This window comes from Dromaius novaehollandiae, chromosome 3 (assembly GCF_036370855.1).
Source record: "Dromaius novaehollandiae isolate bDroNov1 chromosome 3, bDroNov1.hap1, whole genome shotgun sequence".
Classification (NCBI taxonomy): domain Eukaryota; kingdom Metazoa; phylum Chordata; class Aves; order Casuariiformes; family Dromaiidae; genus Dromaius; species Dromaius novaehollandiae.
The window spans coordinates 118,780,711-119,357,426 of NC_088100.1; the positions used below are offsets into that span (position 1 = coordinate 118,780,711).

At 40.5% G+C, this 576,716-nt stretch overlaps 13 protein-coding genes and 3 long non-coding RNA genes across 32 annotated transcripts; 9 read left to right on the plus strand and 7 right to left on the minus strand.

Annotated features, from left to right (window-relative positions):
- The first annotated feature begins 266 nt into the window (after positions 1-266).
- PARP1 (poly(ADP-ribose) polymerase 1) lies at positions 267-32,372 on the plus strand. Its single transcript, XM_026094629.2, has 23 exons — positions 267-492; positions 1,670-1,832; positions 2,735-2,853; positions 4,007-4,221; positions 9,525-9,621; positions 11,280-11,396; positions 12,213-12,389; positions 12,837-12,978; positions 14,533-14,673; positions 15,456-15,698; positions 16,735-16,803; positions 17,648-17,780; positions 19,091-19,286; positions 20,776-20,904; positions 23,963-24,046; positions 24,983-25,105; positions 26,459-26,587; positions 27,312-27,410; positions 27,949-28,101; positions 28,401-28,528; positions 28,942-29,003; positions 30,103-30,217; positions 31,818-32,372. The coding sequence occupies exons 1-23, from the start codon at positions 373-375 to the stop codon at positions 31,897-31,899; spliced, it is 3,036 nt and encodes a 1,011-aa protein (XP_025950414.1). The 5' UTR covers positions 267-372; the 3' UTR covers positions 31,900-32,372.
- Positions 32,373-39,013: 6,641 nt separating this feature from the next.
- Positions 39,014-78,568, plus strand: LIN9 (lin-9 DREAM MuvB core complex component). 3 transcript variants are annotated; one of them, XM_064509942.1, is made up of 16 exons: positions 39,070-39,140; positions 46,775-46,850; positions 49,175-49,207; positions 50,240-50,334; positions 54,138-54,242; positions 56,224-56,357; positions 59,348-59,473; positions 63,777-63,934; positions 65,027-65,160; positions 66,345-66,464; positions 66,645-66,746; positions 71,626-71,706; positions 75,040-75,165; positions 75,505-75,687; positions 75,792-75,889; positions 77,187-78,568. In XM_064509942.1, exons 4-16 carry the CDS (start codon positions 50,332-50,334, stop codon positions 77,290-77,292), a joined length of 1,476 nt encoding a protein of 491 aa, XP_064366012.1. In that variant the 5' UTR covers positions 39,070-39,140; positions 46,775-46,850; positions 49,175-49,207; positions 50,240-50,331; the 3' UTR covers positions 77,293-78,568. The 3 variants fall into 3 exon arrangements, with proteins under 3 accessions (XP_064366010.1, XP_064366011.1, XP_064366012.1); XM_064509940.1 differs by lacking the exon at positions 46,775-46,850 and having other exon boundaries at positions 39,014-39,140; XM_064509941.1 differs by lacking the exons at positions 46,775-46,850; positions 54,138-54,242 and having other exon boundaries at positions 39,017-39,140.
- A 2,518-nt stretch (positions 78,569-81,086) lies between these two features.
- MIXL1 (Mix paired-like homeobox) lies at positions 81,087-81,997 on the minus strand. The gene is made up of 3 exons (XM_064510189.1): positions 81,952-81,997; positions 81,639-81,868; positions 81,087-81,550 (listed from the first exon to the last, which is right to left on the minus strand). The coding sequence occupies exons 1-3, from the start codon at positions 81,995-81,997 to the stop codon at positions 81,224-81,226; spliced, it is 603 nt and encodes a 200-aa protein (XP_064366259.1). The 3' UTR covers positions 81,087-81,223.
- A 12,132-nt stretch (positions 81,998-94,129) lies between these two features.
- On the plus strand, positions 94,130-105,410 carry LOC112980013 (uncharacterized). The gene is made up of 5 exons (XR_003258330.2): positions 94,130-94,821; positions 95,886-98,902; positions 100,125-100,244; positions 102,458-102,537; positions 104,230-105,410. It is a non-coding gene; the product is annotated as an uncharacterized LOC112980013 (long non-coding RNA).
- Positions 105,411-106,928: 1,518 nt separating this feature from the next.
- On the plus strand, positions 106,929-126,092 carry ACBD3 (acyl-CoA binding domain containing 3). The gene is made up of 8 exons (XM_026094697.2): positions 106,929-107,293; positions 114,874-115,015; positions 116,089-116,229; positions 116,989-117,147; positions 119,171-119,345; positions 121,822-122,014; positions 122,834-123,118; positions 123,986-126,092. Exons 1-8 carry the CDS (start codon positions 107,032-107,034, stop codon positions 124,195-124,197), a joined length of 1,569 nt encoding a protein of 522 aa, XP_025950482.2. The 5' UTR covers positions 106,929-107,031; the 3' UTR covers positions 124,198-126,092.
- Positions 126,093-147,709: 21,617 nt separating this feature from the next.
- Positions 147,710-154,734, minus strand: LOC112980042 (histone H3.3A). Its single transcript, XM_064509943.1, has 4 exons — positions 154,583-154,734; positions 153,021-153,178; positions 151,557-151,710; positions 147,710-148,344 (listed from the first exon to the last, which is right to left on the minus strand). The coding sequence occupies exons 2-4, from the start codon at positions 153,146-153,148 to the stop codon at positions 148,216-148,218; spliced, it is 411 nt and encodes a 136-aa protein (XP_064366013.1). The 5' UTR covers positions 153,149-153,178; positions 154,583-154,734; the 3' UTR covers positions 147,710-148,215.
- Positions 154,735-172,450: 17,716 nt separating this feature from the next.
- SDE2 (SDE2 telomere maintenance homolog) lies at positions 172,451-181,663 on the plus strand. The gene is made up of 7 exons (XM_026094709.2): positions 172,451-172,626; positions 172,843-172,960; positions 175,168-175,279; positions 175,817-175,986; positions 176,727-176,838; positions 177,467-177,872; positions 180,951-181,663. The coding sequence occupies exons 1-7, from the start codon at positions 172,519-172,521 to the stop codon at positions 181,164-181,166; spliced, it is 1,242 nt and encodes a 413-aa protein (XP_025950494.2). The 5' UTR covers positions 172,451-172,518; the 3' UTR covers positions 181,167-181,663.
- A 4,458-nt stretch (positions 181,664-186,121) lies between these two features.
- LOC135327956 (uncharacterized) lies at positions 186,122-193,313 on the plus strand. Its single transcript, XR_010388633.1, has 4 exons — positions 186,122-186,369; positions 189,057-189,206; positions 190,298-190,398; positions 193,199-193,313. It is a non-coding gene; the product is annotated as an uncharacterized LOC135327956 (long non-coding RNA).
- Positions 191,404-199,479, minus strand: LOC112980062 (left-right determination factor 1-like). Of its 3 annotated transcripts, none has more exons than XM_064509945.1 (6): positions 199,255-199,479; positions 198,821-198,894; positions 195,256-196,263; positions 194,139-194,382; positions 193,061-193,300; positions 191,404-192,737 (listed from the first exon to the last, which is right to left on the minus strand). In XM_064509945.1, exons 3-6 carry the CDS (start codon positions 195,758-195,760, stop codon positions 192,398-192,400), a joined length of 1,329 nt encoding a protein of 442 aa, XP_064366015.1. In that variant the 5' UTR covers positions 195,761-196,263; positions 198,821-198,894; positions 199,255-199,479; the 3' UTR covers positions 191,404-192,397. The 3 variants fall into 3 exon arrangements, with proteins under 3 accessions (XP_064366015.1, XP_064366014.1, XP_025950481.2); XM_064509944.1 differs by having other exon boundaries at positions 195,256-196,935; XM_026094696.2 differs by lacking the exon at positions 198,821-198,894.
- Positions 199,480-212,034: 12,555 nt separating this feature from the next.
- TMEM63A (transmembrane protein 63A) lies at positions 212,035-246,355 on the plus strand. Of its 2 annotated transcripts, none has more exons than XM_026094641.2 (24): positions 212,035-212,223; positions 213,084-213,213; positions 214,123-214,319; positions 216,630-216,709; positions 218,254-218,317; positions 219,772-219,809; positions 221,010-221,152; positions 224,263-224,314; positions 225,431-225,539; positions 225,928-225,998; positions 226,451-226,531; positions 226,969-227,092; positions 227,459-227,592; positions 230,404-230,541; positions 232,276-232,429; positions 233,191-233,297; positions 234,892-234,978; positions 235,623-235,685; positions 236,671-236,833; positions 237,966-238,071; positions 240,512-240,679; positions 244,061-244,176; positions 244,562-244,624; positions 245,230-246,355. In XM_026094641.2, exons 3-24 carry the CDS (start codon positions 214,134-214,136, stop codon positions 245,398-245,400), a joined length of 2,418 nt encoding a protein of 805 aa, XP_025950426.1. In that variant the 5' UTR covers positions 212,035-212,223; positions 213,084-213,213; positions 214,123-214,133; the 3' UTR covers positions 245,401-246,355. The 2 variants fall into 2 exon arrangements, with proteins under 2 accessions (XP_025950426.1, XP_025950427.1); XM_026094642.2 differs by lacking the exon at positions 212,035-212,223 and adding an exon at positions 212,434-212,551.
- Positions 246,356-256,701: 10,346 nt separating this feature from the next.
- On the minus strand, positions 256,702-287,078 carry EPHX1 (epoxide hydrolase 1). 4 transcript variants are annotated; one of them, XM_064509948.1, is made up of 10 exons: positions 281,947-282,102; positions 272,365-272,456; positions 270,137-270,324; positions 267,860-268,040; positions 265,515-265,742; positions 264,315-264,444; positions 263,602-263,816; positions 260,472-260,580; positions 259,313-259,438; positions 256,702-257,762 (listed from the first exon to the last, which is right to left on the minus strand). In XM_064509948.1, exons 3-10 carry the CDS (start codon positions 270,317-270,319, stop codon positions 257,537-257,539), a joined length of 1,398 nt encoding a protein of 465 aa, XP_064366018.1. In that variant the 5' UTR covers positions 270,320-270,324; positions 272,365-272,456; positions 281,947-282,102; the 3' UTR covers positions 256,702-257,536. The 4 variants fall into 4 exon arrangements, with proteins under 4 accessions (XP_064366018.1, XP_064366016.1, XP_025950432.1 ...); XM_064509946.1 differs by lacking the exons at positions 272,365-272,456; positions 281,947-282,102 and adding an exon at positions 283,295-287,078; XM_026094647.2 differs by lacking the exons at positions 272,365-272,456; positions 281,947-282,102 and adding an exon at positions 282,120-287,077.
- A 299-nt stretch (positions 287,079-287,377) lies between these two features.
- On the minus strand, positions 287,378-295,972 carry SRP9 (signal recognition particle 9). Its single transcript, XM_026094705.2, has 3 exons — positions 295,810-295,972; positions 292,236-292,304; positions 287,378-289,956 (listed from the first exon to the last, which is right to left on the minus strand). The coding sequence occupies exons 1-3, from the start codon at positions 295,879-295,881 to the stop codon at positions 289,837-289,839; spliced, it is 261 nt and encodes an 86-aa protein (XP_025950490.1). The 5' UTR covers positions 295,882-295,972; the 3' UTR covers positions 287,378-289,836.
- A 296-nt stretch (positions 295,973-296,268) lies between these two features.
- Positions 296,269-434,736, plus strand: ENAH (ENAH actin regulator). 7 transcript variants are annotated; one of them, XM_064509949.1, is made up of 15 exons: positions 296,269-296,315; positions 382,863-383,028; positions 384,580-384,757; positions 397,375-397,459; positions 411,564-411,883; positions 413,089-413,889; positions 415,706-416,010; positions 416,277-416,410; positions 416,793-416,847; positions 416,985-417,033; positions 421,306-421,372; positions 423,361-423,423; positions 427,906-427,984; positions 430,609-430,666; positions 431,710-434,736. In XM_064509949.1, exons 1-15 carry the CDS (start codon positions 296,284-296,286, stop codon positions 431,745-431,747), a joined length of 2,430 nt encoding a protein of 809 aa, XP_064366019.1. In that variant the 5' UTR covers positions 296,269-296,283; the 3' UTR covers positions 431,748-434,736. The 7 variants fall into 7 exon arrangements, with proteins under 7 accessions (XP_064366019.1, XP_064366021.1, XP_064366020.1 ...); XM_064509951.1 differs by having other exon boundaries at positions 413,779-413,889; XM_026094604.2 differs by lacking the exon at positions 296,269-296,315 and adding an exon at positions 330,658-330,994.
- Positions 434,737-474,756: 40,020 nt separating this feature from the next.
- On the plus strand, positions 474,757-495,207 carry LBR (lamin B receptor). Its single transcript, XM_064509955.1, has 14 exons — positions 474,757-474,925; positions 479,223-479,401; positions 481,160-481,348; positions 482,972-483,055; positions 483,709-483,886; positions 484,622-484,818; positions 485,652-485,706; positions 487,273-487,467; positions 488,973-489,076; positions 489,446-489,571; positions 489,677-489,845; positions 490,963-491,043; positions 491,145-491,267; positions 492,710-495,207. The coding sequence occupies exons 2-14, from the start codon at positions 479,237-479,239 to the stop codon at positions 492,868-492,870; spliced, it is 1,827 nt and encodes a 608-aa protein (XP_064366025.1). The 5' UTR covers positions 474,757-474,925; positions 479,223-479,236; the 3' UTR covers positions 492,871-495,207.
- Positions 495,208-529,900: 34,693 nt separating this feature from the next.
- On the minus strand, positions 529,901-540,593 carry LOC112980074 (uncharacterized). The gene is made up of 4 exons (XR_003258339.2): positions 539,554-540,593; positions 536,895-536,946; positions 532,003-532,165; positions 529,901-531,425 (listed from the first exon to the last, which is right to left on the minus strand). It is a non-coding gene; the product is annotated as an uncharacterized LOC112980074 (long non-coding RNA).
- Positions 540,594-541,918: 1,325 nt separating this feature from the next.
- Positions 541,919-559,928, minus strand: DNAH14 (dynein axonemal heavy chain 14). 3 transcript variants are annotated; one of them, XM_064509959.1, is made up of 11 exons: positions 559,621-559,928; positions 557,071-557,267; positions 555,458-555,625; positions 554,549-554,637; positions 552,834-553,045; positions 551,805-551,936; positions 550,467-550,600; positions 548,996-549,160; positions 546,610-546,722; positions 544,754-544,828; positions 541,919-543,452 (listed from the first exon to the last, which is right to left on the minus strand). In XM_064509959.1, exons 3-10 carry the CDS (start codon positions 555,602-555,604, stop codon positions 544,756-544,758), a joined length of 1,065 nt encoding a protein of 354 aa, XP_064366029.1. In that variant the 5' UTR covers positions 555,605-555,625; positions 557,071-557,267; positions 559,621-559,928; the 3' UTR covers positions 541,919-543,452; positions 544,754-544,755. The 3 variants fall into 3 exon arrangements, with proteins under 3 accessions (XP_064366029.1, XP_064366027.1, XP_064366028.1); XM_064509957.1 differs by having other exon boundaries at positions 541,919-544,828; XM_064509958.1 differs by lacking the exon at positions 559,621-559,928 and adding an exon at positions 559,252-559,397 and having other exon boundaries at positions 541,919-544,828.
- Positions 559,929-576,716: the final 16,788 nt, after the last annotated feature.

The window sequence follows — 576,716 nt, forward strand, 5'->3', positions numbered from 1 at the left end:
ACATGCACATGGACATGCGCACACAGACAAGCGCACACACAGGCACACACATGCGCACACATGCGCACACAGACACGCACACACGCACGCCCCCCCCCCCCGCACACGCTCCCCCGCCGCCACGTGACGCGCCTCCCCCTCCGCCCCCCATTGATACGAAGTAGCAAAGCGGAACGTTCCAGGCGCAGCCAGGCGCGCCGAGTCGACGCCCGAGCGGCGGATCTGGCAGGCGGCGGCAGCGGGGAGGGCCGCTCGGCTCTCGGCTAGCGCTCCCGGCGGGCGAGCACGCGCGCGCGCGGGGGGCGGCGGCAGGCGGTCGGGCGGTCGGTGGCGCGGCGGGTGCCGGGGGCCGTGTGGGCGGCGGCGGCGGCGATGGCGGAGCCGGCGGAGAAGCTGTACCGGGCGGAGTACGCCAAGAGCGGCCGCGCCTCCTGCAAGAAGTGCGGCGAGAGCATCGCCAAGGACTCGCTGCGCCTCGCCCTCATGGTGCAGGTACCGCGGCCCGCCCCCGCCCCCCGCGCGCCGCCTTTGTGCGCGGAGCCCCTGGGCCCTGCCGCGCTCCCGCGCCGGTGGCGCAGAGGAAATTCCGGCGGCGCCGGACACGCGGCCGCGGGCTGCTGCCGCCCTTTTGTCCGGGGCCTTCGCCCGGGGGCTGCGGGCCGCGCCGGGGGGCTGGTGCTGCGGGACCAGCTCTGCCCCGGACCCGCTCCCAGCCGGGGCGCGGCTGCTCCGGTACCGCCCCGAGCCGAGCGGGCGGACCTGCCTCTGCTTCTGTCGAAGTTTCTTTGGGAAGCCGCGGTCTGCTGGGGAAACGCTGTTTGCTGCGGGAGTCACCAGGCCGCGGCCTCGCGGGGCGCGATGCTGCCCGGCGCACCGAGACCAGCTCCGCAGGGCCGCTGCGCCGCCCGGGTCCCTGTGTTATAATAATAATGATAATACAGCGTTGCGTGTTATTAATACGGCCGTTGTTTGCGTGCGTCTCTTGGCGCCAAACCGTTTAACGGTTATTTTGTCCGACTGGTCACCGGAACGGTGCCAGGTTGGTGCTTTGTGTGTCTGAGTCACGACCGAGCAGAGCGCTTCCCCGGGAGGCAGGTACGAGGCAGGTGTGGGCAGGTCGCCCCGGGTTCGCTGCTGCTGGAAGGATTTAGGTTGCGGTCCCGTCCTGGTGCAGAGCTTCGCCGGACTCTAATTTTCTCTTACATTTTGCCTCTGCCTCCTGTAGCTCCCTAGGCAGAAGGTTGTAGCGGATGAGCCAAGTGCTGTTTTAAGGAGGATTCATCCAGTGTCTTTGTTTCGATTGCTCATCCCTGCCCATGGCCTGATTCTCACTGAGAAGAAACCTCTCCTTGTCTGCTCAGGGCTGCTATAGCCATGCCGAGGCTACGAGCTTCTTGTTTCGAGCAGTATGGAAGGGCTAAGCAATGGGGTGACAAACTGCTTAACCTGGGTAAACTCTTTTTCTGTGTGTCTTCCCTTTGGACTTCTCCCTAGGTAACTTGTCTGTCACATTGGGTTTTCTTCCTAGACTTCATCCTAAATTGCAGATCTTTTAATTTGGAAAAAAAAAATTACTTGTGTTTACCCAGATACTTCCATTTTATCTTGTTTTTTTTCCGCTCGTGATTCTGATTTACTTCATCTTGGCCTAATTTTGCTTTCTTCCTAGTCGCCCATGTTTGATGGCAAAGTCCCTCACTGGCATCACTACAGCTGCTTCTGGAAGAGGGCTCGAATTGTGTCCCATGCGGACATCGATGGCTTCCCTGAGCTCCGATGGGAAGATCAGGAGAAAATCAAGAAAGCCATTGAAACTGGAGGACCTGGAGGAGGTAAAGAGAGGTGTCCTGATGTTCAAAGGTTCACCAGGAAGCATGCTTGCTGTTGTCAAGCCATTGACAGATTGCGGTTATTTGATTACTGTGTCCCTTCAGGAAGTGACAGGGGCAGGATTGCCATGGTGGCGGCACACTGCAGATGAGGAAGCTGGCAGTGTGGTCTAGCCTCTGAAACCAGCAAGGAAGAAGCAAGGCGGTTGGCAGATGCATTAACAGACATTCTTGTTTTCGTGACTGGTGTATTTTGGTTTCGGTTCCTTAATGTTAACAAATGCTCATATAGTATGTTATTTTAATGATACCTTTGCTGTAGCACATGGGTATGGTGGCTCTTTGAAATTGTTGCACAGTGAGCTAATGAGTCAGGGAAACGAGTGGGAAGGATCTGGGTACAGAACAGACTAAATCCACCTAATCTCTATGTAAACTGAGGATACTGGGTAGTTTTAGATTGATGTCTGCCCGCTGAAATGTAATATGAAAATAAAAGGAAACTGGCACTTGGGAAGAGGAGTTCTGTTTTGAAGCATGGCTATTTGTGACTCCTGGGACAGTAGATTCTTCAATAAGATCTCATTTTCTACTTCTCTAGAAGAAAGGTAAAAAGGGTCAGTTCTGTGCACCTCAGAAAGGCTTCAAAAAGCCTTCAATGAGCAAGCCTCTACAATTGCTGCTTGATTGCTTAAAAAACTCTTCATATTTTAAAAGTGCTTTTGAGCATGGACTGATCTATTTTTATTCTGTATTCAGATTCTTGACAGATGGTTCACTGGAACACAGGGGTTTATTAATCCAGACTGCTAACCTGCTAACAATCTGGGACAGAGAAGAATAATAATTAAAAAAAAAAAAATAGCATTTTAAAGCCAAAGTCTGTATTTGCCTTTGCACTCCAGGAAAAGGAGGAGACCAGGAAGGCGGTGGCAAGGCTGAGAAGAGCCTAAATGACTTTGCTGCAGAATATGCCAAGTCTAACAGAAGTACTTGCAAAGGCTGTGAACAGAAAATAGAAAAGGTGAGGAGCTTTTCTTTAGTTCTCCAACTCTTGTCTTTTCTCCCACCAGTCCCCAGTTCAAACAGTGACTTTTATAATTTCTTCCTGCCTGTCTTGCATATGGAAGGCACTTGCAAAGTTGCACTTGTGTGCGTCAAGAGCAGCTTCATCCTGGACAGGTGGCAGTAAAGGCATCCCTCAGTCTGGAGCCTGGGCTTTAGACCTGCCGATGCTTCTTTTTGCCTGGGAGCAGACTGCAACACCGCTTGCCAGCATTTCTGTGGTGAGAAGGCCACCACAAACTGCAGCTTTTGCTGCTTGTTGGAGCGTGTCAAAGGTGTCAACCTCTTCCTCTCCCTCAACAAGACCATCTCTGTTTGTGTGCAGTGTATCTGTATTAACTCCGTGGAGCCATACAAAACCAGTGATACAGCTCATTAACCATGTGTCCTGCCCTGAAGTATGTATCGGTGCTCTGCTTTTAAACAGCATTGGCAAAATGAAGCTCTGAGTCTCTCTGTACTGACGGATGTGAATGGCCCTCACCTGGGCAGGTCTAAACACCAGTTCTGTATATTCCTGTCTGCAGAAGCATTGGTGACTGCTGTGTAGACATATCCATACTGGAGTGTGCAGGACCGGGGTCTAAAAACACCTAAAACAAGTAGTTGTTGGAATCTGAAAAGTAATTTGCAGTAAAATGGGGTGAGAAATTCACTGCTTTTTGGATCTTATTAGCACTGATGCTCAGAGTTAGGGATGTAAAGCTAGCTTTTGGAGTTCCCTGCATAGGGTTTGGTCATGTGAGCTTCACTTGTTCAAGCTTTACTGGGAGTCAGGGAGTTGAGCGAGTAAAGACTGCATGGAGTTTACCTGTTGGAAGGGTTTCTTGAGCAGAAAACTACTTAAAAGGCTGGGCTTTCAACTTCGATTCAGTTGAGAGGATTTCTTTCAAGCTGAAATATATGTGGAGAAATTCAACCCAGAAGTAATAGTCAGGAAGACAGAGGAGCTTAAGTGACAGGGCTTTAATAAAAGCTACAGGTTTTGATAGAGGAAACATTGCTGTTCTGCACCTGTTCAGGAATTGTTATGTTTGTGATGAGCTTATTAACACCTTGCCCTTTCTAGGACATGCTAACGATTGCTCTTGTGTCACTTTAACCTGCCTCAGGGCCAGATCCGAATTTCCAAGAAGATGGTGCATCCTGAAAAGCCGCAGCTGGGAATGATAGATAACTGGTACCACCCGGACTGTTTTGTGAGCCGCCGAGCAGAACTGGGCTTCCTCTCGACGTACGGGGCCTCTCAGCTCCTGGGCTTTGGGATCTTGAAAGCTGAAGATAAAGAAACTCTGAAGAAGCAGCTTCCCGCTACCAAGAGCGAAGGGTATGTAGGGCATGTAAGAGTGTGTTGTCTAAAGGAGCTATTGTCTTCAAATGCGTCTATGATAAATGTTCTTTAGCATTATTGTCTCTCTTAATAAATAGCGGTTGTAAGAGGCGCTGGTCATTCTCATGATATTAAGCAGATGACAACAGGCAAGTTCCCCATCACTAGGAGTTGTCGATGCAAGTGCCCCCTGTGGCTACATACAGAAAGCACAGCGACCAGCGGCTGTGACTTGGAAAACTGATGTAGGGCTTTCAGCCATAAAATAATGTGTGTCTTATACAAATGGATGCTGAGCTTTGCGTCTCCCGTGTTGTGCTGTTATCAGTGATAGTTCCTCTGTTCTAACCACTTGTTAGAGAATTGATTTGACATGTTTTACCTATGAACTGTTGATGTGTGACAGGCACTGAATCTGATAATGGTGCGTATTGGCTGAGCAGTGCTGACGCTCGGATGCTTTTGTTTGCCAAGTCTTTTATGCTAAGACTGAATTCATTGCCTTGTTTGAAATTTCTAGTTAGAGGCCCTTGACGGAGCTTGTAGTGACAGAAAAGTGCTTCCAGGTTGCTTCTTAGCTTTGGTCAATCTTTCTCTTTTAACGAAGGCTTTTGTTACTTGTTTATGAAGTAACTTGGATTAGAGTTACGGTTCATAATGCAAGCCACTGTTGCATCGTCCCCATGAAGAAGGGAACATGAGGTGTTGCTGGGGTCTACAAACAGAAAAGAACTTGTCTTTGTAAGACTTCAGGCTTCATGTGCATCGTAGACTGAATTCAGCTCTACTTTTACCAGGACTCAGTGTGAAACTGTCCAGCGAGGGCAATGTTGGGTGCTGAGAAAACCTGGATGTGTCAAATCTGTGCAGTGTTTTTCAGCATTGGTCCTTCAGATGCGTGTCTGATGGGCACAGAGTGCTGTTCAGAACCTCTTGTCCGTCTGAATGTCATCCTTGGCTGTTGGTGGCGGAGCAGACTGTGTGTAAACCGACCTATGTGTCATTGAGATGCTGCCATTCAGCTTCCATACGTTATGCTCAGCTTGCAAACAGTTGCTCTGGAAACATTCAGCCATAGTGGAGGTGCCACGGGGGGGTGTCCTGCAGTATCATACGAGCAAGTGTGCCTTGGGGAGCCCTGTCAGGTGCCTCGCTTCTCAGCTAACTTGGTTGAACGACTGCAGGCTGTGATGTTTGTGAAGAACTGTCTGTAACTGTCAGGCAACCTGCCATCTTTTCTCACAGGCATTTTGCTTCTGTGGGTGTTGCAGGATATAAGTAGAAGTTCAGTGGTTTAATTTACTTGCAACTTTTTGAGTAGTCCTCTGCTTTTTGTGCAGAGCTGAGTTGCTCTGCTTTGTCCTAGAGCAGTGCATGAGTTCAAGAAGGATATTTTAAGTTTTCTCCCAGGTCTGTAGCAGAGCACTAGAGTTTGACTGTGCAAGTGTTTCTCTTGTCTGCCCTGCCTCTCCTTTCCTGGGCCACTGCTGGGATGCTATTCAAACTATGAAGGCTTTGCAAAGATAGGCCACAGTGTAGTTTGCCAAGTCACTGTAAAAATAAAAGAACTGCAGTGGAAAAAAGCTTAGACTGGTGAGGTAGGGTAATGTAAACCAGGACCTTGTGCCAGAAAAGCAGCAGGACCCTCTCATCTCTTCTGCTCTCCAAGCACTGCGTGAGCAAGCCCCTCAACCATGAAGGTGTTGGCTGGCTCTTATGCTCCACTACCTTTCTCCTGCTGTTTAGGCTGGGTGCTTGAGCCAAAGGTGGTAAAGGTCAATTGAAAAAGTAGTTGTCTGTCAAATAAACCGCATAAGTGAAGGAGAAGTGTACCATGCTTCCTACCTGGTGATTGTCAGTCAAGAAAGCACAGAAATTCTGAAGAAGGGGGAGGAGGGGAAAGGAGGGGGGGGAAAAAAAAGCTTGAATAACACGCAGATACCTCTGATGATTCATCTTGTACATTCAATCAGATAAAAAGAAATTAATGACAGAATTTACAGCATCTTACAGAAATGACGTTACAGCATCTGCTGTAGGTGAGATTCCAAAAGTGATCTTTAAAGATGTCTATGCTTGTACTACATTCAAATTATATCTTGATTCAAATGTTGTTTCTGCAGCTCGGATATGACACGTCCAAACTTGTGTGCTACTTCTGCATGCCTAGCCTATACTCTGTGGAGGAGCTCAGCAGACTTTTGGACTGCCCTGTCAGCCCTTTCTATAAGGGTAGTAGTGTTAGCTGCATGTTGCATATGAGAGGCACTGCGCTGGGCCATCCAGCTAGGCTGGAATACTCCTTCCCCCAAAGGACAAAAAGGGGAAGGTTTCCTACGAGGGTCCTGGCTCCTTTGTGTAGTCAGCTCTGGGTGAGGCATCCCGCTCCTCTCCTGGGCTGAGGGCTGTTGCGCCTGAGTGCCAGCCCTTTGCAGTGCCAGGGAAGGAGGCTCTTGTGTCCTTGCTGGGGGTTCCTGTGCAGGAAGGAGTGCTCCTCTGCTTGTGTAGAAACTGCAAGAGCAGCGTGCTGGCACCCTTGGACTGTTTCCTTTGGTAGCATATATTTATCCCTCCTGCTTCAGGCTGTAATATTCTCCCCCTTTTTTTGCCTTGCTTGCCTGGGCAGAGTTGCTGTCTTGCATTATCTTCCCCAGGAACGGAAGTAAAGTGTTGTTCTAGAGACGACATCATGCAGCACTGGATTAACCACAAAGGTTGTGTGAGACGGAGAGCAAGTACTCATGTCAGGAACAATCCCTCGGTGCTTTAAAGAGAGGAGAAAGAGAGTTCCTGTTCCTCCTTGTGCCTGTTGCTTGCTTTATTCAGGGTTGCCATGACTCCTTTCCCCTTTATTCTCATTTTAGGGAGGGGAGCATGAAAAATAGTAGATGGTAAGAAAGGGCCAGGCTGGAGTGGGCCAGTCTGCCTCCCTCTTCAGCTTCTTCAAAGTTGGGATAAAATTTGTAGTTCTGTATCCCCCATGATGGTGAGAAGAAGTGATTTGTGTTGGCTGGTAAGTACTGGTCTTTTTACACAAGCTGCTGCTGAACTGTGCATGTGGGATGTGTGAAGACTGACCGGGTTCAGGAGATAAAATGAATGCGTGTGTCGGTCAGCCAGCGAGTATTTCATCAGTTGTTCTAAAACTTCCCATTTGTAGCTTGTAGATACATGTGTGAGATGAATTCATCTTTGGCCTTCCCTTCCCTGGGCTGTATAAAATGATAATTAGGGCTTGCTAAGTCTCTGGCATAGCCAGGCTCCTGACAAAACAGAGGGTGGTGACTGACAGCTTTATTCCTCTGCCTGCAACCCAGATGATTGTTCCCACTGTGCAGTTTGCTCAAGTGGCTGGAACAGGTATGGTAATCGCTCTGTCAGAGGAGGGCAGCCCGCTGCCCCCTCGACTCTGAGGAGAAGCTGCCGAAAGTGAGAGTCGCTGGTGGGATACAGATGCTTTCCCTTGGTCCTGGGGCCTCTCAGCGGCACAGTCGGCTTCCAGCAGCTTGCCTGCTGCCTTCCCTCCTTTCGAAGAGGAGACAAGTCACTGCATAGGAGTGAACCTTGGCTTGCTGGAGCCAGCCTGCTTCTCAGGCTGCCCAGAGAGAGGTGCTTCAGGTACTGGGGTCCCTGTTCAACCCAGTGCTTGAGCACCCAACATAAATGCTTACATCACTAAGCCCTCTGGCTTGGGAAGACTTAGCAAGGGTGCGTTTGAGCTATACCCAGCCCTGCCATCCTGGGTCACACTTGCACGCCTGAGCAAACGATACAGAACTTTTCTTGTGAAATATAAGTGTTTCCTGGTAGTGAAGTGAGGCTTCTTTTATGTGTTCTCAGAGGCAGGGTAACTTGCAGTGTAACCCCACCTCAGGCTGATGGGACCTTGCAGGAGGACAGCTGAAGGAAGGAATCTTCTACCGAATTAACACCTGCAAGATTTGCAAAGTGGTTCGAGCTATGCTTTGGTCAGAGGTGTTAACAAAGGGCTACTGGTAGCAGATGCAAATAAAATTAGAATTTGGCCCAATCTTAGGTCCAGAACAGTTTTACTAGAACTTACAGGTCGCCAATATCTGAGTCTTCAAGGAGAGTGCTCTTAACATCATCCTGCAGCTTTATAGTTTATAAGCTTTAGTACTAGGTCAGCCTTAAAGGTAGTAAAGCTAGAAGGTGAAGTGTTTAAAATTGAGCATAGAAGAAGAAAAGAATGTTAACTTTGTCGTAACCATCAGCCACAGCTTACAAAGTTAAGCTACAGATTCTTTCTTAAAAAGAAACCTGGCTGATGTTCCTAAATGATAGCAGCTCTCAAAATCAAGCATGAGATCCAAGCAGCGTTCATGCTCTGCCTCAAGTTCTGGGTCCCTCCTGCCTCAAAGGGGGTAGAATTTCCCTTTATTTCCTCATAGTGAGAACACGCACTGATTTCATTTATTGGTGTTGATGTATTTTGAAACCAGGCAGACTAAGAGGATGACACCTGTCTCTGGAAACGTAAGCAATCTCCTACTGAGGTCTTTCATCATTCTGAAGTCTGCCAAAATCCTCCTGGGCTTTCATTTGGCGTCCTCTTCTCTCCAGTCTTTCTTGAGCAAAGCTTTCTAAAATTCTCCCTGCACAGCTCTAAGGCCCCAGCTAATAACAGCAAAATTCCTCGCACAAAACTGTACAGTAGCATGTCATGAAACCAGTGTCAGCCTGGAAGTAGCTTACACTGCAGAAACTTCCTCCTGTCTGATTTCAGACACTTAACTCCTGTCTAAAGAGAAATTAGCTGGGAAATACCTGGTTTCCCAGTGTGCTGGCTTATTAAAGTTACTATGTTTGCTGTTGTTTATCTCAAAAGTATGTACTGTCTGAGCTGAAAGGTCAAGCTACTGATGCAGCTGAAAGGCACAGTAGTCTTTTAACCCGCCTTGCTGTAGCTCCTCAGATTATTTGGAGAGGTATGTTTAGATACAGTCAATGATTCTTAAATATGCCTTTGGAGTAACTAATACAGGTGTAGATGAATGTGCCTGCAAGTCCAAATGTTGCAGCACTTTTGTGTGTTCTGCCAGATCAAACAGTTATCCTGTGGAATAGCTCTATGCGTACCTGACTTGATCAAGGCTTTTTCTTTGCAGAGCCAAGTACATGCCTACAATCTAGCACTGAGGAATTTGAAAAAATGGGCTTGCCTGCCAAAATTCAGGATAGTCAAGCCTCTGCAGATAAGAGCAAAGTGAGCTCTGGTAACTGCTGGACAGTCACTTGAATAACTTCCTTTCATGTGTGTGGTTTTTTTTCTGTATTAGAAAGAGAAAAGGAGACGAGGTAGATGGAAATGTGACTGCGAAAAAGAAACAGAAAAAAGAAAAAGAGAAAGAAACAAAGCAGGAGAAACTGCTGAAGGTGAGTTTTAGCTGATCAGATCTGTAAAACTGCCTCTTAGACCATAGTGTCAGGCACTAATTAAAGGAGGATTGCAGCACAGGAGACAGCCGGTCCTCATGTCCTGGCACACAGGATCCCCTTTCATTAAGGCTTTGCTGAAGGTAGTTCACCCTGCGGCTGCCTCCCGAAAGATCAGGAAGGAAGACTCTAGGACTTGTGTTTATTGGATTCAAATAGATTAGGTTAAGCGCCTTTTCTTTCAGGGAAGTTGATTCTATGGTCCTTCCTGGATTATCTGGTTGTAATGGCTGAAACTTGGAGACTGAATACCGTTGCAGAAGAGCTGGGAACCGAATAAACAGCTTATTGTAAAAATTAAACAGAAGTAGAGTGTTAACTAGATTAATGAGAAGTCATACCTTTTTCACCCTCTGGGGAGCTGTGTTCAGTTCTTGATAAATCACAGCTTTCTACCTTTTATTTTGTAGAATATTGTGAGAAGAATTTCTGAGGGAGCTTCAGGACTTTTGTATTTGTTGAAAGTTTGACAAAGGTACTCTCCAAGAAAAAAACAAACAGGAGCTTTTGCTGAAATTGAAGTCTTAATGGAGCTGTAGAAAAACGGCGCATCTGCCTTTGAACTGAAGTTTTCTCTTGTTTTGTGGTGGTAGCTTAATCTTTAGCAAAGCACAGATGAGGCATTATCCAGGTTTTGGTGCTGGAATGCAGACATTTAGGACAGATCAAGTTAATTTGGGGATCAGGATTAACTTTGGGCCCACATTCACTTAATGGGGATTTTTAGCAATATTTCATCAAGCATGACCGTTGACACTGGTTGGGGGGGGGGGCAGCGGCAGAGTTTAACACGCTGGCAACCAGTTTGTCACAGAGTAAGCCTCATCTTTGAGTATAGCTGATGAAAAAACACATTCAGGCACTGCTTGAGATATTTTTAGGATGTTTCTTTGCTGCCCAACCCTGTCGTCTTTGGTGGAAAGGCCCAAAAGAACGTCCAGACTCATCCACAATGCTTGAGGTGACTGATCTGTAGAAATTCCTCTTACGCTCTGGTGGCTTAAAACAAGGACAGCGCCTACCACCATTTGTGATTTCTCTTTTATTGCATGGCTCGGATACATCAGCATCTCTGCTTTTTGCAGTATGAACTAGTTAAGTGATATTTACAAAGGCTTTTGAGAACTCACCAGAGGTAAAAGTATGATAGAAGTGCAGATTCCACTGCATCTGAAAACTGGCTGCCTTGTTAGTATAATTTTTATCTTTTTCTGTGGGATAGTGCTGTAGGTGTTATTCCATGGCATTTTTTGCATGTGTGCATGACAGAGGCACTGCTATATACAGAATCCCACAGGGCTGTCCTTCCCACATGCAGTCTTGAGAAGAGACAAGATGTGTTACAGCCATGATGCATTCTTATATTCATACTGAAATCTGAAGCGTGTGACTTTAAAGACCTGTTTCAGGTGTTTGGAGTAAAACGCGTGACTCTCCATTTCGGTAAAGCTACCGATTTGTGATACTCCTCATCTCACAGACTGTGTTTAAGATACCATGGTTTTGTTGAAACCTTGTCCATGTACTACAGTTTTGGGAGTGTTGTTCATAGAAGGTGATTGACTGCAGGTGCCTAAACTGCCAGCTTTTGTCAACAGGAGCAGACAGAGCTGATCTGGGGCATCAAGGATGAGCTGAGGAAGGTTTGCTCCACTAATGACCTGAAAGAGCTGCTGATCGCCAACAAGCAGGACGTACCTTCTGGGGAGAATGCCGTGAGTTGAGGCATAGTCGCTTTGTGCGTGTACTGGATCCTTGAATCGGTGAAGGTGACCCAAACTGATGTTGCTGCAAGGTGCACAGGTCTGAAGCAGCTTCCTGGCATAACACTGCAGACAGCAATTGTGTGCAAAACCCAGTCCTTTTTTCTCTAGACTGATGATCTTGCTATTACACTTACTTATTAAGGAACTATGCGGTAGTGTTTGCCCAGTTCAACTCTTTGATCTCAGTGATGTGTCCTTATTCTGCCATGCACAAACTGGCCCACGTTTTGTTGCTGCTGGCTCTTCAAGAGCAAGTTGGTTGTGGCATGTACTTATTAAGACTCTATATAAGGAGTTTGGGATGGTGCGTGAGAATGTCCAGACACAAAATGGTCAAGAAGCACTCTCTAGGTAGGAAAATTGGGACTGCCTGAACCAGCCTTCCCATGTAAGTGCTTATGTGCTCGGAAGCAATGTCTTGTCTCTTCCGTTGCTGTTTCTGCACTGTTGCCTGGTCAGGTGCGGTGTAGTAGGCGTGCTGCCTGGAATGCAGAGTCCAGATGGGAGAGGTTGCAAGTCACAGGTGTGAGCAGGTACAACGTGACTGAGGAAACAGTGTCATGTCTTTAAGGCATTGTAAATCAAACAGCTTAAAGAATCTTGGTTTATGTGCAATGTACACGTGACAGGAAGTGCTGGAAATGTCTACGTCTGTGTGCCAGCAGCCCTACAGTTTTTTTTCTGTTGTCCACCCCAGTGTAATGTAGCACGCAGGCTTCCAGTCTCTTTCTGCCATGACCTGTTTTGCCTTCTTTGTTGCTTTAGATTTTGGACCGAGTAGCAGATGGAATGGCATTTGGAGCTCTGCTTCCCTGCGAGGAGTGTAAGGGGCAGTTTGTATTCAAGAGTGATGCGTATTACTGTTCCGGGGATATTACTGCCTGGACTAAGTGTGTTGCTAAAACACAGACACCCAACAGGAAAGACTGGATAATCCCAAAGGTGGGCGCTTACTGTAAATTTGATGATCTGAAGCACATTTCTTAACTGATGTTACTTCTTGTAAAGAGGTTGAATAAGCAGCAGGTAGTGTCAGATGCTAGAGAGCATAATTTGCTGCAGTTGTGAACAGCTGTGACAGTGCGGAAATCCAGTGATAAGCAGCTAATGGTTAACAAAATGTTTTCTAGTAATGCTGAGTTGAAAGAGATGTTGCTGGTTTGATTTGAAACCAGTCATTTTCCTTCTTCTAGCTTTGTTTTCTCAGTCAGTAAAATGGGTATTTGTCTACTTTAGTATGAACGTCTCAGAAATCCTTTCCACGACCTGCAGTAAATGCCAAGATCTGGTCAATGCGAGATTTAGTCTTTAAGTCTTGTAATAGTACTTGGGTTTTTTGTTTTGTTTTTTGTTTGTTTTTTAAAGTCTATTTGTGCTTCCATCCCACAGGAGTTTCGAGAAATTCCCTATCTCAAGAAATTTAAGTGTAAAAAGCAGGACAGGATATTCCCTCCAGAGGCTGCGACTGTGAACTCTGTGCCTCCTCCATCTGTGTCTGCTCCTTTGGCAGAGACCGTGTCTGCACCCAGAGGTAAGCCACTAGTTGGGCATGGGTCAGAATAAAACAAGACCTGCTGGACAGGAAGACATTACTGGTGAATTTTTGGAGTCATTGCTGTCCTGCTATGGATACAGGGAGAAGAAGGGCTCCAAACAGGTACAGGTAGACCCTGTTATGGTGTGTTTTCTGGGGATACACACTCAGGATCCTGTTTTTGCCTTAGAAATCATTTTGGGCAGTTGGTGGTGGTGAGGGAATGATGTGTTTGCAATGAATCAAAAACTTTGAGGCCCATGTTCCAAAATGTGTCCCGTGTGAGAGGTGCTGTGAAAAGCCTTCTTGCTTACCTTCTTTTGGGAGCATCTGCAGTGCCAGATACTCCACATGCAGTGTTAAGTTTTATGGAAAAGAGGTTATTTAAAATCCTCTATCTGGATTTGGCTTTACCAACCACTGACCTCCCTTGTGCAAAGTAGATATGCTGTCTCCACCCTGCGAAGTGGCAAAAAGTTAGGCTCCAGCGATTTCACATAGGCTGTTGGAATGAGTTGCCTGCTTTAATGATGTGGCCTATCAACTGAGACCTGTGATACTTTCTTACTCAACTTGTTTAGTCTTGGCCATAGTTTTGGGGAGCAAGGAGTTATTGTTATGTGGTGAAAAGGGCAGGAGTAATTTTGTCCTGCTGATTTTAGCCAAATCATGTTATTGTAGCAATGAAGACAAAGTAGCCTAGGTCTTGGTTCTGATTAGCAAGTTGATTCCAACCCCAGTGCACCCTAAAGGTAAACTCAAGCTGTTGACTAGAATTAAACTTGGGTTACTTGGTTGCTAGCAGCCTTAGTAATTTGTATTTAAAAACAAAAAAAACAACCCCCCCCCCTAAATTTGTAAGCCAGAGTCAATACCATTTATCTTGAGCAGTGCAGATGCGCTCTTAGACACTTGCAGTGTCCTTGGGCTACCTGTGTTGCAAAGCTCATTGCTTCAGTTTTTGCATTATAAAGTGATGGAGCCCTAGTTGGTTACCAGTTCGCTCCTGACTTGTTATGGAGTTTGCATGATTCAGCTGGTTTACAACCATGTGCTGTCTGTAAGATCAAGACCAGAAGGTATTGTGTAATGTGTGGGAACACGGTGTTGTGTGAGAGACAATCCTCCTTCTCCAGCTCCTTGAAAATAGATTTGCTTTTGAAGAAGCTGGAGCGTTCATGTTGCAGTGAGTTTCTCCCATGCTGTCCAAGCATTGAAGGAAAAGAGAAGCAGTGCAGGGTCTCTAGTAGCACCGTACTAAAGCAGACTAATAGAAAAAGTTGCAGGCAAATAATGCAGCTACGTACCCATCTTCCCTGTCTTCCACCTTTTCCCTAGGAACCCTTTTGTGTGTTGGCAGATGCTGGGCTTTGTGGCCTTCCTACGTGAAAGGGAGCTGTTCTCCCGCTTGCCTAGCGCAGGTCAGATCTGCTTAAACCCTTGTCTCCTCCTCTTCCTGAGCTTGCAGCCTTCTGTCCTGTTGTGCTCATTAATTGTTTAGGGGAGCTCTGTGCCTGTTGATAACATGCTATGTTGTTTCCAAACCCCTAGATAAACCACTGACCAACATGAAGATCTTGGTTCTCGGAAAGCTGTCCAAAACCAAGGAGGAGGTGAAGAGCATCGTGGAGGACCTGGGAGGAAAGATGACAGGAAGCGCTAACAAGGCCACCTTGTGCATCAGCACACAGAGTGAGCAGCCTTGCTTTGATTATTGGTAGCTTGGTAGCAGAACTGAGTGAGTTAGAGAGGACACACTGTCCTCATCTTTCTGTTGAATTGTGTTTGGATTAGGGCATGTGTTTGTGTGCACACATGGTCTTAGTGTACTTGGGAAGGTAAAGACAGATGTGTGCTGTTTGAGTTTTACTTAGCTAGCACTTTAATCCTGTGGGTTGTGTGGTAAGGCTCTATCAGGTCTGTAACACCTGGAACTCAGGTAGGTCTCTGTGTGCAGGCCGTGGCAGTGTGTGGGCTGCCCTCGGTGGGACAAAAGGCACTGGATTCTGCCCACGCTTGCTTTAGAGAAGCCGTGGAACCCAGCCATGGGTGCTGAAAGGCAGCAGCCCCAAAGCTCGGCAGGGCTGTGTCTCTGAACTGGGTTTCCTCTGCTGGCAGCTGTGGGCCTGCTCTCGTGTCGTGTTGGACTTGAAGTCCTGTATTGGGCACTGAGGTAGGAGAACTGCTCCCACCTGCCGGGCAGCCCAGGAGGGGCTGTACAGCTCCAGCCCAGCCCAGCCCCAAGAGGGGAAGATACCTAGACCAGCAAGGTGAAGTATGGTTGTTCCTGTTTTAGTGCAGGCTGCAGCTTTCGGCTGCTGGGTCTTTTGCTTTCCAAAGAACGTGGTGAATCCAAAATATGGTGGAACTGCATTTCCTTAGAGCATTGCGTGGCCATGAATCAAGGCCAGAGGTGGGGGCTAAAGGCTGAAACCTGATGCTTTTTCTCTCCCTTTCCCATCCTGCCTTTGCAGAGGATGTGGAGAAAATGAATAAGAAGATGGAAGAAGTGAAGGAGGCCAAAGTCCGTGTGGTCTCAGAGGAGTTTCTTCAGGATGTGAAATCCTCCAGCAAGGGCTTTCAGGAGCTTCTCTCTCTCCATGCACTTTCGCCTTGGGGTGCAGAGGTGAAAATGGAGCACCAGGAGGTGTCTGTGGATGGGAAGTGCAGCAAGCTGCCAAATATGAAGAGTGCTGGAAAGGTCAAAGAAGAACAAGGTGAATAACAAAGTGGTTGTTTCTCTGCAGGCCTGTTCAGTGCTGCATATATAGAGCACACTTGGATATAGTCCACCCTCACTCTTTCCCGAGTTCTCTGCCCTTTTTCTTGCAATTAATTTAAATAACGAATCCCCAAGGCAAGACTGTTTCTAAGCGATCGTGAAGTTGTCCTGAACCGGCTGTTGTGTCCTGTAGTTCAGTTTTGCTTCAGAAATCTTCAGTCTTGTATGTGCTTTAGGCTTTTTGGCATCAGTCCAGGCTCTTCCTCCTAACACCTTGACTCCTCTGCCAGCTTGGGTCAGTGTTGCAGCTCCATGGAGGTTCTGGTGCACCAAGATGTGCCAGATGCTACTGTGACCCCACAGGAGTGCCCCCAAGAGAGAAAATGCTGGGGTCCAGAGCAGTGAATCTTTGCTCTACTGCACGTAGAACATACAATATTTTTCTTTTCTTTAACTGGGGGGGGGGGGGACTCAATACCAGTGGCATTCTTCACCTAAGCTATAGCAAGCTTGTATTATTAATGATGGAAAGTGAAGAAAATCATCCGATCTGCTCACCTTCCTTCAGAAACCATGCTTCTCCATGTCCTTGAAGCTTTGGTTTCTGTCTTGCAGTTGGGTATGTTATTACCAGACTGTCTCACAGCAGTAGGATCTCCAAGGGACATGAATGTCCCGCATAGCCTGTGAGATTTTTAAATTGCACTTGAGCAGAACTACAGATAAGACACTTATCTACAATGCAGATGAAAAAAGCAATACAGTCCATCCTTTTAGGCCAAAAGGGAGAAAATAGCTAACATTTGGGGAGATCTTGTCATTCGTTTGAACTATAATGTGGGATGGGGAGGGGTGTGAATTAGCTCCTAAAGCTGGGTGAAAAGCCACTGAAGTCCTACTGTTCTTATACAAGGAATCTGATTTGATCATCTTTTAGGGTGATAACTACACAAATTGAGAATGTAAACGTTGATTCCCTTCAAATTTTATATTGTGTGCCTGGAAAAAAGCTGAACTCCCTTTCCCTGCAGGTCCTAGCAAGTCTGAAAAGAAAATGAAGCTAACGGTTAAAGGTGGAGCAGCAGTAGATCCTGATTCTGGTGAGTGATAGAAATGGCTGTGCCTGCCTGTAGTCTTCAAGATCCATGATCACTTGCAAAATGGATTTTTGTTTGTTTGTGTGTGAGTTTTGTTTTGTAAAAGGGTAAGGAGTTTGGATTCCTCATCATAAAAGTGGAACCTGAATTTTTAAACTGGTTTTTCTTTCTGTTAAAGTAAGGATATTGATTAATGCCCAAATTTGAATGTTCCAGCATTTTCTAGTGCAGTTTTCAGGACAGCTGCAGCTAAGGAGCACACCTAGTTCAGCTTCATGAGCACCTGTCAGTAGAAGGAATGAAGGCTCAGCCAGCAGAAGCTGTAGGTCTAGTGTGAAAGGCTGCATCTGTGTCTGGGCTCTTTGAGGGGCAATTGGTGCTACTCTCCAAAACCTACAGTGCATGGCAGGTCTTCTGAGAATTCAGACTACATCTGTGGCTAGCCCTAGGCTTTTCAGTCCATTTTCTTCAGGGACACCTGCAAAGCCCTCTCAAGAATTTCCCCAGTTAGTCTTGCAGTGTTAAATACTAGATTTTAGATTGTCTTGCAGTGTTAAATACTAGATTTTAGATTGTCTTTTGCCAAACATTCTGATTTTTTTTTTGCCCCTCTTTTCCTCAAGCTGGGGTTGAGATTTACTCCAATATATCTTGAAAGTGCATGCTTGAAACATTTTTTTTCTTTTCAATAAATTGCAAGTAGTATGGAATAAGCATATGATCATAACTTTCTCAGTATATTTGTTAAGATTTGCACAACTATTTGAAACATCTGGGTGAACACAAATTCAGAAAGGAGACTTAAGACTGTAACCTCCTCTGTGTTCTAATTTTTTTTCCTCTGTAGGTTTGGAGGACTCTGCTCATGTCTTTGAAAAAGGTGGAAAGATTTTCAGTGCAACCCTTGGGCTCGTAGATATTGTGAAAGGAACAAATTCTTATTATAAACTGCAACTGCTAGAGGATGACAGAGAGAGCAGGTAAGTTTAGTTTTCCCTAGAAATATATTTTTTTTCCAATAAATAGTGGATTGTGCTTTTTATGAAAGCAAAATATGAGTAAAAATGTCTTTGTGAGGAGATAGATGCATATATTTAAAAAGAAAATTCCTTCTGGGGAGATCTCTGCTCTATATGGAGACTCTTCTTTGTGATATTGACAAAACCAAAGTTGGGAGGTGAGTAAGTTTGCTGAGTTACACCTGAAAGTGTTCATTCCTGCATCCTGGGATGAGCAAGTGACATATAGTTGGTTTGATTAGGTTAACTGGCTGATAGGACGGCCAGTGAAATCTGCCGTGTTGGAAGTCTCTCCCATGTTCTCCATTTACTTTCGCCTTGTAATTGCAGAGCTGTAATCTTGGGAAACAAAACCAGATTCTGGCAATTCCACTGTTACGTAGTTCTGAACTGGTATTGTGAGGCTTAAAAAATGCACTGAAATTGGTTGGGGAACAATGATGTCTTTAGCTTTCCAGTCTCATCTGACATACAGCAGAGCTGGCCAGGGGTTGCATTACTGAAAACAGATAAAGAAATGGAGAGGGTTCTTTCTTAATGGTACTGGTCCTCCAAGCAAGTAGGGGATGTACAGTAATTCAGGAGAGCTGATGGCTATCAGTAATGACCTTGTTTCAGTTCTGGATTTAGTTGCACATTACCTTGTCCATAATCAGCTTTTGCTGGCTCCTGTGTTTGGAGTTTCTATCTGATATGTGATTCAGGACAGAGCCTGCATTTTGTGCCTGACGCATTGGAAAGGTTGATTCTTTTGTCCCTATAATCATATGGATGCTTACTCAAGGTGGTGTCAATAATACAGACAAAAGACTTGAAATACTTCTATTTTTATAGGTTTTTCTATGAGTCTGAATTCTAGAATTTTGAGTCACAGGCTTAAAGATGCATAGTGTCTATTTTTTCAAAGAAGTGACCCCAGTAGTCTGAACATTAAGAGGCTATTATTTACCTTCAGGACTATTGGTCAGATGTATTCACACCTGGGTGTTGTGGGGTTTTCTTTTTGTTTTTTTGGTTTTTTTTACACCAGTGCTTGGACGTATGCTCTGTGGTGACTGTCTGCTTTTGTCGCTCTCCTATACCTGCTGATAGAGAACATCTTCCATTATGTCTGCGTAGTAACTCTGTGACAAAACAGCTACTGTATTAATTGTATGCAATTGGGTGATTCACACTCAACTACATGCTTGGTGCAGGATCAGTTTCATTTGGTCCAAGATCTAGAGCCAGAGATCTAATGTCTGTTCTTCTCTCACGTTTCACTTCTCTAGATACTGGGTGTTCAGATCTTGGGGTCGCGTGGGCACTGTGATTGGTAGTAACAAGCTGGAGCAGATGCCGTCAAAAGAGGACGCCGTTGAGCACTTTTTAAATTTGTATGAAGAGAAAACTGGCAATTCTTGGCATTCAAAGAACTTCACTAAATACCCCAAAAAATTTTACCCTCTGGAAATCGATTATGGACAGGTAACTCCAAAATGTCCCTGTGCCAGGAGGAGCATTGCTCAGCTACTTTCCTATCTATTATATTATGCACTGTTGAATCTTTTACACTTTAATAAACCTGTGGAATGAAGTGCAGGTGTTTGTTACATAGGTTATTAATGTAAGCCTAGCAGGGAGACCACTGAAAGGAGAAGTATATGTCATTGTATGCCCTATTCTGTGTATAAGAATTCATAGCATTGTGAAGAAACTGTCCAGTCAGGGGAGGTAGATGGTTCCGACCAATATATTGAGGTTCTTACTGCTGGTTCAGTTACTTTTTTAGGAAAGTAACTGCTGCAAAGTCTATGTGCTACAGAAAGAGAGCTGTGGATCAGATGCAAGTAGTCAAGCATGTAAAGAAGAGAGAGGCTGTGTTTGAAGACTAAACAGTTTTACTATGTCAAGTCAAAAGCCCCTTTAGGGCTCACTTCTGTTTATTCTGTGTAGTTTCAAGATTGCTAATCTGAAATTAATTCAACAGTGATTTCACATACTTCCCTGTCTGAAACCACCATTTTCTTCTATTTAAAATAGATACTTTTATCTGTCTTCTGCATCAAAAATGCTCCCAAATGGTGAAGCAAATCCTGTACAGCATCCTGCTCAGTGCACATATTGAACAGACTGAAAAAGAGAAGTTATTCTTTGCTATTTGGATAGCTAAGCTACATAAGAATTCTGTTCCTTCTGCCCAGTGGGTGTTTGTGTTTATTTAAAGACCTACCCTTCACTTAAACTATCTTTAGATGAAATAATTGAGTGCTGTTAATAGCTCTGAGGATATTGGAGAATGAATTTTCTAGCCAGTGTGTTTCTCTGTGGCCAAATGACATGGTGTCAGCTTTCTGTGTGAAGCACTTGTTATTTTAACATTATTTCTGGCAATTTGAATACTGTAGAATGTTGTATCAACAAAGTGTCTATTAAACTGCAATGTACAGTGATGCTTTGAAGCATCTGGCAGATGCTTTATTGGTGAAACACTAACTATGAAAGCATCTAGATAATATTGTGACCAACTGATGATTCCTGTACTCCTCTATGACAGTTTTTATTTAAAAAATAACTTAGTGAAACTAATTAGTATGTCTCTCTCATCATAAAAGCTATGAAGTCAAATAAAACACATTATCTTTTCTCATACCAAGGTCTCTATGCAGCAGAATGTTCAAGGAAAAATTAATTAATACTGTTGCTTGAGATGAAGCAGAAATGCATGCTGAGAGTTCACGTTCTGTTGTATTTTACTGTTTCACCTCTTGAAATATGTGTGCTAAGTTACTGAATAGGTGGATTTTAAACCCTCATCACCGCAAAATGTCGGAGCAATGTCCCACGCTCCCCATGAACTTCAGGCTAGTAATAGTATGCATACAGTAAATTGGCTTTGAGTTGTTACCATGGCAGCCAGCTTGTTACCTTCATCCTTTGTAATTTTGGTTGTTGTGATACTATTTTTTCCTCCCAGGATGAAGAAGCTGTGAGAAAACTGACAGTGGGTGCTGGGACTAAATCAAAACTTGCTAAGTCAATCCAGGAGCTTATTAAGATGATCTTTGATGTGGAGAGCATGAAGAAAGCAATGGTGGAATTTGAGGTGACCACACATGTTCATGTTTTCTGCTTCTACCCCTCCTTTCTTTCTTTACATCATAACCAGGAGCAAGTTCTTTGCAATCCAGGGTACAACATATTTGTCAGAAATCAGTGCGAGTTTTAGAACAGCCTTAAAATTAGGGGGGCTGCACTACCACTAATTTAGCTTGCAAATGAGCAGGTTGCTGAGGCTTGAGATATGCTGCCAGCTGATACATGCACTAATGTGCTTTCACAAATTCCATTTCCCCGTCTGAACTGGGCCAAATCCAAGATTTTTTTTTTTGTAATATTTCTGATTTGTTCTAGTGGTAACCTCTTTTCCTTTTTTTTTTTTTTTTTTTTTTTTTTCCCCCTTCCTCTTGTCCTCCATAATTCATGGTCCATACTTAGAACAGGCTTTCAGAGAATGGTCTGGTAGCATCATCTGCCTCTTTCCTTGCAGAGAAATAGTTTTACTGTTGTTCAAAGATCCTGCAGATTTTTATTTGATGCAGCCATTCAGACTGGTTTAATTCTAAACTACAAATTTCAGTTTTCTTAACCAGATTAGTTAGCCTGCTCTAAGGCTTCATATATAAATAGCTGTTATTTGCTCTTCAGGTCAGTATTTTGCATATCCCCTTTCCAGAACAAGCTTCACACTATTTTGTACAGCTTACCTGCATGCCTTCAGATGTCTTGCTTACGTTCCATAGTGCCTAGGGTTAGCTGTGTTCTCCTGTATCTTCAAGAGTTTAGGTCCAGGTCTTTTAAAACATTAATTCTTCATAACCGGAACCGGCTAAAGACTCTGGACTGATCATCTGATGTCATCTGGCTTTGTAGAAATCTGTTGAAACTACGTTAATTTACACCAGCTGCAGATCTATGGGAGACCTGGGAGTCCAGATGGGACTGTCTTCCTACTAGATTTGTCTTCCTGTACTGCTGCTGCTGAACAGCTGTTTTTCTTTAGAGGAAATAATGTTTCTACTAGTTAAAGGTTTCTGTGCATCCTCCCAAAAGGGCTGCTTGGTTCCTTTAATCAGCCTGTTCTCATGTAATTCACTCTATCCAGGCACACACTCTGCCAAAACTGTAGCAGGTTGTTAGTCTTTCCATTACTTGCCAATGGGTTTCACTGATAAACTTTTCTTCCTGTTTTGAATTTACCTTTTAAGAATTTTTCCTCACCAAATGTATAGAGTTTTAATACAATTCTCCATGTCACTGCGTTGCATGACACAGCTGGTTAGAGGTCTTGAGTCTGTGCTATTCTAGTGTGGTGTCCCCTCTTGCCTGGGTTGAGGGTAAACATCTCCCTTGCCCCTCATGACAATCTCTGTGCACACAGCTGTGCTCTGGAGGTAACTTCATGCTACAGTCAATACATCTGGCAGCAATTGCAGTACTGTTTTAGGCCCAGCCCCTGTGCTCTTTTGACATGTCTGATGGTACAGCTTTGGGTGCAGTGTAGCTTCCTATGGGAGGTTAGCTCTGCAGGGCTGTTGTCTCCTATGGCTCACAGCAGGGGAACAAGCTCCAGCCTTCTGGCTGGTTGTAGACTCTGTAGGAGGCTGTTACTGGTCTACTAGATCTCGTTGTTGGGGAATATATCAGTTCAGTATAGGTATCCACAGCTATTCTGTGCATCCATATTAAATAGCACATCATTTACAAATCTGTTACGGTTTTTTTTCAGCTAATAATTAGGTAACATGAATGGATGGTGCTTAACAAGAAAGGTTGATAGTTGGCAGTATCTGCTTGTCCAAAAAGTTGGGGAACTACAAATCTATTACAAGTTGCTTTATATCAGGTTATTAACCTTTGTTTTGTGCCTCTCCAAAAGCATCCCCAAGACACTATCAGTTTTGAAGCCTGTCTTCTCTATTGTACTTCATCTGGGCTCTTCTTAATGTCTGGCTATATTTGTGCTTAGCTGCAAATAAAAGTGAAGGTTCTCGTACACCCAGTACAGGGTGGAAATCTTCATACAAACTTACTTCAGAACTTTCACAGCAAGTCTCTGTAGCTTTCTGCATTCAGCTTGTGTTAAAGACTTGCATACAGCTGTGTTTCTTAACTTCACAGTGAACAAATAATGTGGAACTTATCCAAATAGTAGATGAAATATTCAGTTTCCTAGGTTCTCCTGTCCTTGAGCTGAATCTTAAACCCATCACTTTAAGTAAACGCTCATTTGACCTGCAAGGTTTATGGTGAATATTGTTGGAGTCCAGAGTGTGTATGTATGGTCTCTGTAAAACATTCAGTTGGAGTGGAGTTTTTTGCATGCTTTTTCATTCAGAAGGATTGTGCAAGAAGATGTAATGCAAATCTGAAAGTGTCCCAAATTCCAGTGATACAAAAGCAACCTCAACAGAACTTGGGGAGTGACTGAGAGGTAAATCTGTGAGTTAAGACTGGAGGGACCATTTGCTTGCACAGCGAGGGAGCAATGTTACCTTGCTGGTGGCTTACGAAAGCAACAGCAACTTCTAAAATAAATCAGTGGATAAAATGCAGGCAACGAAGACGTCACTTTTAACTTAATGGCATTATTCTCTTCACTTTTGGGTAGGAAGCATCTTGTAACCTCTTTGCCTTTGGCCCTTGGTAATATTAGGGTAAAGTTGAGGCCTGGAAGAGAGTGTCTAGGCTGTATCTAGAGGAAATCTTCACAGCAGCTTGTTCTATCTTATGAACAAGAATTATTTCATTGAGATTGCCTCTTTAATGGTCAGCACAAAAGGTATGGTTACTGAAGTGATTCAGGAATGCCTCTGACACCAGAGCAATGTTAAACTTCTAGGCAGATGCTTTTTACCCTATTTTTGTGTTGCTTTAGCATGTTAGTTTAGTTTCCTATTACAGTATTCCTTTGTTTATAGGAAGACTTCTCTGTAACATGCACTGTTCTTCTGACATCATTCCTCAATCCATAGAGATTAATACCAAGTCTCAAATGTTTCCGTTCTTTGTATGGTGAATCCTGCCAGGAGAGACAGGACAAGGAATGTTGCAATGGTTTTGTTGTAGTGAAATCCTATTTTAATTGTTTAAATCTTCATCAGATTGACCTCCAGAAGATGCCACTGGGAAAACTGAGCAAGCGACAGATCCAGAGTGCGTACTCCATCCTTAACGAGGTTCAGCAGGTGAGCATGAAGCAGATGTTAGAGCAAGGGGGGAATTCAGAAGTTGTTCTGGACTTAAAGGGGTGGTTGCTGAGAGGTGTGTGTGTGTTAGAGGTTGCATTTCTTTTGCATAACTTGTAACAGGGAGAGGGTACACACTTAAAAACAAACAAGAAAGCCTTTTTATTGAAAGTTAAATAATTATTGGTTTGGATAAAGATCTGTGCTGTTAATCAGAATATTTGGAGAAGAGGACATGGTTTCAATGTGTAACCGATTAGTTCTTTTCGTTGTTGTAATAGTTTGGGCAGCATTTGTATCTCTTATACTTTCTAGCGCAAGCTTGAGGCTGAGCCAAACTTGCTACTGGCATAAATGAGAGTTGAGCAAAAGGAAGCCAGCGTCTTGATCTAGTAGGAAGCTGGTGGTGCCACCCCAGAGAAGTCTGTCTGAGGATGAGAGTACAAGTTAAGCTGAAACAGGGAAGGATCTGGCTTGGTGACATTACTGTTTGTTATACGTCATGACCCAGCCCATTCCAAGAAACACTAGATATTATTGCTTAAACAAGTTGCAGAAGTATACCAGCGTACCCTTGGGATCCTGGGCGAGGTATAGGTACAGGAAGTTCTTTTTGAATTGTTAAAATAGACTGGAACCTGCCTAACATGTGCACCCATTCATATCTAAAAGTCCTTCTGCCTTCCAGAAGACATAATCCTCGTCAGATTTTCTCATATCAGAAATTGTATATTTCTGTGCAAATATTATGAATTAAGATGTGAAAACCAATTTAATAGTCTTGCCCCTTTTAGTCTTATATGAGTTTCAGCATTAAACCTATTTGCATTGCTGCTTCTTTTTGTTAGTCCTGAAGTATCTTGTGTGCATCTATTGCTATGGAGATTTTTTCTGCAGTACTCAGTGTTTTCCTTTGCTGCTTGTTGTCTTGTCTAGGCAGTTTCTGACAGTGGTTCTGAATCCCAGATCTTGGACCTCTCCAACCGCTTCTACACGCTGATTCCTCATGACTTTGGGATGAAGAAACCACCTCTCCTAAATAATTTAGAATACATTCAGGTATTGACTAGAAACAGTATGTTGATTGCAGGCAGCAGGTCTGAAATCAGACATCTAATGCAAAGAATTCCTGAGATTTGAAAGGGGTGGATAAACTTGGTTTTCTTCAGAATATTCTATATATAAAAAATATATTTTACATATATCTTGTAAATATTTTTATATAGAGAATGCAACTCCTGGTCATACCAGGGGGTCAGTAAATAAGCAAGTTTCTTATGTCACTAATGTTGCTAAAATTGGCACAGAGGATGTTCAGTCACCTTTTGAAAAGAAGCATCTCTTGCAATCTACAGAGACTCTGGGCTAAACTCGCCTTTAGTGTGTATTGGGTGCAACCCCTTAGCTTTCCTCTGGGGCAGAGCCTTGGTTTCGAAGCTGAATCTTTTGCTGTGCATTCATTTATTCATTTTTCTCTTTCCACCAGAAGTGCTGAGATGCTGCAACCCACGTTGAAGTCATTGGCAAACCCAATAGGCTTCCTATTTGGATAGAGGGGTGACAGTTGAGAAACTAAGTACTGCAGCTTGAAAAATCTGTCCTGACTACTGAGGGCTCCCATGCTCTTATTATTATTGGCACCTTTGCCAAGTGGTCTAGTTAAATAAAACCTAATGAAAGAGGGGAAAACTGATGGTGTAATAGGGAGTTTGGAGGGAGGGAAGGAAGGAATAGTGTTGTAAAAGCTAGATGACACTGGAAGGAAACCCTGTCTGCCACTAAGGCTAACACTGATGTAAGATCTTTCCACCAGCCTGGCTGTACGTGTGGTAGGAGTTCTAACACTGGCAACTGCTAGTGTAAGGATTTTCCTTTGCTACACAACTCACTGCAGACACAAAACCAGCTGCCTTTTCAATTTCTTTTTCTGCTTCATGAACGCTGCAGAAGATTGTGATTGGCAGGGCAAGCCTGTATACAGTGAATTTAGACCTCTAGGCTTGTTTTCTTTGTCCTTTCTTTGTCCTTTGTTCATCACCTTTTTCAGACTCCTTTAATGGTAATGTGTGGTTGCTATGGCCAGAGACCGCTGCTTTGTTAGTATCCGGAAACAATATCTGGCAACTTACTTGTCTGCATTACCTGCAGAGTGTTTTTGAGAAAAGATTTCAAGTTGCTCTCCTTCTTGCATTTTTTTTAGTGCCTTCAGAATAAACATCAGGTGTCCTGTTTGAGCTCCTTGTATTAACCAAACCCTCTTGTTTCTCTGGCAGGATGACTGTGAGACTTGCAGTGTTGTTAGGTGGCAGTGCTTTGCCAGTGATTTACATATGCTTTTATAATTTGGGGTACTCTGGAGTTGTTCTGAACATGTCAAAGGCACAAATGAAATAACTTCTTTAAATTATTCAGGCTAAAGTGCAGATGTTGGACAACCTGCTTGATATTGAGGTTGCCTATAGCCTTCTCAGAGGTGGAAATGAAGATGGAGATAAAGACCCAATTGACATCAACTACGAAAAGCTCCGAACTGATATTAAGGTAAAGGAAATGAAAGGAGTGACCATGAATACAAGCTGATGACCTGTTAGTTTGGAGTATAACAGGTCGACTGAACTGTAAGTGAACGTGCTGGAGCGGGTCCAGCAAAGGGCCACTGAGATGATTAAGGGATTGGAGCCTCTGACAAATGAGGAGAGGCTGAGAGAGCTGGACTGTTCAGCTGAGAGAGGAGAAGGCTCCGGGAGGGGGAATCTTATCAAGGTGTATAAATACCTGATGGGGAGGAGTGGAGAAGATGGAGCCAGACTCCTCTCAGTGTTGCCTAGTGACAGAACAAGAGGCAATGGGCAAAAATTGAAACACAGGAAATTCTGTCTTAAACTTTTTTTAAAAAAAAAAATTTGCTGTGAGAGTGTTCAAATGCTGAAAGAGATTGGCTGGAGAGGTGGTGGAGTCTGCATCCTTGGAGACATTGCAAATCCAGCTGGACACGGCCTTGGACAACCTGCTCTAGCTGACCTTTCTCTGAGCAGGGGGTTGGTCTAAACCATCTCCAAAGGCGCCTTCCAACCTCAACCATTCTTTGATTCAAAGTGCTCTCTCACACAACTACTCCAGCTAGGAATAAATTCCTACCTAAATGATATAATACAGAGGAGGCTTATACTGGGGAGTTGCAAGCTTAGGGTAGATATCCTCAAATGTTGTAACAGGCCTGCTAGCTTGTATTTCAAAGGAATTTTTCTTGTTCTCTTCTCTGCAGGTGGTTGACAAAGATTCAGAAGAAGCCAAGATTATAAAACAATATGTGAAAAATACACATGCTGCTACTCACAATGCGTATGACCTCAAAGTTGTGGACGTAAGTTTTCGAAGAATGTGGAAATACTGGGGTTTCATTATGTAAAAATTGACTTATATACGTTACTTGTTTGGGGGGGGGTTATTATTTTTGAGTAGCTTCTCAAGTTTGTTTTGTTGAAAGAATGGCTTGATAGACTATTAAGGATAGCAAAAGCCTAGGCAAACAGCTGAGTCTAAGCTCACTGAGGTGTCTTGCTTTTGGGATGTTTTTTTTAATTTTAACTGGCCTCAAAGAAAGGGTGGGGGAAGGGGATTGCCTTCTAAAGCTGAGGCTTAGTTCCTAAAATGATCTTCCAGAAAGCTACCATTTCATGAGAATCCTGTAGGGAAAGTGGAGGAATAATCAACAAGTACGGTATGATCAAAGCTAGCATGACATAGCAGATTGCAAATACTAAATACCTTTCAGATCAGTTTTCTAGCAGATTAATTTATATTCATGATTGAGTGATTTTCATCTGCTTAGTTGCATGAAGGTAATGGTTTATTTGCTTGCTTATTTGTTTTTTCTTCTCCTATCCCATTTTGAATTGAAGATCTTCAGGATTGAACGTGAAGGAGAGAGTCAGCGGTACAAGCCATTTAAGCAGCTTCATAATCGCCAACTGCTGTGGCACGGTTCCCGCACTACCAACTTTGCTGGTATCCTCTCGCAGGGTCTCCGGATAGCTCCTCCTGAAGCTCCTGTGGTACGTGAAGCAGATGCCTTCTCTGACTTTCATCCTTGTGACCAGAGATGGCCACAGTCAGAGGGAGCATAACTATGAGAGTTTTTGGGTGAGGAGGACCTGATGTTATCCCTGAACATGCACATACTGTTGAGTGTCAAGAGTGGCTGCTGACCAGTGGCTGCAAAAGCTTGTGTCACAGCTTTGTTCTCCTGGGAGTCCCCAGGTGGGTTCAATGCTGCCTTTATATTATTGTCCCAATTTTTTTTTCTCTCTCTCTCTCTCTCTTTCTCCCTCTCTCCTTTCTTTGCTGCTTCCAGACCGGTTACATGTTTGGGAAGGGCATCTATTTTGCAGACATGGTATCCAAGAGTGCCAACTACTGTCACACATCTCAGGCTGATCCCATAGGCCTAATACTACTGGGAGAAGTTGCCCTTGGAAATATGTAAGTAACTTGTGAAGAGCATTTGCCAAACTTAGTAACTTACCACAGTAGAAGGTGATGCTGAAATAGCAAGCCTTTTCTTCGGAGCGAAAAAGAGTACTTTGTATTTCCTTAAAAAATAGGGGTTTTGGGGGGGGGGGTGTTTTTGTTTTGTTTTTTTGAGAGAGAATTATTTGGGGAAAAAGTCAGTGGTGCTGGTCTAGAATGTTGTATTAAATGCAAATATCATTAAAATTGATAACTGAGACAAAGAAGAAATACGGCAGCTCTAATAATGCTATGTTCCAAAATAGAATTTATGTTAACTTTCTTATTAACTCACTATAAACTGAAGCCTGAAAAAAATGTGCTTTTTCACCAAGATGGTTTAAGATGAATGTAAAATGCTGTTACGTGTTCTTTGTGCTGTCCAGGTACGAGCTAAAGAATGCTTCTCACATAACAAAGTTGCCGAAGGGAAAACACAGTGTGAAAGGTAAGCATTAGCTGTTGTCATTGGTAGTCTATTATTCATGGCAAACTTTTATCTTGTGGCTCTCTGCTTAGTGAAGAGAACTGTAGTCATTTCATAACTGTTCTTTCTTTAAGAGTTTGCATAATGTTGCCTTATAGTTGCATCTGTAGGTATGTATATAATGTTTTTTTAGATAGAAGATAGTGCACCTGAAAGCATAAGAAGGAAGCTATCAGGTTGCCTAAAGTTCAGGAGGAGACTTTCATTTGATGTTACACAAGAGAATAAGTAAGGTGCATTCTCCAACTTCTTGCTCGCTTTCAGAGTGACAATACAGTGTATTTTAGAAGAAAGATGAGAGGTTTGATAGATCAGAAGAATAATTGTTTAGCTTTCAAAGTGCCTTAGAAGCTCTGAGAGAAAGGAAAGGCTAATAGTAAAAGTTCAGGTGGAAGAGCTGTTCTCATTACGTTTCTATCAGTAAAAAGTATCAGTATATTGCACTGAAAAAGAAGATGAGAGAGAATACTTAGTTCTCTAAATCAAGAAAAAAAAGGTAATCATGACTATCTTCTGTTCAGAGATGGGAGAACAGTAACATTCAGTAATGAGTGGCTTTTCTCAAACTGTTCATTTTGATAGTCTTGAAAAATCAGCTGCCTAAAATAGAATAAAATATGACTTAGCATCTTTTACAATGCATACTACTCACACTATGAATGTCAAATTAGATTTGTATTGAGGAGTTTAAAGAGGATAAGAACTAGTTTGTTATACTTCCTTGAAAGTGTTACAATGTGCACATATTCATTAATGGAGCTAGGATATGAGAACTCTAAGGATAGTCTGATCCATCTGTTTTGATTGTCTAACCTGTATGATCAAAGGAAACAAAGTCTAAAATTCTCACTTTTAATGTGGCAGTTACTACTACCACAGATATGGTTATGCTGAATTGAATAAATATTCTATATCCTTTGCACTCTTTTTAAGATACTTTTGCTCTTTGTCAGCATTTGACAATACCAGCAAAGTAATACTTGGCTGGCCAAGTCATTTGCTTCATGTACAAAGTCTGTTTGCCTTCTAGACTTGTAACTAATGCTTTTTCCCTTTCTAGGCTTGGGCAAAACTGCACCTGATCCTACAGCCACTACCACCCTGGATGGTGTAGAGGTTCCCTTAGGGAATGGGATTTCAACGGGAATTAATGATACCTGTCTTCTGTATAATGAGTATCCTTTGCTACTGTGCTTGCTGCACTGTGTGTCTCAGTGTCACGGAGTTTAGCAGGACATAGTTCCAGTATCAGTCAGAAGATTTGGCAGAAAGTGTTTTGTTTCTTTTATGTCTCCTGTAGAGTGCTCAGACAATTTAGAGTCTTTTTCCCAGGGGAGATGACTTTAAAATTGTCACACTTTGTCATACTGCAAAAGAGGAAAAATGCATGCAGCAAATAGCTGTTTGTGTTGTTTTCTAGTCCCTAACAAAGGCAAGTGCCCTCTACTTCACAAAGAAAAGGGGATGGGGACAGGGAGACAGACCAAATGATGACAGAAAACTACAAATGAAAAAAATAGGATGAGGATCAAAGGGTTGAGGAGGTCAAAGGGACCTGGGGGGTGGGGAGGGGCATGGAGTAGACCTAACCACCCCACCCTTCCCCAGTTTCTTATCTCTCCGGCCTGGTTTCTTCCTCCTGTTGCTGTGGCTGCCCAGCTTGGCCAGGAGGAGATGGGGGAGAAGGCTCCAGGGCTGGATGGAGTCACACAGCTTCTCCTGTGTTCCCCAAACCCTTTGCAAATATTAAGGTAAACCTCAGAATGGCCATCAGAGGTGTAGCTTTTAAACCTCTTTCTAGACAGTTTGAAGTGCCCCCAAATTAATAAATTTACTCCATATTCACAGAAGGTCATGATGCCTAGGATCCCAAGTCAATCTTTTCACTGCCAGTGAAGCAAATAATCCATTAATACAGTCTCTAGGTGGTTTAGAAACTGACTTTTTTCTTGGTGAGTTGTCTTCCTCTTACAAGCAGCCTTGGCGGCAGAACTTACGGCAGTTCTGGCTTTAGTCTTGGATTTTCTTCAGTATAGTGTCTGTCTTGGGCAGGTGATAAAAGGTAATACAGTTAACTATACCTAGTTCAAATAATCTGACATATATCCACTTTGTTTTACGTTGTGCTTAATGAAGATGCTTTTCATCTAATGTTGGAGTTAGAGGTAAGTTTGTGGCCTAAAGCATTGAGGAACAGGTAGGCAAGCTGAAACTGTCTTCTGAAGAAAGTAAACAGTACAGTGCAGTCATAAAATGTTCCAGTGCTGCCAGAAATCGTAGCGCTCTTCTGTGTGATTCCAGTTTGGGTTTTTTAGATGGGGAAATTACGACAAGATTAATGAATTTGTGCTGGAAAATAGCAACAGACCTATAACTAGAAGGTGATGATTCCAGGTCTGGAGGCTACTTTGGTCCACTGTTCAGATAGTGAGAAAGACATTGTGCATTATGTCTCTGGCTGACAAAAGTACAGTGCATATTGAAGTCAGTCCACTTGCCTGTCACTCAGGTTTCTTGCTGCGCCATCATTAATTCTCTTATGTCTGTTCCTGACTATTGTATAAAACACTTTCACGTTCAAAGAAAGTCAAATTTACAGATTCCTGGTTTGAGCTCTTAGAACCACTTAATTGCACAGGCATCTGTATGCTAACTTAAGTTCAGAAGTGAAGTTAGACTGTGTTTAAAGGGTTGGGGTGGTGGGGGCGGTTCTTTTGGTACAACTTGTGTTACTAATATCGACAACTGTATTTTGTTCCTTAACGTTCTTCCCAGGTATATTGTGTATGATGTTGCTCAGGTAAATCTGAAGTACCTGCTGAAACTGAAATTCAACTATAAGACATCGCTCTGGTGAACAATATTTAGAAACCCTGTTAGAGTTATACTGTAGTTACACTATAGCGTTGACTTCTGACATGCTTAAGCATTGACTTCCCTTATCAAGATATCAAAAGAGCTAAACTGCAGAAGAGGTTACTAAATCCTGTTTAGTACAACATGTAGTAAAAGTTTTATATAAAATGTGTGGTAACACATGGAACTGAATTCTGATGAGAATGAGTACCTGGTTTTGTTTTATACCACTTCTAGTTTTTGGGCTATCAAGTATTTCTTTTAATTGACCAAACTGACCAAAAAACTCAAACTTGTGTTTTTAGCCAAACAGAGGTGGGCAATAGCAGGAGAAGGAACTTGAAGGTATTTGCAGATGTTTGCTCTGTTATAGTTCCCTCTTGTTTAAGATACCCCTTTTCAGTTTTCGTTTTGAATAAATGTTAAATGTGCATTTATTTTGAGGTAAAAATAAAAGCTAATTTCATACTAACAGCTTTATGTTTCAGAACTTCCAAATTGTTTTGATTTTTAAGTCATGATTTAAATGTAGTTGGAATGGTTTTAAATATGCCATCTCTTTTGGAAGATCAGATGCCAAACATTACAATCTGTAGTCACACTTCTGCAAGTCATGGTGAAATGAGAACTTGGACTTTCCACTGAGACTTTATCTGTCAACAGTTGGTGTGGTAAACATGGAAAATGAACTTGTGGCTGTTTGAATTTAGTGTTAGCCCCAATAAACCTCCTTTAAATATCTACCTTCAACGTGATGTAAGTTGGTTGTTGTAGACTGCAGTCCTAACAAAGCCGTAAGTTGAGCTTTGGCAGAACAGGACAAGCTTTGCTTGCTCACTGACCTGGAGTAAGGTATGTTGCAAGTCTGGGGTGGTCTTGAACTCTCTGTTGAAACGTCAGTGGAGACTAATATCACAGTGTCCTCATGTGAGTTATTTTTCTCTTAAACCAACTCACTTGTGATAAGCCATTGAGCAATATGGAAGACTTGAATATAGAGTGACCTAAGTTCTTTCTCTTCAAAATTATTTCCCTGAACCACGCACCTTTTCCTGTAGTTGCAGAGGACAAACTGACTAATCCCCAGGGACAATTCTGTGTGGCAGTGCATTCAGTCTCTGCTCTGCTATGAAAGCGCTCATCCTAAGAAGGGACTGTTTGAGCTCATACTACTGCAGCTTCAGTCTTTTGTAGCCTGTGTGGAAAGAGCAGATCTGTTTTCTAAAATGTTGTGATGACCCAGTGCCTTTTGAAAGAGGAGTTCCAAACCAAAGCGGTTGCTTGTGGTGCAGCTGTTTCCAGGACCCCAGAAGGAGAGGAGGATGAGGAGTGGTGGATGGACAACAGAGCTGCTGTCTGAGAGAGAAGGAAATGTGGAAGGACCAGGTGAGTTGTATGACTTGACAGCTGAACGCAAGAGAATCAAATGAGGCTGGCGCTCATGGATTTGAGAGAAAGTGAGAAGAGTGGCCTTTGTCTTGTCGTTCTTCAGTAAAGTTTAACCAGTGACTAATGATTACTTCACTTCCAACAGAAAGTTGTCTTGATCAAGCATTTGAGTGTGATTTTTGTCAGTATCTGGGAGAGAACATGAGAACTGGTTCAGTTTAATTGTGAAGTAGCATTTCTCTTTACCCCCCAAAAACAGGTTACAGTTCAATTTGGGACTAGGGATTAAAGGTAGATTCTTTTGATGACCCCTCTATCACCCTCTATACCAGGGAAGGCTCAAAGTACCCTTTTGCTCTGAGACACTCTTCTCCTGCCCTGGAAGATGGCCGTAAATGTTATGCTACAAAGTGGCACAAAGAGCGCTTTAGGATGCCTGTGGCACTTTCGAGTTATACTTGCATTACAAGCAAGTATCTCCAAAGCTGTCTTTGGCCTAACAAATGCAGCAGTAGAAGATACAGTGGGGTAGGGCTTTCTGAAGAGGCGGTAGGTGCCCTTTGGGGACTGTAGGAAAGTCCTGGTATGCCTGGCCCACTGTGAAGCCTTGTGCTTGTTCCCTCCACCAGGCAGGTTAATGCAAATTCAGGGTGCTGCTTCTCCTGCCAGCTTGTCTGGCTGGAAAGTAGACCCACTCCTGGTGAAAGCAGACACTGCTACCGTGAACTGGTGTACAAACAGCCTCTCCCCAGGGCTAGGCTGAGAAGAGCACCACAGTAAGAACAACTGAAAGCACCATCTTAGGCATATATGCACAGAGCAGAGCTGGTTGACTAGATATTCCCATTTCTGTCAATGCTGCTTCAAAAGAATGAGTTGTTCAGGACATCAGATCCCATAACTTCCTCTGTGTTTCTGGAGGAGGGATGTTGAGGAGTGACTTCTGATCTAAACTCACTTAGGAAGAAAAAAATTAACTTCAAAAACAGCAGTGTATAAACATTTAACCAGTTATCTTTATTTAGCATGACTAGGGGCTCTGTTGTATGATGGCTGGCAAACATTAAGAAAGTCAATATGTTTATAATCTGAATTAGGTAAACTGAAGGAAGCCAGCCTAGGTTTACTAATTGGAAATCAGTGTAAATTGTCTGTGACTTGCCCAAGTTCACACATGAAATAAGTGGCTGAGAAGAAATATAGTACACGTCACCCAACCCACTACTTTAACCACAAAACTGTCTTTAAATCAGTTTGTACAGCCTTTCATGAATTCCCCCCTCACTATTACCTCCACCACCTCGCACACTTTCTAATTAGAGGCGAGGAAGAAGTGTGTTTACATGTGGAAAGGACCTTTTGATACATGAAACCGTCCTGGTACTGGAAAAAGTCATACTCCTGTTCTTAAATGCAGCATCTGGAACTATTGAGGTCTTTGCTTCCGGTTTTGCTGTTGAAGACTGTTCCAGACCTCCCTCCTTGAGTTTTGTGAACCTAATTTTCTGATTAAGTGTTTCTGCGGCCAATTTATATCCCACTTCATTTTCAGAAAGTATTAGACTTTTGCTTAAATCACTTTTATATAAGTGGTGAGACACCTAGCTTAGTCTGTTATACTCTCTATTATACTCTCATTTCTTCTCTTATGCCTGTAAAAAATAAAGTTTCCACACTTGTGGAGTACATGCATCTGACCAAGAGCTTGTGTGGCCTTTTACTTTCAAATAAATGCCAGGCTACTTCTCCAGAAATTTTCATTTTGTAGATGCAGTAGCAACTGCATAGCAAGAAATGCATAGCATAGCTGAAATAATGTTACTGAGGCAGTTTTTCAAAGTTGCAGAGAGAATCTAAGCAAAGCAAATATTTGTTGTGAATCTTTGGTATGGAAGGAATGGTCATATCAAATCTTCTAGGCACTGAGGTCTTGATATCTACTGACTTGCAAGTAAAATAAGGGAAATGGGACATTGTCTTCACCACCTCTTTTTTTTTTTTTTTTTTTTTTTTTAATTCTTTATACAAAAATAAGCTCTTGAAACAAGAATCATAGCTTTTCTGTTTTTATCTCAAAACTTCTTTATATTCAGGCACTATCCTTTGAAGCTGTCTCAGGCTTTACTTTATTAATACATCTCACTTCAATTTTTGACAGCTCTGCTCAATGAATTGTGCTAGACTCCACAGTACATGCCTTCAGTTGCTCTTTCACTCAAAAGAGCAACTTAGGCATGGGGAATAGTATGTGCCGTTTTCTAATTCCTTTTGTTGAAATAGAAGCGATGCATGAAAACAGGAAGCATAAGAAATGGTTTGCTGAGGTGGTTCTGGGAGCAGATAGTGCACGTTGGTCTCATCCAGCAATGGCTTGTGTTGCCAGTGACCGCAGGCGGTTCTCCCTAGTGTTCACACGGAAGTGGACGATGGGGAAGGCACTCGGGTGGTACTCTTGTCCACAGCTTGCTCATGGCTGTCCAGATCACAGCCTTGCACACAGGTCAGTATAGGGTAGGTCCCAGTAAAGTTGGCTTGCTGTTCTTCATTTATTCTGCTGTGGAGATAGCATGCAAGCCATTTGGTGGTTTTGGCTTGCTTTCACAGAACATGTGAGGTATGTGAATGCAGTCTGAAGGTGAGGCATCTACAAGAAAAAGGAATTTGGCTTCCCAAATAGTGAGAGGAAACTGCTGCTTCCCCCTGCCCTTTGTAACAAATTCTGACTGCATGATGCAAGTGATGAAAACAGCAGGACTCAGAGACTTCATGAGGACATGCTCCAGTGCCCAGAGGGCACACCTGTGGTTTCTGGCAGTTCTGTACTTTTCTTTCTACTGTCGGTGCCTGCCTAGGGACAGGTGAGAAAACAACAGCTAGTTGTCTCTTGTCCCTGGGCTGTAGCATTACCTGCACTGTGTTAACAAGATTATGAATGCATTGATTAGTAGGTATTGTAACCCGTGTCTTAATGTCATCCACAGTAACTGAGGGGAAAATGGAAGTGTCGAAGCGTATTTTGCAGCATTTTGGCACACACCATTAGAGCAGTTGCCTAACATGACCCTCTGGGAAAGCTAATAGAGTGAGTAAAACCAATTTAAAGAGTATCCTTCCATCTGTGTGAGGTCAGTGAGTCAGCAACACCTCATGACAGGTTGTTAACAATGTGCACAGATGTTCTTGGTCATCGTATCAGTCTAATTGTGCCTTTTCCATGTCACCCAAGTGTAAACTGCAAATTTGCTGGATGATAAAAGGACACACTTAAAACATTGTGTGTTTGTTTATGTATTGTCAAATGGTACTGGATACAGCTTTGACAAAGTGTTTGTGTGTGCGCATGTGAGATTTGAAAACAGCATGTACAAGAGAAAAAAAAGAATACAGAGTTACTGTAGCATTCATGAGAGGCCAAAATGTAAAAGATCTTTTATAGCAGGAATTGTTATTATTCAGTGCTGATTGTTACCCTTTCAACAGAATGAATGGGAATAGCTTCTGCTAAATATTTTCCAAATGCAGTTGTTGGAATGAAATGCAGGAATATCCAGTATAATACTGTTGGGAGCTTAATTCTACCTTCTGACCTAGCAGCTTCTAAGATGATGGGCAGGAGGTGTTGATGGAAAAATATCTCCTAGGTTTTTGGTTGGTTGGGGGTTTTTTTTAGTTTTACAACAAAGATGCCCTGAAAGGCTTTTGTTTTTCTCATAAAGATTTCTCTGTTTGCTTTTTCTTCTAGAAATTCAGGCTCTAAGTAGTGCTGCAAAATGTGATTGTATTGTAGAAAACTTTTCTTTCCTCCTTCTCATCCCCCAGAAAATTCCGTCTCTTGGCGAGAGCTCTGGCATCAGGGTGTACTGGGCAACTGCTGCTCTCAACACAGTGAGACCTGATGACAAGGTCTACAAAGCACAGCAGTAAAAATCCCAGTAGTGATCAGTGTCTTCTGTCAACTGGCAGGCTCCTTGTCGCCACTCTTAGCCAAGCATTAACATCCAACTCTTGAAACAAGGGGAGCTTAGCTGAAGTACAGAAGTATTAGCATCATTAACATGTCATTGTTCATCCAAGCCTGCAAGGTCTGGTTGATGTCAGGCCTTTTGTTATGTGGTGGTGACGATGTTTTTAATAAAGGGGAAAATGTACAAGGTTTAATGCTGTGTAGTTTGATATGGCAAAGATGACTTTTGTTGCTTTTTGTTACTGGTTTGTTTAGTGTGCCTATACTCCTTTGCATCTCTCTACTGTAGTTGTTTTGTTTTGTGCTATGCAGTGCAAAAAGCTCTCACTAAAGTGTCTTAGGCCCTTTGGGGGTTATGGGGAAGGCAGTCTCTTTTAAGTCTTTCAAAATGACCTGGAAATGCTTGCTAGGCTTTTTTTTTTTTAAAGACCCTCAGTTATAACATTTCTATCTTGTACATAGAAAGCCCAGAGGGAATTTGTAAAGGATTTTACTTTTCTTTTTTTTTCTCCTACAAAATCTTTTTTTTTCCCTCTTAAGCACAAGGGCAACATTTTTGAACTGTTTAATAACATGACCTGTACCAGCTCCTCTCAACCTGCTGGAGTGCCCCAGTGGGCTGAGTTCCTTTATTAGTAAATTAAGAAAACAAATTTAAAAACTCTGTTCCATTTCCCAACATACACACTGCTGTGTGCTGCAGAATTCCTGGTTTCAGCTCGGTGACTTTAAAAGCACTTTGGATAAGAGAGGCAAACAGGTAGGCGAACCAGTCCATTTTGTATCACATACTGACTTTGCCTAGACCAAGATAGGCTGTTAATTTGCCTTGAAATTCACTTTGAGTTTTCATGTTTGAAATAAAAACTGAATTGTGGTTGGTATAGGTAGTGTTTTTACAAGTTACTATTGTTAAAGCCTATCTCTAACACATGCAAATAAGCTGGTCCGTAAACATTAAGGGGCTTGTGGGTTATGAAGTGATGTCCATGCTTAGACAGCTACTTGATGCAAACAGCTCTAAAATCCTGGTCCAGGGACCAAAGGAGACTACACAAGCAAAACCACCTCCCTGGCTTGCAGAAGGCATTCAGTTCGGACTGTCAGTCCTGCCATAGAGGGCAGACCAAGAAAAGGACGTTGTTTGGTAATGAGCTTCCATGTTCAGCTTGTTGGCTCTCCCCATAGCACAGCTGTCTGGGTGACAATGGGTGAGCTTGTGACCTTCACGCAACCACTCCAAGCCCTTCCTTTGACCTTTCAGAAGAGTGCCGTAGACCAGGAGCAGCTTCTGCACAGGGCCTTTTTTCTTTCTGTCTTGTCCCTTAAGTGTCCCTCCTTGTCTCACCTTTGCAATCGCTTCGCTTAAGTATGGGACAGCTAGCTGTGCTGTCCTATGTGCTCCTAGGAAGGGGGTGAAAAGGCAAGTATTTTTACAGGGTGCTAAGTGAGTACAGAGCCCTCAACCACTATAGGACCCTTCAGCAGGATGCCCTTCACTTCATGGAGGAAGACGGACACAATGCCGGTGGCCCCTCTCAAGAAATGACAGCCCAGGACGGTGCCTGGGGGGTGACCCTTTGGCCCACGCTGCAGCTCATGGTACCGGTGCCACCCAGCGGCTGACCCCGACAACACCCCCCGCCGGGACGAGCGGCCGTTACCAGCCGTTCCTCGCGGCCCCGCCCCGCCCCCCGCGGCGCGGCCCCGCGCATGCGCCGCCGTCCCGGCGCGCGCCTCGCCCGCGAGCGCCGGCCGCGGCCCCGCGCGGCAGCGCCGCCTCGCGCAAGGCCCCGTCTCCTCCCCCACAATGCACCGCGCCAGGCAGCCTTTGAAAAAGCGGCGCGGCTCGTTCAAGATGGCGGAGCTGGATCAGCTGCCTGACGAGAGTGAGTAGCTGCCCGTGCCCCGCCGCCGCTGCCTGGCCCCGCTGCTGCCGCCCGCCGCCGCCCGGCCCCGCCGCCGCGCCCCGCCTCCGCCCCGCGGCGGGCGCTGTGCGGGGCCGCAGCCCGAGCCGCCTCCCTGGCAACCGGGCCCCCCCCCCCCCGCCCCGGCCGCCGCCGCCGCCGCCGCCCCTCCCGGGCGAGGCCCCGGCCCGGGCGGCGGCGGCGGGAGGTGCCGGCCGCGGGGTGCCGCGGCCGCGGGGCGCCGGGCTGCGCCCCTCCCGCGGTCGGGCGAGGCGGCGGGGCTGGCCGGGCGGCACCTGCCGGGCGGGTGCGGGGCGGCGGCGGCGCGGGCGGCGGGAGCCCTGCGGGGAGGGCGCGGGCTGGGGCCGGGCGTCCTGCCCCGGGGAGGGGGCGAGCAGGGGGGCGCCCCGCCGTGCTGGGGCGGGGAGAGCGGGCGGGCTCCTAGCGCGCACTCCGGGCAGCGCGGCCGCCTCGAAGGGGCCGGGGGTCAGGGGTGCTCGCTGCGTCTGGGGGCACTGACAAGTGCGGAGGGAGGGGGGGGGGTCCTTGTACGGGGAGAGAATGCGAAAATACATGCTCGCACACATACAGAGCTATACATCTGTGTAGGTTTTGTGTGAATGCAGTTTTTAACATGCTGGGTGCACGCAGGGGTTAGATGAAAGCTCATTTACTGTTGAGGCAAAAATATACATTGCCGTATATGTGGATTCATGCACGACATACTCAAGTGTTGTAAAGGAGGAAATGATTCAATGTAAAATATACCTGTAAGAAGGCATGTCAATATAGCATGTAACAGATACTGTAGAACTTAGGAAGACGTTAAGAGTTTCACAAGTAAATTGATGAAGATGCAAGTATATCGAAGAGAAAACAGGGGCCATAAAGGGGATGTAAAGGACAAGTTGATCGTGGTCTAATGGACATGCTTTGTGCCGCTCTTCAGTGGCATTCGAAGTAATCAATGGGGCAGTTTCTATGTGCTGTGAATTCCAGGTTGACTGTAACCATGTGCCACAAGATGCCTAAGCTGCTTGCTGAAAGAGAAAAGTGAGAATTCCTTGATACCCAGCAGTGGTTGACCAAAGTCCTAAACTGAATTAAAAGAAGGAAAAAAAAAAAAGGGGGGGGGGTTCAGCCCTTTCTATTCTGCAGTCTTTCCTCCACCCTATTACAGGTGTTTTGGAGCCCTTTTGCTTCTAGCAATGCTATAAGCAGGAATCATGATCCTCAGTCTGAGGAACCGCAGGACAGAGAAGGCATGAAATCAACCATCAGTATTTCTCATGGGCTCTCATAATCATCGCTGTATTTTAAGTTCTGGCAATCGAAGCTGAAGATGGTCTGTAAGTAATGGAGATTCAGAAAATGACGGAAAAAGGGATTTGAAGGTTTTTGAGGGAGGCCATTTGGAAGGCGAAGACCGCTTATCTTAAAATGGCACGTAAGATGGACATAATGAATGAGGTGGGAAGAATTAAGCAAGTGTGAAGGCATCACTTAGAACATAGGTGCACAACTGCACACTGCTACATGTCATGCATATGGATACTTGCAGAAGTTACTTGTATATAACTGTTTACACAAATATTTGACCAATATTTTGTTATGTTTACGAGATACAGCATCACTGTTACAGGTTGCTGTGTAGCACCTTCATCTGCTCCAAAACGTGTGCATCTGTGTAGCATTCACTTTCAAGTTACTCATGTAATATCTTTGCATAATAAGCTTACATGTGATATTCATAGCAGTATATATAGGAAGATTCATGTACAGATTAGTCACTATGTGGTGGGTGCATTTTACAATATACTGTGCGTCTGCAGTCACTTATTCACATGGAACACAGCCCTATATGTTCATTCTGTTAAAACTGAACAGGTCATATTGCAAATAAATCACTTAATATGGCAAAATAAATGTTACATCAAATAGCTCTCATTAATAACGATGGCAGTCATCTTGAGCCCTTTTGGTTCTATGAATTCACGGTGGTTGTTTGGTCAGCTCTTTCAGTAAAAAAAAAAAAAAGGCACCGTGTGAATACGCACCAGTATATTCACAGGAGTTCTCTGGAGAGCTATACCTCTTGTCAGAAGTGAGTTAGGGAGTAGGGTAAGATCTGGGAGATAAATGCCCCTCTATTAGCTGTTGGGCTCTATTCTTCTGAGAGGAGAAAATACATTTTATTGTTTTTGCATGAAGATTTCACTTTAATGATTTGTGCGGAGAATCCATTGTCATTCACTTAATGAGGATGTAAAAGGGTTTTATTGGGCAAGAGGATTCTCCTCAATAGTTTGATCCTGTAATTTTGTAGATTACATTGAAAGTTATCTTAACATAGTTAAATTTTTATAATGGTTTTCAGCTTAATAGTGTTAAGTCTTTATAGAAGGCATTACCTGAAATTATCCACAGTGATCGAAGAAAAATATAGACTAATAAGCATTTCTCCATAAAAGGTAGTGTGATTTTTGGTTTTCCTAAAAATCATTTTCTGGACTTCCAAGAAGTTTAGAATTGCTTTCCAAATCTGTCAGTATCTGTTGTTGTTTTGTATGCCAGCTGTAGCAGAGCTGTGCTGAAGTGAAGCACTGTAAATTTCACTTCAGGGGAAGCTGCAAATAAGGGCCAGGCTGAAACTAGTGCATTTAGTAGCCTCAGTAAACCTACATACAAAAGGGTAGATTTTTGCTTTTAGCGACACCGTTTCACACTATTTTGTGTGTCATTATGTAAGTTCATGAACATACCAACCACAGAAAGAGGTGACTTTGAATTCAAATCTTGCTTCTAACTACGGTGTATGGATCTTTATTACAACTCTGACAGTTGTCAGGAGAAAAACTAGGTAATATCCATATATATCCAGCACCATTGTTTTAACGGAAGGTATTTATGAAGGCTCATCATAAATTAAAGATAGAACTGACACTCTGTTTGGTACAGCTCAGTCATGTCCACTGTACCATGTTAGACACTGATTAATACAAGTCATGGACCAGCTGAGAGAACTCTAATTATTAATTAGAAGCATTTTATTGCTTACTGGATCTATGCTCCCCATTCGTAAGAGTGGACGGTGTGTAAGTTACTGTTCCTACTTTTACCTTACCAGAGAAGGCACCTGTGCTTCCAGAAGCTACCTTTAAGTATGAAAAATATTTTTTTTTCTTCTCTTTGCCACCTTCATACAGCCTACAAGGATGTAAGTAAGATTTAACAGGTCTGTTGCTTCTCCTGTAACAGATACTGGAACACAAGATGTTAATCAGTTTTACTCAGGCTTGTGCTATAATGCAAACCCTTGCTGGTAGCGTCATTGTTACAGTATCCTCTTGACTCATGAAGCAGACCCATACTGCAGGTATATTTGAAGGTAGTATGCTTCTGCTGGGCTGACATGGCCCCTAAGGTTTGTATTTATTTAAGTTTGGTGCAAGTAGGGAGTGTTTTGTTTTTTCATCAAATAGGGAATTACAAGTTTTACGTAGTGTTGGTGGACTGCTGGAAACGTGAAAGTTTCAAAAAGTTGGTCTTGTGCTCCCATTCCTATTCGTTCTGGTTCTGGTGAACGGGATGGGTTCTAATTACACTGTAACTATCACCATATGTAGTTTATTCTAAGTATAGGATTGGAAATGAAAAAAAGATATAAACTTAGTCCTGATTGACACTGATTTCATATGGTTTTCTGTCTACAACTTAGTTTATAAGGGGGAGTAACAGAAGCTTTACAAAATTATTGTTGGAATCTTCTATAGTGGTGTAAGAATAAGCTTATAAAAAAGTTGGACTAGCTCATGACTGCCAGACTTTCAGACTTGTATATAATGTCTGTGAATTTTCCCTGACATAGCATATAGTAAATTAGTAAACCATAACTCATTTACCACATTAAAAAGTTTTTAATTAAACATAATATAGTCAGTGGCAAGATGATTGAAACTTTGTAGTATGGTAGGAACTATACAGTAGTTTCACTTTCAGATTTGAAATCTGATTAAATGGCATTTGTGTCTGAGCAGTTGGACAGTACCTGCTTGCCCGCTGACAATTTCAGTAATGCCCCTGGGCAGTGAATGTTCCTCAGCCTGGGAGGGCGAGGAGTGTAAGGCGCACAACTGCCCCTCATAATATATGCTTATTGTATCTGCTAAATTTATTATTGTTATATTCTTCTGCAAAGTTGGTATACCATCCTGTTGAAATGAATAAGGGAGCTCACAATGATAACCTAAAATATGAGAGAGTTGGCAGTATCTAGGATTATATGCATTTCCTGTAGTTAGGGCCTTTTCCCACTAGCGCTGGAAGGGAAGAGGGATATCGTCATCTTGTATGGAGCAAAATTCTGTGAAGAGAGAGCGATTCCATGGCAAATCCTGTAACCAAAAAATTACAGAATATCAAAGGTCCCATTTGCAGAAGTTTTTTAAACACTAATCGTTGGATTTCTATTTTGGAGACAAAATTGTTTACGCAGGCTTTGCACCCAGTGCGTGACTAAGTTTAGTTGATGCATTCCCCGCTTCCCCCCTTATCTCCTGGTAATTCTGCAGTGGAGGTAAATGGTGGGCAGTTTTACTGCTGTAAACCAGATGGCTGTTTTTTCATGTCTCAGAAGGGAAAAATGGTTGATTGTATTGAAGTATACATAGTGCTGTCTTGTCACTTCCTACTAGTAATAGCAGTCTTATTTGTGGGTTATTCAGTTGTAAAGTACATGGAGTAAAGCTGAGGTGAGACTCTCATAAAAACAGATGGCATGCAAATTAAACCAGAACACTGTCACTGCAGGCCTGGACAAAGCTAAATTTCTGTATTAGTGTGTTCTTTTGCACAAGTAACTCCGAGTGAGGAGGGCCAGTGGAGTCAGTTGCATAGAAAACAGTGCAGTCCCGCCTTTAATCAAAGTGAAAGCGTGCTTAGCTAGTTAAAGGTTCAGCAGCCTGGGGCCACCAGCAGGAGCAGAGCACTGAGCTACTAGTGAGTGGATCATTTCCATGTCACATGTAGGCATCTATCACATGTATCAACAAGTGACGGGTGAATCAGGGAAAGAAGCTGGAATGTGGTAGTGATAGGTGGCAAAGTGTTAACCTTTTACGGTACAGGTAATCAGCAATATACTACTCTTTTTAGTACTGTATGTTGCTAGATCTTGCTAATGCTATACCTAGGGGTTTGTTGTGTTTTGGGACAGGCAGAAGGGAAAGGGGAGGAGGAACTTTCTGCGTGGACTTTCATCCCCTAGATGGAGGCAGCAGCGTAAGGAAGGCACTTCAGGCAGAAATCATCTTCCTGACCCCTAGCACAATCCCCTGCTATGGTCCACAGGCACCCTCCCCCTGCGTAACCAGCTGCTCTGCTCTGACACTTCACCCAATAGATGGGGGAGAGATGTGGCCCAGCTCTAGCTGCTTTGGTTTTCCATTGCAGGTGCAAAGGGGCCATGGCCATAGCGCTGCCCTACTCTGGACGTTTAAGGCGAAAGGTCAGCAGAGCCATATGACGTTCGGCACATGAGACAGTGCTCAGTGTTAATTTCATGGGTGCTAAAGAGTACCCACCATGAATACTTTGGGCATCATTTGTACTGCATACCTTTACAATTACAGTGTTACTATGGTATTAGTATATTGCCCATCATGAGCGTGTAGTGTTGGAAAAAGAGCGTTTTGTTGTTTGTCTGCACAAGTCCTGCAGCAGAAATCACAAGGATGAAAAAATCAACTTCCATCCAGTAGTTAAATTAGGATTTGGATTTACATGAATATCAGTCCATTAGTGAGTTCATAACATGAGGGAAATGCTGATCCATGCTTGAACTTAAAAGTTATTGTTCTGGGGTTTTTTTGTTTGTTTGTTTAACTCTTCAGCAAGCCCAGAAGTTTTGAGGGAGCTTAAATGCTGCCACTCAGTTTTTCCTGTCACGCATGCTTTTCTCTTTCTAAGTTTCCCCGAATTAGCTGTCCTTTTAATGGCCAGTCGTTTGAGATGCTTCCTCTCTGCTAAAGCAACTTGTACCGTGCTTGTGTGGATGAATGATGTCTGGCAGGGTTAATGACTCAATATGTAATAAAGGCTTATGTTTCTCCTACCTTCTCCACAGGTTTGCTCTGTCACACCATTTTAGAGCCATCCATGTAGTTAATTACATATGTTTTTGAGGTGTAGCACAACTGGTGTTAAAGTAACTGATGATCTGTGCAGAATTTAGATAAAATAGTGTAATGATCTGGAGAAGAAAGGTTTTATTATTACTCATCTGAATTATACAATTTCCTATATTGATTTCAGTATGCTCTCATGACACCTCTCTGTGCTCACATATTAGTAAAATCAGTAGCTATGGAACTTCCCTTTAGTTATTTGTAACCTTCACTTTCAAAATTGTGGTCAGTTGTTACAATTTTTTTATTTAAAAAAAAAACTGAAAAATCTTTCACCATTATGACGTGTGTGTCAGGATTCCTGTTTAAAATTAAACACAGCTTCTCAACAGCTGAGCTTAAAATCTAAACTGCTTTGTTTCATGTTAACACTGAAAATATACATCAGGGCATCCATAACTGCCCGTAATGAATTGCAGTAATACTCTCTCTCTTTTGTTCAGTTATGGTATTTTCAGATGGGGAGGAGGGGATGGATGCTTATTTTTGAACTTAAATGTGACCTTAGTTTTTTTGAATCGAAGAAAAGATTTTGAATTATTTTTCCTGTGCCTCAAAGCCTTTCTCCACATAAGAAATATGTTTTAGAGGGAGAGGTAGTGGTGTTTCTCTTCAAGTCTGTTCCTGTTGCTCACGAAGCGGTTGCTGTAGCTTATCTCCCTGGTGAGGCTCTGTAAGCACTCTCCCGCGCTAGGAGAAGCGACCGGGGCTGGCGAGGCAGCGGTCCCGGAGGCTGCGCCGGTGCTGCCGGGGCGGGAGTTCAGGACTAGCGGAGCTGTCCAGCCGCCACCCCGTGAGCAGCCGCCGCCGCAGAGCGGGCTTCTGTCTAGCCTAGCCTGAGAAAGTCGTTGTCCTAACTGCGCTGGACTCGGCCCGCTGAACAGTATGTTAACATTGAATTTTTTTAATTCAGTTTTATATGCACTCTTTGAAAAATCACCCCTTGTTAATGTTACAAAGCATATAAATACACTTATTCTCCTCCCATAGGTACTAACAGGCTTCCTCTTATCATGCTAGTAAATGCCTCACAATCGCTAGCGCAGTTTTTTTACTGCTCTTGTGTTGCACATATTCTACGGATTTTAAGTCTAGAAAAGGCCATTATAATCCTCTTCCCTGACATTCTGCGTCAAGCATGCGACAGGATTCGTATTTGTGGAATTTCTGTACATCAATTCCGTGTTTCCTGTTTCAACTATGGTTTTCTCTTTAAAAGCGTATGTGAGCTTGATTTGACTTTGAATGATAGGGAGCTTGTCATGCCATTTCTTAGTATGATTAATATAAAAAATACTGTTAAACTCGTGCATTCCTTGCTAACCTGAACTTATCCAGTATCATCTTCAAACAGTTAGATCATGTTTTACCTTTTACCTTGTAAAAGAAGGATGCAGAGCTATTTACTATCTAAATTATCTTCCTTTGTAGATACTTGTGATCAATGCAGATCTTGACCTTCTTTGGGAAGAACAAGATTGGAGTGTCTTGACTTTCTCGTAATAAGGCATGTTTTTAGATCTTCAAATCTTTCTCCTGGCTCTGCTCTGAACTTTCTCCCATTTTTTCAAACTCTTGGTCCAGTGTGAACACCGTGTTGAAGTAATTTATTTACTAATATGCTATGCAAAAATCGGAACCCAACAGGATACTAAAACAAGACTAAGCCACTTGTACAGTTCCCTTTGGAATACCGTGACAGAGCAGCGTATCGCAAGTAGGCCTTGTAATTTCACTACAGCCACTGCTGTAGTGAGTAGGCTGTACTTCTTCCCTGAGCTGAGCTTTTTACTCTCAGTATTAAGAAAGTCACCTCAATGACCCGCTGACCCTTGAGGCAGATTGTGGTTGTAACATCCTAAGTGATACACAGACCCTGTATTTCTTCCTTTCCACCCATTGCTTTTAATGTGTTTGATGTCTGTAGCAATGAAATCTGTGTCACTGTCATAATAGGTGTTTACATTCAAGTGTGTATATATATTTTGCTTTAATCTCTTTGTTTATAATTAAAATGCTAGTTAAAAAGGCTGTCTATGGTTATATATTTGTTGGTCAGAATGAAAGTTGTATACAAAATTACTGGTATTTAATGTGAGGCTGGGATACTAGTAAACCAATAATTATTTTAATTAAAAATTAGGATAGTTGTAATAGACTTAATTGCACAGTGATTCAGGATAGATTTTTTTATAGTTTTTCAAATACTTTTATCTGTATTAAAATTTGGTTGTTTTTTGTTTTAACCGATTATTTCTCAGAAGATCATTCCAGCTTCCATTTATGTGGCCTTGGTTGTACATAAAGTAGTGCCAAATTAAACAGAAAAAGTAAAAGGTACCATTTTTCTTAAGGTTTGCTGTTTTTAACAAGTAGCACCTATGATCAGTATGATTGAACTTGACAAGAAAACCCAAGATATTGTTGCCTTTAAGGTAAAATGAAGTTTATATGCATCTCCATTGTCATTTTAATATCCTACATGTATTCTAATGTTTTAGACTACAGAAGTGTAAATTCTGGTAATTTCCTGCAACTTATTACATTAAAGTAGTTTAGTTTCACTACGGACATGCCTTGGACAGGAGTTTCCTACTTGAACACTGGTGTTCCTGAATAAAGATGCTCTTTTCTGGTTATGTTACCTTAGTTGCAGGTTAAGTGAAAATAAATGAGCACTCTTATTCTGGCATGCATGTTGAGGATTGTGGTTTTGGGGAAGCTTACTGATTCATAACTACCCCGTGCAGACAATACCTTAGCCGCTAAGGCTGTTTTGGAGTGTTAATCTTATAAAACGAGAAGGTAGCACAGTAACAGTGCTATCCGTTGCTTGGTGTTTGTGTCGCCAGTCACTTACTGGGCTGCTCTGCTGACCCATCGTCAGTCTCACAGATGAAGCATCTGAGTTCGATGGTTAGCAAAGCATCTTGGGCACTTCAGCTATGAAACTAAACCCCCAGTATAATGCTTTGCGGCCTCTTGCTGAATCGTTAGGTTTTCGCTGTTGGCGTATTCACCCTTGAATGAGTTCATTGGACTTGATTTGTCTGAGGAAGACACACAGAAAAAGAGGGCGTTGTTCAGCCTTGTGGATGGAGTGCCTGAGATCTTTCGGAACAGTGATCCATTCTGGAAAGCCAGCGTTTCCTCCATTTGACAGTCCTCATGGTACTGCTTTTGCCTGTCCCTCTTCAGTGCCACGTATAGTTTCCCCATGTTTTTAAACTGTGTGTACTTGTTAATCTCAGCACACGTCTCACTATCCCTTACATTAATCTTTGAGGGAGAAGTATTGCTTCACTGGCCATCACATGACTGTTCCACTTTTCAGGACTGCACTCTTGGTGGATAGCAGGGACCCCACGTATTTATGCAAGCACAGTATGCAGTATCTGTATTTGTGATACTGGAGAACTTTGAATTGGTTTCAGTCACAAAAGTGAGCTCATTACAGTCTCCTAGTAAGTTGTAATATATTTGCAGCTGCATCAAACAAGCAATGGGGTGGAAGTATGCAGTTTGGAGATAAAGCTTGTTCAGAACTGACTGCATTAAACGAAAGTGCTCAGGATCCGAAACTGTTTTGTGGATGTGAAACTAAAGGCAGGAAGAAGAAAGTGAATACGCTTTCAAGGTTTATTGGTCGTAGCCATGTAATGCTATACCTGGTGCCATGGAGAGCGTATGGGGTTCATTCATTCAGCTGTGAAAGATTTGATATTAAATTGCCCTTTCTGCCTAAGAATTAATTAAGAATGCATAGACTCTGCATAGGTTGTGTACTTTGAAATACCTTATGATTTATATGGGCTTTCTGATATATTACAGGTTCTTCAGCAAAAGCACTTGTGAGCTTGAAAGGTAAGAAATTTAATGTCTTAATTTACTGTTGTACAAATGAAATGAATAATCTGACTTTCAGATTTACTGAGTTTCTGGCTTTGAAAGCTTCAGCAAAATAACATTTATTAGAGAGGATGTTTTGTTAAATTATGGTTTTTTTATTGTGGATATCTGTTATCTGACTGATGCTCAGCAGTTGAAACTACATGCGTGTTTAGGCACTGTTCTTTTGGGTGGCATTTCTGAAATGTGTTTTTTTTTCTTTTCAAGTACTGCTTAGGCATCAGGTTTGATGAGAAAATTGAGGTAATCTTTCCTCCCTTGAGGATGAGATAGGAGAAGGATTCTTCATGCAACCTGTACGTGTGACAATTTACAATAGGGAGGAAATTCATAATCTCATTGTGTTTTCTATCAGCAAGTAGTGGGAGAACTAAAAAATCTGTTGTTTCCTATATTCTTTCTTTGAAATTATTTTCATGAATATTACATAAAAATTTTGAATGCTTTTACTCTGCCAAACAGTAGAAGTTTCATTATATATTGCATTAAACAATGAAGAAGAAACAGTCTGCTGAATGTGTTTTAGTAGTGTCGGTTAAGTTCAGCAGGATTTGGGGGGTTTTTTTGTTTGGAGTGCATCCCCTTAAATCATTTTTTAGAGTCAGGAAGAGGACAGGACTTCTAGAGCTTTGTCTTCTTCAAGATTCAGTTACAGCCATGCTACAGTTGTCTAGGTGTTTGTCACCTTGGCAATGGAAGTAATGGATTCCAGCAAAGAGGGATTTCATGAAATCTAAATTTTGTGTCAAGAGAAAAAGCTTTGTTCTTGGTTCTCCTTGTTCTGAAAGCCTCTTTTTTTTTTTTTTTTTTTTTTTGAATGTTCAGAACAACTTAATAAAAATGTTGGTATCTAAAATCCATTCATACTTGACTCAAAAGAAAACATTGCAAGTAACAAATATATTAGTATTTGACAGTATTATGCTAACATTTGTATAGTAGTTATATTAACAAAAAAATATTAATGACATGAACTCTTCACAACAGAGGGAAGTTTATCCAGTACATGGAATGAAAAGTACAATTCTCTACAGAAGACACCCATTTGGAAAAGCAAGAATGCTGGTTCTGCTGTGGAAATGGTAAGAAGCAAATATGTTTCAAGAAACAAAAAGAGACGTTTTAGGATGAGCAAAATACCATAAAGTGAACCAAATTTGAGTATTGAATAATTTGCCTGAGATTTATAGTTTCACATTTTCAAAATATTAAACTATATCCTTCACAAGTACTCTACGCAGTTCCAGTGTGAAATGAAGGCATATTTTATAAATGAATAAACAAACAAATTAAACTTATGACTTTGTTCAAAATAGATGTTAGTCATTTTCTCTCTTTTTTGTAAAGCAAGTGCTGTATGGAATATTTGTACTGTATCTACCACCATGAATATAGGAATCATCATTGCTTATAAACTGTTTGGTCTATCTCATGAAATATCTCATTTTGAATTTTGGCTAAGAACTGATGCATAAGGAAAAGGAAGGAAAAACGTCATAATGCGCTTCCATCCTTGTGCCTTCTGAGGGGGAATATTTTATTAAAAAGGCAATGAAATGTCCTGCAGTATTCTGAGAGCACTCCTAGGAGACCTTAAGTTAAAGAACTGCTTTGGGGCAGGTGGGTGAAAAGTAGTGACCCTGCAGAGGTCACTCTGAGATCATGTTTCTGTTCTTTGGTTTGACCATTTCTCTCTCTCTCTTTTTGAATCATTCCATTGTCCTTTCTTTCCTCATCACATTCAAGCTTTTCTTGGTCATTCTCAACCTCCTCTGCCTGTACCTAACTATTTTTGTTTTGTTTATGCTACCGGCTATGTCACACCAGTGCCTTGTTTGTCCACATCTGTAACTCTGCGTGTTCTTTTCTGTTACACCCTGGTAGATGGCATACTCTGGATTGCTGTGCAGACCTCTCTTGCACTCTTCTGGTGCCACCTTCTTCCACACTAATTGCAACCAACTTTCTCAAATCATTATTTGTTTATTTGTAGTGAGCTGCTTGTTTATTTTCAGGGAAGTGTTTGAAAACTCTTGCACTTGCCTGCTCTGTACATAATCAAAATATCTGAGCAGCATCCAGTAGCGCTTTAAGCGATGTGACTAACATCTGTCATGTGTAATTTTTCTGTGATCTTCTCCCTGTAGAGAGAAATGTACACAGAAAAGGGCCTTATTTTGGTAGGATTCATGCAGATGTAGGTACACGTGTTGCTAGTGCTTATGCTAGAGAAGACAAGGTCTAAAAATGCAGTTCTAGACAGTAGTGATCTTTGCGATGGCCCTTAGTTTCTGTGGGGGTTTAAGTCACAGTTTCTGGCTGCTCAGTAGGGAAACTCATCCTTTCACAAAAACAGGCTTTAGCAGTAATCTAGAAGACTGCATGTGGATAGAAATCACTAACTGTAATATTTATGCCAAAACTTTAAGGATGCTGGCTTTAAGTATTGAAAGTAAGTGGTGAGACTTTGAATTTGATTCACTATTCTGTGGGAAGCTGGGTTAAGAACAGAGGATAGACTGATATGTGTGCGGAAGGCTGTGCTGCTGATGAGTGATGTGGTCTTCTATACCAGTTTGCGTTTCCTAAACACTGTAAGTTTTGAATATATGTTGTACTGTTGATTGAAAAATCTTCCAAAACTGCTCGACCTTTTTAGCGGAGTTGGATGGCACCTCTTTGCAACACTTCTTCCTTTTTTCTGGTGCAAGACATAGGCAATCCAAACTGATGAAGCAGTTTATCATTTTGGATAGTTCCTTGGAATATGTTTTGGCAGCTTCTGTTGAGGCTCGTAAATCAGTCTTCTTGGCCTGTAATATAGCCTCAGCATAAGGTTGAAATTTAAGTTTTGTCTTGTTTGTTTGAGCATTTGTGTTCCTGTGTTGGCATGTGCTCTTCATCTAGTACGGTGTCAGAAAATCAAGCAGATCTATGTAGACATTTGGGAGAAAGAAGTTATTCTGGAACCAGCACCTCAAATACCAAGTTTGGGATAAAATTATGAAAATTCAGTGGGAACCTGACTGTTTTCCCTGTGAGTGGAATCCTGTGATAAAAACAAATTTGGGGAATTCAGGAGTATAAGAATCTTTATTGTGGATTCAGGAATGTGGAGCTGCTTTCTTCCTCAAAAGTTAGAAACATTCTGACCTTTTCTTTTTAAGATAATGGTTTGTCCAGAACATCAGAGAGGGTATAAAAGAGCGTAAAGACACTGTAATTGAAATTTAAGTTTGCTCTTGAGACGGTGTAGTAAATAGGAATATGGGAAGAAAAGAACTCTGTATCTTGCTGAAGAGAGAAAAACATCCAGAACAATTAATATGATAAACTAGTTACTATGTTAATATGATATGGGCACCATTTGATTATCTTTCTAATATATAGTTCTTCTATTCAGTTTATCTCCTTTTCCTGGTTTGTAACCTCTTCAAAGATTGGGCATTTTCTCCTTGTGTGTGTTGAATATACGTGGGGGTCCAGCCCCACTGTTACTTACAGTGCACTTGCTGTGTAGTTATGGTTATAAATATATACAATTTTGAGTAAGAAAGACACAGTTCCCCAGAAAAGCTCCAGCTGGTCTCATGAGATGGAATAGACAGATTTTTTTTTTTCCTATCACTAATTAATTCTATAGGGACTAGCTTTTTTCAGACACATTAGATGTTTTGATCAGCCACAAACTTATTAAATATCTTTCTTAAATGTGAATACTTATTAGTGAAGTTATATTTCACTTTGTTGATTTATTTTGTTTCCAACTGCTGTTAAGGACTTCTCTTTGTCATTAGTATTCATCACTTTGTGGGTGTCGTAGATTTCATACCCATGTCAATTAGTACCTTTTTCACCATCTGTAATGACAGAAGTGAAATCTGCATTTGTTCTGCCTTTATTCGTCACCTTTGTAAATAGTTGCAATCCAAGGAATGCTGCAGCGTGGAGTCTTGGGGCTCTGCAGAGGAGAGGTTTCGGTTGTGGCTGGCTCCTGTGCTGGGCCACAGCGTCCATGGAAGGAGGATTTCTTCCTCTCAGCACTAATAGCCAGTCGTAGGTTACTGTTTTGTCCTTGGGCTTTGTGCAAGCTTTTAGTCATAGGGTGAAATCTTGAGGTATAACTAAGCAGAAGTATTTGGAAGGGATTTTTTTTCATGCCATATATTTGCAATATGATTTTTCATTTTTGGTCAGCTTTCTAATTCTCTTTGAGCTATAACATCTTAGCATACAAATAAACTTTAATCAGCATAAATTCTAAATTCTTCTCTTATCTGATATTTTTATGTAACTTGTTAGAGTTTTAGTTTCATCAGACTTTAGCTTCTTAGCATTTTGCAATATTGGTACTTTCAGCAAGGTAAAAAAAAAAAGCAACACTTTATTAGATTCATAAGAGATCTTTGCAAGAAATTTTATATCTAGCTAATTTCTTTTTTTTACTGAGAACATACCAAAATAAGCACAGTTTGAATAAACCTCTTTTTTTTTTTTTTTTATCCCAAACCCAGAACAAACTGTTTAGCAGGTGTGCTTATAACCAAAATACATACTATATTAAGCTTAGATACACAAGTGTTTAGACACCTAACTCCCCTGGAAACAAGTGGGAGTTAGGTTCCAAATACTTCTGTGGATCTGAGCCAGCAGTATAGTAATGGGTTATAGTTAGCATTGGAAAGCCTGGAATCTTAAATTCCTTCCTCTCTTCTCTCAGCCCTTAGTTTTGTAAGTGCTAGGAGGCTCTATTTATTGTGTACCATCTGTCTTAAGCCAATAGGTGGCCAGGAAAAAGGGATTCCGTTTCTCTCACTGTCAATTCTGTGCATGAACAGAGAAATCAGGTTTTTTTGTAATTCATTGTTAATTTTGATACATGCAGCCCTTCAGAAATTCAAAACGGAGTCGACTCTTCTGTGAAGAAGATGACAGACAAATAAACACAAGGTCACCCAAAAGAAATCAGAAGGTTGCGATGGTTCCACAGGTACCTACACGTATGCAGATATTTTTACCAGAAAGGGGAACAAGCCTATCTGTGTTAGTTGAAAATTAGGATCCATTTGCTTTTCAAGTTGCATTATCAATTTAGGAATATTTTTGTGAGGAAAGCTGTTACTAGGGATAAGGCACATTTCAAAATACATTTTTATTTTCTTCTCACAACTGGGTTCCTCAGCTTATTTATGAGAGTACCTGTTCATTTTGATCCTGGACATAAGCATACAGAACTAGGAAGGATTCCAGAGAGATCAACTGTCTTGCTACTGCAAACAGTCATGTCTTCTAATCTGCATAAATGTACTTGGTTTCAGTTAAAAACTAACTAGGTTCTTGCACTGACTATGTAATTTAGAAGACTGTTACAGAACATCACCATATTCCAATAGCTGAGAACTTGCTCTTGTTTTCCAGCCTAAATGTATTCATGGCCAGCTATACCTACTTATTCGTGTAATGATACTCTTCTCTAATTCAAATGACTTCCTTTTCTGCTCCTCTTCTTGAGTGTCTACTTTTATATCACAAAATAGCAGCAATAATTTCTTTCAGCCTTTATTTGCTATGCTAGATAGGGCAGCATTTCTTAGTCTCAGATAATTGGCTCTCTCGTCCCTTTGTCATCCAAATCACTTTTCTGTACATCACTGCTGGAGCCTGTGGTATGCGTTTGCGTTACTACTTTTGAATTTGCCGTACTGAAGAAGTAGACATGTTTGAATACTGCTCTTATTTGCTTTCTCAACTGTATTGTGCGGACTAGAATGGGGAAGACTTGGCAATTTCCATTTTTCTGGATCCATTTTGTCAGAGATAAGGGCCATGACATCTCTGTCTACTCAGTGCCATGACTTCTTGACAGTAGAAAGACCTAAATAATGTTCTAGGCCCAACTGGTTTGTACTTACATGTCTGGTTCAGGAGATCCTGTGATTACTGGGTAAACATTTGTGAGGGACTCCAGCCGCTGTTGCTCACAGATCTTGCTGTCCTGCTAGGCCTTGTTTCCTGGAGTTCCAGTGGAAGAAAGGGGACCTGTATCTAGAAGGTAGTGGGTAAGCACAGCAGGAGCCAGCGAGGTGCCTACCTTACGCTTTATCCTATTGCTGCTACTAGAGGGCAAAATTCTGTTGAGCATTTGGGGAGGATAACAACTAGTTATGGCTTGGGGACCCAGTTAAACTAGTATTCTCACAAAGCTGAAGTCTCTTTTAAGTAACTTCCTCCTTCTCAGCTAAGACAGCCATCCCTGGAACAAAATTATGGAATTAACTTTCTTCAGTCTTGTTTAAACACAGTTCTATGTATTATGCATGGGATCTAAGACCGTGTCTTTTCTGCAGTTTATAAAATAGTTTTCAAACATAGGTAAAACTTGATTGCTTATGTCCGTGCTGGGTGCTCTTGTTGTTTGTTAAAAAGCAAACACTCTGCTCGAGGCTTTGACTGTATTACATTATTGTGCTGATTTAAGTTTAATTTAATCTTAAGTGTAAGAAGAGTTAGCAAGAGTAGAAGCACTAGTACCAATGAGGCAGTTGGTGTTGCTGGCATTTGAGCCTCCATGTCATGTATGCCAGCCTGGGATAAAGTTCAGTTGTGCCTCAAATGTTTAAGGTCTGTGTATGCTTTAGAGCCGGTACGGTTGTTGCCGATAATTAAGTTTCAGTGTTGGAAAATGTTTCTATTAGAAGAGCCTTGTATAGAGATGATTTGTGGCACTGATCCCACTAAAGTTTGCCATCTGTTATGTTTGATTGCATTGTTAATACAAGGCAGTAAGATTTATTATACATCTGCAACAAAAAAATTATCAGTATATATTAGTATATATTAACAGTATATGTGATTAAAACGTAGCAATTATTAATGTACAAATTTTTATCAAGAAAATGAAGTTTAATTATTTGAACATTGAAGAACCTTAGAGGGCTGTGTTTAATGGTTTCCTTTATTTTACTGTATAGAAGTTTACTGCAACAATGCCAACACCAGACAAGAAGGCATCACAGAAGATTGGTTTACGGCTTCGTAACCTGCTCAAACTTCCCAAAGCTCACAAGTGGTGCATATATGAATGGTTCTATTCAAATATAGATAAGTATGTATTTTTTTTAATATAATTATCACTTATTAGCACAGAAACAAGCATTTTCTGAAATCGAGCTGCAAATTTTCATGTATTGGTTAGACACTCTTAGGTTTATGCTTAATCTTTTAGAACTTCAAAATTATTTTTTTTCCTTTTTGTTTTTTTCTTCTTTATGATGAGCAGCCTACTTGGGTATCTCCTTTAGTCTTCTATGGAATGCTTTCCTTCATGGAAATAGTTTTCTTTTTTATGACCTCTGCCTGTAGTAGATACAAGATTTTATTCATATATTTTTAGCTTCTTAAGTATGAAATTATCAGAACATCTGGACTTTTTTGAACCTTTGCATTGATACTACACACTGGAGATGGGAAGGAGACTCTTTACTACACAAGCTGTTACTTACCTAGAAAGTGTAAATGTTGGTTTCTGATATTTCTTCCCCATCACTGTGTTTTTATAGTCATCACTAACAGAACTGTGGGTTGTAACTATTAACCTCTTTCCTGGATACTGGCATCCTTGCTGTATCACCTAATCTCCCTCCCAGACTGTTTCAGCAATCTGCGCTTAAGGATATTTGGCCCTGGTTTTGTTAATACCACAAGTAAGGTGGAATGAATCATTTAAAAGAACTGTTTTTAATTAAGTCCCTAGTCATGAAGAACTAAAACTTCTAAAATGTAAAAATCATTATTAATGCATGTAATCTTAAAGCTACGCTGGCTGGCTAACTTATGAAACATTTTAGCATTTAGTATTCTAAACGATGGCTTAAGAGTTGACAAGTACTCTTTTTTGATCGGGGCTGTTTTCCTTAAACTGCGCAGGCAGTTCTAGCCATAATAAACACATTTTAGGATATGCCCATCACAAGTAGAAGAATTACATGTTCATTTTAGTTCGTTTGGACTTCCTTGTCTGTAGGATTTAGGTCTTTTGAAAGAAGTAGTCTTTGCATGCTTGCTTATTCCTAGTAATAATTTTAATGTGTGACATATGCGACAATAATTACCATTTTTACAACTTTTCAAGATTTTTTTAGTTTATGCTCAAATAATTGTCTGTATAGCTTTTGGTCGGTCAGTAAACTAGAATTTGATTTTAGTAGATAATTCTGAAAAATTCTTGATATAGTTATCAAGTGTTTGTGATACTGGTAAGATATGATCATGTTAAGATATCACAAAATAGTTCACTAAGAAATTACAGAACTTTGAAAGATAAATTTTATGTAGTTTTGAATGATGTGATCTAGACTTAATGCGAAGCATAAAAATGTTTAAATAATAGAATTAACTGCATCAGCTGAAAAAAATCTCACTTTTCGAGTCTCAATATTTTAATCAAATTGTTTTATTCTAAATTGGCTTCATCAATGTAAATGCTATAATTTTAAGTTTAAAAAATATTTTTCTCTACAGCTGTCATCTGTGATTATTAGAATATTATCGAAGCTGTTTCAGTTAGATTCTCACTAGACTGCTATATATGGGACTGTTTTCAGTAAAGTCCCCTTTTTCCTGAGTAGATGGTGGTACAGTCTGCTCTGACATCTGACACACTTCAATGGTTCTAGGTATCTACTTATCCAGTTGCAGTTGTAACTTGCTTACACTATTTCCCAGAGCTGCTAATTTTATGGGTGCTGTAGGTTTACAGTTTGCCCATTTAGTGATAAGAAAAGCAATCACACACCAATTCTCTTTCTCCAAAAAACAGTTGTTCCTTACTGTAGCTAACATAAGATATCTATGCATATCTGGATAAAATAAAACTTTTATGCGCTTCCTTGTCTGTTTCCCGCCTACCATTGATCATCCTTTGCACATTTGGTCAGGTCCTCAGCAACTCCTGAACCCCATCCTAACCTCTGTTTTCCTCCTCTGCAGTGTCCTTTTAGTTCATCCCACAGTCGCAGATCCTTCTACTGCAAAAATACTCTGTTCCGTTCTTGCCTAAGTTTTCTCATCTCCGTGAACCTTCCCGTTCTCCCGCTGCCCCATACTCTCAGTCGAAAGTTATGTTGTTTCCAAGATCCTTTGTTATGTGCTATGGGAGTTTTCCCTGTAAACCTTAGCACCCTGCAGAGTTTGGCAAAAAAAGTGCCTTTATCTAGGATGCGGTTATTCTTTTGTTCTCACCGGGTGAGATCTGTTTCAGTTGCACGTAGTCTTTAATGATTAACCTGCCATTAGACAGGCATATCCATTGCTGGTCCCTTGTCTCCTCAGCACAAGAAGAATGTGGTACTACAAAGTAAAGGGCAGTCATAAAACATAAGGATACAGACAGGTCATAGCATCAAACAGAAATTCATAACTTGTGTAAGTAGGTTCTCTGAACTGTCACTGCTGTAACACTCATCCTCTATTTTCTCATGGAGTTGTGGAATGATAAAATAAAAGTTTCTCTTGTATAACTGTAGAGAATGATAAGTTTGTTCAATCTGCTGCATTTTTTGGAACCTTTTGTTGAGAATCTGGGTTATAATTGAATGAACTGGTGAAAAAGGTACTTTTTTTTTCTATGTCTTGCTAGCACATTGCATACAATAATTATCCATTCCTTTGCTCTTCATACCTCACTGCACCCTTATGGTTTCCTTCAGTGAGCTGCAGAGTCTTCGTGGCACTTTACTGGTTTTACTGAGGTTTCATTTGGTTACGACAGTGCTTTTGCATACATTGTAAGCAGGATGAATGCTTCCATGTATTAACAGAAAAGGTGAAAATTTTTAGATATTATGGACTTTAAAATCACAAAGATTGACAGTAAGGCTCAAATTCAACAGTAGTCCTGGAAACTTTCTGTCTTTATTTTTAATGGAATTGATTTCAGGTTAAATACTCCCTTTGAATGTATATATCTTGTTTATATGGCTTATCTGTGGTTTTCCCTTCTCAGTATATTTCTTACGCGATGATGAATGCTTTTTAGAACTTTGTGACAAAAGTTTACTAAGTGTATTCAACAGAGGACCAATTATGTTTTAACAGACCACTATTTGAAGGAGATAATGATTTCTGTGTGTGCCTGAAAGAATCCTTCCCAAATCTGAAAACTAGAAAATTGACAAGAGTAGAGTGGGGAAAAATCAGACGACTAATGGGAAAGCCACGAAGGTAATTTTTTTTTCCTTTACAACTAATTACGTGTACAGTTTTAAGACTTTATGGATTGTTCTTACTAAAATCACTTTGTATGCCAGTAGTAAAGCAAAATGATAGCTGAGACTAGAACAATTTTTTGTTGTTTTTGAAATGTTTGCTACACTTGCCCCCTTCCACCTTGTTCTTACTCGTTTGGGTATGTCCAGTCCATAAGGTTCGCATGAGCCTTTACTTGAAATGTTCTCTTTCCACTCTTGATAACTGATCCTCCAAGCTAGGGTATGTTGAAATTATATTAGTATCTTCCATGCTACAGTACTGCCTGGCGTGGAAGACGGGCCAACTTTCCACTGAAGTTTTTTCTGGATTTAACTACCCCTTGATGCAGGAAAGCAAATGCACCTTATGGTCTCATTTATTTATTTATCTTTAACTGTTTTATAGAACCTTAACTTTTCCTGGCTTGGCTGCCAAAAAGGAGACAGGCAAAAGTCATCTATAGAGTATTGGACATTGTAGGCAAGAATCCAGAATTGAGTCAAGGGCATAGTCTTTCCTTCGATTTAGAATTCTTAACTTCTAAAATCACTGATTCAGTTCGGTCTTTTTACAGAACCAATACAATTCTGTAAGATCAAGAAGAAAAATGTGTAAGGAGCATTGCAAAAATAACTCATTTATTTTTAGAATTTAAATACTGAGTATGAGAACTAAAGCACTGAATATGTTTCATAGATTACTATAATGACTCAGATTAGATTTTGTCTGATGTAGGGTATTTCATCCTCTGTACCAGTAAACAGATTTTCATAATGAAAAATTGTCAGTCCAGGCATGGCATCAGAGCCTTCTTAAGTGTTCCTTCTGGGAAGGTGTTAATATCATCTGAACTTTACTGTAACATAGCTTTTTAGTTCCTCTGTCATCACTCTTCCCATTGAGAGGGAGTTACCGTCTTTGGAGGTTCAGTCATCGCTTAATCTTCATGCTTATTCATTTGACTTTTGCTGAAAGTGGGTATCACTAGAAAAGATCGACTCACCTCAGTGTGCTGCACCACTGATATAACCATTTCTTTCACTTGTGTGCTCTATCTCTCTCACTCTCGCTCTCACGTTCTCTCTCTCCTTTTTTTCTTTTCTTTTTTTTTTATACTATCATATAATTAGTTTTTTCAAAAGAGAGACTTGTGCCTAAAGATCCACAATTCTAAACAGGCAGGAGGTTGTTTAATCTGAATTCTGAAGTACAGTCTTTTGACTGGATGCTGAGTCTTTGGTTTTGTTTGTTAACAAAAAGATTATGAGGTCTTGGGTCTTTTTTTTTTCCAACTTAAAATAGGCATTCCATTTTGCTTTTTATTTATTTAATTAAAAAAACACAGTAACATTTTTCCAGCACCCTTTGGGCTCAGTTCCAACAGATTTTGAATGATTCTCAGTCATTTGAATGCTTTTCAGGACAATTTTCATCTACCTCTAGAACAAATTTTTTTGTTGTTACCATTCTATTAAAAACATCTTCTCTCTGTCCTCATTATATGCAAGTAAGATAAATACCATAGCAGTACTGATATCTCCACATGAAGGAGGAGGAAAAAATAAAATATTTTGCATCCACAGTGTTGATGGCAGAGGATAATAACATCTCTGTGTGATGGCTGTGCACATGGTTGTCTTTTTTTTTTCATATTGCTTTAACTATATTGTAATATTTTCTTATGTCTGCTGCTACTTTAAATTGAATGTCCTATCACACCATCAACAGTGTGGTTGATTGACACAACAGTATTCTTCCTGGGAGCCTGCAAAACTTGTAAGATTCCGGTAGACTCTGGGGGAAAGATATGCTCCAAGAAAAGGAAGAGGTAATAGTTAGTCTTGTGTACTCTATTATATAAACTTCACTGGGGTTGTGAAATAGCAGTGGATATGAATTAAATCAGATATGCTTGTCCTGACATGATATGATGATGATTCACATATGTTAGTTTAAATTCTCATGACCAAGGTCGAAACCGAGTAGTCTGCAATCTCATTATTTTTCTATAGAGGCTTTTTAAGAACTTAAACAATGTGATCTATCTAGTGCTGTTTTCACCTTCCCTTTTTCACGGGAATGGCAGGAAGATTGGACAACTTCTATTAAATCCATTTGGGGGGAGGGGTTAGAGTTTTCCGATAACAGGAGCTAGAAACACATTGCAAATACTTTCTACCCTCATGACCCACTGCATTCTGAACAGTCTTTTTAGTGAAATGTTCTTACTGTCGCTGTTGTAGGGACCTCCAACTTTGGCGATTACTGCATTAGCCTTTGACCTTGTATTTAAGACCATAAGTCAAAGAACATCAGACAGTATCTGATGCTCCTGATGCAGGACCTTGGACATGTTCAGAAGGACTGATAGTAAAGTCTATTCTTGGTCTGTTTTTTCCTTTTTTGTCTTACTGTGAATAGTCACCCTGTTGTTTACTTCAATGGCATTGAAGAATTCTGACCTGCATTTTGCTATTTCATATCTACAGCCCGTAGCAAGCATTATTTCACACTTGTTTCCCCCCAGCAGTAAATGTGACACAAAAAACATATCTAAATAAGAATTTCTAAAGAAGTTTTGCATAAATCTCCCAACCACTGTCTACCTCTCTACCATATCCCTTTCCAGATATTGTTGAACTCCTAGTGAGGATCACTTAAGCAATATACAACTCCAGGTAAATACATTCCGCTCTTCAGTAAGTGGTGAACTGGTGAGTGGGACGTACACATACAATTGCTCTATCTGCAGTACAGTTTATACATGATGCAAACAGCAGTTATAACTTCTGCAGTGATACTGATTTGAAAGCCTTCAGTGCCCTACTCCTCAGATCTGACAGAAATACATCACAGCTTCAGTTCATTCCTGTATTACTTTTTTTAATGTCTGGAACTAAGATCTCATTGTGTTTAATACTTTACACACTGAGCAAAAAGATGGTCCGTGCCCCATATAACTTATAAACCATGTATAAGACAGAAAACAGTTGATGTTTACAGATAGATAAAGGAGTACGAAACTGCTGGTCAGCATAAAAGGAAATTGTCTCAGCACCCTGGCTGCTTAGTTGTTATCAACTTCTTGTATTCATCACAACAAAGAGAAGATTTGGAGAAGAATATTGAAATGGTTTTGAGGAACTCTTTCCAAGTGCTGGGTATACAGAAGAAAACATAAGAGTGCTTATTTCATCATGTAATAAGAGAGTAGTAGAAGCAGACTTGGAAATAGGAGTTGACTGCTCAATACTGAATGAGAGATAAATGAGTAAGTGTGATCTTGGAGGGTTTTAGAACGGAAAATAAATAGTTTCCTGCAGTACAGAAAGGGGAACCGGCAGAGGAATTATCAGTACGTGCCTTCTAAAATAGCCTCATAAAATAGCAGTTTTAATTGTTCAGTAATCAGTATATAACTGTATGAGTTCTACAGGAAGTGTTTAAATTACACCTAACTGCAGTAAAACAATTAACAAAAATAGTAAATTATTTGATAAATAACTGCTTCTGCAATTAGAGGCCTATAGTAGCATCTATATTCCTTTTTTAAAGGACTTCTTTCATTGACACAAGAATGATGTAACAGCTTTTTTTTTTTCCCCTAATAAGGAACAACAGATAGGATAGAGTCCTAATGGCTTTCTTTGACTTCAGTATCTTCCTCATGCATCAAACCTATTCAGTAGAGTAAAGGCAAAAATGAGTAAAATCGAGTAAGGGCCTTGGGAGTAAGTCTGCTGTCTTCGAGTAGGTATAAGACTTTTTACAAACAGACAAACAAACAAAAAAACTGTTCTGAGTCTGGTGCCTGTTTATACCAGTTGGTTTATTTGTCCTAATAAACACATTTAAAAGGGATCTGCTATGTGTCAGTAAGTGGTGGCAGCCAGGAACCTCATACAGTAAGCCCTGATCACGTGCATTGAACTGGCATTCGGGATAGGCTGGATGTGGGACCTGCTTTAGCTTTGGTGGATCTCTATAAGCAGCAAAAGTCCTTTAAAAAAAAAAAAAAAAAACTCTTCTAATATACTCATGCAAACAGCTAGCATTCCTGAGTATTATTTTTAAATAAAACTTAATTCGGGAGTGGTGATTTGGGGGAGTAAAACTGTCTGAATCTGCTCATTGAAATGCTTCTCGAACACTTCACCTCAAGCTTTTTTATTTTCTTTCATTGTGTTGTAGAATATGCCTATTTATTTGATGTGTCTTCATATATGTGTTTTTTCAGTGTTGAATTTAAGTATAGTTTTATTTAATTGTGTTATAGGTGTTCCTCTGCATTCTTTGAGGAAGAGAGGTCAGCATTAAAACAGAAACGGCAGAAAATAAGACTTTTGCAGCAGCGGAAGGTTGCCGATATTTCACAGTTCAAAGATCTTCCAGAAGAAATTCCATTACCGCTCGTAATAGGAACAAAAGTTACAGGTAACTTCTTAAAAGAAACATTTTTGTTTATCTTTGCAAAAATTTTAGTAAATCACAGTATTCTTACTGCACATAGGTTATAATAAACTTTAAACTTTAAAAGTTGTATGTTTTTATTGTTAGCTTATTGATAAATTGCTTGCATGGGGTAGCTAATATTTTTTAAATAGTGACACAGTTTAGAGATACAAGTTTAATGTGGTTTATTATTGCTGCTGTTCTAATTGTAGATTTATTCTTTAAAAATCTTTTGGATATATTAGACATTTTGGAGAGTGAGATTCTTAAATACAGGCAGCTGAGTGCTGTCTGAAAGTTTAAAATCCAGACTAATATAAAACTTGAGCTTTCCTTTTCCATAAATATAAAAATACCTCTTTTGAAACAGATATAGAATGGATATGGCAGAATATTTGGACATGTATATTAAATATGACATTATCTTATTCAAAAACTTAGACATAAGTGAGGAAGGAATATTGTTAAAACAATTCCATAAGCTGTAATTAATTTTTTAAAATCTTAAATTCACCTGATCCTGTCTGCTTGTGATCTAGATGTTTTTCACTTACACACAGTATCTCTTGCTCAAGCCATTACCGTTCATTGCTTTTTGAGTTTTTCAGCGTCACTGTCTGCAATTTCATTGAAGAGCAAGCATGCAGTTTCTCACACGTTTACATCATCTCCTCACACTTCTACAGCAGTATCTTTGAGCTGCTTTCTTTGCTGTCTTTTATTCAACATGTAGTCATCAGTGGTAGTGATCAAAGAGAACTGGTGCGCAAAAGCACCCATAAATTGATTTTGTCCACAAAGTCTGACTGTCAGAAGCTATTGGATGTGAAGTAGTATTTTGTTTAGACATAGGCATAGTGCAAAGGATTAGATTTGGGAAGTACTTGACTTGCAAAAATAAATTTGTCAAAAATTGGGTAATATTTCTATTACATACAGTTCTTTTTCTGGGTTTGCAATGTTTTTCATTTAAGATGTATTTTCTTTTATTTGATGGTGCTAAGCTTACTTGGAAATCTATTTTCCTCATTGGTGACAAGACATTGTAATATTCGGGGCTTTTTTCTTTTTTAGCACGGTTGCGGGGTGTCCATGATGGACTATTCACTGGACAGATAGACGCTGTAGACACTCTTAACGCTACCTACAGAGTAACTTTTGACAGAGCAGGTCTTGGAACACATACAGTTCCAGATTATGAAGTTCTTGTAAGTATTGAAAACCCATTTCTTAAAGTAGCTGGAATGCAAAACAAAACAGAAAGCCTGCAGTTGTATGCTTTAATCAGAGAGAAGAAGATTCAGAATAAAGTCTGGGTGTGTTGTCATAAAGTAGAAGTAAGAATAACATATACGTGGGAAATGACCTTTGTAAATGACTGCATGTATTTATGAAGGTTTACGTAACTCTTCAGGGAGATCCATCTGAGGGCTGCGTTTGATTTACTAGTTTTAGCCCCCTGCTTTCAAATTGTGGTTTCCCAGGGGAATCAGCATCCACTGTTTATGGTTTTACATAACAGGATAACCTTCTTTGGTAATAATATAATCACTCAGGCTGGAATAGTTCACTAGAGCTACTATTATAGGTTATCATAATAGCTTGAGTTTAATATGAAGAGATATAATGACTAGTGTAAGATCCCAAAGGAAATTCTGCAGTTGGATCCTGGCAGAATTTGCGGAAGATGTTCAAGAAAACATGTCCCTCTGTAATTTGCCAAAGTCTGGAAAAGCCTGTGGTAGCTGGAAGCAAGTATTATGTGTTGATTGAATCTCATTTGAGTCTTTTTATGGTAGCAAAACTACCTGTAAGGAAATTTTCTTGGTCAAATAATTTGGGTTTGTTTCCTATTTGATATGCTTGTGTACCAGTTTATGATCTCCAGGAATTGTTCCTGATGAACAGTTTGCCTTAGATAGCAAACTTTTTAGAGGGGCATGTGTTCTTTTGCATCTTGTATAGTGCTGAATCTGCTAAGGGCTCATAACTTAGACGTCTAAGAACTAACCTCTTTTTCGATCCAAGTTTGGAGCTCTGCCGAACTCCTGTTCAGTGATGATCTGTCTACAACCTTCCAGTACAAGTTTTGGAAACATTCTTGCAGTTTTTTGGATGTTGTGCCATAACACTTTGCAAACTACAGCAATGGAATATGATTTTTGAAGCTCATGCTGGCCTCAAAGCAAAACAAAACTGAAGTCTTAAATGTAGTCTTTCGGAAAGTTCTGCATTGCTCTGAGCTAGCAGGCTATTACTTTTCTAATGTTGTCTGGCTTTGAAGGCGTGGAGGGGGGAGGGTTAGCCTCGAAATAAATACATATTCCAAAGGTGCTTAAACTTTTAATTAGGTTGACACCTGAAGTGTGTTTTTCCTCTTGCTGTCTTAAAGAGCAATGAGCCCCATGAAACCATGCCAATTGCTGCCTTTGGACAGAAACAACGTCCTTCTAGGTTCTTTATGACCCCGCCCCGATTGCATTACACACCGTCACTCCAGTCTCCAATTACAGTAAGTTATTTATTTTGCCTAATTTTGTAATATTACTCGCCAAAACATTTTATGATATGTGTTGAAGCTGTTACCTTACACAGTTTTGAGATTAATTTTCTGCAGTTATTCAGTAAGATAAAAATTATAGCAAAACCCTTTAGAAATAAGCTATTAAATGAAACGTTCTTTCTTGTATAGGACAGTGATCCCTTATTAGGACAATCTTCGTGGAAAAACAAAATTTCAGGCACAGACAGTGAAACACTAGGTGGCTTTCCAGTAGAATTCCTCATTCAAGTGGTAAGTGTCAACTACAACTCTTAATTTTGTGTATTGTCCTTTTGTGTTTATTCTGTCAATTCTTCTGTAGTTAAATGACCTTCTGTTGATTTATGAGAGATTTAGTGATATCAAAAATTAGCTTTTCATAAGATGCTAGTAATATGTTTTGAGAATTTTTTTTTTTATGCTTATTTTTCTTGCTTGTCCTTAGCTTTGAAATCTGCTGCTCTTATTTCAGACCTCAGGAAGAGGTTATGTCGCCAGAATTGTGTCTCATTTTTCCAGCTTTACCAGTTGGGCTAAAAAAAGATATTATTTTAATCTGCAAATATTGTGGTATTTTAAAGACACTATTTTTTTTCCCCTGTTTAAAATATATTTGTATTATGCAAAGAACATTTGCCTGCATATGTTATTATACATTATATAATATTGCATTTTATGTTGTGCCATGTGCCCTGCTCCCTTGGAGTAGAGAAGAAGCACTCTGTGTTCCCTGCATACCAACATATTTGTTATAGATGACAAAACTATCCTTTTCCTTCCTCTTTAAGAAATAATTCTTCAGTGATTTTTTTTTTTTTGTACACCAGTTCAGAAGCCCAGGCAAGTAATGCTAAGAACTTGAGATTCATAGAATATTGGAAGTAATCTAAGCAAGTTATTCTTCAGGATGATGAAATAATTGAATTGCTCATATCGGCTTAGCTTAAAATCTTTGGTTGAATTCTTTAACAATAAAAGCTGGTTTGAACATGCTAAGGGAAATTGGAATCATCTATGTTTAAAGTATTAAGAAGTGAGAAATAATCTTGCTGAACTTTTTGACTTTTAAAGTGCATATAATAGGCAAAAGAGTCAAGTTCTGTCTTTAGTTAACATGAGATACACTGATATTCTGGCCATTCAGTATAAATTGATCATTTTGACAAGTACAACTCATTAATTTTTTAGGGAGAAATTTACTGTGTAAAGCTAACTTCAAAAATGTATATTGGCATCTAGTTTAGCCAAGAAGTTTCAAAATAGATGTAGTTGCTATAAGGTTAAGTATGTTAAAACTCAAAATGCACAAAAGATAGGGGATTTATGTTGCTAAACTGGATTTGCAGCTATTACTGGAGGCACTGGTCAGTGAAACTGTGATTAAAAACAAACTGGGTAACTATGGTTTGTTGCGTTTTACAGGTTTTTTTAGTGAATCGAACTGATGTATTTGTGATATTGTTTGTGTTTTAAATCTGAAAATTAAGCAATTTCTTGGTCGCAGTTGGTAGTATATTATTACTCATTATAAGTAAATCTGAGTTTTAAAAGTATAGGCCCCTTGCTTGTATTAGAAATGGCGGCATTTTATGAGGATACTGTGTTAATAAAGTACTTTGCTTGAAGATTGCTAAAAGATTTTTCCTGAACAAAATCAGGCCACAGATTTTTAGATTTATTTTGGGGATCATCTTAATACTTTATCCAGTTTTCTGATAAGGGAATTAAAAAGTTTAAAACAACATTTATTGAAAGTCTGTGCATTATTTTCAACCCTAAAGCATCAACATTTTTATTTGAAGTAAAGGATAGTACTGAACTTTGGTTGTAAAATACTTGAGAATGGTGATGCTATTTATGGACTGCAGTGCTTTCACTAGTCCGAGGGTAGTTTTGTGTTAAAGGTGGCAGTTAAAGATGTTCTATACATCTTTTTATACATTGATATGGTAACAAAGTCATTTTTTACACATTGGTGCAGTAGCAAAGTCATAGCCATCATTTTGATGTAATAATGATTCATGAAGTAAGTGATCAGAAACTGTTTGTTTTAAAGAAAACTTTCTGGTAAGTTAGGCAATTATTTATATCACGAATAAATAGTTTCATGGAAAAAGCTTTGTTTTGGACAAAACAGAAAAAAAATTGCAGCACACCTTGAATAAGGTTTCCACTCAGCCTCTTAATTTTGTGTTACAGGTTCTGAAATTAATTGGGAACAAAAGGAATTGTAGCCAGAATCCTCTGGTACAGATAAATAAATGTGAAGGATATTCTGTTTATGTATAACTTGCAGTTGGAAGCAAACGTTAGGGCTTGTAAGAACTACTGTAATTACAGTCTTAGACTGGTGGTTCCTGGTTTTTCTAAATCCTTATATAAACTTATATATGTCTTCGGTTTGCATCAGAAACTACTGTCCTTTCTGATTTTTATTGTGTACAAAGGTTCATCCTTACATACGATATGCGTTGTTAAATATTTCATAGGCTACACTGCAGATGAAAATTGATAGAGCGCGTTCTTTTCAGAGAGGTCTCTACTTCTAGGCAGTATTAAAAATTTGAAGAGTATTTTTCCTCCAGAGGAATGCCTCCAAGGGTGTTTAGCCTCAGCCTTTTTTTTGTTTTGCTCTGTTTTGGAAAAGCTTAAATTTAGATGGTGAAGGACACAATCCAAGACAAAAATGTTTTTTTGCAGTGTTGCTGCATGTCCAGTAGAGGGAGTATGTTAACGCAGCACGTTCAGAAAAGTGAATTAGTCTTCCCGATTGCTGTGGAAAAGGGAAAATAGTCTCATCTTAAATGCAGGAAGAAAAATCTAAAAATGAATGTTGGATTTCTGTCTGTTCTCTGCTTCTGAAAAGTTTGGAAAATAGTCCATATTAAAAAGTTGTTGCAGACTTTATTTTGAAATGCTTTTGTTCTTAAAAAATACTCTATTGACTCAAAAACGAAATATAAAGTATGTTTAGATTTAGTTGGGCTGTTTCTTCATCTTTACCTTTTGGGGGAAATTTTACATGTGGAAAAGTGTTGTACTAAAAACTCACTTCTTCTTAAACTGGAAAAATCAACTGTAGGAACTGATGACAGTAAGGAGGGTGAGTTGTGCTGAAAATAGAGCTGCTAGGCTAGAATTTCTCAAAGAAATTAGAACTGATCTGATTTAAAGCATTCACTACAGATACTGGTGGAAGAAAATAGAAGTCTATGTATAAGATGTACCAATGAGAGGAAGTTGGTAGAGATCATAAAGGTCTGAGTTTCATGTAGAAAGAGTCAGATTATCTTGTCACAGGAGTATTCCTAGGAATAGGATGGATATAATATAAAGTCCAAAGTCATGAACTTGAGAACAAGGGCTCACGTATCATGAAAGATATACGGACATCAAAGTGCCAAATACCTTGCAAGTTTTGGGGACAAATAAGACACTTTGCATCGAGTTAAGGGCTCACCAGTTTCATCAAGGAGAAGGACTTAGGTATATTGGTCAGCTGCAGGACAGTGAGGAGGATATAGCCTGACAAATAACTTTCTGGCAGCAGTGTCAGATGGCGTACAATGCTTTCCTTCCTGCCAGCTGTTTTTGCCAACACAAGCATTTGTGTGGCTGTGGTAGTAAATTAGATGAGGGAGATGATCCGGCTCAAAAGTAACCATTTTTAGACATTTTTTCTTCCTTTTCTGGATTTGTCTTTCATCATGGTCAGTCCCCTGATTGGGTTCTCCATGTAGCTGCAAAAACATGTGTGCTGGCTAAACATATGGGCGTTGGGGGACAGCACAAGGACAGAAATGAGCACACAGAATTGGAAGAGTGATAACCCCTGCAGTGCCGCCTCTGTCGGTCTGAACATCGCTTGGCATCAGTTCGTAAGATGTATCTGCAAAGTATTTCTAGTAGAAAGAGGGAAGTGCCGAAACAGTTTTACAGGTCTGGTAAAAATGCCACCTCGAATACAGGTGTGGGCTTCCTGTCACCATCAAGAAAGAGGACAGTGAATGGAAAAGGTGCAGAAAGGGCCACAGAAGTTTAGGAAATCAAGAGACTTTTATGGGAGAGGGGACTAGAAGGGCTTGGGTTGATTAGTCTGGTGAAAGAAGAGATACTTGTACTGTCTGCAAATGAACAGGGAAAAATACAAGGAGAGAAGAACCTATTTTTTAGCTGAAGGACAGCTTTGGCAGAAGAACAAATTGCTGTGAAGCGAACAAGAGTGCATTTAACCTGGAAATTAGAAGAAGATTCATGGTTAGCTGAATGAGGTCCTGGAACAACTTTCCGTTAGGATTTGTGAGGACAAGAAACGTGGCTGCTTTTAAGACTGAGCTCGAACCAGGCGCTCCTCTCTCCCAATTCTGTGTCCCATTTCTAGGATGCAGCTAACCCCTTTGAAATGTATAAAACCTGAAATCTGGGCTCTGTATAAATCAGTAATAAAGCTGTTGCTGGTTGTAGTGGAGCTAGAATTTCTCCCAGGGGCCCTAGAGAGTATGAACAGTTTTAAGAGTTATGTGCACGTTCAGAGAGTATTTCCAGTGATTTCTTCTTCAGTCTGCTAGGTCCCAAAAGCCACAGAAACAGGGTACTCTCATTACGAAAGAGATAGGGAAATAGAAAGCCCAGAATTTTTCTGTATAGAATAGATCCAGTCTCTGTAGCAGTTTTTATTACAAGAGCATACAAAAAGGGCTGGTGTTCCATCTAGGACATAGCTGTGAACAGGCTTAGAAGTGTGTGTGAATGGTATGGTACGACAGGTGATACTAATTGTAGGATGTGATGATAATATCCTTAGCTTTCCTTAGGCTGGAAAAAAGAAGATTCTTTATTTCTTCAGCCTCTTGTTGTTCATAAATTATATTAGTCTTCCTGTAGGGTGTTTCAGCTGATTGGTTTTAGCTTTCTCCAATCTAGGACACTTGAAAATGCTTTAAAAATCTCTTTAAAAATCCATAGTTAATTTTTACTTAATTTTTATTTCTGCATCTTAATTTGATGAGCAACTGAGAACTGTGTTTTAAAATACTGGAAAAAACCCAGGCACTTTATTATCTTGCATTTCTATGGCATTTCAAAACTGCTTAAGGACCTGTCCATCCTAAAAATAGCTCCTTTATTTTAGACCAGGTTATCGAAAATCCTCATGATCAAGAAAGAGCACATCAAACAATTGAGAGAGATGAATACAGAAGCAGAAAAGCTGGTGAGAATGTTCTTTTCAGTTCTTAAGACAGCATATACTTTAACAATCTTATTGCAAATAGATGTAACAAACGATATACCAGAAAAGAGTCTGGATAAAATCTATTTTATTGCTTTCTATATATATATTTTTAGACAGGTTAGAGACGTCAGTTATTTCAAATACAATTTCACTTTTGAAAGTGTTATGCTTTGGAAACAAAGATTAAAATGAACATTGGGATAGTGTTTCCTTACTTTGCATGTCAAGTGATGTATGCTGTGTACTTTGGAAATCTTGGGTAGAAGTTTAAATGGTAAAGCATTTGTTGTAATTTTATTTTGTAGATGGTAAGTACTTATTTTGTTAGCTTTCTATCTAAAACAGTAACTCAGCTCAGAGGTTTCTGTATTTAAAGCTCTGAGTGCCCTTGATCTGCATTTAAAATTACAATAGTAGGGCAGCTACAGCATAAGTAGCAGGGTTTTTTGCTAGGCTTTATCTAATCATCAGTCAGTAAATCAAAATGATAATGCCCCTTCTACTACCCATGGCTATCAATCAGCTGAAAGTGGGAAGCTATCAGTCCCGACCTTCTGCCAGTGACTATTTGGACAATTGTCTCTACAGTGTACAGAAGGAAGGGTAAAGGTTTGTGGAGAGGAAAAGGCATTTTTGTTACTTCTTGAAACCAAAAATGCTGAATTGTTCAGGTAAATATTTGAATGACGAATGATTTATTGTGGTAAGACTTCCCTCTTTGTCCCTTCAGTGACTGTGTGCACATGTACGTTCTGTCACTCCGCTTCCTACCGCAAGTAGAAGCAAGATTAAAACACGCTATTGCAGCCTCTAACTCTGATACTGGAAAATTACCAGCTCTTCTTAAAACAAACTAAAAAGCTTTTTGTTTTTACTGAGCTATTGGTACTTTTGCATAGACAAAAACAGACGACAGGAAAGGCAGATGTTTCGGAAGCCTTCCTCTGACAGGAATTAACATGGCACTCAGCTACTGAGTCATGAACTATTCCACTTTATTGTGGAATAAGAACATCAAGAATAACAAAATTGTGAGGGCGAAGAAGCGAAGCGATAGGGAAGACGGGGATCCAGAAATAAATGTTAAATTTGATACGTTTTAGCTCAGTTGTAGCCTAGATAAGGACTTTGAGATACCTTTGAAACTCTTCCTTCACCTATTTGCTTTGTAAAGAAGCCATTATAAGCAACTTCTGTTATTCCTTTAGGCTGCCCTGATGAACGGGCAAGATACCTTTCTAGTGGGTCATATTCTTAGCCTATCTTCTAACCTTCTTTGTCCCTTTCATAAATCCTTCTACGTTTGTGCCATTGAGTGTATGTTGTTTCTCTTTTAAAATGTATTTTCTTTAAACACAATCTTTTTCCTGGCACTGATTATACTTGAACATAAACAAAACAATAGACTCCTTTGAGTTCATGCATGTATATTTTAAATATCAGACTTTGATAATCATTCATCAAGTTCTGATTTGGTAATTGCTAAAAAAAAATACTATTGTTTGGTTTAAATAAATCCTTTTATGGTGATGTTTTTAATGACTGATCTAATGTAGAAATAAATTTTTTAATGACTGATCTAATGTAGAAATAAATTGAACTGACCAAAATCAGAAGTGTTACTGAATGAGGTCCATTATTATCTGGCAATTATAGTAAATTCAAAATTACATGAGATAGGGTATGCCTTCAAAGGAAGTATTAATACGTAAAATTGCACATTTTCTATTTCATTTTTCTAAGAGGACACAGACTAGCTGTCGCTTGTTAAGCATTGCGACATGAGTATACTAGTCTTGGTTGCAGGCTGTAAACAAGTTACCATGTACATAAAAGAGTAAACAGTTCTCTGAGACCCTTTTAGAAAACAAATTCTAAATAAAAAGGATGGATAGTTCATTTTTTCACGTGACCTGTGATAAAGACAATTTAAAGGTGACACTGATCATTCAAGAGAAGCATGTAGATGCTCAGTGACAGAGGTGTTATCTGCTTCCATTTACTGAAAGAGCCAACCATCTTTTATCTGCGAGTTCTGCTGTTTGTCCATGTTTCCAGATCTTCGATAACTCCTGGATCATAAATAGAGCTGATGCTCAGAAGTCCTTCTTTCATCTTCATTAACGCAGAATGCCCTCAAACACCTCTGTCTGATGTGGAATTCACAATTGTCTGTGGCTTTCACGTCTGAGCTGGATTATTGCAGTATGCTCTAGAGGGGCTGGTCCCTGAAGAACATCTGAAAGTTACAATCATTCACTTACATTACAGAGTTACAGGAAGTATGTTCAAAATTTATGCTGGTTTGCAGTTTGCTTTTAGGTGAATGTTTAAGTTATTGTGTTAGCTTAAAGCCCTGTTATTTTGGTAGTCAGACACTTAAATCCCTAGAAACCATTTCAGTGGTGAAGTTCAAAGGGGAACTTCATCTAACAGTATAATTGAAACCTTAATTTGGGGGTTTTTAACCTGGCTCTTCCTGATGACGGCTCTTGACTTTGAAACCTGCTTCATCTCTTGGTGTAAAATCTGTGGCCACAGGATTGATTGTACGAGGCACCTGTATCTCAGACTTTTGTCTAAAGGGCAGTGGAAACATGTCTAGCTTATCTTGAAAGAGACCATTTGCAGGGGAAGAATTGCAATATATTGTATGTTTTGTTTCCTTTTCCTATATATCACCCGGACAATGCAGAAACACATTCTGAAAGCAATGTGAGGAAAAAAATAATGAATTCAGGTATTTGTTGTGGAAAGTTGTGCTTCCCCATATTTATGTTGCCAAATACAAAATCTGGTAACTTTCTTTTTTGCTGAACTCTTAGTCGGAACAGAAGGTATGCAGCACAGCAGTTGTCCTCAGGTGACTCTCTAACCTGCTAAACAACTCTGCAGCCCATCCTGCAGCCGAGGTAGTTGTGGCCATGTTGTCCCATACAGTTCTCTTACTATGGGATAATTCTGTACACAAGGCAGAGAGAAGTCCGTGAGGGGTGCTATAAGGACCTTGAAGACCCAGCTACTGGAGAAATTAGCAGGTCCGACCACAGGCCTCTGTAGGATTTAGCACTGCCGATCATCATAGCGCTTTATGAAAGAGAATAAAAGCATGGTAGTTACTATACAGTTGTCAATTGGAGTTTTAAATAGTGATGGCAGGTTTTAATATTTTGTACGTTAAACTATTTCTATTAAATACTGAGATTTCAAATACCTCACTACTATTTTCAAATGAAAATTCTTTCTGGTGAGTTCAAAAGATACATATGTACAGTATTGCATTAACTTTAATATGCTGTATCTTTTCCACAGAAATCCTATTCTGTGCCAATCAGCATTGAGTTTCAGAGGAGATATGCAACTATTGTTCTAGATCTAGAACAACTAAACAAAGACTTAAACAAAGTTTTGCATAAGGTTCAACAGTATTGTTATGAGGTAAGATTTTGCCAGAACGTATATGTATTTGGTGTTCCTGCTTAAGTACAAATAAATCAAAATTTCCTGGGGGGTAGGGAGGGTGCTTGGAAATGAAACTTTCAGCAGCAGCTATATCAAGTTCCTTTTCTCCCTCGCTCAGTTTCTCCCTCAGAATGCAGAAACTGTTGCTGATGCCAGTGGCCAGTTTTGGAATAGATATGCATGTACATAAATGAAGAAAAGATACTGCATGCTATACATCTCTGAACTCTCTTTTGAAATCATTTGTCATTTCATACATACATCAGTTGCAAAGGAGAGCTTTAATCTTCATTTCTCTTTATTATATCTATGTAGCTTGCTCCAGACCAAGGCCTCCAGCCTGCAGACCAACCAACAGACTTGAGACGTAGGTGTGAAGAGGAGGCTCAGGAAATTGTCAGGCAAGCAAATTCCTCGACAACAGGACAGCTTTGCGTTGAAAATGAAAACTTAACTGATCTTATCTCTAGACTTACAGCAATATTACTGCAGATTAAGGTAAAATGTTTGCAAAAAATACAGTTTCTCACATGTTATTAAAGCTCTGTCAGTTTCTTTGTGCTGAATTGTCAGAATATTATTTGTGTTTTCTTCTCCTACAGTGTCTAGCAGAAGGAGGTGACCTGAATTCCTTTGAATTTAAATCACTAACAGATTCATTAAATGACATTAAGAATTCAATAGATTCCTCAAATATCAGGTATTGCTTTTTGAATAATTAATTCTTAATTACATATTTCATGCCAGCAAGCAATTCTTACTGTACTTTAGGGATGAACATTGATTATAATTAAGGGGTTTAATCCCATAACTTTTTTTATAGGAATGGTCCCATTTAAAAGGGGCCTTCTTAAAGGGAGTTCGAAAGGGAGTTTTCTGTTTGATCCTGTCAGCAAAGTAACCTGATGTTAGGAGGAAAAAAAAAAAAGCTAAATTGATACAGCAACAACTAGATTCTTCCTTGCTCTTCTGTCTTTTACCTTACACTTGGACATCTAATAAGTTATCTTTAGAATATTTTCAGATGTGAACATCTGAAAGAGAGCTATCATTTTTTTTCTGGTGGTAAAGGTATTATAAGTTCTTCAAACCACAGAACAGTACAACTTCTGTATTCTTTTTAGCAGTGTTATTCAACCTCTCGTCTGTAAACATCAAAAGCTGGTATATGAGACAATTACAGCTTCTGACCAGTGTGCTTTATCAATATTTTAAACAGTCACATTTGTGCCAGATCAAAAGCCCATCTAGTCTAGTATCCTTTCTTTGAGAGTGATCAAAATCAGATGCCTAAAGAAGCATTAAAAAAATAACAAGACTGTAGCGATACTTTCTTTGAGTGTACTGCAGCCTCCAACAATCTGTGAACAGGAATTTTTATAATTATATAGCTGCTAAAATGACATAATTTAAAAATCTTATCTAAATGCTAAGTACTTTATTTATACCCTCCATACTCTTACTGCTACCTAATTAATGGGAGGCTATGGACATAGATTTTTTTTTTTTTTCCAAAGATAGTAGAGCGGCCTCCTGATTTTAAAAAAGGTTAAGAAAGGCTGTTTTATAGCACTTTTTCATTTTGGTAAAAACAAAAATAAAACCCAAATAGTAGTGAAACATCTCTGTAATCAACACTGCAAAAAGCAAGGTTGATAAACACTGCTAAAAAGGTGATAATCTATTTCACTGTGCTTATTTTGAATATTTTAGCATCTCTTCACAATGTATTTATTTTATTAACTCTGATCATGTAAAAGTCTGCCTTAAAGCACACAAGTCAATGACTTTGTACAGCTATTTGGGCAAATACTATTTTCATATGTGTCTTTATCAAGTTGTATTAGTATATGCTACCCTCTGACAATCCTTCCAAATTTTTACATTGATTAAGTTCATACTTTGACTTAGAAACAGCTTTCACTGTAGAATTATTCAGCTGTGACTCTTAAATACGGGTTTTTAACCTTTTTCTTTTTTTTCTCCTCTCCCTGCAGTTGTTTTCAGAATAATGTTGAGATCCACGTTGCACATATTCAGAGTGGTCTGAGCCAGATGGGAAATCTACATGCCTTTGCAGCTAATAACACCAACAGAGACTGAAAACTTTATTTCAAGTATACAGCAAGTAGTTCTGGAAAATCCTCTTCCTTTACATAGGCTTCACCAAATATCCTAACTGCCAGAAGATAAGGGAAAAGACGACCTCTCGGAAAGGACCCTTTTTAAATATATTATATCTTCTTCTTAAGAAAACCAGCATTACTGGCCAGCATTACATTAGATTTTTCCATTTGTTATTCACATACAGTAGTTTTGCTAACTGATAATCTCTTAGTAACTGCATTTAGTATAATAAACTTGAAAACATGCTTTCATATAATTTGAACTTAATTTTTAAAAGTTCAGATTAATTCTGCCTACTTCTTGTTGTTGGCTCTCCTGGTATGTTAGAAACGATGAAGAGGAAATGGCTCAGATCAGTAGCCAGGTGGCAGGCCTTTGTTCTTTAAAGCTCCAGTTCTGTAGGTATCTGAGAGTCGCCGTTTCAGCCGTCAGGTAGGGTGGTGACCACGCAGGCTGGGCGATCCTGACTAAAGCAGCAGCAGCAGCAGCGGGATATGGGTGGCGAACAGATGTTGTAAACTTGAGGATGCTGGGCAGGTCTATCGATGAGTCAATATCTTGTTGGATCTCCTAATTTATCATAACTTATATAAGGAGTCTAATGAAGGAATATAAAAACGTAACTGGTAACTTTCCAGGAACAGATTGGTCATGGCTTTTTCCCTCCACACAGGGCAAAAATGCTTTAGTTGGCATTTTATATAAATGACTGGTTAAACATATTGTTTTTCCGGATTTTTGTTTGTTTTGCACAACTTTTAAATTAGATAGCTGACTATCCAACAATAGCCAACATATATAAATATGAAGATTTTTATAATTAAAGATAACCAGTGAGGTAAACTGCAAAAATGAAAAGTGGAAACCTGCCTACGAGTACATTTTGGAATGTTAATCTTGTAAAAAGTGTGTATTGGTTTGTTTAAATAGTCTTGTAAAGCTTCTGTGTAATGAATTGTTTCCAGAATTTTCAGAGATAGCTGTAGAGATGTTTTTGATTCCTTTAGATGCCTCATTAAATGAGGTCTTTTATATGTTAATGTATAAAGAATATGTAAACAGGATTATTTTCAATTTTAAAATTTTGTATAGTTTAAAGATGCTTCTGTATTCTGTGTTGGTATTGTGCCACTGCAAAACTTTAGTGCAGAGTTTATATTTAGCTAAACTTGTTCTGTTAATTAAGAAATGCATAAATCTTTTATTCTCAATGAAATTTGTAACTCTGAATAAATTGACCTATGAGAGTTGATATATTTCACAAAAATGCAAACTTTTTTGCAGATGATTTCAGGTCATTTTTTAAGAGAAGTTAATTTAATTCCCAAAAACGAAGTGTTACGGCCCGGAGGACAAGGTGAGTAGCAGTTTTTAAAGGCATTTGGAAAATTTACAAGGGATATTACAAAATAAGATTAAAGGCTAATTTTGCTGAGTCAGCCATGGAAATTCACCACTTGTAACTTAATAGAGCATTTGAGTGGTCTCTGCAATTCCTCTTGTAATAGTTGCCTGCTATTTTGTGGCATTACCATCTGTTTGGCGCAGAGGTTTGGTTTGGCAGTGTAACTAAGGTGATGTACAGCTAACCCTGGAAAAAGAAACAGCCCCCTTTGCTGTTTGCTTACACCCCTGCCCTTGTGATCCGGTGCTCCTAAAACCGGCACCGGTGTCCCGTGGGGAGCTATGCTGCCGAAAAAGCAGTCCTCTTTTTGTGTCTCATTTGCTGCCTGCACAGCTCACTGGACTTGCGCGCTGCCGGGTGAGATGGCCTCCAGCACCAGCACAGGGGAAACAGCAGAGATGACCTTTTGCAGCAGCAGCTACCTGGCTTGCTGTGGGGACCTTTATACTCCCTTACGGCTTTGTTGAAACTCTGCTTGCATACTCGGAAGTTAAGTGAATGCTTTTCCAGAACAGGACTTCCTGACGCTGAATGTCAGGCAGCCAAGGAGGCTGACTTTGCCCTACTGGTAGCAGGGATCCCAAACTGCAGCAGGGAGAGGAGGAGGGAGATGGTTGTAGATACCACTACCAACAATGGTATCAGCTGGTATTTAATGAGGAGAATTTGGGAAGCTGTTTTTCATGATAAACATGACTCTTACTGAACACAGAATATATTACAGTAATCACAACACTCCAATCTTAACTCTGATTCCTTAGGTGTAATGGTTTCTACGTGCTGATACTTAAATGTGCTCTTTCCGATATTTTTTGTGTTGAAGTGTTTTTAATCATTGCAGGATAATGTAATATAATAGGAAGATGCACAATTTGTGATCAAAGTATTCATGTGCTTTCATGTGGCATTCGGCCAATGCATGTAGGTAATGTGAGCGTACGTGCCTTTTTTCTTCAGGAGGCTAAGTGTTTCACTGTGATTGCTGATAGGCTGGGTCAGAGTTAATGTTGAGTTCTGATGAAATACAGTAACAAATACTGCTGTTTCTGCAGAATGTGGTCTAATTGTGGCAGGAATCTCAAGAACTCACTACTGTTACTGTAACTGTAGTTTGCAGGAATGGAACAAGTTAGTTCAGTTTCTTACAGTCAGTAAACTCAAACTCACCCCCAAGAAACAATTGTCTCATCTTGTGTGTCCTCCTGTAAGTACTTTTCTTCTGGCGGTCTTCCTGATGCCTAAGGCAGCAGCTCCTTAGGCACCCACTTGAGACCAATGGACGTTTTTTCATGTGGGAGGCAGGGGATTGGCTTGGGGGGGGGGCTTTTTTGCTTTATAGTTTTCTCAAAACAGCCCTGTCTTTGGAGAAGTGCATCTTAATCAACTGTCCTCCCCTGCTGCTTAGCCTCATGAGCTTGCAGTCCACGCATGGTTCACCTGTCTCAGATCATGCAAGTACAGGTATGTTATGGGTGATACTGAAAGATTTTTGTACTGGTAGCCTTATCCTATCAGGTGTGATTCCCTTTATAGGTTACTTTACACTGGTCACTTTTCTTTCAAAGCATCCAAAATAGCAGAGCCTCATGTCCTACAGCTTGCTCTACAGGGCTCTGCAGCCTTGTAGGCAGAAAAAAATGGCCTCACCTTCAAAATTGGCATATACTAATATATCATTCTTTCATAAATTGATGAGTTATAACAGAGGTCCCTATTACTGCTAACTTTAATGTCCTCAGAGTTCTGTTTAACCCAAAATCCTTTAGCCTACTACTGATCACACAAGCAGCTCCAGTGTAGCACCTACAGGTCAAATGCTGGAAAGCTACAGAGCCTTTACAGTGTTCTTGAAACACTAGTAATTTAATCTAGTTTAACATTAACAGGGGCCAGAGTTGAGGTTTTGGTCCAGCTGAGCCAGCAGACAGTTTGAGGAGTTTGCTTTTTATTGCTCAGGCCATAAATGTGCATTTTCATTTGGGGAAAAAGGGCAGGTGTTGGGAACTTGGGACATGCCCTAACCAGTGATTCTGCAAAGACGCAGGCAGCCTTCGTCCCCTCTTGCTGCATCCCCTTAAAGGCTCCAGGACAGATCCAGAGCTGCTACAGCTCCCAGTCCCCGTTTCTCTTCTTACTCCCTGCCCCATGCTGTTCAAGGTAAGAAACCCTTTCCCAGGCAAACACACAACTCTCGGCTCGAGGGAGGGCAGAGTAGAGCAAGAACGTAAAGTTTTATTTGTTTTTCTCTCTCAAGAAACCCGACAGACCAGCCACCCATCCTACTGTCCTAAGACCAACCCCCGTCCCCCAAAACTGGATTTGGTTAGGTTAAACGGAAATACAAAACGTGCTAATGGAAAACTTTAAATACACGGTAAAAATATGCCACGGAGCCGACCCGCATCTCATTAAATAAATAGGTAAAGCAGTCACTACGGGCTAAAGTGCAGTAGTCGCGGCAGGCGTGAGGTAGCGCGGCGGGTGCCCGGTCGCGGCGGCCGCTCACAGGGCGCGGAAGGCGCCGAGCGCGTTTTCCTCCCACTCGGGGCCGGGCTCGCAGTAGCCGCTCGTGTCCTCGGCGTCCGACGCGGGCGAGTACTGCCCGCAGGGGCCGCGGGGCGGCGGGCAGGGGCCCCCCGAAGGCGGCGGCGGCGGGGGCGCCCCGAAGGCGGCGGGCGGCAGCGGCGGCCACTCGCAGCGGCCGGAGCCGTCCTGCGCCCGGCGGAAGGGCAGCGCGCAGCGGGGCGGCGGCGGGGGCGGCGGGGCCGGGCCGGGGCGGGCCGGGCCGCGCTGGCGGCGGGACTTGGCGCGGCGGTTCTGGAACCAGACCTGCGGGGAGCGGAGCCGCGCGGGAGCGGGGGCGCGGGCGGGGGCCGGGCGCGGGCGGCCCCGGCGCCGGCGCGGCCCCCGCGCTCACCTGGATGCGGGACTCGGGGATGCGGGTGGCGTCGGCCAGGCGCTCGCGCAGGTGGATGTCGGGGTACCGGGTGCCCTGGAAGACCTGCTCCAGCGTCTCCAGCTGCGCCGCCGTGAAGCTCGTCCGCTTCCGCCGCTGCGAGGCGGCCGCCGCCCCCTCCGGCGGCTCCGCGGCCCGGGCGGCCGGCGCCAGCGGCGGGCAGCCCCGCTCTGCGCCCGGAGGGAGAGACAGGGACGGAGGGAGGGAGGGAGAGCGGCGTCAGGCGGCGCGGCCCGGGCCGCCCCCTCTCCGCCCCTCGCTCCCTGCTACCTACCTGCGGCGAAGGCGGGCGGCGGCTCCCCGAAGCGCAGCGCGGCCATGGCCGGGGGCGAGGAGGGCCCGGCCGCGCCGCCGCCCCTTATAGCCGGCCCGGGGGCGGGGGGTCCCTCCCTCGGCCCCCGCTCGCCGCGGCCCGGTCCTAAGCCCCCGCTCCCGACGTAACGCCCGGGGTGACGCTGCCGGGGGCGCAGGCGGGTGTTGTCCTGCTCACCTCGACGGGAGAAGGGTCACCTGTCCCGGCTGCCGCAACTGGCGGCTCCCCGCTGCCGCAGGAGCATCTCTTTGGTTGGAAGACCCAAGCTAGAGGTGCCCTGGGCGTTTGCACTGAGCAGCAGCAGGGGCCGGTGCCGTCGCCTTTCCCAGCCGCGTGCCCCCTGTGCACTCCCAGGGGACGCGCTGACCGTCGTCGGGGCGTTTTAAAGACGATTTGCCCTGGTTTTGCTTTACGGGGCTATCTCCTGTGAACAGTTACTCCATGTGTAAGAAGGGTGCTTTGATCACCACAAGCCATTTTGAAGGGTTTGCTCATGAAGCATCCGCACCTCTGCGCTTTTACATGTGCAGCGGTCTGGGTGCTTCGGTGAGCAACGTCTCAGTCACCTGTGCGCAGTCGTGGCTTGTAGGCTGCAGGTGAAGCCTTTGGGTTTTGCAGCACAGTGGAAGGGCACAGCAGTGAGAAAGGTGCGCAGCGATGCAGCCGGTGTGGAGATCACTATTTTAGATCATTCATCAGCAGATTGGGGCCTCCCAGGCTCGGGCAGGGGTGAATTAGTCTGCAGATTTAGACGGTGCCACCGAAAGGGAGTTAGTCCCTATCACATTTATATGATGAGCATCTTAACTGCAATTTACAGCAAATAACATTTGCTGAAAAAATGCAAGTAAAGACTCCTTTAGCATGTAATGCAGAATAAAGATTGACATCCTTTAGCTTTTTGATGAATTTAATCTTGCTTTGAGTTACGTCCTTACAAGGACATCGATTTTAGTTTGGTAGGATTTGCTTCAGGCTTGACTTTGGTGGTGGATTAAGTAAACCAGAAAAAGAAAACATTTCTTTCAGAAAAAGGGCCTGGATACAAGCATGCGAATTTGCTGCTGCAGCAGCAGCAGCAGCAGCAGCAGCGGCTCAGGTAGCGCCTGCCACCATGGGCACCTCCGCTCTTCGCTCCATCCCTGTGCAATCCCCTTCGGGGAGGGGGCTGCTCCGTCGCGTGTGGGTCCACCCAGTGATGGAGCAACTGGCCCAAGGTTAAAACGGCTGTAGGGGCACAGCTGGTATTTTTCACGCAGCTCGATTCCCTGTGTCCCCTTCCCCCAGGGGCGGCCGCCTAAGCGCGAGGTCGCTGCTGGGGGGAGCAGGCGGCGTCCCAGGGAGGTCGCTGAACTGGAGGCGCTTAAACCGAGCCCAGCACCAAAGGATGCTTCTTACTAACCCCTAGGCACAGACTGGCCCCAGCCGTGCCGTCAGGAGGGACAAGGCATTTTGTTGAGGAGAGAAATGAGGGGATCCCATCTGGGGCTGCTTCTGGGACTGCCTGCGCCTGAACCAGGCGCTGAGGTAGAAGAGGGTAAAGCTGGGGCAGGCTGACTGGAGCGTGGTGGTTGCCAGCATCAGACTTCCCATTAAGACAACTATTTTATCAATGTATATTGAATACGTCCTCAGGAAAGAGCAAGTACCGGGAGCTAATAGACCTATTCCCAACTCATAAATCTGGAAATGGGCTCGCTCTTTGATCTCTGAGCACCGCTTTTGCAGGCGGCCACGGCTGCGATGTCCTCAGGGCCGGAAGATTCCTCGGTTCCCTTGCGCTTTGCAGCAGCAGAGGTGTTCCCATAGCTGTCTCGTCACAGCCACTAATGCGCTTCCCCGATGGGAAAATGACTGGAGATGTTTCCCAGGCCCAAAGGCTTTCATTAGGAGACATAGATAGGATATTTATAGGCTATAAAAAGAAGGAAAGTCAACTTTATTACAGTAGAAAAAAGATAACTTGTACATACTAAATTTTGTTTGTAACAGAGCTTGTAATACAAATGATGTTTGACTGCTAGTTCTGCGACCCTGGATAGGAAGTCTGTGTTTTGCAGCTTTAGAAAACAGGATATGTGTGTGTTATGCCTGAATCAGGGCAACGGGCAAAACTGCCCGTGTCCTTAACATGGCCCAGTGTTGCAAATACAGACTCCAGGGTACGCGGCTCGTGCTCAGCCACTGAACTGTCTGTTTACAGACGGCTGAGTTTCCAGCACACATTGGCACAGCTCATCGTTAGCGGCTGACGCAGCAGTAGATGGGCTTCGTCCGCACCAAGCGCTCCTGCACCTTTGAGGCTGGCCGCTGTTTGCTTCCACTCTCCGTGTCCTGGTTCCTTCCCTGCTCTGCCTGACTGATACCAGCATTTTGACCTATCTTGGTGAGAAGTCCTCCTACGCACACCAACAGCGTGTGCTGGACACCAAAGCACAGCGATTTGGAGGCAGGAACCCAGGAGTCCTGTTTCCCGGTCCTGGTGCTCGAAGCGTTAAATACAAATTCTTCTGCTCTGTAGGACTCTGGTGGCTGCCTCTATGTATCGGCTTGGTTTGAAAGAGATCTAAGTCTGAAGAAAAGCAAGAGGCACTTAGTGCTCTAATTGTAAGAGTGTGTGCTGTTGCGTGAGATCAGAGCATGAGTCTTCGGCTGCCTCCCAGGCAAGCCGGATGGCACGAAAGACAGCGCTTTGTTTCTTCTGCCAGGTTTTTCCCCTCCTAGTGCTGGCACACCTCACCACAGCTCCCGCAGAGCTTCATCCCACCAATGTGCTAAAAGTGATGCCTGCGAGGCACGGCAGCGTGCCTCCTGCGGGGAGAGAAAGCACTGTGTCTGGGTTCGGCCGCGTTTCCTCTCCCCGACGTGGAGTTGTGCATCTAGCTGTGTCCCCTCAGTCTGGCGAGGGTGTTTTCAATGCCGGGTAGGTGCCAGCATCGACGTGGAATTATGCTAGGTAAGGGCTGGAAGTATTCAGGATGTCATTCAGACTTTCGCCCCTTCCAGTTCTATGTGTTTGCTTTATTTTTTGTCCTGTTGATGCAGGAAGGGGGTTTTATTTCTTGAGATGCAGAAGCTATGACACAAGTTCAAAAGTGGCTTGTTTTTTGGCATTAGGATGGCTAAAATTGAGATAGCTGTCTCTAAGGGAAAAGCGCACGTGGTTTTTACTACCTTGTGTAGGTGGCAATGATTGCGGTCCCTCTTGGAGGCTGATTACATTGCTCTTTGCTGTATCTACCAAGAGAGAAACTTCCTGTGCTTGTGTCAGTGCTGGGCTGCTGCGCTGAGATACCTGTGCTGAGGGAACTCAAAATGCACCGGTGTCTGCAGTGAAAACACAGTTTTAAGCTTCAGGTGGAGAACATGCTGTCAGGTCACTGCTGACAACTCCAAGCATTTGGCGATGAGAAGACAAGCTCTGAAAGATGGAGATTTTGGAGAGGAAGGGGCTCTAGAGAGGAGCTCTCCATTCACCGGCCGGCTGCTTTTGAGCTTTTGCATATGGAGCTGTTGAGGTTCTCTCCGGCTGTTGAGGGCCACAAACTCATCTTCTGAAAAACACAGATGAAGATCCTGCCGTACTTGACTTTAGGAGCTGGAGCTTGGCAGCAGTGTGGCATTCGGTCATATCTGCACTGCAAAACAGATGCACCCCTTGGATGACTAACACACATGAGCGGTTTTGCCGTTAAATCTTGGAGGGGGTGAAATGCAACAGATTTTGCCCTGCAGTGGTTAGGTAACCCCTGGCAGACCCCTTCCTGTGTTTGAGCTCTTCTGGTTCATCATGTCACTTTGTGTCTGCTAGCACTCTGCATGGAGGTGGCTCTTGCACAGTGCTTATTCGTTCCAGCAAAAATCACACAGTGTTTTTTGTGTGTGCGCTCTTTAATTGAATGCTCTGGTGTCTAAAAATAGTAATGAACTTTTTAGTAGTGCAAATTTAGGTCTCTCTCCTCCACCTGACTAGTTTAACTAAGCTTGCAAAGGCTTGTTATCTTGGAGCTCTCAATTTGTATATCAGTTTTAATTGAAATTGGCCAGCAGGTTCAAAAGCTCACATTAGAATACAGGCAGACAAAGGAACAGCAGTCACACGAGCCGGATTTCATTTTCCTTAAGAGAAGGTTTTAAAAAAGCCCAATAAAAATACATTTTTGCTGTTAAGACCTCGCCTAAGTCTAACCTGTATTGAAGAAATGATGCCTGTATAGCTAATATTAGTTCTTACAAATAAAATTGATCGTGGACCAGAGACATTTTTATGGTCACATAACTACATTTTCTCCAGAGCTTTTGCTGGCATGAAAATGCCTTATAATTTCCAGCCTCTAAAATGGGGCCCTAATAGCAAAAATCATTAATGCACACTAGCCTTTGGTTTTGAGGGCATTTTTCTTTCTGCCTAAGAGGAAATCTTTAGAATGAATGCTTAATTTCCCTTTGATTGCTTCTGGTTACTTAATAACTCCTCGAACAATGCTCTTTATAACCTCCGAATGCTTTTAGAGGTTTATCAGGTCTTCCCAAAGCACATGCACACAGATCTATATATTGAGGCACATCCAGGCTCCTAGGTAGAGTCCTGACTCCTGAGATCTCACAGTGATGTCAGGTTTACAATTTAAAGTTGTCACTTATTTGTGTTTCTAGCTCTCATGGCTACAGCAAGGAAGAGCTTGAGAAGGCGGAGTGCGTACTGTCCTCGCTTTGATATAGCGTGCGGATGTCCTGACGTAGGTTCTTGAGTGATCTGAGCCACCTGCCCATCTTGGGTGTTGAGCCCTGTCCCTGGGAGCTCCTCCTCGCCAGTCCCCACTGCGCCACCGAGGCTCTTCAGAGGACCCCGCGCGTAATCCTCCGCTCCTGGGGGAGTACCAGAGCAGATCCCGGCCTCCCCGAAAACAGGGCCAGCAGTGTAAAGAAAAGAGGAGATAAGCTCTCCTGGTCAGCCGGGGGGTGGGGGGGCTGATCAGTGAGGTGACTTATTTGTATGAAAAGTACCGCCGGGTGAGGATACCGGTGTTGTGTTCACAGCTCTGTCTCTGGTCCCTTTCTGTTGTGCCAGACAAAACGGTGACTTCTGTGCCTCAGCTTCGCTATCTGTGAAATGAAACGTTGGTATTTGTGTCTGTCCCTGACCATCAGGCCCTCATCCCCTGCGGGACAGGGAGAGGGGCTGCCACGAGGTCCGAAGGGCAACTCTGAGCCTTGCTCGGGGCCATACCAAGGCTGTCCCAGCCAACAGTAGGTGCCCGGGCACCGTCCCTTTTGAGCGGCTGCCAGGGTGACCTGTGGTGTGGTGGTGACACCATCCTGCTCGGTCACCTGTGCCCAAGGGATTGGGCCAAAGCCCTTTTAGGGCTTCGGTACCAGCAGTAAAAGGTATGCAATGGAGGCTGGCACATCCGCGAGCCAGAGCAACGATGTCGGAGGTGCCAGCTACCCACGCAGGACGCTGATCATATCGCCCAGTACAGCTGCCCCTGGGGCCACTGGTTATTTCAGATCACGAAGTACAGATCCGCTCCGGCCAAAGAGCCCTGTGCACAGGTCTTCTGTGGGGTTCACGTAAACACGACAAGTGTTTGTGTCCTTTCCGAAAGAAGACTCAGTCTTGCTTGCCTAGGATTTGATTGCTTCTACGTCTGTGTAATATATTTTTTCTTTGCGAATTGAACTGCTGTCTCTCATTCTCTGTTTTTAGCAACGAGGAATGAATAGTGTCTTGTGACTTGAGCCTTGCGCTTAGGAGGGGGATGTGACTGGGTAGAGCAAGGCATTTCCTGCGAGGTGTGAGACGTGACTCCAGGATCTCCCGGCAGGTTCGTGTATTCTGTTCCAAGGAGTCGATAAGAGCCTCAGACACACGGAAAGCCTGGAAGAAAGCAGCAGTGGGGGACGCATAAGAATCTAGCAAATGCTCATGGAAAGATCAAAGGGCTGCATTTGCTAGGTCTCAACAGGAACAGATTTGGGGCAAGATGCGCAGGTTCAGAGGGGACCCAGACATAGCGCAGGGGCAGGAGCAGAGCCTGTCTGATCACTGGCTCCCTACCTTCAGAGAGAGGGAGATCAAGGGTCTGGGAGTGGCAGGAGATAAGAGCAAATGGTGGAGGTGAGGTCAGGAAGAGGGAAAGCAAGGGGCAGTAGGTAGGAAGCTATCTGGAGATAGGAGAGGTTGGTCTAAAGGGGACAGGATATTTAGAGTTGAATTTAGATGCTGTTAAACCTTAGCCTGCCTTCAAGTTTTGCGATATACTGGGAATGGCAGGATATGTGTGACTGACAGGCAGTTTTGCTTCTGAAATGAGTGGGTAGTCGTACAAGGATTTCTGGGGCAGCAAGCCTTAGGCTTAAACAATTCCTCGCTGCAATTTGTTTTCTCTGTGCCCACCTGTCCGATCTCATGATACTATGAGAGAACTTAAAGCATCTATTTAATATGAGTTCATCGTGTTGCTTTTCTGAATCACATGCTCTAAAAGAAGTCTGTAGACTCCATTCTTAGAGAAGGGGATTTTATCATAGTTGATCCAGGTGGTTGGGTATGCAAAATAACTGGGCTATCATCTGAACTCCCAATAGTTTCATTAATTCTTTGCATGGGCAAAGGAAGCAACTCTGTCTTTGCAGATGAATTAAAAAAAAAAAAAAGAAGAAAGGAAGGTAAGAACAGAAAAGCTAAGGAAAAAGAAAGCACCCTCTTTACCTCCTTTTTGTGCAGCACCTACTTACATGGAGCCAGGGTGCAGCTTGCAGTTTGAGGCTGGCGGGGAGGGGCAAGATAGTATGGCATGTACCAGAGAGGCCACGTCCTGTTTAAATAGCACTGTATAATTGAAAGAAAAGCTCCAAACAGTCCCCCGCCTGCTTTTTAAGACTCTGTGGCCTTAGGAAGCAGTGTGGAGGAATTGTTTTCTACCATTTCTTGGCAGACGGGTTTTGTGGTCATACAGTAATGTGCTGCAAAAACAGTACTGCTCAGCCATCTGCTGAGGCTCCTCTGGGGAGCAGCAGACGCAGTAGCTTCTCCTGTTAGCACCCTGTCCTGTTCTCCTGTCCAGGCTGACCGCATGCAATAAGCTCCTAAACCCCCATGGGCTACTGCACGTTGCAGTCTTCCTTCTGCAGTTGCTTAAGAAATGAGAATTACTAGGTGTTTGGTTTCTGCCCTGCAGTGTCTGATATCTGTCTTAGTGCCTGAGCTGCAGAAATTTATAGATTTTATGAGAATCTCACTTTTTTTCTTTTCTTTTAAAGCTGAACTCTCACAGTTATTGAGAAAATAACCCAAATATGAAGCAAATTTTGCTCTGATGGTTCAACACCAGAAGGCAGTACAAAGAATCCGAACTTTCCCACTAATGTCAGATGCCTGTTAGGATGTGAACACAGATCCACTGCCTTTCTCTGTCTCCAGGTTGTCTTGTGCTGATAAACCCCACAAGTTTTCCTCTCCGAGTGGTATTGAGTGGAGATTTTTTCAATTGGTTTCCCTGCGTTTCCCTTCTGCTGCTGCTCAGTGCCTTACACGTGCCCAGGCTGATGCTCCGGCTTCGTTCTTATCATTCGCTCTAAATGATTCCTGTCTTCTTTCCTAGCTAGTTTTAGAGATGAGGGACTGTTCGTCTCTCATAATCTTGGCATTTGCAACAAAATCATTTTGTTTTGCTCGAGCATTTTTTTTTCTGTTTTTTTTTTTTGTCATTTCAAAGACATTCAGGCCTCTGTACTGTTTGGAAGATTTTCAGCTTTAACATTTAGAAGGAAGGAGGGAAGTTCCTTCTGACGTGAAGATTTGCAGTTGATCGTTAAATCAGTAGTTTCTGGTGATCAGAGCTGGCGAGTGCAGCAGTTACTAGGCCATTTCATGCAGTAATTCTCTTCTGTGAGAATTGACTCATGCTCCTTTGCTATTTAAAATCATGCTGAAGAAAAGAAAAAGAAAGAAAATGCCATGCAGCGAACCCCGTAGGCATTATTTTCGAGGGTTACCCTGATTTTTTGTAAGCCCACGGCACAATTTGCTGGTGCCTGACTCACACCGAAGCTCCACGCGTTTGCACAGAGAAGTACCTCCGTCCTCCTCCCCCAGCCCAGATAAGCAGTCTGAGACCTTCCCACACGTGGCCTCTCTCCCGGGCCAGGTTCCCGCTGCCTCCCCGACAGCCCTGCGCCCGTGCCCCCCCGGGCTGCCCAGCTCAGGCATCCCCCCACCTTTGAGATGCCTCTTGTTCCCCCTTCCCCAATTTAAATGGCAGCTGTTTTTCTTTGCCATTATGCAAGCCCAGCTCCTCTGTGTTTATTTCGGGGGGGTGTGTGTGTGTGTGTGCTGTCTAAAGGTCCTTCTCTCTTCCCTTTCCCTAGTAGTTTTCTCTCTTTCTCTGTTGTCTTTTAGCCCCACAGCTTCTTTCCCCTCTCTTCTGCATTTGACCCAGTTTGTCGAGTGGGGAATGTAAGACTTTTCGCCTTGACAGCTTCTCTTGGCCACCCCTGGAAACGTCTCTGGGCCGCTGGACACACACCAAAGAGCAAATACCTTTATTATTCTAAATGAGGCAACTGCACTCCCAGATCAAGAGTGACGCCAGACAGCAGTGATCACAGCAGCTCTCTACTACCATCTTAGCCACGACCCATACCCTTAGGAGACCCTATTTCCCTCTTTTACTGTCATATCTTCATATCTGGGAGGCTGCTATAAGGTCCTTGAGGTCAGAGAAAGTACAAGGGAGTGAGAAGAGCTCGCTGCAAGGCTGGCTTCAAAAAAAGCAGCACTGTAGCACCTGTGTTTCTCTTTCCGCTCCCACCACTTCTATCACTGCTGTAACCAGCCTGGGGCTCAGCCGCCCGTGCCTAAACTGTGAGCGCAGGCAAAGCCACCATGGAAAGTTCTGACCCCGCTGCAGTGGCCGGACAGTATCTCCAGTCGCAGCAGCACCTGGCTGCTCTGCATCGTCTGCGTCTTGTTCGGTGCCAACAGAGCAGCGTGCACGGTGTTGCTTCCCCAGCGTTTCAGAAAGGCTGTGTTTCTCACTCCTCTTGCCAAGATGGAGAAAATTGGGGTCTTCAGAAGGGAGAAGATAAGGAATTTCCTTAGGTGACTCTCTCTCTGTTGAAATGTCCTTCTTCATGTGTTGTTTTCCTTATCAGACGTGGCAGCAGCAATCGCGGCAGGTACGGAGGAGTCCGGGAGAAACCGGCAACCTGCTGGCTGTGAAAATCCTGATGTGCTGAAGCCTGGTCCCCGCTGCCTGAAGAGCTTGGTTTTGCAGCTCCCCAGACCAACGGTGGCCTCCGCGCTGGCTGCACGGGGCCGGCTCCTGCCGGAGAGAGCAGGGCAAACGCTAGCTGCGCGGTGAGAAGGGGCACCCATGTGAACAACCGGCTAGGTGTGCTGCGCCCTTTTCTCATCCTAACGGAGGGTCCAGCAGATGTGCGAGCATCGGCCACCTTCATCACGAAAAGGTATCTTAAAAAAGGTATTTAAGCTTTCCACAGCAAGAGGTTGTCCTTAACAGCGATTGCCAAGGCTGGGCTCTGCAAACATGTACATCAGATGCCCCGTGAATGCCGGCGCTCTGGTTGCTGGCGGGACGGTGGGACGGGGAGCGCTGGCGGAGGCCCTGGGGTCGGAGCGAGGCAGGGTCCGTCCCAGAGCAGCACTGGTGCCTGCGCCCGCTCTGCAGGCCTTCACCCAGCCGCGTGAGGGGTGGAAGAGGCAGTGCGGCTTTACCAGCCTCCTGGGGTTGGCCCCGGTCGGAGATCCGGCTTCTGCTGTGAATTTGATTTAGGATTGTGTAAAATGTGTCTGCACAAATTGCTGCGGGAGACAAGGGCACTGCAGGGCTGCCTGAGCCCTCTCTCCTCTGCCTGCATTTCCCAGGATCACTTCTCAAACTCTTGCCAGTGTTTTCCTGCAGGTGCGGAAACCCTGGACCAAAACACACCAGTGGAAAAATGTGTTCACTTTTTCTTCACAAAAAGGGAGAGAAACTGCTGTAAATTTCTATTTCTGTGGATCCAAGGTGCTGTTTTTCCTTCATGTTGACATGAAAAATTATGAGTCATGCAGAAAGGAGTCATTGACTGCTCTTTGGAGCCCTTGCAGAACAGCCCGACTTCAGGTGCTTGCAAATCTTTTTGCTCAGCGAAGTCGTCGGGCCCTTCTGGAAGTGACGCCTCAACGTGGCGTAAATAGGAAGAGGGGGGACGCCTTTGCCAGCAATGCCTCCGGTGGGCTCAGCGGGAAAGGACAAGGGACGTACCTGCTCTGGCTGGCACCTTTTCTGCGGAAGCGTGCCGCTGTTAGGCCCGGTCATTGGTGTGCTGCTTTAGCAAAATACAAATCCTAGTGTGGATGCTGCTGTACTAGCAAAGGGTTATTTTCCACATCCTTCCTCCAAAAAATAAGCTATACTTGTAAAAATAGAGATTTCACTGTTATAATGCCTGGTGGGGCTGACAGAGGATCCTAGTGAGGATTTGGTCCCAGGCCCTTAGTGCTGAGCGGAGCGGGAAGGCCCCGCAGCAGCAGCCCGTGCTGAGGCTATAGGAGCAGGGCTATAGGCGCAGGCAGCAGCATCCTAGGGCCCCTGTCACTAACGTGGTAATAGCAGGGCTATAGGTACCCAGGCCGGAGCGTCACACTGGGAGGGCAGCACTGGCGCTGCGGTGAGGCCGCAGAGCTCTTCTGCATTTCCCCGTGTCGCGTGTTGAGGCAGAAATTCGTCTGACGCGTTGTTTGGGGGGGAAGGCAGCACCAACCACTCCTGCCTGCCGTGGTGGCTGTGGGCCAGCTCACTTCGCTACGACAACGGTGCATTTTCCAGCACAGGTGAGGCTTATGTTCCCTGCAGTTTTCTCTTAAGGTCAAATCTTAACAGCCTTTGAGACCAGCAAACAGTGACAGATTGTTAAAAGGGCTGGGACTGCACCAGTCGCCCTTGCCCGTGCCGTTTTTGGCGCACTGTGTAACCCACACCCGAGGCAGGCTCTCAGGCTGCAGTGATGCACCGTCTCCTCGGCCTTTGCAGGCCTTCACGGGGAACACGGGCTAAAATTCTCCAGCCTTTTAACTGCAGTTCTTGTCAGGACTGTGGGTCTCTGCGATACGAAACAGCAGGGGAAGAGAGAGACGTGGGCATTTCCCCACGAGGTCTGTTGGATCTCAGAAGGAACGTAGCCAAAGCCAGCCTGGCTGCAGTCGGAGTCAAATGGGAGGTGCACTGCGCGTCACACCGTGCAAGGTACTCAGGAAATCCTGGCCATTCGTACAGCGTTTGTATTAATACAGCGATGCATTAATATAGTTATTCAGACACATGCAAGCACAGGATGGATTCAGAAGGTTTTAGGACTAGATCTCTTCTGGTCAGCACTGGTGAAACTGCTGCACTGAACCTTTCTTCAGCAGTGTTTGAGCCAATGGTATTCTGGCATATCCTCATCTGCGTATCTTGTTTCACACGAGAAGTCCCACGAGCAACACCCTGGAAAGAAACTGAACAAAAATGTCTTTGAAACCTGCCACATGGAAGAAATTCAGTTACATAACGTAGTCACAGCGGCTGGTCCTATTCTGGTATCGTCACATCTGCTGTCAGCCAACAGATGTGGCGATGGAAAGAGAAGAGGGAATCCGGAAGGAAACTGAGCATTAATTGGGTTACTTGGAGGAAAGATCCTCGATTAGTATGCAGTCCTTCAGCGCCACAGGCTGGCACTACTGCTGGCTGGACAGAGATGCCAAGCAGGCATAGGGAAGAAGCAAATTATATCTCTCTAGCAGGCCGATGAAGTATGTACATTTGTATATGCTACAGCAGCCTGGGTGAGTCCATGGAGCGTTGCAGTGGGGAGAGCTGTACCAGCCCAAATTCGTTCCCCAGGCCCTGATGCCCCTCTGGTAGCTAGAGAGGCTGTAGAAGCTTTTACCGCCTGTGAGCCTCTTCCCACCCAGCCATGCATGAGTTCAGGGCTGCACGCTCTGCGTGGAATTTATTTTAAAGCGAGACTCTATTTAGCCGTGATGTCAACTGCAGCCAACTATAAAAAGATCAGTAATGCTCTCTGAAAGTGTAACAGCTGCTGCTCTGCACAGTCTCTGGTGTATTACCAGCCCGCCCTATTTCATGTGCACACAACCAAAATAAAATACTATAGCAATCCTCTTATTATATAGTTCAAGGAATTGGGGACATGAACTCTCCAGAGACTAGGAGGAATTCAAGGTTAACCAAATGGGGTAATTTTACACAGTTTGTTAACAAAAAGGTAATTGTATTCAGATGTACAATATAGCCTGATTTTTACCTGCCACCTGACTACATGGTGTTAGCAATTCCTACATAATGAAAACAGACCAACAAATATTTCCTTCGGGCGGTTTTGCTAGTTGTTGTTAACACGCAGTTATAAACTGAGCTCCCGTCTGTACTGCACGGGAGAAGTCCAGCAATGCATTACCTCATATGTAAAACATACTTTTGTCCTTACCAGGACATGGCCACACATGTCTGAAAACACACTAACCGGGCCCCGAGTTTCCCTGAAAGCAGAGGAAGTGATTCAGAAAACAGGATCTGTTAAGCTACAGCGAGCAGCCAAGGTTAGTGAACGTGGCACTGTGCTAGCAACACGTACCACCGCAGGGGCTGGAGACGTGGCCGTGGCCGGGTCTCCGATTCAGCAGAGCATCTCCAGGAGGCGGCCACAGTAAAGCCGAGGCTTTTACAGAATCCGAACAACAAGCATTTGGCAACAGCGCCTGCATTTCACTTTGTGGACTTCCTTCTGTCGAGGACCTCGATACCTTTCCCAAGGGTGAGTGTCTCCGTTTTACTAAAACGCGGGAAGGTTGGGCGACCTGCCCGCGGTTAGGCACAAGTCAGCGGGTGGCAGAGCAAGAACCGGCACCTGGCCATCCCGGCTCCCCTTTCCCCCTTCCCATCCCGCTGCTCCCTGGCGAGCTGACGTTGCCGGGTCACTAGCAGGCCATGCAATGTAACTGGTTGTAATCAAGCGAGAGAGCTGAACCAATATGCGGCATTTTCATTAACGCGGGCAGTTCGGTGCCGCCGCTCGCGCTGATGGGAAGCGGCCTCCTGCCTCACCGTGCCGAGGCCCGGCGTGAGCTCCAGGACCCTCCTGCATGCTGGGGCGACCTGGCAAGACGGGGCAGTGCCGGGGACAACTCCGCTGTGCCTAGGCCGGTTCTGTGCATTTTGTAGTGCAGATGGGGCCTTTGTAGTGTGGTGAGGAGCTGCCTGTTTCTAGGTGACAGGTAAACGCCTTTGACACGGCTTTAAGTGGCGGGGACCGTGCCGGCCGGAGAGGAAATGGCCGGCTGCCAGCCGGCGGCTGTGACCGAAGGTGCCAGGGCAGTTAGGCAACGTGAGGGATGATTTTGCACCAGACACAGCCGCTGCGGTGGAAGTGAGCACCCGCGGTGCAGACGAGGCTGCATCTCGGTGCTTTGGCCAGGCTTGTTGAGCCGTGCGGCAGCGCGGCCGTGCCGCTGGCACGGGGGCATCTCGCCTGCCCAGGCAGGCACGGTGCCATCCTTCCCGCCTGGCTCTGTTAAAAACCTTGGGTTCCTCCGCGTCCCCAGGGCGTCCAGCCCTGCTTGTCACTCGTCCGCAGGTATGCGTGGTGCCTCGTACCTTGCTTGTGAACTCGTTTTGGTGCAAGCGGCAGGTAGCGCTGTGAGAGACCACGATCCTCCAGTTGCTTTGCTCCGGGAGCTGCTCAGCCGAAAAAAGTGACTATGCCTCTCTCTCAGTGCACCAAAATCAGATGTCCTTATCCTACAGGTAGAGGCAGCAGTAGTTGTGTTTTGGGCTTTTTTTTCTTTTTATTCAGTTGTCCATGTTGCAAACTCATCCCAGGCTCAGAATGGAGATAAATTCCTAAGACCAACAAGAGCCAACCTGAATGCGTGACGGACGCTAGTGACCCTCACGGGACTCGGCGCCCTGGGTCGCGGCATGGAAAACAAACCTCACCCGGAGCAGCCCCTCGGCGTAAGATGAGCAGAATCAGAGGCCGACTGAGGGAACTAGTTCCTGTATGTACAAATACACATGCAAACATGCTATACAGCAGTTTAAATAAACTCATGCTGAAGAAGGGTGAGTTGTGCCAACAGCTTGTAATGACATGCTGTCAGGTAAGAGCTGGCACATTTCTTGTGTCCAGCCGTGTATACGTAATGGTATCACAGCAGGAGCTGAGCTGCTGTGGAATTTAAGGTTGTGGGGTTTTTAATAGCACCTAGGGGACAGGATACTGGCACTCTCTGAATATTCAGTAACTTCCCAGCCAGAGCCTCTATTCATCCTCTAATCATCTACAGATTATTTAGGAGTTTACTTTATCCTGTGATAACTAAGAGTGCAGTTCTTCAGGTGATGAGCAGTCTCCTTGCTAAATAGGGATGGCTGAGGCTGTTTTTTGCAAAGCTTTTGTCTACCTTTGCCCGAGCCTTCGTGACAAATAAGTGGCTTCTACACTTGTAGAGGTAAGACCAGTAAATCATCAGCTATGAACCCATTTGTTCAAAGAAGAAAAGAAAGTAGTTCTGCAATTCTACACCAGTGACAAGATGAAGCTGTCTCATACAATAGCCCTAGAAACCTCTAGGCTCCTGGTATTCTGATTCCCTGGCTATGATTTTCCACAGTGACCAAGCAATGTATTTAATCCTTTCACTGCCTCTGTGTAGGGTCTTGGAGCTTTAAGGTGTTGGAAGGAATCATCAGACTAACTCCTTCAAGGCCTTAGCAGGCAAGTTCTTGCACTGTGCCCCTGGGCAAAAAAAAAGAAGTTTTCTTCCAAAGCACATGTTTTTCCTTTAGTATGCTTTACTAGTTTAGGAAAACAAGCTCTTCCTTTAAAAAAAGAAAGTTCTTTGAAAACCTGGATCTTTTGCAAATAATGTGTTGCTAAAGCTGACATCTTGTTTCTCCCCACCGTGGTTAGAGAAAATTTCTTCTCTGAACCTTCAAGACTTTTCAGTCCTCCTAATGGATTTTTTTTTCACCTGACTCCTAGAGGTCTGCTTAAAGATCAGAATGATTACATATTTAGTTGTGCATTAAACTACTTGCCTCTAAGTATACGGTAGTCTTTTCATCAAACCCATCATAGTGGATACTCTTATTTATTCCTGCGGGAGCTGGGAGGCCTAATCAGGCCCAGCACTTGCTGATGTGATCAGTAAAGCCTGGTGACTGGCTTATTCTGTTAAAATGATCAGCAGTGAGATAATTACATTCCACATGCAAATCGTCGTTGAGGGAGCCTGAAGGAATACCCACCGACCTCAACGGGGCATTTCACACCACAGTGATAAGGTTCAGCCAGCAAAGAATGCTACTGCCCTCTTTTTGAATAGAGAGGATTAGCAAGAGCTGTCTGTCTGTCTGTTAGTCTGCACTTAGCACCTCCAAGTAAGCTGTTTGCCAGGACAGACAGACAATGTTTTGGAATCCATCTGGCAAAGGCCTTCTTCATCCAGGTTTGTTCTGGGAAGAAACTTCAGGTGCTGTTGCGAATCTCAGAGCATGTTCTTTCACTGAAAAATATTGTTGTGCCGTTATATAAAGGCTGCTCAGCTATTACAGTGATGGGCACTCTATTGAGGCCTCTAATAAAAGCAACGCACAAAAGGAGATATGACATTTGCACATTGTTGGGCATAAGGGCTTGTCTATAGCAGGAAGAATTTCTTGCTTTGGGTATCTCAGAGAAGTTAAAGATGCAGTCTTCCTGCCTATGTCAGTATAACTGCATCTGCACGAGGGCTTTTATCAGCATAACCATGTCAGCAAAAGGTCCATCTCTTAACTGATATAATTACACTAATAAGGCTCTTTAAGTGTAGGCCAGCTTATACAGATGCTGCAGACAGAAGGAAATGAGAGAATTGCTCCTTTCATCATGATAGCCTAATGTCAGAGGCCTGATGCTGACATTTCGAGCATTGTTAACCTCTGCTATTTTAGGACTGTTGTGTAGGAGCCTGTCACCACTGGATCCAGCTTTCAGATACTTCTGGGAATACAGGGCAGATATCTGGGTAGTGAGATGTAATCACCTTGGTTAAGGTTCTCCTTTGAGAACTTCTCATCTACTTCTTGCCCTGTTTTTCCCTGTTGAAACTCCTTCATATGCCAGCAAGCCCAGCCCTTGTTTTACTTGAGCTCCATGATGAGATCCCCAGTGGATGGCTCCATGACTACATTAAATTACATGTTAGTATGTCCTTCCCCTCTTCCTTCAAAGATTTCATTATCTTGCACAAAGGCATGTGAAAAGAGGATTAATGTCTCTCTGTATTTAAGAGGAAAAATAGATGAACTGTTCAGCAGTGATTCCTCTCAACCACGAGCAAGACATGGAGCAGGAGCTATGAAAATAAATTTGAAGCCAGAGGTGCTGGTTCAGATTACAACTGTGCTAGATGTGCTAGTCTCGAACTCCGGCTTGGTGAAAAATGAGGGTTTGGCATTTTACGGAGTGGCTGTCTGCGGCTCCCTTTGCCATTGCACTCATTCACACTGCTCTCCGTGCAACCCTTCACCCTGACAATTGCACTGTCTCCATTGTTTATGGGGCCGGGCTGTGAACCAGATCTGGGAATAGAGCCAGCTTAAAAAAAATAAAAGACAGAAAGAAAGAAAAGGGTGGGAGAAAGGAGGGAGGCTGTATTCTCACTAAAAGCCAGTATTGCCACTGAAACCCCATCTTATCAAAACACAGCCTTCTGCAGTGGTGGGAAGAGGAGCCACAGTCTCTCAGAGGGACATCTGCAAGCCAAGAAGAGGCACCGTAACCAGCGCAGCCTGTACACAACCCCAGATTTGTGACACTGCCTCGGAACAAAGGCTCTTGCATTGCTTTTGTAAGAAAATATGTTATTGCTCATCTCCCTTGAGGACATCCTACTCACAGATAGAGAGAAGGGGAGGTCCTGTCTCAGGACTTGGTCCAGGGCTATCCATTAGGAAACTGGAGTGTGGAAGTTTTAACTCAAAGCTTCCACCTCTGCTCACCAGCCTTGCTCCCCACAATCTGCCCTGATGTTATTGTCTTGATGAGAGGAAAAAAAGAAAAAGAAAAAAAAAGAGAGGAGAAAATGATGTCAAACAGCACTGCCAGTTGATGGGAGTTGTGTGATTCCCAGCAGTTGTTCTGTGCACTCGATTTCCACCTGTGGCTCTTGCCACCATGAACAAGGCCCAGAAAAGCCCTAAGGGCATGGAAGTGACTGGATGGTGTCCCTCTGCGCCGGATCTGCCTCTCCACTAGCCACCCCCAAATCCCAAGAGGTTGAAATTGCCTGCTGTAGTGCGTTTCTAAAGTTCACTTCTAGCACAGAATAAGGGAGATAAAAATGCACTTCCTGCACAGAAAATGTGTTCTCCAGGGCAGAAGAGGAGGAAAACAAACTACCCAGTGTTCTCCCTGTCCCAGTAAGAGCAGAGGAGCCGGACTGGCGTAGCTGCTTCCTAGGGTGCAGTTTGGGATTACGGCTGAGCCGATGCACAAGCCGGCTGCTGCCCCAGCCTCCCCTTCGCCCTGCTTTCCTTACACTGCATCTCGCGGCCGCGTGGCCACAGGGCCAATCTGCTCATCTGGCTGATGCAGCGCAAAACTAACCATGCAATAAAAACAGGTAGTTTTCAGCCAGATCAGCCAGCTGAATCAACTCGCCCTGAAGCCACTCCATTGCCAGACTGGGCGCAGGGGAAAGGGCAGCAGAGCACAGCCAGGTGTGGAGGGGGACGGCCAGCATCCCTCTTTGGCCTCAGCTCGCAGCCCCAGCAGCGAGCTGCCCCGACAGGCCAGCTTGCCCGTCCCCGTCCTGGCTGCCAGCAGTGCTCCTGGTGCCGCCGGCGCTTGCCTGGCCCCTCGCTGAACCAGACCTGCTCTCCGGCCGGCAGAAAGCTGTGCCAGCAGCGAGGCAGTGGATAGCTTTCTGCCTGCTTCACACAGGGAAGAGGATTGCTGAGAGGCTGGGCAAGCACTGGAGCTGGGGAGTGGTGTGGCTGGGAGGAGGCAGGGTGGCTCCTTCCAGCAGCAGCCATTTCATCAAACCTCACTCTCAATTTAACCCAAAGCAGGAAAAAAACCAAACAAACCCCAACTCCAAGAGAGCCACAGCCAAGCAGATGGGAACCACTGAAAAGCGTGCATCTGATCTTCGGATGAAGAAGGGCGGGTTTCATGCCCACCGTTGAAAGGTAGGGTGTCCTGCTGGCTGGGCAGGAGGAGTGACATGAACAGCACCACGTCTTGCACACTCAGCCCTGCTCTTCTCGGGGGATGGTGGGGGGGTCGGTAAACAGCTCTGCAATGAAATCACCTCTCGGCCTGTTATTTACTGTGCCACTGGGCCCTTGGAAAGCACACGGGCAGATATAGTTCATTTTAAAATAAATCCGAGCGGAAAGGAGGCAGGAGGAAGAAGCAGGCATAGAGCAAAGCACAGGGCAGGACCTGCCCGGCGGCATCAGGGGTCTCGAGCCTGGTCCGCGCTGGTCCGCGGGGGCCTTGCGGGGACACGTGTGCAGGTGGGGGCCAACCCCAGCAGAGGTACCGCACCTCTGCGAGGGGTGTTTGAGCAGCAGCGCTGGCTGCTCAGCACCTCGGGGGTGGAAGTCATTGCTCTGGCTGTTGATTCACAGGTTTTTCTGGGCAGATAGCCAAAGATGCAGTTGCTAATTGCATCAATTTCCATGTCCTCTCTTCTGTAAAATCAGTGTATTAGAGGAGCTGGTTAAACTCAGGAAATTCCTGGCCGTATCTTACTGGGCAAAGACTTCTTGATAGCAGTGCTGTACTACTTCCTTCAGCTCGTGTGCCTGTAAAAGGTGTGGTTGTTTACGGAGTTGTACAGCTACAGACGCAATCATACCAGCATAAGATATATTAAACTGTTACAGCTAATTTTATTATACTGAACCGAACTGTTCTTTTATGATCACTTGTATCCGGTCTAACTGCATCCATGCTAAGGGGTATTTGCTGTCTCTCAAAATGGAAATATTATGTGAAGATGGACTTTAGCATGTATTTTATTCCTCAGGACTCACTCTAGCACTAGGTCAATAAACCTGGTTTCAGCTGTGCTTGCCGACACCGCTGAAAAGGTATTGCCAGACCCTACATCCGATACATAACAACTGTTATACTGCAGCTCTGGTAATAATTTAGAGAAGTCAGTGTAAATGTCACCATAAACTACCACATAAATTGCAAGGCAGCAGCACTGGAACAGGGCTACCTGCAAAGCAATGACAGCTAGTTGAAATTATCCAGCCTGCTGCAGGGAGGTCCCAGGAGGGGCTGACACACGGGCAAGATTGCAGCTGTACTGCAGCCGTTCGGAGTCATCCAACAGGGTGTGAAACACACACGGCACTGTGTGTTCCTGGCTGCAAGGCAAGCTTAGGCCAAGTTTTAAAGGAGACCTTGAAGGAAAAATAAGTTTGCATTGTGCCTATTTTCAGGTATATACCCAAACTGCATACTACTTGCTACCTGAGAAGTTACCTTTCTTTTTTTTTTTTTTTCCTCCATTTTTATGGCTTTCGTTACTTAGTAGAGAAACTGAAGCTATTAAACCTGGTGGAGCCTGTGGAGGAGGTCTTACAGAAAGGGATTCAAAGTGCTCTCTGCCTGAACTGAAAAGTAGAAGCATAAAATCTTGATTGGCCTCTTCTTCTCCCCAGAGTTTGTAGCACATGTGAGTCAACAAGTACTAATGAAAAAAAGGCAGATTTAAATGACTTAATAGAAATCGCTCTCAGCGAATCCTGTGGCGACATTATACAATTTGTTGTCTCAAAACTGCCAATATCAGCTGGTCCAAAACAATTTACTGCATGTGCATAATTGGTTGGCACAGTCTTTGAGCTTGATGCGTTTCAAACATCTAAATTGCTACTGAGAAGATCTGCTGTTTGTCACACGTGCGGTAGGGTCACTCTGGGCTGCTAGGTTTCAAGAAGACCAGTAGGCCACCATGAGAAGCCACTTGGTGGCAGATCATTGGCAAAGCACTGGCAGATACACTGTGCTCCTGTGACAGAGATGTTCTCCATCTCAGTCTTCCAAAATGAAAATAATTCAATTTTTTTAAAAAGACAGAGATCAACAAAACTATGAGGGGAGAAAAAAATATATATACTCTTTAGTCCAGCTTATATCAGCCAGAGCACTGTAGAGACATAGGTACAAATCAAATTTGTTTTCCTTTGTGTTATTAGCAGTGTGGGGAGTCCACCATGCTGTAACAGTGCCTCCACAGGTGGTTTTACAGTATAAGATCAACTCCTAACTAAACTGCTTGTATGCACCCATTAAGGAAAGGCAGCATAAATCCAGACAGACAAAGAGCAAGCCTGTAATTTAAAGCAAAAGAACTTGACCACCGTCTTCCTTCTGGCCCTAGACTGCTCCATCCAGTAAACTCTCATGAATGGAAAATGAAGACAGCAAAGGAAGAAATCGAACCGTCATGTTCTGGAAAAGGTAAATCCAGTTACTACTCACAAATGCAATTTAACTGCCAAACCTTGGGGAACTTAAGCCTTGCACTAATCTTCCCAAAACCTTCCCAAAGATACACGTAGCCTTTCCTTCTGGTCACTGCACTTTCCTCTCTCCCAGTGAAAAGCCTGGGAGTGCAGTTCCTCAGCCAGGGCACCTGTGGGCTGGTACGCGTCCAGTAGGTCTGCGGAGGTTGCTCACGCTTGGTTTATTGAATGCAGGCATTCCTGGGAAGCTGATAATGACATTTTCGTAATGAATGACTTACATTTGCTATTTTCATAGTGAATGGCTTACATTTCTGAGCCCACAACACAGTGCCAGACCTAGCTGTTCAGATCTGTTCATTTGAGATAATCAAATATTTAGCAATCTTGCTCTAGCAAACAATACATTAGGCCACATCTTACAAAGCAGGGCTCCTTCCTCTGCTAGCAGCTACTGCGTAAGTGGAAACTCCTTCGAAGGACAGCACAGGCTGGAGAAGCACCCGTGGTTCACTCATCGATACCTAGGGAGGAAGGACCTACAGTCTTTTACCTGTGAATACCAGAAGAGTAAAATAGCTATTTGCTTAAGTGGGACTAATCCTCTATGAACATTTTAATGGTTTACTGTACAATAGCGATGAGTGCATTGGTGGTTTTTTGCTGTTAAACATTCACTAGCTTTAATTAAATAATTAATTTGTTACATAATAAGTTTCTAGGACTACATTTCCTAGTGAAAACCTTTGTTGCTGGATCGAGGCTACCTCTTTGGGACTTGAATCTCTTCTGTGTTTTCTTTGCTATGCAGAATCAGTTACAATAAGTAAATGAATAATTTAATAGCGGAACTTAGCATCTTCATCCTATCTGTGAATTAAGCTAGGGTTTTTTTCTCAAATGCATAAAGTATTGGGAACTCTTTGTCATAATCATTTGGCAAATACTTCTTGATTTATAGGAGTCATAAGCAATTCATTGAGAGTGCTAGAAATATGAGGTGTAAGTCATACTGGCTGCAGGCAAGGGCCAGCTGCTCCCTGCAGGATGGGGAGCTGGGAGCCAAGAGGCAACGCGGTCAGCAGGGTGCAAGCCCACGGGTTGGGCTGTAGGGGCGGATCTGGGGGCCTGGGACCCGGCGCAGGCCTGGCTGCGACGCGGGGGGCTGTAGCACAGGCGGGGGACAAGGGTGAGAGCCTCAGCGGAAAGCAGCTCCCACGGGCTGGGCGCTGGTGTTGGGCTCTCCGCCACGCTGCCCACGGCCGCCACGGCTGTGCCATGGCTGAGCATGCCCTGAGCCCCCGCAGCCAAACCTCCAGGAGGATGAGGATGCGCTCAGGGCCCTGTGGTTGCCTGGACAGGTAGCTCCAGGTAAATTTCTATTTTTTTACTTGATGAATATGTCTTGAATTGCACTCTTTAATTCGAATAGCCATCTCTACCAGTTCAAAGTTTAGTTCTGGAAAAATATTTTGTCTTTTGTTATTGCCTGTAAACTTCTTTCCCAGACCAGGATTTCCTGACTCCTCTCTAATGTGAACCTCCATTTGCTAATGTATTGTCTCACAGATATTCCCCTTCCTATACCTACCTGATCAGGCACTCAGATTGTCCACCGGTTGCGTATCACTCCTTCAGCATTTACTGATGCAATAGTGTAGCACTAATGGTTTCTTACTGTGTTTAGAAATACAGCTTGGAAGCAGCATGAAATGAAGGAGTCAATATAACGTGATCAGCCCATTCCCCACAGAGAGCTAGGGCTACAGGGGACACAGGTGGAGAGTCACTAAAGGCAAATCTGTGCTGCCAGGGGCTCTCAGCGCAGAAACCTCACACTAACGCAAACCTCGCCACAGAGCTGTGCCAGCGCAGGGCTGGGCCTCAGCTACGCCTTGGCTAGACACAGCCCTAACAGAGACGTCTTGCTTTCAAGCCTCCAGCTGGTACCTCTCCAAGATACCACGTTGCACTCTGTGGAGAAACCTGCTCAGCTGGCGCCGGCTCACATGCTCTGCCATGGAATAGCAAAGCTGGCACAAGCAGAGAGGAGTAGTCTCACATTTGCTAAGCACACCAGACATGAGCTACAGGTGACATCTTCCCACGAGGGAAATCAGTTTTCTGTGATACTACTACAAACTAGCCCGTCAAGGCAAAGACTGTGGAGCATCTTGGATTTAGCTTGACCACCCAACACTTAGGCAAATTTAGGACTGTCTGGTTCGGGCTAATCTAATATGAAACAGAAACACCTCTGTTTTTCCTAGGATATAAAATGAAATAATTATTTCCTTCTACTTGGATGAAACATAGCAAACCCTACAGGGCTCGGTCAGAACTTCTGTTTCTTTTCCTGTGAGGATGCATTCTCAAATACGCAGTCCAGAGTTTCTCAAAGTAAACACTAAGCTTAATCTAACTATGGTTTAAACTATGGAATGGAATTAATGCTATAACAAAATATTTATGAAGCACAAGCTCTGTAAACCAAGCATGAAATGTGTCAGATAAAAACTTTGAAAAATACAGGTTTTAATAGAAGTAATTTTATAGATGTACAAAGAAACCTTGAAGTGAAGCTGGATCTGATGCTGAAATGGCAGACTTGTAAAACAGAGTGCAGGCATGTATGAGGAGATAAAATTATCTGTTCTGCTGTTGATTTGGTACAAGAGATAGCACCAAATAGTCACTACTGAGAACAGTGCACCCTTGAAAGCTAGAACTGCCAAAGGAGGGTGACACGTCTTTGTTCTGTAACCTCAGTCAGGAAAAAGCAAAGTATAGAGCGTTATGTTCGATCCTCAGTCAAAAACAAAAAAACGCCAGTGAAGGAGCTGGAGAGGATTTCCAATCAGTTGTAAAACTTCTCTTAAAGCTTAGATGAATCATCATCTGAATCAAATTCTGCCCCTGTCTGTACACATTTATAGTAAACAGTGTCCCATGTAGCATTCACTCTTTCAAGAAATACGAACTGGAAATGAAGCACTTTAAATAAAGCTTTACAGTTCTCCCTTTCATCCAAAGACTTCAAAGTACTTCGTAAATATGACTTAATAAAATCTCCTCAGCATTCCTTAGAGATCAGCACATGGATATACTGCCTTGAATGGCAGATAGATAAACTCCTAGACAGAGTGAGTGGCTTCACAGGACAACCCAGTGAATCAGTGGCAGATTTAAGTAAAGACTTAAAGACTGGGGACTCCTCAACACACCCCAGTGTTCCCGGAGGAAGCGCAGAGCTATAGGGTGCTGTTTCTTTGTACTGGCTTCATTAACCATCTGGGAGGAACACTGAGCTTCCAAGGTGTACATTTGGCATCTTGTTTTTGGCGAGAAATGTGACCAAAAGCACTTGACACCTATTCTTGCTTGAAGCCCTGTGACAAGGATTGCTTGTACTGGGAACCCACTTGCTTGGCTGGGCACAGAGCTGCAAAATCACACCCTGACTCTCTCCCCTTGGATAGCCTATGATAATAGTGTTACTGTGGATAGTGTTTCACGGTCACAAGGGAGCAAGCTAATTGCAGATAGAACTCTTGGAGAAATAATTGCCTTGTACTCTTTTTCTTTCCCTGGCTCATTACTTTCCGTTCTTGCCTCTCTTCTGCGAGGTCTGAGGCATGTTTTCAGAAAGATGAGGAAGAGAGGTCAGTAGCAGACCTCATGCTACCTTAGAGCTGGAGCACAGGGCTTTTAATGTCTGACATCAAGCTGTTGAAAAATCATTATTTCCTTCTATGAAGCAACCAAGAGGCGCTCACAGAGTTTTCCGCAGCGGTTCCTCCAACGCTCATGTAAATCCCAGTGCTCTGGGTTTTGGGGGCCGCACTGGAGGAGGGCGCGTGATTTGAGGCAGACTGCCCAGGCGTTTCTGGCAGAGATGGCACTTTCTTTGGGGGCAGCTCCCCCCAGCCATGCCAGCCCAGCCCTGGCCAAGGGCTGACCGAGACTACGGATAACTCCCTTTTCGGGGGGTACATTTCCAGCCCCATCCCCAAGGGGCAGAGGCGTTTGGCTCTGCGCTGGGACCACAGACATAGGTAACCCGTGCCCCTGGCGCCGATGTCGAGGGCTCAGAGGCCCTGGAAGAGACGCAGGAGCATCCCCGGCGGCCGGGGAGCCAGCCCCCGGGCTGCGGGCCGCCTCACGCCGCCACCAGGGCCCCCCGCCCCCGCTTGAGCCGCCAGCCGCGCTCAGCGCGGCCGCCCCGCCCGGCAGCGAGGGGCCGAGGGGCCGAGCGGCCGTTGGCGCGGGGGCGGGGCCTCAGCGGCGGCCGTGGGCGAGGAGGCGGGGCCTCGGCACGGAGCGGCTGTCGGCTGGGGGCGGGGCCTCGGTGGGGGGTGGAGCCTCGGGGCAAGGAGCGGGCGGGGAGCGGCGCTTGGGCGTGGTCGGAAGTTCCGGGTCGGAGGGAACAGGAAGTCGGGACGTGGCCGCCGCAGCGGAGCAGGAGGCGGAGGGCGGGTGGCGGTGGACGATGGCGGCGGTGCTGAGCTCGGACCGGCTCGAGGTCTCCGTGGACGGGCTGACGCTGAGCCCCAACGCCGAGGAGCCGCTGTGCGAGGCGCGGCCGGGGCCGGGGGACCCCGCGGCGGCGGGGCGGAGCCGAGCGGGCCCGGGCTCGGTGGAGGCCGGCGGGGAGGCGGCGGCGGCGGAGGCGGCGGCGGCGCTGAGCCCGGAGCGGCGTTGGGGCTTCGCGCTGGAGGAGCTCTACGGCCTGGCGCTGCGCTTCTTCAAAGGTGAGGCCGCGGCGGCGGGGCCTGGACACCCTCCCCCAGCCCTCCCGAGGCCCGGCGCAGCGGGGCGGGAGCCGCTGGCGCGCCCGGTCCCGGGAGCCGCGGGTTGGGGGCGGACAGCGGCGGGGTATCTCTGCCTGCCGGTGTCCGGGGGAGCGCCCGGCGAGGGGCCAGCCTGTGCGTGCGGGGGGGAGAGCAGCGAGGAGGCTGCCAGCGGGCTGCCCTGCACCCGCTCCGCGGGGTTGCGGCAGCCCTGCTGAGGATTTGCACCACCCAGCCTAAAAATGGAGCCAAACGTCTTTGCAGCACGTGTGTGGGGGGGAGGTAGGCGAACAGCTCGCTTGAGCTGTTGTCAAGGGTGCTGACAGTCAGAATAGTTGTGTGAGATGAATTGCCATCTCCCCAGGATGTGAACTTCAAGTCTGGCTTTGCTGTGTCTTGTGCTATCATGACTCCAGCTGGCAGCTGTGCACGTGAGCTGTGAAATATCTGCATGGGTGTAGAGCTGGGATGTTGGTGCTGGGATTCCCTGCAGCTGGGTTTGCTCCTGCAGGGAGCTGAAGGCATCTTGCCACACTCATTGAGAAAAGGAAATCGAGCCTGTGCTTCCTGAGGAGGAACTGTTCACCGTAGCATTATGTTGCTGCAAGGTGCTCAAACGGTGTAGTGCAGTGTGTCACTGTGCTGACTTTCAGGCTGCTGCTGCTTAATGTAGGGGAAGGCATAGGGAGTCCTGCCGTATATGTGCAGTAGGGAAGGTGTGACGCTGTGCTGTGATCAGCTGTTAGCCGACCCTCAGGAAAGCTGCCCTGTCCAAGGGCAAGTGTTTTGGCAGGTGGAAAACTCCACTGTGCTAGAAAGACAAAGCTGTTTGTTTTCTTCACTGTGGTCAACTTACACACTCCTAACAAGTATCAGGGTGCTAAGACTAAAGCGGGTGTCTTGAACCCTGGTTTGTTTCCAAAAAACGTCTATATTCTGTGGGAATTACAACATGTATTGGGATACATATTCAATTTTCTAAAATATTGCTTGGCTGTAAGAATCTCTGAATCATAGAAGCCTTTAGCTGTTTCAGAAGCAACCACGTGTCAGTTTTGGAAGCATTGTAACTTGTCTCTCTTTCCCTTTCCTGAAAAATGAGCATAAAGCTTGCCTGCCTGAAAGAGTTGTAGTGTGGCTTAATGAGCAGTTGTTTTCAAATGTGGTGTAGAAGGAGATGTCCCTGCAATAGCAGATTCTTTGTCTCAGTCAACCGTGCTCTCATTTTGATTTGGGTGTAATATACTATTGAAATAGGTATTGACAGTGTAAAACTATAGATTGTAAATGAACTTATCTGTTATTGCTAGCCTGTCTCTTTTGTTTCATCTCTTAATGAAATTTATGCTCTGTATTTCTTTTCATTTTGAATGGCAAAAAGTCAGTGAAGTGTTACTTGTGTTGTTTGTATTGCCTCAACCATCTTATTCGTCTTCCTTTTATCAAAAGCTCAATTTCAAGATGTTTCAATTTATTACTGTTCCCTTGAGTCATCAGCAATTTCTTGTAATGTATGGTTTTGCTCATAAGAGAAAACTTTTCCTCTCTGTATGATGCCAGGCTTCCCCAATGAAGATGGGATTCCTCTAGCCCTGTGGCTAGACAAAGTAAAAATCTCATGAAGTCATTGTTTTTATCTGCAGTTTTTTGTTGTGTGCTATAACATGAAGGTTTTTATTTATAGATGTGATGGTGAGTTACTGCAGCTTGTAATATTCAGATAACTGATTCTGTTAGCTTGTTCTATATCTGGATGGCTCTGAAAAGAATTGGTCTTGTTTCCAAATTGTTTTAATATATCCACTGTCAAAACAACTGTGGGAGTGGGCATGCTTGTTTAGCAGTCCTGTAGATGCCAAGGAACAAATACAGATTGCTTTTTTTACTTCAGGGAGCAACATATCAGGGATCTGAAGGTTGAGATACGTTAATAGGTAAATGCTGAAACAAATGCTTGTTTCTGATCACCTTTCTGAAATCTATGCTAACTTGGAAGTGGGGCAATCTTTGAAAAAACTTCTATCAAATAGTTCTAAGAAATGATGTTAACTGCCCACATGACTAGCATGAAACAAACAAGTGATTAAGGGCAGCACTTGTTTAGGAGAATGATGGTGTCTGGATTAACTGTGGTTATTGGGATGGAAAGAGCTTTGGGGTGTGATACTAAAGAAGTCACTGGATGATGTCAAAGGGTAAGTAGTGATAACTAGTGAAGCAGCTTTCTTTCTGTCTCTCTGTGCACACTGAGTTGTCTGGTTGTGGCTCATCGTGTACCTTCTTCCTAGAAAAGTTTAATTCTATCAAAACGCCTTAGACTTGCTTATCACAATGACTGGTAACACTTGTCTGTGGCATATTGCATGTAAGAATAAATTGTTCAAAGTAAAGACAAGGTGGGAGTGTGTATAAACACAGAGTGATGAGACTGAAACTAAGTTAGGATATTAAAGAGACTCGAAAGCTACTTGATTCTGTCTCTAGTAAAGGTTTGATGCTGGGTCACTTCAGCTATCAGGCCTTAGGCTGTGCAGAAGACGTGCTGGGTTTTTTAGCTGCTGTAATGGTTTATGAAGGATGCTTTTCAGAATAATAGAAGCGTAGAAATGAGAGATGGTTAATAATGTTCCAGTCTCTTTTTTTCTGTCCAAAATAAGAGCCTTCCTTATAATACTCACTTTTTTCCTACTGCTCTGTCTAGCCTAGTTCAAAATGACTGGTGTTCTGGCTTCCATTAAAAAAATTCTTCCATTGTGTTGAATCAGGCCTACAGGAGAAAACACTGCCTGTATAGTAATGTTACTGAAGGGGGTAGGTTTCTTTGTCACAGGGGCTGTCTGTAACTGTATGTGCCCCAGGGCTGTTGATGAGGTAGAAGTGTCTTGGCTGGCAGCTTACAGTGCTTGCTGAACTGGTACAAGCTGTGTCAATGAAGGTAATTCGCTTAAGTTTAAGCTGTATCCTGCAGTAGAAGGGGCTGGCTTGCAAAGCTGTACCAGCAAATCTCGGCAAGTATCGACTTGGTTTTACAGTTTTCCCTATTGTTTGCTTGGAATATCTTTCTACTTGGCCTTTGATATATAACAGTCCCTGAGTTTGTGTGCTGTCTGAAGTGATTTGCAGTGCAGCACATCTGGGTAGACAGTATGCAAACCATATCATTTTACTATCTAAAAGCTCTCCCAGTAGCCTGAATACTCTAATTCTGTTTGACTGCTCAAAGTTATTTCCACTTAGCCTAGCAAGGAGGTATCATGGACCTTAGCAATACATCATTCAAAATTTGTTGTTTAACTTCATCTTTTCTATTGTGTGCTAATTTGATAGCATGATTGTAATTCAGTAGTTAAGTAGACTTTTGTTTTCAGAAGTCTGAAAAACCCTGTATTACGATCTAGATTTGATATGATAAGCTTCAGTCACACTTAACTGGAAGGACAGGTGGATAACTTTTGCTGATACAGAAAATCTTCAGAGGATGACAGCTAGGAGTATAAGATTCACACTACTGCAGGTAGTGATTCAGTTCTCATATTTCCCAATTTGAGCTCGCTTATTAAAACCCTGCAAATGACTAGCATTAACATGTGTGACTTCAGCATTTAAAAGCAACGGGTGAAAAATAACAGAGCAAACTGTTTTCTGTTTCTTTCTAGACAACTTGGACTGAATGCAATCCTATGGGAATTAGCCATTTAGAACAGGCACAGTAGGTGAAGTTGGAGTGGATGTTGCAACATATTGTGCCACAGTTCTTGCAGATGAAAAATTTTAGTTACAAAGAAGTAATGATATCTCGCATGACACAGGTTTTTTTTTCAGCATGTTTGTTAAACTTCCTTGAGTCTGAATTTGTGGTTTTATACCAATTCATAGCACGGTGCCACATGATGGAGAGTTACATCACTATCTGCTTTCCAGTACTAGGTTATTGGGACAGCCTTATCTCTCAATTGTGCTTGTATGCAATGGTAACAGTTTCAAGCATACTACTAATTATCTATACTGCAAGTAAGGTTGGCTGTGTTTTAAGTGCTGTTTTTCTGAAGTATTTAATTGAGTCACTCCCAGTGGATCTCTTGTTAGCATCTAAACACAGTGGCAACTGTCAAGGAGAGCTGTAGTTCAAACTGGTAATATCAGGTGTGCAGAGACTTTCACTTGAGGTGTGATGACACGGTAGTTTCACAGCACCTTTCCACAAGGTCTAAGCATGCAGTAAGTGGGAGGCAGCCTCTTTCTCTGCATCTTGGGTAAACTACTCGTATCATCAGTGAAGTACGTATATATGGGCAGTTGCTGCAGAATGCCCAAAGCAGCATAGGTCTGTAGCCTGCCTTCATATAACCATACCTTTAATCACTAACTGAGTTTGTCTTGTCTGTTAATGGCTGCTGTTTAAGTGTAGAGCTTGAGATTTGAGAAATTGCCATGTCCAGTGAATGATGGTTTGAAGTAGTGTCAGAAAAGAAATCTCCTAAGAATCTGTAAGAAAGCTGAGCCATCCCTCTGGCCTTGAAGGGATGCCTGCGCAGTCAGGAGTACCAGTGGCGTAGGGAGTGTTGTAGAGTTGCTGGACCACTGCTTTGTGCATCCTCTAGATTACTCAAATTTGTTTCTTAAAGCTGTTTCATATTCTTCAGCTTCCTGTCAATCATATTTTAAAATCAAATAAGCTATCCAATTTAGTAGGTAGGTAATACTTGAAAGATGTGTTCATGGATACTTGATAAATTCAGCACTTCTCCTGTTTGCCTAGACCCACTAATGTTCTTTCTTGGTGTAGTTAACTCTGCAGATAGCTTCAGCTGCTCTAGTTCAGTTTAACTGCAACATTTCCAAAGCTTTGGGGTAATTATACAGCACAGTTCATCCTGAAGAATTCAACTGAAAAATAGCTAGTATACAACTTCTCCCTTGACTGGCTCTAAATACTTTGCTGAGAGCTTGCTTCTAATCTGCATTATGTACAAGTCACTGAATGTCTGTCTCTTATTTCTCTCCCTCTTATCTGTCTCTGTTTGCTTCCGATTTTGCTCTTTCTTTCCTCTTCCCTTGGGCCACCATTCTTTGCAAATGCAGATTTGGGCTTCCTTTGGTGTTTAGGGCTTGAGGTCAGCCTTCTCTGTTCTATGGAAAATGCAGACCTGCTGCTCTTAGCTGCTGAGGGAAACAATTTCTTTTTTTTCCCCCCTTAAACCCTCTTCAGAAATGGGTTCAAATACTTAGTTGTTAGCTGGCTTAGGCAGCAGTCGAGTACAGCAAACGGTGATGTTTCTTGGCAGACAGCTGTAGGTATGAAGGTTATACAAGGTAAACTATGCCCCAGTGACCCCCTTGAGAAGGGTGCTTCACACAGAAGTATCAGTTTAGCACCCTTGCTGATTGACTTGTTTTTGAGCACTCTCTCCCAGAATGCTAAGTATGTTTTCAAAGTGTATGCTATTTTTTGGATACCAGGCACTTCCATTAAGCCCAATAAGCAAGTTCTGAGTTAAATGTGAGTGCGAAGAAACCGAGGAAAAGCCAAAGGAATACTTGGGGGCCTGGGAGTAGGAGTCCTGAGACACAGGCAGAGAGCTTACCAAGTTGGCTTGGTTGCAAAGTGCTGTATCCTCAGAGGTGAAGCTGCAGAGCATGGTGATTCATATCTTTAAGGATCAGATGGTTGAGGGTGGAAGGGATGTCTGGAGATCATCTGCTCCAACCCCCCTGCTCAAAGCAGGGTCAGCTAAACCAGGTTGCTCAAGGCCGTGTCTGGTTCAATTTCGAACACCTCCAAAGATGGAGACTCCACAGTCTCTCTGGACAACTTTTTCCAGTGCTTGACCACCCTCACAGAAAAAAGCTCTTTTATAAGTTGAATTTCCTGCGTTTCAATTTGTGCCCAGTGCCTCTCACCCTTTCCCTGGATACTATAGAGAAGAGTCTGTATCTGTCTTTACATCCCCCTCCTACCCCATCAGGCATTTTTAAAAATAGATATTACTGTGGACAAAGGACTCTTGAAGCAGGTGTAGATGTTTGCTGTAAGTTCCTGTGACACTGGGAAAAGAGTAAATACTTGGGATTCTGAAAAAGAATGAAGTGGCCAATAGATGAAAAATGTTTACCTTCCAAATTCTTTGATACTGGCTTCACAATTAATGGCATGCATGTAGCGAGTGATTCCTTGTGGTGATTTAACTGATTAAGTCCAATAATGTACTCCATTTACTCTATCAAAAACATAGCTTGTTGCTGTGATCTACAAATGCTTTCCCTCTTGGTTTCTGTCTGATTCTCAAGTTTTGGAAGTATTTAGCCTGGGTTTCTCAGTAAGCCATAGTACAAGTCTTTCCCTCCTTTTTCTTTCTGAGTTTTGTTTCTTTTCCCATTAATAACTCTGACACACTGCTGAAAAATTTTGTAATCTGTTAAGTGTCCACCCTAAAGCTTGGATATGAATTGGACTGTTTGGTTTGGGTCTCTGAACAACTTGCTCTAAAGTGACCTTTCTGGTAAAAGGAGAGCTGGAAACTAGCAGCAGCTCTGCCTGTGATTCACCGCTATGTGCAGGGTACTATGAAGTGCAGTCACATGAGCTGTCTGTTGTTTGCCTCCAATAAGAGCTTCCTCATTTCAGTCTTTCATAAAAGAGATGATGCTTATTTGGTTTCCTGTTCAAGATAAAGGTCTTTTTTTAACAAGCGGTTTAATTAGTGGCACCTGTTTCTTTGGTTTGATGGTTTGTTAAATGTGCTGAGGTAAGCCCTAGTTGAGTAATGCATTGACTAATGCATTTTAAATGATGTATGAATGTCTTTCCTTGCCAATAAATCCATGATGTGCTCTAACCAGGACTGCTTTAGAAGGCCGTAATATGGAGCCATTGGAATTTTGATATGTCCTTGGTCTTTATGTTGCCCTTCTCTTATGGCCAAAGCTCTCTTTGCAGAGAAGCAAAGCACTGGTACTGATTGAGTCACCTCAAAACCTTCTTATCTTGAGGGATTATTCCAGCTGCCTTGGCAAAATACAGTAATCAAATTCCCTCAAGGAAAATGTCACCTTAATTCTAACTTTCCTTTCTGCAATTTTCCTTGCTCTTTATGCCCTTGCATGATGTAAAGAGCATGTGAGGAAAGCAATCTAAAAGTTATCCTATGTATCTTCATGGGAAATCCTTCCCACTCCCCTTACAGTAGACTTGGCAGACACATTTGAGTTCAAGTTCAGAAGCTTTTTAAATATTTCAGAGGTATAGATCTGTATGGTTCATCTAATTAACATAAATATGTATGCGATATCTTGCTAGCTACAATTCACTCTAGATGGTATGAACAAAACACTTTAAGCTTCAGTTGCTAAAGTTAGATGTTTCTTCTGGACAAATCTCTATTTGGATAAAACTGACTGAACTTGTTTAACCTTTTGTGACTTGTATCTTTCTTGATTATGTTTTTACAGAGGAAATCATAGTAACAGTTATACAGAGCACTCTCATGGTTGTATATTTAATTCTTTAATCATAATAGTGAAATTTTCTTTCTCCTCTACAGAAAAAGATGGCAAAGCCTTTCATCCAACATATGAAGAAAAGCTCAAACTTGTTGCACTGCACAAGCAGGTTCTGTTGGGACCTTACAATCCTGACACTTGCCCTGAAGTTGGATTCTTTGATGTGCTGGGGAATGATAGAAGGTAAAAAAAAGACTTGCTCTCATTGATCATAACTCTGCTTTTTGTGTCTGAGGCAAATGTCCTCCAGAATTCAGCAGTAGTAAAACAAGTATGTGGATTGCCTCAATAGGTATGTATGGTAGTGGAAAGTGAGAGGGGCCCCTTCCAGTATGTCTTAAAAATCTGAGCTACAGTACAGTAAAGGAACTAACAGAAGAACATTTAGTTTTTAACTTAGCTGAAGCACGTTAGAAAAAGCTGCTGTGCTGACCGTCTTGTTTCTCATAGCAGTTGAAGACTTAATTAGGTCTGCATTAAAGTGCAAGCCCATGTTTCCTGCTTCTAACTCTGCTTTGCACTGGAGTTACTGCTGGCAAAAGGTTTGGCCTGTTGTAGAAGTATTTGCCACAGCCTTTCTCTTAATATCAAGGGTAGCTTCTGAAACGAGATATCTGTTGGAATCAGACCCTGAGCAAATTTTGGCAAGATAAGAGCAGTCGCAGACATGTCTCCTGTATTCCTTGCAGTTCAGGCTGCAATTTTTTTTCTTGATTCTGTTTCTGCTTGTAAAGGCAATATGCAGCACAGCATAGGCATCTCAGAGCTGGACTCTGTGCACTGCTTTTTTCTCCTGAGTAGGCTTAGCCTATTCTTTGGAAGACCAAAATGTTGTATTTGGTTGTCCCAGTGTTTGTTCGTCTGGGAAAAGTGTATACATTTTTTTCCTATAGACTAGAGTGAAAGAGGGCTGAAGAATATTTCAGGTTCATTTGTATTTTGGAAATTTTAGAATGCAGTGTAGAATTCTAAGTAGAGCTGATGGTATGTATTAGGCTTTCTGTAAGCACTCAGTTATGTCTGTCTGAAACTTCTTCTGGTGCAGGCAGGAGAGAGCAGTGAGATCTACAGGTTTAAGGTCCCGCTTCAAATGGGAAAAAGTTGTTGGTTCTTCGAAACAACACATGCAGTTTGGTCCCTGGTCTACCTGCCCCCCCCCCCCCCCCCCCCCCAAAAATGCTGGACTACAAGTTCAGTACTGACTCAAAGAACGGAGTCTTCTGTTTTCTCAGCTGATGATTCTCTCTCTCTCTCAGGAAGGAATGGGCTGCCCTTGGAAACATGTCAAAGCAAGAAGCTATGACAGAATTTGTTAAGCTCCTAAATAGGTGCTGCCACTTGTTCTCAACATATGTCACTTCCCATAAGATAGAGAAAGAAGAACAAGAAAAGAAAAGGTAATATTTGAATTTCTTGGTGTAGGGGAGTATATGGAGTGTGTAACTCTTGACCTGCAGGCAGTGCCACAGCCAGCTTAGGTTGAAGCCTTTTTGGGAAGAGAGATGCTTTGAGTTCATTCAGATGGCTGTGGTAACGTTTGCTCTGTTTAAGCCTTCTCACTTTGTCAGTAATGAATGCTTCTGAAGTGAAGATATACCTGGACTATCTTAAAGGAACCTTTTTCATTCTACTGATACAGTATGTTTTTAAGAAACATACACTTGACGCAATTCTCCATGTTATAGCAATTGACTTAATAGGTACTGAACATGAAATCATCAGGTGTTTAAAACTCCTCTTTTTTGTGTTAGCCACTTGACAAAGGCTATCTTGTGCTGTCTTTTACATATCATGTGCTATTAAATAGCACCTGTAATTAGTGGCTATATGTTGAAGCCTGGAAGATACGTTAGAGCTCAAGATTTCAAGACTTCTTATTTTCCCTATGTTGTCTGCTATGGGTAGTATGGTAATAGGTTAGAATGAACATTATAACACAGAGTTTACGCTTGTCACTGCTCAGTGCAGTAAAACCAAACAGTATTAGACTTTCTTCTTATGTGCAATAAGACAGTTCTCCAGTCAAGTTGAAGTGGAAGGAGATGGTGTGAAACAAAGCCTTATTGGGCAGGTGAAAGGCAGGTTACAGCATGTTGAAAATAACTCATCTTAGGATTGTAGGAAGGCTGAAATAGCTTATTGGGTGGATCTTGCAGAAGAGAAGAGGAAGAACGAAGGCGTCGTGAAGAAGAGGAGCGTGAGCGCTTACAAAAAGAAGAGGAAAAACGTAGGCGAGAGGAAGAAGAAAGACTGAGAAGGGAAGAAGAAGAAAGGAGGAGAATAGAGGAGGAGCGGCTTCGGATGGAACAGCAGAAGTGAGTAGCTAAAACAAAAGACTTTAGAGAAAATAACTGTCTTGCATGTGAGACAGTTGTCTCTAACTCTGTTTGAATAGTTATGGTAGAGTTGAATACCTGAAGTTCAGAGTACTTGAGTCCAGCAGTGACTTTTGCAGTCCTAAGCTAGGAGAGATGCAGTTTGCAAAAACTGTCTTGGCATATTACTGTGTGCTAAGCTGCCAGAGAAGCTACATCCGAAGTGAAGCTCTGTTTGGGGATCAATAGGCCTGTGGGCTGCACTTCATGAAAACTTGTGGCTCTGCTGCTTAAATGATTAATGCTGCACTCAACTGAGCAGAGTGCAAGCATCCAACTGGAAATGTTGTTTGAACTGTGACTTGAAAGTTTCTTTCCCTTCACAGGATACAAAACCTTATAAAAGGATAGCTGCAGTTATGGCTTTTTTCCAGTGCATGGGCTGAAATTTTTCTAACTCGGAAGCCTTAACGCTACCTCCTTCAAGGTGCTCCCTTTCTAGAAAATGTGAAGTGTCTGCAGATCTCATTTGTACACTGGCAGTCACTGGCTCTTAGCACCTTTCTAAAAGGAGTTCAGAATTCACTTCCAAATGTGGTTAAGCTCTGTCTATAGCCCCTGTTAATCTACTTATTTAGAATGTATAGCTCTAGTTCTGTTCTGTTCTCATACAGACCTGGATGCTGAAAACATGGATCTCACATTGCACACTTAGTATTTAAAGAATAATAGATCATCAGAGCTGCTCCTTACCTATAGGTAACACTTTACCGTAGTAAAAATGTCTTTGCAGGGGGTGCCTCTGAAAGATTCCGTGTTTGCTATGTAGTGATTTTGAAGAGGGAGCATATAATTAATCCACAAGTCTTGCTGCTTTATTGTTTGTTTAACATGGTGAGGGCCAGAGGAGTGTGCAATACAAACATAAATGAACAGGCAATACAATCAAAGTTGTGCAGTGTTAAGTAACAGGAGATGGGGTATGCCTTGAAATTAAGAGGAATTTTTTTGTAACATGACAAGCAGTCACATAAGTGGGTTGTAGGAGGTTACAGAGAGAGAACGTAGGCAGAAAAGGGATTCGGGTATGCATGCACAGGCCAAGCGTATTCAGAGTGGTTACAGTTTGCTGAGGGGTAGTTGCATCTTGCCCTTTAGGACACAGCAGTCTAATAATGGAGCTTGCTAGAGGATGAGTTTTGGGGAGGGAAGAAGGGTGAGGGTGAAAAAAAGAATTCTTCTTGTATTTGTCTTCATTTGAAGCATCAATAGCCAGTCACTGATGGACATAGGATGTAGAACAAAATGGACACGGGGGTAGGTAATTTTTTTATATAACTTCTGTTAGCCCTTTGGAGAGAGGAGGAAAACTGAGTCCATGCGTAGTTAACCCATACCCATCTGTTCCTCCTGAAGTATCAGCCGTTCAGTCTGGAGGTACAGCCATCCTATTTCGCAGCATTTTTTGTCTGTTCCTCAGTTGGGCCAGTCAGTGATGCTTTTCAAATCTGGTTGCATATTGTCCCAGAAAGTTAATATAGTAGTGTAATGTGCTCTACTTTGTTTTACTAAAAAGCATTGAGATGTAGTACTACAGCAGTACCACTAATTGTAGAAGGACTGCTAGGATAGGTTCTGCATATTTTCCCGAGCACCCAAATGTGTGGGTTCCCACCTTGCTTCTGTCTGAGAAATTCAGTAGTGTGTTTTTTTTTTTTTCTAGTGCTTCCTTTTTAACTTTGTCAGGCTACAGAGCAAGAATTATGCAATAGTTTTTTTGTTTTGTTTTTTTAACACTTGGCTTTTCAAATATTAGGTAGAAATTGTTGCTGCCTTGTTTATATTTTCAGCATATTTTTAGATGGAAGAAGTCCCATTTGCGTAATCTCTGGGCTGTGTTCTGTTATGTGGATTTAACTGGTTTGTGCAAGAATTGAATTAACTGTCTTTGAGGCCACTTAAATACAGGGATTTCCCCAATACCATCAGCTGCTTGTAATCTTCATACCTCTCGCCAATCTAGGCAACAGATAATGGCAGCACTGAACTCCCAGACCGCCATTCAGTTCCAGCAGTACGCAGCCCAGCAGTACCCGGGCAACTACGAACAGCAGCAGATCCTGATTCGACAGCTCCAAGAACAGCATTATCAACAGTACATGCAGCAGCTATATCAAGTCCAGCTTGCACAGCAGCAGGTATGACAGGCCATCTGAGATACTTAGATTCTGTGTTCGATGTTCCAGGCTGCCTTTGGGAGTTGTTAACTTGTCTACCACTATCCCCTTTAAAAGATAATTGTTACAAGAAGAGTCAAAGAGTATGACTAATGTTGCTTCAGATTGAAATACTGAAGTCCCTTTATTAATCTCTTCTAGTAGATTTCTGAAGCATCTGTTAACCAAGAATATTCTAAGCAGCCTTTACTAATCACTGTATTTGTTAAAATTCTTGGAGGCCAAATGCTAAGCTCTCTGCTGTGGCATCTGTGTGCAAGTAAATGAGTGTACATACCAGTGCATTGAGCACAGGCAAAAATAAACTTCTTGAAGTGATTGTCCATATATGTATCCCATTCAAGGGTCTCTGGAGCACAGCAGCCTTTGGTCAGCTGTGTTTCCAGCTGAATGTACATGCAGCACTGTCTCACCACTTCTGGGTTTGAGGTTGCACCTTCCAGTCCACTTCTTGTAGTACTGACTTCTCTCCCCTCTTATGTCTGTTATTAGTGATTAATACAGTTGTTTGCTTGCCTGCAGTAGACTGCGAAGGGCTTGGGTGGGAAGATAGATGTTTGTATTTCCAGTAGCAACAGGTGACAGTAGTACTTCTGTGCAAGAATTTTGTGTCTGGGCTTGAAAGTTTACTTCTTTCTTTAGGCGAATCTTGCATCTCTGGCACGTGTGCTTTATTCAGATCTCAAACTATTTTAAAGTTCAAAGATATCCCTCTATTCAGATCTCAAACTATTTTAAAGTTCAAAGATATCCCTCTAAGTGTCTTAAACAGATGGTAAAACAGACTTCATGTCTCTGACATCTGAGCTGTGTGTGGAGGACCTGATTCTTAAATGGCCTCTCTCTGCCAGTCTGAGGTCTACTTCTCTTGAGCTGAAGGCCTAAAATTCTTAACTAATTTTCTATGAAGTCATTTGTAGTTTGAAGACACTGATGCCCTCAGCGAAGAGCTTGTCCAAGGAAGGAACAGAGTTGAAGTGGTATAGGAAAGCTAGAGGCTTCCTGCCCTGTTACTGTTACTGCTGAAGCTTAACAGCACCGTGGTACCAATGCTTTGGCATCACAGTGGTAAGCAAAAGCTTCTGCCTCATCAGCCCTTGCCCTCAGAGCCTTCTGTAATGGATACTACTCCCCTGAGACTAAGGCGTCAAAGACGCTGCCTATTTTCTTCAACACTGTCAACACTGCTCCTGTCGGTCATAGCTGTCTGCTTGTAACGGTGCTAAGATTGTCTAACTCTACTTCTGACACTTTCCTCGAGGCAAAGGTAACCTCCGTAATGCTTCTGGAATACTTTCTATTCAGATGCCCATAATTCAGGCACCTTCAGGATCTGTTAGTGCTGTTCTGTCCTGGTTCCTTCTAGATCAGGTTTTGATATGATTAACTTTGGAAAGGCTGTATGGAGTAGCTTTCCAGATAAGTTCTCACTGCTTTACATTGAATCACTGAAACTTTCTGTAATGAAGGTAGATCTGGGCAGCATTTGTACAACTGGTCAAGTTTGAAATGTCACCAACTGTATTGTCTCTTTACTCTTTCAGAATATCTATGTTGAATTCATTCATCAAAATGATATGCTCATTAGGTGGTTCTTTAAAGAACAGTACTGCCAATTATACCTTCTGCCCTATTCCAACAAAAAAGCATATGTAATCTCTTACTGATAACTCTGAAGGGAAAAATAAGCCTTGAAGCTGAAGGGATAAGGCATCCTGCCTAAATCCAAAAGAATGGGTGTTACCTGGTATAATCTCATTTTAAGTACGTTTAATCCTTTGCAGAGGAACAGCATGATAAATTCTATCTAAAGAGTTTCCATGTGCATAAGTCATCTTCTATTAGAACACCTTTGTGCTTTAATAACCGTTTTCCCAGCTTGCTTGTAGTCCTTCCGACTCTTATGTTGCCTGCATTCAAATTAAATAACTGCCTTTCTTGGGCTCTGTGGATTTGATAGACCTTTTGAGCAAGTTAACCCACCAATTGGCGAAGTACTTAATTGGCGAAGTGCTTAATAGACTTTAAATTTTTTTTCTTTTTGCTGGATGATTCCGGGCCAGAACACTTTCAACCCCCAAGTAAAAACCAGCAAACAAATCATTGCTTTTGTTTTTCAGGTAAGTGTTATAGGAGTTACTGAAATGCCCAGCTTTCAGTTAGGTGTAACAGCTTACTGTGCATGCTCTAGTTAGCTGAAAGACTCAACTTGAAAGTTCAGGTTGTATCCAGTAGGCTGGAACAGAGTGATTAGACTTCTGTGATACTGAGCACATGTAATTCTACTTTGTAACACGTGCTGCTCCTGTGTTCTCATATCCCTCTTCCTCACGGGATGGAGGGGAAACTTTTTTTTGTAATTGCCATTATACCTTTTGCTAGAAGACAGATGTCTCAGGACTACTGCATTTACTTGATTTAATCTCTCTCATTTTAGGCAGCCTTACAAAAACAGCAGGAGGCAGTAGTGGCAGCAGCAGGGACGCCTCTGACTACTGCATCGATGGTGAATGCGCCTGCCACAGGGGACATCCCATCTATTAATGGGCAGGCCAGTGCACATACAGACAGCTCTGAAAAAGAGCTGGATCCAGAGGCTTTGGAAGAAGCATTAGAGAACGGACCAAAAGGTAGGATGAACTAGATTCCTTATTTAATAATGTCAAAAGCCATTAGGACACAGATATATCTTGGGTTACGATCACTGTGGCTCTTCGCTTGGCTTTGTTGGGCTGTGCAAGAGCTAGGTTTGATTCCCGAGTCTGGAATCTCAAGGCAAAATATATTGCACAGATGTAACCCAGCTTCCTGGGAGAGGAAAGATGAAGCAGGGAAAGCATTTCAAGTGAAGACATAGACGGGATCCAGAACTTCCTTTCGCACTTGGCTGAGCTCTGAAAGTGGGAGCAGGAAAAGCAGCTTCCCAGCAGCTTTCCAGTCACTCTTATCTCTGGACGCATCTCCTTACTTTGATCCAGAATCAGTAGCTCTCAAAAGACTTGCTTAGATCCTAGTAAGGAACCAGTGCTAACATGATCCCTGTCTAGTTAGGAATTCATTTATGTTTTGGTTGGTATTTGACAATTTCTAGACAAGTTCTGAACCTCTGGTTCTATTGCATTTATACATCCTGTCAAAGACAGGTTTTGTGCATTGTAGCCCCAACGCCATTAGCAGTACCTCTACCTCAAGTCATTTTTGCGTAAGCACTGTCAGTGTAAGTGTGATGAATGGGTAAGCTGGTGGGATTTGTGTGTGCAGTGTTATATGCAAACATGCACTGCATTTCATAAAGTTTGAGCCCTGTTAAAAGATGCATTTCTCCAGTAGGAAAAGAACCACTTAGAGGCCACAAGCAGTGCTGCTTTTAAGTGCCCCTAAAACACACTTCAGCATACAATATCTCTTTGAGATATTACTTAACTGGGATATTTCCCACTCTCCTCTAGATTCTGTTCCAGTGATAGCTGCTCCATCGATGTGGACAAGACCCCAGATAAGAGACTTCAAGGAAAAAATTCGGCAGGATGCAGACTCTGTGATCACAGTCGGCCGAGGAGAAGTGGTTACAGTTAGAGTACCAACTCACGAAGAGGGGTCTTACCTCTTTTGGGAGTTTGCTACAGACAATTATGACATTGGTTTTGGGGTGTATTTTGAATGGACAGACTCCCCTAATACTGCAGTCAGTGTGCATGTCAGTGAATCCAGTGATGATGAGGATGAAGAAGAAGGTAAAGATGCTTATTCATATGAACTTTGTCTTGCAAAACTTGCCATTTGGAAAAAAACAGCTGATTCTGCCTTGTGTAATCTCCTGGTTCCCCAACTCTGCAGTGCAGGGCTTTCATCTAGCTGGAGTCTGTCTTCAGTTTTGCATTGGAAGTAAAGTTTTGAAAGTAACTTCAGATGTTTCATTTGATCACTGATAGGTTAAAGCAGGCAAAGGGAGGAAAAGATCCTTTTCCTGTGTTTCACTCACTCCTTAGTGTGCCCTCCTGTGCTTTGTCCAGTTCAGCTGTTCCATAGGCTAGACTGGTACCAGTGCTGTAATTGCAGAACTGCTCTGATGTAGGAAGCAGTGGCCTTCTGGACTGTTTCTACTAAGTAGTCAGCAGTAGTAGGTAGTATATCAGAAGATGAGTGGCAATCAGTCAACCTGTGGAAAGGCTTAATGAAAACTGGATGCTTGGCATCTCTGAAAAATGGCCCAGCTGTGGTGGGGAGGGGAGATAGTTTGTTTTAATATCAAACTGTAAAATTCATAATAAAGCAGTGTCCAGATTGAACCATAGACAAACTAGCCTTTCATCAAATGCAGCTTTGCAAGGGTAAATGGATAGATTGCTCCCTTAGAAGGGCAGCAGTTGCACTTTTTTAGTACAGTGGCACAATAAAAGGCAGAAACCTTTGCTTATTGTTGCTCCTGATTTTTGAATGCTTTACCTCCCTTCCCTCCTCCACTCCAAAACCTGACTTCTAGACTGACAAGGTAGATTGCCTTGTCCACTACAGGTCAGGACTCTTAAAACAAAGATCTGACTTTACTTGTAAAGTATGCACCTCTGTTAACGGACTTTTTTTTTTTCTTTCCCTTGCAGAAAATACTAGCAGTGAAGAAAAAGCCAAAAAGAATGCCAACAAGCCTCAGCTAGATGAAATTGTGCCTGTGTACAGACGAGACTGTCATGAAGAAGTGTATGCTGGCAGCCACCAGTACCCAGGGAGAGGAGTTTATCTCCTTAAATTTGACAACTCCTACTCTCTATGGAGGTCAAAAACAGTTTACTACAGAGTTTATTATACTAGATAAAGGTGTGGCTGTTTCTGATGCTGGGCTGTGCAGAAGATGTCATTTTATTTGGAATTTTCTTCAAGCATAACGGATCCTCTTGAGTCTGTGTTTTATCCTGTCTGTATCTGTATGGTTTGTGTGAACTTTAACAAGTAGACACGGGGATCTTCCTGCTCCATGACACTAATGCATATTGCATTGGGCTTAACACAGGATCTCCCTAGGCTGTTTGGGTGCTGGAGTTAACCAGCGGAAGTCACTGGCTCCAGTGCTGAAGTCACACCAGTTGCATCTGTAAAGCCTCATGTAAATGGGGGAGGGATTTGCTGGTTCACTGGCTGGGTGACCTGATGTTTCCATGTCTGGATGCTTTGAATAACTTGTTAACAGTTAATTTAAAGGTCCCATCAATAACTGGTAGATTTGGATGCAGTTTGCTGTGTAGCAAGTTTCTCTTAACTGTAACTGAATGTCAGATTTTTACACCATTAAAACTTGAAACTTTAAGTTGATGCGGTTTAGAAACAAGTTGTCTCGCTTCTGTCCTCATTGAAGAAGAAACATGCAATTCCTTGAACCAGTGTAATGACTAAGATGAGGATGAACAGTACCCTGAAAGTACAGTGAATAACCTCTTACTTCTGAAGACTTAAACTGAACAACAGTTAAAGTATATGTAACAAGTAGAACCTTAATCACTCTGCCCTGCTGCTAACCCTAGAATTATAAGTCTTTTTTTTTTTTTTTTTTTTTTTTTTTTTTTTTGAAGGAATTGACTTTGAACCAGGGCACAATTTTTTTTTAATGGGGTACACTTTAAAACTGAAATCAGTTTTCTGCACAACTTTCTGATGTGTCTTTTTTGTAAACCTGAGTGAACGCATTGTGCATCTGAAGAATAGTAAATCACTTTGGTAAAGTGTAGGAATTAATGTTGCACTAATTATGGAAATCACTGCCAGTCCATTTTAGTCTGAACTGGTGGTTCTGCAGTGCAAACTTTCTGCTTTAATCTGTAACTTTGGGCAGAAAGCCAAAATGCACATACAGATATTTAATAATGTAGCTTTAATTCTCAATTTCATATGTACGGATGGGGCATTTTCATATATTTTGTGTAGTGGAAAAATGCAGATGGTTACTTGGCTTGTAGATGCAGTAATAATCCACTGTCCTTGGAGCCCTGCACCCAAGGGGTGATGATTGCAAGGATGACTTGTATAAATGCTCTCTGCGTGGGTAACGCACTTTGTTACTGGAAGAAATCTGTTGCTTTGGGTCTGTCTGATTGGTTCTTGCAGTAAGATTTCCATTGATTAGCTGCAGCATGTACAGTTCTACAGCAAATGATGTCGTGTTCGGGGGACTTGTTTGAATAATCAGTTTGTACATACATGATAGTTTACTTTTCTCATACCAACTGTGGAGATACTTCTCCTAGAGCGCTTAACTTGTCATCTTGCGTTTGGTTCAGCAACACCATACCAGCTTATAGCTAGTTAGTGCTGCTTTATCCAAAAACACTGTACGATGTTCTGCTCTTGTGTACATACAGTATATAAACCATGAATTTAGAAAGTACCTTGCTTTTAAAGAAAACTGTATTTAATGTAAAAAAAAAGAAAAAAAAGAAAACTTTTAAAAAGGCAGGCACTAATATATTTCTTCCAGTCTTCAATTTAGATTTTTGTCCATACAAAAATGTTATGACTTTTTCCTCTAAGAATAACTGTTCTTGGGAGTGGTGTTTGTTGCTTTAAATGGCAGCACTTACTGTCATGTGTTGGATGTTAGAACTTTTACGTTTCCAGACTTTTTTTATTGCCTCTGGCTGTTGATTAGTACAGTACAAGTGCGATTTCAAAATACCTTGAGATAGTATTTAATCTTAATTAAAATACATTTATCTGTAATGCTGTTGGCTTTTTATTAATTTGGAAACCTTGGCATTGCGATGTATGGCTAGTCAACTAAGATAGGCTTGTCATCTTCCCTTTCACTTCTGAAAGTTCAGTACTGAGCTAACTTTGCAGTTTTAACAGCTTAATCGTTTGAGCCAAAGACTCTGTACTGCAAATCTTACTAGTTCACGGTGAGAGGCCATCTATCAATGTTAGACGAGTCCAGCTTGAGCAGCATTATCTTTCTGTTGATACAGGGATCTCCCCCAGCGGAAGGGGAGGAACGTGGACAACCGGAAGTCGTGAGCCTTTTCAGCCTAGGAGAAACATGCCTGCCTTGGCCCTGAGGCTTCATCCGTGGTGTCCTGTGGAGCCGTAGGGATAGGTGCCTGAAGGGCAAGAGTCAGGCAGGAACATGCCTGTTTTAGACCAAACTGGGGAAAAAAGGAAAACCTGGAGCGGGGAAAAAACTCAAGTTATGCTAGGGTTTCTGCTTATACTTGGCCAAAATCATCCTTTGTTTTTTACCTACCACTAATAAATCACTTGCCCTGGAGCTGGGCTGGGGTTTGCACTAGTTTGATGGGCCCTTGGGCCCGTCTGTCCCCATGATTAGCAGGCTGGGGCAGCAGCAGTCTCTTTGCAGCCAAAACAAGTCAGTGCTGTGGTGTTAAAGCAAGATGCTGAAAGCTAAGCTCAACTTACCATGTAGTCTAGGTATGGTAGCTACTTTCCACTGCACTTGCAAGGTCCATGTGAAACCAGAGTGATTGCAGCAGCAAACAGACCTATTTTACCTGTCTTATACATGGATCCATTCCCTTTTCTCCAATTAAAAGTGAAGTGCTTTACTCCATGCAGCTCACTTAAGGCAGTGCTCTTCCAGAGGAGAGTAGTCTTCAACACTTGCTGAAGTGAACTGAGTCACTTACACTAATGCCTGAGGAGGTAACAGAAACCTGATGGGCAAAGCTGCCTTCCACAGCCTCCTGTCCTTCGAGAAAAGTGAAGTAACTAAGCTGAGGGACACCCTGGGCACGCCAAAGCAGGCACTAGGGAGGGTGATGTGTACAGACACCACTGTGGTGTCCATGTGGGCACTGCTTGTGCTGTCCCTTCCTGCTGAGCGTGGTCATGTGTGCGACATCTGTGCAAAGCCTTTCCCTACTCTGCTCTTGGGTGAGGCTGGGCTCATGTGGCAGCCAAGCAGCTTAATGATGCTCTCCTTGCCTCATTTGCCTTGCCCATCCCCTTAGCTGTCCTCTCCCACCCCTTGGCTCTACGAGGGCTCTGCCTTGTCCTTTGCTTTGCAAATCGCAGATCAGATGTGTAATTTACAGCAGTCGGTGGAGCCTTTGAGGCCGCTCTAGCACAGAGGTCAGCAGAGAAGCGGCTGTCTGCAAGCAAAGGTGGTCCAAGGAGAGTTTAGCCATTTAACCCCATTGCTCTAGAAATCATCTATGAGTAGGCTGTATGGACCCGTTGAAGTATAAAGAAGCAAAATAGCCTCCATCTCTGTGCTAGGCGCATCTCTAAATTTGGTCACCGGCTCGGTGCAGTTGTTAGCCTTATTAGCGCAAAATAGAGAAGTGAGGTCGGCTTTCTGACCCTGCGAGGCCGTGTTGCTTCCAGCGCTGTGCCCTGCGGTCCCGGTGCTCCTCTTTTGTCCTACTGCTGCGTTTCCAGCAGAAGGAGTGCGGGGATGGCGGGGGGCTGGGAAAAGTCCCCTCGATGCCTTTAAGCCCTCAGGTTCTTGGCCTCCAGGTCCAAGTCCTGCAGCTCCTGGGCTTCCTCAAGGCTGCGGGCCCTGCAGGGACGAGGCCAGCGCCTCCGTACCAGCAGCAGGGCTCAAAGCCACCAGCTCGACCAAGAGTCGGGCTAGAATGCACGTACCTCCAGGCACAATGAAAATTGTATTTTCCCTCCTGCAAACTTCTGCTTCTCAGCTATTTCTGCTCAAAAACAAAACAAGACAAGAAAACACAGTGCTAATTAACAAACACAGCTCCTGCTGGTTGGGTGTTTGCAGCCCATTTAGCACTTGGCTTGGTTTAATATCACCATATTTTTTTTTTATATGTGCATATATCTATGTATTTTTTTAAATTATATATATATTATGTATATTATATATAAATGTATATTTTTACATAATACTGTTTTAATAACACGCAGCAGAGTGGTGTTAAAAGTCGTGTGCACATCAGAGATCAGAACCAACAGCTCCCCGAGGCCGAAACCCCCAGGCACAGGGGCAGAAATGACATTTCTCCTCGTCTCCAGGGCTTTTTTTTAACTCAGGAAGCAGCAAACCGCACCCCCAGGCTGGCTGCCGTCCCCACGTCATGTTCCCCTGTGTGCCACCGGCATGGGACCCCATCGCTTAACTCCATCACCTGCACCTTGGGGCGCTCGAAGGGGCTCGCGGAGTGAGCCAACGTTACGTGACACATTCAAATCCACTTTAAAATTTCTTGGTTTTTCTCTCCCCGCCCCAAAGTTCCCCCCCCCCCTTAAAAACAATAATCAGTCTCCGTTGTCGTCTTGCTTCATGCTTCTGGGGATGCTGATGCAGTGGGAGCCTGGGGACGGAAAAAGGGGGGGGGGGCAGAAAGGAGCATTTTTCCAAAAAAAAAAAAAAAAGGAAAACGGCTGCACGATGGCAAGTGTTTGCCTCTGCCTAGCTGACCTGTTGTAACTGGGAACACTGGCAAAAAGGGGCTGCGCTGAGCCGGGCCCTCACGCCATGGTCAGGACCCCATGGGCAGGCGTCGCCCAGCCGCGCGGGGGAAAGCCGAGGAGCAACACGGAGCAACTTGGAGAAAAAAGCGAGAGCGTTTTGCAGATGTCCCACCGCCGGGAAAAGGTTAAAATGCCACGAATAAATCTTTGCAGGTCTTCGACCTTGCTCAACGCAATGAACGGCCCACTTTTTTTTTTTCCCCCCCTTTCATTAAAACTGGCGATGGCTGAGCCACATCCCGTGGGTACAGGGTCTGTATTTTGGGTGTGTTGGAGTTGGTTTGGTTTTGTCCTTGCTCAGGCACATTTTGGTGGCACTGGCAGTGCCCGGCTGGCTGAGCAGGGGCTGGGCGCTCCCGAAACCGCTCGTGCTTGGAGAGCATCGGCCACAGCCTCCAGCTCGCGGCTGCAGGCTCGCCGCATTGTGCCCGGCCCTCAGGGGGATTTCTAGAGGATCAGGTTGTGCAGAAAGTTACTTGAAAACTTTTTTTTTCTTTCTTTCTTTTTTTTTTCCTTTTTTTTTCTTTTTTTCCCCCTGTTTATTCCCAAACAAAGGCAAGCGCAGGAAAAGCCACAGCGGTGCCAGGAGCAGACCGGATATCAGCCGCGCTCACAATTTGCCACCTCCCAGCATTTGTAGACACAGACATAGGTTTTTTTCCGAACAAAAATAAATGCATTCGGGCAATGCAAGAGGAAGAGCTCCCCCAGCCCTCATCCTGCCCAAAGCACGTCACACGGCCCAGCCCTCCACCGGCAGGATGGGGAGAAAGCTGGGCTGTAGATAAAAGGGCCTAAGAAGACATCCCAACTACACCTTTTTTATTATTATTTTTTTTTTTTAACCTTGTTCTCTATTTTTTTAGCTCCTGCCAGTGCAGATGCAGATGCCCCAGGGTGCTTTTGCCAGCCCATGCCATGTGGTTAGTTCCTTCTCCTCTCCCCCCCCCCGCTCGGTTTGGCAGCAGCCAGTCGATGCACAAGGTGAAGGTGCCTCATTACATGGCCCCATGGCGCTTCGTTACCCCTTCTCGTGCATGTGACTGCTTCTGTCCCCGCACACGCGGCACGAGAAGCCGACGGGGCTCCCGGAGTTGCTCAAGCCAGCCGCTTCCCACGCGTGCACACGCTGGCAGGAAAAGCAATGTGGATGCGTAGCACTGCTTGGAGTTACTGCAGTGTCACCGCCATGCACCAAAATATTAAAAAGCCATGCGGGAATAACAGTTAGCATTTTAGCCAGTTTAAAAGTTTTTTTTTTTCAGAAGCATTAATTTGCCAGGACCATGACAAGATTATATGTGTCGGCAGAAAAGTACCTCCTTAAAGCTGTCACACGCAAGGGCTCAGAGGTGCTTTGCTGCCATAGCAGAAAGCAGCAGGCCGGCTCGTGCGAGTAAATTGTTGCAGCGGTGCAACTGAAGGCTTGCGAATTCACGCTTTACCTGGGACTGAACGAACTTACTGGCATCCTGGTACAAACCATGATGGCTACATAATTTTTTTTGTTTTTTTTTTTTTTAAAGTCGCATCTCATACCTGTGATTTCTGGGCCATCCCTCGCTGTGGCCATGAATCACGACACCCCCCCCAGAACCTGCCGGTCCCAACCTGGTGTGCAGCTGGCACCTCATCCATGATCCCGCATGAAAGGCTTGGAAAAGAAGGTGATCAGGACCAGCCAGCATGGATTCAGCAAGGGCAAGTGGTGCTTAACCAGCCTGACAGCCGTCTGTGGGGGCGAGGCTGCCGGGGCAGCCGAGGGGCGAGCAGTGGCTGTTGGCTCCCTTGACTTCAGCAAGGCTTTCGACACTGTCTCCTGTAACAGCCTCACAGGCAAGCTCGCAGGCTGGAGGAGTGAACAGTGAGGTGGACTGAGACCTGGCCGAATGGCAGAGCTCAGGGGGTTGTGCTCAGCAGTGCAGTCTAGCCAGAGGCCTGTAGCTGGCGGTGTCCCCCAGGGGTCAGCACTGGGTCCAGTCTTGTTCAGCTTCCTCATCAGGGACCTGGGTGAAGGGACAGAGCGCCTCCTCAGCAAGTTTGCTGATGGTACAAAACTGGGAGCAGGGGCCGATACCCCCGAGGGCTGCGCTGCCATCCAGAGGGACCTCCACAGGCTGGAGACATGGGCAGAGGGGAACCGCAGGAAGTTCAGCAGAGGCAAGTGCAGGGTCCTGCACCTAGGGAGGAACAACCCCCAGCACCAGGACAGGCTGGGGCCGACCTGCTGGAAAGCAGCTCTGCGAAGAAGGACCTGGGAGCCCTGGTGGGCAACAGGTTGACCATGAGCCAGCAACGTGCCCTTACGGCCAAGAAGGCCAGTGATATCCGGTGTTGCATTAGGAAGAGCATTGCCAGCAGGTTGAGGGAGGTGATCCTCTCCCTCTCCTCAGCCCTGGTGAGGCCCCACACCTGGAGTAGTGTCCAGTTCTGGGCTCCCCAGTACAAGAGAGACATGGAGCTACTGGAGAAAGTCCAGCAGAGGGCTATGAAGATGATTAGGGGACTGGAGCATCTCTCATATGAGGAAAGGCTAAGAGCTGGGCCTGCTCAGCCTGGAGAAGAGAAGACTGAGGAGGGATCTTATCGATGTGTATAAGCATCTGAAGGGAAGGTGTAAAGAGGCTGGGGCCAGGCTCTTCTCAGTGGTGCCTCGCAATAGGACAAGAGGCAACGGGCACACACTGAAACACAGGAAGGTCTCGCTGAACGTGAGGGGAAAAACTTCTTTAGTGTGAGGGTGACTGAGCTCTGGAACAGGTTGCCCAGAGAGGTTGTGGAGCCTTCTTCCTTGGAGATATTCAAAACCCACCTGGATGCAATCCTGGGCAATGTGCTCTAGGTGACCCTGCTTGAGCAGGGGGGGTTGGACTAGATGATTTCCAGAGGTCCCTCCAACCTTGACCACTCTGTGATTCTGTGATTTGGCAAGTCATCCCTGCTGCGCAAACACCTGTGACTTCTGCCACCCTACCCGAGATCACCTTTCCTGGGCCTTCATCTCCTCTTCTTCAGTCCCCACTGCCAGTGGCTCCAGGTAAGCAAGCAAGCCCACAAGCTGATAAAGTCGCAATGGCGATCTCAACCACGAGGTGCTCAGCCTCGCAGTCGCGCTCCACCGGGGGCTGAGATGGCCGCTCCAATGGGGAGCATTGCCAGAAGGTTGAGGTCTTCTGAGCATCACCCCCCCCCAGCTCTCGGTATTGGGCCCTTTTGGGAAGGTGGCTGTGCTCTGTGAAATCATTTTGCTCTGTGCACAAGCAGCCGGTTTTCCCTCTTAATGGAATCTGTGCCCTGGGCAGATTTCCTCCCACTTGAGTCCTTTCTCCCCAGTTCTTTTTTGTCTTATTGCCGAAACAACAGAAAACTGTCAAAAACGGCCCCCGTGCACATACTGTAGCCCACCTAAACTCCTTGCTGAGTTATGCAGTACACCGCTCCCGGAACAGGAGGCATAACGGGTAGGAGCAATCTTCAACTATTTAGCAAAGTAAATGACACTGAGGTACTTTTCCTTCTCTATTGACTTGTAAAATGTTTATTCTTTTCCAAAACAGAGATCCAGGAACAAACTGAAGTTGAGAGTGCCGTTACCTTCCCAGGTGGGGGTCTGAATTCGGTGCCCAGTAAAGCTACCTACCCCTGCACACAGCCACGCTGACCGCGAGACACCAGGCAAGTGTAACGCGTATCGCTCGAATATCTGCTCTTCCCTCCCCAGGTTACTTTAGTCTTTGTTTTCTTGCAAGTCCCACTGGAGTCAAGGCAAAATAACCACTGCCCGGAGAGCAGGGCTCGGCCAGGTGCCGGCAGCACGTCACCTGCAGCCTTGCCGTGCTGCTGCCGTATCAGCGAGCAGAAGCGTTCCCTACGTAGGACTGAGCAGTCGATGATAGAAGAGAAACCTTTTTGTTATGACGGGAAGTTGAAGCGTTTACCCAGAAGAGTCGCAGCTGCTGTCACCTGAACTCTCTGACTTTCCCAGCCGCCGAGAGCGGGCAGTCGCCCGGCTTTCCGCCCGGCGCAGCTCCCAGGTGGCTTTCGCTGGGGGCCTCCCGCTGCGTTGACCGTTGTGCTGTTGATGAAAGGGAACTTTTCCATATAAAGCCTGCAGATTAAAGTGGTTTGTGCAGTAACAGCTTGAAAAACGCACCGTTGTCCTGCCCTTTTCTTCTGTGAAACGCTCAGAATTTGACAGCGCTGGTGCAGAGTCCGGCACCGCAGCCTGCTGCAGGGACGCCCCGCTCCCCAAACAGCCCGTGGCTCTGGTTTTGACTGATGCCTTCACTTTCCTTCTTGTACTTGCATAGATGTCGTTTGTGCAGTTAAAGCAGTTTAAGTAGGGCTGTGACAGGTTATTTCCACAACTGTTTTCACAGATGCACTCAAGGGGGAGATTAACCTGGCAGAGAGGAAGGATGACCTCTTGTCGGAGCACAGGATGGAGAACTGAGGAAAATCAGGGCTTCCAGCTCTGCCCCCAACTCCTCAGAAGAAAAGGAGCAAGTCACCTCACCTTCACCACATACAGCCAAGGTATAGCACTATTTATATGCTCCTTAACTTGGTGCATCTCACTAGATGGCATTTATACATGAACTGGCTCTTGCTTTGTGCCTAGAAATCCCTGTTGTATCAGTAAAGCTTATTAAATTCCTCTGGCAACAGCATGCTTTCCCTTTGCTGGTGTTTGCGCGTGAGGGCAAAGGTGCCTGGATGAATGCAAAATGGGACAAGGCGAGATTGCTCAGCTCATCCTTATGGCTGCGTCTCTATCACAGAGATGGTGTGTGACCTTGGGGAATAATAATGACAACAGATAATAACAAGCCCAGCACGCAGGGACGTTATGAAGAAAATAAAGCTTCTCCTGTAGGAAATAAATATAAAGCAGAACGGCACTAAGGAGGGTTAAACTGGTCAACTCAGAGGCACCAGAGCCAGATAACGCCCAAGCTTCCAGCTTAGTCTTGCTCTAGCATTTCTTGGCTGGCTCTGAAGCATCCTTTTAGCCCTCCCATGGCTGCAGCTGGGGCCGGCCTCACACATGCTCGAACATCCTGGGAGGTGCCGCTCTCGCAGTCCAGCCGGCATCGCAAGAACAGCTGTTGACACTAAATTTGCAGGCTGCTGTTGCAAACGCAGGCGGCCTGCACAGGCATTGCTGACTGTTAAGGAGGAGATAAAATCATCCTCTTTGCCTCCCCTCTTTTTTTCTGCCTGCCAGAAATGAGATCTAGACACTAAACATCCGCTTAACTTATCAGTCAGGCAGGGGTACACTCCCCTCGTCATTTATAGCGGAGCCGGCCCAGAGCCACGGTCAGGGAAGGTCTCCGTTTGCTCTGCGCCCCGGAGGGATGCACGTGGCTGCGGATCCACAGGCCGAGCAGCAGGCAGGCAGAGGAAAGCGGCAATAGGGAATATGGAGAAGCAGGGTGTACAGAGCATCCACAAAACAACCGAGAGCGTTCCGCAGCGCTTGCCCTCCGGTCGCCTTCGCAGAGCCAGGCGGCCGGCTGCCCTGCCAGTGGCACGGCACCAAGCGATAGCTGGAGTCTCCCGACGGCAAGAGACAGGGAATTGAGCTCCTGCCTTCCAAAACCATAGCCTGACGCCATGGAGGTAAGGGGAGATCCACCGATCGCAGTGAAGATAGGGTAACACACAGCTTAACAACACTGATTTCATTTAGCCAAGTGTAATGATAAATAGAGGGTAAATGGCTCATTGCATGCTAATTTCCCCATGAGAATCAATTAGCTGTAGTTAAGAAATATATTTTAATGTAATAATCTTGAACTATCTATCACTGGCTGATTGCAGAGTCCCAAAGCGGAGCCAAAATCCTCAGCCAGAGATGTCACTGTTTCTCGTTTAAAAGTGCATTTCATCTGCCGACATGAGCAACGCCCAGCCACTCACCTGCCAGAGACACAGGCACCGACACCGTTGACACCAGGGATGGGTCTGAGAGCCAAAGGAGCATGATGATATTTTGGTAAATAAAATATGCTTATTTAGCCATCTTTAAGTAAGGTGGGTGTGTTTCCTGCTGTTTGACTCCATTCAGAAATATAAGTAATATTATTAAAATCCATGCTAGCATTTAAAGCAGCAGGGAATTCAGCGATGTCGCTTCAAGCAGATTTCCATCAGTAGACTGTTTTTTCACATCGCACTAATACGGCTTTGTCTCATTTTTAGATGAGAAAAGGGAAGTCTGGAAGGGCTGTAACTTGCCCAAGTCTCTCAAGAAAGTCACTGTCAAGGGCAAGATATAAGGAAGGGAAAGCCTGTTCCTGGGCTCATGGGGCAAGTTCAGGTGTCTCCACCCTGGGTTGACCACATGTCCAAACAGCCCCCCCACCCCATTTTCGTGCTGTGCCTCTTTGCCTCTTTGCCATACTTTTGCTCCACCCTGTGGTTTGTTACATTTGGTTCCATTTGCATTTGATACAAAAACCTTTCCAAAAGGCTCCTTGTCAACATGTGAAGCATCAAAAAAATTGCGGCAGTGTGTAAGTACCAATAGCTAGAGACTTGGGTTTTTTTGGCTGCCTTTACCTCCAGGTGTAGCTCAGCATCTTACTAAGTTTCACCCAGAAGCTGAGATTTGGCACCTTAGTCCAGCAGCTTTAGCACCCATGGGATGCAGCAATGGGCACCGTGCGAGTCTTTCACAATGCTGGTATCAAAGAGGAAGCGTCGCAGAAGCAACACATCATAATTAAACCAACTGGAGGTGTTTAGTGCCAGGCTACATCCCGAGGATGACAGTAGTACCGTGGCACTAAATAAGGCAGTTGCACATGGTGCCAAACGGCTTACTGTGTACCTTGCCTGCTCACTGTTTACCTTCTTAAAAGCAAGCTCCAGACTTTGTCCAGCCTTCCTGCCGTCTGGCAGAGCCGGCATAAGCTGTTCTCAGGATGAAGAGCAGGCAGCATGGATGCAGCACAGAGAAGCATACGGAAAGCGAGTCACGAAATGTTGATGCAAAACAGTATTTCAGGGCTGAGGAAACACACACACAGTCCGCACCATCCATCCCACACCGATGTCCCTGCCCCATCACGTTCACCGGTGGCATTTTGATGCAGTGCAGGCTGAGAGTGGGCTTGCAGTTGTTGCAAGCACGAGGTGTCCGCAGGCCGCTGCCCCTGCCTGCCAGCCAGAGGGACGGTTGCACAGCCGCTCCGGGAAGGTGCCGGGCACAGGCACTGGGCTTGGGTGCACACACTCACTGCCGGTCACACTCCTGCCGTGGGTGAACGTCAGAGGCGTCCTGCCCCATCAGCCCCACGGTTTGCTGTGTTCGTCCTTCCCTGCTCACAGAAGTGGCACTGGAGGAGTCTGCGCAGGTGGATCTGTCCTAGCTCTTGCTACAACCACTTAGTTGTGGAGCAAAGCTCAACAGAGACAAGCACATAGCAAGGCAGCAAAGAGGGGGCAGGAACACTTTCACCTGCAATTCCCCACAGCTATAAGTGTCAAGGGCAATTTACAGGTTTTACTGGTACCAGCTTAGCACACATCAGCCAGGGTGGCTGGGGACTAGGTTTTTCTGCTGGTCAAGTTTTGGGAAGGTTGTTTTAACTTTGTGTTATACTTTTCTGGAAGCCCAAAGCTAAACATTTTTCCTACCAATACCATCATTTTTCATGGGACAGGGCTAACTTTCTTTGCTTGCTTTCTCTGCACCAGCTTTCTCTCACTGGTAGTGGGCATGGACATAGATCAGAGGGAGAAATGACATCTATCTACGTGAACAAATTCCACCTTGGGGGTGGATGTCCATGTTCCTCAGGCTGGAGGAGCAACACACAGGCAGTTGTCCTAGTGCCCAGCTGGATCCATCTTCATTTGTCCAGTAGTAAAAAACACAAATGCTCAAGAAATCTTTGCTGGAAAGAGGAGTTACTGCCTCTTTGCACAACATCAAACCAACACAGAAGGCTGCTGAAACTGGACATTTGTTCTGTCATTGGCTTTACTGTACCCCCTTCCTCACCTCATTTGGGCACAATCTTTGTAACCTGAGGCACATAGCTTGACTCTGAGGTGTTTGTGAAGTGTATGCTAGAATTTCGGTATGGTAGCAGGCTGCTGGGCTGTTAGAGAAACTAAATGAGCTCTTCGGTATCTAATGGAAGATACCTGAGAAAGAGGTAATCATTAGGACTGTGCTGTGTCTGCCCCAGGACTGCAAACCCAGCTCTCACAAGTGGGTGAGGAAGGGCCAGGTAAAGGGCAGAACAAAAAGTAAGAGTGTGCACGTGCACAAGAGGGAGAAAAATCCTAATTCTCTGTTTTGCAGCATGTCACGCTTGTTAAAGAAAGGGCCTAGGTTAGCCCTTGGTGGCTATAGCCTAGGTGATAGCAATAAGCTTGAAAGTTTTGTTAGTGCTGTTTTGCACAGCTATCTATACTTATGTAAAAAAGACTCTGTTTCTGATGAACCCACATACTTTTTCTCCCCTTAAAAACAAAAAAATAGGAAAGAGGCAATAACAGCAAGTACCTCTAAGGCAACCTACCTTTCCCAGCCCTCCAAGGGGTGCGGGGGGAGGAAGATTTACGTGTCTATAAAAGCATCTATCCAACCTCATACTGGAATCCCGAGGTGGGATTGGAAATCAAGGACTATAATGAAATGATGTTGCTAGCTTTAGAGGAAATGGCCTTAGCCAGAGAAGTTGCTGCAGCAGCAGCAATCAGCTGAAATAAGGCGTATCTTGCCTGCCACATGAAAGGCCAAGGACTTGCTGGATTTGCTGGCAGGAGCAGAGGAAGTCTCTGCACAGGGAAAGATTAACAGCTGCTCGTTTCAGATAGGGCACGCAGCCATATTTCTCCTTTACGGCAGAAAGGGGCCAGAGAGGCTAAAGATGTGGCAAAGAGAGGGACAGGGTGGCTGCACAGGTGAGTAGCAGGGGAGGGAAGAAGCCTTCGAGGAAGGATGTAATTACACCTAGCTTTCTTCTTTGGAGAAAGAGCACACACACAAGTTACAGTGACAGGACAGAGTTTGCATGACCCAAGTTTCCCTGGATTTGGGGACTGCCAGCTTGCTGCTTTCCATCCATCCATCCATCCATCCATCCGTGAGCGCTCCTCACCAGCGCAACAGCCGGCAGGCAGGAAGGGCAGAGCAGCTTCGGGAGCAAGATCAACGGCCTTCTAGTATTGGCATCATATTTTAAAGGATCTCCCGTCATTCCAGTAACCAAGACCAGGCGAAAATTTCAAACCCAGCGCCACAAGGGGGATGGAGGGACTAGACCTGCTCCTCGGCAGCGTGGAGGAACAGATGCGTTTCTATGGAGCCGTTATGCCTGGGCTCCATTACGCTCATGGGTGCAGTATAGCTGATATCTGCATGAGTAGCCAGATTTTTTTTTACATTAAAAAAATTGTGGCTGCTGTGTGATGTTCTGTGCTAGCTATAGCCAAGATGGCTTAAAAGTAGATTTCACTGTTGCAAACTTAAACACAAATAGGGTAGCACTCATTTTATTAATTTATTGAATAAACACTAGTGAGGTTAGACACTGTCTGTGGCTTTGGCTTCTTTTTCCACAGCATTCAAAGCAATTACTTTCATGAAAGCAAATGGTCCATTTAGTTGGAGAATCTATACGGCAGAAATGAGATCAGATTCCTGAACAGATGTGCCCTCCTCTAGAGGGATTCGGTGCCTATTAGGCTTCAAGCTGACACTAGGCAGAGAAAACACCTCTTAGCTGACAACTTCACCAAGCCTGAGCTGCACAGCGTAGCTGGCTGTTATATCAAAGCATAAGTCCAATATCAACAAAACGAGTTGAAGGACCTATCAATTTAAAGCATTTCACATACCAAGGAATGGGAAAGCAGGAAGGACTCCTTTGTCGTTGGGAAGGGAGCGGCACTACTAAAAAACCCTATCCCAAACTCACTAAAAAAGAGCTCCCCCTTACTCCCCAGCTCTGGGGGAAAAAAAAAAAATCCCGTTGCTCATTTCTAGCACTACCACATTACTGCATGTGGAGACCTGAAAGGGGCAGGGGGCAGAAGGGAGTAGAAAACAAATTTTGCAAGCGTACACATCACTTGAAGCCTCCCCTTGGTTGTTGCTACACATCACACGAAACATCTGAACCCCCTCACCCCCAAATCTAGTTCAATCCCAGTTTGAGTCAGCAATAGGGCAGAACCTGGTGTCAGTTCAGTCACGACTGTGACCGTGCTGCTGACCTGCGGCTTGGCTCGAGCTCCAGGAGCGCTGCAAAGCCCTGCCGACCAAACCGAGCCCAGCTTCGCCAGCGATCTCCTGCAAGACAGGGTGTGCATCCACGGCAGTATCATTCAAAGCAACACCCTGGACTTTCCCCTGTCACTCATACCTGGCTGGCAAAGTACCAGCACTGCTGTAGAGGTCTCCCCTCCTCTGTGCACCTACACTCACCGTCTCAGCAGAGTCCTGATGAAACAAGGCACAAAGAATAACCCACCCTCCGCTCACCCTTGGAGACAGCCCCTCTGGGTAAGCCGCCTTACAAGTCAGCACAAGGCAGCTCACGCTTGCTGCTGCCAATTCTCTACCTGCTTCGCAGCTAAGCACAAGCCTGAAGTCTTAAGGCTGCATGTGCCTCAGCCTGGCAACTCTCCCATGCCCGGAATTAGCAGGCACGGAAATTGTTTGAAGTCACTCCAGCCTTGCGATGGACTGACACGCGGCTCCTTTGCCATGAGCAGTGCCGGGGATGCACCCAGCTGGGACTCCCATGCTGCCATCCACAACGTGTGCTCACGCACGCCACGAGACAGCGTCCTAGCTGCCTGTGTCTGTGCCCATGTGTTCATCTGGCAACGTCCCCACTCACAAGCTGTTTGACAAGGTCTCAGCTGCCAGGCAATGATGCATTGAGACAGGAGGCCTGAACGGGACTGTAAATAACATTTCTTCTGCCTTCCTCTTCCAGTACAGGGAAAAGAATGAAGCATCTCTTACCTGATGACTGCTGCTATGTAGTCTCAGCCTATCCTCTCTTCTTAAAATAGTCCACGCAGTAAAGAGCAATTGTTAAACGAGGTATCTATTCTGCCCATCAGCTTCAACAGATGCTAAGGAAAATTCAAAGGTACTTGACACAATCTCTAGCAAATCTGGTCTGGTGGGAGAGGGGACCAAGTATCCTAATTATTCATGAGCAAAAGGTAGCGAGGGCAAAACCAAGGGATAACATTTATTACTGAAGCAAATTAAGTTAGCCTGCAGTTGTTGTGGGGTGTATACACAGTAGGTGTTTTCCTGTTGGGTTTTACTTGGGACAATTTCATGATAAAGAAGATATATATAAATGCCAACATGGTTCACTGAGAAAGTGAAGACACACTCATCTCTATGGAGGGAGGAGAGGATCCACACCCAACATCAGAAAAACCATGTGTCTGCTACCAGTCCGTAGGGATACACCTTTTATTTTCACTCTAACAGGTTTAAAAAAAAAAAAAATCCAAGACTTTGACTTCACAAGAGCTTCTAGTAACGTGAAACACTCCTGCTGTGCTGGAGATCATGCTGTGTGTAGTGGCCTGCTTACACCAGGAGATGAGGGGGATGCTGTTGGCAGGGGACAATACAGCAGGGAGCACGTGTACGCGTTTCAAACCACGAGCTACATATCAGCCTACAAATGCCTTACCAAGAGAGGTGGACAGAAGTGTAGGCTTATTGCCCACTCAAGAATGAATACGATGCTGACTTGGAAAGCACCTGCTTTTGACCCCAGACTCATTTTTTGTGGAATTTTACCCAAGCGTCTCGATTTCCAGCATCACAGCTGCAAAGGGACAGTGAGCATAAGCATCAAGAAAAAAAAATACAAAACTTCTGTCTAGGCAGGCTGTAATAGAGAGCATTCCTAAGCCTCAAAATTTTGCAACCATTTCCTCATGATTATATGATGTTCTTCATTTGAAATAAATTTTTTATTGCTTATCTATTTAGTTGTGAGCATGTAACGTGTCTCCAGGGACGAAAGGCAGGAGAATCAACACCCCCTCCCCCCAAACTTATGGGTACAATTCATGCCCCCCTTGGGGCAGGGGGGAGAATTTGGAAGTATTCTATTACTTAGAGTCAGGGCCAGCTTTAAACACAGACGACATAAGACCAAGCTGCACTTAGCTTTCAACTAAAGACAAAGGGCTCCCTTCTCTGCTCTGGGCTCTGAAGATCTTAAGCACCACTTCTGTCAGGAGTATCTAGGATGAAACACCATCATCTATAGATCCTAGCTCAGTCCGTTTGCAGCCCTTTCCTCATTACACAGCTCATCAAAATCAAAGCTCCAAATCATACACCTCTCTCAACATGAGATTAACTGCACTGCCAGAGAGACAGATTCCTTGAATAGAGGGAAAAGTGGTACCTATCACCTGCAAGGATCTAAACACCCTCCTGCCCCCTCCTTTTCTCCCCCCCCCCCCCTTTTTCTTTTTTGGTCTCCAAGCATGGGCCAGGGAGAAGGTAACGGGTGGTATGCATGAAAAAGAAGCGTAATAGCTGCCTCTGTGGCAACACCTTATCCCTGTGCAGAACATCCTTCTGAAATAGGTCTCAGCTTCTGGCCAGTGAGAAGTGAGGTAAAGTTAGCTACAAGGACAACAGGAGAAAGAGACATGTCCTTTCCTGTGTCTCGCTCTCCTCAGTCCTACTCCTCCATTCATAGCCTCTGCAATGACACCAGTTCCTCTCAACACAGAGTCAACACCTGGCCAAACATCAGAACTCTTCTGCCTCGGCTTATTCTGTTCTCGTGGCAGGGTGGGAGATGCATCCTGAGCAGTATGTATCCAATGCTATGAGAAACGGCAGTAAGGGGATCTGCTCCCCCACCCAGGGAACCACTGCTTGAAATAACCCTCTAAAGAGCACTTGTGCTATGCTGAAGCACCTTTCCTAAACGTATGTAAAAAGCAATGGATCTTTACAGTTCATTTTCTTTTCAGGATTGGGAGGTAGGTGGAAGAGGGCGTAGATAGATATCCCTTGCTCTAACCAACTATGTGATAGTAGCTCTATGGAAGAGACACCAATCCTTTTGCATTCCCTAGAGATGTTTTCAGTGCACATGCTATCTTTTATAGATGGTCTTTAGACTCTGCTAGATGCGCTAAGCACCATATGTTTTAAATTCAAACATTATCAACTGGATTAGGTACCACCTGTTGAAATTCAATAGCTTACCTTAAGCAGGTCAGACTATGCAGTCATAATGGCTCCTTTTTAATTCTACTATCAATAGTTGTAGTGTTTTCCACAAACTGACCTACTTTTTCACATCACGTTATCTAGGTCAGAAGATAACAAAGCCTCCTCAGATAAAAAAATATAAGTAATTACTTTTTGTTCAACAAAACGTTTGTTTGTGGGCAAATCTTCCATAAACAAGTCTTCAACATCCACTTAGTGCAAAAAATCTCATCACTGAGGATGGTTCAATATACATGGCAATTGTAATAATATGTAAGTAAAGACCGAGTAAACAACTCATCAGTACCAAGGTGATTCAGACTAGGGAAATACTTTCCTGACACTAGAATTCCTCCTTTGAATTCAAGCCTTTGAAGCTAAAATTTTTATGAAAAATGTTTTTAATCCCGTATTCATTAGGATGACTAAGAAAAGTTGCATCCATCTGCTCACTATAGTGAGAAAGGTAATTGCAGTAAACAATGCAATCAGCATCTTGGATCTGAACACCACCTTCCTTTTACTTCATTAAACCTTGAGTTTAGATCAAGCTCCAGAAGAAACACTGAAGTAACTCATCACTCAGTCTCGCTAGAGGCAAATGTGTCAGGATAAGCTAATATCAGAATGGTAGCAAAGGTATAAACCTGGATTGAGTGCACTGTGAAACTGCACCCTAACTATATATTGCTAACAAAATATAGTCCTGCTCTCCTGCCTTTCTTCCTTGTTTCAGATGAAGCAGCTATGCTGCGCCAAATTATTTGGCTAAATTTGACCAAAACACAGTGGGGCAGGAGGTATGTGTGCAACTGCTTTCAGTCAGATCAAAAAATGGGTTCACATCGCTGAGTGGTCATAAAGCCCCATGCAGGCTGGAGGGCAAGAATACACGGCTTGGGATAGTACCTCCAAATTACAAACCACACCTTGGAAAAAAAAAATGCATCCCAAAATTTCACCTGTATAAGAGACTATATTTGTGGGCAGATATTGTAAACAGAAATAGTTGCACTTACTCTCCTTCCTGAACAAGATGACACTGTAATTTAAAACAGGCACTACAGCCAACTGTAGGATATCCATTATTAAATCTGGTCCTACACAAGCCCTTCAGTGATTAAATTCAAAATCCCACAGCAGGTCTGGGGTGTTTTTTTTTGTGGAGGGGGCAGAGAAGGGGAAGGAAAGTCACTTGTTTGACAGGCTTCACATCACACAGACTTGCTTCCTCTGCTTTTAGGAATGCACTGACTATTATCAGTCTAACAGTAATATCCTCCTTAATTGAATACATCCAACAGACAGAAAATACTTAAACTGAAATTATACCTAATGCCTCAGTGCATTTCCAAATAAAATAGCCAAATTCTAATCTTTCGCTTCAGTTTGACATCCCTTGAGAATCTTTAGCACTACAATAGTATTATTAACACCCTTGTGAATCCTTTCCAGTTTTTCTCCATCTGCCTGACTTTCCCCCTCGACTCTCCTACCAAGCAATGGTTAGTATCCTCTGCAGATGCTTCTGTACCAACTGCCAGTGACCACGTACTTGCAGATAGGATACATCTCTGGAAGAATATTTAACCTGAATTGACAGCTGCATCAGCTAAGATGTGCAGCAAGCAGTTAGCAATTCATACTGGCCCTACCAGACAACATTATCATTTCATCCCCCAAATTCATCCCCAATTGTGCTGTGTTTTCAAATCAGTTTTGCTCCCAGAATTCAATACCTATACAGTTAGTCCTGTTTTCCATATCTAACAGGACTAGGCTCCCACATCCTCCAGAAACATCACTGCCTCATGTTCAGTTGGCTACTGAATATGTTGCACAAACAACTGCCACCCTTGAACGTATAATTAACAATAATTTGTAATAGGCTGAACTGCTAAACTAAACTGTTATTGCCACCCCATACTGCATTCATAATCCAAGATGTATTTTTGACCAGGCGAGTGAATAGCTGTTCAAATTTGACACAGCCATACAAGTGAGACCAATCCCACGTCTGAAGTTATTTCACAGTACATCTAATTTTGTTTCTGGTAGCAACACAAAGAAGAGTCTTGTCCAAGACAAAGTGTCCAACTTAAGAAAAAAATAAGATTTTGTATTTACTCTTGAGAAAATAGCAACTAAATACAGCTGTTTATATAAGATCTAAAAAAATAGCTTTTCACATGCACAAGCTATAAAAGACTTTACATTCAATTTTCTGAATTGTTTTATAAACATACATGCAATGATATGCCTTAAACAGATGTTCAATCTTCAAATATGTTTGCCACAAACAAGTAGCAAGCCACGCCACTTCCATCCCTCCAACCGCTAGAATTAAACTCCTCCCAGGAGTATGTCCACAGGACAAGAAGTTGTCTCTAGCACACAGAATTTCAGCTGTAATCAAACTGTTCAAGAAATAATGGAATTGCTGGGGGGGGGGGGGGGGGCAGCAAAATTTTAGAAAAAAAAAAGTTCAGTCTGTTTTTCTCAGATGTGGAAGAGGAACCTGAAGCCATTTCTTCCTCAGGCATGGGAATGCTTTAATCCATATTATATCTCTCTTGCTTTTATTGCACATAAGCCATAAATTCTTTCAACAAATAGTGGAGTATGACTTCAGATTTCTTTTCTGTCACAATTAGGCAACTTTTAAGTGTGACGGTATTTGTTTTCCCCACACCTCAAAATACCAAAAGTTGAGTAAAAAAAAAAAAAAAATCTATGTTTTTAAATATTACGGGTTCCACAATACACCGTAGATAAAAGGTAAGTGTAGATATGAAGGATTTTCTAAGATTCTAAACATTCCTGTATCTGTAGGGAAAAAACAAAAAACAAACAAAAAAAACCTTCTCCAAAGATATGAAGTTATTTAAAAATAAATCGGTATTTGTTTGTCAATAACTTTATTTGGCTTATTTTTGGTAATCTCACCCAACAAGTAGGATTTTACAGTCCCAACTGGACCACCACTTATTTTAATGAAAAGAAAGTTTAGGATACCCAACAGCAGTAAAATGTTTTAGCTGTTATCAACCTGTAGGATAGCTAACTCCAAGTGAATCATTTTCCCACCTGTCAGCTACAGAAGAAGCAGCCCAGGCAACTGAGTGCAAAAAGATGAGCTGCAATAGCTACTTGGTAAGTGCATGCAGCCTTTTGAATACAGGCTGATTTTCTCTGTAAGTGATACCCAAAGCTGCAGAGATACAGACAGCTACCAGGGCCACTAGCAGCTACTGCTCACTCCAGTCAAACTGCACGATGGCCATGCCGCAATGCGTGAAAGGGGGGAATTGCACTGACCAAAATACAATTCTTCAGTTATTTTTAAAACACACCATTGCACCTAACTGGATTAGAACTATTCTATCAGCCCCTCCTCTTCTCTCACTATACAACAAAAAAAGTTTATTTTGTACTATACAACAACAAAAGTTCATTAAACAGGAGCTGTTGAAGGTTTTGTTCCATCTCCCCCTGCAGCTTTTCTTTAACACCAACTCTTATCTTTTTGTTGTGCTCTGTGTTGCCAAGCCTGCCTTTGAGAGAATCCCAGGCCTGGCAAGGGAACTGTCACCACGACAACTCTCAATGAGTTATATCAAAAGCGCTCAGACAGACAGCTTCCAAAATCCACTGCAAAAATGCAATCCCAAATAACTAAACTCTCAGCATTTCAGATAAAAGAATTTAAAAACATAGTGTCACCTTTTGTACTCCCCTCCCTCCGATAACACTATCTAAATAGCATCAAAGTCACAAACCAGGGGCAGAGAGGTGGTACCCTAAAATTCCATAGGAGCAAAACCACAACAAGACACCTGGTATCAATACAGACATAGACAGCTAATCAATAACAGGATTTACATGGCATCTTTAGCATAATAATCATAATCAACACTCTCAAAGAGGCAAAATTCACCCCTAAATTGTAGATGTAACACTGCACACTTAAATGCTGACTGTAAACTGTGTAACACACTCCTAAACCTTTGGTCTTCCATTACGAATTTTCCTGCTTGGAATAGTTCAATTGCACTGTCCACTTATCTCTCACGTCAATTCTCTTCTAAGAGAAAGAACTTATTAGTATTTCATATGACTACCAGAATTTCTAATTTGTTTTTCTAACATAAATAAGGAAAAATTTAAGTTCCTTCTTTATCAATACTTCAATTTCATGTTCTTAAAAAAATAATAAGCCTAATTACCTTTTTGTGTAGATGGTTGCAGCATTGTTGACTGATGCATAAAAACAGTTCTGAAGTACAGGACATAAGTAGTTAATATCTGAAGACATGCTATACTGAAATACATTTACATCAAGTTTAATAGGGCTGTTACCAAGTAAACAGCAGTGACATCTCAAATCAGCTAACTCTCAGTTGCTCACCTTTCACATTTCTATTGTTCCGGATGCTCTAAGACAAGTTTTCCTTGATATTTAGTTCATAGGTATGAACTGCTTGGCATCAGCAGAGCATGATCACATTTTGCCTAGCATTAGTTTTCCCTGTGACAAGCCACTCCATTAAAATAGACTTTATTCGGCATAATCCTGGCAGACAGCATTCATTACTAGAGCTCAGTAAGTTATGAATAATGTGATTTATCCTGTAAGTTTTGGCTCTCTATTCGAGATACCAAAGCAGGTAATACATCTCTGTTAATCCTCTTCGGCAATCTTCAGACAAATTCACCCTTGTATTTAGGGCTCACTGAGAACCTCTTGAAAGAACTCAGCAGCAAATAAGCTTTGTGGAGGTCTTGCCATAGAGTTGAAAACTGTACATTGCCTGGGTAATTTCTTCTCTGTAACTCATTCTCTAGAATAGGAATTGAGAAACACACCACAGCTTCTGGACTGGTCCATCAGAATCCTTAACCATGTTTCAGGTGAAAAATTAACACCAAGTCTTTACAGAATTTCAGCAGTAAATTTCTTTACAGGACCTTTCAATCAGCAAAGAGGGCATATAAAAAAAGAAGTTTCAAATGTGTTTTCCTGTGTAAGTACTTGCTTCTTTGAAGTCTTATAACTAACAGAAAAATGGTTACAAGAGTGTCTTCTTGACTGGCGTGTACTTCGACTAAGCTCTCAAATTCACTAAAGACATTACTGAAACAGAGAGGCAGTTAACCAATAGTAAAACCTACTAACAAAGTTAAGAGAGTGCATGAGGGTTAAAACAAAAACAAGAAAAACAACAAGAACTTCTACAGCACAGTCTAATGAATCATGAAAGTTAGAAACACTTCCAAATTCAGCATTAACTTAAGAGAACAATATATTCCAACAAAATTGCTTTTGCTAAGAAGTATAGTAAAGTCAGAGCGCTCAGTCTACCTCCAGACTTTTTACCCCTTTATATAAACTTATCAAACTTGCTTTCATGTGGAGAGGACAGAAATTTTATGCTTTTAAAAGACACTCATACATGCTGCTTCAGCCAAGGTAGTACCCCCCAGTGTTTATTTCATAGATCTGCTGTAAGTATTTAGGCTTCATACTGAAGAGAAAAAAGGGAAGGGGAAAGAAGGTTTATCTAGAAGCCTATACACAGGTTGATTATTTTTTAATCAAATATAACCCACGTGAAATATTTAAAAATCAAGACTAAAAGCAAGCATCATTTAATGTATTTTAATAGCAAACTTACAGGAACAGCACAGAAGACAGACAACATTAAAAACATGTACTTGCATGTAGGACAACTCAGTTAGAAAAGTATAGTGAATGGATGGAATCTACTGTATGATAAAAATGCTACAAACACCATTTAGTTGCCATTGATAAGAAATTTACTTGTTTAAAAAAATCCAAATGCTGGCATTGTCCAGAAAAATTTGACAGGTTTATTTATAATTTTTATAAAGTTGAATGGTTGAAACTTGTTCACTGAAACATTTTTTGACCGCATTAATGCTTTATGTCCCCTCATTTATATTAAAAATCCACACACAAATGAAAATGGAAAAAAACTTGCCAATACCCAATTCTGTCCCCTATTTTTCCATTTGCAACCATATACTTAGGTACCTTTTAACCCCATGGAAAAAATATCTAACGTTCATTACTACCAATAACAGGAAGAAGATTTTGCTTCGAGAATGACAAACCCATCAGAGTGAAGTTTAGGCACGCTCTCCACGTATGCGGCGTGCTAGCTGGATATCTTTTGGCATGATTGTGACACGTTTGGCATGGATAGCACACAGGTTGGTATCTTCAAACAGGCCAACCAAGTAGGCTTCACTTGCCTCCTAGTATAGAAGAAAAGAGTTAAGAGCACTTTCACTCTCTGAGCACTAGGAAAAAAAAAAATCAAAGTACAATACGACACAGCATTAAGTTTAGGCTTCTGTCTTTATTAATACATGTCAGAAGTTTTGGATTCTCAAAAAATAAAAGTCTCTGTTTTCTTGCAAACCACCAAGCAATATTCTGTACTAAGTTGTACACTATTGTCATTTGGTGAAGACATCCTCTGGAACACAACTGAAAAAAAACACTCTAACAGGACTCTCACAAGGTAAGGGGTTATCTTATCAAAAGGTCAGTTTGTTTAAGGATTTCTCTTTCTAAAGGTTGGGTCACACCATTTGAGTGACTTATCTGCTGCCTCTTCCAGCGTGAGAGCTATTGAGCATCAGGTGAAATTGGCAGGTGCCAAGAAAAACAAGGGCAGGTATTCCTTCATAACACATAGCTAAGCCACAGAGTCTCCTGCCATAGGATGCTGTGGATTCTGAAGAGGTTGTGTAATTTAATAAATAAATAAATATGAATCAAGAATTATTAGATATAAGGCATCACCTTTGACTCGGGAAGTCCTTAAGCTACAAGTTACCCAAAGCTGGAAAGCAGTCTCAAGATTACCCTTACACACTTGCTCTGTTTGCTGTACTCCTCACCACCACTCCAGGCATCTGCTGTCTGTCTGGGGCACAGACAGCCCAGCCCCTCCGCTATGGTTGTAAAACCCAGATTTTCACAGAGGCAAGAGTCACAGGATCAGCACTTGGGAGTGCAAAGGAAAAGCCCTATCCTGGGAAAACTATGTTCCTGATGACAGTCTTTTCCTTTTACTAAACTATTGGAGACAGGATTCTCGGTTAGATAGATGCTCAGCTGGGACCTAATTATTCCTCTGGCTCACAGAAGTTAGCCACTATTTAGCTTAGCACAGAACTCGCAACTGTTTACATGCTTTAGAGTTAAATTCAGAATCCCAGCACCTAACAATCTCCTGGGAAGCATCTAGGCACGCCAAGGTTAGATGTGAAGCTCAGAGAGGCACGCAGCCCAGGACACAGCCAGGAGGCACAATGCAGCTGGGGTGAGGAGGCAGTAGCAGTGAGGCTCAGTTATAGAAAGAAGGTTGAAGTCCACCCTTTTAAAATACATACAGATTATGAGCTTGTATGAACCTTTCTCACTGCCAGGAACTGCAAAATCAACTTATTAGGCTATTCAAACTTCCCATTTGAAGACATAAAACATTTAATTTGAAGAAAGAAAAATATTTACTGCAACGGATCAGGACTACAGTATTAATTAAAAAAAAAGCCCAGTTTCCCTGGGATATGCAGTAGGGTGTGGTTACCACAAGTTACCCCAACACAGCTTTGCTAATTCACTACATGAAGTGTTAAGACATTTTACTAAATGAGACATGTTGGCACAAACAACATGGAACTAGATGAGTGAAAATGTTATTTTACAGGATGCAAGTAGGAAGCACTAGTAACAGTATATTAAAAAGTTCTATAGCAACAATAGCTTTGTGCAAAACAGGAACATTCAAAGCAGCATTCTGAAGAGGCATTAGCCATTGACTAAGTTTACCAACAATTCCTGATAAAACATACATAGGCAAGCCTCAGGATTTAAGAGCTACACCATTCACTCACTGCAATGAAGTTAAAAACAACAATTAAAAGCAAAGGCAGTGATTTTGCAAATGCACGCAGTCACCTTCTGAAGCTACACATGCATTCAAGTTTCTGCAGGAGCACATGGCATACATTTTTACCCTCATCAAGTAGAGGTCATCAGAAAACAGCAATGTTGCCGTAACAATACATGAATACAAGTTTATTACAAGTTTAGTCTGGATATCAAATATTCTTCAACTACAGACAGGTACTAGAGCAATCTTTCAATCGGTAAAAGGGCAGCAGAGATCTATTTTTAACCAGGAGCATATTTCTATCATGAGAGGTAGATGTTGCATGTAATTCCCATGATAGGTCTTTTCCAAGACTACAATCCTAACTTAGATGCAATTTACCTACCACAGCATCAAGTTTGGGGGAACTGTATTTGGGAATGGCAACTACATAATTAGAGGTTGGTCTTCAGAACTGTGGAAGCAAAAGGAATCTTAGCATAAGATCATTTTAATATGTATATCTAGTTCTAAGTAGGTTATACTAGGTCTTAAGGTATACTGTGAGGAATTCGGGTCAGAAAAAGCAATCAATACTTCACCTCAACATAGTCTACATAAGTTATTTAAATAATGTGTTTAAAAAAACTGTTAACTACATTATGGAAAAACACTTAAGCCACACACATGTGGCTTATCAGACTGTTTCTTGAAAGAGCATTTGTAATCGTAATTTGGACAGACTAGAACAAGCTTTACATGGCAACACTTCACTCAGACTGCTTTGCTTTCAAAGGCAAAGCCTGTAACAAAACTCCAGGATTGCGAAAACAGATTTACCTTGGTGTCTTATTAAACGCACTGCTTTGTATAATGCAACAACTTGGGGCAATGGGGGGGTAAGCTATTTCCAACTTAAAACGTATTTTTAAACCTCTGTAAGGAGCTGCTGACCTGTTGTTACATTATTTTAGCCTGGGATAACGGAGGGGGTCATCACCAGGCCAACTCAGAGCAAGGGAAGGCCGAGGGGGCGCAACCCCTCATGCCCGCGCCCCTCCACAGGCTCACGCCCCCCGTGGCAGCCCACCAATCAGGCGGTGCTCGGGCCAACCATAGAAACAGGCTGCCCAATGGCAGCAGGGGGAGGAGCCCCTCACCACTCCCAGGCCGCCCCCCCCAAATCCCAGGTTATCCCTGGTTTTTAGGGGGATATTGGTACTCTCTTACAATATTTGTACTCATAGCAGTTGCAGCACTACAATTATGGCTTTCTGGACACCTCTTCTAATGCCCACGCAGGCTCGATCCCGGCACCCAGGACATGGGCTGCCATCAGGGCTGCTTCCTTAATGCACAGTGAATACTCTTCTGTAGTTGCTAGAATAAGCACCTATTACTCGGTAAAACTCAAAAACTTGAGCACTAACTAGCACAAAGGAAGATTTTGCAGCTTTCTGAGAACAGAGATGCCTGTTTTGATGGCTGCTTTAACCTGCCGCCAGAACCCATGCAAACCGCCAGCGGCACGAGAGGACTCAGAGCCGTGCCTCGGAGCAAGCGGCTCCCGCCGGCCATGCTTACCTGCAAAGCACCAATAGCAGCGCTCTGGAAGCGCAGATCTGTTTTGAAGTCCTGAGCAATTTCACGCACCAGACGCTGGAAGGGAAGCTTGCGGATCAAAAGTTCGGTGGACTTTTGATAACGCCTGATTTCACGGAGAGCCACGGTACCCGGCCTTTTTAAGTGTAATTAAAGAGAGGGAAAAAAAGTTAATGTTTAAAACATATTCTACACCACCTTAAAAACACAGGTTCATAATCTAAACTAGAAACTACACATATGCTGCTTTCACTAGAAGCATCCCAGTATTTACAAGACAAAACCAGCTTCACTGACAAAGGGCCACTATTTTCTCACCATCGATCTCTACAGAACTTCCACTTCAAAATGCATCTCCCACTCAGGTCAGTGACAAGAACAAGCCCTCAAGGCCATGACTTCACTAGGAGAAGAGGCATAACATGTCAGCTAACCTGCACTAATGCACATTAGAAGTCTTAGTGTGGACAGGGCAAACTGCAACACTGCCCTGAGTTAGCTGGTTAAACTATACCACAAGCTCCCTCCTGGGGTTTAGGCTGACCAGACAATAACATTTTAGGGAGCTCTGGCTCTTTTTCCCTGCTGACATAAATCTCAGAAAGACACAGTCAAATTTCTCCGAGTGAGAAACTAATAGAATTTATATTCTGCACTATCACATCAATACAGAGTCTTTACCTAGTTTATTTCCTTGTGTCAGAACTAAAAATTCAGACTGACAGCATACTTTTGAAGTCACAAAGTTCATCCGTGAGCTTAGCATCACGTTCATTTCAGTGAAAAGAGTTTTGCATTTTCTAATTCTAGCTTCATTTCCTCTCTCCCAGACTATTAATGCTGGACTGACACCTACATCAGTAGACTTTAAGATCATGTTCGTTATTTCAAACCTGCTTCTATTCCCCACTTTTTCCCCAAGTAACACCTTTTCCACGATCATCCTGCAAGCGTTACCGTTCCGGATTGAGACAGGACTTCCGCAGGTGGAAAACTCCTCTATCAGAGGATCGCCGAGAGGATCTCGCTCTCACCCTACCCTATTCCCTCCCGTGCAGGAGGCTATTTTGGGACACCCGAGCGCAGGATTCCCCGCGGAGCCGCGCTTGCAGGCGGGCACCTCGCGCCCTCTCGCGGCAGACCCCCTCCACGGCGCGGCCGGCGCCTTACAGGCGAAACGGCGGCGAGGACGGATAAAAACCGTAGCGGTTTAAGCAAAATTACGACACGGCGGTAGCGATAAAAGTTCGCGGCGGCACAAGGCGGCCGGGACGCGCCGATAAGCGCGGGGCGGCTCCCACGGCCGTGCGCGGGCGGGGGGTCTCCTGACGCGCGAGCCAGCCGTGATCGGTTTTATAGTTAAAAATTTTAAAAATTAAAAAATAACGGGAAAAAAAAGGAAAGGGAAGCGGGAGCGGGCCGGGCGCGGGGGCAGGGCCGGCGTACCTGTAGCGGTGCGGCTTCTTCACCCCGCCGGTAGAGGGCGCGCTCTTGCGCGCCGCTTTGGTGGCGAGCTGCTTGCGGGGCGCCTTGCCGCCGGTGGACTTGCGGGCCGTCTGCTTGGTGCGGGCCATGCTCCTGCCGACTCCGCTGCTGCCTCACACCTGCCGCCGAGACACCGCCGCGCCTCACTCGCCGCCCAGCACCCCCCCGGCCCCCCCACCCCGCCCCCACCCGCCTACCCCGCGGCCCGGGGCGGGCGGCCCCCGGGGGCGGGCGGCCCCGCAGCCCCCGGCGCCGCCAGGTAGCCGCCTGCCGTCGAGAGGCGGCCTTCCCCCCCCCGCCAAAAAAAACGCGGCGACCCCGCAGCCCCCGCCGCGCCTAGGCGTGAAATCCGGCGTCCGCAGATCTCAAGATATTTTAAAAAAAGAAACAGCGATAATAATAATAATAAACAGTTTTGTCCGCGAATTCCACAGCGAGGTTGCGGCAGCAAAACCCGAGGAAGTCGCCCCAAACAACGCGCGGGCAGGCAGACGGCTACCGCCGCCGCCGCCGGCCGCCCTAAAAGTGCTGCGAGCGCCGCCCGCAAAAGGCCGGGGGGCTCGCTCCGCGTCGCGGCTCCCCCCGAGCCAAGCCAACCCTCCCCAAAACAGTGGAGCGGGCGAGCGCGGCCGAGCGAGCCCGGCGAGCCGCCTGCAGCGCGGCCGGCCCCTCGCAGGCGCCCGGCGGTGCGGCGCGCCGAGGAGCGATCGCATGCAAATCGGCGTTTATTGTGCGAAAAGGGAAGAGCCCGGCCCCAGCGCGAGAAGGCAACAAACTTTTCGGGGGGCTGCTGCGGGTGCTGTCGTTCCCTTCCCGTGTAACCGCTTCCCCAAAGCTGCCTCGCTCCCAAGCGCCTCTCACAGGCAAACTCATCTCCCAGACCCAGAACAAAATGGAAACAATCGCGAAATGCAGCCCTAGTCCTTTTGCACAGGAGGAAAAAATAAATCGCAAAAAATAACGCAGAAAAATACAAGAAACTCCAAACCATGTGGGTGCAGATGAAGGGGGAGGCGGCGGAAAAGTTTGCACTCGAAAACCAAAAAATTGCGTTGTGTTTGGGTCGTTCCCCGGGCGAATTTCTCTCCCTTTTTATTGTTTTTTATGCAATAGGAAAAAAAATATGGTCGGTGACCAGAGAAAAGAGACAAGATGGTGAAGCTGAGCAACAACTGTGGGGAGCAGGGGAAGGAAGGCAGGAGAGTTACCCGGGGCTGGCAAGCGGCTCCTCTCCGCGGCTGCTCCCCAGCCCCGATCCGGGGGCTGCCGGGCTGCGGAGGCAGCTGAGGGGCTGCGGAGGGCACTGGCGGGGGTTTGGAGCGGGGGCGAGCGGGGCCGGGGGGGCGCCGACGGCGCGAAGTGGGGCCGGGGGGCGCCGGCGGCGGGCGTCGCGCGTGCGGAGCGGCGCAGCGCAGGCGGCGCGGGGCGGGCTGCCGCCGCCGGCCGGGCCCCCAAAAGTTTGCGGGGAGGGCCGGGGGGCGGCGGGGGGGCGCGGGCGGCGGCGGGCGCGGCGCGAGACTTACCCCGTGCGCCTGGGAGAGCGCGGCTGCCGTGCGGGAGGGAGAGGGAAGGAGGGCGGGCGGACGCGAGGAGGAGCCGGAGCTGCGACTGCTGCTGGCGGCGGCGGCGGCTCGGAGCACAATTGAAAGATGGCTGACTCGGGAGGCACGGCCCCCCGCTCGGCCCCGCCCCCGGCCGCCCCGGCCCCGCCCCGCCCCCGCCCGGCAGCCAATGGCGCACAATGGAGGGAAGGCGCGGCCCCGCCCCCTCCCGCCCCGCCCCCCCCGCTCCGCCGGCTCAGTGTGTACAAACACAAAAGACACGCCGCGCGCGCGAGGGGGATTCCCCCCGCCCCCCCGCCCTCCCCCGACCCGCGGGGCGCGCGCCACGCCGCAGGGCCAACGGCCGCGCGCGAGCCCCGCAACGGCCGCTGCCGGAGCCCCCCCCGCCTGCCGCCGGCCCGGCGCCCCAGGGCAGCCTCGCCAGCCCTCCCCGGCCCCCGGCGGTGACACCCGCCGCGTCGGTCCCGGCCCTGGCACCCCAGGGAGGGCTCCCCTGTCAGGCGGCGAGCACAGCTGGCCCACCCCCCGACAAACCCCCCCGGCCCCACGGGTCCGAGCCGTAGCGGGGACCCCAATAACAAGCAGTAGCACGGTGCCGGCGGGGAGTGGGACCAAGGCCCTTTGGGCAGCCCCGTCCGGAGGTGGGCCAGCACCGCACAGCGAGCCAGGGCTCGCTCCCCGCAGCACCGGGCACGTCGCCTCCGGTCCGCAAAACCGGAGCTGAGCGCGCAGCATCAGGAGGGGGCTGCTGGGGTCACGACCGGCTTGCGAACAAACTCTGCACTTAAGGCGGGGGTGATACGGAAAATCTGGGGTCTGCGAAGTAAGAGAATTTGCATCCACCGTAACTGCTTCCAGTTTAAACGCAGTTATTAGAAAAGCGACTGTAAATTTAACACTCTCGTCTCCAACAGATCCCATTCAGTTATATGACTTGCCATGTTGTTTCATGAGAAAAATCACTCCTACTTTATTTTCTGTTAATGTCAGAAACTAAATGCCCTACGGGAAAGTAACCTGTGCTCTAATTTGACTGAATAGTCACTTGCAGTTTTGTTAACTGCATCTCAACTACAGAGTCAAATTCGGTACTCACGCAAAGTGGTGCCACCATCTTGTCTGCGCTGTTCAGGCCTAAGGAGGAGCTGTATCTGATCTGCCAAATCTTTATCACGGGTGGTGATGCAACACAGTGCTCTGCGGAGACACCCAAGCTAACTTAAATATCAGAAGTAGTTTAGCCATGCAAGCAGCATGAGTGGCTTCAGGCTAATCAAACATGCCGAGGAAAAGAGAGTATTATGCTGGGCAGAGCACCCTACTAAAATAGTTATACCGCTTTGGTACTCAAATAAACACAATGGGCTGTACCACAGAGAGAGGTGTAGACATACCCTCCGACCCTAGGGTGAGTGTAAAGAGGTGACAGGCAGGAAAAAAAGCTACAAAGGATTTTAGTTATACTTACAGAAGAATTAGCAGATTAATTGATCTATTGGTACTGTTTTATGAGAGAACAGCTCTGTGGAGGACAGCCAGGAAGAGAACTCAGAGCTGTGTAATATTGTACACTAGAATATTTGCAAATGTCCTGTAAACTCTAAAAAATGGGCACCAAAATTAACATTAATTACTAACGGGACATGCACACACACACACACGTTAATGAGCTGCGGGAAAAGCTAAAAGCCAGCAGCACTAGTCACCAGCTGCAAGAGACTGCCCAATTTAGAGATTATAACTACGAGCTTTAGTTCTAAAAGAAACTGCCCAATTTAGAGATTATTACTACAAGCTTTAATTCTAAAAGGAACTGCCCAATTTAGAGATTATTACTATAAGCTTTGGATCTAAAAATACTAAGACGTGAAAAGGAAGCAACTGTGCGGTCATACAGCTCTCGCTACTCCGTGAGTGCCTTTCTCCCTGGGCTCTGGCCCCCCAGCAGCCGTGCTCGCTGACTTCACGGAGGCGAAGCCGGCCAGGCCTGAGGAGAGGGGGCAAAGCCGCCCCCCGCCCGCCCGCAGCGCGCCATTAAGCGCAGCGCTAACGGGCACCGGCGCGCACCGAGCGCACCCTCTGCTGGCGCGGGGCCCGCGGCCGCCGGCCCCGCCCCGGGCCGCGCCATTGGCGGACGTGCCCTGGAATTCCGTGACGTCACGGGTGCGGGGCGGGGGGGGCGCCGTTCCTCTCGGCCGCGTCCGAAGCGGGCGGAAGGCGCTCGGCCGCCAGACGCCGAGCACGGGGAAAGGGGAGATCAAACAGGTCTTTATCTTTCCTCAAGGACTCAGCAGCTGCTCTCTGCTGTGCTGCCAGCAGCTCCCGCTGAATTAAAGCCTTCTAAAAAATAACGCGGCCGAGGCTAAGGGGTCCCTGCGGTTAATCACACGCACCGAGGCCAATCAAAATCCCACCTAAATATTCAAAAGGAAAGACTGTTCTAAAATTTTCATCAACTTTTGCCTTCTCATTTCGTCTTTTCTGACTAATGCCATTAAAAAGCAGGTTTTCCAGGGCTACAGAGACAGGAGCGCTCCCTCTGACACTTGGGCAGCCCTTTAAACTTTATCGCGTTGGATCACAAAGTACTATTTTTGTGCCAATGTGACGCTGCAGAAACAGATGACCCAACACCACGACGACTCCAAACACTCCTCATTTGCAGAGACCAGTGACAGGCATTGGCTCCTCCTTTCTGCAGGCTTTTATCTGTAGAGACCACAGAGATCTGCCACTCCCCCAAGTCTGCTAAGAGACCACGAAGGAGTCCAACCTAACGAGATCCCATGGCTTCGACCGACAATAACATGCCAAGGACAATGACAGCATTTCATCCTCAGCTAACGTAACCACTGCCACTACTAACGTGTCCAGATTGCTTCACGAAATTAGATCAGGATGGGAAATAGCTAGTTCAGACTGGAGCCAAAGAAGACTAAAGAGATACTGGATAGAAAATAGGAATAGTCAAATCAGGAGTTGCCTGAAATGTTTTTGCACCTTTCACAGGAAGCGCACAGCCCCCAGACAGCAGAGAAAGGCACACTCTCAGAGCCCGTATTAATTCTGGCTGTCCAAGTAGCATAAATTTTCCAGAATACCATCTTTCACCTTTACCTTGTTGAGAAACTTTCTCACCTTGCTGAGGAGTCCCTGGACACAGTAAGGCATGTTTCTGTCACATCAGGCTGGATCAATCCTAACTCATTGTAACAAGCTGAAAAGATTCTTTCCAAATTGTGTCCGAAAGCCACGCTATCCCTAATAATACTTCCAGCAAAAGCTGCAGCCTCAAGTCCTTCAAATAGCTCCAAGTCAGCTTCAAATGCCAACATAAGGTTTTGGCCCTAATTGGCAAAACAGCTTACAGATCGACCCCGGCAACATCAAAGACGGTATGAGGATCTACAAACAGCTGCAGCAGCTGCTTTCCTTTGCAACAGCACAGATTACAAGCCCCAAAACAAAACGCGGCAGAGCAGAAGATGAAGTGTGCCTTTCGGAGGTTATCTAGCCAAAGGAGAACAAGCGAATCCAGAGCATGATCATTACTAAGTAACACTGCAGATATCTTTCAGAAACATGTGAAAAAGATCTTCCACCACAAGAGGCATTCACAATTTGGTATATTACCAAAGAATTTCTTCTCTGATTAAAGAAGAAAATTTTGTTCCCTGTCCCCCCCTTCCCAACAGCACAAACTAAAAATCCAAACCACTTAGTCTAGTTCCAACTCAATAAAGAGAGAAAATTCTCCTCCTATTACCCAGGGGAAGTTAGGGTTGCCATTAATTTTATGCAAAAGACACTCAGATATCAGTGAGGGCAGAAGTATAAAAGCCTAGCTTTATCTACAACAGACTCAGCCCAACTCAGATTTCCACACATCTCCTCCCACACCCAATTCTCCCTTCCCACTCTCCTTCAGATCTGTCTCTTTCCTCTTGCTCCTCAAACCCGCAACCACCTTTTGGACTGATGTGCATCCTCACTTCTATTCCCCGTCTCAGCTCTAAGCTTTTTGGCCATCTTATGATTTCATATTCCCTACACACCTTCCTTAATTTAATGCATTTGCTCAGTTTCACTTTTTTTTTCACCTTGTTCCTATCCCTTCCTTCCATCCTACTGATTTCATGCCAAACCATTCCCATCTTCGCCTAGTCTTTCATCCGGTGCCAGTCTCTCCCCATACCTGCTGTGTTTCCCCTTTCCTTCTGCAGCTCCCAAATTCGATAGCCTTTCCTGGCCAACTCCAGTCCCCATCCTTAAATTCCGGTCCTTCATCCCTGCTCCAGTGCTGGCTCGCCCCCAGTCCAGTTTCTGGCTGTGGCAGCTACATAGTTCTGATTTAAGTAAAATACACCTACAAAATCCTAGAAAGTTTTTGAATTGTATCTTCCTCTTACCATGTATTTTTGCACAATGAAAACATTTGTAAACCTAACTTTGTAGTAACAGTATATTTCGGTAGGGCGTTAAATTGTTTTCCTAAAGAATCATCTACATAAGAGATATTTCCAGGGTTTTTATTAGGAAGTTACTTAGTGTAGAAATCATCAGCACTTGAAGGAAAGTAAAAATTTAAAATTTCAAAATGATTAACAATAATTTTGCCTCTGTGTAAACAATTTTCTTTTATTATTTATGTTTTGAAATTTTCTGTGTCGTGAACTTGTAAACTATAGATGATATAGTATTGTAAGAATGGCAACGCAATGTAACAATGCAAAGTTCTTTGGTATGTTGGATTGCCTTTTATACCAGACAGTGCACATATTCACAATTTGTACTATTCCTACTCTCTGTCAATATAGAGGCAAAAAATAGACAGGCCAAAGCTAGCAGGTGTATAGTATACTTATCTAATTTGCACTTACTGGAAATACGGATAAGAAGTTGCATAACAGTAGCATATACTTTCTCCTTTTCTTCTGTTTTCATTGGGTATTTGAATCATGTATTTTAGAGAACAGTGAAAGGCAAATCCTTCACATTTATTAGACATTTTGGCCCTATGTTTAAAGAAAGCATTAAAACACACATATACTTTTAAGTACCTACTTAAGCTCCATTAACTTAAATGGAAGATAAATGCACTTAAATTTACACACATGCTAAAGTGTCTTCCTGAAGCCTGAACATTGAGGAAAGTCCTGCTATATAAATAATAATGAATGAACACATGTATCACATTAAGATTTCCTTGGACTTCTTGGCTTCTTTAGGAGACCTTAAAAGAGACAGCTACTTTAAAATACTTAATTTTCAGTCTCATGATTTCTTTTCACTCACTGAGCATTACACATGTGCAGAGGTTTTGGAATAAACCTCTCTGTTTTTGGAGATGAACTGTATTTTTCTAATGTCTCACAACCCCAAAACAGTAAATCTGATTTTTTTCAACTTTTTCAACTTATTTCACTGAGACTGAGGATAAAATGTTTCTTCCAAAAGGAATTTCAAGGACAAAGTCCTAAGAGAGATGAGATAGCAGAGAGTAAGATTCAGGACTCCTGAATTTTGTTTCTGTTTCTGGATTATCACTAATTTTTAGGAGGTTTGATGAGTATGTCAGCCTCCACCTTTGTGGTCCCTCTCCTGCAAAGACTTACCAAGTGCTTTGTTTCACTGAGTATAGGCTTACTTCTATACACAGATTCCTGTCTCTAATTTCCTGTGTATCATCCAGGATTCTCTTATTATAATGTCATTTGTATTGCCTATCATTAACATACATGCACTGCTGGAAATCAGCTCTCATCCTTCTAATGAGGTCCTACAGAACATGAAAGAGTAAATAACATTACATAAAACAGCACTAATTCTTTCTTTTCTATGGCCTAGTGAGTTTCCTCTGGAGAAAAAAGCAGCACACAGAAAAACTCTAAGACCACCCGATAACAACATCCCTAAATTACATTCCTATTCCTATCTTGTTTACCTATTTGTTTTATTTGTAATATCCTTTCTAATACGCTTAATATTTTAACACCCTTAAAAGTCAAGTCCATTCCCTTTAAAGACTGGAGGTTAAAAAGTATCTTTAATTGCCTGGTATATAGCTAACAGCAGAGTTCCAGGTATATAAGATGAACTGTAACTGTAACCATTGTCTCCATTTTTACTTACCTGTTTTGAAAAGCTTGTACACAACAGTTGATCATCTTAAGGTGGAAAAAGGACTTGGAATATAATTACACCAAAGCAGCAGTATTCCTATTACACTGACACTACAAAAATCCTAAACAGAAACCTGAATAACTTTTTAAACAGCTGTACTTCATTTTATACTAGGTTTTCATTTTGTATGGTTCACATTCTTACTCTTACATAATTATATTCTCACTTGTTTCAATGTCTGGGACGATAAAGGACAATGATACAAATAAAAATAGCACTACGTATTTACACAGCCATGGACCTACCCTTGCCAAAAGAACTCCTGTTTCTTATTGACTTCTCTGAGCTTAAATCTTTTCTTCTTCCTTCTCTCAGCATAGCAGATGCTATTTTTCTTAAACAGATAATATCAGTTTTACACTGCACTAAAGGGTTAACTGAAATAGAAATGGAGTCCTAGGAAGAGATACAGAGTAGTGCACAACAGATAATTGTGAGGTTATTGTACAGTCTGGCCAAAGACTAGAAATTATGTAATATGGCAAAGAGTATCTGTGATTTTTAGACAAAACAGGATCAAATACTTAGGAAACAAGCTGGAGTTAACACTGTCTTCCGCTGCCCCAAATGGACACTTAATCTTTAACTCATTTTACTTGTCATAATATATTTCAGAGATATGCTGTTAACTTTAATTACAGAAATACATCTAGGACCCTGCATGAAAGGACTGATGGACAAGCAAAAAGAAAAAGGGGGTTATTCTCTGCAAGATTTTGAAATTTACCATACCTGCTTGAGTGAGTTTGCACTGCTAAGCACATTGAAAGTGGGCTTTTGCAAGGTTTTCTGCAATATAGGGAAGAGCAATTATTCTGGCGAACATCGCTTCCTAAAGTTACAGCACCACAAAATTATTAAACTCATTTTAGCTCTCCTGCTCCTTCACACATGACTAAGTTATCATAACAACCTTTTCGGTCTTTTTGAAACATCGTATTGTCCTGCGGAAGGAACTGGATAGCCCATGGGCTTCATCCTAATAGAGACTACTGTAAATTCTTTTATTTCCTAGTACTTCTGTGTTGATAGATTCATTAAAGCTGCCAAGCAGAAACAACCAGGACAAACTCTAATTGGTTCCCAAACAAGATCCCTACCACTACAACGATTTATTTTGAGCTCCAGTTCTAGCAGAATTTCAGTGGGCTGATTTGCCCCCAAGATTCATACGCGCTGGCAAGTAAACCCCTGTAGGCTTGCATTAGGGAAGAAGAAAAAAGGGCTCACTGTTTTCCACCCGTTAGGCTCACATTGGCCTCATTTTACAGCGCTGTTCTTGTAAAGGATGTCTTCTTTTGCACTGGTGCTGTACCTAGCCCATGCTGACACTGCCTTGAAAGGCTCTTTCTAAGAGCTTCTGTATTTGGGAGAACTAAAAGAGTCATATTATTTATTTCATTTCTTTGTCAGTGGGGTAATCTCGGGAGATATGAATCTTTTCTTCATGAAGGCCCCAGGGATAGCAGTCACAGAGTGAAACTCAGCCACACTGTAGTACAACGCAAACAGCAGAGACCACAATGCGCAGGCTCAAAAAACAAACATCAGACCAGAACAATCAAGTATGAGCTCCGACATCATAATTTATTTGGAACAGCAACATTCTGCAGACTTGCTACTTTCAAAATAGGTCTGCTTCTTCATTGCAAAAGCACAAGAGTGAGATTGTCTTGAAATAGCATTGATGCTTCACAAGCCCGATTTCTGAAAGTCAGCCGAGGTAGGTTCTCAGAAATGAAATTATATTATTCTGAGGTCTGACCCTAACACAGTTGCGAGGTGTTCTGCCACATCCCATCTCTCTTAAAAAGTACTCCCAAATCTCTAAATCCACTTTCAAGAAAAGTAGTCTCCCAAGAGACAGCAGAAAAGGGAAAGAGAAGATGGAGTGGCAGACAGTATATTTTAACATGACAGCAAAGAATGCTTAATTAAATTCCTTTCAGTCTGATGAGACTACGGAATTTGGGTTTTTTATAGAAATAAAAGTTCCTATTTTCCTAACATTCTTTGTAAATCACAGGCTTTGTAGATTGTACACTATTGTGCCACATTTTTGGTTCATTTTTCTTCATTTCTCCTCTTCTCAAATACATATGTCATGAGGTATCTCAATGTGAAAACTGGAATTGCTTTTAAGAATAGTGCTTCATATTAGTGCTGCTCATGCTCTCCTATGTGGACATACATACACACACACTACAGAGCACGCTAATGCTTAGAGACTTATCTGATATTATTCAAGTTCAAGCCTTCTGAAGAAAAACTAACTCGCCCTGATCACACGTTGCTGAGTATCCACAATCCCAGCCAAAAATAAAAGGATTTGCAGGTATTCTGAAAATCAGGCCTAGTATATCTTGAATTGCATACCCAAACTCGGGTACCCCAAATTACAGGCTGCTTTAAAAAATGCTTTAAAAATGCCCATTTATCCGCTTTCATGTCATGAAGAAGTCAGCGTCAGAGGCAGAATTAGAAGTTCCTGACTCCTAGACAGGCTCTGACCACACATCTCTTCTGACAGAGCTGAGAGCCGGAAGTAAGGGCGCAAAGCAATGATGTGGCAACACGTAGTTCCTTCTGATCAAACTGTGCCTGCCAAGCCCTGCTCTCTTTGGGGGTACTGCAAAGCTACTTTAAAGGGGCCCAGCTGCTTTAAAGCAGCCCAGTGTTCTTTGGTGCACAAGAAGAATTCATCAGGCAACACCAGATTTCCTACGTGACTTGGTGTATCTTAGCCAGTTGCTGACAATACTCCCTCTTAAGTTTTACAGTGGGTTTGGGGAGTTTTAAAAAGCCCCAAATCCCTGCAGACAGGTGATAACATCAAAATTTCCTCTTTTGTTTTTGAATTCTAAAGAAAATGTCAGGCAGTTGTGCTTGCAGAGACAAGCTTGATCCCCTAACAGCTCAAAACCCACCAAAACAAACAAGCAAGCAGCAGAAGGGAAATGAGAAGGCAAAAATCTATCATGTGTTGACATTGCATGATTTTGCCAAATCTTATGTTCCGTGGGGACTGGCTCCAATTTTGGTACATTAAGTCCTGGCAATACTACGTAACGCATACAAGTGATTTGTTAAAATACATGCTACAGTCTAGGCAACTAGAGTGGCAACTGGCTTTACCGTGGACTGTGATTGCTGAGCCCAGAGCACAGGTCTCAAGACAGAGGCGGAGAAGAAGCACCATTTGAAGCCTTAGTAACAAACGACTACAAGGACAGGTTGCCAGCTTACTTCCTTTGGGCTACATGGTTCTCAAGCACAGTTCCCATGCTGGGACTGTGTCCCACATCCAGCAGAGGGCCTGTGCTTATATGTGATAAATCCTCACTGCAAGAGGGAGTAATTCAGCAGATGCTGCTGCATTTGACATTAAACACTTCATCATACCTTGAAGTTACACCCTTCAGCCTAGCCCTGACCCACAATGAACAGCTAGCATTCCTGGGAGCCACTGTCACTTCCCCCTGCAAACAACACACAGCGCCCTTCACCGGTGGTTCACCGAAGCACAAGCTAGCTGCCTGGAGGTGCTAGATTTTGGTATGGGGTTCAGAGGGCCAGGAAGGTTAGCCACCCCTCATCTGCAGTATTTAGGATTCTTGTTATGAGACCCACAAGAGCACTTGTAGAGTCTTTACATCTAAAGGGGTGCCTGTACAGTTGTGCAGTGAACATACTTCTGCTCCAATGCCCACTTCTGTAGACCTGAGACATGGGTCTAGGGGCATGAAGGCTTCTCCTGAAAAACTGGTCTGTAACTTCCTCCTACAAAAGAACATCGACAGGGGAAAAAAATGACCAGCATTGACAAGATTTTTCAGTAGTGACTTTTACACACTAGCAAGACGTCTTCGTAGCTTTGCTTTGTGAATCTAGCAGTTCTGACGTATTCTGATACCAGCATCACTCCTAGGCCATAGCCCAAGTCAGACAGGAACAGGAACAGAAGCACAGCTGTATTACTGTCATGTTGCTAATACTCAAATATAACCATGTGAGGACATGATTTTTCTAGGCCTCGTATACATACGACTTAAGAAAGACCCTCAAGGGGCATGATGCTGTATTACAAATTCCTCATAGATGACACATAATTACCTCCCTTTTGGAAAAGATTAGAAGAAACACTAGGGTCCAGAATACACCAGTGACTTTCCTTAAACACCATACTAACAATTTAATTTCAAATGCATAGTGCAAAAGGATATTTTATAAACAAAACGGCAAACTATGCCAGTATAAAGCCAAAAAGAAGCTATTCATGCCTACAATGTCATCAGGTCAGCATTCTCCAAATTTCAATTTATCATGTAAAAACAAACAAGGAAAAACAAGCATCTTCCTCCAAAAATATTTTTGTTTCTTTAAGAAAGAAAGAAACAAAAAAACTGCGTCCATTGTTATTCATTTGCAGGTCCCCTTTAAGCTAGAAGAATATTGTCTAAACAAGGAAATAAATGTTACTGTTTCAAGAATGTTGTCTAAATATAAATGGGGCTTATGATGATCCAGTTGAAAGGAAGCCATGCTAAATTCAGCATCCAAAGAATGAGTCCTCTCTATACTATACACTGGATCCTTAACTTAGACTTCTCTTCCTTAAGTCAGTGGAGCTTTGACAATTTACACCAGCTGAGGATCTGACTCATACCATTTTACCAAGGGACGAGCCGATCAGTGATATGGTCTGCTTTAAACAGGATTTACAAACACCTACAACGTGCCATGATGGCATGACCAGTAACACTGACTGCTAACTGTGACCTCCGCTGAGCTTAACTCAAAATGAAGGTGTACCTGCTGGAGGAACTCTGCTTTAAACTTTTGTCTTTTCAGACGTGTCCTCTGTGCTCTCCCTTCCTTTCGTTGCTGTCCTTTTCTGCTTTAGTTTCCTTGTAGTATCTCCCTAGGTAAACCAAAAGCAAGCAGATATGGGTGGGGTACTGTAATTTGGGAGCTCCTCCCAACTACTGGAAAAGCAGCTTCAGTTTTAGTAAGGAACATTTCCAAATCAACTTTCATCTCAGTTGAAAAACAACGAGGATACCTGATCTTTTTTCTTTCCTTTGGCTGATCACCTCGAGAACAGTATAATTTGTTTTGGTCTGGGAGCTTCAAATTATTGCAAACTGTGTCACGACTGGATCAAAATCTCACACTGTAAAGGCATGCAATGTTCACTCTCTCCTATTTCTTAAAAACTTCAAGGCATAGGGATTTGAGAGATAATAGAAATACATTGTATATGGTATACATCTCCTACCATATGTTCACTCTCAGCTTTGGATTTTTGCAGTGTTGCCAAACGTTCATATGCCAATTAAGAAACTAGAATCCAGTCCTTACACAGAGATTAAGTAATTCAGCACAGTGTCTCTGCAGGCTATAATTAAAAGCAGTGAGCTTCATTATAGAGAGAGGAAAAGTAGAGACAGAGACTTGGTTTTGGTATTGTTTTTGTATAAAACATACTGGATACTACAGCTAACCCATTCACTTTTCTCCAGCTGTACTCAGTTTAAATTAATCAGAAGAGACCAAATCTAAGCACTAAGAAAACCAGCATACAAGAGGAAACACAAAGTTAAGGAAATTCTAGAATCTGACTAGCAGAGAAGTATTAACTTCTGGAATATTACTTAGGTGTCTAACTAGCCAATTCATTTCAAAATAATGCTGCCAAATTTAATTATTATTAACCATACTAGCAACGCTGATGGTGATGATATCTACGGCCAAACACAAAGGGACCTTAGTTTCTCAGGATCTACATATATATATAAATAAATATATATATATTTACACACACACACACACACACACACACACACACAGAGCTGTAGATGTTCCTTCCCTGAAAGAGCTTAAAGTTTATATGATTTTATATGATGAGTTTTTATTTGATAGAATGGAGACAAAGACATTACACACAAAAAAGACAGTAATATCAGAGCAAAAAAAAGTTTTACAGTTATTTTAAAATCCAGATCATGTGAAAATATCTGCATTATTACCTACTGTGGTCTATAAGAACAATAAAATACAGTTATTCACCACAGATCTGTTAAAAGATTGATATCTAGGCATTCACTGTGAAGTACTGAGTAGATTTAACAGTAGTTATTGCATTAATACAAAGGTAATGAATATTTGTGTCTCCTCATCAAGTGTTCCCAACCCAGTGTGAGGTATCACAACACACTGTCTCTACCTATTGTGCTGATGACATAGATACTGAAGCAGATGACTATTGACATTTGGCAGGAAGCTGCGCTTGCAAATATCAACTTAGATTCATTACAGTTAATTACATTTTTGTCAAATGGTATGATGTCATACTATCTGAAATGAAAAATGTTCCCTCAAGTCATTCAGCATCTTAAGTTATTGTCCTGAGAGTACACACACAAAGGTTTCTTTTCATGCTATCCTGATCCCCCATGCAAAAGTAATATGAGAGTGTGTAACAGATTTAAAGCTTGCAAATATACCATCTGCAATGGTATTTTTGGGATACCATTAAAATGTAGAAGAAAATATATCTGGATATTCAGCTGAGCCAGTCTCCACATATACTGTAGTACTTGACTGATTGTCTAGCAGATAGAAAATTCATTCTTAAAAGGTAAGTTTTCAAATTCGTGAAATTACTTCAGTGGACAAAATTTACCTTTGTTAATGTCTCTGCACATTTAGAATGTTGTAAAAAGAACATACATCTGTTGCATATTTTAAATTATATCCTTTCCCCTTATTATGTCTAGAAACACTTTTGGAAGCAAGACACAAACTGATTTCTTATCAGAGCATCTTTTGATCCATCTTCATTAATTTGGGTACCTTGCGAACAACATTATTGTGTTCTTCCCTCCCACAGGCATCTTCCATGTGTAGATTACAAGTCAAAGGCCAATGAGTGTCTTGCACTTTCTTTCTGGACAAGAGCCTTGCATAATGTGACCCTGGTCTTGACTGAGGCCCTTACTAAGCATTATAAAGTACTATTAATACTATTAAAATGGAAAATACTAGATCAAATAGTAAGGATGAATGAATGCATGACACGAGGATTACATAGCTGATGGCTCCAGACAGATATTAATTTCATTTCATGTTAAATGGAGTAATAAATTCTAAGCAGAAAATAGTCTTCTCTAACACACTGCATATTATAGGCCACAGAACTGCATCCAATAATTTGGGTATCACAAGTATGGGTATCAAAATGAAATAAGAAAAGGATGGATAGTCTCATCTCTTAAGTACACATCAACATAGAAAGAAGTTTTAAATTCTAATCCTGGTCTTTCCACTGACTTGAGAAAGTAAGATAACCAGTTTGTCTGAGTTTTACTATTTTTAAAGTTGGAATACTTGCCTATCCCGTAAGGATACTGTCAGGTTTAATTAATTATGTCTGTAAAATCCTTTCTAAATGAAAAGTGGTAAGCATGATTTATTAATTAAGTCTAAAACATGACTGTAGAATCGGAGCGTGATCATTGTTTTATCAAGGGAATAAAATTTCCAATAAAATACATCTCAAAATGGAAATTACAATAACAGCCTTTTGACTAATAAGTAGACCTTTTTGTGGGGGGAGAGGCAAGGCAATAGGCTTTTGAGGAGTTCTAGGAATAGAAGTATAATCAAGAACAAGAGACACAGAAACACTCGCTCAGCTCTCCCACTGCCTTTAATGCGGCGCTAGCTAAATGGCATTGCATAAATCATGAGAATGCGGGCCATATATCTGGAGAACTACTTCTCCTCTGCCGATTAGACATCGCTTGCTTGTATCCTGACTACACGCAAGGCTCTGTGCAGGTCACCTAGAAATAGCCACCCAGAACTGGAGAGACTACGTGGTGTTAAGAGACAAAAACAACTTGTATGGTGACAACGTATGATCTATAAAGGGCCTGATCTTTCTTTCACATATTTGAAAGTTTGTATCTGTATGACTCTATTATCGTCAGTTCTAACGTTCACCGGTGTTTCAGAGTTAAAGCATCTACATGCAGGCAGAATTCAGATGTCAAAGAGCTCTGAATGACAGCTGTAGGTAGGGTTCACTGACCACACCTCCTTGCTGGGAACAGTGGGCCCTCTGTTTTGAACCTCTCTTGCCTGTGACGGCAGCTGTGTTAGCTAAGGTACTCCTTGCAGGGAATTATAATTCAGTCAGAGCTCACTAAGACCTGGAATTCATCAGTCCAGATAGATGCGAGTAGTTTGAAACCTTCAGAAAAGAAGTGTATCAAATGATCTGAGTTACAGTGATTCAGCACATGTACTGGACAGTCCTGTGGCCCAACTCCTTCCTGGACAACTCCGCCTATTCTCCAGCCTGTGCTGGCAAGCTCCACACCCTCAATGCCAATAGCTGGAGTTTCAGAGAAGGAAATGAATCATGTCCTTGGAATGTAACTGAAATCCCTCAGATCTAAGAAAATAGTTATTCATGTGTGTGTATATATATATGTGGATAGCTCATATATTGGCAATTACATTTAAATTTTATACTACATATGAATAAGAATATCCCAAATCCAGGGGAACTCAGCATAAACTGCCATTCCAAAGATAAAGCATGGGATTAGAAATGAAACAAGCACTACCATGTGACTTCAAATATAATGTAGCCTGAAATTGGGTCTGATCCAGCACAAAATAACCACAGCCCTTCCAGGCTACACAGACATCAGGTTTGAATGGTTGCACTGTAGCAACATGACACTTAATTCAGAAATATCAACTCGTTATAGGAACGAAGACAGTAAGGGATTGTCTAGACTGGGCCGAAGCATTTTGTAAAAACATTCTAGCTAAAACCAATATAATAAGCAAGGGTCAGCGTAGTTTGATTTGTTAGTTGATCAAGAAAAATGTGTGGGGAGATCCCCTTAATTAATTACTAGTTTGTTTACATTTGTGTGTAAAGTCCAGACTTGGAAGTCATGTCACCTCCCCGCCTCCCTGCTTCCCAGCTTTCTCCCTTTTTTAGCACATCTACTGAGACTGTTTGGGTCAAGAGCTACACATCCGCTTGGCCTGTGTTCACACAGGCCTGCCAAGCCCCGCTCGCTGTCATACCAGTAAAAACGGTGGGCCGGCCGTAGCACAGAACTTCAGCCACAAATCCCACTTTGCTTCTTTACAGCAGTGTTGATGCTCAGGGCCTGAGGTAACCCCCGGGCTGCTCTCTAGACCTATCTCACTTCAGAAAACCGGCCCGGGTGCTCCCCCACACAGGGATGGCACCCCCGGCCCAAAGGCATGCTTGTTTTTTTTTTTTTTTTTTTTTTGGGGGGGGGGGGGGCGCGAGGCAGAGGCAGATTACACCACCAGCGAGTGCCAGATAAGCCACCCCTGCCCAGTGCCCTGGAGACTGGGTGCCCTCACTGCCTGGTGCCCTTCCACTGCAGGGGGGCCCAACCGAGCCCAGCCAGGCCCCCCAGCCAGCCCCACCTCCTCCGCCTCTGCTGCTGGGGCTGCCTGCCCGGGGGGCTCACCCACCCCACACATCTGCACAGCATAGACACGCTTCTCCCCTCCTCTTGCACGGGATGCATGTGGTAGGGATGGGTACGGACGTGGCAAAGCAATGCACTTTACACACAAGCTGGTGGTGTCACCCCACAGTGACTATCTCCTTAGTTTTGGTCATTAACAGAAAGTCATTTCAGGTAATCTCATTATTTGGAAGTAATTTGAAGGGTATATTACATTGAAAAATTTCCCTTAGCTGACTCACCCTAGTTACTGGTTGTGTTCAGCTCATAACTTCAGTGTCAGTGTTAGCAAAGGGCAAATATAAAAGGCTCAAATCACAAATACACATCTGATTTTTCAAACTTGGATTTAGGCTTTACTGTGACTTCCTTGAGCAATCATAATCCCACATATGTATGAGCCTAATAGGCCATCTTTTATTTTGTAAATATTTTGCCCACAATCCAATTTTAGTCACTTTGGTCTCAGGCCAAATTTGTGCATGTTTTTATCTAGAGAAAAGCTCTAGCTCTTCAGGCTGCATTCGCTTTTGCAAGGGCACCGTCCTCAATCAGAATGTGTGAGGCCCCGCTTTATGAAATACATAATGACTTTTAAGAGGAAAAAGTGAGATTAACTCTGTTCTAATGGTTAAGACAGTAGGGAGGGTGCCAAGCCAAACCATCTCTTCACCAGCATTTGGAACAGTTCCAACAGGAGAGAGTTGGTAGCACCCTACCTCCAAACATCCTCTAGCTGGATGGTCATTGAAGATGTGAAAGAGATTCGAAACTACAGAAGAACGCAGTCATTACACTGCCTGGATCTCCATCATACCCTGGTACGGATGCTTTCCTGGAGAGCAAGAGGTGTACATTTCCTTGTAACCACTCCTTGAATCTCCCACTTACAGGTAATTACTACATATCATGAAGAGCTGAATGTGGCCTTCAGCTCCAATCCAGCTTTTACCCTAAATTTAAAAATATTCTATGTAACTATGCTCCTGAACCAAGTCACCTCTCCCCAAACTATGCTAAATGCATGCAGGATTAAGCAGGACAGGAAGTCATAGGGACAGACCCTTTGTTCTGTAAGTTTTTACATGAAACTTGCACCATAGCTGACTGGGCAATTACCAGCTGCACATTTCCATTACACTTCCTTCACTTACCACATCACCAGAATTTGTGCCATGCTTCCAGGAGGCAGGAATAACAGCAGCAGGTGCTCCTGTGACCACTGAGCTGTAGCACTCAGAAACAGCAGCACTGCCACCTCCCAGGTGCCTGAGGTGTTATGAGTGCTCCTATCCTCATGCTGCTGCTGCTACCACCACTGCTAGAATGGCAGAGTAGGAAAGCACGTTTGGAGCCACGGTGCACTTTGCCTGCTGTTACATCCTTAGGGAGTTGACACAATACACTGTACAAAGTCTCTACAGCACCGCAGGCTGCCCATACCAATATGCGCCGGACTGGCACACTTCTCCGGGGCACACAAGGCAAAGGGCAGGAACCGCCATCTAGGATTGCTTCGTCTATCGCTCACACTGCAAGGCAGCAACACCTCCACACGCTTCTCTGACAAGCGCCCTCCCAGGGCGCTGCGCTCACAGCCATTTCGTGCAACAAAATACTCAGGCACTACCTGCAAAAGCCAGTATGCAGGGTCAGACCTGTCCCTAGGCAAGGACACCACACCCCATCCTCCTCAGGGCCAGGGCAGACTCCTGGGTCTTAGCCAGACCCCAGCAGACATCCTTATGACTGTGGGCTAACAATAAAAATAACCTAAACTCCCAGTATGGCCTAACCCGTGTAAAAACGACTACTGGGCCCCTAGCTGAAACGCCTGAAGCTCAAAACCCAGAAACGCAGGTTGCCTCAGGTCACAGCTGAGCCGCTGGCGCTAGAAAAAGGGAAGCCTGAGCCCCAGGCCGCCCCTTTGAGGCGCTACTAACCGCAAGCTCAGCACGGGCGGGGCGGGGCGAGGTACGGAGGCCGGAGGCAGAGACCCTCCAGGGAGCGCCAGACCGCCGACAGCCCCACACACGCCCCAATCGCCCCGCGCCGGCCGTTACCGGCCCCGCCCCTTCCCCCCGCCAGGGCGGGGCAGCCGCCCCCCTTCCGCGTCACCTGACGTTGCGGCCGTTGGTGACGTCACCGGCGCACGCGCCGCGGCCGTTGGCGGCGGGCGGGGCGATGGCGCTGCTGGTGCGGGACCCGCTGGAGGCGCGGGCGCGGCCGCTGCCGCTGCCCCCCGGCGGCGGCTCCGTGCGCGGCCTCCTCTGCGCCCGCGCTCGGGCCCTGGTGAGTTGGGGGGACCCGGTGGCGGCTATAGGGCCGCAGCGTCTGCTCGCCCCCTCCTCGGCGGAGCGGCTCCTCAGGCCGGCGGCGGCGGTGAGGGGCGGGGGAGGGCGCTGCTGCGGGGCTGGCGGCTTGCCGTCTTCGTCTGGGGCTTCCTGTGTGTTTTGTCAGCATATTTCATTTTCAGTCAAGCGTGTGACTGGATTTTATCGTTTTTAGAGCATTCCGGAAGAAAGTTTGTACGTGAAATGTAACGGGCGGCTGGTTGACGCTGAAGATGCGCTGCAAAATGGAGCTGTCTATAGCCTGGAACCGAGGCTTTGTGGCGGAAAAGGAGGTTCGTTGCTTTACTGCTTCATATCGATTGGAGCCTTGGTTAAAAAAAAAAAACCTTAAATTATATTGGCAGTAGCAGTGCCAGTATGTTGGCAGATCTCATGTAAATGTGCATGACTGGAATAAAGTTTGTGAGTTAAAAACCATGGTCTATGCGTAAAGCTGAGACTTCACCGAGGAATCTGCAGTTCAGCTAACAACTATTGCTGGCACAGCTCTTCACATCCCTGTTTAGCTTAGCTTTGCTCGTAGAAGTCCCTGAAGTGTACCGAAGTGACTTCAGAGTACCCATTCTGTAATTAGACGCATCCGGTTCCTTAGGTCCCTACATTTCATTCATGGTCACAAGGGTAAATATTCCAGGTACAAATAGCATGCAATTTGAATAAGTTATATGACCTAATTTATTTTGTTGTGAAAACTTCTTATTTGAAAAATTACCTAAATGCCAGGAAGTCAGAATTCTAAGAACTAAAGATATATCAAAACCAGGCTCTTTGTATTGTCAAAATGTTTTAACTGTGTTACAACCATGCGTTGATACCAAAGCGTGCAGCCACTGACAGTATAGGCGTTCTGTAAAATGAAACATGATGGGTGAAGCAGGTTCAACAGAGTAGTTGCATGTAATCAGCATCAATGGATCTTTGCTTTTTAAATCCAGTTCTCAGAATTTTCCGTCTGTTGAGCTAAAATGCTGAATAATCATACAGCTTTGCTTTAGAATCCATCTCAGTTTGCTTTGCCTCTTTCATAGTTTTAGACAGAATTGAAAATAAATGTTGTTGCTATGGTTTTTGAATTGAAATGCCCTAAAAGTGGAGCATCTGGTATGCTTCTTCTCACATTATGTCAGCTTCAGTTATCCTGGGATGACACAAGATGCGTACTCTGTGATATACTGTGTGTTACTGACATGCCATTGGGGTTAGTTAAAAACGGCTCTTTAATGATATTATCTGTTTTCTTAAGTTTTGTTATTGTTTTGATTTTATAACTTAAAAGCCTGATAAAACCAGAGAAATGGAAACAGGTCAGAAATATTGAGACTGACTTCATGATCTCAAAGGATTATACGTCATGCAGGCTTATAAGAGAGCTGAGTGTTTTATTATCAGGCTTAATTCAGCAGCTGTGACTGAAAGCATTGCTGTTGATTTTTTGGGAGCAATCTTAGCTAGGTGTAGCAGCTAGGTCCTCATATTCTTCAAAATGTAAAATTCAATTGAATGTTTAACGAGCTATAGAAACTGCTCGCCTATGGCAGTAATTGGTTTTATTAGCTGAACAAAGTTCTTTTTCTGTCTCATGATATAATAGACTGTCTGGATTGGTAAATATTTGTAATAGTTTGTAAAGGTACTTTTGGAGCACTTTAAGACTACAATACAGATTTGTTCAGCTCCTAGTTAAAGAACAGTGCTTGGCACTTTCGTATCGCTTTAAGGGTTATGTCAGTATTAATCCACGTGGTGTCTCTTTGATGTGCCTTTTCTCTGATTTTAGAGAGTATGCAGTGGGGTTGAGTGACAGAAATGAAGAGTCTTGCCTCTGGGTAACTGCAGGCTGAGGAGTGTATGCAAATCTAGTTTGGGGGGCTCCCCAGAATAACATTGTACATTGTGAACATCTTGATGAAGTTGCTGTCTAGCTAAGGCTACCTCTTGGAAAAAAAAACCTTTTTTTTTTTTGAGGTTAAAAGGGGATTCGAGTTTTAAGTTTCAAGATCAAAGAGGCTTAAGGGGGAGGCATATCCTGGCTAAATTGGGGGGGGACCAAAAATGCTACCTTGAGAGGAAGAAGATAGCAAACTGTTGTGCTGGGGGAGTCCAGGAATAGCCTCTCACGTCAGAAACTCAGCACAGGTTCTGGTAACTTGAGAAGTGATCTGGCATGATATCAGGGGCATGAAAATGAAATGACAGGTAAATGCTGGATGCCTTTTTTCATTTGGTGTTTCAGCATTAGGCCCAACAATACAGTTCTAACATGTAACTTTCAACTTACTTTTGGTTTCATTTGCACCGTAGGAAAGTGTTGGATTGACTATATTCTTCTTCTGTGATTTAATTTTTTTTCTTATGTGATAACTTATTGTGATTGACTGTCAGGATTCTACATGCTAGTTTGAAAGATAGTGATGGTGTTTACTTTCTGGGTTCCTCCATTTGTTTCTGTTTAGCTAGTTCTTGATTATTCTTTTGTCAGGTTTTGGATCTATGCTGCGGGCACTTGGTGCTCAGATTGAAAAGACAACGAATAGAGAGGCTTGCCGAGATCTCAGTGGAAGGAGACTTCGAGATGTCAATCATGAAAAAGCGTGAGGCACTTTTTAGAAACTGTCATAAAATAGACTGACCGTATCAACAAAAGAGGTCGAATAGAAGGCTGTTGTAGCAATGAAGTTTTATTATTCTTTATACTAAATGAAGTAAAAGTGAAATCCTAAACATAGATAGACTGGAAGTTAAGAGTTCTTCTGCTTGTTTTGTTATAATTGTCCTCTATTACAACATAGATGTGATTGTATTGCAGCCTGCCTCTGACAGAGTGGTCTGCACCTCTTAGATTTCTCATCTGAAAGTCCTAAAATTCTTCTAAGTCTACAAGACCGTGATACTGGGGAAATGTGACCTAAGTGCTGTTTCTGACTTCCAAAATAAACTTTACTCTCTTCTCTGTAGTAGAATCTCTGTATATTCATGAGGTATATCCACTGGGTTTTTTTTTTTTTCTTCTTTTCCCACACTCTTCTATCCTAGCAGGTGGGGAAGCATTCAATAATTGCAAAGCAACAAATTAGTATTAAGTTAAATGTTGGAAACCCTCTTATTTCCATGGATCTGTCTTTTTGCAGGATGGCTGAATGGGTGAAGCAGCAAGCAGAAAGGGAAGCAGAAAAAGAACAGAGGCGCTTGGAAAGGCTGCAGCGGAAACTTGCAGAGCCAAAGCACTTTTTCACAAATCCAGACTATCAGCAGCAATGTCATGAGATGGCTGAGCGACTAGAAGATTCAGTCCTTAAAGGTAGTGAAGTTTAACTTCACTTATTTTTTTTCTCTCCATCAAAAAATAAAGGAAACTAAGAAACCCTTAGTCTCACTCCAGTATGAAAGTTTCAAAAAATAAAAATAAATTGCTCACAGCCACTGTTTCAGTTGAATGAAATTTTAAATTCCAGTAAAACTTGTTGGAATTCATTTCTTCTCTTTACTACTGCCGCTGTTAAATTGCGTCAGGCAGCATAACACATGGAAGTGATGCTTCATTGTAATGCGATTTAGTATCTCACATTAAATACAAAATTCTGTGGAAGTAGTGATGCTAGTTCAGCAATAAAATTATATGCCATCATTTTCAAGGAAAATATAATACGTAAACAGATCTTACATGACAACTAGAAGTTGAATATAAATAGAAAGTATCTTGTTTCACATACTGGTCTTTGTATTTATTTTTCTTAGCCCCTGATTGTTCCCTTGCTGTCAGCTTGATAATGAAACTTTAGACTGAATGGGAAGTAGGATCTGAGAGTTCAGTTCAGGAATTAAATTTTGAGATGAAATTTCAAGATTGACTCTGTGTTTTAGTAAAGCAGTATAAGAAGACTTTTGCTGCTACTGAGTTTAGTTTGAACATTTGAGCCTTCATTACTGTGCAGCAGTAGTGATGTTTTTCCCAAAAGTTATTGTTTTAAATTACATATGAAATTAAAAATAAGTAGAATTTAAAACAAACATGAATCGTATGTTAACTTTGTTTTGAAGGATTGCAGGCCACTTCCAGCAAAGTAGTGTCACCAGGAACCAGCGATAGTCGGAAACGTCCAAATGAATCTGAAAATAATGGAACAAAATCTGGAAAAAGAAAATGTTTTTGGTAAGCACTGTGACTCGATAAGGCGTTGAGCAGGAGGTAAAAGTTAGATACACATAAGTAAGCAGTCAATATCTTTATCTGACATACAGACTTAAATAGCAACAAGTAAATTAAACCAATTAAATTGAAGACCTGAAAGTAAACGTTGTTGCTTTTGTCTACTTCTGTCCCCGCTGGAGCAAGCAAACCAAATTTACAAAAAATGGGCACCTTCTTTCTTCTAATGTGGTTATATGCTGTTAGCTTCTGTTGTCCTTCTTTCGTTAATGGATTAATTGAATTTACAATCCTTTTTTAAAAAATGCATATGAAATGATTTATTCTCTCTGTCATTTTTTACCTAGTGTAATGTGAAAGAAAAGTCCTAATGATTCCACTAGTGTTTGGAGTAGCAGCAGGTATTGCATACTTCTATACCTGGAAGCTGTGAAAAAGATGCCTGTTTTTTGAGGGTGTTGGATTCTGTTCAATATTAGCAGCTCTTCCATTTAGAATGTAGAGTAAACTGTCCTAAATGGTTGGTAGAGTCGGTCAGGGCATCTCTCTGAAGCAACATTTGGAAAGAGAGAAGTGACACTTTTTTAAAATGTGAGGATGGATGAATATTTGTAATGTGTTGCTTGTTCAGGCTGGGATTGGAAGGGTTGGATGATCCCGACAGTTCAGAATGTGATGATGACAGTGAAGATGATTCCGCTCATGCATCTGGAGGAAGTTGTCCATCAAGCAGCAGGTATAATGAAAATCCTGAAAATTCAAATGAATGTTCAAGTAGCTCTGTGGATTCAGCAGAGAATAGTTCAGCTACCAATGCTGCGAAACCACTGGAGCATCCAGAACGTACTGGAAGAGATCTGCAAGGGGAGACACTCACAAAGGAGCAAACCAAAATTCCAAGCGATGAGAACAGCAAAACGGCAGAGACCCTGAAAGAAGACGCCCAGGAAAAGAATGAAGTAACCAAAGCTCTGAAAGAAGGGGAGCAAGAAAACGTTTCCTGTAAGGAACAGGAAAAAAAACAGTTACAGAGCACGGTAAGTATAAAGCAGTACAAAATATGCTATGCCTTTTTCTTCAGTTGCTTATATTCAGTCACTTTTTCTATCCCCACAAAAGGGTGGCATTTGTCATCTGACTTTAATGCATGAGATATTGAATTAGAATCATAGTCTTCCTAAGCAGTTAATAGAATCTCCAGAGTATGATTCAGAGCTCATAAAATCCCAGGGTTAAAAAGGGAAAATAGCTTAACTGAAGATGCATTAGCCCTACTTACAAAAAGGAAATATACTAGTTAATGGAAACTGCAGCCAAAGAAGGCTCTCAGTTGACAGTGTCTTCACTGACCCCTATTAATTCCCCATGGAGATGGCTGGATTGTAGTGTAGTAGCAGAGTCTTGAGAGATTCTAAGTAGAATGGGTCAAGGGAGAACTTTAAATCTATAACATGAATTAAGATTTTAGTAGTCTAGAGTTTCTACTAAGGTGCAGTTGCTCTTGGCCATCTAGTGCTGCCTTTCCTGAGATGCTTGGTGTCCTCCCCCCCTTTTTGTTCCCTTTGCATAATTAGACACACTCTGGGTCCACAATTCTCTATTTAGGGGGAAGGGAGTAAAAAAAAAAAAACTCTTCTATAGTATGAAAGACTTCTTTCCATCCTTTTTGGGACTTTACCAAGCACTGTTTAACTTTAGTAGACTTACTTAAAACATAATTTGACCTTGATGTTTATCATGGGCCACATTGTTTAAAATAGAAGTTGTTCCAAGTAGAAGCCCTAAACCAATCAAATGATCAGTCTGTCTTAGTTTCTTGTATGTGTAAAAGAACTGAATCTTGTTCATAGAGAACACAGCTAATCTGGTTGAAACTTCAGTTCTTATTTGGGCATTGAAAGCCTGAAAGCAGCAGCCCCTTCACTAAAAAGGGACAAGATTAATATAAGTGAAAGACTTCATCTGAGTTTGCAAAGAATGATGGAAGAGCAGATTTAAAATCGATGATCTGTTATGTCAGTGATGAAAGTACTTCTCTACTGTTCCAATACCATGATTTCTCCTGCTGGTCTGGGCTCATGTCAGAGCTCCCTCAGCTCTATTGTGAGCAGCACTGACCATGAGGTTGCTTCTTTGGTGACTGATAGCTGGATGACTGGGATTGTTTTGTTGTTGAAGAGGCTTTGAATCCTCCAGCCAGGAGAGAATGCAGCTTTTCCCACTGAACTGGTGAAAGCCCAGCTAATATTTAGCAGTAGAAGTTGCTAATACTTGTGCTTAATTGCCCCCTTCCTGCATATTACTGCTTAAATTTTGGGGGTGTAAAGAATTCAGGCTCATTGTCTCAATAAAACAAGGCATGTCTTTGTTTTCAGACTAGAGAGGTGCTTGGATTTTCTGCCTCTGTTCAACTTGAGCAGAAAGTTTGTCAGGTGCCAGTGACTGAGTTCAGATAAGTGAAAGGAAAATTTAGTATAATTAAAAGGGGAATAAAGATCAAGGATGTAAGCTGAGAAGTTAGAACTTTGTTGTCTACCATACTATTGGAGCTAGCACATTTTAAACCGGATGTTTACCGTTCTCCAATGTTTACCCTTTGCTCAGTGTTTGCAAGACTGTCTATTCTTAGAACAGGAAACTCCACCAGTGCTTTGGCAGATTGCTGTTGCAGGTGGAAATAGTTTTATAATAGTCCTTGATGGATTTTGTAAAAGTAGGGCTAGAATAATGAGGTGACCATTCTTTTTTTGTATGCTTAGCAGGACAAAGGCTGTAATTCTGTTAGCGCTAATTGTTTTTGCTGTGCTCATAACTGAGTTGTCTTATTCCCACTGCTTGTATACTTGCTTTAAAGTCCCTTTGATAACTTCAGCATGATACTTCTCATAAGAATAATAGGTGCTTGAGTATCCAATGAGTAGGCCTAGATTTGTATTCTTTTTAGTGCGTGTTACTAAACTCCACCATTCTGAATTGTCCTTGAAGGAATACGGACAAGGACTGTAGAAGGTCCCGAGCAGCCTGCTCTGGTTCACTCAGCTTTGAGCAAGGGCTAACACTAGACGATCTCCAGAGGTCACATCCTCCCTCAACTATTGCAGGATTCTGTGAATACATCAGTTTCACTTTAAGATTCAGTTTTCTTTGCTTTTCGTGTGGCAGGATGAGATACGAAATTAAGAACTTGCTGTTCTGTACAGTCTTACTAAAAAGAGGATGCTTTAAATATACTTTTATAATTGCAGTGTAACTGCTTTAGAAATGATAACTGTTCATCCCCTTTCGTACTACAGCTCGGGGATATGTGGTTATAGTCTACATCGAGTTAAAAAGGGGCCGATAGCTTTGTCATGCCTCTGGGAACCAAGCTTAAGCTACTGAACTGCTAGGTGAGATGGCAGCTTATCCATTTTAAATCAGTTTTCTTTGGAGTGCTTAACTTCTTTAGGTGTAAAAACTGTATTGACTATTTTGTCTTCAGAGGAAAAGGATTAAAATACTGACACTGAACATCTATTTCACTCTTTTCTCATTGATGTATTGGAAGTAGAATGTGTTAATTCTGGTGGGACAAATTAAAAAAATTCAACTGCATTTATATCATTTAAAGTGACCAGGGCTTCTCTCTTGGAAGCAGTGTACATTGCAGGCCTGAGGACATCTGCAGCTTGTCTAGACTTGTTAGAGCGAGCTTTTAACTAGCCAGCCAGCACAGGCACTGTGAGGAGTAGAATTGTAGCAGCACAGGTAAATACCGGGAGCCAAGCACATCTAAGCATTCACCCAGCTCTTGGGTGTGTTACCTCTGTGAAGATTTTCATATTTTACGGTTAGGCTGCTAGCAGTGCTTGAGCAAGCTTCAATTTGCTACGTGATGCATAACACTTTGCCGTGGATAACACAGATACCCATAACTATGAGAATACCCAACATAATATATACGGTGATATTGCTCAGCAGTATTACCCAAAGTAATTAGGACTTTGAGATGATCCTGTTCAAAGGTCTACTGTAAAATGAAGTGTTTTGTCTATACTTTGTTTCCATACTGCCTGCCTCCATTTTCAGGAAGAAAATAAAATAATAGTAGTCATGGGATGTTTTTCTCTTTACAGGAGGTGGAACCGATAGATCTACTGTCATTCAACTCTGCTGCTGAAATGGAAGTGCTGGGATTAGATAAACTGAAGTTGGAACTGATGGCTTTAGGACTGAAATGTGGAGGCACTTTACAGGAAAGAGCAGCAAGACTTTTTTCAGTGAGAGGTCTATCTAGAGAACAGATTGATCCTGCCTTATTCGCAAAGCCCTCTAAAGGGAAAAAAAAGTGAATTTTGAAATTATTTTGTGTCTGAGTGCTTTTAAATTTTCCTTATTCTACTGACATTCTGTACTGCCACCTAGAATTCTTTGGCATATCTAGATAGTATCTGGTTTCTATTTTTAATGAAGTTTGATTAATGTAAAACAGAGTAAGTTGCTAGATAATTGTGTTCAGTATTAAAGGAGTGGAACTATTTTCTTCTGATATGCTTTACAAATGGTTATAACAAGTCTTAATGTAAGAGGTAGAACACACTGTCTGTAGACAGAAAGAAATAACCTGACTGTTTTCCAGAAAATTAATGTGTGATGCTGTCATCACCTATTTTAAGAAAAGTAGCAATCCTTTCTTAGCTTTATATTGAATCTCCTCTAATGTTTATTGCAGTTAGCACAGTTGCAACTGTCAAATGACAAACATTGAACACACGATAAAGAGAACATTTTTATATAGATGAGGTTAGTAATATATAATAAATAATAAATAAATGCACTGTTTTGTGAATTTTGTGAGGTGTCAGATATCAGTATGACAATCATTAATTGGTATAAGTATTTCTTTTTTAAGAAGTTAAATAAAGGAATTTACTTATTTTGCTCTTGAAAAGTACCAGAGGGGAAAAGAAGAGTCATGTCCTTATGAAATTAGAAAGAATAAAGTACATTTGTTGGTTACTGAAGTTAGTAAGATGCAGAATGATCATCTGAAGTTGAAAGGGAAGTTTAGGATAGATTTTAATTTTAATTTTTTTTCCAATGGTAAAAGCAATGGAATAGTCTCCCAAAGACTTGAATATCTGCACTAGTGGTGCTTCGGCCTGGCACAGTGTCTGTAGCCTCAGTGCCACGAGTTATTCTGTGAGGTGATAAGGACTGTGCTGGAAGGGCAGTGCACTCACGTGACTGGATGCAGCTTCCACCTCTCTTGAGAGGCTTTTTAATAATGTTCAACTCGGTGCCTCAGATTTCAGATTTTACCACCATGTGCTGAAGAGTGCTACATGATCTGCTTATCTGATTTTCTTGGATAAACACTTGAAAAATTAAAAATCTGTTGTGTCCTGTCCTGACATCCTACCAGCAGCTTGTCTGTAGTAAAGTTTGGCTCAAAAAGTAAAGTTTTTTTGGAGTTGCAATACTGAAAGGAAATGGCTTTGAGTGCCAGGGCATCAATTCACTTGCAGAGTATTTAATGTTTCTAACATAATCAATTCATATCTAGTATTTCAGTCAGCATTGACTCAGTTTTGCAATCTTAGTATAGCGTTTCTTCTCAGTTAGAATTTGTTTATGCTTGGAAGTTAGTTTTGGATTGAGAAAGCCTATTAACTTTAAAGCTCAAGGATTTATTCTTGACAAACTCTGTAGGCAAGCTGCTAAAACAGTTGTGTTCATGCAGCTGCTCAAAAATGCTGGTTGGTCTGACAGTTTTGTACTTCCATCAGTAGTGTGACCTGTTCTGTACCTTGCATGTATGCTGAGGAAGGTGAAGTCACACATGGCTCCTTGTTAGATCTACTGGAGAGAGATCATTGCTTCTGCTCACAGTAATCCCCCAACAGAGTCTGCGTCATCCAGCCAAGCTGAAAACTGCACAGCAATGCAGCGTCCTCAGTCTTCATTGTTCCTAGTTACTTCATTAGAAAACGAAGTTGGAAGACTTATTGCTCCAAACATTTATCCCCCTAAAGTTTCCGAGTAACCCATCCTGATGCGTGTTTTCCTCCCTGTGAAAGTTAACCGGGGGGGGGGGGGGGCGCACAGGAGCCTCGTGCCACCAGGTGTCGCTGTGCCCCGGGGCTGCAGGGGCCCTCCGCGATTCAGTAGCCCGCAGGGAGATCTTGTAGGGCTGTGAGCTCTTTGTTAGCAGACCTAGGAGCTAGTTTTTCTAGCATTGCTTTGAGTAAGTTCTAGTTCGTAGGGGACCATGAAGTGTTACTGAGGAAAGGTGTGGAAATTGGCAAGTACAGGATTCATTTGTCATGCAGAAACTGATGCTTAGGCAAGTGAAAAAACATGTATGTGCCTTAGTTTTTCTACCTGTAAAGTGAATTTGAAATGTATTTTAGGTGAATAAATAAAAGGTTCTGTAGAAGTACAAAATATTACAATAATACACATTTTGGGGACGCTTGGCCAAAAGTCCTATTGGGATACCAAAGCTTTATACTGGCATTCACAAGTTTAAGCTTCATCAGCATCCCTAGGATTTAAGAGAAGGATAGAGAGATGTTTGCAGTGGTGTTAATGATACCATCATATGTGAATCCAGCACCTGCAGATACATTTGGCACTGTTCTGAAAATAGGTCACGGTATTTAAGTACCAAATTATTAAAGCATGTTTAAACTTTTCTCTATTTACCTACATATGTGATTCAAAAGTAATGAACTCACCATTTTGCAGGTTGCATGTAAACCAGATTGTACTAATGATAATGATTTATATACAGCAAATGATATCCTAAGAAAATGGATGTTTGGTCGAAGAAACTGACTTGACATGTCTGACACTTCGGTTTATAAGGGAGTCTTGGACAAATTAAAAAAAAAAGGCATTAAGACTCTGAAAATCACATCTCTTGGGGGTCATGACAGAACAAATTGTCCTGGGAGAGAAAGGAGACTTTTGTTTATTGAGTATGTTTCTCTAGGAAACTGGAACAGAAGGTATCTAGGAGGTCAGCTCAACAAAGTGAAGTTTTGCTGGCATAAACGTGCCGCCTGTAAGAACACTTATGTACCAGCAGCAGTCCAACTTATGTGGCAAACCTTCAGTGTTATTACTGCTATTGTCATAAAGGCATATACATCATTTGGGTCAGGAGAGTACTCGGTTATGTGAGCACATTGAAACTAGGGGATGTTCCTCTGTAATGTGGCAAGGCTAGTGTGAAATAAAATAGGATTAGGCCAGTTTAATGACAGGTGTTAGCAGCAACTCTTACCTAAGCTATTTCCCCCTCACTGTAATTGCAGTCTTTCTTCTGCTGCACTCACATAGCTGTTTCTAAGACCACATCACATGCTAAGTCACATATTTGCCTTTTTTTGTGGTTGTGTTTTTCTTGTTAAGCCAGGTCGATTCCCTGATGTGACATATGGTGTGGCTCTGACAAATTTGTGTCGGCACAGCTGAAGTAGCATTGCAGTGGGTAGGGAATTAAAGAGTGGTTGGAGAAGAGAGGCTGGAATATCTTAAACCAACAGTACCAGCAAACACTCTGTAATGTGAAACTGTCTTCAGGAAGGCCAGAATTAAAAGAATTATGCTACGTTTCTGTTAGAAAACAAGGGCTTATGTTTACCTTGAACTGTTCTTGACTAGCTTCATGTATAGGCACATTTACTCTGGAATAATTGTTTAGCTCCTGTTGAGCTGAACAGGAACAAGTGCTTGCTCTGGAACATGCCTACGTTAAGGGTTACCCTAGCGTAGCTCTATGTATAGGCAGCCTCGTGGGCACCCACCTGCAAGGCTAGGCTGTTGCACGTCCATAAGGCACCTTCAGAAAAGAGCACGATAACAAGTAGGACTCAAACTGATCCTTCGTCAAACAGAAACAAATAAAGTACTGGAAGCTTTCTTAAGAATTAGGTCAAGAAAAAAAAGAATTCAACAAATATCAGTTAAAAAAAAAAAAAAAAAAAGAATACAAATTGAAACTGTTCCAAGGCAGCGTGGGCCATTTCCATAGGAGGAGGCAAGGACTGGGGGAGTCTGGAGAATGAAGGGCCTTAAAATAGAGATGATCTTCCTAGTTCAGGGCAAGAAGATAAAGCAGAGTTTGTGGTGCTCCTGCCTGTATCTTCCTTATTCCAAGAATTAACACAGCTTTGGATTTTCAAAATGTCTTTCTGGTTATAAATGCACCAAAGCTATGAATGTCTTTCTAAGGAGAAGATTCACGCTCCTACACAAACACTTCCCAAACAAGCAAGAGGTGTGTATTACAGAATTCTTCTCAAGAGTGTCATTTTAAATGCATTTATTTCAAACATCTAAAAGATTTAGAGTACTGGCTCATGTTTTCTCTTGAATTCCAAGGTTACTGATGATAAAATTAATGAGAAAAAATACCTGCACAAACCTAAGGAAGGGGTTTTCCTCACTTCATACAATCCATATAAATGGAATGAAAATAAGTACATACATACACAAAAACTGGTGTGTTGGAAAAGAGGGCAGAGGTTGTTACTCAGGCAAAATGTCCAACTTGGATAAGAATTTGCTTCTGGCTGGCAAGTTCGGCATTAGAATGTGCTATTTCCTTCTATGCTGCTTTTTAACAAACTTTTGTTCTGCCGATCATTCAGTGCTCCAGTTCCAGAAAAACAACTTTCTGGACCATCCAACATCACCAAACAGAAGCATTCACTGCTACACCCAAATAGTTTATTTCTGGCTTCTCTCCATGACGCAGAGGACCAAAAACTTGTTGCTGTTAAATGAAAACTGTGGCTATTCTCATCCCTTTCAGCCCAGAAGCAAGAACTTCAGAAAAATCAAATATCACGAGCCTGACTTGACTTAACAACGCTTTGGTTTCCACTAATGATTTCCATCTTCGGATCTCACAGCAATTTAAGAAGCACTGAAGAGTTAATGTTCACAAGGAGCACTGTAGTATCGGGACTGATTGCCTGTATTTTCTAAACTGAGGACCAGAAAAACAACTTGTGGAAGTTTAGAAAGATAGTCAACAGCAGACATGGGAACAGCTGACTTCCTTCAATCAGAAGGCCCCTTTCCTATTTTCCTTAGCTACGGAGTCCTCTTGGCAACACAGACAAATAAATGAGTTAGTAAAAAGCTGCAGGAGAGTTTTGTCATAAACACGGCTTTGCTAGCACTAGTAATAAGAATACGCAGAGCATGCAGGAGTTTCTTCCTTTCATTTTCTTAATACGACAACTTCTACGCTTGCTACTGTAGGTGGCACTGAACTAATGGAAGAGGATGTGTCCCGTTTCTGGCAGTGCTGATGCAACAGCACTTTGACTGAAAAAAAATGCATGACCATAAGCCCTGATTCTGCCATGTGGCACACACACACACACACAGCGTCGCTGCAGGGCTGGGATATTAGGTCACATTTAAATGATTTTATCTATTCCAGAAACAGTGAAGATAGAAGTTAATCATTCTGATCCAACTAAAATTCATTCTTATCCAAGATTTCATTCCCAGGAGAATTTTGACATTTGAAAGGTATGTTGCTTAACAATTTCCATTCTCAGTAAGGTGCTATTTTTAAACTATAAAGGATCCTCTGAAACATTTAACTTGAGATGTTAAAGACAGCACCCTGGTTAGTTAACACAATTGCTTCACAACTGGCTTTGCTTTCAATTCTAGCTGATTAATTATGGTGACTTTGCAGATTAACATAATTAATGGAGCCGGAGCAGAGGGGGATGTCAGCTACTCCGACCTCCTCCAGCTCTCGGGGAGGGATTTGCCAGGTGCTGCTGCTTTCCAGCACTGCTAGCACATTCAGCAGGGGCTCGCGCTGCCCGAGATGGTCGGTCTGAATTTAGCCTGGGCAGTTGCGCCCTGTTTGGGGAGTGTCCAGGTGGCCTGAATACTCGCGTGTGCGTCGTCTCCTGCTTCTGCCCTCTGTGTGTGCTGTGTGTCTCTAGGCTGGCACAAGTGATTGGGGCTTTGCACGAAACTTGGAGTACGAAAGGCAGCAAAGACCTGCAAAGACCTGCTTGCAATGTGTGGAGAGAAAAGCAGTGTTTTTAAGGAGCAGATCAGCTTGTTAAACATCTGCCGAAAGTATTACACAGCCCAGGAAACACATCACTGCATTTCCAGTGGTGATAGATGATACTTTATGGCCTGTGTGATATAGTATCCAGGATAAGGTAACTAGCTGAGGCCTCATAAGGATGGCAGAGACTGGACTGGAAGTTGGCGGTTGCCTGAGGAATAGCAATAACGACCCGATTGCATTCATTTTCAGCAAACAGAAAACAAACGCTAAGGGGAATATAGGTACTCGGATTTCCAAAGGGGCAGATTTATCATCATTGAGAACATTAGAAGGAAGAAAAAAGTAGGCAGAAAAATGAAGATAAACATTAGGAGTGTCTTTAAAAGAGCTAAAAAAAAAATCCCTGACCCAGCAATTGTCAAAAGAGAGACTGTGATCTGTGGCTTGGTGACAACACTGTCCGGTTCCCAGTATCTCCAGATAATTTACCATTTACTGCCATGGTTGAAGACTGTTCCTTGCCCATTTTACACCTGCTGCTTTAGCTATTGAAGACCCCAACCTCTACACAGCTCTGCAGTGCTGCTGTACCCCTTTAGCTTAGGGATGAAGGCAGCAATTAGAATACTGTTTTATTCTGTCAAGCCAACAGGTAATTTCTCTACTTCCAGTGGCCTCTGTTTGCTGAGTCTTAACCTGGCCAGACCTTGTATGAACCCTAGGAGCTGCAGCCCAGAGTCCAGAGCAGCGGGGCACTGACAAGTGGGGCCAAAATGCATGGGGAAAGGCTGTGAGCTGCCTGCCAGTTTACACCGATGGACCAGCAGGCCAAGGCCAGTGTCTATCTAGCGGTCTGTCTAACCTGAAGTACCTCTACAACTGGCGTTGCTTGCCACCTCTTCAGGCTCAGGCGCAGACGTATGTGTTACAAGGCACAAACATAACTGCTGCCTGGTGGTCAGGAGAGAGGCCACGGGGTGACCGGCATACCGGCCCCATCTGCGCCTGGTGCTGGTCCCAGCGTCCTGGCAGAAATACACTGATACTGTGCGTCCACTCTCCTGCACCTGCTCCATGAAAGGAAGAAGGACCTCTGGTTCCCGTCTGTGAATGTAGCACTTTTCACAGGAGCTAATTTTGCATTTCATTAACGGCAAAACCCAGAAAATGCTGAAAGAGGCTGTTAAACGGCTCCTTAAAAATATCATAGTCCTGAGGGATCACACAGTAGCCTGAAAACCTCTCCACTTCCCTCTTTCTGTTTGCAGTGGGTTCCCCTTTCCCAGACTCCAGCTGTTCTCAGCCAAAGCCGGAGGAACTTTCCTGGTTATCGCCTTTGCTTGGATGTGGATTGGGCATTTGACTTTCTACTTACACCAGCAATTAGAAGGCTGCCATGAAAGGCTAAGTGTCAGACACCTTTTGTAGGAGTTTGTGAAGTGCAAAAGGAGAAAAAAAGAGAGGGAGAGGAAATAAGGTCTCACCGGCAGGATAAAGGTGCAACTTATCATAGGTTTTGAAGGAACATGGGAGAACAGTCTTGGTTCAAATGAAAATGTGGAAGGATCGGACAGGGCAGCTTAATTCAGCTACGCTGGCATTTAATATGACTCGAAACCTCTGTTCTTGCTCTTAAAACGTTATAGTAATGGAGAGGGAAAGCTCCTGTCATGGTAAAGTGCTTCTGTCCTGGCCCAGCCTCTGCCAGGAGAAAAGCTTTCATGAGACTTAATAGATTTCCCTGTGTCCAGCTCTATTAAGTATTCCCGGACCTCACAGACCATCCTGTGAGAAATGCCGTGAAAGCAGCTCACAGCTCACAGTCATGAGCAGCTCTAACCCAGATATACTGGCTCTGCAAACGATTAGGCAAGTGCTTAACTTTAAGCATGGGACTAACAGGGCTGTTTAAGTGCTTAATGTGAAAGACACGTTTCTTTCTTTTTCTTGAGCACCAAGTGGATGATCTGTGCTTTCAATATTGCAGGATGTTGGCCTGTGTTTTAACATTGTTTTTGCCTTAAAACATCTTTACTTTTCTTTTTTTTTCAAAATCATTTCTACTTATCTGCACTTCATTAAGCCCCTGCACTGCTCTTCCCTGTTTTACAGTGGAACACGAATGTTAATGCTGGAACAAGCTGCCACCATGTACATAAGATGTTCTCTCTTTCCTCAGGGACTGTGTTGCCGCTCAGACGGAAAGAATAACATGACAGCTTGACAGGCTACGTATGTGTTACAGGTTGTACCAATATGAAAGCAGCAAGATAGCGCACAAAAGATATCACTGGAAATGCAGCCTGGATCAAACATGACAGGCTGGGAGGTAATTTTCTGCAGCACCAGCTGATGTCTGAAAAAGCCCCAGATGTGGCAATATTTCCCGGACGGCCTTCTGCCTAGAAGTCTGCGCTATAGAAATCTCTTGCGTCTTCCCCCCTTCAGACGGGTCCCCAAGCCTGCTGCATTTTCACCGCAAAGCCTCCTAAAGTTATAAGCATGCTTAGAGAGACACGTGCTGCATGTCCCATGGCACAGGAACACTGTGCCAGTGCTGCTTGGGCACAGCATCCTGCTTTTCATTTCCAAGCTGTTGTCGCAGAGAAAGGAGGATTTACGTAGCAATGTCCTTTCCCCCACAAAAGAGGGGATTTTTAACCCAGGTGCAGGTTTAAAAACCAGCCACAGCTTGTTCGCAGGTTTGTACCCTGTCCCCCCACCGCAATACCTGCAGCTCTCCCCACCGTAACGCCTGCTCTCCTCGGGCCGCCAGCCCCCTCCCCATCTCCCCTGGCAGTGGCACACACACGCACAGAGCCACGGCACGGTTTCATACGCCTTGTTTCCATAGGAAGCCAGAGCAAAAATGTATTTGGCCTCTAAGCCGAAAAGATTAGCCGCCGTGTGCCCTAAATAGGTGACAATTGGTCCCACTGCTGAGGTCTCGCTCTGGCCCAGCCAACGTTGTCCACTCACTGCCCGGTGGGCAGAGCGAGACAATTTCCTGGTGGTGGGGCAGCAGAGGAGGTCCTGGCCCATGCCCACCCCGCTCTGCCCCCAGCCCTGCTCCCTGAGGAGCAACCGCTGGGTACCAGGATGCTCCCGGAGCCTGGCCGGGCAGCTCAGCTCCCCAAGCTGCTGGGCTGCCAGGATTGCATAGGATTTCTCCCAGGCTTGGGGTGTGATGCTGTCCTCTGTTTTTAGGTCAACAGAGACCAAGTGCTTAAGGTCAGAAGTTAATGCTCTTCATTCTCATGCAGGGACCAGTCCAAACACTTTCTTCCACAGGAGCCTGGTGTGCAGCTAAATGGGCTGCTTTCTTCGTGGTAATAGCTGAGCTCAAGGCCCTTGGGCTACTCCCTGCCCTGAAACGGGGTAGAGGGGAACTGGGGCTGAATGCCAATGTCATTCACATAGGTGCTACGTAATCATGAGAAGGAAATGGCCAGAGATCATCTGGGTCATCTAGTTCAGATTCAAGGAAACCGTGGTGCTGTACATCCCAGCACTGGTAACTGGTGAGTCTGTATTTTCCTCTTTTCCCTCTCCTTAAAACTCTCTTTTTTTCTTTTTTTCTTTTTCTTTTTCTTTTTTTTTGTCATGGGTGTTCACACCAGCAAAAGGTGCCAGCCTATTTACTGGCCACGGCAAGGGAAGGGATGACTAGGCAACCTCAAACCTGACATTGCTCAGGGTAGCAGGGACACTTGACACTTCAGCCTTCCTCATGAATGAGCAGAAACCACTGCTGTGTCCAACACATCCCCCTTTTCATCTGCTTGATGGCCCACAGCTGGACAAACTCATTTAGGACTCATCACACCAGCAGTGGGTTCAGCCAGTGCCTCTGGGACAGCATCTTACCAGAGAGGACAGCTGATGACCACCTCAGCTCCAGAGTGGCCAATACCCTGGCAGATTTAAGTAGCAATGTCCTGTCCCCCACCAAAGGAGTCTAACACGGCATGTGGAACTCATCATCATTAGTAGCACTGGGGCTAACCATTCAGTATGATTGGGGGGGGGGGGAGAAGGATTAAACCAAATTATCACTGCTCTTCTTCAGGGGACCTGTTACTTAGATGTCCATGAGAAAGGGTCAGAATTAACACGCTTTACCTAGGAATGGCAGGGAGGGAGGCACCTCCTATCCTTCAGGGCAACAGTGTCGGTTTACTGCCTGCACATTTTGTGGTAGCACTACTGCAGCTCACACTGAGAGCATCATCTCTTGCCTGTCAGAGGAGTCTCTAGCTTTTCTTTTCAACAAATTGCCAGCTTAAACTCTGCACAAGCGCACGGAGACACACTGGTGGTATGCACTCCATCTACCGATTCAAACTGGTCCCTGCCTGCTGAGTAGATAATTTTTATCACAAGCAGTCAGAATCATACATGTAACTGAGAAGAGTTGTTACTTGTATGTGTGTTTATAGGAGCTGGACATTGGAGCACATTCAGAAATACAGATTTTTTTTCCCTCTACTTTCAGACATAAGAATAATTATAAGCAAACACATAGCTATTTTAATATTTACATTTTATTGTTTCTTTGAGTTTGAAAGCACATAAGACTAGAACAATATCCCTAAATTGAAGTAACTGTAACACACAGCCAGAAAAATAAGGTCTGCTTCTACAAACTATTACTCATGAGAGTAAACCTAAGTCCTAGTAATCCCATTGACTTTATGACTCTAAATTCTGCCTAAAAACTGTGCTAAGGCCATGGTACAGGTGCCAAAAATATAATCCTTTGAGTTCTAGACAATATTTTATGTACATACATATGCATATATCTATACAATACATATATACATATATATTCATATGCTATATATATGTACGTGTGTGTGTGTGTGTGTGTGTGTGTGTGTACAATATATACATATAAGTGCTTCTGCTCTACAATTCACAGTAAACATGACCTGGACAGACATGAACAAAATTACAAAGCACCAGGAGTCTAGAATTAAAAGCTGAACCCATGCATTAGCTCTTCACCTAGCAATGATCACTATCGTTTTCCTCTTCTGCCTGTAGCTGTTTGCAATGCTCTGGACTGACATAAATCAGAAGTATCTCCATCAAATTAAATGGAATTAGGCTAGCATAAGACTGGCCCAGGGAAGCATCAGGCTCCACAGGTACATTTTGCTGCCCCGCATATGTATCTCTGTGAAGCCTGACGCTCCTCTGAGCCCATCTGTACGGATGGTGCCTTTAACCACATCCTCTCTACAGGAGAGCATAGGGGAGCTGCAGCCTTGGCCACTGCTGACCCTCACAGCTGGGCAGCCAGCGGTCCCTGTGACCACCCGCCACTGTGAGAGGAAGGGGCTCGGCCAGGCACAACCTCCCCTCGGGGCACCCGGCAGCTCTGGCTGCCAGCCTGTGTTGCTGGACCACAGGGTCTGGGGCCACGGCAGGCTCTGGGCAGGGTTACAGGGAAGGAAGGGACTCAGTGACATCTCACTTTTCTGCAAGAGCTGCGGGGCCCTGGCTGGGTATCTGCACTTACACCAGCGCCATGTTGTCCATAACGCAGCTGCACTTCTCGACAATCATGTTCGGAAATTCGGCCACTTCGATTTCAGTGTAGTTGTCCCGCTTGACGAGGTACATCATGGGGAGAGGGGAGCTCTCCACCACGGCGCAGGCCCTCTCGCCATAGCCGAAGCGACGCAGCAGGCTGCCGGGCTGCAGGCAGCCCCCCGAGCACTGGTAGGCCTGGTACCCCGCCGGCTCGATGACCCAGTACTGGGTCCACGTGAGCTCCCGGAAGTTGATGTAGTGCTTCTGCCGGCAGCAGGTGGACTTCCCCTTCCTGGCGTCCTCCTTACAGTCCCCAGGGCCCCTGCATGGGAAGGGAACAAACAAGAAGTGCCTCTCTTACTGGAAGTCAGGCAGGTGGGAGAAATAATCCCAGTTGTTAATAGTACAGGTGGGCCCTCAGTCATGAAGCTTGGACCCAGCTCTTGTCTACTTTGAATGTTCAAACAACAAAACGAGGCCAGTACATCTGGGAAGAAGCCGGGTACAATTCAGCAGCAACTTCTAGCTACTCCAGCAGATTACTCCCGATGGCAAGAGCTGCATGTCCTGGGTTTGCACACACTACGCTATAATTCAGCAGCAAAGTTACATCAGAGACAGAAGAGGTTTAGGTTTCATACATACCCATAGTCTTCCAAGTCGAGGGTATAAAGCACCAATTCAGGTTTGCCTAAGGCTTTATCCGTGGGGTCCTGAGAGGTAAAACGCACAGCTTTGGCCATTTCCGAAGCATAGCTGCCGACTCTTTCTCCTTCGATCCAGACCTCCAGAAGCATTGGCTCCCGCCTCTTGTTTCGTAGCCAGTAATGCACGGCCTGCGTCACATCAAAGTTCTTCCAGCCTGACTCTTGTATGGGAACCAGCCTGTGCGACAAGGGCTCAGTTGAAGAAAAAAGCCCATCGGGTAATGCCTGGGCTCACAGCGCTATTGCAACAGAATAATTTGCTTCCTGTAGCTTGTCACATGCCTTGATTATGAGATAATTCTTGCTGAGCACTTGGGGCAAGCACCCACGGCAATTAACTAATAGCTCGAAGAGAAACACACAAAGCACATGAATCGAGCAGACACTGAAGAGCTAAATAAAAAAAACTCTTACCATACACTCATGTCAAAGTATTCATTCATGCTGGTACAGAAATGTGGCAGTGCAGGATTATATGCAGCTGCAGCGTTCTTGACTACAGCGTGGTAAACGTGACTTCTCCCAGCTGCTCATGTCCTAGCTGTATTAGGGCCATAAGTTTCTACCCACCCAGAATATTTGTGTGATGTCTAATCCTGCCTTGAAGGATTGCAAAATTTTCACAGAGCTGAAGGTACAGAATCAGACCCTTTTTGCATAATTTACTTATTTGAAATGGTTAGTGAAATGCCAGCAGAAAGAATAGCAGCAGCCAATAACCCATTTGAGGTAGAGAGTGAGAGAGAAGTGAATCAAATGGAGGTTTTTAGAGAGGAAGCCCTAGCACTGCATGGCATCATTTGAAACAGAAATACATCATTTCAATGAAACATTGTATATTGCTGTTTTAACCTAATATCTGCTCTTAAGGACTTAATCTGGGGTTAGAGGCTTCAGAGCCTGATTCTACAGACATAACCGCATCAGACTGACTGGAGGCACAAATACATGACAGCTGAACCTGGCCCAGAAGGCCAATACCTACAGTCAGCCTTCAGGAAGGGTCCCTTCCTTACCGTGAGTCTATCAGGGAGGTCCTGTTGGTCCCATCGAGCTGCCGTTGCACCCAGTACACGCTGACTCTGGCGTTGGAGACGGGCCTGTGAGACTGCTTGGCGGGCAGGTTTGTTCTGTCCAGAGGCTTTTTGAAAAGCTTCAGTTCAGCCATTGTCACTTCACTGTTTTTAGGTATCCTCCCCTCCATGTCAAAGATGAGATTCTGGCGTGTGGTATCAGAATAGAGGACTTCTCCTGGGATGTCTGTGTATATTCGGAACAAAAAAGACAGCCTGTCATTGCCATGAGCAAAGCCCTGACACTTCATCCACAATTATCATCACAACACACTCCTTCTATGCTCCCAAGATGATCTCTTGTGTCTGAGACAGCCACTAAACACACCTTTTCTAATGCATGCTTGAATCAATGTCTTGCAAATGCCCTAGTTCTTCTTCTATGTATTAGTCTCTGCAACCTGGAGACAGTGGAAAGGAATCTCCTATATAATTCACCCCAGAATGGAACAAACACTGGAAGGTGCACATCTCTTTGTAGCACTGCTGTGCATGAAAACAGAAAACTGCACCAAGAGCAGTGAAAAGGTGCTTTCACTAGCTGCCCAGAATGTTATGTGCACCTTCTGAAAATGAAGCAAACTTTGAGTGTTCTTGTACAGACACTATTATTCAAAAAGTGAGACAGATTTGCTTGTTGATATTTTTCCCAGAAAAAAAAAAAAAAAAGACCAGGGAGAGTGAAATAGCCTCAAAGAGGTGTGATTCCTATACGAATGAGAAGAAGGCGTTCAGGAGTTTTGACCGAAAACTGCAAGGTCTGCACTTCCCCCTGACTTTTTTTTACATCTTTTTCCCACTTGCCAAAATGCTGCCTGGATACGATGCCTCTCCCTTTGTGAGGAGTTACTAATACATGTTAATCCCTAAGCTGCTATAACATGCACCTCTTCTACCCAGCTCAGGGTCAGAACCAGTCCCAAACCTCATTTCTCCTGTGGCTTTGCCTCTGCCCACCCTGCAGCTTGGACGGGAAAGCGTGGGCACGGAGGTGGGAGTTAACGTCCCCTGGCTACGGCACAACCACTTTGATGCACGACAGTCACGGCAGCAATGTTACCTGCGTTGCCAGGGATTCCCCTGAGGATGCCGGCCAGGCTCGGCAAAGCTCTGCGCTTCACCCTGTGGCGCTTCAGCAGTGAGATGTATTTGTTCTTTATGTGGTCTGGGATAACCAGATTCACCAGGTCTCTCTTATGAAGTTTAGGGACCTCAGAGAGCCCCAGCTGCTCCAGCAAAATCTCCTTGACCCCTTCCTGGGTAAACGCTCTGACCGTGACCACCAGGCAGAGCGCGCAGAGCATCCAGGCGAACCTCGCGTCCATCCTCCTCCGTCGGCAACGCAGTCGCCCACCCAGCAGGGATGAACGGGTGAGTGTCCCCGGGGCTGCTCTTGGCGGGGACGCAGTCACGGGCTGCCTGAGCGGGACGGAGGTCCCCTGCGCTGGGGTTTTATAGCCAGCCTCGTCCCACTGGCACAACAAATTCCACAAGTGGAGACGAAGCAGAGGACTTAAAAGGATCACTCCCCCGTCAATAGACACATGCCAGTTTAACACCTTCATGTACCACAAAGTTAATACAAGGAGGTTTAGGAGAGCTTCCAGATTCCTTCGCTGTGAAGAAATTCCTGTTCTTTTTTTAACTCCCGGCAAACTTTTGCCCAGAAAACCTCCTGAGTGCTGAGTGTCTCATATTCAGCCTAGGTCAGAGAGGAAACACATCTGCGGAGTGCATTGCTTTATGTACTGCACCATACAATTCATAAAGGAAGCGTCAATCTTTACTGCAGGGGACTTGCTACCTAAAATAGCCAATATCAATCAGAAGAATATTGCTTCAGCTGAAAAGTCCATCTTTATGGTAGACATTAAAAAATCATTTAAAATCCTTTTTGCGGTAGGTACCACTTTGATCTCTGAATATTTGTATCAAGCATATGAATCATAGCAGTGAATCACAGCAGTCGGATGGTTTATGGCCTTCTACACTGCTTCCGAATCGCAGAACGTGGAAGATGTATGGGCCTGACGTTTTAGAAAAATGTCCCATCACTCTTTATGGATTCCTGTGAGTTTAATAATATTTGTGCTTAAAAGAAGATGGCTTTATATAAAGGCAGATCATCTTTTAGTGAACATGAAAAAAACCACTCTGCTTTCAAACAACATGGATAAAGAGTATTGGTATTTTGAACAGTATCAATAACCACAACAGAGAGTAGTCTCTGGGGAGCAAAGCTGAACTGCAGGCTGGGTCTGGGGGGGGTTGTTTGTTCGCCTTGAAGTCAACCTTTAAGCTTTACGTTCATGCCCTTCACTTCGTCGGCATTTGCTGGCATGAGATGTGGAAGTCTATTTCTTGAAACTAATCCCAGAAGGGAATGGAAAAGTAAATATTGATCGATAAAAATCTTAAGAAGCATGGCACTTGGGACAAAGTCTCTGGGGTAGCAGTGACACAATGTGACATTGATTTTTTTTCAAGTATATATACAAATACATATACATGCATATGTGAGCCCGAGTATACCTATAAATGTCTTCCTTGTCAAAAGATTTCCCAATTTTATATGTCACTGTGAACGAGTCAAAATTGGAATCATTTCATCTAATCCCCATGTTGAATGGTGTGCCCTTAAAAAAGCGTGGCTTGAGGACCCGATGTAATGAACTTGTACGAAAGCACCCCTTTGTGGTTCATCTCTCACTAAAGCAAGTGTGAGCTGAGTCAACCTGTTCTGTAAAGAGAAAAAGACAACAAAACCTTCTGAAAAAGTCTAAAACCTTCTGTCACTGCTCATTTTGCCTTCTTAACCCTTTAGCAAACTCCTCTCCTTAAATATGACAAAGTTTCCAGTAGATGTTAAAGGGGCACCTCATTTAGTTGAATTGAATTTTAAGGCCAAAATGGAAACGTACAATAGGCTATAAACTAATAGTTATGTGCATGGCCCTGGGCAGTACCTGGATCACAGACTCTCTCAAACCTTTAACTCTTTGATCTTCCTCTTTTCACTTTCTCACCTTTCTCTGAACAAATCAGTATTTTTTGTCATATTAATTTCCAACACACTAATAAAGAGTGAAAAATAGCCACTTTACGTGACTGCTATAACTTCGACTCATGTCAAAAATGCCTGCTCTTGCAAAGAAGAGGGAGGATTTCTCACTGAAATCTTTGTGATTCTCTCAGCCCCTTGGGAAGGCTGCTTATGCCCTGCTGCCCCCTCTGAGCTGCCTCCCCAGCTAAATGGCACGTTGCTGATTTGCATGCTTGTACTCCAGGATGTGCTAAACAGTCACACGAGCTGCTGAGGCTTTGGTGGCAAACTGCGTCTAAGTAATGTTCAGGTGCTGACAAACTTTCCTTCAGATATGCTCTATGAATGTCTCCTAACTATTCCAGCAACAAAGATGGATATGTTTTTGCAGTGAGGAGAGTCGCTTCCTGTAAAAAATGGCAGTCCATGCATTTGTAATGGTCCCTCATTAAACATGTCAGAAAACCTGACCCCGAAACCTTTACCCATCCAACTAGTCTTTACTCCGGCAAGTAGTCCAACTGTTTAGTGACAGCTCTTCAAATAAATAGGATTACATGAAATAAAAATGCCTGATAGTTCCATCAGCACCCAGCTTTTCTGGACCCAGATGTGACTTCTCTTGTGGCTGATGTCTAATCTACTAGGATGAAGACTCTTTGCTGTCCAGTGTGTATTGGAAAGTGATTTATGGGCTTCACATAAAATAAAATTATTGAGCAAACACAGTTGAAGCTCAGCTAAGAAGAAAACAGAGGATGTGGATTGTAGGCTTTTCACAGGAGAGTGATTATCTGGTCCAATTGGAGGATTTGCCTTTCCCCCTTTGTCATGCAAACAAGAAAAGTCAGGAATTTTATAATAGCTCTTTCTGTGTAATGTGTATTGGAAGCTACCTGGTACTTTCAAAATGTCAAACAGAGGATTTAAAGGGGCTGCAAGGAATGAAGTATGAGCAACTTTCAGGTTTAATAAAAGCCAGTACAGAGAGAATCTCTATGTTTAAAATTTTAATTTCGTTTCAAACAGTTCCTTAAGGCAGTCTGAGCATATCTATGCAATGATTTTTGGTAAATAAATCTAATGGGTTAAAAGAGAAAGTGTGAAAGGCTTAGCCTAATTATATAGCTATTATCCTGAGAAACAAGAACTTTTCAAACACATTTGCAGTGCGTCAGTGAGGATCTGAATTTTTCAAGATTTGTATTTCCATGGACATAACTATTTCATATGACAGTTGGGCCCACATTAGAACAGCCTTTGCTTGAGTGACGTTGAAGGCCACAGTTTTTGTATGCTCAATGAAATGCCATGATCTGTGCACCAGGTTTATTGGATAGAGATGAAAGCACATCTCCATATTGATCCCAGTCTGTTTCTTCCAAAAGTCAGCGTTATTTGAATCTAGGAGTATGGAAATAAAACTAATACTGTTAAGATGCAGGTATAAACTTTCCCAATTTAAAGAAGAATTCAGGTAGAGGTTCTGTTTGACTATTTCTAATATTTTCTTACTTTTTTTCTGTCTTAAGCACACTGAGTTTCACATAGCTACCAAATGAACACAGAATAGACTACTCACATGAAGTGCCAGGCTAGAGGTTTCAAAAACGGGAATTAACTGTCTGCTATGCATCAGGACATGCTCTTCTCACACTGCCTCAAAAATAAACCCCAACAACCTCCAATCAGTGCTTTAAAATTAATATTCCAAACAGCATTTTAAACCCAAGCTACACATCTCTAATCAGGATTTCATAGGCATCTTTGGCTTCCTTCTTGACTAGCACAGTCCATGCTAGTGCCGGCACTCCTGCTTCTCCGCAAGGTCCAGACAGCGAGCGTCAGCCCCCAGAGCCAAAAGGAGCCACTGAGCTCACTGTGGGAAAGCCACCCAGCTGCCATCAGACAGTACCTAGTTTTTACTCGTTTTTGATTTAGGCCTAAATTCTAAATAGTGACTAAGACAAAAAAACATCCCATTTCCTCCAACGCAATGTGAGAGTGTGGTGTTACCTGGAGCAGGACTCGGCGTTCCCTGGGCTCTCGGCTCAGCCTGCCCTCGGTGCAAGCATAGTGCTGGTGCTTCAGCCAGAGAGGCAGCCCTGTATTTTGATGATGCCTTCATGCAAGCAGAAAAGGGCAGTGAGTGTCTCATCCCCCCAACGTGATTTCAGTGCAGCAGAGTGGACGGTTTAGTCCTGTTCCTCCTTTGGGTGGTTTAAGCTCTTCTGTGCACGATCTGCTCAATGGCCCAAATGAAAACTACAACTTCTTTTTTTCAGGGTTTGTTTTTAGTTGGATCAGCAAGTTGCTCTGGCTCACTGCCCAGCTCTTTCTTAAATTAGCAAATACTGAATCTAAGAAAACTCACAATCTCTGGAAGAGGCCACAAAAACATTTAATCTAAAATAATCTTAGTAACTTGATCTAATCTCTCCCAAGAATGGAAAAGGCTGGACAGGGTTTCCTTATGAGCCACTCTGGCCAGACAGGTCTCTACCAAACTATGCCAAGCATTTCTAGCACCTGGAATCAGACGTTGGGTCCAGTTCTCAAAAGTGATGAAGCAAAAAAACTAGTGGCAAGCCCTGTCTGCTTTTATTTTTCCACAGATGCAAGACCTTCACTTGAGAAATTCCTCTACCACTAAGAGCAGGTGAGCAGGTCACGGCGTCATTATTGCATCTGTTTGCCACTTCAGCTCCAAACACCACCAGCCTGGTCTGGAAATGCTCCAATCTGTACTATACCTCTTCCCTGAAAATGGCATATGCCTACTGAAAGATACTGGGAAATTATTTTGCTAGGGTGGTGGCTTTCCTTCCTCTTCTACTTTTACAGACGGCTCTTTTATTAGGGTATGAATAGTTTGCACAGTATAAAGGGCCAGAATAACAGTTCCCAGCACTTCCATGGGGCTGGTATAGCTTGCTAGAGTTTGCATGAATGCTGCTCATGGCCTCAGCCTGCTCTGCAAGCATCCTGCATGGAAGAGTTTCGTAAGGGTATGGTCTGATAACATGAGACATCCAGCTTTTGTCTGGCTCCCAGTCCCAGACTGAAAACAGCACCGTCACTTAATGCAAAGTGTTGATCCGCTCTAAACTCCGTCTGCTGGTTCTGATTTGTTCTAAAAATTTGGCCATGTAATTTTTGTGCCAAAAGGCTTTATGCTAGATCATGCATCACCTGGCTTATCTATCCTTCTGTATGTACCTCCATGAGTCCCCTGCAGTGAGCATAAAATAAAAAAAACCATGACTTTGCATCTGTGTTGTCTAATCTAGCTAATATGACTCTGGGAAATATAACTTTGTGCCTCATGTCTAATCTGAGTCATGTTTATGCTGCTGGCTGATCTCCCAGCGCACAGCTCTCATAGCAAAGACACTACAACGACAGCCTCAATCCCCAGCGTTTACTCCGCCTGCCACCAGAGGAGCCAATTTCAGTGGCAGGTTTTGTGATAAAAAACAATTGTCTGCTTGAGCTACATAGAAATGAGCCTTCATGGAGAGAATAAAAGCTTTTCCTCATCACAAGCCTAGGCCAGATTTGAACTGTTCCCTTCTGTCAGGAGTGCATTTATCCCACAAGTTATCCAGTATAGTAAGAACATCGTTTTATTTTTAAGAAGTCACAAATCTGGTATGATCTTGAGCTCAGTTATACTACTCACACAGTTCTGCCGCTGTATAACTCAGATTGCATTGACGTACAGCACGCCTTCCTTAGGCAGAGTTCTGCTTTTACTTATGGGCCTGTTCTGGTCCAACGGCCGAGACAAAAGACTGCCTGTTTGAAGAGAAATGGATGAAAAGCCCAGCATCCCACCATGCCCTTGGTCAGCTGATGTCAGCTGGCCTGCTCACAGGGTTTGCGTCGGCAGCATTTGCAAAGTGCCAGTGTTCTGGCAGAAAAGAGCTTTCCAAGGTCTTTTTTTTTTTTTTTTTTTTTTTTTTTTACACAAAACCAAACACAACTGTTTCAATACAGCTTTTTTTGTCCCTTCAGCAGTCTCCTCCCCCCTGCCCTACTCTGTGCCCTGTCTGTAGCTGGGGAAGCAGGATTAGTTACCACTCTAAAATGGTGATAGAAAAGGCTGCAAGCAAGAACACTGACATTTGGCAAAAGCTATCAAATCAAATAAATACATTCACCAAGCATATGGCCCTAACCGATTTGCTTTACGCCACTGCCTGTATATTTTTGAAGAATGTCTCAGTAACTGAGGAATATCTGTATTTTGTAGGAGCAACACTTAACTTTCTAATACGTGCCATTTAACTGCCTAGTTACAAATGTTGATCTTTTTCTTCTTTTGGTTGGGTGTTTATGCTGTAAAAGTTTTACCAGCCTTTTTTAAGAGCATATTTTTTCCAATTTAGAGAACCCAACTCTGGATGAGGCAGGGATGGAGGGGCTCTGAGAGGCTGCCCAGGCGCTGCCTCCCCCCAGAGTGGCTCTGCCAGCACAGTGATGATTGCTGCTGAGCTGGGTTTCAGCAAACACGCTCCAGCGAACGTCACTGCGACAGTTCAAGGTGGGATGCCCTCAGTTGCCTGCACCGTGCTGCGGCAGGGCTGCTGGCCCCCGAGCACGGCTGACAGAAGGGAACGTGTGTGTAAGTGAGGCCTCGGCCATGCAGCACAGCACCTGTTTGAAGTGCTGGGGAAGGTTTTAATCAGACAGTGCTATCGAGAGAAGCACCCTGCCAGCATAAGCCGCTTTGTTTCCACACAGCGAAGCACTCCTGGTGGGGCTGAGCACCGACAGCGCTCATGCCCTGCAGTGCATCCCACACCCCTTATCAGTTCTGTGCCAAGTTTGTGTGGCAAATGGCCTTCCTATAATTCAGAAATAGCCATGCTTTCCTGTCACACTAATAAACTTTGAATACTTTGAATACTATTAATATTATCACATCTGTGGCAGTGAGTTTCCTGGCTTAATTACGGATTGTATTTTCTTCAGTTAATTATAACCCTGATGACTTTTGCTTCACCGAATACTCTTCCCTCTTTCGCTACAAAAAAGAGGAAACCAATCACTTTTTCCCATTCAAACAGATATAGAAAGAATAATACCATATCGTAGCAACTGTAATTTATTTCTATTACCAGGAGAAGCTGCAAAGGCAGAAAGATTATGAACTATATGTTAACAAGAATTGGAATAATTTGCATTACTAACTTTGCTGGAAGGTGTTTTTTTCTGCAGGCCAAAAATAAAGATGAAAGGCCAAGCTGAGCGAGATCTAAAATACACCTCTTCTGCTAAGCATTGTGAGCTGTCATGCAAAATAGTAATTTTTTAGTTTAGTGCAAAAAAGAAAAAGGGCTGTTCCTTGCACTGAAAATTACAAAAGCCAGCACAAGATTGTTGAAAATAAAATTAGGCCACAATATGCACAGAGAAGACAAGATAGAACTGATAAACACTTTAGACTTCACTAATTTTGTACATCTGATAGACTGCAGATTAACTGCCAAATGGCTCCCATTCGTCCTCACTGAGATAACTAGCATTAACTTGGACAGTGCCTTAGCAAATATATCAGAAAAAAAAAGATACCTGCAACAGCAGGAAAATGAGCTAAACTACTCATAGGTTTTTTTTCTATCTGTAATCTCTGCTGCTAAAATGACTTTTTGGCGATTATGTGTCCATAGGTTTTACACTGTGGAACCTAGATGTATTCAGTTTCAAAATAATTATCCACACACATTTTTTTCCTTGCTGTTAACAGCACATTAACTCCACAATTGAAGGGACGATGAAGTGGAACTCTGAGTGGATCCAGCACCACCAGCAGACCTGCCTGCCTGAGCCCCACGTGAGCCGGGGCCACGCAGTGGAGGCATGTCCAGGAGGCTTTCAGAGAGGCAGGAGGTTCAAGAAGGACAAAACAATGTCCTTAAAAATGATGATCCAGATCAGTCTATATTCCCTCATCTTGATGCTTAACATTCATTCTTTTAAAATAAAAAAGAGCCTCCAAATGGGAATTTTTTCTTTGTCTTCAGAGAGTTCTGCCTCTCTTCTGGGAACAGCCTTAAGGGGCTATAAAGTAGGTATTTTAAAATATCTTGTATCTATTGTAAGATTACAAATGATTAACATTAACTCTTTTGGGAAAATCTAATAAACTGTTTACTATTTATTCTAATTTATTATTTATGCTGTTCATGCTATTTCCCTTCTGTCTAGACTGTGCGTTCATATGGTAGGTACCCTGTTACACTTCTGAGAGTTGTATAAAAACAAATAATAAAATAACCCCCTAATTTTCTCTTGCCTTCAAAGAATGCTGCAATGTTCAGCAACGAGAGTGTTTGGATAGAACTCTTCTACTCAAGCAGTTACAACAAAGCTGTTTTCACTTAAGATAAATATTTATATTAAGGTTATATTGGTTTTGTAACCTTTTGTATGTTACTGCTTTTTAATGAAAAAAGACCTCAAAAGGAAAGAATTGAAGAAAATACAGTCCTCTGTGTACTCGATTGCAAAACAAAACACAAAGGGATATTCTACTTCATGGCACAGGTTAAATTATGTAATTTCCTGCCATGTACCCATATCTATGTAAACAAAGGGTACAAACTCTTGGATGTAACATGGCCCTTAAAAGAGTAAAATAAAGCTGTGTGACCTGACTAATTTTAATCCTTTTAGCATTCATACTACAGGACCCTGGGAGATGCATCATGTTCATTTGATTTTAAAAGGGAAGTCCACACTTTGTCAGGCCACTTGAAGCGTGAAACACAAACCTCGGAGTTATTTTTTTCCTACCTAACCATTTGCTTGTTCAAATGCATTAATCCAGGAATGGCCAACATTTAGTCTGCCAGCACAGACTTCCATGTAGCAACCAAAGGCATTTCTGAACCTTAATACCGAATTCAGCACATGATTCTGCAGGAAATGTCATACATTTGAAGATGATATCTAAGTTTCCTGTGATGAATAACTATGGTAAAGATATGGTGACTAAAATTTGCTCCATTCATGCAGCATGGCTATTACTACAGCAGTTGCCAATACGAAATCCAGAGCCTTTCGGCAAATCATATGCATGCAGAAGATTTTCAAAGGCACAAAAGGAATTAAGAATACATTTTCCATTGACTTGAGGTAAAACTTGGGTGCCTAGTCCAGTTCTCACCTTTGATTCCAAAAGAAAATGCAAAGTATTTTACCCCGGTGACAGCAGCCTAGAAATAATGAATTACTACAATCAGAGCAAAAATATGGATAACCTGAGAATTCATTTGAAATACTTACTCAGTTTGTCGTGATCTGTTAGAACCCCTAAATGGCAGACTACATGAAAATGGTGTTTATTTCAATAAAGCCTAGGTCCTGCAAATCCCATGCAAAAAATTTTCCTTGACTTCAGTGAAAATCCTGATGCGCAGCAGACCTGGAAGATAGGCTCTCAAAACTCCTCAGTGGCTGCACAGCTTGACCTTTCTCAGCCATTGTGATATGAAGTCCACCTACCCATGGACTTCACTGTGTTCCCAGACTGGAAAAGGCTTAAACATATGCTACCCCAACAGGAAAATGCTCAGAGTCATAATGGAATATGAAAATACACTATTGCCTGGGCTTGCCCTAAAACTGATCCAGAAACGGTAGCAACCGCAGAATGTGGTTGATTTGTTTCCTAAGAAAAGCAGATGGGAACTGGTTCCTTAATGTAATTGCATTCCCTCCAAGAAAAGCTCTCAGTCATAACTTGAATAATAAGTTCAAGGTCTTATGCTGACATATCGAACCCTTCTAATCTTCACAGGAACTACAGTGTGAAAGAATTATGATCAACCTAGCTTGCCATTCCCCCGAGCAGTCAGTAATTTGTGACCTTAAACACCAGCCTGGCTCCGTGTGCAGCAGTGCCAGTTTACACCTGCTCTCACAGCTGCGTCCATACAACTCTCTGCAGGCCAGTCCCAGGAAACTGCTCAGGGAACTGATCTAGGTAGAGTTAAAAAAAAATAAAGTAGTACCACCTTGTGAAGGCAGGAGTAGTTTACTCTGGTGTTGCCATCAGCTGTGGATGCTTCCCTCTATCCTGGAAGCCGTCTCACTCCAGAAGCTCCCCAGAGTGGCTACACCTTTTAACAAACCTGTTTTTAAAGTCCTCCAAATTAATTATGATCACATTATAATCTGGCATGTCATCTGAATGTATAAACATCTGCTTTACCGAAACTGTACAGCATATCAATAAGAAGGGAGAGTTAAAAAGATGTGAGCTCTCTCCCCACTTCTGTCCCTGACTCAGTAAAATGACCTTGAGCAAACTGCCTTGGCCAAAATTTTCAAGTCTGTGTTTAGACACCAAAATAAACAACTTGATTTTCAAAGGCATTAGCCAACTGTAGCTTCTATCAACAAAACTCTAATCACCAATGGACTCTAGAAACTTACTGTACAATAAACATCTTAGTAAAACAAGCAGTATATCTCCTCCCATATGTTGCTGCTTACTTACTGGGAAGAAAGTTTTTCTCCTCTGTTGATTCATAGCTCCATAGTTTAAACTTGGTTTACATTGATTACATTACTTCCTCCTTTTACACAGATCAGGCCACACTTTTACTCACAACGCAATGTTAAAAATGCCATCTACAGCTGATAGAGATGCAAGAAATAACTTTATAACCTTTGCTTACACTTAAAAGGAAAGATGGAACAGAAAGAAAAGAAAGATTCAGAGAAAATAAGATCATCACAAGAAAGGAGAGACATGACAAAGAAAAAAATGGGAGGAGGCAATGAGCTACTATAGAAACAGGAGTGAAAGAGTGGATAGGGAAGGATGAGAATGGAAAAGTCAGGAGGTACGGTGAGAAAGCACATTACAGATGACACATCCAACAGGTGATCACATGCTAAGGAATGGGCAGTATTTAGATAACTCTTCTGCTCCCCTACAAGTGGAGGTGCCAGTAAGTGCCCAGCAAGGACCCATGTGCCTGCCACTCCTGCTGCAGTGCGTTTGTGCCAAGGAGTGAAGTCACTGCTGTAGCCGTGGCTTTTACAAAATCAAAATCTAAAATTAACAGATCAAGCCTATTTCTAATGCTGCATAGTAAAATTTGTGAGTCACACAAATCTACAGAGACAATTATCGACGCAAACTCCTAGGCAGCTCACAGAAGCTGATAAAGTGTAACAGGCAGTCCTGGTTCTGCTGCTTCTGTTTTGGTTTGAATTAACCTGAAATCAAAATAAAATCCAAGCTCTTTGAAATCCTCACGGTCTGCATGAAGATTTTTTCATCTCTAAAAGCAGGAGTGGGAAGGGGGAATTCTTGCCCAAGGAAGATAAAGACCACTCATTTTAAAAGTCCTTTTTCAAAAATTGTTTAATCCAGACTTCTATTTCAATATATTCTTATTTTTTAAAATATGCTCACTTAAAATTAAATTGTAACCACCTATATTAAGACTTAAGCTCATGACACTTTAAAATTGTATTTTACATTTACAAATGTTCAAGGAATGTGTTTGATACTGAAATTTTAATGGAAGCAAGCCAGTGAACCAGGGAAGGTCATCACTAAGCCCTTGGAACCCAGTTCTTAAGGATAAAAGCTTTGGCTCCTACTGGATTCTTTTGTAGGTATAGGGATAATAAAGCAGACTGACCAGTTTAAAGAGTATTTTGCTCAAAGTTGACAAACTGATTAGTATCTGTTGGGGGGGGGAGGGAAGCTAGTTTTCCTCTTCTGAGCTATGAATAAAAACAGGATTTGAGAGGTGGGGTAACAAACATGACTTCTAACCCATCAGAGGCTCCAGCAAACTCTGCAGTCTTGACCCGTCAATGATTTAGACTGTCAGATCTCCTGGAGCGTTTTGTAGCTCCCGTTCAAGTGACCACCCAGCTTTCTTCTCTGTGGAAAGCAGAACGCAAAGCGAAGATACTAATGTGCGTCCAGGTCTGGTCACAGTACTCTTGCAACAAGAGTTGTTTTGCACGATCAGGACAAGTGTGGAGCATAGATGCAAGCACACCAGAGCTCTTTGCTAAAACTAACATATATTGTGTGCAAGAACAGTAAGACATTACAAGCTGTAAGTGGTTTGATACTTTAGGCTGGTGATAAATACACCTGCTTGCTGATTCACCCAAATGAAACAGGTCACGTGGCCAGGTGCTGTCCTTTTCAGAGGAAGTGACCAGATCCTGACAGATGGTTTATCTCTCTCCTTCTCTCTCAGGAAGCTGCCTTGCTTTATAACGCTAGTGCTACGCTACCCATGCATTTCTCCCTTCAGCCTCCATATATGCAGGGTTAACACATAGATAGGCATTATCAGAATATGCATATTCAACAAAACAATTAAGTCATCCAAGTTTCAGCCCTAGTTTTGTCCTAGTCCTTTTGTCCTCGTCCTAGTTCTGTATCAAAGTTTGTCATATCAACAGCAGATTCATTTCAATGAGCTAATAATAAATCTAAGAATCCTATACACCAGCAAAAGATTCTCCACAGCTGCAACTACCAGCAAAATAAAAGTTTAAAACCCTACACTGCACACAGGTGAGTGATGAGGAAGTCTGTGCATTGCCCTGTGGTAAGGCAGAGGGCCAAAGTCTTGTCTAGACAGGCCTATGGCAAGACTTTGGCAGTTCTTACAGTTGGTTTTGGTAGCGTCTGTAGTGCTGGGTTATCAGTACAGAAACCTAGCACAGGGACTCCTCTTTAGACATAGCCAAAGCAATCAGAAACAAGGAGTTCAATGCACAAAGTAGGATAATTGTAAATCAGGTAACTGATTTAAAATCAGTTTTAAATGCAAAACATGTTGTGATAAGCCTACCTTTTTCCTCCTGTACACCTCTCCTCTACATTTCAGTATTTCCATTTTAAATGGCAGTTATTTGAGTGTTTCAGTACAATTCCAGCTTTCATCCAAACACAGCATGACAAAAAGGATGACAGAAATAAATCAGGTTAAAATAACCAATGCATCATTCACCATTTCCTATCCAATACAAAATGTAAGAGAAAAATAAGGGAAATTTCTATCATAGATAATTACATACACTTGCTTAAATATTTTGTATATAAGTGGTGAATTCTCTTGAATAATAAAAATATATTCCAGCTTTAATGAAAGACTATTTTTAGCGTGAAAATCAACATGTTATCTGTGAATGGGAAGCAGCACTAAGAAAAGAATTAAGAACTACAGAGAGAAAACAAGTGTAAATCTGTTAATTTAAATCAACTCTTGCTGCTTGCTTGTTTGTATTGCGATTAAAAGAGTTCATTTAAGTGTCTATCCTGTTCTAGATTCTTCTAATTGTTTGTTTTTGTTATAAACATAGAAATGCTCAAATCCTTCAAAGGAAAGCTCCATAATGCCCACACTAAGTCCTTTGGCATATTGAAACCTGTAAACAGATTGCTAGATGAAAGCAAAGATTAAGAGGTAGCAATGGGCTGCCAGGCTCGAAACCTGAGTTAAATCCATTAAGATACACTTGAATAGGCAGATATGTAAGGAACAGCAAGCTGGGTTGACGCGTTTCTTCAGAGAGCAGCAGTGGTGAAAACTCTGCAACCACAGCCAGAGCGGCCACGCATGGTAAAGCACCAGGCCACCTGCTACCCACGGTCCTGAGACTATTGATGTCCTGTTGGGCGTTCACCCATCAAGGGAAGTCCTGCTGTGATAAATCAAGCTTAAAGTGACAGCTGAGTTCTTCAGCCATAAGGTCATTTAATAAAGTACCTTTGCCTAAGGATATAACTCATGTAAGGGAAGAGTTGCACATGTAAGTGTAAATACTCCGCACGCTTGTTCAACTTGGTGCTAAAGAGCCGTCAAAGGGGATATGGAACATGCAAAGTACAGTAAAGATGGAAGAATTTTAAATTTTGTTGACCTGCTCCCTAGGTCCTGACACTGGATTTCCATCTGCTCTAGCATTGTAATTAAACGTTTGCTAACTAATGACAGTACGTGGCTTTTGTCACCAAAAGAACAGACAGTGGTAAACAAAACCCTATTTACAAGAGGCAGGGAGGAGGGAAATGTGACTGTGCTGTTGAAATTAGAGATAAACAAAATCACACCAGTTAGCTAAAGAGCCTGTCTAGACAGAGGAAGAAAAAAAACAAATGACAAAAGCTTGATGTTCTTCTTGTGAGAAAGAGAGAAGGAAAAATGATTTCATAGCCTGGCAAAAGTCTTCAAAACAAAGACCTACTACAATGTGAACATTACGGAACATCATCTATTTTACACTACAGAATAAGATAGTCTAGCCACAGCAAGGCCTCCTTTATTCTGAAAAAAAAAAAACCAAAAACAAAAAAGACAAGAATCTGAAGTACCAAAACAACTTATGAAACCAGTGAGAAAACCAACCAGATAGACTCGGATTCTAGAAGCATAACAAGTACAGGCACACACTAAGGCCTCACCCACATGGGAGATCTACTCTGCTATAGCTACATGAATAAAATGTAATCACTACGGAAGTGTTTATATGTATTCTGCTTCTAATTCCTGTTTTGAAATAAACTGTCCACATGGAGAGTTATTCCAGGAGAGCCAAGATAGAATAATTACTCTACTATACTTTTGTCAAAAATTTTTCCCACCATCATGGCCCTAAATACAAGAGAGGGCATTTAAGCTAAAAGCAGGGATTTTAAGCTAAAATCATTAACACCGTTTGACGACAATTGAACTTTTTTATTCCAGCAGTGAATCTGAACCACACTGCTTTGAGCTAAGGACCTCTATGCCAATTTCTAACTAATGCAAATGTTTATGGCCAATTTAAATCCCAAACTATCTACAATGCAGCCACTAGATAAATTAAGTATGATGAAACGTCCCTTAGTTACTGCAGATGACTGGGACTTCTTCCCTTTTTGCAGAACAGAGCGAAGATGAGGAAATGCACAGAACAGCTGAACACAGCCCGCTACACGCTGAGGACACATTCCTCAAAGACAAGGATTCAAAGAGAAAGGAGAAATTTTTCCTGTAAGGATTAATAAAATGGCAAGGAGTGGGACAGAGGGCATGTATGCACGGACTTAAGAAATGCACACAGTGGGAACACCCAGGGACAGTACCTACAGTGTTGAAGACAGACAGGAGCAGGATCATCAGGATTGTCAAGTGGAGGAGATGCTGGCTTTTTGGCAGCTGGGACACTAATTTCTTCTAAATATAAAAATCAACAAATGACTGAGTACTGCCCTGAAATTTTGATGATTAGATCTCTTTATAACAAGAGATTTAATCTTGCCCTGATACCTTTGGTTGTTCCTGGAGTGGATTGCTGCTCTGAAACATCACAGCAACTTCACCTGTGAGACTGGATGCTGGACGCAAATCTTTTAGGGCAAGCATCCTTCCTGCCTGCCTCTGAACAGTTACATTTTCATCATCATCATCTTCTTCCTCAGATGCCTAGGGCCTATCAAGAACAATCAGGTAAATCAAACATGAAGGACAGAAAAACAGGATGATGATGATGGTTAGCAGGGCAGGGTATCAAATGACCATTGATGGCACACCAAAATAAAGCGTAGAAAAATAGCAGATAGCAGAGCCTTGCCGCACTGCCTTTCTGGCCTGCTGGCTAGCAGCAATTCACCTCCATAAAATAAGGGACATCCTTGTGGATGACTGGGAATCGATTTCAGCCCAGTCCTACCACAGATACATTAAGTTAAACTCTCTGGATCTCATTTCTTCCAATCTACAAAATTTGAATGCTATTTCTCTCTTTATAGGTGTGTGGAGACAAGAGGTTTTGACTATTTCATGGAGTGTTTATATTACTACTACTACTTAATTTATTTCAGAGTTATCTGTCTTCGTGTACGGCCTGCTCCACACGGGGCCTGCATGCTTGCTCACTTCAGCAGACCGGGAATTGTGAAATCTTGCGGCCTTCTTGGAATCTCACCTTTCTCCTTTTTTGCTACAAAAAGCTCTTTTTGGATCCGGTTACTTACAAGGTTCGTTGCTAATGTGACTCATAGAGGCATAAAATGTGTTCCTCCAGACTAGAGAACTGCAGTTTACACTATCCTAACATGATAATTTAGAAATCTTCAAGTAGTTAGAAAGCCCTTCATTCTTCAGGAGAGATTTTGTCTTTGGGATTCAGCATAAAATTTTCATAGATAAACTATGAACATGTAAGACCACTGGCATAATCCACTACCGATGTGATTTCAATAGAGCTACACAAATGGAAAACTTGGCTCAAGATGTTGTAAAGGCCATTCTGGCATTCACCAGCCTCCAACTCAAAAGCTTTGCTGACCCAGCCCTGTGGGGAAAACACAGCTCCTAACACAGCTCACAGCTACTCCCGCAATAAAATAAAGTCTGGCTGCTGCTTTCAGCTGACTGCATTCCCTGATTGCCACGTAATATTTGTGGCGCCATTAAAAAAAAAAACAGTGAAATAAAAATAATGGGAACCTACCCCCCAATTATTTTAATATAGTGTCTCTTCCCTGAGGAAAGCATTTCAGCCTGGAAAACAAAGATCAAACGGCTACGGACAGCAATATCCCCATTTACAAATAATTTAAAAAGGGCTTCCTCGGCATGGAGGTGGCAGCGCGCAAACTACGGGCTCCTAAGGGCTGGAGGACGGGGAGCAACGGCCGCCCCGCGCGCGCGACCAGCCGTTGGGCGCGCGGGGCGGCCGTTGCTGGGGGCGCCGGGTGGCCGCTGGGCGCGCGAGGCAGCCGCTGCTGGGCGCGCGGGGCAGCCGTTGGGCGCGCGGGGCGGCGCGGGCACGGCCCGGCCACGCATGCGCGGCTCCCGGGACTTGTTGCTGGGGCGCGTAACTTCGGGGCTGGGAAGTTGCGCTGCGCTGCGCTGCGCTGCGCTGCCCTGCGCCCGCCGCAAAGCCCGTGCGGGGACGGGACGGGACGGACGGGGCGTGCCGGGAGGGGCCGCGCCGGTGCGGGTAAGGCGGCGGCAGGAGGGGCTCGGAGCCTCGCAGGCGGGGGAGGGGAGGGCGCCGCCAGGGGCTGCCCCACCCGCTCGGCTGCTCCGTGTGGGGCCGGGCAGGGACTGCGTGAGGCGGCCTCGGCCTGGCCGGGCCCTGCCAGGGCAGGTCCGGCGGCCGGGAGGGCGGGCGCAGGCGGGCCCGGGGCGCCGCGGCCGCCGTTTCCTCCGAGCGTCTTCCCGTCTCCGCAGTGGGACCTCGGGCTCTCCTGGGGAGGCGGCGCAGGCCGAGGGGGCTTGGCCCGGCCGCGGGAGGCGAGCTCGCAGGGAAGGGGCTCTGTCCTCGCGTGAGTTGCGAGTCCCGGGGCCGCCGATGGGGTGCTTGGGGGAGCTGGCCGTGCCAGCCCCCGTCTCGCAGCCCTCTGCGGCCGGGGCGCTGTCAGACTGTCGCGGCAGGAGTAGCGGAGGTGGCCCCTCGTTTCTGGTGCCCGGGTCCCCCGGAGAGGTGGCAAAGTGCCGCTTGCAGTCTCCTTTCGGCTGCGGCAGCGCTTCTGCACCTGTGGGAGGTGTTGCCATGTTTTGTATCTTCCTAGCAACTTGCTTGTTTAAAAATAATAGCTTTCAAAATTGGAAAATTGGTCTCCGATGGGATCCGTTGTGTTACTTAAAATTTCACATGCGGTCTCCTTAGTTGTCATGATGCAGGTTTCCAGAGTACATTCAAAAATAACCTTAACTTTCTTCTGTCATCACTGAACTTGAATCGTTAGGAAGCGAGGACTCATGGCAAAAATTACGGAGAAGTGTTCTTCCTGATGTTTTTTTTTTTTGCTATTTAATATGTCATCTTTTAATTATTCATATTCTTGTCTCTTTCAGTATCCAGAGTACTGCTGTCAGCAGAGGCATGTGGTGGCCTCTCACAAGGGCATGATATTCCAAAGGTAGTGTCCCTGGACTTGTGATGAGGCCCTGCAGTCTTTGCTCTCAAGGGACAGAGTTTTCTGGGGTATGCTTTCTTTACCAATTTATCAGTCAGAAGTGTGTTCTCTATGAAACACAGTTTTGTCCCAAGTAGTTGACAACCAGCAAGTTTAAAGGATCCAGGAAAAAAAATAAAGTGGAAAGCCCCCAAAATGAGCAGTTTCCTGCACTGATAAAAAGACCTGTGTGTCACTACCTAAATCTTGTGCGATCTTGTTTGTCACTAAATTATCTGAGCAGATCAGCTGACTGAAATAAGGTAGACAGCTCATCTCTTGGAAAACTAGAAATATTTTTTGCTTTTTTTGTGTTAATGTTATGCTGTAATTACTGTGCAGCTCTTTCAGTTAAAGTCTATTAAAAAAGGAAAATTACACAATATTGAAAGGACAGAGGACAGACTATTTGTGTCAAAATTCTTTTCTGTGGTTTTAGTAGCAAATATGTTATTAATATCAAGAGCTTGAAGTTTGTTTTCAGAGTTCACAAACTAGTATGTTCGCACATGCTCAAGAACTAGGGGCATTATCTTCAAAATGCTGTCATTTGTTGGAATATCTAATGACCCATGTTATTCCTAGAATCAAAATCCAGACTGAAGTAAGTAGTTTAATGTTATAAGTTGGAAGATAGGGAAGTTTATATGTGGGTATTCTGTAGCCTTCCTCAGCTGCTCTTAGAGGAGGACATGTCTAGTTAGATGTTTGGAATTTGCGCTTGGACATTATAAGTAACTGAGCCTGTCAGTTATTGCAGGATATTTCCCAAATAAAGGGGAATGATTGTCAAATATGGCTTATCATAGGAGGTGGTTTCCTTTTTGAATCTTTCTGCATTGTTTGCTACTTGCTGTGTTTGTACATCTCATGTACACCAGGTGGCTGCTCATGTGGCTGTTTCACTTTTTTTTTCCTGTCTTTTTTCCTCTTTTAAGGGAAAGACAAGATGAGCCCTTTCTTTTTTCTGGATGTTGGACGTTCTCGTCTAGTCTACTTCTGGAATAGAAGTATACCTTTCAACTCAACGAATGAGACGTACTGCTACAGCACTGCCCAGGGCAGCACGGTGCTCCAAGGAGTGACTTTTGGTGGAATCCCGACTGTCCTGCTGCTTGATGTAACCTGTTTTTTTGTAAGCACAGTTTCTGTTTCTTGTATTGAAAATTCTTCTGGTCTTCTCAAAGGTTAGATTGCCCAGAGTTCTCTGGTTATCAGGTAGGGATTAGTGTTTCCCAGAATATTCAGGATATAAATGTGCTAAGGCCATCCTGGGAATTTCAGACCACTTTTCAAGTATTATAAGGTTCACATATACATGGAATGACAGTGTCACTGTATGTTGGACACATGGATATGGAGAGACTGTAGGGTCTATATGCGAAGTCAGTGGTGGAGTTAGTAATGGTTGCTCAGATTTCTGTGTTTTGTCTAAACTGCAAGAACATTTTTTTCCTTACCGAATTAAAGCACTGGATACTTTTGCAGGAAGGGGAAGCTATTGCTGAATTGCTTATCAAGAGGCAAAACGTTGTGCTTGTTTTGCAAAAGGAAGTAAAAGATGGAAAAATCTGTCATTTCATGTGTTTCAAATTGGATTTCATGAAGCTGTAGAGGAGATAATGCAGTGATCAGCTGAATCCTGACAAAAGGAGGAATAAAATTAAGTGTTAGTCCAGAGGCTCCAAGAGGGACCTGACACTGCAATGAAATTTATGGTTATTTCCATGAATATGGTCTAGATGGTTTTAAACCACCAGAAAAAGAGCTATTAAACCTGCAAATTGGCCTGGTAGATGAGGTTTCTGGTAATAAAACAAGACCAAAGGAATCATGTAATTGCTGAGTTCTAGAAAGCCACTGCGAGGGAACTTTAAAATTACCTGTATGAGGTCAGAGCTGGTGGTTCAGTAGAAACCTAGAGGATGAATAAAATGTTCCAAAAAATTATGTAGTAGTATTCTTTGTTGTTGACTTGAAGTATGTAGTATGCTACCTTAAATGCATTTTGTGGAGATGCAGAGTATTTACAGTTCTAAGAGAGTGACTGCGAAGCATTTAATAAGGTATAATATGTTTTTTGGGGGGGAGGGGGGAATGGTTAAAGCCATGATTTAATTTTAAGACACAGAGTCCCTGCTTTTGAGAACCTTTCTGTAGAGTCCTCCTCTCAAACAGCTTTAGGTGGTGAGTTAGCTGCCATATATTCTCTCTTTTTCAAGTACTGCTTACTCAGTTTATTTGGCAACTCCTATGTTTCTTTATTCATGACATAATGTTTATTGCAATCTCTTTAATAACTGTCAGTTGATGGGTTGCTGAATATTATTTCTAGGCTGATTTTGTAAGGAAGTAAGGTTTATATATATTGCATTGCCTGCCCATTTTGTCTGTCAGTTCCTCCTGATAACTGTAGAATGCTTGAGCCAATTTCAAGCAGTTTCAAAGTTGTCAGAGTCTACAGAACTTGATATGTTTGATATACACAAGTTGCATGAAATGTAATGGTCAGATAAAGGAGAAAGATCAAAACTAATGTTCCCTGTTTGCGGAAGGCTAAAAATGCATTATTCATTGTGAAAGACAGAAACTAGCTGGATAATCTTGACGTGTATTCTGGCTGGCCAGTCAGTATTTGCATAGCTCCAAATAAGTTACCGCTTAGCCCCTCCTACATCCCTGTACCTGTTTGGCTGGAAAGTGCTGCTAGTGATGTAAGGGCATTGTGTTACAGATGCGTAGAGAACAGGCCTTGTTAGTTCTGTTTTGTACAGAGCAACTTGCTTCTTAAAAAAACCAAACAAAAAACCCCCTCTTTTTCTTAGTCTCTTTCAAAAAGTGAAAATACAAGGGAGAGATCAAAAATTGTTTTCTGTTTTTATGAGTTATAATAATACATTACTTATGGCAGGAAGGATAACAGTAATTCTCATGTTTGAGAAGGAGGTGGAACTCCCTACAGCCAGTTACATCACTGGAAAAAAAATGCATTGCAAGTCTTTCATCATAGTTCTGGGTATTAAGTAATGAATAATAGTAAAGGTATATTTATGAAAGTTTGGGTTTCCTCTCAGCTACAGCTTGCTACTCTTCCTGTGTGTCGCAGACCTTCATAGTTTCAGTTAAGAAATATTTTTATATATATATATATATATATATATATATATATATATATATATATATATATATATATATATATATATATATATATATATATATATATATATATATCCCTCCTTTATAAATTAGGACAGGAAAACTGGTGTTCCGGTCCTTTGGTCCTGTACAGGTTTGTTTATGCCAAGGTGATCATTGGGTTAGTTAACAGGTGAAGTTGGTTTCAGAGTGAGAGCAACATCTTTTTGACAGTTCCTGTACACCTAACAATAGTCATTCTGAAGTGAAAAATAAATAGTCAAAAGATCTTTCTTTTTTTATTTTCTAGATTTTAATATTAATATTTTCCATTATAAGAAAGAATTTCTGGGACTACGGTCGTGTTGCTCTTGTGTCAGAAACTGAAAGGTAAGAAGATACGCAATCAAACTGGCTTGTTGAAACCAATTGGGAAATAAGTGCAGTAAATAGGACTTAAATGAAGTGAATTTTGTATGAATTAGATGTGACTGTAATCATATGCATATATTTGTTCAAAATGTCCTCCTCCTATTTTGTGGGAAATACATTTCCTGCTCCCAGACTTCCTCTTTGGAGTGTCAGTAATAAAGCTGTGTGTTTGCAGTGGTCATTATGAATTTAATTCTACAGTTGTGGATAAAGGAAGTGGAGGTAGGAAAAAAGGTAATAGGCTGTATGTCTGTTAACGTTTCACTTGCCTACACATTCATGTTTACAGTATGTTTCTGTGGCAGAAGGATATTAACAGCTGTGCTTATCTGGGCTTAAGACCAGTATCTTCCCAGAACTCCCTGTGCAGATTGTGTCATAATAATTTTTTTTGAATGGCTTAAAAATAATAAAAAAAATCTCTTGTTAAAGCTTTCCAAAATCCCTCACTGATTTTAGTAGTAGATCAACTGAGCTTTTGATTTTTAACATTATTTCTGCAAGATGACATTAAGATATTTAAAAGCTAGTAATCTGTTTACTTTTATGGAGCAGATGTTAACTTTAACACTGAGCATGTTGCTGGTATTAGTGGTGTAACATATATAATGTCTGCAACTAAGCAAAAGAAAGGGGTTCAAAGTGTGTACTTAGGTTGAAGCCATGTACAACTGTGACAAGTATCTGAGGCAGAAAAGTAGGCAATAGCTGAGACAGCTTTAATCCAGGTAGCTCAGGTAGCAAAAATGAAGATGCTTTTTTTTGAGTCTTCTATGTGGACTACAGAGACCTGCGTGGGGCATACAGATCCTTGAGCAGTCAGGCACATAGGAGCCTATGTTATTGTCCCCACTGGATTGTCACCTGAGCCAGCTAGATCAAAATTAGCTCAGATCTATACATACGCTCCATTTTTAGCATTTATTGTCCTGTAGCTGTGGGTGTATCACCATTGCAACATTTATTTTTAGCAACAAACTGAAAACATACTTTTCTCTTTTTACTGAGTGTTACAGAGTCTCTAATTGTTTTTAGCCTTGCTCTAGGACTGAATTTGGATTGGGGTGGGAGCCTGGAGTTAAGGGATTGAATTGTGCAGAGAAAACTTGAGTAATGGCTGTAAGATGAAGGAAGAGAGATGGAAGGAAAAGAGGTAATGTCTTGTAATGAGGAATATCTGACCAGGAATCTATGTTGTAGAACTTATCCTATGTTGCATCTTCTAATGTTAGTGCTGTTTAATATGCCAGTAAAGTTTCAGTTTTATTTCTAGTTTAGTTATATGCTCTTGTACTTCAGGAGCTCATGTCTCCCTTTTTGACACAAGATACATCACAAATTTTTATAATTAAGCATATGCTACAATGTGAAAATGACAGTGGAAATGTGGGTTTTTTAGTACTTTTTCTAGTTACTTCAGAATTGTTACAGCTGAAATAATTCTGTAGAATTCCAGCAGCTGTTACTAAAGATACTTAAAATCATCTTCTCCTGTATTTTAGTGAATCAAGGTATAGCCGGTTGTCGACATCTTCATCAGTACCTGAAGAGCTTGAATATGACAGTGTAGGTATTACAGGGTTTGGGTATGTTTTTTTTACGTAAAGCTTTTTAAATTATTTTTACATAAAGTATGTTGTAGAAGCTGCCATAATTTGCCATTCCACCTAGCCCAGCAAACCAGTCATTGCATATAGATGGTTTTTCAGTTTAAAATCAGTAGTGCAATTGTGTACTGTGTTTTAATCAAAATCATCATTTTATATAATCGCTCCTGGTTGCCTGACAAGCTAGTGCTTGTGGCAATATCTTGTCCTGCTGTTGTCTTTAAGTAACTTTTTTCAGTTAGTAGAAAGATTATATGATAATGTTGGGGGGGAAGAAGGGGAAGAATAATAAGTAATTTGTACTTAACTTTTTGAAATAAGAGTTATTTACATTATGTTCACATTGCAAATAATACCTGGTTGGTGTTTATAGTACATCTTCCTCATGAAGATGAGGAAACTGGACACAAGTGTAAGGCAAGTAATGGTGACAGGTAGTCTTGATATTAAGACTGGTTAGGAGTGGAAAATATATTTTTGGCCAGACTTCTGATTGGATCCATCCATGTTCTTTCTGAAGTCTTTGAATTCATGCGCTCTCTGTCATTTTGTGTTGCAGCTTCAGAATGAAACCATGAGAGAGTTGTCCAAGGGTGGCAGCCTATGTTTTAGTGTTTCATATATGCATGAATTTAACATCTAGCCTCGTAACTAAATAGTTGTGTGAGCATCAAAAGCATATTGGTGTTTGATCAGGATTGCTCTGATATTTGTGCAGTCTTCTTCATCTTTTAAGCCCTGAAGCAACTTTATCATTAAAACTGTGGAATAAAAATGCATCTCTTCAGTTAGATACTATTCACTTACAAGGCCTTTCATGAGAGGGTGTTTTTTTTTTTTTTTAAACCATACTGTAACATTCAGCAGAAAACACAGCCTGCTCTACAGTTTCATAGAATGATTTGTAAACCTAGATAAAAAGCCTTTCTGTTAACTTCATCACAGTGTTGTTTTTGATTGCATTTTAACTGACTGATTTGTATTAGACTCTCATGTAGCTTATCCTTGAAATTGGAGAGTCTTTGGAAATGGTTCTGTGGAAAAAATCATGTTTTCTGCTCTAAAACTATCTGTTAAGATCAGTTTTCCCTACAAAACTCGATCTTGACTTCTGCTTAGTGGAGATGAGATTTGGATACATTTTTTAGACATTTAAGAAGTCCAAGTAATAAACATGCATGTAATTAAAGAAATCGTAAATGCTGTCTAAAGATAGACTTACGAAATACCTTGCAAAAGGGGTTTAGCGTGTTAAGTATTTTTCCATAAGTTTCTAAATGATGATTTCAGAGCAACAAACTGCCAACTTGTTAGCTAAGAAAGTGGTTAATAGAAGCACTTCTCTTAATTGTACAATTTAGAGACTGATACTTCTTGTGCTTTAGCTCCTAACACTTGCTTCTTTATCTGTAGGGATTTTGTTCTTGGATGACAGCTGCCTTTCGGATGCAGTAAGTATATGAAACAGAAGTAGTAAGCTGTAGTTTGTTCTTTCCTTTTTTTTATTTTTTATTTTTTTATTAGAAAAAAAAAAAGCTTTGCACTCAAAGATGTTAATTTTTTTCCAGACTAGATAGAATTAAATGCAAACAGTTAAAAATGAAGGCACCCCTAGTATGTTGGCTGATAGTGGGGTGACCAAAGATATAAAAACAAGGTGAGTATATAACAGTACTTATTCAGGATACTATCACCTTTCTGTCAGCAACCCAGGAATTTATCGACCTAGGAATAGCGTGTGGATGAAAATGAATCTGTGGCATTTATATGGATTCTGAGCTAATAACTAGGCTCTAGGCTTATAGCCTTCAAAGAGTACCGTGTGGGTGCTCCTCTGTTTGAAGCCAGTAGCGCTCCAGGCAGGAACCAGGGTTTCTCTGCAAGGATTTCTGTGGAGAACTGGTGGCTTAGTTAGGGATGGAACTTGCTAACTAGGAAAAGTCCATCCCCATCCTTTTCCAAAAACTGAGCATTAGACATGTGATGTTGTTTCTTTAAAAATCATGATTTACTAAGTCAAGAGAGATAAAAATCAACTTCAAGCTGTGTACCTTGGAACAAAAAAAGAGGGATGAGGATTGAGCTTGTCTTTCTGCATTTCTTGCTATGTTCAGTTCCTTCCTTTTCCAAGGATTCATATTTTACTGCTCTGTGCTGCTGGCAATGGATAGATGATGGTAGTTCTTTCCAAAATCTATTAATACATTCTGTTATTTGGGGGTCATAAGAGTAAAGTGATTGTGTTATCATTTTCCTCATGGAGAGCCTTTATGGAGATGAGTGAGCACTGTCGCAGTCTGATCCTAAAGTTTGAGAGCCAGATTTAACATCTTGTGACTGTCTTAAAGCAGGAGGTCATGGCAGATGACTTTGTCTTCTAGGCTTATAAAAGGAACTTGTGTTTATGTTTGTTTCTCAGATAATTTGTTTCTATTTTAAATTCCCTCATGTTAGTTGTTGTGTGTTGATATCACACAAGAAAATGTATTTCTGGAAGTGAAAAATGGTCAATTTATTTACAAAAGAACATGAGTGTTGCACATTGATAGGGATTGGTGGAGAAGGCATTGGATAGACTGAGAAATTAATGTATTAAAAAAACCCAAATCCTCAAGTTGCACGGACTGACTGTGTGCTTTTCTATGATGCAGTGATGACGAGATTCATGACAGATGTGGTGAAGATGCCATACATTACCTTGCCTTCCAGCGTCACATCATTTGTTTGTTGATTGCTGTCAGCATTTTGTCTGTGTGTGTCATACTGCCTGTCAACCTGTCGGGTGATCTACTTGGTAAGAATATTTTACATTCTTAGAAGAATCGTCTATTCTATATCATTGCAAAAGTTTTGGGGATTTCTTTTGTTATGACAAACTTTGCAAGATCAATTTTTTAATTTATTTTTTATTTTTTTAATTTTTTTTTAGTCCAGTGTATGTAATTTTGCACGACCATTTGTTTGACAGTAGCAGGAAGGATTCTTTAAGTGTCTGGCAAAAGCCGTTATCAGAAACAAGATGGCAGACTACATATATGTAGTCATAGAAAACCAGATCTGGAAGGCTCAAAGCAGGATTAACTTTACCTACTCCCTCTTGGCCGATGTTTATCTAAGCATTCTTCTAAGGTTGTTATTGATTTGCGTAGGTCAGGTGTGGAAACTTTATCTTCACAGTTTAGAAATTTTTTCCTGATATCCAATCTGAATCTCTCTTGCTGTAACTTAAGCCCATTACTTTCTGACCTCTGTTCTCTCCTTTGCAATCACAGAATGGTTGAGTTTGGGAGGGACCTCTAGAGATCATCTAGTCCAGCCCCCCCTGCTCAAGCAGGGTCACCTTAAGCATCATTGCCCAGGATCATGTCCAGACAGCTTTTGAATATCTCCAAGGAAGGAGACTCCACAGCCTCTCTGGGCAACCTGTTCCAGAGCTCAGTCACCCTCACACTAAAGAAGTTTTTCCCTCATGTTCAGAGGGACCTTCCTGTGTTTCAGTGTGTGCCCGTTGCCTCTTGTCCTATTGCTAGGCATCACTGAGAAGAGCCTGGCCCCAGCCTCTTTACACCTTCCCTTCAGATGCTTATACACATCGATAAGATCCCTCCTCAGTCTTCTCTTCTCCAGGCTGAGCAGGCCCAGCTCTTAGCCTTTCCTCATATGAGAGATGCTCCAGTCCCCTAATCATCTTAGTAGCCCTTCACTGGACTCTCTCCAGTAGCTCCATGTCTCTCCTGCACTGCAGAGCCCAGCACTGGACACAGTATTCCAGATGCAGTCTCACCAGGGCTGAGGAGAGGGAGAGAATCACGTCCCTCAACCTGCTGGCAATGCTCTTCCTAATGCAACACCGGATATCACTGGCCTTCTTGGCCGTAAGGGCACGTTGCTGGCTCATGGTCAACTTGTTGCCCACCAGGGCTCCCAGGTCCTTCTTCGCAGAGCTGCTTTCCAGCAGGTCGGCCCCCAGCCTGTCCTGGTGCTGGGGGTTGTTCCTCCCTAGGTGCAGGACCCTGCACTTGCCTCTGCTGAACTTCCTGCGGTTCCCCTCTGCCCATGTCTCCAGCCTGTGGAGGTCCCTCTGGATGGCAGCGCAGCCCTCTGGGGTATCGGCCCCTGCTCCCAGTTTTGTACCATCAGCAAACTTGCTGAGGAGGCGCTCTGTCCCTTCACCCAGGTCCCTGATGAGGAAGCTGAACAAGACTGGACCCAGTACTGACCCCTGGGGGACACTGCTTTTTCTTTTTCATGAGAAGTTGGGTATAAACTGGATTTATCAGTCTTGTTAAGATCATGTTTACAGTTGTTCACAGTTGAACATCCTAGTGAAGAACAGTAGAAAAAAGCAATGGTTAATTTAGTTTTCCCAGGATCTCTCAACCAGAGTACTTGCCAGTATACTACTACGTTCTTATAACACAATTACATCTCATTTTGTATACTGACCTCTCTGATTTTTGTCCCTAGAAATCATTCTCTTCTGTTTTCCTTAATAATGTGACCTAGTTTTGTTTACTCCTACGTATGCTTAGAAGAACTTGTGACTTACCAATTTGCTTTCCCAGTGCATTTCTTAGCCTTCCTCTGTAGTGGGATAGTTTGGACCTGTGCCTTTAGAATTGTTTCTCTGGGGAACTTCCATCTCTGACTTTCCTCCTATGATATCTTTCATATCTATTCTCTGATTATATTACTATATCTGCCTTCTTTAAGAACACTGCTTTTTTTTTCTTTGCCTTTTTTTTTTTGTCCTTTTGTCATTTCACCTAATTTGCTTTCCATCTCTGTGTTCTCAGCCAGCATCCTTAGTTTTGTGGAATCAAATCTAACAGAACCTGTGCCCTAGTTGCTGTCTGCACCTTCTTCATAAAGTACAGAAAGAAATGCCAATGTCTTTGAAGAAGTTACTGAGCATAGTTTGCTCTTCTGGTGTAGTTACTTACATGCATGTTTATATCAAACATGATTTTGTAATACGCATCTATTTGTGTGTGCACTGTCCTTTGCTAGCTATGATTTGATATGTCACTTGGGCATGTTAATGGGCGCTTGGATTCCAGTAGCTATTCTTTTGCTGGCTCAAATGGCAGAGTATGCCTGTCCTCCTGAAACAGGAGGATATAACTTCTTACTTCCTGCATTAAATTTTGTGGTTCTAGGAGATACAGCTTAAAAGGAAAGTAGGAAGCTTTGGTGTCTCTCCCTGTCCAGCCTCCCCTGCCCCCAGCCATATGTTGCTTTTGCACCTTTGTGGTTCTTTCTGTTGTGCTGGCCCAGCTCGTAATGTGATTTAACAGCCTATGCTGGAAGATGGTTTAGCTTTCCAAATATACTATAGCTCTTTCACCTTCACAAACTAAATTTTCACTCACGTTCTGTTTTGTTTTGTTTTGTTTTTTTAACACTTGGCAATTTAGAGAGACAGCACTGTATAAACTTTTTCACTCTTGACCTTAGTGAGGTTACCAATACTGTTATGGCAATGTTGAATTCAAGTAGTTTAAGTAAACAACTGAGGTGATAGACCAGTGAAGATGGAATAAAAATGTGAAGGAAATAGGTTCCTAAACAATGTTGTTAATGGATATGAAGGAGGATTGGAAGGAGGAAGGTAATATGCTGCAGAGATCTAATATTCAGTTTTTTTAAAAATAATCTGTTGTTTTTCTTGATGGATTGAATGTGGTATAATATTGGGGTGGAGGGAGAGGTTTCCAACTTTAAAATGTAATACAGTATAGATCAGTGTTACTTTTGATTCTGAATCTTTTTAAAGGTGAACATGATCAGCTTTAACGAGAAGTATATCAACCTTTTAAAAAAATAAATAAAATCTGTCTTTCTCGTGGATCGCATATGAATTTTGCACCAGTTAATTATGCTGCTACTTTTTGTTGTTCTCAGATAAAGATCCCTATAGTTTTGGAAGAACAACTATAGTAAATTTACAAACTGGGTAAGTAAATCTTGAAGAGTATTTTCTGTATTTTTGTCTGATTCCTGCCGTAGTCTCTAAACACAAGAACTGATACTTGCAGCATGCCTCATGGGGTCGGAATTACTTACTCACGCTTCATCAACTGAAACTGGGATATGTTCTGCTTCAGGCTATGCAATTGCAGTGCTGATAAGAAATCTAGAAACTTGGCTTCTACTCTCTCTGCTCTTTTTCACACCACATGTTTCTCTTGGCTAATAACTGCTCATGTAGCAACGTTGTTTTCAAAATTTTCCATGTTATTTTGCTTTCTTAAGTATGGTTTATTTTAAAGCTGGCAGTTTTACTAGAATGTGTAGCTCAGATGATTTAAATTCGCTTGTGTCAGATTTATGTGCGTACGTGTCTCTCCCATCTGGGAGACTTAAAGTCTATAACATAGTCGAATAACAAAGTTGTACAATTATTCTGTTGTATTACTCATCTTAAAAAAAAATGCACCCAAACATACTCTGAAGTCCAGTTAGCGTTTTTGCCAATGCACTTTCTTTCTCTTAATCTTACAGTGATTCTTATGTACTTTTTTTTTAATCTGGAAAACAGATTCCTTTATTTTAGGTTAACTGTGCTTATTAATGCTCTTTACAAACTGTAAAACTGTTCACAGAACAGAATTTTTGTGAGCTTTGTGAAAGGAGCTACTGGAGAAGCAGACTTTACTCCCTCTATTCAGGCTGTGTTCAAATTGGGTGAACATTGTGTTCAAGGAGAGTTCAGTTATGTGCTCATCACAGAAACTAATAAGACCAATAAAAAGATGTTTGGTAAATAGCATGGAGTGTGCTATTGATCATATGAATGAGAAGTTGCATGCCAAATGCTGCCTAGAAGTTGTCCATGTCATAGAATAGCTGCAGTCTTTTGAAGATCTGTTACTTGTTTATGATAAAGTGTTATGGGTAACCCTAATGACTGTCCTAAGCATCTTCATGGACATAACCATCTGCCACTTACTATCTTTTTGTCCACTTGTGTTCAAAGTGATGTTCTTATCTGCTTAGCATTTTGATAGCTACTTGCATCAATTGGGTAACTAATTATTTCTATTTCTCATATTCATGTTTTGTCCCACAGTAACAATCTTCTTTGGCTGCACACGGTTTTTGCTCTTGTTTACCTGATTCTGACTGTTGTCTTCATGAGACATCACATGAAGTATGTCACGTACAAGGAGGAAGATATAGTAAGTTTTTGTATTTGGTGAAAAAACATTTAGCATGTTTCAAAGTGGATAATAATAAGCAAATGCTAAGATGCCTCTTTCTTGCTGGAATCCGACGTTAAGTATGAAGGAATTCACTGAAAGCAAAACTGCACTGAGTGAATTGTGAGAAAGGAGGTGGAGAGATGTAGGGTGAAATTTGTGAAATTTTGCTGTCCTACTGCCAGTGTAGAGGATAAATGTGTACTACCTTAAATTGGTGCAGTTCCCGTTAAAATCAGAATTTCCTTTCCTCCTCTCCCCCTGCCCCCCAACACAGCTGCTTGTGCTATGTTACTGCCTTCCTCATATTCTTGTTTTTCCGTTAGTGGTGTGGTTTCTCAGAATTGGAGTGTTTTTTCTCTTGCAGGTTAAGTGCACGTTATTTGTAACCGGTCTTCCCAAAAATGCAAAAGAAGAGGCCATACAAGGCCATTTCACGTAAGTTCCGTGCTTGAGTAGTATCTGTAGGAACAGGAGATTTAAAACTGTCCCAGCAGTCTTACTTGCTCAAAGCAGAAGTGTCTTTGGCTTTTGCATTGTTTAAAATCGATATTGTAGTATTGGACCTACAGAATAGACACCAGAATGAAAGTATCATTTTTCAATAAAGCCAGTTAGCTGATATTAAAGTTAGGGTCTAAGAAAGGGACTGTATATCCACACTTTTTATTCCTGGCACCACGTGGCCTTTATTTGTGAATAATGCTGCACATACCATGTTAAAATAGTTTTCAGCCAGTGTCTCTATGGAAGTGTCTCCACTTCTATGATACTTCATTCAGAAATGAAATATTTGACTGAGATGTGAGTCAGGCATCGGTGATGCTCTTGTGAAACATCTTCACTATAACTTCTGTTCTCATTGTTACCATTTATTGCTTCCTTTTCAGGGCTGCTTACCCAACTTGCAGCGTGCTAGAGGTCCAGCTATGTTATGATGTAGCCAGGCTTATTTATCTATTCAAAAAAAGGTACCTTTGTTCATAATCTAAATCTAACCTACATTTCTTGTAGGTAGGATACTCTGTATGTTACGTAAGATAAGCTTTGACTTACTTATTTTTATCAGGCAGTGCGAAGCAGAAAACCCAGCTCTTGAATTCATAACTCTGGGAATCTGTTTCTTTGGCCAGAGATACTAGTCATAGGTGGGAAAAAGATTGGGCTACACTAGAATAACTTTTTTTTTTTCCTGGAACCTGGCTACAAATCTAGGCTGTCTAATGCTATGACAGTCTTGAAAAGAAATTGCATTATGTAGCCAAAATAAGGTATGTGAGTATCTTTGGGGACTGATTTACGTTATTAGTTCTTGACAAAACTTTTTCTCTTGGGCATTATATTCTCCTTAAGCTTGTTGTTGATATATTCTCTTGAAAAGTGTTATAGATGTATTTTTTTTGTCCAGAAAACAGGCAGAAAAAAGCCTGACTTACTATAAACATCTGCATCAGAAGTATGGCAAGCGAGTCCAAATCAACCCTAAGCCATGTGGTCAGTTCTGCTGTTGTGAAATAAGAGGATGTGAAAGGGTAAGAGATTGTGCTTGTTTTTAGTTAGGGCTAGGTAGATCATTATAATAGTAGAGAAGGATAGGTTTTTGTGTGACATCTTTTTGAGCTTCAGCAAGTTTTCTATTCATTTATTGCAGGTAGCTCATCTCTCATGTTCTTGCACAGTACGGAAAAGGAATTGCCCAAAACTTTTGAAATGTGATCTTAATGCGAAAGCTGTAATACAAGGAAAAACTTCCTGTTTGTTTGTTTTCATATTGTGATGTGATTTGTAATATATGGAAGTAGCAGGAGGAAGAGGGACTGTGGTTTGTGTAGGCTGTATTTTAATTAAGGTACTAGCTATCTGTTACTTGGATGTAACAGTCATCAATTTCCCAACAGGAAGATGCTATAGATTATTATACCAAAGTTACGAATAAACTGACAGAAGAATACATAAAAGAGGAACAAGCTGTTCATAATAACCCACTGGGAATGGCTTTTGTAACACTTCAAGAGAAATCCATGGCGACATAGTAAGTTTTGTATGGTGTCTTGTTTGTTCTGTTAACTGTATTAGTACAGCTGATCTCTTGTTTGTGTCACTTGTTTGCTTATGTTGGTTCTTCTTCCTTTCTTCTTTTTCACCGTCCTGTGGATTTGGTCTATTCTGCTTACTGGTAAGCTTCCTCGGAAGTCTGCATTTAGTGTTTGTACTTTGGACAAGGAAATCAGTGCTGTTAGGGTCTGAATGGCCCTAGAGAGTTACTGGGTTAAGGAGACTCTCTCTTCTGTGCAGGATCCAATCCATCGATCTAAGTTAATAGAAAACCAGAGTAATTGGTTCATGAATCTGAGTTACTGATCTCTGCATTTTTCTAGTGTGTAAATGGCCTAATTGACAAATTTTTATGGTGAGTGCAAATTATAATGCTGGTTAGTAATGTGAAAGTAGGAGTCAACGACTGACCTAACTGCAGATGCTGAATTACTTTGTTTTCAAGGTAGTCTCTGGATGTTAAGCATTGGCAACTTGGCAGAGTAAAGGGGAAACTTTTATTGCCCACTTTTTGTGTCTTTGGGAAGTAAGTAGCAAGTTTAATAACTTATTCTGAAGGATTCGGTAAAATACATGCATATGTGTTCAGGCTTTTTATATCGTGTGTGTGTGTCTGTGCATTCATAAATCACTGTATTTATATAAATATATATAAATATTAAAAAAAGCAGCATGGTGAACAAGCAAGTTATTAGAAAAGTAAGATATGATAAAGAGTGTCAAAGCAAAATTTGCCTGGTAATGTTGGACTGTTGCAAAAGTTACACCATATATGCTAATTTTTGGTAATAGTTACTTCTTTGTAAGATGGTAGAGAGCATTAAGTGACTCAAACTGTTTTAGTATACTTTCTGCTTGCACGTTATTTATATGACCCTCAAAATTTGCCTCTCCAACTTCAGACACATTTACTCCATTTTATATACCTGTCTTACCTGTTATTACAGATACATAGGTAGGCCTAATATCAGAAGTTGCTCATCATCTTTTACTCAGATGTTTCTAGTGAAAATGTATATAGTTGTTCTCTGTCGGCAGTTTGTGGGCATCTCTTACTAACACAGAGAGGGTAAAGGGAAGCAGGATAATATTTCTGTTGTAAAAATAACACACTTCATAACTTGTTTGGTTTAAATGGCCAATATTGTCTTGACCTTCAAGTGATGTTAGAGAACCAGTCTTTAGCGTCAAGGAAGTCCGAAGCGTAGGGTTTCTTGCAGGAATTTGAGATGCTGGAGCATGTTTTGCATGCTGCTCTGTAATTGAGTAGTGATTATGGAGTGAAATCTGTCCCTTTTCTAATTTTGCTGTGTTATAAACTGTATTTAGATAATCTGGAGCATGAAATGACCTTTTAAGATGTGAAACTCAAAGAAGAAATAAGCAGTGAAGTTTCTTCTCTAGCTGTTAGATTCCCTTATACAATTTTGATGGAATGTTTTCTCTTTGGGTGTGTCTTCCAAGTTGCACTGCCTGCATCTTCTGAGTTATCAAGAAAACTGAGAAGATTCTGGTTTGTTTAGCTTGGAATTGATGGAGTGGGCTCTGTCCTCTGGAAAAATACGTTAGATTATGCTTGAAGCTGAGGCTAACATCAATCAGAAAGTTACCTCGTGCCATTAGCAGTTTCTGCTCCACAGAGCCCTGAAATAGAATGGGAGAAGCAGGAAGCTGGGACTGAGATTCATGGAGTCATATGGCTGTAGAAGCTTGGTTAATGATGGTGCTTTGTGGTATGGTTGGAAGCCCTAAAACTTGCTTCAAATGTATGTTTAAAAAAGAAATGATCAAAGTGTAATTAACTCTGTTAAATTCTTGCTGCTGCAAGATGCTGACAGTTTGACATCACTACTTGAATTCTGGTAAGGGGAAAATTCTTTTTTTTTTTTTTTTTTTTTTGCCTTTTTTTTTTTTTTTTGCTTGGTTTTAGTGTGTATAGTCCTCTGTTTTGTTTTAGGTTAGGAACACCCCTGAGGAATAAGCATGTTCAGGAGTTTGAGTCCAACCATTCAAGATTATACTATACTGTTTCCATGCTAGTGTAGCAGAGCTCATATGGAGTGGGATTTTTTTTAACTGTAACACACACACAGTTGTACTACTCCTGAATATATGCCTAACACTTCTGCTCTTGAGAAATCTTTGAAAGCATTTGTTCTGGCCATGTTTAAATTTGGTTTAAGTACATTTACTGTCAATCACCTAATGATATTAGAAGAGAAAATTAAGAGAAAATTAAATATTGAGTTTATTTTGGGAGTGGGAGAAAGAAGGTAATATTCTAATTGTGGGGATGCTAGCATGATAAAAGTCTGTTGAGAATTGGTTCTCAAAGCTAAATTGGCTAGTTCCGATATTGGTGTGATGAAATGAGAGTGCGGACTAATCCTTTAGTCTGTTGGTTTGAAAACAGCTGTGATTCCATAAAGAGGTGTTGTGGGGTTGGGGATTTTTTTTAGTTTTCCTCCCATGGAGGGCTCTCAGACTTTGATTTCTTTAATACAAGTTGTTGCTGCTGTTCATGTTGATGGAAGCATTGAGCAGTTCAAACCACGATTACTTTTTGTTTGCAAGCTTTGTCAAATCTCAGAGTCATGTGGTAATAACTGTTTATATGATGGCCATTACTTGCATGATGTGATGTTATGTTGTTGTCTAAATACTATGTTAATTTCTGGTTATTAAAAGCAAAAAGAGGTTACCGCTATTGCTGATCTCCCTCCTGACATATGCAGCATTTTTCAGGTGAAAGACTTGGAAAAATCCTCTTCCTTTTTCCCCCTTACAGTATCCTTAAGGACTTCAATGCTTGCAAATGTCAGAGTATTAAGTGTAAAGGAGAACCCCAGCCATCCTCCTACAGTAGGGAGCTCTGTATATCAAACTGGAGGGTTACATATGCTCCATATCCTGAGAATATCTGTTGGTAAGTTTCCTGTCTTCCTTCCACTTATTTATGGTAATGTAGGTTTAGAATGGGGGCAGGAGAGGGCTCAGTGCATTCTCTCTAACCCGATGTCTTCATATGGTGCTTGGATTTGGGAGATCTGCATCTTTATTTCCGTTACTGGTGCTCTTCAGTGATCTTGAGGAGGTCTCTCAGAGGCTCGGTTTTGCTATCCCAAAGTTCTGGTATCTGCAGTTCCTGTTAATTTCGAAAAAGCCATCTTCTTAATATCTGTGCCTCAGCATTTCCTTTCTGATGTTAATGCGTATCTACTGTTGAGGTCTGAGGTTAGCAACTTGGTGTTAGGGCTGAGTATTCTAAAAGTATTTGAGTTGCCACGTGATGAGTGTAGCTTGAGTCACTCTTTTACTAAGTCTATTACAAACTATGGTCTGTCTTCTAAAATTCTGTTACTGAACGAGTAAATTTCCCAGACTTTACCCACCACTTATAGGAGATTGTCTGAAAATAGGTAAATGCTTCTTTCAGTCAAGCTGTTTCTGTGCTGCCTCTGTCATGTTTATAGGCTAAAAACTGCTGAATTTGCTTTGCAAATAACTTAAGGGTGGATCAGTATGATCCACGTCTATATGACAATTTTTGATGACAGTTCTGTTGCCCAACACAAAACTGCAAGTGAGACAGAAACACAAGATTACTGTATTTCATTTGTATCTAACATACTTTAAAGAAGAGTAACTTTCCTTCTTTTGTAATGCCTTTAAAAGAAAAGTTTTTTTAATGTGACTCTGGTATCTATTTTTAATAATTGAGAAATTTTCCCTAGAACTGCAGTTCTGCAGTTGTGAATAAAGTACAGAATCTTAATCACAAAGCAAACAACCACGTTTCATAGCTGTGCTTTTCCAGCTGTGGTGTTTTGAGGAATGAATCGAGAATCTCTTGCAAGCTGCTATTTATGCAGGATCAGTTTAATCTGCCTTTTTCATGAAAGGGTTCTCACATGTGTGCTTTCTTTCCTCCTCCCTCCTCCTTCAAGCCCTGTCTTAGGGACACAGAAAGTTATCCATGAGACTCAATGGGCTGAAGCATTTACAAGGCATTTCTAAACATCCTTGAAGATTTTTCTCCTTGAAGAAGAGGAGGAAAAAGGGGTTTGTTACTTACTTAGGCTCATGAAGAGAATCATTGTTAAGGGGGGTAATGCTGAGCCTCTCTATCCCTGTTTTGTCAGTTCTAAATGGTTGGCTTTGGCTGAGGTTCAGATCATTCCAACCCTTTTGGGGACTACTTCAGATAATGTTTAAGTTCCATGGTTGCTAGATTAAGATGGGAGGAGGGGATGTGTGGGGTTTTTTTGGTTTGGTTTATTTTTTTAACAGTTTCTTGACAGATTCCACCTCTGATAGGTAGTCTCCCTACAAAAATTCTCCATATACAGTAGTTTCAATCTTTTCTCATTCTAATTTCTTGTTTAGTACTTCTGTGTTACTAAATAGTGAAAGTGTTGGACATAGTGTTTTAAAGTGTTATGAAAGGCAATTTATGTTATCCTTCAAGAAAGGTGGCACTGTTTTCTTTATTTCTAATAGCAACTGGAGGGTTTTTTTTAGTGCTTTGTTATATAACTTAAAAAAAAAGAAATGAAAGCCAAATTTAGAAAAAGCAGTGCCACCTGTCACTTGACAGAAAATATACTTTTTTCACTGGCAAGATGTTTATTGCTTGTTTTTATCTCTTTTTGTTTGGCAGGAATAATCTTTCAGTGCGTGGGCTGAAATGGTGGTTTCGATGGTTTTGCATTAATCTGCTTCTTTTTATTGTGCTGTTTTTTCTTACTACTCCTTCCATAATCATCTCAACCATGGACAAGTTCAATGTCACTAAACCTATTCGTTACCTTAATGTGAGTATCACTGTATGTTTGTATGTAGCTATTTATCAGCACCAAAATATTTATAAACTGATGAGTATATAGTATGAAAACAAAATAATAATCATAAACTAAATTCAGCTGAAATTCTCAGGAGTGTTTTACATAGCCTACAGATTAAAAAAACTGTATGTCATGTCCACAATCAGGTCTTTGTTCCTCCGTTGTTTCTTAACACCAGACTGAAGTAAGTTGATCTGGAACTTTCTATCATTATAAATGTTATATCTATTTATAGTGAAAGTTATATTCCAATTTTACATAATTTTAAATATTGTAATTTAATACCTTTGCCAAAAGTGGAATCTTGAGTCCAAATTGCATTCAGATTTTACCAAGAGAAAGGAGGAATTCATTTTAAGTGCTGAAGTGAAATACCATGGTTTTGTTTTGCTTATTGGATTCAAAACCGGGATGGCAGGATCCAGTTCAACTGTAGCTAAAGTCTCTTGCAAACTGTATATCTTAGATTTTTTCTGCAAGCTGGTGGAAACTACGTAAAAAAAAAAAAAAGCACTTGAGAGACTTCACTCTCATGGAATTTAATTCCCAATCCTACTCCTGTCTTTTCTCTGGCACACCAGACAGCCCCCTTTTTAAATCTGCACCTGAATATAATTTCCACAGTCCAATCTGCTATGGTTTACAAAAAGCAAATTCTTACAGCCCCTCTTCTTCCATCACAGCCACATTAAATATTTTTAACACTTATCTTTTACGTTTTTTTCCACTAGAATCCCATTGTCAGTCAGTTTTTCCCAACGCTCTTGCTCTGGTCCTTCTCAGCTTTGCTACCAACGATTGTGTATTACTCAACTCTGCTGGAGTCCCACTGGACAAAGTAAGCAAGAATTTCCTCTCCTTTGGTCTTACCTCATCAGCTGAATTACTATAATAAACGGAGACAGTGTTAAACTGTCATGGAGCTCTTAAGTCTACAGACCGTTCATAGCAGAGAATGACTTGTTTTCATCTTGTTCTAGTGTTATAACCAATATTCTAGAGTTTAAGTCACTTGTAATCGGTACAGCAAGTGTAATCTAACCATGTGATTTGCTTCTGTTTTTTCTCCCCTTTGCATTTAAAATTTAATCAGAAACAAAAATGTATAAGCAGACCCTGTAACAAGAACCAGCATGCAAGACCCCACATTCCCAGGGGAGTACTGTTCTTCAGAGCCACTTAGTGGCTCAACATCACAGAATTCCAGTGTCCTGCTTCAACAAAAAGTGCACCAGCTGATGGTGTGTTACTTACAAAAAGGGTGTCTTATCTTTTTGTTGTTTTGTATGGAAAAGTGGTCTGTATGTAACTCTTGGTGCACAATTCGGTGCTGTTGCATATTACAATCTGGAAAGACCAACATAACTAAGGCCCAGCAGATCTGTTTACATAAGACTTTCAGGTATGACCAGAGCAGTCTAGAGACATCAAGCACAGTGACATGCTGCTAACCGGGAGAACTCTTGGCAGAGCCTCGTTTGGCGTACCGGATTTCATCATCAACTTCTTACCTACAGCCAGATAAAAGTATAATACAGTTCATTTCACTCAGTCTTTTCCATAATGCCTGCAGCTGTTGTTTCTTTATTTTTTTAATCTTAGTGTAAATCTTTTTTACTGTGCCATTCCCTTATAAGCCATCATGTCCAAAGCTGATGTTTTTCAGTGACTGTTTTATCAGCTGCATTAGGTACATGAGCTTTGAGCCCTTTTGTATTGGTTGAAACAGTTTTCTAGAGTCTCTAGCTATCGCAGATCTGATCTCATATACTATTTCTAGCCTTGATATAGTTCTGCTAACTGGTAAGTCCTACAGTGCCCAAGGGCTGCGTGATCCTATAATAAAAATTCTGTGATTTTAATGCCGTGTCAGATACCGATCGCTGCACTTCTGTGGCAATGATGTGTCAGTACACAGGTGCTCCTGCTACTGTAGTAGGGGCATAGCACTAGCAGTGTTATGTTGTTTCCAAAGACGTGGCACTTGCACTAATAGTCAAGTAGCTTGGCTGCGGGTCTAGTTTCTTGGCACTGGTGCCCTCATAAGAACTGCCTGTTCCCTTCTGGCCTAACATTTGAAGAGCTATTTGTTTACTAATAACTGGGAGATGCAAGTATCATTGGAGCAGAGACCAGCTGTGATTTGTTCCCACATCTCCTTGCCAGTGGTGCAGGAAGGACAACAGTATTGCTAATCCAGAGCCAGTATTAATGTTCAGAAATGTTTTCTGTGTCTGAGAAGAGGCTGAGGGCCTGCTTGGTCAAAATTAATAAATGCCTCAGAGGAGTTTATTTTGTGAGCATCACATAACAAGGTGATATGGTAGGGAAGCCAGAAGTCTCATAGGTGCTGACATTCTGTTGGCAAAATCCTTCAGGTGTGGAAGTCCTTCACATGCATTTCTCACATGGTAACTTCTTTATGTCGGTAGATCTGGAGAAAACAGAATTATGATGCATAAAGTGTACATCTTTTTGATCTTCATGGTGTTGATTCTGCCCTCCCTTGGTCTGACCAGGTAAAGAATCATAGTTTAATATATTAATGTTTGAATATTTTTATAATACGAGACAATTTTCTTTAGTTTCTAGTTACTAGTTGGTGTATAGTTGATCTACCGCCACCCCCATCCAGTGTGTGCTCTTACTGTCATTACACATTGGATTTCAAAGTTACGGTTTCTCTGAGGGCCTTACAGCCTTTAAAGAGTTAAGTCCAGCATTTCTTGTAGCAAAGGAATCTAAGATACTGGAAGATTAGTGGCAAAATGGTTGAAAGCTGCCCATGCTCACTGTCATGGCTGAGAATCCAGCTTTCTGACTGTCTTATGCTTTAGTTATAGCTGTCCTTTTCGTTCTCTGTCTTCTTAGCACCTGTAGAACAGCTGTTGTACTGTTTCACTGCTCAGTGTGTCTCCTTTCTATATGCTGTCTATTAAAAATGAAATGTTAAAACTTTAGTATGAAGCAGATGTTTCTATTTTGTTTCCATATCACTTTCCTACTTCTGAGTATCGGTAACCATGATAGGGCTAAAGATACAGACTATTTGATTAAACTCTCTATATCCACCGTTCTAATCTGAACTACTGCAAGAGAAACAATTTTATTTTTACACGGTACTAAGCTGTTGTTGACTGAATTACATTCATCATTCTTTCAGCCTTGATTTTTTTTTCCGTTGGCTGTTTGACAGAGAATCATCTGAATCTACAGTCAGGCTGGAGTAAGTATGAGCAACTCTGTTACAGGATTGTTCAGGATGTTTTTTTGCTTTTGACTAATTTTGGTTAATGTTTATCAAAATCTGCTTGGGGATGATACCCTGTGGGATGACATGGAGTTTTTGAATAAGGGGAGAAGAATGCAGATGCTTTTGCTCTGAAGTTCCTTACTTTTTTCTGCTAAATACTGTATGCAAACATTCAATAAAGAGGTGGTTCTGTTCCCAGAACCTTGCAAGTTCTGTGGAAGATAAGAAGAGATGTTCAGATGCAATGCAGGTGAGAGGGGGCCAGACAATGTATTGAGGGTTTTTGCATATCATTGACAGGATATCCTCCCAAGGATTACAGTGAGGTCAAGTACTGTTTCAGAAACAGTTTGACTGTTTTAAGAAATCTGAATGTTTTTACCCCAAGATTGCAAACTTGCAGATACTGATTATTACAAGCTGTTGATTATGAGCTGGCTGTGGTGACTGGGTGGAAGGAATAGGGCATAATTATTAGGACATAATTAGGTTCCTAGATACTATTTCAAAATCAGTTACAAGAAGATACTTACAAGTTACTGAGCTAGGAGAGACCATCATCCTATTGCGGTCTTATCTCATCTTGTCTCAAGTTGTCGTTGCAGACATCAAGTGATGCTCTCATCTACTATCAGCCATCCATCAAATTTTGCTGTTTTTCTTCCTGAACAGTTTATTCCTTATCCAAACTCTGTGACTCAGCTAGCCTTCTTAGAGACTCGCTGGCAATGGCACCATAAAAATATGCCCTTACAGTATAGCACACTTAGAGCATTTAAAGCTATATGGTGCTGTTTTTTAACTTAAGATTATCAGAAGTCCTCTAGCCACTTCTTATGATGTCCAGTGCTTATCTTTATGGAGAGATATTTCTGACGGTGATAGGGGTCTGTTGTCTGTATGCCCTTTCTACTTGCTAGTCTGTTTTCCAGTTACTGTCTGATGTCTTTCCTTGTAGATGCGTCTTTTTGCCTGACCAGGGAGCCTTCTTTGTGAACTACGTGATTGCCTCTGCTTTCATTGGCAATGGGATGGAGCTGCTGCGCCTGCCTGGCCTCATCCTTTACACCATACGCATGATAATGGCCAAGTCCACAGCAGAAAGGAAAAATATTAAACAGGTATTAGAGCCCCTTCATAGCAAGGGGCAATTAAATGACTGGTGTTCATCAGAAAAAGTGGGAGCCCCCATCCTTCATAGCATTAATTATCAACTCCTGTCACTTTTTTGGCCTTTATTTTGCTCAGCCATAAAAGCCTTGTATTCCCTTCCTGTGCAACATGGGAAATTGTGAGGTATTTATTCATATCGGAGGTGGTCACAAATAAAAATCCAGGCTCTGAACTTCAGACATAATTCTCTTCCTAGCCCCAAGTGAGAGCTTTATGGTGACTTCTGAATTTATAATACACTTCTAAACATTTTTTAGTTTGGGTCTGTACATAGTTAGAGCTTGTTCTGTCAGCCCACAGGAGTGTACAAACTTGCAGTCATGTGAGTGCATACCTTAATCTGATACACATATCAGAATAAGTACACGTAGCAGAATAAGTACTTGTCCATCTGTGTCCCATTTTAAGAACTGGGCTTTCACTTCCAGGTGATGTGCCTTCTTGCAGCCTGAAATTCAAGATATTAGAATGGGAACTTAAGCTAAACCTGTATACAGCTGCCCCCATTCTTCTCTTTAACAGATCTAAATGGTGGGTTCCATTTTTAATAGTATTTTTTTAAACAGTCACTTCTGTTAACTGTTGCATATTACCCTTGCTCTGGTTGAAATGAAACAATACAAAACCATTTTATATTGTTTTCACATCCCAAGAGGTTCAGCTAAGAATCAAAAAATGGAAATATTGATCACACCAAAGCTTTGATATTTTAAGCTACTGTGAAAGGCAACACAGGGAACAGTACAGATTCAATGGCGCTTGTAGTGAGATCAAGGTTGAGAGTTGAGCACAATTATTTTCTGCTGTATGGTTTTAAGTAGTTGCTTCTTGTACATGAAAGCAGATTTCTTGAGAAATGCCTTTGAGGTTATGAAAGAAGTAGCATATTTTCTGCAAGTGTGACTGTCCAAAACACGTAATACTTATATCTGTCTAATTACATTGTTTATGCCTCTCAGGAAAATAACTGATCTCTCAGAGAATAAGAGAAAGTGAATTGTTGCTTTACTGAATCTTATCTTAATTTCTGACCTGTTGATAGATGAAATGAGAGTTGGGGTATCTTGTTTTTGTTCATAGCAACAAGCATTTGAATACGAATTTGGAGCAATGTATGCCTGGATGTTATGTGTGTTCACTGTCATCATGGCCTATAGCATTACCTGCCCCATCATTGTCCCATTCGGTAAGTTTTCTGATGAGCGTGTGCATGATGTGAGGGAGCTGGGGGCATGTGGGAGTTTTGGAAGGCCCAGTTCTGGGTTCTTAGTCTGGTTCGGATGCTGGTGATCCCTGTGACTCTGATCCAAGATTAGTTTTCTTCCCTTCTCATGAAAAGCGGGACAGAAGGTGGTGAATTACTTAATCCTTGTACTGCCTCGTACTAAAGTTGCAAGTGATACATCTAATGCCAATTTTATTTCTAAAGATTGAGTGTATTGGCTCTGTCTAGCGGTGGTCTTAAGTGTAGGAGTTCGGATAGGTTTGGGGGTGAGGAGATTATTTTTTTTTATCTCTGAGTTCTCAAGCTCTCAGAGAAGCAAGCTGCATAGGATATCCAACCTGGAGATCCAACTTAAGCAGCCAGACTTCACTTGAGACATTTTGGTCCCCAGATTCTTTAGACACATTCGGAAAAGCTTTATCAGAGAGTTTGACTGAAGTGTGTAAAATGAAGCACAAAAACAGGTATGTTGATCCAGTAGCAAGAGACTGGATAACTACCTGATCTCTCCTTGACACTGCCACAACTCTTCTGTGCTACTAACCATTGATCGAAAATTCCATGTCCCACATGGGATGGGAGAAGGGGCTGTGTCCATCCCTGTGCTACGGACAGCTGCATGCTCCATGGTCCTGACCCCAGGGACGTGACCTAATGATGTCCTGACTGCTGGGTCGTGAACACTGTTCCTGTCCTCTGACAGAAGAAATGCTGTGTACTCTGGTAGACCTACTGGCTTAGATAGTTAGTGAACTGGGAGTTCAGGGTGTGCTGAGGGAGTGCAGCTGCAGGCTTCCTTCTTCTAGGATGTTTCCTCTTGCAGGCTTCCTTCTTCTAGGATGTTTCCTCTTGCAGGCTTCCTTCTTCTAGGATGTTTCCTCTATTCAATTGGTGATCTCTCAACATTTCTCTTATGTTGCCTGCATATCCAGCTTTGACTGCTTCTTTCCTTTTGCTGTACTAGTCTTTAAACCCTATATGGGTGTGCAAAAAAGTTTACTTGTCTTTTTAGAACTCATTAACAAGTGTTCTTTTCTAGTGACTGTGACCTGATCTACCTCTTATTTTATTATGTCTTTCATTCACAAAAATGCTGGACTGTTGTAAGAATTATGTATAAAAAAACCATTTCAGCTACTGTAGACATTTCCTCTCAGGAAATCTGTTAATCAGGCATAACTAGTACTAAATCATATGGTATATTTGATATTTTCCTTTTCTAATTCAAAATTCAGAGAGTAGAAACAACATAATTACCTAAATTAGATATTGGCCAGAATTCTTTTTAATCAACAACCTTATTATAGGGAAAATGTGGCCAGATTTTTATAACAACATACTTCTGTTTATATTATTTAGTATTCTTTCTGAAAAGTCATGAATGATTATGAGCCATGCATGATGTTCATTTTTTATAAACTCTCTGCTGCATGCTATAGACAAAGTAATGGTTCTGCAAAAAGAAAAATATATTGAAACGTATTGCTGTTGGGCCAAATACAGCTGTGAAATGATGCAAAATGTTATTGTTGAGATGGCAAAGCATGTACATTACTCAGAAAAACTCAACTGTTTCCTTTGCTGACACTCATGTAGGTGAACTTGCTGTCCTCTCTTAAGGCATATAATCCATAACATGTATTAGTATGCTAAGTGAATAATAAAATAACAGAAGCTTAGAAGACCCTGAAGAATCCACTAGCAAAAAGCTAGTAGAAAGACAGATGCACAAATATGCCATTACTACAAGAGAAGCATGTCCAAATTAAATGTATCTATGTAACAGACTGTAAAATAAACCTCGCGTAGGTAATGTTGGAAAAATGCAACTTAATTCCACAGAAGTAGAACAAGCGCTTTTTCTGTGTGCTGACTGTAAATATCTGAATGTACTGCTGCATACCAGAGCTGTTGCAATTCATAGCTGTCGCAGCTGTAACTGGCTTTTTTGGGATAAGACAAACTGACTTGAAATTCAAGCATGATTTAATGAAGGCTGAGAGGAAAACATTAAGCCACTGTTAGACTGTTCTTCTGTTACCATTACTGTGATGAGGGAGTTACCAGTTGCATTTCCAGCATGGGCATTGCAAGTCCTCCCTACCACCCTGGCCCATGTTCCAGTACTGAGAGGAGCCCTGGGTCCGCTCTGGGAGCGCAAGTGGTGCCAGGGCTGCAGCGGAGATGCGTGGGGGGAGGGGGACAGGGATACACCAGGGTCCTGGCCTGGCCTGGGGACCCAGCCCCTGCCACATGAACAACCTTGGTGCCAGCTTCTCTACCCCATTCATATTTGGGCTGTATCCGCTGTTGGTATCTGGTTTTTAAGTCACTTGGTTAGTGTAGATCTTGCAGAACTGCTGCTTTTTATTGTCCTTGGCTCTCCCTTTCTTCCTTCCAGGCTTAATATATATACTCTTGAAGCACATGGTGGACCGTCACAATCTTTATTACGCGTATCTACCTGCTAAGCTGGAGAAGAAGATCCACTTTGCAGCTGTGAATCAGGCGCTGGCAGCTCCAATTCTCTGTCTTTTCTGGCTCTATTTTTTCTCATTGTTGCGGCTAGGTAAGTATTTTTTTTTCACTGAGAAGCTACTCCTACCTCTCTTGTCAGCTTATCTAGAATTACATGGGAAGTCTCATAGACTTTGCAATCTTTAGAGCTTGTCTTTTTGCTTCTGCAAATGGGAAGTAGTGTTGCTTATGTCTGATACATTAGCTTCAAGCTGTTTACATGGAGCTCCATATTCCTTCACTTCATTAGGAGATCAGGTGTTTCCAGATCTGAGGGTTTGAATTGGCCAGTTTGGCTACTGAGCAACAGACAATAAACTCCATTAATTAAAATCGGTTCAGAACTAGTTTCTTCTAGTAAGATGGTCTCTGGCTTCACCGCATGCATTTGTATTCTCTATGTGCAAGTTTAATTTGCCTCGGTGAGTTGGCAACTGCCTCTGTTGCACATCTATCAGTTAGAAAAAAATGAAAAAGTTGGCTAATAATACCAAGACCTGTGTTAACATCATCTATTAAACATAACACAGAACAGAGTGCAGTGAGATAGTGACTCTCCTCCCTATATTCTAATTTAAAACCCCATGTTTTGTATTTAATTCATTTTGCAAGTACAGATGCTCTGTGTTCTGCAAATACTTGACATTAATAGCATCTGCTGTGGTATACAAATGGCTTCAGAAAAGGTTGGCAATGGCTTATGGCTTTCTTTACCTGTGATGTAGGAGGAAGCATCTGGCATGGAACAGGGATGTTGGTGATGCTAGAAAGAGTTGAGTTTCCCTTCCTGCAGCCCTTGGTATCTAACTCTGTTTTCCCCTCTTCTCGGCTTCCACACCAATGATGACGAATGAGTGTGTTTGCCTAATGTTTTTTTAGCATACCAGTAGTGAAAAAGATACTGTTGGCAGGCTGTCATCTAACTTTAGAGTTAACTCCTGGTGGATATAAGAGGCACTCAGAACTATTGCTTCAGGATTTGAGCAGATGTCACCGTATTAGCTATTTGCTTGAGAGCTTGTTCTTTCCCTTGTTTTGAGAGCTCTCTTTGCAGCCAGGAGGACTAACCAATCCATGTCCTCTAAAAGTAACAGCAGAGTTTCTAGAGCACGTTTTAGAAAAATCAGCTCCAGTCACAGCAATTGATGTGCCTCTTTAATTGAATTATAAAGGAAATCTTAGTGTAGTAAAAATTAAATCTTTATAATAATGTTTTGTCGTTCTGCATCTACAACAAGACCATCATTCATCATGGAACTTAGTAATGGAAAATGCAGATCGGATTACTGTGTTTGGCTTGGGGCCAGCATAGAGTTTTTTTTTAATGGGATGTTCTTCAGTGTTTTGTCAGTGCAAAAGGCAGTCTAGTCAAGTGGTGTGAGGCTGAGAGGTTGCAGCTTAAGGTTTTGATTTCATTGCTGTTGGTTACATTGCTGATTCTTGTCCAGAGAAGAAGGAAGGAGGAGGAGGAGGGCTCTGCTTCCTTATCTGCAAAATAAATCAGTTTACAGTGCGTAAGGCTGGACTGTTTTATCGTCAATTTGTATAGTTTGCCTTGTACAGTTTATAGATACTTCAGTCTAGTTATATAGTACAGTGATAATACCCTGTTTTCTTACCACAGAAATGTAAGACTGAAAGGACCTTGAGATCATTTAGTCTATCCCAGCTCTGAGTCAAGATCAAATAGCACTTGACTGTCTGCAGAAGGTGTTTATCTCAGCTGGTAGGCTGCACTGGTGCCATCTATTTCTTTTCTCAGTCGCTGTTTTCTTCCTCAGTTCCCACGCTATCAGTTCATCAGATGCTGTGCTTCTCGCAGCAGAGGAGGTGATGCTACTATATGCAGTTCAGCCTCCATCTCCGGGGACGATCACCCAAGTCCCATATTCTCCAGAGCTGTGGGCAGGGAGGAGTGCTGAGGAGGCAGGGCAAGGGAAACCAGTGCTGGGGAGATTTCTTCTTTTTTCACTGATCTCTGCTACTTTCCTTGTGCTTCACACCACATGTTGATTTAGACATGCATCAACAACTGGGAAATGCTGCTCTAACCTATTCTTATAAAAACAACAACTGTTAAAGGAGATTCCAGAATGCACATAGGGAGTCTGTTTCATTTCCCTTTTTGGTTTGGACAGTGACATGTTTTTATTCTTCTTTTGTTTTGGGTTTTTTTTTTTCCCCTCAAACTGATCTGCACAGGATTCATATAACCATGCTAAATAGTGAAACTTGTCTGGTCTATGTCACTACATATGCTGGGGTTACAACAAGAAAATTTGAGGGTTGCTGTTGTCTCTTTTGGTTAAAAAAAAAAAAAGTTTGGAAAAGGCTAAGAGAGAGATATATATATGTATATGTATATATATATGTATATATTTTATATATATATATATATATATAATATATATATATGTATATATACATATTTTCCCCCCCTCATATCTTATTCGAGTCATCTTTGCTGTAAAATGAGATTAATTTCTTCAGATTATTTCCCCCGTGGACCTGGAGAATCACTGTCATTGTCAGAACTTTTTTCATATCAGAGGCTGCTACCATGTCCTTTTGTATGGTGTGTTCTCTCTCTGTCTTTCTTTAAACGAGAAAAACTTAATGTTCAGCTTAGTTCATGTTTCTTCAATTTCTTTTCCCTCTTGTTCCGTCTCCTTGTATTCTTCCCAGCTCTGTCCATATTTTCATAGTGGTGTCCCAAACAGACTGGGCTGCTCAAATTGAGGGCTCAGTGGCACCAAAAAGAGTTACTCTTTTGTATAGGTACCAGAGGCTTGTGTTTTTCCTCCACTGCCTTGTGATAGCATCACACTACTGACTCATTTTTCCAGCTTGTCATCATCGATTGCATTCTCTAGTGCTACAGTCTTGTCTCTTGTCAGTTATCTGTCTATACCTACGTTTCATTTTTCCTTTCAAACTGCAGTTATTTATAGTTGTCTGCATACAGTTTCATCTTACTGACTTACTGGAGGGAGTCCTCTAACTTATCAAGGTCATTTTGATCTCTCATTTTCCTGTTTGCAACCTTTCCAGTATGTTGCCATCGTCATATTTAATAAATGGACCCTACCCATTCCATCTCACAGATCATTAATGAAAGTGTTCTAAAACTGAGTCCAGAATAAATGACTGAGGGAGGAGGAGAAGGATGTCTGAGTCTTGTTTATTATTCAAATTTTGCAGCCTTTTCCTTTTGCCTTTTTTGGCCTCTCAGCTGTGAAAACAGCTCATTCAGCTGTTTTATCAGTCAGTGAGCTTTGCACATTACCAGGCTCACCTGATCCAGGCTCAAAGTGGCTTGCCCAGTCCTTTAAGGAAAAACATGAGGCTTCTGAAAATGGGGAAGACAAAGCAAGGGTTTGCTTGTTTTTCCTGCGATGTACTTTTATATTGTATTCTCTGGATATTTTTCTAGGCTTTAAAGCACCCACAACTATGTTTACCTGCCTAGTTGTCAGCATCACAATTGTTATTTGCTTGGCTTATACCTGTTTTGGCTGTTTCAAGTACCTGAGCCCACTGAATTACAAGGTAAGTGGTGGACACCTAACACCTTACAGCACATATATGCTTGGTGTAGCAACAGCTATTCCTGCTCGGTTGTTTTTTGCCTTGTCAGGAGCAAAATCTATCCACAAAGGTTCGTGCTGGTAAGACTGAAGAGGGCTGGTCAGTAGAGGCAGGTTGCTTGGCACAGTGGAAGTGTGTCTGTGTTAGCAGGGACTAAAAAAGTAAAGAGAAGTATGGAAGTAGGTAAGAAGAGGATGGGAGGCAAGTTCATTGTAACCATACGGTAGAGCACCAGCACTGATCTCTCTCTGCGAGTTTTCAGGTGCTTACAGTCTGTTCTGTATATTGTTTTGACTTAAACTTGATACTGTCTCTCTCCCATTCCCTCACCTGTTACTGGCTGCAGATAGAAGACTTGCAAGGAGAAAGAGGAAACGACACAGATGTACGAGCCATCCCAGCATCCTCTGTAAGAAGTTAATGCAATTAATAATACTGTCTTTCTAAAAAAAAAAAAAAAAAAACCTGATTTCTCACCCTGCTCACCAAAGACCCTGTGTAGAAAATACTGGTCTGAATGGACTGTGGGACTTACCCTGTGTTGGTGGGACCAGCGAGTTCTGCAAATGCACTGCTTGACTGTTCCCAGGTGGTGGTGCAGCAGTACCTTTGAACATTTACGACTAGTTGAAACGTTACTTCCAGCAGCTGTATACGCTGTGTTGTGATGCCTGGATCTTATACCAGGCAGTCCTGACTTCTGGACAGCATTCAGGTGCAGTCAACTGCCACTGCTTGGTGATTCTGAGAGTTGTGCTGTGTGTAGCAGGTCTTAACCTGCCGTAGGACTGGGGGTAGAAATAGAGGTCTTTGTGCGACAGGCTACAAGTTGTTCACGTACAGGTGAGTTTTGCACTACGAAACCTCCCTTATGGTGCAAAAGGCCTTAGATGTTAAGGCGAAGAATGGGAAATGGATGAAAAGAGGAGTGGTGAGGGGAAAAATTATCTGGGTAAACTATCCCAACGTGATACTTTGAGAGACTAGTAAAATTGTTAATGCTTGTGATTTCAGAAGTTCGTCCCCCACGTCTTGCATCCTCATTCTACAGAAAGGACGGGGTTGGCCCATAGAAAGCAGCAGTCATACGGCACCATGGACGACGCTATTTCACACACAGAAGGAGACATAAGCAATTCTGCAGGACCTGCAGTTATTGAGCAGTCATCGAAGGGTTGTGTCTGAATACCAAGGACTAACACGAGGTGGAGCACTTGGTCCAGCTTTAAAAGAACTAATTTCCCCACCACCACCCCCTAAGCATTCTGATTAATTTACACATTCCTGCCTACAGAAGAGGTGCATTTCATACATGCATAATTCATTGTGTGGTCTGCAGCTGTGCCTGGAGATTAAAAAGCAGATGCCTTGGAATTGATTGTTTTGCAGGACGTCTACACACATTGTGGAACAAGCATGCTGATCACCGAGATGCGGATCCTCAGGAGCTTTACTTCTGCTGTCTCATCATTTGCCTTATGAAGATAACTGATGCTGCATATAGATAACGGGTCGCTGAGGCAAATGCAGCTCTCAGTTGCAACTGCCATTTATTTATTCAGAATAATTCTTGAATTTTTAACAAACCTTGAGTATTTATAAACCACTTGGGATGTATTAAATCCTGAGCCAATGTCACTTTTGATGAAATTACTGTGTCCGTAGGAGCTGGGGAGGGTGTTGGGGGGTGTCTCTTCTTTTGTCACCCGAAGTAGTCAGTGCAGACATGAGCACTATTTTTTTTTTTCTTGAAAGACATGAGGGAGTTACTGTGCACTTGGATATTAAAAGTACCAAACCCAAAAGACTGGTGAAAAGAAGGGACTGATTGATCTGATACTGTTTTTATATATTCTTGGAGGGCATTCAGGTTGTTGGTTTCAGTTCACTATTTTTAAGGGCCTTCCACAGTGAATGTTCACTTGCCAGCAATAAAGGATGTAAACATTTTATCTTTCTTTTTAATCTTGGGTCAAAATGACAAATCTGTGGGGTTTTTCAATAAGTGCCAATTACACGAGCTGTAAGATAACGAATTTTTTAAATTATGTAGTTGGTGCCAATTTATTCCAAAGTACATTGTGTCAAAGTGTAACTAATAATCACAAAGCAATAAAACACTGAGTTCAGATAAGTTTAAGACTGTCTTGATTTCTTACTTGTGTATTTAAATTCTGTCTTTGCTCATGCTGTGAGGCAGCCAGCAGTTTCATGAACTGTTTGTAAGAGTACTGTCACAAGGCTCAGAATGACAGTACGTCCCATGAGAGATTTGGATACTTTTAAATTTCTCAAGGCGGTGAATCTTGCTGACTTTTGAGTAGGAGAGGGTTTTGCCCTCTCTAGCCCTCTGTCTGTTTGTGTGCTCACTGTTAAACAGCAAGCTACTTTTTTGTGAAGCAACAACATCTTAAGATTGGGGCCACTGGTGCCAGAGATAAGTGTGTGCAGATGTTCAGTGTCTTGCAGGATTGCCTCCAGCTTCCTGAGCCCGGCCTTCTGGATGAACGTTGAGAACATCGGAGGAGGAGACCTGCTCTCGTACAAGATGGCCCCTGCAGAGCTCTGATAATCATAATGACAAGACCGTCCTTTTAGCTGAAGGTGCACAAAACTCCTGGCTCTTGAAAGATAAGTGAGGAGTCTAGTCTTGTCTAGTGGGGGCATGGATCATTGTCAAACTTCGTTATGCGGTCAGTTTAGAGTCGCTGTTTAGTAGCATTCTCTAATAATACCACAACTGTGGTATTATTAAAGGTGGTGTGTACCTTGAATACAAACTGCCATTTAAGAGTGGGACTCGAGGCAAAAAGAAACACAATGGCCTCTGCGTTTCTGCTTGTCAGAGTATTTCATATGGCCGTGAGAACAGAAGGAAGAGACAGAGCCTCCTGCTGTGCTAATTAGATCAGAAATATGTGACTGTTGTAACTCACTCTGAGCTGCAGTACCCCATCTTGTGCAGGCATCTGCAGGCGCAGTGGACACTTCTTAGTACACTAATTGAGGAGGCAAATAAATGGTTCAGCTGGCACACTTGACCCGGTTACAGTGCTGGCACTGAGCGGTTTTTAAGTTCTGTGGCGTAACTTACTCTTTTGAACAAGTGGCCACTGTGAGGTTCATATGTCGTGTCAAGGACAAAAACTCTTCTGGTTATTGGATTTCCTTTTTGTGCTCGTCTGCTTGGTGCTTGGAAGGCTGCTGAGCCTTGGTAATGAAACTCCTTATTGCTGGCATAAATTCAGTATAGACAGCAGCAGTAACAGGGCCGACTCTTCGGTGAACTTGAATAAACCTACCTCTAGTCATGCTAACGTGCTTCAGATAGTAGAATATGGAAAACCTATTAGGTAATGGAAAGTTGTATCTTGCTAAATAGTCATTGCTGGCATTTGTAGAGGCAGTTAATGTGTCTGATGTGGAAACCACCTGCATATTTCACCTATCGTGTAGCAGCTACTCTAGCACAACACTGGGCTCTGCTGGAGTTAAACTCACAGCCGTTAGTATTTATAATATTAGGGCATGATTTGGTGTACTCACACCCTGCTTGGGTAAAGGTTGGGATCATCTGATAGTAAATTATCACAAGACCTCTGTCTGGCAGCACACAAAGTAAAGCCTGGTCTGTCAGCTTTGCTCTGTTGTGCTTACTTACCTAGTATCCTTTGGTCTCTCTAGCTCAGAGCTGGAAGTAATTAAGAAACTGCCCTGGCTCTAGTTCATTCTTTCATGCCGGTGGATGTCTCTGAGAGGATAAAATTAGATCAGCAGGAGAAACTCCTTGCATTCCTCACTGAGCCTTAGAGAAAAGCTGAGGGATGGAAGCCTCAGCAAAAGGGGATATTGGCTGCACTGCATTTGAAATTCATATTTAAAGCCATTGCACATTCTTCACTATGCTTTTTATAAATCCTTTGGCAGGAAGCCTAAGCAAATGGCCCAGCTGGAGTTGCTGATCGTAGCTCCCAGAAGCCGTATTTGCTGAGATCCAGCGCCTGCTGCTCTCCTTGCATCGCTCAGTTGGAACAACACCCCCCTTCCCTCCCCCTCGAGTCTTGCTAAGTCCTTACGATCTAGCAGCCGCTGCCTCTTGGAACAGCACCGTTCCCATGGAACGTGAATTCTGGGCAAGTCTGACGCTCAAATGTGAGTAAGCCCTACAGAGTGGCCTGTGGTGGGATCCCACATGACACAGCCAAGGACACAGTCTCTTAAAAGTTGAAGAACAGAGCCCATGTGATGCTCATACAATGTAGCGCAGTTCTGCAAAGGCTAAATTTCTCTTTCGGAGAAGAAAATGCTGTATGGTATGCTGAGACTCCAAAAAATTGGCTTGTTTAGATATTGCCTAGCTCTGTGCCAATCTGGGCATGCATACAGTAGCAGCTGTGCCTGGTTCACCTTCTCCTGCCCTGTTACCACACATCTTCAACACCCAAACAAAGATGGCAATTTCTTATTTGCATTAGGTGCACATGTTCCTGCCTTGCATTCCTCTGGGCTTTTCCCATGTCCCGAGCCAAAAGCAGAGCTGTGTCCCAGCTAAGTTTCTGCATGATTCAATGTAGCACTAGTCCATCTCTGTACAGAAACTCAGTTCCCAACTCTGCTTACCCATAGATACTAATAGCACAACTGAAGGCTTTCTCCTGTATAATCTACAGATGGTTCATATATCAGAGTTGGAAATGTTTCACTTTTATGCTTTTCAAGAAGGTGTTGTCGTCCTAGGAGCATCAGAGGATCACAGATGCTTGTTCTCCAGGCTCTTTGCAAAAAAGAGGTGAAAAGCACAGGAAGATTTGTGAGGAGGGATCTCTTTCTACCACCAAAATGAACGTAAGTCCTTTGAGTGCAGAGAAAAGACCCAGTTTATTGTCTCCAAACAGCAACAATGTAAGGAAATGCACATTTTTTAATTCCATATGGCAGCAAGGGCCATAACTTTCTAAGAGGACATATGTCCATATTTCTCAAGTGGCCATACAGATTCCTTCTCTGTCTAATCTGGACAGGACTTTTGGAGTGTTTCTGCCTGTCATCTGTCTGTAACAGCTGCAAGTGCCTGTTTCAGATATTTCAGAGAACTTTGTTTTTTCTGCTCTGAGGACAGCTGTCTGCCAGATCAAACCAGGAAGGAAATGTCTGAAGGCAGGGGCACTGAAAATTATCTACTGGGTCATTATAATAGAACATTCTTCCCTCTGATTTTTCAGCTCTCGCATTATCTCCTGGCTCTTGCTTTATATCTGGCATTCAATTGGGTAGGTCATAGCATCTGAGCTGCAAGTGCATCTTCCAAACTTTCTGTGCTCAGATATGGAGTTCCTGAATTATCTTGATTTGTTCTATATCAGTTACAGACTGTAAGCCTTTATTGCTTGGAGAAGATGTGAATCAACATCACCTGTCTTTCTATCGTGTATATACCATAATTAGCTTTTAATTCTTTTGCTGAAGCAAAGAATGGACTCCCATGAATTAACTGGTATGATATATGAAACTGCTTCCCCCTATTCAATGCATCTCCGTTACTAATCTCTTCTAGGCAGGAGGCTGCAATCCCCAGTACAGTGACTGGATTCCTGGCTGACACCAAGCACTGTCGCTTTTCTGGAGCATGACTTGTTCTCTTCTGCAGCACCTTATTTCCTGCCTTGCTAAGGAAGTTCTGGTATAGCAGGTACCTGATCTTCCCAGATCTGAATAGATTGAAATTCCCACTTCAAGATCAACTTTTATGGCTAGTGAAAAATAACGTTCTGTGGCGTTAGGTAAGGATTTCGCTGACTTAATGAACTAAATATGTTTCCAAATTCAATTTTGGATAGCGTTCTCTTTCCGTTAAAGTTCTGGTTTGGAAATGTCCAGAACTATGGATAGTTTGATAGTTTTTGATAGCTGTGATAGTTTTTTTTCCCCGTCTGATTAGATGAAGATTTTGTGTATTAAAAAGACCTCTTTTTACTACTGTATTTGAGTTTGCACAGGAAAGGTTCTCCTTGTTATTTTCCAGTGCCTAAGTAGAGTGCAGGCACTGTTGCCTGCCAGGTGGAGATGATATTCATTTTGTCATAGCTGTCCTGAGACCTTGACTGATCTGCTGCAGGATAGATATTAGAAAGGTTCAGTACATGGTATTTGTTTGTGAAAGTGTCTAAAACAACCCAAATTCTCAGATTCTTAGTTGTCATCTCTCTAAAATTGGGTTGGCAACATCTACTGATGTCAAATTTGTGGTCCTCAGCAGTCCAGAGCTTTATGCATCTTATCATCTACCTAGGATGTGACAGATACATGATTTTTAGGGCCTTTAAAACATTCCTATCTTCCGTCTTGACTGTAAACTCGAGATTATGTTTAGGTCTTGAACTAAAGTTCTGAGAAGTCACAGGAGGGTGGTTTCAAGATCTGATACCTTTGACCTGTCTGTACTAGATCTGTGCATGATATTCCGGTGGGAATGGGTGGGACTGTAGATAGTCCAGAAGGGGAGAGGGAAGTTTTCACATCTGTTTCTAAACTCAGTAGTTAATTAAGTGCTGGTTAATAGTTAATGGCAACCACTATTCTCAAAAGCAATCACTAAAACAGAGTTCCAGAAATCTAAGGTATGATATGTCATAGGGTATTCCTGAAAATAGAGCCAGAATTTGTTGCTGGCTTATACTGTTACTCTTGTATTGACTTGTATCTTGGTTGTTGTGGAACTCCCATTTTTATGTAGCAAGACAAAAGAGAAAAGGTGAAGGTTTGTGAAGAAAGTTAGTGATTGGTTTTAAAAGGTAGCTATTTGTTTTGCCTCTCAAATGTTTCTGAGAGCAGAAAGAATGTAAGATAAATGCATTTTTGCAAACAGTTCCTCTTCCTTCTATATGAAAATCTTTTCCATGCATTTAGAGTTGTTTTAGAAGATTTGGCTTTCCTGCTTGATCAGCTTTATTATAGCCTGCTCTCCTGAAATGTAAAGCACCAACTTGCTTTTCTTCAAGTGAATATGTTCCATGTCAAAACTTACTTTGAATTCTAAAATTATTATTAAAAAAAAAAATGCCTAAGGCAAATCAGCAGTATATTGATTGGTTTTTTTTTTTAATCTGTAGACACAGAGAAATAAAACTAGCAGCTGTCTCCACAGAGGAAAATGGAAAAGGAAGTGATTTAAAGAATTTTTAAGTTGTATGCATAGGATTTTTTTTATGACAGAGTTTTGTTTTAGAGAATGGAGTAGGCTTTTCATATTCTGCTGTATTTTTGATGTCTGTGGTTTCCAAACTACTCCTAAGACAGAAAAAAATCATTCCAGTCTCAAGGGACCAGAAATCAGAATCTGCTTATGTAGTGGGAAGAAAAGGGCAAAAACTGAGAAATAAATCAGTTGTGCACTGATTAGGATTTAGGAGGAGTCATTTAAACAATAGTTTTTGCTGCTTAGCTTGAAAAGGGAAAAGACATGAAGTGATGCGGTTAGGAGAATTAATCATATCTGTGTTCTGCAATGCATTCTGCTGCTCAGCTGGTGTGAGATCTTTTGGCAGGTTACTTAATCCCTCTTTGTCTCAGGTTTCCCTGAAACATTCAGAATGTCTTCCAATCATGGCAAAAGGCTCTACCAGCCACAAAAGATGTGGGGTGATGCGGGGGGGGGGGGGGGAAATCAGTGAGACAGAAATGCAAGGGTGGACTTCTGTTCCCATGAGACTGCACAAGATTGTTCCTAGACCTCAAGAGATACAAATATATTTTCATATAAAACCACCCCAGCAATGCAGGCTTGGTTCCAGAACAGCTTAATAACTGTTGAGGGGAAAAAAAGTTCTCCTTAAACTCCATCCATTTGGAGGAGGTTGAAAGGCTAATAGAGGCACTCCGAGCAGAGATCCTACAAGGCGGGGATGGCTGTAGTCCAAGAGTGAACGGGACTAAGGAGCAGAGCTGCAGCCTGAGCATCTCGCTCAGGAGACTGCACTGAGTGAGGGCTGCTGTCCAGAAAAGGGGAGGAATGTTAGCTGGGCAAAGCTTTTCAGGTCCCTCTGCAAAGGAGGACGTTTCCTTCGCGTATCCAAATACCTAGGTGTGCAACGCGTCCACAGCCCGTTGCGCAGCGGAGAACAAGTAATGTAGCACCAGGAAGCAGATCGTGTTGTGAGGCAAGGGCAGCATGTTTACTCGGCAGCCAGTATCAGCGGGACGGGCCAAAGTCAGTTATGCCTTGGATGCAGAGGAGATGCCAGCGAGGCAGCCAGGGACCGGGAGGAATTTCAGAGCTGTGGGGGTGGTTTCTCTTTGCCTTCTCCACCTGCCTCCAGGGCCCGGCCCTGCGCAAGGCGCCATGGGGGCGATGGGGCAGGAGCAGGACAAAGAGCCTTGTGGATCGGGGCTTTCTGTCCTGCCTCCCCGGCGGGCTGCAGCTGCTGCTGCTGGGAGGGACGGGCAGCCGGGGTGCCCAGGGCCAGCCCCCTCGCTGGGCTTTGCAAGCGGGAGGCCCAGCCCCTCACAGCTGCTGGGGTAGGAGCACGGCAAGGCGAAGCAGTCTGTGCTCCCCTCCTAGCGCGGCTTTCGTGCTCTAGAAACATTCCTGAGGCAGTCTTCAAGTACAGTCGAGTCTTTTGTCCTGGTGTCTTTGACTCAGAAGCTGGGTGGTCATATGTGGTTTTGTCCTCTCATGTTTCCGGGCGCCCCTTCGCTGTGCAGTGCTGCTTCTGCATCGATCATCTGCAGTGGTTTGAACCATTGCTGCAAAGGGGAGTTATCTTTCATTTAAGAAGCTGGAAATTCAGCATCGAAATAGGAAAAATCTCATGTATTGTTCCTCTTGTTCTCAAAATGGCAGACATTCAATTTTGAAACACAGGGAGAGCACGAGCACCCTTCTTAACATCTTAAAATGCAGTCAGGAAGGTATTTTAAAGACTAGAGTTTGGACTACACCTAGCAAGGGGAAAGAGCTGTCACTCAGCGCAGATCGCTTTATAAATACCAGTCTCCAGAAGACAACTGACAATTGTAATGGGGCTAATTCTCTTAGCAGCGTTGGCATAACACCATCAGGGCTGTCTGGCACTGCAAGGATATTTCTTCCATGTAAGAAAACTAATCCTAAGCAAGATGGGCTTAGTGTGAGTTATGTTCTTTAAAGTGCTATTACAGCAAGTAAAACAAGTGGCATCATTTCTCAGTGTTTTAAAATAAGCAAGCCTGAAATCAATACAGATTTATTCTCGTCTCTTCCTACAGTAGCCAGCAGGGCCTTTCCTTTCCAAACTCTTTCAGAAAAACATGTATCTTCATGTAACGCACTTTATGTATCGCACCTGCCGTTGAATAGAAGGCACATCTGATTGTCTGGCTTGAATGGGTAAATCCCTGCCCCAGGCAATCCTTGCTGACTCAGTGGTCGGGAAAAGTGTCCACTATGGATCTAGATCTAGCTAGGATGCTAGACTTAAGCGAGAGTCTACTTTTCACTAAATGAGGGTTTAACTTCTTTTTTTGGCCTAAAAAGTGTTTTCTAGTCATGTTATTTTTAACTCATAATCTAAGTAATGCCTGAGGGCGTGTTTGGTTGGTTTGGTTGGTTTGGTTGGTTTGGTTGGTTTGGTTTGGTTTGCTTTTCTTAGTATACTGAAAGTCTTGTTTAGTTAAATAAAGTCCTGAAAATCCAAGCGTCTAAATGCAGCCTTTGGACACCTCAAGGGTTGTAGTTTGAAAATCAGGAAATCAAATTTGGATGTAGTGGGAGTTAATTTTCCTGGAGTTGTAGGAGAAGATGATTTTACTAGTGATTTTTCCATACCAGAAGCAGATATTCTCCAAAGCACTTCAGCTGGGAGGAGGAGGGGTAATAAGTTTTATTTATTTTCAGTGGCATCTCTGTGGTTTTGAACCTTTTACCCTGACTCTTCCTGGGCTGTAACTGGCTAATTAAAAACGATGGTTAAGGTCAGCTACTTCTGTTCTCAGTGCAGCAGAAAAGCCTGTTTTGGAGCAACTTAAGGAGGAATGGCTTTTAGGACAGTAATTCCTTTGTGCAGGGACTTAGGTCAAGAAATGGCTCTTGAGCAATATCAAATACTTTGAGCACTGAAGCGTCATGAGATTCTGGGTTCTCACGAAAGCCGTAGTTACTACTCCAAAGAACGTCGTTCCCAAGAAACAGCTCAGCCAGCCCAACAGCAGAGCATTTGGCCTTGTTAGTAGAAACTTATGGCCTGAACAGCAGGTACTCAACTGGCTCACCTTGTGTAAGAATGAATATAGCAAAGTGGGGAGTCCTTTCTTACTACTATTGTAACAATGTGGCATACATGGCTACCTGCTAAAAGAGATGTTAAAGCTATTTTTGATTAACTAGCTTTTATTTTTGCACTGTTCACTGGAACAGTATTGTACCAAGTAATTGCCCACTGGCCAATACTGGATTATATCAGAAGTGAGTCTGGATTCACTCAAGGTGATTATCAAATCCCAATCTTAGGCTCATGGGAGACTTCCTCCCTGCAGGAGGAGATGCAGGTACCATCATTAGCCTACAAAACACTTACTTAGTATTAAACCCTATTTTAGTATTAAACCCATTAAACCTTAGTATTAAACCCATTCTTACAGATTGTCACAGGATTTCACTGGTCACTGAATCTTTGTACATAGGTGTAGATAGCAGGTGATAAAAAACAGCTGCTGGTAGCTGTAGGCTTAAGGTTTGAGAAACATGACATCAGAATTCAGAAGAACCTTTGGTATCTGCTATAGCAGATGTTTACTTACCATTTTTCAGCTTCTAAAGCCTATAACTTTTATGTCCAGATTTCTTCAGTGGCTAATCAAGTCTATTTTCATGCTGTATTCAGTGTCTCGGCCACTATTTTTTGCGCTAAGTAAAACTTGGCAGTGTGGACAGCTTGTGTGTAGGAGGCTGAAGTGTGCTTACCTGGTGTGCAGAATGGAGCAAAGACCTGCGCACTTACTGTCTTTATTATCCTTGTCTCAAAGTGCTGAGCACTATGAGGCATGTTTAAAAATAGGAAGTTTCTAAGGGTGGTTGTTCTTTAACCAGCTCTCACTGGTGACTGGGCCTGGACAGGCTGCTGTAATGCAAGAATGCTAAACAGAGTTGTGATGTGTGTCCTTTCCCTGAGGCTGGGCCCTTGCAAGAAGATCTGCTCCAGAAAGGGGACAGAAAATGCTTTGAGGCTTCTACTCGCATCCGAAAATCGGTTTGGCAGGTATCGTATAGCAAACTTCCTTCCCACTTACTTTATCTGTGTTGTGACTGAAGAGTCCCTAGGGAAGTATTCATTTATATTAGTATATGGCAGTGTTCCCTAGCACCACAGCAGATGTCTGCATGTGCATTAAAGATGAGAGAGGATGACCTCCAGCTCTGAAACATAAGGCCACACAGGGGACAGAAGCTAGGCAAAAACAAATGGCCAGCAATCAAGGACTTGTGCAAGAGGGAGCACAGTCGTGCCTGCAAACAGCTGCCACTCTCAGAGGTGACCCAATTTCCCCTGAATAAACAACTTTCTTCATATTGACCCTGAAACAAGTTCAGGGATGGTCTTCTCCAGGAGAAAAAATCTCTTTTAGACCAAGTGAATAATTCTGCATTTTCTTTCTGTCTACTCAGAACAGACTGGCCTGAACCACAAAATATTTTGCAAGCGAGAACACAGAAATTCTGACTGATGAAAGCAGTTAAAAGTAAATGCAGAGTTAGTGCTCACTACTAACCTGGAGGCAGTCACCACTCAGCTGTCTTAAAGAATTCATGTTCAGCTTGAAGGTCTAAGATAACATTGCAGTCAGAGCACGTAGGGAGACCTGAGAGCTTCTGTACTTCGCTAGCATGCTGGCACAGGAACACAGAAGAGGCATGGAAAGGTAGAGAGCTCTCATCTCTACTCGGAAAATTGGTCAGCATTGGTCAATAGTCACTGTGCCCTAATGATTTTCTGTCATGGTGTATCTGGTGGCTTTAAGTGGAGCACCATAATTCAAATGTGCCCAGGAGCAGTGTCAGCTTCCCTTCTGCAAAACAAACTGGTTTGTATTCAGTCTGAAGCCCCGTGGGATGGAGCAGAGCTCTGTGCTGGAGTGATTGCTGTTTAACAGCTTCCCTTTCAATTAATATTGTAAAATAATACTAATCCATGCAAGTGTTATTGATGGATTATGTTTCCCCGTGCTTGCAGGGGTAAGGAAGTATATTAGAAGTGATTGGAGAACAAAATCATACTGAAATCAGTCATCTGGATATAGTTTAAGAGTGTTTGAAGCTCAGCTACACACACTAGGGACTGTTGCTGGCAAAAACATACAGCCCTTCAAATTCAATTTTCTTTGAGCAGTTTGCCTTCAATCTGACCTTTGTAACATGCAAAAGAGAATCGAGTAATTTTTAAACTGACAACTAACTGTTGTCACTAAGTAAAATCTCAGTTGTTCAAAAGTTTAAAAGAAACACACACATACAGGTGTTATTCAAAGTTTTAATGCAGGTTTCTTTTAATTTCAGATTAATTCAGTTTTCTGTCTTTTATAAGAGGTGTTTACAATACCCTACAGAAGCAGTGCAAAGCCATAGTGCCTTGAGCCTTCCCAGGGCTATGATTTTAGCTGTTAAGAGCACAAGTTCAGTGCAGAGGTAGCTCCAGCTATAATCACTCCTACTCCAACTCCTCCTTCTGGCCTGAGCTACAGGAGCCTATGTGTCTCAGCTGGTCGTCTGATGCTCCCGCTGCTCCTCACAAGTTGCAGTGCCAGCAGCCCAGCGCAGGGGAGCTGAGCTTCCTCGCAGCCAGGAAGCTGTGTAACAGCACCGGCTGGAAAAGCGAGGCAGCCAGCTGGCTAGTTTAATAGGCGCTGCAGCTTAATGCTGGTTGTTAATCAATGCACTCATTCAGGTTGTCTTGCTAGGTTGTTCCCCATTGCTTCAGTGGAATCTCGCCCATCCGCCAACTCAGCCTCACTGCTGCAGTGAAGACAAGCCTTTCGTAACAACTAAACGGAGCATGATTAGTCTTAAGGACTATTTTTCAACTTCAAAGCAAGAGCCAGTAGTACTATAGAACAGATTTTAGAAGTCTGTGCTTGGGGGGAAAAAAATAACCAAATGCCCTTCGTGCTCCATTCTTAGCCTAGCTGAACTAGAAAAAAACCAACAGTAAGACTCCAAGGCAGTATCTTATCTAGCTATATTGCATTCTTCTTGCTGTCCTTTCTCACATCTGGTCAAGAATAAGATCTAATTACATAGGTTATAGAAAACTTGCCTTAGCATGTGCTATTCCCCTGCTCTTCCTAAGGGGAGTTACTCTCCTTTCTTTCTCCAAAGTTGCTGTTTCTCTACTTTTCCAACAAATTGCAGAATATCTTTAGCAAGAAGTTCTGGTTCCTCCAAAGCTGCAAAGTGGCCGCCCCGAGGCATGTAGTGGAAGGAGACGATGTTGGTGTATTTCTTCTGGGCCCAAGCCTGGGGTGTGTGCATGATTTCATTAGGGAAGGAGGCAATGCCAGTAGGTACTTGTACTGTGAGCCTGAGAGAGAAGAAAATAGTTTTTATCTTTCAAACACTTAATTCAGCAAGCACTGGAAAGTCCTTTGGAAATGATGTTCTTCAACACTTGGGTACACTGTTTAGGCAATTAAAAGCTGACTTCCAGATCCAAAATTTGTATGCTAGACAACACTGCAGTTCCTTAAAAAAGTAAATAGTTATAGTTTTTGTACATGTTTAAGACAGCTTTGCAAGGGATTCAAGACATGAGAGTTAGAAGAGTTGAGAGTTAGAGTTGAGAAGAGAGCTGTAGGAGGGGATAGGTATCAAATTTCCTCATGCTGCATCCAGGGCTCAAGAGTCATGTATTGAGGGAAAAACACTTAATTTTACAAGGGCTGGTAAGAGAGATTTACAGTGAAGATTACAACTAGAACACGTTAAGCCTGTCAGAACAACTGGAGGGTGGGGTAGGGGAAGAATTATCTTGAGCTGCTGCAAGGAGAAGAGGAAGAGAGGAAAAAAAGCAATTAAAAAGTAAATCCAGACTGCCCAGAGAAAACTTTTTGAAATGTGAGACTTCACCCTGTAAAGTAGTACCCACGGACAAAAGCTCTTGCTTGCAGCTGGCATGAGTGCACTCCACTGAACATTGGCAGGTGGAAAGAAGCAACTGGATCTGAGGAGAAAGTATTTTATAAAACAGAGCTATCTATCTGTGCTCATTATAAACAGAACAACAAAAGGTCTAAATATCCCATACGCATAAGCTGTGATGTCAGACGTGGGAGACTTTAAAAGACATACAAGTTGTTGGGTACACAGACCTGAAAGTCTGAAAACTGGCTACCCAATTTCACATTGGTCTTTGAGACTCTAGGTGTGCAGAAGCTCATATATCTCATTTCATGTAGGCAGAATTGGAGGGGGATACTGCCTACAGTGTGGCCACAACAGCTTTAAGAACGGAGTCAGCTCCTTGGGAGCACCATTTCACAGCTAAATAAATACCAGCAGTGAGCTGTGGCTGCAAATACCTCAGGGCAGGTTTAAGCCTTTGCTAATACTCCAGCTGACATAAGTATACACAACCAAGCTGCTGCCATAAGTGTTCCTGCATAGCAGGAACATCAGTTGGACTTTCAGATGATGCAGAGTTTGTCAGTGTACTGAAGTTCCAAAAAGTAGGACTTAAATCCTTCACAGAAAAAGGCAATCTGTTTCCAGAAAAGTAACTGACCTACATAAAACTAAACTTGGAATACATGGATCAGTCACAGCCTAACTTAATACCTGAAATAAAATCCTGGACTACTTGCACATGCTCTTCCTTACTTGGATAAACCATGAGTGGGAAGTCCTTAAGCAGTCTTGTTCTGATCAGTGCTCCTTACTGACGTTTCGCGATTCTTACCAAGTTCCAACATGTTTTCCAAGAGCAACACTGCACATCACCTAAGAGTCCTGTCCTGCGAAGGAACATCGTGACGCAGCACTGCTTTTGCTCAGCATTCAGAAACTTGCAGAAAGGCCTGTCAGCCACCATAAGATTAAGTTCAAGGCAAAATATTTAAAGAAGAAACTACTTACATTTCGTGTTTCTGTGTGCCCATTCCCTTCTGCAAATTTTCTTTGTAGAAACGCATTGAGGAGACTATACAGCCTGACACCCAGTAGATCATGATATTGGTGAGAAGATCATCCAGGGTAAACTTCCTGAAAAGGTCAGCCCAGAGATTGCTCAGTTGAGGCTAAATACCATTTTACTGTTTTATATTACTTTGGCAAGGACTTGACCTTGCTTTGGTTGTACAAAGAAATTCTTACAGCAAAATTAGTTGAATAGATAACTCACTGATAAGGAAAACAGTTGAGAGATGGACTGTATTACTTCCACCTCTTTCCCCTTTCTTCTAAGCATGTCAATGGCCAAATAAGCACATTAGACTTTCAGACACAAACTAGAAAGCGACGTTTGAACTTCCACATGGAAGGCAGACCCCAACAAGCGCCTTCTGCTCCAGCATAGCTGTCTGTACTGTCCCCAGACTGGGTGGACAGGAGCAGAAGAGCACATGGAACAGCTTGTGGCATTTATTATTCATAATCCCCAATGCTACCCTAAGCTTTCCATAGAGACATCACAGGAACTTCACCAACACATTCCATAAATAGTGCGTGTTTCATACCAAAGTATTAGCTGTATGCAGTGGAAACGTGCTATTCAAATCAATTTTCATTGGACCTTTTCTTAATGTGACTCTGCTAATGAAGTCACTCTTAGTTTGAGGCAGAAATCTGAGACTCAGGTGTCCCCTTTGAAAACTGCTGAGGTACCTGACAGAAGTTGGACAAAGTTTAGGTAGGTGAAGTAATACTGATTAATTTAAAGCAAGTACATAAAGAATTAAGTATCAGTATTAAAATGAATCATGAATTCCATTTTCCAGCTTCTTAATGTAGACCAAATCCTCATTGTTCTGTCCAAATGAGAGTCTTCCACCTAAGTCAGGTTTTTTTAATCCCCAGAAATTACAGGGCATATCTCTCTTCTAGGAGATCAAGGTGGGAATGGAGTAGGTCAGCCTTCAAAGCCGATTTGCTTCTCTGCGTTTTGCAGTACAGCAGTGTATTGTTTATGGTCACTACAGGCTCCTTGCAAAATGCGAATAGTCAAAACAGACATTTATTTAGCTATGACTTAGGGCTTAATCACATCATCCAAAATGGCAGAAGAGGAAGTCCTTACCTCTCTACTCCTCCATCCTCTAAATTACGGAATTCCAGATCAGTCCACGTAGAAAACTTCTCCAGGATGTATGCAGCCAGTCCTACAGGAGAGTCATTCAAACCACAGCCTGAAAAAGAGGAAGAAAATTTAACTAAAATTGGAATATCCTGCTGTTGACCTCAGACTGTTTTAGAAGCTGCCCATTTTAATACAGGGTAGATAACTTTTTATAAAGCTGTTCCAGCAGTTGTGTTAAAAGAAAAAAAAAAAAGCATTAGAACAAGTCAGAGCCATTTATTGTTGAATCATAAACTGATAGTATCTGCAAATCAAGAGGTTCCATATTAAAAAAACATGCAGTGTGAGCTAAAGTGATGTAACAGTATTGGATTTCTACTGGCTTTTTTTTTTTTTTTTTTGGTGAGCTAATAAGATTAAGCTTGGTGTGCCAAGTAAGATTTGCTTCCATTAATGTGGAAGTTGTCATGTATTAACAGCATTACAGGGCCAAACTCCACATGCCTACATATGTAAAAAGAGACCAGGAAAATTTGCTTCATTATCTAATGGAAAAACCTTTTTAGGGATTATTGGAAAGTCATTAAGGAAGAGCAAGGCTTTATTAAAAGCTCCTTCTTGTGCATTAGAAATAGCCAACTGCCTTAATCTGGAACAAAGCTTAATATACCTTTTATAGTTTGTTTTGTTTGGACAGAAGAATCACACCTGCTCTTGGAACTTTGCTAATACAGCCTAATGCTGTCAAATACAGGGGCCATAAGCTGTCCCAGCTGCTCAGTTCTGGCTTAGAAAAAGCTCTTGCTGAAGAACAGCATATATTTGAAGTCCCATCCATGCAACCCCAGCCCTCCCTCTATGGTGCCTACCAGTATAGCTAGCACAATTTCATCAATAATTACAAGTTAAACATGGTAATTGAGTTCCAGTTATCAAATAATTAACATTTATAACTGAAATACCAAATGTTACAAAAAGTTATATTTAGCACACCTTCCAGATCTGCAGAACTAGACAAGCAATAACCAGTTCTCATATACTTAACTGTGAAGGAAATGAGGAAGAGTGCATCAGTTTACATATAGGAAAAAATGACACTGATCCTAACAGCACTTCTAACACAGGCAAATTCTAAGGCTTTTCAATCAACTGAAAATGAACCCACACTTCATGCAAGTTTCCCACAGAACAAGTATGAAATCAGATCCGCAGAAGCCAATTTGATCAAAAGCCAGCTCTGAAGCAATCAAGAGCATACTATCAGCCAAAAGCCAGAGACAACTTCTGCACTTTGGATACTTCTTTAACCGATTGCCTGTGACTCCCCTGTCATATCGCTTTTTTTGCAAGGTGGCCCTTTCCCAGCAGGAGCTTCAGGAAGGTGCTGGCAGCCTCCCTGGCCCTGCCTCTCCCACCTACGGTATGTTCCCTTCTGCAGAGTGTCTTTTTCCCGCAGAAACCTCACTTCTGCCATGCTCCTCTCTTCTTCATCCTCAAAATTGCAGGACTGCTCCTGCTTCAGCTCCCAAAACATGAACTTACTGCTGGTTCACAGTCTGTGTAGTCTGCTCTGACAAACCACAGATGACTGGTAGGGACAAGAATCAGCCAGAAAGCCACAGCAAAAGGAGCAGAACTGGGTCTAGCCATCTGTCACCCACAGCTTCCCCATCTTTTCTTGAAGCATAGAAGGAATTAAGAGACTAGAAATTTTCAGAGACTACAACTCAAAGCAAGCCAAATTACTTAAAATCCATTTAGTTATCATTTTGCTTACACATTTTAAGAATATACCCATTTCTGTACTAAGAAAATAGTTTCTTTAGCTGTGTTCTTAATTAATCCATAGTGAGTAAATTGTTGCTGCACTAAACTAAGATATATTCAGTATTCTTGAATCAGTTGTCGAGCAATGAGAGAGAACTAAATTTGATTTACTTTTCAGGTATCATTTATCCTATAAACAATCTAGCTTGTATGCTGAGACAGCTAAAGGCTTCTTGTAGTTTACATCATTTAAATGTGATGCATTCTCTGTGAAGAAATTATACTTTGTTCTCAGCGTAGCTGCATTTGAAATGGAATTGCAGTCCCTGGTGAAGTGGTAAAGTATTAACTAAACTATTTTATTTATGAAAACTGAAAATTAGGTCAGCAGCATTTAGAGAATGTCAGGCACACAACCATTAACAAAATTTCGATGTGCGGATTTACCATTTCTGCATGCAAGAAATTGTTACAAGGCAACCCTGAGAAGCTCAGAAAGAATGTTTGAAGTAGGTAGATTTGGATAATTTCTATCTTAGATAGAATTTGCTTAGCATGAGTAGCCGCACACTTGCTTAGCATAAGTAGCTAAATTTGCTGAAGCCTTAGGCCGCGCTCCTAGTTCGTTAAGAAAAGGCCTCAGAGCTGGTGCAGGCTGGAAAGATAAGGGAGTTACAAGCAGTCTGCATTCCTGTGCCCCACTCTCCAGAAGGGAGGATGCCAAGGCTGAGAAATAAGGCCTGTTTGGGTGCCAGGACCTTGGGAAGCAAAGCCTCCTCTCACTGTTGAAACAGTGTTAATTAAGGGGTCTGGATTATGTCCTCTTCCTCAGGACCTTGGGAGATAACGTCTACTGACCTAGCTGGGGCAGTGTTAATTGATCAGGACCTTGAGAAGCAGGGGTGGGACCCAGGGAATGAAGAAATCACTAACCAATCAGTGTACAAGGGAAAGTCGCAAATCTGGCAATTTGTTTGTATAAATGCTACCTGAAAAGTTGGGGGGGTGTGCTCGATTTGTGGGAGACCACCGAGCACCCAGGCTTGCGCAACTCTGAAATAAATAAATAAATGTCTCTCCTGAGTGTGTAATTATTGGCTCATTGCACACCGGGCAACGAATCCGCTTTTCGGACAACAAAATGAGTTAAATACTATACACAGATATGTATTCTTTTCTGATTTGCACATAGAAGAGGAGTATACCTTTAACAATCTCAAACCTTCCCATTTTAGTTGGAAAAACAAAGATTTTCTGTACATTTTAAGCAGTACTTTGTTTCTAGAAAAGAAAAGTACAGTTAAAATTAACAGACTAAGTATTCTGAGCTTTGAAGGGGTTTTTTGTGTGTGTTTGTTTTTACCAACAGTATCAGGCTTTGTAGCCTGTATGTGAGAATAGCCAGACTCCATCAAGATCTTGTAGAGTCCTTTTTCCAAGAAGGGAAACATCCGCTTAACATCTTCATCCTGGAATCTGAAGAGCCATGGAAGATAGCGTCCCAGCAGAATGGAGAGTGCATGAGCGAATCCCAATTTTGTAACTAAGGCAAAATTTAAGTGAAGGCCTTTCATATGGCTAAAAACAAAAACAGAAAAACCCCACACAAATTAACAAAAATAAAATCTGACTTAAAAGTTGTTAAATTTAAAATGTTGTTAACAAAATGGACATATTTGAATTCTGATCCAGTAATTAGATCATTGCTCATCGCCTTAGCTGTACTTTGTAGTATGGCTTTTCATGTGGAAACAAGTCAAAGGGGCAACTGTCAGTAATCAGCATGTCACTAGGCCATAGATCCTCCTTTTGCTACAAATACTTGTCTCACCCCAGACCTGATCTGGGGCCATCACGAAAACTACTACGCAACTGGTTGTCCTTCTGGAAGAAACACAGGAAGAGTATACAGTTCTGGATCACCGCTTAACACCAAGCACTGAAGACAGAAACTGCATAGTGCTCATATGAGGACTTGGCTAGGAACTCTCAAGTGCATGAGCAATACTTTACTATTTAAAGAATAAAACAGCTTTGCATGCCAATCATCTAGCACTGTACCAAAGAGGTACTCACTTGGGAGCAATCTGGGCCAGATTGGTGCAGATGAGCCAGCCGCAGTCACCACCTTGTGCATAGAACTCACTGAATCCCAGTCTGAGCATCAGTTCATAAAAGACAGAAGCAGCACTTACAGAATCAAAATCTGGTTAAAAAAAAAATAAAATAAAATACTGCATTAACTCCTGCTATGCATGTGCAGCATTTATTCTCCCAGTAAAGGCAATAGCCAAGTTCCTAAGAAGCTACAAGTCCATTCTGCTTGCCTCGCTCTTCCTAGTGGCAGGCTATTGAGGCCCTTGTCACACCAAGGTCTAGAGAGTGAGCAGAAACCAGGAGGAGAAAGTCCAGCGCTCATTACAAACCACTGTTCTCCTATCCTCAATGGTTCTCCATGCGCTTGCCCCACTGAGGGGTTGCTGGTCTCCCTGTTAATCACAGTGGTATTCCAGCTGAGCGTGACCAGTGGCTCTGAGCATTGCCCTGGGAATGTGTTCCCAATTTGTCTACCATGAGCACACAGTTTCAGCTTAATGATGGCTGCAAACCTGAAGCATCCACTAGTAACATGATCTTCCACCAAATGCTGACCACTTCCAGAATACACACAAATAGCACTGTCACATCATAACTGCGGAAGTAGGGAAAAGCAAAGCCAGCCTCCTCCCTCCCCACGAATCCTTCACCTACACACACACCGTTAGACACTAAGCTCAGCATCATCTTAAATACTACCGAGCTCAGATTTCCTGCAGCTTCTGTTTGGCTACTCGAGAGCACGGGCAGAGCAAGCAGGTACCTGGCTGCAATCTGCCAGGTAGATACCTGAATTGATTTGCTTCAACTGTTGCTTCTCACCTCCCTATATAATGCTGTTGAATGTAGATTCAAAACAACCAGAAGAAACAGTAACAATTTAAGTTTACACTGATCACCAGCATACCATTCAGAGAGTCATGAACTGCAATTCACAGTTGTCACTTAATAACTTTTTATAGTCCTTTGTAAATTATCTATACCTTGCTCCTGAAACTAATTAATGGTGTCATCTGAAGTCACACTCTTATCTCCCTCTTTCCACATGACACGCAGGCTCTTCATTTCTACACTGGGCAAACAAGAGGAACCAGGAGGGATTGCTCTGCTAGCAGGGGCTGTTCTATCACTACGAGACCAAGGGCTGTACGAAGTTCAACTTCTTCCCACACATCATACCTTTTTTGTGGGGTGCTTCTGAGAAGCCAAAGCCAGGGATAGATGGGCAAATGACTTCAAAAATGTGTTCATCACTGAAGCCATGGCTAGCAGGGTCCGTCAGGAAAGGGATAATTTTGTAAAACTCATAAAATGAGCCAGGCCAACCATGAACCATTAATAACGGCTTTGCAGACTGGCCTTCAGGCAAGCGAGGAGGCTTTACATGAACAAAATGGATATCAATACCTGTAAAAAATAAAATAATTAATTAACACGCCCAAATTTACCATGACACTGAAACTAATCATAGAACAGACAGATTCTGAAGTCTTTGCTGACTATGCAAGCACACTACGCTTCTGTGGATCCAGTTATCCAAGGAACTTAAAGTACTTTATAATGGGCAATTAAGCATCACAGCAGCCAAATGAGGTAGGCATATTTCTGTTTTAAAATAAATTGGCAAATTAAGGCCTAGAAGTGAAGCAATCTACTAATGGTAACACAGTGACTCACACAGCCTCAAAGGCAGAAGAGACAATTACATCATTTAGTCCAAGTGGCTGAATATCACATGCCCTTAAATTTCACCCAAATATTCCTACGTAGAGCCAGATCGGCTTCAGCCAACCACAAGTTTTCTTCCTGAAAGACATACAGTTACGACTTGAAGGCATCGAGAGACTCCATCACAGCCAGCAGCCATTTGTTTCGGGGAAGTTAATCACTTTCCTTGTTTTGTGCATGCCTTATTTTACATTTGAACATGTCTGGCTTCTGTCTCCACCAGTGATCCTAATCTGGCAGCAAAGGGAATTTAAAAAGCCTTCAGTAAGCATTCCCTCTCTGTGGAGGCCTCCTGTAATCAAGTCATACATCTTAATTTTTGATAAGCTAATCACATTGAATCAAGAATTTGAAAAAAATGCCTTGCTAAAAGAGATTTAAGCAGCTTGATTTTATGGTTCTTTTCTTTTTGTCCAGAAAGTTCAGTACCTCTTTGAGTAAACCAAAATGAGAAACCATAGTCTCATCACTGTTAAGTAAAAAGGTAAAAATTGCAGTTGTATTTCCTGTGTGATCTGTATGAGATATAAACAGACATGCCACAGCATCACACTAGGAGTTCCTGGCGAACTGCTTATTCTCAAATCTGTTCAAGGCTTTGCTTTCCAGGATACAACAATTCACTCTATCAGTAGAGCCTGCATGCCTCACTTCTTGATGTCTATAAACATTTTTTACTTGCATCAGCCCCAGCTCACCAACAATCCCAGCCTCTCTCACTGACTGAGATTTCCCCATCCTTATTTACAATTCTGTGAATTTCTGTATTCTCTGAAAAATTTTCAGTGATGACAGAAGTTAAGAATCTGATCTTTCACATTTGATTTTGTCTTATCATGGCCTCCTGCACATCTCTGTAATCATTCTTAGTGTAAAAACTCTCTTCATATTGCTGTCTACATGGCATTGTCTTTAGTCTCTCTTCCCTTTCTTCTGTCTCAGGCAATAAACTTTTTTTTCCCCCCTTCCTTTTTTAAGGGAGGACTCTGCGTTTTATCTCATGTGGCACTAACTGTGTTACTTACATTTAAATAAAGCCCTTATGTCTACCTGCTATATAACAATCATTTATTGTCACAAATCTGTTTTATATATTACAGTCCGCTGTTCCATGTCAAATAATGTACATGCATGGGTTCAAGTAAAAATAAAATAGGATAGATTCAAGCTTGAATTTTGCCATCGAATCAGATATCTGCTTTGCTCCAAATCCACAACAATACCCACAAGTGATCCAAGCACAGCCCTAATTCAAGCATTTCAAATACTTGGTTTGACCAAGCACCAACACTGGCAGATCTTAGTTGAATGACCCCTTTCAGAAGGTCTCTCGGCAGCACATCAATCATCTCCAGGGAAAGGCATTCTGTTTCTAGGCCTACAAGGGCTTGAAATGGCGCAGCAGAGCTCATCAACCCTGCAGAGGGGCAGCCAGCTTGCCCCAGCTGACACGGCTGCCAGACAGGCAGCGTCACCGTGACAGCAGCAGCTGGCAAACTACATGGAGCAACCGGAAGAGAGGAAGTATCTGTAGGTATTTTTGCACGACAGCATGGGGAACACGTATACATCTTAAGATCCAGTTCTGCTTTCAAATGCCTGTGTTTGGCTCCTGTTAATGCCAACTGAGGACCCATCCATGCACAAGGGGATTCCACGTGTCCTTCCTTTTCATAAATATTTCAGATATGACAAGGGAGTTTCTCACCACTGCTGCTGCATGCATACCACAGAGACCTCTTGCAGACAAGATTATGCATTACTGTTTGCTTATGTTTAAGGGAAAAGCCACACACCTTGAATCTTCGTTTTGAATTGTGGGTATTTATTGAGAACTTCGACTTGTTTCTTCCAATTGAATTGATTTTTCCAGTAGGAGATAACCTTCCTGAGATAAACCGAGTTAGTCCCATAATGGAAGTAACTGTTCTCCAGTGGCTCAGTGAATCGAGCCTGGTCAAGTCTCCTAAACAAATCCTAAAGGGAAAAACAAAGAAGAAAAGAGATATTGCAAGCATTTGTGTCTGCCAGCTTGGGCTTTATTTACTGTGCATGCTTTCTAGTTATTCCCAAGTGAAACAACAACTGCAATTAAAAAAAAAAATCTCTCCAAAGACATTGTACATTTTGCTGATGCGCCATCACCCATTCCAGTTTGTGTTTTCCTCTAGATGCCCTCCTTCCTCTTCCACTCACAGCTGTCCTCAAAACTCTCACTGTCTTTGTTCAGGAGCACTGATCTGTTTGCAAGGCTGATAACCACAGAGATAATATCCCATTCTAACAGAACTCCAAAACAACAGGCAGCTATGAAGAAGCTTGTTTATGATACATGTCTCCATATCACATTGTTACTCTTCTCTTGCCAGCTAAATAGAGGATATGGCACCCTGCAGAACAATTATCAAAAGTGCTAAAGTGGCTTCAAAGCATAAGTTGCTTTACCTTTCCACGGTACTTTGTACCCCAGGCTACCTGAGAGCCCAGTCTCACCATCAATGCATGAACCTGGCTCAGACCTTTTGTTCTCCTTCCCAAACCAACAGGCTTAGTGTCTTCACTGGTAAACACACCAACAGATTTCACATAGCCAAAGTTGGTGAAATCAGACTGGGAATAACAGTTTCCAACTCTAGAATAGCTATTAAAGTGACCGTGGTACTGCACTTCAACAGTTTATGGTTGATGCTGAAGATACTGCAAATTCAGTCCAAAATTGCTCAGCAGGGAAGGACAGCCAAGAGCCCCTTCCGACTGCAAACAGAATCACAGAATAGTTGGGGACTTCTGGAGATCCACTCGCCCCCGCTCAGACCTCTGTGGGGTCTAAACCTGAGCAGCATTTTCTAATATAGCCATAAGCACAACTCCTACTCTGACTAAGATGAGTTACGTGTATACACTGGCTCGTGCCTCACACTTTACAGATGGTCTCAGTCTAGGTAAGATGTTAGTATGTGAGCTAACCTTTAGTGGCATTTAACACAAGAAAGGTATGCTATCTTTAACACTTGCTTATGTGGTCAAACTAGTGTGTACAGAAAGCCTGGGTTTTAAATAAAGCTTTTAACATGTCATTACATACATGCTGTTTTGTCCATGCTCAGCATCTTTAAAACCCAAAAAAGAGTTTTATCTGATATATGCTAGCATAACTTTAATCCCTAGTTTATGTAAGAATTTATTTAGAAACAAAACTACTGATGGATTATGATTCAGTAGCATTACAATATAGTACTGTGCATTTCAAAAAATCTGTAGGTTAGTATCTAGCTTTGTGTCTGCAGTGTAAGGGGAAATCATATTTATTACAGATCAATGTCCATTTATATCACTAAGGAGGACAATGAAGCGTTAAAAAGAAAAAAAAAAAAAAAAAAAACAGGCCTTACAGAGAAAGTAATCTCTTAGAAATGAATAACACAGGCAATCCCATGAGTACTGTTTAAATCATTACTCCATACAGATCTAGGAAACTGCACAACTCCTGAATTAAACATGCACAATCAACAGCTTTGTTATCCAACAAATTCTGCAACATATATATTTTTACAGTATTTAGTACCATGGTATTAGTGTTGACCAGAATATATAATCAATTAGAGAAGAATTACCATTCAAGCATTTAAGAGCTGCAACATTCTTTAGCTGCAAACAAAAGAGACTCAAGAAAACACAATATTCCTAACTGCCTTTGAAAGAAATAAAATAAAGACATTATTCTTATTCTGGTCTATACAACCAGTCTGAGCAAGGAGCACAAACAGGAGTGCAGAGCTGAACAGTCTGGAATACAGTTTTCCTGTCTATTAAGCTTTACAGAGCAGGTTTATTTACTAGCAGTCCTGTGACAGACAACTGAGAACAAAGATATATAGCACGACATGAACTCTACCTATCTACACCTATCTTCTGAACTAATGAAAAATCCCTTCCCGCAAGTCCTGCAAATTGGTCATCCCTCCTTTTTACAAATGTAGTTATTGGTTCAGTTTAAAAACTACTTCCAGAGAAGTTCTGCTTTTATTTGGCCATTTCATACTTCTCTCTCCCCAGTATAGAAATTTGCTTACGCTCAGCTCTTCCTCTGTAGTTTCCACCTTAAATGGACGAATACTTGTATCCTCTTCAGCATCAGGCTTTTGTCCCTTGCCCCACCATCCCTCTTTAAAGGGTAATGTCTCTTCTTTCTTCCTGGAAAGGAAGTAGTAGATGATTGTCCCCAAAAGCAATGTCACGAGTATGTCAAGCAACATAATGCCTGAAAGAGAAGAACAAAACTCTGGTGAGCCTAATCAGATAGTTCAGAGGCATGTGACATATTTCAAAAAATATAAAGGTTTACTCACTTTTTAAGATAAGATTTGATCTACATGTTTAAGTTTCACTGATCACTCTCAGCACAACAATACTTCAGTCAGATTTTAGAAATAGGACATTTTAACCTACACAACTTAATTGTGGGGAGGTTGTGTGTGACATAAATGACAGATTTATTAAAAACAGAACTCGGAGCAAATAAAGAGACCATACAGCTTGAAAATTAAACAGGTCATTGATTGGCTGGTGATGTTGGCTGACTCAGTGGCCCTTGGTTGCTCTTGAACTTCAAAAGTAGAGAAGGTGACTTTGATTGGAACTAGTTTAATGCTTTCTCTTCCTCGGAAGTTCTAATTTTTCTAAAAATTTCAAAACGGCACCTTTTCAGTAAGGCTCACATAGCTATTATTATCCAGGCAAAGCCTAGGTACATTACCAGAAAATAAGCTACAGAAAATTTGGAGGCAGAAAAAATAAGGCATTTATACAGAATAAGACATTAGAAGAATAGGTTGTGTTAGCAAAATATTGATATATATTGCATATTTTTGCATCACCAGATGCCTCATGCCCGATATTGTTGGTGGCATTTTGTTGCCTATGCCATAAATGGACATCTTACAACCATCTAGCGGTATCAGATTGCTACAACATTTGTTCAGTAGTGAATCTGGGGGGAAAAAACCTGTATCAACAGAGTTAGTCCTTCAACCTTTCAATTTCGCCACAGTGTGAACAGCAGATATAACACGGCTGTAAGTCCTGCATAGGCCCAGTTTCTTTTGGTGCATGACCTAAGTGCAGAGTGTGAGGGTAGGCATGTCCAGTCTCCCAATCAGCCTGGGGAAGCGGGGGCAGGGAGGGAATATTTGTACAATATTCAACAGCAGTGCAAAAGGTAAAAAGACCTTCCCTTTCCTTCTCCCTCTGAACCCTTTTAAAAAGGAAACAAAAGACCGCTTGCATGCCCTCCTGGCTCTAAAACGCCCTTCTTCAAGCAACCCAATTCTGCCAGAGTAGAAAAACAACTTGAATTCACAGTGTATCAGCATAACCTGACTGCAGGGCTGTTGTGCTTTAGTGACATCTTAAGTAAAAAAAAGAAAAGAAAAAGAAAAAAAATTTTTTTTGAATATTTTTGAACTGCTTCATGCTGCAACTAGAAAAAAAATCAGATTCTCTTTAATAATTAATGTTTTCAAGAATCCCTTTAAGTATGAGAAATGTTTGCAAGGTGGTTTGCGGAAAAGTGTTGTCATCTTTTTAATACATAATTTTAAAGAATGTCATATTTCCAACACCCATATGCTAGGGGAATTGATAAAACATTAAGCATTTCTACACTTTTCTGTAGTGCAAGCATTGTTTATGACACAGAATAGTCTTCATTTTCTCCAGAGCTGGAAGGTTTTGTTGTTTTTTTCTGCTGCAGAGTAATCTGATGCTCTGAAATTGCTCAAAGGACTAAATAAAATATTCAATGAAGAGGATGGACCAAATTCATTCCTGGATCAAAGCAAGAATTCTAGCATAAGTTAATGGGAGTTCACATAGTTATAACAGAAGTAAAACTGACCCATATCTTGTATGATTTATTTGACAGGACATATTTTAGTCAACCTCTTCGGTTAATTTTCAGAAGGTTGGCATCCAAAAAAAAAACCAACCCACTAAATAAGCACCTACCAAAATATTTGTGCAGAAGTCAGACGCTACTGAGACAAGACTGCAAGCTACACAAATGCATTGCTTACACATGCAAGTGCTGCAGCCTAGCAAAGCAACTTGAAATTCCTTAATCCTCACAGACTAGAGAATGTAAATAAGAGACACTGGAAGAACTGGATCTGTTTATTAGTTTCACTGGTCTTTCCATAATTATCGCTGCCATTTGAGGAAGTGCTAGTTTTTCTCAGCCCTATCTTTGGAGCACAAAACAACAATCTCTTCTCACCCCCACCATACTCAAGCCACGACTTACCCCAGAATTAAAGACTTTGTCCAGTTTCTGCTTGCTTCAACACGTAAACCAAGGCAGTCTAGGAGCCTCCAAAGCACACTTAAATTCCACTGCTAAGCAGAACCAGATGGGGTTTTAGAATCCTCAAAGCACATTACATAAAAATAATACCTACCATGGTATTTAACAGATAGCATTTCTATTACCGAGTCACAGAGAAGCAGCAGCAACTTCTCCAAAGTCACAGCACAACTCAAGCCACACATAGATGACAAAGGTTTGCCAACATAACTATCTTAACACTACATAAGAAAAATTAAAATTCTTGGCCAACTTCAGTACGTTAACAAAGGCCCAGTACAAACAGCTGTGCCAAGAGAAAAGAAAGCTTCTGTCAGGAAGGATGGCTGCAGTACCTAGAAAAACAGAAGACGTCTCTCTCATGGATTATGCTGTATCAGCACCGCGGTATCTGCCAATGCGGTGACAGAGGTAAAGCATCCAACGCCAACACTGCTTTCCCCAGGAACAGAATCCCATTTCAGTCTAGCTAGAAACTCAACTGCCCTAAGTCACTGGAGTACCCAGAGCTACAAAAAGATTCCTCCTTCCCCCATCTGAGCTCAGTGAGACTGAGAAATTAGAATTTTTGGAGCAGAACGCATGAGAGGGATTGTGTGCAAACAGGCATATTTAGCATTTGCCCAAGAGTGTGTGTGCAAAGAACTCATTATGTGAAGATCAGGCAAAAGATATACATTTTGGCAATTAATTCCAAATGCACTGTAGGACGAGTTTATTCACAGTCCAACGATAAGGGCCAAAACTAATTTCAGGTCTCATAAAAGTTCTATCTCCTACTGCAGAGAACTGAGACCAGTGACAAATCAATTTGCCTGAAATATCATTTTCCTTTTGAAAGACGCCACCTCTGGTATTCATTGGATTATTTCTGCTAACAGACAGAGATCCCAAGTTGCACTCTATTCAACATCTCCCAGTTCCCTTGTAAGCACCTGCATAACTCCTAATTACTTCAGTACAGAAGAGCACAGAGGCGCAGAACTCCAACTACGCTAGAATTTTTGCTCAGTGCACCAGGTGGAGAGCAAGGGGAAAGTGCCTCAGCAGTACTTCAGCTTGCACCAGTTCACAGCAAACTCGGAGACGGTTTCACTAGTGATGAGTTACTGGAGCACATCATGCTCCTACCAGTCTCTCCAGCCTCTGTTGGGAGGAGATTACTTAGAGCAAACTTACCCAATTTCCCAAGTTTGCTATTAAAACTGCTGTGTCTTACTTGAACACCATAAAGTAACCTCGGTGGCTGTGCATCTGCACCAGAATCTCCTCCTCTAATCACTGCAGAGCTGTTGTGAGATGGAAGTCATTCACCCCTTACACTTGTTCCATATTTTTCCTGATATGGCAATACAGCATCACAAATGTGGAAGAAGGAACAGATACAATAAAAATTTTCTGTACATGCAGTTTTCAGAGATATAAAAAATAAAGTGGTGCTTTTATTCTCTAAGGTCTCTTGATGCAATATTGCAGGCATGTTGCCTTTAAAATCACAACTTCAAAGGGAGTTTTCTTCTTTTTTTTTAAGTGACCAAAGGCAAAACCTTAGAAGGAAATTTTCCATTTATCCCATGGTCAAGTACCTAAGGCTCCAGGACTTTGCTGTTCCCCAGGGTGGATATTGTTTGTAGATAAGCATTAAATACCATAGACAGTACTTCTCTCCTAAACAGGCCAAGCAAGAATGTTTTTGTTTTGCTACTTTAAAAGCATGTTTTAAAAGAAAAGTGTTGAAATGCAATGGACCCAATAAAGCACCTCAAAATTAGCTCCTCTTGAAGGAGGCAAAGCGCTTTTCAAGAAATGTTTGCTGTTTAGAAAAGGCCCCAAACCCAAGAAACTCAAAACTTTCTTATAGTATCTTACCACTCCACGTTAAAAGTAGTCTTAGTTTCAGCATTTTTTGCATTTTGATTTGTGCTTTCCTCGGTTTGTGCATTAACATTGGACTGAATAGCTCCACAGGAACAGAGCGACTGTTATTAACATCAAAGCTCTGTCCTGCGTCATGCCGTGTCACCATCAGTATCCAGTAACAGATGCTCCAGAGAATAGTGCTATGTATTTTTTAGAGCAGTTACCTATGAAATAACCTAACGGAAGAATTCCCATCTCATTCTACCAGCAATTGTTCATCTGTGCCCTTCAACATGAGAAACCTTTTAAAATATGTTATTGGAGAAATAAGCAACTGGAAAGACTCTCAATCCAACATTTAGAAATCTCGTTCTTACATCTTATACCCTATACAATCCAGGTACTATGGCTTAAATGATACGCAGGACCCACAACTCCAAGTGGTACTATTAAACCACATCGGTGCAAAACAGCTAGTGTAAGGATGAAACAGAAGCTCTAAGAGACCATGCTGCCTTTGGACACATGCCAGATATTATCATGGTTTAGAGTTAATAACATTTGCTCTCTAAGGTTGGTGTACTAGCAGATCACAAGGTAGCTCAGAGCACTTAGAGCACTCTGACGCTGCCAAATACGAGGTTTATTGATTAATAATTACCCTGCAAGAGAAATAATGGCTCAATTTAGAAGTGATGTTTCAGTTTATTTTTGTTCTGTTACATAAACTCTCTGATTAGATTTTACTGGAAATGCACCCTTCTACTGCAGCATCTTGGTTTCCAGACCGGGTTTGTCTGGAGAGCAGCAATTGCACGTTACTCTTCCCAACAGCTCTGAAAGGAAAAACAACCCACTGCAGGTCTTCAAAACCTCATGGCACCTGTAACAGGGTCTCTCAGAACAGGCAGTCTAAAGAGGGCTAAGACACGGCACAGTCCCAGAAGCTGCACCTCACTCTGTGTCCTGCCATCTCTGGGCATCACGTTTTGTCATTATGTAACATGAGAAACGTGAAAAAATGTGAGGTCAAGATACCTGTGTATGAAAAGCTTCCTATTTACGTAGTTTATGGAACATTATGGCAGGCTTCAGAATAGCACAGCAATGCAAAAATCGCTTTGCATGCAACTAATAACATCTCTCAGGTGAGCACAAAATGATCCACTAACGTTGTAGGAAAGGAGGAGAGATGGGCATCAGATAAAATAAAGCTTCCTATGCAGGGAAGTAAATCAAAGACAGGAAATACAAATCCAAGAGAGTTTCTGGCTTGGCCCGATAAGAAGTGTACCATTTACATTTTTACTGCCATAGGGAAGTGGTACACAATGGTATCTCCAAAGTAGAAGGAAGAGATAATATTCTGTTCCACAATTTTATTCGAGATTGCTCGCTATCAGGAGTTAGCCAGCACAGCAGAACCTAATTCAAAGACCACAACCAATGAAAGAGGTCAGCTCTCAGAGAACAAGAAACCCAGCTCTCCCTCCCAGGGGGACGGCGAGGCCTCTCACAGTAGCAGGGAGCGCTGCGTGCCCAGGAGGGCCTTGGGATACGACTCCAGGGGCTGCACTGGGGAATGCCTGACGCCCAGGGCAGCGAAGCACTGCTTCCTTGCAGGTGTAAATCCGCTCTGCCCCTTTGACAACAGTAACAATCAACAGACTGTTGATTTAAGGCTCTGGGCGCACCCAGAAGTATTGCTTATGCCAGTTAATCCCTGATGCAGTTTATTTTAGGGGAGTATTTGAGCACCCTACACCATATATTCTCACCTAAATTTTTCTATGGTATTCAAGTGGAGTGATTTTTTTCAGTACTAGACCGAAATCTCACAGGCAGTTAGACCCAACCCTAGCTAAGCATAAATGAAAAGTATCATGGGACTAAGTTCACAGTTAACCATTTTGCCTCACTCAGAGAGCACGTATTTAAACTTTGACCAACCAGCGGCTGCACATCTCACAATCAAATTAAAATATTGCATGCCACACTTTTAAAGAGGAGGTTACTCAACTTAAAAGAATGCAATTTAAGCAACATTACTTGCCGTTTCGAATCCATGCCCAACACATTCTTATGTGCTCGTTAAAAACATATCTTGTTTTTCTCTGTTTTCCTTACTTTGCCTCTATTATGCTTGCACAAACCCACGTCCTTCAAAGAGTCTGCACAAATGCAGAAGGGCAGAATCTGACCTAAGATCTCTGTGACACCTTACTGTGACCTAATGATCGAATGATTTGCATGATTCAAATGAAAGGAGATTTATTTCTCTTCATCTGAAATAATTTCTGATTAGGACTCTACAGACAGAAAAGCTAAGATAGGATTCTTAAATCAGCAAAGCTCAGGCACAATAATTAAGGTTGAAAGAACTGTTGAATCTTTTATAATAATGTATTCGATTGTTCACAACATGAGGGTTGGACCACCCTGGGATTTTAACAGCTATTATCTTATTTTATGATTCTCAGATTCCAACAAGAACAAAAAAAAGTTTTTTGCACACATGGAGAGAAGTGGCAGAAGTCTTGCATGCAGCTTGGGAGCGAACACAGCTGAAAGCTGGGTCTCCTAGACAGAAGTCTCAACCCAAAAGTTACAGTTAAGAGAGACAAGGATAATATGCCAGTACAAAGTTTTAAAAGTGCTACATATCCACTGTCCACCCAACTAAGTGACACAACTGAAGAAGCAAAATGTTAAAGAACAGGGAACTGAAACTGTCTAGAGGTAGCCGCTTAGCACAACTTACATAAAACTTGCTTAGCATGAGTAGCTAAATTTGCTGAAGCCTTAGGCCGCACGTAGATAAAATAATGAACTTTTACTTAGTCCAGTAAGAAAGGGGGCCTCAGAGCTGGTTCAAGCTAGGAAGATAAGGAAGTTACAAGCAGTCTGCATTCCTGCATCTCACACTCCGAAAGGGAAGGTGTCAAGGCTTTGAAATAAGACCAGTGCAGGGCATTAGGACCTTGAGGGACAAAGCCTTAGCTCACTGCTGGGGCAGTGTTAATTGTTATGATTTAGAATCACCTCCTCCTTCTCCTCCTCAGGACCTTGAGACACAACAGTAAGACCCGACAAAAACAGAGGTACAACCGTCAGCAGAGACTGCAAAAAACAAAAATAAGGAGAAAAACAGCTTACCTCAGAATGACGATGAGACCCAATGAGGAGCAGGAGACCTCAGACCAAAAAATTACTATTGGTCTGACTACCACGTAAGGGGTGGGAAATGTAAGTTGAAGAAACTATAATTGCCCAGGATTTGTTTATGTTAGAGTCCCTCTTTGGAGGCACCCAGCTCGAGCTGTAATTACGGCATGCGCGTGATTAAAATTTAATGTTTTGATTTGGCTCTGAACTTTACTTGCGGGAACCTAGGGTTGAGCCCTGTTATGGTGGCTGACAAGCCTAATTTCCATAACACAAAATAGGCTCCAAAAAACATCTTAAGCTTTACTTCAACATTTAATTTCTAAAGCCTGGAAAGAAATTATGAATAGTGCATTGTTCTGTTTTGCCTTCCAGAGTTTCTAGCACTCTAAATTTAATCTCCTTATCCTGTGCCACTATCTGCATTTTATGGGTGGGGGAAAAAAAGTGCAGATGAACCAAGTGTTCGATATTACAGATAAGGAAATGAGATTGAGGTAATTGTTCCACAGACTATAACGGAAATTGAGGCTCTATTTTCAGCTTCACCAAATTCTCCAGTACTAATTGCTACCAGGCTGCCTTCCTCCCCTGTGATAGTATTATTGCCAATGTCTTGCCCAGTCTGATCTCTAGATAAGACTCAGATTTATCCCATACTCAATGGTGGTACATGCCAGAGCACATATACTTCTGTTTACAGTGTGTTTTTCCTTTAACCTAATTCTTTTAAGTATCTTCCACCACATCAGAGAGGGAAAGATCTTTAACCAGCAGTTTTATAGGCTTTTTGTATTATCAGTGTGAGAAAACTGTGTCATTACAACATTTAATTATTAACGTATGAAGAATTGATAGTGACACAGCACTTTGCACAGCAAAAAAAAAGAAAAAAGAGTGCAAACACAGTTTGAAACTTTGCTCTTCAAGGTACATAAGAACAAAGTACATGACAATCTTTCAGTTAAAGGAAGGTGTGTAGATGCAAACGATGAATATAAAGATTTCCAGAAGAAATTTCTGGCAGTTTGCAATGCAGCAAGATGGTGTGCACACTGTAAATTTAATTTAAGATCATGATTCCCAGTAGTAAGGGCAGCATGAACAAAAATGAGTATCTGAGATTAAAAGGAAAAAAAGTGTTTTTTTTTTTAATAATTGTGACTATGGGAACGAAATAGAAACTTGTTATCTTCCTATGAAGACTTCATTCTCCATTAGAAAAGGAACTTTAGATGATGAGAGAGGAGGGGAACAGATGGTAGTCATCATTTTCTGTCAAATACTGCAACACCAAAAGGATGTGCCAGAGTAAACATGTAACAAGAACAATTTTTGCTATTTCATCTTTCTCTTAATAACAACTAAATACTTAAGTTTTGTTTGGATTTTTAAAGACGTCTAGGAGTGTGCTACCTGTATCCACCACATTAGAGCAATTAACACCAAAGATGCAGCAGCCAAGAGACCTATGTTCTTCAACAGAACTTTATTTTGATATTGATTCATAATATGTAGCCATTTAAACTTACAGAAAGATTCACCTTCTATTAGACTGCAAAGCATATCCAGGGTACAGATGTGATGGGCAGCCAGGATATACAGAACAAACTGATAGAGCGATGGTTATGTGTCTTCATTGCAAAGCTCAAAAGGAAATAAAAAATCTGTTGCTAGGTGCAAAAAATATGAGAATTGCGTGAGTTAGAGAAAGAGTGGGGAAAAAAAAGAGAGTTTGCTAAGCCTATGCTTGTCTTGTGCTGCTTGATGGGTTAAAACTAATCATCTCCAATAGAGATGCTTCAAAACAGGAATGTTGGAGGACAGTTAACTTTTCAGAAAAGAAACGCAGAATGCAGCTCCTGTTATTTACCCTAGCAGGATCCCTCAATAAACATGATCACAGATTATCTCCTCATCCTGACAAACATGTTACAAGACAGCATCATACACCACAAAGAGCAACTAGCAAAGCATGGCTAGAATGATTCCCACAAAAAATATTCCCAGCCCTACCAATCAGAGAGCATTCAATCAACAACTGAACAACGTGCTTGAATATAGATACACTGATAAAGCTGCTCTTATAGCCATCCTGCCATGTCCAGCACGGCCAAGACATTAAAGCAAATGCTATTTTAGAAAGTAGATTTTTGTTAATTAAATGCACTACTATTTACGTAAATATCCATTTATACATACAAGGGTGCTTTTAATTAAAGATAATGTGTTCAGAGAAAGAATCCAGGACTTTTTCAGTAATAGTATTCAGAAGGGAAAAAGTATTCTCAGCATTAATTATAAGCAGACCAAAGCTCTTCAGAGACAAAAAAGATGCTCTATTTTCCAAGTGACACTTCTTTAGGGACTCATACGGTAACTAGAGCTCTATTTGGCACATCTGGAACATGCATGTTAAAAAAAGACTGCCCTTGTTCAGGACTCATGCGTTGTGTGACCAAAGTATTCCTGCAGGCTCAACAAACCAGCACATGCTCTATCACAAAAGTAAGGCTTTACCCCTACACGTCTGGCCACAGAATTTGACTACTCCAACTATAATACAAGTGTATGGGAATATGTAAGATAATCAATCCATGTTGCCTGCAACTGTAAGCTATACTTCACCTACCACCCCCATTTCCTGCTTTGCTACTTCACTTACAAATTATTTGACAAAGTTACTGAAGAAACGAGATTTTCTGGGAGTACTACCATTTGGGAATTATTACCCCAAACCTTTCTATTTCTCTGTAGAACAAATTGGCCGTGTATATTTTACTGAGAAGTCTGAACTTGTTTCACAGTCCTTACCATTCCAAAACACTGTGGTACTATGTCTAAAAGTACTAGATGTATCTGAAAGCTCTGCTGAAATACTTACTAGATATAAAAACAGATTGAAAAGATATTACCTTACAAAATGAGCAAATACAAGAAATGTAGCAGATCACAGGGGAAAAAAAAGCCTTTAAAAAAATCTAATAATCCAAAATTCATTTTGGGCACTTCTTACAGACAAATTGCATGTGGAATTCTGGCTTACCAGCTGTGCTCTGACAATTTGGAATGATTTACTTCAACATCATGGTTGCCTCCATTTATGCAAATGGTTTAAACAAATGCATACACACAGGTTGTTATGGAAATGTAGAATCAGGAGTCAGGAAAATCAAGAAAAATGTATCAGAATCAGGAAAAACGTAGAACCAGGAGTCATGAGCCTGCCATTGTGCCAGGCTCTTCCCCACACAGAGCTCTGCTCTGACAAAGATCTAACCCTTGTCCTTGGTCAACTTCAGCTACTGCGGATTGATTTTCAAAGCTGCCTAATTGCTTTTGATGGCTATCTTCCATTGATTTTCAATAAGCACTTGCAATTTGTGCACTTCAGTCTCAGTTTTAGCTAACTTCAGATAGAAGCAACATCTGTTTCAGAGGCGAAGCATGGCATCTCAAAAGAAAACTGACAGTCAAAATATTAATGCCATATAAATAAGTTTCAGGAGGAAAGGAAAGGAGAGAGGAAATAAGGGAGGAAATAAGAGCCTATTTCAAGGGAACTGGAAAGTTAGGCAACGTACTTGATTAGGATATGTTTTAATTGCAGGGCACCAGAAACACAGTCAACATTCAAATCAAATTCTGACAAACTGAGCCAAACTTAAGGACTAAGTGCATCATTTGCCCTTAGCTGGTGCAGCGTGCTCAGTTACGCAACAAAATACACTCATTAGACTTAAAAGGTTTTCTTCTCTCTTCCCTAAAACGCTTGTTCAGCAAAGGGCACTACATATATGGTACCCATTCAAACAATTTTCAGGTTCGGCATATGACCCATGAAACAAAAAAGTTGAATTCCAAATCCGCATTTAGAGTTGAGGGGGGAAAAAAAAGAACAAACCAAAAAGGCAGATAATCATTTATCTGCCAATGGCGAAAGCCATTTATTCCGACCAAACTGAGAACCCTGGCCGGATTCCTACCGCTCGCCAAATGAAACTTAGGTGGAAGGCGTGCTGCCAACAGCCAGGACAGCGTCTCGGGAACCCTGAGGCGGACAAACGAGCCCGGCTCGGGAGAGCTGCAGGGGAACGCACGCCGCAGCTGCCGCCCCCTCAGAAGAGCCGAGCAGGGAGCTGCTGTCCGCGCCTCGACCCCGAAATCTCCACCCAGCCCATTGCTACTATTCAGGCTCTAAAAATACCTATTCTTAATAAAAATCTCGATACGATATTTAAGAGAGGCACGTAGCCCACCTTAAAACCGCTGCCCGGTGGCCGCCCGTAGCGCCGGGTCGCTGGGCGCTCGGGGGAGCCGCGGAGAGCCGCTCCCTCCCTCCCTCCGCGCGCGCCCCCCCTCCCCCCCGCGGGCGCCTAACGGCCGCGGGCTAACGGCCGCGCGCCGGGTAACGGCCGCCGGGTAACGGCCGCGCGGCGCAGCCCCGCCTCGCCCCCCGCCCGCGCGGACCGACCCCCCCCTCCGGCGCTGCCTCACCTGCTCCCCGAGGCAAGGGCAAAGCAGAGCGGCGGCGCCCGGAGCGAGCGGGCCGAAAGGAGCGCGCAGCACCGCGGGCGCCGGTCCGTCTGCGGGAAGGCGCGGTTTAACGCCTCTGCCCTGAAGCGAGGGAGCAGCCCCGGGGGCCCCCGCTCGGCAGCCGCTGCCGTTACCTGCCGCGCCCCCAGCGGGGCCGCCGCCACACCGGGACGGGGGCAAGGGGCACGGTGCCGGGCGGGTCCCGCCGCCGCCCGGGCACTGAGGCAGCAGCAGCGGCCCGGGCGGGGGGTCGGCTGTAGCAGGCGCTTTGCCGCCCCAGGACACGGGTGTTAGCGGCGGGCGCGGAGGAGGGAACGGCCGTGACAGGAACTCGCAGGGCGCCTGGTGGGAGCGAAGCACTGTATGAGCGCGGGGGAGCTGAACAGCTGCGGCTGGCGAACAGCTTTTATCTTACGACAATAAAAGGAATCATTTTAAAGAGACAGATGTTGATGACAAATTATTACAGAGAATTGCCTGTATTTAATCACTGCGAGTGAAGCACTGCGATGAGGCAGTCATTAGCCAAATATAACAATGTCAACGGGTATGCAATTTGCATTACAGGGAGGTGAATGAGTTACTAGCATCTAGGTAGGTACTCCAACACAGAGTTTGACATAAAGAAGCTCTCATTCACAAAAGCCTAGCCGCTCTTTTTGGTAGCCAGAAAAAAAATACTTTCTTGTACTCTTACTGGATATGGAAGTTGGTCATGCAGTTTAGTATTACTGCTTCTGTGACCGCTACGTATGTACTCTTGGCAAATGTGATGATACAGAATGTCCCTCTACTGAAGCTCGGATCCGAGAAGAAAATACACTCTTGAAATCAGTGAGCAGAAGAAAGTAGAAGTGATGCAACTGTGTAAAGCAGCCCCCACCCCTCAAGTCAAAGAAGAGAGCCACTAAGGTCAACTACAAAGAGAAAATAAGACAACCATGTCTTTAAAAAGATCTAAAGAGAAAGAATAAATTTAAAATAAAAAAAGGAAGCTGAATACAAGAGTCAAAAGAATGAAGAAAGAAAACACTCTCCTTTGATCTTGGAATCAAAACAGGCTTTGCTCACCATCAGTAAAAGCAGATCCAGTGGGTGTTTTAAGTGTTAAGATCGACTGTCTGGATTTATTCTGGAGGCACCTTAAGAATTTATTGCTTTGGAGCTACTGTCCATTAAACAGTTTCTGTTGCAGGCACATATGCCTTTCAACGTGCTCATCCCTTCCTTCTCCCTGCCCCATCATCAGTGTTTTAACAATATTAATAAATGACAACATAGTTTTATAAGTCCATGATATAATCTTCACCTTGTGTCACGTGTTCTGTTCTGGTTACTCCATTTGAGAGCCCATCAGAGCATTGTAGGGAGAAAACCATCTACAATCTCTTGTTCTACAGAGAAAAAAGTTCAGACATAGCCATTTTTTAGGTAAGCATTGTACAGCATGTACATTACAGAGCAGTCAACAGGACAGACAGACAAGGAGGTTTTTACCAGCAAGTTAGGGAAATTACAAGGTGCAAGTTACTTAGTTGGTGTTTCCACAGTGGTCTAAGCCAACCTACCTACTGGCTCCTTTGCTCCCATCCTTCTCCTCATCCCTCCCACTCCGGGAGCTCCCAACTCCTCCCTTTCACCCCCTCTACCACTCATCTGCCCTTTTGCAAAGCTACCTCAGCACACTCGTCAGGCAGAAAACCCAACCAGCAGTTCTCAAAAAAACTAAGTTTTCTGATGTGTCAGTAAATTGAAATAGTTCAGTCGAGGCTTCGAGGTGCATGAGAGCCAGTGCCATGGAGAGGACACGATTTAGCAGCCAGCTGATCAGCTGATTCAGGCTGGGGTGGAACCCCAGTCTTTGCATGTTTATTAGATGAACAACAGTAAATTGCTGCAGTGGTTTAAGAAGTTATTTGCCATGCTGTTTGCTCTGATGGAAGCATGTTAAAAACATGCTTGGGTATTTGCATGTTTAAATACAGTCCCATGTAATGTGGTTCTGCCACGTGACCAGCACAGAGAAAGTTTGCCTCTGGGCATAAACAAATGATCCCTCGTGAATCTTATTTCTTTGGTCATTACCCTCATCCATGAGCTAGCACTGCCACAGCAGATTTGGCACAACAAAATCCCAACCATCGAACACCTCACTGAAAAGGTCAGGTTTCCCCCTGCACCCCAAATTTAAGAGGTATCTTTTATGGCAGTTTGAAGTAAAAGAGTGGCTTCCTCGCTGACGTATCTGAAGCATTAGTCCATCCTTCTGTCTGCCCACTCCTTAAGGGAGCACAAGCCTTTGGGAGGTAACTTCTTTAAGCCACATAAACAATTTGCCAGAGCTTATTTGTCAGTGCCCTGAGGCAGGCCTTTCATCTTTTAGCCACATAATGATAGGAGAACTGTATATAGATGGTTATATTTGCATGCATCAGCAACCATGTTAAAATACATGTTTTTGCTGGCCAGTGTGAACAGCAAATTCTCATTTACTCACTACCAGCCAGCAAAACCCATTCAGTGGGTTTGAAGAAAACTCAACCTCCCTCCAAGGAATCAGTCTTTGAAATCTCACAGTAAACATATGCCTATACTCAGAAAGATCATGCTCTCAGCACAGGCAGAATACTGCAGATTTGTCCTTTTGTGAAGAAACATTACTTCTAAAGGAGAAAAAAAAATGTACCTAACATGCAAACACAACTTCAAAGAAAATTAAAAAAACAACTGCCCCTAGACCTCTCAGTATGACTGATGTTCCATATCCTGGCAAAATGAATAAGAAGCACCATGAAAAAAAGGGGACAGAGGAATCTGAGCACAAGATCAAAATTTGCAAGAAAGAAAAAGCAAAATATCCTCAAAGCTGATCTTGATGTAAGCAGAAAATACTATTTCATAAATAGTAATGCTACAGGTTAAGAGAAACACTTTAGTATTATAACGCCAAAATTCCCAATGCCTAGGAGCTGTCTTGAGGTACTAATGGGTTGAGCAAACTGGTTCTTGCTAGCAGACGGTGCATTTGGAAGTAAGAGTTCTCTGAGATGGCATTAATGGCTGAAGGTGGTTTTGGACTGGCAGAAGGTAATTGTGTTCCCCTTACAGGACTCCAAGGACAAACACCTGCAACTGGCTTTGCCACAACGTAACAAAAAAAAGCTTGCATCTGCACCAGGAACAAAGGACTGTCCCTTCAGCCCCAGGGCCTGCACTGCATGAGAATAATGAGCTCCACAGTCACACAGTGACCATGTTTTTATTGGCCGCATTCCCCCAGACTTTAGTTTTACACGGTCCAGTTTAAGCCCACGCTCTCCTGAGAGCATTTAGCCTGTTACAATAGAACGTGGCAGTACTTTAAAACAGGACCTACACAAACTTGCACAATAAATGGGGGTTACTGCACTATGATGCTTTGTATTTTGCTCACTGTTCTGCTTCTAAAATCCATCACTCTCATCTCAAGAACAACACTTCTAGGGACTAAAAAGCCCACCTCTACCTTCAGAGCACTATAATTCTGTAAAGGTAATTCAGTAAAAACAGCTGAGTATAAAAGTGGAGAGGTTTATCTGGAACTCAGTCTACTTACTGAAAAAGTAACAAGAGATGAAAGGCATATTTTTATGATGTCTCCAGCAACAAAGACAATTCAACGCTTGCCTGTGTTTAAATACTATTTCTTGAACATTCAAAGCCTTTGTAAAAGATAAAAATCTTTATAAACAAACAAGCTGTATTAATCCAAGTCATGTAGCATACTCCTTTAAAGTGGGATCACTTCTGAAAACAGACACCCCCATATCTTGAAAGACAAATCACTGTTAGTTTAAGCAAAAACTAGAAGTGCAGTTATTCACAGGCTAGTTTTCTTTAAAAAAGGTTAATGGACACCATTTTTAGGGGATCTTCACAGTAAGACTCCTTATTTATGCTTGGCCAAGACAGCTTTCTTTCAGTCAGTTGGATTTAAAAGTTATCTCAGCACAGAGCATTGTACAAAAGAATAATATTGAATGTTTTCAGCTAAACACTCACACCCCAAGGTCACACACTAATGCTGACAGACTCTTGAAGAAAATTGGCTTGTTCAGAAGCTGGACTCCACATGAGAATCAGGTAAGTTATTAAATATATACCCAAATGTCACCTATTTTTTGTATATTGATTTTTCAGCTGTAGATCTCAAACTTCACTTAAAAGGTGATTGCAGTATCATTCCTGTGCTAGAAGTTTATCATCCCCTAAACCAGGAACTGGAGGAAGTGAAAGAAGCACAGATGCACTGGAGGACAACAGTGCGCAACCATCCTTAAACTGAATGAAGTGAGAGGATTTGCTCTGCCTATAGGAAGAGAGCTAGCACTTTCTGGATGACTTCATCCTTTAAGATCAACCTAGGGTAATAACCATACAAGTCCTACTCACAGTGCCTGGCGGAAACCAGGGTTCCTTCACCTTTATTACAGCAAAATGTTGAATTCATTATTTATTTTTTACACTGCAGGAAGGAACTTATTAAGATGAAATATAATTGTTTTAATGAGTTAAAATGCTTTTAAAGGCACCTGCTTGGCTTCAGTTCCATTTCCCATTTCGACAGACTTGGGCATCAAAGCATCCAGTTTTCCAGAAGAAATCTGACACTCCTGAAAGTGTTAGCTTCAGACATTTGTAGAGGTGCTTATGAAAGGGGCTTTTGTTTCTAAAACCAAAACTTGTGACCAAAGTTCTCATTTCTACAGATAGCTTAAGGATCTTTCTGCAACCCAGAATATGCTTACAGAATGGGCTACCTATACATAAGCTCAGGTTTAAAATCCTGAAAACAGAAATGACAGTTTCACATAAGAAATCAGACACTGTCTACTGAAGAGCTTTGCACAAAGGAAGAAGAGAAATCAAAATGCTCAGAGAATCCAGGAAGTGAGAACATCAGAAAGAGCGGAAAGAATGAATTCCAAAGGTAAAATAATCCGATTTCTTTGTGCAGTGACACCACCTGTGTTCTTTGTTAAACTAACTCCACAGAACAAAACTAGACTATTTAAGATGCTAACATGTAGCAACAAAACAAGCAATAGCAAGGGAAAATGTCATTCCCCCCCCCCCCCATTCCTGTTTCTCCTGCAAGGACAGTTACCTGCATACAGCCCCCACAAGCTGCCTATCTGTTCCTGAGGTGCCCATTTGCAACCTGTAATTGGCACAAAGTGCTCACTGGCAATCAGAAGCACATGCTAACATGCTGGGCTGCAAAATTCAGTGCTTCAAATACAGACACCCAATGCAGTCAGACACCCCTTTGGTGGGGCAGCAGCCAATTAACTCCATTCATCATCATGTACCCATGGAAAGCTTCAGGTAACTGGCAATATGATGGACCAACTCATTGACTAAAAGTTTATTAGGAAACAGTGACCAGTGTACATATAGACATGTGCATACTCTCAGCAAAGGCATATGCTAGAAAAAGCAGAGCTTTATGAGTTTATAAGGTTTCTACTACACGAAGTGTTTATCAAAGTGGCTGAAGACAGCAGGATAAAGTCAAGAAGCTTCTGTCTTCTCTTCTGAAGAGGTCTACAATATCCAAAAGCTTTTAATTTCTCATTATCAATATTCTTGTGCATTATGACTGCACAGTATTGCCCTCATTTTTCTGCAAGCATGTGGAGGCAAAGCTTAACAACATGTACTCCCAAGACAGTAGCATTAATATTTCCTTACAGTTTTACAGAAATAGTTTCTGAATTCAGAAAACCAGAAATCTATCCCTCCCACTCTTTCCTTGACATCTACTACTCTAATATAGCAATATAGTACTATTATTTCCCCCACACACTGTTCAAGAGTGCCTGCCTCTAAACCTGCTCAATATCTAGCTTAGGCCTTTTGGTGCACCGAGTCCATCTACAGTTCTGTCTCTATTTTTATTCTTCCCTGCATGACCAAATACCAGTCACACCATTCTGTACCTCAGCTCACAAGACATCTACAAGTTAAAAGAGATGTCCAAAATAACACTGAAATAGCTACAGCCTTTATGCCTGCTAACCCAACAGCTCAAAGCGCTACTTGTTCGCTACAACCCACATGTGACTTCTGTGTAACAATCATTTACTGTAGAATAATGCTTTAGATAAAAAATATGTTTAAATAGTTAACATGGTACATTACAAATATCAACACAACAATCTGAAGCATCAAAGGAAGTTCTCAGCATCATGGTATCTTAATGATCAACTATGAACAAAACTTAACATTCTTTGTGGATTTCAGTTATTTGTATTTCAAAAAGAAAATTCAGTAAGAAAAGTGTTACATATCTATCAGTCACTCCCGCAGACTACAAATTGAGTAGCCAATGACAATCTAGCACTGAAGTATTTTCCAACAATATGCAACATTATATGTTCAGCTGAAAGGGTAATCTAATGCAATATTCAAGTCTGGATTTTGTTTTGAGTCCTTGGTAAATGTGGAAATTCCACTGCTTCTGCGTAGATCAATTATTTTTATGTAATGACAGCAGGTGGCTATTTAAGTAGATTGTTTTGTTATATTTAAATACCAGTACAGACAAGTCTTTGTATGGCTCTCCCTTCACTTTCATGGTTTGGTTTAAGCCAAAATATTAGCCCAGGAAAAGCTTGGTTATACCAATGGCATAATTACGTACAAATCCCATCTGTTTTTAGGTATGCAAGATCTAGTCAAAGCAAGTATCAATTTCAGTAATGGCTTTTCAAGCAAAAAGCTTTTGCAAAAGACAATTAAAGCTGCTGTCACCCTACCAGAGAACAATGAGAAACAAATCTAAGCCACATGAGCACTGGTCTATTTTTGACAGAGGTATTTAAGTATTTATTAAGCTGGTTTTCATTCATTTATTTAGTTGGCTGACATCCATCCACCACACAATATTTGAAAACGCACAGTTAGCAAGCTACTAAAATAGAGAGTCTGGATAGCGTTTGGTTGTCTTTTTCCATTAGCATAATAGGTGACAGCTTCTAGAATTTGCCTTGCTGATATACTTCAACTCTGCCTGAGGCTAGGATGGAAAAGGTCCCCACTGCTAGTATACAGTAGTTCACCACTAGAAAAAAAAGCCACTTCTTTTTAAAATATCAATATTTGATTAAGTGGAAAAGAAATTCCCAGCTTCCCATATGATATCTAGCAATATTCAAGCAAGGTTTTACTTACTGTTTCAAATACAGAAGTTTAATTATTTAGCCAATATAACAATTCTACAAACTGCATCACAGATCATGTTGCACAGCTTATAATCAAGATCAATACTAAACGCTAAAATCTTGCTAGTGACAGTGCTGATATATATTGGCAAATTAACATTTCAGTTCAGAAAACATCTGTTCTTCTAAAACCCATTGATGTATATCATTTATGTATATATTTATTAGATCCAGTCATCATGCTACAGTATTAGTCAGGTTAATAAACCTTCTCACTGTGAGAATACACCAGCATAAGATATGAACACAATGTAACCTATATGAAACCGTATCACAACTTTCAGAAATATGCTTGCTGCCTATCAAATAAAGTACTGTAGACTTAGAAAGATTTACATGTCTTAGCATATTTAACGTGTAAGAATAGTTTCTTGTTCAATTTCCAAAAATAAATATAAGCTTTCAATTGAAAGCATTTATTTTCCTAGTTTTCCAAAGTGGAGTCTGGAGGAAAAAAAAAGCTTCAGGCTTTTCATCACTCCACTTTGGTACATAAAAGCATCTCCTGTCCCAGTATTTGCTCAAATCCAAGTAATATTTTCTTCCAGTGAAATATGACCGGAGCACTCATTTTATTTTCAGCAATTCAGTCTGTTTCCATGGCAGCACTGCGGGATTCCTTAGCCACCATGAGTCGCATTAGCTGACTGTGGAATTTTTCGATCTTCTTTACATCTTGAGCCTGGTCTGTTCTATACAGCAAACACTGTAAGAGAAAGTTACTAAATATCAGATTTCACTTGAATTATTTTTATCCTGTTTATAGTTGCAACAAATTTGTACTTGGCGCAAAAAACAACAAAAAAAGATAAGTACTCAAACTTCCATTTGCAGTGTGCTGTTACCATGGGGCAGCAGCAATACAACACCAATACAAATCTACACTCAACTTCGTGACTATCGCACAAACAGGGGGGTTGTTTTTAAAATTTATGTAGATCTGCATTGACCTTTAAGTTTCTCTCAAAGAACCTTGCTTTCCACTTTGAAAACAGCGAAAGCTTATGGTTTATCCTAGTATCGTCTCTCAAAAAAGGTGGTAAACCTTGGCTTATAAAGCTCTCTTTAAAGACACCCTTGTTAGCAGTGTCTAAAAATGGAAGCAGATTGTGAACCCGAAATTACTTTCCTATTCTCTGTATTTTGAAAGTAAAGTTATTTTACCTTTAATAGTTCTTAATGTAACAATGCTGGTGACAAAATATATTGTTTCCCACAGAACATTTCCTCCCTCCTTAGCAAAGTCAGTTTCTAAGTCAATCTTAAACATGGAAAATAACACCTGATTAAGACTGAAAGGGATTCCTTCACATGACAAGCCAATAAATGCAAAAGGAACAAGAGTAATGTGACAGTGACTGATCACAGGAAGTCTACTTAGTTTCTTCCCAGACCAAGTAATTTCTTATACCTGTACAACATCAATACAAGTGTCCAGGTTGATTTAGCAATGAACAAAACCAGAATGCTCCATTCTCCAATGCTGTTAATACAGTACTTTAGCCAGCATTACATTCCAATTTGAAATCAGAGACAATCAGCAGAATAAACAGTTCAGTTTTCACTCCAGCTATATTACTTCTATAGAGTTAGTTATAAAGAAACCCTTCTTCTCCTCTCCTCCCCACACTTTTTCTTTCCAAATCAGCGTAACTGCTTTCTGTGAGTAGAAGCAAGTAAGAAGGTACGCAACTGAAAAGTCTAAGTTCATGAATCCACCTTACTTAACCTTCCACTATGGAAAACTTAACTAAATTGCCCTTTGCATCGTCCTGTTATCAGTGCCCCACATTCAACCTCTCACCCACTCTAAGCCCTATTATCCTGGGAAGAACTGTCAGTGTTGGAGTTTTGCATGGCTCCCAGATATTTGGGATAAAAATGCCAGACCACGTTTCCTGGAAAGAAGAAATTTAATTTTTCCAATTCAGTGAAGATTAGAGTAGGACAGACCACTGTTGCTTACTCTGGACTGCAGAAAATCAACAGCTTGCCTATAGCATCACCAGCACTGAGAATCCCTGTAGCTAGAAGGCACATCAGCACGTGTACAATCCCATTTCTACATGCTGCCCACCATCTCGCATTATAACCCCTCAAAAGTTTCTAGAGTACCCCTCCAGGTTGTTTCAAACAAGGGCAATCACTAAAAGCAGCTGCTCCATCTCCTTGTACAGTAACCCTAGAAAGGACATTGCAGAATTCCACTTTATGTGTATATCCCGCAAGTTTTACTAAATGGATAATCGACACTGTAAGATCATTATTTTAGGAGACTAGATCTCTAAACTGCATCTCGTAATTTTAACACTCAGATATCGCTGATTACAAGACATACTGTCTCATAACCATGAAGAAAGAGCTTAACCTACATTTGAAAATTGTCACTACAGTGAGCAAGTGAAAAAGGACTACACTCATGCAGGCTGTCATATCAGTATAAGAGTTTTTACCCGCACAAGATTACATAGTTCAACTGAATCATAATGAAGTATATCAGTGGAATACAGAAGAGTATGTTGTGGCTATGCTACAGAATTTGCTGGAATAGCTATATTAAAATCTTTTTTTGTTTTATTTTAACTGTACACATTCTTCTTCTCTCCCCACTTACTCAGTAGGGTATTCCTAGCTGTGTAGTTACTAAGCATGGAACCTTGCAACTTTACTCCTATTGTTTTTTGGTTTTTTTACAGGAGTAAAATAATGGTCATCAGCAACAACTCATTTGGCCTAAAATAATTATGTTAAGACTTACGAGAAGACCACTGAGGTATGAAAGTGTCTCTTGGACTATGCACAGTTGAACATTAGTAGATCAACATCAGGCACAGACATAGCAACTAAGGAAGGCTGAGCACAGTAAGTTTTTGGAAAACTGTCGTGCACTCTCCAGACAATGGCTAAGAGCTTGTAAATTGACTGACAGCAAAATGCAAGTCCTTGAGAGGTACGTTGAGCACTGAGAGCATGTTCCTTACTTACAGCTATGTCATCCGTTACTTTGATACAGAGGTTCCCATCACAGTGTCGATATTTGAGAACAACTCGCACCTGAAATAACAAACATTAAGAATTAACATCTATAGCTAACAACTCTCAAAACCTATCTGAAGGAAGACTGCCTAAATTCAGAATGCCTTTTATTAGAGTTATGTACTGCTTCACAGTTTATATCATTTCCTTGATCAAAAGAAGTATCCATTCATCATCCTTTCACTTTATTCACGTGGTATAGAAAGAAAAGAGAATTGTCTAAAATGAAAAAAGAGATTTAGTATCACTAATTCCAACCAGCAGCAAGCAGAGCAAATTTGTTACATAGCTCAGACTTTTCCTAGCCGAGGCAAAGACTGTAAGACAGCAGACAGATTTAAGAGTGCTAAGCAGCACACATTTGGAGAGAAATCTGAACATCCAGTTCAGTTTTCAGAGTTAACCATATGCTCTTCTTATGCCAGACGCTAGCTGTAGATCCGATGAAGTGTTTTAGGCAGACCAAGTCTCTCTCCAGGTATTGAGCAGTGAATCAAGGACTTAACCAGACTTGACAGATTCTGAAGCTCAAGGGTCTGATGACCACGACTCATGAAAAAAATTGATCAGAAACTAACAATCATCATGCCCTGGCCTGTTCACATCACGTTCACAGACACTAGTGAGGAACTGGCTAAGTTCTGGATCAGAAAACCAGAGGTTTTCTCCAATGTGGGTATAAATAACTGACCATTAAGTTGCACCCCAAATTTTATCCAAGCGAACTGGAAGTCCAGACTCAAGAGCACTGAAAAAGTTATGAAAGACAAGATGGCATGGTCAAGCAGTTGAACGAAAGAACGAAAGAACGAAAGAACGAGTCTAGGTCAATTTAAATATTTAATTGTCCTTAGCACAGCTCTATGAGGCATGGTATATGAAACTATAGAACCTGTGCAAAGTTCTCCTGATTACATCAGGAATACAGTTAAGACCAAGTCAGGAACCAATACTAGTGAACTAGTGAACAAGGGACATCTACTAGCAAAATAACAATTCAGGACCTCTGTGGTGGTTCTCAACTGTGCTGTCCACTAATGGTTTGGAAACTGAACCATTACATTTCCCTGTCTAACATATTAAAACAGTATTACAGTGACATTGGTAAGCTTGACATAGTAAGCTCAGAACCACTATAATGCAGCAATTACCAAATGAACAGTTGAAGGAACCTAAATGACAGGCAAGACAAACTACAAGAGTCATGTCAACGCAAAGCGCCCTGCCTGTTCCCGCATATTACACACATCAGAAAAGCTAAATGGAAACCTATGTTTACAGATGAGAAATGTTTGAAAATCTGGTGCTATGTGGAGACTTGAAAGAAGATAACTGAGTGGGGTAAACTCAATTTTGCTGTTTCTTTTCTTCTATGGCACCTAAACTATTATGTAAAAATGTCAAATTTCCAGTCACTGCAGTTATTTCCTCCAAAGGATTTAATAACTACACTAACGCCTACAGACAGATTTGAATGGTTCTTCTGATGTTTTTGCAAGTAGAAAAGGAAGATACAAAAATAATACTTTTACAGTAAATAAAAACAGATGACTGAAAAAGAGTTCTTTCAAATTAAACTGCTTTGAAGACTCAGTAAGGCTAAACCGAAACACAGAAGCAAGCACTCAGCTCCACTCTGAAACAGCTGCTATTGTGGATACCTGCTCTGAGATTTAATCTACCTGCTGTCCTTCCAGACTCACCACAGTAAAAAACAAAAACCAACACCACCCAAGGCAGCTGACTGACCATGAAATGCCTGCTACTGAATGCAGAACCAGCCCCAGAGATTTCATATCTATTGTTTCTAGTCTCAACTAGAACACCCAGAAACAGAGCAGTATGTGCTTTCGAGAACACTGAATCAAGACGATCTGTGTTGTTTAAGAAACTGCCTTCCTCTCTGGCTACAACAGCTATGTAACAATATACCTCTCAGTTAAGCAGACCCAGAAGCACAACAGACACTTCATAAGACACAGACTAGATAACTTGCTCTAACAAAAAGCAACCCCACTATCTAGGCTTACCAGCCCCAGAAGAACATGGACCCATCTACCATGACTTATTCTTCCTTTGATTTCTTGACAAGCATGATTACATACGTAAGCTTCTCAGGCTACTCTCTTGCAAGTCAAAAGGAGGGTGTTCATACTGTGACTCTGGGGCCTACATTAACTCTTCCATACATACACAAGTTTACTGCCATGAAGAGGCAGAAGAGTTCCCTTCTTGAGGTCCACTAAGAAAAGCAATGGGAAAAGAAACTGCTGCCTGCAGTGACATCCCTCCCTCTCAGGAAAAACAGAACAGTTTATTTTATGATCAGTAGATAAGTGGCAATTTCACATAAAATTGTCACTTATACTTGTCAAAAGCAAATGTTAATTACTATTTCAGAAGTTTTAAGTCCCTTACTTTTGGGGAAGAAAACTACAGCTTATATAAAAAAAAAAAAAAAAGAAGAAAAAAACACACATAAGCTCCCACACATACTGATGACTTTCACATCCGTTTCTGAACTGCTTTTTGGCTAAAGCATTTGTAGTGCTGATTCTGAAGATCTCGGTTGCTTTAACTCTTTGCATGAGTTACATTCCTCAAAGACTTACTAGAAAGCAATAGTCACATACCAAAAATAACACCTAAATAAGTTACTCTTTAGAAAACAAATACCTTCAGGTTTGCATTAGTATTGTGCTGTTGACTGCATGGTAAGAATTAACATATGTTTTCTTTTAATCTTTAGAGAGAGAAATTCAAAAGTGAAGCAGTCTCATATTTTGCAAAATCATACGATAAACTTAAACCAATTCTCAATATATCATTCATTCAGCTGAAATCTTTTAGTCACAATTCCCAATACACTGGCAGGCTGCAAACAGGCAAGTGCACAACCTATTTGAAATTAGGTTCTTGATGTTCATACAGGCCGCTGGTAACACTACTTGAAACGCTGTCTCCTAAAATCATTGTCAGTAGTGTTGAATGAGAACTTTGTTCTGCTTCTTCGAAAAGAAAGGTAAGGTGTTACATCTGCAACTGACATCAGGCTTTTTGGAGTCTCCTCTCCCCCTTCCTCGTCACTGCTTCTTTTCTCCCCTGCAGGCCATTAGACTAAACCTAAAAAACCCTCTTCCAGTCGTTTAACGCAGGGCACCTCCAGTGAGCACAGCCAGCTTTCACAGAGCCAGAGTTTCATTTATTAGGAGCCCAACTCCCCTCCCGACAGTTACAACAGAGGAGCCATTTTAACGCAGCGCCTAGGGTCACGACCTGGCGAGGACACAGCCCCTCACCGCCGAGGGCCATCAGACCCCGGTGCGGCAGCGAGCCTCGCGGGAAGGCCTCCCTCACCGGGCGGCGCAGCCAGAGCGCCAGAGCCACCCGACCCCCCCGCCCCGGCCGTTACTCAGCGCGCCACCCGGGAGCCGCAGCATCCCCCGACGGGCCTGCGGCGGGGGGAAGGTGGGGGGAGGCCCGGCCCGCCCCGCCGCCGGCCCCGGCGCTGCCCCCGCCCCACCTTCATGGGGTCGGCGAGATAGAGCTTCTCGGCGGCGCGCGTGAACTCCTCCCAGGTCTGGTAGTGCGGCATGGCTCGGCCGGCCCTGCGCTGCGCTGCGCTCCGCTCCCCGCGACCAGCGGCAAGATGGCGCCGGAGAGCGGGCGCCGCGTCACGCTAAGAGGGCGTCTCCCATTGGCCGGCGGCGATCGGCCGCCCAATCGCAGAGCGCGTGACTCAGGGATGCTGGCCCCGCCGGGGGAAGGGCGCGCGGTGGCCGCCGAGAGGGGAGCCCGGAGGGTGGCGCGTTTGCGACAGCGATCCCTCCAGGCGGGGCGGGGTACAGCCGGCGGCGGCGGCGGCGGCGGGCGGGACCCCTCGCCCCTCCCCGCCGGCGCACAGTCCCCCCCGCCCCCCCCTCGGCCGTCTCGGGGACGCGGGTTCGAGTCCCGGCGCGGGCGCGAGGGCCAACGGCCGCAGACGTCCGGCCAACGGATGCGGAGCGACGCCCTGGGAGCGGGCAGGCGGTGAGCTGGGCCGCGGGGGTTAGGCCAAGCCGAAGTGGTCTGCCCTTGGACCGGGATCTAGCTCCCCTTCTCCCAGGGTGGGAGGTCGGTAGTTACGTTGGGACTTGGCTCTGTGTGGAAAAAAACCAAACCAAACCAACCAACCAAACACGTTTGAAAGCAGCTTGCTGCCTTCTCTGTGTTGCTGCGAAGCTGGTCAGCCGCAGTTCTTCCAAAGGCCCGACTTGTGACTTGGGGGCTGAGGCCCAGGCTTGAAAGTGAAATTAAAGCGGCTGATTTCAGCAAGAGGCTGAAGGTTATAAAATTATAAAGATCTTGGGGAATCCTGCTTTTCATACCTGTGTGTTTGTGTGAAGCATTTGCATAAAACTGATAAAAACTCATTTCAAAAGAGAAATGAGGAAGGAAAAACATCTAGGATTTTTTTATTTTTTTAAATATTTCCATGAGTGGTCTGTGATTTTTGTTCCATAATTGCACAGAGATTGTAGCTAGTCAGACTGCTAACTTCTGACTATGTCACAAAGCATATAAAAGTGCCCTGATTATAGGAAACACATAAAAATTGCGGTCCTATGCTACCTATTTTAGGGGGATGGACTTAAAAGCCAAAGCCCCTGATCTGACTCACAGTTTCAGATACTTTTACTAAACTAAGCAAACCTCAGTGATGTGGCCAAACAAATAAACTGAAAAGTTAGGGGCAGATCTGCTTGTAAGGGGACAAATTATGCAAAGCTATTCCAGTCTCCACTGGCAACGTGAGGAAATACTAGCCGTAGTTTTGTTGACCACAAAAGGCACAACAGATGCAGGAGAGAGTGAAGAAACATGGCATAGAAATAAAAGGGTGGATGGGAGGTAGGGGAGAAAAACTAGAATGAATTTCCCTGAGTCAGTAAAGCAGAAATTGTTACTGTGGGGATCAACTTTGAAAAAGTCTGCAGTGATTAGGCTGCCAAACTTGAACAAATTGCGACTTGTGGGTGTTATGTGGTCCAGGCAATTCTGTTAAAGGGCTTTGCAGCAGTGGGCGAAGGCTATGAATAGTGGAAAGACTTAAGATGTTTTTTTTTTCCTTTCCAGAGCTGGTCGCAGAGTTTAGAGGCCTCTGTTTCTAAAAACACAGTTTCAGAAACATAAGATTTGACTTTCAGAGAGGCCAATACTCAGCTGCTTTAGTCAAAGGCGTTAGATGTATTGACGGAGCCTAACACAGTTATCCCAACGTGGAACCTAACCTGGAGGGAGGGCTTCTCTACTCTTACATTTTGAGGTTTTTATAACTGCAGAGTAGGAATTGCTTTTGGTAGATTTTACAGCCATTGGAAGCAATGTAAATACCTTAAGGTATTCATACTAATAAAAGGTGTGAGGTGTGCAAGCCTTGTAATATGCATAATATTTCACGGAAGCATTGCTCACCAAGTTCAGATCCAGGTTTTCAAAGTAGGACACAGTTTTGGTGGTTTTTTTTTTTTTTTGGAAGGAAGAGTCTCAGTTTTGGTCTGTCCAGTCAGAAGCACCTTAGGGTTGATTTTCAGAGGATTTTCATTTGGACTCAAATGTTCAGGATCCTTTATGTGTTCTTTGGGACAAGAGCTGGCTTAAGAGCTTGTCTATGGCCAGTCATTAGTCCTATAGTTCACAACCTCTTCAGTGAAGCTAGTGCAACAAAGCAAGATTAAAGAACAAACACATTTTTGCTGTTTCTTTTTCCTTATCCCAGATGATTTCTGTGATCCACTTAAGGATGCAGCTTCTAAAACTGTTATATATGCACAACTTCGGAGGTGGAAAACTGCAATGGCCGGTGCAAGGAACAGAGAGAGTGTGAGGGATTTCTTAATTGGCCTTGCCTCTGAAGAAAATGTCATGTGTCGCTGTGACAGTTATACAGTCTGATACACAATTCCACATTGCCTGTTCTTGGCTGCAGATCTTAAGGATTTCCTATTCCCTACCACCTATGGCTCCTCAGTTGTGCTGCCACAGCTGTTCATAGGTCTGCACTGGGAATCAAACCAATGAACTGATTTCATTTAAAAGTAGCACTGGTTTTAGTAGCACATTTTTTAACCAAGATCAGTTCATTTATCCAGTTTATTGTGTGGCCTTACATACTGTTGTGCTGACACCGCTGTTGGAAAAGTACCTTTTTGGTGGCAAGACAGGATATGGGAATTCCTACTGTTTCTGCTGGCTTGCCACCAAGATGGGGGGGTGAGGGGGATATATGTGAACCCACACCGCTAGCTTCCCTGAAAGCAAGTGCCGTTGCTGAAAGCTGGGCAATTAAAGAGAGACACTATTTCTGAAACTCAGTGAATGCCTGATACCTATAGTTAATGTGATAATTCACTATGCTGTTTTCATCTTGCTGGGAGAACAGAACATTTTCTTGACATGTAAACTTAGAACTATGAAAAGTAACTTAGGCCATCGCAGTTTTTCATCTGTAAGTCATATTTTTTGTGTGTCCAAAACTATTTTTCAAGTAAGTTCCAGTGAATGCAGTGATAGTAGAAATCTCTCAATGGGCTTTTTGTTTAGTGAAATAAAATGAACAGTTGTTTATCACTGTGCGGAGTATTTGGTATTCAGCCAATAATAATTTAGTACTTAGTAAGAATTCTGCTAAAACATATATATTTATCTTGCTGTTCTTGAGTTCCTGCCTTCTTCCAAGCAAGAAATCATTCCAGAGGTCTAATGGCTCTTTTATCACTAGTATGTGAAATTTGGAATGCTATAGAGCCTCATTTACACTTTTCTCTCCTTGCTATATTCCCTAGACCACCTTAGATAATGCCTTTTTTAGCTTGGATTTAAGGCCATAAAAAGCTATGAAGCAATAATATAAGTACTTGTGTGATGAAGAAGATTTTTCATGCGGTTTTTCCTCGGGCCTTTCCCCCTCATCTAACCTGTATGTGCATGATTAATGATCTCGCTTTGATCAAGCTTCTACATGCATTGCCACTGCAAGTTCTGCTCTGTATGGTTATGTTCAGGCATCTGGATTCCACATGGTAATTTCTTTATTTTTTTGTCTAGTGTTTCCTTTGCATAAATGACAAACTGAAAGAAAACAGTAGAAAAAAGACCTTGCATTATGTCTTAAAATATCATCCACTGAGATCTTGAGTTCTTGCAACTCCTACAAAGTTGATGGAAGTTGCATCTGCTCAGTATTACTCAGGATTAGATACTTGGCTTCCTGTTTTTTATTCAGTCTAAGGCAGGTGCCTTATTCCTGTGTGCAAATGTATTTTTCTTTCACGGATAAGGAATTCAGATAAGAATATTAAATTCATTAAATTTAATGATTTTTTTTTAATTCATTAAAATAGTTATCTGTCACCATGACATACTGCTGCTGGGTAAAGCAAGCTGGTCTTTCTAGCTAGAAGTAGCTTTGTGTAAAACACTGTGCATTATCATGCTAAATTATGGATGTGATGGGAGACAATCGGCCAAACTCTGATCTCAGTGTACACTGCTGTAAATCCAGAATCATTCCACTTATTTCAGAGGATTTTTTAAAATTTATTTATAACAGTTTAATTAAGAGCAGAATTTTGTGCTGAGATGATAATCCTGTTCTTGGACCAGGAGCAACATAAAGTCAGTGCATTTATACAGGTCTAAAAGGGTGCTAATGAGGGGTTAGTTTCAAGGCAGTTATTACTGCCAGAAATGCTTAATGCTTAAAGAAGGAGATATAGTTACTTCTTTCAAAATAGCTTCAACCCAACCCTTAGTGAAATTAAGGGGAAAGCATGGTCATGGTGATTATGCATTCCATTCTTGTGTGTGCATGGTCTAAAACAGCTTGGGATTTGTGCTGATGCAAACTTTAATTACACGGGGTTATTTTTTGAAAGGGTATTTATGTGCATAAGGATGCAGACAGATCTTGAGCACAATAAGCTAAGATGTCTTTGACATCTTAGTGGGTTCTGAATCAAAGTACCCCTGAGAACTGAGTCTGCAGTCAGAAGCAGTTCATGCTTCTGGATGGGTTATAACATGCCAAACAGCCACAGTTTTTTTCACTCTATAGCTCCTGAAGGAGCAGGAAACATACTGTTCTTTTCTAAGGGCTTTATGCTTTAAACAGCTTGGCTAATGGTTCAGCCAGGCTGAACCATATATAATTGATTACATCAATCCTAATTTTCCATTTTTCCTGCACGTGAGGGTCTAATCATCTTGTTAAGTGATTCAGACTCATAGTGTCCTAACAAGGTAATTAAATATCAGTATAGCTAAACTAAAGGTGCTAAAATATAGTTCATGAAGAGTAAGGCTACATGTGGACAACAAGATTCTGGGGCCCTATCCAGTTCATGAACCCAGGTGCCTGTCCCAGCCAAGTGACAACTTCATGTCTGGATGAGACCTGGGTGTGTGTTACTCTCCTGCTTTCTTTTCCCCAAGGCCCTTGTTCCCGTGAAAGGAAACACGCTCCAGACAGGTCCATGATCTGGACAGCTGGGGAGCCAGGAGCCTTGGGCACACCATGATGCACATTTGCTCTGTGTTTCAGATATAACTTCTCTGACTTTCCCAAAGCAGTCTTGTTTCCTGGTTTCCTATAACCACCAGAAACAATTAATATGGTGTAATCTAATCTTACTGTATTTTAAGGAGTTTACATAGGTACATGTGAATAGCCATTGCACTAGCAAGCCAGATATCCCTATGTGTGGCCATATTGCTAGTGTGGCCTTAATAGAAATCGCCCTTTCATTTTTGGATATTGTTCTGACAATGTTCTTGTTAGGCTCTTTGCTTTTGATAGCTAGAAAGATGTATCCTTTCCTGTTAAGTGGTCAGTTTAGTCCCTTCAGCATAATGATGTGTTCAAATTAATGTGCTGTCATGCAACAGACATATGTTAGAGAGCAGTCTCTATATTGTCACAACATTGGCTGTTGAGATTTGAGAATGAAATAGCAGTCCTCAAGATGGCCTTCGGGGAAAAGAATAACACATCTGGTAGCCAGCTCACGAAAAAGCATTTGCAGTGCTTCGGAAGCAGACAGATACTGTCAGTATTAACTACTCACAGATTTTGTATCACCATTATGTGAAATTTCTGAGCATGCTAAAGATTGGTTAGATCATCAGCTGGCACAAACTGGAGATGCATTGATTTCTTACATTATTCTTTAAATACAAGAGCTTTTTATTTGATAGGCATGGCTTGAGGCTGGTTTACCTGTGATGTTCATTCTGCCATGGCTGATGTAGTTAAAGAGTACAAACAACCAGAAAGGGCAAGTTATATTGGATGCTTATATTGATACCTCTCAAAGTCCTCTAGACCATTGTAACTGCATCTGTTGCTAAAGGGGCTTTAGGTACTTCTGACTAAATTGACATGTAAATCATTCAGGGCTTAGACACAGTCAGAGGCTCAGCTAGCTATTGCCCATCAACACAGTAATGTTCATACTTTAAAGCCAACCCTGGTTGCAAGGAAATGCATCCTAGTTCATACCTCTTTCTTTGAGGCTTTCCTCCTCTTGAGGATGAAAGACATCTTCTTCCAAACCTGGCTATAGTGGTCGAGATGCTGCAGGCCCCAGCTACAGGTCTCGGTTCACCAGATGCAAGTTACTTCGCTCTCAGCTCAACCTGTGCAAAGGAAGACATGAGCATTTCCTAGTCTGCTGCAATGCAAAAGCTTGAACCTTCCCCAGTGGGCAAATCCCGTTGACTTCTTGCTGAAGAGAAAGAATAGTAGTCACGCTTCCCATTTCCCCAGTTCTGCTGTGAGAGCAGTAACATGCAGCTGGTGGGAAGCAGTAACTTCCCCTGCTGTTTGTGAAGTAAATTCATGCCCATCCCTAAAGCTGTCGTGCCTCATTCAAGTGGGCTCTTGATTTAGCTGTGTCAGTAAAAGAGGTTGCTAGCCCCAGCCGCTTGTCATTGCCTTTTCCAGGAATTAATGCCCTCTCATGATCTGTTTGCAGAGATGCTTGTGCAAGTGCCCCTTAACCGACTTCAAATGAACCGGGTTAGCAAAAGCCTCCTACTTAATCCATTTAAGTTAATTCTGGCTCAGATTGACCAAAGTAGGTTAGGTGGTGCCCACATGAGCCACTCCGCAGGCAGATCTGAAGAGGTGGCAATTTCCACAAGAAGTAGGATGGGCTGAGCGGGAGGAGTGGATCTGAATCAGCAGCTTCTTCCCTCCCCTCAGCTGCACGCAGAAGAGGACGCCTGTCCGCTGCCCCGCACCGCGCACGCAGGCCTGCTCGGCAGCTCAGCTGGCAGCGAGAACTTCTGCAGCCACAAGGATGCAGCTGTTTTACCGTATATCCATTCCTATAGTTGTTTCAGCAGAAAAGCTTGGTGTAGACCAGCTGTTATCTAGAGTGCACAGTAGACTAAAGCCATTGCAGGCTCCTCATGCTCTTCTGTTGGATAGTTTGTTCTTGATCAAGGATTGGTGCAGGTAGAGTTCAAATTTACACTTCAAAGGTAAGTATTAAAGTGGATTCTCAGCGTCTGCATTTCCAATTCCTGAAACAACTGCACACACACGTTGTTCCTCTGATGTCTACAGTATGGCAGCTTTCCATAAAAGATGTTTGTTACAGAGCTTGTGTAGCTGTAAGGCTTGCAGGCCCACCTAAAGCCTATCTGAAGGCTGGGATCTGTGGTGAGAAGCGCTTCCTTACTTCCAGCGTATGGTGTTGCTGTAGCAATCCTTGTCACAGAGGGTGCAAGTGTTGATCTGGCCCTTCGACTGGATTTTAACTTCCAATCTGAAAGTTTAGCATCTTTCATAAAAGTTGGAATATGTTAAAAATATGAAAGGAGATCTAGGTATTGTGTGGAAGTGTGGGCAGGGAGAATATCTGTGTAAAGTACGGGCCAAGTCTGTGACTTTCTATTGAAGGGATCACTACTAACAAGGTTTGAAATGTGTCCTAACAATCACATTCTTGCTGAGATGTTTTTCTCTTTGCAACTTTTACTGAACTCTTTTTGTCATTATCAATAGGAAATAAGTCAAAGGTTCAAGTAATCTTGCTACTTTACAAATAAATGCTGAAGCTTCTCCTCCTCTCACATGAGGGGGAATTTTAGAACTTGCTCAGATACCAGCAATGCATGCAAGGCATGTGAATGGATGAGGAAACATTTACTGCTCTGCTCTTTTTAAGGCATGCAGAAAGATGAGGGGCCTTCAGGAAATCCACAGCCTGATGCTGACCCTCCTCTCTCATCTCCCTTCTTCCTGCCCACTTCTGGATGGGAGCAACAGGAATGAGGAATGGTGCCTGCATGTCTTCTGAGGAATCCTGATACCAGATGAATCCCTATTTATAAGGATACAGCCAGTCTCCATCCCCCCTGTGCAGCACAAAGAGATGAGGCAGGGCAGTACGCCTGATCATGCATATTTCAAATCCTCTGTTTTTCTCTTATGGTTGTTTTCACTTTTCTTTTAAAACAGTTAGGCTAAACCTGGGTGCCCTAAAGCTAACTTTCCTTCTATATAGTTTACTCTTGTTGATTTAAAAACAAGAATTATGGGGAAGATTTGCCAGCATATCATTCGCTATGCAAAATGCACATGCATCTGCTTTGAACTAAATTCCCAGCAGAAATGCAAAGGATTTTGAGGCTTGCAGATCCTAGCAGACTGCTGTTTTCTGCGGATAGAAATCTGTATCATATGTACTTCTCTAGAGAGTGCTCCCAGCCAGCTAGGGCTGTACTATCCTTCTTCAACCCCACTGACACATATTTTCGGCTTATGGGAGGTGATCCTTCTGGACCAGGAAAGTTAATTAGCTTTGCTTGGGAATGCCAGCCACTGAAATAACTGATTATTTTTTGGAGGGAAGGGAAACTCTCCTTAGAGTTAAAAACAGTGAAAACATGTTAATTTGTATAAATCTTGATGTTTATTTCTCTTCTGTGGGGCATCACTGTTCTCCACACGCAGGGCAAATTTTCCAGAGTTCCACTTTAGTTTCTGGAGCTGTAGACTGAATCCTAAGTCTAGTCTTGTAGACTGAGAACATGATCAGGAGTATTTGAAAGCTGTGTGCAAATCAGGTGCTGGCAATTCAGAGTAAGAATGTCTTATCCTGCCTGACTCCAGCCTCATTAGTTTCAGAGTAGCTGAGAATTCACTGTCACTGATCGTTTTTGTAGGTAATGAAACCATGATCTAATCCAGGACCAGAGTGTAAACAAGTGGTTAGCTGTATAGACTTGTAAGGTAACTAACACAATTAACATAACACAGGCCACGTATGGGGGAAGTGATGGCTTTTCCTGCATTGGCGCAGCAACCTCCTTGCTCCTTAGTGGCAATGCTAACTCCAGTGTGTGTAAGCTGTTCTCCTTAGGAGCAGGATCAATTCAGTGCCCCATAAATCTTGTTATGTATTCTGTTCATTCCTCAGAGAAGTATCATGAGGGTTAATTATTTCTCTGCTCTGACTCAGACAGTGATTTTGTGCCAGTGGATTCTGGCAGTGAGTATAATCCTAGTGATACCCTCAGTGAGGAAGCCATTGTTAACGATGTTGATGAGGAAGCGCTAATGGAAGCTGAACTAGAGCCTGATACAGAAATTGAGAGACTTGACCTAAGGCAAACAAAGGAAAGAGGCTGGAAGCCTGCTTACTGTTTGCTGCCTTCCACAGCAGATCTTACAAAAAATAACTCTTTGCCTTCTTCCCCTCTGCAACATAGACTGCAGACTGCCTCTCCTGAGGCTGAGCTGTGCTAGAGGGAGGGGGGAGAAGGGCTGCTCAAGTGCTAGTGCCGAGTGTTGCTCCCCGGGGAAGACATGCAGTGAAGAGCAGGTTTCAAACAGAGCAAGTGTCTCACCAAAACCAAGCTGCCAGATAGGGGCTGAGGCCCTAGTTCTGCCCAGACTCCAGCAAGGGCATCACTTCCGAGGCAGCTGGCACTGCAAATTGTAAATACGTTCGGCACGTTACTCTATTTATGACCAGTGCTCTGGAGTTAGATGTTGCATGAATAAAACATATTTTCAGTATACTCTGTCTCTATTAGTATTTTATAAACTTGCGATGAAAGGCCAGTGTAGATGTGCTGTGAGGGACAAATGGGCTCCCTTTATGTTCTCTGCAAGCACACAGAGGCAAGCACAACTTAGCCCTTAAAGAGTTTCTGTAGTCCCAAAGAGATTATTTTTCTCTCCTGTTCTCATGTGGTTTCCAAGGCCCGGTTTAGATGTATACAATGACACAGGATAGATAGCTATTTTCCATACATGGCATTGATTGCTCAGCAGGAAGCATTCATTGCTTTAAGACAGTACTGAAAGGGATTCTGCTCTGCACTCCAGAAGAGAAGCATGCAGGATTATCTTGGATCACATCCTTCTTCTGTTAGTCAAATGGTGAAAACAGACATCTGAGTTGTTTCAGCCTGTGACCTTCCCCTGTGTTTCCTGACAGATCTTGCAGCTTTTCCATTGTCCCTAGTTTAGATGCAGGATTCTCCAGTCCCCTTGGCAATCTGTGTTCTTTCTTGAGCTTTTTCCTGGTAGCTTGGGCCCTTGGGAGATCACAGCCTCGCCTTGGTTTCTATGTGGCTGCACAGCAAACCACTCCAGTAATTCATCGCCTTCATCTGGATCCCTCCTCCACTGAACAGGCCTAAAGGTATTCGTGGCCTTCTGCAATGTTTCTTGACACTGTTCAACCTCTACAGCATTACATTCAACTTGCATTCTTCCTGGATGCCTCCAGAAGCAGAACAGCAGTCTCTCAACATTTTCTGTCATTGTGGCCCTTTATAGCAACCAGCAGTTTGCACATTTATCATTCAACTCACAATCTGCCTCACTGTTTCTGGCATCTTACTCTAGCTCTCTTGTTCCCTAACATGCTACAACCTTCTTCAAGCTCAGCAGCAGCTCAGGCTAAGGTTCCTAAGGCTGGGAGCTTTTCACTGAAAACTTTTCAGATTCTCCCTCATGCTGTCTAGCAATGACTGTCATTAGTTCCTCAGGATTTTTTCTATTTCTTGGCATAATATGGTTTTCCTTGGCATATTTCTAGCTGCTTCTGCATTTTCCTTTAACAGCGCCTGATCTCCAGCAGCATCTGTTGTTCCTTATTACATCTGGACACTGTGTGACTTTATTATTCCAAATATCCTTGCGGTTATACCCAGCAGTTGTAGCCTTTCTTGGTGTGATTGCATTCAGTAACGTACCTTTGTGTTAGCTGACTGTCTCATGTGTCCCCAGCAGTTCTCAGCCTTCTGTGGTTTTCCTTGTCACCCTGAGGTCCCTTCTGGCATCTTACGGTATTGTGAGGCTTTCTCTGGCAGCTCTGTCATGGCGAGACCTCCTATCCTTTTCTGTATCATCAGGAGACCTTGACATACACATCTTGTTCAACTTCCCTGATGTCCTACAGCACTACACAGCCTGTTCCTACGTCCTCAGCTTTTTCCTATATCCTTTCATGCTTCTCTGATGTCCCCTGGCTGTTATCTGGCTCTCTGTGATCTTTCACAGCTGAATCACAGCACTCTCTTAATATGCCTCACTATATCCTCTATGATCTTCACAGATACCTCTTGCTCACTAGTGGTTATTACCACATTTTTTTAAGTTTGACTCAAAACATTTTCATTCACCTACAAATGTTAATGTTCATGCAGCCAAAAAGGACCTCCTTGAAAAGTGCAAGGTCAAGCATTCACTTTGTTTCTCTGATTTTTTTTTAAAGAAAATACATAGTTGCCTTAATTAATTTTGAGGAGGCTGTTACAGCATTCACAAAAACGCATGTGAGCAGTTTGAGTCTCTTTTACTAAGTGACCAAAGTAAGGTAAGGATTTTGTCGTGATGAGCTCATCCAGCATGTAAAGACCTGGCAGAGCCTGAGACTGACAATGCTGTTGAACATTTGATCTGTAATAGCAGTGCCTTTGCCATTAATAAGATATGCCTTTAATAAGATGGCTTTAATAAGCTGGAAATCATTGCTGAATGCAAATTAACCTAGTAATATTGGTAAGGTACTTGAAATATTGGGTGATGAGTACTGTAGAAGTTCAGACTGTTACTATTTTTATACTGTACATCTTTATCCATAATAATTAATAAGAAAATCCTGAGCTGGCTGTGATAAAGCAACTTTTACTTACCTCCTAGCTGGCATCAAAACCTGTTTGAAATTCAGAGTTTTCAAACACAAAAAAGGAGTGGATTCTGAAGTTTATGAAGCTTAATTCTAATGTAGTATCACCCCATGAAATAATAGAAGTTACATTTCTTATTAGCTATTCATGTAGTAGCAGCAGCAGCAGCAGCAGCATCAAACTCATCCGAGTTGCTACAATGTAGACTAAATGCATCCGTTCTACATGGATATCATTACAGAGCTGCTACGCTTTGACTTTCTCCTTGTATCTTCTTATAAATTCATATTGTCACTTTTCATTTTTCTTTCCATTTTCATTATAAGCTGAGTGTTATATCTGAATTTAGTCACTACATCTTTTTTAAATTATATTTTTGTGATACACATATGTATCTGTTTGAATGGTAAGATTATCTTGTAAACATTACATTTCTTTTGTCTGGAGTTCACAATGCTTTCATTCCAGTAAGAAACCTAAAATAAGATTAGTCCTATAGTTTGCCTTGTGCATGCATGCACCCCCCCCAACTTCCACTTACAAAGATTACAAAAAATTCACGTGATATAAAACATCCAGTTTTTTAGAAGTGCGTAACTGATTTGTTTAGTTCCTTAGTCAACTAGGCTTTTGTTATATCTAGCATTAGAAGCCACATTTAACTGTGTAAGGCATACATGCTTATGTGCTTACTTTATTTCCTTTACTGCTTAAGTACCAAAGCAGTCAACAATACTTTAAAAACAGATTTATTACTGCTTACGTACCACTGAACTGCAGGGGAGGGAGGATAAAAATGTTACCGAGTACAGTGGGGTATATTTCTTTTTGTATGAAAGCACTGTTTAGCAGAAGGGGAAGGAGCTAAACCTGGAGCCAGCTATTTTTGCACTAGCCAAGTCCTGTCATCAAAACGGCACGGGGGCTGTGCTAACTTTACCCTCCGGTAGAGTAAGATTTGCTGAGCTTCCAGACCTATGCTTCTCCGACCCCTGCTCCTTCCCTGTCCTTCTCCATCCTCATCTTCCCTTCCTCCCTTGGCTCCCTCCCCTCAGCCCCTTCTGGGACAGGGGGAGAGGCCATCTCAGCCAGGTTGACACCATCAGGTGAAGTCTGTGACTACTCTGGAGAACCTGATTCAGCAAGTGATCCAAGTTCAGTCATGGCCTAACTGCGTATAAATTTGAATGTTTTTTACACTAAAGCTGAGCTGGACCTGGTAGCTTTTAAAATCTGCAAAGGTTGAGGGGAAGGGAAAAATAACAAATATTGAATATAGTCTATATTTGTCTTGCATCAGGTAGATGTTTGGTTTTTGTTTTTCCCTAGTAGGAATTCCCCAGAGCAAAGGATTCCCCTGTGGGTGCAGAGCAGGCATGACTGCCTTCTTTCCAGGAATAGGCTATCATTCTGGTATGGGGGCTGGAGAACAATCATAGAATAACTCATGTTTGAAGGCACCTCTGTAGGTTTTCTGGTCCAACCTCCATTCGAAGCAGGGCCACTTAGATCAGTTTGTTCCCTGGTAGTCCTTCTCTGGGTAGATGGCTCACGGAGAGAGTAAAGCCTTCAAGTTTAGATTAGGAAAGCATTTCTTCATCTTCTTGGGAGCATAGCCCTCTCCTGGTTCATTTGTCTTCCCAAGGTTTTCCTGGGTGCAACACTTCTCCCCAGCCTAGGGAACAGCTAGCTACCTCTAACTGATAGCAACAGCTCAAGTTCCTCCAAGGTGAAAGAGTGAGAATTGAGTATAATTTACTCGCCTGAAGTGTGAAAATCCATTTCTGTGCCTTGGAAGAGCTGCATTGCAGTGAGCAGTTAAATGTTCCTCAGTTTGCATAAGTGCTTTCAGCCAGTTCTCATGCCCACATCCTGGAGGAAGTGAGCAGCATCTAGCAAGTAGACTAATTAGTCTTCTCTGTTTTGCTTTTATACTTCTTTTTCTTTCCATAATTTAGCTAAGTTTATAGTTCATAATTCTCAATTAAGAAGGAAAATAGTTTCTTTTCTCTCTTAAATGTTTCAGAGTCGTTGTGATTCTGTCTGAATCCTCATTTATTGGAAAGGACACACTATGTTGTGTTTGGTCTAGTGCTGGAGAAGCATCAGAATCGGAGAACTGCTGCTTAGCAAACAGATTCAGCATGAGCACTGCAAAACTAAGTTTCCTATTACTGTTGCTTCGTAGTTTGCCTCATGGCAGATGTAGGGGTATTACCTCTAAACAGTGTTGGCATACCTCGTTTCATCGTTAGCCTCTGTATTGATATTGCTGCCAGTTAGTGAGAAATCTATTTTTGTGAGCATCTTGTGACAACCAGCTCAAGTAACTTAAGCCACAGAACAGCTATTGATTATATAAGAAATCTAGGCTGGATTCAGAATAGCATTTAGGAGGAGAAGTCTCCACATTCAAATGGCAATAACAGATTAATCTGGACCAAATTTTTGTCCTTCAGCTTCTACTTTGTGTGACAGCTGTACACTTAAAATAGTGTTCAAATGAAAAAAAGGAAGCTGCCCTCGTAAGGGTGCTTTCCGTCACCTTTCAGAAAGTGTTGGTTCACTCATAATGCACAGCTTGCTGAGATATACATCTGATAGCTTCTCAGCATCCATGACATTACGAAGCAGTTCGGAGAAGAAAGTGAGGAATAACTTCTCCAAAGGCAGCTAGAGCGGAGATGTTTTGGAGAGACCTGGATATAATTACCTGAGCTGGAACTCAGCCAGGAGAGTGCTGAGCTAAGGAACAGTAAAGTCCTGACTCTGCACAAGGGATCAAGACAAATTGAAAACTGCAATAACAGAAGTGGGATTTCAGCATCTGGGAAGACATTTGAGAGAGTGAGCGAATACAAACTTGGGCCTCCAAGGACTGTGATACGAAACAAACTGAACAAGATCAAGAACAGAGTATAATGGTGATACACACGGCCCTGACTGTCTTTACACAGTCAGTGCTACTTGGTTAAACTCTTAAGTATCTCGTGCATGATCTAAGGGAACTAAGTTCTCTTAGTTCTTACAGCACTCAACCCAAGCCAAGTTACGTGAACAAGAATGAAAATGAGATGAGTTATCTTTGATGTGTTCTTAATTAGTGATGAATAAGAACTGAGTCAGACCTAATAAATATGGCAAATCTTTAACGTAACACCAGGTTAATTAGCCCCAATTAAAGGAAAGCTTGTGGAGGAAGAAAAGTTTCTCTTTGTTGGGCTGCTCCCCAAGTAACGAGACCTGGTTTCAACCCAGAGGGATTTTACCTTTAGTCCCAAATTCCTTAAAGGGTAGTTCCTCTAACTCTTGGCGATAGTTTCTTGCCAGCACAGGTATCAAAGAAGCATTTCAATTTTCCTTCACTCATACTCATTTAAAAAGTCTTCACAGCACTAGAATCAAACGGATGCACCCAAACAGGAGGATGATAAGGGCTCTGCTATCAAGGATCCCTCATTTTAAGGTCCTGCTCCGTTTTTCTTTGTATTTGCTGGGGGCTAAAAGTGTACTCACGCAGCTACCATTGATCAGACGATGCACAAAGCTCTTCAGGGCTTCTGAACTTTTCTCATTCAGGCACTCTAAATAGTTTATAAGGTTTGTCAAAGAGAAGTCATTTGAAAAGGAATCTGAGTGAAAAAGCAGAGAGCTGGTGGATGAGAGCAGGGAAGGTGGTCCAGAAGGACTGTTAAAAGCAGGGGCTGGGGGAAGGTGGAACGTGAGGAAATCCAAGCGGGGTAGCGGAAGGGATTTGAGACTGCATTCTTCTCACGGGCAGTTTTTTTTTTCTTCTTCCTTTCTCTTAGCTCTTTCTTTTTTCACATTCCTTTTCCCCCAGCTCATTCGTTTTATGCCAAGATGCTTATTTGTCTTCCTTGGCTTATTTGTAGTGCATCTGGATTTAAGCATCCTGGTAAATCAGCTCCTATGAAGACTGTGATCTAAAAATGAATGTTGGGATGGATTTTGAGCTAATTTAAACTGATGTACATCTGATGAAGTAAAGTTTAGTCATGTAAAATTCCACTGCTTGAGCAAATGTATAAATAATGAACATTACTCCCCTTAAGTATGTCAGTTGAAGAAATTGTCTGCTCTTTCCAAAGAGATTATTTTAAATTTGAAAAATATACCTATAAATGTCTGTATTTTGCAGTTTTGAAAATCTAAGCATGCAAGTGTATTATGTTAACATATATCACACCTCAAGAGATCGTCTTCTTTTGAACACATTACTTTCCAGAAGTGGTGACCTTTTCATTATTTTTATCTGTCTGAGTGTATTGTTTTCATTGTACTTTATTTTTTTTCTATTATACCATGTGGTGCTTACTGTGGTTTAGTGGATAAGTGGAAGCGAGGGTCAGAGTGCAACTTCAGAGAATTGGCTGTAATTCTCAGCACCTTGTAGGATTTGGCATTTCATTATTACGCGACTTTTCATTTTCATTTTATTATTGAACACAGAGTGAGAGCACAATAGAACTGATTCATCTTGGGTCACTGCTCTTAGACGAGTGGCTAGGAATCTAAAATGTATGTTAAAGACAGCTTTGGTTCTTAGGAAAAGCACTGAAGGGAATTAGTTAGGCATTGCTTAAGAAAAGAGGCAGATAATTAGAATCCAGATTTTAATCATGATGCCTTTGAAAGCAAAACAAAATCAGTAACAAGCTGAAATCGTGTCCCTTGCCACTTTTCACTTTAGTCAGAGGAAGCCCAGTTCCCACTAACTCCAGGAGCGTTACTCAGTGTCGAGAGATGAGCACTAGTGAACGTTGCTGCAGCAGCTACAGAAGTTGCTGCCCTGGGCTTCTTACACTGCCACTCTGCTAGGGGTTATCGCCACCAAGCAACATTGGCAGAAAATACGTCACACCTCAGTTTCTTCATGAAAAGCCTGGTTGTCTACTTAAATTCACCTCGGTTGGATTTTAAATTGGATTTGCACTGATTCCTCCACTGAGGTAGAAGCAGAGCTTTCCTACTGTGTGCGCTGCTGTCGGGTGAAAGCCTCCATGAGAAGGATGGAGTAGCTGAGGGTGGTAACTCTTGATGCTACCACAGCACTACTCGTCTGTCAGCGTGAGGGGAGGCATCAGCTCGCTGGTGTATGGGAACTGCATGGCAACTGTATATTAGGCAAGAAAGAGATCAGGGGCTTGAACAGCTAAATAAACAGAAATGTATGTGTAGAAATAAAAGAAAGGCTAAATGCTTTAAGATCCAAATGAGAATTCACGAGGTGAGTAACATGATAATTTATTGGAGAGCTACAATTTAGCATCTTCCTTTTCTAACAAGTATTTGTCTCTCACTTCATGCTACAGTCTGTTTTCTGCAAATTAAAAAAGGAGGAAAAAACAGATAGGAACTGGATAAGTTGAGGAGTTGGTAATAGGAAATGGAGACTTTTGCCTCTTGTGTCACTAGTTGCAGTGCTGCCTGATTTGGTTTTGATTGTGAGCTGTTGCCATCTAATGCAGTTTAGTATCTTCTGTGAAATGACTTACTGTTTTCAGACCAGATCCTAGTGACAGTTAATGCTGTTTTGCCACTAACTGGGCAGTAAGAGCAGAAAGGACAGAGGCTGAACAGCCAGTGGATGCAGCTATTAAGCCACTTTTAAAATGGCAACAGATAAATCAGGCGGGACAAATAACAGGGATAAAAAGGAAAAGGTGTGTGCTTTTATTGTCATATGCATCAGGCCCAAATGCCTCATCAGTGGTGCTTAGGCCTTTTATTGATCTCTGAAGAGAGAAGTGCAAGAACACTGTGGCCTTGACTGAATCTGCCAGCTGCCATCAGAGCTAAAAAGCAATCATCACCTTTAAACATTTTGGAGTTCAAAGACATGGGTATGACAGCCCTAACTAACTGATGTTAGTTCTTGTCCCTTAGTCCACCTGGAGGCCCAACATTTAGACGTTTAATTTCTTAATCCATTAGTCACCTTAAGCCTGACTACAAGCAGAATACATTTGTCCAGTAAATTGTGTGCAATTGCTCTGGGAACTGCTGAGCTCCTGCCTTTTTGGTGTGCTGTTGAAAATCAAATTACATAGGTTTAGCAACATAACCATAATTAGGGCCAATGGAAAACTGTGGGTAGGATAATATTGTGGATTCTGCAGTTTTCATCAGCTTGCTCCATAATATCCCAGAACCTAGTAGTTTCATTGCTCCGCAGTGCATTAACACTGTCACTGAAACGTCCCTGCTTCCTGAAGTGGAACTGAGCCCGTTGCCAAGGCTGGCCTCAATTTACAGTAATCCTCAAATGGGGCCCAACTGTGCTCCTCCCGAAGTCCACGGCAAAACTTCTAGTAACTTCAGCAGGAGCCGGGCAGGCCGAGGCAGAGAAAATGGGGATGGATAAGGAGGATGGGAGAACAGGGTTGTCAAGAAAAGGAGAAGTCAGGCTACCGTGTCTCATTATAATCTCTCCGGTTATCACTGGATCCCATACTGATATCACCAGGGGGTTTGTTTATAGATTAAAACTGTGTTGCAACTAAAATTTGATCTGTACCTATTTTTATGTTCTCCATCACCCTGAGAAAATCTTCTCTGCTCTAGGCTACTGCTGCTTCTGTCTCTGGATTCTTATCTTCCTCCTCTTCCTCCTTAGATTTTCTTTTGCTTATCCATCATACCCCCTGCAGTTCTTCCTTTCAGCCATTTCTAGATTTCGGCTCCTGGGGGGCTTCACTCTCCCCCTTTGCACCATTCCAACCCCCAAAATAATCAGCTGGGAACTAGCTGATTACTGACTGTGATTGTTGGCCCTTGCAGGCAGGAGAATACATCTATTGAGATCATTCTTTCAGGTTGTCGGCAAACTCAGGCAAATGACGTAAAACTGATATCATAGTTGGAAGGTTGCCCGGCATCAGTTTTTATCAAGAAAATAAAAAAAAAAAATCAAATTTTAGCTCTTGTGGTTATAGAGGTGGTCTGAATATGTAATACAGGTTCAAATAATTGCAAAGATAATGCAAGATCCAGGCTCATGCTTCATTTCTTGTGGCAGAAGAAGGAAATAAAAACGAAGAACAAAAAAGTGAGCTAAGTGTGGGAAAGAAGCACAGAAATGGAGGCGGTAGAAAGGAAAACATGGATGGGGAAGAGGGAGAAATATAAAATGCTCTCATTTTTATCAAAAACATAGGAAGCAAAAAAAAAAAGAAAAAAGATGAAACAAAAGCCTTAGGAGTTAAGGAAAAATAAAAGGAGGAAGAGGAGGAAAACTAGAGAGATAAGCTGGGGATTGGTCAAATTCCATTTGAATTTTTGCAGTGAAAAGTTCTAGCTGTTGAATTAGAGTCCGGAGTCTTTAGATTGCAAAGTTGTAAAAGAAGATACTGGGTTTCTTCTGTGCTTACACAACAAGCACCATCTGAGGGTGCAAATACTACCACTAATACTAATAAAAAGTCGAAGTAATTCCTATGGACCAAACAACCTGGAGGAACTATAGCATGAGGTGACAGAATTAAAGGCTGCATAATAAGACAAGTGGTCAAAACGGATGAGCAATAGTTGCAAAGTCAACATTAATTCTTGTTCTTCCTATTTTCTGAATGCTTTTACTATACAATCAAAGTACTTCCAAGCTATTTTTTTAATATAAGAACTTCTTAGCTTTTTAAGAAAGAAAGCTGATGTATGTTACCATATTTAGTTCCCTCTGTTTCATTAGAAGGACTGGGATTCCAGATCTACAGATCCACGCAGAGGTCTATGGGCCTTTCTTACTATGTAGAAGTGTACCACCCTCTGTGTAGGCTGCAAGGAGACAAGACATTACTCTTTTTTGGATCTCAGTAGGAAAAATAGAAAAATACTGAAAGTCAGAAATTCTGCATTCTATCTGAGAAGACTCTGAGAAGAACGTATCTAGGGACATATCCAACTCTTACTTAATGCAGCTTCGAACTATTCTACTCACTGCCAATTTCTCCCCTTCCTACTCTCACATCTCCTTGTCTCAGTCCCTGTTTCATGGTCTCCTTTCACATTTCAGTCCTAACCATTGCCATGTTCCAGCTGCCCCTTCTCCCAATCCTCATCCTAGACTCCCCTGCTTCCAAGCTCTATGTATTAGTCCTAGTTTCCCTTGCTCTCTGGTACTGTGTCATAGGGCTGCTCCCCATGTTCTCCTACCCAGCTCTTTGTCATGTATCACAATTTTAATCCAAGTGTGTCCATTCTTGACTGAATATGTGCAAAACAACTTTCAGGAGACTGGCCAAATTGGAAGGCTTGTCATATGAACAGCAAAAGGTACCTCCTTAATACCAGTGTTCCTGATCCCCTCCTGCTTCAGAGTAAGAATTGTGTTAGAATTTTTTTTAAAGGATACATTTTAAAGGCAAAATTATATTCTTCTCTCTTGACTGGATTAATTTGGCCAGAATTTTCCGAACATATTCAGGTGAGTTAGATACCTAGAATGGGCAATTTCAGCCATCAGTTAATATTGGCAATATTGGAAGTAGCTGAAGACAGGGACTTAAATGGAAGGCATTGAAAACCTCACCTGTAGGAAGCCTTATATTCATTATCCATAATGTCATAAAGTACTTTATAAAATAGTTATATTTACATTGCAAATTCCAACCAAAGACCTCAGTTCACCTTAAAAACATTTACTGTCTCGCAGCCTTCCCAGGAAGATGAAATTATTATCACACATGCAGAAACAGAGGCACTGAGGCATCAAAGGTCTGTTTCTCAGTTCCACAGCAAAAATGGGAGGGAATAATAGATCCCACGTTGTCTTGACTTCTAATCTTATGCTTAATACCATCAGTCCCTCTGCACGGTATTGACTGATTTAATGAATTAACGATAATTGAAGTATAATGTGTGCATGACAGTTGTGCCAGGAAACACAAGCATCAGTGAGGTTTCCTTGTGATAGCTCTTGCGCAGACACACACGGTTCTTTTCCCAAAGACCTTAAATCTGAGAGTCTGTTTATTGTGTATCGGATATGCCAACAATTAATTCATGCTTGACACAGGCCCCAACCTACTCAAAGATCCTTGTGACTGCAGGATCATTGCTTAGAAGATTAAGCTTCCTGACCACTTTTTTCTGCATTCACCTCACAGATTTATCCACTGCCAAGATTTGGCTAACGGGTCTTTTAGCACGTGACTGTGGCTGTCTTGATTTACATATGACCCATAAGAGAGTTTTTTTCTTGCTATCCTGAGATCCCAAGAATATGTATGTGCCCACAACATGTATATATGTGTAAAGGAGAGGAGCTGTGTTTTCCAAGTGTGAAAGGGAAATGGTTGTAACTGGAAGCATACATCATTGGCATCCCTTTCCCTTTGCTTCCAAACATGGTAAAGAACAATAAAGCTGTTTGTGGAATATAATGTGACTCACGTAAGAATGCACAGTTCTCAGTTTTTTATGCATGTATGTATATAAGAATCTCTGTGTGGGCATCTAAAGAATTAATGGTTATGAAATACTGGGCAAAAGCAATGTATAAAAGGTAAATGACACATAGCAAAGGAATCTCCCTTCAAATCACATAGCACATGAAACCATTCTGGTCTGTGACAACTACACCACTAGATTTTTTCCATGTTTATCCAAAGTAGCTTAGTAAGCATATCATGCATTCCATTCACTAAGTCTGTGTACAAAAATACAGAGTATGACCCGAAGCAATGTCCTTAGTGCTTGTATGCTTGTCAGAAAGGGGAACTGCCTGATAGTGCTGCTGCCCTAAAGCATTTGTTTCAATTAAAGTAAATCAATTAATTTTTGTAACAAGAAGTCATAGGAATATCTCTCATTCTATTACACTATGTAACTGTTATTTCAGTGGAGTTATATCTGTGTAACTTTGTTATAAAAGGAAACAGGAATTGTGCAAACCCTAGGAGCTAATGAGACTTCAGAAGAGGTTGTCAAGAACAGCACAAGACACATCTATTATTTTCAGTTTAGAAGCAATCCATCTATCTTTTCTGCTTGCTAAAAAGGGCAATGGCAGGGTTTTTCTGGTGACTGTGGAAAAAACTGTAATGCTAGAAGCAGGCTTCCTTCTGTCCCATATGTCTTAAGTGTACAAAGCTTTTTTTAGAGAATAGCTTTCTTTCAGGGCAAACTCGTTCTTACTAAAAATAATTCTTAGGCGATCAGATAAAATGAGAGGAATGTTGCTGGCAGATACTGGTGCCTTATTTACAAAAAATAAGGCTAAATCAGCCTAATCCAGGCCTGTAATACAAGCAGAGAGCTGAAGAACGCTCCCTGTTCCCCGGTACCTTGGTTGACAGGCCAAGTGCTATTTTGGTGGCTGTGGTCAGCCAACACTAGAATCAAAAACCGAATGAAAAGGGCCAGTACAAACACCCCCCCGGCCTGCCCCAGCCCGTGGGACTGGCCTGCAGAGACAACCACAGCCGCGTGCCCGAGTTTTAGAGCGGCACAGCGACAGCCGTCGCCCGTCTGGGGGCCTGGGCCCTCGCTCTCGTGTTATTGCAATGATCTCTCATCGGAGCGCTATCTTTCTGCTACCCTGAGGTGACCTACAACCACAAAGCGCAATATAATTTCTTAGGTTAGTGGGACCTGCCTAGATGTGCACTTGTTAAAGAGAAAATTTAAAAAGATACAGGTGCCCCTACAGCAGAGCCAGAAATGCGGTAAGGAGTGACTATGTGCACACAGGTGATATTCCCTCCTATAGGTGCTGAGATTGCATCTGCATGCAAGTAAAACTTATGTGGCTTTTTAACGTCCTCGTGACTTTGAACTTCCAAGCTCTGGCTCCCCCTCCTCCATACAAATGTCTTCTCTCAAGCTTTTAATATGCAACAGTGCCAGATTCCCCCTACTCTCTGGCATTGTGTATTACTTGCAATCTTCTCAGCCGGTTATTGAGGTAGACTGCAAGCTCCTGAGGCAGGGGTTTGCGTCATCTATTAAGCAAAATGCTCAGTAATTATTTATGATTTGTTTATGGGATGGGATTGCAGCATTTGTGTGTATTATTAAATAACAAATATGGACCACAATTGTTGAGCAGACAGAAAGAGCCATGTTGTCAGGAAGACTGCAGGTCATTCTGCGCACTGCATGTGTCGTCAAATACCTCCATCAGTAGACAAATTTACTGCACGTGTACATTCAGATCAAGCCAAAGCATACTAGCCACCTTTTAGTTGCTTAAATATTTGTTTTCGCAAAGCACTGTGAATTGCTTATCCATCCAGTTCCTTGAACTGCATCAAACTAGCTTACGTGTAATTGTGTGGTCTGGTTTTGCATGTACCATTCTCTGCTCTTACGAATGAGACCGAAAGGTCTCAGAGCCTGAGTTAGGGTTTCCCCCCGCCAAATAATGCATATTCCTTATAAAGAATTCATTGACTTATTGCATTAGAAAACTGACCCACAAGCAGGCTAATTTTATTTTCAAATAGACGAAGAATCCCAGGATCCAGTTGTTCATTTATAATTCAGGAGTGAGCTAAAGAAACAAGAGCAGAAAACGCGTAGTTGTAAATCACGCTAGCAGCCACTAAACAACATGCTGCCGAGCAGCCATTTTAGGTCTTTGGTTGCTTTATTCCCTTTCCACATAATGAAGCCTGTTAAATGAATCCTTATGGGAATCGTTCATGAGGTTTGTGTTTTGTACATGAAATTCCAAGTACACAGGATTAATTTTGTAACGTAAACGGTCTGTATTCTGTAAGACCAGTTCAAGGCACTGTTTTGGGGGCCTTTTTTTGAAAGGCTTGTTGCTTTCTAGATGTAGCAATAGTATCATCCTCTTAATAAAATGTAAAACCATTCCCTCTGGAAAAAAAAGAAATAGATTTCAGTGGGATTATTTCAGTGCAAAGGAATAAAGGTGGCAAATCCAGTTCCTGATGTATTTCACCCAGAAGGAGCCCCAGGTACTCTATAGCTAGATACATGGGATGAATCCTACCTTCTCCTCTATAACAGAAATCTCTGAAAGAAACAGACTGCTGCTGTTTCATTTCAGTCTTCAAAGTGAAGCCCTAACAGTGGATTAAGTAGAGAGAGTTATAGTAGAGGCTCTACCTAATAAATGTATGTAGTCCTAGCCCTCTTTTTTTCCTAATGCTTTGTTGATGAAATTACCACTCTCTCTCTTCCCAAAATTTGCTTGTGGACAGATGTATTATTTTTCTCAGTGAGAAATAATCCAGGTGTCAAATCAACCCAAAGGTTGTGCATTCATTATTTCTATTTAAGTCAATTAGAACTGTGCAGATGCCTCTTCTGTTTGATGATTTGCTTCCAGAGAAAGATTAGAGAATTAATTAAATACACAATCTAATTGAACCAAAATGATAAGATTTTGTTCCTAGGAAACAACTTATGAGTACAGATAAGTCTAAAGTTGTGTATTTATATCTAAGTATAGAACTTATCATTTCAACCCGCTCCACCAAAGTTTGGATGTGATGATTATTTTCAGATGACTAGTCTAATTTAGTTTTAAAATTGAGACTACGGTTTAAGATTCCAAACACCCAGAGACTTGTAAGGGGGGAGACACAAGATTTTGGTTTCAGTTAATTGTAGATTTATTTCTGTTTAGGAGATCAGTTGTCTATTTCCGAAAGTGTTTTCTTTTTGGCAGACTCCTCAAATGCAAGGCTTATTTCCAGACATTTCCTGTGGAGTAGCTGATGTTGCTGCTGCTGAGAGGTAAAAGAAGACATATACAATGCTGAAGGGAACGTATGGCAGTGTCATGGCAATGACAGGCATGAAACCAAAGAGTGCCAAGATCTTTCTTTCCATCACAGACAAGCTTAAGAGGCAGGGTAGAGAGAGAACACAAAACGTTATCAAACCTGCCCTTCCAGCCTTCTCTGGGAACCCTGTTAGCCATGTATTTTGAACATGGGTTATAATTTGTGTTTCAGGCGATTGTAGTTCCTAACCCTTCCCCATACCAAGATTCTCAATCAGCTTTGCAAATGATCTGTTTTTTGTGAACACAGAGATTCTTCATCAGTTATTTCCATTATGCTAGAGATACTTGGAAACTAGCAAAGCCGAATTCTGTGTGATACTCCCATTAGGATGTAGTCATGATAAGGTGAAATAAAGTGCTCTCTTTTAAGGTGAAGAGTCAGAAATCTTGGCATTTTGATGAATTCTGTTGTAGGACCTGGAAAGACAGCTGTTCCCATCGAAGCATTTCTTTCTGCCTTCCTCTTGTAATGACCAATGCTGTGCAATTACTCTGTAGTTTCTGATCCCTTCTAAAACTGCCTTATCCAATTTCATAACTGTAATAATAGGTTTAATATTAAACACAGGATTTTTTGTGTGTAGTAACAGGAGAAGAGATGGTGAAGATGCTATAATGGTCAGTGAAATAAGCCGAATCTCTTTGCTTTGCCTTGTGGATGCTCTGCTTGTACGTTCACGTCGTCTGAATACACTCACACAAGCCTTTCCCTGATTCTCAGAGGTAGTCACTCCTCATTCGCGTAGCTGCTGTAAGCATGCAGGAGCTGGAGAGAAATCATTAAACAAGCGAGGTCAGACTCTCAGGAGAGTACGTCTACAGCACTCGATAGGCAAAAACTAGGTTATGGAAAGTTCTTAGCTTTTGAGGAAAACCTGTTTGTAAAGGATTTAGCAAATTTACATAGTGGCATATAAGAATGGTAATATGCTTGTGGCTACTTGAGAGCCCTCACAGAAGGCAGTGAGGCCTGCAAAAGGTGAAAGTCAGAAAATTTGACGGAAAAATGTTTTTTAAGCTCAGCAATTTTGTGAATTGCTGCTCACTTCATAAAAATCTTAGAGGAAGAACAAAAACTCCAAGGCAGTCTCTCGTGTGCTTATTTAATGTAATTAATTAATGCATTTTGCACTACTTTTTCTGTGCAAAGGGATGTTAATTATAGCATAAAAAACAGATGTAATTAATGTAAAAGAGATTCATGTAAATGAAAATGTGAGCTGTTATGCTTGAAACCAAAGGAAAGAAAAATACATCGCTGTAAGGTCAGAGCTTATATGGGTCAGCTGCATCTGACTTGGTGTGCTAAAGGTCTGCCTTATACAGAAGGCAACATGCTCGCATACAGTGTGTAGCACGTAAATCAGAGTTACATCGTCATGGGTGAGATCATACTGCAGAGATAATAAGGATAATTTGTTTGGTTTTAGCAGCTTGAAGATCCATTCCCAAATTTACCTGAAAATATTACAAATGAAAAACCTGATAGAGTAAGATCATTTGAATACCCAAATGGAAGCGCTGTGCCTGAGACCCTCTTGCAGTCTCTATGAGCTTGATCTTACTGAGGAGATAAACTGCTTCAGGCTCTGCTCAGGGATCCGTAGGTGAACAGAGAGCAGAACGTCTCTTTTCAGTTAACATATCAGTGCCACCAATAATAGTTGTTTACTAGGGTGAAATTTCACACTTTTCCCTGCAGGTCCCAAGCACGGATTCCATAGCATCATTTTTTAGTCTCATTTCATTCTAGTTTCAAAGCATCACTTCAAGTTTTGACCAAATATGATTCAAATATAAAACGTACCCAGGATTCGTTGGGCTAGCACATCTTCTGTGCTTTAGCTAGTCCTCCTCCTTCCCCAGCATAGCCTGCAGCAGCTTCCAGCTTGCTCTAAGGTATCACAAGCATAGTCAACCCTAATGGACCATTTTAACCAGGAATCCCTGCACTTTGGTGGGAGGGGAGCCACATCCCCCTTTTCAGCTGCCCTCCAAACATGCTATCTATTCCAGAGTGCAGAGAAGCACCTGAAGTGAATGATGATTTTTGTCAACTGAACCTTTTATCATGTTTCTCTTGAAACTTCTTTTGAGCTTCCAGGATGAAGCTAAGAGATGAAAGGGTGATGCATAGCAACCTCATCAGAATAAACAGCTGGCCTTTATTTGTTTTTGAAACATAAGCTAAAATAATAAATGCAAAGCCCACACGCACACGTGCAGAATCACTTTGGCACTGTAGTTTCCTGGGATCAAACTTAGAATAATAGTCTATGAAACAGTATTGCATGATATATCTTAAAAAAAATTACACATTCTTTTCTCCAGAAAGAGGGTGGTTAATTCCTATAGTGTTTTAACATTGTTTGTATCATTATAACCTCACCACCTTTTTGCTAAAGTAACAGTTCTTGCGCTGCTCTTGTTCTCAGCCATTGCTTCAAAGGAGCATATAAGGATTCTCCTTGCTGCCAGGTTCTAGGTTCTAGGAACTTGCAAATCTTGCATCTCTTCTCACTCAGTTCTGCATTGGTTTCACCCTGTCAGTCACCTCCTGTGGAATGGGATGAGCTTCTCATCTTTCTAGCATATTTTGTCTGTGCGTGTTCTCTCTATATCACATCAGTTCGTATTACTCATTATTTTATGAATACACCATCCCTATCCGATGCCCACGATTATGGTTTCTACCAGCTTAGGGTGGCTCTAAACCAGCAGCAACTAAGAGATGGAAGGCTTTTTATTTCTTTGCAGATATGCCAGTACCCAAGTTGTAAGGTTGTTTTAATAACAATAATTTCAAACATTACAAAGCTGGCACTTCCCCTCCACCCACTAGTGTAGTCACAGCAGAATGAATGGTTCTTTGTTATAAGAGTGATTTCGCTGCTCAAGGCAACCTCTATTCACAATTAGAGTGTTAGAAACGTTCAGCCAATCATGAAAATTAAATAAAATTATTATCTGAGCATCCCTAAGGGCTTTGTTATAAATAGTCTTTCTTCACACAGTTGGTGCTACCTGTTTTTATTACATATCCACAAAATCTTTTAGAGTGACAACACCCCTAGTGGAAATACTCTAGTGAAATGTGATTTCCGTCTGCATATTCAGGAGCAAAGAGCAATTGGCTGCACCTTGAATAAAGAGATCAATTACGTGCACCCAGTACTAGGAGTTTACAGCAAAGCAACAAAGTGATAGTGGAGGCTTTAGAGAAACTGAGCTATAGGAACATTCAAAAATCTTGTTTAGTGACTTTGAGCAGTTGATGTTCGAGGAATAGCTGATGTCTGAAGAAACACATGATAAAATTTACAGCTCTTCAGAGGATAAAACACAGGGAGTTTATCTGAGCATAATAGGCTATAAGAGAAACAAGGAAAATTTTACAAGGAAGAACTTCCTGGCAGTGAAATGTACTACAGATAATATAAAGTTGTTCCTTAAACAAAACGCTGGAAACGGTCTAGTGAGGAACGTTCCTTTATTGGTGGTTTTCTACTTCTAATTTCTTTACTTTGACATTTTCTGAGAAAAGGGCAATGCTTTCTTACTAGCCAGTTAGAAACTCCTGCATTCAGCGAGCATGTGAAAAGGCCTTATTCCTGTGAAAACCTTTATTTTTTGAGTATAGGCTCTCCAGCAGTACTCCCTGGTAAGAAGTATGCTCAGAAACCAGTCAGTTGACTGTAGTGTCTAAATTCCTGACTGAACCATATAGTTAACGGCAAACAGTCAGCATAACTTGTTTAGAAAAAAACCTGTGAAATAGGAAATACGGTATCAGACAATTCTGCTCTGTCTAAGGCTGGAAGGAGCAGGAAAATGTCCATCACTGTTTACGTGACTGTATTGATGAAACAGGGAGAGGAACTAACAGAGGAAGCAGAGAATAAATACTCAACAGAAAGGCTGGTTAACTGTTGAGATACAGATCCATAGTGTGAAAGTGTGAGTTAGGACCAGTTGAAAGGAATTCCTTCTCATTGATTTTACAGAGTATATCTTAGTTTTGAAATTGTTGCTAACTAGTTATAGTAATAATGGCATGTGTTAGTGTTGTAATCTCTTAAGAGTTCATTTCTTCACGTCTTTTTTTAGAAATATTAATTCATTTGGCAAACATTTTTGTGATGTTCTTTCTAAAATACCGAAGAAGAATATTTTTGCAACTGCTGCTTTGTATATTTTGGGTCTCATGCATGATTTATCACTTACTAAATTTGAAATCCAAATTATGGAGTTGGCTATAGCTATTGCCAGAAAGCAAAATCTGCAGTGCTGGAAAGGAGTGAAGAGGTTATCATCATCTTTTTAAGTTTCTACCTTACCATCTGTTAAGTTTCTACCTTTATTGGAACAATATCTGTATTGTAAGTTACTTCCAACTTTGCAGTCAACAGATGCTAACCCACAATAGAAAAAGTATTGTCATTCACCTATAATCAGGACATTATTTTTACTGCAAGCTATTCCAACTTTGCAGCCAGTGGAAGCTAACCAGCTATAGTAAAAGTGCTGTCATTCATCTATAAGTGGGACAGTACTTTTATCGTAAGTTATTCCAACTTTGCAGTCAATGGGAGCTAACCAGCAATAGTAAGAGTGTTGTCAGTCATCTAAAATAGAAGAGAGAAAAGAGGAAGATGGTCAAAAGACTGAACGCATTCCCAGTGGAGTCGAATATTCCCAGGGTTCCACAACATATTTTGCCACGGCTTTTTTTGTCTATTAAGGATAAATTGCAAAGAGCAAGGTAGCTTCAAATCAGGTGGTGAGACTTTGTACAGCCTTCCAGCCGAAAGAAGTCTAAACCATCTCCTTTGGCATCGCTCTACCTAAACTGACAGAAAAGAAGGGATATGGTACAATAAAGTACAATCTGCTAAAGTCAAATCTCTGCTGGTGTTGGGGCCAAGAAGCAAGATGTGCAGCTGTGTGCAGAGCTCAGCGCTGTTTCAGCTAGCATGTGCCGGACAGCTAATACCAGTTAACTGAGCTAAGTATTTTAAAGCTAGCTTGGATATCAGAGACTGCAGGACAACCCCTTAGAGTAATAGCTCTTTTAGGCAAGAAGCCTCTATTCTTTTTAAGCTCCAAGTGCACTGTAGGCACTTAACTATTATTAATAATAACTAAATAATAATGGATCAAATCCAATTAATAATGGACCAAATCCTTGGCTGTGATTGAGGAACTTGCAACTCATACCGAGTCGTAAGAAAAAAACGGATTGAAACAGTCTTACCCAAATTCTGAGCCAGCTTTGTGCCTGGACTTTTCTCTAGCATAAGATAAAGCAGCAGAGTACAATTTGTTCTAAGACATTAGCAAGGGAGAGCAAAGAACATAATGAATAAATTTTATTGGTAATGCATAAGAAGAATGCAGACTGGTGGCAAATAAGACCATTAGGGGATAAGAGTATAAAATTAGATGGAAAGTAAGATTGGTGTATCACAGCGGTCCTAAATCAACATGTCGTCTCGGAAACCACAAAAGTCAGCAACTGAGTAGAGGTGAATGAAAGACAAGGGTCAAAACAACAATCATAATTTATCTGACTGCCAGAAAAGCATTTTTACACTTAGTACACAGTGGATAGATTTACGTTTGATAGACAGTAGTTACACAAAAAGACTTCAGCCCCCACAGAATAGCCTACAGCACAATACAAATTCATTTCGTGATAATCCTGGGGGAAAAAACAATCTCTTTTTATTCAAAGAATTTTTGCTTCAATATTTGAGTCTATTGGGAACAGACTGAAAGACACATACCGTACTCCAGACTGCTGTCTACAGAGGCTTGCGGTTGGATTTCCTTAGGCTAGCTGACAGTATGAGGGGCGCTAGCAGGAACCCTGGTGGAAAGACACTTAGTGGAAAGTTCCAGCTGTTGTTTTCCTTCACACCTCCATACTTTGGAGGGGCTTGAGGGAAGAGCTATACGTTGTTTATTGGTATATCGAGGGGCAGGGTATGCTGGTAGACTGAGCTTCGTGTTCAGGAGGCGTTTGATAGCAAAAGGAAATTTGCTTCCTTTTCTGGGGATGTTATTTTGCCTTTTTAAAACAAACCAAAAATATTATTCCATTAAGCAAAGACCTTGCTGACTATTCCTGCATTTTTCTGCTGAGTCACTCCCATAATTATAAATGTTTATTTTAGCATTCTTCAAGATCTTTACAGAGAGCAACCCCTCCAGCCCGAAGACGGGTGAGGAATTCTGCATCGTTTCATAAATAAAATGAGGCTGAAGAGTTCTTGGTTCAAAGCATTTCCTTTAACAGTGTGCTACGCCACACTCCAGCAGCCGGCTGACTCATGGCAACCTGAAATTGAAAATGACTTGGGGGTGAGGGAAGGAAAGAAGAGGACGGGAAGAATTATACTGGCCAGTATATTTTAACTATCCCTATAAAAGGCTGAACCTCATCTTGTTCAACTAACCATGACCTCATGGAATTGGTACAGACATCAGCTCTGGGTCTGGTTCAGATCAAAATTTATATTTGCGAATTAGATTAACATAATCAGTGATGAAAATAATATATTAAATTACTTAATTCATTTCTGTTTTGATAATCTTAGATGTTAATAGGAACACATTGACAGAGCCATTTTTTTCAGTCTGCCATTTATTTTTCGAAAGCCCTTCACTATCACCAAAGAAAGCATCAGCTTTCTCTCTGAAACTGCTTTTCGTTGGAATTCTCTCACTTCTGTTATATTTTAAATTGTGTTTTCTTTCTATGTTACTATTCTACAGAGAATAATCCAAACAAGTGAAAAAAATTTCTTACTATATATGCAAAAACCAAACTGTAGACACATTAAGTACAAATAATAACCTTCAAAAAATAAAAACCACCAGAAAAACCACTTCCCCCCACTCCAGAAACCTCTCTGACTGTGTACCCTGCATTATGCTATTTACAGAGCATTAAGGATGGCAAAAATGATCTTGCGTAACTGCCGCTGTCCTGGGACACTGATTATAGTAAGACATGTGAAGATCTCAGCTACTTTTCTGTGTTAACTACAAACAGATTTTCCAAAACAACAAAGACAGCAAAATGGAAGACTGTTTCAGAGAAAATGGGGAAACCTCACTGAGAGAGGATGGACTGGGCTGCCTTTTGAAGCTTTTGGATTCCCCTTTGTCTCCAGAACATTAGTCATGCATCCTTCTCATGACCCTATATTAAGGGTGATCCACGCTGATGATACAAGATGGACTCATCTGGGTTTGCTCAGGAGTGGACTGCCAAGCCTCTTGCATCTGGCTAATATTAAACAGAAACACATTTTTCTTCAGTTTCATGCCTGGGTGAGCCATTTCTCTAGTATTTAAAAAATCTTCACTAGTCAGGCTGTTTGGAGAGGAGGCACACCATACCACTCAAACTGAATTAGCTTAGCCTTTGGAAACATCTGAACTCCAACTTTAGTTGCAGCTGAGCAGCACAAAAGGCAAGAGAGAGGGATGCACAGTCACTTTTGGTATTCTGAGCTGCTTGGATCCTGAGGAAGGAGGACACTAATACTGTTCTTTGACACCAATTACAAGAGCCTTTAGATGGCTCTGCATTGCATTGTAAGCTGTCGGTGGCTCCAGTTTATTAGTGTGACACCATCTACAAAAGCTTGTTGCCCCATTCTGTTTGTCATTGCAAGAAGAAGAGAGGGAGGTGGGAGGTGATATGAAGGGCAGTATCACCAATGCTACGCCACTCGATCCCATCAGCTAGAAAGATAACGGTAGAATTGCACGGAGTGACTCGGACACATCTAACAGTTACAGCTTGAGAACTTGCAGGCCAGTTACGGGAGATTACAGATTACTCAATGCATAATTCAGTATCATAAATGTGTACATGATACAAACTTCTTCTTCTGCTCGACTACTTTAATTTCTTGACAATAACAGTGCTTAATTGACCTGGGAGAAAAAAAAAGACGCCTAACATTTATAATTGATTTCTGCCCTATATCATTTTGGCTCCTCGCCTTCTCATGTAATGCTAATGTGAGTTATTGCAGATTTAATATTTTGTTACAGATGAATTCAATGGTATTTTTGACTAAGCTACTGTCCAGAATGACTTTGCACTTGGTGACATCTGTGATGCCAGCATGCAAAATGATTCTTCTGGCATTTTTAGATTCTCTTGTACCCCACAGTATGTCTTGAGAAACCAAGCTATGGCCCTATCTGATTTGGCTAAGAATATCAAGTAATGTAACACAAGTAATGATAATAGCTTTTTGCCGGAGTAAAAGCTTCTGGCTATTTTCATTCCCTCTCAGGCAGACTTGATGCCCAGGCACACTTTCAGTGTTTTTTATATACTTATTACAGTCAAACTTCTTTTAGGCTTGACTAATATGACTGAACAGTCATATCAGAGCAGTCACATTAGCATCCTGATTTTTGCCTAGTAGAGAATAACTGGGGTCTTAGAACAGACTCCTTGTTCACCTGACACTCTCTGTGCCATTCCTTCTACTGATGTATCTCTGAGAGCCAGTTCAGTTAGATATAGATCTTAATGTTTATACTGGGCTGCCTTTAAAATATTTTTCACAGTCCGAATGGCTTTCTTTTCAAACCTCTTATTTGGAGGATATTCTGATGATGGTAAGCTCTGATCTTTTTGCGAAGAATTTGTGATTCTTTAAGAACTGAAGTCCATTGTCAGTCATTAAGGTCCAGAGTATTCAATGGAAGCAATTAAGATAAATGTATTTATTAGATTCAATTAAGTCTCCCATTCCAGATGGCATTTACATTGTTGTCAAAGGTACCCACTTAATTGTTAAGAGTATGATGCTGCTTTTCTTCTGATTACTCATCTGCATTTTGTGATTCACCTCTACAGCAACATTTTCATTGACATCATCCCTATGCCAGTAAAAACATGTTAATTTTCTTACTAAATTGGTATTCATCGGCTTCTGTTTCAGAGCCTATCCTCTTTTTTGAATTAGTATTTTTTAACTGGTCATTTTTTTTATTGGCTAGCTCTTCTCTCATTGTGTTACTGAAACCATTAATTGACAGTGGTTGACCCTGTCTTAGATACCATGCTGCTCAAAGAAGAGGTTATATACAGTGTTAAATAAATGAGATTCAGAGTAAATAACTAAATTTGTGAAACCTAGATCAGAAATTTATAAATAAGATATATATATGTATTATTTCTAGAATCCTATTCTGTTTTTACATCTAAATTCTAGAAATTTATAAAGGAGGAATATATATATTTATTTCTAAAATCCTATAAATTTTTAATATCTAAACCCTAGAAAACAGTGGTAGTTTTTAAGGAAAAATGAAATCAGAGATGCAAAAGCACTGAGATGCCATCATGTCCGTGAAGACTGCAAAGACACTTGCTCATCATTTCCATTAACTTGAGACCAAAGAGAACAGGTATTCAGTGTTTGACAGAAATTAGCTGAACATGAACCGGGTTAAAGTTACGTACGCCATGTGTTTGATCCACTGGGAGTACTAAAAGCAAAACATAAATCTGTATTTAGTACTGACAAGGGGTTAGGGAAAGAGGTAATGGCAAATGTGCACGAAGCTGAAATAACATTCCCGTATTTTGAAAAGGACATCTAGGCCTCATGCTTCCAAGAGCGCAGAAAAGCAGTTGGAGGAATTACACAACCTGCGAGTAATTTACCTGTGGAGTTCATTTAGTGGGCTGCATTGATTACAAATTTGCCTAGAAATGAAGAGCCCAATTCTACCGCTCTACCCATGTGCCGATTACTCGCGAAGTACCAACGCAGTCCAGAAAGCGGGGAGGAAAACGCTGGGGGGACAGAATGGGATCTGGTGGCAGAGGTGTTTGGGATCGGCGCTGGCAAGCCCCGATCTTTTATAAGACGCTTCCATGTCACGCCTGGGACGGCGGGGACGCGGGATAACGCCGCCCTGGGGCTCGCCCTCCGCCAGCCCGCGCCCTGCCCCGCCGCCCGCACCCCAGCGTTTCCCGGATCAGGGCACCGGGCCGCGCCCCCAGCGAGCCGGCGGCGGCCTCGGGCATTTGCTGCCGCTTCCCGAGTCCAAGGGGCAGGGCCGGGGCCTCTCGGGAGGCCGGTGAGCAGGCCCTGCTCCCGGGGCAGCACACCGCCCTCAGGCGCGCCCCCCCCCCCCCGTTAAGCCGCGGGCTGCAACGCCCGTTCCCGGCGACGCGCCCGCCACCAACGGTCGCCGCGCGGCGCCCCTCCACTCCCCCCCCGCGCGCGCCCCGCTCCGGGGGGTGACGCCGCGCGGGGGGGGGGGGGAGGCGGTGCGGCGGGGGGCGTGGCCTCCGCTGCCCGCTCCTCCCCCCTCCGCGCGTCCCCCGCGCCGCGGCGCCCCCCGCCCCCCTCCCGCCTCCCAGCCCAGCCGGTGTCTCGAGCCTCCCTCGCGCTATCCCCGGTCCTGCCCATTCTCTCCCTTTTCACCCCCGCCCTTCCCGCGCGTTGGTTCGCTCTACCCCGCCCCCTCTCCCCCACCTCTGCCTTCCCCTCCCCGCCCCCCCCGGCTCCCCGCGGTGGTCTGGCCCGGCCCGGCGGCTGAGGGAGCGAGGAGACGGGTAGGGCGGCGCTGGTGGCCGGGGGTCTCGCTGTCCGTTGACGCGCCGGCCCCTGCGAGGCGGAGAGCGGCGGAGCGAGCGGAGCGAGCTAGGAAGCGGGAGCGGCTCCCCGACCCCGGGCAGCACCATGAGGTGAGGGGCCGGCCCCGGGGAAGGGAGAGAGGGAGGGACGGGGGGGGGCGGCCGTTAACGTCTTCTTTCCCCCTCCCGCCCCTAACGGTCCCCGGCGGCAGCGGGGGGGGGGGTCGGCGCGCGGCGGGGGCTGGGCTGAGGGGAGCCCCGCGGTGGGGGAGGGGCCCATTGTTAGCAGCGGTGGGGGAGGGGAGGGGCGGCCCGGCCGTCCCCGTCCCCCGCGGCGGCGAAGTTGATCGCCGGGGGGGCGGGCGGGAGCGGGGCCCTGCGGCGGCGGCCGGGGGGGGGGCCGGGCCGGCGCGGAGCTCCCGGCGCGTCCCCTGTGGTCACCCCCCGTGCTGCGGCTGGGATCACCTCGGAGGTGTGCCCCGCCACGGCGCGAGGGGGAATCGCCTGCCTGCTTTCTCTCTTTCTTTCTTTCTCTCTGCCTTTTTTTTTTTCCTTGCCTCTTAACTGGCGGGTGTTGCATTGCAGCAGCAGCTGGGCTTTTCCCTGTGTAATCAATAAATAGAAGCCGAGGGGGGGAGGAATCCCCCTTTCGGCAGCCGAGAAAGTGTTGGGTTTGGAGATTTCAGATGTAAACACTGAGGTGGACGTTACTAATTTCCTTTTTAGGGGTCTGGGGGAAGGCAGACGTAGGTTACTGTGCTCATATGAACGAGGGACTTAAGCTTGACGCGATCTCATTCATTTGAAGATAATTTTCTGCGTCCATGGCCCGTCCCCCTACCTTCCCCCCCCGCCCCGTTTCTTTTTAGTGCCTATTTTGTTTCCATAATCATCTTTCTGGATTGGTGCAAGACTTCGTGAGAAATGTGGCTTGATAGCCTGAATGCTGATATATTTGGGAACGGGGGGACGTTGTAGGCCTATCCTTTAGTTAAACAATTGGGGAAAGTGAGTTACCGTCCTTCCCCTCAAGGATATTGTCTTACTTGCAGTTGGATTTGAATCTTCTTTGTGTTAAAGATTAATGATCGAAAGTTGTAAGGTCCTTCGCAGTATAATGCAGTAAGATTCGTATGATGAAAATCAACAAATTCCTTTGCTGCAAAAAAGTGTCAAGCCATTAGAATTCTCCATAAATTCAAGTAAAATTCTAGTTACATTTTTGAACTGTATTTTTAAGGGTTTATGTGCATGTGTGCACCTCAAATGCAAGCAGTAACTTTGCAGTGGGAAGCATCGGGATTTTCTCCCTGCTTTTCTATTTAAAGCTTGTCCTGTATTTCTGTTTTTCTTAGACTGTAGGTATTTATGTACTGCATTATTTTGAGTTATGTTTTGTATTATGGTAACTTATTTTCACTTATTCATGTTGCTATGTAGAAGTCAGACACCCTGCGAGAGTAAAAAGTTTCAACTTATAAAGCTTACAGTTCACAGATTCTTTAAACTGAGTTGGGTTTTTTTTTGACGGTCTTTAACACAATGCTGTTAATCCAGCAAAAGTTGGTATAAATATTTTGATAAACTCTTCTTGTATAAATTGGGCTTTTATACTGGCAAAAAGCACTTTAATTGTATGACTGAGGCTGAGTGAAATAAGTTATACCAGCAAAAGTGTGCTTTTGCTGATGTGTGTGTGCTAGGACTCCTGCCAGCTTCAGAGCGCAAATATTTCTCTTAAGTAGTGTAACAGGAAAGTGTCTAGGTTGGACCTGCCCTTAGGTTGCCTATTTAGATGTTTGAATAGTTGACTTTAAACAATAGGTGTATAGGGGCAAGTGATCTTATAATGTGTCTGAAATTTCTGCCTGCTCGTGCAGAATGTTGAGCTGTTGAGAGGGAAATGTAGTGTCAAGTTGACTAGCTGCTCTGAGTGGTCATGGGGTAATTCAAAGAAATTGGCTTCAAGCACTCTGCTTCCAAGCCTTGCAAATCCCCCCCCCAAAAAGCGGCAAATGGTACCAATTAAACTAAACAAGTTAAGAAAATGATGTGGTTGAACAGTATTTTCTCCCTATATAGGCGCTGTTGACTCAGTTTTGCTTAATTGGTCCAACTTCAGGGCAACGGCAAGCTCTCACTGAACACGCTCCCTTTGGACTTGTTTAGACCAGGATTGATGGTGTATCTGAAACATGTTTAAACCAGTATCTCCATGCTGTATTACATTTGGGCAGTGTCTTTTAATGGGTATTTTTACTGGTCGAGGCAAGTCATGGTGGTGGAGGAAGAGTGAGAAGGTGGAGAGAGTAAATGACCAGTCAGTGTTTAATATATAGCTTGTCTATTTGCAAGTGGTGTTAAAACCATTTTTTAGTTAAGTATACAGTTGGTGCTCTGATGAATACAAAGAGGAATAAATACTATAAGTCATTCTGAAATGAGCTGAAATAAAATAGCTTTCTGTTTCTGTAATGTCCTTCCAAGCACACACACGTGCGAGAGACCATTCTTCAGCCATCCCAAGCCCGAAATAATTTCGATGACCTCTTGTTAAGATCTCATCTGTTGTCTGGGATGATTAGCTGATCAGTTACCAAATAGCTAACTGGTTTTCCTTTTGTCAGATAAAACTAAATTCTATTGTAAAGATCATCTAAATGTTATAAAATAACCAACAATTCAGTAATGCACAAGCAGTACAAATTGACCACAATTAATTTTTGCAGTGGTTTGTTTTTAATTTGAATGAAAATTATATGATATGTGGGTAGCATGTATTAGGCATTATAGGTTGCAGATAAACTGTATCTTAAATGTCCCAGTTTAAATGTCTAGCCTATATAGGAAGTTATTTCTTTCAGGAGCCAACTGAATAAGGCTTGTGTGCATCTCTCCTCTTCCCCCTCCTCCTTAGGTAAACAGTTGATTCCCAGGAACACCTGTTGCTCCTACTGTATTGTGGTTATCTGACTAAGTACTGTTCTTAATATAGATGCCTGAATGCACTTATCTCATAATAGGTATCCAGGAATTAGGTATATGCAGTGAGGTTTCCATTTACTAGCCAACTGGATGTGGTGGGAAAAAGTAGTTAAAATATAGACAATAGCACAATTTGGTGTCCTGGTTCTAGTAATAGCATAACTTCCTTTTGTATTTATATCACAAGAACATGTATAAGCAGAATTTTTTTGAAGAACATGTTGAGATCTGTGTTACAGAAGCTGCTCAACATCTTACAGCTCTACTGCTAGAGTTGGGTTCTACAGTGATGGTTAATGGAATGCTGTTAAACTTTTTTTTTGTTTGTTTGTTTTTTGGGGGGGTATCTAGCTCTTGCCTTTGTGAACGCCAATAAAAATGAACAAGCTTTCCAAGATACTGTGTTTTTTTTGTTTGTTTGTTTTTTAAATCAAATTGTACAACTTTCTCTTAGGATTTCTACATCCATTTCTTTGTGTGTGGGAAGAATTGTTTTTCGTTAGTGTGCTAGTCAGAAACCAGGCTACTTATTCAGGCTTCTTTACCCAAGTTACAAGAACTGGAAAAGAAACAGTATTTTTGAGAATTTAAAATTCTATTACTTCCAGAGCCCATATATTCATTTGTGTTCATAATGGGCTACTACCACATATCATACACATGAATGTTGATTCTATATTTAGATAGGGCAAGCAGCTAAATTATTGAAATGTTTTTGTTGTTTTTTGAAAATCACGCCACATCCTCATTTGTGATTTCAAAATTTTGTGGTCTCTTTAAGCCACGTTAAAAGTTCTACTTCCTTACTTTCAACAGCTTTTCTGCTCAAATACGTTGCTTTAGAACATAATTCATGCTATCATTTAAAAATTAGTGAGTCTATTTTTTGCCTGGGTTAGTAAGCCTTCATTGTATTTTAAATGTTGTGCTGAGATATCTGGTATCATACTTACTGCTTTTTTTACTTAATACATTAGTGAAAGCCCAAGGCAGTAACAACAATACATCTACCTTCCTTAGTACTAGGAATTCTTGAAGGATCCCACATGCATGTCCTAGGGTTTCTAGGAAAAAAGGGGGTACAAGAACATTATGCTTCTAGTGACAGTAGTATCAGTCTACTGCAATAACTGTAGTTATTTAAGGTAAAATATCGGAGTAGAAGAAGGCATTCATTTCAATGGTGCTGTTGAGATATTGTTACCATGCTTCAATACATGCTATATCAATATATAGGGTAACACTTTAGAATTTTGCTTTTGTTTTAGCTCTTAATACTTGTACAAATAACATTTGAAGTAGAAAGCTTAATTTAGTTAAATATTTGACAAAATGTTAGGAGTGCAAGCAGGCAGTTAAATTAGACTGGGTACACACAACTGCAACCAATACAGTTTCTAAAAATGCTCATATCTTAAGTAAAATTGGAGGTGCGGGTAGGTTTTTTGGGTTTTTTTGATTTTTGTTTTTCAGGTGGGTACAAGAATTCAGGTTACTGTCCTTGTTCTTAAGTAAACTAACAGATGGACTGAGTCATCTGTCTGATAGAAGTGCAGACTTTAGCTGGCACTTTATTTGTGACAGTTGCAAGTAATTCTTGGATTGGTTGTTTCTACCCACCTGATATGGAATCTGACAACTGTTTTGCCCTCAAGGTCTCTGAATAGAATTTAGTGAATTAGTTTGGTAGTAAAAGTATAAGTCTTTTAAAGTATAAGACTTTAAAAGATTACTGCGTGAATGGAGTGTGCGTGAATCAGAGTACAAATTGTTTAGAAAGAGCTATTTATGACCATCTTACCAATTATGCTGTCAGCCTCTAAAACGTAGAAATGGTCTAGCAGTATGTGTAATTCAGGAATGCTCTCTGAGAGTCTGTACAAGTTTTTTTTCCCTGACTCTGATTCAGGGCTTCATGTCTATTGTTGGAGTTCAGAAAACAAGACCAAGTTACTTAGCTTCCTACTTCAGACCATTATAGTGTGAAAGCCCTTTTTCTACACTTCCATAAAAAGGAGAGGAATTCTTTCAGCACCTGTTTCAGTGGATGCTTTCCTAATATGCTTAGGCAGGGCATAAGTGAAATATCTCAGCCCTGCCTTAGGCATATGATTTGAAATACTTTGTAATGAAGGCTCTGCTTCCTGCCATGCCAGTGCATTTCATGCAGAACTGTTACAAAAGTGAGTTATTGAACTACTGGATAGAGTCATGTGCTTTCATTACTAGAGAACAAAATATATTTTGTAAAACAGATATTAGTTTCTTCTTTACTTTGACCTTTCATCTAGAATTGCTCTTGACAGTTCATGCCTGCTTCCACTCAGCAGTGTAGAAATAAATGTGCAAACTCTCTAAACATTAGACATGTTTAGGTTTTAAGAGTGCTGTAGTGCTAAGAGAAAACAAGTATGTGCTTTTTGTAATTTGATTCAAAAACTTAATTTTAGAAGAGGCTAAAAGTAAATGTAGCAGCGACTGAAGTGATACAAGCCTAACTGAACAACTTAAGTGTCATCAAAAATTTCTTAATATATTTATCTTCCCCCCCGCCCTTTCCTTTCCCTGCCATGCCAGTCCTTGTGAAACGTGTTAAACTGCCTTGTGTTCTCTGGCTGTTGGCATCTCTCTTAGGACTAATATGGGAGCAAAGCCACTTTTGTATCTGTCAGGACTAAAACCTGCCCGATGAAAAGCCAGTGCTGTGTCCCTCCCCCACCTTAATTTCCATGTGTTTTCATAAATTTGAAAAAAACAAGGAGATACATGTAGATATATTATTCAACAGAAAAAAACCTATCTACAGAATCTTTTTTTCCCCATATAGAAATGGCTACAGGGTCTTATTTTAACTTCTAGAATTTCTAACTTTAAAAATAAAGCCATATGCATAAGTTTGAAGTAGTTTTGCCTTGTTTTAAAACGCTCTGTACAAATACAGGTTTTAGGTTACATACAGGTTAAATACTTCTAATAAATTTATTGTTACGAGAATTTATAAGGCTTCCTTCTATCACCCATTGTAAGTCTTGCTTCACTGTAGCTGTTTCCCAACTAATATTTAAATAGTTCTTAAAAAGAATGTGGATGTTGTGCTTATCACCTTTTGACATAGTGTTATGCATCTAATGCTCCTTGTGTTACAGTTCTGTGGGCATTTATGGACAACTGAAGGACCTGATTCCTGTGAGAAAATGTAACATTTTTCTGCACCAGTCTGTTTTACTACCCAGCTGCTAGACAGCCCTGTGGAGAAAGTGGGACTGTTCAATGCCACGTTTGATGAATTGTCAAATGATTTTGGATTAGTCTTTGCAGTTGAACTGCTAGTAATAAGTATATGTTTTGGGAAGCGATACACAAATGAATGCAGAGAGTTAAAATTATTCTCTTATTCTCGCATGAATAATCTTTAGACAGAATCGATTAAAAGAAAACATGATCAATATTCAGGCAAAAAAATCTGCTCTCTTTAGTTTCATATATTGAAAATTCTCCAGGCAAAGCTGGCTTATATAAAGAAAGAATAGTAAAAACTATTTCAGTTTAGTCCAAAACGAGTCCCAAACTAGTATGCTTCTCCTCTGGTGATGCATCTGGGTATTTTGGATGGGGTCTGTGTCTCTGTGTGGTTTTTTTTTGTTTTGTTTTTTTGTTCTTTTTTCTCTCTTCTCTCCTCAGCACTGACACCCAGAGAAGCATGGGGGAGACAACTGAAAACTGATTGCACACTAGAGGATGATACAAAAATGCTACTTTGCTGGACTGGTGTGCTGCTGGAAATAACTCTATAAACTCCTAGTTTGCAGTACAAACCAAATTGGGAAGATTGTTTCACATTCTCTCGTTCTGCTATTATTCTTCCCAAATTTGAAATTTCTTTTCAGTTTGCGGAATTGGATTATGAAGTAATCTATACTTATTGCAAATTCCATTACGAAAGTGAGATCAAACTGTTGTGTTTTGAGCATACTAGCCACCTAGTTTAAAAAAAAAAAAGTTTAAAAGCCCTTAAATTTAGCAGAATGCTGAAAGAGCCAAGAGTAGTCACTGATGCAGCTAACATCTATTATCCCTTAGTTGCAACATTATAATGGCTAGAGAGATATTCTAAGTTTCTTTCAAGAAGAAATCAACATTTTATGTATATATATTTATATATGTAGATATGTCACATTCCTTAAAGCAATATAATAAAATACAGTTTAATTCTTAAAAGTTTTTTAGTCCCCTGACTGTCATAATCCCTCACTTTTTTGTAGGTTATCCTGAACTGATACCAGACTTTAATTTAAATGATTCATTTTCATGTACTTAAGGGAACCTATTATTGTGGTCTCATCACAGCTGAGGAACTACTGTTAAATGCTTTTATATTTCAGTTGTACAGACCAGTGTATGTTTTGATATAGGGTCATACCTGCTAGTATCACTCTATATCTTGTGGGGGGTTTCATTTAAGTTGCATTTTTCTTACTGGGTGGGATTGAAAATGCAAACACTAAATGAGAAGGTGATTAGGATTCTGTTCTGTCTCATACTTTTTTAACATAACTTTCAGTACTGTTGTATTTACAGTATTTTTACTGTCATTGATGGGAAGAGGCAATTGGTACTTTCAGGTTACATTCAAATTTCTGGATTCCTTTGCAAATCTGATGTCAGCATATACACTGAGTAACTGTGGGCCTGGAATCTTAATAGTGTCACTTCTTAAATTTGTTAGCTATAGAAGTAGCTACTGTTAAATAACAACTTTTTTCAGGCACCAAATTTTGAGCTTTAGCCTAGGCAAGATTTTTTTCCAACAAATACAGACATTCATGTCGCTAATGGGTTATAATGAAGAATACATGCTGATAGTTATCTTGAAGACCTGTTTTCTTGGTGTATATATATATTTTTTTTCCTTTTCTATAAAATTCATTTTCCCCTTCTTTGCTTTCTTTTAAGAGCGGAGTCTCTTATAAACAGTGCATAGGAGTGTGTACGTTTTTTATTTCTTCATCTGTGCTGAATTCTTTTTGATATTTTTGGTGGTGGGGAGTACATGATCCTTTGGCAGACATTAGTCCTTTCAGAAATGCTGACTCTTCTACAGAAGTACTCGGTCTAAGTTAATGGAATGGATTTTTTTTTTTGTGTGGAGGATTTGGACTTAAAAACTGAATGCAGTGAAGCTTTACTAGGAAACTTGGTGCTGTGCTCTTCAGTGCATTTGCAAAGCATATTTTTAGAAAACCACAATTGACTACTGTGGATGAAGTTAAATTAACTTTATGATTTCAGAATAAATATTGTTATCTAATGTCTGAAATAGATGGTGTGGCCAGACTCACAAAACAGTTTAAAAAAAAAAAAAAAAAAAAAAAAAAAAAAAAAAAAAAAAAAGGAATCCAGATGAATCTAATCTTGGCAGAGATAATAAATCAAATTAGTGAATGGCAGCACTGTTATGAAAATGATCAGTGCTGAATCTTAGCTTTACTCTGCTGCTGTGTGTGTAAGTCTAGTGGGTGAACATATTACTTTAGAGTATATATATTTTCATTGTGGTCGTACACTCTCGCAAAAACAATTTTGGGGGAAATGACATTTGGAGGTACTTTTTTCTTGTTCAGAATACTTCTGATTTGATAGAAATCCTGGAATACAGTCAGAACTCAAGTTACTATTATGTTAAATTTTCATAAAAACACTGGTCAGTTGCTGCTTTGAAGTTCTAGACTGTACAGATCATATTTTAATGGAGCGTTGTGCGTTGATGCACTTGGTCTAATCACTTTAGTGCAAGTGGAACATGAGGGTGGCACAAAAAGTATTTGGTGCTTTGCATCTCCATTCAGTGTGTGAATATATGGAATAAACACGTTTTAAACAGAACTGCTTTACTTGTTGGATATGAAGCATTGTGGCAGAGCGCAACTATCTCCCCCTCCCCCCCGCCTTATTTCGGGCCCCAGCTGACCACAAATAACTGACAGTACCCAGGGCTGACCAGGAGGAACTAGATGATGCTGGTTGCAACTGGTGAGGCCAGAAATGGGCACGAGATCAGCAAAAAGGGTGTTTCCCCAACGTGGCATGAGGTCAGCGAAAAGGGTGTGTTTTCCCCAACGTGGCATAAGGTCAGCAAAAAAGGTACATCTCCACACCAAATATTGTATGACCATGAGTCAAACTGGTGCCCATAAACAGCACTGCAGCCTAGAGCCCATTGAGCTTTCCTGCATGGCGGTGGGCTGCATGGCAGTGAATCTCCCCTTGAGTTGGGACGCCTCTCAAGGTTACTCTCCTGGAGTTAAGAGGACCTCTGACAAGAAGCTGTTGGAGTGGTAAGAAACTGAGACTTGGGCAATAACAAATGTGCAGCAAGAGTCACTTGCTATGACTGCACTGTGTAGCCATCTTCAATAAATCCGTTTGCAATGAACCCAGAGATAATACCATAATCCCCCTCCCCCCACCCTGCAACAAGCATCTCGTCTGCAACAATATGAGGCACATGCTGCCGAATTCTGGTGTTCTGTGATTCAGATGGCAATGGTTGCATAGGACCACTGACTTTCAATATGTATCTAATACTCAGAGCAACAGCAAATCTGGAAATAATTATTCTGATAGTAGCTTCTAGCTTCCAGCTCTAGGTGTTCTTAATACTTCAAGTTGGACTCTTCATACACACAGTCATGCAAGACTCCCTAGAAAGGAGATGGGCACTGTTCTATCCATAACTGATAGTAAGGAGGAGGAAAATAACCAGGCTCCTCTTAGCAGTGATTGTGTGCTGTGCTCTAGTTTAATGTGGAAGTCGGAATTATGTTGCTGTTGACTGTTTGAGTTCATCTCAACTTTAATGGCTACTGATGTAGTATTGCAGATAAACTGTAAATACTAGGTCTTCATTAATTAAATTAGAACTAAACGCAGTTAAATTACAACTAAACATCAGGGTGTGTTTTAGCGGAAAAGAAATAGAAAAAAGAAATAAACTTCCTGGAATGAACCATGTTCCACATGCAAGAGTAGTAGCATGATTGAACTGTACAATTGTCAATATTTTTCTTTCTTTTTTTTTCTTTCCCCTCGACCAAGAAAGAGAAAAATAGAAAATGAAAACATTACAGACTATCCAGTTCACTGTTCTTTTAGCTAAGAGAAGGCCAAGGAAATTCATTAGGGGGTTAATCTGAGAAAGGTAGCTGGTAATCCATGCCTAATCAAAAGTAGAAGGAAGAGCAGATGAATACCTAGAGCCCTTGAGAAGTAAGCTGTTGCTAATAAATTAAGTGGAAGTTGAATCCAGTACTTCAGTTTCTTCTTCAGTGTTACGTGTTTTGGAGAATATTTAAGAATGAAGTGTCTCATAGCGCTCCGGTGGTCTCATTGAGTTTGTAGTTACAGTTTATATGCGCTGTGTTTTCAGATTAGTGATATAGTTAGACTGACTTGAACTGCAGTAGTGGGTTTTAGATGGAAATTTTGACTTGGGATTGAGGGAGGACACTCGAGCATCAGATGCATACAAGAAGTGTATTAAGCCTATTGCAACTTAAATATCTTCTGTTGTAATCTCAAGCAATGTGGTAGAACCATTGTTTGTTCTAGTTTCCGCAGTATGATATGATGAGTATAGCAGCCTTTATTTTAGCAATCAGCTTAGTTAACTGCAACATGTATGAATCTTCTTCCAAATCAGTGTTGCTGAACTTGCACATTTGAACTTAAAACTAAGTTGTAAGAGGAGGAGGTTTGTACTGATGGGTTCTAGGGCTTTATTTTGTATTTTGCTGATGTCTTAGAGAAGTCTTTGTATAAAGTGTGGAAGAACAGTGCATTTTGGACTTCCTGATTTGACATACTGTACTGTAAAAGCAATTTTAAAACCAGCGCATACTCCTGTATATTTATTTGCTGTACATTTGTTATTCACTAATAGAACAGTTTTATGTTTCTATATTTGCCACTATTTCCAAAAATGAGTAAGTGCCCAGATGGGTAGCAATAAGATAAACACAAAGGTTGTCTTGTAGCTTATGAATATTGTTATTGTAGCTGTGTTAGTCTAAGGATATAAACAAAGCAACAGTTTTATAAGGAGAGGTAATATCTTTTATTAGATCATCTGCTGTATTGGTGGGGAACAGGACACAGGCAAGCTTTTAGTTATTCAGGCCTTCAGTTCTTGAGGAAAGTTATTAAATTCTTTGGAGACACCATGTGGAGAATTTGTACTGCTTGGATTGTTGCAGGCACTTTGCAGAGACAGTTTTCTCTCTCTCTCTTTTTTTTTTTAAGTAGGTAGCTCATAGTTTTCATATCTGACCTAGTAACAACATTTGGTAGAATCCTTATTTTAAAAACAAATTAGATGCTTGAAAACAGTTAAGTAGCTTCAAGATACTATTAAAACTGTCATTTGTTTTTATATTACTCTGCAAACATGATGCCTGCATAAAGGGAGGGAAGATTGCACTGTAGAGAAACTGTGAAAATTGTTTTCAAATGTTCCTGTGTAAAGTGTGAAGGTATATATTCTTTTCAAGTATGTGACTTTCGGAAATAATTGGAGAAAGCGCTCCTCAGCCTTGCTTGAGGAGCCCAAGTGTGGAATTGTCTGGAGAGGTTGTGTTGGTCACTAGTGCAGCTGTGTATAGGTAAATGTGTAAGATGCAAACAAAAGTGGATCTCGTTACAAGAGTTGCATCTTTAGACACAACTAATGCTTAATAATACTTAATAGTAGGATTTGATTCTTGCCCTGTTGGAAGTCCCTAGTTAGTCACCACAGGATAGAAGAGTGTACAGTCAAGCCAGCTCTGAGCACTTTGAATATCTTGCCTTCAATTCATGTGTATCCTTTTACTTGAAAAGTGGAGGCAGAATGCGCAACCCCCACCCCTTGCACTCTTTCCTGCCCCAACAATAAACAAAACACACTTCCTAATACATACTGTTAACCTCTGTATGGTGCCTACACATGAAGGAGTTCACTTGTTTAGGATTTCCTGTATTTGACCCACAGTTTTCACCTTCTGTCAGGTGTCTGATCTCTGACAAGTCTGTTCTGTGGCTCACTAGTTACAGAATCACTTGATCTTCTCTTGTATTCATTTTAGAGAAAATTCCTCGCTATTTTGAATTGGAGAGTATTTGTAAGTTTGTATGGTCATGGTATATTCTGTCTTCATAATTTTTTTTCCTTATCACACTTTTCATGCATTTGTTTTGTAAACACTGTTAGGATGAAGACTGAACTGTTAGTGTAGCTTTTAGGAAGCATTTCAGGTTAGATGACTTGTATTGTGGCAGTCTCCATATTCATCATCCACACACCTGAAATCTTGCATTTTTCCTTCTAAATTGAACTTAGCTCCCTATCTTGAAGCATGCTTGCCGTTGGGGTGGGTGTAGGGAGCAGACTCACCCCAAAGCTCAGTCGTTTGGTATTTTGGTTATGACTCTTGGGGACTTTACCATTGTCTTTTCTGAGAATGGTGAGGGTGTTTAAAACAAAACAAACAAAAATTCAGTGTTTCCTTTTTTCAGATCCATAGGATATATCATTTTGGTGGCAGCTGAGTGGTTAAAAATAATTGTTGACCCATCTTAACTATATAAAGTCTATGGTTACAAAGGGAGGGTAAAATAAAAGTGGAAACCTCTTGTAGCACTCACTCTGTAGTAGAGAGTTAAAAACATAACTCAGTGACTATAATTTTCCCATCCTTGGGGAAGAGGGAGGGAAGGAGGGATTTTCTGCAATTCATATTGGCTTATCAAAAAACTTTTTGTCCCACGAAGAGGAGCACAGGTTGTCCAGAGTTTTCAAACGTGAGCTTCAAAATTCTTAACAGGCCCTGATTCAAAGAAGTGTGAGCTGAAGCACATTTTTAATTTTTTTTGTAAAAAAAAAAAAAATATGAACGAAATGAAACAAAACTATTCAGAAATAAAGGATGTCCTACAGACTTTTCTTCTAGATTTTTTTTTTCACTGAGAGCTTTATATTTTTCTGCAGTATCTAGTCTGACAATCAGGCATAAAATGATGAAAGCATTGTGCACTTAAGAATTGAAGTATTACACATCTAAAGTACTTTGTCATGGACATTACTGTTGAATTAAGATATTCCCTATTAGTGGCCATAAATAAGTACGTTGTAGCAATGAATCTTCTGTCAGAAGTACCATATCTGCCAACCACTTAAATGTACAGAATCTTCTTAACCTAAAACAGAATAAATGCTGGATCTAGTATCCTTGGTTAGATGGGTGATAAGGGTAATTGTTTATGCTGTGGATGTTTTCTTTCTCAGAAAGACTGGGGTTAATTGTAGCTTGGCAAGTTAAAAAAAAAAAAAAAAGTTCCATATTGTTTTTCTGCAGTAGATTCCTGTTGCTATGCAACAAACAGAATGTCACTTAGTAGAGGATATATTAAATTTGTATTCCCTGCACATATCTCTGCACGTTCACTTTATACTTTAACAGGAGGGTATGGGGTATGGTTTTGACTTCCTGTAGGACTATAGTATGAAGTGTACATTTTAGTTTCTATTCTGATACTTGCTGTAACTGTGGTTACACGAACGCACTTGCCTAGCCTTTCTTTGTTTTCAGATGTATAGGACACCTGTGCAATATAATCAGACTTCTAGCCAGACAAAAATGGGTTGTGGTTTTGTTCCTGGAGGTGGGATGATATTGCCAAGCAACATGTTAAGACTTCAAAGAGGGAGAAATTTATTATATAGAAAAATACTGAGTTATGAATTCTGAAAACCTTTAAATGCAATGCAGAGAAAGTTAGTTCAGGCGGCACTTCTTGAAACTTTGAACCAAAAGATCTGGTTATTTTTTAATGACTGTAATTAACTGATATTTTAATTTATTTAAGACACCCCCCCCCCCCAACAAAACCATGAAGACAACCAGTCCCAACACCCAGACTCTTTACATCCACCCTAGACGGATTCTGGAATAAATGTTTAGTGGTTTGTGTGTGTGTGTGTGTGTGTGTGTTTGGGAAAATTATGTTCTCTGGCTGTGAAACCAATAATTAAATAATGGACAAATAACATAATCTAGTAAGGCAGTATTTCATAGTCAAAATTGACTTCCATAGTGGATAAGAAGGCAAAAATAATACTTGAAAGCTAGAAGGATGTTAATTTGATCTTTGCTTCAAAGGACGTCATACTATTTAGATGGCTGAAAAGTGGAAACTTAAAAGCTGCAGGTTTTTAACACTATGCTTTCAAGAATAAAATGCATGCATTGTATTTTATGTGATAGGAGGGTTATCTTGTATAGTTATTTTAAGCAATACTGTGAATTTTATTCTGGATTTTGAAACCTAACTTGCAAAGTTTAACCTGAAATTCAGTTAGATGCTGAAATTAGCAGGTGAAATATTGTCATCTTTTTTCTGCTCTTGGAATTGGAATGTGGATTGTCTAACATTTCTTACAGTCCTGAGTTTGAGGCAGATTTGGATGTAGCTGTTTTGCTAATCTTATTGTAAACTTACTTTTATGTGTGGCTGTTTAATAGAGAAGTAGAAGAGTCAGAGGAAAATTAGGAAAGATTAGAAACATCTTGCCATACGGTTTTCTTGCCCTTGTTTTGCTGAGGAAATGCATCTAATGTATAAAGTGTCATCAAAGGAGCAAGCAACCTTTAATAATAACATTTTCACGTAGTCTGCTGCTTAACACAGAGCCCAGTTCCTGAGGTCTGTATGCATGTTCCAGGGCAGAACAAATAAAACCTGTTTCTTTGAGTACATAAAGAGCACTTGACACAACCAGAAGGAACTCAGACCTTCTATGTCTGGTGCGATCAAAACTGAGCTCTATTACAGAGAAGTGGCGTAAAAACATGGAGGGGAATGTTTTGGGGTTTTTGGTTTCTTTTGGGAAAGGTGAATCCTTGCTTCTGTTTCAGAACTGTTTGGAGAGAGTAAGAGTACTGCCTGTGGCTCTTAATGTTACAATTACACGTTTTAATGTTGTCTTTTGGCACAAGAAACAGTAGGGATTTCTAAAACTGCCTGATCTTCTTGAGCATGGGTCTGTGTGGGGAGAAGTAGTTTAAATGTGAAACTGACCATTTTATCTGTAATTTTAATGAAATTATTTTATTGTGTGAAATTGAGAAATCCTCGAATGCGCACAGGAAGCTGGGAAAATAGAGACATAAGTTGCAACTAGGGCTTTGCTGGGCTACTTAGATAAATCTTAAAGGAACTCAAAGTAGAAACTGGATGTCCTAAAAACACTCTGGTTTTAGAATAAACAGTATTTAAAAAGTTAAATGCTTAAATACTAATTCATTGATTTTTATTTTCAGATATCTAAAATTTCCCTCCACTTTTATCTAATATGACCTAGATCCAACTGCCATGTTGCTGGAAATCTCTTGATTTCTGTTGTCGCGTAGCCCACCCTATCCCCTGTTTCCTCCGTTTCAGTCTGGTAACAGCTATGGTTCTGCTCATAGCCAGTCAAGGTTAAAGAAAAATTCCACATAAATTGTCCTAGTCTAACTTCTGAATGGAGAGGCAAACAATTGAGAGAAAAAATTAACAACAAAGAACAAACAGTATTTAACCTTTTTTCTTTTTTTTCCTTTTTTCTGCCTTCAATCTTCTCTCCCTTCCTATTTTTTCTGAAAGATTTAGAGTATCATACATCACAGTAGAATGGAGTAAGAATCCAAAATGAACAAAAGGATCCAGAAGTAAAGCAACTGAACAACTCATTTCCGGTGGTCACCAGCTGAAAGCAGTCAATGCATGGACAGTACATACTATTCTGATATTTTCTTGCAGCTTGGGTGCTATGCTGCTTATAAATAGGGGTGTAATAAAACAGTCAGCTTTTAGTCTCTCTCTTACCCCAAAGTCCTGAGGTTAAGACAAATCTTGTAGGCTTGATACAAGTAGTCTAACGTTTATTTCAGCTGTTGAAAATAAGATAATACATTTCTTATGTGCGCTCAATCACACTAGTCTACCAGCTCTTGGTCATGAATACCTGTATGTATATATTACACACAGAAGTAGGTAAAAAGAATGTTGAAGTTACAGTCAAGTGTGTAAGTGATCATGTGTCATCTCCCCCCCCCCCCCCCCCCCGGATTCTGGTTTGAGGAAAGAACTAAGTTGTGATGTGGAGGACTGTTTTGTTTTGTTTGTCTTCCTATGTTGCAGAGGCTATAAATTCTCTCATGAATGAGGTAGGAAACTACTGGAAGTGAGGGTGGTTTCATGGTCTCAGCTGAGTTCTGTAAGAACGGGTTGCTTTTCTTTGTCAAAGAGTTTCTGTCCTCTGGTGCTGGTGAAGTTGTTCGAAGTTGTCACTAGTTATGTTCCGACTGGTTTTCTTACTGACTGATTTGACACTGCGGCCTAATCTTTAAACATCAAATTATTCAGCGTTTACCTTAATCCTTCAAAACACAGAATGTATTGTATGGCTACTGAAGACTAAGGATCCTAGATTATGTTGGAGAGAATGACGAAGATTAGAAGACGGCATATGAATTGTGCTTCATGTCGTCAGTGGAGGAACAAACTTCACATCTGTTTCCCCTTTTCATTTCCAACTTTTAGTAGCTTTGTAAAAATAAACAAGTTTGAAGCTCTTAAATGCTGTATTTGACACTGCATAAACAATGAGGAAATTCTGAATTTGGTATTCAGAACAAGGTTTGATTAATACTCAAGAAAAAGTCACTACACGTTGAATAATAAAGAGAAGGCAAATACTGACTAGTTGTTCACTCAGTCATCAGCCCATCCATCTGAAGCCAGAGGTACTGTCTGAAAAGAGATGTGGGAGGGGAGAGGAGTAATTGTGTAACTAATGCTTTTTAGAAATATTTTACAACTGTAAGTGACTCCTTCCTTTCATATATAAGCAACCAGAATTCTGGTAATTCTTAACTCTTGTGTTTTTTCACTTTGAACATTAATTTTTTTTACCAAGAGATTTGGAACATCTAGAATCCCAACAGCCTGTGCTATCTGAAATAAGAGAAACTCTTAGTAGTTCTTGTGGCATATGACAACACGGACCTGAGGTAGGGTAGTGCAAAGATCCTTTATTGAAGAACACAATGGCCGGTTTTATAGTAATCAAGCCCAGCCACTCCTCCAAGTATCTCCTAAGCACTGTGGCATCTTGTAATGGGTAGGAAGACATCTCCTGATCCCAGGCAGGCAGGCCAGCAGGACAGGCCCACCATAGCTGCTGGCATGTAGGCAGGAAGGCACACCGTTGACTGCTGGTACGCAGGGAAGAAGGTACATCATGATCACTGGCAACATACGTGCACATGTTCTGGCCACAGATCATAGTTACCACATCATCACTTTCTGTCTTAGAGATTCTCTGCTGTCTTGGTCCCCAACAAGTTCTTGTCCTGTTTGTAGACCATGTACTTGAAGGGAACTGGAAGCAGTGATTGGGACACTGTACTTACCAGAGATGAGTAGTGAAGCTGGGGAAGTAGGCTTTGCTCCGTGCTCTGCATCTAATCAGTTACTAACTTCATCCAAACTAAGATCCATCAGTATTTGTTTGTCAGTGTTTATGATAAGACTGGGAAGAACCTTAACACTTAGCTTGTTGTTCCCAGCCTTTGTGTGGGACAAACCATGTAGCTTTTTATGAAGACACTTTGAATTCATGTGTCTTGGTCTCTACTATATACCTGAAAGCCATCAACTTTATGAACAGAGTTCAGGCTCTCTTGTCAGATAATGCTCACCTGACTTCTGTAATGGGGTGGTCTGTTTAGGCTACTGCTTTTAGATATTTAAAGATTCAGCTCTATAATTAAGGATGGGATGTGTCACTTTGTATCTGTTTTGGCTAGGTGACAGATGCAGATCTGGTTAGTAAGGAAGGAGGTGTTCTGGTACCCTCTCAGAGCAGCAAGGAGTTAGTTTGCATAACTTGCCACGTTCTCTGGCGATATCTTGTAGGGGCTATCTGGGGAAAAATGATGCCAGGCAGACGGCTGACAGGTTTTTTCCTGTAGGCTGTGTCTGGTCTGTAGACTGTAGTTTGGGCACCTCAGTTGAATGCATCTCTCTGGTCTGAGATGGTGTTGTCTTTAGCAGGAAGCTTACTCCCTTTCTTAATTAAATCTTTGGAGTTTTTGTCTCACTATCTGATTTAAATCTCTAAGTTAAGCCAGCTATACTAAGTGGCGCTAACTGTGGACATGAGAACAGTTTATTCTTCTCTTTGAAGCTACCTCTAGCGTATGTGAAGGCCGATGCTTCCCTGAAGTCTTTTCTAGATTAAACCCAACAATTTCATTAGTCTTTCATTGTAGGCTGTTTTGTTTGTTTGTTTTCAAGACTGCCTATTACTGACCTCTTTTTGAAGGGTACTGCCTGAGACAAGGCTCACTGTCATCTAGTCTGTCATGTACTATCCTACATTTTTTTCACAGAAATACTTCTAAGTGAAGATTGATCTTTTCTCTGTTTGCATCCTGTTTCTCCCCCTGCCCAATGCAGTCGCTTTTCCGGTGTGCCTCTGTTATTCAGAATTCTTATCCTGTCCTTCCCTAAGTTTGCATCTACTTCCAGGTTGGTGTATCCTCTGAATATAGGAGGCATACTGCATTCCACTTCTGTATGTTTCTGATGCAGCACAGGCCTTGCAAAACTGCATGTGATGTATTTGGTCTGAGTGTAGCATTGATAGATGCTATCTAAGCATAGTTTTCAAAACTGCTTTCTACTTTCTGTATAGAAATCTTTGTCTAGATCTGTCTGTCTTGTAGAAATGCCATGTGAAATACTGTCAAGGACCAAGCTATAATATGGCATCTACTGTTTCTCTACAGTAACTAGCATGGGACCCCAAAAGTCCTAGAGGAGATTAGACTGGTTTGACATTATTTGTTCTTAAGTAACATTGAAGATATATTTATTATCTGTTTTTACAAATAGTTTTGTAACTGCTGTTTTGTGCTGCTGTTTTTCTTGGAATTGAAGTTAAACATAGGATCTTTATAAACCTGGCAGTTCTCTTGCTTCCTCTTCTAGAACCTCACATCCTCTGATGCGAGAGGTCTCCACCGATGGTTCCGACACCTCTGCACATTAAGAGCATTTCTCCTTGGTCCTGGGCTCTGAACATAAGCTCTAAATACAGAAGCAATCCAGGATTTTCTCACCCGGGGGGGGGGGGGGCAGGAGGGGGAAATCATAGCGCATGCAGACACAAAGCCTACAAAAAGTCATCTCTCATGGTTGAAACTTGCAAATTTTTAAGCAATTGGAAACATGAGCTTTATAAAAAGCAGGGTGGTGGAGCAACCTCTAGAATGGGTAGTGTTGCTAGCATCTCTAATAGTATTGTAGGGAAGAGACTAAGCCATAAAGAGCAAGAATGACACTAGATTCCATGGTAATATTTGAGGTATCAGGCTGAGAAAGATTACCCTTTGGGCATCCAGCTGGGTCTAACAGTTAATGGGGTAGGATGTCATGTCAGGTTACAGCCTACTGAAAACAAAAGAGAGAGTGAGGTTGGGGTTTATTTATTAAAAAAAAAAAAAAAAAAAAAAAAAAAAGCCACCCTTTCTACCTTCAGCTCTTCTCTTGCTTCAGTAATATAACTACAGTACACTTCAGATCTTTCTTCTCCATACCTGTTTGTTGCAAACTTTTGATAAAATCCTTTCAGCTTGATCCAGACTGTTATGTACTGCAGCAGAATGTAGTTCTGTTCTGTGCTGAGTCTGAAATGCTTGAACTTGCTCTGACTTCCAGGAGAAACTCAGACTTTCATTAGAATAAGGTGTATCATCATAGCAATAATATGAAGGAAGTCTAATGTTTTAGAGAATATTGTGACTTCTAGTCAGTGTATTCTTTTCATACAGTATGCACTAATTGTTTCTAGAGCAAAATATTTTACTTGAAAAAATAATTCTGTAATTGAAGCTCCTTTGTTTTGCACAGTGAGAGTTCATTTCCCTGTGATGTAATTAGCAGTACTCATAGCTTCTGCATCTAGCAAAAATATTACCTGAAAAGATAGCTGCAGTTTGCTGTCTTTATATGTGGCTTATTTGCATTTCATAGCAGCCTGAAAAGTGTTAAAAATGCTGCTACGCAGTATTACTGAATGTTAATTTTCTGTGTAGCTAGTTGGTACTTTAGAAAGTGGATAGGCCATTAAACTGGTAATCACGGATTACTTGCTTCTGGGAACCTGCTGCATTTTCATTAAAATTGTCACTATATCAAGTAATCTATTGTTTTTTCTTGTTGCAGCTGCTTTTTTTCTGCCATTCTGATAAGTCTTCACGGTATCTTTGCTTAAGTTCTTTTTGCTAAACAGCTTGAAAAAACATGTAAAGCTTTTAGTTTTGTTTTCCTTTTGTGTTGCTATGGGGCAGAAATAAGGGAATATAGGTGCTAGTACAAGCTACTATTTGTAGTTAGTCGTTTCATGGAGTTCTTTTACCTACTGGGTACTGCATATCTTTAGATTCAAATGAGTAACTTTATGCTGCTTATCTCCCTATCAGATGTTACACTTAACACTTCTTTGAAAACAAGAAAGAGCAGATCAAAAAGGGAAGGAGATTATGTGTTGGGGGGGTTCCCAGTCTTTTTATCCAGCTCTAACAAATGCGTGTACAGAAAAAACTAACTTACTGTCCTGAGTAAAATCCAGAGGTGTGAGGTAAGTGATAATTTTCCTTAGCAGTACCATCACTTTTGCTTCAAAAATGAGTGCTGCTTTTCACTCCCAGCTGTACCTCCTAATTAGCAGGTGAGCAAAGTAACAAATTCAAATTTGAAATAGGTACTTGCATTTGAAAACTGTCAATGGAATTCTTAATGAAACTACTACTTTGTCTTTTCACTTGGCAGTTAATGTCCTTCTGTTAGCTCGACCTGCCAAGTGTACTTTCCAGATGATTACTCTACATTACAAACGTCTGGAAGTGGGACGCTCTGGAGAATGTACTTGAGGCTATCTATATAGCTTGGCTTCGTCACTCACAGGTTGTGGAGGAGCTACCAAGAAATAGTATAAAGAAAACCTGTTTGTTAGTGGGTTTTTTAAGCTTGTGTTAGTGTGTATAGCTGTTCTACTTTTGTGTTTTAGCTCAGTAGTTCGGCTCAGTTTATGGTTTTGGAACTGAATTATGTTCAGCCAAGATAAACAATGTTTATGAAGCTATCTGATATCACTCTCTGATCTGTGCTTTGTCTACATCTCAGTAAATGCTGAGGCATGATGTTTAGCATTTGTTAAAACTGCAGCTTATTTATTGCAAACCTAGTTTTGTGGAAATCAGAATCCGAACTACTTTTTGTCTAAAACTGTGCATATCTGGTATTCTCCTGTTCAATTAACTTCAAAACTTAAGAATAACAGAGTATTTAAAAGAATACTGTTTTATGGAATGTCAATTAAAAGTATGCAAAGTAGTAACTTTTGTGTGTGTGTGATTGGGGTTAACTTGAAGAAACATCAGCTGAAATATCAGTCCTAAATTTAATTTGAGTATGTCTTGATGTGTCTTGTTTACAAACCAGGTTCTTGTCTACAGCGCTCTTTCCTGGTTTAAAAATGTCTTGATTTGCAGTTTAGGTGAGACTTTGTCAGCTCAAACCACTTTAGAGTTGATTTGCTTAAACTTGTCTTCAGAGATTTTAATTTAAAAAGCCATTTTAAAAAAATGGCTTCAGGGTACAGAAGACCCTAGGCAGGAGTTTTATGTCACTTCAAATCCAGTTTGGGGAAGACTTCAGTGACATAGCCTGTGCACTTCATGTGACTAGGGTGAAAAATGTTAGGCTTATTTGCAGCTCTGTTTGATCTGTGGAATGCACTGCATCTATTGTTAGCTCTCCAGCTGAAGCAAGGGCAGGGGTTGTTTTTCCCTTTCAACGTTGTCTAGACAGACCTGCTGCACTGCTGGGTAGTTCTTGAGCAGTCAGAGGTGATAGTATTGGCAAACTTCCCATTGTTTTCATAGCTGTGGGGTAGCTGAGATATGGGACACCATGACTTATGTGGTTGATTTTACTTTTAAATTCTTAAGATGGCTATAGACAATATCTCTTGAAACATATAAAGTTCACTGTGTTCAATTTTCCTTTTCAGTTTAGAGGCTTTTGAAAGTATAAGCATTCATCTAAGATTATTCCATACCACCGAGCTCAAACTATGTGTGCGTTAGTAATGAAGAAAAGATGGTTCACATCTTGCCTGTAAATACAAAAAAGTCACTAAACCAAATATGCATGCTGCTTTGCTGTTGTCTGTTGCAGAAAATAACATCTTTTCTCCTTTATTTAGTGTACGATCTGAACACTGAATTCTCCACAACTTTATCACGGAGTTCACAGATCTGTTCATTGTCTAAAATTCAGTATTAGTCTACACAGCACTTCATATGGTCTTGTTTTTAAATTTCTTTGATAACATGCTATTAGAGAGGCATGTAGCTGTGGTTTTCTGATGTTGTGTGATAACTAGAAAACAGTGGTTTCAGGGTCTTGATTCAGGCTAGTTGGTTTGTTATGAGATATTAAATAAGAATATATTTAGTGTAGTAATATATTACTTTTTAAGCATGCAAACAGGTTAGAAAGTTGTTATATTTAAAATCAATGTCAGAGATTAAAAGAACAAAAGAGCTTAATAGAGTTTTCCTGGTGTTGGTATTTTGGGGCAGTATGGCTATTTTCTTTATTTAAAATGGCACTTCCTTCTGACTCTTTTTAAACAATAGAAAAAAAACTCTTAATCTAAAAAACTTTGCTTCCTATCTTAGAATATCTTATTTGTTATCCCCTGATAACAAATCAAAGAAAACAGGATGTATAATTCAAACAAAGCAAGTCTTAGTGTTGTAGGATTCCCTGTGGAAGGGGTTAAGTTTTGTGTGAAGCAGAGAGATTGCAATATTATAGTGACATTTAAAAATGAAAAAAATGCCCTATGGGATCGATGTCAATGTAGCGGTGTTCTGTTCCTGAGAGTAGCAATATGGGACGCTATATTGGAAAGTGAGTCTCCAGCCACTTAGTGATCACTTTTCCTCCCACTCTCCCTGTATCCTAGAATCCCTTGTTGGATTTGAGATGTTATGGACATGCCTGTTGATTCCTTTTAGTATTTTTTAAGAACGTGTTGCCTATGAATTCTTCTAACCCCTTTTTAGCCTGATGATGATACTCTCTGCCTTCATAACTTCCTGTAGCAAGAGATTCACTGTCATTTTTCACCTGTAGGAATAGGTAGATGTTAGTGTTAAATGAAATCAAAAGTTCCAATTTGGAACTGGTTTCACTTTAGCTGCCCTCATAATGAGTTCTAATTCTGTTAGACAGTCTGTTTTATGATCTGTAGTACAATGCATTGAGTTCATTTCTTTGCTCGTGAAACAAAAAGGAAGGGTTATCATGCAGTTTGTAATACTGTAAGGCCAAACAGCTATTGTTAGTTTCACTCAGTATGGATTACGTGGACGTGCAGATTAAATAGTTTGGAAAGACCTATTTGAATAGTCTGATTTATTCCCTTTAGCACATAAGGGTCCACGCTGGTAAGGAAAAATGTTTCTAAATATTTTGGTTATTTTTTGACAGCCTACTTTAATGATTGTTCCAGCAGTTTGTAGTATTTTTATGAAACCATTTGTATAAAAGTATTCTTTGTGTATGTAGCACAGAGGCAGTATGTATTATATAATTTTAATGACTGGTGGGAAAAGCCCAACTTTCAACTTTCTACAGCTGCTGTGAATGGTTTATACTTTGCAGGAGCAGAGCTGCTTTCTTCATTACTCATATTGCAGGTCAGTATAATTTTGCCTTTTTTATTTTTAACTATTTATTTTAACTAGGTAGCTGTGTTTAGGACAAAACATATAAAACTGAAGTAGAAATCCTATCGTAGAGTAATAGTCAGTTTGCAAGTTTGATATCCGTAATCTAGGAAATGCTGATACTAAATCTTCTCTAAACTTAAAATTCATAGGTTTTATTTTTTTATCATCAGAAAAAAACAATAGATTTTTATAGTGTAGTAATATCAGTTGACTCTTCTGCATTCATTTCCTCTCTCTTGTCATTATAAGAGTTGTAAAACCAAGCTGGACAAATAATGATGACCTCAGAAGATAGTTGTGGTGACAGCACTCTGTATAGTGTGCTTTTGATAGAATAATTCTATTACTCAACCCTTTGTTTTCTGTTTTTTTTTTAAATGCCTGGAAAAAAACCAATAGTGTGTTAATATCACAGTTAAAAATCTAACGAAATGCTTGAAATTATTCTTCTTGCCCATCTCGTAAATTGAATGGTAGCTATTGCTGTTCATGTTGCTTACATTCATGGGTTGGCATAGTTTGTGTATTATGATGGTTAGGATTATTCTAGGGATTTTAACATGAATTTCTGAATGTTGAAAAGTCTTACTGTGGCATTAATGAAGGTTTTTGGCTTGATTTCTCTCTTACATCCTCTGTTGCCATAAACAGAAATAGTACTTCAGTGATGGAAAGGTGGTGATTTTGTTGCTAGGTTTTGGGTATTTGAGAGGTAACAGTAACATTGAAGTGTAGGCAATAAACTGATGAGTAACTCTTCCTGTTTTGTTCTGGAGATTCTTAACTACTGTTAACTACTTATTCTTAACTGTGCATCTAGTTGATACACATAAGGTGTTTTTACTTTCAGTAAAATTCTTATTTTTGTCTGACGGTTGTTATTTGTAAAGAGCGTAGCTGCAGGTAGGCAAACAGTTGTGTTCTAGTTCATTCAAAATTCAATGAAGTTCCCATTTTGGGGCCAAAAGTAGTCTTTATTTACACCTGTAAAGCTGCTGTTGAAAAAAGTGGAGGTTATATGATTCAAAATCAGGCCAAAATATGCTCTACTGGATGTTCTGGAGCAGTGAATCATGCAGGAATAGCCTTACTTGCTTATCAGAATTATGAAGAGGTAGCAGCTAGTGAGAATACATGCTGAACCCAATGAGATGTCTTTATAAGTAACTTGAGTGGAACTGTGTTTTAAAGTGAGTGACTTTTTTAATAAATAAAAGCTGCCTTTTCTTTCCTTTAAGAATTGTTGTAAGCGTGTAAATTATCTCTTTGATCCAATTAAAATATGTCTAATTTGCATTGAACTGTTTTTTTTCTCTCTTCATTATTTTTGTATGATAACTAACTGCAAAAATTACTTGGGTGTTTTGGGTTCAAAGTGCTTTCTTTCTTTCTTTTTTTAATGCATGTTATGTATAATATAACCTAGAAAAAATATTTAAAAAATTGCAATAAATCAAAATTCCTGCTAAAAGTGTATTGGTAATGAAGTTCTGTTTATAGCAGCTTCATATATTACTGAACCATTTGGGTTGTGTTTTTATCACTGGAGTACTAAGACAGAGTATTGATGGAGAATGGACATGATTGTGGCAGTCATTGTCCCTTAAATCTTGCAGAGAACAGTAGTTGGTGTGACCATGATTATACATTGGTGTAAAGAAAACAAACTGAACCAAAAGTGTTAACAAAGGAGTTAAAATACACTTCCAATAAAAATCAAGCTTCTAGAATTGTTAGTTAAACTTAAGCATAGTGATTTCAGGTAAATTGCAGTTTCCAATACATACTAATTTCATACTTGCTACTATGGCTTTCTGTTTAGAGAACATGCTGGTATATTGAAATTCTCCTCTGTAGGAGTTCTTAGCTGTTGGCAAACTTCTTATCACCCAGAGAATGGGTCTAGAGGTGCTTTCTGTCGCGTTCTGCCACAGCCAGACTACTTGGCATAACTGTTAGAAAAAGCTGGCATAACTGTTAGAAAAAGCTTTAGTAGATTCTTCAAAAACTCACTATTTAAATAGATACCTTTTTAAAACTCTACAAAACATAGTAAAACAATAGAAGCCAATGCTTACTTTAGCTTCTAATTATAAAGAAGGTTCAGAGACATCAGAAACTGAGTACAGCTTTTTTAAGTTAGAGGAATTTATGGCGTTATTTTAGACACCCTCAGACCCAACACTGGGTATGCCAATTTTGCTTTGTCAAACTTGTATAATTTTTAACACTGGCGACTGCTTCAGAATAACAAGCAATGTTATAATATCAAAAAGTATTTTAAGTACTTCTAAAACTTTCAGGATAGAGACTTTTTTGTATATTTCTTTAAATAAGAGGGTTTTTTTCCTGTTACAGCTTTGCTTATGCAAACTTGGGCAATTCATTCAGTGATCTAGACTGAAAAATGAGTATGCTAAAACCGAGGACCTGTTACCTTTCAATTTGTGCTTTGAGTCAAATGATATGCACAGGATATGTTTTGTGCAGGCATTCTGAAAACAGACTTCATGCACCTTCTGACAGCTTTTTTTCTTCTTCAATTTGTTGAAAATGTAACCTTTCCATTTATGTTGTAGTCAAAGCTTTCAACAATACACACTTGCATTTATGCATCTTGATGACTGCAAGTGCTGCTGAGGCATGCAAGTTTTAAGTCTGTCTAAACTTAGATTAGCCAGTATTTTTGAAAACTTGACTTTGTATATAGAAGGTTGACATGGATAGTATCAACCAGATTCTGGGATAAAGATCTTCTATTCAAACTTTCCTCCCCAGTTTTATCCCCTAGTCTCTTGCGGGCAGATTCAGACTAATCTATTACCAAAAGTAAAAGAGAAGGTTCCGCATTTCCTTTTCATCCTCCTGTGCTACGTGCTTGTATGTATTATATGCACCTAGCACACAAGGTGGATCACAGTGGCTGTAGCTTTGAAGAGCAGCATAAAGCAGACCTAAAAATCAACACCAATTACTATAGACCAAAAATGCTAGGAACTTTTTTTAAGAAGAGCTAGTTAATAGTTCTCAGTGGTCAGTTGTTGGACTACTATTTGTCAGAGTTGTTGCAAGGTATTAGGATTTATCCAATACTTCAGGATTTCAGAGGAGAACTGATGCACAATTTCTCAAGGATAATGGTAAGTTGGATTGCTTGAGCATTGGTTGTTGCTTAAAATAGCTATTGCTGTAGTAACAGCTGAGGATAATCAACTGAATTTATCGATATCTGAAGTTTTATTTAACTTAAATGTCAACTGCAGCGTTTGGGAAGCTAATGCATGTATGCTTTTGCGGTTGTGCTGAACCTCTGGCAAGGTGGTGAACGAGTATTAAATTGCTGTAGTTGAAATTGCCAAGTTCCAGCAGATACTTGTTCTGGAAACCTAGGATCTTAGCCAGAACAGCTCAAGCACAAGAGAGCGTTTTGAGCACTTTAGTAGCAAAGTTGACAGTGCACTACATGTGAAAAGAAGCTGTATGCACTCTGGCATTTTGGTAGCTTTAAAAGAAGCAGATAAAGATCCAGAGTACTTGACGCAAAAAATCACATTTTCTTACCAGCTAGAACAAAGATCATTTGAGTAGCCACAGATGAATAAGTTCCACAAGAGACCTTTGTCATTTCAAACAACCGAAACTTAAGTGGGATAATACCGAGAACCAAATTTTCAGTCTGACTATATATCAAAAATTGTCAGGAATTGTAACTAGGAATCTCAAACCATTCAAGTACGGTGGGGGGTTGGGGTTGGTTTTGTTTGCTTTTGCTAAAGGCTAATGGATTCTAGAAATGGCTAAAGCAGATCACGCTTGTTCATCTTCAGTCTTCTCCTTTCCCAATCCCCAGTCATTTGTGAGGGCCGTCCATAAGAAAATACTATAATGTCCTGTGGAATATTTCCTTGTTTTCAGAACAGTAATACAAGTATCTCTTCTGAAGGTAAAGGAAGGATTTTTATTTGTTTCTTTTCCAAAAGGAAGAGTCATCTTCTCTACTTGTATAAGTAATCATTGAAACTTGAAATGATAACGTATATCTTTGGTAAGTTGTGCTAAAACTTCAAGGTCAAAAAGCAGCATATTAGTCTTAAAGATGTACATTTTAGTCTCACCATGAGAATATGGTGAATACTTTACTGGCAACATAATGTTGCCAGTACAGTCCTTTTTTTTGTTTTTGTTTTAGTTTGTCAGCAGCCCTGAAAGTTTTCAGTATACCTTGTTGTGGCAGTAACATATCTAAGGTAGCAGAGCATTCTACTTTCTTTAAGCATAAAGAGCTCGTTCTATAATTTGTTATCCTGAGACGCGAGATTAATCAAGTGCAAACTCGTAATTTACCAGGAGCGTTTCTAGACATTGATTGCAGGGAGTGACTGTTTATCCTGGATAGATACGTCAAATATTAAATCAATTGAAATGTGAGAGACAACAGTAGGAACACTTCTGCGGATATAAGGCTATGTGGTTTTTAAGCATGTTGACAAGTCTTTCTGGATTCCATCTGTGCTTTTTGAAGTTTTTTTTCCCCCCTCTTATTTTCCAAGCAATTAACATATGTATGACTGTTTAGGTTCTTGTTCAGCTGATCTCTTACATTTAACTTGGTTTCTCAGGTGTTAGAGGAAGTCAGGATATTCTGGTTGTTTGTCTTTCTGCTGCCACGGACATTGAAGACTGTGGTGGAAAATGTGATGCAGAGACTCAAATGATGCGGTACAGTGTTTTGGGCCACCCACTGGTGCTGTAAGGGGATATTAGTTCAGCTGTAGCTTCAGATCCTAATAAAGTTGTGTCTGCTTCTTGGGTATTTCTGAGCCATGGTATGGAGACACCTGAGCCAAGTTCAGATGGCATATTGGCTCTTGCTCTGTACCTTCTGAAAACTGTACCCTGCTGGTTTGCAAACAGTATAACCAGCAGCTATTATATGCTGCAGGACAGCTAATAACTGCTAGGTCTTGACCTTACTTTGCATAGGGCTGGTGTCTGTCTCTTGTATAGCATGATTCATCCACTACCTGGATACCTCAGTGCTCAACTCATGGACTTGCATCCTTGGCTGGTGGAATGTTCCCTACCCAAGTATCTGTCCAGTCCTGCAAAGATGTCAGTAAGGGGTGCTTGCAACTTGGGACTGAAGGGATGCTCTGACTGTTGCGAGGCTCAAGGGCTATGAATATGCAGGGAAACTCCTAAAATACAGAATTGAGAGGCAAGAGTCAAACTTACCTTGACACGTCTATTTTTTCAGAATCTTCCATGAGAAGATTTCACAATATTTCTAAGTAGTCTCTTAGAGTATTTCATTTCTATTACTGTTAGAGGAATTCTTGTTATTCAGTCTTGCTAATGGGTGATGATGTTAGTACGTTCCCATTTTTTCCTCTATATTGCCTGTTTTTTGCTTTTTTTGTAACATGCGTGCACGCACGCACACACAAGTCTCTTTTGGTGCACTGTTGTCTTGCCAAGTGTTTTGTGGTTTGTATGTCTGCAGCTGATTTTTCAGGCCAAAGGGTACTCTTTAGAAAACTAGCTGAAGTTAATTGTTCCTTATACTTTTGATTTTTTATCAATCTCTATCTTACTAATTGTTTATGTGGTAATGTTTTAGATATCCCAAACATGTACTTACTGTGCAGTGCTTGTTTTCTTTTCTTCTCTTTGTTTTTTTCCAGAGTAGGTTGGGTAATAATGGAAGATAGTGCTAATCTCTTTTATGTGATCTCTTGTCCTTCTTAACAGTAAGATGCTTCTTTGCGTGTTGTGCAGGTGTCTGCATTACCTAAGCCAAATTATTACAGGCAGTTCCTGTATGACCACTAGCAGTTAAAACTTTATTTTTGCAAAGATAATTTCATGACAAGCCACTCATCAATAGACTGCTCAGAGAAAAGAATGGAATGCTAAACCTTATATTTCACAAGGAACCGGGAGTCTAGGTTTTTATAAACACATTTTTCATACTTTGTTTTTGGGGTAAATTTACCTCTGAATAGCAAATTCTTGCTCATCTGGCAGCAATGATGCTATTTGAGTTGTCTTGGCCAAGCTATGTTAATATTTCTAGATCTTACAGTATGAATACTGGCTACTTAATGGAGTTGAACAAACTATTTTGTTCATCTCTTGCAAATTCCTTTTTTTTTTTCTTTTTTTTTTTTACTTTGTATAAAGATAATCTCTGAATTATGCTGCCAAATAAGGTTTTTTTTTTTTTTTTTTTTTTTTTTTTTGTATTTCCATCAGTCTTCTCCATAGGCTGAAGTTCTTTGCTTGATGGAACAGTTTTTCTGTATGGTTCAGGACGCTGCTTCACCTCTGTGAAGGCTTTTCTAGCATTTGAATAGCATTTCAGTGAATAGCGTTTAGACCGTGCCCAGAGTTTTTTCGAACACTTCAAATGGTCACCTCAACAAACTATATTTTCTAATTTTCTGTTCTGATCATTGTTAAGCAGGGAGAGATAGGATTGCATGCTCATGCACTTCAGTAGAATTTTCTTTCAGGTGGCTGCTAAGGTTTTGTGGGTTTTGTGGAGAGAACAAAAGGGATTAATTGTCATCTCCAACAGTGTCAGTCTTAACATCTTGTCAGGACTGATTCCACCAAAGCAACACTAAAGCAAAACTTAAGCTTTTTTCTTAATAAATTTCTTGCTGTTGAAACTTGCAAACATCTGTGCATGTCACTACTTTAACAAATATTTATTGTTAAATAGTGCTGTCCGATGTTGCTGCTAGTGGAGTTGCGTTACTATATCTGTATTTAAATAGACTTCAAGCATCCCACTTTGAGTACAGACTATGCTGTTAGTATCACCAACTACCGTAAGGAGAACAGCTACTGACATTCAAACTAGTGTTTTTAACAAGGCCTGCATTTGATCAGGCTGCCTAGGTCACTGGCAGCCTTTGATCACTAGAATAAAAGCTGAAGTAATGGATTTCTAACTCAGAATTTTGGCTCTGGATAATCCACTGGGTTCTGCTGACAGTGTAGCTAGCCCCCGTTTTAGTTGGAGCATCTTTTCTCCTACTGTCTGAAACAGCCTTCTGTAGTTTTCTGCTTTGTTGATTCTCTTCTGGTAATTTGAACACCGTATCCCCTTTTTTTATGGTATGCACCTGCTTGTCTTGATTTGAATTTTGTAAAAAGCCACGAGGCACTTCTGGTGTAACTTGCGTGACGATGAGGAGCAGAAGAGCTGCGTTATCCGACCTGGTATCCTGGTAGATTGATTCAGAAGAAAGTAGAACCTGAAAAATACGATTTGTCTGCACTTACTGGTACATGTAGTGTCTGAGAAACCCTGATGTAAGTCTTGAAAGGCTTTATCTCAACAGTCTTCACTGATACTCTTTGGGTGCTTTTTTCCAAAACAAATGACTCACAGCCCTTAGGTACTTCATACAGGCCATGAATGCTTTTCTTTGTATGTGGGAGGAGGAGGGAGAACTATCAGTTTACTTTTTTGCTTTTAAAGCCAACGGTAAAGTTATTTGAAAAGCAACTGATGTGTTAATGTAGGAGGAAAAAAGTTTAAGGAACATCATTTTTTAAAGTCTATTTATAGTAAATTTGTCAGTGTGTTATGGAAGCATCACCACTTCATTTTATGCATACTCAGATGTGTAAACTAAGCTCCGTTGACTTTCAATTTAATGTTATATTATCTGGATCTTTTTAAAACTGATGGTGAAATGACATGGTAAGAAGTGGAGTTGAACAGTTAGGTATACCTAAATGGAAAATGGATCAAAGAATATCAGTGACCAGCTAACTGAGCTCTGGTTGTGGCATATACCCACATGCAACATAAAACAGATGTAAAAACTTTTTCTTCTGTGTCGGAGTGGTAGTGCAGTGTGCCTGCTTCTGTTGCTCACCTGGTCTTAGGTTAGCGGCTGATCGCATAATATATTCCAGAATATGAGGTATAGCTAGTCTGAAAAACACAAAATCGGGTTAAACCCTCTGTCCTGTGTATTGCCTACCTAAAAGAGAGCTTTCATGGGGCAGGCAACAACTGAAGATCACCAAGTCTTGTTAAGTCTGCAGCTGGTGTTCTCAAACTGATGTGTGCATTACAGTATAGTAGTACATGGCTGTAGCCTGAGGGTATGTGGGGTTGTTTTGTTTTTAAACCACACAACTTGTCCCCCCCTGTCCTCCCCCAGTTTTGTGTGCAAGCAGGACCTGCTAATGCTGGTGGCATTGATGGTGAGTAAACAGGACAAACCTTCTGGGAGGTCCTGGTTTAGAGACTGGGATTCCCAAAGCTTCTGTCAGAGAGGGGATGCAAGACAATCCTTGTGTGATTTAAAGATTAAAATTCTGAACGCCTTTATTAGAAGGGTGCTATGAGACTGGACAAAAACAGCCTAGTAGTAAAAGCTGTAAATAGTAGAACTTTGTCCTGTAGCATGGAGCTTTAAAAGTATCTTAGCGCCTAAATGACTCTTATAGAGAATACAGTTCTAAGCTAAAATTCTCATTTAAAATAATGTAGTGTTGCCTGGAAAAAGTAGTTTTTTAAATTAAGTTACAGCTGCAGAGGAAAGATAATATAATATGGTTGGTCTGTTGATCTAGAATTTATGAAAGCCACATTAAATTTCTTGCCCCGTAACAGCCTTCCTGTATGGTGAAAGAGGCCTATGGGATATCAGCTGGATTGTGCTGCTTTTAGACTTTAAATACTATTTTCCAATAATTATTTCTAGATTAGCTGAACTGGTGAAAAACCTTGTTTAGATAAAGCTTTATGGCACTCTTAAGACAAAGTAAAAAAATGGATAGGTTGATAAAGGAGTCTTAATTTTCTAGTGTGAACAAAAGCTAACCCTCTAATGTGCCTTTGTTCTGTAGTTACTGCACTGAATGCTTTCTTAGCAGAAATCATAGACGAATACATAGCTGTGCTTTAAAATATTCCATTTTTTCCACCTTGTAGCTTACAAACAATTTCTCTGTTGTTTGCTGTTGGAAAGTATTGATTAGTATAGGTCTGTATCTTTCTGTCCTACTGCTGCATTTTTAATAGTTTTAATATTAAAACCCCAGAAGAAAAGCCTTATTTGGCTACAGCTGCTGTTTTGTTTGGGCTGTTTGTATTGGTGTTTTTTGGACTGAATTTGTATTTTCAATTTAATGAGAAGATATTTTCTTATTTAATGATTCACTGAAGAAAGTGAGGTAAGAAAGGATTAGCAGAAGAATCGCATACAAAGCAGGATTAACCTACTCACTACTTTTGGTTTAAACACTGTGCTTTAAATGTGAGATTAGGCATTTCTAGCGATTTACACAGCTTAAATATGAGAAGATAGAATACCTGACATCTGATTATAATATTGGAAAGGAGTGTCTAAACACTTGTTCCAGTTTTCACAGTAGTGTATTAAACACACTCTTCTTAGGTCTATTTTTTTGGATCTTACTGCTTGCTGTTCTGAAAAGTTTGTCCCTGTTTTTCTAGTAAGGGAAGCCGGTGGCTAGTTTTATCTCTGCCTTGGGGCAGAGGGGGCTTTAAGCCTTTTTTAAAAAAAAAAAAAAAAAAAAAGAACTTGAAGGCACTTTCCGAATAGTGTTCATATATCATTGTGTGAAAAGATCCGTGAGCATGCGTACACATTTACACGTGTGCACACCATTTTTTGTAGGTATATAATATAAAATATATAATTAATATATAATATGTAGTGCTCTATATATCTATAAAGGGGTGTGTGTGTGTGTGCATAGACACACTTTTTGCAACATGGTCCACAGAGTCAGCTCCCTCTGGAGTCAAATATTGTGGCTGAACAGAAATGGAAATTTTCATGCAGAGATTTGGGTTTGTGCTTATTCATGCAGATGTACTTAACAAAGGTGTGAATTATCCTGTCTGTAAACCTTTTAAATTGAAAGGACTCTCAGGAAATACGATATTCTTTTGCTGCTGTCACCAGTAGATGTGATGCAGTTTGTCTTAAACTTTGAGGGTAGAAGTAGGTATTGTAATGTGTCTGTGAGTCTTATTACAGGAGTTCTTCAGTACAGCATAGGTCTGTCTCTGTCTTATTGTAGGCCTTATTGTTCAGCAGACTCAAACATTTGAGCTCAATATTCTGCATGTGAAAAGAAGTTAACTTTGCAGTCGTAAATCTTAGATTTGTCTCAAGCAGGAACACTTGCAATATGAAGGCGACAATTGGAGAGACAGCTGAATATGTCGGAATGAACACCAGGAAACCCAGGCAAACACAGTTTCTCTCGCGTGCGCGCGCGCTCTCTCTCTCTCTCTCTTTTTTTTTTTTAAACTACTTTTTCAGTGAGAAGGTAGGTCTAAATGACAATGCTTAAGAAGCTAACAAACAAAGTGTCCTAAAATTCCACTTTAAACTGAATTTTTACCAGAAGGGAGGAAGTATTTAAATCTTTCAAAATAATTACTTTGCAAAAAGGTTTGAAATATTAAAAAGCTGCTCTCTGGAAAGGCTGTGGATAATGTTACGATAAAGATGCTGATCAGTTTTAAAACTTTTCTGAACACACATCATATTTTAGTAATTTCTTAGGTGTTCCTTTCCTGCCTTGGAGTATGACTGCTCTTTGTTTTCTTCACAGGGTAACCATTTCTGTAGAGTTTTAACTATAGTCCTATTTACAAGAAAGGCAAGATGTGTTGGAAAAATATTTTTTGTTTTACTCATCAAAAGGACGATTCAAATTTCAATTCATGCTAGCTACTGTACATATATATAGAAAAAAACCTTCAAATGTGTTTATAGCACATATCTACACTGATGCACTTTTTTTCAAGGGCTATATAGATACTGCTACTTCGGTCTTGATGCTTAATTTTTATTGCAAGAGATGCAAAAAATAGCTGACATCGTGAGGAAAATTAACCAGCTTCTTCCTTATAGTTCATAATGCATCTAGATCATCCTTATTTCTAGGACAGAACATTAACATTTGTGCATTCATTAGATGTAGTGTTAATAATTAACTAGATTGAATTAGTTACTGCAATCGCCTGTTGGTGTTCAAAGTTAAAAATGGGTCACAGACTCAAAATCCTTAGGAGTTTTAGCATTGATTTTTCATATTTCTACTTAGGTGATTAGGCTGGTAGTTTGGAGAGGAAAAAGTAGAATACTGCTTCCACCATTTTTCTTATAGCATTATTTAGGTAAAAGTAACCTGGTCCCTTCTAATGCGGCAGCTATATTACAGCACAGAATTGTGTGACGCCCTCCAACAGCTCCTGAAAAAGGATTTTTCTTTTTAAAAGAAGCCTGACTACCATTGAAAGAGTAGCAGAATTTTTAGAACAAAATCGCCTCTACTGCATTGGCTTCATCAGTTAATGATTTTGAAGACAAACTTCAGACTTTAGAAAAGGTTAAATTTTTTAAATGTTGTTAATGTTAAATAACATTCTAGGAAGGTTGTTCAGAGGAAAATAATCACAGGTCTAAAGGATGATGGGTTATTTTAAGTTGTGTTAAATAGAGTGTATGAAAGTGAGTTTATACCTAAGGCTTTGGATTTCAAAAAGACAAGCTTTTGTACCTTGAGGGAGGTGCATTAGTAAAAGATGTGGAAGGCACTAAGGAATTTAGTGGGGGAAGAAATCAGGAGTTTCTTCAAGTCAGAGAAGAAAATTGTGGCTGACTTGAAGTCAAATTTGGAAGAAGGGCTTCTGAGATAAATGTATAACCTCTCTCCTTGAATTGTGTTGGATTTGTACATGAATTCCCATGCTGAGAACAATAGTATTTGTGGGCTTATATAGATTGTCATAAATATTTATACTGAATACAGAACATGAAAATGCTCACTAGATCTTCCTGTACTAGAAAGTGATTGTAGCTAGAGCAGTTTTCAGTGTTTGCCTACTACACTTCAACTGGTCCTGGATTGCTTAAGAATTCAGTTTGTTGTTAGAGTTGCTTGAATAAGGCTAGTAACTTTGCCTTATCCTGGCATTACTCCTTATCAGGAGATATCAACGAGGTTGTCAAGAGGTGTATTTATATTTGAAGTATTTTGTAGTGGAGAGTTGCTAAGAGATTTTAACAGTTCATACACCGATATTACATGCCTTGATGGGGGGTACAAGAAGCAAGACATAACGTAAGTCTGTGTCTTTCTTTGGAAAGTGTAGGAATGGTTTGTTTAGCTGACTGACATAGGTAATTTTGGTGCGGCATTTTTCACTTTTAGCTGTCTAGGAAATAAGTACTGAAAATGGTAAAGTGCTGTTTTGCATTAATTCAGCCTCAATTTTTAGGTTAAAGAGATTTCTACAGCTTGCTAATTTAGGAGTATAAATTAATTTTCCTTCTAATGTTTTCCTCGGTGTTTTTAGATGATTTGTGTGTGTAATATGATATCAAATCTAAAATTGTGAAGTGTGCATATTTTTAAAATATGAGTGGGATATGGAGTGGGCATGATTGTTATAAGTTTGTTGTGCTGCAGTGATGAAGTGCCAAATTAGGAAGCTACTTTGTCTTAATTCTTTCAAGTAGAGAGAATTGTTGACTCTTGCATCCACTTTAACATACATGCATTGCTTTTTAAAGAAGACTGAGATGGAGAAGTAGAATAAATATGGCAGAAGATTACACTTCTGGCCGTGCAGTTATTTTGGAGAATAAAATATTTCAAGATTGACTTAAAAAAAAAAAAAAAAAGAGGTGTTGCTTTGTCTTGGTCATTGCCACTTTTTGTGAAAAATAGAACAAAACTTTTTGCTAGATATGGTACATCTTCACAGTATATCAGGTTCACTAATATAATGGCTGCTTCTCCATTTTTGCAGTTGCCTATAAAAATGTAGGTGCCTATATAAAAAAAAAAAAAAAAAACCTACCAAGTTGTTCTTCATTTAATTTTGTAATGTTTTCAGAAGATGTTAATAGTCTTTAGGAAGAATTTTTGTCACAGTTACAAGCACATCTGTAATGTTCAGTAAGCGTCATCTAGCTTCATTGCTTGGAAGCTAAATCATGTTGAGTTGGATACTCTTGCTGTACTCTTGAGATATTCACCGTGTATGGTGACAAAGCCAGGAATATTTTAATTGGAGATGCAGGAGTCTTTTGCCTCAAAAACTATTTACTTTTCAGCATCTCAGTGTTGTAAAAGGCATGCTGACACCTTTCTTCTGCAATGTCTAGTAAATATTGACTGCTATGTTGGAGAAACTGCCAGTTGTAAGGTTAGTGATAAGTTTGTTAGGTTTTGAATTCTTCCACGGATTTCTTGCGAACATAAGTAAATTCTGGGCCATCTGAAATATTTCTGTGTGAAAATACAGACTGCTTCATTGTCAGTTTTTATAGTTCTTTCTTCTGGCTGGCCATGACTGGGTGTGTGTTTGAAGCCTACAGAAACAGAACGCTGTATTCTGAAATGGGCCTCGTCTCGTCCATTGTTTTTAAGCCGGTGAGGCATCTCTCTGGTGAAAATACCATCCTTGCAAATGAGGCGCAACGTTTCCTTGAGATCTGTGCACCGAAGGTCTGCTTGACCCGTGGCAGCTTGATTCAGGGTCAGTTTGGGGGATATATATACACGCAACCGCTCTTTGTGCTGTTTGGTAGTGGGGGTGACATGAGGAGGAGGAGGTGGGTGAGCTCTGGAGGAAGCAGGTGAGAATGGTACCTGTCTGGGGTGAGGGAATCTGAGGAGTCAGCTCTATTAACCGAGAACTGCAGAGTGAGTGAAGCAAAAACAATTGCTGAGGCCGGAAGATATAATTTCAAGGAGGAAGGGAGAGAGGAAGTAAGGGAGCTGGGAAGGTTGTAGACGAGGACAGAGGGAGGAGTGGCAAAGAGCTTTGGCATTCAGTAAAGCTGGACTGATTTAATCGGTCTTCCCTTGGAGCAAAGAGATGAAGAATACTGAGAACAACCTTGACAAGTGTTCATCTAATCTTTTTCAAAAAAGAATCTCAAATGAGAGGGGACTCCAGCAACTCTTTTGCTAGATGTTCTGAAGCGTAACTACAGTTCTCGTTTGTTCTAATATTTAACCAAAACTTCTTTTCTTGTAACTGCTTAAAGTTTTTTCTTACTCCTTTTACTAGGGATGGAGAACACCTGCCTCTTTAAAACAACATTTGCTAATTGTAAGATGTCTGTGGCCCCTTTCTCTTCTTCTCTCCCAGTAATTTTCTTTCCAGGCTACAAGAGCTCACTTTCTGAGTTATCCTCTGTACTCATTTTGTGTGGTGTTGCTCCCACCTGCACTCACTCTAACTTGCTTTCTTTCATAGTGTACAAAATTGAATGCAGCAGTCTTAACATTCTCCTCAGTGTATCGTAGAAGAGTCTAGAAATTGTAGATATTTATCTTCTGTAGTTACACTATCACAGTACTGATCCATAGTGCATCAGAAACTGAGTAGAAGTGCTACATGTTTTCTATACTATTGATGCCTATCCCATTTCCCCCAAATTTTGATTTGTGCGTATGGCTTCATGCATTTGTCTTTCAGATTGTATTTGGTTGGGTTTTTTTTGACTGTATCTTCAGTTTATTAAGATCAGTTTGGACTGTTAAGTTCTTTGACAGACAAGGTTGAACTCTGTTCAGGTTGATGTCATGTATAAACTTAATCTGCCTTTTCATGATCCACATTATTAAGTAAAATAGTGAATAGTGTTAGAGATAAACTAGGTTAACCTAAGTCAGAAGGACCTAATATAATTCACCCAGAAGAGTGCAAGCCAAAACAGTCACTGAACTATTAAAGAACCTTCAGAGACCCATCCCTGAAGACACACACAGTCCCAGAGGATAACAGTTAAAGAATTCCTTTGCCTTTAAAGGAGAGAAAGGAGAAATTATAGCAATCAGCATAACTTCAGCACAAGAAAGCTACTGGAACAGATCACTAGTAATCATTTTCCAAGCATATAGAAGATAAGTAGAAAAATCCATTGATGTGAGAATGGATTACACCAAACAAACCTGTGTTATAGAGCTATGAGCCTTACGGTTAGTGTCAAAGCCCTACCAACAAAGTCATTGTCAACAGCATTTACGTACTCAATCCAGTAAAAGATGAGTAGATGCAACTACATTAGAACTGATGGAGAAAATGGTACTTACAAGTAATCCAAGGTGATCTCTGTCAAGCCAGGAGGATGTGTTGAGTTGGTGTGTTTCAGGACACTGTTCCAAGTTCTGTATAATTAACTTTCTATTTCAAGGTACTGAGGGAGGCTGTGTAAAGGTATCTGGCCAGGAAGTGTTTCAAGCATTGCAGAGGACAGAGGTCAAGGAGTCTCAATGAAAGGTTTGAAAACTTAGCTTTGCTGTTTCACAAGACAATTTAAGCATGACTTCAGCGGAGGGTTGCAAATCCAATCCCTTTCTTCTCTGATAGTAACCCCCGTTTCTTCCCTTTTCCCCAGATATTGGCTGAACTTTTCCTGCTTTACTCCAGTGGGAGTAATGATTTGTATCCCTTATTATTTGCACCTTTTGTGTGTGTTTTAAAAATAAATAAAAGTGGGGGCACATTAGGATTATATAAATATTGCATATAATATGTTTGGAGTAATCTTTTCACTTTGCTTTCGATTAGGTGCGTCTCACTTGAAGTGATGTGCCCAGATTTCTCTATCACTTCGTTATACCTTTAATAGTTTCATGGGCTTTTTTTCCTCTCTTTTCAGAGAGCAGAAATAATTATCAGAAGTTTAGGAAGAGCTGCTAATTGCTAAGGCCTGAAAGAACTTGGTTTGTTTGGTCTAGAAAAGAAAGTATAGAGGGATTTCCTTTCCCTTGCATCCTTACTTACTAAATCCTTACGTGCAGTGGCTTTTGTTTTGTTCTCACTTGTTCTGTCCGTAGTTGAGAACTGCTGTGTTTTGTTTCCCTTTCAGATTCAGTCAGTTACTCTGTGCTAATCATAACAATCTAAAATAACTTAGTAAAACACTATTTTAAATGTTCAGACACTTGTGGTACAGGTTGATGATAAGATATATACTTTATTTAAATCTGTTACTTTTGGACATTGAGTATTAAAGATCCTATATAGTAGTGTTCTATGCATAGGCTAAAGAAGAGGGGGCTGGTTCAAACTTCAGGTGTGAAATGCATGCTGTTATTTTTGGGAAGAGCATTCCAATAGAATGAGGTGCTAAGGAGGGAGCTGTGATAAATAAGGTGGTACTTACGTTATATATCTGCAAATCAGTGGGGCCTTCTCTGAGGAATTCAATTTGCTGTAGAGATACAAAATTTAGTCAAAATGTGAGTTCTAGGAGTTCATCTTGTCCAGTCCCCTGCTCAAAAATGGGGGGCCATCTTGTAAGTTAGATCAGGTTACTTGGGGCCTTGTCCAGTTGAGTTTTGAAGTCTCCAGAGATGGAGATTCCACAGCTTCTCTGGGCAACCTGTTTCAGTGCTGAACTGCTCTCTTGGTGAAATTGTTTTCCTTATATCTGCTTGAAAGTTCCTTTTCTGCAACTTCTGTCTGTTACCTCATCTTTCTCTTGTGTGCTTTTGAGATGAGTCTGACTCAATATTCTCTGGAATGACCCGTGGGGAGAATGGCAGTTAGATTCCTGCCTTAGCTTCTCCTAAGACGGAACAGACACAACTATCCTAGCCTCTCCTCTTACATCTTGTACCTTAGCCCCCCTGATAGCTCTGTTAGACCTGCTCCAATTTGTCAGTCTTTCTTTACTGGAGAGCCTGCAACTGGACACTGTACTCCAGATACATTCTCAGAAGTGCTGAATAGAGGGGAGTAATCACTTTCTACAGCCTCACGATTATTTTGTCCAAGTGCAAGTTTTTGGGCTTGCCTTTGAATTTTATGAAGTTTCTCTCAGCCTACTTCTCCAACATGTAGAGATTCTTCTGAACAGTAGCTTTCCTGTCTGGCATTTCAATCTATTGCGATTTGGAGATAACCTCAGCAAGTCCGCAGGTGACTCTGTTCCATCCTCTTGGCCTGGTCATTAATAAAGACATTAAATGGTTTCAGCTCCAATGTTTACCCCAAGAAATGCCTCACCTATTAGACATTAAGCTGCTTACCTGATAGTCTGGCCAATTTTTCATCTACTTTGTAGTCTATATATTCAGTCCATGGCTCTTCAATTTCACTTTGAGTACTGTGAGAGACTGTGCCAAGAGCCTTGCTAAAGTCAAGTTAAATGATGTGTGCCTTCCTCCTGTCTGTAGAGCAGGTTGTCATGCCATAGAAATCAGTCTGGTTGGTCAGGTATGGTTTGCCATTGATAAATTCTTGTTAGCTGTCCCTAGCCACCTTCTTGACTTCCAAATGGCTGGGCATGGCTTCTAGGAGTATTTGCCCTATAACCTAACAGAGGTTAAGCTGGCTGGCCTGTGACTCCCTGGATCTTTGTTCTCCCCCTGCTTGAAGATGGCCATGACATCTGCCTTTTTCCCCATTGTCAGGAACTTCTCTTAATCACTGTGACCTTTTAAAGATGCTAGAGTGGCCTCACAATGTCACCTGCTAGCTACCTCCACCCTTGCAGGTGCATGCCATTCAATTTGATGGACTTCTATATCCCCAGTTTGCCCATATGGTCCCTAGCTAAATCCTCCTCTATTGTGGGTGATTCTCCACTCCCCCAGACTCTGCCACTAGGCATGTGGACTGGGAAGCCTAGGTAAAACTTCTTAGTGGAGACTGAGGCAAAGGCAGCTGAGGTAAATGTAGCCTCCGAGTCCTATGTTGCTGGATACTCTGCCTCATTTTATGGTGGACCCACTTTTTCCTTGATTAAATCTTGTTAATGTCCACTCCACTCTTAAAAACAAGTGCTTGATTAAAATTCACCTAGAAAAAAAGAAGCATATTTTCTAAATTTTAGAAAGACCCTTTATATAAGACTTTCTTGTAATGAGAATTACATATTCATATATTGACACTGGGGCAATAATGTCTCGATCAAAGGCTAGCCACGTTCCCGCCATGTAGCTCTCTATCCTAGAGGCATCCATTACATTAACCAAGCAGTGTAAAATTGCTACTGTTTTATCCTTCCAGGAGGAACTGGATGTTCTTTATCTGTAAGTGAAATAAGTTACATGATCCACAGCAATGGTAATGTAAAGATGGATTCTGTTGTAGTATATATGTTCAAGATTGCCCTGGGAATCTAGACTCTGAAAGCTGTGATTTACACCATGTGTTGAAAGCTTAAGAAGTAGCATATTAAGATCACTTTTTGTTAAAATATCTACAGAGATAGGAAATGCATGTTAAGTGGGTTTTCATGAGAAATCAACTGTCAGTCTAGTTGCTAAAGATGATGGGTTTTTTGACCACCTGAAGATTTCCCACTGCTCAGCTTCATGGAATTGCAGCAAGGAAAACACACACCATCAAAAATAATTATATATAATTATATATAGGAAGGAAGCAATGTGTCTGACTAGGTTTTGGCCCTGGTCTTTAAGATCTTTAATTTGAAAGAATTGAACTGTAAAATCTGTCATTATTGTTTCTATTTGGTAAAGGTATTGATTGGATGCCCGTCAGCTTCCTTCGATTACAGTGTACTCTGCTGCTTACAAATAGCTTCGTGCACAGGTTGTGCTCTAGAGAGCTTTTTTCCCCCCCCAATTAACTTTGTCAAAAAGTGTGCAAATGGAGAAACTGATTGTTCAGGATGTTTTGACTCTCTGTGTGTGTATCAAACATATATATTTGGTGAGAATCTGTCTTGAGATGGATGAAAGGTCATGCTAGCATCCTTCTGCTCCCTCTGCCTTTCTCCTGAGCAAAGCTGCTGTCTAGGCAGCGTTACTAGTCCTCTTGCAGCAGAACCTGTGGCTTGCCGTGCCGCTGTCTCGGGTCTGCTTTGAGGAAACTTAATTTATTTAAATGCCAGCACAGATGCTGCATAACCTTTTAGTATAATTAAAGTAGGAAATGCCCTTGAGAAATATGTTTGAAGAATGAGTGAAAAAATGGATTTGATTGTAACAATACAAATTTTCAGGAAAAATATCTGGATAATTTACCAAAAATGCCATGTCTAAGAGAACATCGTATGTAAGAGGATAAAAGAAAATAAGAATATGGGTGAATGCATGGAGGAAGTGTAAACTGAATTATCCTATTTCATGGTTCTGTCTGTCTAAACTTAATTTTTTTTTATTTTACCAGTATAAAAACAATGACTAGAAAGATTCTTTCCCTCTCCCCACTGCAAATCCATGGTAATGAAATATCCTGCCAACGTTTAGTTCAGATGTTTTTCAAAGCATCTGTTGAAAACATTTACTAAAACATTTTCATGATTCTTTGTAGGCTGAAAATACTAGAAAATTCTAGAAAAAACTAGAAAGATGATGCAGTTGTAACTTTGCCGGTTGCTTCATTGAAACCTTACACCAAAGGCAGATGGTGACGGCTTATTAACACAGTATTTCTGTGAATTCATCGCTAGGTTTACATACAAGGCCAGAACCAAATCTATTGAATAATAAACTTCTAATATGCTCAAGCTCTTATTCCTGCATCTCATAATTTTGAATTTTAAGTAAACATGGTAGTCCCTTCAGATTAAAGTTTGGGCAAGCTTTATAATGTCTGATAGCTCAAAGTAAATTCTTCACTGCAATTTCAAACCTCACGTTCTGTTTTAAGAACCTTTAAGCATTTTAAATGTCAAGAATGAGCATGCTTTTTGAACGTAAACAACATATTCCAATGCTACATTTTTTTTAATCCAAATGATTTATAAGGAAAATCTTGAACCAGAAGTAAAAACTGTAGCAGAACTGTTCTTGTGTTTTTAAACAGACACACACACACAAAAAAGTGTATGCATGCTGCAGTAACACAGACAAGCAAAGTAGTGTGTGTTTTTTTGTTTTTTTGTTTTTTTTAAAAGGTGGTAGGTAACCTATGGAAAACAAAGCTATGCAAGTTCTGAGTTGGATCATGTTTTCTAGGATATAGTTTTATGGAAGACAATGCATATTGTGTATGATAAAAGTTAAAGATTTTATTCTTCTGCTTTTAAAAACAAGATAGCAAATGGTCATTCTTTTTGGCTACTGAAATACATGTGTTCTTTAATCGCCATTGTGTACTAAACAGCTGTAATTTCTGTTACTATTTGAAAACTGATGCCTTTTTTTGGGAATCGAACAATCTTTTTGAGTTTAAGATTGAGAAGTGACTTGTTACGCTGGTTAAACAGCTCCTTACCTGAAACATTTCATTGACATAGACCCCCTTTTTCATAATTGGGCTACAGTGACTTTAAATGGCTTTTTACAGAGAGACCAAGTATTAATGCTTAGTTGAACGTATTGAATGCCACAAGAAATTAAAATATGCGTCTAAAATTAATACGCATTTTTCATAGCCTTTTCTATTTTCATATACCAGAAAGACAGTACAAGAATACCCTTGCAAAATTCCATAGAATAGCAGAGTAGTGCAGTGAAGCATGCATGTGCTTAAAACACGCTTGGTATGTGGCTCGTGCAATCAGCCCATGTGGCGTGCTCCACGCACGGGGGGCCTGGGCTCCGCCTCAAGATGCATGGGTACCTGAGAGGTATCCTCAGTCCTGAAGGCTGCTGAAGGTGGCTGTCATCAGAGAGGTTCCAGGTGAAGGTGGTACAAAGCATGCGTACAAGATGCCATTCTAAACCACTGAAACTTTGCTTACAATACATTCCTTTTAGGGGAAAAAAGCTTTCTTTGAACTGAACAATAGGTTTGTTCAGTCTCATGTCAAAGTCATAAACTACCTTCTGCTACTTCTGTATGTAAAATCACAAACATACTTCTTATGTGTTGTCTCCCAAATTATCTGTTTTGTTGCCCTGCAAAATAGACAAGTCTCATAGCTAACTCTCCTTTCGATGTGTTTCCGATGAGCAGACTAGTGCCTTTAAAGATATTTCTTTTACAGAATAGATTAATCCCTTAGCTTTCTTTATGCTTTTCCACCACCTCCTCCTCCTCCCCTCCAGTATATGTGCTTTGGACATGAAACCTTTGTTGTTTTTAAACTTTATCTATCCACCAAGGACAGATTAGTCATTTTTGGAGTCTATATGTGCTAGTTCTCCTAAAGTCATCTTTTGTTTGAGATGAAAATTGGAAGACTGACTTCATAGTATTTTTGAATTTAAGATTGAGATGGAGATTATAATGTAATATAGTCAATGTAAATAATAAAATTAGTTTCATGCTAGTGAAAAACATAGGGCTTTCAGTCTGCTATTGTTAATTCCCACCAATTCTTTGTTTTTATTAAGGTCCATCTCCATAAGCTAACAATTTCTTGGTTTGACTGTTGTCATACTTTCTCTTGGATTTCACCAATGCCAGTCTGAGTTGGAATAGATTAAGGATAAGCACTTACATCAAATTACTCGAAAGTCCATGTATTAATCTGTGTTAAGATGGACCATCAAAAAACACCAGTTAATATTTAGACCGTTAAAGTTTTTTGAATTTCACAGTATTCTTCCTTTATTCAAACCTCTTTCCTACTGCTCTGTGTTCTTTCTGTCCCTCTTTGCAGTTTCTGTGGCTAGAACACTTTTTTTGTTCCAGTTTTTCAGGCGTCTGTTCCCAGTTATTTCATGCTTTCTCTAATATTATTGTTCATTTGAAGAACAACTGGTAGTGAAATTTTTAAGATTAAAAGTTTTAAAAGCTTCCTTTAGAATATTATTCTAGCTTTTGGGCATTTCAGTCTGACTCTAGCATATGTTTTCAAATTTAAAAAGAATAAGGCATGATTTTTTTTGTGAATCAGCATATGACAGACCCAGAGACAATACTGAATTGCCAACTCCAAAATGTGACTGACTGTCCATTTTATAAAATACTTAGTACATAGAGTATGGTATGTGCAACAACATTTAAAATCCTGAGGTTGTAAGTTAGTAATTCCATGTGAAAAATACAGACTTTCATTTGAGATTAAGCTGTTATTCTGAATAACAGCTCTTTTCTGCCTGAATGTCCTGCAGCGATTTCCTTCACCTTTTTGATATCTCCCTGCTGCCATGGAATTGAGTGCTGCCAGGACTGCAAAATCGTGAAAGAAAAACAGCTTTCTAGCAAGAAGGGAAATTTATTCTGCAAATTACACTGTTACTACAAGAGCAGACAGCTCTTAAGTTAATGTTAAACAGTTTCGTACATGTAATGAGATGCAACATGTATTTTCTTTCAATGGAAGGTGTTCTCTGAGCAAAGAAAATTGGGCTTCAATAAATTGTACACTAACTAAAATGCCTGACTGAGCTGTTGCAGAATACTGCGCTGAAAGCAAAGTACCATTCCTTTTGGTCCCAGCATTGGATTCTGTTCCTCTCGCTCCTCAACAGTAGTAGTTTTATTTCTAGCAGGGACTTTCCCATCCAGATTTCCCCTGATGTTGCAGCTAATCCATATTCCATGTAATTAATGAGAAGAAGATATGGGAGAGAGATGAATGGATCTCTGTGATCAATGAAAAGTTTTCTAGGCAAAGGTGACCACCAACTTCTCAGAAAAGAGGTCTGTCAGAGAAATAATTTTGAGCTACTTCCTCTGAGTTCCCCTTTCATTTGAATGCCAACTCTTGGTTCAGTGTGACCTGCTATGAGAAATCAACAATCACACCTGTCCTCATGTCACAGTTTCAGAAGAATGATTTGCATGAATATAATAGTCATTGTATACACTAGATGATCTCAAATTAGTCTTAGTCCAAAAACTAAATAGAAAGTAGATACTGTATTAGTTGAAGCACTGGATGTGAGCAAGCCACATCGTTTGAAGCTGAATGCAAGTAACGTAACATGACGCGTGCTGCACAAAGTGCCTAATGTTTCCATACAGCATCATCATTTAGCTAGACTTTACTAATACAGACAAAGTCGAAGTCTCTATCTTTCAACTGATAAATTAGAGAGAAGTAATTTATTGTAAGAACTAGTATGTTAATCCTTGCTGAGCCCAAATGGATTATGTTGTTTCATGCTGTCCGGTTGGTGGCGTATGTTCCAGTCTAGTTGGCAAGAGAAGACAAAGCTGTTATAATCAACTCCTTCCAAGATGTGCTTTTGGCAGTGCTAAAGAGAAGCTCCAAAAAGGGGTCGAACTGGAGCAGTGGAGTGTGAGTTAAATTAAGAGTGACCTAAAGTTCTCTTCCCCCCGTCCCCGCCCCCCCAAACCCAGCAACAACAGACCCAAACCCTTCCCCTACTTCCAAACAAAAGAATTAATCTGCACAAGCTGATCAGGTTCAGTCTGATTCTCAATAGACCATAGTGTGTGCAGCTTATTTGAGGACGTTGGAAACCTTTTACATTAATTCTAAGATGTTAGCAAATAGCTTAACTATTGAGTTAAGCCAAATGAGCCAGAGGATATCAAGTGATGTGTTTATATAAACTTGCTAGCTTTGTCTTTGAAGTGTCTATTTTAGTTAATAGAAAGTAGTGATATAGTACCAAGTGTGCTTTTTATAGTGAAGTGGAGAACCCGTGTTTTAATTGTAACTCCACTGGTATATCACAGGGACAGGCGGAAAAAGTCATGTTACAAAACACCACCAAAATGACATAAAACTTGGTATCTGAACCAGGATTCTGCTGCTTTGTGAAAATGTTTATTTTAAGATGTTAGTATTAGAAATGTTTAGAGTTTCTTTCTAGCTTTGTGGCACACAGCTTGAAAATCCAAAGCAGGCATTTGATGAATCTCAGTCTGTCTTCCCGCTCCTTTCTGTGTCCCAAAGACTGTACATTTAAGAATATCTTGTTAGGTTTCTCTAAATTGAGAAAGCATCAGCCATTGGTATTTTCTGTTCAAAATAACCCGAATCACCAGAAGAAGCAGTAGTGTCATATATCTTCAAAATTCCTAGTTGTTAGATCGCTGACAAAAGTGCTAAGGGTTGAGAATGTATGCAGTCTTAGGTTTGCCTTGCTCTCATTAGTCTGTTTGAATTATCTTCTCTATTGCTGCAGTCCTGCAGTTTTCCTCATGGGCTTGATTGCCTAAGTCATTTTATCCTTTTTTAGTAGAGGGATCTATCCTTTAATAGAAGAAAAAGAAGCATCCACTTAAAAAAAAATCTTAGGATGGCAGATTGTGTAGTGGTGTCGCTGTGCATTGAGCTTAAGAACTTGGGATGTGAAAGAATGAACACATTCCATTTGAGCTACAGAATTAATGTCTGTTAGGGTTGAGTTTGCTATGGTTTTTGAGCTTTCTGTATGATCTCATCACTGGAGGAGGAAAGTACAATCTCCCATATGAGTAATTTTATGCTTATGATTCATTACTACTATGTTGTTTTTTTCTGTGAGCCTTTTGAGTGCCAGACTCCTCTCCCCTCGTAACACCCCCCCCCCGCCATCTGTCTTTGGCCATATAAGGTAGGTGGACTTACCCAGAATAGTGATTGACTTTAACACCCGGAGTCTTACATCTACATCTAAAGAAGAACTCCTGACATATATTTATTCTACTATTTGTCAAGCTTTAAGTTTTGGGCAGAGAACTTGTATTCTTTGCTTTGTGAAATTTGGAAAGTGCTGTTTTGCATAAACTTTCCTTTTTCTGAATCTTCCCTTTCCTGGATTTAGCTTTATCTACTAACTTTGGTTAGTTTACTTCAGGAATAGAAAATCTCTAATTTATTCTTCATATTTAGTTTGTTTCTGTAGTTCCCCAACCCACTCCTCCTAAATAAGTTGGCAATCAGTTCTTTGGATAGCTGTGTCTTTTGGCAGTAGGGTTTGAAGCTGGAGATGGATCCCTTTACCCCACATCCTCCCTGTCCCCCAGTGAGCTCTTGTATTGGGAAAGTGTAGACTAATCCAAGCATAATGGTTCCTGGAATTCTTATACCAGTACAGTACACCAGAAAAAGGAAAAACTGCAGATGGGCAAATAAACTTTGTAGGATGCTTTTGAAGGCCTAATGGCATGGGAAAGAGATGAAGAAGCGTTTTCTTATCTGTTGCAACATTACTTTTAATACTGTAGGGTATTTCTTTTTCTTCCTCAATAGTGGCAAGTAATCTGTCTGAAAAAGTGCATTTGGTAATCAGACCAAAGTGGATGTTAAGTAAGTAGTCTTCTAACATCTTACTGTCTGTTGCTGCAGTCTGAGGGACGTGAGCCTAAGAAGCTGGGGACAGGGAAGAGTTCATTTCTAAATACTGAGGTCAGTGAAGACCTGTCTCCTGTGGAAGTACAGCAGGGAAATGCAGTAAACCGGGAGAGCGAGGAATAGTGATGAAAGACACTCTTCTGATTTGGCTGGCTTGTGTGCCTTTGAACTGATGGCTAAGTTTATGTACAGCAGAGGAATGCAGAAGGTGCTGGGCCAGCTAGCAGTCTGTGTGCTAAATTCAGCATTTTTCCTAGGAAAAAGTGGATCAAGAAAAGAAGACTGAACCTTGGTGTGTTTGGTTTTGTTTTGTTTTTTGGTAGGCCTATCGATGAAATAATCATGAGTTAACAACATTGATACTTAGTGTGGTATAGCCCTTTGAGTTTAGTGGAGTTCAGGTGTGCATCTTTTAATATTAAAAAAGAAGACACAAAACTTTGAGATTTGAATAGTTATTTGATAATGATGAATTGCAAAGTGGTAATATATTAAATATAATATGCTGTATTAAAATATTGAACTATCAAGTCAGCATTTGAGAGCAGTCCTAAAGATTTTTGTGTGCTAAAATTCATGCCTGCATGCTTTTTCTCAAAATAAGTAATCATTTTAGAGTGCAGAAGTTTTGCCAAGAGAAAGAAATTGCATTCATCTTCCCTGCGTTGGTAACATGGGATTGTTGAACCCTTGAAAAAGGCTAACAGACTGATAGTTTAATTTATTCTTGATAATTATAGTTTAATTTTTCTATCGTACTACTGTAGTCTGGTGAACAAAGTGATAGGTGATGGGGACTTTTCACAGGAGCGGAGTAGGTCACCTTCAGATTGGTACCAACATATGAAAATTACATATCTGGAACATTAAAATCTTAGTTTTAGGATTTCTATGAGATAAGGGCAAAAGGTTTAATGCATAATGATTGAATAGGTCAGCTGGAAATTGCATTTGTCATTTTTTGGAAGTATTTAAATCATCTTTTATCTTTAGATGGGTAAGAACAATCCAATATTGTTAAGAAAATGCTCTTGTTTTAAATGTAGCCTGAAATATTTGAGGTCTAGGCTTTTGTCTAGTAGTTCCGGTTATAAGGCTTAAACAGCTGATGAAATACAACTAAAAATAATTTAACACTGGTTAAAGAAAAACTTGAAGCGGTACACAAGCTCAGCTCGTTTGTGCTTACAAATTGTGCCACTTGAACACCAAATAGTTGTAAAATTTGTGGGTTTTTTTCCTTGTTGTTAAATAAGCACCTGTGAGAATGAGCTTTTATCAGTGCTGTAGCCTGTCAAAGGCCTGTGGCAAGACGGGATAAAAGTGCTCTGAATAAGAACCTCTGAATTTGATCATCTGTTCTACTAAGTCTTGTGGTCGTTGTACTGTTACTCAGTTATTCTCCTGTTCTACCGTCATTGTAACTATAGCCTATTAGCTTGTACTCATATTCTCAATTTTTAATAGAACTCTAAATTACTTTTCTTATGACACGGCTGTGTGATTGTGAATCTGAGATGAAGTAATTTTAGGCAAGAACTCTACAAAGCGCATGGCTCTGCTTCCAAATCAGTATCTAGGTCCTCTCACCTGTGGTTTAGCATGAGATGAAACTAGAATATGTGTGACTTTAGAAGAGATAATATATTTCCTGATCTGATCTTGAATCCTTTGCTTCCGTAAGAAGCGTGATCTCTGTCTCCTCTCTTCTCCCTGAGCCTTGAAAGTCAATCTAGTGTTGAGTGCTTCTCTGGCTGCTACAGTGCCACGGAAAGTCTTATAGAAATTGATGCTGTACTCTGTCAAGAACTTCCATACTGAAAGTTAGCAAAGATGGCTGGATGTGCTGCTGTATTTTCTTCTGCTAGGAGGTGGAAATACAAAATTGGGAAACTCATCCTGATCTTAAAAAAGAAAAAAAAAGAAAAAAAGAAAAAAAGAACAGCTGTGAAGATGATCATCTTCCCCCACCTTCCTATGTTATGAAAAGAGTTGTCATTACTTACACATTTTTTATAAATTACAAAAGCAGTCTCTTCATCCCTCTTCCCAGTTCTCCAAATGGCAGGCCACATTCCTTGCAAGCCAGGCATCTCATATGCCTTCTCTAATGTTGCATCTGTTGGAGCGGTTGGTATGTTCGGAGAACTTTACTTACTGATAAGAAACCATTCCTTTCTATTTTTGTTTTCTGTCTGCATCTGGACATTTCCAGTAGAGACAACTTGTGTAGTCCCACCTTCTTCCCCTCCTAATAGTGTGTTTCTGGTATGTTCTGCTTTCTTGGATTTCTTATATGATGACATGTGTTATGCTTCCTCTTAACTTGAGACTGTACCTTACCTTCCAGGTGGCTGCCATGGGTTAACTGCCGATAGCAGTAAAGTCTCCTGATGAAACTGAGGCTTATAGTATCAATAGAATCTTTTCTGAGGGAGATCATGTAACTCTTAGGTGCAAACTGATGTCAAATATGTCAAAACCAAAAATCATTTCGTTTATGAGCAGATAAACTTTTTCTCTGCTGAGCTTTATTGCTGAATATGTGGTGTGTGTTCTCCTATAGATGCTGAAAGGAGCAAGGGCCTTCCTGTCCTCATTTCTTGTAGAAGAAATTGCCCTTGGAAAATTGTATAAAGCTAGTGCAACTCTAGATTTTGTTCTTCAGTCTTTGCAGAAATCTCTCTGTATAGCTGCAGAGTTCAACTAAAATTCGTGGTTGGTGGTGAGGGAAACCACAGTCTGTTCCATTAAAAGTTATGTCTGTTTTGACAGAAACTTTTCAGAACAAACATCTGTAAGTGAAATGCCGAAGTACTTGCAATTTTGTATTTATAAAAGGTGAATTTCCCAGAAGCTGACTTTAACATTTCAAACAAATAAGAAATAACCAAAATATGATCATTCGTTATAAGTAATTTTATGTTCTAATCTAAAATACTTCAATTTTAACAGTGAGCAGAGTATCTGCCAAGCACGAGCTGCAGTAATGGTCTATGATGACGCCAATAAGAAATGGGTACCAGCTGGTGGATCAACTGGATTCAGCAGAGTCCATATATATCATCACACAGGCAACAACACATTTAGAGTAGTGGGCAGGAAGATTCAGGATCATCAGGTAAGTGAGTCTCTGAAAGTTTTTTAATAGGAAACTTAAGCTATTTTACTGATTTGTTTTTAACATTAAATACATTTTCAGTAAAGTGATGGGAGCAGTAAGTAGTAAATTTACTTTTTTTAACTGAACTAGCAAAACTGTATTGTGATTAGCAGTTTATGGGGGGAAAAAAGTCATTTTTCAAACCTTCAGAGGATGTTCCTTGTGCACACTATACCATTCTTTTCTACAGACATTATATAGGCTGGAGGAGGAAGAATGACAGACAATGTACATACAATTCAGCTGACCCTCCTTAAGCCAAATTGTCAACCTAAGAACTTTTCTTCTACCCCACTCTGTGCTGTTGGCTGCAATCCACATGGGTACCAACTTCTCTATCTCTTGAACGTCTTCTCTACTATCTTTTAAGATGCCAACAGTCTTCTCTAGTTCTTCCTATATTATGAAAAGTTGGATGCATGATTTTTATGAATGAGCTTCTGGCATTTTGTAATACTGATGATCTACCACTTCGAGAGGCTGGAAAGGGAGCAACAATGATTGCGTCTTTAATTTTCTCGATTATATTATCCTCGATAATAGATCTTGAGTAAATGACAAACTCAGCACTTTCTCTTGAAATATGCTCTGTCTTGTGATACTTGGCGTGGGGTTAGAGATCTACACTTGTCTAGGTAAACTTGTAACTCCACCTCCCTCTCTTCCAAATTTCTTTTGGTCTCTTATAAGGAGTGTGTGTGTTGGGGGGTGGGGGGGGTGTGGTGTGGTGGTGGTGTTAATCTTTTATCATGCACCTGAAGCATAGATTGATAATCTCTCATGTGATCTGTCACTAACTCCTTATTCAAAGTAATGTACAGTCTTTGTGCATTCATCTGAGGACTTCACTTCCTTCCCCTCCTCTGCTCCCCCATTATTCCTTGGAAAAAGGTGAGAGGATATAGTTATCCAGGGTGCAATGAAATCCTCTTAGTGGTTAGCTTTTAATAAATGATTGTCTGGCTACTTAGAATTTATCACCTTTTGTCTGAGGTACAACAATTTTGCAAGATGCTGATACTTTGTGATGCACAGTAGAAGTCCACATGAACTGACACTGAAAGCGCTGTATCAGCTGCAGGTGCAGCAGCTGCAGTGGGGAAGTAATAATTTGGTGAAACAAAATAATCCTAATGAGTATTCTCTGCTGTTAATGGAAAATTGAGGAAATCTAACTGCATATTTGTCTTCAGTATATTCACCTCATAAGTACTTTGCTACTAGAAGTCAGAAATATTAATATTATTAAATTGCTGTTATGAAACTTCACTGCATCATTTGAGATGAGAATCTTTAAACTGAAAAGTTCAGAAGTATTTGATTTTTTCCCCTTGTCTATTCTCATAACTGATTTTGTGCAACACTGGAATTAAAACAACTATTTGCTTGAACGTTATGATCTTGTAGATTGTGAGAATGAAATGAACATACGTGATTAAGGTGAAACTGGTGATGAAACAGTAGTTTTAAATATAGTTAAGATTTTTTGTTTGTTTGTTTTTATCATAGGTGGTAATAAACTGTGCCATTCCAAAAGGGCTGAAGTACAATCAAGCTACACAGACCTTCCACCAGTGGCGCGATGCTAGACAGGTGTATGGTCTGAATTTTGGCAGCAAAGAAGATGCCAATGTCTTCGCAAGTGCCATGATGCATGCCTTAGAAGTATTAAATTCACAGGAAGCTGGTAAGGATCTTTTACACTTTTTCATCTTTATATTCGAACAGTCTTCCAAAAAAATTAAATGTTTATGCAAAAAGGTGAGGTAGTTAAGTCTTGTTTCTAACGATGCTGTGATCTTCAGCCTCTAGCCACTTAAATTATTAGGCCATTTTGTCTGACTAATTGCTGCTGCTCAGCTGTGACTTTCAACTGACATCTATATGCAGTTCCTAACAAGCAAATCTATTTTCATATTTTCACTTCATCTGTCTTATGTAGAAACTTCCTGACTTCTGCTTTTAAAATGCTCATGCACATACACCTGTGACCAAGAAATACCTAACACTTAATCAGGCTACGTTGCGGGATTTCTAGACAGATCCTTTGGGCAAAGTGTTCTTAGTGTATATAATTATTTTTCCTTCTCAATAAGTAGTGGTTTGTTGTGAAAACAACAGATAAAATGAAAAGGTTGTGTTTTTTTTTCTCCCAAAGTTTTAGAATTTAGAACCCTGTTTTTGGCAGTAAGAGAACATTCTTGCCATGCGGAGTTTTCTAACTTGGGGACCTTGGAGCCAGAAGTTATATTCAAATGATCACATAGATTTTAGACAACAGATGTTTCATTCTCTATTTCATTTGTGCTCTTTTAGATAGCAAGCAGGATAACACAAAATATTCAAATCATTGATGGAGAACTTGGTGGGTTTCAGTCCTCAGGTGGTGTCCATAATGTACTGTAGATAGGCATTAGCCCAAATTGATCAGCATAATGCTGTGGCACACAGGGAGTTTTTAACTTGCACATCTTCCAATAAACTTTTGTGTTCTTGTAACCAAATAGAATTCTTTTGTCCTCATTAAACTTTAAAAGTTGCCACTGTAACAAGAGATGACAATTTTATTTCTCTTACATAGAAGAGAGCCTGTAGATGACCTTACTAGAGGTAACTCTACAACAGCAAAGAAGGGTGATTTTTATCAAGTCTTCCTTCATTCCGGTGCTTGCGTCAGGACTTCACTTTTGAAAATAATTTATCTAAAAGATGAAGAATGATACATTCTGCAATGCTTATGCTGTTATACAGTGTATAGGGCCAAAAAAAAAAATTAACTAAAAGATTAAGGTGTCCTTGTTGGTTAAAATAATCCAGTTGAGTATCCCGTTCTCCCATTTCCCAGTTGGATATTTTCTCCTCTAAACCCCTCAATTCTTCTTTCCCTAAGGGTTACTTGATTGTAAACATTTCATGTACTCCAGGTGTTTATTATCTCAACAGCTAGCACTTGAGAACACACTAAGCATTGATTTCTAATCATTTGATGTAAAATTTGAATAGGTCTGATTTACGATAATCACCCCAGTCTTAGAGCTTTATGTAGTTTCCCATTACCTCTGTGTGTATATAGCATATGTGTGTGTACGTGTGTAAATATGTGTGTGTCTATTTTTTTTTTCTCTTCATCCAATTTTATTCCCTCTTCTTCTATCATTAAAATTGAGCTACTACAAATGTTGAAATGACATGTACAGACATGAAAATGATTATGATTAAAACCATTTTATGGGGAGTTTTTTGAATGTAATTTTAAGAATACCAAACCCTAAAAACACAGTAGCCCACAGTCAGTGTAATTCCACAAGAGCAAACAACTTGACATGAAAATAACTCCATTTTTATTGCATCACATAAGTAATTTCTTAAGTAGGTGGAGATTTGGAGAGGGAAAGATGAGCTTTGCAATGTGTCTAAAATCATTGTATTTGGAATCCAGTCCTCTGTTTGCCCCAGACAATGAATTTGTCCAAATTGCTCTGTTAGTAGACTTTCCATTGGTGCCTGAAGTGGTGTTTCAGCTTGTTTCTCTGCTTCCTTCAATTTAACACCAGTTAATCCCTGATGTTTGTTGTTTTGGTCTGGCTTGACCCCCACCCCCTTAAGTTCAAAGATGGATTTTTGTGTAGGTCATAAAATGGAAGCTGAGTATGATAACGTGTCCCAGTTGTTGGCTAGAGTGCCATAGCTTACCCAGTTTGTCGAGATGTAGATCTGACAAGGACGTGAATAAATTGCATAATAATATTTGAAAGTGACTGGTTGTAACATTTAGGCTGTCTGAATTGTAAGAAAACCACTTTGTTTCTCCTTCCTGTGATTCAACTTTGTTGTGGTAGATAAAAGTCAAAATACATGAGCTGGATCACAAACGAATGGTGGATGCCATCGGCATAGGAGGAAATACTGTTCTTTCATTACCTCTGTGGGCCAAGAAGGGCTATGGCTGTCTCAGGGTGAAGTTTCAGATTAGCTATTAGCTTACCTATATCACAGATACATAGGTGCTCTGATTTCCGTCAAGATGAAATAAAAACAAAGCTTGATGTTATCAGCATGTTGAAATGACTTCAGCAGATGTCTGAAAATGAGCAGTTTTGCACTATTGCATGTAAAAACGTCTTAGAGACACATGTAGAACCTTTTGTAAGCCCAGTATCATTTCCAGACAAAGATAAGTCTTCACATCATATCTGCATTCAAATACTATCAGCAGTTGTTCCTTATTTTATCAGCTGGGAGGTTTGTCAGTATATCATCTGCATATTAATATTTTTGACCTATGTCACCTTAAGATTTAAAAAAGATTATCAATTATCTTTTTGAATGTGACCACTTCAGTAATGGAGATAGAATACCAAGTAGCTTATGCTTCAGAAACACACTTATTGGACTCCTTCCTCAAAGTTTAATGCGTTTCTTTTCCAGTCTCTGTAGTTGGTATAATTTACAGAAATTGCAGCTAGAAATAGATCCTTGGTGTTAAATGGTGTCAGTGAACTGCACATGCCCTGGGATATGAACTATTGCAAAAAACTTGTTTGGCTTACAGGTCCTGTTGTGTTTCATTGAAGATTCACCTAAAATTTGCTATGGCTGTGAGAACAGGCTGAGATACTTTCCCATCATGCTGTGACATTTCAGCAGTATACTAAATGCATTAATTTAGCTTGAAAACAAAACTATGCTACTTAGCTTGTGTGGAATTTGAGATTCCTGTGTTTTTAGGTCTTAAAAAACCTTATTCTGTTTAGTCGTCTCATGTAGGGATTTCTGTGCTCTCTAGCTACACAAAATACATAGGAGCTTAATGTGCAGGGCCATTCAGAAATTCTTTTTTTTCTAGCATCTCTGACATCACTGAATATTGAAGTCAACAGGTCACTGGCTCAGAAGGTCTAATGTTAGCTGTTCATTTTAGGAAGTGTGCTTAAACTGCCCTGCACTAAACCCCTCAGTTCTTAACAAACAAACTTGCCTTTTTAAAAAAGATCTGTTAAAAGTCCTAGGCGAGTGTATGTTACCATAGGAATTTGTGCTTATATATGAAGATCAACACATTATATGTAGATCATTGTTTCTTCTGATTTATCTGCTAGATATTTTTAAAAATTATAAATATACACAGTCTCATGTGGTGTTGTGATGATACTGCTTCAGAAATTCGTATTTGAAGAGGATTACTTGTCTGTAATAATCTCTGTAAACTGCTATGTTTCTCGGCCTGTCTAAAACAGTGTTTAAAATCTCCAACACTAGTAAAACAGAAATCCAATATAGATAACTTCACTTGTGATTCAAAAATTGCTTACAATTGAAGTTGAAGATTCTTCCAGTATCCTTATTTTCTGCTACGTTTTCTCATTTTGGTAATTTTTTATTAGTTTACTTATTTTTAATAGTTTTATTTTATTTGTAAAAGGAAAAACTGTTTTAATCTTAGCTTAGCATACTGTTCCAAAATTTATAAAGCTGTAGATGAATTTAAAACTTTGTGTCAAGGTTCACAGAAATCTAAATGACTTTTGAGGAATATTAAAGATTATTTTGACATTCTTTTGGTTTAAAAATCAGGTGTTACAGCCAGCATATATTCTGCATGCACACGCTGATGAAGTCCCCATCTCTTGCATGTATTTGAAAATTGTAGTTGATTTCCGCTTGCAATTGGGATCTTCGCCTGGTCTATGCTGCCATAATTTGACATTGTTTAATTTAGGATCTCCCTCTAGTGGATCTGCAAAAGCAAAGATGTTTGATGTATGCATCCATCGAGCATACAGTGACAGGCTTTTTGTCATTCTAATCAGTTTCGAATGCGGAGTAAAGCGTTTGAAGTTGTAGTAGAATAAAGGCTTTAATGTGGCTGGCAGTTTTCTTTTAAAAAAGAGTACATATTTGTCTCAAAGGCCTCTGAAGTGATGTCTGCCTTGTCAGTGAAATTGTTTGAAATATGCTGTATGCTTAAAATTAGTTTTTTCCCTCCCTAGGTGATTTAGAGTGCTGTGCCATTATGTGATCATCATAATTTCTCTTCAGCTTGAACTCGGTTTATTTAAATTAATATAAAAGTCAAAGGGTTTTCACTTGGTTCTGGTTTAAATGATTGCATTAGCAGTCAGCTATTGAGCTAGACCCTGTTTTTCTGCTAGCTGGTTGAGCAGATCATAGACTGCCAGGAAACCCAGAACAGAATAGACTTCATTCAGGACTGCACTTTAATCATGAATTTTAAGGCTAAGCGGGTGACTAAAGCTACATATTTCTGCTCTATACTGTTTACATGTATTGCAAGCAAACCCAAACTTGCTTTTGGCACTCACTTTGGAAAATTTTGAAAGATTTCTTCTATTTCATTAAATAATATTCTGAGATGGTCAGAAGTTACAGCGACTTCATCAGATGACAAGAACGTGTCCCCACTTTGAGAACTCATTTGAAGATAATATCTGACTTTGTCTTGTTCCATGTGGTGTGGATGTTCAGTAATTGGTCTTAATGGTCTAGAGTAAAGACGATGGCTTCCTGTGAAGGTTTTGCATCACATTACAAGGACAACTTTCTTATCTGCAATAGGCTGAGTTCAGCGTGACAATCAAAGTGACTCTGGAATGAGAGAGAAACCTCCATGAAGGGAAGTTAGATAGTTGAGAGAATTCTCTCTAATGTTTAAGAAAGTGGATTTTTCCTTTAAAGGAAAAAGGGCAAATAAGGGAAGTGTGTGCTGGGAGATGAGAGGAACAAAGGGTTGTCACATTGAACAGGCAAAACAAACCTTCCTGTTCAACTGGAATGGTCAAATGTTTTGTCTGACATCTGCCTTCAGTCTCAGGAAAGCCTTGCTAAGAGAATAAGAAAACAAGTACGAGATTTTTAAATTTGTAATTTGCATTTAGGGAGGCTCTTTGAGTTGTTGATTGCAGAAGCTGAAAGCATCGAAAGAATGACTGAAAGATCTCATGCCACTGTAACTAAGCCTGTTTTGATTCTTTCTAATATAATTGCATGCATGGAGGATTCATGTTGATATTTTTTTACTAGTCTTTAACAACTGTGTTTTTGTTGTTTGTTAAAGTGGTTTGGGGATGTTCTGGATAGAAACATGAGGACAGGAACAGCATAGTATGAAGCAAACAAAACACTTCTCGATTTTTCATCTTAGATGACATTTTAATTCCCAGGAAAATGGTGGGCAGGAAAAAGAAGCTTAGGTTTTTATTTCTAGGTCCTGTTTATTTTGGTAATCTGATCTTGGAAACAAACTTGGAGGTTAAATTTCTTTGAAATTGTTAGGAATGCTTGAGGTTAGGCTGCTCAGTTATTAAATAACCATATCTTTGAGAAAAGATGTGCCTGCTTTATCTAGAGCTTTAGAAAGTATATTGATGTACAGTCCTTTCTCTTACAGTGCAGATAGTTCATTAAATCCTTGCTGATAGGGGAATGCACTTATTCATATCACAGACTGAATAATTTAGTATCTTTGGGAAATGCAAACTGCAATGAAAACTGAAGTTGCCTGATCGGGTTATGTGTAGAGACTATGAGACACTGAAATGAGAAATCTACATAGAAAAGGGTGGGGGGGGGGGATCTCAAATGCTTCTCCTCATCCTGTTGTACTTCACATCATGCTTAGAATTTGTTTTGAGGGGAAATCTGATCCTGCTGCAATGAAGTAATGATGGTATACCTGTACTCTGACAGCCGTCTGGAGAAAACTGTCAGCATTCCCTGTCAGAATGGTAATGATGGGATGTAGTATTACTTGGGTGGTTGGAAATGGGATAATATCTCAATTATTGCTTGTAAGGGTTGTTGTTTTAAATGTGTGATTGAGTAAAGAAAAACTTTGTAGTTACTAGATGCTGTAATAGCTATTTCCTTCCAACTAGTGCTAATATTTTAAATTAATATTTTGGCACATAGAAGCTTTAATTAACTGTTTATCGGACAAAATATTTCTGTTCCATTTTAATTTCATGCAAGTTTTCTTAAAAGCATCGTTAATTTTAATTTAGAGATGGAGGGAAGATTGCTAAGTTTTCAGTTATACTCACTTCTAAGTACTGCCTGTGTGGTGTTTCTGATTTATGTCATTCTCAAAGATTAGTGTTGTATCAAGTGAAAATATTAAAGTTTGGGTGGGTGACTCAAAGAATTTCATTGAAGTGTGACAGCTGGCCTAACTGTACAGCAACCACAGATGTATGATATATTAATTTTGTGGGTAGAGTCTTCTTTAACAAAAGTTGGGGCATGTTAATATGTTTTGCTCTTGAGGGTTCATACTGTTGTCTTAAAAGTATTTCCAGTAGAAGTTGTAGCTATCTTAAATCTGCTATCTTTGTAAACAGGGTATTGTCATACAACCATAAGCATAGCTATGGAAGTATTAAGGCAGATATGCTATAAAGGCTCACGTCTTTTAGTACTGTACCTGAAAAGTGACAGTTCTCTGTAATACTGCTATTCACAAATTTTGATAGAATGGGGCGGGGGGGGGGTAACAACAATCTTGCAGTAGATGGTATTGATTATATTTAACTTCTGATACTTGCTTTTTATGGAGAGACCTTAATAAATACTCTTCTGTAGAAACTTTGTCTCCATTTCCCCTTTAGGTAAAGGGTTGGTAGAGTGGGAAGCTGTGAGCTTGCTCAAGGTCACGCCACAAGCTAGTGCCTGAGCCAAGCGTAGGACCCCAGCACTGTTCCCCAGGCTGTGCTGTGTTGTCTCTGCTGGCATTCATAGCAGGCTTGTTTCTACTCAAATTCAAATGCCTTTTAATGAACGGTTTTGCTATTCTTGGGCCCTTATTTTTATTAAGTTGATCAGCTAAAAGTATTGCATGCTACTTGTGAAATGAAATGAAAAGCCTTTATTTTCAGAACAAAATGTATCGTTAACATTCTGCTAAACTAGATGGGCGATGAGTATACTGACTCAACTGGCAGTAATTAAAAAAACAGGTGCATCTGAGGAAGTGAGTATTTAGAGGAATGAGAAATCTTAGCTGGTACTAGTTTGCATCTCCTGAAGGCTGGCTAGCAAGTCTCCCCAGGCTTTCCGTTCTGTGCTGTAATGTTCTAGAGCAGGTCAGGTGCTGAGCAGGAGGAGACAGCTCTAAAGATAAGTGAAGAAGGTTACTTCACCATAATCATTTTTCCTATTACTTCTTAGTATAGCTCTCCAGAAAAACAGTCCAGTTTCCTTTTATTTAGAATTTTTAAAAGTTTGTTAAGAATAACTTAAAAAATTTTTCAACATTCTACAACAGAAATGCTGTTTGCTGCAGTTTTGTTGAATGGAATGTATTCTTAGGTGTGCTTGAGAGGTCTGTTACAATCCTTAGAAAGCTTTTCGTTATTACTCTTGAACCCTTTCTTGAAGCCTTACTTTTTTTTTTTTTTTTTTTTTTTTTTTAACTACACAAAATCCTACCTATAACTTGCTGTGCAAAAAGATCAGCTGGATGGAAGATGTATTTCTGTGAAATTTTTATGTCTCTCTAGCCTGTGAATTCGGAGGTCCTCTATTTAAAAGTAAACTTTTGTGCAAGTCTGAGCTCTCGATTCCAATTTAAAGACGGAAAGCATGGTGATGTTTTAATTTCTCAGAACACTATTCTGTGCTAACTTTGTAGCAGCTGGATATTCTTATCTGTGTAGCTCGTGTGCCTATATGAATCAATTTGCTGTCTGCTTTCAGTCATTCACACTTTGAGTTGAATATAAGACTGTGCAGCTGGAATGCTGCTTAGCTTTGATACTCATTTAGTCAGAAATGAAACAGGATTATCAAATACTGAGTTGCTTAGAAACTGTTACTCTGGGGGGAAAAATTGAGAGCTTCACCTCTCAAGCTAGAGCTCTCAAATGTGATATAGTTAACAAAATTTGTCTGCAGTTACTTTTTGGAAAAGAAAACATTTAGTAACTTCTGTTTTTTATTGCTGTGCTTTGAACAGTACAATAACTGCAGGAGTATTCTTGTTTGTTTGCTTCCCCAAACCACAGGAAATAGTGTTATGGGGAAAACTTATGGCAGTCTGACTACTAGTGGCTCCCAAAAGACACTTCACTGGTCATTACATTACCAGCTCCCAAGCAAGCCTGTCAAGCTAAATGAAAAAATACATTTTAGGTAGTTGTATACCTTATAGTACATATATTGTTTCCATTTTGAACAGTAGATTCTCTGGGGTTTTTAGGGTTGTTATCTCATAGGAATGTGCTGTCTTCCATTTCAGTCAGGTGCCATGTCAATCCTGCTAACATAAGCCAGGTGACATTAAAAGAAGAGAGAGGGAAGAGTTTGTGTGAAACTCCAAAGCAAACAATATGATTGCAGAAAGTGAAGCAACTGATGAACTTAAGGGCATGGAGGGAGGAGAAGCCATGTGTTTCTCTCTCCAGCTTGCTAATTATACTTTCATGAGATATGTAATTGGGATCAACGAATGCAGCTCTTGAATGGAGGGTGCTGTAGAGTTAAGTCAATTTGTGGTGCAAATGAACTTCAGGAACTTGGTAAACTGCAGCTGTAGTGGTGGTTTAAAAATGTGATGTTGGGGATACTTAAATTTGGCTCAAGCAGCTTCCAGCAGCCTGTGCTACACCAGAATAGTTGTCTGTGTGGCTGTATGAAGAACCGGAACAAATACCTGATCTAGCTGGTGAAGTCACTTGCAGGGTTTTTCCCCTAGGATCTTTTAAATGGATTGGTTTCCAGTCCAGCTCTTACTATATAATTGCTTGAACAATCACAGAGGAAGTTCATGCAAAGGTGAGAATAAGCTGAAGAGCAGGAATGGCTGCTGAAGAAATTAATATCCTATTCTCTGTCTCTCAAGATGCAGCATGGAGTACGTAATCTGTACTTGCCTTAGAAAAAGAAAGATGTTAACCTTTTCTTAAATAAAACCCCAAATGAATAGACTGTTCAGCCTTGTCTCTTACTTGGCTTGCACTGTTCTCTGAAGATAAAAGGATCTTTAGATAGATCAGACTTTTTTCCAGGTAGTATCTGTGACTATTTCTTTTGGAGTTTGATGTTTCTGATGTATCTTGAGGTGTTCACAAGACTCTAGGAATGCTTTTTATTGGTTAATTCTTGCTCATTTATTTATTATAGCATCTCTCCCCCTGTCCAGGCAGTTGGATTTTAGCAATGAAGTGATGGTCTTGGCTTGGTGTAATAACTTAATTTTTAGGAGAAGTCATGCTTTTCTATCTGGTATGCACCTTTACCTTAACCATCAAGCTAATGGACACTGGTATTAAGAGTCTGTGTTCGTAGAGAGTTGGTCAGACAACAGGCCAAATGATGTATTATCTCCATATTTCTTTCTTAAAAGCCTTTTGTATGTTTAGGTTGCGTTTTGTTATAGCAAAAATATATTAGAAATCCTAGAACAGCTATATTAATTACTAATGGACTATAGTATTTTGCTTCCTTGCATGTATAGCCATGAAGGAAGCACCAGAACTTACTGGAGTAGGCTGGCTAGGTTATGCTGCGGTGGCTTTCGGACAGTTGCATTCTGCAGCTATTACTGGCTGTGAGATCAGGTTTTACCAGGAAGCTGTGATCCCTGGTAAACTAAAATCATTTTAATGAGACTGAGTAGAGTGGAGGGAACAAGCTGATCGAACAAAAGATTTCCGTAAATTAACATGGATGGTTGTTGTCAGAAGTGGTTGAATTGTTTTTCTAACTATTTTTCCCCAGCATTCAAGGGGGTCAAATGATGGAGCGGCCCCTGACTCCTAAGTCTTATTTGCCCTCACAGAACTCCAAGTGTTTGTTTTCTTCCTCAGGCATTGATTGCATTGATTTGATCCTCGGTGGTGTTCATTTTTAGTATTCTCAGAAGTCCCAGATTCTCTTACTGCCTGGAAAGCAGTTCTGTAACCCATTTGAGAGAAGTGGGAGGAGGTATTGTTTCATGGCACCTTTTAAAGTCGGTCAAGGTCTGGGTCGCTGCACTGCCTTCCTTTCCCTTCCTCAGTCTTCCATGAATAGTGTTTTGGGACTGTGTGACAGGCTGGTTTGAACAGCCAGTGTGAGTGAAGCTGGCTCATTAGTTTTCGGGAGGATCTGTTCTATAAATTGGTTCGTTATATTTAAACAAGGACTGGCATCACTAGCAGAAAGAGAAGGGGAACGTTGGGTGAAGGGTTGTAGAGTCACAATTCAAATTGAACTACTGCCGAATGGTATCCTGAGATCCTCTGATAGCATCTTGTTCAAAAAGACTGTTCGTTACTCTTACAGATTAAATGGGGGAAAGTTTAACATACCATTTCTACTGTGATTTTCAGTACAAAAGGGTTCTAGTTGGTAAATGGCCATAGTATAGCGAAAAGTTTTTTTTTTTTTTTTTTTTTTTTTTTTTTTTTTTTTTTGGTTCTTTGTTCTTCATGCTTAGGTTCAATGTGCTTCACGGTGAGAAATGGGAGATCTGAGGGAACGGAGTGTATTAGACGAGGCAAACGGTACTGGTACGTAGCACCTCTGAGTAGGAACACAGCTGCTCCTGGACTGTGGCTGATTCTGAAGCCCCTGAAAGGCTGCTGTGTGGTTCGGGCAGTGAAGAGGCGGGCTGCTCCCCTGGCTGCCTGGGAGCTGCAGTCCTTGCCTCATGGGCATAGAAGCCTCACGCCTGCCACTGAGGGGGGACGAGAAAGGAGTAGCTTGTGACCTCCAAAGTTGGAACAATTTTCCAGATGAGCTATTGCTCATGACAGATTTTTCTACTTACTGATAACTTTAGTACTAACTATGATCACAGTTAAATCTTTACATTAAAAATACAAACTTATCTGTCGGTATGTCTTGGAGATGTTACAAGCAAAAGTACGTCCAGAGCAGCATAGCTCGTTTAGACATGAGGACCTAATGCTTACGGAAAGGAGTACACAAAGAAGGCACAACCCTTGTAATGTACTTTCTGCTTTTTTCTGTTAGAAGTAAGTTCTTACGTTACTTTTTAACTGCAGAGTAGGGTAGAAAGGCAGCATATGCTCTTACGATTTTCAAGAATCATTGTCTCTTTGACCACAATAGAAACAAATACTACGCCATTTTGAGAAAATTATGTTTTTATATAAGCTTTAAACAGGACAGTAATGCTTGCTGAATCTGAGGCAGATATCTGTCCTTGATGCCTCAATACTATCACATACAGTCTTTCCATGTTTTTGGATGACTTTCACGAGTTCAGGCAGCAAACAGCTACGTTTTGATATTTGAGATGGGTGAGATCTCATTACAACTCTTCCACTCTCTAACTAGTTTGATGGAATGTAGGCAAGAAAGTACTGTTCTGCTTTGGCCTTGGAACCTTTTCAGACCTGGATACAGTTTTCTTGTGTTTTAACTTCTCTCTTTGCTCATAAATTCCTGAATCTTACATGTAGCTATGGTCTGAATTTCCTTTTTTACTGCCCAGTTTTGCATACAACAGAGTATTCATGATGTACAGTACTGCATTCCAGATTTCTGTCCTTCACTTCTGTTAATTCTTCTTAAATAATTTCTGTTCTGCAGAAAGATTGGTGAGTAAAATAGAAATGTCTTTTAGAAGAAAGATCCAGCATATTCAGTTATTTGAAAGATGTATAATACAGAATTGCTCATCAGTGAAAAGTCAAAGATTGATTGCACATGCTTCTCTTTTACATCTCTGGTGTTTAGCAGAATGCACCCTTTGTGTGTGTTTTGTTCCTTAGTTGTTAGATGACTCTGCTCCTTTGTGGGATAAGCAAGTAATGTGTTCAAAGACATTCTTTAATACAAGTTGACAAAATCTTGTAGTAAATTTGGCCTGACCTGTGGAAACAGACTTTATCTTCCTACTCTTGGTATGGTGATAAGCTTCTGATATTTTTTTCTCCTGTTCTTTTCCATTTCCAGTGTTCTATTTAGGTGAGTGTTTTAATTTTTTGAGCCTTTTCTGTTCCTGAAAGAGTATTTGTTCATTGTTTTAACAGAATCTCAAATGGGGAGTGCTTTTCAAAGCCCCCCCCTTTTTTTTCCTCCCGTTCTATATAAAATTTATTTTGCATTTCTGTGAAACCTTTTCATTCATGTGAAATAATAAATCCATTTTGCAAATATGTAAGGTAGCATTTGTTGCAGTTTTTATTTGCTGTATTATGTTGTTGAGCTTGTTTGGCTTAAAAAGCAGAAATAGACAGTTTCTATAACATCATGTGATGCCTATCCTGTGTCCTTGGTTTTGTGCTTTTCTGCAAAGTGAATGTTCAAGTGGTTAATTTATGGTCTTGCTTCTTTCAGGTCCAACATTGCCTCGACAAAATTCACAGCTCCCCTCTCAAGTACAAAATGGTCCATCACAAGAAGAACTGGAAATCCAGAGAAGGTATGGTGCTGTAAGTGGACAGCTGTTCACTTAAAAAAAATGTAGTAACTCTTCACTAAATGACAAACTAAATTTCAAGGACTTACATGTACTCTCTTGCACTAGGACAGCATTTGTATATTTGAAGTTTTCATTATTGCAGCTTTCCTGTGCAAAAACTTTGATTGTAGACTCTTGATCTTCACCCATTTGAACAATGCAGGGCTTCTTGCTATCAGCCAGTCATAACAGAGTTGAAGATCAGATGGAAAGATTTGAAGATTTCAGTGCTGTTATTTTCAACCAGACTAGTTGGTTTCCAGTCGCTCTCTGTTGTATCTTCAGTTTGACAGCTGCTTGTAAAGAAGGAAGATGGAGCAGCAAGCGAGGAGGGGACTTCCTTCTAACCTTCAGAAGTAGAGAACTGAATTGTCAAGGGAAATAATTTTTCTTAATGTGGATGCTCTAGATGAATACAACGTATGGGAAAATTTGTTCTCCTTTATATTATATTAATCCTTTTAGCAAAAAAAAAAAAAAAAAAAAGCAGCTCCGTTTTCAGCATACACATTTATATAACCTTTAGTAGTTTAGCTTTCAGTTGTAGCAATTTTGGTTATGTTTGCGTGGCCCTTAGGGACTAATCCCTGTTCCCCTGACTAGTTGTCACTAGTTGATAGCTATCCCGTCTGGTTTCTTTAGCTCACTGTGTATGCTGCTGCTCTGGTACAAAGCTGCCACAGGAACATGCTTGATCTCATCAAAAGGCCTTAATATAAGCCACATACAGCTGTATGACTTTTTTGTGGCACTCCTCCAAGCTAAGCTCCGTCTCTTTGACATGAAGACACTGAACCCTATCCCATGCTCCGTGGGTGTGTTGTGTGTGTGTGTGTGTTTTTGTATATAAGTGTGTGTGTGTTTTTGTATATACACACACATATATAAGGTATAAGGGTGAATGCTGTAGGTGAAGTGTCTAGGGTATGGGTGTATGAAACTGAATAGCCATCTAGGATAGTGGTAGAGAAACGAGCTGCATGAAAAGAGCAAGACCTTGAGTTGTCTCAACCATACTGCCTGTGCAAGCAATCCTGGATTGTTTTACCATCAAAATGCTCCCAAGAGATTAGCTGTTCCCTTCCAGAAGGGATGCTGGGAGCGATTTAGGTCACACGCAGCACAGATACAGGGAACAAGATTCTTGAATAAATATGAAGTGGTCCAGATTTACAGTGCAAAGGCACTTAATGGTTGTCAGTGGAAACTGGAAAAATATTTTCATGTACTGGGTGTAATTGACAATGGCATTGAAGCTTTTTGCTATTTTGCATCTAACTTACCTATGTAGTAGTGAGCAGGACCAGGTTGATAATTTGAAAATAATTCATAATACGTATTTGATAAATCAGCAATACATGTTGAACAAAGTATTGATATCAAAATTAGTCATATCTGTCTGTCTCTTTTTCCACAGTATAGGACACTTCTTAAATCTGAGCAGGGATCATTTTAGATAAAAGTTTCCTTGTTCAAAAACAAATAGCAAGAAATTCATTAAAAATTTGGGTTTAATGTGTTCACATGTGAACCTGCTGTCATGATATGGGTCTTTTTTTTTTTTTAATGATCTTTTTATCACTTCTCTTTTGAAAAGCTTTTTTCCTCAGAGGTATTTTTCTTTCTACAGTATTGATTTTTTTTTCCCATTGTGCTCCTTTAAAAAGCTGTATTAATTGAAATTTATAATGTTGAAATACTTTTCAGAGAAGCATTGTAGATGGATATCTCTTCAGAAAAAAGTGCTGCCCCATATTAAGAGCTGTGAAAGTCTCTTTTGGAATCCTTTACACATAGAGGACGTTATCTGACAGCATTCTTATGGTTTCACTTCTCATTTGATCAGTGTGCGCTACTTGTTTGTATCTAATATAATGTACTCCTCGAAGTCTGGTCCTGTTCTTGATTTATTTTTTCCTTTTTCTTTAAAAAAGGGGAGAGGGCACTGGAATTAGTGTTTACTCATGTTGGCAGCTAGATTGTCTGTGGAAAGAATGTTGCTTTTGTGTCATTATGCCTAGGCAGAACCTGTAATTTTGATAAACATTTTAAATGCTTTTCCAGTCTTTTTATTATCATAACTATGTTGTTTACAATGCAGTTCAGTTAGCTGTATGCCAAAACTTTTGTCGTCTTAGCAACTGTCTTTCAACTTCCAGACTTCCATATCATGATGAAAATAATAATCTTGTTACCATAATTTAGGAAGTAGTAAATAGTTGGGAAGAAAGAGGTTTATGTATGTATGTATTATTTTTAACATATCTACAAGTAAATGACATTTCCAATCTCAATGAAAGGTAAAGGCAGGTGGGGCAGAAATGACCCCTGGGGAGTATAATAAGATTAGGGAGTGCGAGAGGAGGGAATAAAGGTTATTGGTGGTACGAAGGACCATGGAGGGATTTGTGATGCATCAACAGAAAGACAGGCTTTGCTCACTCCATTGCTTGTATGTTTTTTGGGGGAGGAGGAGGTTGTGGTGGTTTCTTCTTGTTTTATTTTTAAAAGATGTGGCTTGATTCTAGTTGTCTTAACTGCATGCCCCGATCCCTTCCCTCAAATGGACCTGAATGTGGTGGTGCTTGACTGACTCCTACATTAAAGAAGTTTAGGAAAATGATTTTTATGTAAAAATTTTTCTCAGACTTAATCATTTAAAAAAAAAAAAGATTGGAAGGGACGCTGTGGAGGCCATCTAGTCCACCCTGCTGCTCAAAGCAGGACTAATGTCAAAGTCAAATTATGTGGCTTGTAGCTTTAGGTGTTTTCTACACACAGATAGAAAGAGGTTTCCTCACAAGTCTTTTGCCAAAGGAATGACCAGTGAAGAATGACATATTTAACAAAGATCTTCTACTGTTGTGAAGTTTTCTTTCACTCTCACAACTGGTGTTCAGGGATCTTGGAGAAATTGGAACTGAAGAACTGAGTTAGCTCGTTGTCAACTAAAGCGTCTTATCTTGGTTCAAAGATTTTTCTCTTTCTTTTAGAAAAGATTTAGATGCTTTACATTTTGAATAGAAGTGTAAAAGTAAAAATTATTACTTTGTTCATTTTACTGCTGAGCCTATTAGTTGTCTGTTTACATTGTTTACAGTGCATCGAATGACAATCTATAAAGCCACTAGGACCAGAAGTTCAATCCAAAACACCAAGCTTTTTATAAGGCAAAGTTTATGAATCAGGTGGTCAATGAAATCATTTAGTCTGGCCAGTTGATAACTTTTTTACCTTTTTTTTTTTCATGAAACCTTAATACATGCTGTGTGCCTTCCTTATCAAAGTAACTACAGCGTACTTGAAGATAACTAAAAGTTTCCTTAACTTGTACTCATTTAAATATAATAGTAAGCCTTAAAACATAATAAAAAAATGCACTATAGCTTTTGATTTTTGATCCTCAGAAACTAAGCATTTTTATAGTATATGGCTTATTTTTCATTTTGCCAGAGTGGTAGTCAGGCAGTGTTTATAAATTCCACTGATTGTTTGTTCATGAGCAACTTCAGTTGACATATGTATTTGCTAATAACTTTGGATTTGCTTAATGTCAAATACCATTTTAAAATATATGATTAGTTCATGGCATGCCTCTGGGTGCTACTTGTGCGTGTAAATTTACCTTCTCTTCCAGCCACGTTAAATATGTTGTCAGGAATATGAGTCACTGAGTTGGTATCTAAGCTGACACTCGGGAATTTATTGAGTTAAAGTTTATAAATAACTTCAAAATCATCACCGCTTCATAAATAAAGAGACCAAGAAGACCACAAACAGGGAAAGTGTGTAGATTGTAAGGAATAATGAAAGTGTATAAGCCTCCTGCTGCCCTTCAGGGACGTAATGGACCAAAAGTTGACCGGCTTCTGTCGTAAGTACTCAAAAATGTTAGAAGACCTCAAAACTCAATAGTAGAATACCTCCCCCCCCCCCCCCCATTGTTAAATACTTCAAGTTTGCTTACATGGATTGGGTTGAAACTTGTAGCAGAATGAATAAAACATGGCTTGTGGCTATGCTAGAAAACAGTATTGATATGTGGCATAGTTTTCATAACATCTTCTGGGAGGCTTCTTAGTTTTAGTTAGTGCTAGTTCAGAGGCTGAGAGGGGTGGCAGTCTTTTTATCATTTATTGAAAGGCTTAAAGGAATGCATTTTGTTTTAAAGATTAAGAGTATTTTTGCTGAGTTTCTACTTATCTTAAATTATAACTACCTTACAAGAATTCATATTTTTTCAATAGTTCAGTATATATTTCATATAATTCCTGAGCTGTTTTAAAACCACATGTGGAAATAGTGAAAAAAAATAAAAATCCTATCCTGCAATTCAATAGCAATTTAGTTACAGTGTAAAGGAAAGTTTGCCCATTATTTTTTCTCTGGTAGCCTGCTTTCTTCTGATTTACCGTAGCCTGTGACCTTTCCCGAGTCAATAGCCAGATGTGCTGTTTCCGATTCTCCTTTGCTTTTGAAATTGTGCTGTTTATCTGAGTACTTATTTTGAGGAAGTAGTATTTCTTTAAAGGTATAGGAATTGAGTAAATTGTAACTAAGCAAATAGGTATAATCTGAGGTAGGCATGTGAATATATAGCCGTTAGGTTTTTTGTTTAGGAGGTAGCAGTGGCCAGGAGAATCCTGTAATACAATTGTATTATGTGCTGTAGACATTACAAACGCTGCATGAAGTTTATATCCCAGAGATATGGTTTAGATGGAATGAAAGGTGTGTGTTCGGGTTTTTTTTTTTTTTTTTTTTTTTTTCTTTTTTTTTTTTCATGCCCAGTCTAGGGGTTTTCATCAGGCCAGAGTTAAACCAGCATAATTCAGGTTTCCAGTTGAGTTTACTGAGGTAGTTTCATAAGATAGCCCATAGCCGTTTGGAGCTCCAGTCTTCCCCGCCTCCGCCTTGCATGATAAAATGTGTGGCAAAACATCTCCTTTTGGAAAAAAGGAGGAAAGGAAAAAGGCCCGTCAGTATTGCATGTGGGTTTTTTTCTTCCTTTCAGAGTTTCTGGATAGCAAAGAGTTATGGTATGACAATGTGTTTTTCTAAGTTTTGTTTTTGTGCCTCTCCTTTCATTTCCTTTTCATGCATGGCTACTTTCTATTCACAGTAAAGATTTCTTTAGTTCTGTCAAGTCTGGCTTTCAGGGATTTAATAACTGCCTTTTTGTAGAGGTAATGGATACAATATGTTTACAGAATAACTGTAGATGTTAGGTAACAGAAATGCTTAGCAGATTGAGAAGAGAGAGGGCTGTGTTCTATCTTCAATTAAGCAATCTTTTCATTACATTTGCAAAACTGCTGCCTCAACTGCTGCAATCTAATGATGTGTGTTGCTTGAAGGATAGTTCTGACAAGCATCTTAGCTGCTGTTTTTTGAAAATATCTCTTTGAAATCTTACCCTTTCTAGAGAATTTACAGTTCTGTGTGTTTTTCTGTTTAATACAAAATATGAAATTGGGATCAGAAACCATTCTACGTTTTTCAGGATTTTTGGGTTATTGTGGTTCCATTTCATGGAATTAGTTCTGTCCCTACTGTACTTACTTGAATAGCACTGAGAGGGATTTGTCCACAAAGCAGACTTTTTTCTAATGCTGGGACTCTTAATTTTGCTAAAATCTGAAGAGCACAGATGACTTTCTGCAGTCTTGTTTCTGCCAGGTAGGTTCAGGTGTTGCCTTGTTGATCTGCATAAGAGGTTAAAAAGATCAAGGCCAAGAAACCTAAAAGGAAAACTGTCTAGATCTTTCCTCTGCACCCATCAGCTTTGGGTTAATATTCTAAGTCAAAAGCCAGGCAGTTTTGAATTGGGAATGGAGGCCTGGAAGTAGGGTGATGTTCAGCTCTGATAGCTATATAGTTAAATATACAATTATATGCATACTTTTATGCTCTATCTGAAGTCCAGATACACTTCTTGACAGTGCTGCAATCTTCTACAACTCTTCTTAGCCTGAAAGTAATGTCTAGGCAATTTATTCAGATTAGTATTTGTACATTCATTGTCTAATTTTAGTAGCTCTTCTTGCTGTAGTCTTATTCATATGTTACAATTGTTTCTACTCTAAATCTATATTAGTATGTCAAACAAGGCAAATTTTTTTTCAAGTCAGAGGTTATGTATTTCTCTGATCGTACTACTGGTTATTCTCTGCGTTTATTCCAGCTTCAAAATACAACTCAAGACATCCAAAACAAGAAAAATATGTAATGTTCCTAGTTGAAGTTTGATCAAAGAGCATTAATAGATCCCTTTCTTTACTGGAAATCCTGTATGTTAATAACCTTCAGGTTTATAGTTGCCTTTTCATGTCCTTATCGTGGTGGTTAGTTACCAGTTTTTGATTGACTGATAAAACCCTAGTTTGTTCTGTTATTCTCCTATTTCCAGCTAATGTGCTCTGAGCTTGTAACATAAAAGCTTGTTGTTAGTCTTTAATTCCCTTTTGATCAAGGAAATGAAAGCCTATTAGTTTGACCTTGGTAATGTGAAAAGCTTTAGAACTACTTTTGAAGAAAAGAATAATTAATCATGTGAGATAAAATGCAGCACAGTAAACTGTGGCCAGATAATATTTTCTTGCGGAGCCAGTGTTCCTGGTGAAGCTTTAGTGAGGAATTTGACAGGTACCACACTAGTTACTGGCGTGTGGGGGGGAAGAGTTGCTGGTTAAGGGGGAAGAGAAGAGGATTAGTATGGAAGTGTGAGGATAATAAGGACAGGCAGTTCTTCCTGGATTGCATTGGAACCAATCAGACTTATTTGGTGTTTTGCTGAACAAAATAGATACCAACTGAGCCTTGCTGCTCATGCACATTGAGATGCATCGATACAAAGGTGAATTTATATAGGAAGAATTGGATGTCACTGCAGATTTGGACAATAAAAATGGGATGCAAAATTATGTGTAGCTGAGGCCCTGTTTTAGACTTTTTTAAGGTGGAAAAATCTGTAAGCCAAATACTGGTGTTTCAGAGGACTAAATACTAGGGTATGGGAAAATCAGATTGCCAGTGGCATTGTTGCATACGATGGTGATCAACTTTAGGGGAAAGCTCCTTAAACTTAGGAAATGACTATCAGATAATGACCTCTAGATTTCCTTAGTGTTTTAAAATCAGGATACAAGCATACAACTAAAATGCCTTCTTAATTTTGCTTTAAGTGTAAAGTGTTCTTTGATACAAACTCTTAAAATACATAATTGAAACAGTCTCATCTCTCACTACTGTTTAAAGAACTAGAGGTCTATCACTGCTGAGAATCGGAAATGATTGTCAGTTCCAGGAACGTGAATATAAAGTCACTGCGTGAACATCCTGGCTTGGAGCAGGTGAACTTTGCAGTGTCCATGGCTGAACAGCAGATTTTCCGAGGGTCCATTTCTTGCTCATTTTAGCATTCTGAGTAGCCCTGGCCTGGGTTTCTCCTGAGCAGTACGCAGCACACTCGAGTAAAAGCTGCCCAGGCCACCTGGAGCTTGGAAAAACTGTACAACCACCACCCGATGCCTTAAAAGCCATAGCTAACCTGCTGAGAGTTTGTTTAGTGAGGGTATATAACAAGAGTTCAGCCTAGGTTAGGGAAAGTGACGTTTCCCTGAGAGAGGTTAGGAAGCTGGTCAGAGGTGGTGGGGAAGAGGCTAGAAAGTCCTAGCTGCTCGTGCCGAGGTAGGCTCTTGGCACAGCGCGGATGCGTTTCGTTTGTTTGTGAAGGCTCTCAGTGGAGGCTCACGCTGTTTGTGGTGGAAACTTGCAAGCTGTAGTGATGTGCTGTAGAGCATCTTTTTTCTTTGTAAATGAGTTGTGTGAAGCTTGGGGGTGAGGTGTGTTCGTTCCACAGTACATAAGCTTTAATGTGTAGACCTGAAGGTACGCATTCAATGGGTTCTCTTGGCTATACTGGAGAGTGAGCTCTGGGGGCGAATGCTGAATAAATATTCAATATTAAATATGGAAAAGCAAATTTAATGTTCAGTTTTTATTGTTCAGAGAAGGTCTTGCAAATTTGAATGGCTGCAGCAGAAATACCTTTTGCTTTTGCGGATTTATGCAAAGAAGATTAGAGGATTAAGCTATTAAAACTCAAACTAGTAGCTTAGTTCAAAATAATCAACATATTAAAGCACTCACTTCTTGATCTCTTTCTATGATTAGTTGTAACAATGATGAAACTGGCTTATCTGTATCTAGTTAGCATTGATGTTCATAGATTGTATGTAGCTATTTTTAGTTGCCAGGTAGCTGCTTTTCCATACACTACAAAAGGCTTCAGTTAGCAGCTGAGGTCGCTTATGCCTCTGGTGTTAGTGGCGTCTAGCTCAGCAAGGTCTTGTGTAGCCTGTTTGCAGCCAACTGCTTTATTTGCTGCAGTGACTCAGAGGTGGGAGGAAGAGAACAATCATGTGAGATGCATTCTAGTAGGCAGCGACTGGATTAGCTAATGGCACCTACCCCCATGTGCCTGGGCTTTCAGCGTTTCGGAATAAAACTCCAGACATTGCTGTCTCTTGTGTAGTGCTCTGTATATTGAGGCAGGGTTAGAGAAGCCAGCGCAGGAGCTCAGCGTCCTGAAAGCACAGGCACGCTGAGGCTCCAAGCCTGAGTACTACTGACGTCCTCATAGCGCTGTCATTGCAACGCAATTTAAATCAATAAATGTGTTTGAAGTTTAACAACCAGATCGCCAGTGTGTTTTGAGCAACTGCGTTGCTTTGATGAATCTAAGTTTTGGTCATTATTTATGGTTGGTATTGCATACTGTTTCTGAAATCTGACATAATAGCATTCTTCCTAGGTTTCTTGTTTATGTTGGGTTATAAAATTTACACTTTTAAAAACTAGACAAGCACAAAATAGAAGATGCATACATGGTTGAATATCTCTGTATGATCACATTGGGATTCTTAAGCAGATTGTCTTAGCACTAACTTTCGGAGTAGTTAAATACAGCATACAGTACTGCAATGTCTTAGTGATATACAGTCAACCTTGATTTTTGCCTTTTGGGTGTCATCCTTGTGCTGCTACTCCTCCCCCCACCCCCCTTTTTTTTGGTTTTACAACAGGTAATTGTGCAAGCAAGGAACTGTTCTTAAGAAAAAACAACAGTCTGGGGCGTAGACCTGGAAAACCCCCCTCAACAGAACTTATTTCATAATTTTTAATTCAACAACTTTTTAAATGCATCAAGCTATGTTTTGGGGGTCCCTCTTTCAATACATTAATCTTATTAATAATTTTTATTTGTTTTCCTTTTTTTTATTGTAGCTTTAAGCAGCCCAAACAGAGATAGTATTCCCGTTCATCTTCCTGAGCAATTTAATGGCCAGCTTTGATACCAAGAGTTATTCAGACAAGGAAAATTGGAATATGAAATTATTGTTGTGCTCATAAACTATCACTAACAGCTGTCAAATGTATTATCTGTATGCAGTTGACCTGTTCTCTCAGGCTAACAGTTACTTTAATCAGGTCTGCTCCTCAAGGTATTTTGCTTTCTGCAGACTTCGTCTTGGATCCTTGTTTTCTACAGTGAGCGTTAAAATTAAATACGTCAAAACAGAAAGTTTCTATTCACCTTTGAATGTCTGCCAGCTCAGTGCCTGTTGAATTTGGGTGTAATACAAAGATACTACTTTTGTCTGCACTGTTCTTGGAAATACCTCTGCTTTTAATGTCCCTGGCTTCACGATAAGAAACCCTTCAGGTTCACGGCTGAATTCTGTTATTCAGGTTGATATATGGTCTTCTCAGCACAGTTTATGATCTTTTTTAGGAAAAATTTTAATAGCTCAATCTCATGCCCAAGAGCAGAACAAGCCAGTGCTGGAATCTTGAAGATTGATGTGAATGTACAGAAAACAGTTGTGTGAGGAAACCGGGTGACCTGGCAGAACGGACAGCTATTTGCTTTCACAAATAGTTTCAACAGCAGATTTGTTAACTGTAGGTGCTTTTTTTTCCTCTTGGTGCCCTTGCAGCAGCAGCTCTGTTTTTTGACAGGAGGAGAATCACTTACCGCTCAGGCATACTTCCTCTGGTGGAAAGAGTGTTTCCACAAAGGGAGATGCGCTCAGTAACTCCTCTGGCGGACAGCCAAGACATTGACTTAAACGTGAGGAGTGCTCCCGGAAAAGTTGGCTCTCTGATAGAGCAGGCCCAGATGATCCCGATCAGTTATTCACCTCTAGGAGCAGAAGCCAAAACAACCTGTTTTTGTCAAAAATTCAGAGCTCAAGATATTGGATAATATTTATTTGGAACAGCTGCCTAGTTGCCATGTATGATGATATGTTAAATGTAGCAATGCTACTTACTAAAGGAATGATAGAAAGTGGTCTAAGTGTATGTGCATGAGGTATTGGCTCATTTTATATAAAATAAAAGCTGAGATAATAGCACTACTTATTTAATTTGTGCTTGCTGATATGATTCAGCACAAACCAAGAAGGTGGTGTATGTACCTGGGTAAATTAATGGCAATTCTCTTTTGCAGTTTTCATTTAGGAAATATTCTAAACATTTGCACCGTGCAGAATATGTATTTTTCAGCAGTGATGCAACAGTGTGAACTTACTCTGCTTGTTGCTTTTTTTTTTTTTTTTCCCCTCCCCCCTGTGATATTTCAAGAATGTAGTTACACTCCTGATTCTTATTTTCCCAAAAAACTGTAGCATTAATGCTGGTGGGGTCGAAGTTGCAAATTAGTGTTATAAATATGCTTCTCTGATCATCCTCTGACCATACAGCCTCATACCCCCTTAGCTGGACAGAAGTACAGGGGCAAGAAAAAAGGGAGTACTTTAAATAAATTTAAAAAGCTGTTAGAATACTTAATAAATAAATAAATAAAATTTAAACTAAAATACATCTAAAATTGAATTCTCCAAAGATACTTTTGTTATGAAGCTAATTAGGATCCAAACAAGTTTCCTGAGTGGGACGCGTGATAAAGCTGGTAGCTATTTTGAAATTCACGAGCTAATTCTTTGAATCTAAACCAAGGTGTAATTACGTGCATTGCGTATGACTGACATGCTGTTCAGTTTTATAGCACAGCCTCAACTATACAGTGTAAATTATCACTTAGTTTCTAATAATTCGCACTTTATTTAGAATCACTTTGCCTCAGTGTGATTAGTATTTCACTGCAGGATAGCGTTCTGGGACATTTGTAGTACTACTTTAACTTCATCTAAAGATGTGTCCTGGTAGCTAATTTATTAATAGGTTAAGTATTGTATTTAATAGTGAAATAGCTGGTCAGATTTGACCATTACTGCAGTAAAAATAACCTTTCCAAAGATTCTTTCTAGAAACAGAGGATAGAATACCTTTCTAGTCAAGAGGGTAGTTGGAATAACAGTATTTGATAATTTGTCAGGTAGTAAGAACCAGCTCTATTTTGCAATTGGAAGCACAATCAGAGTTATATACTTGACAGTTTCAGTTATGAAATCTAATAGTGATTTCTGTCATCTGGTCTACTCATTGCTAATAGTTCAGTTATCCAGTAACTATCAAATAGTTATTCATTGTAATATTTTAGTAAGTGATATGGTACTGTGCTTACTGTTAAAGTATAGACCATTCATTTTGTCTTGTCTTAAAGGCAGGAAAGAATTTTTCTTTAAACTGTGCTTTTGGCTGCATCCCAGGACCTATAAACTTAAATACAGTTTAGATGGTATGCAAACTATTATTTTTTATAAACTTTAGCACAGAATACAAGAACTTTTCCTGAAACTCAGAGTTTTCCAGGCTTCCAGCTTTTTCCAGACATGTTCTAAACTTGCCTTGTCCACACAAGTTTATACTTATAGGCACATCAGCTGTAATGTTTAGCTTGTACCAGCTAATAATCTTTACTGAGACAAAATTAGACAAATATGCTTACTAAGGCTGAAGAATTTTTATGCTTTGTTTTATGGTGCTCATGAAGTGTTTTAGAAGTAATCAAAGTCTTTACATTTCAGAAAATACTTAAATTGATATGTACATTGTCCTGACAAAGAAAGTTTTTAATTTATGTTATCAAATGATAAATATGGAGCTTTAGTAAAAACATTTTTATCCTGTTTTTTGCATAGTCAAAGTGAGTTCTTAATCTTTTTAACTACAACTGCTGCGCTTTTGAGCTGTAGTTCTTTTTTAGTTTACTAAACTCATCCTTGCTCATTGTGTTGTATTGAAGCAATGCGATTCCAATGCTCTTTTGACCTGTGCCACTTCTGTTTTTGTCTGAAAGGTTTATAAAAATTGTTAAAGCTACTGCAAAAATGTAGGTTTCTTTTCTTACTGCTTTGTTAAAAAGATGAGCACAAAGAACAAGCTTTTTATTTGTTTTACTGAATAATGGTATTGTCTTAATAAAGAGGGGAGGATTCAGAGAGATATAATGAGAATAATTTTAAGTTGTTAAGTTACTGTCAAGGGTGGTATTTTTTGTCCCATATATTTTACTATATGAGAACTTCATGTAATGTAGACAGGAAATGTTTGCAAGGTATTTTGCTGCCCTCTCTTGGTAGAGCATTTGTATCATCAGTCAAGTGCTCAATTTGTTCAAAGGTTTTTTGTACATTCAAAAAAAAAATCTGTATTCATTCCTTTATGTGCTGAAGAAATGGAAAATGAGAAGTAGGTTACAAAAATAAAATAAAATGTTAAATGCTGCCATTACATACAGGACCACTCAGTATTTATTTAATGATGAGAACTTTTTTTATTCAGGTTGTGTCTAGATGAAATTGGATATCTGGTATTTCTATCTCATTGACTTTTATTTGTATCTTAGTAGACAGCCAATACAGTTTGGTACTAGTTGTCAACTAAAGTGCTTTCTCCCTTCAGATCAAGGATAAGGATATGAACACTGGGGTACATTTTTTAAAGTGGGCTTCTTCTGTGTAATAAGTGTGATCATTCTGTGTCTTTATAGCTCTCTGAAAAGGAGAAGAGCAGGTCTCAGGAACATGCTCATAAATATTTGAGGGACTTGTCATCCTCAAACAAGCAGTTAGATTTAGAAAATACATCTTACATTTTAGCTTAAAAAAAAATCCTCTACTGGTTCCAAATAGGTATTTTTAAGTTAAAGGACTTTTTGATGGAATTTAGAGGCTAAAAATAAAGTACGTAACAAGTTACATTGCAGCCCTGATATTTTAGGGACTTCCACTCTAACTTTGCTAAATGATGTGTGTGAGAGCAGAAGCTGAGGGAAGACCTGATACAGTAGCAGAATTATTCTGCAGCTTCTGAGGGTGTTGGGTAACAATTTCAGCAGGGAAAAGTCCTTTTGATGAACGTAACTGGGAGGTAATTGCTTGCAGCAATTATCAAGTCTTATTCTGCATTTTTCAGTGTTTCTTAAGGTAAAACGTTGCTCTGAAAGAGAATAGACTTTAACAGTAACAGCGCATTAAAACTGGTGTTTTTATTTCTGCCAGTATTTGTTGAACATGAATAGGAGTGAACTAGCTGAAGTTCCATTCATTTCCAGGCTAGTTTTACGTAGCTGTAAGTATACATTTGGATGTTTCAGAAAAATTTGGATAAAGAATAGCTACCCAGTTTATCTGGAATACAAAATTTTTTTTTTATGACCATTTGTGATAATGCTAATTCACTGTTCTTGTATTCACTACTTCAAGTATAAAATACCATGCAAAGAGCAAATATAATTCCATATCCCACAGAAGATTACATCAGTTAGTGAATTATCATCAGCAGCTTTCTATTCTTACCTCTTGAAAGCTGTCTCTCAGAATGTTAAATTAGTTAAGAGGAAACTGGATATATGATTCTTTTTACTGTAAACATAATACACCTATTATCCCACTCCGAAAAGTAACATGTAGAAATAAGAATTTTATGTAGGTGCAAATGCTGTGCTTTTCTTCTCACTGGTGCAAAGATTTTTGATCAGTTTCTTTTCTTTCTTTCTTTCTTTCTTTCTTTTTTTCCTTCCCCTAACAGTTATTTGATATATTTTTGGTTCTCACTTTGCAGCTTAATCTTTCCCTTGTTTTCGTGATTGTAGACAGTTACAAGAGCAACAAAGGCAGAAGGAGCTGGAACGGGAGAGGCTGGATCGCGAACGAATGGAACGGGAGAGGCTGGAGAGAGAGAGACTAGAAAGGGAAAGACTTGAAAGAGAGCGCCTAGAACAGGAGCAGCTGGAGCGAGAACGGCAAGAAAGGGAACGGCAAGAACGCCTGGAAAGGGAGAGACAAGAAAAGGAGAGGCAGGATCGAGAGAGACTTGAACGACTTGAAAGGGATAGGCAAGAAAGAGAGCGGCAAGAACAGTTGGAAAGGGAACAATTGGAATGGGAAAGAGAGAGAAGGATTTCAAATGCTGGTAAGAATTTCAAAACTGAGTGTATTTGAGTACCAGATCCTGGTTTATGTGTTTGGGTGATGGGGTGGGATAGAAAAAGCATGGGCAGTGAGTATACTTGTGCAATAACAATCAGAATTTGAGTCTTCTGTTTGCTGGAATTACTTCCTCTTTTATGGCAAGAAGTCTAAGATCTTTGACTTTTCTGTCATAATTTTCCCTTAACTGTGAAAGAAAATATTTAAAATTATTTGCTTACTGTGCTGCTGTATCTTCTGCTTGCATGAAGATCGTGGAGCTTATTGGGCACCTCCAATATTGGTTGAAATGTGGTGATTTAAAATTTCTAAATACCTTCTCGTTGTTTTCTCTATTACACAAGATGCATTCTGTTTATGTAGCTTGGAAAAGAAAAAGAATTCAGTTTGAGAGCCTTTAAATGTAAAGAGTATATAGCTACATAAGGCAAATTCATAGCAAGAGGAATGCCTTTTGTATCAAGTCTTGCTTAATTGATGTTTGTAGTCACGTTTCAGTAAAATGTATTAAATGTATTTGTATATAAGGTGTTCCAAAGATAATCAAGAGCTTTCTCACTTTCATAATATAATGAAACGTTAGTCAAGCACTTCTTGTTTGTTCTTTAGCCAAGAACTCAATTCACAAAAGAAGTCAGCTTGTGGTAGAAGTTGAGGTATGCTATGTAAGATCAGTCACTTTAGAGAGAAGGATTTTGTTGATGGTTTTATTCCACATACTTTCCAGTTTGTGGTGGAGTTTTTTCTGGGGAAGAGAAAGTTGATATTTACTTGCTGCCTGTGTTATGATTTTTATTAGTAGAACTGAAACAAATGTTAAGATCACTACACTTGCTTGCAATTTGCAACCAAACAAGAAGATAAAAGCTGATAAAGGACTGATGATTAATCAACCCTATATCTAATCAATCTCATAGATGAGATTTGAAAAAAAAAAAAACTTATTCCAGAACACACTTGTAAATTCAAATGTTGGCACAAAAATAGTTGGTGAAATTAAAAGCAGCTGTTGATAATATGAAAAACTTTCCTAACAGTATTTTCACTTGTGCCTAATCCTCTGGTACTAACTGTAGTCTACATTTATACATTTTGTTTGAATGCTGGTTTTGTTGCTTCATTAGCTCCCTTTTTCTCTTTCTCCTTTTTTTATCCTGCCTTTGCTGCTGCTTTCCATCTTCTGTCCAGCTCCATCTTTCGACAACTCCCCGTATAGCACTCCACTTCCTGAGTACTCCAGTTGCCAGCCTCCTTCAGCACCTCCTCCATCATATGCAAAAGCAGTCTCAGCACCAATGGCAGAGGCCACACCGGAGTATGCTGTAGTGACTTCTGCACCACCGACTTCCACTCCCCCTACACCGCCTCTAAGGCACTCTGCATCACGTTTTGCTACATCTTTAGGCTCAGCTTTCCACCCTGTTCTTCCCCATTATGCTACAGTTCCTCGTCAGCTGAACAAAAGTTCTCGGCCCCCTTCTCCTGTGAACGCCCCAGCGACTTTGCCCCCAAATACAAAGCCTGTTGCCTGGTCTGCGCCCAGTTTTGCACCCCTTCCCCCATCTCCTCCAGTAATGATAAGCAGCCCACCAGGCAAAGCTACTGGTCCAAGACCTGTCCTCCCAGTGTCGGCTTCGAATCCAGTGCCCCAAATGCCCACGTCTCCTACTGCTCCAAATGGGCTTCCTGAAAGCGTGACTCATCCAGCTCCTTCGCCTTCTACCTCAGGTCCAACTCTGCCTCCGCCACCCCCTCCTCCCCCACTGCCTTCCTTTCCGCCTCTTTCACTCTCTGGACCTCAAGCTTCTCCTTCTCCAAACTCCCCTAATGCCTCGACTCCCTCATCCAAGCCTAGTGTTCTCCCTTCTCCCTCTGCAGCTACCCCTGCCTCTGTTGAGAACTCTCTAAACTCTGTGCTGGGAGACTCCTCTGCTTCTGAGCCAGTCTTGCAGGCAGCCTCTCAGCCGATTGAACCTACGACCCAGCAGGGTAAGGCTTTCTGTTATTGCTACTAATTCACTAATCAGGAATGCAGTCAAAACCAATTTGTATCAAACTCCTTAACTGCCCCTGAAGAATTAATAAAATGCTTCAAAAGTTGCAGTGATCTTAATACCACAATGAAATACAGTTTGGAAACTATGGTAAGGGAAACTTAAAGCTCCCCGGAGAAGAGTTGGTTTTCATGGTGATCCATCATAAGTAAAATTCTAGTTTATTAAGTTTTCAATTGTCAAGAACAGGTCTTGTCAAATATGTGCTCGATAAATCTTGCACTGTTAATTTATTTGGAACATTGTGTTAGTAGGCAGCATCAATGGTTTCCTGATGGCAGCAGAAGTGGAAGAACATATATGCAGCTTTGGACGTGTGAATGACCTTAGTGAGGAATAACCTGAATGACTTTGATACTCATGAATGTAGTTTAGAAGCTTAGAAAGCAGTATGTCACTACTACAGCATTCCTTTCTGCCTAGTGCTTATATTTCAATGTATGGATATATGCACACACATTTAAGACCGGGTCTTCCTGTGGTATTCTACCAGTTAAATTAAGAATATTTTAGAAAAAAGTTTGGTTAAACAGATGCCAATCCTAATGGACAGTCTACCAATATTATATAAATGTATTTTACATGTATGTAAATATCTTTGCTAATCTGAATCATCTGTTTTATATTGATTTAATAGATTTAGCTCTTTGTGCATAAGCGTGAACTAGCTCTGCTAAGGGTATGGGCTTGCAAAGGGTTAGCAGCGGATAAGGCAGAATATGAATCCCAGTGCACAAGCCATGCAGAGGAGATCTTGTGTATACACTCTTACGGTGCATTGAGGTGTGAGCTGCTCTGAGGGGAAGTAGGGTGAGGGACCTCATTTCTATTATGGAATAGGAGTATGCACATGGATGCTGAGTGACCACAAGAGAGTCTACACAGTGGCATTAGCGTAGTAGAAAACCAGGAAGACTTTTATGTGAAGTCCAGATCTTTAGAGATAGCTTAAGGTGGTTTCTCACCACTTTTAGAAGCTTAAGGCTGTTCTGTACTCGCAGGTGGGTGGGGGAAGGATATGTGGGAATGTTTTTTAGTCGTGATTTCTTAAACTGTTGCTATCATAGAAACACTTCTAAGCTGCAATAATCGGAATACTCTTTTTTCAAAAAATCCTTTATATTGCATGTTAACGTGAACTTAAAGGAATCATAAATCAAAGGCTGGAAGAGCTTGTCCCCATTAGTTTAAATATGTCAGTTTTCTAACTCACTAATTAATGTTTGTATTTGATTATTAAAATCGATTCCTGAAATGTTTCCAGATTTTTTTTTTTTTTTTAATACAAGCTTAGAAATTGGTGTTGGAACTCAAACATTTCAAGGATTCAGATGTTTGGCTGTTGTTTTAAATGCTTGTTTTACAAGAAGTCTCTTTTGTTCAGCAAAGTTTTGACTAATAGTTTTTTCCTGTGCACTGTGATACTCGTACTTTACATGACTCTTTCTAAAAGCCTTCCCTGTTTCTCTGCGTAACATTTGTCTTGGTTGCAGCGCAGAACCTGACGGGAGGGTTATTGTATTCAAATATCTCTGCAATTGTCTGGTCTTTCATAGCATGTGGTGTAATGCTTTTAGTAAGAATGTTCTCCCCTGCTGAAAACTGCAGTGTGTTCTTGCCTATACAAAGGCAAAAGTTAATACTAGTAAACTTCTCATACAGTGAAGAAATGAGCCAGTATTTAAATGGAAATAATGAGATGTTTCTATTCTAAATCATTAATATAGTCTGTTTTTTCTCTTTGACATTAGGTGTTGTCCAAGGACCACCTGCACCTCCTCCCCCACCCCCACTGCCCCCTGGCCCAGCTCAGTCTTCAGTAGCAGTCCCACCTCCTCCTGGCCCGCCACCACCACCTCCACTTCCACCCTCAGGGCCGCCGCCGCCACCACCACCTCCTCCACTTCCTAGCCAAGTTCCTCCCGTTCCTCTTCCACCTCCTGCCCCACCCCTCCCTGCTTCTGGATTTTCAGTGGGATTTATGTCTGAAGAAAATCGCCCTTTAACTGGACTAGCTGCTGCACTTGCTGGAGCCAAACTTAGGAAGGTGTCACGGGTAAATGCAACTGTTTTTTTCCTTTTTGATTCATATCTATAAATTCTGTGCCCCTGAACTGGTTGTAGTTTTTTATTTAAGATAAATAGCAGTATAAAAGACATTTTGCATAGACTTAATTCATTATTAAAGCATTATACTATATGTACTACTAGCCCACCACATTCTTACACAGTTTGTTTTTTTTCCTAGTATGTGAACTTAGTTTCTTTGATTGAGTCAGTTATAAATTTATTTGCATGTATACTGTTGTGTATATTACAAAGGGTGAAGACTCCTCCAGTTCAAGTGGAGGAGGAAGCTCTGCTTCATCTAAAACAGACGGTGGCCGTGGAAATGGGCCGCTTCCCTTGGGAGGCAGTGGATTAATGGAAGAAATGAGTGCCCTGCTGGCCAGGAGGTAAGTGGCTGTTTCTGGTTACAACCAGCATGGTTGTAATAGAGGTATGGTTTTTGGCATCTGTTTGCAGGTGGCTAAAGATGAGCTAAACATCTGCGTGCTCATATTGTTGCTTTGGGAAGTTGATAATGTTTTGTCAATAGCCATTTTCACTGAAGTATAATTGAGTACTTTTGTACAAGGCTTTGTGCAGCAGTGGAGGATGCACTGGGGGCTTTGTCCTTGGAAGTGTATTTTAACACTAATTTTTTTCTTATGCTAACACTTTTTTATACTAATTTTCTATTATCTAGATATTGAACTGAGTATATCTTTAATTACACTGAACAACAGGTTTCCATCTTAAGGACATGATCTTGGTAACTTTTTTCTCTGCTTATAGGAGAAGAATTGCTGAAAAGGGATCAACAGAACCAGAGCAGAAAGAAGATAAAACTGTGAGTCGACATATTATCTGTTTCAAATTATTCAATAGTAGCTCATGCAAATGATTCTAATGGTGCAAATGATATGTTATTGTGTTCTTTTTTTTTCTCTCTGTCTCCCCTATTCTCCCTTCCTCCCTTTTAATCAGGAAGAATCAGAGTCCTCAACTTCTAAGGTTTCTTCAACAAGCACACCTGGTAAGTAGCATAGATTTGTGAACTGTGTGACTCTGTAAATCCCTTTGTATTAATGCTGAAATCTGATGATGAATCTGTCAGCTGTGCTGAATTTTGGAATTTGGCTCTTATCTCATTATTACAACCTGACTTTTTGCTTTCAAATGGTCCTTGGCTCAGAAGTGTCTCAGAAGAAAGCAGATAGAAGAACTCCCACTAGAATACTAGTATAGTATTGGTATAGTAATAGTATAGGGGCCTCCTGTGTTGAACCTGTGGTGCTAATGCACAGAAAGTGATTGGCAGGGAATGTGAAAGCAAGTTGTCTTTCAGTCATTACAGGACAAGAGTTGGGACAGTAGTTTGCTTTCCTTCAGGGCTGGCATACAAGGCTATCAGTAAAGTAAAATACAAGGCATTCAGTAAAGTTTGCTCAAATACAAGCATCTGTTCCCATTTTTAAGTATATGGAGCAGAAATTCTTCAAGCATAGTTCTTCTGCTGATACATGACTGTAACAGACATTCCTTTGCAGTTGATAAGGAAAGCTTACATATCGCCAACTCTGTAGCTGGTGAAGATGTATTGTCAGTGTGTATTTTCATACAGTAAATGTTTGTATTACGAGGACTGGAGTGAGAGACTTTTTTCCTCATCTTTAGTAGTGCCTTCCTGACAGCCTTAGCTTCCTGGGCTACCTCACCCTATATGCATATTTTTGTATGAGGTTGAGGATGTGCCATGTAATCTGCAGTCCACAGGCTGCTGAATGAAAAGGAAAGGTAGGAACTAAATGTGTCTTGATGGAAATAATGGAAAAACTGCTACCATTGAGAAACAGTAGGTAGTGTAAAGAAATTAGACTGCAAGGCAATGAATGGCTTTAAAAAGATGGAAAACGGTTTGCATTGTTTTCTGAGTTTGCTTAGTTTCATAACCACAGAGATGATCACCTTGAGGAAATGACTCCTTTTGGAATACTTGTCCTGATAATGTAGGCCAAAAATGGGAAATCAGGAACAATCAAAGTGAAATGGTTCCTTTAATTGGTCGTCATGATAAGAAGCCTCTTTGAACTTTTTCTGATGTCAAGTTCACCCAGCGATTGACTGTCTCCTAACAGAGGAGAGCTTATAGTTTGTTTCTTGTTGATGTAAAATGCTATAGTAATGCTCTGCAGCATCACTGGAGCATGTCTTAAGATGTTTAAGAGGAATATTTGACATATTTTCACCTGGCCTGTGCTGAAATGTGAAGAATCCTTGCAGCAATGTAATACAGCATGTATGATAAGCAGGTGGTCTTTTTCTGAAGCACCGTGCTATTATATTAGGGATCTACAAGAAACTGTCACTGTGAAGAGAATAATAATACCAGACACATGTGAAATGCAGAAACTTTCAATGAGATACTCAGATGTAAGAATCCTGAATTTTTAGAGAGAAACGAATCTGCCTATTAGAATGATAGATATATTGTTGCTATCATAAACCTGAATGTGAGGACATTATCATCTGTCTGCCCCCATTCCCTTGTCATGCTACCAACATAGATTTCTCTTTGGAGAGGAGCCTTTGGAAAAGGGGTTGAGCAGCGGAGTTGGGGATGGATGAAGGGAAGAAAATGTCATAGTGGCAAACTTGATGGTGTTACAAGTTACCTTTTGGAGGAACCAGTTGTCTGAGGTGATGACAGGCCAGGAATGGAAAAACCTAGCCAGGTTGCTGTCAAAGTAGGAATTTAATAAGAGGTAATACATATAAAGAAGAAAAGTGTTCTTTCCATTTGACTTTCTAGAGACTTGGTAAGTCGTGACCAGTCCATTTTGACCAGTGCTTCTTGAGTGAGGAAGAGTGGAATTGTTAGGATTCAGACAGTGAATCTGATGTATAAAAACACTGAAATGAAGATGCATCCTTTCTCAGCCCTGTTTTATATATTCGTAGAGTGGCATTCTCTTTTGAATTCTCTGTCTTGGAATGAGAAGTGATTAGCTGCAAACTACACTGTTTTTTCAGAGACTGTTGCATAGGATTATTTCTGTGGTTAGGCTTCTGGTGGTTGGTTGTGTCAAAAGTATGTTGAGCAGTCTGGATGGTGGATCAGTCATGACAGCACTTCCAGTGTTATGAGCACAATTTTGGCAACGAAAAGAACACACCTTATAAACAGTAAATTTCCTTATTTGCCTAATTGTTTTATTTCAATCAGGCTGCTAAAATATTGAACAGCTACTTTTTGTTCAGTTACAGTGTACTATGCTTAGTCCAATTTGTGTAATTAAGGCTAATTCTCATTAGTAATATCATTAAAATTGTTTTATGCAAAACTTGCTAGCGTGTACCTCTACTTTGGCGTTGCACTTACCCTTCCTATGTGCTATTATGGTGAGTCATCAGTGTTCCAAGTTCTTTGCCAGAAGGAGTATGATGTTGATGGGGGGACATTTCTTCCTTCTTAGAGTCTGCTTAGGCTTATTTTTATGTATTTTAACTCTGTTAAGGGGCTGCACTCTTTTCCTGCCCTGTTGGCTTACAGGGAGAGTTGCACCATGATTACTTAAGACTTAATAGTCCTTCTCTGTATAATGTATATTCCTTTTAGGGAAAGAAATATGCAATTGTATAAAGTTAAGTAGAATATAAGTTAAAATATGCTGGGAAATACTATAATCAAAGGAAGCCCAAAACCATAGGATAGGCAACAGACACCTAACTCTTGCATGATTTTGCTGTTTCAGCTGGGTAATAGTGATGGGATCCTTGAGTAAGTTGCAGCGATAGCAATAATTTCTTAAATAATTTTGCAGATACAGCTAATATCATGCTAAAAAACCTCCAAGGCTGGAAAAGTTCTGAAGCCTGGTGTAGCTAATTATTGTAATAAAGCCTGAGACCTGTTACTAGCACTGACAACATGAAATTGGTTGGGTCATAGGCCACGGTAATAAACTTCTGGAATTCACAGGTTCATCCCAGTATCTTGCGGCATGTCAGAGAACTTCCTGGTTACTGTGAGGTTCTGAAAGGCCATTTCTGCCTCTCAGCTTACCCAGCTTAGAGTTGGGCAATAAAAAGAGAACAAAACCGAAAAATAGAAATAGAGGCAAACAGGATCAGTCATAAATAAAGTAAGTCCTTGGAGGAAAAGTGAGTAACAACAACAATTTGCAGTATAAAAAGAATGTTTTAACTTGTGCAGGTTGTAAGGCATGAAAATCTGATCCATAAGGAATGAAACCTTTGTGGCAATAGGTATGTCATCAGGAAGGGCTAGGTGAGATCACAAGAGGAAAAAAAATTCATTCACCATGCAAGAACACAAAATGAACAGTCCTTAGCTGAATTGTTTGCCCAATTTTGGCAATGATTTATGTCTGCCGTTAGCTGACAGACAAAGGTGCACAGTAAAGCTAGCTTTCACACATGACCTTAGATTCCTGTAGTAAACTTAAGATTCGGAGTTAGAGCTGCTTGGAGGAGATTCTAAGCAGAACTGAAAACATGTTCCACAATGGAAAGTGGGGCATGAGCGTTGTATAAAGGTAGGTTTGGATTTATTTTAAAACTTGAATACAAATTAAACTTATCTGTATAAACTAGGCCCCAAAGTTGCCTTCTACAGTGCTTAACCTTCAGATTATAAGCTAACTAAGCAGGAGAAGAGGCGTATGGTAAAATTTTGTCTAGTATCACGCTGTAGTAAGTAAACTAGAATCTCTTTTGGATCCAAGTGCTATTTATCTTTAGTCCTCAGTCTGTATTGTTTTGAAAGGGGAAGTGATATATGGCAGCTTTAGAAGCATCCTTTTTGGGACAGGACTTTGGAAAATAAGTGTTTTGTTGCTGAAAAATATTTTAGTTGCGTGAAGTCATGTCATCCCTACTGCTGCTTCATGGAAATTGACATCAAATTATTTTTACATAATTTTTTAGCTGCTTAAAAACATACCCCCTACTACTTGAAGTTGACTTTCTGGTTATAGTTTCAGAATTCTGTAGTTCACAACTGAAGGAATAAAATACATAAAGTACAGGCAGACCTTTTCCCGCCTAGTTTAAGATCTGAATGGCACTTATGAAAACCTGAGACTTTCAGATGCTATCACAACATAAATGATAGCATGACTAAAAATAAGATGAATACTACAAGAGGTGGTCTACTGTGAAAGAGCCTAATGCAAGGTAGTGGAAAAAATAGCTGACTTAAGTTCCCAGGTACTTGAAGTTTCCTCACATAATTATACAATGAATAGAAAAGGACAGCTTTTAATCCTTTTGTTATGTTTGACAGAACTAACGAGAAAGCCTTGGGAAAGAACAAATACAGTGAATGGAAGCAAGTCACCTGTTATCTCCAGGTACTCCCTTTGGTACTATTAGCTCTTTTCCAAATGTTTGCTGCTGTTGCCTACACTGCTAATGATACTGGCCTAAAATAGCAAAATTATCTAAACAGTTGTAAAAGCAAAATTTTAACTTTATGGTTTTAAAGTGCTGTTGTAAAACTGTTTTGGCAGATTTTATTAAGAATGATTTTTTTTGTTTTTGAAGAGGACTAATAAATGAAATTTTGATACTAAAAGTGCAAAGCGAAAAGATTCATTAACGACTGTTGGTGTATAACTTAAATAATTGTTGTGTATTTTTGGCTACAGCAGTATTTAATTCTCTCAATGTGTATTTCTTTAAATTTAGAAGTCTCTTTTCCTGTGTATTACTATGCCAATTGTATACGTAGATATTTAAGCCATCTTGGTGAAACCTGATTGTGTGACCAGAATTCCAACTAATCCAAAGAAGTCCATCCTAAAGAAGTGTAGAAATACTACAGCAAAGATTGGTTAGTGCAGTGAAGGATGTGTACCTTGCCAGCCAGAATTTCATTAAATAATACAAAGGAGTGGAATGGCTGCTTTATCAATTTTTTTCATTTTGAGATATATTAAATTACCATTTATATTAAGGACAAGGCTTGTAGTTCATTTTAGAATTCCTGTATATTCTGTGTACAGAGTTTAAGGGATTCTGACCTGTGATAATCTGAAAAAGTTATCTGAATTTCTTTAAAGACAAAAAAAAATCATTTAAATTTGAGAATATTTCTGTTTGAAGTAGTTGAATTTTCATTAAAATTCTGGCATTTTGGAAACAGCTATGTGAGGTTTGATTAGAGAAGAAAATAACCATTCTGCAAGTGGCATTACTTGTGGTTGAGCTTGTTGTTGAGGTCTTTCACTCTTAAAATGTAGCACAGAACACCATCAGCCTATTGATATCCTTGTCTTACTTTCAAAAATAACCAGGTCAATAGCTTAAAATTTCTCTAGCTTGGATTCTGACTGCTTTTTTTCTTTTTTTTTTTTTTTTCCTCCCTTCTCTCTATCAAAAACCTAGTGACATTGGTGGTCATATCCTCTCTGTCATATTGTCAGTGTCGCAAAGTTTTTAGGAAAATACTGCTTTACTAGTTTTGACTTGATTTCTTTTTTTCTCCTTTTTTCCCCTCTTATCCCCTTCCCCTCCTTCTCTGTCTCCTCCTCCAAGTAAATCTTATAAGCTTTAACAGAGGTCTCTTATTTTCAAGCAGGTCAAGGTATACGTGGTATTGAAGAGAAACTTGTCACAGAAATAATTTATACAGGGAATCCTAAAGTCAGCTTCAGATTTTATATTCACTGAACTGGCCCTTTGGATATAGATCTCCTGTGTAGAAGCAATTGAAGGAAAAGTGAAGGGATACATAATGGGCAGCTTTCACTGTCAGATTCCTTTGTGGAGTCTAGGTTGTCCTTAAGTCTTGGTTCTGCCTGTCTCTGCACCCGTAATTCCTCTTAAACATATTTCACTGATACTCTTTCAGCTGGTTAAATTCAGAGGTTACTGAGGTGTGTTTAAAAAAGGTTTTCTAAAAAGTACAGACATTGAGATTTGCTCGTTGTTCATCAGTCAAGGGAGATCTTTCATCTGCTAAGCCTAGAGAACCTGCCTGACCTGTGCAGAGAGGATATGAGTCACTTACGGGAATTAAACAAAGCATGCTTTAAAAAAGCACGTAGGCAAGTAAGCAAAACTCTCTTTAGAGCTTCCAAACAAGGACACAATAAAGGATATGTTGTTCAGAATGAATGTTCAAAAAATATTTTAAAATAACTACAGTCCTATTTAAAAGATCTTTCTCTTACAGCATAGACTTTAAAATACTTGAGCTCCTTGCTTTTAGTGTTTCCTGATACGTTCACAATAGAATTCTCGGAACATTAGTGAAACTATATATTTAAGGTTCTAAAATTGAATATAATTAAGCTCTGTTGTAGCTTGTTAAGGTAGTGTTTCCTCCCCTTCATAGACGGGAATCTCCATGGAAAAATCTGATTGTTTCTGAAAACAGGTTCTATGATTCATTGAACAGGTATCATCCTGTTGGAATTTGAGACTTTGTAATAACCATTTTTACCAGTTCAGGGTTGGACTTTTTCTACATGGATTAGTAATCACCACATGCAGATGATCAGGTTCCTCTTAACATTTTATTTGTCTAGTTGAGCCTGTTTTTGGAATGGTTAAGAGCATATGGTTCCACTGGCAAGCTGAGATAGTTTAAGAACCAGCTTTGAATTGATACTAAATACTTGATTTTTGATAATCACCACCTGCAAAGGCACAAACTCCACTTGGATCTGGCAAGATTTACTGAACCATCTACAGTGTCTTGAGAAGCAGTCCTTCAAAGGTGTAAATTTAGACAGACAGGAATAGCAATTATCTGTCCAGCTGAGTTTTCACTTTTGCCACAAGATAACAACTAGATTTTTGCCCGACTTAAACATGCAAATGTTGGACAAATTTGTAAGTTGTTGTTGTTGTTGGACAAATTTGCAAATTTAGGATTAACACTGTATTTTAAGCTGCAGGTTTCAGTTTCACTCTGTAGCAGTAGTCATAAAATACTGACATTCAAAGCCTTCAGGTTTTGAAAGGGCTTTCAAATTCCAGCTTTGTTTTTCATCAAAGCACTCACTGTGGTGACTACTTATTCTTTTGTATAAAAAGTTTCCCTGTTAGCTACTTATCTTGGGTGGTGTATTTTGCATGTGGGCACGAATAAGATCTTTATACTGCATGTTTGATTTAAGCTGTGTATGGGAGTATCAACGTTGCCTCACTGTCCTAGTAGGCAATGCTATGAAAAACCACATGGGAGAGCTCTGTAGCCATCTCGGGACCTAATGGCTGGGTTGTTTTACTGGCTGTTTTTAGATAGCTGATCTCTTTAATGACAACTGCAGTCACCTTTAATCTTTTTTCTGAGCAAACTGAAAAAGGGAAAAAGGACAATTTAGGAGGGGAGAAAGCTAGATTTGACTGAGATAAGACATTGCCCAGGCTGCAGATTATGGTCTTTTGGATTTGGCTGAAAGAGGCATTTCTTGCAAGACATTTCTGAAAGAAAAAATTGAATACATTCTTAAGACCAAGTGGTAGAGTTTATAAAGAAGCTTTCCTGTTGAACTTTGACAGATAATTATACTGGTGGAGAATTTAGCATATGATTGGCAGTGCTATCTTCTTATTTTAAAGATCTGAAACAAAAGAAACAAGAAGTAACCTATTTGTAGGGATCAGTTCTTTAAAGTGTAAGTTCTTTTATTAAGACATTTAAGTATATACTTCTTCCATTACAGCATATAGCTGGTTCCTCTTATAACTTGTCAGGAATCACGTTTGGGAGATCGATCCCTTTTTTCAGTCACATTGGGTAAATGCCATAATGCCATAGCATATGGCACCAAAGTGATAGCTAATGGAAGTGATCAGAATGAAACTCTATATGGAGACTGGAAAAACTCTTGCTGCTTTGCTTGGAAAGTCGTCAGTGTTTATACTTTGAACTGCAAATAGCAATTTTAATATCAGATATTTGATGAAGCAGTAATTGCTGAAGATCACAGCTTGGTACATTTTTGAGCAAAGATTTCTTTCATAAGGAACTTAGTACTAGAATTTAGTAGATCAGTATCTAAAGGTTTTTATAGAGGGTCCCAAATTGTGGTTCGTCTTCATAGCATTAGCTCATACTATAATTCTTCTGTGGGTTACAAAGGGAACTCTATTTTCCAGCTGCTTCCACTATGAAGTTATTCAATATTTTATGTTCTGTCTTAAAATCAATGGATCATATATTTCATTTCAGTGTGTTTCAGGTCAAATAATGTTTGTAATGTCACTTTCAGAACCTGTATTTAGATTGTCTAAATGGCTGTAGCAGTACAGTCCTTCCGATCGCAAGCGAATAACAGAGCTGCTGGAATGCAGGACGTTCCTGCACCTGTTTGCTTTGATGCAAAGTCCAGCAGCAAAGGCACAATTGGACATTCCTGTCGGCTGACTGTGTTGCGTGTTTAACTGCTGGCAGTTTTTCCTAAATTTCTGCCACTAGACTTGACAGAATTAACTTGTCTGTGCCCAGAAGTAATTGTGAAATATTAAAAAGAATGGCTTCTACCACCTACGCTGGAGTTCTGGCCTTTTAAAAAAGAGGAATGGATTCAGGCGTACCAATTTAAAATGTTTTGTCACCAGATCACTCAGTAGCTATAAACGTGTGCTAGAATGCTGCCAGGCTTTCAAGTGAGACGAACATGGCCTGCACAGGTTGGGTGGAAAAGAAAATATGCAACACCTGTGTCCCATTCTGTTTCTTAACATTTTTCACACTGAGAAATAGGTAGAAGTATCTGCCTGAGAGTCCAAACCTAAGGAAGTTTTTGTAGTATCAAAAAGACAGTTTAATGTGCATCTGCTTTCCTGCTGAGAGTCACATTTCAGGTATTTTTCCCCCTCAGTTAGCAAATAAATAGTTCTGTCAATTTATAAACCCTTCAGGACAATCAAGTATGAGGCTCATTCAGCTAGTCCTGAACAAATAGTGTAATCAGACAAATCTTAATTTTTTCATGGATGAACTGCTGTCTTGTAAGGAAAGATGGATTAAATCTGAAGATAGTGGGGGTTTTATTTTTTTTAAGGGAGGGATCATTATTCTTGTGAGTGAAAACACAGCTTGTGTTTGCTAAATTGAAAATATTTAAATAAATGGAAAAATTCAAGTGATAGACCTACACATGTCCCTCATATGTTCGTCTTTTTTCAGAATAAAGACAGCTTTATGATACATATTCCAGAGAACCTAAACTGCAGAGTTGTGCCTTTGCTGCTGGTTTACCTTTTCCCTGTTCCTGGTCGCATCCCATCTTAATAAGTAAAACTGCACACTTTAAGGTTTAAAAACAAAAAATCTAGAAAAAATGCATTTTCCCCTATGTCAGAATTATTGTGGTATGTTAACCTTACGGAAGGGTAGGGTAGCAGTAGAATAAACTGGGTCCTACTTCTTTGTTTGTGCATGTGGCATCACTGAACAAAAAGCTTGGCCAAAATTTCGTTTCTCACTTAGAAATTCTTATGTAAGAGGAATTCAGCTTGAAATTAACCATTGGCAATTTTATAAACAATTTTTTGTTGTTTTAATGTTTTGTTGAAACATCGAGAGAGAATGTTAGGCAAGATAGGAAAAGTAATTAAGAACACTGTGGATATTTGAACGATGGTGGATAAGTGTAAAGATTTAGAACCAGGCAATCAGACAAATCCTTATGAGTGTCAGCCTCCTCTTAGAGCCCTTTGAAATGATACTATGTATTTGAAGGCCTCTGTGAACCAACTTTATTTCAGGGCCTGCAGAGCTTGCCGTAAGAGGTATGTTGTTACCTGGCAATTATCTTCAAGACTCAAATGTGCATGGAGTTTTGTAAGTTAGATGTGTAACTAACATAGGTGCCACATAACTGGCATGGACGCTATCAAGAGTTTCATCCTCCAAAATATTTTTCATATAACTTACTATCCCCTTTTACTCTTTGCGCCACACCACCCATCCTTCCCTGCTTTAGAGAACCATTTTTGCTGCCTTCTTAGTGTTCAGCTTCTCTCTGTGCTTGTAGCTGTGCATATGTAAGGCCCTGTGGAAGTGTAGTAAGTATATGAGACAGAGTTCTGCATTAAATAAATGGCAAAGGTCAGAAAAGGGAAAGGAGAAGGTTGAAAACCTGCTTATTCTGGGAAGTTTTTAAGAAATACAGGACAATCTGTTTGTAAGCACATCTTAGGTGTCTTAGAGTATTGCATAACCAAAACATTGGACACCATGTAGTCCAAAACATTAGAACTTCCACTCAAGTGTTATATGTATATACATATATATATATAAAATATATATCTTGCTATTGTTACAATATTTATGCTTTCAGTAGCTTTAGGAAACAATTCATGCAATAATTTGCATTGGAAGGGACCGGAGGTGGGGAGGCGGTCTATTCCAACCTCCTGCTCAAGGCAGGAATTAAAGAATGTTACTTAATCTTGTTCTGTCAAATTTTGAAAATCTCCCAGGATGATTCTTCAGCATTCTTTTTAGTTGCAGGATGAGTGTATTGTAGTCATTAGTCAGAGGGAGTGCTTCTTTGAGAGAACCTCTTTTAAAATGAACAAGTAGTTTAAGAGGGAATATATTTGACATTCAGAGGAGTTTAGTTTTCTGTGAACTTTATGAAAAATATTAGAAACCACTGAGTGAAATATGTCTGCTACTTGAATAGTTCCTGTTTTGAACTAATAACTCATGGTAATTAATATTTTCAGTGTGTGGAAAATGTTCTTGGTTGTTGGTTTCCATTCTGTGTGGTATTTTGGGTCTGACTGATTTTTTTCAAATTTTTTATTATCATTCTGATTCTTTAATACAGTTTTGATGAATATTAGCAAGTTTGGAGAAGTCTGTGTATACTGTAATAACAAGTGACCAGTAATTCATTGATTTGTTTTTGTACCGCAGACCAAAATCTACACCAACGGGGCAACCCAGTGCCAACGGAGTACAGTCAGAAGGTCTAGATTATGACAGATTGAAGCAGGTATGTATATAATACTTTGAATAGAAAACCTGGGCATTAGGACCTGTAGCTGTCTAATACCAGTTTTGAACTGTTTTATTAACTCGTTCTAAATTTAGATATTATTTACTAGTTATTAGCAATTTTTCCTCAAAGTTATTTCAATATTCCTAGGAGCTATAACTGTGTATCTGCTTACACAGCCCTATTACTTTCTCCCAGATGCTTGTTCCTGCTTTTGTATTACACAACACGCAAAAGATGGTACCATGAATGGACTTGGGAAATTATTTTTGTTTGGAAAGCCTTTCCTTCTCCTGTCTCCCAAAACAAACAAATATCCAGCAGAACAGTTGCAGCAGAATAAGAATCACTATTTTTTTTATATCAGACTTGGACACTTGTGGTCATGAGTGTGGTGGCAAAACAGCATCCAGTGATGCCACATTTTCTGGAGGTGCACTGGCTATCAGTAGAGGAGAGACTTGTGTGAAGTAAGAAGCCTTCTTCTGTTAGAGCAGAAAAAAATGTTACAGGATGCTTCGGAACATTTTTTTAATAACGATTATGGATACATGACTAGCAGCTGGCAAGTGTGCCATAATCTGTGTGCCAACAGGCTCAGGAACAGATCTCCTATCACTTGTATCAAGGCAGGAGATTTCAATTAACAGCATCACTGATATTTAGGGACCTGACCTTCCTTGCTAAAAGGGAAGGAGCTCCTCCTCAGCAAATGGATATAATTCATTGCTCTCTCCCAGGCTACTAAAAAGTCTGCCTTTGGTGAGGCTATAATAGGATCTTGATGCTGAGTCTAGGTGATTTTAGTTTCTCAAGGTGTGCTTTTGAGAGTAGTTGATACCTGGGACATTGAGATGATGTTGATCCCAGGACGTTTGTGTAAGGTGTTTTTATGTTCTCCATCTCAGATAATACTGCTGTATATTTTTGCTTCCTATCATGCTTTGTACTGCCTCTACTAATATTTAGGGTGCTCAGGAAATGAGAGGGAAACTTACACCAAGAAAGTGTTATGGCCAAAAGCAATACTGATATCACTAATGCTTGTTGTGTTTTGTCTCATTACAATAACTGTTTCTGATGGCTTACTACGTATATTCTTTCTGGGTCAGAAAAACTATTCCCGATTATTGCACAAGTTACTGCCCTGACAATTTTTGAATGCTCTGTAAAGTAATGCAATTTTCTATTTTCCAGTCTCTGTTCCTTTCAGAGGGGGGGGAAGAAACCTGCACACACTCGGTGCATTCTTTGATTTTTGTGCTGTTACGCAGAAAGATATATTTGACTTCTACATACTGTTTTGGGGGTTCATTTGGCCATTTCAATGTCCCAGTTGCTTTATTGCAGAGAATGTCAACATAGATAATGCAGTGTATTCTTGCTCGTTAGATGAACTGTCTTTTCCATTGACTTCCATCCAAGTCTCTACAATGCCCTTTGCCTGTTTAAAAATGGGACAAGTACTTGAGTTCTGCAAGAAAGCATTGTGCTTGCTGAGGTTGGGCAGCTAGCCAGCAGACCTGGGCTTTGCCTGCTAGCTCAGACTCCAAGTTTGGGATTCTAGTATCTATTGAGGAGATAACAGCAGTACTTCTCACTTTTTGTGATCTCAGGAGGTTTTTTGGTAGTGATGCTACAGCTTGCAGATGCCTGTTTGGATGATTTTACTATGTTGTTTGTGGTTCTTTTGGATTGAAGTCTGTGTAACTCCTGTAAGCACACAAAACTCAGCTGTCCCGAGCTTCCAGCAGGCTGAGTCGAGCCCTCTGTGTGGATTGTCTTGTCTTAGGAGAAAACGGGCAGTTGCTGTGAAGTATGTGACATGCTGCAAGTTCATAATTGGTGTGCTTCACAGTAACTTCTTGCATATCTGTGCTCTGAGGGGAGCATTGCATTTGTTCCTGCTGTCAAGCAGGAGTATAATTTGGGAGAGGGCACTTAAGCTTTGACAGATGCTCTTACCGTAAAAAAATAAATAAATAAAAGGGGGGTGGATCTCATAGTAGAGCAGATAACCTGCACACTAATAGCAATTGACCTGGAAAGCTAAAAAAAAAGCTGAATGTCTTTATCAAGAGTGCAATCTTCTGGATGAGTTTATTGCTCTCACTGATTTCAGTTGTGCTAGGATGTGGCAGTGTACTTTTCAGGAACAGACAGTACTTCTCCCCACTCTGATTTTAAATACATTTTCAGAAAATAGTTATCTAAAATACCAAATGAATGATGGGAAGGGCTGTAGAAAACAGTATATGTGTGATAGCATTGAACTTGGTCATTTTCATTAGGTTAAATTCCACTTATATTTGTCTGTGTGGCTCTGTCTTCTATATTTAACAATTGCATTAGTGCAATATTCTAACTTAAGTATGTCTCTTCACCTGTAATAAATACTGCAGGAATGAATTTATAGGACTTCTACAGGATATTTCTGTCTTTTAAATTGTACCTGCAGTAAGGATGTTTTAGATCTTGGGGATTAATTTTGAAGAAAAAGGGCAGGTTATAAATTTCAGAAGGGTTAAAGATTATTTAAAGGTTAGAGTAATTTTGGATTTCTCTTAGTTGAAAACCAGATGTTGCAAAATTAATTTATTACTTGCACTTTGACACCATAGGATATTTTAGATGAAATGAGAAAGGAGTTAACGAAACTAAAGGAAGAACTCATTGATGGTGAGTATAAATTTGTTTGCTGCTGTTTTTGTTGAGTCTTAGAATAAGTAATTTTTAAGTAGCTAAAGAGGCACAAAAAATGTAAACTTAATATTTCTAGCCTGAGAATGATAGACTGGTAAAAGTAGTTTTGCTTGTCAGCATATTTTCCTTTGTGCCAAACTTGTTCTAATTGGTGTGCTGGTGTAAGTATGTTTTATTTCCTCTCTTGTATTGTGCATGTGGGGGGGGAGGGGGCGGGGGGGGGTTGCATGTGTATGCGTGTAGGTTTTTTTTAATAACACATTGACACTGAGTACTGTCTTCTAAAAGTGGTTGGATGTATGCTGGTTGAGTGCTGGTTGTTTTTGTTTACTACTACCTTGGTGTGTGTGTTTGTGGGGGGGGGGTTCTGAAGGGGTGGGAGGTGGGGGGTGGTGTCCCTGTGGAAGAAGCCAAAATGACATGCATGGGGTTTTTTGTCTTTATGGAAGAGGCCAAAATGAAGTATGAAAAAAGGCCATGTTGAAACTTCCTGCTACTGGTAAAATAGCTGACATCATCAACTGGTATGGCAGAAAGAGCTGACTGCTTTTGTGTTACAGAGAATACAATGCTTTATTCCCATACTTTGATCAATAACTATGTATAATATAAGTGGTTTCTTTTTTATTAATATTTGGACTGGGCTGTGTGCCACAGCCCTTTAGAACATCGTGATGCAAACAATGTAGGGCCTTGAGGCTCTTTTTTAAAAAAGGAAAAGACCCACACCAACAAAAAAAATGCTGATATCTCAATGAGTAATGGTTGTCATCAAGTAAGATATGGCTTTGTTGGAGATGCTGAACTAAAAACAAAAACTTTACTGTAGGAAAAGAGGTGCTGCGTGGCTGAGAATGACACTGTGTTAAATCACATCAAGCTATTTTACATATAGCTTATTCCTTTTATGAGATAGTTTTTAGCAAGATGAGTTTTCTTTAAAAGGTTACTTGTGTATTCTAGCTTTCTTCCTTGACTTAGGATGTTTGATTTGTTATTCTCTCTCTCTTTCTCTTCAGCTATCAGGCAGGAACTGAGCAAGTCGAATACTGCATAGAAAGACTAGTACTAAGCTGATGTGACTCTTTAACTTGGTATAAAACCGACTACATTTTGTGAGCTGTTAGAAGAAAATGGAGACAGACACTTGGAAGGAGGGAGAAACAACATATTCTGAAAAGCTTCAGATGCATCACTCTGGTGATATGCTATTTCCCTCCTAGTTTGCAGCTTTTTTCTGACCTTTACAGCAGGGTGGAAAAGAGTCTTAAAGTTACTGTAATGAATATGCAGAAATTCCTACACCTATCAGACAAGATCGCAGTGCTTTGAAATATTCTCATGTCAAGATAAAATTGCACATGTTTCAGAATTTGTTGTTTAAAAAAACCAGGGAAAAGCTTGGGAAGGCTTTTCAGAGAGGTTTTCTTTATTAATGAAGGATTTAGCAAGTTATACTGTTGTACTTCAAGTGTATCTCAGGTTTGTCTTCCTATCATATCTGATATTTCCACGAACAATTTAAAAGATCAGACGTGTGTAAGTTCAGATCACAAAATATGGAAAAATTAGAAATGTGTGCTTTTAAAGGGCAATATTTGTAAGTGAATGACCTAGACGGTGATGACATATCAAGATTTTGGAATTTATGATAGGAAGCCTCTCTAGTTAGCCTTCATGCAATTTTATAGGAAAAAAAAAAAAAAAAGCAAATACAGTCCAGAATTAAAGATGTAGATGCCTTCCTACATTGTAACAATGCTTTACCAAATCTAAGACTTCTACATAATGCGAGTCAGCAGTCAAATGTAAATCATTAGTATGTTGTAGATTTACGGTAGATTTTTGGGCTTTTTTTAGATTTATGCATGTGGACATTTTTGTAATGTAACACAACAGAGTCAGCTTTTTAATTAAAAGAAAAATTGCATGTCACAAATATTAAGTAGCCTTTTCATTTTTAAGGCTTAATTTATGCCCAGAAAAATGCGGGGTAAGGGAGGGGAAAGGTGACACATTTTTATTACTTTCTACACTTTTTCTTCATATTACATGCATGTGTAGTAATGAGGAAAACGTGACTTTTATCAGTAACCATGTTAATGGAACCAGGTACTTAATCCTTTTTGTATCTTTTTTTTTCCAGTTTTATATTTGAAATTCACTAATACTTCCATAAAGGGTTCCGAAACTCCAATGTGAATTTAACTTGTTTCTTGGTGAGAAAACAAACATTTGGACTTTTAAATTACTAAGGATGCACCTGTGTAAGTGCACTGTCCACTATCTTTTTACAATACCCCCTTGCTTCACTGTTTTCTGAGAGTCCTTTTTTGATTGCCTGATGACACAGGACAGCAAGTTACATTAGAACAATGGAGCATCAGGTCACAGCAATTGTCCCCTTTTTCCCCCCCAACCAATCTGCCACCCTCCTTTCAAAAAAATAAAATAAAAAACAAAAAAGCCCCAACCCCACGCATAATCCAAACCCTGAAAAATAACAATGGTATGCCATTGGCTTCAGTCAATAATTTGAGAATTATTTTCGGGGGAGGTGAAACCCTTCTTTTTCCCAGAGTTTTCATATTTAACACCTGTAGAAATTTTTTTGATGTGATACAGTTTGGTAGATAGAAATCCAGTAAATGGGATCTGTAGTGCTTTGGAAAAAAAAGTGCGGATGAAAATCTTCCCTTTTCCTTTGCACTGTCAATTTTTCTGAGCTGTAACAGTGCCATGTTTGCTTTGTGATCTGTGCTGATCCAAAAGAAAAGTTTACTTACGACTTTTGGAAAGATCAATGTTTCAGCTTAAAAGTATATGCAGCTCCATTTGTAGAACAAATGCTTTCAGTAACATACCCTCTTAAGTGCTGAACACTAAAGCAAAACAGCACTTACTGCTTTGGAAAGGCTTGAATCAATTCTTTCTCCAGTTCCAATATTTCCTGTTTCTGTAGATTAAAATTCTAAGACAAGACTATGGTGGAAATATTGCCTAATTCAATTTATTAATCCTTTTTTTAAAAAAACAAAAACAAAAACAAAAAAAACATTTTTCTGCATGCATTTGTTGAAGGCATTAAAAAAAATCTGTAGTAAGCTTGTAAAGTACTGTTTTTCTCAAAATAAGAGGAGGCATTTTCATCTTTGTTAATGTAACTTTTTGTTTTACAAAGACATTTTCAACATTAAGGAAGTTTACCCTTGTCAGAAATCATGTTTCATTTGTTTGTTAGGAAAGTTCAGGAGTAGTATAGTGGAATAGTGTGGTGGGTATCAGTGGTCCAAAATTAAATGCTGAACTACTAGATTGTGCAAGGAACTGGCTTATGCACTAAACGTTTCGTGCCTTGGTCTAAAATTAACATGATTTCTGTTTAAAAGAAAATGGATCAGATGTCTTCTTTTGTGCTGCTTCTACATACATACTTTCTGTAATCCCAAATTGCTGAATCTGTTCCTTCCAGAATATCAGATTGAATTAAAGATGACTGTAAACATTTCCTGTCATACTGACAGTTGCACCACTTCCAGAGATTTCAGTATTTAAAATGAACTACAGAAGCTAAGATTATTTTGCTTACTGGTAACTGAGTTCTTTAAAAACCATGTTGTGGTGGTTCTGTGCTTTTGTACAATGGATGTCTTAAGCTGAGTACAGTCTAGGGGATCCTTTCTAATTCCAGGAAAGCACTGCTTTCCTCAACACTGTGATCTGATCTGTGATAAACCTGTACTATATACAAGTGGCTAACAAGTCAACTGCAAACAAACTGAATGTAAAAATCTTAGTGCTGGTGCTGAAATCTCTTCAGATAGTCATAATGGTTTCCAGTTCATTGTTTTAAAAAGTTATTGAGCATCAAGTGTCAATCAAAACTGAAGATGATCACTAATGAATGTTGAATTTTCATGCATTTAGGTTTACCTTCTTTTTAGTTTCTCAGTTCATTCTCTGCTATTTTTACCATATTGTGTCCTTTTAAATTTCTTACATGCTAACGTTTTGTTTGAGCGAATGAAATAAAATTGCAATATATACGTGTTGCCACCATTTATTTATGGAACTTCATAGAAGAATTTCCCAGGTTTACTACTAAAATTCTCAGAAAGTTTTAATGAATGTGATAACTTCTTAATCCTTGATGTCACCACTCATTTTTTTTGTTTTTTCTTTGGAAGATTTGGTAGAAAAAACTAAATACTCACAAAGAGCATAATTGCAGGGAGTTTGAAACATTCATGAATGTTAACTACTGTACATAAGTTCAAATACATTTTAAATGTATGATTTCCTTTACATTCTGATGTGTCATAAACTTCGATCTGTGTGTCTGTGGAGAATTTAGAAGTGAGGGAAAGAAGGGGGTCGTGGGGGGGGGGAATAATTACAGTTAGTCCAGCTTTTTTTCTTGCTGCCTTTGTGTTAATAACATATTTTTCAATGCTAGTAATAAAGAAAACTTACCGTGAGAGATTAATGTAGCTTTCTGTGCACTAAGAACAGTTTTGCTCAGTTTACTGTCAAGCAGAATATTGAAAGTAGCAATTTAGATATTCTTGACATTAGAATCCTGAAAGCTGTACTTCCCTCCTCTTGCTTTTTTATTTAGAAGACATTGATATTTTTTTTTTTCTAATTTGCCCAGTACATCTTCAGCTATGTTGCTTTGTACTCCCATTTCTTGCCCACTTGCCTTGCTTTTATAGACGTGGTATTTCTGCACAGTCATTGAAGATGCACTCAGTTTGTGTTCACTATGACTATTTCTTGTGCTTCAGTGTACAACTATCGCATGATCATGTATAAACTCTGGCAGCTCTTAACCAGCGGCTGTCAAAAACTGTTACTGCAGTCAGAAATGTCAGTGTAACCAACCAGACTAGTATGGTTAACGCATTCCAGTTTCTGTAGCCTGCAAAGGAATGATGTGGACCAGCACCGTACTGAATCATTTTTGGCTCTAGCCGAGTGACCAGGTGTCAGTTCACAGCATTTGGCCCACGTCCAGAGCAGCGCCTGAAGCTCTGCTTCAAAATGCCCAGGAAGATGCCTAGCTGCTCCACTGCCGGCGAACTTTTTTGCCTGTTCTCTGGCCCTGGGGGACCCCGGGGTCTGTCTCTTCATGTCTTGAAGCCTGTCTTGCAGGAGAAATGAGACTTTATTTTACAGTGATGCTAATGTGCAATACTAAGGCATGTATTTAGTTTCTATAGCTATAGGGAAGTCTTTTAAGCCATTAACAAGGAAAGGAACTTCTCTCCTGTCTACAGTAAGGACACTTTCTTTTAAACAGTTTATCCCAGGTGAGCTTTGGCCGTTTCAGTTTTTTCTTTACTGAAAAGTCTAGGTTATCTTTCCTGAAGGTAAGGTTATACAGTGTTAGATCTTCGTTGTGCTGCCTCTGATAATTCAAGGGCTAGTTACTCTGCAGGATGGGTTTAATTTTTTTTTGGAGTTCAGGTTACAAAGCTATTTCAGTTACTCATTTTTATTCTTTATGTTAGCTTTTGTCATCTTTGTTCACCATGAATTGAAATCAAAATGCGGTTCCAAGACAGTACTGGCGAAGCATATGTTCTGAAGGGTTTGGATATACATGGAGCATGTTAAGCATTTTTTGGCTGTGGGGAAAGTCAAGATTAAAAAAAAAAAAAAAAGTATTTGAATATATAATACAACTTTCTATGTCATTTATGTTTTATGCAATCTTGCCTGAAGATCCCTCAAGCTGACTTTTTTCAAAATTAATGGAATAATACAGTTTTGGCAAACCATTAACATCGGTGCCGAGTTCGGCACCAACCATAATGAGTTATAAAGTTTTCTTTTTCTTTCTCTTAAATTGTTACTAGATTCCAAAATGGGTTCCTATCACTGGGATAGTATTTCAGCAGCAAGTATAATGATTGCTGATTTAAATTTCTGAGCAATGTTATGAAATCTGTGCATCAGTGTCAAGAGATAGCATATCTGTTTTTTAAAACTGTGTGTTACAAAAGTAGGAAAGTGGCATCTATGGCTGATCAAACTTGTGAATTTCAAAACATTAAATATTTTCTTCTGAAAATGTTTAAATAGTCTCAATTGCAGTGCAAAATATTGCTTGCCAGGGTGTCTTTTACAACTGAGAAGGTAAAAAGCTTGCAAAATCAAGAGATTATGTTCTCTGTTTTCAGAAGCCAGGCTGATGGGAAGCAAGTAAAAAGCTTCTAACACTGGCTGTGCACCTGAGACTGACGCAATTCTTTGGGGGACTGTAAATTTTCCTGGCCGTTATTTTAAATGCAGTCTGTCATTGTTGTGGGGTTTTGTGTTTTTTTTTGGTTTTGGTGTTGGTTTGGTGTTGGGGTTTTTTGCTTGGTTTTGTTTTTTGGGGGGGTTAGGATTTTTTTTGTTGTTTGCTTGGTTATGGTGTTTTTTTGTTTTGATAGAGAGTAGGTGAAAAGGAAAAGAGCAAATAAATTCAGTGAAACTGGGGCCAGTGCACAGAACTTAAAGGACAAACTAAATTTCACGTAAATCATTGGTCTTAAGGGAAGACACTGAGGATTAAGTAATCTTAATTTATATACACTCCAGGCAAGCCTTAATGAAGAGAGAAGCAAGTGTTAAAACAAGTCACAATATGTATTGCTCTTACATATTAAAGAATATTTCTTTAAATCAGTCTATATGAATGCCTGACATGAATTAAGTAATCACTTTAATTCTTAAGGGATGGTCATCTAAGACTTCTGAAATTGATATGTAATATCAGGAAATATACTATGGGTTTAAAATCATAATAAAAACATATATTAATATAACTTGGTGTAATTTGTCTCAGATATGGAAATGGTTGTGTAGTCCCACATCTTAGGAAAGCTCAGCAAAACCTTAAAGTCACAGAAATAATATCTGCCTGTTACCTGGTAATCAGCACTGTCATTCCTTTTTCTTCAGATGGTTGGCCATCACAGCGATGCTGAAAGTCAAGGAGCTTTGTAAATAACCTCCATTTTGTAAATGGATACTGGTTGTACTCCTAGTCATTACAGAAATGCCTTTTCCAAGGTTTATTGTGATGACTGTGGTGTCCTGAATCTTAATGAATATTCTGCATCTGGTGCCCTATCTTCATAAACTGCTACACGGCAAAGATATTGAGCAACTGCTGGGGATGAATTGTGTTGCTGCTCTGGCTCTCTATTGCTAGTGAACTAGTGGAATTTGGGGACAGGCTCATGTCTGAGAATAAGCTTTGCGTCTCAGTTAAGGATTGATTGATCCTCCTAAAATGCAGCAACCTGATAGTTTCTTCTGTTGATATACTTATTTTTACCATCATTTTTGTTATGTAGAGCTTCTCCTCCTCCTCCCTTCCTAATCTATATTAGAGCTGTTGTCAGTGTGATACTTTCTCTTGCCTTTACTACTGCAGGTCTCTTCTGCAAATACTCAAGCATGTGAAGTTGGAAGTGATATCCCACGATCAACCTATGTTTACCATCTTAAATCCTGAGAGTAATTTTTTATCAGTATCATCAGTCAGCTGGACCCACATAAGTCCCTACTTCTGGAGTAACTGCCAATTCAGCAATAAAAGTAATCCATGCTAACTATACTATCAGTGTGCTGAATTATATCCTGATTTTCTTTACAGAGGCTCTAGGGGTTAGTCTGCAAGCTACTGACACAGCCAGAGGAAACACTAGTGAGGAAGGAGGGTACAAGAAGACTCAAAGTAGAAGCGACTCTTGTTATGCCTGAAATTCAGAGTCTCCCTGTAGGAGACAGCCACAGGGAAGGATGCAGCCAGAGATGAGCAGTGCCATAAGAGTCCGGGAAACTCTCAGTCAGCAGAGCTTTCAGACCAAGGCTGGGCACTGTAACTTGCAAATTTAAATAGTTGGCAGAGGTGCCTTTCTGGGACATCTTTAGGCTGCTTGTCCAACACTGTAAGCCTAGTGCAGACAAGCATGACCTGGTTGTTGAAGGTTGTCCTCCTTGACACCTTTTTTCCCCTGACTGGTAGTACGCAAGACTGCTGTGTGAAACCACTGGGGCTCTACATATTTCAGGAGTAAGTTTTGTGATGCTGCAGGTCCAGCAGACAAAACTTCGTGAAAGGCCTTTCTTTGTGTCCCTCACTGGTCCTGGGTACTGAAATGAATCCCTGAGGAAAGGAGGAATGCAGGCACTCCTCCTCCTGCCATAAATCATGGATAAGTATTCCAAACATCTGTCCCCAAAAAATGAAGACTCAAGTTGCCTTTGAAAGGTAATGATATATTTTTTTGATTTGAGGGACAGAATACCTTTTTTTGCCTTCTCTTCTCTGCCAAAAGAATATTTGCAGAGCTTCTCTAGTGTCTTGGGGTTTCTGCAATGCTCTTATTTTTCTTCTCTCGTTTTGCTGGGACCTTGGATTTAGAGAAGTCTCTCGCTATCATGAAGTTCTGAGGCTGCAGCAGATGAGAAACACAATTGTATTTGGCTCTTGGGCTGGGAAGTTTATCTCTGCCAGTGAATGATACTCATATTTGAGACAAAGGTGGCCAAGAATGTGCCTTATAATCTCTACCCAATAACCTTTGGTTTACTAATGAAAAAAGCTCTCCACCAGTCTCAGTCCCACAGGCTGACAACATGCTAAAGTATAAGAAGCACAGGGGGGCACAGAAGGACTGCAGTCCCTATGAAGTTCTGCCGTCATGAGATTTCATGGGGTAAGTGAAAATCCTTTTCCTCCTTCAGAATGATTTCTGATTACAGAAATGTACTCCTAAGGACTAGCTGGTAGTGCAGGATGCCAGTGATGCTGGAAAGACATTGGCATTCCTAAAGGGCTGTTGGCACATACGCTGGTTTTGTTAACACATTATCTTTAAGTTACTGGAACAATCTGCTTTAGTGCAACTCTCCTGTTCACCTCACCTGAAGGACAAAGCTTAGTCTTTCAGTATTAATTATCAAAACTACCTATCTTCATTGGAAATTTTAAGCTTTTTGCCAGTGAAAGTAGAAAACTTTTAAATTTAGAAAGAAATAGTGAGGAATGTCTTTGGTTCCTTCTGCCTTGTGGTGATAAGGAATCTGGTCGGTAAGGCTTTGCTATATGCTAGCCATCATCTGGATTCAGTTCTTTAACTTTTAACCTGCTATATAGATCTTCAGATGTATGTGTAAATTCAAGCTTTTGTCAGTTGGTGTTTGTGAGCTGGTGTTGTGAACTGTTCAGAAGGTGGGGGGGGGGGAAGGACTGAGTTAAGTCTTCAAGAGGATTTGGCTTAAACTGTATTTCTATAACTCAAATATTTGCAGAGTTTTTGGTTTGTCAGAGGTAACACTGGGATATAAAAAGGTAAGAACCTTTGCTATGTGGTGTTTGTTGTAGAATTAAATCTCGTAGCTGGGGAAGATGAACAGAAGCCAGTTTATTTGTTCTTCCTGCCAAAGATGTGTTATCTTTTAAGTAGGAATCAGTCACTTAAAACATTGAAATTAACACTGTTAATGTGATTTGAGTGTACATAGGGATGAGATGACCACAGTGCTAAGTAGCAGCGCGGATTATGCTAGCTGATGAATGCCACCCTGTCGGACATTCAGATGCAACAGAACTGCTGTACTGAAGTACTGTGCACCCAAAGGAAGGCTGTAATTAGGTAGGGATGCATAGGTTCAGCTTTTGTCTGATTACTGGGAGGCCTTATTCCAACAGTGAAAGGAAATAAAATGCTTTCTTCTTTTTTTCCTTAGTGTTTTAACTCTTTTTAATAAAAAGAGTAAAAACACTATGGCAAAGTCGGAGAACAGTATATCTCTCTAATATGGCCAGTTAATGCCTGATTAAGTCATTCTGAGAGGCAGCGTGACTGTGCCCCCAGGTCTGCTCTAGTTATCCTGTCTTTGTGCATGCATAACAGTTCCTTCAAAAACTTGAGTCCTGTTCTCAAATATTCTGCAGTCAAGTAAGTAGTTGTGATCCAATGACAAATTGGCATACCAAGTCTTCACAAGGTCACATTCCTGCAAATGTGATGCAGAGCTCAAACTATGTAAAAGAGGAACATAAGGGTTGTACACTAGTGGCAGCTTTAAAGTTTTCTTTAAATAAAAAGGAGAAAAGTAAAGCATTCTTAAAGGAGAATTTCTTTAAAATGTTAATTTGCAAGCCGAAAATACTCAGTTTCTGTATTTGGAGTAATTTTTGTATTTTGAGTCCATAGTGTTTTATTATTTGTTGATAGAATCAACTGTTAAAATGATAGTTTTCAGTCGTTTGCTCAATGTAATAGTTTGTATTGCTTTTCAAATGTGTTTTCATCTTTGTCTCACTCATATAATAGTTGATGACCTACTAATTGCTATAATAATTTACAGTAGAAAAGACAAGGTGCCCTATGTTTTCATTCAAGAATGGCTCATATCGTGATACTCAAAGTGTAAGGACAAAAATGTCCTCTCAGTTTCTTTAAGTTCTGTTAAATAGTTGGGTTGAGTAACCACTTGCTGTTAGCTGCACAGGGTAGTTGTAAAGAAAAAAATGCATGTGTAAAATATTTGACTTAGCGTAATGGAAGTGTGTCCAAAAGCAGTTTAAAGGTATACCATGGAGATATTACAAATGAGCTCAGGAATGGGAATCGGGTAGTGTACCTTCAGGGAAAGCAGGTAAAGAAGATAGTCTATAGTAGGGGTAGGCACATGTAAGGACTGCAGAACAGAAGGTTCCTGACAGCCACAGATACGAAGGAATACTTTGAAAGGAAGAGTTGTAAAAGGCTTTGAAGATGGTGGCCCATTTAGCATGTTAAAAATAATGAATGTGACTGGAGCATCTGCATTTCGTGTGTTGTCAAGCATTGTGTTATGGAAGCCAGAGAAAATGATGTTAATAATAGGAGAGGAGGAGAATGAGCGAAAAAGTAGGAAAAATCTCAAAAGTGGAGTGTTTCCCTTTCTGGGCAGATACAGTTTTGAGATTCTTCTAGACCCTCAAGCAGGAGATGAGCACTTCATAAAATACTGAAATTTCTTCCTATGTTACTTGTATGCTTTTATTTTTCACTTACGGCATAGGAATGTAGGGTCCTAGGCCTTGCATTTTATATATTTGACTAATATAAAGGAAAAGGAGTTAAATTCCCAAACCTAGTTACCTAACTCAAGAGCCTTTCGATATTACAGTTGAAGGTCTAAATCTTGTGGTTGAGAATTCATAGGGAGACTATTATGGATGTGCTTGCACAAGTAGGGACTGCTCTAGCGGTGAAGTTTTGGATTTTTGATTGTGTAGTAACATTGTGCAATAATTACATTTTATATATCTGCTGAAGTTTGACTTTATTTGCCATGAAGTCATCAGTGTTCAGGGGAAAAAACGATTGCCTCTTTAGTGAGATTAGTTCAGTCTGCAACCTTTAGAGCAAACAGGTCATCAAGCATTTATAGTGTCATAAAGGCAATAGATTTCATGCTGTGTTTAATGGAACCCAAATGATGAATGTTCCTATATATGCTTTCAGCTACAATGAATAAAAAGTGTTGCATATCTTCAAGCCCTGAATCTTCAGCTTCTCTGAAGTTGATATGCATTGTATTACATAATTTGATTATTAGCCTAAAATGTTTCTGGACATCAGATGTAATTCTGTCTTTCAGTGTTAGTGGTCTTGTATTTATACAATCAAGTAAATACTGCATATTTTGTTTTTATGCATCTATGAAAAAATGTAAGCAATAAAATGTAACTTGAATGGCAGGAAATTGTGTTTTTACTGAAGGTTGGGCACCCTGCTTCTAATACACTCAGCGGTGAGATATAATGGCTCAAAATGTTTTTAACTGGTTAATTACAATCGATATGCTCTGGACTTGCATGCTTTCTATGTACAGTGTTGCATGTTACAAGTGCCTTAATAACTTTAAATGCTATGAATATTGCTATAATATAGCAACTGCAGTATGCTATGCGTAAACAATAAAAGATATTTCATAGTATTTCTAAACTAAAATTGATTGCTAATTAACTCAAATATAGATCATGAGTGTGAAGTAAACAGCACTTGCTGGCATGGTAACTTTTATCCTTTTTGAGTAAGGAAACTGGTAGCATTTAGAAATAGTACAGCTTGGAGCAGGAGTTGGAGAATAGCAGAAGTGTTACAGCATTTGTGATTTCTGTTACTGTCTCAACAGTACTAAGTTTGGTTAGCAGAGGTAAGGAAAATACGACTTTTAATAGAGAATTTTCTTACTAGTAATTCAGAAATGGCTTGATGGTGCTTTAAAATTAAGAAGAGATGGCTCCAATAATGGGGCTATGTCAGAGGTTTTTTAGGTGTAATCTGGTTGCCAAAACTAATGCTCACAAAGGCAAACTTAATTGCAGTGCTGTGAAGATGCATTAGAGCTGTTTTGAGCATCTGTATGCAAAAACAGTACTTTAAAAATGGCCCCTTTACATTACATGAACTGCATGCAGATTTCATGTTCCCATTACTTTCAATCTCTCCTCTTGAAAATATGTTAACTTGGGAAAGAAAATAATATTGTGTGACACTTGTCTTGGGAATAACTGATTAAGTTTTCTTTCCTTTCTCACCTCATAGCTGTGCTTTCCTGGTTTCAGAGGCTCTCTTTTGATACAGCTCAGTATCAGCTTTCTTCTTGAAATAAATACCAATTATTTGAGATGAATATAAGTTGGGTTGTATGGGGTACTGAATTTCTGTGTTGTGGAAAGGAAGTTCAAGTGCTTGACAGGGCAGGAACCAGAAAAGTTTCTATTCTGTGTGATGGTTTGCTTTTAACAAAAGTGTTTAGATGCTCAAAATGTAGAACCATGAGGAAAATCAAACCAGGTCTGTTTTACAGTAATTGTAGTTTTGGCATAGAGACTTGACAGTGCAGTTGAAGTGTCACTGAACTATTAATTGGACTGTTTCCTTCAAAATATGACATCTCAGTATTTATTTCCATGAAGAGACTTTGCTCCTGGGATATGGGATATGGCAAGCTCACCTTGGTCTTGCCTTTTGCATGGAGAGCTTAGCAGACCAGGGCTATACAGGGCAGTTATGCAATACTGTGGTAGGAGAGGGCAACCTTGAGATCACTGGCACATAAGAGGCTGCCGAGTCAAAAGGGCTTTGGGAAGCCTGGAAGGAAGAATGGGAATACTCAGTTGCCTTTTCTCTCCCATCTTGCTCCAGGAGGAGGAGTGGGACAGCAGACTAGGAGCCTTTCTTTCAAGTCTCTCTGCCCAGAGAGCCTGTCTGGGCTTGGCCTGGCACAGCAGTGCTTGATCTGTATTTTGAGGCAAGAACAAAGTATTTTAGTTTCTCTATCTTATTGGTTTATTTATTTATTTTTATTACGTTGTTTCTGCTAGCTAGGCTGGTATTGATCAGTAGTGTGGGAATTATGGGTGGATAGCCAGTAGATCAGGCCTCTATTTATACAATTGCCCTGAAGAAAACCTTAATGTTCCTACCTTATGCCTCTGGATCCTTGGGTAAATGCTAAATGTAAAAGATACTTTCTGTCATATGTGAACTTTTAGGCTTTTACATCCTTTCTCATGAATATTCATCATGTAAGTTATATTTTCTTAAAGTAGACTCTATTTGCCCACGCTACCAAAGGAGCGACTCTAATTTAACCAAAATAAGAACACAAAAGTTGAAATACTGCTATCCAAATTAATTTCTGGATAGGTTACAATAGAAATTAATTATAAAGGTCATTCCAGTGCTGCCACACTGAACTCCGTTGTTTTTCTTGCAGCAACTGGGACTCGAAATCACAGTGAGTGTTTGAGGTAACGTTAGAGCACTGGGTATGGGCATTTCAGGCTTCTTTTCTCTTGGCTCTTTGGGCACGCTGTTGTCTAGTAGTTAGAAACAGCATAGCTGAATGTACCAGTTTAGGTCATCTGCAAAGAATAAACTGGTAGGTCTAAAGGCATAACCTGCTACCAGTTAAGCTAAAAAGTGCATGCTAGGTTGAAGTCAGTAGTGGCTTTAAAAATTTAAATTGGAGGGGAGGGCAGAAGTTGGCTGACCTGATCTGGAAGATGGCATTGCATCATGGACACACTTGGGCTGCTTGTACGGAAGGACTGGGTTCTCCTCGTGGCTGTGTCAGCTTGGCATGCCTGCCCCAAAGCTGCGGCGGGCTGCTCTCTTGTGGCACCTCGGTTCCCTTGATTTTTGTAAGTGAACAAGAACGGAGTTTTGCTACTGATCTTGAGCAGTATTAGACCACTGATGGAATTTGGTCATTTTTCACAATTCTCTAATCCTATCAACTAACGGAAAACAGAAATTGGATGTTGGTTGGTTGCTCATCTTTGAAACGGCTTTATGGCTTTTTGTTGCACAGGATCTCTGTATCAGGCTGCAGAGAACGGAGAATATGAACTGAGAGCTTTTAGAGAGAGCAGAGAGCAGGCGAAGCAGGAGTGGCCCCTTTCCTGGCGGCCTTGCACCTTGGGGCCTTACTAGACTGGGACGTCGCGGGAATGCTGGTCTCGTGATGCCACGAGAGGACGCTCTTCGAGACCAAGAGTTGTTTTTGCATGCACAGGCACTGAAAACTTTCATGGAGCTATTGGTTATATTTTTTGAGAAGTTTGTGGAGATGAGGTCATCCAATCTACAGGTCGCCCACTTCAACATGTCGTACAGATTGTGTCAGTTGTTGTTTGCTAATTCTTGTCTAGGGAGTCTTCCCAAATAGGGTCAGAATTTTGACTGACAAAGGTGGTGAAGATTTCTGGAGGAAAGGGTGGGAGGTAGATGTGATGAGAGAGAGATTTTTTTTTTTTTTGGTCATGTTTAAAATCGATCATATTTCTGACATATATATATAACAGGCAAAGCTTATTACAGGAAACAATATAAAATCAGATGCCTAGATCCTGTCTCTTTCCTCGATGCTGAGACTATAAAGAGCATTGTTCTATAATAAGGCACATTTCTTCAGCATTTTGGTTTTTTCTTTCAAACCAAATAGCACTAATTATGGGCAAAAGGCAGGTGGTCTTCTGTTTTGTAGCTCCCTCTGAACTTAAAATTCCTGGGGGCAGTGAGGGGAGTTGTAGGTCTATTGATGTACAGCAGAAATACGAAGTTGATACCATAACACACTACGGAAATGTACTTGACTAAGTCTTTGGCAAAGTCCAGGCTCCTGAACAAAGTAGTTGCTAAAGGGGTGGGGTTTTTTCTTATTTGTTTGTGATCTTGCCTGCAAATATTTCTTAGTTTTATTAACCGACCATCTTTCCAATTTCTAACTGCATCTTGATGTACATTCATAATTTTAGAGTAGATTTTTTTTTTTTTTTTTTTACACTATGAAACTACTCCTGAAATGGAAATCTTTGAAAATGATACCATTTGTGGGTGGTGGTGGTTGTGTTGTTTTTGTGTGTGGTTTTTTGTTTTTTGTTTTTTGGGTTTTTTTTGTTACCCAGACAGGCAAGCTTCTCTGCAGTGCTTCTTAGATAGTCCAGCAGAAGGAACTGCCAGCATTATTTAAGGCTACCTGACCAGTTTTCTCCAGGGGAGTGGAGTGTGCACCCCAGTATGATTGAGACCTCTACAGTTGTCTAAAAGTATGTTTTCACAGCAGTGTAAGCCGATTGAAATAGGATTTGCTGTGATCCGGTGACTGCCCTTTCACTGATCTGATCCCTGGTGAACTGGTTCAGGAAACTAAACATTCACAAAATGGCTTTTTTCCTGAAATCAACTTCCTGAAAAAAATCGGCGTGTGATCAGTGAGCACCGATGCGGGTGTCATGGAGGGTCTGGATCACGCAGTTAGAGTTAGGAGTGGCAAATGTCCTGTAAGATGCCAGTCTGTGTTGGCCTAACCATTACTACCTTAAATTACAATATCACCTTTGGTCATGTAAATAACACCACTTTTTGCAGCTCTCACCTCAATATGGCTTTCCCCTGGCACACAGCTGAGGAAAGACCTCACAAGTTGTTTTGGCTGCTGTTTATAGTAGCACTCTCCTTAGCTAACCCTTACCTGTTATAAATATGCTGAAATAAAGGATGAGGGTCACGTCCAGTAAGCTTTTCAGTTTTATCACCTTTTGCTGACTTGCTCTGCAGGCTCTGTTTTCGTCTGTATCCCCGTTCCTACTCCTGTTTGTAGAACTAGAAGCCACTAGATCCTCAGTCAGTGATGCTTTTGAGTTTCTCTGCACAAGCATTGGGGGAAGAGACAATAAATCTGCATGGACTAATGCCTAGCAAGTGACTTGTCTAAGATGATTTAAGGAGGTTGTGTTAGAGCTGAGGACTGACTCTACCTTTGCAGCCCAGTTTTGAATGATAAGACAATTCTTAATGTGAAAGCATACACTTTTTTTTAACATATTGGCGAAGTCCTCAGCATTGTGAAGGATCATCCAAGTTTATTACTGCTTCCTGTTATATGATCTCTCTCTCTCCCTCCCTCCCTCCCTCCCTCCATATTAATGGCAACATGGTTTAAGTAATGATGGACTGACTTTTCCACTTTAGAGATGCTTCTTTTTGCATGTCTCACTTCAAAGTACTGTTTTAGTTAAGTGCCCTTAGTTCACTCAGACTGAAAACATTTTTTTTCCCCCTGTAGCTCTTTAGGCATTAGCCCCTTTTGTCAGCAAATCTTTCCCTTTACTGTCATGGGCTATGGCTTTAAGTATTGTAATGTGAACAAGATGGAGACGAATCTGGAATAGTGCTTAGGAATAATTTGACCTGGCTTTGATAGCAGACTTATTGCTATTTCTCTGAACTCGTGCATAGAAGTGAGTCTCTTTAAGATCTGTATCATCAAATAGTTGAGTTGCTTTTGAAACTGTGACAGAAAAAATGTCACAGATCTTTATGGCTGTGAGAGAATCTGGTACATCTGTGACTTACGAATAAACTGCATTGCCCTTTGACATGAAAATATCCCAGAGAGGAAGTCCTGCCAGGATTTTAACTAAAAAGGACTCAAAGAATTTTGTCAAGGATAGATGTCAGAGCAGTAATAAGGAGAACAGGGAGAACTAAACTGTGGAAGTGATGGAAGGGACCTTACGGCTACATTCACATTTGCAAGCAGTGCAGCAGGAATGGGTCTGGAGAGGGGAATGGTGGGTGCTGAAGACCCTGTGTCCCCACTGAGTATTTCAGAGACCTTAGCATCCATTAGTGATTGAAATGTTTCTGGAGTGTGTACTTAGTTTAGTATTACCCAAAATGGTTCTGGATTTTGGGCTCTGAAAATGCTCTGTTATGCAAAGTATGCTAAGCAGGGTCAGTAGGGAGACTGGCTTCAAAAGCAGACACATCATCCAAACTGAAATGTTAACTGTAGAAGCACCAGAGGAGATCAGTATTTCGTCCACCTTCGCTAAGGGAGGATGAAGTATTTCTATAGCAACTTAACCTAGAGAAGGGTTTGTATTCTCCAAAGTCTGTTCTTAACTTGATCTAACAAGAGATGTCATCCCACTCCACTCTGACTATAGTGAAACTGTTGTTCAAATGCTTCTGCAATGTATTTGCCTAAACCCTTTATAAAACCCTCTAATAGCGATGATTTTAAAACTTTTCCTGATAGCACATTTCAGTTTGTAGTTTGTGCAGCATTTATGGTTGCATTTTCATCCAAGATTTTCTGTAATTTTTCTGCTTTATGGCTATAGGAAAAAGGTATCTTAATTGCTTTTCAAAACATGAAAAAGGGTGTTATCAAGACTTGCCATGTCCCTCCTCAGTCATTTCCCTTTAGAAAAAAATCTTTCCTGATGAAAATTGGTAGCAATAAACACAACAAACATAGCTGTAATTTCTTTTATCTTTCCTCACTAATCATATTTTCTAAACTGCTTATCATTTTTGTTCATCTTCCCTAGACTGTATGCAACTTTGAGGGTTTGGTACCCAGATCTCTGACAGTGTCTTAATCAGTGCCGAGGGAAACAGAGTATCCTAATTAAGATGTGGTTGCTGATGTATGTTTCCAGTGGACCTTGGCTATGACTTTTTTGTCTTTTTTTCACATTGGCTCATGCTCTTTGTGTGGACACTATAACATGCTTGTTTTGTTTTTTTTCAGGCCTACTGTCTAGCCAGTCGTTCTTCATTGCTACAACAGTGTTTTGACATTACGGTCAGTTTGCTAAAGTCACTTTGTATTTGTCCTCATTTTTAAGCTCTTTATAGCTTTCAGCACCCTATGTAACTAGAATTCGCTGTCAAATCTTACAGGACAAAAATAAGATCTTCCAAGTTCTTAATGAAAATACTGACTAGTGCTAAATCTGAGAAAAACCTCTATGAGATTCCCATTAATCTGTGGCCCCGTGCCAAAGCTAGTTACTGGTTACTGCTAAAAACATAGCTTTTCAATTAGTAGGGCACCATTTCATGGTAGGTTCAAGTAATCTGTGTTTTGTTTCTGTGCTATGAGAATGTCATGTATGATGATAGTCTCAAGTTTATTTTAAGTACAATGATGTGACATCTGTGTCTCCTATCCCTCATTCCATTAGGGCATTTGCTTATCAAAGGTGAATAAATGGCAAATCCCTGTTGAATCTGTCCTATTATCAGGTTAACATTTCCCAACTTTCATTGTCTGGGTAAATATATTGGTCATGTAATGTGCTATGAGGCAGTGTGTTGTTTTACTGTCCTTGTCAACCTGGTTAATTGAAACTGTGGTCTCTGATAAGTTTGCTTACTTGCTGCCTTTTATATGATTATAAGGATCATAAATACAAATCTAAGGGAAGGATTTAAAACAAAGGTCCTGCTGACCATTTAGGTGTTTTTTTAATTGTAGAAGTCTGTCTGATTCTTGATCTTTTGAAAAAGGATTGTTTCAGTAAAAGAGAAATGCAAAGCTAGTATCTTTTGGGGGAGGGAGGTGTCAGAGGAAGGAGGTTCTAGAGAATGTTGTTTTTGCAGTTGATCAGATGTCAGTATTGTTTTTATGGTTTCAGTGTGAATGATTTAAATGGCCTTTGCTTAAAATATAAGCATCCCTAGAATTGCAAAGTCAAAAGGAAGTGCAACTTGACTGAGTTCAGGTGATCAACTTGAAGATGAATATCATTCTGAAAGTATTTTTAGAATATTTAGTTTGCTTACATTATCGAAGTATTGCAGTAGTTATCATGCTTTGCAAATTATGCTTGTTTCTCATATCCTCATGATTTTTACATCTACTTGTTGTTTCATGCACATGGAAGATACTTTATGAGTTAAAAACAAAAAACAAAAAAAAGAAAAAAACTTTACTAATAACTTAGGCACAGATTCATGCAGGTCGTTTGGGTTTTTTTTGTTTGTTTGTGTTTTAAATACACTTTGGTCCAGAGTTTAGCGTTCAGTGTTGCTAAGCTTTCAGGGCTGCGGCAGATGAGCCATTCAGCTCGGATGAGAGCAGAGGATGGGATTCCCGGTGAGCCGTCCTTGGCTACCTGCCAGAGAGCGGTTCTGAATCTCTGGGTATGTAGCTATTTTCCAAATCTCTGTGTGTTACGGTAATTAGGAGATTTAGGTTCCAGAAGATCTACACCTCACCATGGTTCGCTGCTGTTTTATTAGCCATCAAATACTAGTATTATGTTCATTCACTACAGCCAGAGTGCCACCATATCAGATCTACTTCAGTTATATCAAAAAAACAATGAAGTTGTAGTTAAATGGTGATGGAGAAGGGTGGGAAAAGATGATCTGGCCTGTGATGCTTGACGTAATGCTGTTTGTCATTAAACAAGTAAAAAAAATACATAAGAAGCCTCAGGACACAATAGTCCAAATGAGTAAGAGTTTACTCCAGTACAAAGAATACAATTTAAAAATAAAAGCATATGAAATACCCCTAGAGAATGCTCAGTCCAAACTGGAGAGTTACTCACATGACTGTATATTAATGAGTAAATATTCATTTGCTGTGAAATCACCCAGAAAAGGCAGCAGCCTGAGTAAGTTTCTGGGCAGTTCCACTGCAGATACAATGCCCAATATTGTGCCATGTCATGGGAAACATGTAAAGTAACTGGAGTCAATGAAGAGGAAAAATAAGGTCTGTGGGAACAAAGTTATTACTTATAATGGGGGCTTTCACGCTCCGCTGGCTTCAGCGAAGGTATAATGGGCAATTAGGGCGAGATGTTACTGCATATGATCCCTATTCCTAAATGCTCAGAATTTGGTTTAACACTAAAAAACTGAACAAAGATATGTCCAAGATCTCAAGCTATAATGTGGTTCAGGAGATGGCAGTCTGCATGGCACAGAGACAGGCAAAAGTATGACAAATCTGGACCAAGAAAGGGATAAGGGGAAAAAGTGGTCAACAGCAAAGACAATCTAGCAAAACACTAACTGTGAAGCAGTGATGGAAACGTTTGTGTGAGCTGAAGAAACGGTAGTACCTTCCTGGGGATGAGTCAGGGGAAACAAAGGGAGATTGTGTCCTCTGCGCTGATCTGTATTTGGCAGGACAGGAGTGGGTGCTCCTCTCTGCCAAATGGCACACTTTGTTCCTAAGCATCTATTTTTTTTAGTTCCAAAAGAAACCCTGGAATCAGGTCTGGGTATTTTAATGCCTCTACTTAAAATGGCTAATTTATTACCAGCAGTGTCTGACTTACGCAGCTTGCCTCTATGTTCATGTCTTTATCTTTGCTTACTTTCTGGAAAAGAAATTATAAATGTTACACTTCAGTTCAAATGCCTTTATTGGCTTTGGGAAGGATTTTTTTAGTGCCTGTTAGCCCACAGAGCCGACAGTATAATGTTGAACTACATTCTGGCCTGTGCATTGCCACAAAAATGGTTACCAGGATACTGCCAGCTGTGGAATTGTTATTGTTAATAATGGTTTATTGCTGCTGATAGTGTAGTGGTGTTGGGGATTTTTGTTGTTTTATTGTTTTTTCCAGAAGATAAGCAGCTGACTCCCAGATTGAGGATGAAGGTTTAGGACTGAGAATTAGAAGAACCATCTCTTCATTTGTGAAATGAGTAAGTCTTATGAAGATTGTTGGAAAAAGCATGGAATTTTACAATACTGTCTCTTAAAATCTCTTTTGCAGGATGGCATCTGTTCTTTAAGCAGAAGTAAAACTGCATGAAAAAAGAGGCTTTCCTAAGGCATGTTAGTATTCTTACAAGGAGAGATTACCATGACTATAGCTTCATAGCCTCCTTATGTTATGATATGCATTTGATAGGCTTCAGAAATATGGGCTTAGACATTTGAATATAAATGATTATTTAAAGCTTGCCAGCTGGTTTTGGTAATACGGTCTACATTACCAATGAGAAGAGGATTGAAAAAGGAGGACCAAAGGAATACCAGCACTTCAGTCTATCTTTGATCTTCAAAAGATAAGGAAATTAAAACATGTATCTGTAAGTATTCAAATGGTAATTTGTTTTAAAAATAGCTAACATGGATTTGAAGAGAACAAATCCTATCCAAAACACTTCCTTGACAAGGTCACCTGCCTAGTTGATTAGGAGGAAGACATTAAGATTGTATCTTAAATTTAATGATGCTCTGAGAGTGTCTCACAAGGGCGTTGAGAGAGTGTAGTCTAGAGGTCATTACCATTATAGTAATGGCTCAAATTGGCTTGGGGTGGGGAATCCCCGTGCCTCCCCCCTTCCCCCCCCCCCCACAAAGGGAAATGCAAGGAGTACTTTTTATTCCCTCTCCGAATGCAGAAGGGAGGGAAGAAGGCATGCTGTAAAGTGGAATCCTGATGAATATCTGTCCTGAGCTCATGTCTCTTATTAAATAAATGACTTAGAGTTCAGAATAAGTCTGACTAAATTGAAGAGATGGCCTGAAATCTATACGTGACATTCAGTATAGATAAACTGCAGAATACTTACTCGAGTGCAAGATAAACACAAACAGAAATGTGTTATGTTTGACTGGCCAGCACTATTTGGGGGAACAGGATGCTGTGGGATAATAGGCAGAATAAGTTGGGTGTCGCAACCGATGTAAACACATGGTATAATATTTCCTGAACCCCCCCCCCCCCCAAATAATTGAGATGTATTTAAAAGCATATTGTACAGATGGCACGTGCGTGATAATCACTCCATCCTACGTGGAACTAATGGGCCTAGCTATAGAGTTGGGAGGAAGAGTAGATTAATTGAATTTAACTGAGGGATAAGACAGATAAAATCAGATGCGAGAGCTAGAATGATCTGCATGGAAAATCAAAAGCACCAGATACATTATTTCTAGAAAAAGGGAAGGCTGAGAAGGCATATTGGTCTTCCAATATGAAAAATTCATTTATTAAGATTCTAGAATCAGTGTTCTCCATGGTTGCTTTTCACTAAGCAAGAAAATCATTTCTTTAGTGGCAATGATGACCTATGAAAGTTATTCAGAAAAGTTTTAAAATATTAACAGGGTGAAAGCTTGAAACAAGTTAGAAAAGTTTTGCGTCCTTTTTCACTGTAGGATTTTTTAAGTAAGATCTCAGTGATACTGACTGAGGCTTTCCTGATCCTGCATCACTGCAGAAACTGGGCTGGAAGAGGCCTGAAGGTCCCACCTGTGCCCACAGTTCTGTTACGTTCATGGCTAAGTAAAAGCATCCAGGAGACTTTGTCCATACAAATTCTGTGCAAGAACACTGAAGTAGCCTGCAGCAAGAGAGAGATTCTTTGGCTAGAGGACTTAATCCTTTAGCTCGCATTCAAAGCTGAAGCTCTGCCTCTGTGAGGACTGCAAGATCAGACTTTTTTAAAAAGAGTTTTCTATACAAATGTTAAATATGCCTAGCAAAGTACATAAGTAATAACAGAAGAAACTTGTGGTCATTCTTCTCATTAAATCAGCATCTGCTATTCTATTAGTCTAGTAAAGCTATTTAATTGCTGATGAGCTTTTCATCCATAAATCTTAGTTCTTGCCAAATGTAGCTCCAACAGTTACAATAACTTCTGCTTTTTGCAAGAAACAGATAAAATGCAGGCAATAGGCATGTGAGTGGAATTCATGTTTGCAGGCTGAAAGACCTACTCCGTCTGTGGATTTAATCTGCTCTGACTGTGGCTCTAAATTTGTATTGAACATATTCAAGTATTAGATTGTTCTACAAAAGGAACAGTTAAAATTTCAAGGGATAACAGTAGAATACCATCAAATACCAGTAGTCATTAGGGAGGAAGGGAGAAGGGGCTCTGCATCTGTTGCTTCTGTACTCTTTTGTCAAATATGCAGCTGCTGTGAATTAATTATATTTTTGCTTAATTGCATTCATTCTTCTACATGATTTTTTTTAAGGAAATCCTGTATTTATTTTTCTTTCTTTTTTCTTCTCCAGTGAGTGATGGCTCTTTATTTGATCTCAGCCCTTGTTTATGTTCAGATAACATTTTCTAAAATGCACAAAAAAAAAATGCTTCTGAGGAATGTTTGGCATCAGTTTAGGCAGTGGCGGGGGGGGTTATCTGGTGCTTTCTCATCAGCCTTAGATGCTGTATAAGTGGGTGAATGAGAAAGGAGGGCTGAGGTACATGAGAAGCTAGACTCAACTTGCTATAATGGAATCCCGTTGCCTAAAAAGACAAAAGAAACGAGACAATCAGAGAGAGGAAAAAAAAAAGGCATTCCGCCTTCTAACAAAAATCTGATATTGAAGCCATTATACTTCTGAGAGCGGACCCAAGAAACTGCTGTTAAAAATCGCAAGAAAAAAAGAGAAGGAAATCCTGGCTATGTGGTTTGACTTATGTTATTTCCTGACATAAGGCAATACATTTATGTGCTGTAAACATACAGTTAAACTCTCAGAAAACTGCACTGCACGGAATTGCTGATCCTGTCAATGTGTTTAGAATCAAGGCGTACAAGTGTTACTATCGCATATCTAGTAGAGTTTGGGGCTGGTAAGGCAGAGAGGTGTTGGGGCGTCAGTGAAGCTAGTCTTGTTACTTAAGGAGCCGAGGCAATTTAGTGCAGATGCTGTTTGTGCTGCAGAACATTGGTGTTAGGAGATGCTAATTGCTTAAACAGCCCTGTGTATTGGGGAACTATTGCAGAGAGCCTCTCTCCTGCCTAAACATCTGCTCTGTCAGCAGAAAGAGAAGCGCCTTGGGAGCAGTACAAAGAGTTCCTCTTTTCCCAGGTGTGACTGGAAGAAATCACTGTCTCTCGGGAGCAGGAGGAGGTCAGGCACACGAATTCCCAAGGAAGTACCGGTATCCCTAAAGGAACCCTACAGTTTAAGGAGTGATTACTTACACCATCTAACTTTAGACACACAAGTTGCACATTCAAGTCTAAACTTGTCAGCCAAAACTACAGTCCGTGGAAAGAATAGGCATCTCCAGGGGATGAAGGCTTCGTCTCTTTCCACAGCAGCCCGACACTATGGGGCCATTGGATATAGTTGCTTGAGGAGTTCTTCTTTTCCTCCTCTTTTTCTCCTGTGGGATTTGTTTCAGCCTAGGTCAGTCCCCTGGCCACAGCATCAGTGAAAGTTTGAATACTAGCTTAGGTTGCTATGATCTGACTCGAGATCAGTGAGGTTACCAAGAAAGTAGGATTAAGCAATGCGTAGACTTCTGCCTGCACTCCTCCTTCCCTGAGATTATAGCGAGCACAGGAGTTGAGCTCTGAGACACCCAGGAGCCAAGATGAGACTTTCCAGCCTCTCCTCCAGGGAGAGGAATGCTTTTCTCAGTGTCCCTCCTCTTCTCTCTCAGAAGCTGGCTGGCTCGCTTCAGTTCAGATGGTGTTCAAGAATTGCGTTGACACCACAGTTCTTGTTTAAATGTGTTTGTCGCCTTCCTATTCCTTCTTCCAAGTAAAGCCATTGTGGATATGTTGTCTTGCCTTCCTGTGTTCACCACAATTGTCTTTGGAAGTTGTGATATAGTAATTAGTGCTCTGTTACGTGAAGATCCGATTCCACATCGTTTGACTTCTTTTATAGCGTGTGATTTGTAGCTTATCTCTCTCCTTATTGTTACAAAGGACCCTCTCCTCCTTTATGGGTCCTTTGTAACAATAAATTTCATTAAAAAAAAAATAATACAAATTTGCAGACAGCTGCAGGAGGCTGGGGTGTGGTGTTGCATTTCTTGCTGCTGTGGGGAGCCACTCCTTGGATAAGTCGCAGGCCCAGCTGTCAAGCCCCAGCACAGCATTTGGAGCCTTATCAGGCTGCTCAGGCACCTAAACCAGCAATGGTCGGGAGCCTTCCTGCAGCTGGGCTTTTTATATCACTGAGTAACTCTCTAGCTGCTGTAGGCCAAGAAATGCAGTGTGTCTGTTCTACCATTTCTCTGCAGTCCCTTCAAGAAAAGGCACACGTTAGCTGGTTAGTTTACTAGCCACAGTACTGCTTTTTCCTTCTCCCTGAAGAGAAAAGGGGTAAGGATGTTGGGAGGTTGAGAACCAAACAGGGGCATAACCAAGAAAATAACTAATGTGGAGCCTTTGTGCCTAGAGCAAGTGAAACCTTCATGCTTTGTAATACTGTATTTTTGTTTCCACGCTTAGCCTAAGAGAACTCGAGACTCTAAGAGGGACGGTGATATTAAAGGTTTTTAGGAATTTTGTTCCAATGACCAGTTGTTGATTTAAATGATTTTGTGAGGTTTCTGCATAGGTAATAAGTCTGTCACTAAGACAGCTATCAATGAGCAAAAGGTCTTCAGTGTCACTTTTTCTTTTTCCTCCTAATGTATTATAATAATATCTTTACTGTAGTGGCATCTGCTGGCAAGGTTTACAACTGCAGTGTTTTCAGGGATAATAGGTCAAGTATCTGGATACAACTACAGGCATTAAAGAGATGTTTTATTGAGCTATTTAAAATGCCATGCAAGGAAATAGAACCATATCAAGGAAATTAAAGCTCTGAATAAGCTGGCCTGGACCTATAGCTGACCTGCTTTGGGCAGGAGGTTGGACTAGAGACCTGCTCAAGTTTCTTCCAGATGGAATAATCCTGTAATCTGTGTTGCAAGCGAAATTCTTGGCTTTAAATAACTGTAGATTCTCACTGATTTTTATATATTTTTATATATATACACACACATACATACACATAAACATATATGTGTGTGTTTAATTTCCCTGACTATCAATGTTCAGTGTATCAGGCCTGTTCCAGAGGAGCTGCTGGTCTCCTTTATATGAAGGTCTGACACAGATAAAAACCAGCTGAACCATATGTGGTGTGAACACACCAATGTGTGTTCCTTTTAGGCTAGGTAATTTCAGCAGCTTTAATATGGACACTGAAATGTGAAATATGAAAGCAAGTAGTATGTCCTCAAAAAGGAGAAGTGCAAGCGAAAGGAAGTGACTCAGGAAACGGAACAGAGAGGGAATGAATGAACCTGAAAAATACTGAAAGTGTGTAATGTATGTGGATGTGTAGAAGACAGCACAGATGTAATAGTTTTGAATTAATTTTGCTGTAAAAACCAGTCAAATACCATGCAAGTTTTGGGAATTCTATTTCGCATGAAAATGAATTTTCAGTTTAGTTATGCTAATCTCAGGCCTTTCCACTTGGGACTCAGCTTACCTTAAATGCTAAAAGAAGTTACTTTTTAAATGAACATTCAGTGCTTTATACCGAAACAAAATTCTCCTTCCTTCTCCTTCCCCAAGATTCTTATCACCAAAAAAATATATAAGGTCTTCCAAATTTCATACTCAACAAGAAAGAATTTGTTTAAACACAGGAGGAAGGGATTTGCTCGCTCTATTGAAGGTAATGTGAAAAAATGTTTAGTTAACGCATGTTTGCATATGCAGTGTTAGTGGTAAACATGAAGCAGTTGCACCAGGGCCTTAGGAGTCCTAGTAGCTGACTTCGTTTTGTAGTTCCAAGTGGTGCTGTCCAGTACTGAACTCTTCCGAAGGTTCACGTTGTCTGGCAGGCTTCAAGCTGCATATTTTGTCTAAAATGGCATCAAATGTGTTGCATGCAATTAAGCAATTGCATAAAAAGCAAGATATCTCTTTTTCCAACATGAAAATAGTAACTTAGCATATCAGACCTGTATGGATAGTCTCTGGGTTCAGTGTTTCAGATAATTATAGAAAATATATATGTATATGTGACAAGTACAGTGGTGAAGGAGTGAATAATTAGCTAGATGGGCCTACTCCTATAGTACAAAATAATTTGGCAAGTAAATATATTGTTAGTATATAAATCAAAGGCTTCATAAAAAGTACTGTTATTTTTTCTTTTTACCTTTTCTTTTCTGAGTCATTGCACAAGAGCCATTTACACATGCAGCTTATTCTCTGCTGTCAGAAACAACAGATAAATTATAAACAGCAAAGAACCGATTAAGCTATATGAGAACTATTGTGTATTGTCGTGCTGCTACAGAAATGAAACACGTTTCCTGAAGGGCCATATTATATTTCACAGCTACAATGGCTTAGACCCAAAACAGCTCATACAATTTTTATAGAGCATAATTTGATCTGAAGTGTTGTTTGAGGTTTTTACTGAGGAAACTCAATAGGTCTGATGCATTACACTTTGGGAATATTACAATGGTATCTGTGCTGGAACAGAACAACAAATGGCCTCAAGTAGCTTAATGTTGATCTAACTTATCAAATAGAATATTTTAAGACCTTTGCCTTGTTATCTGAGTGTTTGATGCCTGCCAGTTTACTGAAACTTGATTTGTTTTTGACGAAATCCGCGCTTCCTTGCTGGGGCTTTAGCAATAACGCAGAAAAATTAACTGGCTGTGGCAGCTAGCAGGAAATGATCTCAAGCACAGAAACCACACTGCTGGGGTAACTATTTCTGTACTGCTGAAGGCTTTCATTTGCTGTAGGGGGGGAAAAAAAATCCAAACAAACCAACAAAAGCACTCGGCCCCTTCCCCCTTTCAGATGTCACCAGTTTGTCCCGTTGCCAAGCACGAGCTGAGTGAAGCTGAAAAGGCAGCTGCAAAGCTTTACACCATGGTCGGAGCGTGCCCCTGTTGGGCAGGACTTCAAGAACCTGAACAAGTTAATTTTCTTACCAGAAACTTAGCTCTACATCATATCTGGCCCCACCTTAAGATTCGAACTGATATTTTACATGAACTTTCGCTGAACTTGAATCACAGTTCTCATATTCACCATCTCTTCTGCTTTCAGTAGCAGACAAGTACTTCTTGGTAATCCAGCAGCCAGCGCCTGTCTCAGAGGGGCTGGCTGGAGGACTCAGGCAGCCCAGGTGGAGGAATGTCTTTGGCAGTCCTGGCTGCATAGCTGTTGCAGGTATGCAGGTTAGTTGCACATGCGTTACGTGTCAAAAGCCTCCTGCCCTCTACCTGCTGCTTCCAGACGTGCTGATATTGGTAGAGCTGAATTTTCTCCGATTTACTGAACTTGAACCTGGGATGAAAAAGAAAAATTTGAGAAAAAGAAAATTTTTAGCTGCACAGTAGTTGATCAGGGGAGTCCCCACTTCTGGGCAGGTCCTGTTCGGCTCCATCCCATGGCATTTTTAGTGGGACCAGCAGCTGGCTGGTCCCTGGTATATGACAGGCTGAGAAGATAACCAGTTTTCAAGCATGATTCAGCTCTGCCCCAGATGCAGGAGAGTGTGGCTTTTCAGCCCTTTTGCTACTGCATTACAGAAACACAGTCAGGTGCGATTTGGCTCTAGAAACAGAAGCTGGGTTGTCTGTAAAACTGTTTCTCTTGAAACCTTAACGTGGCAGCTGAGACTCAGTCAAGAAGCTGGCAAGGCAAGTTTCCAAAATTGACAATTGGTTTGTAAATCTAGTTGATATGTAGGAAGAAGCGTTCAAGTACGCTGATACTGAGGTGTGTGCTACACTTTTCTTGTAGGAAAGAGTTAAAACTTTCTCCAGTAAATGTCTCAACATACCTGTAACGTTGGTGTACCTGCATCCAGGACATCTACGGCAAGGCAGGTATTTTCTGACCCTTGTTCTAAGGCAGTTCCTGTGCGAGTTGACGCTGTGTTGCTGGCTGCTTGTCTGGCACCGATCGCTGTAATTGCAATGGAAGATGACTGAAACCGTCAGGGTGCAGGATCTAGCGTGAAGTGCCTGTCCCACCCCAAAATCCAAACATGCACGGTTTGTTACGGAGTGTAGCTCATGAGGCCGTAGCTGTAACATTAAAGGGATGTGACTGTGTTGTTTGTATATAATATCCAATGTTTTTTTCAAACTTTTCATTTTGCAGAGACTACTGATATTTTTTTAATCTTTTATAGAGAAAGTATACATTTCAATGTACCAAAATTTATACAGTTTCAGTGCCTTGTAACAACTGGGAAAAAAAAATCAGGATTTAAATTATGATTCTGCCCTGTAGGTTTAAGGTTAAAGCAAAATGCTTCTGAAATCTTTTGCTTGACAACACAAAAAATAGTCTTAAGGAAAAATCCATCTTTGAATGCCTTTTGAACTTCAGATAACTTCATTTTTTAAAAAATTTCTACTGGAGCTGAGGTCTGAACTGAACTAGCTCAATTCTGTAAATAAACTGGTGTGTGGTGGGGGAGGATTTCCCTCCACAGTCTGACCTGGAACTAAACCTAAATGCATAGACTATAGTTGAGGTTGAACTTGGATTAAAACAGATGCCTGTTCGATTCCCAGCTATTTGAATCGATCTTTCTACTCCTTGAAGCATATTTCCGTAATCCATTATTTTATTTCCTTCTGTGTTACTGTATAGTATTAACGTTTTTTTCTATGTGTCCACTTAATTATGTGACTGTTTTTGAAGCTTATCATTGCTGTTGCTTTTTCATAGTGTGTGTAATTATTTCTCTGTGGGCTACCACAAGTGCTAATGATGCTACTGTTACTGCTGTGAGAGCTGATCACTGAGTTCTGCTGAGCGTCATTAAAGTTATGGCATGTATGGTAAGGAAAATGTAGGTCAGAGCATTCTCAGGATTGCTTCATAGCAGCATCAGTCACAGCTGGGTTTTTTGCATCAAGTTCGTAATAACTAACTCGGTTAGGTCCTTTGTCTTCCATGCTTTCACCAAAAGCATATTCTTGTGCCTTTATACTGTAACTTTTGATTTGCATGTCACATGTAGCTTATGATAAGATCTGCTCCTTGAATGTCCCTGAGGTTGGTGATTTTGTGAACTCTTTCCAGAGAATAGTTTTTACTCGGCTACTTGTTCAAAATGCCGTGTCCAGAATCAGAAGCTGTTTCCTGATGAAAGAGGATTCAGTTAGTTCCTCTGATTTACTGGCCAAAGCAATCTTTTTTGTTTTCCACGATATCTGAAAGCTGACAGTGACTCTAGTAAGCTCAAAAACAGTCCTTTCTGCACTTCACTGTCTTTATATGAATTAGCCTATCAGCCAATAGTAAATCTTACGATGTTGAAATTGCAGGTAAAACAAAATTTCTACAAAAATTAGAACTTTATATTACTGCAGCTTGAAATTATTCTGATAAAAAGTTGACAAATATTCTTGCAATTCTGTTCATGAAACTCATTTTATAGAACAGTAATACTGTTTATACACAGATGCTGTTACACAGTAAATGCATTCCTTGCTCTTAGAGGCCTGTTACCTTTGAGCTCTGCAACATCAGACACAGATCACAACGGTCAAAGGAGAGACCGTGAAAGAGGTGTCAGATCAAGATTTTAAACTGTGAGTAACTTATTTCCCATAAACAAGGAGAGGGGGAGCAAGAACTAGTGTCTAAACCTCAAGCAACATTTCTTCTGCTCAGCCCGTTTTGTTTTTTTTTCCCCAAGGCCCCATCTAGCAAATCACACCCAGTTTTGCTGGGTACACGGAGCATGGGTCAAAAAATGACGTCTTAAGTAGGCCAGAACAAGGTCACAGCTGTATAACTGCATAGGGGAAAAGCAGCAGTACCCCTGGCTGCCATGCTTGCGTTCATGGTGAAAAGGGACGCCTCCCAATAAGGACGGGTGAATGGTGTATTTATGTACGTCTTGTTTAATGAGGTTTTCCCCTGAAGTTATAACTGCATATCAAGAACATGAATTTTCTCTGCTGTCCAGATGGCTGAGCCCTGCCTGCCCTGCCACAGGCCGCAGCACAAGCGCGATGGCTGCGACCACTGGGCTGGACCAGAGCACTGGGTGTTTGCAGGCCTCAGGCTCTAGAAATGAGCCCTGAGGGGTGTCCGGGGGCCTGATCACTGTAAAGCGCACAGACCGCTTGGAGAATGTGCTGCACTAATTCTCTGTTGCCTGAAGGGTGGGCTAGGTACGGCCTCGTTCCCTTAATGTCCATAAAGTAAGTGTGTCGGTTCTTGCTCAGGTTTCTGCTTATGAGTCTTTGGTGACCTGTGAATTACTTTAGGAAAATGCAAAAGAAGAGTCAGCGTTTTGTTCAGGTGCTTACACTTGCGAAGCAGTGGCTTGCACTTGCACTGAAAAATCTGGAGATCTGCAAACAAAGTTAACTCCTGGGAAACATAGTTGGGCAAAGTATAGTATGGGAACTTTGCCATGTAGTTAGGCAAAGTTAATGGGCTGTACTATCTGCCTCCCCCCACCCCAGAAAAGAGAGGGACGGGGACTTTACAGCCCATTTTTCTCACTGATAACTGTCACGCTAATTGCCATGGGGTTTCATGCATACGGAGTGTGAGGGGCCAGAGCCTAGCATTGATTGCTTTGCTTTCCTCAGGTCTGACAGCAGCACCTCAAACCAGAAGCAACACCACGTGCTCACGCTAGGTTCTCCAGCTTGCGCAACAGATAGCCGTAAATGGTGCTGTGTGCTTTGAGTGTGTCGTGTTGGGGTTTGTGTGCGAGGCTGCTGTGGAGCTGTGGCACTTGGGATTTTTGCTGAGAGGGGCGTAATTTGCCTTGAGTTCTCCTGCTGCTGTGCGGTGGTTTGTCAGAGAGGGCTGCTAGCGGAAATAACGTTCACACTGCCTTCACATGTACAGGCTAGGTATGTGCATGCATGTGTGAAACGCTGTTTTAACTGACCGAGGTGGTTAGGAGGAGAGTAAAACTAAGCGTGACTGCAGCTGACCTGCCACACCACTTGTGCAAGCGACTTGGAGGCTATTTTGGAGCATCGGGTGTTAAACACAAGAACGCTTTGAGCACATCTCTCTACGTAGTCCCCAGACAGATGTGAGAGCAATCTGTGTGGCTTCTTCAACACTAAGAAACATCCTTTAGGTTATTATTTTAGCACTCTCGTCTTGTCTGTCTTCAGTGGAGACCCATCAGGCTCCAGCAGTCCTTGGCGCTTACCCTTATGGGGACACGGTGTATCCAGCACCCGCTGCACTGGCACAGGGCAGCTTTTTCAACTCGAGCCAGTGTCGTAGCCTTCGGTTTGTCAGGTGTGCATGACATCTCCTAATTTCCAGGTTGGATGTGGCAAAATAGGCTTACCAAGTATCATCCCCCTGCACATGTCCCTGTGTGATCTGCAAGTGGCACCAGGACCACCTTCAGACGGCTTTCTCGAAGGATAGACCGAAGGGCTGCATATCTGGGGGCGGGAGGGGTGCGACTGCATCCCGCGGTCGTCGAATTCCAGATCTGATTCAGCGTGGTAAACTCGGCCGTCGCTGACCTGTGTGTCTGTAACCCGTCCCGTACAGCGCTGGGAGAGCGGGCTCTGCAGCTGGAGGTGTAACAGGCTGGATTTGCTGCTGCAGTTTCAAAAGGCGATCAAAACTTACGGGAAGCTTTGTGTAAACACTGCATAAAAATAGCTTATTGAGCTAGTGAACCAAAGCCGGGGCTTTTTTTTTTTTCCTCCCATCAGAACAATTCCTGGGAGTTGTCAAGATGCTGGGATGAGTAAAGTGCAGTATAAGAATTGTTCTTTCCTGTGCCTCTAACTGATTTCAAAGGCGTCTCAGAAAGCATAAGACAGTAAGAGCTGGCTGAAGCAGCATGAAAAAGTCTAGCTAGGTTCAGACATCTTCGCCAGTGCGCCATGAGCCTTAAGTTCAGAGGAATCAATTTGGACTTGCAGACAGCAATACTTGGTCTAGCAAAACTAATTTAACAGTCTGATCGTGCATAATACGGTGTTCTTGGTTTTAGTTTTCTGTCCTGACTTCTCATCTGCTGTTCTTGATCTAAGGGGAATAAACATGTCCAACTGAAAACCATCTAAATGACTTAATTGTTGCTCGCTAATCCAGCATCCTTTTGGCAAGGAGCATCAGGGCGCGTTCACACAAATGAGACAGCCATGTGTGGGACCGCACTTTACTAGACATAACCTTTCAGAGGGCTTCAGTGGAGAAAGATGTGAAAGAACAACTGAGAGGAGCTGGAATGGAGGAAAAGGAAGAAAGAGGGGTAACTTTTGTGTGCATGTATATACATATATATAAAAATGTGTGTGTATATATATGCACATATATATGTGTGTGTATATTTATATATGTATTTTTTCTTTCAAAGAAATGCTGTGTAGACTATTTGTTCCTAAAATAAGGGTCTAGCCTGTAGTAGTTGATATCCATGGGAAGCCAGCCAAGGCAGGGCCTTTAGTGTAAGCCCATGAAATAGAGAGGTAAGGGAGCTGTTGATACCTCGCTCAGTGGTAATCATGTATAAACTGCAACAGTTGAAATGTGTACTCCAAAGGAATGTGAAATTATAGTAATACTTATCGGTTAGGCATAGAGTAGTCCACAGTGGAGACAGAGCCTTGGTATCCTGTCTAATATTGTTAATGCTCCTGTGTTTCTTATAACAGACAGGGCACTGGCTTCCTTGAATTTAAATAAAGCTCTTGCTGTAGTTCTTGTAAAAAAGACTCTTCCTTAAAGTCCCATGTCTTTGTTAATTCTACCCCTAATACTTTAAATTACTATTTTGTTCAGTATCATATAGATCAGAAAGCAAATGCAACTTAGATTAGACTGAATAGATTAGACAGTAAGGGTACGACAGCTGTGAATAAACAGTTGTATTTTTGCAAAAGCTGCATATTTCATTGCAGAATTTCTCTTCTGCACCTTGTCCTGCTTTTTTTCCCCCCTCTGTAGGATAGTGCAGCAAGCCGACACCTGAGAACACAGGGTGAGGAAAAGAGGGCAGCTCACCACAATATTGGTATCAGCGGCTCCTTTGAGACCATCACCAAAAAATAGTATTTTTATTGAGAGGCAACAGGTTGCATTTAAAAAAATCTCTTCAGTTTCTAACTCCCGGAGTTTCCAGACTCTCTTCCTTCCCACTTTTACAGGTATGACGCCATACGGCATGTAATAGGGCTCCACGTGCATGGTCCCAGATCGAGACTAGATGCTTTGTTAGAGAGGAGTTCGACCGTTCGTGGTGTCGCTAAGGTAACGACTGCTGCGGGATGTGATTTCTTTTGCTGGGTGGTGCAGCCCAGCACTTGCGCTCTGCGGATGAGATCTGGCACTGACAGTTTTCCCCAGAGGGAGGGCAAGGTGGAGCTGTTGGGGGGGGTTTTTGTTTGTCCTCCCCCCTGCCAGCACGAAGCTCCACCAGTCTAGAGTGGAACAAGGACCCTAAACTCAGCTCTGCTCCTCTTCCACTTCAGCAGGTGCTCAGCTACTTTGGCTACTCTGCAACATAACAGAAGGGAGGTGGAAAGAAATGTGTGAAGCAGAAGTAATGAAAACTGCTTTAAAAAAAGTGCTGCTGTTTTCTTGCACTTGCCCTTTGGCAGGTTCTGGAATTGGGTACTTTACAGTAGCTTAGGAAAAATTATTGTAACAAACAGGATCCCTGAAGCAAACCCTTAGGAACTGCGTTAGCTAGGGTAGCTGCTGAGGATGCCTGCCTTACAATAGCTTTCCTGTTCGGGGAGCAAAACAATAGGCCACAGACGCTTTGCTTCTAGAAACAGTTGCTTATAGGCAAAGCTTTTAAATGCTGAATGTGCTGAAGCTATAAACTAGATTTTTAACTACAGTCTATAGATTTCAAGTAAAAAATATACTTTCCAGAATTCCCGAGACCTGACTGATAGCTGCCTTTACAAGTAAAAACTTTATTTTATAAAATTTCTCAAGTGTTTATTAAAAAAAATAGAAATCTTTGATTTGCATAGCTTTGTCTGCTAACTACTGAGTTAAGTAAGAGTTGTACACAGTTTATGACCCAGTTGCTCTTCAGAGCAGGTGTCACGGCTCCCAAAGGTCTGTTTTCGTGCCCGTGTGAAGCAGCATTGCAAGTCTGAAACAGAAGAGCAGCAGTGAAGTGCACGTGTTAGCTCTACCAGGCTGATAATTATAACAAAAGAAATAGGATAAGTAAGTATAAATCTTTAAAGGCTAGTAGGGCTCTCATTCTGCAAAGGAAGTCAGTGGAAATCACTGGTGCTTATTTGTATTTCGGAAGTGGGGACTAAGGAGTAAAGCATATCAAAAGTAGGATCGGCTTTTGCAGCGACGTGGTAGTGTTAACGCCTTGCGCCTAGCCAATACAGAAAAAACAAAATAGGGGAGGAAAGGAAGGTTTAAAAACTTAGTTAACAAACAGAACAGCTGAATACATATGGAGTGGGCAAACAAGCTAGCATTTGGGATTTTTTTTTTTTTTTTGTCTTAAACTTGTAAAAAGTTGTACAGCATAGCTAGGGGAGAAAGCCTGGAGCGACGGGAGGTTCTCGGTGCTCTGAAAAGAGGAAATTCTCCTCTTCCAGCAAAGGAAACGTGCAGCACTTAAAGACTCAAGAAAGCTGCTGGCAGCTGTGTACAGGAAGAGAAAATGCTCATCTTGAACTTGAAAGCAAAACTTGGTTTCAAATGCAAACTAGATCAGCTATGTGATTGCTGAAACTTACAGTTCAGGTGCCTGGCAGTGTCTTTATTTAAATATAAAAACACAGGTAAGGGAGTGTTTAGAAAATTACCTTTTCCTGCAGTTCTCTTTTGAAGTAAGAGAAGAAGCTTCCCCAGATTTTGTGCTTGTATGAAATACATGTTTTTTGAACAAGGGCTGCTACCGACAGCCAAGAGTCGCTGGGAAGCAGAGGGAAGGAGGGACCTGCGGGGAGCTGGATGGCTGCCTCAGACCTGGCACCGCTGCCCTTATCTCCGTAAGGTGCTTTAGGATACCTCGAGTAGGAAAATTTCCACAATGGCATCCTACCCCGAGCCTACGTGAGCCACTCTGACTTTTTTTTAAGATATATTTTCAAGGCAGGGTTCTTGGGCCATGTTGTTTTTAGCCTCCTCCCTTGCTTGCACAGGGAAAAAAATAATCTCAGACATGAAAATGCTTCAAAACCCCAGCTACCGAGCCCCCCTTGAAGATGTAGCAATGATCTCGGATTTCTGTCTAGCCTTGCCTGGGAGCCCATCTGCTCCCACATGCAAAAGCCGTCCTGATTTTTTTTTTTTTTTTGTCCTTTTGTGGTTATTCTGCAGCTCCATCTGGGTTTTACTTTTTCTTCACCTTGCAGGGGAAAGCTGGCACAGTGTCTCAGCACTGAAGCAGCAGGCAGGCGTGGGGCCGATGCTGCAGCTCCACGGCGCCTGAGCAGAGATAGCCCAAGAAATTAAATTTGCTGCCGATGGACCCGTGACCAAATGGCTAGTACAATATCAGCAGAAGTCATAATCTGGGGAAATAATACATATATATATATATATAGCTGAAAAGGAGCAGAGAAGTAAGGATTAACCGGGCGTTCCCTGGGTTGCCGTGCATTTTGCAGTTCCTCGGCACCATTTGCCCTGGGACTTCCTCCCGACACGGCCCCGGAGAGGCCCAGCGGTTTCGCAGCGCTCAGCACTGCCGCGCGCCTGGGCCTTGTTTTTGTGCTTAATGTTTGTTAACGGCGGCGGATCTCAAACCAGAATCCTGCCATCTGCCGTCGGCCGTGGAGAGAGAGACCCACGGAGGACGCAAAACCTGGTTTTGCATTTAAAATTTAGCATAAGGAGTGTCCAAAAATCGTCAGTCTGCCTCATGCAAGAGCTGGTTATGAATCCACTTCTCGGTATGGTTATACCTTAGGCTCTCGACCATCCCAGTGACCCTTTTGCCTTTATTTAAATGAAAAGTCTGTCGGTAGCCACCTCTTCCATAGCTCATGGCTGCTTTTGGGCTCGGCTCATCCCGCCTTGCAAAGGAGGGAAACGAAACGGAGGCAGCGGGAGGAGAAAGCAGCCCTGGGAGCGGACGGCGTCTCTGCTCCCCCTGCGCTGCCGAGCGTCGGCTTGCTGACGCTTTTCGTGTGAACGTTGTCTTTTAGCGCTTCTAAGCGTTAGCTGCTCGTCGCTTGGCCAGAATTGGGAGCCTGATTTGTTGCTGTGTTATAAATGGTCCAAATATATTTTTTTAATTTATCCTTTAAAATTTAGGGGAGGAAGAAGTAAGAATTACGGAAGTGAGGGAGGCTCAGGCTCGCATAGGCAAGTGCTGCCCCGATTCGGCCACTGGAGCCGCCACCAACAAAACTAACTTTCGGCAGGTATTTGCTTGCAACAAGAACTTAAAAAGCTGAGCAATAAAAAATGCCTAGAAAGGATCATGCACACAAGGCTACTTTGAAGCTCTGCTCTAATACTGCTTAAAACACCTAATGTGATGCATAGGTTTGCTTGTTTTTTAGAAATCACTTTATTTGGCCCAACACTATTGGGAAGTTTAAATGGCAGCAGTGGGAACTGAGTCCAAATGCCCCAGGTAAAATGTGCAGTTTTGGTAGCCACATTTGAATGAATTTTCTGTTTTGTTTGTTTTTTGACAGCATTTTCATTTAAATCAATCCTCATAAAACACGCCATGGAAAAAAAACTAAGCACATGTACATATTTTACTGAGTTAATAGAAGTACAGTTGTTCCAAGACTTAATTAAGATTTAAACCATTGTATTTAAAAAAATAAACAGGACTAGTTGAACAGGTTTAATCAGAGAAGAAGTCCATGTAAGTGAGAGCAGATTTGCAGCAATACCAGCTTCTAAAGCCAAGGTGCATGAGCTCATCGTTAGTGAGATGCATCAAGCTGACTCCTTCATTTATTGCCTCCGGTTTGGGAATAAATGCTTTGGCAATTAATTTTTTTCCAGAGTAAGATGATGTGAGGGGTGTGAGGAAAGGAGATATAAGAGACCAAATATGACAGCCTCATAAATGAAAAATATAAATAATAATAAGTAATATAAAAATAAAACCGATTCTTCGGTGTTTGTACTCTGGCAACAAATTTACAAAAAAGAACAAATTTATCCAAATATTTACCCCTGGGAGTAGTGTCGTTTTCCTTTTTTAACACCATTAAAGACATTATAGTGCAATTTAATACAGTTCTGAAAATTGGCCTTGGGTGCAATGTTCCAGCTTGATCCAGCGCTGTTGCATGTCCCTTACCTGAAACAAGCTGGGGTGTTGCTGTGGAGCTCACGGACGCCAGGCTGTGCGGTAACCCCACACCAGCAGCGTTGCCCTCTCCAGCTTATACTGCGAAGTCTCTTAAATCCGAGCTTCAGCTACTGCAAGGAGCTGTGCGTGCTGCCAACCACAAAAAATAAGGCCTGAAAGTAAGATTTTTTTCATCACTTAAATATCAATTCTTATGTATTTGTTCACCTTGTCATTTCAAAGCCTATGAGCTATGTTTATTTTGCATTTTATATATATATATATATATATATATATATATATACACATATATATATACATATATATATATATATATAGTTTCCCTGGACACCATGGTGATTTAGGGAAGTAATATTGTTAACATGCTATAAATGGGGATTGAGGCCAATTTTCTCCCTTTATCTAGGGCAGGTTGTTATGCAGGAATCGGGCAGATCCGTGGTGTCCCTCCTCTCCCGGGGAGATCCCAGATGGCTGCAGTCAGCCGAATGAGGTTGCTCTCTGCTCTGTAATCCCCCTTCCAGAGACTACAGGATACTGGTTTAAAAACCTCCAGCCTCCCATGAATCTGCTCCTGAGTCGGGGGTGCTTGGAGCACAGAAGAGCGGCTACTAAAGTAATTAAGTTGATTATATTTTAAAGGAATTAAGTTTTCTTTCATATTCTAGAATTAAAACCCCTTTCTGCTCAAACACAGTTCTTTAATACAAGTAGCTTTGGCACATCTTACAAATATTTGGAAATACTGTAGCCCCTGTTTTCCATAATCCTTTGGAAAAGCGACTATCCCAAGGGCTTACTGCTGGAATCATTTGCCAGTCGCACTGCAAAACTGGGAAGGGAAGCATCCCAGCAAAGGACATCGTAGCCAAAACCCTCCCTCAATACCCACCACTTAGAGAATTGCACCAACTTCCCTTAGTCAATAATGAGTCTTATTTACAAATTCTCATACAGTACAAAAAGGAAGTTTGTTGCACCACTGTGGAGATCAAAGTCTGGATGTGTTTTTTCTGCTTCTCCTGTTTAGAGAAGTGAGGTCAGTTTGCGTACATCTGTATCCCTCCTTATTGCTGAGCGCAGCACTGCTGATAGCCCTGGCCATTTCTTAAAAGCTGTTTCTAAAGATAAACTTTTTGTAAAAAATTCCCAGAATGCAAGCGCTCAGCTTGCATTCACCGAGAGCTGTGCTGTTTGATAGTTTACCGTTCCTTTATACGGCGGGAATTTTTAAGTTCCAAATTTGATTACCGTAAATTAATATCTAATGAGAAACTTTTTCCGTGATCAAGGGTGAAATCCCAGCCTTACTGAGGTCTGTGCAAATGAACCCCCCAATGATTTAATTCAATAGAGTTTAATCCTAAATCTCCTGCTCCTTTTAAAGAACCATTATATCACAGAAAAAATATGAATAAAATTACATGCACCAGTCTAAACAATCCCCAAAGTGCCTGAGCACATTCACTTTCTTTACTCTTCAGCAACTTTAAAAAAAGTGCGTTGTCCTTAGCTTTTCAATGGCAGTTTGAAAAGGAAAGGTAAAAGGCTTGTGGCAATGAGCAGAATTTAGTCTTCCTTTTCTCCCATATTATGCTGTGTGATCTGATGTGTGTGTGTTCATCACTAGGAGATTTCATCTTTTAATTTAAACAGTAGAGGCCTTTTGACTAGACAGATGAGGATGCTTTGATCATATATAATACTGTGTGTCTCTGTGTGTGTGTGGTTTTTATACATAATGCAAAAAAAAAAAAACCAAAAACAAAAACAAAAAAACCCTACTCTGCTCAGACGGTCTTATGGGTGTTTTCTTTCACAGAAGCAAAGAGCTAATCAGGAGAGGAAATAGAAGCTGATTACCCCACCCACTTCTGAAGCCTCTGCTAAAACTATTTGTAATAACGTTTCTCAGTCTTCTCGGATTAGCAGCTTCATATGAGAAGTACCCCCCCCCCCGCCCTTCTTGTAGCACCTATAAAAGTAGGGGGAAAAACCCCTCTGAAGTATCAGTAATAGCACAGAGATAGATAGGTATGGTGTGGGTACGTGGGAGTTCACTGAACTCCTTCAATTCAGTTCAATGTGACTGAAAAGATGAACTTTGAGGAGGAGAAATGTAAGTATTTCAGAGTGAAACAAATGTAGGGGAGCTTGTGATCAGCTCTTACTGCTGCAGTATGTAATGGTTTTACTTCGCTAATATTGGAAAATTCTGTATCCTTTTCCCTTAATGCTGCATAAGTAGTTTGAATCCAAAGCGGTCATAATTCTGCGCAAAACTTATGGGTACTGCGTGCCACCATGGCCTGGGATGTCACATCGCTCTGATTTGTATGTTAGACACATTTAATGAAGCAGTAATTTTGGTGTATACCTTTATTACGTATTTCATACTTCATACATTTCCTCTTCCTTTAGAGCACATTTAAAATCACCGTGTTAGAACTTGCAATAATCCTGTGGGATGAGAATACTATTTACACTCGTCCTCACTGCCTGTCAGCGTGTCACCAAGCAATTTAAATCCCAAACTGGAAAAACAGTTTGAGGGCAGCAGGAGCTCCTCTCACCTTCTCTCTTGCCACTTGCAATTTTTTTTTTCCTGTAGATGAATTTCAGAGTGGAACATGTAAGTCAAGCACTACTGTATTTTGATATTTATAGTTTATTTAAAAAAGTCTGAACCTTATTCCATTAAAAAGATGGTCAGATGGATAGAAATCATATGAAAAAATGAATATAAGAACTTTATTTGTCTGATCAATGAAATTTTTGTTATTTTTTTCTTTAAACCAAAGGAGTCCCTTTTTAAAACTCCATTCGAATGAAAACACTTTTGAGATAGGATTTATTTTACTTGTCAACCACAAACATTGTCACATAAAATGAAGAATAGGAAGGTGAAAAATGCAAGACAGACATTGTATATGTAAGCATTACTATGTAACAACAAAAAATTAGAGTCAAAATTTATTGTAAACTCTGTTTCAGAAGTGCTTACAGATAATGAATTACAGAAAAGAAGACAGGTTGGATATCACTTGAATTTAGTCCCACAGACTTTACTTAGCTGAGGGCACTAGTGTGAGATCTGAATTTGTGGCGTTTATACAGCATACAGTTGTGACCCTCAAGATGTACGAGCTTAAACATTGGCGCATACAGTAGAGCTAGTAGTTCATAACGTTACAGGCAGCAATTACCAGTTAATTACTATTCATCAGGCTTGAATGGCCCCCAGTTCTTGGGACTGTTAACGAAGAATGCTTTTGTTGATGTGCCTCCAGTCTCGGAGGGGCTCATCACTTGCAGAGGTCCTCTGTGAAGCCAACACCTCCTACCAAAATCTGTTAGTACAACGAAGATCCTGTGACTACTTATGTGAGTAACGTGGTATGTAGAGCCCTTCCTAGCTCTGAATCTAGCTATTTCAGACTTCAGTCCTGCAGACAGTCACAATTTCTAGTTTGACAATACTCGGATTGTAATGAAGTACAGATAACTTTATTAAACTTCTGCATAGTCCATTATTTTATATTTTCTCTTAAACTCAGGCATGATTTACTGCTACTTGTGTCTTCTCAGGAGGCTTAAGACCTGCAATCTACCTTTAAATCAATCTTTCCTGAACCTTCCTGGAGGAAAGTCAAACAGTTCTCTTTTTGGTCACCAGTATTGCTTTCCACCATTCTCCTGAACCTTGCAGTAACTCAGGCTCCTGCCTCAGGGCCTTTTGGATCGCTTCTTCCCCAAGCACAGCTCCCTTTTGTCACCTCCCCCAGAAGAGTATTTTGGGGATGGAGCCAGCCGAAGGAGCGGTGGGAAGCATCCTCGGCAGGATGGGCTTCAGCACCAGCCTCCCTCCCCGATCCCACTTACACCTCCTCTTACCGAAATCAAAAGGAGAACTGGTGGGTGAATGTTGAAATATCTAATTCTCAAGGGCATACTGCTTAGTGTTTTCAGGCAGATGTGATATCATAGTGTTTGGATTAATATTTAGTGTTGAAATGAAAGCCTGGAGCGTTCTTTTTTTCAGTTTTATGTTGTGTGACCAAGGTGCTGTACGTACAGATCGGCAGATTCCTTCACACAGACATTAAAACCAAACTTGCAGCAGTGCTCAGGTGATGTAGAATTGGTGGTGACGGTTGGACTGTATTTGAAATTAGCCCTGTTGAATAGTTGATCTGAGATAGTCCCATAAATATCTCCACAATGACCTCTCAAATTTACACCAGTATCAACAGATCCATTGGCAGAATTGTAATACGCAGCACTTGAAGGGCAAACAGCTCCCTAATCCAGGTTTAATGAACAATTCCAAAAGAAAAGCAGCACTCCGAAGGCATGTTTATTCTCCAAATGAGATTACAACTGGAAACCTACATATTTAGGCATATTAATTGCGGGTCTTTTTTGCCAGTAGAATGAAATGGGCTCGTTCCCAGCACTAGTGGCTGTAATCAGATGCTCTACTGAAAACAGTTCTTAATGTTGTAATTGTAAACTGTGCAATAGTAATAAAGCACAAAACTCGAGTGGAACCAAAAACATTCGTTATCCGAAGCCAGAAATGAAGCTGCTTTTACATTAAGTTATCAAATGTCTTTCAGATAAAAGCTTATTGCCCTAACGCAACTAAAAAAAAAACTTTATTCTGACTGCATTTATTTAAATCTGTACTAACACATGACTCTTAATCTCCCTTAGAAGCCTCTTATCGGCCTATGTAATGAAAAATGGCACAAACTTGTAAGAAAATACAACCTGAACTATTTGGTTTAAAAAACAACAGCAAGAAAGGCACTACTTTATTTCTTGGGAAAATCAGAAAGTTCATGGCCAAGCAAGGCAAGATCAGTAGTAAGGTACATTTTCTTTAATAATTCCCTTATGGAAGGCCCATTTCTAAGTCGAGGTTATGTGCGCATGTACGTGGTATTTCCAGTGTTTTATGTTGCAAAACGGTTGTCTTGTCTTGCCGCTATTTTGCTTTAATTGTGAAGCTTTGTTAGGCCAGAAATCGAACTGTCAGCTGGGGTCAGAGTTTAGGCGGTTTGTAAGGCCGGTGAAGGCTGGGCTCGTGTTTCAAAATTTTGTGCTTAGAAGCGGATTTAACAGTTCTAGTTTCAAACGCTTGAAAAAGTCCAAAAGCAGAGTAATCTGCTTTACTGTAAAAAGGCATTAACTTTTTTAAGCTAAGGCTTTTTTTCACAACCTGACGTTGTTCTCTCAAGCATTGCTTAGGTTTCCTGATTTCACAAGGTGCCAGGAAGGCGCCTCTCCTTGCTGGAAGGGTGGCCTCAAAAGGCAGCGCTGCCCTTTTTTTTCTTTTTTTCCGTTTAAAAGTACAACATGGTGCTTTTCCCCCGCTATTCACTACGTGCTCGCCGCCCCCGCGGCACCGCTGCGCTGTTTTTGTTTGTTTACCACAGGCGCAGGCCCGGGCGCCGCAGCGTGGCGTCACCCCCTGCCTCCCCTCTCCTCCCCTCCCCTCGCGGCGGCGGGGGCAGGCGGCCGGGCCGGGCCGGGCGCCGCGCTCCTCCCGGGCCGGGGTGGGGCCGGGGTCGCGCCGCCGGGCCGGGTCGGGTCGGGGCCGCCGGGCCCGGGCGGCCGGACCGCGCCATCGCGCGGCAGCCAATGGCGTGCGCCCACCCGCGATTCAAACGGCGCGTGCTGGCCAATGGGCGCGCTTGGCGCCGGGTCGCGGCGGGAAGGGGCGGGGCGCGCGGGGGGGTGGAACGTCGCGCGCCCGTAACCGTCGCTCAGGGCGGTTGTTCCCGTCGCCGCAGAGCGCCGCGCTCGGGACCCGGTCCCGCTGCTCCGCGGAGGCGCCTCCGGCCCGGCCCGGTGGGGGCGGGCGCCAGGTAAGGGGATGGCGGCACCGGGGCAGGCGGGGGCCGGGACACACCCCCTCCGCGGCTTTCCCGGGGGGAAGCGCTCCGGCCAATCGCCGCCGCCTCCTCTCTCCGCCCCCACGCGCGGGCGGCGGGCCGCGGCCTGGCCGAGGCGTCCCTCGCCGGGGGCGGCGGAGAGGGCGGGCGCCGAGCGGCGCCGCCCGGGTCGCGTACGGGGGGTGGGGGGAGCGGGGAGCGGGGGGGGGCGCCCTCGCTCTTGCGTTCCGCCGCTTTGTTCGGGCCGCTACAGCTTTCCCCCCCCCCCCCCTCAAACGCATCCGCCCGCGACACCGGGACCGGCACGAGGGGCGTCGGGCCGGTGCAGCGGAGCGGCGCCCCGCGGGCGCGCAGAGGCGGCCTCGCCCGCGCGGCCCCCTTCCCCCCCCTCCCCCCCGCGGCGTAGGCCGCTGGCCAGGCCTGGGCCGGGGGGGCGGGGCTGTGGCGCGGCGGCGGGAGGGGGTGGGGCCGGCGCGCGCCCCTCCCCCCCGCACATGGGTCCTTCCGGTCCCCCGCGCGCCACAGCTGCTTGCGCCGCCCCCGGCGGCGGGAGCGCAGCTTCCTGGCGTCTTCGCGCGCTTCGGGGCCGCGCACGTAAAGCCGGTTTTAATAGACTGCAACCCGAGGGGTTGCTCTGTGAAGGCCGATAGGTTTTGTTCTGCCTTGATGCTTTTTTACGTACGCTTCCGATGGCGCAGCTTTAATTTGGCTCTGTAGCCGAGCCTAGCCTGAGCGGTGGTAGATGCAATGCCATCGCGGAGGTGGAGAGCTAAACATGCAGAATGAGTCCTGTGATCCTCGAGCAATCTTTCCCCCGTTAATCTTGGTGAATTCAGTAGTAACTCTCCCTGTAGGAAGCTATGTCCTGCTAGTCTTGACCATCAGCATTGATTTTTCTGATAGATAAGCATTATTCCTTTCTTGAATTTAAAATTGAAGAATCTAGAAATCCAGAAATGGATGTGTGGGGCAGGATGTTTCACTGTCACGTTTTTCTTTAATCATTTCATTCACGGTTGAGTCAGTAGTAGCTTTTCTTCCTGAACAACCTTTAAACTCCAGAGAGGTCTATATTAAAACGTGCTTGGCTTGGCTTAGGTTGTGAAATCATTTTGAGCCATTTCCTTAGATCCTGAGTTCCCAAGGGAAAGCATAATGTTGCAGAAAACGTAAATGTCACCTCAGAAGAAACTGAGTATAGCTTACTTGGAATCAGGTATCAATACTCCACAGGTTTCATCGTATGAAATAATTTTTCTTTTGGACTCAATTAGATACATATTTTGAAGCGTGATAAATTAAAAAGCCTGTATAGATGTACAGTGTATAGTAAGCCGAGGCCTTCTGATACACTGACAATTATCAGGGACATGTATGTAGTGCTTGAAAAAGTAGTAAACTCAAAATGTAACTTTTTTAACTGCATAGTTTAGGTTTCTTATTTTTAAGACAATCTTTTTTTTTTTTTTTTTTTGATGTCAGTAATGACTTCTGTTATCTGAAGACATGAAGGCTGCCTTTAAAAGGTGCAGCTTTTTGAAGTGGGAAATATGGAGTGAGGTTTGCAAACCTCCCAGGATGTGCACTGGTGCAGGAGAAGGTCATGATTTTTGATAGGGTAAGAAGTAATGTTTACTCTTTGCACTTAGGGTTTGATCTCATTATTAAGCATTAATAAGTAAGAAAAGAATTGGAAAAATAAGTAGATCTTTCTCTTGCTAAGATTTTTTATTACTTTCTAGACACAAGATAATATGTAGTTACTTTTTGATTTGGAATTTAGTCTCTCAGTCATCTATCTCAGGCTGAATTACTTAATAGTGTTTTTTAAATTTCAGCTGCTTCAACCACATTTTTTTTTAACTTCTCAAAACCAACTTTAGCTGGTTTTGAGAACCAGGTTGAAGAGAAGGGTTTTTTTTTTGCCTTTAAAAAGAATTAAATCATCAGATTACTTTTTCTTTGAGCTGTTTTAGTGTCTGTGTACTTGAAGTCTGGAAGAGAATTGTATTTTTTTATCCCTGTGAAACAGTATCTAAATCTGTAACTAATAGTAAATATCTTAAAACCTAGTTTGCCTGTCCTCGGTAGTGACTTGTTTCCTTTTTTTTTCTTTTTTTTTTTTTTTTTTAAGGAGTTAAACTCCTAAGATTCTGTTCTTGATAACTTTGCTCTAGGATCTGGCAGCTCATTCATGGAAAGACTTTGGGTTTACAGACAATGTCTGAGCCAGTCCAGGTCAAGAGAAGAAGTATTTGGCTGAAGTGCAGGAAGTAGAGAAGCAAAGAGGAAATGAAGGAATAGAACAGGTCATGACATCTGGTGAAAGCCATGACTGGGTTTGGGAGAGGAGGTGGTATCTGGACTATGTTTGGAGGAGAATGAAGAAGCTGGAACTGTGAAAGAGACTTGTGAAAGAGGAGTAGTAGAGATGGGTCTCCTAAAGAACTGGCTTTAGGGTGAGAAAACTGGACAAGGAGACAGAGATGGAGAACTGAGATCAGTTCTTGAGCCCAGAGATGGAGATGGGGAACTGGAACTAGTTTGGAGAATGAGCGCAGAAAAGAGAAAAAACCCCAAGGGATTAAAGGGGCTAGAAGAAACAGAGGATGGAAAAGAATTTGAAATGAAAATGTGGAAATTGCATTTCACATGGTTAGAAAAAAGGACTGGTATGACTTTGAAGGGAGTTCAGTTGACTAAAACAGGGTCAGACGAGTGGGCACTGAGAACGAATAAGAAAGTAAAATGAGACTGGGACAATCAACTCTGGGTAGAAGAGAGATGAGCTGGGAGAGCCTGTAGCTACGGAAGCACAGCATAGAACCGTAAGTTTGGAGAGGTGATCGTTTTTCTAACTGGCAGACAGCAGTGAAGCTGAATGATAAAACTTTTTTCATTCCTTCAAATGTTAGTCAGCAAAGGGTCTTTCTGTTTTAACATTAGCAATTTGACTAGATCTTTCTGTTTTGATACTAGCAGTGAAATCCACGTGAGGGAATTTTGCTGAGTTTTTTGTTTTCTCCTTTTATAACTTAGATTTTACCCCTGTGAAGTCTTTTAAGAACTGCAGCAGCCCCAGGAAATGACAGAATGAGAGCTGATTGTGCAGCCTCACATAGCCCCATCCCCCACATACGTTATGATGGGCTGTGATTGCATATTAACAGTATTTTTTGCCAAAGAATCCAGCATTTCATTGCAAGTTAGTTAATGTGTAGTGAATGAGTATCTAGTTAAATATTTGTTTTCACCTCATTTTGTGTGGCTTCAGTTATTTACGGCAAAGCAGTCGGACTGTTCTGAAAACCAGAAACAGTATTTGCTGATTTTCCTAGTCTAAGTTCTTATGTTCCTATTAGCCTACAAATGGTAACAGTGTATAAAGTTTATTTTTACTTTGTCTTGAACTTGTAAGATGCCCTCCTTTTGTACATGGAGATCTAAGTTACAGAATTCAGACTGAAAGTATCTTGTACTATGGATACCTATTTTCAGATGATAATGACATAATACAAGGCACTCTGAAAAGTATTACCTGCAACTTTATATAGTTGCAATTGTGATTCTCTAGCACTGCTGTATGGCAGACCAACAGTGGAGGTTACTTAAATTGTGTTTGCTAGTGTCAAATAGAAACCTTGTAGCACAGACAAGGATGGAATTCAGTTTTCCAGGACATTACTCTGACACCATGCTTTCTTTCCCTACAGACCCCTGCAGAAGGCATTACATGCCTTGTGCTAAACAGGTGGAAAAGAGAAAGAATAGCTTTTGAGTGTTTAACATAACAATTCCTAGACAGTATGTAATATGGCTAAAGTGGACATTGACTAGGTTAGGAACATTGTATTTTCACATTTAGAAATCATCACATCTCTAATTTTTGTAGAACCACAGAAAATAGGGTTAGAGAATACTTACAGATCGTCTTAATTTACTTTTCTTCCTCTAGATAGGATCAACTATATTTATGTAGTTTTTTTCCTAATACTTGTTTAGTCTGCTCTTGATGATCTCTGATGATGGAGATTGTACACTGTAGTACATCTAGATTAGTATTTGATTATTAATACAAGTAGAATATTTTTATAACATCAAATGTGAGTCATCTTTGATGTATTTTTAAACCTATTTCTTCTGTCTAGTATTAATGTGGAAAACAGATCGTTGCTTCTTTTTTGCTTATTTAAGGTAAAGAATATTTTATAATTAATTATTAAGCGTAATTTTTAGCTGTCATATTTACTAATTTATTTATTTTCCAAAGGTTCCTTTTGGAAAATGCCAAACCGGAGGTTTGCTGATGGTGAGGTGGTGATGGGTCGTTGGCCAGGAAGTGTCCTCTATTACGAAGTACAAGTGACTGGTTACAATGATGTTACTCACCTTTATACTGTTAAGTACAAAGATGGGACTGAACTTGAGTTGAAAGAAAGTGATATAAGGGTGAGTATACCTTCATAAAACTAGCAGTATTTCTAATGGAAGGTTATACTGATTTTGTGATGTAGATGAAGCTAAAATTTATAATTGGATAGTCACTTTGCAAATTTTTCCTAATTGTGCCTTCAAGGAATTGGTGCTAAATAATAACTTTCTCACGCACCTTCTCATGTAGAAGTTCAGAATGCTGGCCCTATTTTTAAGGAAGCATGACTGTTTTATTATATTGAAAAATCAGTGACACATTTGGAAAACAAAAGCCTGATCCTTAAAGAATTCCCATGGTATGATTGTTCATGAAGAATTGTTTTCAGGTAGCTTATAAAGCTGGTAATTAGAGCATTGATATTTGACTTTTTTCTACTTTTAAGTAAGAAAACAAATGCAAGCCTGTAGTTAAGCATCAGTGTAAATAGCACATTTCCTTTAAGCACATACTTAAAATATTTGTGAATAGCTTGCACTTCTTTAAGTCTCCAAAGGTTTCACAAGATATTTTGCTCTTTTTGTGATAGTAAGGGACTTTAGAAAATGTCATACATATTTGAGCCTCTTTGCACATCTTTATATTATTTCATTTTCTGTGAGCAAAAAATGCCTTAGTCTGCATACAAGTTTTATTTCGATTTGAAATGTGATAACACATGAGACAAAAGGCTATTTGAATGTTCACTGTAGGCCATAGCTGATTTTTTATGGCCTACGTTGAGCCCCGTTGAAAGTTAACTTGAGTGTCCTTTGTATGAACTGCAGTTTTGCCTTTTGGTGCCAATGTACGTGTCCTGTACCTGGCTTTTTCTCTGGGGAAAAAATGTTCCTACCTTCAGCTAGACTTGATTACATTGTGTTTGCAGGTTAGCTAACTCGATAAAACACCTTTCTTTGTTGTGAAGAACCTAGTAAAGTTGTGCCTTATGAAAATTGTACTATGGAATTTTTTTATGTGGGAACAATAGCATTGTAAACTTCACAGAGAAGTTAAAATGTATACTTTGGGGGAAAATTGCTTATGAAATCAGCTATCACATCTACAGTTGATTTATTTTTTTCTAGATTGATTTGTGTTGTCTTTTACAGATCATTGCATCTTGACGTGCCAAATATCATATTAGTAAAGTTAAGTAAATGAAATGGTAGTACTCTCTATAGTTGTATATAAATGAGGATAGTGGCCTTATTAGCTTTATAATCATATTGATAGCTTACATCCAAATCCTGATTTCTGTAACTTTGACAGAATTGTCAGCAGCTGGACTTAAGACAGGGTTATTTGTATATCACCAACAAAATCAATATGCTGTAGTTGCTGTCTCTTAAGAGCCTAGTACAGCACGAGTAAAAGAAATCGGACAGACTTCTGCAAACCTCCATGCCAGGGTCCTCATCACAAAAAAACAATTCTCTAAAACTATTCTTTGGAATGTCTGAGAGAAGATTTCTCAAGGTACTACTCTTTTTTTCCACTGACGTTTTCAGAAAACATAACAAAACATTGACATCTGTGACATTACAAGCAATTTACAGATCTAGCAGTATCATATGGACACCTTGGTATTTACACCTGTAAGAAAAACCAGTATGATCCTGTGTGTGTTCAGTGCCTGGACCAAGTTTCCAATCAATCTGACAAGAATTAAAAGATCTGAAGTAACTAAATCTATCATTTTGTTGCAGCTATGCCAGTACTTAACTGGAAATAGAAGACCATAGGATAAGATCACTTTTCTTCTATAAAACACTTTCTTCCCCTCTTTTTTTCAGTCACAATCGTCATTCAAGCACAGGAAAAGCCAGTCGTCTTCAAGTTCTCCTTCCAGAAGAAGTGCTAGCAGATCTCGATCTAGGTCTCCTGGGCGGCCAGCAAAAGGCAGACGTCGTTCTTCTTCCCAAAGCAGAGAACGTAAAGATGACAAAAAGAAAACCATTCAGGAAACCAACCTAGTTCTCCTGGTATTGTTTTTGTTTGTTTGTTTTTGTTACATTTTTTAAATAATTTTTTGCTGTTTGCAGGGTTTCTTGTTGTAGAACTATATTTTGTGTTCCCTCAGCAACATAATTAGCTGCAAAAATACATTTCAGAACTGCCTTTTTCCTTAGAAAATACTATTCCTTGCTTACCTGGTTGTGAGGAAATTCTGGAAATGTAAGTAAATGTTGTTATGTTCCCTTTGAATTTGTTGGGGTTGTGAAGTTCTCAGAATTCAAAGAAACAGAAATAAGAGCTTTTAATACTAAAGTCATTTGCTAGCCACATGCTCCCATTTGTAAAATGGGGCAAAGGAACTTAGCCTGCTTTTAAGATGTAATGATCAATACATAACTGGTAGGTATTATAATTTGAAATAAAATGAATGTTGTTTTCATATTTAGTTCATTAAAACAGTAATTGAAAACATGTGAAGCTTCTGTGGGAGAAGAATTGTTGCAGAATTTAGGGGTGGAATATATATGCTTGATAATGGTGCAGAACTGTTCTCATTATAAAAACTATCCTGGGAGAGTTTGTAAATTTATCAAATTTATGTTTTCTAATTGAAATTTAGCATGTTTGTTCTCTGCCTTTTTGTGAAGATTATATTGAATACTAAAAATAGTTCTGCTGTTCTGTAAGTGAAGAATAATAAGGGTGATATTTCTGTATTAGACAAACAGTATTTCTTCTACCTCTTGTACTATTCAGATAGCTTCAAGTGATACTCGTCTGAGACAGTCCCTACTTTTGGAAATGCCTTTTGCTGATCTGTTGAAAATAAATTGGTTTTAGTTTGGCTAAATTGTAACTGCCCAGAGCATTCTTTGGCACTGAAGTTGCTCTGGATTTTGTTCAGAGTAAACTACTTTGAGCTCTGTGTTCCAGTGCTCAGCCTGTGACTATATGCTCACTTTAAGTAATTTGTAGCCAACAGTTCAACTTTACTTTGGTCAGAAAGGTTAACACATCTGTGATAGTGTTTCTTTCTCTGCTTCCAGCTGAGGATTAGGACTGATCTATTAGTTATTGTATGATGGAACATAGTCCTTTTCAACAAAGCTTAAGTTGAAGTAAGAGTTCAGTGGGATCTTCCCAGAGTCTTGTAAGCTAGGCTCATATTAAAGGAACTTTTGGAGGAGAAGAATGTTAAATTGAACTTTTCTTTTTTCTTGGTAATCTGTTTCTTTTATAGAAAGATATTTAGTGGGAAACCAAGCTTTCGCAGCCCTGCATAGTGTTTGTTATTTGGAACATTAAATTTTCCTCTGCTTTCATAATAGAATTGGTAAATACACATATGTTTGTATTTGGCACTTCCTACCAATGAGTTAAAAACAACTTGGAAAGTGTACTCTATCTCTTAAATTTACTGTTAATTAAAAAAAAAAAAATTCTTCCTTTAAAATGTGTTCTCTTCACCTGTTTCAGTATCTGAAGCATGGACAATTTCAGCTCATAAACATTTGTTTTCACAAAGTGGAAACAGAAACAGTTGCAGATGAAACAAAATTGTTAAAGTGTTCTTAATCTTTTGTTATAAACTAATACTTAATGCAGATCTTATTTTCAGAAAAATAAAACTATGTTTTTGTTTTTACCAGAAACTGAATGAGAACAACACCAGAAGATACAATGGTGAACCCGACAGTACAGAAAGAAATGATACTTCCTGCAAAACCTTGGAGGTAATGACCTGAAAGAACATTTTATGTACTCTTAGCTTGCTGTTGCATTCTACCTTAGCTTTCTCAGAAATCACTAGAAATAGACAATGCCATAATCAAGGAGAAGTTAGAATGCAGCATAAAACTTAGAGTTTAAATGCATTTACTGTTCAGCCAACTAAGATTGGAGAGGGAGATGAAGTTGTCAGAAGGGAGAGAACTAGAGCTGTGTTACATTGAGTTTCTTGCTTCTTTTTCCAGCCAACCCTCACTAGTTACTTGTGTTCATTCTCAGGCTTCTTTACCCTGCAAATGTTTGCTTGGCAATACTGAAGTGAATAAATCTGTGTTTGAGAAGGGAGTAAGAACAGATTAGCCAGATTAGTTCTTTAATCCTGATTATTGTGCTACTGCACAAAGAGTTATGGCAGAAGGGAAGGGAGTGGGGATGGATGACCTGTAGTGGAAAAACTGCTGAATAGGCAACCATGACCTAAGTGGTAACAATGATACCGGTTTTAGCAGACTCTTCATGTACATGTATACATTTAAGAGAACACATTATAAGTTGGTGTTCTGCAATGAATAATGTTCTCCTGAATAAAGTACTGGTTTAAAATAAGGTAAAATCACTGAGATTCTTTTTTTATTTATCTTTTATTATTTATTATCAGCAAAAGTTCAAACCAGACCTGGAAATAGAGCGTATGCTTGATCAGTACAGCTTGCATCCAAGAAAAGAAGAAAAGAAAAAAGAAGAGAGATATTCAGAAAAAAAGATTTTTGAGACAGTAAAAACTATTGAAAAACCATCACCAAAAACAAAGGAGCTGGAGTTTGGTGGAAGAATTGGTATGTGTGCAAATTGTAGTAATATTTGAAAATCAGTACTTCTACATTTCTACTTACTGACCATACTGTCATGTCAAGAACTGTTTTTCCAATTTTTGGACTCTGGTTCCAGACTCCACAGTGTCATGTGACAGTGCTTCAAATAGTCTGTAGTGAGACTGGTAGAAGCCAAAGAACGATTATTACACTTGGTTCTCCTGTGATACATAGTGATGATCATCTTCTCTTGCACAGTGAAATTTAAATATTTCCTAAATTTAATCTGGAAATAACTAGCAAACCTTTTATATTTTCAAAAGTTAGGTGCTTCAGATTCAGCAGTAAACTATTCTTTATAGAGTTTCTTGGAAAAACAGGCATTTTTTATAATAGAAGTACTGTGCTTAATGTAACTTTTAACATCCTACCCTAGATTTAAAACATGTAATATTGTGAAATTTAGGTAAATAAAATTTTAGCTGGATATCACGGTAGAAATAGGATGAGCAGATTATTTCTCGGTGTTTAGTTTTAAAGAGCTGCAGTGGGTATGGTCCTTTGGTTTGGCTGTGTGACCCATATGGGGGCAAGAGGAGTGTGTCTGTCCCGTTACAGGGCTGGGTGGGTGCTGCTGTCTTGCAGGAACGGATAATGACCACCTCTTCTTTGCTACAGCATTAATACAGACCTTTATTAGTGGGGCTGAAATGAGTTTTTTACTTCCTATGTTTGATATTGCATGGTGTCTATTTACAGGGACCTTCGCTATGATATTTTTCCTGCCTGCTACTGTATTCTATTTGCTGTTGATGTGCAAACAGGATGACCCCAGTCTTATGAACTTCCCTCCTCCTCTGCCAGCTTTGGAAAGTCTCTGGGAGACTAGGGTGTTTGGTGTCTTCCTTCTGTGGTTTTTCTTTCAAGCTCTGTTCTACTTACTGCCGATTGGAAAGGTAAGATTGCTGGTAGCAATTGTGTCTTTACGGATAATTAATTTGTGAGTTAGGCTGGAAGTGAAGGTATATTCTTAATGAAGTCATTTTGAATACAAATAAATTGTTTCCCTGTATTAAGCTCTAGTATGGCTACTGTGCATTTCTCTAAGTTTGAAATAGCACTATTTGCTATTAAGAATTTTTTGGCCGTGTGTTCCACAGTCCTACAGTAGAAAAGGCAGAAAACGTTATTTAGGAATTCAGTGTCAAAGCACGGATGGAATTTGCACAATAGAATCCTAGAAGAATTTCAGGTATCTGACTTTTAAACCTGCAGACAGTTTGGCCATGCTTTTCATACTGACTTTTTTATTGGTTCCAAGTAAGAAAGAGCATACATATTTTAGAAAGTAATCTTTACTTCTGGAAAGTTACTCTTAACCATTCTAGCCATATGTATAATCAGGTAAATGGTCTACATTGGTCTTTTTTATGATTTCAGGGATACTGCCAGCTTCTGAAAGAACACTAGAATGAACAGATCATTCAGTGATACTGCTGTACTGCTATACATGTTTAAAGTGAGAGGAGCATTTGCTCTGCTCTCTTGATGCTGGTTAAGGAAAATGAGATGGTTTTGTAACATCTTTTCTTGAAACTGTTACACTTTGGGTTTTAAAACCCAAAGTGTGTTTTTGAGAATGATGTGTTGTGATCTTCAGAGTGAATGTGTCCCTGCAACTGGTTACCTTGATTGAATGTCTGTGTGGCAGAGAAGCCCCTTCCCCCCAGCTGCCCACTGTGTCCCCAGAAAGTACTTTGTTGCAACATTAGTATTTTATTCTTCCCAGGTTGTGGAAGGCCTGCCACTTTCCAACGGAAGGAAGCTGCAGTACAGGATAAACGGTAAGCAAGCTGCAGTTGCTCATTCTGAAATTTGATACCACTATCTAATTTGCAGTGCTCAGTGCTACAAGATAAAGATACAGATAACAAAAGATGAACTCTGTGGTTAAGCTAGGTATTTGCAAATTTATCATGAAACAGGATGAGCCTTTCCTGGGATAGGAAAGTTAGCGATGATCAGGATTTAAGCGTCCCAGGAATGAGGCATTACACAGTTCAGGGCACCTACTCTGCATCTAGTTGTGCTTTTGACGGACACCTGTCACATTTCAGTGTGTAACTGCTAAACAAGGACAGTTGCTTCAGAAGTGTTAGTAATGCTCATATAACAAGAACTGTTGCTTCAGAGGAGACTAGTGGTCTGAAGAGGATACCCTTCTTACCCCGTGTATCTAGACTGTCTTATTCTCAGATATCTCTGATTTACAGACTAATAAAAGTGTGTTACAGCTGATTTAATATATTCTTATTCTTGCCTGGTAAAGAACAGTTTTAAGTCTTTGTTTGGATCTGACTTCCAATGAATGAGGCAAATTTCTCATCTAAGTTTAGAGTATGGCTTAACACACTTCAGCAGTAGTGATTATTACAGCTTAAATAGGAAAGTGTATTGTTTGGTAACAGTTAAATCCTTCTAGGGTGCAGGCCTAAATCTTCCAGACTAGCACTGGGCACTGCCCAATGGTAGTGGCATTCACATATTATGTTAATGAGTTGAATGGGGTGTTGTGATGATCTGGGAAGATGTCACATTTTTAAGGCAGAATAGGGCTGTACATCCCAGAAGCTGTGTAAACTACATCTTATAGAAGTGGGTCATACTGGGGCTGCATCACAAGCTTTTTTTGGTGTTGGACTTCTGTTTTCAGTAGTGGCAAAGTCCTGTAATTTTCTTCACATTCTAATAAAGGCAGGAAACAAGCTACATGATCTGGATGGTAAAAAATGCCATCTCTTTGCTGCTTCAAAGGCTAATTCTCAAAGAAACTGAACATTTCCTCAAGGAAAGTGCTCATTGCAGGTGCCTGTGTGATAGCTGCATAAAGCTGACTGCTTATATTTGGACATCATTCTCTGGCACTGATTTTGTACCCTTGAAGTACGAAAGTTTTGTACTCAAGTTTTGACTCCAGGGTTTTTTAATACTTGTCCTTAATTATCAGTATTATTATCAAGTAATGTATTAAGACAAATATTTGAAGAAGAAAAGCTCTGAGCTGTCCTACTGATAAGCTTTTGTGACTTGCTGTCATTTTCCAGTATTCCCCTAGAATCTCAACACTGGATCCTATACTTGTGTAACTAACTAAGGAATGCTCAGAGCCTGTCTGCCTTCTGTCCTTTTGATGAGAAGTACAGGAAATTTCAAGGCATAGGTAGAATATCCTAGGTACATTGCTGTGCCCCAAAACCTGAACTGAAGCGTGTGGGATATGTACAACATTATTGGAATACAGACAAACAATAAATCTTGGAGGAAGAGAAGATGCAGAAGGACTAGACTGGGTAGGTTCTACTAAGAATAATCCTTTAGTTTGCTGATATGTTTTTCTCTACTTCTTTTAGGATTTTATGCTTTTGTTTTCACTGCTGCAGCTATTGGAGCTTTGTTGTATTTTCAGTTTGAACTTCACTATTTGTATGATCACTTCATGCAATTTGCAGTATCAGCTGCAGCTTTTTCTATGGGATTGAGCATTTATCTGTATGTTCGGTCCCTGAAAACACCGGAGGAAGACCTAGCACCAGGTGGAAATTCTGGTGAGTTATAATTGCCTTGGATAATTTCTTTCCAATTGTTTGCTACAGTTTCGGGGGGTTCTTTTGTTTTTTTTTTTTTTTTTTTTTTGAATTAAAAGCTAGATCAGATCTAGATTAATTTAGGGCTCATTACTATAATAGTGTGACTTTTCCTTTCTACCATACTATAATAGTGTGACTCTTCCTTTCTACCAGTGTAAAATTAATGTTGAAAGTTGAGTGTTATTTTTTAATCAGGCACAGATCCTGTAAAATGCTTAAAAATGTATTTGTTTTGCATAGCTTACTCAAAAATACCTTGAAGAGGCCTAGTCCTCTAGCTATGAGAGGAGATTTCCGTTTTCTAAAGACTAAAAAGATCGTCTAGGTAGCTTCCTAGCGCCCTCTTTTCCAGAAAAAGTTCAGGATGAAAAGAAAAACTGAAAAACCTAGAAATTCTAGCAGTGGCAAGTCAGGTGTAGAACTAGAAATTACGGTGTATTTTTAGGACAGCTCTGATTTTGCTGTATACTTGTGAACCTAGTTAGCTGAATTGAGGTTTTAAAAGAGTATTTTGATTTGAGATTATCCATCTAAAAAGAACTATATGCATATGTTTTTGTAGAACAAAGGCTAGATTGAGAGGAGTTTTGAGAGGATTGAGTGGATTAGCTGTATATACACATATTTAAATCTAGAACGTATGTGTAGAGTTTTTCTCTTCTAAATATAACAATAGTTGTATCTTTGGCTTAAGCAGAGAGACAGTTCAGGCACATTTAGCTAAACAGATCTGTGTTTTGAGTTTAACATTAAATCAACTGCTTTTAAAAATAATAATAGGGTAAATAACAATAACTCTTCAGACAAAATACTTAGTGAATTAAAATTAAATACTCAGATATCCTTGGTTCTTCTGTCAGTGCAGGGTGTGTGTGTGAGGAGAAATAATGCAGCGATCATAAATGTGTTTTTCCTCCGAAAGTGCAGTTATGATCTTTAAAAGTGGCATAGTAGCATTCTGTATTCGTTTTGCAGAGCGCTTGGTATTTGCTAACTCAGCGCAGGGTATCCTGAGGTCAAGCTCTAACCCCTTCCTTCTTGTCCACCTCTCTGGATGGACAGGTTGTTGCCATTGCTGAAGGAATTGTTACTCCCAGAGAAAAACAGGCTAGGAGGAAAAGTTGTAAAAATGCTATCTAACATCATGCTCATGGAAAATGTGATGTGAGCTTCAAGATAAAGTTGAAAATGAAGGAATAAATGTGAGGAAGAAATTAGACCACGTTAATTTCTAAACTGCTCAGTCCTTTTAATAAATAAACTGTTTAGGCCTCTTAAAATATAAACCAGTTAGCTTTGCTTCATATTTTTCATGTACTCTTGCATTTTTCTTGCCAAGCTTAATGCTTTTTGATATAGTAAGAGAACTTTAAATTGAGGATAAAATAGCAGCTGCTTTATAGGGAGTGTAGTGGAGGATAAAAGAGAAAAACATCACTAACAGGAATATGTTTTATCTGTAGGGTATTTAGTTTATGACTTCTTCATTGGACATGAATTAAATCCTCGTATTGGCAGTTTTGACCTCAAATACTTCTGTGAGTTGCGTCCAGGATTAATTGGCTGGGTGAGTCAATAATGTTAGTTGTTTTTATTCCATTTGTGTGATTATTACACACAGGAAAAATAATACTTAAAATCAGTTTGACATTGACATTTTATAAAAACCGTTTCTATTCACATGGAGAGAGTTTCTATGCTCTAGCTGCTTTGCTGTGTGGGAAATAGGACCCTTCTTAAGTATTGACATGCTGAGACTACAGCTTTGTAACTGTAGTTACTAACTGTAGTTTGTGAAACAGGTTATTATTTTTTAAAACTTTGATATCAGTCAAAATCATCTGTATTAAAATTTCCTGTGATGTAATAGAAAAGAACAGTTTTATGCTCACAGCGAAAACTTGCAGTACGGTATTTACAATATTTTTTTTACTAGGTTGTTATCAACTTGGCAATGCTCTTGGCTGAGATGAAGATACACAATCAAAGTATGCCATCTCTGTCGATGATACTGGTGAATAGCTTTCAACTTCTTTATGTGGTGGATGCTCTTTGGAATGAGGTAAATGATAGTCTTCAAGCCTCCATTAACCTGTTACCATTTCTAATTACAATGTTAAAGCAGTGAGGCTTTCTGAATTCTAAATTTCTTTCTCCTTGTTTCTAGGAAGCTGTTTTGACTACAATGGATATTACCCACGATGGATTTGGATTCATGCTAGCATTTGGAGATTTGGTGTGGGTTCCATTTGTCTACAGTCTGCAAGCCTTCTATTTAGTCAGTCACCCTACTGCAATTTCATGGCCTGTTGCTTCTGCAATTACTCTTCTGAATTGTAAGTTACAGTAAACTTTATTGTTACGGATGGTATGGATTTTCTTTCTTTGAGTTGCAAGGTGAAGCTTTAGTAGGATGCATTTAGCTAGGATCATATTTTCTGTAGTACCACACATGGCGGAATCATGTTTGGCTATTGTTTAATGCAAAGAATATAATAAATTTGCATTTTATAAGATGAAGAGTAAACAACTGAGTCTGGATAGCTGATCGTTCTCTTGAGAAGCAGTCTTAAATGGATTATATCTAGAGTTGCAGAAGTAACTTAGTACGTATTAAATAAAGTGTAGCAGATGCGTCTTAAAGTCAGTCCGGGAAAGCATTGCTTCCTGTTGCAAGTAATTCTTATAAAAAATCAGCAACTTGTTGGCCATGCTTTACTGAACCTTGGGGAAAAGAGTTCTTAAACAGGTTCTGCAGTTTGCATCTCCTTCCCCAATGCCCACAGCCACAAACTCAACTGATGTGATGTGCAAAAATCATCTCCTTTCTTTCAGCTAAGTGCTTTAAGAAAGAATTTTGCATTTGTGGGGACATGGAAGTAGTAGCAGTGTGGCCTTCTGGTTTGTCCCTTTTAACTAGGCAATAAACCTAAACCAAAAAACATAACTGTGAACACAACAAAGAGAGTTGAAAGTCTGTCTTGCAGAAATGGAGGGAACAAAGAAATTCAAAAACAGATAACACTTTCTTGTCTGGTTCTTTTAATATTACTTGTGATGAGGTGGTCAGTTTATGGGGTAGCAAAATAATGGGCTGCTAGTAGAGCTATAATCTGATAAACTGCTGCATGTCACTTTCTATGAACTTTTCTATGAATTTCGAATTCAGTGTTATTAATAAGCAATAAGTCAGATGTGAATGTAAAACCAATTGTGAAAGTAAAACTTCACCACAATCTTAAATGTAGTCATTAACATGTAAGAGCATATGGATTGCAGGTTTCCAATAGTATTTCAATTTTGTTAGAGCTCTGAGAACTGGAGAATATCAGTTACACCTCTGAAGAAAAGATTTTGATATAATAAGCGTGACAGTGATCATCTGAGTGCTTTTGTTGAAGGAAAGAAAACAGTGGAAAATACTGAAAATGCAAAATAAATATTTATTTTCAGGTATCGGGTATTACATATTCCGTAGTGCAAATTCTCAGAAAAATAAATTCCGAAGGAATCCCGCAGATCCTAAATTGGCCTGTAAGTATGTTTTTGAATTCTTCAATTGCTATACGGTGTCTCTTTGTATTATTTAAATACACATTTCAATTGTTGTATTGTCTACAATACTCTGTTCACAGATCTGAAATACATCCCCACTGCAACTGGAAAAGGGCTTCTTGTCACAGGTTGGTGGGGTTTTGTTCGTCACCCTAATTATCTTGGTGACATCATCATGGCTCTAGCATGGTCCCTACCCTGTGGTAAGTTCCTGAAGCGAAAGTGCTTTTTATCCAAATACGCGTGTACATTTGTCATTTAACTTAGTTTTAAGTGCAAAGTGATAATTATTTTAGATATTAAAAGATGTAACTAAATGAAAGTTAAATATCTTATGTTGCAAGCTTGATGTACCATCTGTTTTTCTCATTAGCTAATGTTATATCTTACCCTTTATATCTTATTATAGATGTAATTTGATTTGTCAATTATTTCTGACCCTTACTCATGCAGTAGCAATGGGGCTTGTTTGCTGAGTCCTTCCTTTCTCATTTTTAAGGGTACTGGCTGTGCTGCAGTGTGTTTAAAGGGAGTTTCAAAAAAACAGGAGTTTCTCTGCTTGGAGACAAGGGCTCCCAAATATGGAGAAGGACTTTAAGAATCAAAATACATTTATATGATCAAATGCATAGGAAAAGAGTTCTGGTTTTGAAATTTTTATTATTGAACACTTTTTGATTTTTTATAAAGTTTATAGTTGAGGGAAATTAGGGAGTCTTTGTCCAGCAGGGTTTAAGTCCTGATCCTTAGTGAGAGCTTAGAAAGAATAAAAAGAGTTTTGGAAAAAAAAATCTGGTCGTGGTAGTCCTGCCTCTTTTCACTGAAGTTTGAAAAATCAGTTTTGGGCTCCTCCTTTACCTGAGGGGGATTTGAGCCTTCTCTGAAAGCACAGCAATGAGCATGGCAGATGCTCTGAGGCAGAGCGACTCCGCACCCCTTGGCACAGCCCGTCTCCTGCGGACTGATGCAAGACTAAAGCCCCAGGAGCTTCTCTGGAGCGTGACTTCCAACCAAGCACTTACGGCCCTGACCAGGAGCATCTGCAGGGGCAGGATGCTGGGTCTTGGGTTAGTTTTATTTTGGATTTTAACTGAAAGTAGACAGCGCTAGATTAGCACTTACACGGGTACGCAAGCAATGCATTTCCTGCGTGAGAATGAGGCCCGTGAAGCCTGTGGCAGCATCGTGAGCTAAGTGCCGAGGTCCTGGGAGGGGAAAGAGCCAGGGTGGGGGGCAAGTGCTGAGCTCCCGGCAGAGCTGTAGGTCACCAGATACAGCCCTGCGGGGCTCACTGCGGGGCACAGGTCAGGGCTGCCGGGACTTCAGCTTTGTGTGTCGGCTACCTAAAGAATGCAGATGTATACCAGCTGTGTATACATTAAGGGTGAAGTTGGTAGATTTTGAGAATCTAAATTTTACAGATTATTTTTGTCCTTTTGTGGATCTCTTCCATCTGTCTGTAAAACATGTCACACAGCTCTGGCACTATCCTGTTTGTTTAGTATCTGATTCTTTACAATACAAGTAAAAGATGCTTCAGTCCTGAGCAGAAATGGGCCGCCAGTTTCGTACATACTGTTAATATCCAAAATTTTGAGGGTGTTTTTGCTACTTGTAAAATGATCTTCTCACTTGTTTCCTACAGGTTTTAATCATATTCTACCATATTTTTATGTGATTTATTTCATCTGCTTGCTGATTCATCGAGAAGCTCGTGATGAACATCATTGCAAGAAAAAATATGGTTTGGCATGGGAAAGGTATTGTCAGCGTGTACCATACCGCATATTTCCTTACATCTATTAAAGCACTCCAGAAATCCGATTTGCAAATTACTTCTAAAGCTAATTTCTTTGCAAATAAAAAAAATACCTCTTTCTTTTGCACTTGGTCTATTTGTTATTTAGGCTTTTTAAAACAAAAAAAAGACCAAACAATGGAGTGTATCAACAGGTATGTACAAGTAATCTTACATATGTGAGTTATGTGAACTGACTGTCTGTGACTTTGATTAAAAAAAAAAAATTGTGAATTTTAAAAAGTCTTGAAGCCCTAAGTTTTCAAGTTAAATTTTATCTAGAATCTTGAGTTTACATTTTTTTTATTACATTTAATTAAGCACTGTGATGTAAAGTATATTATTTTCTTAATACAATAAATTCCATCCAGTTCATGGTGTTACTTGTACCATCTAACTTCAGATGTCTGAGTTGGTTGCCTGAGTTGGCGGCGCGGGGTCCCTTTGGCCAGGGGAGCTGCCAGCGGAGGATTCTGCCCCGCGGCCTGATCCGCTGCCCCAGCCCGGACTGGCACAGCCCTGCGGTGCCTCGTCCCCCCGGCTCCCCGCTTTGATCAGGGAGGTTCAGAGGTGCCTCTTGCCTGGCGCCTGCAGAGGGAGGCAGGGGCAGGCGAGGGGAAGGGGCAGGCCCCTCCTGGGCAAGGGAGGGAGAGCAAGGGAGAGCGGAACCGCCCCCGGCAGCCCCCCTGCCCCGAGGGGAAGCTGGCTCAGACGCCTGAAGGTAGATGGTACAAGCACTTGTTGCGGCTGCGGGCTGACCTGTACAAGCGCGAGCCCTTAGCCAGAGCCCTGACCCTGCATCTAGCGATGAACAGAAGAGTAGCAGTAGTGTGTGCAGAAGGTGCAGGGTGTGCATAGTTGACAGCAGAGAATAAAATGACCACATTGGCTTACTCTGATCTTTGTAAAGTATGTCTTAATGTACCATAGCATTTACTGAGTATGTATTATAAAGCCTCCATGTTTTTGCTGTACAGTGTTTGAATTTGAAAGTGCGATAGCTTTTGTAGGAATGGGAGAAATTTTTAACTAAATCCATTTCCAGTAATTTTTTTTAAAAATGCTCTTTTATTAAAGGTTTTTGTAAATTAATGTATTAATTCTTGAGAAACAATTGAAGTGTTCATTTAAATATTTGTATTGACAGATACGCTATGAAAGTGTAGGAAATGCTCCTAAATCCAAAGTGTTTTTTGTGAATTTGGCATTGCTACCTCATCTGTAGGTTTTGCCTTTTGTACTGTTGCAAATAGAGAAAATAGCTATTTTTTTGCTATTGCTATTTAAACCAACATTTTTTACGTGAGCCTGTGGTTAAACCTGACCACTTTCTAATATATTTTTGTATATATTTCACTTTTTAACTAATGTATGTGTTCTAGTCATTAGCTGTGTTCTCTGGCTAACTGGTTGTAAATCAGATTCCATTACAGTATTTACTTCATAAGTAGAATAATTTTAAATTTTACTGAAATAATTTTGCATTAATTAACTGTAGAAGCTAGTTTCTATTCTGTCTTCACAAGTGATAGCTTTTCACATAACTTCACATTTGAGGTTTTTAGCATGAATTGCCCCTAAGAAAGCTTACTAGACTCTTAAACATAGGGGGAAGGAAATGCAGGTACCTCTACAGTTGCTTGCAGGAAGATTCCTAATAAATTGGAATGTTGCTATTATTCAGTAATATTGGTTTTCTTCTTAAATATTGATGTAATTGCAATCTAGCACATCATTTTTGTTTTCACCTAATAAAAAACCCTTCTATTTTGTGCACAGGCATTTTTGATGATGATTGTACATTTAAAGTGTATATAATGTAACTTGCTAAGCTTGATCATGAAAATTCATTAAGAAAAAGTTTGTATGTTGCTGTTGTAAGGAAAATATTTTAAACAAATACTTTGATTCCTGGAAAAAATAGCAGTGCCTGTAACAACACTGAAAAGAATTTACTCATGTGAAGGAACAGATTAAACTGGGATTTTTTTTTTTTTTTTTTTTTTTTTATGGTTGTGACCACAAGCTGAGCAGGTTAATGGGAAAAACGTAGTGATCGTTTAACTGCATCAGTTTGCAGGGGTGTTTTAAAATACACTGACACTGGGGTCAGTTTAATCCTCCAGCCTGCAAGTGAGGTGGCTGAGGATGCTCCATGCCCTGTTCTGCCATCCCAGTTTTATCTGTTACCACACAAGTTTGTTAAAATGGAATTTGGATCCTGACTGATGATAACTACAGCTTGTTTATTTACATTGTGAGTTTTATGTAAAATTGATATTGAAGTAATTGTTTTTAATACAAAGAAGCCTAGAAGCTAAAATAAAGCTTTTGCTTGAAAATTATATAGTGCTTTTTTTTTTTTTTTTTTTTTTTGTCAACTTGTGGTGTTTGAAAAAAGTGCAAGTTAATTCTTATTAAGTAAAGACACATGTTTGCAGGTGTTTATTCCTCATCTGGGGTTGTGGGTTGAGGTGTTGTAAGCTCGTGATGGTGCTTCTCTTAGCTAGTCAGGGAATCTTAAGAAAACGCATTTAAAAGGAGGTCTCCATTTCTTCTCCCTTTTCTGCTGCTTTCCCCTCATAGCTCTGCAAAAGTTTACAGATCTATCTTCTGTCTGAGAACACGCTTGTTCTTTGAATCGCCTCTGCCTACATCAGCTACTCTGCTCATCTGACTGGACTGAAGAAAAACAAAGCACTAAGGAAAAGCAGGCTCTAAAACCTCGGTGTATAGTAATTTGAGTTGTTACTAAGTCAGAAAAAGCGGCAGTGTACGTGCTTTTCCTACTAGACTTGATTCTAACCTTTGTGCCCCCAACAGGAGTTCATCTGTACTTCTGCTTGGTGATTCTGGCTTATGCAGTGACTGCATCTAACCTCCGTGTTCATCCAAACCAAAAGACTGCCTTAGAACAAAAATACTTTTCCTGCGGTGTGTTTAGGTCAACACAATTTTGCACAACTTGCCTGCCACAGCAGCTGAATAAACCAAACCAGGAAAAAAAAAAACATACCATGTATTAGCACTTCTGTTAAACCAGTTATTTTAAAATAAATGTTCATTTACTTAAGGAATGAATTACCACATGTGTATGTGCAACAGCTGATAAGCAGCAGTTTATGTAAGATGCAGTAAGGGAGACATTTTAAATTAAAAGTTACAATAACACCCTTCACTGGAGAAGATGATGGTTTCAGAGAAATAGCGTACTTGGCTTAAATGTGTATGAGAACTGTCAAGTCACCTAGCTGGCACAGCAGGGCAACCCCACTTGTGACCTGGGACGTTGACTCTGCTGGCTTGGTAGATTGTTGTAACAAAGTTAGTTGCTAAACCTGTAGATGACAGTGATCCAGCTCTTTAGGGAGTTAGTAAAGTGGATATTCATGATGCATTACCTCTCATTCTTCTATTGGACAAGTCTATCTTGTTTTTATCTAGAAGTAAAATTAATTTGAACTATAAAAAGATAAAATTAACATTTGCTTTGCCTATATGATACTGTATTTTCCCCTACAGCTTCTGACAGAAGTCAAACCCAAGCAGCAACAAACAGCTTTGTGTGATCATGGGGATACAATCTTAAGTGATATTGCACAGGCAATAAATTGTATGTAAATTTGAGTAAGCCCTACCTTGGTGGAAATGATACACGTGACTAAAGGAACAGCAGCGATAAGTTCCCCTACAGAAGCAGACACAGGTAATGAAAGTGTTTGTTTAAACTGCATTTACAGCAGATGACAAAAACTTTATCAGAAGCACAGTTCTTACCTTTTGTGAAGTAAAAGCCATGTCAGGGAGCCTCCTGAAGGGAGGCTTTTTCCAACATGTAGGTAGTACGACTCCATCTTGTACTGTCTATATAGAAAGCCAAAACCTAGAATGCTGTTTTCTGGTGGGGAGGTTCCTAAAATTAGAAGAAAAATACTTTGATGGTGTAGTGCTTCTATATTTTTAGTATTTTAGAAGATTTGAACATTGGTTTTTTTTTAAATTTCAGTTCTCCCTTAGTACTGGGGAGGAGGGGGCTAAATATTAATACAGTGTCAAATGCTGAAGTGTAAATGCTGTCTTAGAATTTTCTTAAAATGGGAATTTTAAATTTTTACTGAATATGCATTCAAATTATAATTTGAGGAAGCCCTGGAGGATTCACAAAGATAAGGGTTTTAACTCACTTCAAAATTTTGGAGTGTTGCCTGTAATATCAGGAGTTTTGGTCACATCTCTCTTATATCCTAAGAAGAACAAAAAATGTCTACATTGCAATGCTTTTGATGATTATTTTTTTTAAATGTTAAGTAAACAATATTAGATGGATATCCTGGTTATTACTATTGAATTTTATTGAAATGCGGCTATTTTTAGAAATAATAGAGTATTTTTAATACTCTGATGTGGAAAGTAAGCATGCGTTCAGGAGTACCAGCTTTCAGAATGCTCTAAGTGTTACTGATAATGCTATTTCACCATGCAGTGGCAGGAGAAAAACATTGAAATAATCACAAACAGTACTTGTTCTAAAACGTCATCTTCTTGGAATCATTAGTACTGTTTATCTTTGTTGCAAATCAAATGAACGATACAATACCTTCAGTCAATGAACAAGTATTTCAGATCTGTATAGTTTTTGGATAATCAAAACAATATTTATAATTCAAAATATCTCCTTCCTGACATACCACTTCTCAAACAAGGCAGGGTGATTTTAAATTTAGAAACAGTAGACAGCCTGAGTCTAAGCAGATCTTCCAAGGTCTTTGCATGGCACACAGCTACCAGGTAGGTAATTCTTACCTCATGCATAAGAATTCATATGACATGTAAAAGAAGAATTAAAAAGCAATGATTCTGCAAAAGACAAGACACGTTCTGTTATATATTACACTTAGTTTGTTTGTGTGTATTCATGGAAAAAATTCAGACAGATGGGTGCTCTTGTCTTTGTCAGCGTAATTAGTACTATTGCTCCAGAATGAACAACTGCTATTTCATAGGCCGGGTTTCAATAGGAGGCAAGAAGTCATCCTGCTAAATCACATGTACCAAGAATTGCATACGGAGCAGCAGATGCTAATGGAAGGGTTGAATCCTATACTCAACCAAATTTGTTTCTGACCAGAACAAGCACAAACCTTTAACAAACCTGAGTTCTGCAAAGTGAATTTTGTCTAGTGTTTCTAGGGCAGTAAGGGATTTTTCTGAAGCTGGAATCACTGATTATAGCTCCACAGTTGCTTGCTAGATTGTAAAAAGGGAGGGAAAAAAAAAAAATTGAACTCAAAGCCATATTAAAAATAGAACCAACATTTTCTTTTGGCAATATTTAACTTTAAAAAATGTGCTGTAAATATTAACAGAAAAGCTCATCTATTGGTAAGACAAATGATGCTCAAAGTTTTTCAAATAGAAGAAGAATTTAAAGAACCAACCCAGAACTGTTTCATGCTTTTTTCTACTTCTATTTTTGTAATCTTTAAAGATCTTCTCTGAAGACAAACCAATAATGTAGATAACATAGACATTGGAATTACATGGAAATTTCTGCATATTTTTATATCTGCTTATCACCGTCAATAAATAAAGGAACTTTGGCAGACTGAAAATTCTCAGTTCCAACTGAAACAAAGGAGAGTTGAAATGCTCAGTGGCTAATGAGACTGCACCCATGGAAATGAAAAAAATCTAAAAATAGTAAAGGAGGATGTTTTACCTTAGCGTATTCTTCTACAATCCTTGTTTGTACAACCATGATTTCTTAATCTTGTTTAACAAGCATTCAAATCTTTTCTGCAACTAATGAGTCTCTATGAAGCTCTTCCACAATGTCTTCTATCTCCAAGTTGAGGAAAACTTTTTCCTTAGGGAAATGCTTTCTTGACAGAATTTCAAGAAAATATGACAGGGATACAATATCAGCTCAAACTGATCTTACTGGAGACAAACAGACAGGTCTGTGCAAAAACTCATCCTTTTTTAGCCATGCAGTGGCAGGAGAAAAACATGTGCTCAAGTTTAGTTTTATGAGCAAGCCACAGTAATAAAGTGAGTTAGTTAATACATAGAAATTAAATTTTGATGTGAAACAAAATAGGATGTCAATGACATTTTGAAAGGATACTGAATAAAGCAATGATGTATTCTGAATTACCTTTGATTTTTGTTCTATTTGAGGACCAAGGACAAGCAACTCCTGCATTTTTGCAATCAAAGATGTTTCTACAAGCTTGATTAGGCCATCATGAAAACAATCCCTAAGAATAAAATGAATTACAATGTGCATGTCACACTCGTATTCTTTTGTTTAGTTTGTTATTAGAAATAATAGCCAAGATTCATCTCACTGTTTACACCAGCTTTAGTACTGAATAGCACCTGTCTGTTGCGATGAAAGCTGAGATTCTGACAGTGGAAAACTGCCCTGTAGAGGTAACCAAGGAAGCTGATTTCCCTGATTTACCATCCCTTTTGCAATTACTTCTGCAGCCTTAGGTAGCTCTATACTTTGACTGTTTTTAACATTTTTGGAATAGCCTTGAACATAGATCTGAAGCAGTGATTAAACAAAAAATAGGTTACTTGGTGCCTTAAGAAAAAGTCCTGGGGCCCCCTCCCTCCCCCCAAGGGGGCGTCATGCAACTCCATACTGCCAAAGCATGTAATAAATAGTTAAATGATACTGACTTTTTTACCTGTTTGTAGAGTTTTCTTTCTTGGTAGCTGTAGCAGTCTTGAAAAGGTGCCTGTGTAGCTACCAGTAGCTACCGGGAGTGGTAGAGTAATGCCTTTTTGTTTCATCCATGTATTTCTTCATTATTCTTAACATGCTTTTGTGGATTTCAGCACATACAGCGGTGACTGTGCTTGTTAAATCCTGCAACAGAGTACAATTTAAGAAAGCAAAAATGTTAAATCTTGTAGTTAAGGTTTTAATTCAGGTGGAAGCTGGGTTTTAATTTATGTGATGTTATTACATGCACTGGAACATGCTATATTGGTATTTATGTTACTAACTATAGTCTTTTTTATGCTAAAAGACACTGCATAATTACTGACAAGAAGGTTAAGGAATATAGATGGCTGAATTCTGCCATCCTGTACAAAATGATAGAAATGAGGACAATCAAATTATAATAGTGTACTTTAAGGAAAAATCTGAATCATTGAATTTAATAATAAAGCTTTGAGTAAAAATAGGCACTGATGTTGAAAAACAGAAATCCTTTCATTAGTTTTAGAAAACAAAATTCCACTTTAAATCAAACTTACTTATGCTGGTTAAATTTTCCTTTGATTATAGAGCAGCTTTGTGCAATAAGCATATTTTTGAGCTCAAATTTATTTTTCAGTAAGAAGCAAGAATAGCCATCCTGAATTTCTTTTAAATGACTAATATTTTTATGATGACCTTGAAATCTGTGTACCTGATTTATTTTTCTGTTTATATTCATATTACATTACTACAGCCACATTGACTTCAGTGGAATGATTTCCGATTTGTACTCATGTAATCAGGCCAAGATGAGACTCAAATTTACCATTTAAATCATTTAATGTAGCTGCAGATTTTTATGTGCTTCTAGGTCTGAATTCTATACTAAGAATAAATGAGAAAATGTTTAACTAACTGTGAAGAAGAAGGAAAGAACAAAAAAGACAAGTGTTATCGACACTGTCTCATTTTGACTGAAAACCCCTCCCAGCTAAGGCAGGTTTTTGCAACAGGCAGGAGAGCTTCTTCAGGCCACTTCTCGCAACAGGCAACCGCACAGTAATCAACGCTGGCAGGATACGTGCGACACCACTGTCAGAAACTGAATCCTATAGGACTTGTCATCAAAAGAGTATGAAGATTACTCCATACTCTCTAAAATAATGGTTTAATTTTGGAAGAAGGTTTCAAACCAGTTTTCCAGTTAGAGTATTTTTAAGAATATGCTAAATGTAGTACTTATTATTAGTGTTAAGAACCCATGGTTCAAGACATTACATTACCTAAAAGAAAAAAATTCAATACTAGGAAAGGTGCTCTTTCTTACAATAGTATTTAAACCTGCAGTCCCTAAATGAACAAAATTATTAGTCAACTGTCTTTCCATAGTTGCAAGAATGCTAGGAACTCTCCCCAGCTACAGTGGAAGTTTATCAGGATACTACCACTTTGCTTGCTTCTCAGGAAGAAAGAAAAAAAAAATCACATCCAGAATAGCAAATGGCTAAGTGGCCCAAGGCGAGCTACTTTTCTGGATACAAAAAAATTAAACTTGCGCTTTAAAAACCATAAATGAAACTCTCTAAATGAAACATACGGGGGGAGAGGGGGAGCCTAGCTGACTTCAGAGTTTCATTTTCTTTTGCAAAATGACTTACATGCCTAGCTAAAAAACTTGCAGCACTTCAAACAATTCATGCTTAATACACAACCTGCAGAACAAAATGAAAGACTAGCTTCTCTGCTATTAGTCAGCTTTTTCCTCAACAGCTGCAAGCCTCACAAGAAGATCATCCAACTCCTCCCTGAGTCAGGCACTTCTCCACCATTCAGCAAGCAGCTCAAACTGCCTAAAACGATTCCTTGGAAATGGCAGCAACTGATCATCTTTCCATCCTTCAGTCCTTATGTACTTGTAACGCGAGCAATCTCTGCATTCACGTTACAATTAGAATGGGTGGTTACTCTTCAATAAACAAACAAAAAAAGCTGTGCAGGCTGAATTTTTGGGAGAAACTATTAAAGCTAAAGAATGGTAAACTTACTTTACATTATTTCTCTGTTTCCACATTCTAACCAAAACGTCATGCACAAAAGATAAAGGCAGAATATAACAGAAAAGGAACTACTTTTATACTTCTGACTCAGTTTAAAAACAGTGATATTGGAAATTTTACACACAGGTTTACTCCTGCCATTTTTTTTCCAATGAGAGAGAACAGCTATTCAGTCTTCAAAAAACATCAGAAGTAAGTTTTCAAAAATGCCCAGTTACTAACAGCTCCAAATATTGATTTGTCTTCACTGAACACACAAAATAAAAACACAGAAACTATATACCATATCAAACAAAAACAGGTAAGTAATGATGCATACAAGTACTTCTAAGAATTCAGAAAACAACTGTGAAACAAGTACAAATGTATAACCCTGGACAGTACTACTTCTTGCTGTATGTAAGACTACTTTAAAAAACAAAACAGACCAAAATATATTTTGACTTTTTCCTGCTCCTGTTAGACTTCATGCAAATTTTTACATTACTGTGAGAGAAGAACCCACACTGATTATCAGTAGAGACCTTTAGACTAGATATGCACAATTAAGAATTTTGTACAGTGTTCACATCATCATTACAGCACATATAACTATAGTTTTATATACATGCATACATACATATATATAAAACCATGTAAAACCGTGTGTGTGTGTGTGTGTGTGTGTGTGTGTGTGTGTGTGTGTACACACACACATATACCCACCCAATCCTGCAGTACTGAAGCGAGGCCATATTCAGTCATTGATACTAAAAAGTCAGTTCTGCTCTAACAACCCAGCCTTTTAGCTTCTAATCTCCATTTGTTTGGACTTGATATGCTCATAGTTGCATGTTATATGATAATACAACATGGGGAAGTTCACATACATGTCTTAATGTGGACAAGTATCACATTAAAAATTTGTCTGAACTATGTCTGATTCATTAGTGAGAAACACAGTTCTCTGTCGCGCTAGTTCTAGTTGTCTGTAGACTCTTTTCAGCATTTCTCCGAAATATAAGGAACTATAATCACAAGTAACAGACAACCTAAACAGAATGCGGCTAGATAAGTCATATGCAAGTCACACATGTTGCTTACCCATTTCCTTCCAGCTCAGTCTGTAAAAAGAGGTCAAGCGCTATTCATATAGTACATCCATGAAGGAATTCTGTAATTTTTAAAACACAGAAACAACTTTTAGAAGAAAACATATACAAATGAAATAATTGGATAAGCAGACATATGAAATGAGCTTGATTAGCTGGCAAAAAGTCTGCAGAAGAATATTAGGTCTGAAGTTCTGGATGGTACAAAGGCATCTGCTTCTTTAGTTCATCAATTTAAACTGATTTAAGGCACTGAAATGACACACTGTTGCATCTCCAGAATGTGATGTATAAACATTCTTGTCCAATTTCAACCTATGGCATTTTTCCATTACTATTTTTCATAATAATAATCATAGAACAAGTATATCTAGAACATTAATTACTGTCTCTCTTTTGGTTTTTCAGTCACAAATGATAAAGTTTTAGAAAGGCATGCAGATGCTATTTTCATTTTACTGCTAGAAACTGAGGCACAAAAAAGACTGAATTCACAGCCTAATTGGCTACATAAGTTGCTGATACATGACCGAGCTAGCAAACTCTTCTCAGTTTTTGGCTAGTACTGTATCCATCTTCATTCCTGAAGTTATCATCAGATATTACAAACAGCAAGCCATGTGTGTTGTGTGTCTGACATGGTAAATTCTCATGTCAAATTTCATAGATGATTTCATGTTATACTTCAAAAAATCTAGGAAAATTATACCTTCATGAAAGTCAATCATTTTATTCTTCAACTTTAAACAGTCTGTTTTTCCACACTATATCAAATGCCAACAATAGCCATATGCTTGCTAAAAGATGTATTTTTCTCTGTACCAAATGGTACCTTTAACAAAAGAATTTTGACAACTCAAGTACATAAGTGATTCTGTTTTTTCTGCAGTATGCCTGGCTTTGGGGAAAAATACAAGATAAAACATTCAGGCTAACCATATGCACTGAGCAAGTTCATCTGTTAAGAAGAGATCATGAGCTGTGAAGATTATATGAAACAAAAATACAAAACAATATGTTACGGGTTTCCCATCTACACAAATGCACAAGTATTTATAGTGTAAAATTAAAGGTTGTTCACTCCGTGAGCAAAATATAAAACCAGAATGAGTCTATTAACTTTCCTGCATTTACCTTTCCCCGAATCTTCTCTGAAATAATGAAATACTCCTACTAACTTAAATACTTCCAAAATAAGTATCTTGCTGTGATGTTTAGGCTACACTTGTCCAACAGTTATAATGAATTATTGGATTTTTAATAAAGTGCTCAAATTGAAGTTACACATCTGTCATCAATAATGTTACTTCAAAAGTTTTCCTGGGAACTTAATTGGTATACAGACATGATGACTTCACAGCTTAATACCCTAATAACCTATATAATGGAGAATTTTATTTCTTATTTGGTATCATCAAGAGAGAATTTTCTCAGATAGTTATACCACCACTTCAGGCAAATAATTACTCATTACTGCTGTGCATAAGGATTTTTTTATTTTAAGTACCTACAACTATCCTTTAACAATGTTCTGTTGAATTTTTGTGGATCTATTTTATTGTTTATATACTTCCATGAACACAGGTACTGTTTCCAATAACAGTTAAAGCCATTTTAAAATAAAAGTATATAGTGTTTCTGTAGTACAAGTGGAAGTGAAAAAAATAGATTAAATATATACCATAGAGGAAAATAAAACTTGGTTAAATTGGTAGCTTTGTGAGATCTTAACTTGAAGTCTTACTGTTTTTTCCACCAGTGACATCCCAGATAGTGCTAAGGTTTTTTTCTTTCTAATTTTAACCAATAGTGTTTGTTTCATTCGTTTCTGTTGCAGATCCACCTTCACAAGGTTTACCCACTGGATCCTCTGAGCTTGAGTCAGCTTAGGAAAAAAAGTGCCCATTAGAACTGGCTGTTTTCTGAGGTGCATCTGACTAGAACGTCACTTCTCCGCACTCTGAGAAGTGAGACATTCAGTGCTGCTCTCGACAAGCCTTCTATGATCACAATTCTCAAAAGTCCAACCACAGATTTTAGGATAGACTATTCTAACCATTACTCACGCAACAGTTGCATCTGCTTGAAGCAACCCTTTCTGTGGCCATAGCAGGATCTACAGCTAGAGACAAGGTAAGTATTTCAACTCTATTTCTGGCTTCAGGATTTGAGGTTTTCAAACATGTAACATGCAAAGAAAAGTTGTCAGTCCCCAGTTAGCTTCAGAAAGCCACCTATCAGGCCAGTTTAAATGCCTTTTGCTAAAAGCAAGAAGTAGCCTGATCCTTAGTTGAAACTAGTAATGAAACTACAATCCTCCTCACAGTCCAAACCAACAAGTAACCAGAAGAGAGCTTCAAAGATTCACTGCAATTACCCAGATACTATGCAAAGTCATGTGAGGTCCATTCCTTGAGTTCCTAAAACAATCCATGCTGCAGTACTGTTAACTACTACTAAAACTGTAATCAAATCTGCACATATTTTCATATCTTTAGATTCATCTGTGTTGATCTCCAGTCAAAAGAAAAGCTGTACTGGATCAGATCAATGATTCACTTAGTCTCATTTCCTTCTTGAATAGTGAGAAACAGCAGATTATACAGATGGAATGGAAATTCCCCAGAAGTATTCACTTGTCTCCAAGAATTCATGGCTCTGAGACTTCCCAAATGAGAGACACTAACTTTTATTAAATAGCTCTCAGTAAGTTTTTCTTTTATGAGTTTGACCAGTCACTGTTTTCAACCAATTTAAACATTTTTTCATTATACATTAACAAACTTGTCATTTGAAGAAAATGGAGAAAGAACAAAGAAAGAACAACACTCTCAGATCAAGATTTTAAATCAAGAAGGAAATGTAATATAGATAAATGAATATTGGTAGAACAGATATTATTCTGTTAAAGCATTAAAAATTCATATGGAGCCTCTACTTATCTTAAATGTCAAGAATTCCTGTGCTTATCTGCTCTAAGCTATTGTATTTTCTAATATTTTACATTTATTTAAAACGACCAGCAGAGGGCTCTAATATGTCAAACTTCCTTCACTGAAGCGCCTTGGAAGAGTAAGTAAAATAGAGCTTACAGAACAACCTCTTTGCAAGTACAAGCTGCATGTAGCTGCATGCTGTGTCTGCATTTCCTTCCTAAGACCAGAAGGAATTATGATTTAGATATTGTGCTAGATTTCTGAGACAAGGTGAGACAAATTCGTTAAAATGAACAGCCATCATCTGCAAGCCTCTCATCTGAGACAAAGTTGATTAATATGAAGCAAAAGTTTGTGATTATAATTCTGTCAGCATGAATTTAAAAATTCAGTTATAAAATTAAGACTTTTCCAATATAGCTTCACACTTTTACTTTCTGGTTCAGTTCTGAGTCACCAAACTTAAGAGGAGACATCCATTTCAAAACTGTGGTAACATCGCAACACACTTTAAAAAACACTGAACTTTGCTCATTCCAGTCTCTGATACAATAACAGGGTAGTTAATTTGCCTAAGGAAAAGCTGGAGATTTTCCTTCCTTTGCAATATCACAAAAGCTTTTCAGACAAATCTCAGTAACATTGAAAGCTGAAGTTGAGAAGTCCCTGAATAGGGAAAATACCATAATATTAAATATTATCACTTTCATCATTAATTGCATTCAATTTACTATATTTTTGGACTTCATCCATTTACAGCAAGTATAGTAAAAGCTTATTTTTTCCTTTCTTTTTGGTCTTTTTTTCTTTTTTTTTTTACAATTTATTTCAGCACATCTAAGTTTCAGAGCTCACGATCTGCCCAAGGGTGATACCACTGATTCCTTACAAGGCACAGGCACATCTTCAGAGAGCACCTACAGAGTAGCTTTTTGTAAGGCTACTATCAGAGACTGATGAGAGTGATCCAGTGGGCAAATTCTCCCCTCACCTCGCACGAAAAAGAGGAGGAAAAAGTGCACAGAAATGGTGCAGAGATCATATTGTCGAGATCAGATTGTCAAGATCATTGACAGTGTGGCTGCAGACTGGAAGGCAGCGGGAGAAAATAGGAGCAATTTTTGCTCCTGTAAAACAAGTGAATCTGATGCCATGATTTCAGCCTGTTAAGGGCTCTGATGCCTAGGAGGCCAACAGATGACTCCATTTCCATTTGCTCTGAACTGGGTGATGCCAAAAAGCTTTGTGCTGAAGACAGTTGCTGTATCGCAGTCATGTGATGCACAGACTGTCAAAGCAGGTCTTGGTGCCAAATCATCAGAACCATGGCATAAACCGAAACTTCGATCTGCGACAAAATGAAGCTCTGTAACCTTTGTGGAGGGGCTAGCATAGGGATGGAGATTTCTTTCTGGAGAAGCTTTTACTGGAGTCTTTTTTGGCTTCTTTACCAGATGCTTCCTTGTGTAATGTGACAAGCAATAACAATTTTCACACAGAAGGTCTATGCCTTTCTTTTAATTCAGGGAATATCCATAGAAGTTTGGGGCCTGTACATGGGTTCAGAGCCACATATTTACCTTGGACATGAATCTATGGTCTTATCTTCCTGTTTCTGAGGGCTTAAAAAGGTTGGGGGGAGCATTCTTAAGTACAGGATTTGCTCAAGAGGTATCCAGTATTTATGGTTCCAATTCCACAAGGCTTCCTCTACGGCTTCCTCTGAAATCTGCAAGGTTTTCTGTGGTTTGTTTGCTTTCTTTAAATTAATGTGGTGGAAAGTGCAACTTAAGCTTCTCTCTAGATTCAGCTCTGAGCATGCAAGAACAAACTATTATCCATTGTGTATACACAAATGATTACTAATATTTTCTAAATATAAAAGTTTTCTTAAAATCAATTCCACAGATGACTATCCTTGTTAAAAATAAGTGGAAAAATTACCTCGAAATAATCATATAGCCCCTCTGACAGAAACTTATGAATATCTCTCTTTCAGCTGGTTGAGTCAGTTGGTTTCACGAACTGTTTCATGGACAAAGAGAAGGGCAGCCATTTCTTTGAGACAATAATGGACCTGTGAGCTTGTAGCAACTCCTGCAGCACCTATTAGAATTTTTCAATTTACACAGTTTATATGAGGTTCTAAATGGAGGGAGTAGCTACCAAGGATCACAGTACATTTCAAACTTTATAAGCAGCCATGCCTGTTGCACAGAACTATATCCTTTCTTATGCTTCAAACTACCTGTGAGCCACACTGTCAGCCAGTCTCTCCAAAGACGACAATGGAAGCATTTTGACCGCAGGCAACTTTACAGTAGTTTGCCTATTCCAGATATAGGGTGGCAATACCACCTTTCTTTTCTAAACCATCTACTTATACTGAAACCCACCAGGCAACAGTCTCCACTGCACTTTTCGTCAGCGGTAGGAACAGCTGTATGTCACTGGTGCATTACAAAGATGTAGGAAGTGTTACGACAGTGGGAGAGGGGCTCCAGAGCACCTACTGACACAGTATAGCTCAAACTTGACTGTAATAGCATGCTCTGGACAAGACACGTTACATATCATTATGTTAAACAGCCTTAAATGTAGGTAATGCAAATGATTGCTTGGGATTTTAGGCTTTTGGAGGCATTATACAATTCTGGACATAGTACTTCTTACAAGGCCCATCTTTTCAGTGGTAATATTAGAGACAGAGGCAACTACTTACTTAACCATTTTCCTTCTAAGCTTAAGAACATGAAGTCAGGAAACTCTAAGAGTAGTCCCTGTTGGAGCTCCATAATTGCAGAACACTCTACTACTTTTTGAAAAGATAGGTCATTGTACTTTTAGAGTGCCACAAGATTACTGATATATTTGTACATCTTTAACAATGGGACATGGTGTGTATGTTCTTCCTTTTTTGAGTACATGAATTTGTACATCACTAATTATAAGTTTGAATAGAAGCAGAACTCCACTGTCAGCAATATTGTGTCTACTTATTCCAGGGCTTAAACTAAGATCCTAGATATATGATTATTGTGTGTAACATAACAAACATAAGAACAGACACACTGAATAGTATCAACAGTCCATCTAGCCATGTATCTTGTCTCCAACAAGAGACCTTCCTTATCTATAAAGAACAACATAACAACAGCACAACAACCATAAAATGCCACTTCTTTCAAAAATTTTCCAGGATTCCAGGACTTAAGGACTTCTCAAGTCAGTAGCTATACCTTTACATTTAACAGCTCTTGATGGACTTTATTCTTTCAGAAATTTTTCTAACGATTTTTTAACTCATGTAAACCTTTAACATTCTCAATATTCTTGGGTTGTGAAACACGCAACACAACTTCATACTATGTGAAAAAATACAGCTTGTTTGAACATGCTATCTTACATTTCTGAACTAAGAATTGAAGTAAGATGGCTATAAAGAATGAGAGGTTTTTCTACGTGGGCCAGAAGAAGTGAATTTAGATTTCACTGAGAACAGATCCTTAACTAGGATATATTGGCTGAACAAGCCCCCAGGAAATCTCACTGTGGTCAGATAAGAAAGTAGCACTTTTCCTCTTTAGGCAGATGATGAGCAGAAATGACTGTGAAATGCACCTTAGTGGAACTAACAGGCAGCTTCCCCAATTTTAAGATGCTAGAGTCACCAGAAGGGGTTTCAAAAAGTGACAGAAACTTGCTGAGCATCACAAAAAACCTCTGTGTGGCTATTTAACTTTATTTGAGGGATTTTTCCCCAGTGTTATATAATATTTTAAGTCACAAAAGAGCAAGTACTGTACATTGAGAATTATCCAACATCTAGGCTGTGTGAGGCAAGCACCAAAGGTATAGGTAAAACTGTAGCCCTGATTTGTGTAAGTTCAGATTTGGATTGTTAAAGCTCAGTGACAGCGTATTGTGTATCAAGAATTTAAGTGGAGTTTCAAATAGCTGCTTCACAGTCTTCAACTAAAGGCATACTCCATGAAAAAAATCCCAGTTTTGCCTGAGCTCTTACAGAATGGGCCCTAACTGGTGCAAAGAATTCCATTTTAATCATCTCATAACATATTTTCACAAGTCAGTTATGCCAGGGAGAAATTCTCTTCAATGAAATATGTAAATCTTAGCACTTCTCAGCATCTGACACTAAAAGATAAGGAATGCTTTCAAAGGATTTTGCTCTGTTGGTATACAAAGAAAAAGCACAACTAACATTCAGTATATGAGAGAAAGTTCCTGCAGTGGAAATGTATGAGTTTGGATGAAATCACAGGCAAATTAATTTCATGACCTACCTGAAATTCTGATGCATGCAAGATGTTTGGAAGGGTCCTGAGAGTTACTTCATCCTTAAAGAAAACAGTATAAAGAAAATCAGCTATCAGAGCTTTGATTTTTTCCTTCTCTAGCAGATATAATTGCTATAAAAACAAATGCGTATGGGAAAATTTTACCAGGGGTTTCAAGTGATTTCCTAATAAGCAGTCAATACGATTTCCCTTAAGATTGAAGTCCCACTGGTGGACTGGACTAGAAAAAACTCTAATCAAACTCCCTCAAAGTCTACCATGAGAAAAGTGGAACATTCTTCAGTCTGGACACAAAACGTTGAAAAAGCAGCAGAAATCAATTCCGACCGACCTAACAGACATCTGATATTTTCAGATCTAGGAGATATTTTCAATTCTAAGAGAGTTCAGAGTTAACGACAAGGATGTTAACACAGTAGAATGCAATCTAGTTGTAAACCCTACCACACAGCTTAGCAAATTTGACAATTTGCTTAACTTAACTTTGCTTAACTTAGCAAACTTAACAATTTCCTAGTAGTAACAGGATATTGCTAACAGGACTATGGCTACTCTGTACTAAACCCTTGAGCCAGCCAACATCCAAACCAAGAGAAGCAGAGAACAGATTTTGATGTCGCAACTGACTCAAATGTACAGAGAAATACCTGGCAATATGGATCTGGGCCTCTGAATTCATTATCCTATGAGTCCTGGAATGAAAGGTACCTAGGCTAGGCTGTGACCAGCAAAATAGCAGTTTGTTTCACTTTTTTTGTATTCTTCTCTCTTAAGCAGAGAAGTCTGAATAAACCATCCTGCCAAGGATCAGGAACTGATTTGAAAGCAGTCCAGAGAAGAGAGTGATTCTGGAACAGAGTCTTGGGTGCATCTTGTTGACCTCTGGGGAAAAAAAGGGGGCAAAATAATCCACTTGATCCTGGAACCCCTTTAGTCCTGAAAAATTGTTGTTGAAAGATTATCACGAACTTTCCATTTATGACACGGCAGACTGTTTGCCAGAGATTTCAGACCTCCAACACATTAAATTGATGCCTTTTTTCTTTTCCTTCAAACTTCCCCAAAAATGTGTGAATGTTGGGTAACTGAAAGTTCGACATCAAGATATGCTTAGCTAAACTGAGTGCCGTCCAAGTCTGGAGCACGTTTGCTCACACTTCGCAGCCAGGTAACATGACTAGGTACAGACTGCAGAGGGACTATAACATTTATACATGGGTGCAAGTAGCTGTTTTATCAACATCAGGATATGAATTCGACAGAGCCTATACTTGAAAAAGCAAATGAATCCATCTAAATTCCTTCTAGGAGACAATCCAAATTGTGCAGTGCATTTACATTTGTAGCATGCAGTGGCTGATAACATTCCACCTGGAACTGTGATACAGTTTGCTAGAAATAGTATCATGAACACAGTGAGATATATGTGACTAAGCATAACCTTTTTCCTCTTAAGATTTTGGCTTAAAGAATTTTAAATATAGAATTCTGAATAAAAACAATCAATTTTCAGAACAATAGAGTCTCAGACTTTAGATATCTTTTCCATTTCTTGTGAAGGGAAATGATACAACTTCTAGTTTTTCAAACAAAAGTTATTTTCACACTTAAAAATTTTCTCAGTGCTGAAAGGCAATTTAACCACTGTCTCGTAACTGAAAATTTTCTCACAAGTGACCAGGGGTACTATTGCAGATGTTTTTCAAACATGTCTTCAGTGAAATCAAGCTAATAAATTCATAAACAATGAAACAGAAACTATTTTGTGGAGGTACTTGAATGCCTTCCTGCATTTTATTCTCCAAAGTTGATTTCTTAGTGTCTAAAAGCCTTTGTTGTACTGGGCTCTAACGTTTTGAGCAAAATACATTTTTTCACTATCATACTGCATTGTGAAGTGAAAAAATATGTTTTGCTCAAAATGTTAGAGTATTTATTCTTTTTTAAACCTTCATTTGATGCTTGATTCCTCAAAAATATCTGACCTATTACCTGAAAAATACGTTGCAAGGACTGTAAAGAAGGCTGAGGCAGAACTAATGTGCAAAAAAGTGAGAGAAGACAGTAACTAATCTAATTTCTTCCATTGCTTGAAGGGGCACAATCTGCAATGAAGGAAACATCCTGGGTGTTCTAGGGATAAAGAAAAGAGAAAAACTTAAAAGATAACAACCACAGTACCATTTCAAAATATAACTGAATTTTAGAAATCCAAATGCAATTGCGACTACTATTTTCCTACTTTTAAATCTTCATCTTGCTCCACCTGGAATACATGGAAGTTTATTTGTGACAGAAGTTTAGACAACAGTTTTAAAATACTGCCTAAAAATACATAATCTTCAGACGACGTGGGGGAAAGAAAGAGGAGCATTTGCAAATAATAAAACTTATCAGCAATAACCAAATCTCATATGCAACTATTTTTAGGAGTAACTGAATACTTCTGATGCTGAATATATAAAACTATGACTACCAACACAAATATTTCTGCAAGTATTAAAAAAAAGGATCTATATAGGACAAGGATAAAAAGCCAAATAAGATAAAGAACAGAACAAAGAACAGCAAGTAAAAAAATCAACACAAATATGTGAAAAAAGTATACTAATTTAGTTACTATTATAACGTCCTACTTAGAATTCCTCTACATCCTTTGTGGCAAACTCATTTTAAATGTATCACAAACGTATGAGTGATTTATTCAATACGAACGACAAGACTTACATTATATGGTTAGATGTCTGTAATTTTGCTTTCCATTCTGCTGAAAAAAGTTAATAGAATTAAAAAAGAAGATATGCAATCCACACTGTACCTTCTGTGCGAGTTGCTTAGCGTCATAAAACCCTCCTAAATCTAAAAACTGCCTGGTTCAAGTGGAGGTTGAACAGCATACTCTGCTGGCAGTGGCATATTCGGATCATCAGTAAACACTGTCACCTTAGAACAAATAAAATACATCTGCATTATGTTTTGTTTTACTCAAATTATTTTATATGGTAGTACTTAATGATGGTATGTAATACATTTAATCAGAATTCATGTTCTTTTTTTTATTGAAAATGTGTACTTATTTTGTATAACTGCTGCCTTTTTCAGACCATATAGAAAACTTAGGTATGATCAAATACCTATAACATACATGAGGTACTCTATGTCACCCAAATGGAGATGATACCAGGCTGAACCAGGTCTTTGTCTCCCACAGTAAATCCTGCAGGCTCTTCTTGTAGGGCTGTACTGGATTTCAGGAACAAGGGAAGCCAACAACAGAAAGTTCTCTAGCATGAAAAACATGAGATGGCTCCAACACCATGTATTAGCTCTTTGTTAAAAAAAAAAAAAAATCCAAATAGGAATAAATCGAAGTATCTTTGTGGAGCTCGAGGTGAAGGCTGTTTTAACAGATATCAGTGAAACAATAAGATACTGTCAGATATTGCATACTCAACTAGCTAAACAATCTGTAAGTATTCTTTTTTTTTTTTTTATATGAAATGTGACTTTCATCAAAAACTGCTGAGACCATCGAGTTATCTGTATATTAGAAGTAACATTTCTCTTCCAATTGCTTCCAAGGCATGCCAGGTGCTGTAGCATAATGGGAGGGTAGGGGGAAAAGCATAACTGAAGACAAGATCATTAATCTAAACATTCTGAAATACCCAATCGCAGTCAAAAGGAAAACACTTACTGTTCCGCCAGCTTCTTAAATGTCTGTAATTATGAATTATGAATGTAATATTGTCAAGCAGTATTTCACCTGTTTGGATTTTGGAGCATGCATGATATCTTTACTTTTTACTACTAGTTTTTGAAGAATCCAGGCCTGGGTTTGAGCAGCTGTGGTGTGGGCAAACTGTATTTTGGAAATTATAACATTCCGGCTTGTTTTAGATGCTGTAGTAATGTAGCTAACTTCATGTGCAAAAAATGTCTGTTTAGTCCACTTCAGAGCAGTGCCACACAGAAAGTTAAAAGTCAAAACAGACCTGGGAAACCACTGATCTTACTTTCTTCATTAATTTAACAAACTCTTAGCATTCCACTACTACCGTTTTTCCTCACTGTCAAAAATCTAGAAGTCAAAGTTTATTTTTTAACTCTGTCCTGTCATTTGCATATGGCTTCCTAGATAACAAGCAGATAGATATTTTACTACTGCTTTTAAACAGTAAAACATTTACACTGAATTCTTTATCAAAATTACAGTGAAGTAGTAAAAGTCAAATTTTAAAAAATCACTTGCATTAGCATTTACATTGCCACTAACATTAACTTATCTTAAAGGATTGTAAAACAAATATCTCTTAAGATTTCTAGGTGATATATCATTCTGCTACAAGAAAGCTATTGTAACATAAGCTGGCTGCCAGAAAGAGAAAGAAATGATAGTGACTACAACCTTCACTATAAACAACAACTGTGTTTTTTCCACACGTAGATAAGAATTGTAAATGACAAGCTGACATGAAGCATTTCTCACATTTATTTAATCTGTGCCAAAAACATTCAGATCTAGAATTCACGAAAAAGAAAAAGCCATTGCTTTGGCTAACGTTTTACCTCTAGTGATGGACAAAGGCAGATCAGGCAGATTCTTTCAGTGGCCTTTGATATTTATGGTCATGACAGTTTGCTGACTTATGGTTAGGTCACAAAAACACTTTTTAAGCTGTTGCTCTCTTTTAATTCTCTAAGAAATGCAAGACAAGGCTGTGGAGTAACTGCCCACTTAATCCCACAGCTCTGTAACACACCAATGCATGGGATTGTATCCCAAAAGCCTGCTGTTAAGTATTCATATGAATAAATATGAAAAATTGCTTACAGTGAGGAACAATCAGAATACAGATGATGATGCTCGATATTGTAAAGCAACTTGGACAACTGCACCATTGTGGCAACCATCTGAAACATATGCCTAGTGCAGAATTAAACTTCCACAATGCTTTGGCTGTGTTTGCCACAAAAGCACCTCATACTAAACTTTCAGAGAGGACAGGTGATCTGCTAATTATGTCAAGAATATTTAACATGACTTAAATGATGCTGCGGAATTGACAAACCCATAATTTTGCCTTCAAATTGAACTGCAAGTGTGAACTTGTATACAATAGTTGTGCTTTTCATTGAAAGCTGTGTTTTTCATACTTGAATCTTCTGCTGAGGACAGTATGTTCTTCAGGACACCTTGGACTACATCAGATGTTAAGCAACTGGTATTCTTCAAAAACCTAGTCAAGAAAGTAGAAAATGAAAGAAGCACAATTGAATTTTGTAACAAAAGGTGTCAGAAAGAAAAAAAATCCATTTCTACAGAGTAGGGAGCAGATATTGCTCACACAAAAAGTCTCCCAGTTCAAGAGCAAGTTTTTTATATATATAAATCTCCACATATGAAACAATTTCTGGAAGGCTAATTAATTTCAAGAAGCAGAAGTCTGTGTCCATAGAAAATTACTGCATGTTGTCAGCAAAACTATAATGGAACAGAAATACATCAAAGGGAATTCTCCTTGAATTACGTACAAAATTTAAGTCCTTATATTCTTAAATTAAAAACATCTATAAATAGTCAATTAGCTGGTTTCACTTCATTTAATATTTCAGTTTGCATACTGCATACATACTGCAGAACCTTATGCATCTTGGAGAAAACAGCCTGGGAAAGATTTGATATGCAGACATTAAACAGAGTAGGGGTAGCAAGTCATTCTGTAATAATGTCTTCTTTAATATCAAAGAATGCAATTTTGCTAGCTTCTGAATAACCAGTTCAGATGATATTTCTTTGTTCTTGAAGCAAAACATTCAATAGTTCATTCTGAATCCAATATGCATCTACTTGGCTGACCTTTTTTCTAGAAAGGTTTCTGAAATTAGTGGTTTGGCTTCAACTGTCAATTGCATCTTGGATTTTTCTGCATTTCCTACAACACTGTCCTGGATTTCAACATCTAAAAAATCCAGAAGAAATATCTGCCATATGAAAAAAGATTTTCTAAACTAAAATTATAGTTTATGCTTTTTGCATATAGGCTATATACCTTTTAGCTACATAAACACTTCATTTTGTTAGACTAGCAATTTTAAGACTTCACACTTGTGGAATGTCAGATCACAATTACTTTGAAAATGATGGAGACAGGAACCATGCAAAATATTTTACGGTACACAATCTTTTATGCCTAGAAAGTATCTCAAATGACTGAAGTAGTGAAAGGTCTTTTTTGAGTTCTCAGTCAGTGAAATAGATTTTTTGGACCTAAACTACACATAAAGAATATTTTATGTACACAAAATATCCAGAGCTCTGTCTGCACTTATGTTTCCAAATTAACTTCTAAGAGACAAATAATTTCTAGAGAAGGTACTGTATTCTTGGAGACCCAGGTAAGCTACAGAATGACAGGATACAGAATATGAGGAAGATAAAGCTCACTCACACAAATACAGTGCATCTTGGGAAATTTGGGACAAGACAGTACAAAATCAGAAGCTCTTCTAGAAAGACAGGAAGGCGACTTCAGAAACCAGTATCCAAAATGCCAGGCTGGAGTTACTCTGAAAAAACGCTTGGATCGTACCATGGAGCACATCATTAAGAAATTCAATGCAGTGACTAAACTTCACTGTTTTAATGGTCGTTTAATAGTATTAATTAATACATGAATCAGCTTTATCCTTCAATGATACGAGTCCATTGCAACAGCAGGAATTTTCCTAAAGAACTGTCATGTAGACATGTCCTTAAAAATGCAAGGCAACTCCTGATCACCGTTATGAGAAGGAATTTACTTATTATTTACTCACTTTTACTTACTCCGTCCAAAATTTCCAGTTTTGTTCACTGCATAAAAGAATCAAGGATTCTGCAGAGATTCTTTACAATAACCATCTGCTCCACCGGAAATGGCTGCATTTTTTGAGTTTATCTAAAAAGATTAGCCCTTTTTCCAAACTTATTCCAAATAAACTTTCAGGATGTCCTGCATCTTTCTTTGTTATCACTCTGGGAACATTTAATAGCTATGTGTTTATATAGGGTTGCCATCCTCCATCATGTTGATCCTGTTAATGAAAAAGACCATATATTTTTCACGACATCTTCAAATACATTTATATTTTATACACACACACGCTATATATAAAGTTAATCTTGCTCATTTTGAAGTAAATGCTTATTGTTATCAAAGATTCCAAAAAGACCAAGAACAAACACAAAGAAGCATTCAGACACCTAACTACTTAAAGTCTTTGCATTAATACTTACTGCTCATTTTAAAGCTAATAATCAGAAGAAGAAATTGGCAGAGACTTGGCTGTAATCATGCTACCTGTTTGCTACAACATTAAACTGGCCCTGAGGGCATGGCAGATCACTTGTTATCTTTAGCAGAAATAAAATTACTCCATCGTTACACAGTAAAGAAAAAGCAGGACAGGAACTGCAACACAGACATATGTCCTTGAGTCACTATGTTGCTTAGTGCTACTCCTGGGATGGTTCCATTTACATTTCATCTTTGTGACTTTGGTGGCAGTTACATTCAACCTAGCAATGTGAACACAAAGTCTGCAAGTGAAAAATTGTGATTTAAAAGAAAGGTGATTATTAAATTTAAAAAAAGATGCTAAGTGCGTGAAGTTGTCAGAGTAAAATGGTACATATACAAATATTGCAGAGAAAGCACTGAAAATTGAAAATCATATTAAGTCAACAATTTAGCTGATGTTAATATTTTGATGTCTCTTATTGTGTTAGTGAATGTCCGCTTCTTCTCTTTAAAATTACATATTTTTGTTTGAAATAAGAAAAACTGTGATTTTTCTTTAAATTCTTACCACAAAAACAATCGTGCATATACTAGTAGTAGCAGAACTTGCCTGAGAAAGACTACCCACTTGAAATATCATTCTGGCCCTGATAACAAATGCTTTCACTATTAGGAAGACACAAGGTTTTAGTGTCAGCCAGTATAGTATCTAAATTTATATATATAAGGCAGCAGTCCTGGTATTATAAATACAACGCAGCTCATTTCCTGTTACTAAAAATTTTCGTTATACCAATCACTTATTTGATAGCTAAAAAAAAGGTACAGAAAAGCCTACTTTTATAAAGATGCTTGTACAAAAACCCATTTTTTCTAATGCTGTTTTTAACTGAATGTCATGTCCTAAGAAAGATGAGATTCATCATAAAATAAAGATGCTGTATTTATCTCAGTGAAAAAAAAACCCTACATAGCATTTTAAGTTTTAAGGTTTTATTTCAAAAATACACTTGTCAGAAAAAGCTCTGCAAAAAACAAATGAAACCCTTCTGCTGGATTTCCTGCCTGACAAGAGAATCCAAGCTTTAAATTTAGTGCATGTATATGTAGTATTTCCTTTACACAGGCATTTTTCAGATCTGCTTCACCTATTGTCTATGGAAGCTTGTTACTAAATAAGCTTCCATAGCTTGCATCCAAACAAGTCCATTAATATCTTTGTTTAAATATGTTTCTCCTTCTAACTTTATTATTATTACTAGTTGTAAAAGTTTTATAATACATATTTTTATAGTAAGTTTTCTTAAGTATGGACACTGTATCTGAATAAAGCTAAAAGAAAAGCCAAAAAGGAAGCTACTGAACCCCTAAATCAAGTCTATCCTTTTGCTTACTTATGAGTCTGAACCTAAGAAGTCCAAAGAATAAGCCCAGTGTATTTGGTTGTATCAGCTGTTCGCAGGTGACTACCATTTCCCATGCTGCCATAACTAACCAAGGTGAGGGGAAAGGACAGGAAAGAGAAAAATCAGTCATTTTCATATGGAGCCAATATGTGCCATCAAATCTTTCTGCACCGTGCTACAGCAGGGAGCCTGTTAAATTTGGTGCATAGTTGATAAGACTGCCAGCTTTATGGTTCCAAGAAATCCCCAAATTATCCTCTTATAGAGGAGGGAGGTTACGTTCCGTGCTAGAGCATATCAGAAGACTCTCTCCTACTGCAGTGCTTGGGAGAAGGAAAGGAAGGACCATGGCAGGTACAGCTCGGTAGCAAGAGCTCTGTGATCTGCTTTGGTGCTGGGCAGTCCAAGTTTGGAGGAAACCTTCTCTCAAATGTATTCTCATACACTGACAGAGGGCCTGAGCTCATCAGATGCATACTGCAGAGACAGAAAAAAGTCACTTTTCCACACCTTACAAAGACACCTGCAGTTAGAATGGCCATGTACACTAACACTTGAAGAGAGAAAGATTATGCTCTGTCCCAGTTAACCACACTGATACTAAGCACCTTGTGTAAAATTCAGAATAGGCAAATATTGTTTGCAAGAATAAGCTTCAAAGTCAAACTTATCTGAATATTTTACTTCAGCACTTTTGCCAGAAGTATTTTCCCTCACTTTGCAGGCTACAGCTGTTAGTGACAAAGAAAAACAACTGTTGAAGGTAGAAATGGCATGACTAGGACTGCTAATCCTGGTTTGTAAATACAGCCTGTCTTTAGAAAAATTGTAAAAAACACAAACCAAACTATTAGTCTTTGCAATCAAGCTGTTAATTTTGCTTGTAACACAGACAATCCTTCCTCTTCCCATATAACTCTAGACACCTTTCTTCCCTCCCAGTTTCCTTAAATTTCTCTTCCCACTTGATCCCAGACTTCTATCTTCAATCTTCCCCTCTTACCTCAAGCTACCTGGCTCTGGACACTGCCTGCCTTCCACACCAAGCTCTAGACACCTCCTCTTTCTTCCCCACTCAGTTTGACCCACTGTTAGCATGCCTCTTTTTTTTTTTTTTTTTTCCTCCTCTTTCTTCCTGAAAAGCCACAAGAGTTTGGAGATGGGAATCATTAAGTAACATTAGGACAAGAGCCTCCTTTTGCCATCCCTGGGGAACGGCACAGCTCACTTAAAAGAAGTGCTGGCTAGCTGATTTCATTGACAAATGGTAATTTGTTTTTGGTTATCACTTCAATTTAAAACTAATTATTGAGCATGACTATGGCTGTTCACTAAGACAGAGAGTTTTTGGCCGAGCTTCAATACATGTTGTTACTCAGCAACTCAAAACTATTTGTCTACTTACAGACTAAGAGAAACCAGATTTAGGCAGCTATTTCAATAGATGGAAAATAAAGCATACTTGTATCAAGTAACCATACATACACAAGAGCATGGTGAAGGAAACATCCTGCACAGTAGCAATATGGAAATAAGGTTTTGCGGTGTTCTTTAACAGGAATATAACTGTAAATTTCAGTTTTTATTGAGAGAGAGATGAAAGCACTGTCTCTTCCCTCCGCATTTATTCGTTTGACAAGGTGGTTTTCAAAAATACATATCACATTCTAGAAACAACTAGCACAAAATTAGTTGTAGAACTCTAACGTACATGTTCCCATTACTAGCATCATTAAAAAAACCTAATTATCAGGAAACGTTACGAAAGATGCACATATTTCTTATAGCCAGATATTTTAAGGTTTTCTTCCTACTGCATAAGCTCAGGATTTTGCACCATTCATAGAGATTTCCCTGAGAACAGTAGTAAGCTGGAAAGTATTGCCCAATCCTGAAGTTATCAAATGATTATACTAGAGTTCTTCCTCATTTTCTTTCCAGCCATTTACACTGGATAAAGTGGCTGTGACAAGTAAAGGATTCAAGTTCCTAACCTCAGCTGAGGCTGGGAAATTCACCTGTGCCAGAAATAATACAGACAGAAACCTTTTTTTCTGAAAATGTCTTTACCTAGTTTTGGCAAAGGTGACATGCTGGCATGGGAAAGGAATATCTGGAGCGTGCCTGCAGCTCCTGCAATTTTAAAGGTCCCTAAAAAACAGAGCAGGCTTTGGGGAAGCTAATAATTATTAGCTGCCATAATTAAAACAGGATCTTGAGTCTGCCCAAGTGACACTGAGATCCATCAGGAATATAAAAAGAAGCCTTACAGACAAACCTAGCACTCTTCTCTTCAGAATGCAGAAACATTTCTGCAGCAGAAACCTCATCAATTATGTGTAATAAAAAAGCTGTTCGGAAGTCTAGAAGCTTGCAACGTCTGCATCTATGTTTAGAAGTCTACAACTGGACATGTGACACAGATCTGCAGCTTTCTGAAGATTGAATATTAACTCCATTCTAATAAACAACAAAAATGCAATAGATCTTAGTGAAATCTGACCATCAACTCCCATTCTGCTATCTCTTCTCCCTAGTGCAACAAAGAAAGAGAAGGAATGCTTAGTATAGGAGGAGACAAAAAGTTGAGCAGGATACAGAGGTGAAAAGTCCCTAAAACATATATGCTAGGGCTTCTAAGATATCTAACCCAGTTAGCTTACAACCTAAAATCATATAATTCAAGACTAACCAAATTCCGGTGCTTATTAAAATATCTGAATTCACAGTGTAATGGTCCTGGATCCTTAAGGTTAAAATAGTATTTGATTCCTTTTTGTTACATTTTTTGGCTGAATATTTTGCAAACGTTTGAACTGCTGATGATGGCCTGTCAGACCATTCTGTTGTGTTGGGATCAATCTCTCCAAACAGTTCTCCAAGACTGACACACTGGTTTTATAAAATGAGTTTCTACTATTCCTTTCTTTTGTGTATTCTAGGAAAGAGGAAGCACTTCTAAATAATAATATTCTTCTATTAGATTTAATCTACCTCATTTACAATATTTTTAGCCTCTATATCTAATAGACTTAATGCATTTTTAAAAGCTAGGTGGCACAATAGGTTAATTTATTAGATGAACTTTTGCTTTGGAAGACTAACTTCCCAAATTGTTTTATATCATAGTTGAAAATAAATTTAATAGATAAATTTAATAAATAGAGCTTTAAAATTTTTATAGCTAATCCAGGTTACAAGTCAACTATAAATCACGCAGTACTCAAACATAACTCTTATGAAAATAGTATCTGAATTCTGTTAGTTTTATCTTAACTTCCACCACTTGTTCAAAATCACCCATAAATCTAACAGGGATGGACTCTAGGACTGAAATAGTTCCCTCTCTTTTAAGGTTAAGGTGTATGGGCCACAAAGAACAACAATTTTGATGCCATAGCGGAGTCTTATCAACTACACTAATACGTCAAGTCTTTGAGAACCTAACAACCCAGAATATTAAAAAAAAATACATAAAATCAAGAACTGAGTCTTTATTGAACAAAAAAGAATGCCTATTCATCTTAAAGCAACTGTAGTTCAAGATGGGTACTCTGCAAGATTTCACTTTTAGGAAATGCCTAGATGAACAGTGACCTATAAAGTCACATCTACCTCACGTTCCAAGAGCAGGGCAGGTAAAACACCCTGTGCAGAACCCCGCACAAATAGGTTGCGCTGTTTCCGTTAGCAGAGTATCTCATGCAGAAGCTCTGCATGACAACAAATTGTGCCATATATACACATGCCTTCTGTATCACTTTCAAGAAATGCCTGCAGATTGTCTACTAGGACACTATTACCTTCCTCTTCCTAAAGATGTCTCTCACTGCTTATTCTATTTCCTTTCACTATTGTACCTAACCTACCTTCCCAATCACAGCCATCATACGGAATGGAATGGATTTCTAATTATATGGGGCAACGTATGCAATGTTACGTAAGCCTAACCATAAAGAGATGCCAATGTGGTATTTCTGGGATATTTTAGTGGAAAAAAATCAAACAAATATGTGTTACTTTATTTAAAGTTGAGACATATTTAAAAGTATGTTTTATAATTCTGCATAAATCATTACATCATTTTTTCCCATAAAGTCATCCTCTTAAAACTAACATATAAACAGCAAACATTTCAAAGGGTTTACCTGCAAGCCAGCTTAACATCCAAATTTTTTTCAAAACGATACAAAGTAGATAACAGTAGGTAAAAGCACCAAAGCTTTTCTTAAAATCTTTCAAACTGTAGTCTTTCCTCCCTCTGTAGGACCAACTAATATTACAGTAACTCAAGTCTGAAAACAGATTGCCAATACTATTTAAGGCAGCACTGAAAGAATTGCCAACACAATGTTTTTGGTTTTTTAATTCAAATCAATGTCTTGAAACAATTCTGAAGTGAATCAGTAAGATCTAGAAGCCCCTTCCAATTCTTTTTCATAAAAAAAAACAAACAAAACCCCCCAAACAAAAGAATGACAGAAAAAAAAATTTTTTTTTCTGATACATTGCACCTGACTAACTCAAAGTGTGGATATGACAAGCTCACATCGGCATACAAAACGCTAGGCAGACATACTGCAAAGTCCAGACAGAAATTAATAAATTTCACAGAGCAATGGATCAGGCAAAACAAAGATTTCGAGCCACATCTTTCAAATTCCAGATAAATGCCCTAAACTACCAGAGCCACTGCCTACTGTGAAAGAAATAACTGCCTCCTCTATACCTACTTTGTTAAAAAAAATTTCCAATATCAAATTTTCTGAAACAAAAGCTCTTCTATTCTTCTGAGGAAAAAAATAACAAAAGAGAAACCAAGAAAAGATTTCAGTTTACAATACAGTCCTATGGTTTTATGTCTCTAATTCATAGCATTTGATATGTTAATAAATGTTAATACATCTTAAATTATTGGCAGAAATTGATGTACTGCAGTGTATATTGATTTCCAATATTAAAAGAAGTATACAGTTAATAATGTGGTTAATACCACAATGATATTTCAAAAATACATGAAACTGAAGCAACACATTATGTCTTACTCGCATTTGATTAAAAAGTCTTTAGAATGCGGCAGCAATTTCAAACACAAGATTATATTTGAAAAGGAGTACTAATATTCTTGAAGAACTCCTTCCTTCTACAATGCAACAGGCTGTTACATTATCCCCTTGAAACATTCCCATGTAAATTTTATGTTTATAATGAGGAAAAGAACAAAAGCTAATTTATTATTTAATTGTCTCACTGACTGTCATCAAACATTTTATATGTTTTAATGAATTTAAAATGAGAAATTTATATCATCTAGCTGCACATATGTTTTCATTTAGCTATCAATACTGAAAATTATTTTGGAAACATTCCTTTAATTTTCTTTACATGAAGAGAAAATCCAAAAAATCAATGACAGGCAATATAGCAAAGTATATCTTGAGTTTCCAAGCTTATCATTTCTCCTCTACTTTTACCTACATGTAATTTCTTTGATCAAATAGCACTACCATTGATTTACACTTTGTAAAACTTCAAGCGTACAAAGACTTGTATTTCAGTGTAACTGAGGTCAGCAGGATACCACACATGCTTCAAGTTAAGCCTATCAACATAAGCACTGCTCAAGTCTCAAGTGCAGGAAAATATTTTCAAAAGAGCTCTTAGTAAGATCACTTAATTTTCATTTAGAAGGGCTGGAAAAGATTTCTATCCGTACGCAAAATGCCCATCCCTCAGAAGATCATCCAGGACAGAAAAAGAAGATTCTACAGTGTTTAAATCTTTATGTGTATTTACCATAAATTGAACAAAAGAATGCAACATGAAAACTAAAAGGAACAACGTAACACTTTCCTCTCTCAAATAACCAACAAACTGGAAATCTCAATATTAGTGATTTTTAGTATTTTGCATCTACAGAGTGAAACAGGTATAAAACATTTAAATAAGATTAATGTTATTTTCAAATAACTTCTTCTTTAGATCACTGATAACCTGCTCGTTCTAAAGTTCTCAAGTTCTCTATAGTACCAGGGATTTCAAGGCTAATTTGGGTATCACCATACTGTAACTTTTGCATTTACCCTAGGAAACTATGAACTAACATTTCTTCTACAGCTAATGTTAAAGCTGGGAATGCTCCTACTGGGATGCTGTATTTATTTAAAATGCATTAATTACTAAGCAATTGAATTTACAACCAAAAAATTTTACATTGGATATACAATCTATTCATAAATTATTTTATAATCCAGATACAAAATATGTGCACAATAAAACTGCTTCTCAAATCCAATTCAGCATTGTTCTTAGCATGACTTGTTGAGTACTGTAACTGTGAGTGGTACCACATAAACAAAGGACAAAATTACATCCCGACTGACCTCCTCAACCTTGAGTCCACTACCTTCCTTTAGCAGGCAACCCCTACCTTGGAGTTATGAAATTAGTTGAAGTATGCCACTTGTACACACAGTACATTAGATGTAAACTGAAACTCTGTAACTATGGATTCAGTTTTATGTAACTTTTGCAGCACTCCTCCTCATATATATGGATTGTTTTTATAGCTTCCCAGGAAGAACTGTCTTTTTCCACTTTTAACATTAAAGAATTTCAAAGTGCTCAACACAAAGGGATCAGTCGTTTCAAGAGAAGGAGCACCATCAAAGGGGAATGAAGTAGAAAAATAATACAAAAATACGAGCTAAGCAGCTTGTTTTCAAGGAGAGAAAGCAGAGGGAGACAAGAAAAGAGGAGAAAGCAGACGTGATGAAGACAAAAACAAGCAATGAAAATCCGAGGTGAAAATAAGTAAAAGCTACTCAGAGTTCTTTAAGGCATGGGAGGGGGAAGGAGGAGAGAATGTCACAAGCAGAGCAGCCAGAGGAAGAAAAATTCAGTATCAGTAGCACCAACAGACTGCAGGGATGCAAAGGAATAGGGTAGGGCAAACCACAGAGAAGTGGGTATAAGAAATATAAAAAATAGTGTTATAAAGCAGAAATTCTCCATTCAAGAATGAGTAATTGCAGACACTTATACTAGTTTTTTTTTTTTTTTTTTTTTTTTTAAAGGAACTCAACAACCAGCAACATCCTCAGAAGAATGGAAAAGCAAAAGTATCTACATACACCTCAACAGTTATAACCTGTAACATAAGCAAAACCAGAACTTTTATAGCTAGGGAATGGGAAAGAAAAACAGGGAAGCAAGATGTGAGTAATTTACAACAGAAGTGCTATTAAGTACACGGTGAGCAAAGAGGAAACATGGCATGCTGTCTCATAAACACAGTATTACATAGGAGTCTTTCTATTTTTATGCCGTTACCCTGATGGGAACATATGGCCCTGTAAGATGTGGTGATCAAACAGTTATCTATTTGAGAAAACAGACCTTAGGTCTGTTTGGATTGCATGCTTCAATATCCTCAAGTAAGATTAGTTTTAATGCAACTTACCCAGGCTTCATAGTAATACAGATTCCACAGGTTCCATTGAATATGTATTTACTTTCCTTTCAATTTAAATCTAATGAACAAAGATTGCTGTTAGTCAGTTAAAAAATAGGAACAATTTTCTACTGGACAGAACTGAAGAAAAACTTTTAAATGACACGCTTACTATATAAATGCCTCAAAACAAAGCAAAATTACAAAAGTGTGAACTGAAAAGACACAGATAAATTACTTTCACCAAATCTGGGCCACCTTCTAGATAAAAGTCAGATTCGGTAGATGACAAAGTTTTCTAGCATGAAAAGCTTCCTGTATACTGTGGATTTATTCATACTGCAATTGAAACCATGCCAACAGTGAGGAAATGATGGATGATATTGATAAGAACTTCCACACCACATGCATGATGCTGTGCAAGCCTGACCATATTATCTATTCTATCCTTGTATAGCAAGTCTATATGACTGCTTGATGACTTGATTGTATCATCATTTTTGCACACAAACCCCATCAAACCTTAAGGAAATTGTTTAAGGGATACTCTGCTAACTGCTTGGAACAGTTTTGTCTGAATACAATTGTTGTTAGCTATTTTTCAGTAAAATGTGCTAGAGAAATTCTGGTACCTCTCTAAAGCTAAATGCAGTTCAGCAATCAGTATTATACAGTATGCTTCCTTGCAAAAGGACCAAAGGAATAGCCATCAAGCAACTGACATCAAGCAATAACCTTGTTTCTCTACGATGAATTCTAGGCCTTTGCAATGAATAACTTGATCCGTCCAGAAAGGAACTGTGGGTGCCCAAAACATCAGGTGCTCAGTCAAAGGAAGGTGCTGACCTTGCCAACTTGCTGTAATTAAACCACTTTCCAGCTTTTTAGAACTGTTATGGGGCTTTGTTTTTTTAGCATGGTCCTGTGGATTTGGTGTTGTAAACAGCAGTTCCAGCAGAAGGTGGACTCATCCACCACCTCCTTCTCATAGTAAGTACTCATGATATCAAAGGACGTAGTGTGTCATCAATTTCTCTCAGCCTCAATATTCAAAAATTTCTGTAGGAGATTTCAGACATTCAGGAAAGAGGTAGTGGGTTTTGAACGTGAGACACACTGAAAACTTTTCCTCCTCCAAGTGATATTCTATATGCATTTATTCTGAGGTCACTTTCAATTAGCAGCTTATGCTGTAAAGATTGTCGCAAAATCTTTAGGACTGACTGAGGAGCATGCTGTCAAAAGCTGTATCACAATGGGAATCCTCTGTAACGGCACAGAATCAAATGAAACCGTAGATGGAACGGGTGAGCTCTCAACTGACTGCTATCGTATAGGAATTAGTCCTTGGATTTTATAATAGATAGTTCTATGAAAATGTTATCTCATTGCTCAATAGCAGTCAGAATGGCAATCTACTATCTAATGGTCCAGCACAGCAAGACTACTGAAGTAATCACAGAGCTACAATATGGAGTGGTGAAGGTCTCAGAACAGCTGACAGGAAACGTTGAGATCAGGGAACCAGATGATACAAACCAGGGAAGAGGCTGCAGTCATATCATTTTTAGTGAGCCCTTTGATATCTGACACAAATTGACTATGCAGTCTGAAGGTATGAAAAGGAATCTGCTGAAAGTTTTGAAGCTTTTCTCAAAAGTTCTTTCTCCCCCAAGATTAAAGCCTCTGCAAATGAAATACTTGGTTTGACTGTATTCCTTGCCAAACAAACAAGATAATAAACTTGCCAGGAGAAAAAGAAGTGATGGAGAAAAGAATCCACACAGGTTACTGGTTACTCACGACATTGCACCTTGCAATGGGCCAAAAATGCCATAAGAAGAACAGTAGAAACAGTGTTCTGTCATAATATCAGAAAAAAAAAATCATGAAAAAGAAATGTGCATATCATAAAGCAGATAAAGAGATTAGATCCCTAAATATGGCTAAAAGTTGTCAACTTCAGTAATTGAACAAATTACTGAACTAACAAGGTTGTAAACTGAACTTACAAGGTTGTAAAACACAACCATAGTATAAATGAGCATAAATAATCACTTGAAGGGAAACAGGGGGGGTCATTTTGTTTTTATTTTCTCTGAAATTATGTTTTTTTCTCTCTGGCATACCTCTCATTTGTCATTTAGTCATCATGACAGTACAGCTGTTTTATTACTAGCAAGCAAACTTCAGCAGATCTGTTTTCTGCTATATTCCGGACCTCAGACTAACAGGTATACAAGATATACATGCCTCCTTATTTTTTTCCTCTACATCCTCTTCTTGAATAAATAATATTGTTCTCTATTACAGATACCGAAGGTTTGAAGCCAGTAAAACATTATTCCAGAAAATGTTATACTAGCACTTTCGGTGCTTATAAATATACTTTAAGTTATAAAACCTTATAGTAAAGAGTAATCTAAGAACAGCAGAAATTTCTTATTCTTCCTCTTGCAGATTTCCCATGTGAACTATCATGGAATGGGCATATAACATACCTTGGCATTTGAAGAGTCTTCTCTTCAGCAGATCTAATTATCACCACTATTGGAGGGCTCTGATCATGACTGTGTCTATATAATATATAACCTTCTTATATTTGCAAGACATTTCACAAGATGAGGCTGTGGTGCAGTATGAAAGAAAATATCAGTAATACATTAAGTCTATCACTACATGAACACAGAAGTTCCTAAACTGATGTAAGGCAATATTACCCATGCAACATCCAGATTTTTGCCTTCAGCTAGAATGCCCAGAAGTTCAGAACTGCTGAGAAAGTTAAATCTTGGGGAAAAATCATTCATTTTATCTCAAGATAGCCCTGTGTCCATACCAAACAAAAAGCATTATCAGATCAAAGCAGAAACTGAATGTACAACAGTATATTCTATATTGTATATTATAACCACATGTAGTAAATGTCTAAAATTAAAAGCCTTCAGATCTACTACAATATATTAGAATACATATATATTACAATATATTAGTTCACACTGTCAAATTCTTTTCCTTATTTCAAGCTCCCCATCCCTGCATTCTTCTGTTTTCCACATGACCATTAGCTCATAACACATACATTTAAGGAGTGGTCAACAAATCTCACAGCATGCTTTGAAATGAGTATACTAAACATCCTCTGAGACCATAAGACAGAGCCCACATCATACAAATATTTAGCTATAACTGCACCCAGATCTAAATGTAATGAAGTGCAATCCGACTACCGTAGACAGTTCTGACCTCAGTTTCCTAGTTTGTATGTGCACAGCAGTGGTACATTATGTGGAGTAATGATGAGCCTGAAACTAACTAATTCAACCTGGATGGGTCAGTCATAGGACAACCACTGGGCCTAGGAATGTTTCCACAGTATTTCTGAGCAAAAAGCTCTGGATCTAGATCTTCAGCTCCTGCTAACACCTCAACCAAATTTTAAGTGACCGTGACATACTTCCTAGGCACGTGACCCTTACTTGGAACATACAAATACTTAGAACATGGGTTAGAAGACAGAATACTATCCTCAAATGCCACAAGGCATTTGGTAAGAGCAGTAAAATTCAACAGATAGAGTGCTTAACTAAACTCCTGCTTAAGAAAAATTAATTAGAAATATCTCCTAATTAACAAAACACTAAATTAAAAAAACCCCTGTCAAGTCACAAATAGAGCATAACTGTACTATGCAATTGCTGCTGATTTCCTTACTGATGCACAGTTTAGAGTTATCAGAGGAAACTTTTCACTAGCAGCTCTGCAATTCAGCATCATATATATAGAAATAAAGTCCAAATAAAAAAATGCTGTATGAACTTTGAATTTAAAGAAATGAACAATACAGATTCTATTTTATACAATTTATCCTGGGTTTTATATAAACAACATTTGTAAATTATACAAAAATTATCTGAATTTACAATTACATTTTCTCCATTACAAATACAGGTCTTTTCCATGCATCTAAAAGGGTATGATCTTGAATAGGCAATACTGAGTAAATAGTATAAGAATAAATAGAATAAAGGTATAAAAGAGAACATCCACTACACCACCTGTCACTTCTGCTACTACTTAAAATATAATTGAAATATGAACAAATGACAAATACTCTTTACCTTAACGGGTTCAACATAGCAAGAGTCCTTAACTGTTGAAACCGTTACTTGAGAATCTTCTAACTGAACCACTTTATCTTCAGCAGATGAAATTATCAAAGCTGTAGTTTCAGAACAGTACGGAGACAAATGGAAATGTGTTTTGTTCCAAAGGTCAATGATCTTATTTAACCTTGCTTCAAGGTTAGTTCCATTGGTAGCTGTTATTCATATGTTAGTCATTTCTTTCTTGTACTGGAATAAAACAGTTCTACGGCCTTGTATTACAGTAACAAGATTCCCATCCAACTATAAAGGCAAAAAGGGCATCTGCAGTCAACTCCAAGACCCTTTTGCAACCCCATAAACCCAGGTTAAGAATTAATAGATTAAATCACAGTCTCGATTGCCTTCAAAACAGGCTACATTTTTATAAATGTTTAAAGGTTTGTAACAAAAATAGAACAGTTTTTACTATTGTATTTTGAAGAGGACTTGAAGTTTTTCACACTCACAGCTCAACAAAATCAGAAAACTATGAAAAACACAATACACCAAACATTCTACCACAAATACTGCTAACCAGAACATACATGTCAGTCAAAGTTTAAGACTACAGAGATGGATTGTTGAAAAAAATCAGGCAAAGAAAAATCCCAACTAAAGACAGACAACGTGAGGCCCTTTTCAAAAAGAGATTTATGGAACATTGTGGGAGTTTGGTGTGATAAACAATGAGAAGTATATATATGCAGTGGTGTGATCACTTGAGACTCCTGACTCTTCTACTCTCAAAATATCATAGAACATGCATCCATACCCCATCCTCTTTTGTGGAATGTGTACATATGCAAGGTAAAGCACAGGCAACACCATTTTACTTCTTTATCGCATGCAGAATCCTAAATACATCACAGTTGTTCTGAGATTATGAGGAGAAGAGCAAGAAGTGTAGAGTATGGACCTCAAGCACTAAAGTTGCTGGATGTAATTTCTTTGAGCAACGTGCATTCACATGATGGATGATTCCAAACCACAGGCCTCCATACAATTGCGCTAGGTGCCAGGTTGTGGAATCCTTCACAGAAATAATTGTAGAACCACTCTATCAAGTATCGCATCTGTGCTAGATGGCTCAGAAGTGGTGTAGCATTTAAAGAAGGCATGGATGGAATCACAAGTGGCTGCACCACTGGGAAACTGTAGAAATGAAATGCTCTGTCACTACTTGGTAGCTGAAATGAACACAAACTACTCTAGACATTTTCTATCTTATTTCTCGTGCATTCAGGAGAAAGAAGTGAAGCATCAGTGCCCCCACCACAGACCATCCTGATAAAAAGTATTAAGAGAGAGGACACGTGTATACCCACTTTATGACTACACATACAAATCACACGTACTTCTTGAAGACAGAACCATGATTAATGTAGCAAGTGGTTTAAAATGCCAAACTGACATTTTATTTTGTCTAATGACATCGCCAACAAAAAACATTTGATTTCAAAAGTATCACTGAACTTTAAATATGAAATACAATCACAATATATTCTTTCATTTATCTGCTTCAGTGTTTATATCTTACCAGCTATGAATCCACTTATTTTAAGCATTAATTTCTTCAATTTTATTGCGCACAGACAAATGCGTTATATTAAGCAAGTCTTCAAAATATGGAAGGCAGTCCTTCTGATAGTTAAAGCTTCTGACTTTGATCATATAGATGTGTTTTTGCTAGTTAGAGACAGAATTTCTTTTATATCATTTGTATACTTACTTAGAACATTCTTGAAATCTTCCTTCTGTCGTGTTAAGACTTCAATGTTTGCAATTTTAGCATTATTCACCATGCTACAATAATGTACTAGCTGTCTGCTGAAGGAGTCTATTTGTGCCACTGAACTACTATCTGCAGATTTAACTCTTTAATCTGCAGATCTCTGCAAAAGAAAGAACCACAAGTTTTATTTTGTGCAATAAAAATGTCCAACTTTTAATTGCAACCCATTGTCTGAGACTTGTTAGGATTCTGTTAATGTAAGGATTACTTTAACACATTAAACTTGCAATTGCAATATTCCTGAAGCATATACAGTCATAGATAAGATGAGCAGGAATAAGCAGCTCCATTTCAAGCAGTTACTTAAACCTCTAAATAACTGCAGTTTTGAAAAATACCATTATCAAAAAGACAGACTGCTGTAAAGTGCACAAAATTGTATTTTCTTACGTTTATTCAGCTTATTATACTGTACAATTATTTTAAACTCTTTCAAAGCCTGTCTAAAAATTCTGTTTACTGATACCAACATTTCCGGTATTCCATCCTTCAGGTTCCCTCTCAGTGTTTTGTTTCTAGAACGTTAACTTCTCAAGACAGATATTCCCTTATTTTATAAAGAAGTGCACACACTTCTAGGGCTTAAATATAGATTTTTGAAATTATTCTTCTACAGCTGAAATACCATTGCCACTTAAGCTACTTTTCTTAACATACATTGTTTTGGTAGCATAGGTCTGCTCCTAGAAGTAACTCTCAATTTGGCCATAGTTTTAGATGCTATTTTTGCTTTTTTGTTGTCTTTTCCAGAAAATTGCATTATTTTATGTAAAGGATAAATGAAGATTGATAGATGAGAATCTTTCTGAAATGCTCAGATTATACATCTGAGAGGAAAAAAGGTTAATAATTAAGACAAATATCAGTATTTAATATACGATACCTAAAGAAATAGCATAAATAACGTCTGTTTTTCCTAAAATTCTCCACATAACCTACTACAATTTTTTTTCTAATACCAATAACAACAAGGAGATCACTAAATCAATATGACTTTGCAAGTAGTGAAACCTAAAGGCTGTTCTGGCTAATTTGCTAATTTCTTCATTTCACATATAAAATTTTGGCACTCTAGTTGGATAGAATGTGGATGTATACTTGTGGCTCTGAGTTTCCAAGAGTGTAAACATGAGCTGCTTGCTTACAAAGTGATAAAATATTTTGAGCTTCATTTATTGTATAAAGGAAGTGAGAGAGAGTGTAAAATTATGCATAAAATCCTTGCAAGAAACTTGTATTTCCTCTCTTGATCTGGTTCCTGTTAGAGAGGTAAAAGGATTGCTTCTAGTAAGGCTACAGCTTGTATTATTTTCATTTTAGACTAAGCAGAAACACTCAGAGGTCTTCAAATTTCTTTTGTTCATGTGGATGCAACACTAAGAGTATTGACTTCAAAAAGGTGGAATTCAGGTTATTTTTATTTTTGTTGACATTAGAGAATAATAGAGTCAGAAAGGCCTAAACAACTTCAACTGAACTGCTTGAAAATTTTGTTTTTGCATTCCTGACATCCTCCAGTACCGTTTTTTGCCAAAAGTTAACCTCTGCAATAACAAATGTTAATTTTTCCCTCAAGTAATTTTTCAATGAAAGCTAACAAAGAATCCCAAATGATAAATTTGTATCTTGTCAAGAAGACAATTTGGTATTTCCATTTGTATTATCAAGTTATTATTAAAAAGCTTCTTTTATTATTATTATTGTTTTACTTGACAGTCTTTGCTTTCTTTGGCAAGATCTTCCTGAAAGTAGCAATCTTGAAAGGACCAACGCATTGGGTGTTTGCCAAAATAACATGGCTATGTCTAGTAAGTTCCCATTAACAGATGATCTAGGAAACCTTAAGCAGAAGTGGAAGTAATATCCATTAGTTGAAGTTTGTATTGGCAAGCGGTAGCTCCAGAGTAGATGTTACCACAATAGTCTTGCAAAAACACAGACTACTATCAAGCACTATAAAAAGACAGTTTTCTTGTGCTTATTCATCATTTTGACTCCTCCTAGAGCAGTCACTCTTGGTTGGCAATTAAAGAAAACATGGTCTGGACCCAGTTTTTGTTACTGCTATGGTTCTTGCAGGGTTGGGGAATTCCTCTCAGGCCCTAAATAATTCAACGGGTAATACTGCATGTGTATGGCTGAAGACCAAGAATAAAGCATCACATTTTTTCTGAACCTAGTATGACAGATATACTAGATACTAGAATTAACACAAAAATTGAGTACTAGATTACAAATCACTGTAGATACTAGCAAAGGAGAAGTTGGTACTGACACCATAAAAAAGAAAAAAATGCTGGCGCTCATTAGTAAGTCCTCAGAACAAGCAGAACATGGATGATGCTGATATCACAGGGGATCAGTGATGAACTATGCAATGTCATGGAGGAATTATTATGAATAATGGCACTGTAATAATCAGTAATAAAATTACTGGGACTTAAACCACTGTTATCACAGTTTCAAAAACAGCAGTCAGCAGCAAATAACCACTAAGATACCAAACACCGCTCTGGGGGTTTTTATGATCAGCTGCTGAATGGACCCTTTTTCAGCTACTTCAGATCAGTCAGGCTAGCAGAATTATGGACCTTTGAATCTAAAAGGCATTAAGGAAGATGGCTAGGAAACTGGTGTCTTACTTAGTTACCTAAAGTTTTTGGGTTTTATTTTTTGTTTTTTTTTTTTTAAAGTGGAGGACCTGTTTTTACTACTTGTGTAAGCCCTTGAACAACTAGCTACAGAACTTTCTCCATGAGGCATAATCTGATGTTCTAGACTAGCAAGCCTGGACAGTTGTCAAGTGCTTGGTCTTTTCTAGAAGATCTATCTATCTATCTATCTATCTTCTAGAAAAGACATAACATTCCCTTAAACTCTCTCTACTCTTGGAAAAGAATGTACATAGATCTTAGACAATTTTGTCTGAGTTAACATAGCCAGTACACTGTTGTTCAATGGCATAGATAACAATGAATAATCCAAAATGTGAGAATTTAGGCTAAATAAAGTCATATCAAATATTCCTTTATTTAACAGAGATGACTGTTTCTTAGTAACAGTGTTAAAATACTTCACACTAAGTTTCAAGAAGGATATTCAAAGTGAGGATGTCTCTTCAGTGAATGCTCCTGATAACAAAACCTTTAGCTCAAATTCTCTGGGGGAACACACACCAAAAAGGAGTATTATGATGGGAAGAATTAATATATTAAATGGGCTAAGATTGCAACCTCCTAGTTTGGATAAACAAAGCCATTTCATGGTCTCCAAACAAAAATGTAGCCACTCTGGGGTTTCCTTTTTTTTTTTTTTTTTTTTTTTGTTATCTATCTGTGTAAAGGTATATGTGCACCTTTGTGTAATAGGCAGAAGAGAAAACAAACTGTGCAGCTATTTAATTTCTGTTACAGTATATTGTGTAGACACAACCAGAGAAGCAAGAAGGGAGTACCAGAGACATACACAGATGTAAGCCACAGATATAAGATGACCCTAGGAAATACCTAAGGGGTGACATGAAAATTAAAAGCACTTCAAAACAAATGAAATGAAGACAAATATAATTACTAGGACCTTAGGTCTTCTTTAGTTTATATTTTTTACAATTAAAAAGATTGTCTCAGGAAAACACCCAACTGCAATACTATTTGCACGACTCAAAATACTTAAACTGCTCAGGTAAAAATGGACAATACAGAGCATGCATATGCAGAAAAGAATTATTTGCTGAAGGCTGCCGGTAAATTCTCCTTATATTCTCTCTAAATTTCTTTCCTTTGTACAGCTCTCTCCCCTAGAATAGAAGGGAGGGGGAGAGGAAGAAATGGAGGAATGTCATCCCTCTTCCTTGGATTTGCAGCTATAAAGCAAGCCTAATATATTACTCAAGGGATGCTGACATAAGTTCTGTTAGAATAAATAACTGATCATAAATACACTAATAGCATGAAATCTTGTGCAACAGGGAAGAGAAATAAAAAGCAATTAAGTGATTTGCCAAAGTCACACAGCCAGTTATTGAGAGATTTGGTAGAATTCATGTGCTTCATTAAAGCACAGAATCTACCCAGTAGAGAGTAGTGCCTGTAAATAAACTGTATTTCTCATTCACTATGACATTACATTTTCACAGTTAACGCAGAATTATCCCATATATTTTAGGGCATTTAAACAGCCCTAGAACCAACTTTAATGCTAAGCTTACTTAAGGCTGGAACTCCAAACCTCTTCAAGCTAAACACAAATCATATCAAATAGACATACACAAATATTACTTGACCTAAACATTGTAAGCTAGATTGTTTTACTGAACAATGAGAGAAGAAATCAGTCAATTCACACAATGATGATCCAAACTTTTTAAAGGCTTATATGATGCTTACATCAAAAAGTATTTGAATCTCAAAACAAAAGCTGGCAAAGAATTAAATCTGGTAAGATGATGAACCACCATCAATATTATGTCCATCTTCTTTCCTCCCTTGTTATTATCACTGTCTCACTCAAACGCATTTTCCCAGTCTTACCTTTATTCTTATGCTATATTCTCTTCTCCTATATATTTTTTAAGATATGCTTTTTGTTTATGAATCAAAATTTTGTTTATGAATACCAGTAGTATTTTCCTTACAACTGTTTAGAAAACTCTCTTCTATTGGGAATTTAATAAAATCTGCAGAAAATGATGACATGCTAGGAAGAAGGCAGCATGTTAACAGAAAAAAATTCTAGCACAATTTTCAACTGAAAAGATAGTTTCTATACCAATGTACTCCAAAGTTAGACATCTAATCACAACCTGAATTTAAGTCTAAAATCAGGCTTACCCTCCAGTTGTTAACTGCTCTCCGTTATGTGATTCAGGGTTAATCTCTGCGCCTGTTATGTAACAAAAATCCACAATGCAATGATTTCAATAGCTTATTTGGCTTCTTTTTTTTCTTCCAATATGAAAAACAAAGTCAAAAAGTGGATATATTTCTTCTAAACAGAGATGAGTACAGGGGAAAAAAGAGCAATAAATTTGTGGTCTTCAAAGATAATGAAACCAGGTTCCCAAGGATTTGTGACTTAGATCCCTTAACTTCAGCACCTATGCTACAGGCACACAGCAGTCTCAATGCCCTCCCATATCTCCTCCCTATGTGCCTAATCAAATGGCAGCCCATGATGGGTCTGTTTATGTGAGGATTGGCTGCCACATCTTGAAATATATAAAGGGTGAATTTCTAACAGCTTATTACTCAAAGACTTTTACTTAGGAGTCCTTCCTCTCTCTAGTCACCAATTACAACAAAAGCTCATAGGAAATTTGCATCCTTGATATCCCTAACTTTTGATCAATTTAAATTAAGTTTGATTAATATATCAAATATAAGAGAAACTGTAAGACGAATGTGAGAGGATATACAAGAGCATCTAATATAAGAGGAACTGACGGACTGACTATGCAGTTGCACTAAAATGTTTCTTTAGAAAAGTGCTATCTATATGCATATCCATGCAGCAGCCACCTGTATACAAGCATTATTAGCAAGGAATTTTTTACCGTTTGTGGCCCTCTCCTCCATGAAGGAGGGAATACTTTGTCCCGTTCTTAGATTCTCTCAGTCAGAAGAGCCAGCAAGAAGGGTGAAAGGAACAATTCTGAATGTACAGATAATGTTGCGAATACACAACCCATCTTGAAGGAAAGAAGCTAGAGGACATTTGCCTTTGAGTGTTTATGTACACGTTCTCATTGTTAATAACACTAACCAGCATGTCACTATGGATTTACCTACGGAAGTCCTTCCCTAGTTCAACAAAACTGAAGGACTACTTTTCTGAAGGCAGAACCAATTTGTTAAGTTTTAGCAAAAGTACAATGCTTAGTTGTATTTTTTTATGCAAACAGAGCCCTATGTGGTAAGCCTGAGGACATACGACTACAGGAACATGCTGCAGAGAAATCACAGTTTGTTGTGCTGTAGTAGAAAAGGCCCTTATTGAAAATGGCTCCTAATAACATGTTTTCATGCAGTCAGTAATTCAGTGAAATATTATCTGTGGTGAGACAGATAAATACCTGTATTTATCAGTAGCGTGCAAAAGGAAAGTGGGGTACTTTTAAAAGGCTTTATCCTATTGATACAGAAAAAGATAAGATATGCCTGAAGCACGCAAACAGTCTCAGAAGACGAATAAGATAAATTACTCTCCTGAGATAACAAGAGTCAGAAAAAGAATTCTGACTGAAAAATACATAACAGGCATCAACCACTACAGTTTGAATCTTCTGGCAGAGCTTCCCCCTACTGCTGTCTTCACTGATGAATGGAACAAAGAGACAATAGTTCTAGTTTGTTTTATAACAACATGGGAAAGACTAGAACTCAAGATCCCACTGAGGAATCAGGTCTCTGTTGGGGAGAAGAGCATTAAATCTAGCTAAGCTATTCAGAAGACTGCCAGGAATAGGATAAGAGAAAATGAAGTCTCTTAATCATGGAATACAAGAATGAAACAGAACCCATCAATCAATCAAAAAGCCCAAGTTCTTTAGTTCAAGAAATCCAGAAGCATTGCTACGGAAGTTCGGTATAAGCACATTAACCTAGCTATCAAAGACTGTATATGTAAAGTTGAGAACATACATACTGATATATCTAGTTGAGTATCACCATAAAGATTAGGCAGAAACAGATAAATTAGTGGCTGAAACACTGTTCTGATCTGCAGAAGACATGGTGAAATGAGCAACATTACAGAAGGAACTGGTAAACGAGAACTATGAACTTCATTCCATTACTTGCTCGATATAAAAGCTGTAAATTGTATTTTCCTGATATTCATCCTCTAAGTACAAACTATTTTTGCAAATTACAAGCACTTCTTTAATTTCACAATATTTCATGTTATAAATGTTAGCTAAAAAGCCAGATATTGTGCAATTTGATCGTGGGACAATGGATTTGACTCCCAGTTAGTATTCTTTCTGACAAATCTGATAATCCTTACTTGACATGCACAAATACCTACTGAAATAAAAAGCAGATATTCAACAAAGATTAAGGAAACTACAATATTTCTCAGCTGCTTCTGATGCAAAGAGGGATAGTGCCATCTACTTTTCACATAGAAGCAGTAGTCCATGACCAGCAAGAGGAAAACAACGGGGATTATTCAAACCATCTATTTACATGTACATAAACTGAGGGTTAAACTAGAAGTCTAGGCTCCCTATATATTAAATAAAGCATTTAATTTAGGAGCTTTCCACTGTCTACATAGGAAATTGAGGCTCTTACCTTGGAAACTTAAGTTCCATACCTAGAGTATAATATCCACCAGTGTATATAAACTCATGGACTGGAGCATAAGAGATCTTTACAGTTTGCCTTTTATTCCCGGAAACATGCAGAGGCTAGCCACAATTCCACGCTTCATTCTTCAGATTTGGCCCCACAATTCTATTGCATATGCTTATTTTTCAGGCTGCCTTACCTTATTAATATCAGCTACAGTAACTACTTCAGTAAGTACTTAAGGTTGTGATGTCTGGTTCGTCCCTGGATGACAAAATGGTTCTTTGTATAGTCCCACAGAGTGCTAAATAAAATCATTAGATCCTCCTGAAGTTTCTCTGCATCGAACAGGCTAGCTGTTCTTCATAAGTGTTCACATAATTCCTGAAATATTAACAAGATTAAAAAAATGAAAAAAAAAAAATTACACTGATAGCATTTCCAGAAGCCCTGTTCTAAGCATCTATCATACATTCTGTTCTAGCCCAATCTCACATCTCACATTGTGATTTTAATTGGTCTTATCATCACTCAAAAAGAAAAATGCATACTTGCATTAGTAATTTAACATCATATCTGTCAGCCTTATAGGCAGCTTCAGCTGAGAGGAAGACTAAGCAAGCATTATTTAAAGCAAGAATTTGATAGTCCACTGGTCCAATACAAAATAAGAAGGAAATCAGATCTGAAGAAATCAGTATAAGCAAGAATGTTTTAAAACAATCCTTCCAACCCAAAATGCCAAAGTAACTTTGTAAGATTATCATTCTTTTCATCCGAACCAGGAACATTACTGGAACCTTTAAATAACCCCATAAGCAGATGGACCACGTTGTGCACTAGTTTACAGAGCATATATTGGAAGAACTTGTCCATTAGCTATAAAAATCTTGAAAAACACTTCATCACCTGATACCATTCACCTATTTCAGCATCTTCTGGTTTTATTTACTTGTCCATTGGTACAAGCTGAAAAAAAATGTTTAACTCCCTTCTTTTCTGATACCTATAGTATTAGAAATAGTACATTAGCAAACAGATTAATCATTGTATGTTACAGACAGCACATCAAATACTTCTTTTTTTGTATATTTATTTTGCATTTTTCAGAAATGTAGAAGTGCAAAGGCAGAGACACCATGAAAATTCAGATTAGACTTCGGACTTGAAAGAAAGTTTCAAAACTTTCAATAAATTTGAATGACTAACAAGGATACCTAGTACAAAAGAATCAAAAACAGAGTAGCAAAAAAGCTTTAAAATAAAATTAAAGCCTATGCTTAGGATTTGAATATATTCTTATCTTTATTTCAGCTTTCACTCTTTCCCACATATAAAATTAAAGCAATCTAGAGACTATTACTGTACTAAAAATCACAGTTGTAAGCCCTTATCTATTTGCAATTTATCTAAATTAACCCTCCCCCTTTTTTTAAGGATGACTTAAAAAAAAAAACATATATAAGATCAGGACTGCAAGACCACTTTGCCGATAACAGAAATACAAGCATACTAAGTAACAGTTATGGGAAGAGGTGGGAAGAAGGGAAATGCTCCCTTGCCCTTTGAACTCCCGTAAGGAAGATGAAAATTACCCGAAGGATTTTGAGCCAGCAGCTCACCAGAGCTGGAAGTACAGAATACGGTGCCTTTCTTTCCTCAGCCTCCTCTCTCCTATTTTCAGGCACAAGCTTTCACAAGCACCATCTTTGCAGATGTCCTTATACCATCCTCTAAGCTGAACAAGCTTTCCATTAAAAAAAGCAAATATTTTTCTAAAGGTCTGTGCCTGAGTAAGTTTACAGCTACATGTGAATGCTCTGGAATTAGAATATATGCAAAAACTTCTTTTTTCCACTTGTGAGTTCCAGGGCAGAGCTCATTTATCAAATAAATCACAGCTTTTAAATATTTGAATGAAAAAGCTTCTGTAACACTAAGAAATACTGCACCTCTAGCTGTCCTGGGTAGTTTCATTAAAAAACAAACAAAAATCTGTGTGATGACTCTTAGTCTGCAAGCGTCAGCACCATCTTTAGACAACAGTTCCTCATTCTCAACATGAGAAATTCTTTTGCAGATTCCTACAGCACTGTATATATTGGAATTAACTCTATTACGCCTCTTTACACAGACAGGGAGAAAGAGGCCTTGAACTCAAAATTATAGGTCTGCAAATCTTTCTATTGTTCAGGATGGAACACCCACAGTTCTTAAAGGCAAACATTGTTTCTACCTCTATGTTCAGTTTATTTAGCATATGTGGTATCTCCTTGCTTATAAAAATATTTGTTAGCATATATTTGTAATTTCCTATGCTAGTGAAGGTCTTTAAAGTAAATAAAGTATAAGACACATTTTTAAAGTATGTAAACATTTAGATTATTTTCAATTAAAAAAAATACATCTGCAGACTTCAGTGAAGTAAAAATGGCTCCAAAATTAAAAAACAAATAAGTAAACAAAAAAAGTGAAAACCTGTATGATATGAACTAGTGACTTCTTTTCATAGCACCAATAATAATTTTATAACGTAAGAGAATTAAAATAAAGGATATAGGAAAAAAAACTGAAAGTAAAGTTGCAAATGAATTTTAATAATTACTTTTAAGAAAGTATTTTCAATGGCTACAATCACTTGTCTTTGAAAGCTTGTATTTGACTACGTGCTTGCTTATTTTGCAGACCTTCTTCACAAAACTCATCCAATGAACAGGACCATTTCACCTGAAACACCAAGTCAATACATAAATGAGAAAGATTACCATGAATAGTTAAAAACACTTTTACCTTTCCTGTTCTGCCTCTCCAGTACATAATTATCGACAACAGAGAGTAAATTCTATATTGCAGTTGATGCAAAACCAAATGAACATGTAAAAAACCAAAACTGCTAAGGAGAATAATCCAAAGGCACAGTGATTTGAGATGAAAGAAAAATGCAATATATGTAGAATCACATAAGGAGCTGAAGATGAAAACAAAATTTGTATTCAGTGCAAAGGGATATGCATAACTGATGAAGAAACTTGAATACAGAACATATTTGGGACAGTAAGAGGTATACACCAGAACAGAAAATCATATTTCACTAAGTATTGTGAAAAGATGTCCAAGGTATAACATTCAGGCAGTTTACAAGTGTTCAGAAATAATCAAAATTTGTAGAAATTTTAATATTAAAATTTCTATGGCAAATTGGAAAAACACATTTTTTGCTAAGATTATTTCAAAGCTTCTGGCAAATTTCAGCATTATTAATAGCACTGATTGCAATTTATATTGTGATAGCATCTACAGCATCTGACTATGAAGCAGAACACTACAATATGCATCCAGTACACCTCAAAGTAATTTAAATTAGAATTTTAAATAATCCCAATTATAAAATAACTGAAGTCAGATAGACAAAAACACTCGATCAGAGTCACAAACAAGACATATTGATCGTTAATATAAATGACTTAATGCCATAACATACCGAATTTTATCAGAGTGTCATAACAAAACTGCATTCGCAATTCACATCCAAAACTAAAAATTCAAGTCAAGTCCCACTCTCATTTAAGCAGTGAGCATGAAGTTCAAGTGTGTTTGTGTTTCACTGTCTATGTTCAAGGTATCCTTTTTATTGACTTTTAAACAAAGAATAGCATAGCAAACCTTGCATATTACATAAGTGAACTTCAAAGCGCCTTACATCAACATCCCAGATCATAGGAGGTGCACAATTAAGAAATTAAGAATTTGAACACAATCCAACACAATAAAAACAACTTTTGAAGTGCTTTTTGTAAGAGGTAATGATGTAAGCCAGTGTAAGAATGATCAATCAGTTGCATAAGCAAGCCGAGTAGTCAGCACTGCATTCGAAGTCCTTCTGTGATTTCCTTTTGGAGAAGTATCCTACTCTAACCTACCAACTTGAAGGTCCAACATCTTCACTTGAGTAGCAATATATTGAGGAATAAAAACAGAAACAAAAACTCAACAAAACACATCTATACAGTCTGAAGGGACTGGACTCTCTTTCACCATCTTTGTTTACAGGAACAGCTTATTCAAATGCTGAAGTGTGAAGAGCATCAGGACCACTTTCTAAATTAAAAATTAGTTACAGTTTAATGTCATTTGATTCAGGACATACAAACATTTCAAAAGACAGCTCATTTGAATTATGCAAATCTCATTTTGACAAAACATACTAGAAATATTCCATAGTTGGGGCACTTTAAATGACCTAGTAAGATTTTGACAAGCTTTCCACATACAAAAATATTGCTTTTAGGGAAAGAGCTAAGTATTGGTTAAGTATTAATGTATGAACTAATGAACATGTGTCTGACTAACTCAATAGTTAAGAGAGAACATTACTTTTTTGCAGAAGTTGACTCACCATGAATTGTTTTTAATGATTAATTCCATAAATGACAGTTTTCAGATTTTCAGCAGTTAAAACCCCTATTTACTCTAATACCTCTCCCATTTCAGTAACCCTAAAATTAGACAAAGGACCACCTGATAGCTTATGCCTTCTCCACTTGAGTATTCAAATGAAAAAGAAAGGACATAAACCTTTCCTAGTTCCTTACCCCTATGTACAAGTGAAAGATTAATCCATATGCTCTCAGCACAAACCTAATCATTTTGATATAAAACTCATCTGAAGCATAAAGGCCACAGAAAATCGTAATGGGATGTTGCACCGGGCTCCTTAGGAAAGCACACTCTATAAAGCTCCGGAAGCACAGAACCTGACTCCACTTCACTACAGTACCTCAGAAAGAAGTCTCTTCCTAACACAAGACTTTAATTAAAACTTGTAGGAATAATCTCACCTATAGGTTAAATACTCATTAAAAGGGGGGGGGGAATCAAGCGAAGAGTCTTTTTTTTATCATCAAACCTACATACTACAAATACTGTTTACATGCTAATAATGTAAGCCAATAAGGAGAAAAGATGAAGTGTGACAGGATTTTATTTACTCGCCTCAACAGCATGGACTGAATTCCATCTTCTCATTCACTCTATATTGCGCCTGGATTTGGTACAATCACTCTCACTTTACAACAGAGCACTATATTAATAATTATTTTCATCCTATTTATAGCCGAAAATCCCTAGTCATGGAGCAAAATTCTACTGTGCTTAGCACTAGACAAACATCAAAGTAAAGCTCAGGTTTCTCCAGACTGAGATTCCAGGCTTTTTCACAACAAGATAAACATATCATAAAATTTTTATTACAGAAAGTCTTCCATGCAGTTATCAACAGCTAATCTAGCATTTTTATAATAATCATTGTTTCATTAAATATTTCAGGAAAGTTCTAAATTAATAAAGTGTACATCAGAAGATTAAGTATGACTTTAACTCTTTTCACGTGAAAAACCTACATTCAAATTGACTCGCTCTTATTTGCCTTGCTTCTTCTAACATTGATTTTCCAGACTAAAAAATATTTCTTCATCCTAGAAGCAACAGAAATAATTATTTATGCATGTAAAGTTTACAGACTGTCACACCTGCTGTCATGACAACTCATGAACAGAATTTATGCTGAATCTAGAGACAGATGCAGAGACCTATCTAGCCAATCGCTGGTTTCTAAATACACTCCCAAATATTGCCTCCCCACCTCTTCATCCATCTTGACAGATGAATGAAACGTATAGCTAAAGCAGAGGCCTGTTGTACCCATAAAAGAAAAAGCACACTAAGGAGACTTTAAAATTATCTTGCTAAAACCCAAATGTGAGCACACTCATATACCATAATTGCATATTTCTAGGCCCAGTAAATACAGCATTGCCATTACTACTAACAAGTCAGGAGCTTTTCTGCTTTACACTGTGCTAGCCCCAGCCCTGTTAGGCTTATTATCAAGGCTTGTTATCTGTGTAAACCAGAGCTCAGTACCAGGTGTCTCTTGTTGCGATGTAATTTAAGCATGGGATAATAGCAAAGGCTTTGAAAATATGTAGCACCCACCAAGCTCTTGCAGCACCTCGCCTGGGGGGAGAGGCCAATTATCTAGAAACTCAAAACACCTTATAAAACAGTAACCCCCCCAAGTCTGCTGTAGGGAAGACAGCAAATGCTCACTATAGTTTCAGGTTCCCTTGATAAAGAGGTATTGAGTCTTGTTACTTCAACCTCAGTGACTAAGGCCATCAAGGACTGCAGCCATCAGTGTTAGCACTGTGGTACTGCAACATCAGTATACGGTCATACCGTATACTCACTGCTAAAGATTACGTATTCATACAGTTGGTTATTTGCAGTGATGACAACTGATAATGAGGAAGAACTAGATATCAGCATGGTGAAAGAATGTCAGCCTAGTAATATTTTGTTTAAGAGCTTAAAACTGGCTTGATTTACCAGTCTTTTAAACACTCCCATCACAGCGATCTTTAACTCCCTAACTGACATATACACATATACTCAGTAACAACAAATGTCAGCAGAATTTTGTGGAACAATGTAAGGAAATAAGGTCACGATTACTTTGGTTAATTTTTAAATATGAAATGTGGCAATGGTCTGCATAAAATGTGGGACTTCTTTGTGATTCCATCATTGTCATGCCTGATGCATGCACAAAAGTAACAGGAGACACACGGCATCAAATCTCAAAACTGAATGATATTCAGTAATATTCTCTAGGTGAAAGCCAAATAGAAATTGGAAACAAATAATAAAAAGTAATAACACTAAAATATTGAGGCAAATGGGCAAGAAATGGATGTTTAATGCTAGTTTAAGCAAGAGGGTATATTTTTACTGATGTTTCCGTAACAGCCAACCGAAAGAATGGGACAATTTCATCAGTACATATTTTCTTGTATTTTATACTGTATAACTTGCTCAGATGCATTCTCTATAAGGTCAACAGTACTAGCTATGTCATACATTCTCTACAATGTGCAAGAGAACAAAATAATTAACTTAGCTCTTAAAATCTAGTGCCTATGAAGATATTACTAGAGAGAGTCTTACTTTTTCTATGGCTAAAGAAGCAAGAAGAAACAAAATATAACAAAAGAGAAAGAAGGACTTCTTGTTGCTTTAATGTTTTAGATATCAGGACAAAAAAAAATTTTGAGTAACCTTTAAATACTGTAATTCTTGAGAACACCAATGCAAGAATTAACACAGTATTAAGGAACTGGCATTTTAGGATACAAAGATATTAGAAAGTTATTACTGTAATTGGTTAACTTTAATTTATTTTTTCTTAATTTCTTACCTAAAATTGGAGAATAAATTAAAATTGAGTAATTTATAATACAGCTGTCTTTCACGCAGCCATTGTGGTACTGGTATCATTTCTATTTCTCCTAATTTATGCTCTGCAGAAAACTAGGGGAAAAAAAGAAATATTATACTATTCCTTCTTAAAAAAAATTTGACAAGTGTTATGGAATCTTCATCATCATCAAGACAGAACACATGAATTTGGATGACCTCCGTGGTAGCACAATTCACAACATTTTATCTTATCTATCAGTGCAGCTTGAATTTAATTTTGAACAAGTCTGCAGTTACTGCATGTTTTTATCATTCCAAATATCAAGACATTTCTATCATTCAAAATATATGATATGGCACATACACACTATTTAGAAAAGTATTAAAGCAGATGTTCAAGTCTATCCTTATTTAGGAATCCCCTTCAGCACATTTTAAAATCACCTTCATTTAGGCCCGTTCAATACATTCCTCACATAAAAATACTTATCTTGGACAAGGTATATAAAAAGGATAAATCTGAATGTAATTCTTTACTGTTAGCAAGTGAAACTATGGAATATCCATTTCTTCTAGTTACTACAAGATGCAACACTGAACATGAGGAAAAGAGAATTAGTATGTGGAAAGATTTCCAATACAATCTGGGCAGCTCTAGCCACCTAGAGAGTAATCACCATAACACTTTTCAGCAGCAATCTCCAAAAAACCTTTTCTTCAACCTCTGCCATATCTTTCAGGTAGGAAAACAGCAACTTATAAACCAATTAATAACATACTAAGAAAGTGAATTTTCACTCTCCCAAGAGGATGCTCATTTCTGTGTGAAAGACTATAAAAATGAGAAGTTGTAAATTCGTATAATCTATTTTCAAACGTTGGACTGGAGTCTGATTGGCAAGGAAATAGCAAATTGGCAATGGGCGGATGTACTTACATATCAGTCATTATCTTTCACAGGAGTATGAGAGATAGCAGATCTGCTACTAAGCACTAATTAATTGTTTTTAATTAATCATTCTGTGTTTTAGCCAAAGCAAGCGGTAGATCTTATGAGAGACATTTTGGAACAAATCTCTTCGTATTTGAAGACTGTACTTCAAATTTATGCACTGTAGCAAGCATTCTCGAGGCAAAGGAATAAGGTTACGGCCCTTTTTTTCCAGTCAGGTTCCCAACATTTATTCTCTTCTCTCAGTCTCTGGTTTTATAAAATCTTAATACCGCCGCTGGTAGTAAATATATCTTTGCCACTTTAATATAAGTAATTGCATCAGTTTCTAAGCAATGTTTGTAATTTTCTGACTTTTGAGTCATGTATTTCATATACACAATGAAAAATTTAACTTCAGCATCCAGCAACAATCCAATTATGTAAATTATGCAAATGATGCTGTTATCACTTTTTCCACGCAAGGTTAGTGTCATACTACTACATCAACTTTACTGATGTCAAAGAGAATAAAGGATTCAAGGATGAAGCAGAAATCCAGTCTTCATAAAGACATTTAAGAACTGCTGAAACATCATGCAATATAGCACTCAGATTCTTAAAAGGCATTATTTTTAGTCCTTTTAGGCATATCACTACTTTGTGTTCTCAGTGAGCTGGATTTGCTCTCTAATCTGACTGAAAATTAACCTGGCAAGTAAATAAATACACATATAAAGTATTTTTGTTCACTTTCAGCTAAATTAATGAAATGATTCAACACCCTGGCCACAGAATCATCAGTGACAACAGAATGGAAAGTGTGGCTTAGAGCCAGTCACTCAGCAGCCTTACATAGGCTTAAACCAATCATGAAATCTCACTCTGAGGTAAAGAATGAACTTTGTCCTTTTCTTCTTTAAAAAAGGAAATGCTGTTCAAGACAAAACAAAGACTAATCACTGAACAGTTACTAAGGGCCTACATATTTACAAGGTAAAGAATAAAAAACAAAAAAAACAAAGATAAGGCATGAACATTACAAATTTTATGTACAACCATCAGCAAAGGCTATGCCCTTGCGTGAAATCAAAACATGCAGAATCTAAGTGTATACCGCAATGTGCATTAACACACCCAAAAATGCAGATAGTTAGTGGATTACTAGGGTGCTAGTTAGCAACAAAGCTAGCCCTCTCCTGATACCCCTACAAATTCAAACTGGAGACAATGGTTCAAGATCTAAATACATGCCTGAGCAAAAGGATCAGCTATGTTAAGCTCAAAGCCAACAAGGATTTATCGTATGGAGAGACCGCCAAACACTTAAGTAAATAAGGTAACATAATAGTAACAGGAATGTGACATGATAATAAATGAAAAAGCAAAAAGGTTCTTTCTGTGGAAATCTTTGGGTTCATGTTATTCTACATTTTAAATAATATACTACTACCTTAGACACAAACGATGCTGTAACAGTCCAATATTCTTTGTTTTGTCTAGCTGTATTCACAGAGACAGCTTGTAAATCATATGGGTTATAGGGAGCTTTAAAGTTGTTCCTGTCTCTTCGAAGACAATATATATATTCTCCACTATCTTTTAGCAATAAAGGTTTCTGTCAAAAGAGGAAATGATTTATATGTAGGTATGTAATTTATTTTTCATGATTACAAGTTATATATCTATATATTTCACTATGAGAGGAAAAATAAACAAGTACCAAAATTTTCTAATAACGAGATTAGTAAATAACAATACTGAATTGACTGGAAAGTTATTCTACATGTTATCATAAAGTTTTTCTATCACTCCCACTCTAAATAATTATTCATCTGTTCCACCAGCAGGAAGTTAAATATTACTATTTCTTGTTGAGAAAACAAGATGGATCATAGGGACAAGGAATCAGCAGACCTATGACTAAACCCTGTTCATGTTCTAACTTCCTTATGCAAACTTAAACAAGCCACAGACTTTCCAGTAATCCAGTAATTCATAGTTTCTTCATATATAAAAGCAGTGGCAAACATTGTTCAACTTAAACAATATTGTAAAGCTCTTAAACATTATAGATATCACTGGTATCCAGTTGTTTTGCAAATACATCATTCTAGCTGGAACAAACTAGCTTTGTGGACAACTGTAATGCTTCTTAAAAACTTCAGACAGATTTCAAGTCAGAAGTCCTAAGGAATGAAATATAATACAGATGATATTTTTTAATTGTGCCTTCAAAAGATTTAGCAACATTGTGCACACAGAAACAAACTTCATTTTGCTTTGCTCTACTGGCTATTTTGTTTGTCCACGAATAAGCATACACACAAAATCTGTAGATGCTAATATTCAATATAATTAGACCAAATACGTGTCTGTCTGCCTCTGAGTGCACTAAACTAGTAAAAGGACACAGGAGGCCCCCTACTACTCTGCACTTGCATAGCAGAATATTTTGGCTGCCTCAGGAGCAGACCACCCAGTCACAACAAACACTGGCCTCACACTTGGCGTGTCTGATCAGGACAGACACTATCATAGTTCTTCTATAAGATTCTTCTATGTTTAAAGTAGTGTTAGAATAGGTGAACTATGTGGAGTACTAACTACAGTTTAAGTGACTGCTATGCATCCAGACATAGAATAAATAATTCTTGATGCCACTATTCTTTTCATCTCTTCCCAGCATTATAGCAGGGCTCTGCGCATTGCAAAGCGTAATTCAGCTTCTATTTTTTATTTTTAAGGTTTAGAATTAAATTCTGCTAATAGTCTATTCTTGGTAAACATCTTGTTAGTTCTAAGGGCAGAATTATCATTTTCAGAGACAAAAATATGCAGGAAATAAGTGTTTTAGATTTATAAACAACAGTACTTCTGGAGTATAAATGCACAGGATGTGGAAAATGGAAGGTAAAAATTACCACAAATGCAAACTTCTGATGCCTGGTCACATCAGCCTCGCTAGCTAAATGTTCACATGATGATAAATTTGTTTCCCAGCCAAGTTTGCCTCGAAGCCTCAAAATATGCATTATAACATCATCATCAATTGGTTCTGGTACATCGAAGAAAGAGAGAAAAAAATAGCATTTTTTTTCCTTAAACATACAATCTTTAGATTCATTGCATAAGACAGATCTAACAAGTATGGCGAATTGGTCTAATGTGACTAGTATCAAGATAGGAGAAACCAAGAAGATGGCTTAAAAGGTGATTCTGAAAAATAACAAACTTTCAGGTAATCCAAATGTATTTTGCAGCAAGTGGAGAACAGAGGTTCAGCTGAACCAAAGTGACTTCAATTGCCAGTGATTTATTCCTTTGTGTAGTTTACACAGCAAAATTCAAAACACTCACTGGAAGAAACATAACTTACTGGCCATAGGCTTTTGCAAACGCTAAAAAAACTGAAAGAATAAGAAAAGGCCTCTGAAGGGAGGGCAAAATTTCAGCTAGACAAAAAGAAGGTTGAAAAGAGACCAGCAATGATGTTTTTACATCTAATACTTAAAAGAAATTCCTTTGTACATGGAAACATACCACCCATTAAGAAATCAGACCAATCTAAATAGTCCTGTATAGGACAAAAACACTCTGGTTTAACAAAGGACTGCAAAGTTATAGAAAAAAAAATAGAGATATCCTAGAAAGCATTAAAAATAATTGTTTCCACGATTGAATCTCTATTAAAACATGCGTAAGAAAAAAGGCTTGTTAAAAAAAAAAAAAATCAGAATCCAACTGCAGTATCACTCTCTCAGTTTTCAGACTCAATGACAGATATTTTTAATGGAGAAATGATGAGCAAAATCTGTTTTTCCCCACAAGCACTGCAGAATATAAGTGGGAAAACATAACTGTTCTTTAAGAATCATTTCTCTAATTAAAAAAAAAAATCGTATTGTAGTTAGCCATAAACAACCTTAAAATACAAATTCAAGTGCTGTATGAAAGTACATTAAGTTCTGGTCTGGCATTGGGTATAAAAAAAACATCAGAAGCTAGACATGGAGGAAGAAGTTGTTAGCTAGCCTTTGAAATAAGGTTTAAAATGACAGCATGCTCTAATTTAAAGCTGTATCACAATTTTTCTTTCATGTATGTGTACAGTTACCCTAAAGGGAGGACAGGGATGAGGAAGGAGAGCATAAGTTGAGTGTATTCTCTACTGTATCAATGTAAATCTGAAGTAAAAATATCGACTTTAGTGGCATAACTAAGGGCATAGTCTGGCTCTCTGATGATTAAGACTTGCATACCTGTTCTATCATAAGATGGAACTCTTTTCCTCACAGGCTGATTGGTCGATCTCTCAACTTTTGGTTGCTCACAAATCTTTTTATTGCAACTTGGTTCCAAAACAGCTGTTTGCATTTCAGTCCTAATATTATCTGTAATGGACACATTAAAAAGAAAAACATTACTTATTTAAAGTAGACCACCATGCACAATCATTTTCTAATTTAAGCAAAACTTCCTATAAGTTTACAACATTTCTGCAACTTCTGTATCTCAAAATGTATTCTGAATCAGAGACAGAAGACGGGGTCGGGGGAGAGAAAGAATACTCTATTTCCTTTCATTGATAATACATTAAAACTTGTATTCAGATCATACATTGGTATCAGTAAGAAATATAATACTTGTTTCTAGTGTATTCTGGGAGGTAAACAGGACAGCATTCACCTTGATTTTTAGCATTTGCTTTAGGGGGAAGGTTTGGGGTTTTGTTTTTTTAAATACTAGAAAACCTTTTGATCCACTCTGAAAGAAAGCAGTGTTTTAGCATTCTTTTCTCGCTCCTGTTAGTTCACTTTTGCTTACATCTCCACTATTCCTTTTTTTTCTAAACATGTTAAGCTTTGCTGGATTCTTTTTACACACTCAGCACATACACAAGCAGTGTCATTCACTTTACTTGTAATGCGCAGAGGAAGAGCAGCATTCTATTCTACAGACGTTGCAGAGGTGGACAGAATGGTTGTTCATGCTACATCTACCCACTGTAAAATTATACATCTCACCAAATATTAAAAGCCCACTTAGGCTTTGTGATTTTCAATAACAACAACACAAAACAGAAACAAACAATCAGACCACGTTCAAACTGAAAACTAGAACGTTTGTGACTTAATGGTATTCTTTTTTAGAAATGCCCTAGAGGATATACATATATATGAGAGAGAAAGAGAGCGCGAGTGTGTGCATATTTCATATTTAAGAATCCTGATGAGTAAAGAAAGTCATATATATTATTACTCCCCTCTCTGTCATTTTAGGTACTTTACCATATACAGTAGAAGGTGGTGATGTGCCAAAAAAATGCTGAACTCCTTTGCTAGTAGAAGTTGTGGAAAGTGTCGTTTTCAAATTTTCATTCTGTGACATTAAGGATACCACTTGTATTATGCTCTCGTTTAGATTCGCTGTCTCATGCTCTGACATTCTAGTAGGCTGACAAAGAGATTCTTCTCTTCCCTCTGTATGTTTTCTTGAGAGTCTGCAATTAACAATATGCTCTTCTAGGAAAAACTACTGAAGATTCAGTCATACAGGCAAAATAGAAAAATCATCTGTGATTTGTATCATGGTCTGCATTTATGATTAAAGTACAGCCGTCCTCTGGCACAGAATGAAAAAGTTATTCACTATGAATGAAATATACAGTGGGGTGGGAAAGGAAATCAAAATAAAATTAAAGCCCTACTCCTTGAACTTTAAAACTACGAGCATCAAAAGCAATATTACATAAAACCCGATCATTACTCTGATTAGTCTCAAAGGTAAGAGAGCTTTAAGATTAAACTATAAATTTTAGCTGTGGAAAAGAAAACCAAGAAAATAATACTTGCAAAAAAATCAATGCTATCATTTCTTCTCAGTAATGTCAACAACACTGTGTTTATTATAAAAGCAGAAAAGAAAGTAATAAATTGCATTTTGAAAATTAATTTCTTTCCTAGAGAAAGCATGAAAATAAGAATCCTGGAAATCCTTTCAATCTGAATGCATCTTATGCAATTACTGAATATAATACCTAAAACTGACTTCTACTTGACTTTATTTCTACTTTGTATTACATAAGCTTTTTCAAGTCCATTCTTAGATCTGTAAATAATCTGAAAACAACCTCTAAATGAAATTAGTTCAATATGAATGTGAAATAATTCAAGGTTAAGCTAGACAGCCCCCTCAAAAATCTGCTCTATATTAGCCTTTAGGAAAACATAAGGAAAATAACTGTCACTAGCTAACACACAAAAACAGGACATAGGAGAGTCAGCTTCTATCTCCTACACCAAGACCAGCTTCTTACGTATCTTGGGGGTGGACTTAGCCTCTGCATGCACTAAAGCATGTGCAGTTCAGGTATGCTTTCATCTGTGAATTCCAGCTAATTTCATTTGTCAAGATTAAAGGAAAAAAATTAAAAAAAAAACTAAAAAAAAAAAACTGAAGGAAATAATGATTTCATACACAACCTGTTTTCATTCAACTAGCTTCATCTTCAGTAACATTTGAGAGTATCATGACTACTCCTTTAGTCCTACTTAAAGACAATAAACATTAAACATTTAAATTAACTCAGTCATCATATTCCATCATTATATTTGAAAAATACTAATATTTGTGGTTTGCTATACAGGTGAAAGTAATACAATACATGGAAAAACATTTGCAGAGAATCATATAATACATATTGCCCCCAACTTCTTAGCATCAAAAGTATGATTTGACTAGATTCTATTCCTTTTACAATGACCTCACTAGCACTTCTCTGGATTTTCATTGACACAAACAAGATCAGAGTCTATTGCAATGGGCCAAAATTATAAAGTTTATGCTGGAGTGTTAATCCAGCCTTCACAGAATTCATAGGGAAGCAGTCAAATAACTCACTATAAGACATCCATTGCTGTTTCAAATTTTAAGTAGCACAGAACAAAAAGATATCACAAAGGAATATTATTTTACATCTGGATTTCCAAAACACATGCCTTACTCTTTCATTGCTGCTTTTTGTTTCCTTTCTGTACTTCCTCTGTAAACTGCTGTGCGGAGAATAGAGTATTTCTTCTTTACTGAGGATGACTGAGAACAAAGAGCAAAGAAATACATTAATTTTAATAACTATTGAGTGGGTGGTCATATATTATACTCTAAAATTAATGAAGAAATTTATTTAAGAGCTATAGAAAATGTTTTCAAAAGCACCAACTGATGGCTTAGCTCAGCTTTCATTACAGAATTTTTCTGAGTTAAGATATTTTGTGTGTATGAAATTTTGCTTGTAAAAAGCATCCTGACAAGTGACTTAAAAATAAATGTGCTCGAAACATGACAATTAATGTCTAGTATTTTCATATGGAGTATGAAATTCCATTCTCCTGTTTCCATCAACCCAAGGCTGAAATAGTCACAAACCTTCAGAAAAAGAAATTCTAAATTTAGAACAGTAAATCATTGTTTTTCAGGATATTTAAGCCAGCTACTACCTATTACTATACCTGGTCTCTGCAGTTTCACTTATCACTCTCTAGGCATCTAAAAGCTCAGCAATACTACAGTTTCAACAGTCCCAGCAGTCTATGCCCAGAGTTTGGTCCAGAAGCACACATGGTCCTGCGCTGGCTTTGAATGCACAAAACCACAGGCTAACCCAGAGTCCAGGATCAGCAGCAACTGACCAGAGTTTTTGAAGATCTAATTTTGGACTTTGGCATGCAGATTTAGAAAAGATTTAGAAACACAGATAGTTTCATATTTAACTCCAGCTTAAGACAACATACAACTGTAATACTGAACTCTAATTTAAGTCAGATCTTTAGTATAATGGGACTGTAGTTAGGAGGATAATAATAGCAATTAAAATTGTAACACTCAGTCTGGCTTAAAACATGTACATTCTCACCAGTTCACTGTTGTCCTTCTCACTGCCATCGGCCTGTTCACACACAATATACCTGTCGTTTACCACATGTGGTACCTCTGCCCTCTCTGGTTCAGGCTGGAGACGCGACATTAATTTTTCTTTCAGCATTTTTTTTTGCACATCCATCTGGGGCAGGTAGCTTTCATTCTAATTACATGAAAACAATTACAGAACAAAATTTGCAGTAACTGTCTCCCCACGTTTAACACTTGCTAAGATCTCCATATGTCATTGCCAATCAGGTTGTGTTGGGATATGTGCTTCTGCAGTATTGAAACCAAAAGTTCACACAGTTTGCAACTGTACACTATATGTAGCAAATCACAAACTTGCTTTGACAAATGTGTAATATAGAACTCTAAAGACAAATACGCACTTACTGCATTAATTGTAATTTAGATAGAAGAATGTACATTTTTACAAGTACCACTAAAAGAGAAAACGCATTTTAAAAACGTTTTTAAGAATTATGTACTATACACAGTACATACTCAAAGTTTGAAAAAGTCTGAAAAGATATTTTAAGAATTTTTTTAATATCCTAAATCCAGTCAAAAATAGCCATCTAAATAACCCAGTTCAAAAAGACTGTTGTGCTTTTTAACCCAGAGATTAATAGATAGTAAATAAGCATTTAAAACCAGGACAGAGTACAGTCTTCATTCTTGGCTTGCATGTCTCACTTGAATATCATATTAGCCTGGTTTCCCAGTTCCTCTCCCCATTCCCTCACATGCTTCAGAATGATGCTTCATAGTATCATAAAAGCATAGAAATGATGATACTTAATTTGGTGATCTGTTCAGTATTCTCAGCTCTAACTGGTGTCCCTACCTCCCGAAGCTGCATTTTGCAACAATTAGTTATCAGCTGCAAATATATATCAAACTTAAATCAAAATAGATTACTCTAGATCAATATCTACAAATCCAACTGGTTCAACATATGCTAGCTCACTGCATAAAGCCAGTCCGTTCTGTATTCACCACCTGTAAATTACACTATTCTGCACCGAAATCTGCTTAAAAGGGTCAAGTAAAAGCAGTTTCCTCCTCCATTGATTTGGCCTTCTTAATAAACAACAGACAAATATATAATAGGAAAAAGCTGTCTGACAGGACATGTAATTCCTTCATTGCCTTTATTTCAGATGTTATTAGTTTCTAGCATGTATCTTACAGAATTAAAAACTCTTACTTGCCACCAAGAAAGCAACTGATGCCCCAATGTCTGCTATCTAGAAAGAGATGTTATTTACATTCCATTATAGATCTTACGAACTATTTAGCCCAAATACTTACATTCAAGGAGCACCATTGAAATTATTTTTTATACTGCATTTTCAGCAATTTAAACAAGCAACAGAGCACACAGAAGAACAAAAGCTGTTTGAAGTTTTAGTTACTATTATACATTTCATAGTAGAAAGTGCACGAAGCAGACAAAATAAGAACTAGTAAAGATCTGGCCTGGCTTCATATTCAAATTGTAAGATGCTTAATCATCGGCTACAGTGTCTTCTCTCTGGGTTTTTGAATGCACAAGTCAATGAGGCAGACTTGCTCATTTGAGCAGGAGGTAAGGCAACTCACCCACGGATCCCTTGAGCTCAGTTTTCTTCTCCTGTGACTCCAGGATCCACAGTCAGCCGTCCACTCAGGTGATCTTAAAATTAGGAAATGGAAGAAAGGAGGCTTGTCTCATCCCAGTAGCTGAGATCTCTTCTGGAAACTACACCATCTTCTTTAGATCAAGTTGTATCCACAATGGCAGGAGGTTACTATGCTCACTGGATCAAAGACCAAGTGCAAGACAGTAAAGCACGAACATAACTTAAATTTCATCAGTGTACACCAAAGCAGTTTGCTGAATCCTGATCCTGATTATACCACAAAATGTGGCAGTTCTATTTCTGAACATCTGATAACATAACATTTTTGAAAACATAAAATCATTCAGGGGCTAGAAGTGGCAGCTCTACTACCTTTATACAAGAAGGGTACTACCCTTCTTGTAGTATTATTTTTTAAACTACAGCTTGTAGCGGTCCAAAGCGGTTTCAGCAGAGAAGTACTGTGCAGGAGAGTTAGTTGTTGAGGCAGCTGCAAGCAGACTGTAGCAGCAACCTCTTCAATCTCCAACTAGATCCAAGACATTCATTCACGCCCCAAGAACACACACTGCTGCTGTTTCCTTTCCATTTCCTATCACTCAAGTAGTAGTTAATATTCCCATAATCAATACACTTTCAGAAATCATGCATACATTTCTCATACTATTTAGCGAAAAATAGATGGTCCAAACCAACGCAACTGTGTGCTGCAACTGATCAGGAGAGTTCATGGTGAAGTTCAACTGTGGAAGAGGTAATCTCCAAGTGAATAGTGGTAAATTCTTTACTCATTACAGCTAGATTGAAAAAAGACTGGGACCATACCTTAAGGTGGCATATACATTAAAAATAGTATGTAGACAAAACATTTTTGATATAGAAGCAGCTATACTCTCAAAAGCCACATAGAAGTACTATCACCTCTAACACCAGTATCTCACATCTAAGAATCTATTGCTATCGGTCTGGACGGACCCTTTCTAGCTACACCTCACAGATCTTCCTAGGAGCATGAGATGTAACACCTTTGGAGAAACAGAAGGGATGACTCTGACCTACCTATTCCCTTAACTTTTAAAGTACAGCTAGATGGAAGAGCTAAATCAAAAAACTGCCTTTTCCTTTGGCAGAAGAATCATAATCTATTAGTCAGTGTGTTAAAAGTGAATTTATTAAGGACTCAACTGATCAAACAATGTAAGTACTTGAAATCCAGCTGACAGTCAATGCAAACACTTGATTTTTCAATTGTCAGCAAAAAACATTGAGGAACTAATAAAATGCATATATCATATCTGCTTGAAAAACAAATGATTTGTTGGAGTCTCTACTTGTACTACACGTACCTTAGTGCCTACGCATGTCAAAATTTAAGCATAAACAGAGTAAAACAAAATCTATGAGTTTGGTGCTGTAATAGAGAGAGTATATCCAAGATACAGCACTGTTTCCTTGCAGGACCTTTCTCTCTCAGCAGTCCTAAGATGCTTGTTTAACTTGCTGAAAACCATTTAACTGCTTCTTATAGCTGACCTATATGATATACTTTTAAGAAACAAAACACAGATATTTCATAACTGCTTGATTTTTCTGGCTCTTTAGATTTAGCCTGCTAAAAATCATAGGTACTAATCCAGCATAATCAGACATGCATTCTCTCAAGGTCATATATATCAGAGAGTGAAAGAAGTATGAGGCTGCATATACAGCCGTGACAACAGATATCCATAAACTAATTTAAATTGGTTTAAAAATCATTCCTTTAAGTTACTATAGCTTAATGAATTACTGCAGGACAACTGATGGTAGGTGTATTTTTAATGCATCAAAGATTGAAGATGCAGCATGCTACCTAAAAGCAGTTACGCTCAGATCAAAAGGCCCAGCTAACACGACCAGCAACAGAAACTCAAAGAGCACAGGCATCAGGCCAGCCATGCAGCAATGCCTCCAACAACCCATGCCTCAGGGACCCCTCACGCCAGGAGTTACACACTTTTAGTGACCCTCAGTGCATTTTTATTCAACTGGTAGATCATTTTATTGCCTGTAATATCACAAAAGCTAAAACTCTTCAGAGCCAGCTTTGCGTTTTTACTATCCTGAATAGTTTAGCAGGTTTGGCAACCACTGTTGATTTGTTTCAGTCCTGTATACTCACTCATCACACTGGAGCATGGGACATGCAGGAATAGTACAAGTTTGACCTTAGCTAAAGAACTAGAGAGAAGACCTGCTTCACTGCAAACGACAGCTGTCGTGTTTCCACATTTAGGCGCCGGTTTTGCGAGTTTCCTTTCGGCACTGAAGAGCCAGGCAGTCGGCCACCGCCACGCCGCGGAGAGGGCCGCCGGCACCCGCCGCCCCCGCGCCCCGGAGGGCAGCTCCCCCGCGCGGCGGCGGAGGCCGCGCTTCAGCCGGGACCGCAGAGCCGCCCCGCAGCACGCCGGCGCTTGCGTTACCCGCCCCGCAGAGCCTGGCCCCGCAGCGGCCCGCATTAACAGCCCCCTCCCCGCCCGGCGCCGCTCACCGGCTCGCCGCGCGCGGAGCTGGCCGTTACCACCGTTAACGGCGAGGCGCCGGGCGCGCGCCCCGCCCGCGCCGCAGCAACGGCCGCGAGGGCGCGCGGGCCGTTGGGGGCGGCTACGCGCGGCGACCGTTGGCCGCGCCGCGCGGCTCGGCCTCCTCGCGCCGCCGCCTGAGCCGTTGCCCCCGGCCAGCGTCGTGCTGCCGTCTGCCCGCGGCGCCTCCTTCGCCCCAGGCACCGTCTGCGTGCGTGTGCTTGCAGACCGTTTCTTTGACTCGCAGGTTTACACAGCGCTTGCGGTTAGGGAGCAGAGGGAGAAAGAGAGTTATAAATAGCAGGCGCATTTGTGTCGAAACAGATTTATACCCTGAATGTGATTTTTCTCCCTGCAGAGAATTACGCTGGGGAGGCGATCATAACAGCAATTAAGCCCAGCAGTTAAGAGGTGAAGCAAGGTTAACTTTGGGTGAAATCTATTCCATAGTAACGTTGAGTAAAGCCAATAAATAAATTATTTATATTTACTTCCTGCAACAATTTCCTTAGTATTTCCTTCAAAAGCTGTTTGCGATTTCAGCAAATGTATCAAGCTTCTAAGAAGTTGTGGGAAGCTCAAGAAGACATGGACAAAACCAAATAGGTACAATAATCAGATGTTACCCTCACCAAAGTGGATTTTTTAAAAAATAGATCTATTCAATAATTCAGATTTTTATTTCTACCTAATATCTTGAAATCAGTCTGCTTGTAAGTTCTCTCGAGCCCTCGGTATATATAGCTTATATCCTCAACTTGCATTTCATTAATCATAACATTATTTCATAATTAAAAGAACACTCTATATTTTAATAAATTTAAGGACAGCTTATCTAAACTGCCAGATTCTGTTGGAAACCTAAAGGAAAATAAAAGTCTGCTCAGAACTAACTAATCCACACTTGATTTGACCATACATGGCTTTCCTAAAGATTTAAATGGTGACTAATCCTTGCTTTGTTAATCTGAAATACTTACACCCAAATAAAATATGAAATTTTCAAAGACATTAATATGAATATGGTCTGACTCAGTGAATCAGTATGAAGTGTCATATTAAGGAAATGAAATCTCATGAGATATAAAAATAATTAAACACTTGCAGGAGACTCATCTGTTTTTCCACTTACGCACAGGAGATTTACATGCAAAGCTCCCATTGAAGTGACTTGCAGTTAATTTTGAACAGTTATAAGAATACATAAAATCAGAATGCTGGCAAAAAAAAAAAAATTTCCAGCCATTAATATGTATGGCTTAATTTATATCTGCAGATTTTTCTGTTTATTAATATTTGGCTTTTATGAAAGATTTACAAAGGATGACTGCAGAGAACTGACTTTCGATACTATCCTATTATGCTAGGACAGGTTCAGCCAGTATGTCACGTTATATATGGTTGCAAGCGCAAATGTTCACTTCTAATGCAACAACAAAAAAATTCATTTCTTAATGCTACTGATAATCTAGATGCAATTAATTTGAGAAGTAGTTCAGATTATGTTTGCTGGCTGAAATAATTACATGAATCTGTTTAATGCTTGAAACCAGAAATATTCCATGTGGCTTTGGAATTAATTTAAAGTGGTTTACCTGGTTTTTGTTATATATGACTATTTACACAGTATTTTGTAGGATTATGAAAGAGAAGTCTCTCTTTGCATGGAAATTTTGCGCCCTCTTTGTACTGAGATAAATAGGATTACCACAATACTGGTTTGAGGGTAGCATGCTCCTAATCAAATAAAACAAATAAAATGAACGCATACTGACAAATTTAGTTTGCTAAAACAAGCAGTGTACTATGCTAAGGGATAAGAAGAAATGTTTTGAAAACAATTTGGACCATAAAACATTACAAAATGAATCTGAGGGCATTCAGGAATGGTTGTGGAATCTTAAGAGACAATATGTTTTTCCACTCCATCTAATCCATAAATTCAGATAATATCTTAAAAAAAAACTTTAAATCTTTAAATAGTGCCTTCACTGGGTGTAATTGAAAATAACTAGAACACACTAGTTAGAAAAACATTATAGATCTACCTGAATGCTACAGGTTTTTACTGAGTTATTTATACTGTAGCCATGTGAAAGAATCCTTGTAATAGATTCCTTGTAGGTCCCACTGTGTTGGGAATCCCAAGAATCACGTTGATAAGTAGCTCATAAGAAACCTATTCGCAGTTAGGAGCTGGCTAGTTTAGGAACTGGTATAGGAAAAGTTTTAGTCATGGGTGTCAAGGAGCCAGAATCAAATATCTTTTTTCTAGCAAAAATATCATCCAAAAAACCCCAGTATCTCACCTTGTTTAGTGTCGTGCTGAAGTACCATGATATTGCTCTAAATAGCAAGCATTTTATGCAGTTCTATGTCTAACTTACGTGGCCAGAGCAATCAGGCACTCACGTGGCATCCAGTGGAGAAGAGATTTCATGAAGAAGTCTCTGCGAGTGTTTTTTTGCAGAGATTCCCCTTGCAGCATGTCATTTTTGGAAGTGCAGCATGGTTTCCTGCAATTAACTGATGAGATGTATCTAAAAACTCTGTTTACACCAGGAGCTTTGCAGAGCTGCTTAGAAGGGAACTCAGTGCTTACCCCTTGAGGCTCCCCAGTCCAGCTTAATCAGGTGCCCCAATTTCACCACCTTCCAGCCTGGAGTCTTCCGATCCCTCAGCACATAAGAGGCAAGAAAGGGTACAGAAGCATCTATTGTCTGTGGAAATCTATCCGCACGTTGAAGACATCTCCACTCATGAATTTACTTCTTGCCCATAGTCATTACAAGGCAAACATTCTGAATCAAGATTAATTACATGGGCTTCTTCCACCTATGTAGTAGTCTAATTTGACAGATGGTCCAAAAGATACTAAACTTCCCAGCATTATCAACTTTTTGAAAGAAAACTTCTGTTCTGGGTTTCCTACTTGCATAGGAAAACAAACAAAAAACTTTCCAAACAACAGCTATTCCAAAATCAGTTCTCATAAATTTGTTGAAAAATTTTAAACCTGATTTGCCAACCATATTCTCATATTTTGACATATAAATGACACAGAAAGAAAAACCTTAACTGTTAAATTCTTTTTTTATTTGTTGTTGCTTTTGCTCCCTAAAGAATAACAAGTGAAGTTATTGTAAGGAATTGAATTTCCACAGCAAGAAAGGGAAAAAAAGAAAATTACATTGCACAAATCAAGTTTGAGTTAGCTATAAACATTTTTCATATTTATAATGACAACCTAACAGTATTCAGGTGTGTGATTAGCATCTTAACATGGTCTTGATGAATAAGTTGATAGGAGAAACATGATAAATTGGTAGGGGAAAATCTGTTGAAATAGTACCTTACTTCCATTATGCAGTTTCTGATTTAGAAAAAATTTAAATAAATGCTTAATGTTAAGTTTATTTATAATTCCTTCTCTGCTTAAAATAGCATGTTAGATTTCAATTTTAGTGATAATGTATAATTATGTTTGTTAATCTACATTTTTTGTCCAAAAACACAACCCCCCTTTATACCTTTTAACCATCTAGAGAGGATCTCATTTTTAAACTGAAAACATGCCATAATATCTGCAGCACTCTTCAACACTGCAAAGAACTTAAGAAGTTCTGTAATGAAATTAAAAATACATTGAATGAGACAAAAATCAAGTCATTATCTAAAGAGATTAGTACCAAAGCTCAATAAGAGGAAAAAACAAAAACAAAACACCAAATATCAAACAACAGAGGAAGGACTGCTTTAATCTGTTCAGCAAATCTACTTTTGATACAGTTTCAGAAAGAAAATGCTTTTCCACCTTAGATTCTATTGTGTATTGGCCTTGACAGAGAAGAATCAGATGTTAATAATGCAGGAGCTGGTTCCAGTAGAATAAGACAGAAGTTGGCAAACAGATTAAGAACTAGAGTACACAGTGATCCACAACTCACACCCAAGATTTTAAATAATAAGTGACATATGATTAACAGATGAAGAGCTTGTAAAAACAGAAATCGTACTTTACAGGATCTTTCTGGGAGACAAAGCTCAAGTTTATTAGAAATATTTTCCCTGAACAGAGAAAAATGAAGGTGCTCAGTTAATGTTAGTGCTGTCTGAACCTAACCAATTTTGCTTTTTTAAATTGTTTAGCTATTTCAATTTCTGTTCAATGCATTTCAATTCCCATCAGTTCATGTCCACAAAAATGGAGCTCTAAATTATTTCAGACTAGACAAGGGCTTATAAAGTCAAAGATGTAAACTATAACACTGACATGCCTTAGTTAAATTAGAATTTAACTTACAATTAGGTTAATTTATGTTTAAGATGGAGCCTTTTTTATGTTGGACAAGATATCCTAATATCTAGGATAGTACCAAGGAAAGCCAGGAAGCATTCTCCAGTTCTCAGTCCCTGAGCTGCAGAGACAAGGGGATGCAAAAAGGAAGCAAAATATGACATTAAGTCATAATGAACAAATTAATAGTATTTCTCTTGTTTTGCTATGTAAACAATTAAGCAGAAATATTACTAGAAGTATTTAATTGTCTAAGTTGGGAGACAACTCGGTTAACAATCTTTCAGAGCTCCCTAAATCATTATGGCCCAACTTCTGTATGTAAGTTAGTACATTATCTAACTTAGAGCAAAAATTAAAAAAGAAATCTACTAGAAGAGGAACATTCGTAATTTAGTCATGCCACATAAAAAGTTGTAGCTGATTTATCTAAACAGTTTTTAAATTGGACCAAGAATATTCTCATAAGCAGATCACACCAATTTAACTATATAAAATTTAAGCTGATACAAGTCTCTTACACAGTTTGTGATTGTTCTATTGAGGAAGTCATGAAAAAAAGTGGCAGTGTTCCCTTATGCAGTCAAATTATGGACAGAGACTTAACTCAAAGCAATTCCAACATCAATGTAATCCAACTTTAAACGGTTGCTATGAGTCATCTCTCAGTCATGTCCTTCAGTTGCACATCAGTGTCAGCATCTTTTTTTATTTCTATTCTGCTTTGACAGAAACTATGAAATAAACTTAGTGGTGTGGGTCAAACTAGCTCACCCCATCAGATTTCAAGTCCCTACTCCAAGAGTTGGTGATCACAGAATTACAGAGAGCAGAGGCACAGAATTTTTATCAAGACAACATACTCTTTCCTAGACTTATTCTTCAAAAGCCGCTAAGCTGTTTGGGGATAAATTTTCGCAGAAGTCTGAGGACGACCCATAGCATGGAAAATTTCATCCAAGAAGTGAAAATTTACTTAGTGAAAAATTTACAGGTGAAAACAGAGGCTCACAATCTGTTGTTGCAAGAAACCCTCAAAAGAAGTTATACTACTAGCTAATCCGTAACGAATTAATCCATTTTAATACTACAGTCCTTTTCCATCATTTGTGCATGAGATTTCAATGAAAGGTAGTAAGTAAGTGTGTTTTTCCCTGCAAATAAAACAAAATCAGATTTTGAAGTTTCAGAACACTTAATATCAAATGGTGACAACAGGCCTTATTTCCATTAGAATCTGAAATAAAAATCATACTAACAGACCTGAAGTTGTCTTCTGTGAATGGACCTGTAAACACTAGAACCTCCCAGAGCAGCATTTAAAATATATGTGAATGGTAATTTATTGTGCACAACATTATCTATTTCCTGCTAGGCTGTAACATATTGCTTGTGAGCAAGTCCAAGAACATGAAACCACTGTGTAATTCAGATGTGAGAAATTTAGAAAAATGAATGTAAAGATGATACTGTAGACATTTATCACATGGCCTTTAAAAGACTGACATACAGCACAGAAGCAAGTTCTGTAATTCTGGATATAGCTCTTGATGTGTTGCATAAAACTCTTCTTTCCCCCTTCCAAGTGACTGCAAACCAACCATGAAATGCGCGATTCGCCAAAGTTTTCTGTCAACTATCATCAGTCTTTAGCCTGAGCTCTTCGTGAGGAAATCTACAGCCTGCAATTACTACTACAGTGGCAAGTATTGAAATAGGCATATACTTCCTCCCTTAATCTTTAATAACATCAGCCAGCCCTGAATGAAGGACTGGAAATCCCATGTGGTGTCAGGGAGCAGCAGGCGCGGGGCTGTTCCATGACAGGGGGACAAGCTGGGAGCTGAGGGTGCCCCAGCATGGCAGTGCCCTCACCCACCAGGCACAGCCCTGGGCTGGGTGGTGTCAGCAACAGGTCCTGTGGACACTCCCGTGACCACTGGGCAAATGTGAGGGGATAAGGAAGTGAGAGGTCCATCCAAGGAGTCCAGCCAACAAGTCAGGGCTGGCTGGGGCTGGGGCCAGGCACAGGCACACCGATGACGTGACTCAGACCGGGGAGGGCACCCAGTGCTGAGCTGGAACAGGGCTCCTGGGCCCATGGCAGGCTCTGTGCGTGGGGGCCCAGGTGAGGCTGGTCAGGGCCATTAGAGCCTCTGGTTGCCCTCAGGGCCCAGACAGCTAGGTATCTTTTGCTGCCAGTCGCTATCTGGTCCTAGTTACTATTGTCCATGTCAATCCAGTTGCCTGTCTGAAATCAGATAATATTTCACCCAACGCTTTAGTCCTGAAAGAGTTCAGAAGGCCAAAACATGCTGCAAACACTGCTGAATTAATCCTCATTAGAGGGTGTTAATATCCTGCATTACACAGAACTGAGGAGTACCCCAGTCTATCCAGAGTTGTCTAGGATAATCTGGAAATGATGTGAGGAATGACAACATCCAAACACCAACGGGATCTGCAACAACTGGCATTCCTGCCAAAGTAACAGTTCTTCAGTGAGAATGGTTTGCTCCCATGAAACACTCATTCAGCTTCTCGAGCTGCTCTTCCAAACCTCACCAGAGTAGCTGGGCACCCTCTTTGTTGCGCGGTTTTGAAAAAACCTCAATCGCCCCTCTGGCTTTACTTTCTATGTCGACAGAGTGCAGGAATTGAGGTCAGGTACTTGGCCCAGCTCCTATTCCTCAAGAACTGATGTAACAAAGTCAGCATATGGAACAGGGGCAAGAAAGAGTGTACATTCATTTTCAGAAAAAGATGGCGGAGATCAGTGTTTCCCTGCAGCCTCTGAGGCTTTTCTAGCCACAGCAGCTCAAATGCCTCTTCGGTGTCCCTTTGCTGCATGACTACTCCCATTTATCTTCAAAGCAAGTCTTATCTTCAAATGCAAAACATCATGCCAGTAGACTGTCATGTTCTTTGGCTTTGCTTTTTTCAAGCGCTTCTTTCCCTATCATTAGAGCAGCCTGGTGCTGTGCATCAGGTCGCTCTGAATTGCTTTCCCATTAATTACAGTGACACTGATCAGACTACATTAACTTGACTTCTCCATGGATGTGGCATGTAGATTGTTCCCCAATGGATTCTCTATTATACAGTAAAATGAACTATTTTCTCTTCACAGCAAAGACTTAAGGCCTATCCATACTTGCAGAATAGGAGTTTCCATAAAGCTGTAATACATTTCCATTCATGAGCTCAGTGGATTCCCAGGTAAGTTTCTTTCCTTACTTTGTGCCTGGCATTGATTCCAGTGAAACGTTTTCAGCATGTTTTATGAGACTGTTAAACAGTTGATGTCAACTGTAGTATCAGTAGAAATGTATATTGAATACTACTTATTTTACACATCAAAGACATTTATATTAACTATGTGTTACTTTGCATACATTATCAACAGTGGGTGAGTAACCTATAGTACACTGTGTATCTCAGGATACATAGGCTGAGGCATGTGATTCAGCAAAAATCTTTTAGTTTGCCAAATGCTTTTAAAACACATTTTTGTGCAATTTCTTGATTCAGCATTTCAAGAATCACTAATACCACCTTTCAAATGTCTAGGCAATCACAGGTGGGATAAAGAAGGATAGCTACAGAGCAGTTATGGCAAACTGGGGCCTCAGAACTTTTCTGAAAAGTTTCTCTGCATAGAATGCAACTTCTTAAAATGGGAGGACTGTGCTCCAAACACTGATTAATTCAAATTATTTTTATTCACAAGACTGACTCCCTGAGAATCATTGTGTGGATAATAGCTTATATATTAAACTGTAAATTAACTGAGGCAGGGACACAAATATTTACAAACCATGATGCAAATATTGCACTCCATAAAAAACAATAAGGACAGAGAAAGCGGTAAGAGGAAAAGGTGAATTTACCACTGAAGAATCCAGATGTGGAAAATTCATGAAATAAAGAACGTAATGCCTCTTAAATAAACCAACAGAGCATCCCAAATTCCTTTTATAAAGTGTAAAGTAAAATGAAAACTGCACAGTTTGGAACCAGCCAACACGTTCAACATAAAGCCTGGTTAAGACAAAATACTGGAGTTGTAATCTTACTTCTCCCATCAGTTACTGCTCTTCCTTCACTGGTGACTGAGTTATCTGAGGGTTTCCTGCACTTTAAGATGCATTCCAAGAACCAGTCTGAGAACCACTGAAGACCTGTACAAAGGTTGAACACCTTCTTCATCCAAGTGAAGGTATCTTTTTTATTCTAGAATTCTCACTTGTATATACCACCAGCAGTATGCGCTGATACTACAGCAATATTTATTCAGGTATCATTTAAAATAGGTAGTGAAATCTCACAATTAATATTTATTTAGACCTACTGGTGAGAAAACACATGAAGTTCAAGAGGAACAAAAAAGGTAAAGAAAGGGATAATATATTTAAAATGTATGATTTAAAACAAAAGTAATAACAATGTGTTGTGGAGAGACGGAAAGTTTTGAACAAGACCATAAACAGCCTGCATGAGAACTGACAAAACTGCAAATCAGTCTGCTTCTGATAAAAAATCATTGCTGCCCTTATGAAACTGCTCTGCATTCTTGTCTGTACGAATGAAATAGTATTCTTTCATTAATGCCATAGTCATAGTTCACTGATTTCAGTGTGAAATTGATTTATGGTTTCTTTCAGTTTGCAGGTATCAACAGCACAGAAAAAGCCATCAGAATTGGCCTTAATTGTCAACCTTATGGTCAACTCAGCAGACAGTCCATCTCCTGCTGGGAACTGGAACCCAGCCTAAACATTATAAAGAGGTACGGCAACAATTATCATTTAATATGGCAACTCTTACCAAAAAAAAAAAAAAAAAAAGCCATGTACATTGGACCCTTATGATTTTCAAACAAATGTCTCTTACCCTTATATTAAAATTTTCCACCTTATGAGAGCTGACATTTTGCCCTAAGTTCTAGATGCAGAAACTCTGATTCTTTTAAAATAAACTGACAAAGCTACTGATGACCTTGCCTTCTGCGGGATTTGTCGTGTCTTTCGAGTTTCACCAAAGGTGCCACAGCAAGTGCTGATGTGTGCCAGCTCTGCAGATTTAACCGAGACTGACGTTCTGAAGTTCTGCAGGACTAGTCTGGAACTTAATAAGAAAAGCCAAAGAAGATCCTCCGAACAGTATTAAAGAAGGAGAAGGATTAATTTTAACTTTTTTTACAGCACAGCTTTCACAGTATTCTACTAACTCAAGCTACCAGTTTTAGACTCAGCTGAAATGTTTTATGTTTTAATCTCTGATAAAGCCAGGGAGGAGGAAAACAGTACTTGCAACAAATACGCGGGTAGGTACCTGGCCCAGCTTTTGCTATTCTTTTTTAAAGAATACATGTGTTCCATGTAACTCTGAAATTTTTCAGAGGAAAGCATTTTGCCAATACAGGTTAAGTTGATCCACCATTTACAACTGCTAACGTTATTCCCTCTGGGGAGAAATGATATAAGCAGCAAATTTGATTGACTGGCCAATAAAGTATACAGCTTTCATTCCATAAAACTCCAAGAGTTTCTGAAAGAACAAACAAATGAAAAATATGATTGGTAAAAAGGGGAAATTTAATATGTTGTTAGACAAAGAATTTGTTTTGAGAATTCAATATTGTTGTTTTCCTATTGGTGGTTACAGAGATTTTTGCGTATAGCCCTCAACTCCTCCAGTCAGTCATTAACTGTCAGGAAATGCCCTATACCATCTGTCATTACGAGTTATTAATAAACTAGATGGAACGCTGAGAAAGGATTGGGGCAATCTGATGAGTAAATGCCTTGTGCCTTAGAAGTTTTAAATACTAATTAAAACTGTCATCCATTAATACATAAACAAAAACACACACAGTTTTCTCTCATTTCCATTACAAGAATGCTGAAAAAATATTAAGCTGACAGAGATATATACCGCTGATTTTTCATGCCTAGCAATGTTCTTATATCTCTGGGCTGGAAGATTCAAGTCTAAAAGTGGCATCATGAATAATTTTTACATTCATACAGTAAACTGTGTATTCACAACACTGTGAAAACACTGCTGCTGCTGAAGTAGACCATCTGAAGGAAAAGAGAATAATCTAACAGAACACAAAATTGTTTGGTATTAACAGCAACAATGATAATGCTGAATTATAGTAACTATAATAAATTATCTAAAGAAAGATCTTTTCTATTGTGCATCCAGTAAAAATAAACTGATGAAACTGTACACACAATTCCAATAAAGTGATTTGAATTCTGTACTGAAAGAAACTATCTCACTACAGAGATTTGTCTGAAAATGTCACATTAGCTTCTACAAGCTAGTCATTGAAACTGAGCTAAAATTTCTGAAATGAAATTCCTCACGGAATCATATATAAGCACACTTTGTAAGCAGAGTATTTTGTTCTTGGAAAAATAGCCCAAGCCCTGTGTTGTATTTCTGTTAACTGTAATCACATTAGGGCATCATCTGAATTCAGCAGTCACTAGAAGACCATTAGATCACACATTCTTCTGAGTACAACTCACCCTTTATCTTTTAAGAGAGAAATAGAGATCTATTGACCACTGGATTGCAGGAGAATAGCCACCATGAGTTCTGCATTTTACATACCTTTCCATTGAAGAGTTGCAACTTTTTTCTCTTCTGAGCTGCAGGTGGGCTAATGTTGTACATGGGGTGCCCAAGAAGAAATCTCTCTCAACACTAATTACAATGCATCTTTAGTGAGGATCAAAACATCAAGCAACAAAACATTATTCAGATAACAATAATTACAAATAAACAATAGGAAAGTCACAGAAAAATAAATATTTATAAAGAACCACCAATAAATAAATCTGTCCTGATTACTTGGTGAATTGCATTCTCGCCCTCCTTGTTTTCTCAAGAGTGTCCCCCTAAGATTCAAGCTCTCACCAGTCCTTTAAAATGGAACTATCTGACTTTCTTTCAGACCCTCTGACACTGCCTCTGAACATACTGCACTTTTTAACCACATTTTTAAGCATTTTCACATTAGGATACTAATGGGAATACCTACATACTCTCTACTGTAGAACCTTACCCTCTCAGCTTTTCTCCTTTTCAGAAATTACTGACAACTATGATCATTCAACTATCTTTGGTAGGAAATCAATGTACTTTAAAATTATTTACAGACCTTTTGAACTCTGGCTTCTCTGCCTGGTTAGTCATATCCCTTTAGCCTACTACCTTAAACTAGGTAGCTACATTTTAGCTACTCAATACTCAATTTTTCCCCCAAAAAGGGACAATTGTATTGCCATTCATTCCATGCATAATCCTTCATGATGCTAGATCAATGCATCCATATAGGAAAGCTTATAACCGAATATACAAATATTTCTCCTTGTGGACATAGCAATAGCAGGGGTGACTACAAAAGTACCGTATCAGTGCCCATCTATCAGTGCCTCCTTTATGTAGCTGAAAAGACAGCATCAGCATCTAGGTAATATCTTTTATTAAGACCTGGAAGCTTTAGAAAATTTTCTCAGATAAATCATAAAGTTTTCTTCTGATCTTAAATCTATTATTCCATTCATTTTTGATCATACAAGGTCACCGCAGTTTCTGAACACAAAGGATCTCAATGTGGATTTACAGAAAACAAGTTTTAAAAAAAATACAGTAGTCATCTAAATGCTGGAGCTTCTGTGGACCGTCAACACACAAATCTCTCCCTCTCTGTTACACAACTTACTGGAACACAACTTTATTTTGTGGCATTTCTTGTATATTTCTAAACCTTAGATGACAAAATCATTTATTTTCTCTCTTATGTTCACAATACAGTTTTGGGGATTTAGAAGCTGTTCAATCTAGCTTGAGGGAAGGGATTGCGATGTAGAGTTCCTGGTTTATAATCTTAGATCTACAAGATCTACCAGCCTGATGACTGGTCTTGGGCACAGGGTCCTTCACTACAGTATCTTTCCTCTATATGTATTCTACCACTGTAAAACAGAAAAAAAAAACAAAAACAGAAGGAAAAAAGAAGGAACTACATGGGGGAAAAATTCTGGCAGAATTGGAGGGTGGTAGATCTTTTGGGCCTTTCTACACATGGACACTTTGGAAAACTAAAGGTGTATCAACCAAAGACATTGGCTTCACCTCAGACAGATCACTCTTCCCCACCCCTATCTGTAAAATGGTGTTAATTGCTCTAATTTATTTCGTGTGAACTTTTGAAAACTACTGCTGAGAAACACATATTTTTAGCATCCATTCAAAAATAAGCAGAATAGCAGCTTAAATCAGAGGGTCATCAAAGCAGTGAACAGAAGTACCATTGACCATCTGTTATGATGAAATAATCATGTTAATATGAAAGTCTCTGCCCATGCCCAGCCTACTCTACATATTTTCCAAAATCCAATCAAATCCCAACTGAGCAGATTGAACATACAGTTAAAAAATACATTTGCCTTTGAACCAGCCTGATTCTTAGGGTCTTACTAAAGTTTATGCACATAGTGTCATCAAAATAGGCTCCATAAATCACACTTGGTCAGAAATCTGACAGAATGAAGGAGTCCCCAATTTTATATCCTAAAAAATCAACAGTCACAAAAATATTATTCTGTTATCTAACAATTAGAGATGGTCTCAAGTTTAATTCCTAGACTGACCCCTCTCCCTTTCACTAGGTCCCTCTTCATGCCACAAGCACTGACTCTAAAGTGCTCCACTCCATGGTCTGCAGTTGGGGCTCCTCTCTAACTGCATGTTTAAGGATATCATGTGTGATTTCAAAAATTAATTTCCCCATAAGATTTTCCCAAGATTTCCTGCTTTATGGCCTATGCGTACACTTACATCTGAAGCGAATGGCTCTTATGACATTCAAAGATGGTACCAAACAGATGAACATCAGTCTGTTCCAATTCCTAAATATGCTTTTGCCCTTTGTCCCCAAGCTGTCCCTAAAAAGAGTTATCATGTAATTTCTTCAGCAATGATTCACTGCATATCTTCTTGCTCTCCCCAAATGACAGTATAGAAAGCACTGTAATTACTGTCTACAAAAGCTTTTCTTTACTGTTTTTTCCAGATGAAATTGATTATTTTGTAAGTGAGACTCAGAAAGCTGCAGTATGCGTTGCTTGGTCCACATCCAAAGGAGATTCCTATTGTACTGTAAGAGAACCAAATAATATATAAAGGTGCTAAGCCTTGTTTCCTTAAAACAAGCAAACACAACCCCCACCCCCAGCCAGAACCTACATCTTTACAGAAATGTCCTAATAGAAGATTCAGTAGAAAAGCAGCATAATCCAGCTGGTCTAAAACTAGAGTTCCAGGAATAGTCAATCATTAAGTCCCTCAATATACTTCCAAAAAAGAACTGTGTTTATAGGAACCTTGAGATGGTCTAATTGCAGTCCAGAACAAACAGGGTAACTTATTTATTTATATACTTGCTTCAGCACTGCTTCCCCGCAACACACTGTTCAATATACATGAGGTAAAGCAAAGCTCACCTTAAGGCAGCCTGGAGATACAGGAAACTGGACTTCTCTCATGCTAATAGGCTCTCTCTCACACACACACCCCCCACACATGGCTGGCCACACAAGTTACCCCTGACAGAAACGCTTGCGTGCACAGAGAGCACCAGCGGCTTCATCCTGTTCCCCTCTCTAGCTGATCAGCATGAAGATCTCTTAGTGGGAAATACACACATATGTAGACAATGTGGATCCCTGCAGAAACTGCTGCAGATGCTCAGTCTAGCCTGTACCCGGCCCTGGATCCTCTGTTGCCTTGTGCAGACACACACAGGCATGCAAATAGGCCTCTCAGTCCACCCCCAGACTGCACCATCTCCCCAGCAGCCAGCTTGGACCTCCAGGGGCCAACTCGCAATCCTCTGCACTCTCCAGTAGCTGACCCAGACTTATGGCCACTTCGATATCTGGCTCTCAACCCTCTTATCCCACTTGCCAGCTAGTCTGGCTTGACAGTTGCTGGCACTCACCCCCGACATAGGCACCGGCATGACAGGCATGCGCTGCGGTCTCCCCAGCTGCTGGCTCCCAGGCACACAGGCCCCTGCGACCCACAGTGTCCACACCAGCTGCTGGTGCTTGGCCCTCCACACACACATGCATGCAGAACAGAGCGCCCTTCGCCCAGGAAAATACGTTAGAAATGGAGTATAATGTGAAGACAGGACAGACTGCGCCGATCAGGTGCAGGGCATGACCAGGCAAGTGTACTGACCAGCCCCTTTTATCCCCTTATCTCTCTATTTTCCCAGGTTTGCTGCCCGCTAAATCACCTCGATCCCTCCCTTTCCCCGCCTTTGGTGCCTCCCCTAAAAATCCCGTAATAAGTCTTGTACAACCCCAAACGTTCTTTCCCTGCATCCTGCAACGTGTCCCATACCCCTGAGGCAGTGACCCCTTGCCTGAGTTACTGCTGCTTCCCCGTGTGCCATTGTTCCTCTGTGCTCCTTTGTGTTTCTGCAGATGAGCCTTTAATAGCATAACCTAACAGTTTTTAAGAAAATGCTAAATATGATCAATATATTGAGTAAATTGTTCTTATTTTCTCATAAAAATAGTCAATGTTTCATTGGTGCTTCCTCTGGAAGATTCTTTAAACTGTTCATAAAGTGTATACAGGAATCACTAACTGAAATGCAGTTATTTTGCTGTAGAAATCTGGCACACTGTCACTAATATTTATAGGTATAGTTTTAAAGGATTTCGTCATTTGAAATCATATGGCAGACAAAGAAAGAGAGGTTAAATAGCAAAACAATCCTTCAATGAGAATGACAGAGCAGTTTTGCAGAAAATCCATGGAATTCACTGTGACAAGGTGATCAAAGTCTCACTTTTCTCACCTCAGAGAAACAAAGACTTTTTAAATTTAATTTCCCTTGCTAAAATTTTTTTTGTTAAATCATGTCTGGGTCACCTCTTTTCCACTCTTATTAATTACAATGGGCATTTCTAAAATAAATCAGATCCTGCATTGTTGAACACGGTTTCAGATTTGTTAGTCTAATTAAGAATTGTTAGACTCGCACAACTTTAATTAATGCTAAAGTACCTATGCAGCACATGTGTATACGCTTACTCAAAGTAAAAGAGCTAGAATATTGTTCCTTGGTCCCTATGCTTCTAAGGCAATTCTGAAGACAGAATACTTCATCACAAGTGCAAAAGTCATTGCTTTCCTGCCAGGTTTGCACAGACAACATATACATTCCATTACTTTGCAGCATTAGTTTCCTGACAGTCAGTGAGAGGGAAGCTTTGTCCCATTGAATTGTTTTGTCCTTTATGCACTGCCTTCACATACATATATGTGTACCTTCACATACACATTATGTCAAACGTGGCGGGAAGTGTTGGACCTACCTTCTACCTACTATACAGTTTCCTCTGACATGCTGAAAGTCATCCTAATACTTTGAAAACAAATCAGGACTTACTGTTCTCTCTGTCTCAGGACACAAGGAAGCCACTGTTAATGTACTATAGAACTACCTGCTCATGTGCGGTAGCTATTTGTCCAGAAGTGCCATACAAACAGTGTGGTCCCACAAATGATATTTAGACCACATATCTGGATAGTAAAAAGGAAATGCTCTGGGTAACTTAGAGCTATCACAGGCCCAGTTCAATACAAAATTAGTCCTCTTTTTGCCTCAATACTGAAATTCATTCCATTTTGATTTATTAAGAGCATGACTGGCATAATGGCTACACAGTTACTTCTCAAAAATTGCTATCCTGAATTATTAACAACTACTATCAGAGTTCTGCAAAATAACATTCATTTCACTACAAGCATGTGAATATGTGAATCTTTTTGCTCTGGTTATATTATACAGACCCTGCAAAAACAATTTCTCCAGCTTCTAAGGACTGTCCTTTCAGCCTCTTGCAGCATGAAACAGAAAGAACAAAATTTACATGAAAGGTGATGAGCTATAGTGCTAAAAAAAAGAAAAAAAGAAGAAAGCTAGTGTCAATTTGCTGTGAGGAAATGTCTATCCTAAAAGAAAATATTTACTGTGTTTTCCTCCCTTTATTGTTTGATGTGAGCCTGATCAGAACCTCTTTCTCTCACCTCCCAGCATTCCCCCAGCGGCTCTTTCCTCCCTTGGGGCCAGCAAGGCTCAGCATGTGAGATAACTGTGATGATATTCACTTACCTGCACTGTCTGGGAAAAGCCAGAGGCTGACTGGGTCTGAAAAAACTGTCTCTACGCTAAGTTAAATCGAAAAGGATGAGTGTCTTTCTAGCATTAGAGATAGAAGAGGGTGCTTTCTAGACTAGAACAGGATGGATCTTAGTGAAGACAGACTGCTAATTTGGTAAGAATACAGCAGACTTAACCAAGCTGAAATTCCCCATTAATTGAAGTTAAACAGAGGTTATCACTGTGTCCAACTCTATCATTTAGCTTTATTATTCACTAAAAGTGATAGCTGTCCTATCCAAAATCTTATCCTTTGTGAGTATAGTTATTTTATAAATATATGAAAAGACTTCCTTTTTGTTTTACTCACCTATTTAGAGAAGGACATTTTTTGCTTGTAAAGAGGACAAAAAGATATTTTATCACTTCTACTATGCAGCTAATCTTCATCAGAGAAGGTTAACACAGTGCAATATCATCCTTTTCTTTAAAACAACAGCCAAGGTATAACAAAGGACTAGTTTTAAGGAAGACTAGGAATGCAAACACTGTATTAACTAAAATAC

Bases quoted from the DNA above. Each gene is read 5' to 3' on its own strand.
- LBR (XM_064509955.1), top strand. From the start codon at position 479,237: ATGCCAAACCGGAGGTTTGCTGATGGTGAGGTGGTGATGGGTCGTTGG. The intron at 481,349-482,971 runs GTATTGTTTTTG...TGTTTTTACCAG, and splicing joins AAACCAACCTAGTTCTCCTG to AAACTGAATGAGAACAACAC. The intron at 487,468-488,972 runs GTGAGTTATAAT...TTTTATCTGTAG, and splicing joins AGCACCAGGTGGAAATTCTG to GGTATTTAGTTTATGACTTC.
- LOC112980042 (XM_064509943.1), bottom strand. From the start codon at position 153,148: ATGGCCCGCACCAAGCAGACGGCCCGCAAGTCCACCGGCGGCAAGGCG. The intron at 151,711-153,020 runs GTACGCCGGCCC...ACACTTAAAAAG, and splicing joins AAGAAGCCGCACCGCTACAG to GCCGGGTACCGTGGCTCTCC. The intron at 148,345-151,556 runs GTAAGCATGGCC...CTTCTATACTAG, and splicing joins CTGCTATTGGTGCTTTGCAG to GAGGCAAGTGAAGCCTACTT.
- ENAH (XM_064509949.1), top strand. From the start codon at position 296,284: ATGCGGAGCGACGCCCTGGGAGCGGGCAGGCG. The intron at 413,890-415,705 runs GTAAGGCTTTCT...CTTTGACATTAG, and splicing joins TGAACCTACGACCCAGCAGG to GTGTTGTCCAAGGACCACCT. The intron at 416,411-416,792 runs GTAAGTGGCTGT...CTCTGCTTATAG, and splicing joins AGTGCCCTGCTGGCCAGGAG to GAGAAGAATTGCTGAAAAGG.
- TMEM63A (XM_026094641.2), top strand. From the start codon at position 214,134: ATGAGCCCTTTCTTTTTTCTGGATGTTGGACGTTCTCGTCTAGTCTAC. The intron at 219,810-221,009 runs GTAAGTATATGA...TCTATGATGCAG, and splicing joins ACAGCTGCCTTTCGGATGCA to TGATGACGAGATTCATGACA. The intron at 240,680-244,060 runs GTAAGTATTTTT...ATATTTTTCTAG, and splicing joins TTTCTCATTGTTGCGGCTAG to GCTTTAAAGCACCCACAACT.
- ACBD3 (XM_026094697.2), top strand. From the start codon at position 107,032: ATGGCGGCGGTGCTGAGCTCGGACCGGCTCGAGGTCTCCGTGGACGGG. The intron at 107,294-114,873 runs GTGAGGCCGCGG...TCTCCTCTACAG, and splicing joins GGCGCTGCGCTTCTTCAAAG to AAAAAGATGGCAAAGCCTTT. The intron at 116,230-116,988 runs GTAATATTTGAA...TGGATCTTGCAG, and splicing joins GAAGAACAAGAAAAGAAAAG to AAGAGAAGAGGAAGAACGAA.
- DNAH14 (XM_064509959.1), bottom strand. From the start codon at position 555,604: ATGGATGTGCAAAAAAAAATGCTGAAAGAAAAATTAATGTCGCGTCTC. The intron at 553,046-554,548 runs GTAAGGCATGTG...TGTTAATTGCAG, and splicing joins CAAAAAGCAGCAATGAAAGA to ACTCTCAAGAAAACATACAG. The intron at 544,829-546,609 runs GTAAGAAATTAA...TGTTGCTTCTAG, and splicing joins AATTTATTCTCCAATTTTAG to GATGAAGAAATATTTTTTAG.
- PARP1 (XM_026094629.2), top strand. From the start codon at position 373: ATGGCGGAGCCGGCGGAGAAGCTGTACCGGGCGGAGTACGCCAAGAGC. The intron at 11,397-12,212 runs GTGAGTTGAGGC...TTGTTGCTTTAG, and splicing joins TACCTTCTGGGGAGAATGCC to ATTTTGGACCGAGTAGCAGA. The intron at 16,804-17,647 runs GTGAGTGATAGA...TTTCCTCTGTAG, and splicing joins AGCAGTAGATCCTGATTCTG to GTTTGGAGGACTCTGCTCAT.
- SRP9 (XM_026094705.2), bottom strand. From the start codon at position 295,881: ATGCCGCACTACCAGACCTGGGAGGAGTTCACGCGCGCCGCCGAGAAG. The intron at 292,305-295,809 runs GTGGGGCGGGGG...TTGTTATTTCAG, and splicing joins ATCTCGCCGACCCCATGAAG to GTGCGAGTTGTTCTCAAATA. The intron at 289,957-292,235 runs GTAAGTAAGGAA...TTTCTCTTACAG, and splicing joins AAGTAACGGATGACATAGCT to TGTTTGCTGTATAGAACAGA.
- LIN9 (XM_064509940.1), top strand. From the start codon at position 39,062: ATGCACCGCGCCAGGCAGCCTTTGAAAAAGCGGCGCGGCTCGTTCAAG. The intron at 49,208-50,239 runs GTAAGAAATTTA...TCTTCACAACAG, and splicing joins AGCACTTGTGAGCTTGAAAG to AGGGAAGTTTATCCAGTACA. The intron at 75,688-75,791 runs GTAAAATGTTTG...CTTCTCCTACAG, and splicing joins CAATATTACTGCAGATTAAG to TGTCTAGCAGAAGGAGGTGA.
- MIXL1 (XM_064510189.1), bottom strand. From the start codon at position 81,997: ATGGCCGCGCTGCGCTTCGGGGAGCCGCCGCCCGCCTTCGCCGCAG. The intron at 81,869-81,951 runs GTAGGTAGCAGG...TCCCTCCGTCCC, and splicing joins GCCGCCCGCCTTCGCCGCAG to TGTCTCTCCCTCCGGGCGCA. The intron at 81,551-81,638 runs GTGAGCGCGGGG...CGCTCCCCGCAG, and splicing joins TCCCCGAGTCCCGCATCCAG to GTCTGGTTCCAGAACCGCCG.
- SDE2 (XM_026094709.2), top strand. From the start codon at position 172,519: ATGGCGCTGCTGGTGCGGGACCCGCTGGAGGCGCGGGCGCGGCCGCTG. The intron at 175,987-176,726 runs GTAGTGAAGTTT...TTTGTTTTGAAG, and splicing joins AGAAGATTCAGTCCTTAAAG to GATTGCAGGCCACTTCCAGC. The intron at 177,873-180,950 runs GTAAGTATAAAG...TTCTCTTTACAG, and splicing joins AAAAACAGTTACAGAGCACG to GAGGTGGAACCGATAGATCT.
- LOC112980062 (XM_026094696.2), bottom strand. From the start codon at position 195,760: ATGAAGGTGTTAAACTGGCATGTGTCTATTGACGGGGGAGTGATCCTT. The intron at 194,383-195,255 runs GTAACATTGCTG...GAATATACACAG, and splicing joins GGGAATCCCTGGCAACGCAG to ACATCCCAGGAGAAGTCCTC. The intron at 192,738-193,060 runs GTATGTATGAAA...CTTCCCATGCAG, and splicing joins CTCGACTTGGAAGACTATGG to GGGCCCTGGGGACTGTAAGG.
- EPHX1 (XM_064509946.1), bottom strand. From the start codon at position 283,364: ATGGTTTTCTCCCTACAATGCTCTGATGGGCTCTCAAATGGAGTAACC. The intron at 268,041-270,136 runs GTAAGCAAATTT...TTTTCCCTTTAG, and splicing joins CTACAGAGGAAGAGCTGAGC to GATTTGTTTAGGAGACTTGA. The intron at 265,743-267,859 runs GTGTGTGGCTTT...TATTTTTTACAG, and splicing joins ATTCAAAACGAAGATTCAAG to GTATTGATATCCATTTTGTT.